General features: G+C 42.2%; 2 protein-coding genes and 1 long non-coding RNA gene across 17 annotated transcripts; 1 reads left to right on the forward strand and 2 right to left on the reverse strand.

The window, feature by feature from the left end:
• Positions 1 to 1,415: 1,415 nt before the first annotated feature.
• Positions 1,416 to 179,542, forward strand: DPF3 (double PHD fingers 3). Of its 8 annotated transcripts, XM_051620438.1 has the most exons (13): positions 1,422 to 1,447; positions 55,412 to 55,441; positions 71,382 to 71,542; positions 76,765 to 76,872; positions 101,126 to 101,253; positions 105,046 to 105,141; positions 106,192 to 106,230; positions 109,852 to 109,930; positions 123,571 to 123,708; positions 135,421 to 135,549; positions 162,966 to 163,078; positions 164,427 to 164,508; positions 165,544 to 179,542. In XM_051620438.1, exons 3-13 carry the CDS (start codon positions 71,518 to 71,520, stop codon positions 165,612 to 165,614), a joined length of 1,008 nt encoding a protein of 335 aa, XP_051476398.1. In that variant the 5' UTR covers positions 1,422 to 1,447; positions 55,412 to 55,441; positions 71,382 to 71,517; the 3' UTR covers positions 165,615 to 179,542. The 8 variants fall into 8 exon arrangements, 6 of the variants coding, with proteins under 6 accessions (XP_051476395.1, XP_051476400.1, XP_051476396.1 ...); XM_051620435.1 differs by lacking the exon at positions 55,412 to 55,441 and having other exon boundaries at positions 1,416 to 1,447; XM_051620440.1 differs by lacking the exons at positions 55,412 to 55,441; positions 106,192 to 106,230 and adding an exon at positions 110,248 to 110,289 and having other exon boundaries at positions 1,416 to 1,447.
• A 28,952-nt stretch (positions 179,543 to 208,494) lies between these two features.
• RGS6 (regulator of G protein signaling 6) lies at positions 208,495 to 478,865 on the reverse strand. Of its 8 annotated transcripts, none has more exons than XM_051620985.1 (18): positions 478,639 to 478,864; positions 465,079 to 465,183; positions 311,139 to 311,238; positions 278,779 to 278,829; positions 277,311 to 277,417; positions 275,110 to 275,161; positions 272,318 to 272,382; positions 269,297 to 269,373; positions 266,162 to 266,243; positions 264,072 to 264,146; positions 262,640 to 262,738; positions 261,519 to 261,580; positions 257,080 to 257,190; positions 253,753 to 253,878; positions 244,969 to 245,155; positions 229,964 to 230,053; positions 222,050 to 222,103; positions 208,495 to 209,011 (listed from the first exon to the last, which is right to left on the reverse strand). In XM_051620985.1, the coding sequence occupies exons 2-18, from the start codon at positions 465,160 to 465,162 to the stop codon at positions 208,961 to 208,963; spliced, it is 1,473 nt and encodes a 490-aa protein (XP_051476945.1). In that variant the 5' UTR covers positions 465,163 to 465,183; positions 478,639 to 478,864; the 3' UTR covers positions 208,495 to 208,960. The 8 variants fall into 8 exon arrangements, with proteins under 8 accessions (XP_051476945.1, XP_051476946.1, XP_051476953.1 ...); XM_051620986.1 differs by lacking the exon at positions 478,639 to 478,864 and adding an exon at positions 477,584 to 478,106; XM_051620993.1 differs by lacking the exon at positions 478,639 to 478,864 and adding an exon at positions 416,333 to 416,517 and having other exon boundaries at positions 465,079 to 465,117.
• Positions 422,743 to 425,902, reverse strand: LOC127385334 (uncharacterized). The gene is made up of 5 exons (XR_007889638.1): positions 425,814 to 425,902; positions 425,608 to 425,676; positions 425,089 to 425,143; positions 422,873 to 422,972; positions 422,743 to 422,778 (listed from the first exon to the last, which is right to left on the reverse strand). It is a non-coding gene; the product is annotated as an uncharacterized LOC127385334 (long non-coding RNA).
• Positions 478,866 to 532,136: the final 53,271 nt, after the last annotated feature.

The raw sequence follows: 532,136 nt of genomic DNA on the forward strand, positions 1-532,136 counted from the left end.
TGTATCTATCTTTCTGTTCTTTATTCCCCTTCCTTTTCTCTTCTGCCCCAGAATTAGAAAGTTTTGTGTTGTCAAACAGTTGAGTGAGAGGTTTTGGTTGTCTTCACCTTGAAAAGTTCAGCCCATTCGCTCAGAAAGATTGCTGTTTCTACTTCTGTTAACTCCTGAATATCTCACAGGCTTCATTACTTCCATTCTTTTCTTCCTTAACCTCTGTTTCAGGTTGGTTCTATAGTCTCTGTTGCTGGTTTTACAGCGGTGCCTTTTGACTGTCTTTAGGTGAGTTTCTTCTGGTTATATAAATGCAAAGAATGGAGAAGCAGGCTTGGTTTTGGTGGTGGGTTTTTGGTGGTTTTGGTTTTGGTTTGTTTTTAAAGAGATAGGGAATGCCTGAAGTGAGGCAATACCTTTGTGAGAGAGAGACAAGAACTGGATGACGAAGCTTGCGTTAGGATTAGGCAAGAAGAAAACTTCTTGGTTTGATCCTGCTCGTGTTGACGCCTAATTTACACTGGTGTAATTTCGTGAACTTGAGTGGATTTTCTTCAGAGGGCGAGATCAGGATTGACGCCTCTTAAATCACTTAGGTCATACTCCATAATTCATTTGCCAGCTCCTTTAATTAGTCGCAGGTAAGCCCGGGCTCCCCGGAGCTCGCTGCCTCCCCAGGCCGCCCTCGGGGGACCAGCCTCCCGCTCCCCTCTCACCGCGGGGCTGCGTGCCCGGGGCAGCGGGTCAGGGCTTCCCCCCCGCGTCTTCTTGTGCCGAAAGCTGGGGAGCCGGCTCCCGAAAGTTGCTCTGAGGGAGAGCCGGGGGGACGGGCGGTCCGGCAGCCGCGCGTTATGTAAGGGCGCAGGGGCTGCGGGCGGGATGACTGACAGGGAGAGGGAAATTCCTGGGGGGGGGGAGCGGGAGCGGCGCTGCTCTGGAGCCACTGCCAGCGCCGGCGGCTCCCGGAGACCTGGCGGGCAGAGCGGCTTTGGAGGAAGGGAAACAGCCCGGGCGGGACGCGGCCGGGGAGTCCGAGGAGCGAACGGGGCGGCGCGGGCTTGTCTCCCTGCTGAGCCACGCCGCCCGGGAACCGAGGGGCAGCGGCCGTGCGACAGGGCGAGCCCGGTTCTCTCTCTTCCCGGGGTCAGAGCGAGAGAGCGCGGAAGAGCCGCGGGACGAGGTCCGGCCGCCAAGCCCGGCCCCGCGGCGGGCGCTGCCCCTTTAAGAGCTGCCCGCCGCCAGCCCCGCGGAGAGGGAGTGACCTCTGGGCTTTGACAGCTCCCCTCGGCGCCCGCAGCGCCCGGCCCCGCCCCCCGCGCCCCATTGGCCGGCGGGCCGGTATGCCGCGCGCTGATTGGCTGGCCGCTTCCCCTGAGCGAACCTTTAGAACTCCGAGACACAATATTCTGTTACATTGTAGCAAAATGGCGACTGTCATTCACAACCCCCTGAAAGCGTAAGTAGGAATCAAAAATGTACATATTCCGCGTGGTTTAAATATGAAAAAGGGCGCCTTTCCGGCGCTGGCTGCCAGCCGCAGCCGGCTGCCGGCAGCCTCCCGGCGGGTCCCTCCTCCCGCCCTCCTTTCTGCCCCGGCGACTCGCTCGGGGTATTTTGTGTGTGTGTGCCACACATCCCCGCGTCTCGCGCCGAAATTAGCGAGGGGAGGTCGCTGGGCTCGCGCGCCGGCTAATTGGCGGCGGGGCGCGGGGCGAGGGGCTGCCCGCCGCTCCCGGGGCGCTGCGCGGAGCCGTCCCGCGGGGCTGCGCGCACCTGGCAGCCCCCGCGCACCCCCGCGCACCCCCCGGCCCGGCGGCATCGCCCCCCTTCCTGCCGGGGTCCCGCGGCGGGGGCTGGGGTCGGTGCGCGGAGGCTCCGCGCTCCGGCTCGGAGTTGGCTCGGCAAGTCTTTGCGGAGTTAGGGCGGCTTGGGGAGGGGGCTGCTGGGCTGGGGGGCTGCGGGGCTGGCGGGAGCCGGGCGGCGGGGGCACCGCCGGCGGCACCTCGGCGCTCCTGCGGGAGAGGGGGCAGCAGGCGTGCGTGAAATGAATGACTCGGGACTGCCGGTGGTTGGTTTGGGGCAGGAAGTCCGGAGATCTGTTTTGCATATGACAGGCTTTCGCTTTCCGAAGTGGCGAAGAGAGTTGGTTATGTTTCCGTCTTGAGAGCGGGCACCGGCAGCCGCGGAGGGGCTGCTCGGACGGGGTCTGACCCGCTGCTGGCCAAGGAAGCAGAGAGAGGGAGCGGGCGAGGGGGCGGGAGGGGGCAGGTGCTTCTGCCGCGGAAATATTCCGGGGTTCCCGGTCTGGAAATAAGGCCGGCTTCAGAGGGGGACAGCGGGAGCCGCTTGTCGCCTTCTGGATCGCGCCCTTTATTTTCCTTGTGGTCTGCAGCGCGCGCCGTTAATCCCCGAAGGCATTACGGAGAGTGGGATTTGGCACCGCGTGTGGGGAGAGGAGCTGTCTTAACCTTTTTAGAACGACTTCGCTGCTAACGGGGGCAGCGCTCGCGCTCGTAAAGCAGGGAAGCGGAGTACCTGGCGGTGACGCTTCGTTTGCACTTTCTGGCTGAGCTGAGTGGGTGTTTTTATACATTTGAGTTTTCAGAGATGAAATGAGGGCTGCGAGGCTTTACTTTTTAAAATTTTTATTTCTTTTTTTTTTTTTTTTTTTTTTCCCCCGACTCAAGTCTCTCCGTCTGGAGTTGGAAAAACACTTGAAGGTTTTTCCAGGGATTCCTGCCGCTGTCCCTCTGCGACCCGGAGCGAAAGGAAAGCCTCAAGCTAGGAAGGGGTGCTGACATGTTTATCAGCTCTCCTGCTCCGTCCGGGCGGAAAAACCTTTGCTTTCCTTTACTCGTCCTCTCGGTAGCACCTTACCGAAACCCGCGGGGAGAGAGGCGGGCAGTGGTAGAGGGTTAATCAAACAAGTCTGCGTATCTTCCTGGGGGGGCGATGTGGGGCTGAACACGCTCTGAGAACCGCGGGGAAGAGCCGCGTCCCCCCAGCTTGACGACAGGTTTCATACTCGGGCAGGCGAGAGCAACTTCTCCCCGTGTCCCCCCCGCCCCGGCCGTCGCTCAGGCAGACGCGGACACCCCGGAGCGCTCCCCGGGCACCCCGGAGCGCACCAGCGGGGGTGGGGGGTGTCCGCGCCGCACGGCTCCTCCTCACCTGGGCTGGGAAAAGCCAGGCACGGCGCTGCCAAGCGCCAGTGCTGCCCGCAGCGAGGAAAGCCGGGCAGCGGGTGAGGGGCGGGGAGCTCCCGGGGAGCGGCGGCGGGAGCACGCCGGGCGGCCGGTCCCCGCCCCGCCGGGGACTGGGTCTCGGCTCCTCGCTTCGTACTTCGTGAGACCGGACCGGGGGGACTCCCGGCAGCCGCGGCGGATCTCCCGAGAGGGCGGGTCCTGCCGAAGGGCTGCTTGTGCCGAAATGAACCGGGGCCCCGATCCTGCTGCTGCTGCTGGAGTCGGGAGGGGCAGGATGAGGCCATTTATAATTAGTTCCCTTCTCCTCGCCCCTGGGGGGGTGCGAGGAGGAAACAATAGACATCAAGTGTTGGGTTCGCTTTTCTCTGTGTGCCTTTTAAAGTACTAATGCTATGTGGAGGAAACAATTGGTACTGGCTGCCTGACACCGTCTGCATTTTTTATTAACAACTTGTTTAATAAAACATTTTATAATTTTCACTTATTCTTTAAAGTTGCTGATCGAGAAACAATACACATGTAAATAAATTATGCATGGGATAAATTAGGGCAAGAGCAGTAGGACACACAATAAGGGAAGAGATGCAGTGCACAGTATTTTATCCTCATGTGTCCTTCCTGACAATGAAAGAGCTGAATGACATTTGCATTTCCTCTGCGTTTTGATTGTATCTCAAAACCCACAAACGCCCCCTACAGAAACTGGCCACACAAAGGTTTTCTCTGAGATGGGGGACAATGTAGGGACCGATAAATCCTAGCTCAGGTATTAAAGCAGCTCTGTGTGTGCCTGTGCATTTAAGTGTGTCCAATATTCAGTTTATCTCCAGCGCTTGGACACATATGTGGCCTTGTTCATGCTAGAGTAGTCTCTCGGGATAATGTGTTCGGTGTACCTGGGCATCTCTGGGAATACATTACACAGAACAGCTTAGTGCCTATAGTCCCTTGTTAATGATTGGCACCTCCTTACACTCAGCTTGCCTCCTTCTCCAACTAGCTCTCCCTTCTCACTTTCTGGTTCTCTTCTGGTGCTTTAAACATCCCTTTGCTCGTCTGCTCTTCACTTCCTCTGGTGATTCAATCAACTTGACATGACTGCCTATTATGTCTGCTATTTAATATCTTCTTGTTTACCAACATGGTGCTACAGGCAAAAATGTCAGAGATCTAAGTTTAACGGATCTTGCAAGGGAAAGGCAGCAGGTGTCTGGATAAGTTCTTCTTCATCTGTAGAAAAGGCAATATTCAGATAGCTTTGATGGGACAGCAGTAGATTTGAAGTGCTGGATTTGTTGTTTTTTTTTTTTCACTAGTCTGTGTACCTAGCTCCATCTTTTTTCATTCCATCTTCCTCTTCTTTTGATATCTGAATATGGAGACATTTGAATGGTGCAGCAGAAGAAACAAATGCAGTTAAAGAGTATTCTGAATTACTTCAAATGTCAGTCAGAAATCTCAATGGACTTTGTAAACGTTAAGTAATTAAACCTCTCAACACTCCTGTGAAGAAAGGATCATTGCCTTTGTTTTATGGATGGCTAAACTAGGACAAAGTGGTTCAGAAACTTTCTAATTTGAAGATCAAGTCCAGACTGTTCAACCTACAGTCTTAACATCTAGTTCCATTTCCTCCATCTCTGCCTTATTAGTGATGTGCATATGGTACTATCATGTATTTAATGTAATTAAGACCTTGTAATTCACAAAGTCTTATCTAGAAGCAGAGCTGGTTTTCCCCCACCCCTTCTCTGTCTTTACTCCCACAGCTGACTTTTATTTCAGGTTGTCAATTAAACATACTCCCTGGAACCTATGTTAGGCTATTGCCTTTTCTGCGTGTAAGATTCCCTCATGTCATATAGCACTCTGCCTGAATTCTCAGCAGAGGAGCTCTTGCCTCCCAGTAGTTTGGCCTGGAGCAGCGGTGCTGGTGCTCTCCCTTTATTTTGCTCAAGACAGTCTCTGGGACAAAAGAGGCTACCATAGGCTCAATTGCTAAGCTAGGTTACTTGCATGCTGACTGTATTGACGGGTAACTTTGATGTGCTTGGGGACACTTATTCCCTGCCAGGTGTTTGGGGACCAGATCATCTCAGGCTTGTGTGCACAGTGCTAGAGCTGACCTTACAAACCCTGCCAGGCCTGTTCTGTCTCTGCATTCCCACTGCAGACACACAGCAGCGGTTGGTTTGCCAATTGCTGTTCCTTCTAAGATAAAATTGCCTTGACAGCCAGCTCCAACCCCTGGGCTGCCAAATAGCCATCCTTGTGATGAATTCTGTGGCATGAAACACCTGTGAAGAAATGGTCTGTGACCGTATCCCTGTTTCATGTCAGCAATAGACCTGTGTGGGTCTTGGGGTCTTGCATCATGGCAAGAGTATTTCATTAGTGATAACTCTGGCTTGAATTCAAGCTGAGGACTCTTAACTGAAAGGTCCTGTATCCCATTACGCATCCCTAAAAGAGCCCTATGTCCTGATTAAGTGCTGATGAAGACTGATTTTTTTTTTTTGGATGTTGTTGCTTAAGTATCTGGTTGCTGATTTTTAATATTAAAGTGAAAGTTAACGTGTAATGCTGCTTTCAGCAGGTGGAAGCAACAAAGAAGGTAGACAGTTAGGTTGCCAGTTCAGTGTTTACAAGTGTTGTGGAGGTGATTTTAATGTGGCTTTGCAGAAGAGAATTTTCTTCTACTTGACAGAACAGGGCACATTAAATTGTTGGGCACATTAAATCACATACCAAAATCTCTACAGCATTTCCAATGTGGCTCTGATGTCACATAAAAACACAAATGAGCCCTACTGTGACCCATTTGAAATCAAAACTGTTGGCCACATAAAAACTGCATTTTCTGTATCTCAGCACCGGCTTTCAGAGAAAATGATGGATGAATGTTATTGTATTTATGCAAGGAAACAAGTGGAAAACCAAAGTAATTGGGTGGACACAAAAGCCAGGTTAAGAAAACCTGAGGATACACTGGTTTGAATATAAGAGTCTGATAAATGGTATATTACTCCTTACGGTGTTATGTCTGGTTCCATGAGTCACTTGTGCATGATTAGTTGTTGCAGTGCTTTTGTAGTTTTGTTTTGTTGGTGTTCCAGCTTTTCACAGTCTGTCCGGTTGTGTGGATGAATGGAGGTTGTACCACAACTTTGTTGCTGAGGAAAAAGTTTTTAAAACGTCTTATCTATGGTGTGTGAAAGCAATATTGAACTATCTGGGTTGTGCTGCAGAGGCCCAAAGGTATGATATTTTGGAGGGTGTAAATAATTTCAAAATAAGCACATGTCCAATGAGCTGGGTACATAATGCCTGGTAGATTGGGTTCAGTGTCTGAGTGGGAATAGTTTACCAAGACCATGCAGAAGTCCAGTATGCAAAGCAAAATAGGGGCTCTGTCTTCAGCCTGAGTCATGGGGAAGGTAATGCGGCTTATGCTTTGTGTAGCCTAATGAAAATTGGTTTCTTCTGCTGCCTTCCTGAAACTGGAAGTGAGGTATTTGGGGGTTACTCTCAAGAGCAGACTTTGTCCATCCTATATGTCTGCCTTCTGCAATGTATGGCAGTTGGTTGTACCTCTGCTGTCCTGAAATGAGGCATTGCAATGCCCCCATTGGCATTGAATAAACCCCCTTTTAGCATGATTGTTTGCAGAGTCTGGTGTTTTCTCACTCTGGTTTGTCCTTCATGTCAAAGCTGAATTTCTTTGCTTGGTAGATCAATTTTACAATCTTGGTATTTATTCTGGGCTCATCACTGTGTTGTCTGTATGTGATGTTGCCTTGAGCAAGAACCATCCCTGTATTGTTTACCCCTGAGGACTTGTAGGAGTGGAATGAATCTGTTTCAGGAGTTGATGTTTTTCTCCCTTGGACAGACCAACCTCTGATCTGAGGGTTCCCTGCCTGGGGTGACGTACTTTCACACACAGAGAAGCAGCACCAAGGCAACACTGCTTAAAGCCTGTTCCGAGGGCTACTCTTCTGGCTTTGCCTGGGCTGTATTGTCCAGAATGCAGACACTGAGGTGTGTTAGTCACTTCCTAAGTGCAGGTCGCAGTTTTAGCACTGATTTGTTTCTTTTAAGGGAAGTTGTCTCATCAACACAATCTAGCAGAAATAATACTTTTAAAATATTTTATTTTAGCAAATATTTTCAGAATGAAGTACCTCTTTCTTGTCTTGAAAAACTTCTCCAGAGTTTGTGGAACAAACCCAAATAGACAGGACTAGTCCGTGACAAGCAAGACCGTGGTTCTACTTTCTTTTTTTTCATGTCAAAAGAGAGAATGGCCCAGTGTATTTTCAGTGTCTAAACTGAGTGGCATATAACACAAATATCATAAGTGAGTACTTGAATACTGAATATTTAGAATTCTTATTTATCTTTAATAGTTTAAATTATTAGAAGTATGATACTTAAAAAAAATAATAAAAAAGTGATATATGGTTTATTTCCCAGCAGTGCGTATTTTAACCAGATTCCCAGCAGATGTCTCAGAGAAGAATAATGCAGTGTCTCAATGGCTGCTGGCAAATATCCTTCTCACAACCTCATCTCCTCTAGTATGGGAATAGTAGGTGTATGTCAGCATGTGTCTTAGTTTTCAGGTTACCTGCCTGGGCTGGGTGTGGTCAGAGGGTTGCAATTCCAGCCTCATGGAAGGTTTTACTGGCACCCTGGCATTGTCTGAGGGGAGGCTTCACAGGGAGTCAGTGGAGCAGCAAGAGCAGGGCAGGGATGGGTACTGATGAGTATGCACTTGGTGGCTGTGATCAGCAGCGTGTGCTTGCCAAATCCTGAGTCATTAATTTTGTGTTCTGCTGAGCTGTAGCTGGGAGAGAGTCCCCTGCTCAGGTGTTGATGGGAACACTGACTACATCAATGTTGTTTTTCTGGTGAGGAAGGCTGGAAATGATATTTAATACTGCAGTCCCTGGTGACAGAACTGATCCAGCCTAACTGAGAATCATAATCTTTCCATTCATACAACACCACAAGTTATATCAGTCTGACATCTGATGATGCTATCCTTGCTCTCCAGTAATTTTTATAAATTAATATAAAATGCCACTGGTAACGTGCATATGAAATCTTAGTATGCAAAAGAATGGAACCCCACATAACATATAGTTTCTCCCTCTTCTTTCTTCTCAGAGTCTCACTTGTGATACAAGACCTTGGTAAGACATTGGGCTAGATTCTCTACAAACACATGGCTTAATGCTTCTTGCCTTTTAGGTCTCAAAAATCTAAATACATTAGATGGTGCAAAGAAAATCAGGTGCAGCACGGTGAAATAAGGCCATGCCCCGAGCTGGTTAATTCCAGTCTGCCTTACTGCATCAGCTGGCAGGGCTGATTTGATCTGATCAGATGCGGGCATGCTACTTCTGCCAAAATGCAAAGTACAGTGCTTATGTTGCTTTTATGCTTTGAGTTGGCTTCATGCTAGCCACAGGAAGATAGATGATGTCTGTTGGAACAAAATTTCCTCTTGAAAATGTTTTGGGTGCTTTTCATGTTTTGGAAGAGCTGGTGAACACCTGTTCGGTGCTTTGTGTCACGTGGCTGTGAAATTTTTGCTCTGGTTCTAGGATCTCTGCAGTTTCTAGGGTTCCTGTGGATCCACAGCCTAACATGATTAGTCACAGAGTTGGGAGAAAAGTTGAAATGGCCGGAGTTATAGACCGCATAGGTCACTATCCAGTGAAGAGGGCAACAGGGAAACTTATAATGGAGACACTAAGTTAGTATTATTTCTTTGAAGGAAAAGTAATGTCTATATTTTCATTTCCCTCATGAACAGTCCTGAAGAAAGTAAACCATGGATTTGTGACTATTCAAGTAATTTGATCTCAATATTGTTTCCTGAGAGGCTCTGTTCAGTCAATGATGGGGACAAATGTAATTTATGTTTATGATTACTTAAAAAGCTATACAATCTGAATAAGGAATAATGGAAACAGTGGTTCAGAAAGCTGTTTTACTGCTAAACACCTTTGGTCTTGGCCACAAATAAAAACTGCACCATGCCATCCTCCAGAGTGTTTAGATAAATCACTTGACAGTGTCCAATATTGGAAATTAAAACATGAACCCACTTGTATCTACAAGTTTACACTGATTGCTTTAGCTTTTTTTTTTTTTTTTTTTAAACTAGTAAAGTATGTTTTGAAGGTTGTAGGTTTTTGTGTTGTCTAAGCATTCTTTATCCTTGAAGTTTTCAGTTCATTAGCATGTACCTATTGATGTAAAATATGGAATACATCAGGAGCACACACTAAATTCAAAGATTAGTACCTTTTATAGCTGGAGTAGTGCAGGTTAAGAGGCATGTAAGATGTGTTGAGTGAGGGTTAGTGATGGGAAGACTGCAGTGAGCTCTCTTTCTTCACAGGTGTGGAGAAACCCTCTCAGTTGCAGCACTGAGATGTTTCTTGTACTGCTTCATCATACCTGACTGACTCTTTAATTTTTAGGAGGTGCTTCTCCAAAAACTATGTGCCTCTCTGTTAATTTTGGTGATGTTAGTCCTCAGAGATCAAATGGCATAAGGATTAAAGCAATGTTAATACCTTTCCAGGTAGAATGGAGTTCTGAAGACTTGTGGCTTCTCTCCTTTCCTGTGCTGATACAAATTGGGAACTTAGGTTAGCTGGTGTTATGTTGATGGCAAACTGGAATTCTGAAGGTCAGGATCTCACCAAAAAGTGGTGTTGGGGGAAATACATGGAAAACCCTTTTCAATTTCCTGTCATCAGATCTAATTTGTTTTTGTCAACAGTCTCAGCTAAATGTTTTATCTTCTCCTAGCTTTCCTTTCCCCTGCCTCCCAAGCTCTTTTCCCCATTGACCTCCACAGACGCAGTCCTAGCTGTTGATTTATCAGGGCAGGCTAGCTCAGCACTGTGTGGAGATTGCTTTTAATTAACTCTCTTCGTTTTTTCCAACCTTCAGGGAGCAGCAACCCTTTAATGATTTTAATATTTTATCTGGATTTATATCCACCTTATGTGTTGTTTGTTGCTCTGCTTCCTCACATGTTCTTCCTTAGACATTTCCCAAAATGAAATGTCTGTGTCAGGCTCTTCATACAGAATAAGGAGGACAATTTTCAAGGGCTTCTGGACTGGGAGGACGGACTCTATATGATCTACCCTGGTGTTTTGGAGGCAGATGGAGAGTATGAGGTGGCACGTTTTTGTGCCATCTTGGAGAAGGACTCACTTCAGTGTTCTGCCTCAGTGCACAGGGAGAGGCAGCTTTGTTTCATGGTTGCAGCATGGCAGAACAGAGCTTACTGAGTTAAATCTGACCCCTGACTTGTTGTATGGTATTGACACATCATGAACTTAATTTCAGAGTTGAGTGTGACTCTCATGCTGGTCAGGCTGAGTCGGAGAGGCATTAATGTAATTTCCTGTTGCTAAAATGTAGTTTACTTCCTGTGCATGAATACAGGTCTAAAGGAGAATCCCCCTTTACCTGCAAAAGACTACTTTTGCTTACTGTGAGTAGCTCTACCATGTGAGATTTCTCCAGACTGAGCAGAAAGCAGCCACACATATTTCTCCCACTTGGAATTTTCTCTTCACGTATGTTACAATGAGGATTTCAGGAGGTTCCTGAAAGAATTAGGAAAATAATTAGCATGAAAAAATTAGGAAAGAATTGAAGGAAGTATTAGGAAAGACATATGTTATTTGTAATGTAAAGTATGTGGCACGTTCATGCCAGAGCAGGAATATGCTTTATAATCATGCTTAAAGGAAGCATCACTGTCCTTTTGTGGGATTATTTTCTCCATTCTTTTCATGGGAGGAATGGCATGTGCTGACAGACTTGGTGATGGTCACACTAGACACACCACCAACCGCTGACAGAATTGGAGGTTTAGAAGCCTTGTTTCTTTGCTTTTGGTGTTGAGTGTTAGACAGTATAGGAGTGATGTGTTGAGAGTGAATGAGAATCCTTCCTTGGTAGCATTTCCATGGCTGAGCTGAAATTTAAGGGCATGGAGGAAGAGTCAGAAAGTGAGTTAAGAGTATCTGTCTGGTTCACTGATAAATACTGCTAAACCATCCTTAATAGCAGTGGTTTATGCCTAGAGCTGATAGAGACACTGGGGTGCAAAGATTTTAACCATGGAAATGGACCCACTGGCAAGTAGTTCTGCATTTCAAAATGCACACACTGCACACCAGACAGGCCGTTCAGTACGATTAATGTGTTGAATTCAAAGTCACTGGTGTGACACCATTTATTTTACAAGGCTACTTGTGGGTATGTGTGTGTATGTAAAGCCCTTTTATTAAAATGGCAGAAGGAATGAAGAAGTTCACAGATCTAGTCCTCCCTTACTAAGGGCAGTGGCTCTGAGACACGAGCTGAAAGGAACACAGTCATGGGTGCTACTGGTCGAAATATTGGCAGTACACCACTGCATAAGATCATCTATGTCTTCTGGTCTGTATTTTGTGCTTGTATCTTTCCTATTGTCTTTTGCAGTCCTTCTTACTTTAAAAAATAATTATTTGGGTGTATATTTTCCCATGTTTCTGCTGCGATTTCACAGTAACTAACTCCTGGCTTTCTCATCTAACCAGATTGCAAATGTATGTGGTTCAGGTATTTGTTCTGCTGAGCAGATCTGAAAGTGAATTCCCTCCTCCCCTATCATTAACTTTCTAGTTTTATTTCCACAGCTAACTTATCCACAAAGTCCTAGAGTTAGGAGAGGATGTCTCTCCTGACACATCTTCCGAATTCCTCACTGCTAAACACACACCATGCAAAGTAAAAACCTGGCTGGCTCTCCAAGGACAGTCTATTTCTCAGGCTGCTATTTCCAGCTCCCTGCATGCACCCCTTGGAGAGGATGAGGAAGAACAGATGAGGGGTGAGCACTCTGCCTCTGGGAATGGCTGTGACCTGAAAATGGATTGCAATTCCAGCTGAATGGTTCCTTCCCTTAGTAACAGAATTGCATGCCTGGGCTCTGAGCTCTTTCCCATCTCTGCTAAACTTTCCCAGTCAATTAACCATGTCCATCTCTTGCTCTAGCAGCCACATGTGCCTTTTCTGCTGCAGCAGGGTTTTGGAACAGTAACTCCCTGCAGTCTTTGCTGCAGCAGTTTTCTTCCAGCAGCTTCCCTCATGCACGGTTATCAATCAGGACCTGTCAGGTTTTTCCCTTTGACACATCTATTTTCAGGGCTGTAGGACTTTGACCTTTTGCTTTTGTCTTTATAAGTACTATTTTTTTTCCACTAGGGGCCAACTCAAATGCTAGGTGTTAGCTGTTTGTATCTCTGATACAAAAGCTGCATGAAAATTTCAGTCTTAGTGTGAAGAGATTTTGATAAACCTGGATATTTCTTTAGGTTTCTGTTATTTGACCTCCCTTGGGTTTTAATTTTGCTTGTCAAAAAGGCCTCATTAAGTTGGCCACTAGTCCTTGTGGGCTGTTTCAGGAGGCTCCCGCAGTGTAGAGGTCTCCTCTGAGTAGCCGGTTAACAGGAGTGGATGAAAGAGTAGTGAGTCCTTGGAGGCTGAAGTGTCTGGGAGATGCTCACCCAGGGGATTTGATATAGACCACCTTTGAAGGGAAGTCTGCACATGCCTCTGGAAGGGCTGTTTGGATGCTGACACTAGTACTTTCTTGGCAAAACAGTTAAGGGGCCATGACAGTGACTTGAACATGATTTTCTTGCATGTGGTACTACCATCAAAGGTCAGATTGGGCCAGAGTGCTGATTAAAGCAAGAGGCTATGCTTAATACCTTGTCTTGAGTGTATGGGTGAGCCTGGTCTTGTTTCTAGAGAGTAGGTACCTATATCATAAAATCTGCCACCCCAGGAGGCACTAATTGGTTCCTGTGTGGGTACTTTCAGATGATAAGACAACGGCCAAATTGGCCACAGAGGGTCAATTAATAGAAGTGTAGGTTTAAAAGAGGGTTCCTGGGTCTTATGTCCAATCCCCTGGTACCATGTCAGATAATCCCTTTCATAAACTGAAAAGTCCTTGTCTTAAATCCCCACTTGGACTGTTTGTTCCCATTACTCCTCTTGGGAGGGTTCCAGAACCCATTGCTCTGATGGCTGGAAATAGCATTTTAATCCCTAGCCTAGCCCTACTTGTGACCAGTTTATACCCATTTGTTCTGGTGCCAGCATGGAGTTGTTAGTTTAAATACTATTGCTCCCTCCATGTCTTCCTCTCCACTATCATGCATTTGCATGACACTATTTTAAGCCCTCTCAGTCTTTGTTTTGATAAACTAAACTGTCTGTGCTATCTTTTCCTTTGATGGCTGGAGTATTTAATGTCTTTGCCTTCTCTACTCCAGCTTGGATAACTCACATTCAACTTTCTTGAGTGGTGTAGACAGAATTGTACTTTGTTCCAGGTGAGGTTTTGCCCTCTACAATAACTTTATTATTTTACTTCTTCTGGGAGCACCTTGCTTCTGCTTTTGTTCGTGGTTGTATTGTGCAGGTGGTTTACAGTCACCTTGTGGTGGACTGGTACTGTCATGTTTCTTCTCCTGTCCTTTCAGCTGTTGCTGTTGTGGAGATTATGACCTCCAGGGTATTAATGGAAATTTATACTGAATTCACTCCATCCAATTCTTCTTGCCTGGTATTCTTAATTTCATTGATGTTCCTTCAACTTGTATGAGTGGCTAACTTTTTATCAGCACACACACTTTTTGTGCCAGGGAAGAGAAAGATCAGTCCTCAGAACAAAAACTTTTAGAAATCCAGAAGTAACCTCCCGCCAGCCCATTACTGTCTCTCTTACGACTTTTCACCTGTGTCCAGCACTCGTTGAGTGTTTTTTTAGTCATATCACCATTCTTGTACTAATCTTGATCTTGTCCATTTTCTGTAATTTCTCATGCAGTACTGTATGAAACATTTTATGAAAGTCCAAATAGTTAAGATGTCTAGAGTATGAGTATCTTACGAAAGCAAGATGTCAGGCTTCTCTGGCACAAGGTCTGGATCTTGCATCTTAGTAGTTTCCTTGTTCAAGAGTGTGTTTGATAATTATGCACTTAAAAAACTGCATGTGAATACATTATGTCAGTTACCCTTACTACAATAATTTTCAAGGTTTGTGTTCTAAGACAGTTGCCACAGAGTATTTTACTTTGCTTGCTACACTTCAGTAATATAGTAGTAAACCGTGATTTGCAGTATCTGTTTAAAGAACTTGCTAGTAGAAGTATGGCTTCATGTTGTAGTTCTTGGGCAGATATTATTCAGAATTTATGCCTTGACTGTACACATGTCGTTGTGGCTCCCACCTCAGTCATCCCACTGAAGCACAGCATTTTCTTAGTTCTTGACCTGTACCTACATTATATTTAATTTATGTACCATTCTAACTCAAAACAGCTGCACTTCCTTTGATCGCTTTTATTTTGATGTATGAAGAATATTACTGTTTTTAATAGGTTTTGCAAGATCTATCTCTTGGCTTTGGCGACTCTCACTTAAGGTCCACTTTTTTATTCTGTTACTGCTGTTTTCTCTTCCTGAAGGCTGTCTGTTTAATTCTGATATCCTTTTCCATGGTAATTATTCAGCCAATAACTTTTTCGAATCTTTCCATACAAACTTCAAAAAATTCTTGCATCTTTCTCTTAAAGAAATTTTCAAAGTTCTGCTGTACTCCACTCCTCCCATGCTTAAGGAGCAGATGGGAAGCACTCAGGAACAGGTTTGACAGTGGTGATGGTGATGGTAATTGTACAATTTTGTACCTGTTCTTAGACTGCAGAAGACTTGGGTCGTGTTGGCCTAGGGAAAGCAGGGTCAATTCTGCATAACACTAAGTTGTTCTACTTAATTAGAATATGCCTAAATGTGAAGTTTTGGAAGTCAACCAATGTAAAACAATGTTGCATCTTTCACCAAAGTTGCAACCATTAAGTAAAAATCCAAATGAGCAATATTATGTTGGTTTTTTTCTTAACTGATCTTGTTCCATTTTTCTCTGATGTTATTGGCCTTATTCAGAGAAAATTGTGTATGCTTAATACATGTGTATTTGTGTGTGTATAATATAATATAATATAGGAAAGAAGGAAAGAAAGAAGGAAGGAAAGAAAGAAGGAAGGAAAGAAAGAAGGAAGGAAAGAAAGAAGGAAAGAAAGAAGGAAGGAAAGAAAGAAAGAAAGAAGGAAAGAAAGAATTTATAGATGGTGTTTCAGAAAACATGGTGCTGTTTGTTAATCAGCAACATTTCCATACACTTTTTACTGATTTATAGCAGTATATGGCTCAGCTCTTTCCTACTGGTCAGTTGCAAAAACTCATGTAAATAGGAAAAAAATTTACTTATAGACATAATTTTTTTTCTTACTAGAGGGCTCTGGGAACTTTGAAAATATAACAGCACTCTTTGGATCAATGCATATCCCAGCAATCCCTTGCATAAGTGACCTAAAATTTTGTGATCAAACCTCTTCTCCCCTCCCCATCCCTAGAGAGACATTTGTAATTAGATAAAATGAGGACAGAATATGCATAAGTATCTGTTATGCTGGGATTCCTGCCCAGAAAGGAAACTAATGGCCTGAGCTGGCCATAATCTTTTGCACCCTGTGTACTATTGACAAGGCTATGGCTTGAGATGTTGGGAGTTCAGGAGCAGATTTTTGCTGCTGTCTTATGGTAATCTTTCTAAATTGACAGTTTTCCAAAACAAGTGGAATTACACGACCTATATTTTACTTGTCATTCATTGTTGGGGACATTTTGCTTGCAAGAGAGGGCCTTATTCTTCAGCCTCATACCTAATGCAGTGGAAGTGAGTGTAAATTACTGCTTCTGTGGTTTGGAAGTGTTTCACATTCACTTTGCCCAGATGTAAATGACCACATGATGTGCAAGACAGTGGAGTCGAGCTGATGGTTATTTTTTTCATTTCACCTAGCAATTACTGCTTGTCTCTGGTTCTTCAGAGGGGAGGGATGGTAGGGTTCTGTGGACAAATTCTGCTCTCTCTAATCAAACTAAGTAGCCCCTTCGAAGTCTGCGTGACAGGTCATCTATCTCTGTGATACTGCACAATGCAAGAGGATCAGAAAGGTGGCACTTCAGAAATCTGGAGGCTGCTTTATGTACTTGTCGCTGTTTTCTTCTTCCTTCTGATGCTTATGGTAGGTGTCAGCTCACCCCTCCCAACATTTCTGGTTTTTTTTAGACCTCTGCTAGATTTGTAGGTTTTGCCTTGTGGCTTTGCAAAAGTGAAACACAAACCCTGGGCATTTATGAATCTGTCAGTCTTCCTCAGACATCCCACTTGTTGGTAAATCCACTGATGAAAAGTTTTTCTTGGAGCAGGCGGGCAGTCTGCCTGCTAGTCCTCCTCTCTCACTTTGCTTCAATGTCCTTGGGGTAAATGTCAGTGAAAGTAAGAGAAGTGTTTTGATAAAAGGAGGGGCAAGGTCATGTAAAAAGCATGCCCTCCTGCACATTCTCAAGGAAGGTATCTATCCAGTATTTCCATTCCTCTGCTCCATGTAGCTAAATCAGGAAGTAAGATAGCCAAAGCCCTGCTGAAATGTGACTCTTTTTCTGAAATTACGTTCAGTTTGGCATCTTTTTGAGCTGAGAAAGTTTGGCTTGGTCTCCTTCTCCACTCAGTAATTTACAGAGTGGGAATTTTGGGGTGAAGCTCTGTTTTCTGTGCTTACAAGGCAGCAGGAGCTTCTATGACTGGGCTGGAATGTGTTATTTCATGACACTGAATGTGAAAAAAAAACTTTAGCTTCACACAGACTGTGGTTTTTGTTTGTACTCAGTCAGTGTGATTTCACTGAAGTCCAAAAAGTTATGCCAGTGTGAGAGACAAACTAAGTCTATGTTATTTCAAGACAACTGTACTACCAGAAAAAATTTCTTTTATTCCCCTTCTTAAATTTTCAGAATCTCCCTCCAGCTCAGATATTCCGTAGAGCCTGATGCTTATAAATTGGCAGCAAATGTTGACACCTGTGAGATCCTTAGTAGGTCTTTAGTTTAACATGCAGGACAGGCAGCAGATGACTTCTTAGTAACAGGGATGGATCCTGGATCTCAGCACTTCTTGTGAACTTCAAAGATTGAACCTAGATCTGAAGTTAAATGTCTTTAAGGGACAGGTTCCAAATATCCACATGGTTTGGCAGAGCTCAGATCCAAATTTTGCCTACCTAAATAATCAAGGTTCTGTTTCCATGTAGATTCTTCTACTAGCAAGAAGCAAGGGAAAGCATCGACAGAAAATACGACACATTCACAAAATTGTTTTTCAATACTATGTTTTTCAACGTTTTTTCCATGAGGCGTCAGCAGCTCTTAAAAATCACAGGGAGAGTGTACAGTTGTCAGTGAGCCAGAACGGTTAAATGTTTTTAAATATTTGAGTTGGGTTATTCCTTTACCTTTCTTCCTCACAAACATGTCTGGTAAACTACAGTAATGAAAACACTTGCTTGGGGAGGAGGATAAAAGCCTTTTCAGCAAATAATGATGGTGACATTTTAATCACATCATAACGCTGTTAGCAATGGTTTAGGTTTGGCATTGAACATATACACATTTGTTCTTTTTTACAGTATTGGTATTACATAGTAAAAATAGCATGATTGCAAAACTAATTTGTTACCCTTGTGCCAACTTTGTTCAGCTGACAGTTACTGTTTGAACTTTCAAAGCAATGTTTCATCCATATGTTAATACCAACTGTACGATTAATTCTCTGTGCTTTCAAATGATCTCTTGTGCCCTACAACCCTGCATGGTAGTTACTTCCCAGTTTGAGATACCTGCAAAACCACTTCTGTCAGGTAAGCTGTGCTTGTTCTCAGTGGTTCCATACTTTGGGATGGTAAAGAGCAGCCCCTGCCTTTAAATTTCCTGGTACATTCCTGCACAGGAGTTTGTCACAGGCACTTCAGTTCTTTGAGCCATCTCAGGATGGTGCTATTCAGAAATTGTCATGTTTCTGGTGAGAGATTTGGAGCGACTCTGCAAAGATCTGGATGCCATATATTCTCTGAATATTTGCTGTTGGGAAGGATGCTCATTGTATAATTTTTCAGGTTAGTTTAATAGAAAACAAATCAAGCAGAAACAAATCAGGAGGACAAAAACAAGAACAAGAGCATTCATAAACGAACATCACACGTCCAACCCCTCTACAATAAGAAGGGACATCTCCAACTAGAACAGACTTCTCAGAGCCCTATCAAGCCTGACCTTCAATGTCTCCAGGGATGGGGCCTTCACCACCTCTCTAGGCAACCCATTCCAGTGACTCACCACCCTCATGTTAATGAACTTTTTCCTAATGCCCATCCTATATCTACCCTTTCCTAGCTTAAAACCATTATCCTTTGTCCTGTCATTACATGCCCTTGTGAACAGGTCTTCCTAACCTTTTTACAGGCCTCTTTAAGGTATTGGAAGGTCAGGTCCTCCCAGAGTCTTTTCTTCAGTCTGAACAACCCCGACTTGCTTAGCCTGTTATCATAAGAGAGGTGCTCCAGCCCTCTGATCATTTTTGTTGCTGTCCTCTGGACACGTTCCAACAGGTCCACATCCTTCTTGTGTTGGGGTCTCCAGAGCTGGATGCAGTTCTCCAGGTGAGGTCTCACCAGGGCATAGCAGAGAGGCAGAATCACCTTTCTCAATCTGCTGGCCACACTTCTCTTGATGTGGCCCAGGATGGGGTTGGCCTTCTGGGCTGCAATTGCACATTGGTGGCTCATGTCCAGCTTTTGATCTACTAGTACCCCCAGGTCTTTTTCCACAGGAATGCTCTCTAGCATGTCTTCCCCCAGACTGCATTCATATCATATCTCTGGTTCCCCTGGCCCAGGTGCAGGACTTTGCACTTGGCCTTGTTGAACCTCATGAGGTTCACCTGGGCCCGCTTCTCCAGCTTGTCCAGGTCCCTCTGGATTGCATCCTGTCCCTCTGGCATATCAACCACACCACCCAGCTTGGTGTCATCAGCAAACTTGCTGAGGGTGCTCTCAATGCCACTGTCAATATGACTAATGAAGATCTTAAACACCACTGGTCCCAGTATGGATCCCTGAGGGACACCTCTTGTCACCATTTTCCATCTGGACATCGAGCCATTGATCACTACCCTCTGGATGCGACTGTCCAAGTGGCTTTGATAATGTTCTTCTCTAGAAGCTTTTAAAGAAACTAAGCTGCCTTGGGATGTCCTCCCATGACCTGTTGGTTAAAACCCTGGAAACAGCAGCTAGGAACAACTGGTCAGGTCACCCGTGAAGGCCCAGATGGACCAGTAATTGGACCTGTGTGCCACCTGATTTGCGCAAATGATGTGGAAAAGAAAGTAGAGAGGGAGGTGGCAAACTTAGCTAAGTACATTCCAGGTGGGAAAAACACAAGGTTGCTGTGAAGTGTTGAAGAAGAACCTCATGAAACTGTATGATTGGCCTCATTAAAATGGCTGATTATGTTAAGTTTAGTTAAATGTAAATTAAGGCATGTGGGAAAAAATGATCCCAAATTAACATATACAGCTACAGGAACAGAATTTGTTACCGACATGGAAGTTTTGGAGTTATAGTAGATCTACCAAAATATAAGCTTTGTGCTCAATAATGGGGAAAGGTAATTATAAGATCATAATAAGAAGAAAGAAATGGAAAGAGAAAGGGAGAGGAACAGGTTGAATGTTAGGAGTTACTATGAAAGGAAAGGCAACAAATGTCATTATTATGACGATATACAATTCCAAGGTTTGCTTCAAGTTGAATACTGTGAGCAGCTTCATCTTCTTGTCTTGAAAAGGATACAATAAGCTCAAAGATGTACTGAGAAGGAAACAAGGATGATAAAAGGGAACAACTTCCATATAAAGAATTACTAATTTGATTTGTTTTTTCTGGTATGTAAAAAGATTTCTGACTCCTTCTGTAAGTGTGAGGTTCATGAGATCAGGAGCATAACAGAAGGGGGCAAACGGGGGATGTATGTTCATTCTCTCTTGAAACCAGAAGTTAAAACATCAAATGAGATTATTAAGAGGCCATGTCAAAAGGAACAGAAGTGGATACTTTTTCACTAACTACTAAAGAAAACTGTGAAACTCTTTACAATGGGATGCATGGGGTATTGAAGTTTATCTGGGCTCAAAAGCATCCACTTCACAGAAGAAAAACCCTTCAGTGGCTATTGAAGACAGGATGAGAGGGCATGGCCTGAAGCTGCACCAGGGGAGGATTAAGTTGGATATTAGGAAGCACTTCCTCACAGAAAGGGTGATCCCAAGTTGAAACAGACTGCCCAGGGAAGTGGTGGAGTCACCATCCTTGGAGATGTTTAAGGAAAGACTGGATGTGGCACTTAGTGCCATGGTCTAGCTGATGTGGTGTTGGTAGGTCATAGGTTGGACTTGATCTCAGAGGTCTTTTCCAGTCCTAATAATTCTGTGATTCTGTGACATATGAATCACAGTTTGCTAGAGGTTGAGAGGATATACCAGTATATTTCCTGCAGAATATCACTATATCCTGTCCATATTTTGTACAGCTCCTTCGGGACTCCTTACTGGCTGAAGTTTGAGACAGAGTCCTGGGTTAGATGGACCTTTGGTCTGACCTGGTATGGTCGTTCAAGGGCTCTGGCAGTCACAGTGCTTTGCAGTGTTGCAAGAAAGGCATTAAGAAGCTTCAAAATAAAAGACCCAGAAATGCAAGATGGGATTATGATTACTGGCTTAATAACCAGAGCTTTATTTTGTTCTTCACAACATTTGCTCCTTCATGTCAACCCTAGGGGTAAATGTGTGTGCCAGTTCACCCAGGTCTTGCAACAACCTGAGACAACCTGTTTATTAAACATATGCTTTGGCTACTATACAGAGGAAATGGCATGTTTCAGACTGGTAAGGCAGAGACTTGCAGTTAGTTTCTGCCTACACCATTGACTTTCTGTATATTTCCAGCCAAGTCCTCTGCCTTATTGTCCCTCTGTTTCCTTATGCAAGGAATAGGTAAAATCCTTTATATCTCTCCTTGAAAAGCAGTTTTTGAGATTAATGGTTGTAAAGTGCTAAAAGGTGCTAAAAGTTGTGAGTGAATGCAAAGTGTTTGATGCTGATATTTAATGGACATATCAGTCAAGAAATTTACTGTCTTCAGTGTCTGTTCATAGGCTTCTTGTTCAGACTGGATAAGAAGTAAAACATATATTTGGATTCATTCTAGAGGGAAAAAATCTGAATGAGTTGTTTCTGTATTTATTAGTTACTCATTGGCTTGGGGTGTGTATGTCAGAACTGGCAGAGTTAACCCCTGGGTAATCTTCTCTGGTGTGATCCAACTAGAGGAAGTTCTTTTTTTGGTGATCTCACTAGTTTGCTGTTTATGGGATGAATTTTCTAGTCCTGTCTCAGATTCACAATCACAGGTGACCTTTGCTCTTCCATGTGGCCCTCTTTCTGCTCCTGTGGCCATTTGCAGTTATTATTTATGATGAAAGGCAGCTGATGGCACTCACACATAAGTGGTTGTCCTCTCCTCATGCTGTGCAGTAGTATACCTGAATCCTGATCAGAAGACAAGGAGATGCTCTTGTTGGCAATTAAATGTATCAGAGGCCCCATAACTTGCCTTAGCATTTGCTGCTGAGCTAGATGGTATCACGTTTCAGGGACACACAGAAGAACATTCTTGGTGTCTTGCTGTTGTTTTCCAGTTACCTGCTACTTGCTTAAATTAAGTTTCATCCGGCAAAATACATAGCCACGAACATAATAAATTCTGTTCCTAATCTTCTCTACACACAATGTAAAAATGGAGTGGATTATTTAAGGCTTTCCCTCCTTTAGACTAACTAAAATCTGTCAGGAGAGGTGACTTGAATCTGCTTGATCTCTGAATTTATGGCAAGTGGTGTGATCCCTGGCTCTTGTTGCTATTACATCTGATTGCTGTGGTCCTTATGCAGCTTTGGCATAGTTGGAGAACACGGGTATGCAGCTTTGCCTTCTCTCTTTTCCCACTCGCAAGCCCCGGTTTGCTCCCTTTTCCAAGGCAAGAGGCCTTCTAATTTGCTGCGTTCCCACACTGGGGCTCCTCCTCAGGAGACATGTCTTTACACAGGAGTGGCTGCTGCCCTACGTCAGTGGAATGATTAACAGTTGCCTATTAGGCACTTGATCAGGCACCTGTAGATTTTTCCAAGATACTGTGCACATTGGGTAAAAGGTATAAAATAATCCACCTTTTCCTGTGCACTAGCTAGGTATTAGCACAGCATTCTACAGTCAGGAGGAAGCTCTGATGTGCTGCTTTTATGTGTCAGCATTTGAGGTCTTAGACATGTTTTTGAGAAATCTTTGGACATGAAACACAAACTTTGGCAGCACGGCCAAGATGACCTACATGATTGCCTTTACTACTGGGGTTTAAGTGCTAGGATTGCATCAGTGCTCTGCCTCAAAACTGTTATGGGTTAGGAAGTGTAGGAGAGGACCCAGCTGGTTGTGCAAATCTCCTCTAAGTTTCACTAATAAACTTCCAGACACTTTTCAAATTAAAAAGTTGGGTCTGTGAGGTTCCTATGAAGAACTTTGCTGCAGCAAAATAAATTAGCAGCTTCTGGCAAGGTACCTGCTTGGTGCTTGTATGTGGAAAAGTCCTATTGGGTATGGGGTATAGTCACTATGTGAATGCAAGTCTGCTTTGTAAATATGAAGGCAAATGGTGTGCAATTACTTCTCGACCTTATTGCATGTCTCCAAAGCTTGCTGATGGATTCACAGGGCTGCTGCAGGTGGCTGCAGGGAAGATCTGTGTGGATTGTGAGGAGAGGCTTGCGGTGAAAGAAGTGGCATTGGTCAGTTAGGATAGAACTGTCTGCAGGCAGGACCTGCAGGGCCATACTGAGTCACACAGCATGGAGCACAGACTCCACACGGGGTGGTGTTAATTGGCAGTCCCTAAATGCCATGCTTTTCCCCCAGTAAATTCTGCTGGTCTCAAGGTAATGCTCAAGTAAATTTGGCCACTGCTCTGCACCTAACACTGCAATAGTAAATTGTAAACATTCAATACAACACTCACCCCCATATGTTTTACTTAATTCAGGCCATTCACCATGGAATTCCTTTGCACTTACACTCTAAGACACTCGTGTGCTGATTACAGCTACTTTTTGACTTGGAAAAAAGTGGTTATTGTATGATGTCTCTCAATTTTATGTAGTTTCTCACTCCCCACATGTAAATTCTGTGTGAAGGCCACCATGTCCTCTTGCTCTTGCATAAGTGTAGAGAGGTACCTAAACATGACTTAGCAAACAGTAATTCTATGCTATGCAAACAGTAACTCTGTGCAAAGGGCATTCATCCCAGCCTATGCTACCAGTGGTGATGCTCAGAGGGTGGTTTTGTCTCAGGCTTCCCATATTAACTTCACTTCTGACCATCTGTGTACGTTGCACTGCTTTACTATCTGTTAGGTGACCAAAGGCATCCAGTTATGAAATAAAATAACTGAGTAAAAAGAAAATAAAACCACAAGAAAACACCCAGTCTAGTTTAAGGTATGCCACCTTTTGAGCCAAGTACTGAGGGGTGTATCAAACACTCCAAGTATCCATGAAAATAGAGTAAAATATGTTAAACTAAAATAGAAAAATGAACTCTAATTCAGTATTAATATTTCAGTTTATGGGAGTATTGTACCTTAGTTTAACTTTCTACCACCTTCTGTGTGTAATTGCAGTACTCATTGTAGTTAAAGATTTTCTCACCCTTTTGGGTGTCTAAAAACTCTCTTCTGGCAGTTCAAAGGTAGTTGATAACACTATAAAAATGCTAACCTTAAGAGTCCCCTCCTGCAGTTTAACTTTCTTTTTAAGGGGCCCAGGGACACTCTCTCAGCCAGTCGTGCAAGGTCAGTCCCAGTTCTACTCAACTGATGTTATTTTTAGTGGAAGAAAATAGAAATATTTCTAGGTGTTAGGATATTCTGTTTCTTTAATTCTTAGAAAGGTCAAAGTGAGATGGGGAGAGCTAAGCAAGCCCCCCACAAAGTGAACTGATCAGTTACAATGTTAAAGCAGGGCAACAGGTCAGGGCTGAGAGAAAAATGTGTGGAAAGAAAACGTGTGTGTGTGCATACATGTGTGTGCTGCTTTGCTTTGAGAACAACTCAGAGGAAAGTACTGCAGATATGAAGGCATCCAATCCTTTGAAAGGTTTGAAGCATTTTGTTTCGAATAAACTAGTATTTCCATGGGACAGGGGTTGTATGCAGGTTTTTTCTCTCACTAAATGATTGATTTCCCTGTAATTGTAATAGTGGGTCTTCCAAATTGTAAGTTCCTGTGTCTCTTCTCTCCTCATATACTAAAGAAGAGGACGGTAGTAGTGGTGAGGGCAACTTTTCAAGTCCTGTGGGTGGTGTGAAAGCAGATATAAAGGCTGCCTACAAGATGTGGTTACACAAGGAGACCCAGAGAGGACCACTGCCTGGATTCTATGGCATACATGTTTCACTGGAAGAGGGCTGATAGAGAAGGTTCTGCATAGAGAAATGACTGGCAAAAGGAGATTGGGGAATGCATAGGAAGCATGGCAGAGACATAGTAAGGTGGGAAAAGAAGTTTTGTAGGCTTTTTGAAGGCACAAAAAGACAGACAGTAATACAAATTAAAGACATTTCCTTTAATTAATTCCTTTAAAAATTACTACTAACTAGAAATCCTTATAATAAGTAGCTCCCACTAGGCTGTGATTTCATTGCACTAACTGAACATTTTCTGAACCAAAGAACTCACTTCTGGCAGTTACCAGTGGTCCTAGTTCCTGCTAAGTAACGGGATGCTAAGTAATGGTTAGCAAATGGAGAGCATGAGAGCAATTAGCTATCCACAGTATTCCTTGGAGAGGATAGCTTGTGGGCCCTGGTGAGATATCCTTGGGCATAATGTTTAGATTTTAGATGAGAAGGTTCAAATCTGGAGGAACAACAGCAGGACCTCCTTTCCAAGCCCAATGTGAAAAAGTGGCAAGGGAGAGTTTGGGAAGGGTTGCAGAGGGAAGAGTGGGAGGGCACCCATGGCACAGGGGAGTAAAACACAGCTTCAGCAGTAGGTGCCAAAGCTGGTGATAAAGTATTGCTGTTCCTGAGGAGACATGTGTGGCAGAGACTCTTCATTTGGGTTTTCAGAGACTATTTAGGCTCTACACAGCTCAGGGGTGCCAGGGTGCCACAGCTCAGGGGATCTGATCGCTTTTTGTCCCATTGGTAATGGGAGGAAATCCCTTTTCTTCCTACTCTTCCCACTGAAGAGTGCAGCCAGAAAATGAAGTGGAAGCCTTGTTAAAAGAACAAAAGACAGTGTCAGAGATACCTCTGCACCAGTGCATTGCAACGTAGGAAAAAATTGCACAGCTGTCACACTGAAGCTTGTGGGTTATTGTTCTGGGAGGAAGAAGAAGCAAGGATCCTTTTGCTCTGGCCCATAGACTTAACCCTTGGGTCACTAAGCAGGATTTGTCATGCCAGATCAGACCTGTTATCTGCCTCACCCAGAACCTTACTCTGGCAACAGTTTTCAAAGCTGAATTTTTAGTGTCTTCTAGGGGTCTTCAGTGAAAGCTTTATCATGAGACCCCAACTGCTTCAGCTAGAGACAGTGTATGCTGTCTCCAGAGGTACTGTTTGCTCCAACAGATTCCCTCTCCAGTGCCATTCCCACTCCCATTTCCTTCTCTTGGGAATCTGTAGGGATGGAATCCCATTATTTATATTGCTTGTGGGTACAAAATTCATCCTGTGCCCACTGAATTTGGCAAGAAGGTCCCAAGAGGAAGCCTGTGAGGGTAACCCCCTCTAGACCTGCTTGCATAAGAGAGGCTAAATTGATCTGACCACCTCTTCTCTCTCCCTGCTCCTCTCAGTCAAAATTTCTCCTGAAATTCCTGCAGCCTTTGCATGACCTGAAAAACATTTAGTCATAACTGCCCAACAACAGCTCTCAATGTGCAGCATCACCAAATGCAACAAAGGTAGTTTCCCACCCTTTCTGTCAATCTATGTGTGCTAGGATAATTTGAGTATTTTGTGCTTTTTAAAAATGAATTGATATGTACAAATGAGGATTAGATAAGTGAGCTTCAGTCGTTGTTGATTTCCTGATATGGTCATTTGTTCACTGAGAAAATATGTAAACTACTTCAGATTGAAACCTGTCACATTTTGACCAGGTGTTAACAACAGCAGAAGGTGTGCCAGGAGGGGTGAGATGGGCCTCTGGCTCTGTTGGTATATAAAATATCGGCTTGAGAATCAACTCTTTCATGTTGTTCTAAATGACTGTTTTGCCCTTGTGCTCTCATTTTTGCAGCAGTGAGCAGCACATACAAGGCACACATATTCTTTTCTTTCACATCATAGATATGAGACAAAGGGATATAAGCAGCTGTGGTGCATGAGGCACTGCTCAAACCAGGACAAAAAGCCCAACCCATGACTCACAAGAGCGTGAAAGTGGAGGGTAGGCATCACACCCTTCATCTTCAAGGGGAAAGAATCAAAGCAGTTCAGTGTCAGGAACGGTTTTCTAGAAGGTCAGCATTCGCAAACAGTATTGCAGTGGTGCTAAGGACATCCTCTTCCATTTATGGTTTGGCATGGTGCTCATCTATTGTGTGCAAAAAACCGTACAGGAAGATGCTATATAGAAATTTAATGGATGCTGCCCTGCTTTGTTCTGTCCCCTGTCCAGAACAGGGCTTCAAATCTAGCACTGGAGATTGTACTGAAGGCCAGGGCAGTTCTGCAGCAGGGGACCTCTGTATCCTGCACAATGTGCCTCAGAGATTCATTCCTCTACCGTTACTAGCCTAACACACCTTCTTAAGACAGGAGCCACAACCTGCCCTGTATTTGTTTCTGTTTACAGAACTTGGTGGTAAGGAAACACACCTCCTTACAGTCACCGCTCAAATACTACCAGGAGTTTCATTACACGCACTGGAAATACTGGTGGGAAAGTAGTTTCAAGAAAGCAGCTCTATTTTCAAGAATTGTGCTGAGGAATTTTTTGCAGCCAGTGAAGAGTCTTACCAGGCTTTATACTGAATCCAGTGCATGCTGGACAGGATTTTGCATGTTTAATCACTGCTGTGTGACTTTCTGTGTACTGCAGAAATAGTATAATTATGATACACTTCATTGTCTGCTCTTCATGCCTTGAATTAAGGTGCTCAGAGTAGCAGTTTGCATTTTCAAAGCACAACACCAGTTCTCATACCAGAAATCCCTATGATGGGGCCAAGTGATGTTATTCCCATTTTAAAAATTAGGGGATTGAAGGAGAGAGAGGTGAGAGAAGGAGGGAGAGAGAGGTGTAGTCACAGGCCTGGGACTTCAGAAAGATTTAAGTAACATTTAGGAGTTTCTGGCCCCTGTGCTTGTGTTAAGCATGACAAAACATGCCTTTGACTGGATATTATTGATGAAATCTTATATGTATATGTGTATTACAATTCCTCATGACTGTCAGTCATCTTGGAAACAGAGCTTGTTGAGTCATACTGAAGTGTTTCTGATACAAGATTCACCTGCTTGCATCCTTTTACAGACCCTGTCTGTGACAGGTGGCTGCTCCCCCCTCACGTGCAACCGAGGAAACACAAGTTTCCCATAGTATGAAAGGTGATGTTATTCAGTTTCTTTTACATAACAATGTTGAACGTGCAAAACAATTAATTCTTTCCTAATGTTCTGAGAAATCACACTCTAATGTCATTATATTGGAGAGATTAAGCCCTTCTCCTGTGAGGAGTGGCTGAGGGAACTGGGCAAGCTCAGGCTGGAGAAGTGACAGCTTTGCAGGAATGTCACAGCAACCTTCCAATACTCAGACAGAGGTCGCCTGGGAGATGGAGCCAGGGTCTTTGCAATGCTGCATGGTGGGAGATACAAAGAGTATAAGTCAAAATGTGAGGTTCAGAATGAGTGTAAGGAAAAGCTTTTTCACCCTGAGGACAGTCAAGCAGTGAGAAAGGCTGCCCAGAGAGGTTGTGCAACCTCCACCCTTTGAGTTTTTCAAGACTGAACTGGACAAATCCCTGAGAAAACTGGTCTGACCTCACAGCTGACCTTGGTTTGAGCAGGAACTTGGACAAGAGACCTTTGGAGGTCTCTTACAACCTGAATTATCCTTGAATTTTACACAATATTTTGTGTTGTGTGCTGCAAATCAGTGCTCATATTGTATTTCCAGAAGGCTCTGTATACTGTAGAAAGGAAGCCAAGTGGAACAAACATGACAGGAGGGATGGTAGAGTAAAATTTTCCCCTTTTCTGAAAAGTTACTGGGTATCTTCTCTTGTAGTGGAGTTACACACTTAAATAACACAAGAACTTGATGGAAAGGCTTGGTGACAGTCTTGTGCCCTAGAACTAGCAGTGTGGAGATCCCCTTTCAGCTTTCCACAGTTATAAAGAAGAAATCTCTTTCAGATGGTGCACATAATTCCTGCTAACACTAAAGGGATGTAGCTCATTCTTCTCCCCTTCTCCCTCCTTCCCACCAGAAGCATTGCCTTGGGATGACTTTCTTACAGTTCATGGACATGAGAAGAGGTGGAGGAAAGTCCTCACAGCTCCTTTTTATGGGTGGAGCACAACAGTGTTTACTTACAACCTATGTTACCTCTGGTGACCATTGTTTGTGGTGTATGACAAACATATTTTCAAGAAGTAATTTCTTTTCTGAAGTGTACTTTTGACTAGGGTAAATGAAGACTGTCTAGGCCACAAGTGTTTAGTTTAGGGAATCTATAATACACTGTGGGGAGAGAATTAATGGGAAAAACAATGGAATTTTTTCAAATCTTACATTTTGAGAACAGACTAATATTAACCACCTAATACCATTTCCTTAGAAAGAGCATACGCAGTATTTTAACTTGGTTAGACCCTCTTTGCTCAAAACTGTAGACTCCAGTTTTGTTGATTTATTTCTACTATACTGTGTTGGTAGAGCTAGTTTAGGTGAGTGCTGGAAGCAGTCGGGTTTGTGTGGGATAGGATGCTGCATATTTAGTTTTTGACCATGTACCCTGAAGTGCCAAGAATTGCATTTCAAACAGTTGTCCTTGGAAGAACTGCACTGTGTGGAGAAATAAAATGTCATCATCTAAGAAAAACATAATGACAGAAAAAAAAAAAGAAAAAAAAAAGGTACAGCTACAGTGTAATAGCAGTAGAGCTGGATACACTCTCAGTAGGAATGCAATGATGGTGTCTGCCTGGAGCTCCTAATTTGAGAAGAACTTTATTAAATCCTTACCACAATTCCCTTCACCTTTCTCTGCCCCACTCGGTGTCACTTTTTTACCATGTTGCCTAACAGTTCCCATCTTCTCTGAAAGCAAGGCTTTTAAACTGAAACAGAACCTCTGACCCTCTCACCTGACACCTGGTAAAGGGAGATAGCATGAGACTCTCCACTTATCACTGAACACCTGAAACTGTAAGAAGACACTTCTCCTTTGCATGGTTGAGGCTCCAAAAAGCTTAGTAAGCTGTCTCTTTTTCCTTGAACTCACGGAATACCATTAGGACAGGAAAACTGAGGCTGATATACAAGTCATATGAAAAGAAGAGCCTCCTTCCTCTTCTCTGTCTAGTCAAGTTGGGCAGGAAAATCCTTTTGACAATTCAGATGATGTGTTTCCTGAAAATGTTAATGAACTCTGCAAGCTGCCTGGAGAAACTAGGATGAGAAGCATGCCTAGCAGTTAGATTTCAGGCATAATGAGTCAGAACACCCAAGTTGTGTTTGTTGCATCCTTAGTGTCCTTGGACAGGTTGTTTAACTACTCAGCGACTCAGTTTTGTTTCCTATATAAGAACAATAAACCTCACAAGCACTATGGGAGTGTTGAAGGGTTAGTTGATGCATATTTGTAAAAAGCCTTAAAAGGGCCTATAGAGGGACGAACTAATTATCATGTGCATCATAATTACCTGAGATTGCTTCTACGTGTGTCCATGTACGTGTATGCACACAACTGATTCAGGTACACAGTCTGCTGAGGGCACCTGACTGGCAGCAGATTCAAAAAGGAGTTCTTAGATTTGGAAGGTGGAGGAGAAGTCTTCTGCTAATGTTAAATTACTTGCTTCAGTGGGAGTTGACATTTACTGAGGCATTAAATTTAGGCAAGGAGTGGGTGATGGAGGAAAATAATTACACCTCCTTGTATTTTGGTGGTTGCAGGTTCTTTCCTTTATCTGCAGCATGCTCACAGGCAAGATCTTACAAGACACTCTCATCTTGCCTTAAAAAGATCAAGGGATCCTTTATTCAAAGGAATGGGGAGATACTTTATGCTTCACAACCCTTTTAAGGCTATGGCTTCTATCCAAGGGAGGTAATTCTAATGGTGTTTCTAGTGATGAGCCTGCTTGTCCACAGGAAACTGAACTGAAGCACCTCTCTCTTTTGTTCACAAATGCCTCGTGTGCCATGCATGTAACAGCGGGTCATTGTCATGAAGAGCTCTGTGGAAAGGGCAAAGATGAATTTTGGTGACTGTAGTTTTACAACAGATGTTTGGTGATATTACTGATCTTAAATGGGAAGACAAGAAATACAAAGAATGAAAGGTGTCATTGAAGGTGGAGGCTTTTAGTAGGGTGACTTCTCCCATCTCTGGATTTGCTGTGTATTTTTAGTTTTCTTACTTCAGAGACCTTGAAAAGAAATGGAAGCCCTCAAAGCAATACTGCTTTATTTTCCCAGAATCACTGCATGTTTTTTAAGTGAAATTTTTAGATATTCACCTGTCTATAATCAGGGAATGTGTAAGACCCACGTAAGTACAGGACTGGCCCTTCCAATTGAAGAAATTGTTATCTGAACTTTAAGGTCTTGCTCAAGAGCAGAATGTTGCATGCTCAACTTGTGAGGTGGGTAGAGGGAGCAGGGAGATTTGGGGTCAATTATCTGAAAACCAGAGAAGACTGGAGAATTTTTTCACTGACTGTTTTGGAGTGAAGAATGTCAATTCATTAAAACCAATCTGGTTCACAGAACACAGTTGATTTTTATTTATTTCCTAAACCAAAGAATCAAAGTTGTTTTTCAGAAAAGTTTTAGAACATGTAGAAACACTCAATTTTGATATTTTCTGACTTATTTCTTCTTAAGTGGAAATTATTTAGTAATTACTTAGCCCCAAAGGTTAAAATCAAAGTGAAGAACTGTAATTGACTTAAAGACATTTTTAATGTATTGTCAGTTTATGCGCTTTTCTGAGATTTAAAAAAATTTTATGCTGTTGTGGGAAAGAGCAACAAATCTCCTCCAGATCACCAAGAGTGAGAAAATAATTTCCCAATCAGATGTAGTAAATGGAGATGTGAACTGAAGAAGTTCTAATCACAGTTCTCTGAATGTCTATGCTGTGTTGAAGGAATCAGAAGCCTTATAATTTATCTGGGACCACTGCTGCTGTGTGGGGTTGCAGTACAAGTAATCTGAAAATTGTGACACAAACAGATACTTTTCTACACCTTAGGACAGTTGAAAATTATTATTATTATTATTATTATTATTATTATTATTATTAGCCTTTTTGAATACCTCTATTTACACTTTGGGTTTTGAGCCTTTACTGTACAAGTCCAAGGTATTCTGTGTAAATCCAAGAGTTAGAAACACTTTTTTATACCTATGAAAGTTTTGATTGTGTAAATCATAAGGCTATGAAGTTGAACTTTGAGGAAGAACACCACTTTGCACAAAATGTGAAATCAAACCATGGAAACTGATAAGAGCTGTTTTATGCTTTTCGTGATACTGCAAGTGAGTTGAGTACTAGTGGCAGCTTCTGAGAATCAAGATAGGAAGTTGACCATTCCTGATTGCTGTTTATGGACTGACTGACTACACAGCAGACATGTGAAAATGAATTATTGCTTATAAGGTTCCCTGAAGTTGCAAAGAATATGTGATTTTTACTGATTTTATTAGCTGGCCCCTTTTTTCCTGTGATGAGAGCCTGTCTCAAACTGGAACAAAGTCAGGCTCTTTCTTGTTTGCCAGAATATATTTAACTTTCCATAACTTATTCACCTGCTTTGGAAGCTAGCTTGTTTGTTTTTTCAGGAAAGGTGCCTGCTTTTGCCCCACTTTATGATGGGTAAACAAAAATGCAAGGAAAATGAGTGGCTGATGCAAGGTCACCCACTGTATTATCTGCTTAGCTGCATGTAGCCACTATAGACCAGTCTGAATCATGGTCAGGTGAATAAGGACCAGCAACATTTGTACTCGTCTTCCTCCCTTTCCCCATTCCTCAGATGCAAATCAGGCTCCTCCATAGTCAGGGATCTCTTGCTTAGATTCCAATGTTTTGTACAAAAGGCACCAGAATGGGGGCATTAATTCATGGTGTGTTTCCTGATGTTTGTGGCAGGCCTACTTCCAAGCCCAAATGAGTGGATGAAACTAAAAACTAGTTTGAAGACTACATGAGAGACCATGACTGGTCTCTCCATGACTGGAGAATTACCATCTTCAGCTAAGTCATTCATGAATCAACAGATCAGTTGCATTTTCATCACAGCATTTGGGCTTACTGAAGCTTTCCAGTAGTTGTGGAAGTAAAGCATTTAAATATGCTTCACAGGACAGAGAGGGGGGACCTGTAGACACTCTGAAGACAGCCCTTTCCCTTCTTTACAGTTGTATCTAAACACAAATTATTAACATCCATTTTCCTGCTGACAAGGTTCCCTTAAAAACATACACTCCACTGCGTGCAATTTAGTTTACAAAGTAACTGTTAAAGGTGAGATTCACTGTGGAGGCTGAGGTGGGGAACTGCTGCTGACATAAAGTGAATAGTGCCCCTGTGCCCTTTGCAGTGACAATCCGGGTCTCCTCACTTGTGCTTTTGCAGTGTGTTGCTGGAATGGGACCTGCCTGGCTGCTGCTCTCCTAGCCTGATCTCTGCTCCTTCAGCTAGGCCACCATTTCAGATGGTGTTTTCTGTTGGGCAGATCAAACAGGATAAAGCTGTGCTTTATCTCCTGTCATGAAAATCAATTCTCTCATCTCTGTCTGAGAATAGACTACTCCCCTGTGAAATGCCTCACGCCTTTCTCCCTCAAACTCTTATTTTAACTTGTTTATGGTTTGACCAGGTAGTTTGTTATATTACCACATGTGGTTTATACAGCTGGGCCTCTGCAAGGGAAAGAACCTCCCCACTAAACCTGCAGCTTACATGTGTTTTCTCTGCCTTCTCTTCCTTCTCTCCTCCCTGCCCCCCACACTAGAAAAAAAAAATCAACTAATCAACCGTTGCATCTATTAAAATATTAGTCTGTGGGATCCTGCATGCGAGAGCAAATCCTACAGAAACTTCTTGCACCTGCAGGGGAAATGTTCCATATATGGTGTGGAGGCTGGCAGAGTCTTCCTTCAGAATGAAATTTAAATGATTCTGGTCGTTTTGCCACATCCTGTTTCTCTCATTTATGCATGCACTATTTTGATAACCAGCAAATAGTTCTCAGGTTGCTGTAGCTAAAGATAGCCTTGAATCGTAGCACCAGTACCCGGCTCCTTTAGAAGTGCTTGGGTTCACTCCCCTGCAGGGATTGGGGCCAGCCTCAAAAACTGAGGTGAGCCTTAAGTTGCCTTTCTGGCATTTCTTTAGGTTTCATAACTGCTTTTGAAGTGTTTCAGAGTAACCCTAAAATTATGAGCTGCAGAGTTTCATTCTCTAGTTAGTCAAATGTCCAGTATCATCTCTGTCTTGGTTGCTTAAGTTGCGATCCTTTGTTTTCTGTGAGATATGAAGCAACAGGAGAAAAGCAGTTGGTATTCTTCAATTTCCTGGCTGCCCGAGGGCCTTCCCTTGTTAACTCTGGTTCTAGCATTAGGGCTTTTTTGGCACATGACCCGTTCTGTAGATCCCTTGGCTGATTTCGGCACTTCTTGTGTTTACATCCTGTTTTATTCTCCTCAGAGCATAGGTGTTTTAATACCAGAGACAAAACTTGATCTTAAGAACACTGTCAGTAGCTACAAGAGAAATCCTCACGTGGGCACTGACTAATATGGCAGCTATGCCATTTCCAGCAGTCTTCCTGCTGCTATCCCTGAGTGCTGTGGCTCAGTCTGTAGCAACCTGTGGTGGTTCAGGCTGCTTCTTAAACCTTTGGACATGTTTGAATGGCTGTGTTGTCTCCTTCACCTCTTCTGTAGACTCCAGTGGGAGGTGGATTTAGAATTCAAAGAGCAAACTAACACATGTAGGATTGGATAGATCCACCCAAATCTTTCAAACTCATAATGAAGAAGAGATATGTCAAGAATATGCAATAAGGCCTGTTACTTTTATTTTTTTGACTGCCAGAATTGTCTGGTTTAAGTATATTTTGTAGTGAAAAAGTGCATGCAGTCTGCTTTGGGAAAGCAATGGTTCTATCTGCATTGGAAAGAGTGACACAGTTTTACCTTCAGCTGGTAAACCCATGCAGAGGTCAAATATGAGGGAAAAGCTTCATGTAAATGTGTGAGTTTCTAACCCATTTTAGCTGTTTGAGTGAAGTGGTGAGTGGAATTAGAGTTTGCATTGATCTGATAACGTGTTAATAGTGTAAATGCTTCATATAGAGCTTTGCCTTGGAACAGTGATTTTCTAATGAAGTAAAGAGCAGAAGATTACAAATTCAGTTGAATAACTGGCAGGGATTAAAGTGGGAAATTGGTGGCTTAGTGGTGCTCCCCTGCTGGAAAATCGCAGTCTGGGCTCCTTGCATCATTCAGTTGGTGTGTGCAGGCTCAGGAGCTTGCATGTGCTTTTGGATCCAGCCTGTGGGGATATAGGCCTTCTCTTGAAACTGAGATCTAATTAAAATTAATATTTGAAGAATGGCCAGGCTGGTATTTTTTTGCAGTTTCGTCACTCTTACTGAAAACAAAATATTTCCTGACTTTTGACACTTCCTGGACCTTTCATATAGCATATGTTAAACTGAATCAGACCTTGGCCTGTGCAGGCTGTTGTGCTTACTGAGACAAATGGAAAAGATCTGTATTTTAACTAGATACTTATGGAAGATTTTCAGAGGACAAAAGTGATCAGCAGCTCCTTCTACAGGCTTATACATACTTTGTGTTTCTTTTCCTTGTTCTGTCTGAGGATGCTGACTGTCCTAACACACTACAGCCATTTAAAATTGCACATAGGAGGACTTGGCTGTCCTGTAGTGCCAATTGCCACAGGTCCCACGTGGCAGCTGGGTGCCCAGCACCAGGCACCCTAACTGTTATCATCAGTTATTTGCTATTTGTAGGTAAGTAGCATCCAGGGTGAAGTCAGTGAGACTGCTCAGGTGAACACGACCAGTATTTTTGGGGTGTCTCACTCTCATCAGCATTTCTTGAGCTACTCAGCTAAACAAAGCTAGTAACATTTGGCTCTGTGTGTGGAGAGTTGTGTTCTTTCCATTAAACAAAATGTGGCCTTTACAGGTTCTCCTTTTCTGGTGTAAACACGATGTCTACACCTACTGGGGAACCTCTGTACTAGTCCTGCTGATTCCATATAAAGTAATGGTGACAGGACCCTTCCCAGGAACTTACTCTGCCAAATTCATAATGCAGCAATGCAAGAAAATGAACTCATTGGACCAGATCCTCAAAACTGTTGTAAATCTTGGTCACCTTGTGGACTTTGCTGGAAGTGTGCCAGTATACACCAAGAAACAAACGGGATCATTCTCCTTCTTTATTCCCTACCAGCACCATGTATATATCATTTTACTTTTAGTGTTTATATGTGACTGATGCTCTTACTTGAAGGAAATCCTTTGCTTGCCTATTTTTTCCCTCAGTGGTGCGCTGACCTTCTGGAAGCAGTTCTGCAAGGTAGAGATGTGGTTTGTTCCCAAGTTTCAGTGCACGTTGCCCACCCCTTCCCCCTCTTTCTCTGCTTTGTGGAGCAGATGGTGCTAATTCCCACGGTGGCTCTTGATGCAGCTGAGGTCTCTTCCCTGATGCCTCTACTGTATCATGGAAACTCCCTGTACTCTTTTTGGAGAAGAGAACACATAGTTGATTATTTCTTTTGTTTATGACTTTTAAGATCCTATTAGGATTATATTTCTCTTCACTGTTCTCTTCCACCTTCCCTTCCAACCTGTCCCAAAGATCTTTGGTCTGAAACTCCCTGCAACTTGGGGAATATTGCTTTTCATTACTGTTGTTAGTTGTATTATTTTGCATTCCTACAGACACACCCCCACCACGTTTAACTTTGTGAATATTCTCCCACTTTTATTGTATTTACATATTTTTTTCAAGCAAAAATGCAGAGTCTTTACATATAACAAAGGTAATTCCAGTGTTTGCTGTTTCAATTTAGAGGCAGAAGCACCACTAATTGCCATGTTTAATTTGCCCCTTCTTTAGTACCTCTTTTCTCTTCCTCTGAGTCTCCCCCTCTCTTGTGTTATACAAATTCAACAGGATGATTGCTAAAAACCATCTTTCCCTCCACTGGGACACCAGTGTATCCTGCCCACACCTCTCAGACTCCCTGTGATGTTTTCTGGTCTCCTTATCTGATTCTAGCACCACGTCTCCATCTTCAGTGCATTGCATTGCTCTCTCCAGACCCTTCTGATTCTTTTCAACCATATTCTTTTCTCTTTACAACTAAATCAGTGGGTTTATATTGGTGAAATCAGGAATAGAATTTCACCTTGTGTATCTGATTCCTTTATTTGTTGTGCCAGCTGCTCTCCTAATTCAGCTTGTTGTATCGCTCCAGAATTCTCCTGCCATAAATGTCTCTGTATTTTCGTGAATCATATGACGTTGCCCTCCTGACCCTGTGCCTTGTGCTACTCAACTTTCCTCCAAAACAGTCACAAAATCCACTCCTCTTAGGCTAGCCTTCCTTTGCTGTTCTCCACCCTTGCCTTTTATGCCAGATATGAAGCCAAGTCCTGACACTACTGAAGTCATTTGAAATGTTGCCATTTACTTCACTGAGATGAAGACTGAGTTCACTGACTACAGATTTAAATATTATGAATGGGGGGAAGTGAGGAGTGAAGTGACAGGAGAAAAAGAATCAGAAAGCTCATTACACCCACTGAACAGATCCTGTGAGCTCTCACTGTTGTGGTATGTGTCCTCCTGTGCCTCTGTTTTTTGTCACCCTTGCTGTGCTATGCTTAATATAGGTTGTAAATTCCACACATAAGACTCTTTCTCCTGTTTCATTTCTCCTTAGTGTGGCATGCTCACCTATGGCATTGTGCAAATGTAGTAACTCAAGGAGACGATGTAGTCTTCTGAACATTTTATTCAGTTTAAGCAGGTGTTTTGTTTTGTTTTGTGTTGTTTTTTTTTTAATAATAATAAATAAATCACCTTTTCATAGTACTAAACAGGAAATCTCTGAGCAGTGGTCAGGATCTCAGTGGAAAGTCTAGCTTCACTGTGTTACGTGACAGGCAATGATCACAGTAAGGGGGCAGGACAGAAGCCTGTGGAGGAACATTTTGTTCTTCAGCTTTGTTTTTGTGCCAGGCTGAGGGGTATAAATCCTTAAAATTATTTGTATGGGCAGATGTAGTTTTCTTTTGAAAATAGGCACACAGATGTAACCTTGGTGTAGTCTTGCCTTGGTTCTGTATTATGAGAGAGGACAAGAAGCAATCCTGTGCTTTTTTTTCTTATGGTACTCTGACTACAGTCTCATATATCCCATCAGCCTCTCAGGTGAATCCTTAAAGGCCTGAGCTGTCCCAGTGACATAATGTTTTAGAGTAGCTGCTGTTTTGTAGAGAGCATTGGGTTTGGTCCAGGCAGTCCTAATGATGTGCTGAGTGGTGGTTGTGTCCGAAATGAATCAGGCAAGAAGTGCTCTGTACAGCTGGAGCTCAGACTGGAGGTAGGGGAGCAAAGCAGGCTGTTTCTGGGGAGATGCATAACTCTGCTGCTCACCCCCTTGCTCATTAGTAAGTGAGATAGAGAGCAATGCATTCCAGTTACATCAAACTCTGGTACTGCCTGATAGCAATGGCACAATGGATTCCACTTTATTTTGCAGATATCACAAGCTAATTTTGTTCTTACTGAAGTCACTGTCTAATCAAAGCCAGTATTCCTCTCTGATATGTGTCAGATTACTTATTTTCCCCTCCTTTTTTTTTCTCTGCTTCATGACCCCTTTAAATACTGAGGACTCGATTCCCTTCTTGTTCTGGGGTTTCACTGGTTTAATTTCCACAACTTGCACAGTTCTCTTAGTTTAGAGGTGATAAAAAAAAACAAAACACAAAACACAACACAGAGTCTCTTTCATGTTGTGTGACAAGCCAGTGGTGGCATGGCTGGTGCACTGGGAGAGAGCTGCTCTGAGCATCAGCTAGGAGTGAATGTCTGTCTGTCTTGCTGCATCTGTTTCTTTGGTATTTGAACAGGATGCTTTTGAGACACCCTCTCTGTCACTCTTTAATTAGCCTGTCACTCCAGGGAGTGAAAAAAACCATCAATGAAAAAAACCTGGGATGGGAATCTAATCTGGCTTTCCTGGATGACAGGGCACAGCACAAGGCTGGCCAAAAATATATATATTTTAACAAATTGTTTCACATTTACACATTAACTCATGAGTGAGTGTCTTGCATTCCTAAAAGAATCTACTTGACTAATTGACTAATTTTCCATCTTTTGCTAAGGCAAATGAAGGAGTATATCTGTAAGAGTCAAATCAGTCATCTGTTTCTGCAATTATTCCTCCTATCCTGTCTTTTCTGTGCTAGAAATCCTCCTCTACCTGGCTCCCAGATAAGTCTCTCTAGTCTGTTCTGAGTATTCTTAGTGTCGTGTAGACTAAGAAGTAAAGGCGGGAAGTGATTTCAGGCAGGTATCTCAGAACATCTCTTGGAAGCATAAAGATGCTCCTGAGAACAGTGGGGAAGGGAGATTGTGGTTGGGGATCTACAGCTGGAAGACCTTCTGCTATATGCTGTCCTCTAAGGATACTGGTGAAAACATTGGATGGCTGATTGGGAATTCATGCATCTCCACATGATGGGCTCATGTGTACCTGAGAAACAGTTTCGCTCATTGTCTTTAGGATCTCCTCTGGAGCAAAAGATATCTCAGGAGAAAGTAAGAATTTTAAACCAGGCTGGGATGTCCTGCTGTGTGTGGGAGACGAGTTTTAGCGAGAGCCAGTCAGAGGCAGTTCATTTTTGAACCAAGGGTAAGAATGGCCATTGTGGGAATAACATCAAATGCAAAATACCACCTTGGTTATTGTTTCAGTCACGCATGAACAGTCAGTAGTCCAGTAATTTAACTGTCACAAACAGGTGACTTTTTTTTTTTTTTTTTCTTCCAAGAGACAGGTATAATATAATAATGTTTTCAAGTACACAGCTCTGTTACAATGCTTTCACCTAGTATTTATAGCTAATACAACAAGCAAAACAATTCTGATACTTTGCAAAACAAGTGTTGAAGTCTTAGCATGTACCTTGATTTTCTTCTTAAGGTCATGCTGCCACTTCAATTTCTCTACAACCTTGTTTTTCCTGCAAGAAAAGATACCTAACAGTTACACCCTGAAATCTCTTTTTGTTTTGTTCCTGTAACACAGTATTTTCTCCAAACTATTTAACTAGAGGGTTCATCTTTGGCATAACTGACTTCACTGGAATAACAGTAGACACAAATTTTGTCTCTAGAAACCAAGTAATGGATCAAAGATTTATAATTAGAATGTCTTGTATCCTGTAGTCCTGTAAATGTTTTCCACATCAGAGGTAAGGTCTTCATTAGGATAAATGAGATAACACATTTCACTTCAGGCTTGTAGTAGCCATGTAGGCTTTTTTCTCTCCCTATTAAAACAGACTTAACTGAAATTGGTTCTTGTTGCTAGATTTGGCTAGCAGGTTGAAGGAGGTGATTCTCCCCCTCTATCTGCTCTCATGAGACCCCACCTGGAGTACAGTGTTCAGTTTTGAAGCCCCCAACACAGGAAGGACATGGAGCTCTTGGAGCGAGTCCAAAGGAGGGCCACAAAGATGATCAGAGGGCTGGAGCAGCTCTGCTATGCAGACAGACTGAGAGTTGGGGCTGTTCAGCCTGGAGAAGAAAAGGCTCCAGGGAGACCTTATAGAAACCTTGCAGTACCTGAAGGGGCTACAGGAAAGCTGGGGAAGGATTTTTTACAAGGACATGTAGTGAGAGGATGAGGGGTAATGGTTTTAAACTGGAAGAGGGGAGATTAAATTAGACATTAGGAAGAAATTCTTTATTGTGAAGGTGGTGAGGCACTGGAACAGGTTGCTCAGGGAAGTTGTGGCTACCTCCTCCCTGGAAGTGTTCAAGGCCAGGTTGGATGGGGCTTTGAGCAATCTGGTCTAGTGGGAGGAATCCCTGCCCATGCAGGGGGCTTGGAACTAGATGATCTTTAAGGTCTCTTCCAACCCAAACCATTCTATGATTCTGTGATTTCCAGATCTGTTGACTTAAATCTCCTTTTTGTTGAGCCTGTCCAATATTGTCAGCAGGAATGGAAACTTCCCCACAGGCTGTCCTGCCAATCTGCACCAATACTGGTCCTTGAATATATGAGATAACTGGATCCTTCTTATTCTTTCAGTAAATTGGTAAGCTGTTGATTTAAGTTAATCAATATATTACTTATCTAAAGCAAAATGCAGCCCTATAGAAGGACATTGAGTTAAACACGTTTTAACCAATGTACTTAGTCCAGAAAAGGACATCTTTTGATGAGTATTGTTGCAATTATAAGCTGCTTGTGACTTCCTTGGTTCCAGAAATTACTGTTGCCCCAGTCTCCAAGCAGACCAGTTTGTCTGCAAGTGCTTTCATTTCAGGTGAAATCAGTTGGTTTAGTTCTGACCACCAACTTACAGTATTTAAATTAACCCAGTTTGTTTTGCTTGATGCAAATTAGGAATCTCTTTCCGCAAAGCTGGGGCAGTAACCCTTGATAAGGTGGTGATGTAACCATTACAGATGAAGCTGGGTGAGGACTTTGGTGCATAGCAGAAATTGGTACAATTTTCTTAGGTAACTTTTTCTTCAGAAATGTTTTTGGCACACGTGAACCTGAAGAAACAGACTCACTGTTGTACAGGTGCTCATAGTTCCGTCATCTGACTTGTATTGACTGGAATTAGACTAAAAAAACACTATGTGAGGATGCAAATTTCATTAAATTATCTCAAAGTATTTCTCTCTGGTTTTCCTGCCACCCTCCATTTATTTAAAAATGTGGCTGAAAACAAGAAATTTTTTTAGTCTTCACTGCAGATCTAAATGTCTCAGCACTGGGGCTTTTCATACTTCATAAGAAAGGTATTACTTGCTAGTAACTCTTTTTATTGATGGATCTTCATAGTTATCTAAAAGCCACATACAGAAAACTACAGTGATCAAGGTGTATGTTGACCAGCACCAGTTGATGATACTTAAGCATCTAACAGGGAAAGTGTAACTCTGTGTTCACTCCTCACTTGTCCCACTGGTATAAAGAACAAAAGTTGCATTCAGAGCTAATTGTACAAATTCTTATTATTGTACTCTACATCAGGAGAGCCCTTAGTAAAAATAGGACAAGCAAGTTCAAACTTAATAAGAAGCAACTTGAGCCTTTACTAGAATGGAACCATCTTGGATGACAAATTTCTGAAAAGTAAAAATTTCCTCCTTTTACATTCCAGCTTGCAAAAAGGAGTTAAAAAAGCCAAAACAGAGTGGAAGTTCTCTTGTGGGATAGTAAGCCTGCTGGGAATGGAGTTGTGCTGTCCTGTAGGAGGGCTGTGCTCAAATGGAATCTTAGCTCAGTTGTGCCAGACCAGGCAGACTGTGTCCAAATTGCAGCTCAACTAATTTGCTAGTGAGATTCCAAGGTGGCTGGCTATAAAGCTGTAATAAAATTTCCCAAAGCAGTGGATTAGTCCTGAAATAATGAAGCCAGTTCTGTGTGCCTGCCCCAAATACAATTTGAGAGGGGGCTGTTTACTTTAGTTCACAGAGATGTCTGTAAATTAAAATTTAGCTATGGGTTTCCTATATAGGGCTTATTCTAGCTTGAGTATATGTACATTATTAAATATTTATAAGGATGGTTACAACATGGAAACATGTTGTCTGTTTCTGGCTGTACAGTTTTGGAGAAAGAAGATGGAAAAGTACTCTGAATTAGAGAAATTAAAGGGACTACTACTGTGAAACTCAAATTCAGCAGAAGACTCAGACACTAGATTTGCCTTATAATTGTTTTAAATTATTTTTCTATTTTTCCTATACTTTTTCTTCCATTGGTTCTGTATGAAATGTGTGAAAAATGATGAGATCCAAATAAAAGCAAAGAATAGTCAAAACTGCAGTGTAAGCAAACAGAGGAGCATTAGCTTTTTTTTTTTTTGTCTCCTAGTGTCTTCCTTACAGTGACCTTCAGCATGACTTACGTTAACACGAGGTTTAAAACCTTCTGATAGGAATGTGACTTTGAAGTTGGTCGTGTTCCTTTTACTGAAAGCTTTGTTACAAGAGACCCCCAGCCCTCCCATCACACTGAAGAAAGGCCTGGCACTGCTGTGAGGTTTTTTTTTGTGGAGGGAACAGAAGGTGAGTGCTCTTCCCAGGAGAGTTCATAGCCTAGCATGAGTGCTACAAAATCGCCACATAACTCCTCTTCCTTCTGCCCTTAAGAAGTTGCTTCTCTTTTGTTTTCATGAGGGCAAATTCATTGCCACATTTTAGTGGAGTGCAGCCTGCCCCTGGAGTGGATTTTACTCATATGATAAATTCTATAGGATCTCCAGCAATTATGGTGTGTCAGGACCTCCACTTCAGAGCTGATTCAGGCATCCAGTGTTGTATGAACACCAAGTTTGGGCTTTGATTCAACAGTGACTCACTGAGGGCAGAACATTGCTTCGTGAAGTACCAGCTATGCACTCCATACTGCCTGGGGTTTCAAATTAACTCACAAAAACACAGCCTTCCTGTCCAAGTAGCTCATAATGCAGCAGTGTAAGGAGGGCAAATACTGGGGACCAGTAGCAAAACTGGTGATATCTCTTGTATAATTGCAGAGTATCCCAGGAGATACCAATCTGTTTCTGGAGCCCATGGGGCTTTGGCAGTTAGAGACTTGTTCTGAGACTCCCCCTTCCTATCAGTGACATACTTGACATCACCAACGATACTTGGTGGTTGTTATCAGATGAAGTGTGAGCTGATCCAGAAGCAGCTAAGGTTCTGTCTGTTTCTTTGTTTTAATGTATTACAGAAGATTGTTGAGGCTATCAAGACGTGTTGGAGAGGGATATTTATTTATTTATAGACACACTGTTTACATATCATAGCTTGATGAAAGGCCGAACTCGTTACACTTGAACTGAACATGTGACTCTGCAGTTATCTGCATCACGGGGAATGGCTGTAGGCCAAGGCAGTATATGTGTGTACTCCAAGCTGCAGTCGTGCTGCTGAAGCAGTCGTTCTCTTGCCTCTGCCTCTTTGCTGAAAGTAAATGCCCCCTTGGTGTGCCAGCTAAGCTCCTTCTTTTAGACATCTTGTAAGAAATAATTTAGAATAGCATAAACAAATAATTGAAGCAGTAGGTCTGTTCACTTGAGTTGATCTTAACTGGGGAAGTTAGGGAATGCTTGCATCAGCCCCCTGCCAAGTGGCAAGGGTGGTAACTTCTGGCTGAAGCCTTGAGGACTAGGTGGGAAGTAGCAGGCTCCATGTACCATGGTGACACTTAAAGGACATGCAACAGAAGCATTTCCCTTCATAGCTCTTTATTTAAGTACTTCTACCTAAGTAGTCTCCCCTGGCAGCAACATTAACTGGAATGGAATACACTGTTCATAGAGGCTTCTTTTGGAATCACAGCTGTGATTTAGTATAATACATTTCTGAAGTATGCAAGGAAGAGAGACAGAGGGGATAAAAAGTCAAAGCAGATGCATTTCTGCTTTTAAGCAGAGTGAAGCTCCATCTTACCCTGCTATGGTATGTCCAGTGTGTATAATATCCCAAGGGTTATGCCTGCTGCTTATGAACAGCTTGTTTTGAAAGAGACACCCTTTTCTGCTGATATGCTATGTTGACAAATGCACAAGAGTAACCGTGTTCCTTGTTGACAGGATGGCTTGTGAGTGGCATGCAGACTATCCATTTGGAAAGAATCTCTGTACTGTCTCACTAAACACTGCCTCTTTCTTCTTGGGAGGCTTTTCTATTGGTGCACCTTCACAATATCATCAAGGTGAACAGGGAACCACATTTGGGCTTCTGTCAAGGATAATCTCTTAAAGAGAGGTCTAGCCATCAAGCCAGTTTTTTATCATTGCACTTGAAAGTGCATTAATGACTTGCTTGAGTACCAAGCAGAGAAACTGGATAGAGTAGCTAGCTGGATTTAAGGTTGGTAGTGGAGGATTAGAGAAGAAAGTGGCAGAGTAGCAATGCTGCAAGGAGAAATAGCAGCAAAGTTGAAAATTGTGGCCTTGTGGAAAGCCTAAGGTGGCAGACACTGTAATTTTGACTAGTCTATTTTTTGGGAAAACTGTCTTGTCCTCTTCAGAGTGTCTGTATGATCACACATATCTTGCAGTATGGATGACAGAAGCTTTAAAGGTGCTAACAAGAGTAAAATAAGACTGAAATAGCAAGTTCATGACTCTTGAAGGTGAAGATCCTTCAGAGATTTTGATACAGAAGAGACAACTTCTATAACATCCTTGCTTCCATGTCTTTCAAAATATGAAAAAAAAAGACTGGATCTGTGAAGGATCTGTAGGATTTGCTGACTGTTGGTGTAGGTCCATAATTAGTTTAAACCAGTTCTGCAGTCTTGTCCTCTAGCAGTCCCTGACAATATGTCCTAACCCTGACACCATTTTTTCTTGTACCAGCCATGGAGCAGTTCAGAGCAGAGAAACAATTGCACTTAAAACATATTTGTTTGTTTGTTTACATCATTGTTTTGCATTTAGTGATCATGCAAGAGCTTGTGCTGGCATAAGGGCGAGAGCAGTGTGAGGGTGGGAACACTGGCAAGAGAAGGGTAGAGGACATTTATTTTAAGGTCAGTGCTAGCTAATGCTGGCTTAAACTGGCTGACTGTGGAACTATGGCATAAAGTGGCCATGTAACAGGCAGGGAAGAAGATAAAAGCATGCCTGGTTGATTAAAATAGTGCAGGTGTTAAGGCTAATGTCGCAGGTCCTGTGGTTGGAGATGGTTCATGTCCTCCCTGTGCCTTTATTTCCTCTATCAGCAAAAGCGCAGATAACTCTCTTAAGGGGCTTCTGTGGGGTTTAATTCAGTAAAGTCCTCAGAAGAGGAGGTTTATAGAGATACCCAGTGTTTGTAGATTATAATCAGGTGCCTGTGCTGACCAAGAAAGTTTGCAGCATGGGAGTGTGCTAGTTTCTCCGGCCTGGTGCAGACCTTCCCTCAGAAACAGGGCATCTCAGCTTTATAATGCTGGGTTTGTGTTCTGGCCTGCAGTTTTCAGTGATGAAAAATACAGCTAAGGCAGTATGTGTTCAGAGGGACAATGCCTGCATGGAAGGAAGTGCCACCTGGTCCTCAGTGATGTGTGCTGGTTTCAAATTTGTTGCTATATAAGTGGCAGAGAGTCGACTTTCACTGAGACTCCACCTTTAAGTAGACTATATCAGGTAGCCCCTGCACCTGCATGATAGGGAAGATGGTACAAAGCAATTGATCTAGCTGCATCTCAGCTGGGATAACAAGAGCAAGATGTTGTTTCAAAGGTCTTTAGTAGTGAAATTTGCTACTGTTTCCTTCCTTTTGGTATACACCTCTAGGCTTTGTCTAGTCTCCAGACCCTCTAGAAGGGGAAGAATAGGTCACAGTGACAGCAGGGAAAATTTGCTGATGATGCTGAGGGGTATGATGGGGTAATGTTTAATTTTATTTTGAATGGGGACTATTGTAACATTAATGCAAGTTCACAGAGGTTTGAAGAAGGGGCCTACCAGCTTCTCACTTGCTTTCTTGCAGCTCTGCTAAGCAGCCATCTTTCTGGTTACTCTTTCTCCACTAAAAGTTCATGCTTGCAATAATTTTGTTTAATTCTGCTTCTGTAAAGAGGGAAAAGAAAGAGAGACCATTAGGTCCCCTAGAACATGCTGTATTTAGAGCAAAAGCTGAGTTCTTTGTTTTAAAAAAAGATTGGTTCTTCAGTTTGCTTCCATGTATTTCCAATGCTACTGATCAGTTATATGTCTCAAGTCACGTGTCATTTTGCTATTTTCACATATTCGCAGGTAAAAAACTGCTTTTGAACATAATGTTGACTGTCACAGAATCACAAAACCATTTAGGTTGGAAAGACCCTCAAGATCACTGAGTCCAACCATAAGGCTAACACTGCCGAGACTACCACTAAGCCATATCCCTAAGCATCATGTCTACATATGTTTTAAATACCTCCAGGGATGGTGACTTGGCCACTTCCCTGGACAGCCTGTTCCAATGCTTGATAATCCTTTCAGAATTTTTTTCTAATATCCAACCTAAACCTCCCCTGTAACAACTTGAGGCCATTTCCTCTTGTCTTGTTGCTTGTTACTTGGGAAAAGAGTCCAACACTGTAAGCTAGCTTTCTCATGGAAGATTCCTTTTGTCTATCTTTTATCAACCAGTCATATAACAAATGCACTTTTACCTTCACTTGGTCAAGTAGATGGGCCATAACAATATTGTAAGCATGAAATAGTAAAGAAAACCTCTCTAATATGAGGGTAGAGGACAGGAACAGGCTGCCCAGGGATATTGTGGAGTCCCCTTCTCTGGAGATACTCAAGTCCCGCCTGGATGCAGTCCTGAGTAATGTGCTCTAGAGGATCCTGCTTTAGCAGGGAAGTCGGACTGGATGATCTCTAGAGGTCCCTTCCAACTCTGACAATTCTGTGAAATTGTTTTACTTTGTAAAAATGTCTTGCTCAGTAGTGTAACCTGAGTCAGCTCTGGCTTTGTGTCTGCATCTCTTTTGTTCTGGAGATGATCCTGTCTTCCAGCACTACCCATGTGAGAGTGGAGGGAATGTCAAATAGCATAGTACTTGGTGTACCTTTATTTCTTGCTGTTCTTTGCCTCTTACATTTTAGCACTTTTTCTTTAATGTTCTGATTCTTGTAAGAACATCGACTCAAGATGTAATTCTGACTCAGACCAGCTTATTACCACTACTTTAAAATAGTTCCCGAGATGGCCCTACCTTGGAAAAATATATTTTAATATTTTCCCCCAAAGGTTGTTACCCTTACACCACTAGAGAACACTTACTCTAATGGCATTCTTTGAGCAAGTTTTGAATATGTGCAGGAGCAGTGGGCAGGAAGCAAATGTGCAAAAGTTCTTGCGGAGGAGGTGAGATGAGAAGTGTGGGACATCCTGCACGAGGCGTCTGCCTGGAGCTATGCTGGACTCCCCATGCCTTACTGTGCTCCTCAGTCAAACCTGCCTGGGCCCCCAGTTTAGCAGGAATGCCAAGCAGTTGGTCAGAACTTTAAGTCCTGGAGGTTTTCCACATAACAAAGCCTGTGGTACTTCTGGGTTGGCTTCTTCTGGTTCTCATCTAAGTAAAAAATGAGACACAGTGATTTCTGCTGAAAAAAAATGGAAAGCATGAGAATAAACGTACCAGACATTGCTTTTACCAAGGCCAGAACAGAGGCAGGAGGAAGGGAAACTACTGCTTCTTCTAGGAAATCAAAAGACATTCATCAAAAGGCCGTCCTGTGCATCCACCTGGCAGGAACACACAAGTTTATTTTTGTCTTGGGAAGCTGTTTTTGGATCTTTGAAATGTAAGCCTTGTTATGGCAAGTTTGGGGAGTTTGCTGAGTATCAGACTGCTGAGGAATTTGCTTTGTTACATTTTTGTCTCCTTCCTTCTACTCCTCTCCAAAGAAGACAGCTTTTCAAGCTCCTACCCCCTCCCAAAATACCATAGTAACCCACCAACTTTGCCAGAAAATGCTTAGCACATTAGCGGGTTTAAGTGTCATAGTTGTAATCACTCAGAAGGCCACAGAGCTGCATAGGTTTCATTCCAGCTGGTGGCTTTTTGACAACACTCAGTGGGCAGAGTTACAAACTCATGAAGTTCATGGTACAGATGAAATATGAGTTGCTGCACTGCATGGAGAGGATAGCTGTGGATGTGTGGATGTGGCAGAGGGAGGAAGGTTATGAGATCAGCTGGGTGTCTGTAGTGAGAGAAGTATGAAATGTCGAGGGTAGGTTTTCCATTACATAGTGTCCAGATAAAAATGGCTGTTATTATGGAAGTTATCTGTTCTACAGTAAAAACAAAAAGGGGTCAGCACTGTCCTATCCAGCATTTTTTGTAAAGAAGCTGGATTTATGCCCTGTCATTTTGCCTCTCTTGGACAATTCCTATCTTCTCTAACTTACTTCTGTAATTGCCTGTGTGCCAGATTCTGCTCCCAGCTTCAGAAGCATGACATCAGGAACCATCCTTCCCAAGCCAATGGAGTTGTGCTGATTTTTTCCTCGTAACCTGGTGTAACTGAGAGAACTTCTTGGTCACTGTCTGTATCAACACCTTCTGTTAGCAAGAACGGAGAGGGCCCCAAGCTGCTGACTGGAGCCAGACAGCTGCTTATCTCTCTTGCAGATGTTCCTGTCTTTTTGTCTCCTCAGTGTGAGCAGGCATGATGGAGCATGGGAATGTGACATATCTATTCCATTTCCCTCCCTGCTGGTTTGGGGCAGCCAAAAATGAGAGGGGACTAGGGACCCATTAGCAGAATGAATGGGGGGATGCTTAATAATCTCCTGTTTTCTTGAGCATGGGATCTGAGTTTTTTGGCTGTGGCTGCAGGCAGGGCTACAAATGGGGACATAAGCAGAGAGAATGCAAACTTTTACTTTGTTTTCCCAAAATTACCATCCTGCAGTCTCTAGGTGTGCAAAAGCTGCTTTCAGACTGCCTGCTGGGTTCAGGCAGAGCCCAGCTCTCACTTTCCCCTTGCAGGACCTTGCAGCAGCCTGGCTCAGGAGCTAGTGCAGGACTCCAAAGGCTCAGCGTTGATGGTCACACAGCTGGTGGGCAGCACCTTGCCTCATCAGAGCCAGTGGTCAAGGCCCAGGTTATTTCCAGCCCAGGAGCTCCTCCTTCCAGCAGAGCAATCAAACTTCTGCCTCCATGCAAAACAGTCTCTTCCAGTTCCCCTTGCCTTTTGAGCTCTGCAGGAACCTGCATTCCTTCCGTCTCGAAGGTGAGACATTGCTGATCACTTCCTGCACTCAGCAGTGCCACACATTTCCTGCGAAGTCCAACAGTCGCCCCAGCTTGAAACACTGGTTTCTGCGCGTGCACGAACTTAACAACAGCTCTGAGCTGTTCCATGGAGGTTAAATGGTACTAACTGGGTGATCAGAGGTGTCCTGTTTCATGTAAATTAAAGTAGGGGCTCCTTGGAGTATTTTTCCATCTTTGAACACTAGATGAGGTTTGAATCCCTTTAGCGAACAGTGCTCCGACTGCTGCCTGCAACAGAGCCTGTCACTACTGGGCCGTAAGTGTCTTTGGTAACTCTTCACATTGGCACCTCCTAGCTACAGAGCATAACCAGCTTGTAGCTCAGGGGAGGCATGTCTGACCACACTGCAGGCTGGGAAGCTCCAAGAGGAACACTCAGGCCTCAGTGCAGATGTATACAAGTGACATGGCAAGATCCCGCAAGGGCTGATCTTTTTTTTGGTAGGTGTGTTTCTAATCTTTGTCATAATTTGGAGGCACAGTGCACTGCAGCATTGGATGTTCTCTCTGGAAGAAACGGGACTCAGCAATGTCTACAGGGAAGAGCAGAGTCTCCATAGAACAAGCAAAGGAAAAAGTGATTGTATTAGTCTGCTTTTTTGTATACTCCTGCATGGTCCACTTTGTGAACCATGAAGCAATACAGTTGCTTACATCAGGTTGTAATAGTTGCCTACTCTAAAAAAAAAAAGAAGGAACATTTAGATTTTGCAGAATTGTTAGGCTTTTCCACTCTTTTTGGTTACTTTGGGACAAGGGCTGAGTGTCTAATGCAACATATTGTCTCTTAAAAACAGAGGAAGCAAAACCCCACAACTCCAAGTCTTTCTTCCCGTATTTCTCCAACGTTGCATAACACTCCAAATGCAAGCAGCATGTTTTAAACAGGTGTAGAGTTGTGCCTCACTGCTTCCTGTGTTTCATACCTGCTATCTGATTGGAATGAGAGCGCAGGTATTGAGTGCCTGTGTGTCCTGAGTCTTGATAACACCTGATTATGCATTCACTGAGTCACCAGGCCCTCGCTTTTCTTTGTCCAGAGCTGGAGTACATCTCCATCCACCTTTCTTGTCACCCACTGCTTGTACACATGTTGCAGTCATGCACTGAGCTGAGCTCCTGCTTGAGCCAAATCTACCATGCTGTTGAAGGAGGATGTTACAGTACTGGAACCAATCACAGCATAAAGAAGCCAAGAAATGCATGAATAAGGGAGTTGTGTTTAAATCATCACATCAAATAAAAGAAAAACCCAAATAAACGTGAAGAGAACGTGACATTTCCTCTTTGATGTTCTGTGCTGGGAAGGTTTCAATCTCTTTTTAAAGCTCCTCCTCCTCCCCCTTGCTTCTTACGGGATTGTATCCAATATTCCAATGTTCATGTAATGCCTTGACTTTGCTATCATTCTTCTTGGGATAATTATAGGTTAGTATAATGTACCTATTGTTCTGTTCCACAAAGCAGCACTGTCATACGGATGGCAGGGGTGGAGTGGGGGGGATCTCAGTGTGTTCTCCTGCAACCACACTGTGTCTTTAATTAGCGTTCTTCCTTGTCTTTCTTTTTTTATTTTAATTTTTTTTTCTTCCCATGGTGAATGCTGAGCACTTACTCTTCTTAAACTGTTGGTTTCTTTTTCTAGTCACACTGGTGCCCTGTTGTTTTTTTTTGTTTTGTTTTGGCTGAATTCATTCCCACCATAGCAGGTTTGCCTTTCAGATGAAAATAACGTGAAACCCAGGTTATCATCTATTGGTATTTACAGAGAAAGCACACAAATGATTCTTTACCAAACATTTTCAGTTCAGTCTCTGTTACCTTGCATGATTTTTCCTAAAATCAGACAGAAGAAAAAACCTGCCCTGTGCCCAGGGGCTCCACTCTGCATTTGGGCCCTGCTACACAAGGCACCATGTAAACATGTACTGACATAGTCCCTGACTTGGAGTGCTCACACCTTTTCTGTAACAGCATTTGCCTTTGCCCTCCAGGTGCAGGTGTGGGAGACTGTTGAGTGTTGTGAAGTGTTTTTGGTGCTGGGGCTCCACTTCTGTTTGCTAGACAAGGTGCTAAGTATGTTTCTGGGTGCTTAGGAAATATTAAGGAGAAGAGCCCAGTTATATCTCCGTTGTTGTACACAGGAGATAAATGTTGGTTCAGAATTGGTGGAGAAGCTGTGTAATCAGTTGCTCACTATCGTTGCTACCTCCAAGTTAAATAATACTTGGAGCTGGTGCTGTATTTTAGCCAGGAAGGCTGTATAAGCAAATAGGTTCATCTTCATTAGCTGCTGTTTATTTCACTGTGAACTACATTTTGCCTTTGAGTCAAACAAGTGGTCTAGAGGGATGGTTCCTGATGAGCCCATCAAAGGAATATAGTAGTGGGGTGCTTTTTTATTTTTCAGGACTTCACACAACTTCCTCCTCTTTGAATATGGGTTTACCAGAATGATCAAATGGGAAACCTCCAAACTACTGCATTTTAAAGACCTATTGTTATAAAGGAGGGAATTACAGATTTTGGAAGAATCTGGTTTAAGAAACCTCTGCTAGTAATGAGTGTGCCTAAAGTGCATGCAACTTCTCTGCTATAAAAGTGGTCAAAAGTATGTTCAGAGGTCAGAATTCTGTATTCCCTTCTGCAGTCCCTGAGCTTCCCCTTGTTCCTGATGCACAAAGCCAAAACACACATTTTTCACTTGAAGGTCTTTTTTAAGATGCCTTACGTGAATCTTTGAAAAGTAGGAAGGTTCATCCAACATTCATTGCTAGGTTGCTTGTCCACAGGAAAAGACTTCTAGTATGAAGCCTTTAAAATCATTGTTGTCTTTGTACACCTTTGCAGATTAGCAAATCTGAAAAAGTGTAGTGTCCATCTGTGGGTGTGTGGCATGGAGGAAAAGGGACTTGGTAGATGGAAGTGGGCTTCTTCTTACTCTGCCCTGAGAACGCGATCTTTTAAAATCTATTTCATAATGATAATTTGTAGAACTGTGTCTCCAAAACCAAAGAACCAACACAGATGCACAATCTGGCAAGCTGCAATATTGAACAGCCAGCCTCTTTCTTCCTGGTGTAATTCCATGGACTTCAAGGGAGTTACACCAGCGGCAGTGAATGTGGCCTGAAATGCTTTGACCAAAATTTGTTGGTTTATGTCTGGTGTCCTGAGTAATGCTGAAGGGTATTTGATGCTTTAGAAAGGGATGAGCTCTCGTGGGTTCAGGGCAGCATGCTGGGAAGCCGACCCGCCCACGTGTAGTGATTCCTTTCTGGGGGTGTTCCCAGAACCCAGACACGCTTGCCAGGAGCATTTGCAAGCGGGCTGTGTTGTGTGTGTCAGAGAGGAAAAGGGATGCTCCTTACAACTGCTACTTGCCTTGTCTTTGCTTATTGTATTTCTCTGTTGTATCCTGAAGTGGAAACCACAGGTTAATCCCAGTCAAATCCTGTAAATGATTGCCCCTGTTGGACCAGACCCAGAAAAATTCCTCCTGCTGGCTTAAGCGTATTTACATACCACAGGTCATTATGAGTTGGCGTTCACCTTTGTGTTCATTCCCATGTGTCGAAGCAGAGATATTGGTTCATTTTTCTTTGTTCTTCAATATTTATTCTATTTTCTAGGTTACCTTTTTTGTGAAGAAATAAGAAAGCCAAAGGAGTTATCCCCATGGGTCCTGACATCTGCTGCAATCATTCTTACTGACTCAAAGGAGATCTAGGGAAGGAGAGGGAGCAGTCTGCCTGCAGTCTCTTGTTGTTTCTCTTTCGTGGGCCCCCACCCTGCACCCTCCTGGGCCTGCAATCCACTAACTAGCTCCTCCTGACTCCAGCTGTCATTTTTCCTTTTTATCTACTTCTCTCTCAAAGAACCAAATGTCTTCTCTTGTTGTTCCCTTAGCTGGGGTCAGAGGCTCCTTTATGTGCTTTACGATGATCAAGGTTTTTTAACTGGAAATGAGAGTGGTAATCAACTGCATGGCTGGGGAAGGGGAGAGATTAAATCCAAGAATTGCCAGTGATTGCCCCATGTGAAGAACAGCAGCTAGCAAAACACATGCTATCATTATGCTCTTATGATTATTTTATTCCCTTAGTTACCATAAAATGCTATCTGTAGCAGAAAGACAGGACAAAGTCCGTCCTTGTTTAGCCCTGTGGTAATCAACGGATTTTCAATGGGGTAAAATTGGGAAAATGTAGTTTTACAGTGAGGTGACTTATATTTTCAGACCTTCTTACTGAGCGATTTCAGGCAAGCGAGAAGGCAAATTGAAGATATGTTTATGTATCTTTGGATATGCTGGGATACATACAGGAGGACCTATTTTTGTTCAAAAAAGGGCAGCCATTTTTATTTGCAGTCATGACTCTATAGCCATGAGGAAGTCACTCGAGGGTGTAGTGGGGATGTGACTTCTATTGTGTCCTGATTCACAGGACTTGGTGATGTGATGGTTGGACTAGGTCATCTTAGAGGTCCTTTCCAACCATGACAAGTCTGTGAATCCACTTCATCAGCCAACTTTGGGGCATGCTGGCTGAATAAAAGTGGAGACAGGAAGGGTTCCTAGTGCTGCTTCAGTTTTTGCCCATGGTTTGTTCTTCTGTTTTATTCAAGACAGAATCAAGCTCCAGGGACTGCAACAGATTGCAAACTGTTAGGTTTCAAAGTCAAACCTATGAAAGCAAAACAGTTAATAAATGGGCTAAATTATGAGTATTGATTTTGGATTGATTAATTACTTTAATTTCAGTAGCCTGAACCTTCTCCTTCAATAAGCTCTTTTTAAAGTCTTGTCAGTCCCTCTAAAATGGCTTCAGTTGTTACAGAGCTATAGGAGGAACAGTACAAAGTGTCCTGATTCTCCTTTTTGCACTGATGGAAGTTGAAAGTTCTCTGAAGTACATAGGAACTGAGTCAGCCGTCTTCCAGAAAAGTATTTTCTTCACAAGAGAAAAACAGGCTCTATTTAGAGTTTGTTTAATTAAGGGAGACCTGGCTGGTGGAGAAAGAGGTTTCACTGAGCTCAGATTGCCAGCTTTTGCTCAGATGTGTGTTAGGGACTAACACGCTAGTACCATTCTGTGTTTATTCTCTGGGCATTTGATGGTGGTTTTGTTAATTATTTCAAAATCTGTTACTTTCTTAGCAACTCCAGCTCCTGGAAGGTAGGGACTGCATGAAGATTTCAGTTTTGCAACTGAAATTTCTGACTTGCTGGCTGCAGAAATATCTACATCCAAAATAATCTTCCAGTTCAGAAACGTGACCCAACTTACGATTTTTTGACTGGTTTGATTTGGAAGTACTCTACGTACCAGGTACAGGTGGTAGCTGAAATACAGAAAGAAAGATGGGAATATCAAGATAAAAAAAGACTTCTCTACCATAAGTCTGGGGTTAAGTTACTTGAACTTGGACTTAATCCCCCTCCTGCCTATTTTTCCAGTTAATATAGATGTGCCTGAATCTCAAGTTTAAGTTGGAAGCTGTTAGGAAAGTTTCAGTCAAATAACACATGTGAAGCTCCTGAATCTAGGGAGATGAGGTTTTGTGCCTTACCTGACTTTTCCTGCTCCCTTCTACAATGATGTTTCAGCTCTAGAATTTGGAATGGGCCTTATATATAGTTTTAAGGTCTATTTGTCCCTTGTATATATTGTGATTTGAAAAGAAGGATGGATAGGAGTCCACAGTTCTAGAGATGCTTGTCAACTGTCTTCCTTGTTTCCTTCTTTGCCTTTCTCTGTAGCACGGGACATGGATCACCTCCTGGAACTATGTAAGCACATTTATCCCTTGAATCCCTTAGAACTGTGCATGCCCTGTAACAGTGATGTCTTTTTATCTTTCTGGGGCAGATTATAGTACTTGAGAGTGCTGGTCTTTTTTACTATAGATCTTAAGGCTTTTTAGAATACTGAGAATTTGTACCCAGTTTTTTGTGGATCACTGTGTGCTAAATACCTTATACACTATTTTCTTTGGTTGCTGGAGCCTGGGCTCCATCTTTCAGTGTGTAACTTCCAGTCCTTTGTTGTTCAAAGACACACAGTCCTTGATGTGTGGTGTTCCATTTACTGCTCCCTTTGCACTCTTTCCTTGCCATCTTTCCTTCCTTATTCAAATTTATCATTCCCAATGGTATTGCTGTTTTGCTCAGTGGGTGCCATGGTTAACAGTTTCCCCATTGGACTGATTTGGATTGATACCTGTCGCTTCAACCCTTTGAACAAATCCCTCAATGCACAGGCAAATATCAACACCGAAGCTGTGGCCTCGTTCTTCTTCCATCTTTTGCAGTCTTTTTACCTTAGCAAAGTGAGTGTAAAATACTAGGAAAAACCAGAATGGAGTGCTCAGTCTATGCAAGCTTTAATGACAATCACATGTACAACTGCATGAGTAAATTACGTTTCTGGAGTTCAGATTCAGGCCTTAAATCTAGACTTAAGTTAAAATTTATTTTTTCCTAATTTACCTGTCACTGCAAGAGTATATGTTTGAGAAAATCAAGCAGCATTTTTTCTACTTCCACATTTTTTTCTGTGCTGTTGCTGTCCTCAAATATATTGACAGTTGCAATCACATAGAAAGATAGCCAGTGTAGTCCTTCAGGACAAAACATAAACATGTCCCACAAATTACTATAGAACATACAAACCTGAAGGAAGCAGATAATTGCAGAAACTATATTTTTACTGCAATTTTTAGAAAACTAACAACTCTCTGAAAAGTGGATATTGCTAGAAGTTTGTCCTCTTCTTTCTGCAGAACCATGTGTTCTGGGATCCTTTCTTCACTATTTTATCAAGATTTTCTCTTTTATGTAGGTAGAATTAACAGAAAACAGAAAAGCAAACAAACCTAAGCAAAAGCATGCAGCATAAGGATTCTGAAAAGTCTCAGATTTTGGATATTAAAAATAACCTCAGAAACATGTCAGCCTATAGTAAATTATAACCATACCTTCTATCACCTTAGATCCTCTAGGAATTTTTCACCGCAGATGCTGGCCAGATGCTGCAGCAGTTTCCAGCTGTTTCTCTACTTATGGATGCATAAGGCAAAACTGAGAAACCTCATCAGCTGATGGACAAACTTATGAAGGGTGAAATGGAGTAGGAGCTGCTTAGTGGGGAGATAAATTCATCTAACATGTTGCTAAGTGAAGACATACATGCCAGCTGTTTGTCAGCTGGTTTCAGCCTGAAGGTTCAGTTTCCTTTTACATGCTCTGTACTTGTACTGCTCTTCCTTCCTTCAGTCTTTTGGCTTGCTAGACCAAAAGGGTATAAGAGAGAGAAAGACAGCCCTGAACTTACCATTCATATACATGTATAATTTTCTTATAATTGAACTTCTTTCTGGCAAGAAGTTACGTGGCAAGCAAGAGAGGAGATCCCCCAGCTCTTCATTGCCCCCACAACAAGAAGGACCTGGTATCATATCTAAAGACATAAAATATCAAATAAACACAAGACATTCTTTGAATTTAAAAAACAAAGGTGAGTTCCTATAGCTCCTCCAAAGTAAAATATTAAAAGAAATCCATGGCACCCTTATGAACAGGAATCTCCCTGTGGCAGTGAGTAATTTTTAAGTCTATGCCACCTGTCTGTGTATAGACAACACTATAGATTAGTGATAGTCAAACCTGAAAAGTTTGGTTCTTGAATGAGCAGAGAGGAAGTGACATAATCACCAAGGTGTGGTGACCTGATGCTATGCTGTGATGTGTTGTTCTGCATGCTTTGTCATAATTTTTATGTATTGATGGTAAGTTGTTAGCAGATGCCTTAGTGCAGTGTCAGATCATGATTAGCTGGTAGGACTCTGCTATTGTGTTTTCTTCCTGACTGCTGGTGAAGAGAGTTGCTTCCCATCTCTCCATCTTTCTGCCTCTGTCTTTGACTACATCAAAGAGTAAAGAACAATATCAAGTGCTTTGAAATGTTGGCTAAGCCTTCTTGTTTGTTGAGCAAAGAGAGGTTCCGATTAAGCCTACACATTCCTCCAGAACCCACATGTGATGTTTTAAGGAACTCAGGTTGAGCATTGTTGAGCTGTGTAACATCTCAAATTATTTTCTGACTTTTGCAAAAATGTCCTGTTTTCCGCTGAGTGACGTGGTGCTATCTCCTAGTCTTTATGTTGAGAAAGATTTGGTGTGTAACTGCTTAGTCTCTGTTGGACAAAAACGTGAAGGAAAGAATCTCTGTAGAGCTTTTCTCTCATAACTCTCACCAAAGATGATGACATTTTTTAGTATTTAGGGCATATGGCATGCAGTTCTCTTTGGGGAGAAGAGTAGAGAGTGTATGTTTGGATAAAAAGGAGATAATAACTGTTTTGCATGTGATAGAGCCAACAGTGTTGCTGTCAGCTAGTAGTGGTTTCTAATCTAACCACAATGGTGAGCCCCGGTTGAAGGCAGAGGAGGCATTTTACCTGCCTGCTTTGTGCTCAGTAGCAACTACACCAAGATGAGTCATCTGTGTGTGATGGTCCTCAGAAGCAGAAGACTTCCATACCCTCTTTATGTTGTGATCTTTTTGCAGATCCTTCAATTTTCTTTGCTTCTCAACTCCTGCCATTGCAGGGATTCTTCCCTTCCCCCTTCCATTGCCTTGGAGCTGTTTTGCTTCTTCTGATGAATGTCAAGTGCTTTGGGCCTGAAGCCCTAATGAGTGGGGCAAGCACTTGGATCTACCCCTGAGACAGAGCGGAGCCAGCAAAGAAGGGTTTTTTTAAGTTGTGTGGTGACAAGCCTTCCCCCTCCGCCCCCGCTCCCTTTTTGTTCCCAGAGGATAGCTGAGGAAGTTTGTTGTGCCAAATGCTTGGAATGTGGTTTTTCTCCTCTTCCTTCCCCTTCAAAACAGAAAGAGAAAACTTTATACTGTGAATTGTGTTAATTGGGAAACATAAATCCAAACTGTAGTGCAGTGTTATTTGGCCTAGGTGCCTATTGAAGTTTAATGAGGGAAGAACAGCTTTCTCTTGCACTCCCCTCTTATGCTTTTCCCACATCAAACTCCTTGTGGTACAGTCTGGTTCAGATGGGAGTAGGGGAATGCCAGGGAGAGCATGTGCAGTGGTCCAAACTTCTCATGGATCTGAAAGCAATACGTGACTCCTTTAAAATAATGCAGCCAGAGGGAGGCGTGGACGTTTTCCCAGGCTGAAGTGAGTTTTGTTGCCAGCATAGGAGAAAGACAGAGATATTCCTCTGGCTACCTGTCAGAAGTGGCTGCAAGCCCATTTGAGGCAAATCCACACTGCAACAGAGATTTTATGGCCCATGTGCCCTGACCATGTATGTCTGGTCTGGTGTCCCATATGGGATGTTAGGGGATTTTTTACTTCTTGTGTCAGGCCTGATACTTTCTGAGAACTTCATGATGAAGAGATTTCTCATTACATCCAGAACAGAAAATAAGAATCCTCTCCCTGTCCCAGCCATGGTACTAGAAGTAAATTGGTGCCCATCGGCTTGTACAGGTTCTAATGGAGTCCTTTACACAAAAAGCCAACCTGGCAGGGCCTTGATCAGAGCATGAATAGGAGTGTAATAACCCACTGATTATGATAACATATACTGTAGCAGATATGCACAAGTTAATCTGAAATGGTTCTGGAGTGAATGCCAAAAGCAAAAGCTTCTCTTTGGCACTAATGTTTCAAGAAGAAAGGCAATTGACACAGTGGAAGAAACGTAGATTGAGAGGGTAGCAGACAGAGAGCTGAAACAGAGGGTCTTGCAAGTCCCAAAAAGGTATTAAAAACAATACTGATTGTTTCTGAGGTCTGCTGCAATGAAATAATAAAACTTATTCTCTGGTAAAAATACTTCTCAATGTGGTGCAAGGCTAGCATTCATCCTTCGGTTCTGGATAACATAACATTACTCCAGGAAGTATTTTAACCTGCTGATAATATTTTACTGGTTTTGTGTGCAAGCTCATCAATGTTTGTGTGGTATTAAGTATTAAAACTCTTATTTTTATCAACTCCACCAGTCCTTACTGATGCAGCACTGGAAGTCTGGGAAGAACTGCTTGCTTTTGCTTTGAGAGATGGGATGAAAGGTTAGAGGGTTTAGATGGCGATTGCATGAGCAATGCAGGTCAGGTTACTGGTGGATTCTTCTTGCAAGATAAGTGAGAGCCCTCTGAAAGGTAATTATTGGAAAGCATAAATTCCTGAGATAACCTGTCCAAGAAGAAATACTGACAGGAGCAGAGGCCATGTGTTAAAGGCTAGCCATTACTCCAGGGCAATGGGCTAAACTCTCTCTCTCGTTTTTTCCATAACCTCTCCTTGCTCTGACAGTTGACTCCCTCAGTTCTTTTCTTTCAGTGACTTGTCAGTCTTTACCTAGTCCTGTTTATAGACCACTGTGTTGCTGCTCTACATTCTATACTAATTGGGGTGCAGACAAATGGACACACAGGATGCAATTTAGTTCCATGTCCAAATTATTGTTTAGTAATTGTCTTTGCTTGTCATTCTCATTGTCACTGCAGTGTTCAGGTAGCTTTTACAGCATGTTTGGAAAAAACAAAGGTTGCTCTTGTATTTCTTTAACTGATTTTTGTATAGAAGAGCCTCAGCTAGCTTTCAGGGATGACATGAGTCAACTTTGCCTCTGAATGAAGAAAATTACTAGATTGCAGTTGGGGAAGAAAGTCTTGAAGAACAAGAGAACAAATTTTAGAAAAAAAGATGGAGCAAAACTGGGAAATAAGAAAAGTGCCTTCTCTTTCTCTCTGGCTTTGTTATGCAAACTCTCTGTGTCTCATCTGTAATGTAGAGATAATGATATCTACTCAGATCCCATTTCCACTGGTTGATTGATTAATGACTGTCTCACGATCCCTAGCTTACACTTTTGTGACCTACAGCTGTAACTACTGCATTGTATTACATTTCAGAAAGAAGATGGAAGTAATGTGTTAGCTCTGGCTGGTTCCAGCTTGGAAAACATGATAAACTGACGTGAACAGGCTTGCCCACGTGTACCTGCTTCTGACACCTCCTTCTAAAAGTGCATTGAAGCATGTGCTGCCATGTCTGTTCGGCAAGATATTAAAATATCTGCCCACCTTTTAATTGAAAGGGACCTGCACACTCAATAAGGTGCTTTGCTGAACTGGGACCTGATGCTTGGTCACAGGCAAGGTTTCATCATCAGTCTTTGAAGATCTCTGTGGACACACAGGGCCAAAGATGGATCTGACATTTACCCTAGCATGGTTGAGATATCCATTAAACAACTGGAGTCTTTAAGAATAGTGAAACTTGCCAAAGGAGTAAGTTTCTTGGGAGGATCTTTGTTGTACAGTGATAATCACAGCAACACACTTCTAAAAGCTTTGCTAGTTGCTAAGTGAATTAAAAGGCTTTTCTATTTGCTTTAACTGTTCTACAGTAATAATTACCTCAGTCTGCTACTTGAGTTAAGGTAGTGCTGAGAACAGGAGCCAAGCTGGAAGAAAAACACATGCAAGGGATGTTGGTGTATAGGGGAACAACCATCAGATATTTGAGTTTCTGAAAGCTAGTTGTGGTGACTGCTTTTTCTTGACTATATCGAACTGTTCCTCTTATTTGCTGCATAAGTTTCTACAGAAACAAGGACAGAGGTTTTTGAAATAGCACTCTTTAGAGTTAAAGCAATGTGTGTGTTTGCTCCCATGGGATGTGCTCCAGGTGCAGAAGATCCTGTGTTAACCTTTCAGTCAGTTCAAGTGTGCTTTCAATACAAGGTATTCTTTATGCTAAGGGAACTGTGAGATGATGTATTGGAGGACACAGTGCATCTGTTTCACCTGTTACTCCTACCTTCTGCTGTTCCTTTTTGAGGAGTAATAATGGTACTTCAGCAGAGGAATGCCCATAATCTGCCCTACTTCCATGTGTGGGTAGAACTGGGGGAAGGAGGTGAGAAAAGGAAATCTAACTCACAGTCCTCTTGGGAATTCCCCTATGTAGCATGAGTCAAGTGTATCCCTGCTGTACGTCTGCTGAGGTCAATAGATTTATACAAGTAACAGAATGATTGTTCCTGTGTATTCAAGATAAATAATAACTCAAAGAAACATAACCATAATTATCTAGGCTTAAGATGACTTTGTAAAGAACAGAAAATACGATTTTCCATTGTAAGTGCTTTGTGTGGTTAATAATTATTGACTGGGTAGAGTAGATTTTTTTGTTTTCTTACATGTGTATTCTATTTGTCGTATGTATTGTGACTGAGGAACTGAAAGTGCTACCCATTCACGTTTAGTAACTTAAGCTTTAAAGTGTTGGCTGTAGCTGATTTTTTTTTTTTTTTTTCCCCCCCAAGATTGAGCTCAGAGGCAAGGTAAACAATAATTATTATGTGGTTTTATTATAGATCTATATAAATCTATGCTTTGCTACTTGTGTGTGAGCATCTTCACCTGAGCAAAATGGATTGTTTCCTGCCGCGGGAATTCCTTTGCAGCAGGAGATACCAGGTTCCTACAGAAGAGGTAAATCACCCAAAGAATGTGAGCTCACTAACTCTTTCTAGTAAAATTACAGGAAGTACCTGAAGTGTTAATTAAATTACAAATTATGGTGGGGAAGCTTGTCTTCCATTTAGGAATATTTCTACTACTCTTCTACTTGCATGTTTATTTTGATCTCTTCTAAATTCTGCCATCTGGATTGAATGGCACTGTATATTTGACTACTAAACAACTGCACAACATGCAGGGGAAATCCTAGCCTGGAAACTTCCAAGAGGACTAACAGAGTTCTTTCAGCCCAGGACCATGATGCAGAGCTTGGACAGTTGCAACTCTGACATTGCTTGAAGCATGCAAAACCCTCATGCTCTTTCCTGGCACCTCACTGCCTGTTGAGATCTGATGAAATAATGAAAGACAAGATACATACAGACACATGAAAAGGAATGCTTTTGTCAGCATAGCTGGTGTCATTTGGGCTGATGATGTAACTGTAGTGGTAGGGAAAAACTCCTTCCATTTGTATATGCTGTGTCTCCTGAGAAGCTTGTGCTGCTTGTGTGACATAGCTGTCACCACTGAAGGTGTGGACAGGCTTTTCCCCATTGCAGATGAACAAGTGTGCTATTTGACAAACCCGAGCTGGTTGTGCTGCTGGAGACTACCTCTGGTAGAAGGGGCTTTGTGAGGTCGCCCTCAGCTGCTCCAGGCAATGCCAGCTGGGTTTGCTCAAACAGATCAAATGGCCTTGTCTGAAGTAGATCAGAGAGCGCTTGTGCAAGCGTTGCCACTGGCAGGAGGTGCAGGAGCAGTAAGCTGTAGGAGAGAAGCAGTGAAAAGCAGCAGGGTAGGAGGGGACGGGTGATATTTTTAGCCAGCACAGCCAGATCTAGGAGAGAATGTCTGTTGATGATCTGAACATCTTTTAGTATAAGCAGTGCCTGAAGTAATGCACACGATTGATTAGCGAGGTAAGTGTAGGGTGTTACCTGTGTTCTGCAGGGGAACTGTTAAAGCTACAAAGGAAGTCATGGCAGAGTTATTTGTAGAACTCTGGTTTGCCAGCTTCCCAGTGCCAGCTCAGGTGATAGATTATGTTTTTATCTAATCTACCTTTCTCCTGGATGTAGGAATGCCAAAGATAGGTCCACTGTGGGAAATCAGGATTGAGGGAGCTGAATGGATAGATTTGTCTCTCGCTACATCTGGCCCCTAAGGCTATGATTGCACTAAGCCAAGCAGACTTCTGGTGACCCCATGCTCTAGCAGCTTGAGATGCTTCTCTACAAAAATATATCTATAAAAAAAATAAATCTCTTGGATGTTGTCATGTTCAATCTAATATTTTTGCTGAAGTTTTCATTAGTTTGTTCCTCTTGTAATTGGAGAGAATTTTTGACCTTTTGGGGGAGGTTAGGACCAAGCTGAATTCTGGCTGCTGCCTTCAGATACTGAAAAGGTCTAGGTTACTACCTTTCACACCTGTTGTTCATTTAATTGGATGATGCTGCATCTCTTTAAAACAGAAACTCTGGCCTGAGAAAGAATACATGCTCTGAGGTATCCCCAAGGAGTCTGCCTCTGAGATTAACTTAATTGGTCACTGTGCTGAGTCTACTAGAGCTTTTATGCAATGTCTGTCTATGGAAACACCTTAGATAGCCTGGTGTGTGGCATGGAAACTGCTGCTGTTATCTCTCTACAGAAATGGAGGAAGAGTAACAGGAGAAATGGACAAATGATCTGTTCTATCAAGCCAACATCTCTGCATGTTAACTGCTGATTAAGGTGGGCATAGTGATCCCACCTTTTTGGCTTTGAGAACTGGGAATGTTGCTGCAGGCCTTGTGTGGGGCCATGCACAGCTGCAGGAACACCTCCAGCTCTGGTCCTTCTTCCTTCACAAAGATGGCAGCAGCTCTTGACCCTGAAAGCCAGATTTGGCCTGCAGGCTGCTGTCAGCAGAATACCCTGATTTACCACACTCTTCTTGGCAGTATTAACTTGTGCTGCTGGCTTTGCGGTGTGGTTTGCTTTTTTTTGTTTGTTCTGGTTTTTTTTGTTGTTTTACTTTTTTGTTTGGTTGGTTTTTGTTGTGTGTTTTTTTTTCCTTTAAATTGAAGTATTGGTAGAACTCTCATATTTCCACAATACTTGTGAAGATGGGGCTAATCAGATCAATTTTCCCCAAATTGTAAGCTACGCCTACCTCTTGTCATTTTTCTTCAGAGACAGATTTTTTGCATAAGATGATACCTGTAGTTTCATGCTGGATTAAATTACAGTCTGAAACTGTTTCCAGAGTAGTGAATCTAGCTTACTCTATGAGACTGGGTTCTCTGTCAGGATTCAGCATCACACCATGATTCAAGCAGTGAGAAGCCTGTAGATCTTGGCCACAAAATAAGCAGTAGGAATTTCCAGCCCACCAGGGGAAGTCTGCTGATAAACACCTGGCAGAAGAGGATTCCTGGGTGCTGGATGCTGGGTGCTTGGAGCAAGGTGCTGGAAATAGCTCTTTCACTGATCTAGGATTCAACCTAGACTCATAGCTCAGGGCTTCTCCTTGACTGCTGTAATATCTGGGCTGCACCAGTGCTGACTCAGGAACTTGTCATCAGCTCTCTGATGGCTCCTAATTTCTTGCACCACATACAGTCTGTGCACCTGGCACAGTACTTTTGAACAAGTGCTTGTAAGCTTGTCTGTTTTGACCTGGCTGTATGAGTTCTTCCAATGAAAGGCATTAACTCTCCTTGCAAGCCTTTCCTGTCATTTACCCTTCAATCACTGCTGACCAGCAACACTGTCTCTGCTTGCAGCTGTATACTGCTTTGTGGTTTGATTTGTGTACCCTATCTACAGCTGAAACAGCGCTGCTAGCCATTTTTTTTCCCTCTGACTCCCATGCTGGGGAAAGTTACACAGGCCTTTTTTTGTCCAACAGGTAAAATTATTCAATATGTATAGAAATGAAATTGGTGCCTCAATGACTCTGGCTCTTGGGAGTGTCTAGGATAGACATGTGTTTGTGGGTCTTTACAAAGCTGCCAAGTTTATGTTAAAAAACTGAAAGCCCAGAAAATTTGAGTCATTCTGTGGTGCATCTGGAGATCCTGTTTTGCCTTTGCTCATGCTCACACCCCTTACATCATTAGACGATGTCGCACAGGGACAGACGCAACTGACCGTTATGAGAAAACTGAATCTGCACCTTCCTGCACTTTTACCTTGCCCTCAGAGTTTGTGTAGGATTTTGAGCAATGTATTATGCCTCACCTGATGTCGGGAAAACCACTCTTTGTTTCTGTAGCCATGCTACCTTTGCTTTCAACACTGAGAGATTTGGGAGGGTGCCATCTGCATGAGAGGGAAAAGATACATAAGGCTATGTGTCATTAACCTAACGGCTGGCATTGCTGCCCATACACTTCATCATATTCCCTGGAAATTTTGCATAGATATTAAGTAGAAGCAGTGGAAGAACTGATGTCTGTGGCATTCTTCATGTCAAGGCTTAGGGAGAGGACAAGCAGCTGCCTGTCAGGGGCCTCCTGTGACCATCTGCAAAGGAACGAGTGTAGCCAACTCAGCACTGGCCAAGACGTGATAGGCCAAGATGTACCTTTTGGTCTGCAGTGTTGCAGGCAGCTGATAGCTCAGATAACATCTACATGATTCTTAGTCTCGTCCATCTTTGTGAGACCCTACTGGTGCTTCATTTCCAGACTCATTCATGAATGACTCCAAAAGGAGAGTGCAGAGAATCTTTTGAAGCTGTGTTGCATCACTTGTTCCCCACCACTTCTCAGATCTTGCCCAGTTTGAGACTGGATGACTGTGCTACTGAAGAACAAGTTCTGATTTAAGATGTCTTTTTCAGGTGTCCTCAGTGTTCCTCACAGTATCAAACGATCTAAAATATAAGACCAGAGGCTAAAAGTACAGTAAATGAAAGGTCCGTGGTCATGAGGAGACCAAGTTCCACATTTTTGATCATGGCTGGGGACCATTGCAAACTTCAGAGGGAAAGGTCTGTTGCTTTCTCTTGCATGATTAGTCATTTCTTTCTGTCCTATCAGCTTTCTACTTGCCTAGTCATGTAGTGAGCATGGGTTAAGAGGGAAATTACTAGAAAGGGGCCTGGCCTCAGGAACTGGAGACAATCTGGATTCATACTCAAAGAATTTGGTGGAAATTTCAAAGCTGCACTTGGTTCTTCATTATGCAAGTTTTCCAGGGGCAGTGTGGGTCTGTAATCATGGTTTAATTTGTCTGGGTATGTGTCTTCAGTGAGTGCTCTCTTTCTCTGGATCCTAGCCCAAAATGTCGTGGGCATGGCAGGAGGGGTGCACTAGATTCTCTCAACTTTGTAGCCTTAATAAAAGGTGCACTTGAATAGCTGTGACTTTGTAGGATGAGCTGGAAAGTAGTGATGGAAAGCTTCTCTGCTGCTTTCAGGGCCATTGGGGATCCCGTGTCAGCAGAGAAACAAGTGTCCTGAAGCAGATGGAGAGAAGCCAGATTTTGGTCCTTGTTGCTAACTCACAGTTTACAAACCAGGCCAGTTTTGGGGTTTGTTTATTTTTTCTTTTGTTTTGTTTTGTATAAGGCATGCCTAGGCAGAGAAGTCATGGCACTAGATACTATAGAGAAAAGCAGTAAGTCAGAGTCTGCTCAGAAATCCTATGATCTTGTTAGAGTAAGCAGGCAAAGGCTGAGAGAAGGGAAGAGTTGTTCTTCACTGACTTTGTTACTAGCTGACCTGATTCCAGGATAGAAAAACCTGTTTCTTAATGCTTAAAAGGACAGTGACCTTATGAAAGTCACAGGATCTGATCCTCTGTCCTGATATATGTTCTCATGTCAGCGACTACCTGCAAGGCTGTGTGGAATTGCACCAGCCTCACATCACTGCCCCAGGACCTGCAGGCTGGTGGTGCCAGGGGCCTCTTGCAGAGTGCTCAGCCCTGTTCCCGCTGCTCTTCTGCTGCTCCCAGCCTGCTGTTTAGTTTCAGTCCCACCCTTTTTCACCAAAAAAGAGTCCCTAACTCCTACTAGACATACACCCCACTTATGGGGCCTTGCAGAAGATTGTAATACCATAGGTTGTTCTTTTCCAAGCCAGAGAGCTTTTATTAGTCAGCCAGAACCGGGTTATTTTAGTGTCCTCGGAATGCAAAGCCTGTGGATAGGCCAGCAGTGTCACTGGCCTGTGTGTCCCAAGCGTCTGGGATTTCACCTGTGGCCCTGCACTCTCAGAGGGGCTGTGTGATTTCTGCAGTGTGCAGATGACTTTATTCTGTATTTCCAGTTGTGCTGCTTTCAGTACGATTTCCCTTTCTTGGCCAGCAGTTGTTCATGCCTGCCCCTTGATTTCTTTTTTTCCCCAGCATCTTTGAAAGCTACACATATGCTGATAATTTTGTGTCATTAATATCAACCTAGATAAGTCTGTGTGACCTTTCACTCCTGTGTCCAAAGGGAAGAATTGACCCATGCAGTCAGTCACAGCACAGCACTGACTCATACATACTTTTCACAGAAATAATGCAGAAATTCCCCATAGTTTTTACAGATATTTTTTCAGGAGATGAAGTGTGAGTCTTCCATAGCAACACAGCTTGGAGAAACGATGAAGCAAGTAACATCAGATGATTAATCTTTCTGACACATGATATACTTTTTACTATTAATGTTGTCCGTTTATTTTTTTTCTCTTCATGCATCTCGCTTGCTCAAACTCAGCCAATCCATTTGAGTTTCATTTGAGCTCATGTGTTCCCTGGTCTTATTCCTGCCCTTGTCTGCTCTCCAGCCCCATGGTAAACCTCCTGGGGGAGGGCTGGGTTTTGTCCGACCTCCATGACTCCAGAGTGACAAGCACAATAAGCCCATACTTCAGTTTTAATGCCTCAATTCTAATTAATACTTTCTGGATTTCCTGTGTAAGATAAAATACGCTGTGTTTGTATATGTAGAACTCAAAACAGAGAAAAAAAAGTTATAAAGCTCCTTAAAAAAACCTAACTGAAATCTGGGATGAGTCAGAGTTGCTCCAGTAAAGAGTAATGGTAAAACAAAACAACCAATTACCCAAAAGTAATTGCAATTTTCCAATGAGATACGAGTGTCATAAGGAAATATTGTTTCTTTACTTCCCTATATTTGATTAATTGTCACTTAAGAAAAAAATAAAAATCCATTCAGAAAGAAATTCAGGGAAGGACTCAAGATCCCAGGATCTGAATTCTGACCTTTACAGTAAATACTTAAGGGATGGGGTTTTTGATTGTGCTGGCTGTAGTGGAGCCAAGGCAAGCTTTCTTAAAGTGATTGGAGGTGATTAAATGGCTCTCCTAAATTATTATTTTTCTTTAAGGCAAGAGATACATATTTAAAATCTTTAAAATAAATGTTATGAAACAGCAAGACTACAAGATTGTGTCAAGATTGGATATGACCAATTTACTCGGTAGCTTCCCTGTCATTAGGATCTCAAAACCCCTTTTATCTGTCTTAGAAAAATCAGAAACTTAATCTTATACACTACTTGACAGTGTCAATTAAAGCCAAATGTTTAACATTCTGAGATTTATAGTTATTTTCAGTCTTAGAAGAAGGTGGAACTGAGGTAATCTCCAGCCAGATCCTATATCTGGATGGTGTTTTTCTTAACACAGATGATTCCTGGTGTGCATATTCTAATGACTGGAGTAATTTTTAGGATAAAGAAAATGTATGCAGTGGTGAAAGTTTGTTGTCTCATAGCTGTGCTCTTCCTTCCTCTAACTCCTTGGAGTCAGTGAGCATCCCTGGCTTAATATAGGGGCAATCTGACATAGCTCTGTGGAAGCTCAAGTGTTTGTGGAAAGAGCTGTTAATCTTTGATCAACTGGAGTCTCCTTGTTACTGACTTTGATTACACAAGTGTACAACTTTAATTACAGCTTTTAATAAGCTTTCGTTTCTTCCTAGTCACATTCTTTGTATAGTAGTGCAGCTTATCTTTTCCTTTCTCCTCTGTTCCCCTTCCCTCCCCCACTGCCTTTCTATGGAGAAAGGGCTTTGAGGTCATTGCAGGGATTCAGTGTCTGGAGGGATCTGGCTGGACACACTCTGCCCGTGCTTCTGCCCTCTGCTCACTTGGCCAGTCTGGAGAGCTGCCCTGTCCCTCAGCTGCCCGGCCAAGCCCCCCCGCCGGCAGCTGCCCAGGGCTGGTGGTCAGGGGCGTGGGACAGGGCTGTGGGCAGTCACACAGGCCTTCACTGCTGCACCAAACTGCTGAATAGCCCCTAGAAAGTCTCTGTAGCACCAGGATGTGCTGACTCCTGTGAGCAATGCCTGGAGGACTGCCCCCTTCTCTTCCGTGAGGACACGCTGAAATGCAGCAGCTGAAGTCAGAGTGACAGAGGGCAGAGGGAAGCTGGTGGGCTCCAGCATCCAGCCACAGTGCTCATTCCCCATCCAGTGGCTCAGCATCACGGTTACTCTTTGCTCATTGCAGAAATGACCTGGTGGAAGCTTTGTGAGAGACTACAGACTTGTGTTTGTAAATAATTGAGATACGGCTTAAAACAAGCATAAGGAAATGCTTTTTTTTTCCACATGAATTGTACTTCAGCTGTGGAACTTATTGGACCACAGTGTTTTAGGTATGAAAAAGATGGGGTTGAAGAGCAGGTTGGATAATTTAATGGAAGAAAGATTCATCAATGTGTGTTAAATATAATATCCTCACCACTGGGTAACTTTGGGCTTGGGGAAGTTAAGTTCTGATCATCAGAAGTGAGGAGGGGGAACTAAAGGCTCCTCCCTCTGTGTTTTCCTTGCTCTTGTGCTCTTACCTGATCTTCTGCTGTTGGCCTCTCACTGTCAGTGAGAAGATATTGGGCCAGTACAGCCCAGAGGAGAAGAGTATGGCTCCCATGGAAGTAATAAGTTGAAACCGAGTGATTTAAAATACACAAGTCAGAAGACTTGTGTACACAGATGGTAAACCAGAGCAATTTGCACTGATTTGAGATTCAGAGGTGTGCAAAAGGTGTATATTTTTAAAATGCCAGTTGTGCCTATGGAATAGGGTAGCAGAGAAAATAACATAAAGCAGGAAAGGGAGCATCTTTTATCTCTGTGCATGCATCCTTTTGGCTCCCTTGCTGTATGTGCCATTCTCTTTTTGTACACTAATGAATATGAGTCAGGGCAAGTCATGCTGTAAATCATTCTACTCCTATTTTCTAATGAATTTACCCCTAATGCTTAGCTTTCCTGGCTATTCTTGTCATGACTGAATTTCACCTTGACAACAGATCAAGAGTGAAGCTTAGCAGTGTGGCCCACCTGTTTCGCGATGCTCCAGCATGACAGCTGCTTTGTGTCCTCGGGGTATCTCTACTTTGATGCTTTTCCCTGTTTAGAAAAATTTGGAGGGAGGATTTTGGTAATCTCCAGCAGGCAGAGTTTTTAAACCTTTCTCAAGGGAAGATGAAGATTCTTCAGAATTTTTGAACAAATAGTTATTTATTAAATAAGTGACATTGTCTTTAGAACTGTTCCTCCCACTGGGCTCCAGAGGAAAGCAGTGTTTGCTGTGCTGGATCTTACTGGTCACTGGTGTAGCCTGCTGCTGTTGGTGCCCCAGGCCTGACTGTGAAAAAATCTGGAAGGGTTATGTCGAAATGTCTAGTCTGACCATTGCAGATGTGGCCCTAGTTGTTAAGGGTTGTGTTTTCATGCCTCAGAAGTATACACTATCAGGACATGTCCTTTTCTTGCATGGGCTCTCTGACATAAAAAATGCTGGAGTGAAGTTTTAAACTTGGCTGGCTTTCTGGTTGCTACTGGTTGCAGGAGTTGCTGTACCATAGGATTGAAATTACTGGCTTGCTGAATTGGCTGGTCAAACTACAGGGGAAGAGAAACAATAGGATGAGGTTCCTGTGGTGTATATGTTGCTTGACTCAGGGTCATCGGCTGATGTGGTTGCAGCATTTGCTCATTCAGTAGCTATGCCAATACTGAAAAGATTTGTGCCCTGTTCCTAAGTCTGATAATTTGGTGGCACTTTCTGCATGATCTGCTCCAGCAGTGTCTCGTGTCAGCAAGCTTTGTACGTGTTCAGGGAGAGTTTTTCTGCTCACCCTTATGTTCCCTTTTTCCTAATCTTCATTGAAGGGGCAATGCAATCTTTCTTACCCTGTGGCCTGTCTCTTTTGGCAGACTCGGGGACCAGTTCTACAAAGAAGCCATTGAGCACTGTCGCAGCTACAACTCTCGGCTGTGTGCTGAGCGAAGCGTCCGCCTCCCCTTCCTGGATTCACAAACTGGGGTTGCTCAGAACAACTGCTACATCTGGATGGAGAAGAGGCACAGGGGACCAGGTTGGTAGCATTGTGTCTGGGTATGCATGTGCATGTATGGAGGGCTGGCCACTGACGCCTCATGGGGTTTAATTAATAGGAGCTCAAACCTGCTACGGGCCACACAGAAGGGAACCTGCCTAAACCTCTGTGCCTGCAGGGGATTTCCTTTGGTAAGTGCAGAGAGCTCATCCTAATTATTCTCTCTCTGCCCAAAGAAGTGCCTGACATGGTAGTTTCTAAGGCTGCATCATTGTAGCTCTTTTAATGCTTATTGATCGCAGCCTGGAGCAGACGACAAAATGGCCTTCTCCAAGCAAGACTGGAATTATCTTCAGGGTAGAGAGGTGGACGTGAGAGTTTCTCAGATGAATGCTGGAAATGAATTTTATTGGGAAGGATGTAAAGCCAAGGTAAAATATAGAAGAGTCCAGTTATTGGTATGAATGTTTTTCTGATGGTTAGAAATATACCTATAACTCCTAGTTCTACTCTGGACAAATTATTTGGATATTGGTTCTGGAGCCACAGTTTTCTCAGGTGCAGAAAGCAGTTGGTACATGTCCTTAAAGAGCTTTGGCTAATGCTTGTCCCAAAGCTGAGTGACGCTCAAGGGAAAAGAGCACTGTAACATTTGTAGACTTTGGTCAATCTTTCCTTTGTTAGAGTAAATCCATCTGAAATCCTTGTTTGAAAGGCAAAGGACAGTCACCAGTTCAGAGACTGGACATGTTGCTCAGACAGAAGTCCTCCTGAACCCCCGTGGGAATTTTGCTAGAATATGGCTCAGTATCTGACCCACCATCAGCTCAGGGAACAGATTTTTTTAACAGCATTGTACTAGGTTTCTATTTTTTTAAATTTACACACACACACACACACACCCAGTGCAGACCAGAGAATCCAGGCAGGGAAGGGCTAGGGTGCCTGGGTACCAGAAGCATGATTTCCACACATGTGTATATATACCATGCTGAAAAAACCCAGAACTCCAGATCTGGAGTTACAGGGAAGTGCACGTGCAGCCTGCTCATACTTCGTTCACTGGCCAGTTTCCTGGAGGTGGAGTGTGAGGAACACATAGGATATTTCCCTGCTCTCTTGGAGGCAGAGTAAGAAGCTGCCTCTGAAGAATGCTTAGCTGAATTTTTCCCTTTCCTAGGATATACTGAGGGAAGGATCCTTGCACTGTTCCTATTCCTAAAATATACAAAGTAGATTTAGTATTGTCTTGCAGTACTATCAGAAAACCTTTCTAGAGTAAAATGCAGCCACTTCTGTTGCAGGAGATAACAGGTGTTTTACCAGTGTTAAAAATACCCTGAGAATGTTCCCTCTGCCAAAACTGCTGGGGTAATCTGGGACTGCTGAATGTGGTTTACAAGCTGGGAGTTGTCTGATGTTCTGGGCTAGCCCTTCTTTTGTAGGTTGCTTCATGACCACAGTTGAATTTTTGTTTCAGTGGAAAATTCCCCTTTCCTAAGAGATTATGCTTTGGCAAAACTACCTTACCTTACCTTTTTTTTTTTTTTTTTTTTCTCCCCTAATCCAGTTACCCAAGGAATTTCTGTAGCATCTGGGTATGAGTAAGGTGCTGCTATTTTTATCGTTTTGAACACAGTCATAAGCCGGTATACAAGCACTATATCCACAAGTAAGGTTTTGGCAAGAGCATCTGCTACAGAGATAGACACATAGGTAGCCTTGTATGGGTCCCATTGGTGTCTCCCCACTTACAGAAGAAATCATCATAATACTGTTATGGCATCACAGCAGGAATTAAGAAATCTTAATGCTTTGCCTTTCTCAGCCACAAGCTCTCTGGACTACCTTGACCAAATTCACTGTGCAAATCATTCTTTCCTCACTTCTGAAAATGAACTGTTCAGCAGCTTAGCCTGCAAAAGGAGACCAATGTACTTTCTCCTGCAGGTCTTCAGTGTGGACTTACGGTGGAACATTCTTCACAGAGAGTCTTAAGTGAAACAAGCTTTCTGATTCTTCATTGGCCATCAAATCTTAGTCCATTGTTATACTGAATTAGAATAATCAGTGAGAAATGAAGCAACCTTCCTCCCCCATATTTGCTCTTCTCTTTCTTGGTTTTCATTAGCTCATTTAGTGCTCCCTTGGGTGTCTTTGCATCATCTATTTCTTGTAGTATATGGAGGCTCAAAACATCCCTCTACAGTTTTAGCACGCTTGTTTTCAGACTGTACACAATGCCTGTATGCCCGTACTGAAGGGCTCTGAAAATTCTCAGCCAACCACCCTGGTATCTGTCTGATGTGCTGTGTTCATTACCATTCACTATTCCTAACCTGAAAAACTGCGTATAGGCAAATAGCAAAACTCCAGGACCACTTTTCACTTACAGAAGGCTTGAAAAACAGAGTGATTAAGGATCTCAGCATATTAACATTGTTTCTTACTGTCCTCTTTGTTAAAGGAGTCAGAAAACTGCATCTCATGATAAACAGTTCAAGGTTAATATCACATAATACTGTACATAACTCCCTTCTTCTTTTCCTCTCCTCCTCTCGCCTTTCACGCGAGCTTTGAGTTATGGCTCTCCTACACTAATGAGATAAACAACATAACTCACAGCAGGTTCTGCTATTTCCTCTATAAGCAAATGGTTGGAACCTTCTCTGGTTGCCCTATAAGGCACCAGAGGGAGAGACAACTGAGCCAGGACAGAAGACAGTAAAATGTGTATATGCTTTATTTCCATATGCACTGCAAGATTGACTCTGGCGGGGTGGTATTCAAGGCAGGGTGGGATTCAAAGCATTCAGAACTGACCCTTTGTGTGTTGCCTCTCCTTTGTGTAAACAATCAAAGATCCACACTTCATATGAGCCAGCACAGATGGGGGTCAGGGTGGAGAGCTGAAGATAGCTTTTGATGGGTTTGGATCAAGAGAAGGTCTGTTATATGTTTTAAGTTCATTGGATAGCTGCATGTTAATGAGCAAGGCTATTATGAACAGGAACAGGGAGCTTAGCTCAAGGCATGTTGGATGTTGGATCATCCATCTCTTATTGATCTATCTGCCACCTGGAATGGGCTATACATCCTCTAGGGAAGAGGCTTTACCACCTCTGTCTTTTCAAGAATACTTGCTTTGTTTCTTGTTGGGCTTTCAGCATTTGTAGTTGGCTTTCATGGTCCAGGATGAATCTAGAACTGCTAATTCATATCAGAGCACTCAATAATTGAACCCACATTAACAGATACTCCCCAAAACTGCAGTAGATCCTTGCACCTGTCTGTCTGGGACAAATGTTCAAAGATATGGTGTTTCTTTCATTCAACTGACTTCTCTGTGGAGGCCTGTGCAATGGAGGGCTGATTCTCTGACTTACTGCTTTGGTGTAGCAGACATCATTTCAATATTGTGAGTGAGGACTTGCACAGGACCTGCTGTGAAAGGGTGAGGCTTCTTGCCTCCGCCTCTTTAATGACTCACATCAGAGCCAGGCACAATCCACCTCATCATAATAGCAATTGTTTGCAGTGGTTAATGTTTGCAAAGTGCCATGAAGAACTGTGTCCAAGTGCTGTAGAAGTGCTAGTTATTCACATTATGATTTGCAAACCAGTCTTAAGTGCCCCACTCTGAAATGTGTCCTTCTTGGGGTGGGAATGATGGCCAGAAAGCTGTGCAGCAATGAAATAAGGGTGTGAAAAGACCTAGTTCAGTGCCCTGAATCAGCCAGGATGTCTGTGAATACTCCATTGCTCACCCATCCTCAGGCAGTGTGCTGTGGGTGCTCTGTTTATGCACCAAAGCCTTGGAAGGAGGTAGAAAGTGCTGGGGTCTTGCTGGGGTCTGAACTCATATTCCCAACAGTTGAAATATTTCAAACCAGGGGCTTAGGCTTCACTTGCAGCATTTGATTAGCCCCTTCCCTTGAGGTGAGTAATTTTGTTGTGTCTTTCCCCCTGTCTCTCCCTTTCAGTAACAGGGTATTGTTGTATTCATTAACCTCATTTTCTTCAGTGAGTCAGTTTTGTTCCCAAGCTGGTACACTCTCCTGGCTGCTTCAGAAGGGATGAGAGACCTCTCGGGCCATCCTGCTGCACTTGTGCTGTTCTGCTTTGCTGGAATCCCCTTGATGCTGTCCAGCTGTTCACTGTTGGTACAGCTTCAGATATGGTAACACTATTCCTATCCTTTCTCTTATGTAGTCTTACTTGTTTTCTAAAAGCAATGAGGCTGGAACTCCAGCTACACTCTGTAGCCTCTTCAAGACCAACAGCAACAACAGAAGGACAGAAGAGCCAAAGAAGAATTGATGTATGGAGAGGGCAGGGGAAGCAGGAGAGAGAATTAAATTCTTCCAACTTTTCTGTCTTGCTGGGTATTTCTGTATGTCATGAGTATCTGGGGCAGTTGAGGACACTTTGAAGCACTTGGCAGTGTGCTTCTGAATCCCTAGTAGTGATGCATTCAGGAAGCCCTGCTGTGTTCTGAATGCAAGAGAGCAAAGCATAGCTTGAATGTCGGCTAAGGGAGAGCCAGGGCAGTTCAAAAGCCAGCAATGCCAAATGGTATTCAATGGAGAAAGCAGTAATATAGGCATTACTTCTGTTTCTCCTCCCTCATCCCGGATGTTGGCATGAGGAAGAAATAACCAAAATGAGCAATCTGTCCTCAAACAAAAGTCCAGAATTTAAGCAAAAATACAGAGTCCAAAGAGCCAGACCTCATGGATCTTGGTTTCCTCCCACTTGGGAGACACAAATTTCCTGAGCTGCTCTGGTTATCAGAGCCTTCTGATTTGCTTGTCAGGACTTCATACCTTCTTTCCCAAGGGGTCTTCTATGCCCATGGAGAAGACATTGCCCCTGTGACCCAGAAGAATCTGAAATTTTATTTACCCTGAAGAAATCACGAATTATTTATGTGCAGCTCTGATGTCGCAAGCCGGTACCGGGGGGCTACCCCCGGTAGACTTATGTGGGGAAGAAAAGAACAGTTTCCCACATCTGGTTTCTGTGAGTTGAGTGAAGTGCACAAGTGAGTCTTAGATTCTCTGCAGGCCTGATCCCAAGAGGTGCTGAGGAGCCTCAGGAGCACTGGATGCCTTGAATGCATAGTTCTGGCTCAGGAGTTGCAGGACCAAACCCTCCAACAAGGAAATGCTGGAAGTGCAAGAACAAAGATGCTAGAGACTCTGCTTGTGGTTTACAAACTGAAATGTGATTACTTTTATTTTTTTGCCTTTAATCTTCAGGTCTGGCCCCAGGTCAACTGTACACGTACCCAGCACGTTGCTGGCGCAAAAAGAGGCGTTTGCATCCCCCTGAGGATTCCAGGCTGAAGCTGCTGGAAATTAAACCTGGTAAGAATTTGTTTGCCTCTCTCTCTCTGCTGTGCTGCAGAGCAGCTGGCATACATGCAAACCCGGCATTTCGACTTTGGAGTTTATCTTTGCCCCTCTTCAACCATTTCTCCTTGCATCTGTTGCATCTTACTGTAGCAACAGCCACCGAACCCTCTGCACTCGACTCACCCCTTATGGAAATGAGTACAACTTGTGTTGAATGCAGTGGGAGCTGAGTTTACCTTCTGTAGAGGTGAATCCTTGCCTCCATTAGCAAATTCATAAGGATGCAATTGATCAATGTATTACTGATTATTGCGTCAGTGTATTATTAAACAAAATCTCACTCTGGCATCTGCTGCCTAATCTTTGTGAAAAAGACTGCTGGGTGTGTGGAGCAGCACACTGATAAGATCTTTCATAATGGGGTTGGGGACCAGGGGTGTGACCAGATTAGAAACAGCAAATAATAAAAACTACTGAGCATATGCCAGATTTGTGCATGTGTGCATATCTGTTTGTGTACCTTAGTGCATTCTTCTTTCATTCTTGTTGTCCTTGCTATGCTTCCCCCACAATTATGCTATGTTAAGTGATGAGTCTGGATGCTAAATGAGTGTCTGTAAAGTACATGCTTGCTGTATTTGGGGTCAGCTATTATGAGAAAGAAGCAACACATGTGCTCACAGCTGTATGTGGTTTTTAAGAGATGAGATACTGCCTGTATAAAAAGTACAGGAGAAAACCCCAAAATGTAAATCAAGAATATTTGAAAAACCTGTTTGACAGAAGAAGGTGTTTGGAACCTGAGTTATGCTCAGCAATACTGATGACTTTGCTTTTATGCAGTAGTCAGTGAAGAGACAGGAAGGGGTGATAGAGACAATTTCTAAATCCAGTAAATTCAGAAACAAAATTCATGTGGATTTTGGCAGAAACAGTTTTTGAAGGTTCCCTACTTTCTCTATAGGAGAAGTCAGCAGACAGTTGGACAAGAGGAAGAAATGCCTTTAACCATTTAGTTGGGGTTCAAACCAAGAGCAAAATCTCAGCCAGCAAATAGAACCAGACCTCACAGCACAGCTGATCAGAAAAAACTGGTGAAACCAGTCAGGTTACACTGATGGAAGTCAGATCCGACTCCAGGAAAAGGATGATGTCAGCCCATAGAAGTGTCTACCTCAGACTTTGTGATGATGCAAACATTGCTGTGCTGTGGTACTGTAGTAAGGTACAGCAGTAGTGCAGAGCTTGACTTTCTCTGTTTGCATTACGCTTCTTTGCTGTACTTACTGAATGCCAAATTAGTGCATCCTACATGCCACAGGGCATGAAAGGCAATTACCACAAAGTTATCAGATAAAGAGACCTCAGCATGTCTGTCTCTGTGTTATTTTCCCTGCTATAAACATCTCTTCTGCATCTCAGGAGTGCTACTTTTGTTGCATTGCCGGTGGCAGCCAAATAAGGCAAGTTATATTGCTCTGCCATTTAAATCTATTTTCCAACCAATTTCTATCTAGTGATTAACTTTCCTTATCAGTTACACCACAAAATAACTTCACTCCATCTGTGCATATCCAGAACAGACTCACTAGACAAAAATGGGATTTTTCCCTTCTTTGATTTAAAAGTATAAAATCCACACAAAACATTTGATCTCCACTTAAAGGTGGCTTCTGACAATTTGAGAAAAAGAAAGCCTAATTTATTTTCAACGTGAGCAGCAGAAATGCTGTACATTTTGGAGGGGGACATTGTGATAAAGCCTAATGCTGAACCTAGGAATCTACTTAATGCTGACCATTCCTTAGTTAAACATTAGATGACTGTGGGGGAAAAAGATGTGGCAATTTAAGATCCATTTCAGAAGCACATGTATGACCACTGTAGGACATCTACAATGTAAGAAATCTAATAAAAATAGTCCATAGTTTCCCTCCACCTAGGGCTTAGACAACCTTGTCATGGCTTAGAGCTGTTCTTGGCAGTCAGAGAGTGCTTGTGTAGGGTGAGAATTCAAGTTGCTGATATTTATATGGCAGGCTGTTTAATTGGTTATATGTTATAGAACATAGCAAGCAATCCCATTATACAACATCAAATTAGCACTAAACCTTTGTTTTATTATGTTTTACATTTCTTAACTGCTTAGAAGTATTTCTAGTAAGACTGCCACTGTAACAAACTCAGAAACGGACCTTAACTCCAAAAAGCTCTCAATGGGATCAACACCAGGGCACGTGGATACTTGTTTGGACTCTCTCTAGGCTTTTGGAGTGGCTCATTATAGCAATAAAATGCATCCAGAATTTCAAGATTTCTCCATAACTCAGGAGATACATAGACCTAAGATTTTTGTTTTGGTTAGTAAAACAATTCTACAGCTGGCCAGTAAGTAGAGTCAAACTATTGTCTTGCCTGCAGTTCAGTGGTATACTAAATGATTAATTATGATACAGTATTTATAGTTACAACCTACTTTTGCAGTGTTGGTACCTTGCAGGTTTGGGTAGTGCTTGGCCCAGCTCAGTCAGTGAGAGTTTTGTATTTGGTAATACCAAAATCTAATGAAAAAAACCCAACAAAGAAAGCATGCTCCAACGGTTCCCTTCCCTTCCCTTCCGTTCCCTTCCCTTTTTTTGTAAAATACATTAAAATATTTTTCTCAGGAACAGTTGCTGCTTGCTTCTTAATGGAACAGGGTGCTTTTTTTTTTTTTTTGTCCTGGTCTGTTGTGTTTATTTGGCTTTGAGTGGAAGTGCTTGATTTTAAGAATAGTTAAAACCAAAATTATAAAGATCAGGAGACTGGAATAGGAGTTGCTGATGCAGCCTTTTAGATGTCTATTTTCCTCTGCCACTGTAGTCAGAGTTACATGTGTGGATTGCCCTAGTAAATTTGTTTGATCAAAGGTCTAGCCATGTTCATGTTAAAACTATTTCTAAGCATCCTCCATCTCATCCAGTAGCCTGTCCAAGAGATATGCAGTAAAAATATAGTATTGCCAAAATGTATGATAACTGCTTCAGTGACAATACAGTCAATATTACCAGACCTTTAGGTATTACAATAAGTATTCCCCACATTTACTTTCACATAAGCTGGTCTTCGTCTTTCAGTGGTACATTCATATCATCAGAACCAAGGATTATGGCTCAAGTGCAGCCAAGTTTTCATCCCTGTAATGGATATGAGCTGTTACGGGAGTCACTATAGTGTAGCGGTCGAGATTCCTATGAGCAGTGATATAGATTTGAAACAAATCCCCAGTCATGGGCAATATATTGACATGTTCCTAATACTGTGATTTTCTAGGTACAGACTGCTAAACCTATTAGGTGTTGATGCTCTCATAATATTCTTGAAACTAGGCATCTATTCAACAAAGTGTGGGCAAACCTGATTCTCTGCAGAACCAGGCAGTGGCATGTGCACGGCACCTCAGTGCAGAGCAGTGAAAGCAGCTCCTACTTCCACACTCACTCCTCAACTGGCTGTTCTCCTGCTCAGTAAAAGAGCAGAGCAGAGCTCCTGCATATAGGAGGTCTATGGGTCTGGGAATGGATGAGGGAGAGGGTTGGACTGGACTGGGTAGTCTGTTCTTCCAGAGGAATGAGAGAAGAAGAATTGCCAGTTCTTCTACCACTACCTTGAACTTCAGGTGCCACAAAGGCAAGAAATAGGGTTCTGGCTCTCAGTAATATCAGATCAGCTGGAAAATGAGGGTTAAAAATGAAAGAAAGATCCCTGATTACACCCAAGTCCTCTTGAAATCCTTGTCTTATATACTTTGTGGTTTTGTAGTACTGGGTGGTATCATGATTCTGTGTTGGATCATGTATCAATATTGTGGAAGTGGTATTACCTACAGTAAGCCCTGCTGGCAGTCAGGTGTTACCCAAACTTTACGATTAGGCAGATGAGAATAGATAGGAAGTGTATGGCCAAAGACTCCGGTGAAATCTATATGGGTAGTGTCCTACTTCAGTTTTACAAATTGTCTAAATATAGATCACTGCATACACACAGAGCTTTTATTTCACATGCTACATGGGTGTAAAGAATGTGATTGGAGAGCTTTTGTCTCAATTCACTGGTGTCCTTTAGTTTTGGATTCAAAGCCAATAGTGAGGTCTTACAGCAGGCAGCCTTCCCACTCACTTGGGGTTGTGGAGTAGAGTTTGTGTGCGCTGCTACTCTGGTGAGAATGAGCTGGTGTCCTGAGTTAGTAATGTCTGTCCTGTTACTTAATTTTGGGCAGACTAGTGTTCAGCTGAACTACAGAAATGGCATTATTATTATTATTATTATTATTATTATTATTATTATTATTATTATTATTATTATTATTATTATTATTATTATTATTTACCAGCTGTTGAAGAGGTAAAAGTAAACAAAAGTATTTTACATTTGCTGTGGTGAACCATGGTAGAGTTATTTGAGGCAAGTGCTGATAACAGGTTTTTAGATGACACTTAATGCCTGATCTGTTTTAAATCTGACATAGGGGATATACCTATGCGAGTGTGCTTGAGGGTGGATGAACAGAATCCCTACAGGTGAGCTATTATCTCTTTCAAGCATCTCAATTTACCTTGTGGAGACCATGTGTGATTATACAAGTTACCATGTTTCTCCTGGGCATTGGTGAATGTCCCTAACTTGTGGAAGATGCTCAGCATCTCTGTAGAGACTCAAGCAGTATGTTAGATCATCATTCTGTTATGAAGGCTCCTTATGCTCTTTGATATATATATGTGCTATAGCAGAGCATAAAGTCCAAATATACAAAATAAAGTGAAGGAAGTTCCTCAATTCCAAAATGAAGAAATGAACAACAAAGATGGTTAAAGACTTACAAGAAGGATTAACAAGAGGCTTGTGGTAAAGTTGCAAATCAAACCCAAGAGCACAGGAAAAGCTCACTTCTCCTGGGTTCCCTGTTCTTTTTCTTTCCCTTGTTGCTAAGTCCAGTGTCACTCAAATGTATTAGAGCCTAAAAATAATTCAAAACACTTACTTCCACGAGAATTTCCTTTTATAATTTCTTTCAGATAGACCTGGCTGGTTTCACTTTTGATTTCACCAATGCCTATACAAGAACCTGTTGGTTCTTGTTCAGTGCCACAAGACAGCACCGTTGTTTCACTATGAACACTGTGAGGAAAGGCAAATCTCTTCTTAACAAAAACTTTTTGGTACTACGTAACATATATGGAACTTCTCTGTGATTAAAGGTTAGGTTCCAGTTATAATGTCAAACCTGCCTATGGCTCCTCTTGAAGATCCATTAAGACTGTCTTAGGATCAAAACGGGTAGAATGATTCTGGTGCCAAATAAAAGTACTTCTGTAAAATTCAGATTAATTGGAAACAGTATCCCTGAAGGGGGCTATAGTGTCAATTGTTCAGACTTCTGACAGGTTTCTGCAGAGATGAATTAACCAAAGCTTATTATAGTCATTTTTCTTAATTGCTGATGGCTTTTATAAGCATTTGCTGTCATGAAACCTACATTTGGGGCAGAAGTGGCAACCATCAGAAAGAAGCAACTTTCGTTCTCTGATGACTTAGTTTAGATTCTTCATATAAGATGGAGTTTAATAGCCTGTTATCAGCTTCTGGGACTTTTGCTGTCTGCCCTCCAAAATCTTAAAATGTGAATGTTTTAAAAATCTGCTTTTAATTCAAGTACTTCTGCAGCCTGAAGTACTTCGGCTTTTAAAGTAAGACTCCTCATCTTTTAGAAAATATTCTTCGGTAGTTTAAAATGTCGCTGATTGATGGTAGGATTCATTAACTTATTTATTTTTCTCACGTCTGATTCCGCCTGCCGGGTGCTGAGTGGTGGTGGGACCGGGAAGGGGCTCGGCACAGACCTGCTGCTGTGCTCGGGGAGCCGCGGGAGCCGGCGGTGCTGGAGGCCAGCAGAGGGAGCAGCGAGTAGTGCGGGTTTTGCAAGGACAGGGCCTGATTCGGGTTCCTGTAAATGAATTAAGTCCGGAGTTACCTCTGCAGAATGGAACGGGGCTCTGTGGGTGTAAAACTGGGGTAGAAGAGGGTTTCAGCCTGCTCCACGCGTCAGCTTTTAAAACAGATTCTTTTCTGTGGCAGGAATAGCCTGTTTTTAAATCACCATTTTTTAAAAACAGGATTTGATTTTGGTAGGTGGTGCCCAAGCAACAACCCTGCAGTGTATTTAGGTCAAGCAAATATTAGGTCAAATGTTAAATAGCTCAACATCACAGAGTGTGGACAGTAATGAGCTTCATATTTGAAGAAGCTGCACGACCTGCGTCAGAGGACTTCACTGAACAATTCCGTGTGGATCCTGTAGTTCCTGGTTGAGCTGGAGTAGATCTTCTTTTCACCTTTTCCCATCAATCCTTTTTTTTTTGGCACCTCATATAGAAGAAAACAAAAAAAAATACTTAATTTTTCTGACAGAGAGGGTGGGTAATTTTCAGTTCTCATTTGGTGTATCACAATGCACAGCTGGATGCTGGCCATGCTGAATCCTGAGGCTGAGCTACCATGCCCTGTATGTCCCATTTCTGTAGCACTTCAGAATAAAATGAAGTGTACTGTGAATCCAGATTTCGGAGAAGGGATGCTGAAAGGTGGCGTTCTTTAGTTAGGTTTTCTTTTTGGTTTGTTTTTGTTGTTGTTGGGGTTTTTTTGTTGATTTTTAAGGGTTAGATAGAAAATTTTGATGTGTAAGAAAAAGGAAACATTAATCATGGCTGCAAGAATTCCTGCACACCCTGTTTCCCCCCCGCCCCGTATTTTCTTTGGCAAATTGGGAACATATCATGAGAATGGGGGAAAAACATTACCCCCCCTCCCCACCTTCCTGGCTCTAGCTTTTATTTATATTAAAATAAATACTGAATTATTCTGGGCTTTCTCTTTTGGGCTTCTTATTCGGAGAAGTACCTAAATATTGGCCTAAATTTAAGTAGGTGTTTATTCATCAGCTAAGCCTGCATCTTACAGATGAGTTCATCGATGCTACTGAATCAAAACAGTAGGCTCCAGTTCTCCACTTTATCTTGCCTTCAGATTGTTCAGGGCAGAACATGGCACCACAGGCACAGTGCTGCTCTATGGCACTTACACATCCAGCTATGGACTCAGGTTAGAAAAAGTGACTTTCTGTCACCAAGAGAAAACTCATCAATGTGGGGCCTCCATGTGAATCAGCTTCTTCCTTTCACACACATATTTAAGCAGACTCTATTCCATCTTATCCACTACATTTAAATTTTTTCTACATGGAGGACCTTTACTGGTCCAAATCTCTGGCCAGTTAAAGTTTGTTTTCCTTTCCATACATGGCACTAAGAATACCAGAGAACCTGTCCCTTTCTGCATATATTTCCTGACACCAAATCATGATGTAGAAGTCCTGCTGCGAAATATCTTTGTCCCTTTGCCAGTCTGTAGTGGAGGTGTCAACCTCTGCATTTAATGTCCTGCTCTGCTATCACATACTTGCATTGCTTGTTCCCCATATAGAACTACACAGCACCAGGGACAAAGGAATATCTCTTTTCCTTTCAATTTCTTAGTTTGTAGAATGGAGATGCTAAAACATTGATCTCGTTTGTCTGTTTCAGAGAAATGTCTAACGGATAGTTAATAAATCTTTCTAGAGAGTTGGGAGGGGTAGGGGAAATATTTTTATTTCAAGGAATGTATGAATAAGGTGAGCCACTTGCCAAGCCTTTAAAGTGCCAGTCTTAAATGTTTTGGCCATCAGCACTGAAGCCTTGCAAAACTGGTATGAAAGTGTATCAGCTCTAGTGCAAAATCTGGGCTTAAGTGTACCAGGACAGTGATGAAAAACAAGTAACTTCTTACACGCCCATATCTACAAATAAAGAGACTCACCATAGGTGAATTCTGCAGCTGTTTTTTGCAAGGCTGGCTGTGTGGTATGTTAAGAAAGGTATCTCAAGTTTTGCACAGTGTAACTCTTCAGGCTTCATTTGGGCCACTGATCAGCTGCTCTTGTGTACATCATGGCTGCTGGGGCAGCGGTAATTTCTCCTTTGGATCATGCGCTGTTTTGCTGGGCATTGTTACATGTGATTAGCTGCAAGTTCTTAGACTAATTCAGCTCAGGAGGTTCAAGGATATGATTGAATATGTATTTTCCCCAAAATGAAATGTCATGATTTTACAGGTATGGAAATAAAACACACTCATTTCTAGAAAAGCAAATAATATTCTATAAATAGTCCAGTTAATAAAACAAAAACATTGTTTCTGCTGCTTAACTCTGCAGTCATGCTGCTAGAATTCACAGGATTAACTTAGTGTAAATAGTTTCTCTTTCATTTGTGGGATATGGAACAGGTCACTACAAGTATTTTATATGCACACTTACCAGGAGAACTGTATTGGTTAGCTAAGATTGCTTGCATGAATCACCTGGGATTACTCCTGGCTCTTGTGTGGCTGAGCCAGTTTGCATAATTAGGGAAAAGCGGCGTGAAGAAGCCACTGGGCATTAAAACCTCTCTGGGTTTTGATCAAAAGCCCATTGAAGCCAGACCCCTCTGGCTCTAGTCATTGGGCTAAGGCAGAAGTAGCAGCTGAACAAGATAAAGCATTTTTGGAAACTGTTAAATCTCTATCTGTCAGAATTCTCTGGGTCTCGTCCTGGAGAATGGGAATGTAGGCTGCATGTGCTCACAACAAGGCTCTTGTAATTTCAGAAGCAATGCAGCCACTTAGGGGTGATTTTTCCACCAGTGGGTAGTCTCAGCTGTGTTTAGTGTACTTGTGAAAACAGAGCTGTGGTAACTTTGGAGCCAGGCCATTTTGAAATATGTTTTGGTCACTACAATAGGCCATTAAACTGAAGGAATAAGTTGTGCTGATGAACTCCTCAGACCCTCTAAAATGTGACTGAAGGTCACCTCTTGGGGTTCCATCTGCAAGACACGAGGAAAGTTGGAGGGCCCAGTCAGCTGAGATGGCAGTGGCTTGAGATACCTGGGCTGCTTGGGAGTGAGCTTACTTGTGTTGCTGCCACTCTTCTCCGTTATCCAGGCCTTGCTTTGTTCTTTTGCTTTTCTTGGCTATTCTGTTTTTGACCTACATCTGGCTGCTAGGATGCGTCTTTGGGAAGGGCTTTTTCAGCATGTGCCTCTTAAGCTGCCAAGGCCTGACTGTGAATGCCGTGTCTCTAGGAGACATGTTATTCCTACTGGAGAGGTAAAACACTGTGGGATTTATCAGCTTACTATGAAGTTAACATTAATGTTTGTAAATAACCATCAAGATTACTTATTTCTGAAATAAACAGATTTAACCTTAAAAAAAAAAGGGATTGCAGGTGAGCTAAGGATGGGATTCTTTTCTTAGGGAAAAGATGTCTTTGAAAGAGTCTTTTGGCATTCCCTGAGTAGGTGGGGGGGGGCCTAGGAATGGGTTACCCAAGCAGTTCCCTCAAGGTTTATCAGGATGAAGGGGTATGGAAGTCTCTGGAGAAGTGCCAGAGGATGGTACCTGGAGAAATTCTGGAACCCGTCAAGATTCATTTCCCGGAAGGCACAAATTATCCTCTCTCCAGCAAAGGGGAGGGGCGGCTGGGAAGCCGCCTGCCCTGCAGGAGTCTTGCAGCTAGAGCTGAACATGGACAGCTTTGCTGGCACTTTTCTTGGTATGGCTGGTACCAATGCCTGAAAAAGAATAATCCACATCGGCAAAAGGATTTTTGTGAAGTACAAGAGTAGTTTAGATGCAAGAACTGGACAAAAGATCCTAGGAAACTGGTGTCTTTTATCTAATTCACTGCATCCATTTTGTATGTTCATGTGAGTAATCCTGGGAGTTCTCTGGTAATCACATGGAAAAGGGTTTATAGGATCAAGTCCCCAGAGCTTAGTCATGTAAGATACAAGCTGTCTAACCCCAGGCACAGAAAGCACCTGATCTTGGGCTGTAAGAACATGAGTGATCTTTCGTAATTAATGGGACTTGTCACATGCTTAAAATTAAATCCACATGTAAAGTACCAGGTTGGACCAGATTTGCAGGTTTGGTACTCAGCATCATGCAAGATAGAGCCCAGTCAAGTAAATTGCACTATTAGATCAACCATATAGTAGAACCTATGCACTGTTTTCTAGAAGAAAATGTTAATAAAAATAGCAAGGAGATTATGGAATATAATTACATTTAAAGTATTATTTAAAAAACCTTCTCTTTGGTTTTATTGTTCTCCTGACACATAGCAAATTAATTTGTTTTGTAGTATGAAATATTATAACATTTATAGCAGGTGATATTTTTCTGGTGTCTAATATAAAGGAATGAACAATAGATGTTAATATAAAGTCCAGCTTGATACCTTACAAGCCAAGCTTTACAGATTTGCTGAGAGTAGAATGGAGAGTGTGATGGCTTCCCCTCCCACATCCCTGCCCCTTCCACCACTTTCCTTGGTGGATGTCCTCACTCTGTCATTTCCATTCTCTGAAGTAAACATTTTACAGTTTTGAAATAACTTTGTTCCTGAGAGATATTAAGTATGTTTTTACAAGATTACAAATAATTTCAATATTCCCTGCATTTTTCATTTGATTGCCTAATAGTTCATTACAGGTGTTTTATGCTTCAGGATCCTGACCACCATGTTTGCCGTGCTGTCCATTCCCAGTAATGAACTCCTTGGCGGTGGGTGAGGGGAGAGGGGTTTGATGCAATGCACATTTGGAGGGGAATTAAGAATGGAATAGAAGGATGTGGCTTTTCTGTGCAATGTTTTCCAGACTAGAGATCTCCCTTAGGGTGCACTTGGAGCATGGCTCCCCCGAAACAAACAAGGTAATTTAGGGCCAGGACTTTAGCTGTTGTAAGTGGGTACAGTTCCATTAAAGACTACAGCGAGCAGCAGTTTCCATCAGCTAAAGGTATGGTTCTTGATGTAGGAGAGAGGATGAAAACTTTATTCTTATTGATGGGAATGATGCACTTCTGAATGCTTGTGATTGTCCTCAAGACGTATGGGGTTGTTGTCTTAGGAACACATACAGTCATGATTAATATCCCATGCATGTCCTACAGAGCTGCAGTGAAAGTGTAGGCCTAACATAAACAGCATGGCATGGTGGGAATAAAACACAGTTTTTCAAAGCTGGGCCAGACAGAGGGCTAAAACTACATTTAAACACTGTAAGCAAGTGACTAATTTCTTTGTGTTTTTGAGAGATGGTGAACGCTTTTATCTTCTCATGAATTCCTCGATGCAGTCTCTGTGAGTGACACAGTTGCAGATATGTTCTTCTCTGACAGAGTGAGGTTCATAGTCATAGGAATTTCTGGAGTGATGCTGTGTTTGTAAATGATGCTATGGGTACATCTGCCATGTAATGCTCATTGCCTAAGTGAGGTAGCAGCACAGCAGGAGAACTGGAAACACAGAGGCTGTATCTGTGAGCAATGCTATAGACCAGGACAGTGTCAGCAAACAAAGACACTATTAACTACATAGAACGGAGTCAGGATTAAATGCTTTGTGCCTCTGAAGCTGCTCTACCAGGGCTGGCACTATAAACATACTTGCAGTATATTCTTCCAGGGAGCTTTCTGTTAATACCTGAATGGGCAAAATAAAAGAATTAGCCTCTGTCTTGGTGCCCCAAGTACATCTGAACTCTCAGCAAATGCTACAGATGGAACCAGAGTGCATCCAACTTTTTTGTTTTGCCTTTCAATCCTGAATCTTAATTAGTTCCCTACTGCTTTGGTACATGCACAACATTTTAATAGTCATAAGGACTTACTCCAATCCATGTTGCCATTTCCACAATTCACTCTTTCATATCAGTAGCAATTCTCTCCCCCTGCTTTTAGGAATAGCGTAAAGAAAACTAAATAGCCAAGCGTGTAGCTGTAGATTGATGAGGTTGTCACACCATTCTCTTCACCGTTTTCTTCCAACCTGCACTGTGCTCTAATAGATGGATGATTGCTGGGGGAGGGAGAGAGTTAGCAAATCCCACAGCCAGATGTTCAGGGATGGACAGAGCGACCTTCTCAAGGAACCCAGAGGGAGTATAACTGTGTCCTTCTGAGGGAGAAGGACACTCAGGTGCCTCCGGCTGCCTGTGTTTATCTCTCTTTTCAAAAGGAGCACAAATGGGCTCAGCATGGCTGCAAGGATGGATGTTTCTCAGTGCATCGTGGGAAATGACCAGTCATCCGTCTCTTCACTGTGGAGTCTGCCTGCAGCCATCAATCTTGTAGCCCAGCACAGCAGCTCCTTTGGCTCAGTTTGGCTCTACGTTAGATGAACAAAGGGAAATGAAAGCTGAGCAGGGGGAAAGGAGAGAAGGGCAACTATTCTCTATTTCACTTTGTTTTCCCCTTGTGTGGTTATCTCTCCCTCTTTCCCATTATAATCTATTTTCACTGTGTTTTCTAAGGTGCAGAAAGGGCCCAGAATGTGTATTTTCAGGATCTAGAAATTTACGGTGTTTCTCTGTTAGGAGAGAGGAAAAAGGAGAGAGGTATTGAAAAGGCATAATTTAAGGACCAGAGCTTCCATTTTTCAGGCTTTTCTATGGCAGTTTTCAGAACAAGCCTGCCATAGTTTAGCTGCACTAGGCAAGGAGAAGGAATATAAGAGCTTTCCTCCATTTTGCTGTTTTTCTCCCTTGTTCTTCCTGATTCCTTCCTCAATACCACTTTGGTGTTTTCAGGTGTGCATTTAAACTTGCCATTCCTATTCTATTCAAAAAGCAATCAACAGGACCACAGGATGGGACTTTCTGTAGAAAGGTAAATACTTATGTCCAGAGCCATGATGGCAGCTCTTGTCAGCAATTGCAAGCCTGTTTGAGTCACACGTGAACTGGGTCAGGCTTTGCACAAGCTACCTGAGTTGATCCAGCACCTGTGGTTCCTACTGTGAAACTGGAGGTCATAGAGTCATCATCATAGATTCATAGAATGGTTTGGATTGGAAGGGACCTTCAAGATCACCTAGTTCCAACCCTCCTGCATGACTAGAGACACCTCCCACTAAACCAAGTTGCTGAAGGCCCCATTCAGTCTCTCCTTGAACACTTCCAGGGATGAGACATCCAAAACACCTCTGGGCAACCTGTTCCAGTGCCTCATCACCCTCACAATAAAGAATTTCTTCAAAAAGTCTAACCTCAATCTCCTCTCTTCCAGTTTAAAGCCATTACCCCTTGTCCTATCACTACAAGCCCTTGTAAAATGTCCCTCCCCAGCTTTCCTGTAGCCCCTTCAAGTACTGGAAGGCTGCTATAAGGTTTCCCTGGAGCCTTTTCTTCTCAAGGCTGAACAGCCCCAGCTCTCTCAGCCTGTCTGCATAGGAGAGGTGCTTCAGCCCTCTGATCATCTACATGGCCCTCCTCTGGACTCACTCCAATCTTCATGCCAGTATCTTTATTGCAGTTGATATGCAGCCCATCAGAATAAAAACCATTCAGCTAAATATGCTTGTACACTTAGCACTGAATTAACTGATTTCAGCACTGACAGGCCAGTTTTTTCCAGACATACTCAAATTTGATGTACAGGTTAGAAGGAAAAGAGATATGTGAATTCACTACCTGCTGGACTCCACAGCTCTGGTCTGCTTTTTTCCACAGTGAGCTGTAATGTGGTTGCTTATTCTATTTTCTCCTAAAATTCCTGCCTCTGGATATCATGGCAGGACATGTTTGGCTTATTTTGTAGAAGGCTTCTTTAGATATGGCATTGGTCTGATTAACACTGTGGTGCCTGATTGGTTTATTTAAAAAAAAAAGGAGTGATTGCATTTACTTTTTAATTTTCCTGGCTGACCTAAAAAATCTAAGCATGGAGTCTGAAAGAGCCAGGCTCCTCTGCAGAACTGTGGTAGATTTCTCTCCCACTTCTTACTGTAAGCAAAGAACTGAGAACTCCCAAGTATATGTGAAGCATCCTAGGAGGTTCAAGGCCCAACTAAGCACCGGAACAGAGCAAGGGAACTCTGTAAAAGCAGATATTGGGCACAGAAATGTGTGAGGAATCTTTACCTGCTTGCCACCCAAATATGCCATCTGTAGTGAACAGACTTATGCCAAGATGGGAAAAATTTATACAATCATAGGTTTAAAGAGCTTCTTTGCAATTTGTCCTGAGGTGTGGGGGTTTTTTGTTTGCTTGTTTGGGTTTTTTTTTGTTTCTAATTATTTGTTTTCCTTTTACTATAAACCTAAAGCATAAACCCAAAGGAAAACATTTGATTAGTAAAAATCAGTTTATCCTCCCCTTCGTCTTGCATGAGCAGGCTTTACAAGTGGGCACAAGACCTTTCTGAGTGGGGATATTCAGGCAATTCGTTTGTATTTTCTTTACACCACAGATAGCACTGCTTTCCAACCTCTGCATTTAATTGTGTTCCTTTTGAATGAATGGTCGTATTTTCTGCTGCTACCCTTTTTGCCTCCCTGCAAATTTTGAAAAAGACAAATCTTGTTCATGTTGTTATGAGACAGCCTACCCCAGATGGCACATCTGTGTCTTGGGATGCCCTCTGGCTGGCCTTTTGGCAGGCATTCCCATGGCTTTGAAGGTCACCTTGTTTATACCTTGCCTTTTCCCCCCTCCCTATTCAGAATCTTGCTGAGCCTGCAGGCTGGTCTTCACCATCTGCATTTTCTCTGGTGCCATTAATCTTCCTGTTTACCATTCTGTTATTAATTCTGGAGTTCACCTTTTTGTCTAAACACTTTATAGGCCTCTTGGAATTTCTTGCCTTTTGGTGGCAAGAGATCTGAGCATCTCAGTAGATTATTTGCTTTGTTCTTTTCCATTTCTGAAAGGATACCTGCTAGCATCTCATACCATTTTTCTATTACAAGCCTTCCTTCTTATAATAACATTTTTCAATTATATAGCTCAATCTGTCAGATGCATCTTACCATATGAGTAAATATTGTCCTCATTCCTTGGAATCTGTGAATTGGCCACTGAAATCTGCTATCTGTGGAAACAGTCTCACTTTTTCAGTGTTTTTCTTGGCTGGAAAAAAAAATAAAAAGTGTTTAAACCTGGCTTTGTGAGAATCTGTGAGAACACCTTGCATTTTTGGGGCACTTTATTTGAATGCCTGAATGCCTATGAATATTAAACAAGCCCTACCAAGCCCTAGAGGATAGATGAAGACTATCTCCATTTGACAGATGATGGAAAAGCAGAGGGTACCTTTGTTAGATTTTGGCCCAGTGTCACACGGTGAAACAGCAGAGATGCCAAGGGCAGCATCTAGGGGGATTGTTTCCTATCCCATCTTAAAATCATTGCCATTTTGCTGTGGCCTCTCTGTTCTTCAGTGGTTTATGCAGATATTCACCCAGCCAGGGATGCTGGAGCAGCTATGCTTGGCATGGCTGGCTTCTTCAGACACTGGACCATGCGTATGTGGCTGTCCTGCTTCCCTGGCCTTCCTGGGTTACAGAGCATTGTCTTCCTGCAAGTGGGAGCTTTGCAGACAGACATGCAGGATCAAGACCAGGACACCTGTAATCTGGATCAGCGGTGCTAATAAGCCCCACTACATCCTTGCTGATGCCTTCGGAGCTGACTGGGTGTCTCTGCCTGCTCCCCAGCACTTTGGGTTTTGAAGGGTCTCACTTTTGCCTTATCATGTGGGCATGTGGAGCCAGCCAGAGCTGAACACTGTGCTCGAGCAAATAACCCCCCTCAGTGCAGGGCATGAGAAGGCTAAGAGCAGGTTCCCAAGAATCATTGCAGGAGTCAGATTGGCTTTGGCAGGTTTATCAGCTCTGGCTTAGTGCCGGCTCTGCTAGGCCCAGGCTGAATTAATTGGGATGCTTGTGCACTGCAGTTGAGAGATAACTGCATTACAGAGATTTATCTGTTACTAAAGGTATCCCCTCCACTGTCCTCGATAAGGAAGAAGAGAAGCTGTGCAGAATCTCACAGAATTTGCAGCAAGGTTACAGCATGGCTGGTTTTACGCATGGTTTATGTATGAGTTTTTTCAGTTCTGTAACATATGGAAATAGTACATTTGAAGCACTGGAGATCCACTGCCTGTTGCCATTTGTAGAGTGTGGCCCAGCTGTGTGGTGTGGGGGTGACAGATGTTTGCTGATAGCTGTCTGGTTACTGGACAATAATCAGGTACTGGTTCTTCTGATGGGTCAAAAGGCTCATCCATCTGGGTGAGTGTATCTATATGACCACCTGCAGACAGGTAGATCAAGTTATTCTCTTACTCCAAACAGGCCAGAAACCTTGTTAGGGTGTTACAGAGCCCAAAGGAGTAGACTTTGTACTCAGGAATGTTCTCTAAATTGTAATAGTTACCCAGACTTCGTGCATCGATATTGCCTACAGTGTTGCCTGGTGCAGGGAAGCCCATCTAGAACGCAAATGCAAGAGTGACCAGGACACAGATGAGTGCTAGAATAATGTTATTGAATGGAGATATTCTTTTATAATTTGAGCCCTGAGGGTAGTTACCTGATCCAGAATTTAACCTGATATTCTAATTTGGCAGTCTTTGAGAAGCAGGTACGGTATATTATATGTGACAATGATTTATATCTGTGCTGAGAAATAAATCTGTAAAGAACTTCAGAGAGAAAACCAATGGGAAAGGTTTTCTTGTTTTTGTTTTTTATTACTATTTTTTATTGAGAGATTTTATAGGGGCATTCTACTCTGCCAAAGAAATACAGCTGCTTGTCAAGTCCAGATTTTGATGATAAGTTAACCTAAACAATGTTTAACCTTACGCCTCTGCTGTTTTCTGCAGCCTTCTTTCTCCCTCCTGTTGTGCTGTAGCCTCCTGAGACGTATTTTAGCTAGGGCCTTATAGGAGATATCTACTGGATCCTGATCTTAAAAGTCAAAGTTGTTCTCTGATTTTTCTGCATTTTTCACCCAGGCTGAAGAATAAAAAGGTATAGTCCTCCCATATCAGAGCTTCCTCTGTCTTCTTCTATCTCTTTCCTTTCTCCCACTGCTCCCTGCTCCTCCACAACCTCACCATAAGATTGACAGCTTTGCAGGAAGAGGTGCTAGGGAGACACTGGGATTTTCCAGTCTCCTAGTGCTCTGTAGAACAAACCTCATTAGTGCCTAAAATTTGCAACAAGTATTTACTAAGATTCATTTTGGAGCTTTATGGAATCCCATGGCTTGAGCCCAGAGAGTTTTCACTTAATGGCAGGTAGTCCTCCAAACTATTATTTCCACACAAAATTCTTAGTTTCTGAGGAAACAAATACTGTCTTGTTTTTAAGTAGTCTTGCTTCTAAAGCTGGTTTATCATTCTCTTTAGTGAGATTCTTGTTCTCACCATGGCCCTCTTTACCTTGAGAGTACAATAATATACATGAGGTTTGAGGGTGGAATTGGCAGGGGAGACAAGGAGTTGCTGGAGTAGCTTTACAATCTTCAACACAACTATGCTGTGTTCTTGCATCTGGCTTGGATTAAAAACCAAGTGAATTTGATGTTTACTAGTCTCTAGGGGCATTTGTTTGGCTTATGGATTCATTGTGAATCTGTGTTATCAGTAGTTGAGTCTCAGGGGAAGTCCAGGACTGGGGCTGGCAGGAGGTCCTGTGGACCAGGATTGGAGAGGATTGTAAGTGTAGAACTGGCACTGAGAAGTTTGCTACAGATGGGTGCTGAATTGCAGTAGTTTTGGGAGAACAGGCTGGGATAGCAGGGACTGTGGAAGGTCAGGATAACAGTGCAGTGTAACAGTAATAATGTGAGCATCTGCCCCTGAGATAGCAGGAGATGGTGCAGTGAAAGAAGAGTTTTGAAGATCCAGAACTGCAGGAAGATTGAAGATCCATGCTGTGCTATGCTGACAGAGACATGCTTATGAAAAAAGCTTGCAGAGCCCTGCCATTAGTGTACCTGGTTCTGGTCACTGCTGTGAGAGCATCACTTCCAAGGACACTAACAAATCACTGTACTGGCCCTGAATGTAACAAGCAAGCAAACAAACAAATGAAGGGGAGTCCAATTGTGCAGGCACAAAAAAAGCTACAAAATCCAGCAGCTATCACGTAAGGCATTGTCTCCTCTTTCTTTCTTAAGGGATTCCATCCCCCCTGCCCCCACCCTTTGCACTCTAATGCTATATTTGTGCCTTGGAGATGTGGAGATGAGCATATGATGGATGGATGGATGCTGCTTGTCTGGGTTTTTCACCACCATTTCCCCTGGGGCACTCTGTCTGCTGGCAGAGAGCACCATCCCAAAAGATGGTATCTTTTGCAAACTCGACAGCTAACAGACAGCTTCTCTCTCTGCATATTTCCCCAAAGAAGAGCAGGCTTAATCTGGTTTTTATATGGCATATTTCATTATAATCTTTTTGACTTCCCATGTTCCCAATACACCATCATAAATAACACGCTGGGGGTGGGAACAGTGGAGATGCTGAGGCTTCACACTCTTGTGACACTGATAGATTCTCATTTTAAACTGTCATGGGATTTAATTGCTTGCTGAGCCACTGCACTGCACTTTCAGACACATCCTGCCACATCCTCTTAATGAGCTTAGTGGCTGCATTCACTCAGCAGTAGTTCTGTTTGCTGTGAATTAGGTGGCTTTTTTAGACCACCTATATGATTTTAAAGAGCTAGTGCTTATTAAGGTAATATCCTTGGATTTATCCATCTTAAACAGCACTTTATGGACTCTTAACATATAGTTTCCTCTGGCACTTTCTGAGTTCCCAAAAAACAGCACTAAGAAACAAAAACGCAAGAGTCTATGTGCAAAGTCAGTGTTTGTCTAAGAGGTTTTTTGGAAGCCGGATTGCTTTGGTTTGCATAGTAGCTGTCTCTGGCGTGATAGATCATGCTGGAACTCACCCAATAAGTATCTCTGTTCCAAATTAGAACTGGAAATGGAGCTGCTTACGAGTGCACAGAGATGATGGCTTGGGTGGCAGCTGCTACTGTGGAGATGGAAATGATCCATTGTAAAACAAATACATTGCACTGTATAGAAAAAAGGATGGTTGTTTTTAATTTATGTTTCAAAGAGACACTGAAAAGTTGCTTAGCTCCCAATGTGTTGAAAGCCAAGTGTAGCATATTTAAGGACAGGAATTTGCAGCTATTTTGTTGAGCCAGAACTTGAAAAAGCCCACCATTTTGTAGGATTTGTGAAAATGTGCCTTTTTTTGGAGGCAGCAGTTCAATAGAAAACAGACACAGGAATGATGCTGGCGTGGGTGCTCGTTCAGATCCTACCACCACGGTCTAAGGACCTTGACCAAAGAATTTGCTGCACTGAGCTGGTGAGCAGAAATAACCATGTTAATTTAATCACTATGAAAGGGACTCTGCCAAGTTAAGAAACATAAATGTTAGTTATATTCACAAACACATATTTGAATTACACTATATGAACAATATTTAGCTGTGACACCACTAATACCATGGTTTATTAAAACAGGAAGAATTCTTAAGTAACATTTTATTTTTCATTGATGATTTTTGTTAACTTGACACTTCCATTTTGTATGGTTCTGACTATTTCCTGTGTCTCCTACACTAACCAGATGCTATTGCATTTGCAATACTAATCAAAAGGAAATCTATCTACAAACCTTCTTAAAATTTTTATAGAGAAAAGTGAGCTTTTAGTTATAGTGCGTTTACTAGTATTTATTATTTGTAATAAAGATTATGTTCTTTGCAGTTACAATGTCTGAAGAAGAGCTTATGATACAAACTAGGAGTTACAATATAAAGCATTTAGAACAATTAGTGGGTAGCAAATATTATTACCTATATTTAAAAAGGATTTGGATGGGATTCAAGGATTTAAAGACCCATAAATTCTACACGAACATTTGAGAAATTGATCGAAACAGTAATTAGGTATAAGCAGTAAAGCACCTGGGAAATTATGATATAGGAGGTTCTAACTGACTACTTTTTTTTCCTACCAAGGAAGAGAACATCTCACTACTTTCTTATAATTATTTGCTTGATATGGACTAATAGATAAGGGGGCTGGAAATTTGCTTAGACTTTTTGAAGACCTTTGGTATTTAGGAGGCCTCCAAAGAGAAATAAAGCATTGTCTTGGATCAAAACTTTTAGAATAAAACATTAAACAAAGAACAATATGAAACAAAGAACTTCCATTATAGAAAAAGACTAAGAGCTGGTGCATCAAGGTTTGGTGTTGGGTCCAGTGGTGTGCAATAGAGTTAATGAACAAGCTGGAGAGAGGGAATACTTTGTAAGCCGCAAAGATTTGCACACACTACAAAGTTATTTAGTCACCATGGCTAGGGAGATCTGTGCAGGCCTCCTTGAGGAGATCTGAATGTGCTTGGTGAATGGGCAGTGGGATGGACATTTTAGTTTGTTACTTGAGTGTTTGACTGTATTGCTTATGGAGAGTTCTTATCCCTGTTACATGGTTACTAATTTTGCTTATTGTGCAGCTCGGACACTGTGGGACGCTGCCTGAGGAGTAACAGAAAGAATATTGCAGTGCATTTTTTTAAATGGACAACATGGTTTCATCTGAAAACATCAGGCATGGTATTGGTCCATCTTGGGTAGATTATTGAGGAATAAGAAGTTCAGAGAAGTCTGACAGGACTGTGGGAAACTTTCTACAGCAGAGTAATGGAAAAGATTGTGACTGTTTATCCCCGAATGAGAGGAATAAAAAGAAATTACAAAAAAAGTTTGGTCAGGAATTTCTGTTTTCCCCCATCTCATAGCAAGAACAAGGGGGCAGGCAATAAATAAGATGAGACACTTCTTCTTTCCAACCATAATTTAACTGTTGAACTCACTCAGGTGGGAAAACACCAAGGGTAAAAGTGTAGCAAAATCCAGAAATCGCTGGGCTACTCTGTGTATTTCCAGATTTAGAGCCAGATTTAGGATAACTGGAAGTGATACTGCATTTCTCCCTCAAGACTGACCTGTTTGAGATCATGTCAGAGATGAAATACAGTATTAGGGTAGCTGATTTTCTTTGCATTTCTCTCCAGACACACCTCCTTCTACACTGTCTGATCTGACTGCATAGTGTAGCACAACAAATATCAGGGCAAACAGAGTCAGGTGTGGGGTCACAGCTTAATTTCTCAAGCCTGGAAGAGTCTCTCTCTGGCCTTGTTTGAAGCTCCTGACTCTGGCTGGTACCTTCATAAGGAGGACAGTGAGTGGAACAGACCCTGCTTTGCATCTGTACAGCAGTTCCCATAGTCTGGGGGAAGCCTTGATCTTTCACATGAATACTACATTTCAGGTGTTGAGTTGACTTCTCAGTTTTCTTTAGGGAACAGGCATAAGAGGAAAATATAGTTTTTTAGCATTTTTTGGAAAACCCTGGAGAATTCAATAGGAAAGATAATATTAGGGATTTAGTGAAAGGAATTTAACAATCTCTAGTAGTGTTTATTTCTTTAGGTTAACTGAACTATCTTTTAGATTTTTGAGTACTTTTATCTCTGAGGACGCAAAAATGGTTGGGAAATGTAATTTCCTGTTGTCATTACTGTATCCTTCACAGATTACCCATCTTCCAGGAAGGACTGAATTCATTACAAAGATTGAATTCATGTTGTCTTTGGACCTCTGAAAGTTTTTGTACCATAAACTTGACATTCCAGATCTGATAGCATCTGCCATTTCTCACTTTCTAGAGCTACTTAGGAATGAAAATGGACTCCTAGAAGCTACCAGTGGAGAAGAAAATGAAGGAATTGAATAGCAGTCAGCTTAGTGGGCAGATGGAAGGCAGCTGCCCTGAGTCTCTTTCCTCTGAATTTCCTGCTCACTAGCTTAACTTATTGGTGATTCAACCTCTCCATCCATAAACTGGGAATAAGAGTATTACCTCACACTGCCTTGTCAGTGGGATGTGGAATTTAATAATTAAAAAATGTTCTGACAGTTTTGGATTAAAAGGCTCCTGGGTGTTGCTGGTGGGAAGCAGGAGCACCACAAAAAACAAACATGCCTGTTAAAGACAGCTGCCAGTTTTTGACCATGAAGCCTACCTTTTCCTCTGACCTAAAGTTCAATAACTCTGGAACAAACAGGGATTTGTTTTAGTTTCATATATGTTCTACTTATCCCTCACCCCTTCCTTGCTCATTCCCTTTTCTAATGCATTCATTTGCTGAGTGTATTAGTACCCAGAGACAGGCATATCTTGTCCCAGTGAAGACATGTTTGTTTCCAATGCCCTTGAGCTTGCTTGAAGCTTCTTCTCTTGCTGGATGTTTGACGATCCCTTGGGTTTTGTAGTCCCACAGAGTTCTAAATACAGAATAAATGCACTTTTGCACCTAAGCACAGGACTTTGAAACGTAGCCAAGCCCACAGCCAAAGATGATTATGGAGGTTCCTTAGTGACTTTATATTCAAGTGTTGGAATTTGCACATAAATCAAGTCTAAAATCCCTTCTTTTTATTGAAATGTCTCGATTTAGCATCTAGAGGGAGGTACTAGAAGTTCATGCAGGGAAATTCAATCTGTATGATTCTCTGTTGACTTCTCTGTCTTTTTTATAGCTCAAGTAAGGGAGAAGTTAGGGAAGGTGGCATAATGGGGTGGGTGTGTAGAGATTAATGTTGAGAACAGAGCCCTGATTTAATAGACGTCCTTGTGATGAGAAGGGGGATCAATTCACAGTTGACCCCATCCCATTGTGTGGGTTGTCCTGGGAGTTTCTTTTGAAAATCCCAGTGGTTTGGGTTTTCTGCATGGTTTGTACTCAGCCTTTCCCTCCATGAATAGAATAGCTTTTGCTGGAATTTTTGCTGGATTTTCTGTGGTTATTGGCTGAGCAATGCTCTCTCACTTTACAAGACTTGAGCAAGCATGTTGGAGAAGCACTGATCAGGGACCTTGAATCATTTGCTGGCTTAAAGTTTTTCATATATAGTACAAAAATATTCCGGGGATGCAATTGCCCCCAAGAAACAGATTTTACTTTACTGTCCCAGGTGGAAGTGGCCATTCATTATTTGGATTGCAGGAGTAATTTGAGGCTTTATAAACACAGGAATTTCTGCCCGGCAGAGTTTACAACTCACAATAATAGAAAGCCAGGGAGTTTCAGTCAGACCAGGGAACACAACACAGTGCTAAAAGATGAGAAGTAGACAGAGCTGTGAAATAAGGACACCAGATGCTGATTTGTGAGTGTGGTTTTGTACATTATTCTTTTATAAATCTATTGGCCTAGAGGAAGGAATTAATTTTAAAAGGGAGGGAGTACTTGAGAAATCCATACCTGGCATTGTCAGGTAAAGAGATATTCAGGGTGTCTCTCTGCCATAGGGTCGCTCTGAACGAGCTCCTACGTGAGTGGGGTAGAGGCCAGGATCTATCAGGAAAACTGAATTCTTCTCTAAGTGTATTTTAGCATCTTGCTAAAATTAAGTTGCTGTATCTGCTTGTCTGCTGCACTGCATCATCATCTAGTAGCAGCGTTCGGAAGGGCAATAAGGCTGTGTTCCTCCACTTGTGTGGCAAGTTGCATCAAGCTTCTTCATAAACCCACACTGCCTTTGGAGTCCCATGCCCCAGGTCTGCCCCTGAGCCAGCCTTTGCCTCCTCCTGCAGTGACTGGGAGCTGGTTTATGGGCTTGATTCTGTGCTCCTAGCTGTGCTGACTGGTGTTTCTTCACTGGTGTAGGCCCATGTAAAACTAACTGAAGATTTTATCTAGTCAATATTACATGAAAATTCATGACACATCTCTGTTTTTCCAGTTTAAATTCTCAACATTGGCCCCACACTCTGGCTTTCTGCTCCTCCACATGTGGAACATGCCCTGGTGTACAAGAATGCTGCTTGAAGCTGTGCTACATAAACTGTGACAGATGCTAAATTGCTTTTAACTAATTTTCTATTTCAGGAGATCAGATCTTCATATTTGTTATTTCAGTGCCTTAGAAAGTCCTGATTTTGTTTTTTATTTGAAGCACAGGGAGTTTACATAAAAGAGAAGAATTTTCCCCCAGTTATTTCCTCCAGGTACAATATGTCCAGGCTTTTTTCCCAGTGGTTGCAAAGATACCAGGTTTTCAGTGAGAAAGAAATGAATCCTGTATGGGGATCCTTACTGGTTGAAAGAACTTGAAGAACTCTCATTTAAGATAGAAACAAGTTTGAAAGTCTGTCAGTCTTCTGTTTGTCATCTATGTCCTTCTGCTTGTTAGCTGTCTGGGGAGACACATACAGTCAGTGTTTTGTTTTTCAGAAGTTGATCTGCCTCTGAAAAAAGATGGGTTCACCTCAGAAAGTACAACTCTGGAAGCCTTGCTGCGTGGAGAGGGAATAGAGAAAAAACCGGACACTAAGGAAGAAGACACTATACAAGAAATCCAGGTAAAGGAGAGCCCCGTGCCCTGATAGCAGGGCTGGTTTCTACAATTTGTCTCTAAGCCTAGCAGATCTTGTCCTATGGCAGAACAGTGCCTCTATTGATAGCTGTGTCATTCTACTATCAAACTGTTATCAAACCATTGTGCTACACTGTGATGCTCAAAATGAACTCAGGATCTCGCGTACTTCTCCTGTCACAAGACTCTAGGTCGTCTGGCTGTGTTCTGCACAGCTCCTCTGTTGGAACTATGAGATGAATGCATGTAAAACTGAAAAGCAGAGATGGGTCCCAACCATAAACTGCATTTTAGTGCCTCATATTTAAAGTGAATTTGGACATGGATTTGAATTTGAATTCACAGCTGCTGGCTGTAGAAAAAAAGTCACTGACTTGCCCGTTGTTTGTTTTTTTTTATACTGAGAAACCTTCAGGAAGTATACAAACAAAATAAATAAATATTCTAATCTTAATTATTTCAATTATTATTAGTGATGCAGGCATGATGAATATTTTCTTTTTTCACACATTGTGTATTGAAAGTTATTTGTCAAGATTCTATTTCACCCTTTAACAATTAAAAGTAGAAACACATCAGTGGGTCTGTCACAGGAGGAATTCAGCTAGCATAAAGAGTTCTTATATAAGTGCATGTCACTTTGTAAAGTCATCTTAAATCACTAGGAAACTGGGCCTCTCCTGTGGGAGCAGCAGCACATCTTTGATGATGATAAACCACTATTGTGCTATGAGTATATTGGTGATTTTTAGCAAGAGCCATTGGCAATGTGTCAGACTTGGTAATTTTAGCTGAGGTGAAACATGTTGTATCTATGCCTAAAACTAGTACAAATTTCAGTGGCCAGCCCCATGCTAAATGTTACAAAAGAGTGTGGGCATCAAATCTGTATTATGTGGAGCTCAGTCCTACTGGTATATTTGATAGAAATTTCACACATATAAGGGCAGCAAAATCAGGTCTCCTGTTCCCAGTGATTCAGGTAAAGGAGGACCATCTGAGAGGAAGCATCCCATGTTCATGGAGTGGGGAAGAACTTGGCATGAGGCCAGCTCTGTTTCCTTCTTCAGTAGTGTATCTGGGTCGATTATGCTGAGAGCCCTAAAGGTCTTTTTATACCTGCTTCCAAGGTCACATGAAGTCATGGTGCAGCATCCTTATGAGATTGACAAGTGCCTTTGGATGTTGCTGTGTGATCTGAGCTCCCAAATTATCCCCAGCAGCAATCCAAGGAAAGAGGCTTCAGAGACAGTGGAACAGATACCACTCTGGGCATTGCAGAGCAGAGAGGAGGTGCAAAAATATACAAAAAGTTTCCAGCTTAACTGCTGTATCTGTGACCTGCCACCTGCATGCTACTTTCATCAGAAGAGATGCAAAAGGCCTGTCTTTTTGTTGTTTATTATTCAAGGACAACTTATCTGGATTCTGCCTATACAACAACAATTGCCAAAGCCTTTACTAGTAGAGAGCTTTCCGCTTGTACTTCATCACCTGGCAGCTAGACTGTACCAGGTCAAAATCATGATCAGTGCCTTTTATCCATAAGACAAATAAGAGAATGCAAATTCCCTAATTGTTTGTTTGCATGCTCTGCTGTGCTGTAACTTGAAAGGGCCCAGCCTCAGTGGGGGTGAGAGTGAGCTAGTGGGATGGACACTGTTGTAATTCCCACCTCAGTCCCAGCACTTACCAGTCTCTCAAATTCATGGTTTCTATCAGAAGAAGATGACTTGGTGCTTTGCTGTACTTGAAGTATATAGGGCTGGGAAACTGTTCTAGGCATAAAGAACAGGAAAAGTTACTTTGCTAAAAAGGGTAAAGGTTTCCCCTGCTAAATATGTGCAGTCACTGGGACTTGCTGTATAGTTGGTATTTAACAGGGTTGAGGATTTTGCCCTGCAGCAAATAGGTACTGAATATGTGTTTCCATCGTTTGCTGGAGAAGCCTTAGAATAGCCCATGGACCATGCATCAGGAAGGCTATGCCTTTTCTATCAAGAATTAATGTCATCACCCTGGCTGGCAATGTCACCAAATTCATACTTGGTTGCTTATGATCCCTTTCCTAAATTGATACTGCAATTTTAAACAAAGAAAGTGGTTTGCAAAATTTCTCTTAACTGCTTTTGTGTAGTATTATGGTTGTAAACTAGCTCTTTCCCACCCACATATGATATGGTTGCAGCTTTCTCTGTTTTTTGGAGATAAAGATATGAAGCAACATGAAAATACACACTCAAATCAGTAAGTTTGCTTATCTTTTTACATATCACTAGTCTCCTCATGTACAACATTTTCTAAGTGCTTCAGTTTCCTAAGATGAAGTCAATTAATGTATGGAATGACATGAATGTTGAAGAAATAATTTACGTATGCAGAACTGAAACTTGCTTAAATTTTACACCCTCCGGTATTTAGTCCTCTAGTATTCAGTACTCAAGTATTACGTGAAATTTTTCATGATGGTCTAACCTCATTAGTAGCCCCCTGAGATTTAAAAATAAGAATAAACTTTTATAACTGGTCTTCCAAATACAGGTTTTAAGAATGGCAAATTTCTGTTGTGTTCCTTCACACAAATTCAGAATTTGGTGCTTGAGGTATGTAGGAAGGAGAGAAAGCAACTGTGATTTGCTCCTGTTCTCCCTCTGCTGGCTCTCAAATAGCTGTTAAGTAAAAATTTTAGGGAAGGGACAAATACAGTAAGACTGAAAAACCTCCCTATCAGTTTCAAGTCTCTGATATGAATCTGCATCATTACTGCATGTTGTGATTTAAATGAATTGTGGCATGGCAAAGATAAATCAGTGGTTCCAGGTAAGTCCCTTATGAAATTGCACTGCACCATGAATGGCAGGAGTGGCTGGGGCCCATTTCTGTGTGTCTAGCAGACATGCCAAGAGTCGAGGGGATCCCTACAGGACTTCATTCCACATGAGTGTTGTGATGGTTTGTCTTGCCTTTGTCTGTGTGATGTCTGACTTGTGCATGTTTTCAGGGCAGCCAGCCTGTGTGTGATTCTATAGAGGTTGCATTTCAAAAGATCAAGATAAAAGGATTGAAATTCCCTGGCCTGGGCATCTGTGAGATGATGAATTCTTGTTCCTATTAAATAATTAATTGAAGGAACTATTGCTACTGTTCTTATTAACTTCAATGAGAACTGTACTTCCTCAACATTCTCATGCAGCAAGACCCCTGCTTCCAGATTACAGAGTGACACCTGTGGTGGAAGCCCTGAAAGATGTGACTTTCTAGATCCACTAAACATGCTGGAATATATGGAGGATTTTTCTCTAATTTTGCCAAACAAAGAAAATTGTGAGTTGCTGAGGAGAAAACCACTGATTTCTGTCTTCTCAACATTAGAGGAAAGCACGACAACTGAAAGTGCAAGAAACCAAAATAAAAATATCATGAAAAGAATTTGCAGACAGGACCTGCAGTTATGCACAGTTACATTTGTGTTGTCATGGGATGCTGGTGATCAGTGGAGCCACTGTTACATCTTAGGAAGCTTTTTTTCATAGTTGGCTGATGTCAGTGGTATTTTTTAGTAAGAACTCTCTGGAGTAGCAAGGATGAAAAGGAAAGCAAACTTTGCTTTAGTGGAAAGAAGCAGGGGTTCTGGGATCTGATTTGGTATTATATCATTAATCAGCTGTAATTTAATAACCTGCAGTCTCTGTGGTAAAGAACAGCAATTGGTTGTGTGTGTCATCTTTTTTTTTTTTTTTTTTTCCCCTAACCATTCCTGTTTATTGTTCAACCACAGAGGGTTTTAGAAAATGATGAAAATGCAGATGAAGTGAATGAGGAAGAGGATTTGGAAGAAGATATTCCAAAACGAAAGAATAGGCCTAGAGGACGGGTAAGTGGAGAGTTTACTGGAATGGAAAAGAAGGAAGTGAACCTCTGCTTTCTAGTATATATTTTTCATGTGTATTGTATATGCAAAGTGTATGTTAATGGATATACGTTAGTGATGTATGTCACGATAGGTAATTTTCAGTCATATGGCCAAAGGTTCTTAACATTTTCTCAGTTTATTTTTGTGAATTACCAAGAAAAAAAGACTATTTTGAGAGTAGAAGACGTTGGGGTAAATTTATTATAGTGTTGTATTTAAAATTGTAACCTAAGCTGTAGTGATTATGGTGACATCCTGCTATTACCATGCTTTTACTTTAAAACAACATTTACTAATTACAGAGAAGCAACAAATTCAGTCATAAAAGAAAAAAAATAATAATTAGTAAAAGTAACTTGAACTGTGTTAATAGGTTTTGCAGCTTTCTCCAAGGTAGCACTTTGTGGCTGATTCTGGCCCTCTTGAGCCCGTGGCAAATCTTCCATTTGCTTAAAATGGGCAATGTTTTATCCTTAGGGGAGTCCGTGTCCCTTCTCTCACCTGACATGTCTTTTCACTATTTCAGCAGGGCACCTGTTAAGTAACGAGGCCAACATTTTAAAACTTGGAATCAGCATTTGCAATGGTGGCCCCTTAAGCTAGGCATCTAAATAAATGTGAACACAATTCTCAGAAGTTTCGAGCATTTTCATCTCTCTTTGCCTCCAGTGGATGCTGCAGGGGCACAGGAGCTCTAGAAGTATCTTTTGATGTGTTTCTAGGAGTCAAGCAAGAAGGGCCACATTTTAGGCCAAATGAGCAGGATATAATAGCTTTTGAATAAGAGAAAGACATGAAACCACACTGAATACTTGCAATGTACTTATGCATCAGACCCGCTCTTTTGTTTCTTCTGTTGTTGTGTTGTTTCAGTTTTCTGCTCCTCTTTATTTTGGAGCTTAATTCCTTTAATATAAGATCAAAGCACTTTAATAATTGGATAAGTATATATTTCACCTTCCTTATTCTCAAAATCACCTGAATCAGTTTCTTTCTTTCTTTCTTTCTTAGCCAAAGACCCCCACCTGGAAAAAAATTTTCCAGAAAAATGTAAGTTTCAGAAAATTTGTATGAACCAGTAACCCAAACCAGGAGTTAGAGCTGATACATGCATACAAGCTTGACTGTAGCAATCAACTAATATTCCAGGCTAACAACTCTTTTCTAATACTTTGTTCTCACATAAATTGTGCATGTTCGTTAGGGTGAATGAAAGGGAATGAAAAGCTAAAAGAGATATACTGCTCAGGAGAAGGGGATTTGCTGTATTCATATATTCCAGGCCTACACAAACAGAATCTTGAAGTTATTATTATATGCAAAGTTATACTCCCCTATTCAGGAAACTGTTTCAGAATAACTCCATCACTTTTCCTCTGCTACTGTAGGGAAAGGATTTGGAGGCTACTAGGTGTGTCACTCATTTTGTAGCATAAATTTACATCTTATTTTCTGCCCTTGAAATGGCCCCCTATTAAGTACAGGAGCAGCAGGATCTTTTGCCTTCTTCTTGCAACTAACTCCTGCTCTGCTACTGCCCTGGCCTCCTTCAGTGCAAAAAAGCAAAGTCTGAAGAGTGCCAAATAGAGCAATTTTCATTTTTATATGATGGCATCAATAACCAATGCAAAATGTGGTACAAATTAGGACTTCAAAATTAGGGCCAGATTCCCTAGCTGTTGAAAACTGGAAAGCCCAAATTGCGTCTGGTCACAAGTGTTTTGCCACTCTTCAAGCAGCCCTTTTCTAATGTGAGATTGACCCAGTCCAGGGAACTGAAGCTAAGGATTTGAAATTAGGGGACATGAATCCTGGGCAGCACTTTGTTTCAAGGAGGGAGTTGGTTAGGCTATTTTTAGAGGGCAGAAAAGGGGAAGGACATGCATAGGAAACTAGATTCTGCAGAGTGTGGCCTTTGGGTGTTCAAAGAAGGAGTGAGAAGGACTGACAGCATTGATGCAGGATTAATGTGACAGAATTACTGCTCTGGACTTTCCAAATTGCACATGCCCTTTCTTTTCCCTACAGCGTTATTTTATTTTTAATCTTAGACTGTCCATCTGTCCCTCTGGCTACTCTCTCTGGCTGCTTCTGGGCTGCTTCAAGGCTACTGTGCCGTGGCTTCCAAGCCTCACACGTCAAGTCTCGTAGTCTTTGCTGCATCCTGTAAGGGGAATGAAGGCAGTCATGGATGGCTGAATCCAAGAGACTGGAGTGCTGACAGTGAGCACGGAGCACTTGGTTTAGTGCCTCTTGGGCAGCTGCTTGGTTTACTATCCCTTCAAGGCTAGCCCTGAAATCTTGGGAGCATTAGGCAGGACACTGAGGGCTGAAGAGATGGATTTATGGGAGGTGCTTTTAGTATCTTTGCTGGGCAGGGAGAATGCGGTAGGAGCCAGGAAGGATAGTTCGCCAGGAGATATGAGAGGAATGCAGCTGCACCTGTACAGGTCATCTGCTCATCAGCTGGATACCCTGTGAGACAATTTCAAAGGCGCTGAAGACATTTAGGAACCCAGGTCCCCTTGAAAGTCATTGACTTGAAAGATCTCCCTCTGTGTGTTCAGTGCATGAAAAAATATGTCTGACATGTGGTCATGACATGAATGCTGTACCCTTGCCTTTCTGCAGAGAGAGGTTTGAAGGGAAGCAGCTGGCTGTAAGATCAGTGAAACTCCGAGCAACAGACCTTAAATTACCATCCCATTCTGAAAGGTGCCTATGTAAAAATAGTACCTTCTTACTCAACAGATCTGTTCTCAGTGTGTAAACGGAGTCAGACCTACTGACTAGTGACAAAAAAAAAAAAAAAAAAAAGACTTTACAGCTTTTTCACAGCCCTGAAAAGCCAATGAAGCAGGTAGGATAGGGAAACTAGATATTAATCTAGGTACCAGCAGAAATATTTAAGGGCCAATGACTTGTCTCTGTGAAGACTCTCTGATAAGCTGAGTGTTGTATAGGAACTGCCATAGACTGAAATTCAGCTTTCAGCACACTTTGCAGTAGTGCGGGAAGAAAGGAACTAGCCTGGGATTGATTTTGTAGCCCAGAGGGGGTTTACAGAGCTGGCAGTCACAGAGAAAATACTGCAGACCAGTAAGCTGATTTTATGTGATATGGTCACTAATGTAGCTTCCACCAAACAATTGTTGCTGGGGCTTTTTCCAGGGTGAAACTGCTTTTCAGTTTGCCCTTACAAATATCACTCTGCACGCGTGTGCCATCTGTACAGAGGTCTTTGCAGAAGAGCTGCACTTGTTATACCTAATAGTATTTACCCCATCCAGACAGCTGCAAATCCATGTCTTTCCTGCAGGATTGTGTTAAGAGTTAGACCTGAGCAACCCCAGGGAAACGAAGTATGAAGTTTTTATAAATCCCCATTTTGTCAGACTTCAGCAGGGCAGTGTAAAATTGTTCCTTGTTCCTTCTTTTTAGATGTCAAATGGAATCCAGCTCAATGTTAGTTCAATCCCAAATCCTTAGAGGAGGGACAGAGCTCCTATGACCCCTTTGTGTCTGGGGTACTAATGTTCTCAGAATTTCTACTCTTCTCCAGCTTTACCTGATGAAGCTCTGTCCCATTCTTATTTTCACATGTAAAAGCTTGAAGAATTTGAGTCAGGTGGCCTTGTCTAGGGTGAGAAACATCAATAGTTTGATAATAAGAGTAGCAGCAGAAACAATTTTGTTGCTTTTACATAGAATTAGAGTAGCTGGCAGAATTAATAAAGAGCTATCTAGCCATCCACATACAGATCACTTCCTCAAATACAGATCAAGTCTAAAATTATTGTCATCTACACACTGTACATTAGTGAATATGAAAGAATTGAAGGCCTTGGCTCAGTATCCAGTTTGACACCACTGCCTTCACTGTTGGACAGATATGAGCTGTGCCCTTGTTGGTGTCTCAGCTGAGAAGGGTCAGGACCAAGTAGCTTTGATGCTGAATTCTACTCTTACCCCTGGAGCTCATGACAGAGCAGTCTGTGCTATGGAGAAATACAGCTTTTCAGTTTCCAGGGCTGCCAGGTTGGCAGGTTGTAGGAACACAGAACTGCAGAGAGACCTTTCTGTCTAGTTCCCATTCTCTGCTCTCTGTAGCCATGTTACCTAATCTTTCCCACTAACTGACCAAAGCTCAATTTTACAATTAGCCACAGTATCTTTGCCCCAGAAGGCTATTCAAAACATTGCTTTTCAGCTACAAAACAAAACACAACTAAACAAATAACCTCTCTTTGAAAATATTAAAGGAAATTACTTTACTTCTGTTTTACTTGGGGCCTGTTTTCTGGCTGATTTAATGGTTATGTTTAGACTCTAACACCTGCTCATCCATTCATTCATATTCAGTTAAGCAAGATATTTGAACAGCTTCAGAAATGAATGTGTGATGATACTCGACTGAATATGTGCTGACAGTGACCTACTGCTGTGGATGAACAGTTTGGGTTTTCTGTGGAGGGGATCTCTACTCAGTACTAGGTCCATTAGCATAGTGCATATCTTAGGAGATGAAGGGTCAAGACCACTCTTGACAAACCTGTATGGAAGATGAGGATTTGTTTAGTTCATATTGCACATTTTTCAAAGGAGGGTGAGGGGCACAAGGAAACCTGAGGAGGGGATGCAATAATGCTAACATTCCTCTTGTCCTTGCAGGCTCGGGGATCTGGAGGTGGCAGGAGACGGAATGATGCTGCCTCCCAGGATGATCATGACAAACCCTATGTTTGTGACAGTAAGTAGTACTCAGACAGCTGATTCTGCTTCCAGCCTGGTCCTACCAGCTCAGTGCACTCAGGGCTTCATCTCTTCCGTTCCAGCAAAATATTCTGCTGCTCTCTGACTTGCATGTTTGCCACCTGCTGCTGCTGCTGCTCCTGGTGTTTTTGCATGAAGGGAATAAAATTAAGTCCTCGGCAAGACTCCACTTCCCTTTGCCCTATAATAAATCATCTCTTACATTTTCTTTCTCCTTCTCTTTTTCGGCTTCTCTGCCTTTTGTCTTCCTTTATCCCATGTAAGATTCAACCTTTATTTCTTTCTCTGTTTCAGATAGTTACAAACAAAAGCATAACTCAAAAATCTCCGACAAAGGTACTTCACCCTTGTTGAATCTCTTCATATATTTGGTGGTTCTCTTTCCTTCAGTCCTTTTAAAATCTCACTGGGCTAAATTTTGAAGGTCTTATTATCATCCCTTACTCAGAAAATACTCTTATGACATCATCAGGAGTTGAGCTGTCCTAACAAACAAACACAACTGGAATGCTTTGTTTTGATAAATATTCCCTTTGAATGTGGCCATGCTGTTTGACATCCTGCAGTAGGACATTGCCCCAGCTGAAAAATTATACCACAGCCAACGGAAGAATAGTGTCAGAGTCTTATTGTGAGGAAGGAGTCCAATATTTGATACACAATGTGGGGTTTTTTTTACAGTTTAGTCCTTGGTGTTTTTGTTCTTATTTTGATGTTCTTTGTTGCTTCACTGTGTCATTTCTGTGAAGGGCACTTCTCTTACCCACCTGTTTTTGAGGTCTCCCATCTGAAGGTTTATTAAAGAGTGTACATGCAGGAATAATTTGTGCTAGTGGTGCCTTCTATCCTATAAGACATTAACCTAACAAAAGTTGATAGAAGCACGAGAATAGCAGGAGGTCTTCACTTCTGTGATCCAAAAATGTTTGGTAGTTTAGAAGAAAATGAGAATCCCCCTTTCTCCACTATTTACCTGTCTTGCAGTGTTGCTGACCTTAAAAGATCGACTTTGTCTATCGATGGGGGTATTTCCTGATTATTTTTAAAAACATGAAAAAATAAGGAGCATGTAAAGTACATGAGAACCCTATTCAGTGTGATCCAGAAATATTCTTTTATGGTGAGACCTGGTGACTCTGCACAGTGCAGTGATGGACACGTTGAGTATTTTGCTTCATTAAGGTTACTGTTCTAAGGGTCATGAGTAGAAATGGAAAGACCTGTACATGAATGTGTCTGAACACATGATCAAGGAGGAAGAGCTCTTTAGGCTATGAAGACTCACGAGATTTCTACTGTAGATAATAGCTATCCTTGTGTGTAGGAAGAACTAGAGTGTGTCTTCTAAGGCTTCTCTGGAAGCTTGCTGAAATCCACAGCTTTTCTCTGCTGGTCCATGCATAACTGGCTTTATCACTTTTCTGGAACATCCTTTTAAATCCAAAGACACTTATCAGTGGTAGTAATTTTGAACATGACTGTTTATTGTCTGATCTTGCTTTACTTTTGGATCTTACAGAGAACAGAAATCATAGTAGTGATTTGCAGAGAGTAGATCAAACATCTAGGATATCAAAGCAGGCAGCAGAAATCTGGGCTGAAGTCAGGCCTCTGGTACATTGCTGTGCTGTTGGGATTTTGCCTTGGCTTACATTTTGGCGAATAAATTTCCTCTTTGGTTTTGGAAATACAAACTTTCCTATTTCATTTGGCTGATGCCTTTCATTTTTAGGAAACTTATTCTTAGAGGTGAGTCACAAGAAGATTTGGAATCCAGACTTTACACAGTGACTCCTCCTTTTCCATTGTAGATATCTGAGAAATGGTCCCAACTGTAATGCCATCATCCTGAAGTAATAGCCTGCCCTGGTTAACTTTCTGTAGAAATATTGCATACAATAATTGGCTTAAGTTGAGGCCTCTTTCCTGCTTGGGTGGATTTCTTGAATCATTTTTTTATTTGAAATTATTTGCTAAATATTTTTATAGATAAATCTCAATCTCCTCAAGGTAGGGTAGAAATTGGTTTGCAGTACTTCATGTGCAGATATTTTGGGCAGATAGTTTTGTTTCACATGGAAACAGGCAGGTCAAAATGGGAAAACATGATTCCCACAGTCACAGTATTGGTATAAATAATTACCTTAATGGGTTGACACTTTGCTTTTTCTGTATGTTATTTGATTTGCCTCCAGGTTGCCTTTTCTACAAGTGTTCTCATATTTTAGTTTTGAAAGTGATCACAAAGAAGAAAGCATATCTAGACCAAATTAGTTTTCCTATTTAGCTGCATAGGCACAAAAATTATTTGTGGTGAAGAACCACTCTGCTCTTTTTTCATAGTTACACATTCATACTTATGGGAAACAAGAATATATCACCTGGTTTCATCAGTAATAAAAAGGTTGTGGGAAAAAACTAGTCTGTGTGTCAGTAAGATAATGCAAGAGCAGAACCCAGCTGACACTGCCCCTTGTGTTGGAAGATAGCAATGTTATTTCTGAAAACGCCTGCCTTTTTTGGATGAGACATTCAGCTACACTCTGATATTAAACCTGATTCCTATAGTAAAACTGACTGGAAATACTGAATTTCTATATGGGAGAAGGTTTTCAAAGCTCAAAATGTCATCCTGTATTTTTAAGAAAAGGTGGTTGGTTGCTTGTTTTGTAGAATGAAATACTCTGAAATCACTCTGTTGTTTCATTTGAGAGAAAGGATAGATGTTTAGAAATCATGGAAGCACCTGAGAAGGGTCTGGTAGGAAATGGAGCCCACAGTGGAAAAAAGGTGTTGGAATCATTAGCTCATCTGAAGTGCATTTATACCAATGCATGCAGTGTGAGCAGCAAACAGGGGGAGCTTGAAGCCATGATACACCAGGAAAACTATGACATAGTAGCTATCGCAGAAACCTGGTGGGATGCATCACACGACTGGAGTGCCACAATCGATGGCTACAAGCTCTTCAGGAGGGATAGAAAGGGAAGGAGAGGGGGTGGAGTGGCCCTGTATGTTAGAGAATGCTATGAGAGCTTGGAAATCAAGTATAGTCATGACGAGGTTGAGAGTGTTTGTATTAGGTTCAGGGCCAATAAAGCTGATAGCACTGTGGGAGTCTGCTAGAGACCTCCCAACCAAAGCAGTGAGGTGGATAAAGCTTTCCATAAGCAGTTGGGAGAAATCTCCCAGTCACTTGCTGTTGTTCTTGTGGGGAACTTTAACCTCCCAGACATCTGCTGGGAATACAACACAGCACAGAGGGAACATTCCAAGAGGTTCCTGGATTATGTGGAAGATAACTTCCTCACACAGCTGATAAGTGAGCCGACCAGGGAGGGTGCCCTCATGGACCTGCTTCTGGTGAACAGGGAAGATCTTGTGGGGGAAGTAAAGGTTGGAGGCCTTCTAGGGCACAGTGAGCATGAGATGGTTGAGTTTTTGATCCTTGGAGAAACAAGGAGAGGGGTTAGTAAAACTGCCACTTTAGACTTCTGGAGGGCAAACTTTGACCTGCTCAGAAGACTGATTGACAAAGTCCCTTGGGAGGCTGCCTTGAAGAATAAAGGAGTCCAGGAAGGCTGAACATACTTCAAGAAAGAAGTTTTAAAAACACAGGAGCTGCTGTCCCCGTGTGCTGAAAAACCAGTAAGTGGGGTAGGAGACCAGCCTGGCTAAATAGGAACCTTTGGCTGGACCTTAGGAACAAAAGGAGAGTCTATGACCTTTGGAGGAGGGGACAGGTCACTCATGAAGTCTATAAAGATGAAGTGAACCTATGCAGGGTGAAAATTAAGAGAGCCAAAGCACAACTAGAGCTCAAACTAGCTACAGCTGTTAGGGATAATAAAAAATGTTTCTATAAGTTCATTAACAGCAAAAGAAGGACTAAGGGAAAATCTCCGTCCTTTATTGGATGCAAAGGGAATCTTAGTAACAAAGGATGAGGAAAAGGCTGAGGTGCTCAACACCTACTTTGGCTCAATCTTTAGCAGTGGAACTAGCTGTTCCATGGATATTCAGCCACATGAGCTAGGACACAGGGAGGGCATGCAGAATGAGGTCGTCACAATGAAAGAGGAAGTGGTCAGAGACCTACTACATCACTTAGACACACACAGGTCTGTGGGACCAGATGGGTTACATCCAAGGGTGCTGAAAGAGTTGGCAGACATGATCGCCAGGCCACTTTCCTTTATTTACCCGAAGTCCTGGCTAACTGGGGAGGTCCCAGTGGACTGGAGGGTAGCAAATGTAACACCTCTCTATAAGAAAGGCAGAAAGGAGGATCCAGGAAACTATAGACCTGTCAGTCTGACCTCGGTACCAGGGAAGGTCATGGAGCAGATCATCTTGAGTGTTATTAAAAGACATACAGAGGATAACCAGGGGATCAGGCCATGTCAGCATGGGTTTATGAAAGGCAGGTCCTGCCTGACAAACCTGATCTCATTCTATGGCCTGATGATCCGACTATTGGATGAGGAAAAGGCTGTGGATATTGTCTGTCTGGACCTCCAAAAAGCATTTGACACGGTTCCTCATAGAACTCTCATAGAAAAACTGGCTACTCATGGCCTGGATGAGCACATGATATGTTGGATCAAGCACTGGCTGGACAGTTGGGCCAAAGAGTGGTGGTCAATGGAGTCAAATCCAGCTGGGGCCAGTCACAACTGGGGTTCCTCAGGGCTCAGTGTTGGGACCGTTTCTGTTTAACATCTTTATTGATGATCTTGATAAGGACATAGAGTGTATTATCAGTAAGTCTGCAGATGACACCACGCTAGGCGGGAGTGTTGATCTGCATGAGGACAGGGGGGCTCTACAGAGAGACTTGGATAGATTGGATTGTTGGGCTCATGTCAGTGGTCTGGGCTTCAACAAGGCCAAGTGCTGAGTCCTGCACTTGGGCCACAACAACCCCAGGCAACACTACAGGGGGGGTTCTACTGGACAAGCAGCTGAATATGAGCCAGCAGTGAGCCCACGTGGCCAAGAAGCCAGTGGCATCCTGTCTTGTATTAGAAATAGTGTGACCAGCAGAAGTAGAGAGGTGATTGTCCCCCTGTACTCAGCACGGGTGAGGCCACACCTGGAGTATTGTGTCCAGTTTTGGGCACCTCAACTCAAGAGAGATCTCGAGGTGCTGGAGCGAGTACAGAGGAGGGCAACGAAGCTGGTGAAGGGCCTAGAGAATAAATCTTATGAAGAACACTTGAAGGAGCTGGGAATGTTTAGTTTGAGAAAGAGGAGGCTGAGGGGAGACCTCATCAGTCTCTACAACTACCTGAAAGGTCATTGTAGAGAGGTTGGTGCTGGTCTCTTCTCACAGGTAGTTAGCGACAGAACAAGAGGGAATGGCTTCAAGCTGCAACAGGGCAGGTTTAGACTGGACATTAAGAAAAAAAATTTACAGAGTGGTTAGACACTGGAATAGGCTGCCCAGGGAGGTGGTTGAGTCACCATCCCTGGATGTATTCAAGGGTCATTTGGATGTGGTGTTGGTGGATATGGTTTAGGTGAGAACTTTGTAGAGCAGGGATGATGGTTGGACTCAGTGATCCCAAAGGTCTTTTCCAACCTGAATAGTTCTATGATTCTATGAAATACTTCACCTATTTCATTGATCGTATATTCAGAATAAAATGTTTAACCATTCAAAGCATTGACAAATTTGCTAATGCCATGATGAAATGCCTCCTTTAATCAAATCAGCAAGTGGAAAACCAGTTGTATTAGATAGTGTTGTGGCTTGAGCTCCCTTTTGATAAACACTTGGATAATGCAAATGGCAGGGCAGCCTGGCGTCACATGGGTATAGGGTGGAAACGGTAACGTAGCTGAATGGGTCAGCTGCTCTGTGAGACCACACCTCAACAGCTTGTGTACCGGGCTCGGAGATAGAGCAGACCCTTAAAGGACAGTGAAAAGTAGGGCTTGAGGAGCAAGCCAAGTGTCTGATCTCAAGCAAGAAAAGTGGAACAGATGCCACCACAGCTCTTCATAATAAACTTGGCATGTGGATTTTAAAGGAGGGACAGAGTAAAAGAATGTATGAATACCTATGTATGTAATAAGAAATGATGTAATTGTTAAATGATCAACTGAGGAGCCATCAGTTCTACCACAGCAGCCTTCTTAAAATATTTTTCTACTCTTTGAATATTGTTTATTATATGATATTTTTAAAAAACAACAACAAAACCAAACAAAGAACAAAACAAACAAAAAAAGTAACAAAACTTCTCTGAATTTTTATCTAGATACTTGTTTTTTGTTTAAAAGTTGCAATCAATTGCAGCACCTGAACTTCATGACTCCGGATGTCTGCTTCCCTCAGCCAGAGCAGTTAGTACGTGTTGAATCTCTACAAGTTATAAACTTTCCTTTTCCTCATTTGTCTGCTTTCATTCTTATGTTCCCACAGAGACTTACCTATGTAGACACTTCCACCTTTGTTTCCTGTCCCTCTATCCCTAGAAGATTTTCTTTGCCCATCTCTAGAAGGACTTGTTACTTCCTTTTCCTTTTACCAATATGTCCTTGTCTCCTTTTAGTTATATTCCTGTATAAACTGCTATATTAGCATAACAACTCATGTTTGTATTGTACTCTTTATTCAAAGTCCCTCTAAGGCTGAGATATGCATTCAAATCTATTCCTTGTGCAAAAAAGAGAATTGACTGAAACCTTCCTATGATCTCTGCTGGATCAGTGACTAATGCAACCTTGCATGTACCCAGAGACACCAATGCTATAGTGTTTTGTAGAAGCTGATTCTTTTGTCAAAACTTGAATTTTCAGGTTTCTTCAGTTATTTAACCTGAATTTTCTCTGCTGTAATCCAAGACTGACAGTTCTTCCTCTGTTCTTAGTGGATTAAAATGTCTTCTTTCTATAGCTGTAAACAATTGCTGGGGCTTCTTTCAGCTGTGTTTTCTTCAGCTCATCTACTAAGCGTATTTCTTTCCTCTGAAAAATATCCAAAAGGTCTTATTTAAGTAGGAGTGGCCAGAAATAAGTAAATTGTGCTGTTCTGAGGGCAGAAGCAGTTCAGGAGATGAATGGTTGATTCATTTACATGTAACTTACAGTTACTTACAGAACTTGGATTTATGCAACTTGCTCTGTTACATATCTATGAGAGGTACAGAGATGGCTGACCTAACAGAGTGTCTTGTAACCCTTTTTTACATGCAAGACACTCCTTTCCAATGCTGTGTCATGTTTCAATGACAAAGGAGTTTTCATCCTTGTCCACCATGTGAGTTCACATTGAGTATACCATTTGCTATAGCTTTTTGTTCCTTCCCTGTTCAGCCTGTTTCTACTCAGGCAGATTCTCTGTTATCTTTAGTTTCCTCATTATACTGCTTTGTCCCATTTATACTGGGTTTTATTTATTTATACTACATGTCATATTAATATTTTCTAATTATGTTACTGTTTGAAATAATTCTTTAATTAATGAAGCTAATGTGATATATTATTATTATTATTATTATTATTCCAATATTTTTACCAACAATCAGTTCTCTGCATGTTTGATTCTTTCACTCTCTACTCCACCCTTCAAATTAATAAGAAAAAAAAGGCAAGCATTGGGCCCAAAATTGACTCTTTCATATGCCTGAAGATGCACAAAGGTGCCTTTTGAAGCAATTAAAAAAAATTAAGCTCCTAAATCTCACTGATTTCAGCTGGAGATAGACTCCTAATCTGTTTTCCCTGAATATCCTATAAAGTGCCTATCTGCTTTCTTTGTGCCTACAGACCATATAAGACTTGCTCCCTAAGTGGATACTTAGAACTTTACTTGGAACCACTAATAATTATTCACAAATGTTTTGTGGTTTTTTTTAAATGCTTGACCCTACAACCAAATCACTATAGCTTGAAACATCCCCCTGCTTTTTCTTTAAGTCCATCATCCCATGAAGTATTTGCATTTCCTAATTTTGAGGTTAGTTTTTTTCTTCCCCCTTCCCTTTCTCCACTAAACGCATTGTAGGTTCTGCCAACAAAAGGCTGGAATCTTCAGATAGTTTAAGTGATTTAAGATTAACAGATTCCACTGAGTTTCAATGGGTATCGAGGATCTCTCTCTTTTAGTTGCCTTAGAAAATCACAGTTAAATGTTAGATTGTTCTAGTGTGACTTGCCAAATGCAATTCCTCGAAGCCTGTTCTTTAGGAACTATTTTCTTGTGTAATTTCACAAATTGATGACCTTGCTAACTTCACCTGCCTTCTTTCTCATCTTCTTCAAGTGGTACTGATCCTGTCATAATCATTTTAACAAATATCTCACTGACTTTCTGGAAGGCTTGCTGGGATACAAAAGGACTACAAGATAAATAATGATTTAGCTTGATTTTTACCAGTTCTCTGAGACTTAATCTGTTGACTTAATTCTTACAGATACTATGAATAAGTCCAGCACAACTAACTGCTGCTTCTTAGGACAGACCTTTGGTTAAATATCACAATGACAAGCTGATTTGAAGCATTGAAAACACTTTGATTAAGGCATTATGTTTTTACATGCTTCTCATAATTCTCCATCGTGACTTCAGCTTCCCTTTAAACTATTACTAGTTTAAGCCCTAAATCATCTCCTGGTATTATCCTTTCTAGTGAATCCCTAAGTAGTTAATAAGCAATAAGATCTAGAATAAGATGATTGCTCAGATGAACCCAACAAACAACTCTTCCACCCTAACTGCTATACTTGGCATTAATTGACTGCATTACAGTAGAAAACCCAAGATTATGGGCGGCAAGAACACTTTAAGAAAAATAAAATTGAATAACACAGGTCTGGAATAGAGCACACATTCACAGGGGAACAGAGTTGACTCTGATAGTTGGATGCTTTCTGCTCATATAGGCTACCTGTTTTCTCCTTTGCTCCTTCTAGCAATTAATCTATTGGAACGTAGACACATATATTGTTGACCTGTGCATGTTTTGAGCTGGAGTTCAATGTTCATGTGATCTTAATACAGCAGGCAGATCCTGGGACTTGTCCTCTAGGGGCTCTGAAACAAGAACTCTTTACTACCCACAGAAAATTCCCTATGAAATGGGTTACTAAATTAGCTGCTTTAATACTAGAGGTATATAGTATGCCAGTAGTGATCAAACAGGGACAAATGCAAGTCCCTTCCATCACTGGAGGTCAAAACACACTGTTAGCATGTGAGATCTCTGTATGTGCCAGTGTGGATATAACTGTAGCAGGGGTGATTATATTACCAAATCAGTGCAAAACAAGGAAGTGGTTTTTTTGAAGTGGAGCTAATAGTAGGCCAGGAAGATAACTTTGAGGAATGACTGCCTGCCAGCAGTTATCTTAAGATGTCGCATTTGATACAGCCCAGCTGAGAAGAAAGAACAGGAGGAAAAGGAGCAAAGCAAAGAAAGAATGAGCGGGACAAGATTCAGCAATGAAAAAGAAAAAAAAGGCAAAAAAGCAGCATATACTCCCCCAATTTCCTATTTCCACTAAAAACATGGATTACTTCCTTCTGTCTCATACTTGTGACAGATTGTGCAAAATGTATGTGGAGAGCTGGCTGGAACAGAGCTCACAGCCTGCCAAGGACCAAATGTGTAACAATTTCAAAATGACAGCAACACAGCCATTATGTACTTGAAGAGGAAGGCTTTTAAGTCATAGATTTCAAATCCCCTTTTAAAGCAGGGAAAGTATTTTACATTAATTTTACTCATTGAGAAATGTAAACAGTGTGAATTTGCTTATTCAAAGAGTTGCAGCCTGTTACAGGCTAGAACAGATCTCTTTTATGAAACACTCAGTGCTTATGATTAAACTGTCTGCAAATTATGTCTCTTCCTCTTCCCCTTTTGTAGAGTTTGATCTGCACTGCTGTATTACTGCATGCTTACCCAGCTTGTTCCTAAGATGGCATTCACATCAGGTTATAGCAAAAAAATCCTTTGAATGCACAAGGAATTGGAGTGGGTTATGTTCTACAAACTCCTGCTGTTTTCATTTGGCTCGGCTGCCTAATTAAAGATCAAGGCAACTTCCCAGTGTTGAGATTCAGGATGAAATCTACCACATGCAAGGATGATGAGCCTATCCAGCAAGGAAAATTAAAGTTAAAAAAAGTCAAAATTGCTGAAAGAAAGGCGAGGCCACTCGGCAAAGTTTATGAAAGGCACAGTCTTCCTTGCTATGTGTGAGCTGCATAGCAGTAAGAACTAATTACCAGCACACATTTCAGACTGGGAGAACCAGTTCTCATTATGTCATTATGCTTTTGTAAGCTCACAGAATGGGAAAGATGTGATGTGAGCATTGGTCTGGATGCTGGAACTCAAGAGTTCCAGTCCTGGTAATGACAAAAAGATCCCTGTGTGGGCAAGTTACTTATCCCCTCTGTGGTGCTCTTGTTTTCAGAAGTGAAATGAGAATAGTATTTCCCACTCAGGAATGTGGAGGAAGATGAATTAATGTTTGAAAAGCCAGTCTTGCAGTGGGAAGAGTTATATAAAAGCTAAGTGTTTATTAATGATTGCCCTGGTATAGAAACTACTTCTTAGCACAGTGATATGGTAAATTAATAAAATGTGCTCTATCTGGAAAAGAAAAGATTAGGGTGAATTCAGGAAGATTCAATCTGTTGAAGAATCCATGAAGTTCTGACTTGGCTTTTATTCTAGCCCAGTTGACTGAAGCCAATGATTCTTTTGCCTGACTAATACCATGATACCTTTTTTCCCCTGCAAAAGCCCAATTTGCTTGGGGAATAGGAAGCATCTGCAGGTTCAGCTCATGGCATCGCTTCAGACTTTTTCCATGACAGAACATGAATTTGAAAGGTGGAAAAGTCTAGACACCAAGAAAAAAAGCTGCTGGAATCTGCAAAGCTGAGGTCCTACAAATGATCTGCTGGGACTGTGTAAACAGAACTCCTTTGCTTCTGCTCTGGTCATAAAGTCCTCCAAATTTTTTTTTTTTTAGCTAGGCATGTCTCACCTTGCTGCCACCCTTGAAGGCCATCTGAAAGAGTTTTGGCAGTGGAAAGGGCTCATCTGCAGAACTACTGCTGGCTCAGCTTATATTGATACTTGCTGTTTTTTCCTGGTGAGCTGATCTGTTTTTGCTGGAGAAGGGCAAGTCTGCAGACCTATCTGATTTCCTATGCCACCCTAAATGCCACAGCTAAAATCCCTGCAGGACCCTGCAGGGAGTGGAGGCCAGGCCACAGCCTTGGGACTTCTAGAGGGAATGCAAGTTTCCTTTTGTGCATTGAGGGAGAAATTGCATGGAACTTATAACAGGCATGGTGCTTTTATAAGGTAACAACAGTAGAGCTAGAACTGTGGGTATTTTTTCAGGTAGAGCTGAATGAAATAAAGTGTGGTAGAATTTCTAGAAATATTTATGTTTTGAAATTTAAAACTCTCTCCAGTAGGTAAATGTGACAGGGTTTAGAGCTTGCCTGATTTTGCAGCTAGGGTAGCATTAATGCAGGATCAAGCTATATTAGAGCAAGATAGAGTTGGACAGTGTGTATCATGCAACTATTAACTCCAGGTGCCTCCTGCTTTGTCAGTAGAGCACTGATCACCTGATAGTGCTCTGAAAATAATTTAAACAGACAGAAGTTTTTGAACAGTATCAGTAATTCATAGCAGAAGTACGATTTTTTAACTTTCATCTTCAAATGCACACAAGTAAGAGGGATAGGGTAGGACACTTAGTGTGATGCTCAAATTAGCTTCTAGAAATGTAAATCTCTCCATTCTAAGAAATGCTGTAACATTTGTGTAATTGGAGAGGGTTGTCTTTCTAGAGTAATTTAAACAGTGAGCATTTTGTAGCTCTGCCCAGTTTGATGATTACTTCTGTCACACTTTTTCTGCTATTCAAAAAGTGGAGAGAAAATCATACAGAACTGTGGGTATCTCGTTTGACTCTCTGTCAGCATCTGTTCCACTGCTTGTCCTTTGCTCTGCAGAATTGCATCTGTGGGTAAGGACATGTGACATTTGGAAAAAGCTTTTGTCCTGACTGTGTGATCATCACCTTAAAGAATGGAGAAAACTAGGATAAAAGTATATAATATTTCAGATCACTCATTCACATAATGAGGATGTTTTACAAGTTTCTGATAAGGCAAAGCATTTTCCTTGAGGGAGTCTGCAAATCAGCTAGAAGAGATGGACGAATATGTTACCATGCCAGGCTTTGATTTACAATTTTCTATCATCTGTTCCAGAATGTGGGCCATCAATTGGCTTTTTGTGAGTAGTAGCAGAAAAGTATAATAATGGGAGTTTTACTTATATGTAACTGAATAATCAAGGCAGGTATGTTTTTGTTGTTGTTTTTTGGGGGTTTTTTGTTTGTTCTGTTTTGTTTGATTTGGTTTGGTCTTTAATTTATGAAGCCTTATGACATTCCCAGACTCAGGTGTCTGGGGAATGGGAAGTAGGTATCTACAGACATAGCAGGATATGTTTTTAGGAATGGATGGTCTAAAACCAAGCCAGAACTAAAGACTGCTGGGTTCTCTTCTCTCTTCTGGCACTACTTTCTTTGCCTTCCTAAGCAAGCTGTGCAGGACAGACTACTGGACATGACATTTATTCCTGTGTGAAGTCCTTGAGGTTAATGAAGCTAATAAAGTGCCTGAAAATGTGGCTGGGAGTAAAAATTTGCAGGAAGGGCACTAAGCTTCTTTTTCCTTTGTTTCCTAATCTTTTAAAAGGGCAATAATTGTATTTGGTAGATGAAATAGCTGCATAAAAGAAAATGGACATTCAGAGACTGCTTTGAAGTTGAAAAGAGATAACTTTTAGAGACAATAAAATGAATTAAAAACGTTACAGAAGCTGAATCTATATGGAATGAATCTTAGATGAAGCTTGCCCTTGTGGTGAGCTACCTGTGAAAAAAGCAGACCTTTCATCACCCTGAATTGTTTGATCCGGTTCTTTGTATCTTTTGGCTTAGTCCTAAAATAATCAAAAGTTCAGAAGGATGCTTCTCTGTCACACATGGTTTTATATGTTGTTATGCTGCATATGAAGTTTACCTGGGTAAATAAGAATCACCACTACATATTCTTCTAGCAAGAAACTGTGGATGGTTTCTATCTTTTTGTCTAGGAATCTTCAAATAAAAGCAGATATTACCCTTTTACAGAAAGCTTGTCTCCTTTTCTCAGAAATCAGTAACTAAGAAAATAATGCTCTTTCTTCTCAGTCCATTCTCAGTGCAGCACCAACATCAGAACTGGCATTTCATTTAATTTTATGTGCAATCTTGTTAGCAATCTTAGCAGAGAGGATTAGGGCTGTATGAACTACAGAGACTGAATGTGCATTTGCCTAGGCCTGTAGGAAAGACTGCTGGAAGCACGGGGGGAAGAAACCTTGCTTGGGGACCTGCAGCTGCAGGGCTGCCCTTCTGTCACCTACCAGTGTTGGTTGGAGAAGTTTCAGGCAGGCGCGTGGAGTGTGTGGTGCTGCTCCTGGGGGAGAAGGGAGTGTTACTTGCGAGGATGCTGCCACTGTAGCAAAGCACACTGATGTTTCCATTCTCTCTTCCCCTCCCTCATATCTCCTTTCCTTCCAGTCTGTGGCAAGCGTTACAAGAACAGGCCTGGGCTGAGCTACCACTATGCTCACACCCACCTCGCCAGTGAAGAAGGGGATGAAGCCCGTGAGCAAGAAACTCACTCTTCACCTGTCCACAGAAATGAAAACCACAAACGTGAGTAGTATATTCCCTCTGCCTTTGAGATCCTTTCCAGGGATACTGCCTCCACCCTGTCTTTTCCTTGCAGAGGCTGGTGTGATTGCCTGGTTCCTTTGTGAGTGATTGGGACCTGGATGCTTGGAGCTAATCAGCTGCAGCTCACACGGGTGCTGGCTCAGCTAGTCAGAAATTCATTTCAAACCCAGCATTATCTCTGCAGCAAGTCACTTTCCCATTACTTCTCCTATGGGGAGGAGGTGGCAAGGAGAGGGGGGAAAAGAAGAGATGCCCAATCTGCCCATCATCAAGCAGCTTCCCAGTGTCTGTTAGCGGGTATGTCAAGGAAATATGCAGTAGTTTGAGGGCACTGCCTTTGTTTTGCCTTTGAATAAGAAACATTTATCCATGTCTCATTTTTTTGGGGTATGAAATTCACAGCACCTGTACCCCTTATCTCTGCATTTCCTTCCCAAACAGCTTACCCTCAACTTTACCAAAAACCACTTCTTAATTACAGTCTGGGAAAGTCAATCAAAAAGCATCAGTACTGATCTGCAAAGAGGAGAGCTGGAACGTGAGAGAAGAGTTATATGCCTAGGTTCCCCACACTGGAACAGGGCTGAAAGAATCTTAGTGGTCTGAATGGCCATATTGAGCCGTCCTTCCTTTGCTTCTTAGGCACAGAACTGGGAGTCAAGGAGATGGTTTAATGACTGATTTTTGCAGGTCTCTAAGCCTCTGTTTCTCAGTTTTCCAGTGTGCAATACTATGTGATGTTTGCTTTCACCTTGGGATTTGTGTAGATAGCTTTGTTCACTTTCAAAAAGTCCTTTCAGATCACCATGTGAACTGTGTCATTTTAGTTCAAAGTAATGAACAATGTGGACAAAGCAGTAAAGCATTTATGGGGAAAAATACCCAGGCAAACGCTTTCTAATACATTAAGAAGACCTAGAGGAAATATGGAAGTAGGAAAACATTTTCTTTCTAAGCAGGATAATTGATAATTGTCCCCAGGGAGGTGTGGGAGGGGGATTCCTTCCTCCAAAGCATCTGCTGCTAGGCACTGTCTGAGCTTGAAGGGCCATTTAGTATGATCCCATTTGGCAGTCCCTATGTTTCTGCCATTTCTATGCTCTACCTTTTAGATATTCACGTTTTGTAGGTGCACAGCAAAAGTAATTTTGACTCCTCCAGCTGTTGATAAACTTGAGCTGTCAATGCACGAAGAGTGACTGCTTGAGCAGACTGGAGAATGTCAGTATACAGCCAGTAGCTTTTGTTTGCTTAGCATTTTCATCATCTCTGCTGTGTTTTTTTCCCCTGTGCCTGACATAGTCAGTAATAGTTGCATATCTGAGAGACATATTACAAATCTGTATTTAATTTGTATTGATAATGGCCTTGCACAGATCCTCAAATGAAAAAGAGTAGTGTCCCCTGCCTTTCAGCCTGTCAGAGAGGCCAAGGACAGCCTCAGTCCTTATGCTTCTGGTATTTAGGAAATTACAGAGGTGAGCAAGAAGATGAGCTAGAAGAGCTGTGGTAAGGGTAGGAGCAGCCAGACTTGGCCCATGGAAAGAAAAGTGCTTTCTACACTATGGGAAAAAGCAGAGCTGGAGAAGCTCAGGCTTGTGTTCCCCTAGAGCTCATGTGTGATGCATGTAGCAGAGGGAAGCTTCTGATGCACAGATCCCCAAACAGGCAGAAGTTTAGAGCCAGTAGGGTAAACCCCTCTGTGGTCCAGATTCCTGAGCAGAAAGAATCTGCTTAACAGCCAGCCAGGACAAGTGAGGTATGGGCAAGAGGCATGTGAATGTGAAGATCACTGCCTGGGGAAAGTCCCAGGCACCTGAAGGTAACTCTCCCAAATGGCTCAGCTGCCGCCATGACTGTTTCTTCCTTTTTGTCTGTTGTTTGTTTACAGCCTTGAGCTCATATCTTGCATCTTTGCTCTTTTATTTGGTGATATTTAATTTATGCTGCCATTTATCTTCCATGTGAATACTAATTGTCCACATAGCTAATGTGCAGTCATTAAATGGTCCCTTTGTAGAAGGGGATGGTGAGGAGCCAGGGCATCAGATACTTCCTCTCCCCTAAGAACTGCTAGGCATGTGTTATGAATTAGATTTGACAGGTCTGCAGTGTCACAGGGCTTGGGCTTTAAGAATCCTCTCTGCATGGGCTTGGGAGGCGGTGGAGGGGGGAGGGAGGGAGAAACAGAAGGCAGGGGGGAATCTTAATCCAAACAGCTAATCCACAACCTACTGGACAGGAGGACCAGCGATATGGTATAGAGCAGAGTCTGGTTATTTGCTTAGCAGCGTGTCAGAAAGATATGAGCAGCCTGATTTTGAAAAGCCAAGGCAAATTCAAACCAGTCATTTGGAATCCGCCGTGCTGTGGGAGGTGAGCACTGGGTCAGCAAAGTTCAGGCGGGTGGTTGCAGCATGAACTTCCTTCCTTTGTACCCGCGTCACCTCTGCAGCCCCCACTCCGTGCAGTACCCGCGGTGACAGCAGCTGTGCTGGCGCAGGAGGGACCTCTCTGGAGCGGGGCTCCTGCAGGGTTCAGCTATTGAAGCCCTGGCTGCTGCCAGCTCAAGAGCTGATGGCCTCTTGTCTTTCTGCACACCCAGTCCGCTTTGTCTTTACTCTTCTCTTGCACAGATGAATTTGGACAGTTCAATAACTTATCCAGGGACTGGAAAAGAGATGTAGATAGGAGGAACTTACCTGAAACTGAGAACCACTGAATAGATGTGTATCAAAGAATGGGGACTGGCCCAAGCCCCAAGTCTCACCTCCTTGGCACATCTTCTTGTGCTTGACTATTGTGGAAGGTTTGTTTATTTACATCTCTCTCCTTCCCTCCTTCCTCCTCACCTGTAGGTTACCCTTTGTAATATGGTCAGCAGTCTTCTCTGGTCTTTGCCTTCCCTAAAACATCTTAACCTGTGCTTTTTTTGAGCTTTAGTTGCTTTGTACATCTTATATAGCCCTTTGACACAGATAAATAACCCTTCCTCAGTGCCAAGTCTTGCCTCTGCGTACACACACATTTTTTACTTTCTGATTTTTTTACCTGAGCATGAAAAAGAAGTTATAGAAAACCCTTTAAAAAGCCAACTTCCTCCTTCCCCAGCTTCACTGATCAAAATAAATGACCCTACACCATTCTCAGCCTTTTTTTTGTTGTTGTTCCCCTCTTTTTTGCTGGCTTTTCCTCCACATGTTGGCACCAAGAGCGTGAGATTTGTGAGCCCAGGGTGCATCCAAGCCTGCCACAGAACACCTGCTGTTTTATTCCATCTCACTCCATGGGTACAGGCCAGCTCTGGGGGCAGCTGGTGCTCACAAATTTTAAGGCACTTATGATACAAGAATTACATTAGACTTCTATCTATTGAAATGTGTGTGTGAATAACTGTACTAGTATAAATGCTTTTCCTTAATTCCTGGAAGAATAGGGTAGTGTGTCTACACAGAGAAAAACTTCCTCTCCTTTAAAGGAGAAGAGTTTTCAGTGGCATTTTGGTGTGTGAAACACCGGTTATATGCAGCTGTGCAGTAAACAGCAACTGACCAAATCTTATGCCCACAAGCACTTTGGCCAATGACAATCCTAAATAAAGCACATTGTGTCACTAGCCTAGCTGCCATGTGCAGGTTGATCCATCCTACAATACACACAGTTAATGAGAATGCAATCATGTACCTTCCTGTCACTCTGCTAGCCTTTGCATCTGGCCTGCAAAACCACCTATGTACATTATTTTATGGCTTCAGCCCATTGTGCCCAGTTTAATTGCAGATTTTATGATGTGGATAAACCTCTACTGGAGAGACCAGCCTAAGTTGCTTGTGTACTCTAAGCATAATTGGATACCCAGTCTCCAGAGATAAAAAATTAATGTGCTAACCTCAGTGTGCCTCCAAGCTGTCCTCCAGCTCCCCCACACAGTCATCTTTGAAACATATTTATTTCCATCTAGGCAGGGGGCTGGCCATGAATAAGTGACGAGAGTCAGCCCCTCAGTTGGAGATGGGCTGTTTGTTCCTCTCCACAAGCAGCATCAATTTGAAAAGCTACATCAGGCCTGGTTTTTCCCTGCCTCAGTGCTGGTCCTCACCGGGGTCATGGTGGGAGCTACTTCTGAATGCAAGGATGCATCAATGCTCACCTTGTGACAAGATACCCTGCAGCAGGTGCCTTTTCAGTGAAAATATGTACATTACCTTGACTTCTCATTAGTTTAATCTGTTTGCTTTTATTCTTTTCCAGAGCTTGCTTTGATAAGGAAAAAGAGTCAGAATACTAAAAGAAACACTAGTGATTGGAGAGTTTGAAACTGTAAGGATTTCCACTCAAACCATGCAGAGGAAAAAAAAAATAGATCAGTTGTTTAGAGTTTTGGCATAGTGGAAAATGCCAAACTTGTCTCCTATGTACAGGGACCCATAGGGGGTTTTTTGTTGTGTTTGTTTGGAGTTGAGGTTTGGGTTTATTTTGCTAGTTTGGGGTTTTTTTTTTGATACACTGACTGGCCAGGACCTGGAGTGTTGTCAATGCACGTCCCTCATGGAAGAGAAGCATCTAGTGCTTCTCAGTAGTTTAAGGGAAAATGTTTCAAATTTGACTAATTAGTTTTTGAAAACCATGTGTTGCTTCAATAACATGTCAGCTCTTCAGATGGAATAATATAATGTATGTGGGTTTTTTTTCCTTTCTTGCTATCTCCTTGTTTTTTTCTCCATCTAGAATTTGAACTAAGTAAAACTCAAAAGGTTTGACTGAATTTGAGCTTAGGTGTTCTGCCTTCTCACACTCCTCCAGTGAGTAATTTCCAGTTCCAAAGCCTACAGCATGTCGCAGGAATTCAATTCACATCACTGGCCACTCTTACGTAAATACTGAGGGATGCTGCTGGATGGGGCTGTGTATTGAGCCCTATTATCCCTCCCTGACTTCCCTGAGCTGATGGGAACGATGCATTTCAGAGCCTAGAGGCCAAGCTGCAGCAGAGGTACCCCCCTTCCTCAAAATAAGGCAATCTGTATGTTAACATCAGATTCTTTTGTCTGCCTTGCTATTCTGTATCTCCTACTGTTTACTGCCATGCAGCACTAGACAGTTACAATGATTTATTGTGAGGAGTGGGATTTTGGCCCATGCTTTCGGTGTTCCTGCAGAAGACTCATAGGATCAGTGCACAGACACTTCTGTGAAGTGCTGCCTTATGATGCACCAACGCCAAGTCTCCAAATCTGCAAGATCTGATCAGTTGATGATGTATTTTCCTAGCTGTACCTTTCACTGCCCACCTCCCAGCTCATTCATTATGCGTTCAACTTAATGAGTTGTATTGATTCCTTAAAAAACATGATCAAAAGCTCTTCCTCTCCCCATATCCAGAGGCTTCCTTCGACTCCTACAAGTGTGCTTCCTTCCTGTAGCACTTGTAGCTTGTAGTGGTCCATGGCTGTGCCTCTCCATGAGCAGGGACTGTAGGAAAGGCAAACCTTTCAGAGTTGCTAAAAACTATGCAAAGGCAACAGCTTCTTCTGTCCCCACAGCACCAACTAAGTCAAAGAGGAGATAAAATCCAGTAAGTAGGAAGGACTGGCAATACTTTGGGTAGGTGGTTTGCAGCAGTTCTCACAGTAGCATTGCCTGCTTCTCTGGCTGCCAGCAAAGGGCATGCCCGTGCTGTGCGGGGTGTGCAGTGTGGAGCTAGTGGAAGGGGGCCCATTGCACCGTGTGGCCTGATTAGCTTGACTCTGGGAACAGAACAGCAGCCGTTTCCCAGTGCTACACCCAAGTTCAGAGGTTATTTGGTTGAATACGGTACCACATTGACACAGAGGTGCCGCTACCAACCTGAGCTACACTTCAAGCCTGCTGGAGGGTCTCTGTATCAAGTGCTCCAGCACTTCCCAGCTTGGGGTTAGCCAACACGCTTATCTCTGGTATTAACGACAGGGTAAACATGCCCAAAGAGACTGGCCATTTCCTGTAATTCAGTTTGATTTACATTTTTTCCTGGAAAACTGCAATGAAAAACCCCTGCACCTAAATCACTGGCGAGGAGGCCACAGAAGTTACTGTGCCTATCTCTGCCTGGCTGTGTTTGTGTGACAGCAAGGAGCCTTAAACGCATTTCAGCTGTGCTTGTGCTTGGGATTGTATATGTATGTTTTTCTTTCATTGTTCCCTGAGCACAGAAGCTCCTCCACACTGCACCCCCCAGCCCTGGCCCCCACCATTGCTCCTTACACCCCAGCAATGACCGAGCGGGTCTGTGCCCAGCCAGGGATCTCCCTCTTCCTCCTTCAACAAAAGCCACGGTCCAAGCCCTGCTTTTCTCTTCCCTTCTCCTTAAAGCCATTTTTTATTCAGTTACCATGTTGTGATTTCTTGCACGAGCCTGCCGATCCTCCAGTGACGCGTTTTGAGCAGCCAGTGAAGGGGGGGCCGGGCTGCAATTCCTGACACTGGAGAGAAGCAGCAGCAGCAACAGGTGGCCAGGCCGGAGGCGGCCCAGGCGGGCGCTGCGGTCGCCATGGAGACACTGCAGGCCTGCCAGGGCTGAGCGCCGGGGGGGCAGCTGGAGCAGGGGCACACGGGGGGCACTTTCGGCTACAGGTTGGGACGATGTGTCGCTGAGCCCTCCAAGGGGCTTGACAACGGCAGGGTCATGCTCTTGGCTGGTGTTTTGCTGCACAGGATGCCAAATGTTGGGCCTGTGCTTCAACAGCAGGAAAAAGGGAGGCGTCGGAAGGGAAAACTGGGCCTCTGTCTCAGACAAAGAGTCTTGTAGATTTACAAAAAAAAACCAAAAACCAAATCCACCCATTTTCGTCCATGCAAAATACATTGACTTGGTTCAGGCCTACACTCAGGTTCGCATGGTCTCTCTTGTGCTTTGCAAATTTTTGTTGCGAACTGAGCAAAGGGTCGGATTCAAAGCCTTTTGAATTGAATTGAAACCTCCAGTGGAGTTTATTGGTTTGGGATCAAGCTCAGAAGAAACAGGTAAGAGCTGGACAAAATGTGCTAGGAAAAATTCCTTTGGGAGTGCATATATACCTGACTGTAGCCAATTCACTGTAATAGTTTAAATAAATGATGCACAGTCCCCTACTTTTAACAGCAAGGCACACATTCTGCTCCTTGCTCTCCCCTATCTTCCCAGTAGTGTGGACATGATAAAAAACAGGGATAAAATGCTACCAAACCTAGATGCACAGCTTAAACCATGATTAATATTATGCTGTGTTACCTACAGGCTGAAGAAACATATGTGACTGTGATTTGGTACCAAGGAACAGTGAAACCAGTTCTTCTTTTAAGCACTGGTTCTAGCTCCAAGTACGTAAAGATTGTGATCCAAATGATCAAAATAACTTCAATTAGAAATGAGAAAATTGAAAAAAACCCACAAAGTTCTGTTTATTTGGGGTTTTGTCTGCATGTATTTAAGGGTCAGCTTTTGAAGAAAAACTATTTAAAATACCTGTATTCTTAGTTGTCTGGTTTAAAAACAGGGACAAGACTTGCTTCTTCTGAACTTGCCTTCCTTTAAAGATATTCTCTATGGACACAAAAGTTAGAAAATGGAGATTCTTATTGAGTCATGTGGACCTAGGAGGTGATGTAGAAAAGAAAAAATCCTAATTTCTTTATGATATTTCTCTAGAAGCAGCTTTCTTCCATTATTAGTCTGAAACCATGAAGAAGATAACTGCCACTTTTTTTGTTTACTTGGGGAGAGGAGAAGGGAAGCTAGAACTCTGTTTAGACACCCTACTGTCAAAATCAAGAAGGCACAGAAGTTATTTAAATATATAAACTCAGTCAATCTAGGTTTTGTCTACAGAGCAAAGTTACTGGGTGACACACTACCAAATTTATTTAGTTTACAGTACTTACTTTGCAAGAAGACTCCTGTGAATGATGTTACCATATTTAAAGTAGGTCTTTATCCTGCTTAGCTTGATCTAGTTTGAAATTGACTTGATTAGCCTAAAAAGAAAAAATGTATTTCAGAGTAAGCACATAATCAAAGTTATTTGGAAATATTGACTTCATTTCCAGTCTGCATCCTGTTTTCACAGGATTCAGCTCTCTGGTACAGAGAAACAATCATTTGAACTGTGCAGATCTTTCAGAGCCTCTCCTTCATCCATTTTTTTAACGTATTTTTAAAAATTGTATACTCTATTTTTGGGGCAGGTCTGGATGAAGACGGGGCCTTTGATGAAACTAGAAAGTGACTCCTGAGCTGAAATGGCAAGAGGTGCTGATGTAAATACGTCCCCTAAGAGCACAACCTAGCTCAGGCTGTGCTCCTCAAAGCTCCTGAGAGCTTTTGATCTGATAAAAGAAAATCAGAGGAGTTTTGAGTGTGCTAGGACAAGACCATGATTGGTTTTCAAGGCTTTGCTTTAAATCAGTTTCTGATTCTGGTTGAACATTTTTTAGACAAAATCCTTGGTTGTGGCCACGCCATCCAAATGATTGAGTTAGCAGTGAGTTACTTCTCATTAGCTGAGCAATTGTCTGGTTGAAGGTGGCGCCTTTTACTTCATAATTAATGTGTGCAAAAAGTGGATACCTGGTTAATTGCTATGTCTCAGATGAAACACATCAGTCCCATACAGCAACACATTAGTCCCTAGAAATTTAGTTGCTTTCACTTATGCATCCATTCCTATACTTACTTTTCTAAGTAATTTTATTAAGGGGTGGGATTAGGCTTGGGCTTTTGGTGCATGATAGCCTTCTCATGAATATTACCCATTACATCTTGCTGCCTTTACTTCCTATATTAATTCTCTGATCACTTGTGAATGACAGTAAAATATAACTAAAAACTCCAAGGATGTACACAAAAAAATTCCTTTGAAAGTAACAACTCTGTTTACTATCATCTGGAAATCTCTTTGTTTTCAAACCTTCTGTGATTTAGCCTGGGGCTTAATTCACTGTACAATACAGATCAAGAAAACAAGCTTGATTCAGGTTTGATTCTAGTTTTTGCACCTGTTAGAACAAAAAAACATTGAAGAGAATAACATTGCCTGGCTTATTTGGCTCTAGAGATATATCACTTAAGACATCATTGATGTAACTTCAGGAACTTCTCCTGTGGGTATGACTTTTCAGGCCTCACATCTCTATCACACTTAACTGAGCCAGGTCCATACTTCCGAGTGATGAGCAACAGGTGAGCACATAGACACTCACATTAAAAATTAAATTGGTAGAAAAAAGAGAAGAAAAGAAAAAGGATGTGATCAAAAACCCATGCTTATTCCTCTGCCAGTAGTCCAGCAGAATCCCTTCAGCTTCATTGTGGGCAGTGAAAACCCTCCACCTATCTCACACATTGCAGAAGAACTGGTCAGTATATATATTTTTCCAGTTTGACAGTCAATGGATTTTGAGGTCATAAGCTGCACTGGAAAAAATTAAGTCAGTATAGGCAGAGTATTAAATCAATTATGCAGTTCTGAGTGGTGGTAGGAGTGGATCTCTTTCCTAAGCCTTCTGGCTGGCACCTCAAATGCTTGTTTATATGTGTGGCCTCACCACAGAATTTTTATGTGTTTGTAAATAAGTCAGTTCATCCTCTACTTCTAAAGTCTTTTAGCTGTAAAATGCAACGCTCCCTCCTCTACATGAGACTTAATTAGGGCCCAGCAACACTTTGGTTAGAGTCAATGGCAAAAGAGGCTTTTGAACTCACTGAAGGTTAATATTAGGATCTTAATATCTGTAAGCACTTTAAGAATCTCCGATGAAAAGTCAAGTAATGTAATAAGGAACAGAAAAAAATCACTGAACTTTGAGCTTGCTCAGTTTGCATTGCACATGGCCTGTCTGTAGATCTAGCACAATATAAAGAAGTAATTACTTAACTTTTCCAGAATGGGGCTGTAGTGGGAAAAATAAATGCTAGGGAGATCTGCTTTTTATACAGAAAGTATGTGCAAGTAGCAACTTTATGATCATTTTGTTACAGCTCTAAAAGTGAGCCAGTGCACTGGCTTCCACCTGGTTCCTGTCAGGTTTTTTTTTGTTGTTGTTGTTGTACATACACAAATACCTCTCTGCAAACAGGCAAAATGCTAACCTAACATTGGGGTCTTCTCCCTGGTTTGGGAGAACTGGGGATCTGCTAACCAGGACCATTTCAGAGCAAAGCTCATTGTTTAGTGAATGCTGTCAGGGTCTTGGCAGCCGTGCAGGAAGGTGTTGATGTATTTGAGCCTTATGGATTTTATTTTTTTTTCTTCATTTCACCTTACCAGCAACTTTTCAGTTACCAATCTCGAAAAAGCTCAACTGATCAACAGCTGGAAGTATATGAATAACTAGATGTAACCAAACCAGAAAAGCAGATTGATCTCAGAGGAAATTTTAATTTTAAGTGTATGTCTTGGACTGCTACTAGAAGCGCTTTAGAATGTCATTGTTCTTTGAGGGAAATTTGGATGTGAACAAAAAAGACCATTAATAAAGGCTGTCAAAACATCTGTTAAAAATCTGCAAGTTACAAAATATGCATTAAAAAGATAATTAAGTGTAGCTGGTACAGTTTAAAGGTCTTAATTTTCTGGTTTGCAGAAATCTTCATTAGGTAGGATTAGGCCAGGTATATTACTAGAATTTTTAAGTTAAAAAAGGGGAAACAAAGGCAAAGACCAGCCATTCTCCCCACTCCCCTCTCCTTTGCTGAGTTCCTAGTTCAAGTATGCAGGAACAAGAAGTTTTCCATCTCTGGAGAGCAAAGGAAAAAACTGGCAGTTGTGAGCAAGAAAAAAAACACATTGCTGTTCTGCTCAACTGAGAGGAATGCAGAAGACCTCTTTCTTCCCTTCTCTTCTTTCTAGGGGAACTGCCTCCTCTTCTATTTAAGACCGACTGTGTGCCTGCTCCTTTCCAACCATTCCTAGCTGGAAAATAAGAATGTATTTTCCCCCTTTTTTTCTTGGCTGAAAGAGTTTTTAACTCTGATGGCTGGAATATCTGCCCTGGGAGTGGCTCTTTGCACCTGTGCTGGGGTGGTGCTGGACCTGCTCCCCTCCCCACTCCTCCCAATGGACATAGAGTCTGCTGCAGGGAGCTTATCCCTTGGGGGAACCACTCACCAAAGGCTTTGCCTGTGAACGAATATTCAAGAACGTTTCAACAAGCTTCTTGATTAAAGGACACCCTGCCACTTTGAGATGTAATCCCAAAAAAATAGCTATTTGAAATACAACAAGTTAGGATACCTATCGCCCCATCTCCTTACTGTTGGCTTTTGAGTTTGAGGGAATGTATTTTTCCTTTCTGAATTTGTATTTTGTGGGTTTACAATTATGACTGGTGTCTGAAAAAACAGGCTTGGCTCACTGACAGCTGGGGTCTGATCCTGTATTAGGAATTGTTTCTGTGCCTGCATGTGTTATGGAGTCCCTGAACTGTACAGGGATCTTTGGCAGCAGGTCCTTATGAGGGACCATTATAAAGGAAACAGAGAAGTACATTTCAGGCAAAATAGATACAACACAGGGTGTAAAGAAAATGGAGGTGTTTTATACAGTTCACTTTTTGGTTCTAATTTGGGAACTCTGTGGCCTGCAAGCCCACTGAGCTAACATCATAACAGGAGAAGGGGGGAATGTCCAAACTGAGTGCTCTTTAAGTAAATCCAACTTTCTAACCCCACTGCAGCCCAGAAAGGACCGGACGGGGTCATCATTCCCAATAACTACTGTGACTTCTGCCTCGGAGGCTCCAATATGAACAAAAAAAGTGGCCGGCCTGAGGAACTTGTATCGTGCTCAGACTGTGGGCGCTCTGGTAGGTGACTCCTTGCACCTTTTTTGTACAAAGGCATTTGTGTGATTTGTTTTTTTTTCTCCTGAATATGTTGAACAAAGGCAGCACATTTGGGAGGGGATAGAAGATGAGGTCTTACCTCCTGTCTGTGCTTGTGGGAAAGGATGACTGGGAAATTTTCTGTCATAAAAATGCATTGTTGGATTCATGTTTTTAAGCTAATGGGGCCTTCTGAAGTAATAAAGTTTTAATGTATTTATTGGCTTCTGTGAACATTGGTACATGTACTAGTTGCTCTTCAGATGGAAGGATAAAATTCTATGACAATGTTAAAGGATGGGCTCTGTCTTCAAATGCTGCAATTACAACTATAAATTACTTACAAGATTTATGAAAGTTGCATGACAAGCATTTCCATTGATTACACATTTCATGCATTTCTTCATCCAAAAAAGAAAGGGAGGAAATTACAGGGTAGGGATGGGGGTAGCTGTCAAGAATTATCCTCTTACAAGATGACTACCATTAATTTTGTTTAAAGAGGTTTTTATTTCTCCATTTTCTTCTCTTCTCTCTTTTAAAATGTAGGCAATTGTGTCTTTCCCATTCTGACTTGTCTTTATTTCTGGACTTTGTTTTCTTCCTTTTTAAATTTTTTTTTTCCCCCCTTTCCTTTCTGTTTTTTGGGAAATTTTATCCCAGATGAGAAATTATTTATAGCTCTTGTGGGAGGTGGTGGTCACGGTGAATGGAATGGGAGACCCTCAAAAGCTGCACATTCCAGCTTTGGTCCAAGTTTCCATTGTGATATTTCTGGATAGTGGTGATACTAGTGGTGATAAGACTATCATATTGAAAAACCACAGAAACCTTGACATTCAATATTGCTGCTGCTGCTTCTGTACTGTAGTCACTGAAAGATGTCTGTTGCATGATGGCTGAAATGTGGAGTGTACTTGTGCCAAAGCAATGGCCTTTTTGTGCTCCTGCTGAAATTAGTAGTAAGCCTCTGACCACATTCAGTAGGAGTAGGACTAGACTCTCACTGACAAATTGCCTTCTGCAGTTGGTGTGACCTCTGAAGATATTCTGAAGTGATACTGACTGGACCTTTTAGTGTATACGTGTTTGCTTCTTAATAACTGAAGTGGGAAGCTCATATGGTCTGTGGTGCCATCTTGGAAGATTATTGTCCTTCCCCTTGATTGTTATCGTTCAATGTAACTCATTTCTTCATTGCCCTGATACAGCACAGTGAGATGGATCCATATTTTTTGCTATTTAAACATTGCTATGGTGATTGCATCAGAATGTGTAACACACAGTAATTCCCTTGATTCCTTAGTGTGATAGAACAAGTAGATCGGCATGTAACCTAAATTCTGCAAAATCAGTTCCATTAAATGCTGTCCTTGTACAAATTCTGACCCACCTGGGTCATTCATAGGGGTCTGCAATGGTGTGACTGATGTGTGATGAAAGTGATTAAGGTACAACCACACATTAATCTGTAAACTAAAACAATGAAACCTCTTTTGTGACTTTCATATTTCTTTTTCTTGATAACGGAGAACATTTTCATTATACTGAAAGAGAGGTAATGGAAATTATATTGTTTCTTCCCTTCACAAAGTCAGTAAAATCACATCTCTACAAGGTGGTTCATCTGCCAATTATTTTGTTATATCAATTTTCTTTTTATGAACAGGATTTAATTATTCATGTCTCAAGCAATGCAGTGTACTTGTTATATGGCTGGTTCCTCTAGCTGGAGCGAGGACCAAACGGTTACTTAATACCATGCTACTGTTTCTGAACGGTAAAATAGCCATTCCTTAAAATATCACATTTTCATTTTGCTGGGGCACAAGAGACATCTTTTAATCTACTTTTCCTGAAGAGGGAAATTGAAGGCTATACTATACTCACGTGTTTGATTGAGGGAGAAAATAGACCTCAGTATTGCAGTATTTGACTTCTCTTTTTAAGAGTCTTATTTTTGTTGTTGTTGCTGCTGCTGTTGATGTCCAATGTGGAGAATTTCCTGTTCCATATTGAAAGTTGGATTGACTCAAGCACATTTGAACTTTTCAGTGTTCCCCAAGACAGGTCACTTCTCAACTCAGTTGTTTTAGTTGTTGAACTGTATATTTGTTCGGAGCTTTTTTTAATTTTTGAAGGAGATACAATGAAATTGGAATAAAAGCATTTGTTTAGATTACTTCCACTTAGTCTTCAAACTGTGTTTTGTTTTGTCTACACAGGAGGCTCTTTAGGATCAGGTGAAGAACAGGGATAAAAATTAGTCCTGAGGTTGATGATCTATCTAGGGGGTTACATTTCTATAGCAGTAAGTTTGTGACAGTTGATGCCAGTCTGAAGGACAGTCATTGTGCTTACAGATAACGGTGTTTAATTACTTATACTGTCTGAAAATCTTTTAAAATTCATCTAAGTAATCACAAGAAAACTTTTAAATGTCTTTTGGAGAGAGGAAACCATGATTAACCCTTTCGCTGCCATAGCTATGGGCACCTGTGGTGTTTGTAGATTATTTTTTTATTTGAAAGAGAAACTGATCCTTTTTTATTTTTCTTACTGCAGTTCTACTGAGGTATGTTGTTGAGGTGCGTGGGCACATACAAGCACACACCTATGAGCTCCATAGTCTGAATTGTTTAATAATAATGATGATTAAAAAATGATGATGATGATGATGATGCCTGTTGCTTAACCCATGTGCTGATATATTCATCATACATGTCAGCTCATTTGGGAAGAGAAGGCAGGAGGGACGAAGCAGCGCCAGCACGCACTACGGAGGACTTGTTCGGTTCCACGTCAGAAAGCGACACCTCGACCTTTCATGGCTTTGACGAGGACGATGCAGAAGAGCCTCTCTCAAGCCGAGGAGGTGGCTGTGGTAGCAGCTCTCCCTCTGCAGACAAAAAGGGCAGCTGCTAAAATAACTAAAAAGACACATAAACTCTAAGCGATTTGCTGTCCTTTTTACTACTAGGATTATTATTACCTTTTATTTTTATTTTTTAATTTTAGGTCCTTGGGTTTTTGGGGTTTTTTTTGTTGATATTTTTGTTGTTTTTCCTGTGGGGTGTACACTGAAAGCACAAGTGTTTAAAGCTCTTGATAACTACTTTGAAGAGACAGAAGGTTTTGATTTTCCTATTATTTTTTTCATTTAAATTTGTTTTCCTCCCACCTCCCCCTCTTCTCTTTCTCTCTGGAAACGTAAAAGGTGGATTTAATATTTTTTTAATAGTGAGCAGAGTTGATTTTCTTGTCTTTTAATATATATATCAGCAAACCACAAAAAATACAGATGGGTTGGAGACCAGAAAGCAAACCCAAATAGGTTTTTTTAATTATTATTATTTATATATCTATATATTATTAGAAAAACTACTTTTTAAATAAAAATACAAAAAACCCAAAAAAGCAATGGATGTCTACTTGATAACAGAACTATTTCTAGAGAACCACTGTGGGCGGACTCTATTGGAGGACAAGGAAACCCTTGATGTGATGGCTTCTGCATTTTAAGATTTTGCACTTAATGTAGCATGTGGAGTTTGGCTCTTCTTGTACACCTGCTACGCTTGTCTTTAACAGTCTGAAAATACAAGCAGCACCATTGAAGACCATGACCTTGGGGAACACATTTCCATCCCTCCTTTGGACACCTTTACACTCAATAGATCTCTTCCTCCTTGCACCCCTTCATGTCTTCCTCACTCCGTTCTACCTTTTTTTCTTTTCCTTCACCTGTCACTTCATGGACAGCAATTTCCAAGCATAGGGATGGAATATGAGTGGCAAGTCATAAATGTCAAAGACAAAATAAATGGAGGAGCAGAATCATGGAAGAAATGATATGGAAAAAATACCTCATCTCTACTTTTCTTTCCATTTTTAAATTTTGATTCACAGCATTTTTTCCTGTGTAGCCCAGTTTTTTCTCACTGTAGTGTCTTGTTAGACACTTTGTTTGCTTTTCAATAGCTTCTCTTGAAATAAACCAAAGCAATACTCATTAAAGTTCCAAGGGCAATGGAGAAGAGAGTGACTCCCTTTCCAGCGACTTTCCCAGAAAGGAGGAAACATGCAGCAGGATTTGAAAGGTATGTCTGAGCTGAAATGTCTTTCACTCAATTGTGAAATCTCTGTGCCCTGGATTTTCAGCAGACCTTTGACTGAGCTTTATTGTAGGAGTAAGTCCTGTGGATTTAATTCTGTTATGAGTATGCACCACGTTCAGACCCCTGGTGAAGCTAATGGAAGTTCTATGGGAGCAGAATCCAACCTCATGTACAGTCAGGAGTGGTTCAAAAAGAGTCAGTGTGTAGGCTACATTTTGCGGTCCTAAATGCAGGCAAAAATCTCCCTGGAGCAGAGGCAAGATTAAGTTCTAGGGATGTATTTTTACTGATGTGTATTGTATAAAGCCAAATAGGGTGAAATCATGACCTCATTTAAATAAGAGGCAAAATAGACATCTGGGCAGTGACTAACCCTTTAACTGGAGGTGTGTTTTGATGCTAGAATAAAAATCTCTACCTTGCAATGAAGACTTTGGATATATATTGTTCTAATGCATGAATGAAGCCTATCCAAATGGACTCTGTTTCTCCTGCTTCTTTTGCTAGGGTAGCACAATGCTGTCCATGAGAGCTCTTCCAACTTCCCCCCCCCACACCTTTAAACCTTAAAAAAGACAGAAAGGATCTAGTCTCTACTTTTTGTTTGTTTGTTTGTGTTTTTTGTTTGGTTTTGTTTACTTTAGACATAAAATAAGCAGTGACCAGATTCTGCTTTTAGGTACATGGGCATAAATCCAGAATACATGCTACTGATGTCTAGATTACATTAATAATCTGTCTTCATAATAGTATAACAAAACATTACAAAATACCTCTGTGTGTTTATACCATAGGACAGGGCATTCTTGAGCCATGGACACCTGCCGGGGAAAGCCTTGTGTAAGCTTTCCCCGGATTGAGAATCCTTTTCTGTTGCTATTCTGTTCCTGCTGGTGTATTGTAATCAATCAAGTGTTAAATCAATGATATTTTGACTTAACGCTGTCAATGAGAAATATACTTTTAACTTTTTAACATTCCTTCCACAACCAGTCCTTATTTCTCTGAAAGAACACAAGATAAATTTCTAATAATTTGCCATTCTTCCATATTTACTAAAAGTTCAGACTTCAGATGGTGTCAAGGGCTGAGTCACAGGCATAAAAGCATCTGCTTTTCCAACATTTCTGAAAGAGTTAAGATTTAGTTTACATATTTGTATCATTTCATATATATATGTATGTGTATGTGCATGCACATGTATAGGTAACATATACCAGAAATGAATGTACACAGACACATACACATATATAGGTAAAATAAAAAGCAACAGAAGTCAAGATAGAAGACACTTCTCAACCAAGAATAGTGGAACCAGCCCTTGTGTGAGGCATACTGATGTTACTGTAACCAAAGGGTAATATCAGTAAAATCCAGTGGATTTTGTCCAAATTTACGGTGTAAATTTAAAGCATGTAACTGAGAGCAGAATCTAGTCTGGAAGCAGATCTGTTCCTAGTATGAAATGAAATGCCACAAACACAAAATGTTCTACAATTTAAAAAAAATGAAGTTCAAATTGATTTCTTCTGCTACTCCTGCCCTTCAATCCCTGCACTTACATTTGTGGAATTATTATAATATTATCTTCCTTTTTTTTTGTTCTTTTTCTTTTTCTTGCTACTCCTTGATGTGCCCGTGTAAAAACCAGGGAAAATAGAAAATGAGCAAGTACCTAGAAATGTGCCAAAGCCACAGTAAACAAACAACATGATTACTTGCATGCATCTTGCATCTACTTCTTGTATCCACATAGCAGTCATGTCAGAAAGTTAGAAGGTTAAGAAAAGAGTTTTAATCTTACCCAGCATTCCTGCAAATACAATCAGAGTATGCGTTGACAGGCAAAGGCTCACAGGAGTAATGGAGACCTGAATTATCAAGGACTTGAAGAGTCCTACCCAAAAGTATCACAGAATCACAGAATCTTAGGGGCTGGAAGGGACCTCGAAATACCACCTAGTCCAACCCCCCTGCCAGAGCAGGATCACCTACAGCACATCACACAGGAACTTGTCCAGGTGGGTTTTGAATGTCTCCAGAGAAGGAGACTCCACAGCCTCTCTGGGCAGCCTGTTCCAGTGCTCTGTCACTCTCACAGTAAAGAAGTTTTTCCTGATGTTTATGTGGAACCTCCCGTGTTCCAGTTTACACCCATTGTCCCTTGTTCTGTCATTAGACATCACTGAAAAAAGCCTATAGTAGTAGTTCAGTCTGCCCTGTACTGCCTGAGAAGCGTAGGCTTGACACACTTGGAACCAGCCAGCTGCACCTGGCCACTGCTGCAGAGTCAGCAACACAGAGCTCAGCACTTACTAAGCACTGTATTTACCCTGTTTCTTGCATGTTGTTGCAGCCCATCCTGAGCACTGTGCTGAATATAGTCCTCGTAGCATCTGAGTTAGCTAGCTCAAACCTGCCCAAGTATGTCTTTCTGCAGAACTCCATCAGCTGCAGAATACGCATACTCTAAACATGATTTTTTTACAAGCAGAGTCCTTACCATTGTCTTTTGTGAACCATGCCTAACACATATTGGGCTCTTCTGGAATACAATGAGTGATCACATGCCCATAATTCGTTAAGTCTTGACTTAGTTACTATAACAATGCACACAGTCTTACTCCTTTTGCAACCTAACCACCCATGTTTGTGACAACTGGGTAGCACAGTACCCTCAGAAAGAAGCCACAGCAGCTCACAGAATGCATGAAAATTGCCAGCAGATGGCATAGAAAAATATCCATCTCTGTTATTTATACCATTAATGTGTAAATGGACGGTCACTAGTTCAATCTAGTCCTGAGAGAGGAAGGAAAGTAAAATAAATTCATCATTATGGAAAGCAGAGTAGTCCTTGGTTTCCTGAAGATGTCTTATTAGACTGAGGTAATCAACAGAGTTTAGTCCAGCAGGCTGGGCAGTGTGTTACTTACCATAGGAAGGCATCAATCAAAGGGATGAAATGAATACACAGAGATGGAAGCTAAAAGAGTACTTGTTTAAGCTAGGTTGTAAAATAGTGTTAATGGTAAATATAGAATGGAGTGTTGATATGGAAATGAAATATTCTTAGGGCAGGTACTGTTGAAGTGAAGGCTGGGAACAGGGAAAGATGGTTGGTAGGTAGCTCATCAGTTAAAGATGAAAGCAAAGGGGCTGCCACATGAGATGCTCTTTAATGGATGAGGGGAAGAGGACAGTGTTAATGAGGCAGGAAATATATAGGAGATTTTGTAAGAGCAAGGAAAAAAAACCAAAAACCAAACCAACCAACAAAACAAAACAAAACAAAAAAAGAGCATGGCACAGCCATGTCAGAAATGAGGGAACTGCTCACTATCAAAACCACGTAATTCCTAAGCCAAACTAGAATGGCATAAAGAGAGTTTTCAATGGAAATTTGGGGTTGTTTCTAAAAAATACAGTCATCTTTGCAATCAGAAGGGAATGTGATGCCCTGTATTCCCCAGTGATTTCACCAGTTGAATGAGACCTGCTGTTCTGAGCTTCATAAGAAGAACTTTGAAGGCACACGGTCCTTAAGGCACACGGTCCTTCAACTAATCACAAGCCTGGCTCTTCCAGTTCTCCTCCAAAGATGGCCTTTTTATTAGAGGAAAGTTAGCACAAGACTGACAAAGATTCTCCAGAAACATGCTCCCACACAAGCCATGAGCCAAATAAGACAGCTTCGATGTGAAATGTTAACAAAGGGTTGTTTCATTTCAGGCCCTGAAATGTGAGCTATCTTCTCAAGCACCTTTCTACTGCTCAATAGTAAAGGATCTTAGCAAAGACAAATAATTTCCTGAGCCATCCTCTGCAAACTCTGATTCACAGATGGGAGCAGGAGAAATAAGGAAGTGATGTGCTTGCTTGGGCAGCAGATTAGGGGGAAGAAAGGCTATGTAGAGTGTGCACTGATCCTTAGCTTATTCCCTTTCATGGCACTTAATTAGTTGACATTTTAGTAGGGGCAGACACCAGCTCTTGCATGAAAACAGTCAAAAATTTTAAGTGTGATAATATATGTTGAAAAAAATTTAAGAAAATACAGGATCTGGCATAACAGCTAAAAGGTTGAAGAAGACTGTGAGGTATGTGGCAGAACAGGGATGGAACTGAAATCTCTTTTGCTTCACTTTGCCTCTTTTCCCTCCACCCAGGCTCTCCCCAGTTTTGTGGGTTTGATATTTATTTCTTGTATATGTAATGGTGCTTTGAATAACATTGTACATATGTGGTAAGGTCATAAATGATGAGATTAGATTGCTGAAACCAGGTCCAGAGAGAACTTTGCCACTGGCTTCAGAAGGATTAGTGCTGGGCTTTCTTAGCTATTGCTTTTATTGAATGAAACCTCACTGTTAATATGCTTGCTAGTATGGTGTAGACAAGCTCCGAGATGGCCATTTGTTTCAACAGAATGTTATTAGAATCCCCTCCCCACATTGTTTTGCCTTAGAGCTTTTACATTAGTTATTCATTTTGAGTTCCAGTTTGCCATTTTACAGAGCTCAGCTTAGGCACTTGATTGAAGACAGAGACTCAGTTTGCTGCCTGCTGATGCACGGAGCAAATGAGAACTGCACCCAGAGAGTTGCTGAGTCCGGACTGTGCCAGTGCACCACTGTGTTCTCTCCTGCCTGCTTTGCCTTTCTTCGATTAATTCTTGCAATGATATTTTGAGATGGGCCCTAAAATTTTAATTCAAATACCATCAAACTATGGAGCTTTCAAAGCCTGGCTTCTCATGCAATTTGCCTTTTCCCCATGGCAAGCAGTTTTACTGAATCAGTTCCTCAAGCAAACATTGTATTGATCCCACTGGGAGTCGTCTTATTATAAAACCTGCAAAATCTGCCCAGTGTTTTTTGCACTGTAACATATGTAGATGTTCTGAATAAACACTAATGTCTTATTCTCCATGATTTTTCTTATTCATATAAAATTTGTAGCTACCAGTGTATGCAAAGTATGAGGGATGTGCGTGTGTTCATGCTGGCACAGGGTTGTTTTGACAAAGCCTCACAGTGCAGGAATGTAGCCAGGCTGAATTTTGCTGACTGAACCACTACAATAGAACCTACAAACCTTTGTTCTCTTTGCCAGTTATCTACCAGGGTCGAAAAAATCCCAACCTGTATAAATACCATAGAATACTGAAATTGGTTTGCAACTATATTCCTGTCCCTGTCTCCATTCTGATGAGTGTTTAGTTGCCAATTTCAGAGAAGACAAGTTGTAATAACATTTAGAAAAACCCCCAAACAAACAGCTGTTGAGATGTCAAGTTCTGATAGCCCAGTTAAGCAGATGCTGACTCTTCATGTATTTGAGTTATTCTTTTGGTCACTGGCAGCTGCTAAGATTTTGGACCTTTGTGTTGTCCAGACTGATGCGAGAGGTGTGGGGAAGACATGGGGGGAGGCACTTGCCATTTGTGGAAATGAAGAGATGATTTTATTGGCTATCTAATAGTACTCAGGAGCTTAGCAGCATGTAACTTCATCAATTCATGGATTAAATGCAATGCAAAATGCAGTCTTTCACTGATTTCCAGAAATTATCACATCGCTGCCACCCTATATGTATCATTTAGACTTCTAAAAATGTCTTTTGTGCAGTGCTGCAAACACTTGTACAAATATTTAATAATATAGCAAGGCAATCAGAGCAGGATTTCATAAGCAAAGGTCTTATCCTTTAGCAAAGAGACAGCTGTCTAGGCTGAATGGTGAAGGTTATTTAATGAAGTTCACAGTAAGAAAGATGGACAGCGTTTGGTGCCTTTCTTTTGGGCATGCTCCTTCATGTCCTACTTGTTTGATTTGTATTCACATATGGCTCCCACGGTCAGTTGAAACTGAGTCTGTCAGACTATGTTTTTAAAGAACTAGAATACCAGCAATGTTGGAATGTTGGTTTGTGCTTCTTCTGTTTTTGCTGCTTTTTTTTTTTTGCCTTTTTTTTTTTTTTTTTTTTCTGAACACTTGCTTTTGTAGTCTGAGTTTGTTTAGTTTTACTTTGTATTGCCTTTCCCTCTACAGTCAACCCTGCCCTCATGGACTCCCACATCCTTCAAGCAAGACATTTCAGAAGAAGGCTGAGAGAAGCCAGGATGCTTTGATACTTCTCCTCTCCTTGCCCTGACCCATCTGTACCCACGTTTCATCTGGCACAGGAGCCTGGACTGTGGGAAGTCAGCTGCCAACTGTTGAGAGACGTTCTGGGGATGCCCTAAGCTGGTGCAATACAAAGAAGTTTTTTAAAGTCTTGATTTCACTTTCCTTTACACGTGTGTATAAACCCAGGTCAAACTGGAATTGATCTACAGTAGAACTGACTGAAAAACAAACAAACAAACAAAAACTGAAAAAAGACTTAACTATTTTATTTATTTCAATATTTAAGAGAGAAAAGAAGTGCCGAAGTTGCACAATATTTTTGTTTTAAATACATTTTACTTCAAATTTTAAATGCAATTTTGTGAAGACATGAAATTTTAAAGAGCACTTAATGTAAAATAAAGACTGAATATTTACTTTAAGGAAAAACCTTTTTTTAAAATAATGAAAATAAAGATCAACTCTGCTCTCTCTCTTACTTTAAAGAAGCCATTCATACATGTGCTGGGTATCTTTGTTTTTTGCAAATTGGATGTGGTAAGTGAAGATTGTTCTGGTTTACTTTCTTCTTAATAGTATTATCCTGTTAGATGCTTAAAACTTACTTTGCTGTACTTTGTTAGGCACAAATCTGAACAAAAACTGTTGAAATAGCAAAGATCAGGCTGAGTGACTGGATTTTTTTGTTACCAGATTTTGTGTCTGATTCAAAGGGCTGTCTCTCCCAGGAGGACTGATGTGTCTCTTCTGCACAGTAAAGAGATTTGCTCTTAAGCAACTCTGTGAAATACTTCTGCTGAAAGAGGGGTTTAAAAAGGAAAACAGCTCTGTTAATTTTAGTATTATTTTTTGCTTTGATAATTCCACAGCTGATTGTGAGTTGATTTTCAGGGAAGTATCTAAATGGTCAAGTGCTCTTGGCACAGAGCTTCCTGTTGGAGCCAAGGGTGATGCCATGTGTAGAAACCTTGTGTAATTCAGCCCTTTCTTAAGTGGTAGTGGACTTTGAAAACCTTACAGGTGTACCCACATGTCAGCAGTAAGCAACAGGGGTTACTCAGCAGGAGAAGAATGTGAGTTCCCACAGCTACAATCCTAAATTGTCCTGTGAAGCAGTGGTGAGGAATGTTCACATCCCTAATTCTAAGTTGTTAGCCATCTTCTCAGTAAAGTAAGGTGTTACGCTCCATGTAAGCACTGGAGGCTTTTTTTTGGCTGCCAAATTTGCTCACAGTGGATAGTGCAGGACTGTTCACTGTCATGTGTGATACAGTCTAGTAAGGATGCAGATAGCCTTGTGTCCTAGGAAACAGGTCCTGGACTGGGCTTTGAGATTGGCTTCTCCTCTGTAACAGGGGTGACAGATGTACCTCTAAGTAAAGACCCAGGCTATAGATAGAAAAATTATTTTGTTAATGTGGCTTATGTTGGATTTCAGAGTGAAAGAAGCTTTGTCTACAAAAAATGCATCCTGACTAGGTGAAGCTGATAGAAAGCCTGATCCTGCATCATTTCTTGCACACCTAAGATCCAGTCTCACCTCATTGAGAAGTTTCCATGTGTCAGTAGCAGCAGGTTTTGTCCTCCTCTCCCTTCTCGTTTTCCTTCTTCTTCTCAGAATAACACATAGGGCAAAAAATTTCCATGTGAGATAACTAGTAGACCTGATTTCTGCTTCCTCTTAAGTTAAATGACAAAATGGATGTCCTAATTGGACTTTTTAGCAGGATGGTTTTGTTTTGTTCATTTTTTTTGATTTCTAAACATGCAGTGGTAAACTGCCTCTACAGAAAAAAAATAATTAAAAAAAAAATTATTTCATTAAAATATAACAAGACGCACAACTGTAGTGAAGATTTGCAAATTATAGGGTCTGTGTTCAGTTTGTGTAATATTCCTTCCAAATAAAAGTTCTGCTTCCAACTCCCCTACTGTATATTCCTCTGTAAATATTACTTTATCGAACCAATTCCACAAGGTCTTTTTTAGTGCAAAAAATCTTCTTTTAAAAAGACATTGTTGAGTAACAGACTTGTACATATACTTTTCTAACCTCTACATTGTTTATAATACTCTCTTTAAAGCTTAAAATAAAACTCCTTCCTCTATTGATTTTGTTTCCCTTTTCCATTTTGTAAATTATGACTATTGTCCCTGGATTTTGTTTTGTATTTCTTAATGAAGTTTGATGCTAACCAAGAATTCTCTTTTGCTCTTTTACTTTCTCTTCTCCATTCAGTGGACTACAAACACTAGTCCTGTTTCTTGCTATAGTGAAGGTAGGCAGTAAAATAAAATGCTGCTTTTGTGAAGGGCTCATTTTTAGAGTGTTTCCTATCACTTGGTGATAGTAGAGGATCTTCCTAAATGTGTTTGTATTTTAATAACCTTTTCCATGAGATTAATAGAATTGTGTTAATTTAGGTTCAAAGCTAGAGTCTATATTACAGCTTTTCATATGGATTTTAGTGACATCGCCTCAAGAAGTTCTGACCCCACCTATGCCATTTCTAATCCTGTCATGGGAACAACTGGAAACTGTGCTTCCCTTGGCTGCATTTCACAGTGCAGGCATGAGCCCTCCCTTTACCTTTAGATGTTAGATTAGTGGTATGGTTGTATAGAATGGAAAGGGAAGGAGGAAATACTCTTTCAGATTAGATGCCATCTTTTTAGAAAACTCTCTGTGTCTTCTTCCCTAACAGGTCTGCTGTCATTTTTATAAAGCTCTGTTGCCTTTCCTCTGCCTTCCCATCAATTTCTCTGCTACTAGCAGAGGCTATAGATGGCCCTTTTTACTTTGGCAGATGCTTGCAAAAATAGCAGCTGAGATGTAGTTTTTCAGAGATGTTCTGATGTGAGTACAGATCCTTTAGAGCAGTTAACTGCCCCTCACCTCCCTGCCAAGCAAATTAGCCCTAAAGGACACATCAGAAATTATCTCAGTCAGGCAATAGAGGAATTGTACAGAATTGTAGAAGTGGGCTCCTACCTGCCTAATTTTTAACAGTTGTGTGTGACAGAGTGCATGCCTTTGCAGCAAAGAATTAACTATTCTTTGTCTTCTTTTATAGCTTTTCCCTATGAAGTTCTATTTTTCACGTGTAATCTTAATTTCCATTACCATTTTGTTTCCTCACTCTTTCTTCAGGTGAACATGACTTGAAAACTTCACTGCTTGCCTTCAGACCTTATCTTTACCTGTGCAAAGCCTTTGGCTGATTCCTTAGAGGAAGGAGGAAACCAAAAGACAGTTTCAGCTACTTTTGCTGTCCTCTATCACTGTGGAACCTGTTTGGGTTCTAATAGAGCAGCTTTTGGACTCCTTACTGGGTTGTCCTCACCTGTTCTGTGGCTAAGAAGGTCTTTCCTTCCTTTTCACCTGTTGGTCATTGGGAGCCAGAGGCAGCTGAGAAGGTGCAGTGAGGTGCTAATTATATTTCTGAGCTGTGCTGAGAAGGTAGTTACGATGTGCATAAAAGTGCATACTGGGTGATAGGATTGCTGGTTTTAAAGCCCCTCCTAGCAACTTCCAATTTCCTTTCTATGATTTGCTTTCAGATATTCTTATGATAAACTGAGTTGCAGGCCTACAGAAATACTTCTCCCTAGGGATTTAATGGGAGGCAAGTAATCTTTTTTTCTTGCCCCAAAGCAGACAAGAGGGAGGGTGTGTAATGACAGATCCTGAGCCCCTGACCATTGCTGCTTTTTTTGTTCTTCTCCTAGCTCCTCTTGAGCTTTCTGCTGTGCTGCATAGGACAGAGAGACCCAGACAGAGGCTGAGCCAAAGGCAAAGCTAAATGCTGGCCAATCAGAGCAGGGAAAGTTGAAGAAAGGAAGGAATGAAACTGCTTGTGGCATTAGTGCACTTTTCTTGTTCAATAGGTCATCTCCCATTCTAACTCAGTTGTCATTTTCATTGTCCCCAGTGTGATGGATACAGAGAGTGGAGCTAGACATTTCTGCTAAGGTAACCAGGAGTGAAAGTGTACATTGGAATAGGCCTTTATGGATGTGTGTCATTACCCTGTTTAGATGAATGGGATCCGTCCCACCACAGCAGAGCTATTGTTACAAGCTGACAGACTCCAGAGAACAACTCTGCTTAACTCTTATTTCTTTGAACGTTTTTATGCCTGTTTGTTTGTTTGTTCATCTGTTTATTTGTTTTGTGTGTGGTGTTCTTTGCTTTTTTCTTGCCTTTTTTTTTTTTTTTTTTTTTTTTTAAAGCCAGAGGCATGGAAATAGAAACGCTCTAAAGGAAAGTTTTAATTTTGCAGAAATCATCTGAAACAGAAAAAAAATACTACTGTTCCCTAAGCTCCAGAGCAGATTTACATGTGCATGCTGGCTAGGAAGGTATCTTATTTTCCTGTCTGGAGCAGGATTCTTGCTGATGACAGTCGGGTGTGGCAGGAGGGCGGAGTAAAAATGTCTACCAGCATTGGGGCAGCTATTGGGTGCTTCCCTGAGCTGAAGGCTGGCAAAGCTGAGGGATGGAATATTGAGTTCTCTGGGTGAGCTGAAAATGGCATTGACTTCTTTGCTTTCACCTGCACTAGAATATATTGCTCTGGTTTAAGATGTACTCCAAACTTTTTCCTGGAATGAGGAAATTATCTGGTTAGATTTGCATTGTGGAGCAGTGAGCCCCATTTGTAATCAGAATCATTAGCCTACAGATGATAAAATAACCCATAACCATTTCTCTTTAGAAACAAGCTTTTAATGCTCATTAGCAATGACATAAACTTCTCTGAACCACTTTCCATCCCTCGTGCTGAAGATGGCTGAGTAGGGCCTCAACTATGTAAAGTGCACGTAACAGAGCACATCAACAGTGACTGCTCCCCTTAGCTTTGGCTGGGCTTGTCCAAATTTTGGTTTGATGTGTTTAAGATCTTAATTGTCCCTTGGAAATGATTGTAAAACAGTATTTCTTTTGCTGCATCAAAGCTGGATGTTTGCCACAATTTAGTCCTATCTTTGATTTTTAATGACTTGAGATGAGAGCCATTCATCTGTGGCATCTTTAAAACTGGCTGCATTTTTGCTATTTCAAAAAATGCTTCTGCTGTGTGCATGTATGTGTTAGATTGTCTATTATTTGATGAAGTTTTGTCCTTGCAGCCCGTCTTTCTTCATGGTTCCATGAAGAATTCTTCATGATTCCAAGAAGAATTTACCTTTTTAAAAGCACAGATTTCTGGAGAACAGTGTTGTGGCTAATATTGCCATCCAGGAGATAATTAGAAACAGATTTGTTCAATGTTGTGTAAGATCGCTGTGGCAGCTCTGAATGGCCTACAAGCCAACAATGGCACTGCTATGGAAAATGCAATACACTTTGAACATTGAAAGCTGAGTGGTGGGCTGGAAATCTTGGAACTACTGCTGCCTGCCTGTGAGAGGCAGCTGCTTTGGGGAGCTTGCAGAGGGTTACATCTTCTTTGAGATCCCAGCTGATGGTTGGTACCTCTTGAGCAGGAACAGATGCAGCCTCCCTTCAATCTCTTATGCTGAGTATTTTTTTCAGAGTGGAGTTTGATTTCTCAGTGCTGTTCATCTTCCATAAGCAATTCTCAGTAAGAGCTTTTGTTTTATCTCACAGTTTGCACAGATTTTGAGTCAGTTTTTGCTTGGACCTAAGTCCCTTCTCTTTATGATTCTTTGGTCTTTTCTGTTAGTGTTCTGGTATCAGTGGCTTCTTTGTTGACTACAGGAAGAGAATGAGCATGACCAAATCTTTCAGATATAGCCTTTTTTGAAACAGATTAGAGATTTTCAATAATGCTGAAGAGAGTTTTGTCAAGCATTGCCGAAGATGTAGCTTACTAATTTGGATTTATTTTATTTACCAATACCTATTAACTTCTTCATATGATGATCTCAGAAGTCACTATGGAAGCCAGTTCTCCAAGAGGAGAAGAGGTCATTGTATGGAAAATAGCTGAAAGCTGTGCTGTCACTAAAGGAGTACATTTTAGTATCAGATAGCCAGTGAGACATAGCTTTCAAGTTCATGTAACACTTCGTATGGTGGAGTTTACATGGGGTAGTTTAAAGCCTATGTTTGAGAAATTAATTTTTCCCCATTGGTACTACAAATCATAGTTGCTTCACATCAGAGCTCTGCTGGGAGTGGCTTAAAAGTGTTAAACAACAGAAAAGTCTTTCCAGCCCTTTCCTGAGTGTAGTGCAGTAGATTCTGAAGCCAGGTCTTGGCTCAGAAGACTCATCCATTGCTGGTATAGCTGGACTTGCACTTCTTAAAGAACAGGTTCCAGCTCTTCTTATGTCTTTCCACAGTGACTCTGTCTCTGCACATGTCCATCAGCCTGGATGCTTAGGATAACTTTTAACTATCCACAAACTCTCTCTGGGTTGAATTCAGATTGCTGTTGTACTTTTCAGACATCAAGATGGTCTACAGCCATGTATTCCTTCACCTGGAGAAGGTCAAGGAACCCCTCCCTGTGTTAGGGACCTTCATTTCCCTTGTAAGGCCAGGTCAGTGTCTTCATTAATCAGCTCTCCAAGGCCCCCTCCTTGCTTCTGTTGAGGGTAAGATTTTACAAGTACTTAGCAATCTGAAGGAAAATAATTGAGAGGAATTTGCTAAGGAGATCTGTATCCATTAGATTCTTTTGTGACTGTTTACAGATTTACAGGTTTAGCATTTTGTGAAGAACTAGTCCTCATTAGTCTCGGTGCAGCTATTGAGAATTGCCAAACATCTCTTGGGTGATGTCACCCCACTTAACAGTGAATGTCACAGGTGATGAACAACCTCAACAGCTGTTAAAGATGAGAGGAACTGGAGTGCACAGAATCTGGTCAGACCAGCCTGTAGGAGAGAACTTCCCAAACTCTTTGCCATTAACAGAACCACCGAGCAATAGTCCTTCTAGTCAACATAGCAGCCATCTAAGACCAGAGTTAGAGGACTCACAGATCCCCATAGTACCATGGAAGACCTTTTTTCTGGCATTAAATACAATAGTGTTCTGCTTTTGTATAGACTCTACTAAGCAATTCTTCTGGTACTGAAAAGGAGTAGGACTAGTGAACTGTTTAATGAGGGATATTTGTGTCCACTGCTGTGGAACTAGCTAATTTCTTGGTGGTCTGACATGATATTTAGCTGCTATGAAGTATTGGTGGTGTAGGTTAAAGAATGGCCTGCATTTGGACTTGGCTAATCTGAGGTGGAAGGGCTGGTGAGGTCTGAGAAGACAGGTAACGGATTTTAATCTGGTGTTCTTCCATTAAAAAACAAACAAACAAACGAAACAACAAAAACTCCAGAATCTTAGTGTTTTGGTGTTTCTGGCAGCATTTTGTTGGGCAGTTACTCAAAAAGGCTGTTCAAATAACTGAACTGAAAAATCCCCTGGTGAGGAGAAAAGATTTTAGTTTGATTCAAAACTAAACACATTCTCTTGTTCTCAATGAAATGACACTTTTCCACTGCCAAGTGTGCACAGGCTTGAATGAAACATTTAATTTGTGAGTATTTTTTGCCTCTCTTAAAAACAATTCCATCCAGCTCACTTTTGAAGCAAGGTACTGCTCCAAAAGGGAAGTCCAACTTCTTGTTGCAGAACGCTGGCACAAAATGCCTCACCCTTTCTGAAAACTGTTTTCTCCCTCTGCTGCCTCTTAACTCTTTCTCCTCTCCTGCTTGCTTTTGACTGAAACTACTTCATTCAAATTCCTTCCTTCACTCAGATGTTTAGATCACCCTGAAATTACATTTTTTAGAGAGTAAACTGAGACATTTCACACACACACCTCCTTTCCCCAAGTGCGTACGGATGCTCTGCAGGGTGCAGTTTTAGCTCTTGCCTACCTCTAGAAATTTGCTGTTGCTGGGACTTTGGTGGAGAGGTGAAAGATGGCTGCCATGTTGATGACATCTTGATTGGCACTTAGAAATTCCCAACCAAACAGGGGATTTAACTAATGGAGAAGGGAAAGAAATCTGTAGATGAAGTGATTTTTCTAGCTTCTGTCACTGTGTTACAAACAATGGAGAGTGTGCATGGAGAGCACAGCCCACTCAGCAGTCAAAAGGGTTTAAGGGTTTTTAAATCAACGAGGGACTGAAGCAACTTGCTTCAAAATTGTTTTTGTTTGTATTTAGTTGGGTGAGGCAGTTCTACTTATGTCTGAATATATGATTACGTTAGCAACAGTGTAAACTATGCTTGTGTGGGCATAGTCAGACCTCTTGCATTTACAGTGTGCTTGCATCAGTTATCAATCATTTACTCATCATGTGCTGAATTTCCTTACCTGGATGATACACAGTTACCTCATGTAACAGCAATGAGGTTGCTGCCTGTGCAATGGCGTGGTGTCTTCTGCATAGTTAACTTTATTTAATATTAAAGTTATGAGATTTTAATAATTTCTCTGTAGTTTGCTATTTGATTTGAAATGTATGGAACTGTGCTGGCAGGGAATCAGTCTAGAGTTGTTCCTTCATCTTTCTAGAAAGAACGTTTGTCCAGAGATTAGTAATACTCTCTCCTTTTCCCCTTCGCTTCACCAGTGTAAACCCAGCCTGCCATGTTTTCAATTGTTGGTTACTTTTATGGGAGGGCTGTTTCCTGGCCTGTGGTTGACATCATCTCTGAAGTTCTCCCTGAAGCCCTGGGTGCTTGGGAAGACTGCAGTGGTGCAGGGGGACTGTCTTGATGCTCTCCAAACGGACTGGGTGAACATGGCCTGCTTGTAGCGAAGAGGTGCCCACGTCACCAAGCATTGCCTGTGTCGTGCTCGCCCGCTTAATCCCAGCGGAGAGGCCCTGGTCAGAGTGCCCTGGGGAAATGACATGTCCCATCCACCGCCACCACCAGCTTGGGTTAGACACCGTGTCAGGTCAGCGTGAAAACACTGGAGCCAGTTTTTTCAAGTGTGACCTTGGTAACACGGGTATGCTGGGCAGTGCTGGGCGTCCCCACGGGTGCGTCTGCTGTCTGTCTGCAGTTTGTCCCTGGGAGTACTGGGGAAGGGCCAGGCGTTTGGACAGCAGTCGTGGGTTCAAGCAGGTAGCCGAGTCCTTGTTCAGGTTAAAGAGAGAGGAAGAAAGACAGAGCTGGTATCTCATTTTATGAGGGATTTTAACAAAGGTGACACTCTTGCGGAAGGCTATTCAAGCTGCCGTTTCCCTAGCATTTTAAATACCACCCCACTCCTCTCATTATAGCTGGGGATTTTGGCTCTCCCGGGGGGGAGGAGATGTTCTAAATGGGCGTCAGGGAGGTGGATTTAATGCACTAGGAAGAACTGGCTTCACCAAGTTAAAAAGCAAAAGAAAACCCAATCCTCCATTCCTATTTTTAGTGTTTATAACCAAGTATTTTTGCTTGGTTGCTCATTTTGAAAGGGTTTAGTGAGCCTGCCAGTTGATTGAAAGCTCTGTGGTGTGTGAGCTGGCCTGGCTGGGGAGCCTGCAGTGCATAGCGACGAGGTCAGAGCTGTGCTGGGGGTTTTTTTCCACTGCAGTTTGTTGAAGGGTAACAAAAATGTCCCCCGGGCAAAGGGGATGTTGGCTCTCCAGGTTGTGGTGATTCATCTTGTCTGGATAAGCCGCCTTACTCCCAATCCTGCGTTTTCACCTCCATCTACCTCATCCCTACTTCACTGTGCAACCAAAACCAACACCTACCCTGCCCTGTGCAGGTGGGATTGCTGGGGGGGTCTCACACAGCCAACCCACCCCGGGCTTGTACCTGCTGGGCAGCATTAGCATTTGGTGCCCATCCTCCTGGCCAGTTTGTGCTCTATAAATGGGTTTATATTCGTCATTAGGAGCTATGTCCCTGGCATATGGAGTCTGTGCAGTGCCTGCAGGCAGGTTTCCTTCCTGTTGGTGTTGGTAAGCAGCCCAAGTGCCTCCTGGCAATTAGCAGATCATTACCCATAATGCAGTGTTGCAGCCTGGTGGGTTTTCTGGAGGTCACTCTGACCTAATTCACCCCTAGGAATTGTACAGTGCTGGCATGACTTACCAGTGCATTAACAAGCTGATGCTTCAGTACAAGGTTATTTGAGTGCTTCCACATTTTTTTTCTTAGGCAAGAAATAGCCATTTTGTCTAGCAGCCAACAGTGGCTAATAGGGGCTGGTCTGGAAGAGGAGGGAGCAGGGTGCTGGCTGGTTTTGAGATGGGACATTGTGAGTGTCTGGCATTTCCTTTGGCTTTAATGTTAGGGGTCATTTCTGATCCCCCACAGCCCAAACCCCAGAGGGTATGAAATGGAGGTGCAGATTACAGGCTGTCTCAGGCAGTTTTGTGGGGCAGGCATGCCTGGCCAAAGGGGGACCCCCACAAGGCTTGTCCTCCCTCTGGCAAACTAGAGCCCAGGACAGACCGCATGGCTGCAGCATCACCAGCCCAAATCAAGCTGGTGTCCCAGGGCTTTGATTTGCATATGCCAAAGTTAATTGTCAGCAGTTTTTAGAGGCTTTTAAAATATCTGTTTTAATTTCTCGCTGCTCCAATACTTATGGCAGGACTGTGCTGGGGAATGGGAGCTATGCAAAGGCACACACAAACCTATTGCAGTAAAACTGTATTAAAATATTTCTCAAGTATTTTTCCTGTAAGACTTGTGGCATCTGGTACCAAGGGGATGGAGTGAGGGGAGAGAATGATTTGACTGACAAACCATTAGGATGCCCAGAATAACTCACTTCTGGCTTTTCTCTTTGCATGCTCTGGAGGTTACCCCTGAATCCCACCCAGCTCCTCCTGCCACCCTGTGTCAGACAAAGTTACTCTGCCTTGTCTGCAGCTGATCTCTGGGTGCACGTGAGCCTGTGTATGCACAGATCCTTCATTTTGTTTATGCACGTGAGCAGCCTTTGAGCCAAACTCTGCTCTCAATGTACCCTCTGTAGTCCAGGCTCTTTGTCCTAGCTGATGCTGTTGATGCATAAAAATGTTTCAGAGGAAATTATGCAGTGTTGTAGAGTCAAAGATGGGAGCGAGTTGAGCTGGTGGGCAGACTTCCCTCAGGCAACACATTTTCCTGAGGAGTGCCTGGAGAGGAAGGGTGTTACAGTAGGAGCTCACTCCCCCTGTGCCCTTTGGTGTTTGCATGGCTAAAGCAACAGCATGAGAGCAGAGCAGAGCGAGCTGCAAGTGCCACCTTCCACATGCCACCATGTTATACTTTCCTGGAGATCTCTGGTGTTACTTGCTTTCAAACACAGGTCTGGCCTGCTCTCAGTTCCCATTGACTCCAATTCCACCTTCCCAACTGGGACTGGGACTGAATCTCTTGCACTGGGGTTTTATTTGTCCCTTGGGTGAGCAATTAAAGTGGGCTCTCATCTACTGGTGCCGAATATTCGAGCAATTGCTTTTGTAATTTATGTCTCTTTTCTCACTGGAACTGGCAGTACTGAGAAGCGAACCACCACCTCCGGAGTGCAGCTGGCTGCCAGTCCTGGGTGCTAATGCAGTAGAGTGTCCCTTCCCTTTCTGTGGGCTCAGTTTAAGCTCTGTCCATGCTGGCCAGAACAACCATAGGGCCAGAAAATGAAACAATAGGAACTACAAGCTCTGCTACAGCTGAATTATTTCAGAGCTCCATCAATTATTAAAGGCGTTAATTCTTCCACAATTACTGGCATATTGTGGCATATTAGATTAGGGGAAAGTTGGTCTCTGACCAAATCAGACTGACCAGCCTATTCACCAAGGCCCCCAGGTCCTTTCGGACTCGCTCCTGTTGGTGGTGCTGGAACATGATGCCTTGGATACTTGGGAGAAACAGCCAAGTTTTCTCATTTCCATTAGGATATAGAAATTCACAGTGATAATAATTCTTCTCCTCCTCTCCTGTCTAACGGTAATAAAACCCAATGATGCCTACGAGTGAGATTTCCTTTTCTTGTTTTGTTTGTTTATCTTAAGAAGCTGGATTCAGCAGGACTGTGTGCCAAAGGGCATGGGACAAGAGCTCTTCACCTGCAGCCTTGGACACCCACCCCTGCTCTGGCTGCCAGGAAAGCTGTTATGTTTTCCTATAATGAAATATTCCTGCTTCTCTGTGTCACAGAGATGCTGTGGCAGGTGGTGCCTTGGATTGTCACCCCACAAACACTTCTGAAGTCTTCTGTTTATGAGTATCTCCATATGAACAGGCAGGCTTATATCCCTGCATCGTAATATCTTGACATTGCAAGGTGAGAAGGGCCAGGAAAATGCCAAGAGCTCCCCATCCTCAACCCTTAGTAACACATGGTCTTTTTCTGAGAGTTGCAGCTCTTCAGGCTCTGATTCTGGCAGAGCAAAGCCTTTCAGTGTGGCTGAATAGATGGGGGTTTTAAGTACCCTTTCTAATCTGTCTGTTGTTGATACTACATTATCTGTAAGCATGCAGTCTTAGAAAAATGAGGGCTAATTTTTTAGATCATAACCATAGAATCATATCCCTTAGTAGAATTACAAGTTCCTTTTCCCTTCTTTTGTACAAATAAAGGCAATAATTCTGTCTAATGATGGCTGTGGTCATAGCAATACTTATTCAGTCCTAGCAGGAGGAAATTTTGCAGTTTCTTTATATGTAAAACTGCCATTATTTGGATGGGGCTCCTGTGACATAGGTCATTATATCTGTAATATGTATTTATAGTTGTATCAAGACCTGAACAGTTTATGGAATAAATTCTGATGTTATATAGCCAGAAGCCCTGTGGGTTTTCATTATGTTATTGATTAAAAAGCCCACCACTACACAGTGAAGATAAGGGAAAGAACTGGAAACTGGGTGAAAATTCCTTTTACTCTATATAAATAATTTCACATTTGTTTTAGAAAAGGAGCCTTTGCTTATTTTTTTCCCCTCAAGATAATCTCTGCCTTTGTTTGAAAAAGGTTATTGATTGGATTGTTAACTTAAATAGTCTGTAGCGGGTGTGACAGACCACATGGCTGCAATTAATCTTGTGATGCAGAATCCATTATTGAAGAAGCACTAATGAGCCGTTCTAAGGCCTTCACTGGTCACAGAGTGCCTGGGAGCAGCAGATTGCTCTTGCCCTTTAATGTCAGCTTTGGTCTTTAGTGCTATGCAGCCAGCATAAGCAGCAGAGATTTTTAGAATTTTAATTTGTTTTATTTTTATTTTTTAGAGTATTTATGTTAAAATTCTCCTTACCAATAGTCTGCAATTGTATTGGGTGCTGCAGGAGTCAAGAAATGGTCACTGAATACATTCAACCCCCACTGCTCTGACCAGATGTGTGGTGGACACAGTGTACAATTAAAGCCAGTGGCATGTGAAACACAGGTGTCACTATAAAATATGGTCTCAGTTGCAGGGTTCAGATCCAGAGGAGAGTTTCGACAAAGATGAGAGAGCTTTCAGACCTGATCTATACTTTAAAATATTGCTTTAAGACAAAGAGATGAGCTGTTGGAAACCTTCTCACTGCTAGTTTTATCGTCTATATTGTTTATAGCTATTGTGGCCTAGCAAAAGTTTAGGTAGAGTATAGTTATGGTAGATTAGAATGTTAACATATCACCTTCTTCTTCAGCAGAACTGTTTCTGGGGTGTATTTTAAAGGTCTGTCTATTGACTTCAGTGACACCATAAATATGTGTTACTTCTTCCCCCTGTTAGATCTGTGGCGCTGATACAGACATATGAGAGCGATCCAGGGCTTGCTAGGGCTGAGCCACCACCTGAATTATTAACTGAGTTCCAGCTGCAGACTCTTTGCTGCACACCTTCACTGTGGGAAATGCTTTTTCTCTCAAGATTAGCAAAATAAGTCTGTTTCTTCATCTTGACCACATAAGTTATGAAATTAAGCAAGAGAGACTTTCAGTGCCTGTAACTGGAACCACATTTTGGAGTGCTTTTTGTGTAAGGAAAAATTGGTTTGGGGCAAAACTAGCCTTTTTTTTTTTTTTTTTTTTTTTTTTCTTAAGGGTATTTGAATCTACCTGTAGTAACCTGCCATATGCAGCTACAGGACTTTTTGTCTTCATATATCTGCCCCAGAGGGAATGCCAAGAAGTGCTGTAGGTGATGTTCACTAGCACAGCTCCAGGAAGTCTTGAACAAGTGAATTTTCTCATATGTCATGAGAAACACTGGGTTTTGAACCAAAGTAGCAGGAGAAAAGGAGGATTGTGAAGAAGGAGAGCAGGGAAGGCAGGAAAAAGAATTTTAGTATTTTGAGCATCTGCTGACATGTTTGCCCTACACTACAGCGCCTGATCATGCTACTGGCATAAGTAAAAATAGCCTTTCCAATGACATTAGGTCAGGGTCATGGTACCACAAAGCATATTGTTTAATGTGAAAGACAATCTGACTTACAGACTAAAGACAGACATATCCACAAGGTATTGTTTTTCCCTTAGACATGTCATAAGCCCTGGGCTAACAGGGGGCAATCTACAACTACACAGACATGACTGTGGGCTTTTGTTGGACTCTTGTAGTCACAGCACTTGGAGAGAGAGCGAACAAGTTGGTATGTTTTTGCAAAATATTTCTACACTGCTGCTAAAAAGAAGCCACTCTGGCCCTTACTCCACTATTAATATTAGCTAAGCAATCCTCAGCCCACAAGAGCCCATTTCTTTTAGGCTGGTGGTGGGTGTGGTTCCTAAGAAGGGCTCTGCAAAATAGGATGGATCACTTCAAGGATAAGACACCATCACTACAAGATGCAACACAAAAAACCTGCAGAGGTGTTTTTGAGGCAAATAAGGAATGAGACAGTCAAGAGTGATAGCTGGAAGAGAGCAGGAATGGCTGCAAAGGGACAGTGATCAAGTAGTGAATAGAACCTGACCTTCGTGTCTTGAGAAAGGGAGAGTCTCTAGCTGGAGTCTCTGCAATGAGCAATGTGTGTATGCAGGCAAGTGAGCACGTGAACGTGTGTACACATTTGGCTGTGATTTATTTCTCTAAGTTTGATTCCATTATTTCTGGTTTTTTTTCAAATGTGACTGAAGCTATTTAACTCTCTGATTAACTCACCTCCCTGTATGAGTTGTTTTCTGTGATGTATTCCAGCACTGTACAACCTTTCTAGAAGCTGCCTTACTGCCATTGGGATGAATTCCTCCCCAATGTGTAGTGTGGCACATTTGTTCTCTTTACAGGTGTTGGAATGAGGTTCCACACTAGTTATAAATCAGATCTGAAGGAACATTTCAGTGTCACGTCAGGTTCTGCTAGTTTGGTAGCATCAGAAATTATATGAGTTCTTCTCAGCAAGAAAAGGTATCAAGTCACAAAATCTTCTGGACAGTTGCAGTTTCAAGGTCCCCAGAATTTTAGTTTCAACTTGGTCCACTGTAAATCTCAGTAAAATCTGACTCTTGTTTTGTGCTGACATTTCAAGGACTCCAAAACCCAGTGATCTTCTTAGCTCATCTGACCTCATCAACACTGTCAGAACATTTCTTTATTCAAAGGCTTAGCAGTGATATGAAGAACGTCATGGATCACTCTTTCCTTAAATATCTCCTGTATTTTCTATTTAATTTCCTTAATAACTTATGTACACACACTTCTTTGCTGGACAGACTTAGTTTTCTTATCACTACCACGCAAATGTAACTGGGGAGCAAAAATCCTTATTACACCATTTGGTGGTATCGTGGGGACAAAAAAGAGATGCATTCCCTACAGCATTATTGCCTTACCCAGCAATTCTTAGCAACTGTTTTCTTTACTGGCTAGAAAATATAGAAGCTTCTTGTAGGGTGGTAGGTGTGATGTGACGACACAGCAAAATGCTGCTGATAGGTCTGGTAATGAAGATGGTGCATCTATGCCCACATCTACTGTAGCTGTGCCATTTTGATCTTACTGGAGAAGCAGTGTTTCTTTCTCCACTCTTAAAAAGACATTTAGGCTGGTGGAGCTAGACAAGATTTTTTCCTACCCACTGGGTGAAATCTAAGAACAGCAGGTTGGCTGGAGGTGAAAAAACCCCACGCACCTGCCAGTGTAAATTTCTAGAAGTAGAGTGCAGTAGTGCTGGATGTACCTACCTGTATTTCTAGTTTTTCTATAGATGAGCAAGTGGCTGTCCCTGTCCCACATCCCTGTGCACCCTGTTAGTACTCCTGAGTATCAGAGAGGGATGCTAAATACAGGACTTTTCAAGAAGGCAAGAAGTAGTTTATTGCAGGTGGCTTAGGGACTGCCTCAGCCTGACAGGGGTGGTTTGGGAGTACAGTACTTTATTTCAGCAGTATATTTTTCTTGTTCTGTTTTGCAGAAGGAACACTGATCCTACCTTTGGTTTGTTTGTTTGTATTTTCCCCTCCAGAAAGCCCATTGCTGACCCTGCTACTGTGATACCGCTGTTTTGCAAAGCTGGAGTCGACACGCATGTAGGGTCGGGGGTTGTAACTCTGGCAATCTGTCCTTCCCAATTAGATGTGACTGTTCTGCTAGCTTTCCTTTCTTTATTCCTTTCATTTAGTTCATTGTGGGAGTTGGCTTGGGTTTTTTTTCCTTTTGGTTTCTTGTTTTGATCCTGGAAAGATAGCTGTGCAATTTGGTTTCTTCTGTGCCAACCAACTTCAGTGGCAGAGCTCTTAAAAAAATAAAAGCTGTATCCCTCCATCTTGTCTTGCTTCTTCTCTGTATGCTACTGCTTCCATTTAAGCAAAGTTTACAGAATTGCTCTACCCATTTGGACACCAGGCAGGGAAGCTCTGAAATGGAGAATAACCTCATTTCCACCAGGTCCTTCAGTCCGGTCGAAACAACGTTAATTGAAACTGTAGTTCAATTTCTGTTAAGAGGGATGGGCTCTCTCTGAAATTGGGTTTGTTTCTGATTTCATCCTTTCTCTTGTTTTCTTTCAAAAAAAGCCCCACAGAAAAACAAACCCAAAGCCAAACTGTTTTTAAGAGCTCTGAATAAAACTGCTTTGCCAATGGGGAATGGGTGGGGATGACTCTGATTTTCTCTTGTGCCCGGCAGCGAAAGGGTTAATGCCTGCTTTCCTCTTTGGTATCTGTTAGTTGCAGCCCATGTTGTGATCAGTCCATGTCCATGTGCGTTTTGTTCCCAAATTTAATACCGATTAATTAACAAGTGATAAATGAGCCTTAACAATGACAGTTGTTTCCGATCTTCCTCAGGACACCCGACCTGCCTGCAGTTCACCACAAACATGACTGAGGCTGTTAAAACCTATCAGTGGCAGTGCATTGAGTGCAAATCCTGCAGCCTTTGTGGGACCTCTGAGAACGATGTGAGTTCATTTACCTTTTCATGCAAATAAGCATCACTGCAAGCTACCCTCATGCCCACCCTTGAGAAGCACGTGGCGATGGTGTGGGCCATGACTTTCCTGCTGCTTCCATACACCGCCAGGAAAAGCCACTCCTGAGAGCAGACACAGGCTTCTCCCCAGGGCTTCTGTTCAGCCACTGTTCTCTGCTGAAATTACCACAGGTATCATACAGTGCCACTTAAGATGGTGATACTTGTGGTTCGTATGCTTATTCAATAGAAATGTACTGGACTCCATAAACTCATGTCACAGGGAGCTGCAAGAGAATAGTATCTCCAACAGAGTAGTTAGGAACAGATGTGCACGGCTGAAAACCTGAGAGATGGCAGGTATGTTTCTTCTGTCCCTGATGTTGTTTACTTTTTTGGCATGATTTTTCAACTTAATTACAAGACTTGGAAAACATGAAAATATTTGAACTGGGATGGCTAGGCCTCTCTCTAGTCACCTAATCATCTATCCCAGTAGTTTCCAAACCATGATCCAAAGCCTGCAGCTGAACTGGGTCCTCTCTGTGGGGTTTTCAGTTAAAATCTGATGCTAAGGGTCCTTGATAGTCTTTGAGAAACTTGGAGAATTTACAGTCACAAGAGAACTTTGGAGGCAATTAGCTAACACTGTATTCCCTATAGCAGAATAATTTTGAAGCCTGAGGGTTTTTTATTATTTTTTTTTTGCTTCAGCAATAAATACAGAACTCTAAAAACAGGGAGCTGTTATGTGTTAGAAATCATGGGATACTTCAGAGCAGCTTTTTTCCCCCCAGATATATGAAAGAGCTGAAGACCACATGGTGGGATAATGTAATTTCCATCTGTTTCACAGGGCATTTACTCAGCTGAGTTTTGATTCCATGCTTTTGATGAGAAAGGTTTTCCCTGAAAGGATGAGATCCAGCATCTGGTCACATTGGAGCCCAGCAAAGCCTGTCCTCTTCTCTCAGAAGAGCATAACACTGGCCTAAAAACTTTTGCTCCTGCATCATAAGGCCAGGAGGAAGTTCTCCACTGCTGCAGAGAGATTTTCAAGTTAGAAACTGAATTGCCTTTTTGATGAGCAGGACTCTTTGTGGCCTCTCAGAAATATGGTGGTTGATCATGGATGCACAAACATGATTCCTGTAGTCTTTTACATTCCCAGTAGTCTTAGTCTCTATGTTTCAGCTCAGTGTTCCTAGCTGAACTCTGCTGGTTACCATGCCTATGTTTTCATCTTGGCAAGAGACTAATTTACATAATTTTTTCTCTCTCTTCTCCTCTCCTTCTCTCCCTGTTTCCCTACTGTCTCCCCAACAACCCTGCCTCAGGACCAGCTGCTCTTCTGTGATGACTGTGACCGTGGCTATCACATGTATTGCTTGAACCCACCGGTCTTTGAGCCCCCAGAAGGTAACATATGTTGGAAGTCTGCTTTGAAAATCACAATGAAGTCCTTGTGGAGAAGGAAAGAGTTTCAGAAAGGTGGCTTGGGCTAAGGAAGCAGTAGCAAAGCAGAGGCAGGTAGCACTGGAAATAAAATTAACAGACATGGAGGTCTAGTGTCATCTGAGATGTCCTATTCAATCTTGCCTGGTGTCTACCTCCTCTTACAGAACATTGCTCTTTTGTGGGTCATTGGTATGTTTGGATGTTCCAGATGGCATTAGACACGTCAGTTTAGTGAACTGAGTTCCTGAGAACTGTGCCTTTGGACTTAGGAAGAACAAGTCAAAGGCCTAGAGAGAAAGCCTCAGATAGGGAGGTCCTCTCTGGAATAGCTGAGAGTCTGTTGTGAGGAGACTGGATTAAAAGGAATGACTTTCCTTGTTTTCTGGTCTGTCTGTGCCTCGGAAGGGTGAGAGTTTTATGGTCTGTATTACATTTGGTATGTAGTTATGTCCTCTGCAGGGGATTCAATCTGAATATACTGCAACTGGTTGTAATTTGTCACTTGGCTGTGGAGCAGAGGAGCTAGTCCCTTACCATTATTGATTCTCTGACTGAAATCTGCAGAGAGCAGTAGAATTGGAGAAGGAGACATGCAAGTGCAAATGGCTGTGGTTTACATGAGGGGAGAGACAAGAGTAATTACAAATCAATCATGAGTTCAGAAGCAAAATGTTTGTAACTTTGATAAAGAGGAAATTAAATCAGGAGAGCAAAATTTTGAAATTAAGCTAATAATTAGCTAGAGGTTTCTGTTTGACTGGGAAGTGGTGTACTGAATGTATGAGAACACGCAGTGGCAAATGTACACCCCAGCTGTGTTGTAACTTGTGTAGAGAGGCTACGTACACAACACCAAGGGCAGCAGAGTTGCTTCAGAAAAATACAGGCAATTCCAGTGTTAGGAATATTTAATATCCTGTTCAAGCCGACCTTGACGTAAACTCTGAGTGCCTGGATTTGATGTCATTCCTGTAAGAAGAATTTCTTCATTTGCAGGGAGCTGGAGTTGTCATTTGTGCCGGGAGCTGCTCAGAGAGAGAGCATCAGCTTTTGGCTTCCAAGCCTGAGGAACTCCAGCAGTCAAGAAACACTTTGCTCCTAGTGTTGCCATACCAGCACATTATTTCCATCCAGAACACAAAGACACAACCCACATCAAAACAAATGGACACTCAAATACAGGAAGAGGTATCTGTAGTATTCACTGTCACTAATGCTGTACCTCCTGAGCTCTACTAGAAGGATCGTGTACTTGTCCGATGCTCCGGATGAAATCTCTTCACTGCTCTGCATGGTTGCTGCTTGCCATTACAGGCTCACATGCATTATAGAAGGGGGACTGTTAATTTATTGACATGGAGAAGTCAATTTTTTGTGGCCTTGTGCTTTCTGTTTAGTCTTCTTTTTAAAGAAATAATAAGATATCTCCCAAGGAATTACTGGTGAGTACTTTGGCTGGGAGCAGTACCAGTTGTTTCTCTTCACAGGCTTGACTGGAAATCTCTTTACCGCAACCACTCTGTATTCATAGGGAGCTTTGAGAGTTGCCTTAGTTCAGTACTTCCCAGGTCATCAACAACACCTTGTCACTGAGAGAAGAACTGATAAAATTTTTTGGGGGGGCGACACTTTCTTCCTTGGATCAAATGCTTTGATTTGGCAGCTGTTCAGAAATCTGGTTTTAGTATCTCAGAAGGAAGAACGCTACTGGTATGCACACAGACAGGAGCTTAGAAAAGTCTACTGTCTTTGGTAGTTCGGAATATTTGGGCACACTGTCCCACTGCAGTGCCAGCATGCAATCTAGACTCTTAATTTTATTTTTGTTCAGAAAACTGTGAATGGTTATGTGTGCAACTAACTTGCTGCTTAGCTCAGAAAACTGAACAAATGAAAAATGTCACCTGAAGTTGATAATAAAAAGTAGGATTTTCAGTTTTCTGAGAAATCTAAAGAGGCAAAAAGGAACAACTTTGGCTTAGAGTCAAATGAAGCACTTTTGATTAATTTTTTTAAATCTCTAAACTAAGATGTTCTGCAACTTAAAAGCTGAATTTTATTCCAGGGATTGCCTAATAAGCACTCCCAGCATTTCCAAAGTGTTACTGTTTTTTATTAAAGTAATTATCAAGTCTAGTTGAATTTTCAAATAATTTTTCCCCCGAATTCTCTACAGATGCATTTTTGGCAAACATGATAATATGGCAAGAAAACTTCCCCAGCTCTAAAGAAGGGAATAATTTAATGAACCTATTATGCAAACAAAGATTTCCATAATTATTTTAAAATTTAAATAGAAGTATTTGTACTTTATTTAAACAAACCTCTACATGTGAAGTGGAGAAACATTAAGCAAGAGCAACAATTGAAAAAAATATGATTACAGTTCAATCTCAGAACAATTTAAGATATCACTAGGAGGATGAGTACATTAAAGAAATTCTACCAGATACATCTTTAAGGTTAAAAACCTGCAACTCCCCAAACTGCCAAGTAGCCCAGAATGACAATTTTCTTGGGTATAATATATATTACTTTCTATGCATAGTTTTAAGTGGGTTTATAATATAAATTTATGAGAGCCCCAAGCAGCATGTGGCTCAAGTTGCCTGTACATATAGGTAAGGACACTGAAGATTATATTTGGCATATTTGTATTGGTTGAAACTTTTCCACAAAATTAAATGTCCCTGAACATTTGAAAGGACATGGGGAAAGTACATGGGTGAGATAATTTTTCTTCCATCTCCTGCTAATTACTCTTAGTTAGAATGAACTATGCTGACCTAATGCACTTTCCCTCATTACTTAGATAGTTTCTTCATCTTCTGCATTTTGTTCAGCTTGCACACTGAACGTGGCCACATCAGCCACCGGATTCTCCCACGTCCTGTCACAGCCTCATCTCAGGCTGCAGTAGGAGTGTTTTAACCTGTTAGGAAATAGCTTTACTGGGGTTTGGAAAGTATTTATCCTAGTTGTATTGGACCAAATCCATCCCAAAGCAGCTTCACTGGCTTCCCGTGAAATTAATTAAATACCTTAGGCTTTCCATGTGATGGTCCCTCAGATAAGCCAGGAGTATAAAGAAATTTGAGCATCAGGTGAGGGGAGGGTAAAGCAGGAGCCTGTGGAACTGCATTGGGTGTGTGGTACCTGTTGGGAAAAAGCTCTAGGAAAACTGTAAAAGGAAGTGTCTTCCTCCAAGCTTAGAACTGCCCTGGCCCTGGGGAGCATTTAGGGACCACAGCTCATCTGCATGAGCATTTGCACCCATCTGTTGGCATGGTCAAACCCTGCTGACCTGGCACTTTGGGACCATGACACAGTTCAGGCCAATACAAAGTCCTGGTGCTGCTGTGGCCAGAAATGCAGGTGTGTATTCACCAGGACACTGCTGGGCTTTTCTCATGGAAAGCGAGTGTTTTGGCAAGAGGGACAGGAGCTGAGAAGTGTGTGCACTGGAGGAAAGTGTTGAGGAGGTGCTGGCAGTGGAAGCAGCAGAGGTGGGTTTGCAGTCAGGCTGGTGCTCAGCCACCAGGCCTGCTGGGCTTAAGGGGCTCTGTCATGAAAAGAGCCATTTTCTTCCGGTTTCCTGGCATTTGCATTGGCCTCGGGAGAGGGGTAGGACAATGTCTGCATTATCAAATAGAGAGGAAAATGCATATTGTTTTAGCCAGTGTGTTAGGGAGGCAGCAGTGGCTAATCGTGTTAAGTCTCACATAGCCCTGCTGGTGGGACAGGCTGGTGCAGGAAGTCACTGCTCCCCATCCCCGGGATGGAGACAGCTCTAGATGAGCTGTGTTCTGCACACACACCTGCTTTCCTGTTTTGAGGTTTGGATCCATAGTGCTGTTTTCTCCCTCCACAACCATTCTGCAGTCAACAGTGTCTTTCATGTTAGGAAATATTCCTCAGCGGCCTTGCTGAAGTTTCACCACCAATGAGGTATGATGGAAGGAGAGATTGCTAGAGCTTCAGCAGCAGAGTGCTGTTTGCCATTTGAGACCAGTGCAACAGGGCACTTACCTGCAGTGGTCCAGCTGCGTTTCCTCTCTCCAGCTTTGGTCTGTGTTGCTGTGTAGCCAGGCAGCTCCAGGGAACTTTGGCAGCACATCTCTCCCACACTGAGAACTTCCTCCAGCTACACTATCCCTTCTTCACTAGCTCAGTCTGGGACAGGCCTCCCAGTGGCATGTTTTCTTGCATTCAGAATTGTACGCCTGCCACATTTTAGAAAGATTAATCGCTCCACCAACTGAACGCTGCTGTACCCACTTTACTGCAATGTGCAGAGGCGCAGACATTGGGGTGAGGAAGGGTTTAAAAACTCTGAGCACTGATTCCTTGTCACCCCCTTGGGGACACCCTTCCTGCACAACTGTTGGTGTGAGCTACTTGGGCGACTCCTTCTGCTGTGAGGCAAATCTTGAAACTGCTCATAGCAGCGACTGGGTCTGGGCAGGGAACAACTTGAGGACTCAGGCTTCCTGTGCTTCTCTCCCTTTCTACTGCAGGATGTTCTAGTTTGTTGGCAGCCCTTGAGGTGATCAGCCTCTGGCATATTTCAAAACTCTTCTGTGTGGGCAACGCAAGTGATATTTTAGCTCAAATCAGGGTAAACTACCATGGTAGGTGGTAGATCGTCTACATTCCTTGAAGTCTTCAAATCAAGAAAAGGCAGCTTCCCAGAAGATGTATTTTAATTAAGCACAATTTTAATTACAGAGGTGTCTGACTGAAAAAGACCTGTGTTATAGAGGAAGTCAGGCTAGGTGATGTAATTGTTCTTCCTGTCCTTATTATAAAACCAGATGTTTACTGTGGGAGAGGATGTATTCAATACAAGCTGTGTCTGTATAATGGCCTTAAAGCATGTTAAACATGTTCATATGATTAATCTCATTTTTAACCCAATTTGGGTTAAAAACATAATTTACAGAAAATCACCTTTACTGATGCAGTAAATTGTGTGTTACCTCCTTCATTCCCCTGATAGCAGCTACATTGGTGTTAGCTACCTCAGGCTGTTCCAGAGACTGAACAATTCAGACTGTATTGCATGAAATCATGGCTTGGTCCTGGCTTTCTCTCCACAGCATTTGTGTGCTGTGTTTCCCAGTTTTCATCCTCATGGTAGACTGGCTGGGGAGGGGAGGTGTTGAACCCAGAGGTGTGGAGAAATAGTCACAAAAAAGGGGTCCATCCAAGTTGTACCCCTGAGGAGGTAAGCTTGTGTTACTGTCAAAGAGCCTCCCCCTATAGCTCAGAAAAGGCAATACCTTTAAGAAATGCAGGATGAGTCCCATTGTGTCTCCAAACTGTGTATCCGTAGATGTGTCTTTGGACTGAGTTTACAGCATTTCTGTAAAAGTACCTTAGGCCAATTCTTGAGCTAGGAAAGCTCCTGTTAAAGTGTGTTCTTTTGAAATACTGCTCTAAATAGCTTTGAAATAACTATTTCTCAACTTTCTTTAAAAAGAGCTTAGTAAATCCTGCCACAAAGGAAGACTCTCCCACACTGCACAGCGCTGTGAGGCTGTTGCGTGTTCTTTACACCTACAGCATGTGTCTCAGCAAGGGTTATTTGGGAGGTGAGGAGTGGATGGGGGTAGAAAGGAATATTAATTAAGCTTGTTACTGCCAGAGGGTTAGTGTGCATCATGCACAAGGAAATTCCGGGTGGAGCTGGGCATGGTTTTTCTGCATGGAATAACTTATCTATTTATCTATTTATTTATTTATGTAAGTGCTTCTAAGAGAACCACAATTATTCACATAACCAAGTTTAATCTGGCAAATTATTTTATACAAAAAATATGGGGAGAATAAGTAGAAGGGTTGAAAATGCTTGTTTCATTTTTTTTTATATAATGAATCATTTCGATATTTGAATTTCAAAGTTATTTTAATTTAAAAATAAAATAATTAAATAGACTCAATTTGACACAAAACATTTAATGTGGGGTTCAAAAGTATTTCAGGTCTATCCAAAAAGAAAGTTTCCAAATTTTCCTATTTAATTCCACATCCATCACTGTGTATCTGGTTAATTAAGATCCAACAAACCAAGACCTTACATTAGAGAAACCTTTATAGTATCTACTTAAAAAAAAGTTAGCAGCTATGGAGGAATAGGAATCCTTTAACATGATGCAACTGGTTCATCTAAAAGTAAGAGAAGATGATAAACCAGAAAAATGTAACCTTCAGTGCTAGGAGCACCATTTTATAGTGAGACATGTTAATCTTACTTGGCTGTCTGTCTGTTGAAGTTGGCAGTGTCAACTGTTTGTCTATAAAAGTTTTTTTTTGAGCAGAAGGGGAAAATGCTTTCTGTTTTCCCTATGTAAAAACTGGACAAAGCAACAGAGACTATATTGGGAACAATTTGGTACCAGTCTGGGAGGACAGAAAATGGAAATCTTATGGAGGAGGTGATTAAAAGATAGATTATCTCATCAATTTTGGGTTGGAACAAGATACTCACATGAAAATTTAACTGTCAAACTGTTCTATATTTTTTGTGAAATTAGGTTCTGTGGAGAAGAAGGGCCAGACTGGACAGGAAAGTCCTTTTCTCTAGCCAGTTCTGGGTTTGTTATGGTCTTAGTAGCTCATACTTTGCATCGCACACTACACGGCAGGACAAGGGCAGCGTGTGTTAGTTGTCATGAGGCAGCCGGGCAGGGTGACCACTGTGCTGCGGCAGGAGTGGGTGGGTGTTGTCCCTCTCCTGCCCCAGCCCCCACAACAAGAGGCGCCTGCAGAAACAGCCTGCAGACAAACAGGCAGAGATACTTACAGACCTGGTCCTCAGTTAACAACAGCTGACCCAAAGGGGATGAGCCCATCCAGCAGAGGTTCTGGCTGTGCCAGGCTGCCCACCGGCGTGGAGTCAGAGCTGCTGTGAGGTTATCTGGATCTGTGACATTTCACCGCATCTGAGTGGAGTTACAAAGTGTGGGGTTTATGTCCACCTACAACAGGGACTGCAGCACTGCTGTGGGCTGGTACCTAAACTCTCTGTGCCTCACTTCTGGAGAAAAGGCAGGGTGGAAATTCGTGGCTGCTTTTGTACAGCACTTGGAGCCTGCCAACCGTGTGCCAGTGCTGCATGCGACCATTGGTGGCAGTGCTGCAGACATGGGCTGTAGCAGAGCAAGTGGAGTCAACACCTGTCCTATACTGTTAATTTCTGCCAGCTGCCCAGGGGCTTAGGGCCAGGTGAAGAGCCAGGAGGTGGATGCCGAAGGTCCAAGACCCTGCAGAGGAAATTAAAAGTTTTAGTTACTGCAGCGGTGCTTCTCCTCTGGTCAAAGAGGGCAGGACTTGGGCCTGGCAGGCAGCCAAATCAATCTCCAATGGTGATAGAATTACGAACAACCTCCAGGTCCAGCAGTAGTTAAATGGCTTTTCAGGGCAGGCATCAACCCCAGTCTAGTTTACATAAGATAAACTCAGTTTTTCTGGAGGTGAGGGGAGAGGAGGAGGGGTCTCTGGTCTGAAGGGGACCAATTTATGAGCACAGCTGCCCAGCCTGCTCCCCGTCACATTCCCATGGCAGTGCAGGTTCAGGCTGCCTCCTTTCCACCAGGGCTGTTGCCACCAACTGGAGCCAAAGCATCAAGTCTCTGTGCCTGGGAAGTGGTTTTGCAGAGGGAGCACTAGTGCTGTCCCAGCTCTGTCCCTTGCAATGCTGGCTGGGCACAGGTCTCACGGCGCTGTGGACAAGGTCAAGAGTGGCTGATGCTGCCAGGCAGTGTCCCTGGCCCGTGGGTGATGGTGGCTGTCGTGAAGGAGCCAGGATGCAAGATGTGTGAGTGCAATTTGTCTGTCCCAAAGGCCATCTCTTGGTGTATGGCAGAGGAGAGGTGTGTGGCCATCCTGTCTCTCCAGCTGCACTGCTGGGCTGATTGGTGAGTCCTGCCACTGCTGTTAACTGGGGGCGAAGGTAAACAACAGCAACCACTTCTGGGGAACAGAAGGGTTTTTAGGGTTTACCATTATGCAATAAGAGGGTAAACCTTATTGCATAAATCTCAATGAGAATGCCAGGTATTTTCAGTTGGTTAATCAAGCCAATAGCTTAGTAATATTTGGCATGAATTTCTGCCATGTTGGATGAAAAGGTAAACTATTATTATAGTAGTCACCCATGCATTTAGAATATATGTTGTTACTGTTGGTTTGAAATAAGGAAACTACTTTTTCCAGCTCAGTTTACCTGACTTTGCACACATTCACTTAACAATAGCACATTGCATACCCCCAGATTGCCAGTTTTTCAGGTATTGCAATTTTCTTTCGGACTCCTGTAGTCCAGTTATCTTTCTGATTCAGTTCATTGTAATGAACTACAGGTTTCACCTCCACAGTGACTCAGGAAACACTTCCTCTCTCCCTACTTTTCAGAAGCAAATGAAAGGAAATGGCAGGTTTTATTTGTATTCTGAAAGAGTGATAAAGAATGACAAGTCCATTTCACGTTCATCTCCTTTCCATGTCTTGAATAATTGAATTTGTTGATCAGGAGATAATTCCTTTTTGTAGCAGTCTGAAGGTTCTTTGCTAACATGTCTTGCCTGTGCATGAGATGCCACAGTCTGGAGTTTTGTCCCCTTGGATAGGACTCTTCCTGCTGTAGCCATATAAGACTTTGAAACTGCTAATTCTCACCAAGGAACCATGTGCCTACAGTCCTGAAAATCCAGATAAGGATTTCCCTTAGATTCCTTAAGAATTCTGCCAGAAAGGCAGAAATCCCTCTGCCTATGAATTCTGCTGGAGCATAGATATGTTTCCAGCCCAGACATCTGCTGCTGCTGGCCTCAGGACTGCATTTTGGTGTCCACTGTGCACCGCCAGTGCAAACTTTGCCAGCAACATTAAAAGGGAAGTATCTGCTGAAAATCAAAGGACAAGACATGAATGTTATGGCTAATGTACTCTTCCTCAGTAGCTCTCTTAGGAATATAATACAAGAGATGTGCCCCTGCATCCTTTTGAGAAGGCAAGTGCATGAGGAATTTCCAAGTGTTATCTCCTTTATGCTTCATTACAGATTACCCTTCGTTGTTCGTTCTCTCTTTTTTTTTTTTTTCTTCTCTTGCCACATATTTTCAGATTTCAGAGACAGTGTTTATCAAAGCTGATTGTAAAGTCTTGAGCAATTTGGAAATAGTGAGAGGTCCAGACTCTACCATCAGCTTTCATCTCACCCTTAGAAGTGTTCAACATGCCCTTGGTCATTGCAGGGAATCAGACTTCTGTGCTGATTTAATCCCAACTCAGCATTAAGTTCACACAGTAGTTCATACAGACTTTGGTAGTCAGAAAAAGTTATTTAAAAATGCTCTTTACCTCAATGGCTTTCGATTTTTTGTGCTGCAGCAGAGATCAACAGTTCTCCTGTTTACTCTTTCTTCCAGTACCACAGCCTGGGTCGGCAGTGATGGGGACAGACCTGGAAATAAATTATTCCATTGAATTGCCAATGTAAAGAGAGGTTTGAGAGCATTCAAGTAAGTTATCATCTGTGCTAGACAGTCAGATCTCCTAGGAACCAGAAGTTTGTGTACATGTTAAATTATTGCTTCACCTTTTCTTCCTCTGCCATTTCAGACTGAGTGTGTGTTTGTTGTACATGTGCCTTTTTCACTAGAAGTGAAAAAACATCAACAGCTAAGACTGGGGGTAGGGAAGACCGAGTTAGGATCTCTGCTGTGGATCCTTTATTTGACTATGGCACAACGTTGTCCTCATTATTCAAAAGAGGAACAGAAGGAGAATAAATCCGTGACATCACAGTGGATCTCTCAGATAAAAACTGTGATGTCATCAATTTGTAAGTGCACTTTTAATACGCTTAAGTAACGATCCAAAATTGTGACATCCCCATTAATACATTGGTAGAGCCTTACTGTGTGATGCTGTAGTATTGACTTTTTTTAGAAAGAGACTTTAAGAAATATATGCAAATATATATGTATTTGTGTATAATATTCATGTTATTTACTGTAAATATGGCTCACCTATCAAGAATAGATCTAGAGTCCTATAACAAGTGTTACTCACCTTGAAGGAAAAGGAGGAAGAGGGAGAAAATCTTACTTGTTTTTCAAAAGGGTGTCAAGTGTCTATGAAAAGACATGTGCTGCTTAACAGTTGAGCCCACCCAGCACGTGTAAGAAAATAGGTATTTCTGTCCAAGATGAGTCTGGTCTGTTTACAGTCAGTTCTGGTTCTGTCAGGTTCTTGTGATGCCATGTCACAGGTTCCAGAGGTAAGTGAGAAATCTTAGCAAAGATAATGATGGAGCAGTCAGCAACCAGGACAAATTTCTCCCAAACTCCACGGAGTTTGGACTTGATTAATCAGTTTTCAGCATATTGCCTTTTCATTCTCTGTAAACAAGCCCTTACTGCTATATCAGGATAAAGTGAACAGCAGTGCATGATTTTCCTCCTCTGTATCAGACCTCACTTCACTCAGCTCTAACCTTTCCTCTCTTACCCACTTCTAATCTGTTCCAGTCTTTTTGATCTCTCTGTCTCCCCACATGGAAATCTTTTCCAGCTCCTATCATTTTTAGCATCTGTCCCTGGAGACAGTCCCCTTCAGCATCACTTGATCTGAAACAGACTGAAGGGAAAGTTTGCATGACCAGGATATGCCATAGGTTTACTGAGCGGTGCTTAAACCTTATAAGCTCTGCTTTTCTCCCAGCAGTATGTTCTGACAATGTCTTTGCTTTTTTAGCCACCCTGTGAGCAGACCCATTGTCACCTCTGGGATATCTGTCCTTTGTGGTTAAAGCTCATCTTGCAGGAACCTGTTTTACAGGCAGTGAAGCCATGGAGCCCTGCTGCCAGCACGCTCACCCTCCTTTCCCCAGTGCTCCAGCTGGGAACGTGGTCAGGCTGCCAGCACATGAGATCACATCCAGCACGGCTACTCCCTGGAAGCCAAAGTGTTGCTTAGTAACACACTCATGGAAGTACCAGAAGCATTTTTCAATCTGTCACATTGGCAAAAAAACACTGGCTTCTTGATTTAGAGGCATTCTGCTGCGCATAGCAGGGCTGTGCTCCATTACCTTGCATCCAGCATTATCTGCAAGTGAGGAAACCAACCTTCCAGTTAATGGAGGGGCTGGGGAGGAGGATGAGGCACAGAAAATATTCGCCTAGGTTTGCATGTGAAGCCTTTAGCTGGTTCTCCTGGCATCTAGTCCTCCTCTTAACTCCCTTCCCATAGGAGTTATTCCCTCCTTATGAAAGTGCACTCCAGGGTCCTATAGCAATTGGCCAAAAAGGACCCTGCAGCACCTTCATCTATTATGAGACATCACTGCAATAAAACATGGTGTGTCATACAGAAACTGGATGAGGTATTGCAGTATTTATGTTGTAAGCCTCAGTGTCATGGACAATTGCTACAGAATAATGTATGTCTTTTTTTAGTGCAGTGGAGTCACAGCAGCTTCAAAAGAGCACACAGAACACAGACCATGGGGGGATTACATGGTTTCCTCAGTTATTTTCGTATTATTGTGTTACAGAGAATTAAGTGAAAAACATCCTCTCATTTAAAAATAGAATCTAAAGGCTTTTAGGTTACTTTCCTTCTTCTTCTAAGAATAATTTAATCTGGGAGCAAAACATCCAAGAACCATGTTCTGACTTCAGAGGCTTGCTCCTTTATGTGGCACTGTTTTATCCTTAAAAATGGCTTCAAAAAGTAATTTGAGGGCTTTTATTTGAGCTACCTTATTGATTTTGCTATCAAATCTCCTCAGTTTTGAAGTGAAAAGGAATTTTAAACAATATCTATCTCTGAGCTCCACAGGCCACCTCGAATCTTCCCATCCTACTCCTTACCATTAGAGAGGTGGAACCATAGTCTGTGTCCAGACAAGCCATTTCTGTGGCTTGTCTCCTGTTGTCTGATTGTGGCCTGAAAGCCTTCTGCAAAAAACTGAAGAGGTATTATAAGGGTCATGGAAGGTCCAGGGCAGTCTGAAAACACAGTTGTTAGACAAGTGTTCCCAAGAGGATCTTTTGGTCTTCAGAGAGTCTCCTACCTGAGACAATGCTCAATCCAGTGGTGATTAAATCAGTGAGGTTTGTTTCTTGTGCAAAGCTGTTTCAGTGCAAGGGCAGTGACACACACAACAGTTCAGGGCTAAAGCTTGACTCAGCATAAAGATGAAAAAACATCCTACAACAGGAGAAGGTCCCAACTTGACTTCTGAGGTCTTTCTGAGGAAGTGAGTACATTCCTGTGTTTTTTCCTAGTCTAATGGGTACATTTGGGTGTGGGATAGAGCAGCTTTCAAGTCTTTTTCATGTAGTTGCATTTTTAGTGTACGTAGTTTAAGAAATACAGAAAGTGATAAAAATGTTCCTGATGGTTGGTATGTGGCCAGCGTAGCAGCACTTGATGAACCACTGAGGGTCCAAGTGCAGAAGGGTCTACATCACGCAAACATTCAGAATTAACTGGCTTCTCTAGGGGGCAGGGAACATTTTTTGGCAGGGGAGACAAAGCCTGTGAAAGCCTATACACATTTTAATTCCTAGAACTGGCAGTGCAAGCTCAGGACTGATGGAAATCTTGCTCTCATGATGCTTTGCTCTGCGGAAAGAGGATTCAGAGAAGCACTAAGTGACAATGCATTGTTTGTTTTAAAAGTAGCAGGGTATCTATTTCCAGTCTTCTAATACCTTGACCTTGAAGTTTGTTTGTAATTAAATAGTCTTGTCTTCCCAGCTAACCACTGAAGCAAAAGAACTGTTGTTATAAAGACAGTGGACCAAGGAAGAGCAGGTGGACTGGGTAACTTCTATGCAATACTAAGAAAGCACATCCGTTCCCTGCATTCCCAGGGGAAGAACACCTCTTTCTTCTGCACATTCTGCAAGATAAAATCATTTGAGCTGAGAGAGATTTAGAGCCAGCAAGTTAGTAAGCTACAAAGCAGGGGATATTCTATCATTTTTTCTTCTTGCTGTTTAGTTCTTGAGGGTTCTATCTGCTCCTATATTCACAGCCTTCTTTTCAACACTGGGGGTGCTCTAGGTGAAATCTGTCTCACCTAACCAGCATCTGCCTGCCCCTATGGAAAGAACAAAATGTGGGCTGGAACCTTCCCGACTTCCTGGTGGTACAGACCCCTTCCTATACAAGGTACATGTGTATGTTGAGTGATTGTATCATAGTAGCTTTTGTAATGCAATAACTGTCTGTGGTGCGAAGACAATGTGGTTGGAGAAAACCTGGAATACTTAAAACTTACTATGAATAGAAAAATTCAAATCAATGCAAAGGTAATACATCTGAAGAAGTTTTCTTACTCTGATCCACTACCACGTTTTCCACAAGATACCAGCCTCTGTATCCCTTAAATACCCTTTTACCCTCTTTGCAGCAGAACTTGACTTTTGTGTCTTTACTTGAGGCTGGAGTCAATGGTGTTTGGTTTTTTCATAATGTGCTGATGAATTGAAAAGCCAACCTTGACATGGGTTTGCCAACCAAAATAGTGTAATGCTAGTCAGTGAATAGCTTGGAGGAGTTGTGGATGCTGCTGACTGAAGTGTGCCATTGGAATTTTGGTCTTCTGGGCAAGAGTGATAAGAGGTTTTGTATTGATGCTTGTGAGAAAAGCTCAGCAGTCTCAGATAAAACTGATTGTCCTGTTAGTCACATTGTAACTACAGAGGGAAGCCTGAACAACTGAATGAGGGAAAAAACAAGGCCTCTTCCCTGAAGAGCACCCCAGATATCACACTTACATTAGAGAAAAAACCCTTCTGTGACTGATCCTGGGTTGGCAAGCAGATGGGCTCTGAGAGCTGGAGAGACACATCACTGTAGCATCTTTATCACGGTGTCTTTGATTATGTAAATGTACCAGAATAGGAGAGAATTCCTTTCAAACTCCTTTTCAGCTATGTAGGCTACCTCCAGATTGCCTGTTGCTACCCCCTGTGAGGCCTCACTGGAGTTTACACTATGCTGCTTGGTATTAATTTACTTTTGGTGGCCACAGACTAAGGTTACAGGTTTGGGAACCGGTACATAATTGCAAGGACAGCTTCTCGTGTTCTTTTTTCCCCCTTTCCCTCCTTTGTAAAGTGTGAACCGTTCTTTTGAACTCTGAAGTGACTGTATCGTTACAATGTGTGTACGTAGAGATTTGTTTTGACATGGCTTGTGTGAAGGACCTTTGCTCCTCTTATCTCACACTCAGTTTTATTAAGTGCTTGATAGTTTTGCCAGCCTTTTGTGGGGGAGGAGACGTGATGGGGTGGGTTATTCCACTTCAAAACTTGGCAATTTTTGAGGGAAATTTGCCCAGCTTTACCTAGAGTGGTATGAGAAGTCAAGGTGCTCTCAACTGTTCTTCAGTCGTCCTGATCTGATTTCTTCCAGGATAAACAGATCAGTCTTGAAACCCTCAGAAAAATAGGTTGTTTAATGCTATAAGCCAGCACTGACCAAGAAGGCCCATCACTTTGCCATGCATGGAAACATGCATGATGTTTCTTCCCTCATCTGTAAGTGTCTATCTGAGCACAGAGTGAATCACATCCTTTGCTTATGAAAACTGACATTGCTCCATGGATGTTAATGGAGCTACCACAGCTTACACCGGCCAAGGAGCAGCCCTTCTGTGTTTTGGTGGTTAGGAAACCCGTGAGTGAAATCCTACAGGGGTTTGAGAGAAGAGGGCAATGTGTGTTGGAAACCTCTCAACTTTGCAGGATTTCTTTGGTATTCATACACATTTGCAAGAATGTATTCCAAGCATCTTGTACTGTTATTAGTAACTTGTACTGTAGTTTGTTAGCAGTGTTAACTACCTACGTAGCTAATATTCTGATGCAACTTAGAAAAAGTGTAAACAATGGCAGCAAACAAGAGTTTAGAACTTGTATGTACTTTTTTTTATATTAAATCACTTCAATTAAAAGTACAAGAAAAAACACTCCTGTAGCCTTTGTTGTGTGTCCAAACAGATGTGTGGAAAGAGAGGGGAGAGCTCTCTTTCTGAAATCTTCCCTGTTTGCTTTGGTACTAACAAAAAGAGATGGTCAAACTTGGTGGGAAGACTCTGAATGTTAAAAGTTTATTCAGCAAACAGAAGGTGTCAGCAACCTAGTCCAGTATATATTATAAACTAATGGAGTACCTGTGACTGAAGCTGAAGTGTCTGAGGATTCACCAAGCCATGGCTAAGTGATGATTCACACAGACGTGAGTAGCTACAAAAGGAGTGGTAATTGGGGAGGATTAATGAGTGAGCCCACTGTGTAATATGCTAGATTGCCTTTGTTCTTGTCACAAAGTACCTCAGAGGTCACTGGGAGTCTGTTCATGTAAAAGTGGAGGAAAAGGAGTACTGGAAAGTTGTGGGTTTGGGTACCAGAGGAGGGGTACTGGAAAATGGCTGCATGCACAGGCAACAAATGGTCCTCACCACACAGCCCAGAAATTGTTTTTCTTCCCCTGCCCCCTGAAATGTGCATATCCAAATACTTTTCTGGATCACATCACAGTGGGATCAGCGTGCGCAAACAGACATCTCTAAAGCGGCTTGTGATTTGGTGATCTCAGCCAGCTCTTAGTAGCCAGATGCCCATAATATAAAAACAACTATCAAAACTGTCTCTTTTGCTGGCACTGTTTAATCAAAGGGACAATGGGAGAGAATGGCAGTCTTATTTCTACAAAGAGCCCTTCAATGTCAAATTTGCCATACAGTAGAGTAGCATTCACCTCTGTGGCACAGACCACAGCCACTCCAGAGAGGAACAAAAGCTCTCAGACAGCACGCAATTAATCCGGCATCTATTAAACCAAGCACGGGTAATTTTCAAGGAACGTAACAGATTTCTGCTTTAAATTATTCTAAGCACTATTTTTTTTTAACTCTACACAGTATGTGCAGCTCAAAGTATAAAACAGAAGGCTGTGTTTCTGGCAGCTGTTATCTTCCCAGTAGGTGTTTTACATCTCCAGCATCTCCTAATCCTGAGACAAAAATCAAGTAAAGCACAGCCGAGGAGCAATATTAAAATGCTGCTGGCTTTTTTGCTGCCCACAGCCATGATCAGGTGCTCAATGCAGGAGAAAACAATTAGTTCCATGACCAAGGGAACTAATGAAATCTGGTGTCCTATGGATTTATGACAATACGTTGCCTTGGTGCCAGGGACTTGAGGAGTTAGTCTTTCTGCTAATATCTTGACTCCAGATGAGGATTTTATCAGCTACAGTCTCTGGAATGACTTAATGAACTTTGAAGTGGTGATACATTTAGAAAAAAAGATATACTGCACACTCCATACAGTGAGAGATGAAATTTAGTGGTGGGAATTTACAAGATAATTTAGAAACACAGATCAAAACAAATATAGCTTGTCTGCTAAGTTCTAAAAGTGAGGCTGCTGCTCGTTTTCTGTAATGTCTGTCTACACTTTTTCCAGTGCAACTCTATCAAAGAATAGGGTGATTGCCAGTGGGGTATTTCCAATAAAGACACAACGTAGTTGCAGCAGTAGAGTATAAAGGTGTAAATAAACAATATGTTTTCACAGAGGCGGAAGATCACCCAGAGATCTAAGCTGGATGTGTATTTTAAAATCTATTTACAAGTGATTTGGAGAAGAAGATGAAAAGTGAGGTAAGAAGTTTACTGAGAATGAAAAATGTTCCAGACAGTCAAAACGAGTTGACTGTGAAGAGTTGCAGAAGTTTTTCATTATAATGAAGGACAGGGTTGTAAAATGACAGATGAAATCTACTGTCAATAAATGCACAGTAATGCTTCTGGGGAAAAAAAAACCCCACCCTAATTATACATGCATAATGAGGGGCTCTAAATCAGCCATCACTGCACAGGAAAATGATCTTGGTGTCGTTGCTAATTTTGAGAAAATGACAGGTCAAAGCTGAGCAGGTGTCAAAAAGCAAGTAAAATGTTAGGAATTACTAGGAGGGGAGAAAAAAAGAGAGAAAATTAAAACATCTTTAGGTCCCTGCATACATCTTTGGTGTGGTCCTGTGCTGGGTAGCGTCTGCAGCTTCTCTGTGCCCCCACCCTCTCACCCCCTCAGCCCAGCACACATGCAAAGAGCCTGTAGGAGAGCCAAAACAGGCACAAGGGACAGCCAGAAAGCACTGCTGCTATCGGGCAGCTTCCATGTGAGGAGAGAACAAATGTGCTGGGGTTTGTAGACTGTGAAGAGAGATAAATAAGAGACAGGTTCGCAGGTTTGCCAGGAACCTGCTGCCTCAGGGAAAGAGCTGCACCTCCAGCTCCAGATGTCCTGATGCATCTGGCTTCCTGCAGCTGAGTGGACACAGCCCAGCTGATTGGGTTCCACGCTATGTATGTGCCTTGCTGCTCCTATTTTTGGCCCCCAAACTTCCTCTAGAGGTTAGGGAAGGTTATTTCTCCAACCAGCCCAGCATTTTGCTTCTCACACCTTATATTAGCAGAGTTTATTTCTGTTCCTGCATATTCTTTCCTATCACTTCAGTATGTGCCCTTGCCAGGGAAGAAAAATCTGTTTGACACTTTAACCATAGTCCTTCTCAAGCAAGTTATGCTGTGCCTGCTTATTTCATTCAGTGCAGTTGATAAAAGGTTATAAAACAGTTTGTGGTTGAAACCTTCAGCATTTTTCTGGCACAAAAACTGCATGAAACAATAAGCCCAAATTCAGCAAACCACAACTAACATCGGGAGGTGCAAACTTAGAACCACATGAACAGAGGGTAAGCCTCCCACCTGCTTCTGTGGGACCAGGATTTCATCTCTAAGTGTAGAAGCTTCCTAAGAAGTTACAACAGTGATGGCAAAGCCTGAAGGTGGCCTTTCACAACAGTGGAAATGGATTTAATGTCTTTTGATTATGTGCTCCCAAAAGGCCCCAGTGTAACTATCTGTTTTAATACTACAACAGCTCACTGCTATGCATCCTCTGCTTTGGTGATTTTTTCACAGGCCCACCTTATTTCCAGGAAATAAGAATCCATAGGAATTGAAAGTGCCTCCTCCCTAAGGCTGCCTGCCTGTGCTGAACGGAAGAAAGACCCATCAGTCTCGAGGAGAAGCTAAGGAGAGCAAAAGTACCTCCCCGACAGCCTGACCTTGGCAAGGAGACAGGGGACTCAACATTCGCAACAGGCGGCAGCTCCCTTTAATAAATATTTCACGGCAGAGCATGGCAGACTTGGGGAGAAAATGGAGGGCAGGGTTCAGCCTGTGACGCGAGGTGATGTGACCGGACCTTGTCTAGCAGGGCTGGAGGCCACCTAATTGGCATTCCCACACCATTCTTATGAAGAGTATTTTGTAGTCCTCTGGGAATGCAAAAATAATTAAAAGGCCCCTCAGCACACAGTGTTGCTAATGGGCTATTGCCTGCCATGTGATGTTTTTGTGCTCAATTAGAGCTGAGCAACATAGACTGCTAAAAATTCCCGTCTCCCTCTGAGAGACACCTGGGTGGACCAAGCCTCCTCTTCCGCTGCACAACGGCCCATGTTGTGCGCGGCCCTGCAGCGTTTGTGATGAGGAGCTGAAGCCAGAGGCAATGGCTAAGCTTCCTGCAGCAGAGCAGACATCACCATTTACTGAGCTGCAGGCTGAGCTCTGGCACTGGGAGCCCAAGCAAGCAAAGCAGAGCGGTCATCCTAGCACACCCAGGCACCTCCGTGGTGACCTTGAGCTGCAGAATGACTGTGCATATGGTGTGAAGCAAAGGCCCTGGAACTCTTCCAGGCGAGAGCTTGCTGGCACATTGCATGTCTGTGTGGGCTTCTGGCTTCTCCCAGCGCAGTGCAAGGCTTAGCCACCGCCAGCTGCGGCTGCCTGGCAGAATTCCTCCAATAACCCCCCTTCCTCTGCGCAGAACCTGTGCGAGATGATGCTGAGACCTATCAACACATTTTTTCTCAGGAGGGATTTGGCCACCTCAAGGCAATTTCTGTCTGCAGTCTCAGATTTGCCTTCTGTCCAGGCACCTCTTTAATTTACCAGCTCTGCTGCGGAGGCTGCCTTGCCAGGTCTGTGTGCCTAATGTGTCTGATGCTCTCACAAGCCTCGATTCGCTTTGCAAGCCATCGGTGCTTCATCTGGGCCAAAACAACAATTTGTCTCCACGGTATGGTCGGTTGAGTATTCATGGGCTAAACTTTAGGTAATTAGCATTGTTAATGTTCTCTGTGTGATATTACAGCTGTGGGCCTCATTAAAATATTCTCCTGGGAGAAGGCAGGCAAAGAGTCAGGTGTCAGCTTTGCTTTGTGTGGAAAAGTCTGCCTGTTATTCTGTGAGAATTATTTGTTTAAACACAGGATTTACACATGATGGTGGATTTAATCCGCAGTGCTTCTGACAGCCTGAAAGGTGGGCTGGGCTGCTAGGCAGCATCTGGCATGGCTTAGATGGCCAGCGCCTGACAGCCTCATGTCCAGAAACATACCTGGCCAGAGGGAGGAACTCGGCAGTGAGGATCTTTGTCTCTTCTGCCTAGGAAAGCCTTGGGCCCATGGACTCCACCCCAAAACATAGGCAGCAGGCAAGAGCCTGCAGGGTGGTTTGCCCTGGTGCCCACTGTCTCACCACATCAGAAGGCCCTGTCTGGTCCTACCCATTGCCTCGCCAGCCACAGCCACAGCTGCTGCCCTGAGCAGCAGGAGACTAATGAATGCTTTTGAAAGGAAGGAGAAAGACAAAAGGACACAGAGAAGCTCAAGCTGATCTGAATTGAGGGAAGTTCTGATGGTAAGAAATAGAGGTTGCATTTCATCCTCTGGGGAAGATTTCTGTTCTTGCTACCTGAAGTCTCTGACTGGGAGACAGGAGAAGGTGGCAGATCTTCCCACCACTACTAACTAACCTCTCTTGTGGGTCACCATACAAGCCAGGCTCACAGCAAATGCCACACCATCCTCCGGCATCTTCCTTACGCTGCACCATACCTTTGTGCAGAGGTGATGGTATGGCCCAGGGTCACGTTCCTGTGGCAGTACCAGGAGCAGTGCTGATCATCCCATCCTGCTTCTCTATTTTATACGAGGAGTGGGAGAGTTGGGCATGTCACCACCCTGGACAGGGGATTGATGACCCAGTAAGAGGCCTGGGGGATGCCATATACCTCTGGTACTGGGCATGACAGATCTGTGCTCTGCAAGCAGCTCTGCATTCACGCTGTGACCTTCCTGAGTCCTTTTCCTCAGGCCTGCCAGCAGCTGGTCAGGCAATTATTTATGAACGAGAGCTGAGCTGCTTCAGCTGAAGGTGGTAGCTGTGGACAGATGTCAGTGCAACACATAGGCATGTACCAGCTGTTTGCAGGCTCTGAGCACAGGCAGGCAGAGATGCCCATGAACAGAGGCAGAGATGTAAAGTGATGCATGCTGGTTCCAGACCTGGCCTGTCAGTAACTGCATAGAAATTAAAGCATAAATACTGATACTGTTATTTTTTTAGGTTTTTAGATGTATTTATTTTTTAGTTTCACACAGTATGCCCCCAGTATTGCTTATGAGGGTGCCTTCAGAGGAACACTGAGAGCTGTGCTTGTGCCTGAGGAGAACGGCCATCTATGTGGCTAGCTTGAGTGCTCAGTCCCAGGCAAAGCCTTATGAGATGCATCAAGTGACTGTCATCTTGCCACCGTCTGAAACCAATGGCTTCAGCTTCTCGGTAAGTTTCTCCAGCAATAGATTTTGTTGCTATTTCCCTTGTGGGGTTTGGCAGACTGCTCAGATGGGTAATAGCCCTGTCTGAAAGCCTCTCCCTTCCTTTCCATTTTAGCTAGTTAAATGTCCTCGCTTCCCACGGAACTTCTTTCTGCCGGTGGGAGTGGTAGGTAGGTGTCTGGAAGAGCAGGGAGATGGGGAGATGCAATGGAGGTATCAGGTTCCTGGTGTGAAGTGAAGCTGAGCTGGCTGCCTGGCCAGGAACAAGGGATGGCGATGGGTGAGTAGGAGGAAGCCTAACAGGATGGAAAGTGGGAGAGAAGAGACTGCAGCATGGGGATGAAAGATTACCTGACTGCAGGGAGAGGATTTGTACATTTGGATGCTGCTTTGCATCAATTATGCAAATCACCTGTATGCATTGTGCAATGTTCTCTTAATTTGCTGTTTTGGCAGAGGAAGGCTGACTGCTCCCCACACTGCTGCTGCAATGGCCTCCCCAAGCTCTGCTGACACTATGGGCTGTCAGAACCCAAACTCAGATGCAAAGGAACAGATATTTCGATGTCTGATGAGTAAAAAAAAAAAAAAGAAGAAAAACCCACAAAAAACCCCAAACCCTTAAGGGGAAGGGGAAATTGGGCTTTGTCTGGTGGGGACCTGGACTTCAAACTCTTTCCCCAACACCCCAGGAAGACCAGAGACATCTTCTAACACATCGTGTTCAGGTTGCTGTAGAAGGGCAGAGTGAAAGCAAAGATCCCCATCTCTCTGGAAGCAAGTGTGGTGATGAGAGTGTTAATGGCCATCTGTCTGTCTTACCACTGTTATTTAATAGCTTCTGTTGTGTTTCCTGCCTGGTTTTAGCCCAGCTTCTAAAGGAAAGAAAACTAGTGCCATGGTGAAATAATCTATTTCCAGCTAATGCTTTTTGGACTCCTTGGTCATTTCAGCCAACTATACTAAAATCATGTAGTTGTTAGGGTTATATAAATTTTATGAAAACACATGGATAAGCAGAGGAGGGAGAGGGAGTGTGAAACATCTTGTTAGTCCTCCTCTGAAGGAAAGGACACAGCGTGACATTACACCATATTAAACACTAGGGAGAGAGAGAAAGATTATGAATGCCCCAGCTGAATGGAAAATTGCAATTGGAGCCTGTATCTTAAAGGCATTGGAGAATCCCATACAAAGCAATAGAAAACCATAGGAAACAATGCATCATTTCTTCTGCTGCTCACAGAGCATCATGTCTCCCGCTGTGGCTGAAAGATAAAAATGTCAGTTGGAAATTTCATGGTGGACAGCACCAGGCCAAGAGCACAGGAGGGTAAATGTAATTGCCTTGGTCAGCTCTTCTGGTAAACACCTCAGCTGGTTCATACTGGAGTACCTTCATTGAGCCTGCTATGCTGTTTTACACTTGCTGAAAATCTGACCCATCAAATTTTGTGCTGAGGGAAAATTTTAGCTCTTCTTTCACTAACAAAAGTGTACTATATCAGCAAAATTGCCTGTTATACCAGGCTCTACCTGCTCTTTTAGGAACATTTCACCAGAGTTAAATGCAGCCAACATTGCTGGACCTTCTCAGAGTTGGGCTGAGCCTGGGCCAGAGGAATTTCACAGTGTAAAGCTTAGCAGAATTCAGTTTTTCTCTTGAGCCTTTCCAAATATCCGTAATTCATCCACACCCAAACCTTCAGTGTTTCCAGAGGTGGCCTGCATTTCAGCAATAGGACTTGTGAAAAGGGGTGTCCTTCCTCAGCAAAAGAGTTGGGCACAGCATTCTCTGCCCTCATGCTGCACAAAAGGCTCTTTGAAAAAACTGACTCCTCCTGTAGCCAAGGTGTCCAGCCAAATCAAACTGCAAAATCTGGGTTCACATTTACTTTGCCTCTTGGGCTGGAGGCAAATAGCAGAATTCAGAGGCAGCAGCACTTGCTGCAAAGCCTGTGCCATACCTAGACACTCACCATGGAGCAGAAGCCATGGACAGAAACTCCACGTAACAATGGGAATCACGTAAGAAAACTGATTTTGCTTCAGGAGAATTCAGAGCAGGTTTTTGTATGGTGTTAGAGGCCAGAACAGAGCAATATCAACGGCTAACATCTTTGCTAATAACACTGACTTTGGAGAATGGCTGGGCACAGGAATTTTATCCAATTTAAATGTAGCTCTCCTGCGCTTCCTTTGCTGTGAGCTTGCGTAGATGAAAGGAAGAATAACAACTATCTCTCAGACAAGCAGTTCCACGTACCTAAGATTAGCAGAAGCACGGGCGAGGCTCAGGGCTCCTGCGGGGGGCTGACATTCCTGCGGTGGCTGAGCAGAGCCTGCATTCAAATTACCGTGAGGAAAGCTGGCTCATCTGCAGGGCCAGCACCACGAATGTGCCAGGGACCAGGCAGAGGTGTGCCCGTTACTCTCAGCTCACCCAGAGCAGGAGTGTCTGCTCGTTACTGCCTGACTGACTGGTGTGTGTGTGCTTTCCTGATGCTCTGGTGCACTTGAGCGTTCCTGTGTGCACCTGTGTATCTGTTTGAGGGCTGGCGTTCATCTGATGATACATATTTAAATAATGTCAATAATTGACACGCAATAAGGAAATGCGCTTTATCAAATGAAGTGAGACTAGGCAAGGCCCAGCATCAATTCATATTCATACACTGTGCATTTCCTCCCTGTTTAATCTGTGTTTTAAAGGAACCTGTTCCTACTGGGAATTCCAGTGCCAGCCCTCAGCAGCCTTGTCTTGTGCATAGTATGCCTTCAAAACTAATCCTTCCTCAAAGCCAGAGGCTCATGTCAGCTTCATTTTCAGAGTGAGCATTTAATTTCTTCTTGCTCCTGTCCTTTAAAAAAACCCCAACATTTAAGATAATAAAGGGAAAGAGCAGGGAGGGAGTAGAGAAACAGCAACCTGACTGTCCATCTATCATGGCTAACGCCAGCATTTTATTAAGAAGATGGATTTCTCCTTGCCCTCTCTCTGCCCTGTGTTGACATTAGGACTCTGTGTAAGGCTCCCGAGGCCCATTTCTCCTGTGTTTAAATTCAATGCCCCTGCACTTCTTTCTCCAGCCTTTGAAAGTTTCTTCTGCCCTCTGCTTATTTTGTACTGGCAGCACAAAGTTTTGAATTACAAAACAGGGACTTAAATTAGTAGCACCTGGTGATCCTGCTGGCAAGTGCTGGGTGAACAGTACAAATCTTCCCTAGATCCAGCTCGCCTTTGGTCCAGCTGTGTGTATACCCTTTCTGTCTCTGTGCCTCTGAATGTTTGCAGCGTTCCTCCTTTGTTTTCAGGAATGTATGGAGCAGTGCTTTTACTAATTGTGCGCTGCAGCCTGTGAACAAATTAGCATGTGTGCACAAAGGTGCTTTCCTGGCCACCCCCTCCGTGCTGCTACACTTAATTGGTGTGAGCATGGCAAGGGAGAAGCCATCAGGCAGGCACTGCATTCAGCTTCGCTCTTTCTTCCTCTCTCACTCAGGAATTCAGCTACATTATTTTTGAATTGGAGTCTCCAGGCATCTTGTTTAATTTATGCTGCAACTTTCTTATTGTCCCTGGAAATGCAATTGGAAAGAAAAAAATCCATGCAGAGGATCTTTAGGAGAGGTCAAGGGAAGATGCCGATGTTGATTACGCAGTGAGACAATCAGCATGAAGAGTGGCTAGTGCCTCTGAACAAACAAGTTAGTGGTAAAAACCTGCAGCTTTGATCAATTTGTGTTTTCGTTTGCCTCTGTGAGAGGCTGTAACCCTTTAACTTCAAGTCCAGCCGTTAAACTGAGGCTACTCTTCCTTGAAAACAGACCACGTAGAAAAAAACTCTTCCCCTCCAACTCCCCATTTCAGGCATTTAGAATTAGCACAGCATCTCTGAGCTTATGCCTAGTGTTTCTTCACCTCCTTCTGAGCCTGGGCTTTTGTCTTTGGCCTGTGCTGCTTTCCTGTGCCTTGTCCTATTTTTATTTGCATACAAACCTGCACATCTTCTGTGTTTTTAGGAGGGGGCTGATAATGCCCTGTCGGCCAGGGAATACGCCCCGAGGAAACCGGCTGGAGCAAGACTGGAGCTCTTCAAAACAATGTGAGGGAGTGTTTTTGTGCACTTCACCTTGGGTATTTGCAAAGCTGCAATCCAGAGGGATAGTTTCTGCTGCAGTGCAGGCAATGTCCCCATAGCATTTGCCTCCAGGCTTTGTGCCTCCTGTGGGGCAAGGAATGGAGAAGTCTGCAGCCACCCCTCAGCCAGGGCATCCCGCAGCATGTCCCCAGCTAGAAATCTTGCCACAGCAGGTGACCTTGGCCCCCCACGCCTGGCAGAGAGGCAGTTGGCAGTAGCACAGCACCATTCTTTCCCAGCAACATGGCTTTTAGGGAGTCAATGGCCCAGGAGCACTTGGTGGTTCATAAGGCTGCAGGAGACAAGATAAATTAGCATGCATGTCGTTGTGCCTCTTGGGCCCACAGCATCCAGGTCTCATAACTCTCCCTTTCTCTGTGCTGTCCTGATGCCTCTATTGTTTCTCATCAGCTCTCATTATGTTGATTTAACATCTGCCTTCCCAGGGCAGAAATAGCACTCGTCCTTCCCCTGCATCTTCAAGACAACGCTGTGCAGCTGCAGAGTCCTTGAGAGTGCATTAGTGGCAGCTCTGACCCACAATCATCTCTTACTTACCAGTTTCAAGACAAGAGATGGAATTCCCCAGGCCTACAGACCGTAATGAAAAGATGAATGCAAGACCAGGATCATTACCTGGGTAAAGTGGAGCTGTCATGCTCTCTGCAGAGGCACTGATTCAGCTACCCCTCATTGCTCCCACTCAGGTATGTTGATGACAGTTGGTTTTGGTACTGTCAGAACAGTGCCAGCTGCCCATTTGGACCATGTGTAAACGAGTTGGACCTCCACTTAGCAAAAATCCCTAGGAGGTGCAAGACGTGGCTTCTGCATGCTGCTTGCTTTTCCGGTGCTACGTGTGCAAGGTGGGATATACTGCCCAGTCACTTAGTGGAGACAGAAAATGAGGCACACTATGGAGTTCCTCATGACATGGTGCAAGAACAGCAGGTTTAGTTTATGCTGTATTGATGTAAACAAGTGACTGTCCCAAGGCCATACACTGTAACAGAGGATTCATTCAACACAAAGCTTTGGCTCGCTTAAAATGAAGGACTTGCTGGAAAACACTGGCCCCAAAGTCACTCAGAGATGATGCTGGACTGAACAGCTCACCGCCTACTGTAGAGCTGTTGAAAAGGTAACAAGAAGCTCATTTGAAAGGTGGCCTGAAGCTTGCTTGGAAGCTAGCTCCAGGCTGAGCAGTCTGCTTTGCCCACCAACACCCTGGCCCAGTGCTGACTGCAGCCTGCCTCCACCTGAGCTGACTTGCTTGCAGGGCAGCCCCAGGCTTCCTGCAAACCCAGGACCCCTGTGAATCATTCATCAGCCCTATACAGCCTGCAGCTGAGCCCAAGCTTGCTTTGTGTCTTGCATGAACTGAAAAGCCAAATATATTTTCCTTGGTTTCACCACACCTCCCATTCTTGTTCTTCACTTCTCATATGCAACATCACTGCTGTTAGTTTTCTTCTAGGGATGAGTCAGACAGGCAGTGGCATCTTCTCCTGCAGTTTCTAAACCCATCAGAGACTTCAGCAGTTTTTACAGAGGTGGTCCCAGCTCCTTTGGTTTGCAGTTGTGTGCACCAGCTTCTCCTTCCCTCTCCCACCTTTCCCAGGTGCTGCAGGCGCACTTGCTCAGATGCCCACCCCCACCAGGGCTCTGCGCACTCCTGCTGCTGCTCAGGCTGAGCTGAGACCTGCTGTCCCGCAGGAGGAGCCGTGCGGCTGGAGGAGGCTCTTACGTTAGGGCAGGTACCGTGACATCGGTGCAGGGCAGCCTGAGCCCGGAGGGATGATTTCGTGTTGGTACTTGGATGCTGATGGGAAACCCAGTGTAGAGGCCAGAAGGTGGCTGTTTCTGGGCTTTCCAGAAACTGGCACTACTGGGAATTCTGTTCATGCAGAATGTTGGGAAGCCTCAGACAAGAACCACCCTAGTTCCCTGCCAGAAGCTTTTCCTCATCCATCCCCTTTGGGTTTCTGCCTGCTTGAGGAAACAGGTGACTTGTGATCTGGAGGAACTGGCACAAACACAGAGCCAGGGGAGACCAAGGGGAAGCAGTCAATGATGGGAGGTGTCATGGGAGTAGGTCAAAGACAGGAGAAGGAAGAAAAGAGTTAGGAAATCTCAGACTTAGCCTTCTTCTTCAGGGAAGAAAACCTTATTCTCAGCAGTGAAAAGGTTAATTCCCTTGACAACCTCTTCCCCTCCTTCCCAAACTCAGAAATCAAAGTATTTAATTAATATTGCACTAGTCCAAATAAGTACAATAATCTTCCAGGAGTATTTACATGTTGGGCTATAAATAGCAGCCTCCTTGGCACCAGCCCACATGAGGTGACAGGTCACCATTTCCATTATATATTCTATTTTTCCATATCATTGCTCAGCCATGAGTGACTATGAAAAAAGTTAACCAGATTCAGCAGAGATGAGGGATTGAGTGAGCTGTGGTGGGGACCAGAAGAGGAGCAAGTGATTTTTCTTGCCAGAAACTTCCTGAGAATTATCAACCCAGTTAAATGACTACCTCCTAAATTATTTTTTTTAAAGTATGGTTTTCAAGGAAACTGAGAAATTTCAAAATTTCTGTATTTTGTAGTGATGATGAACAATTTATCCCCTGAACTGAACTTCTGTCTCCTTACTGGAGTGTTGTGCTTTGTCCAGCCTAATAGAAGATGTCTCTTGTTCTATCAGAAGCAGATGAGTGAAGGAGAGACAACACTGAATGCCTTCCTAGACCTTGCTGTTAGTTGCTCAGACCTTACAGGGCACGTAAGGAAGCACAATGAAGCTTCAGACCAGAAATGAACTCTTGCCTGTGGAACAAAGTTATTTGGTTGTGAACAGAGTCTCAGGAGGGTGAGTCATTGAGGGAGGCTGAGTCCTTGAGCATTGCTTCCCCCACTGCATTTGCTGAGACTTTCCAGCTTTTGTCCCATAAATTGCACTCATGTCCCATACTTTCCAGTGAGACAATAGTTGGGCTATGCCAAACTGCCACTGAGAAGCAAAGGTAGAAATTGGCCCTTACACAACTTTAATACCAATACTCCCCTTGGCCTGGCCCCATAAAATAAGGCTTAATTAACTTAAATAAATAACTTTGACTCAAATAAATTAGCTTAATTAAATTCTGCAACTACAGTTAAGACCAGCTTCACAACATTGGGGTGCTATTTTTTGCCTCAGGAAAGACACCACCAGCATTACAGTGAAACTAGCTTAGGATTTTATTTATCTTTCCAATAACTTACTGTTGGGGGGTTTGGTTATATTTCTGGATCATTTTTGCTTATTTCAAGAAGCTGTGCCTATATATAATCTATATACATTCAAAGAAGTAACAGCCTTTATGGAAATGCCTCATAAGTTGAAAAGCAGTACAGGTCATTAGAACAAGTAAAGTTAAAATTTTCAGTGAGCAGGTGAGATGAATGTACATTTTCCTGTAGAAAGGGATTTTGTTTCTGTAAAAAATGTTAATTCATCTGAATTGAAATTTTCCACAGCAAGATGACAATGCACTTGATAAAAAACTCTTGGGAAGCAAACCAGCAAACAAAAACACCCACCAGATTAAAAAAGCAATTTCAACTTGAAATATTCCATTTTGATCATCTTTAATCTCACACTTTAAACATCTTTCTCTTAGTTATGTCAATGTAAAATCGAATTATATAATAAAAAGTAAAGGTAGAATGAAACAATTTCCTTTTACCTAAGTTCAACACTTGGATCAAAATATGAGTCAATTTTTTTTTAACATAATTCAGAATTATACAGCAGAAGAAGGTTTAAACTACGAAAGTCTCACCCTTAATTAATAAAATAAAATAAAATAAAATCGCTTGCTACATAGTTCTTGGGAGCAATGATAGCACCTAAAAGATGCCTTGTGAAAGTATGAGATCTTTGCATCGTCCCTGGAGGCACCCAACTGGCATTTGACAGATTTGTGATGCTGCAGTAAAAGGTACAGGAGATCTGCTGAGGACTGCAAGGTTTGATGCTGGAAAAACATGGAGTATAGAAACAGAGGCTTTCTTGTTATTAGTATTTTACTCAAAAAAATTAATAATAAATTTTCAAAATAGATACATGCAAAAATCTAGAAAAAAAATACCAATAAGTAAATTCCCACCTTTCTCACCTGTCCTGGTTTAAATAGTTAGGGTGAACCACAAACGAGAAGACAGAATTGCTCCCTGTTACCCTCCCTCCACCCTACCAAAGGAAGTTAGAAGGGGAAAAAGGAAGGGAGACTTAAGGGTTGGAAATTGAAACAGGAATGAATTTACTGTAACACTGGTAAGGAAGTACACGTGGGGGAAAGAACAGATATGTACACTTATATACATATACAAAACCGATGTCACTGAGTGCAGGAATAGGGGAGTGAGATTCCCTTGCAGCAAGGCTGCTTCAGAAGAAGGGTCCATGGCTCCTTGCAGCACCAGATGGGAGTTGGATTCTGGAGAGCATGTGGGAAACCAAAGAAGCCCCAGGCAGCAACTGCCATGAAAGAGGCACAGGAAGGAAAAAGGGCTGAGCTTCTGGTTCTCCTGGCTTTTAGAGAGTATGGCAGGAAGTGGGGGAGTATCGACCCCTCCCTGTTCCTTCCCTCCAGGGTCTTTCAGGGCCTTAAGGACCCTCTCTCTAGTTCCTCCTATAGGTGTTCAACACCATACCAGGGTCCCTCAAACCTTAACACTCTTACAAAAATGTTAGTATCCTTATTTTGCTGCTTGGATATGTGTGTTGCATATTTCCAAGAGCAGTGGGGTGGACAGAGGCCCAGTGAGATGGGCACCCACACTGAAGTGAGTCTTTCAGTCTTCTTAGGTGCTATTTGTCTTTCTTGCTGGAAATTCAGCCCTACATAATGTACAAGGGTTTTGCAAAAATGATGGCTCTTAGTTTAGTGCCATGTTGACTCTTCATGTAACTGGTTTTCTGCCTAGATGTGGGCTCCAAAGATGCCTGTTCTGCATTGCTCCACACCGGCCCACTCAGAAGAAGACCCATGCTGCAGTGTGTGTGGGAATGCAGTGGGAATGCAAAAACAGTGTGCTTGAAGGGGGAGGAAGGAAAGGAAGGATGAAGCATTTAGGGTATGTGCAAATCTCAAGCTGATGCCCTGCCTGGCTGCCATGAGGAGACAGGAACATTCGTGCTGACCCCCACCTATGGGCTCTTTTGCAACTGCAGTTGGGCAAAGATGCTAACAAGAAAAAGTGCCTCCTTAGGCAAGAGAAAGCTAATGAAAAATCAGCTGCTGAGGAAACATAAATCAGATGGTTTTACAGTGAGGTTTTTCTGCTGAAGCTCTTTCCTGGGCCTCCCCCAATGCCTCAGGAGTGGCTGCCACTTGTCCCCCATGCTGGCAGCAGCGGACTGCCCTTCATGCCTCAGAGCACACAGGGCTCTATTATGCACTCGCATGTCTCCCTCAAAATTGGCACCATCTGGACCACCACCTGAATGTCATTTTTTTCCTGCACAGCTTCTCACATGATTTGCCAGCTTGTGTTTGTGATTTGGAGACTGGGGTGTGAAAGGTGATGAGTTCTGGCATGTTTTTTTGCATAAGCAGTGCTGCTGACAGAACTTTTCCTTAGGATTTAACTGAACTCTGCACCTCTTTGGAAACCTGTGACACTTATTCTGTGTCTCTCAGCCTCCAACCAGGAGTAAGTGGAGTGCTGCCATCCCTCTAAAAGAATAAACATATTGACCAGCCTAAGGACAACCTCAGAAATGATACGTAGGGTGTTTTTTTGTGGTTTTTTTCTTTTTTCTTTTTTCTTTTTTTTTCTGTGCTTCCATAGGACAGGGAGAGCATGCCAAGACAGGACTTGGAGACTTGGAGGACTGCTGGGTGGCTGGCAGTTCAGGTGCCACCCAGCATCCTACCATCAGCTCTCACTAACAACCTGCCCCAGGATGCTTAGGTAAAGCAAATATTGCCTCATCATTGATAGTGCAGTTAAATCTCTGTTTCTACAAAGTAACCACAATCACAGTTTTATTTTTAGGAATTTTAGGACTCCTGTATTCCAGACACCTAAATCAAATTTTTATTTCATAAATCTGACCAATCCAGGCTGTTGCTGTAGAATATGTTCCTGTACCAGAGCTACCTCTGCTAAAAGCCAGTTGCTGTATGGATGGCACAGGAAAGGTATGCAAAGGCCACCATCCAAATAGGCAGTACCTACAAACATACAGTCTAGTTGCACAGGATCCTTTTTCTCATTCTGGGGTGAACAGTAGCAAGCACACTAGATCACAGGCAGAGAAATTCTTTGCATACACAAGTAAAACACAAACAAGGCAGACCATACCACACTTAATTATTAAACTTGTAAAATCCAGAAGTTTTAATAGTATTAAATACACTATTTCCTAGAGGGATGCTTGGAAAGTTCAGTGCCTCCTGACTTCACAGAGATCTTGAGGAATGAAGCTGGTTTCATTGCAACAAATAAATCACAAAATTTCTAGTTAAAACCTCTTTGAAATCATGCTGCCTCACAGTGCATGTCTCCCAAACAAGGGTTTTAAATGTTTTATCATATGCAGAGTCATCACTGGTGAGCTAATCTGAGAGTCACAGGTCTCTGCCTTCCCTGGTACAAATGACTGCACAGTAGCCATCGTTGTGGAAGCTCTGCAGACAGTTAGTTTATAGCTACCTGTGAGGTATCTGGATGTGCAGATCCTAAAGGACAAGGAGGTCCTTGAGAAGGAAGGAAGGAAGGAAGGAAGGAAGGAAGGAAGGAAGGAAGGAAGGAAGGAAGGAAGGAAGGAAGGAAGGAAGGAAGGAAGGAAGGAAGGAAGGAAAAGAAATTACTGAAACCACTGACACATTGGTTTTAACAGAAGGAACAGGTTGGTGTTTGTTTTTGTGTTTTTTTTTCAGAAATAATCAACCACATCTTCCATGAAGTCCAGGTAGCCAACAATTGCTCTTTCCCTCCTTAAAACTGAGTCTTGGAGTGGGGCCAACTCTCAAAGAATAAAGTGCTAGCCAGTGGCAAGAAAATGCAGTTTGATTTATTTTATACCTTTAAAGAGAGCAGTAGGTCTTTTCTCTGTACATTAAAACCAGCAGCCTTTTAATTACAGGTTGGTTATTTCTAGTAGCCTTAAGATACAAGTATTATCTGTCCGAATGAAAAGCCACCTGGGTGCAAGGCTGACATACAGGCTTGCTGGTTTTGCCCAAACAAGGAGACTAACAACTTCCATGGAAGTTTTAGCTGCAAAAATACCTACCTTGCAGCTGGATACAACCCTGTAGATCCCCTGCATTCTGGCACAGCAAATGACACCAACTACAGCTTTTAAGCAAATAAACAAAGAATTATTTAGGTCTGGCTGTTTTCATACCCATTTTCTTTCCAGGAATGGCCTGAGTTAGAACTTGACTTAAAGGAATTTTTCTGAAAACAGTCAAATTAAAAAAAAAAAAAAAAAAAAAAATCAGGGAAAGGTTGAGCAAACCTGATTGCAGCAGTTGTCTCCATATTTTTGTGTGGCAGAGACAATGCCAGATGACCTGTGTGTCCAAGCAAAACTCCTTGAATTTCAACTATCCAATGCCAGTAGCAACTGCTTTGCAACTGAGCTGCAGATCAAGAACTTCTCAAGGAATAACCCTCTGGCAAGTAAATATTTGGCAAGTATGTTCAAATAGTGACTAAATCTTGGAGATACTGCAATCTACTTGCAGACAATTTGTTAACACAAGAGATGGAATTTGTCAAAGACATCTTTGCCCAGGAATGACAGGCTCATGGGCTAACAGAAATTAATTTTCTGTTGCTAATATTGGGCACTACTTCTGTCTGGTATCACAGACCTTGACACTTCTTTGGCATGTGATGTTGAAAACAGCCAGTTGTAATTTGTGTTTGCTTTTAAATTTACAGTTTAGCCAAAGGGGTAGAGAAATGCTTCCTGTTGGGAGTGAACTGGCCTCTCTGCTGGACTCACACAGAGTCTGCACCACACTTTGAAGTTCCCTCTAACACCTCAAAGCAGTTGGGCTGTGAGGTGCAAGGACTCATGGCCCCACCTGGCCCAGGAGGTGTGTTACCTGGTATGTGACCTCTCAGGATGTTGCTGGGGCAGGGACAGGTTGCCTTCATCATGCCTGAGGTTAACACCTTGTGCTCTGCCTGTGTTTCCAAGTCTCCCACCATCACTGTTGTGGCAGTGGTGATGAGCCTCGTATGCATGACGGTATAACTCCCCATGACAATCAGAAATTGCATCCCTGAAGCAAGTGCTATCTTAAAGAACTGATCCTGTATCTGAGGCCATTATCCAAGCATGTTGGAAAGGCAGGAGGTGATAGCCAAAATTTGTGCACACAGAAACTCAGCAGCCTCAGAGGAGCTAAGATGGTGGAAGGGCAGCAAGCCAGGAAGATCAAAGGACTTTCTGAGTCACCAGCTCATCGACTGGGTGTTTGCCTCCAAGGATGGGAACAGAGGGAGTGGGAAGGGGGCTCGCTGGGACCTCTTTCTCAGACTTAGGTGGGGTGCCTGCTTCTTCCCTGATGAAATGAAGCCCATTGAAGCAGGTTCAACTCTACTCCCTCTGCATACATATTGCCAGCAGAGACCTCACTGCAGCAGGTGCTCCAGTGATCTTTCAGGGGAACGAGTGAATTCGATCATTTCAAGTGTGCTCCCACACAAAATTGCAGCTGGGATGAGTCATCGGGAGCAGGCTGGGAATCTCACGCCTGGCTGCAGTGCTAGGGCAGCACTGAGGGCTGCACACCTTATCTTCAGATAAGAGCACCTGCAGGGTATACCATAAGAAAAAACACATCTACCTTATTTTATGGGAAACTTGTGCATAGAAAGCCTTACCTAACTTTGGAAACATCTGGTTGAACATATGCATGTATTGACCAAGCATGGTGATACAGCATAGAGCTTTCTCTAACATGACTGCAGGATGGTTGTATGACGTGCAAACAAAAAAAGACCTACAGATACTATACAAGCCCATTCTGTGGAAAAATTATTCCAGGAGCGATCTAGGTGTTTTTAACATATTTTATTGTCACTGTTTTTGACCTTCACACATTGCACCCAGGTGTACTCGTTTCCATGAGGACAGATGTACAGGGTTGAGAGAGTCATGAGTGTTAATTATAGCATTATTTTCTCATCCTGTAGATATTATAAAGTCTTTGATGATCTGCTCTTCCTGGACTGGGCATAACTGCTGATTCCTCTTGCAGTGCTGGGCATGACTGCCTTCTGATGGGAGTCAGTTCCCCTTTTCAGCTACTGTTACAGAATTGAAAATGTGCTCAGCAGGAAAACTGGAGCAGGTTTGGCATTGACTCTGTCTCCCCTTGGCACTCTTGCTAGAGTAAATTTGCAACTGAAATTCCAAATTTGGCAAGAAAAGGAGGAACCATTTTCCTGGCAGCGCTCCATAAATACTCAGGAGAGTGGATGGGGGGTGGTAGCCACAGAACAGATGGCAGTGTGGGAGGAAGGTGGGTAAAGTGGTCAAAGATGTGCAATAAATAGATTTAACAAATATGTTACACCACAACGTGTGACACATGCATGTAGTTTGCCACAAAGAACATGATGCCAAGGTGATACCTCACTTAAAGAAATGACTGGGCAATTGTGCCGTATGGATGAGCACAGCCCTTCTGTCTTCACATTGTTTTGTTTTTCCTGAGTGATCTTTTAAAGAAAGTGAAAGGCAGCAAAGAAACTGCTGTATGAGAACAGCCTCAGCCGTTATAGTCTGAGGTGGGGATAAGGCTAAAAAGAGACATGATTGTTGACAAATATCTACACTGTGTCATAATGGAGAGTGGATGCTGATGCAAAATGCAATAAATGCAAGACAATGCAAAAAATACATTAAGGGGAATACTTAAGGGAAAAAATCTACAGTGCTGAAGACCTTTGCTATTTGTGGCCTACAGATGGCTCTCACTGTTCCTAAACTTACTCAGAGATGGCTTTTTATGTCATACATCAGACGTTTGTTTTTTCCTTGCATTAAGAATGCTTCAAGTATGGAAAAATGTGTTCCTGAGGGCATCTGCTAAGGTCCCATCCCCAGAGATTTCAGAGGTGTGCTTGATAAAGCAACCTTGGTGAATATTCAGTAGGTAAAATCCTGCTGATTAAAGGGAGCAATGCAAGATGAGCTGCCAGGTCTTTTATTATCTATGACTCCATGCCTATTGGTAGTGAAGGGAGTTCTTGCACAAACGCCTTTACTGGCTTTATTTATGCCAAGGCTGCTTCCAGGAAGAGGAAATCCATCATGTCAGAGATGAATGCAAACAGAGAGCTTTCTCTCTTGCCCCCTCTCTCCTTTTGGACTGTCCTTTTGTCTAACATGGAGACTGTGGTGCTCTGCATATACTCCACAACTTGATTTGCTTATGACTCTCCAGAAACAGAGACACTGAGGGCAGGATCACCTTAATATAGTAACTTGACTTTTTTTCTGGGAACTGCTTGCTTGGTTAGAAGAGAAAGTCAGGTAGGGAAGGCCAAATCTCACAAGAGTTGGCTACAGCGATGCCTGATGGCCAGGCAGGGAGCCCAGAGAAGGACACTGATTCAGATCCCTTCACCTGCAGCCAGGGTACATCATTCCTGTGACCCATTAGAGACCTCAAAGGCCTGGAAGATGAGTTGAAAAGTCATACCCAAACCACTGTTTCAGTGATGTAAAATTGCCACTGTATTCATCAGATCAATAATACCCGGAGTGAGAAAAAGAAAGCCCACACAACCATTTTCATTTCCTATTTGGTGCAGGTAGCTCCAGCACTGCTCTTGCCGTTGCTTCCACATGTTAGAAGCCTACAGCTTGTGGTGCTGCTTTCAATAAGGCTCTGACAGCTCTCTAATTAAAGGATGGCAGAAGGCAGCTAAGCCCTGCCTGGCTTTGGCTGTGAGGGCTGTTTTGCAGAAGGGGAGGCAGGGTGCAGCAGAGCAGTTTGCATCATGGCAGAATGTCTCTGTGCCCAAAGGCAGGTCATCACACAATGACAGGCATTTTGGGTAGGGCAGCTACCTACTCAAAATGCTTGATGTGCAGAAGCTCGGGTGTTTTGCTACAGGATAGGCTTTGCAATTGGCCCACAGTAGATGATAAATCACACTGAGCATAGTAGCTGGGCTTTTCCATGTGTTGGATGTGTGTGTGGGAGCAGGGCTGGCTGAGGGTCCCTTCTGGTACTGGCAAGACAAGATATTTCTAGAGTGCACAAAGCTCTAGTTTGAATTGACCAAACCATGCCCAAAATCTATGCCCCAGCATGGAGGATCTAACATCTGGTAACAGGCATTGACAGAGCCACTGCTGCTGTCTGTATAAACATATACACAGCTGCATTGACAGACACACATATAGAAATGGTGTCAGAGATTTCAGCTGTCCTGGAGGTGACAGAATGGCCAAGCAGTTCTGAGCACAGTGTGCAGACAAATGCTGCAAACCTGCTTTTGCCAAGGGGCTGCCACTGCCAGAGCTCAGGATGTGCTAGTCCTGCTCACAGGACCAATCATACTGAGGGGCCGAGGTTCAAAGAAGAGTAAGTCCTAGCCCATGTACACATCCCCCTCCCCCTGGTTTTGTAACTGCAGAGCAGATATAGAGCTCAGTAGTCTTGCACGTGGCAGCCCCTGAGGAGCAATTCTTTTAGTGAAGAGACTGATTCTTCAGCCAGCTTAAGCAGGGAAATGTCACTTTGACAATCTTTGTGAGCCACACAGACCAGCCTTTGTAAGAACAAGTCAGAGAAAACAAGAGGGAGGAGTGAGGAGGGAGAAAGGCAGCTGAGAACTGCAGGTGGTGAAGCAATGGGATGCGGGGAAGATCCAGTGTAATGGCGGTGCAGTGTGCTGGCAGCAAGACACATGGAGGAGCACAGAAGCTCTGATGAGCAGAGCTGCAGGATGGCTTAAAGGTAAATTAACAAAGCAATTAAGCCTGTCTTGCAGGACAAAGGACTGCACATGGCAGCTCTCCCAGTCTGATTCCCAAGATATTGAAGATGGACTCTTGTGCGTGTGAAGCAGGGGGTCTGGTTGGTGAAGGTATCAGTTTCCCTGGCCTACAGTGGTTCCTTGCCTCAAAACCAGGAAAGGTCACAAGTCCTGCAGAGATGAATGGCACAGAATAAACAGAGATGCTCTGAAGAGTGGAAGTGTGTAACTCCTTTCAGCCCATGGACCTGAGTTGCACAGCTGGGTGCAGTGGGGGGGTTGCATGCAGGTCTGGGAATTGGCACAGCCTTGGAGCAGGGTCCCTGGTGGCTGTGCCCTGTAGCTCTGCAGCTTCACTGGCACAGGTGTGCATGGGCTGATCTTAATGAAGCAGAGAGCTTGGGCTGGAAACACCTCTTGGCTCTGAGACCTTTCAAACCTGTGAGCTGTGATCTGCCCCAGGTCTTCATCTCCTGTGAGGAGCCTTTCACAGGATGCTGGTGCTAGGGAAAGGGATGAGGGCCACAGACGAGAGCATAGCAGACAGTATAGACATGGGCTGAGGAGAACCAGGTGGCTTCAACAGCCCCCCAGCATTTGTCAAAGCTTTCAATCTCAGAGTGAAGCCTTTGTTCTCTGTGTCTGCAAAAGCTGGAGGGTGCCTCAGGAAGGGTTAAATCGCCTCGCACAGCCTGTGGGCTCTGGCTCCCCACAGCCCCAGCAGCAGACCCGAGTGCTCCCCGTGGCCAGCACAGCTGCGCCCCAGCACTGGCCAGCTGGCCCCCAGCCCTGCCGCCTGTGTCCAAAGGCAAAATCCTGAGCGGCCTCCATGCCTATGGGAGGCCAAAACTACTCAGCAGCAGTGACACATTCACACTGTGCTGGGAGGGTGGTCGACAGGAGTTCATGCAAGCAGACACTTCTGCCCATCTCTCTTGCCCGAGATGTTTTACTAGCACATTACAGGGCAGCACTAGAGCATGGTGCTTCATATTCCCTGCAGCAGGGATTCACAGATCCCATCTACCCTCAGGGAGCTCACCTCCACCCAGCTTCATGCTCCTCATGCAATGCCTGTCACGGCCCCTCCTGCCCCAGGACTCCACTCCACCTGTCCCCAAGGGCTTGCCCTCTGCCAGCATGGGGACATGGCCCTGGAGAGAAACAGTGAGCCTCTGGTGTTGGGCAAGTCCCTATAGACAGAGCTAGCTGCCCTGGTCTGGATGCCTTCACTCACACCACAGGGGTAGGAGGCCCTTCAGATATTTTTTCCTTGTAGATGATAATCCTACAGTGCCTCTTTTTTCCATGTTTGGCCTCAAATGATCTCTGAAGAGCAGAGTGGCATTTCAGAATCCCAGATGCTTTTCAGGGAAATGATGTGTTGTAAAAAGCATCATTTGAATTTTTTATCTGGTGTGCCTTAATCCATGTGGCATCAGGCTCATGCTGAATTATGACAAGAATCAGACGCCCACAGTGCTAAGCTATGCAGCATGTGGGAATAACCTGCAGGTGGATGGATGCAAGAAATCTTGACAAAGATCCAAAAGGGAACAATGACTCCTGACATCTCAGTCCAGATGCAGATTTCCGAGTCTACCCATAGAAGGTGCTGCTCAGGGCTGGCTGTTGCCTACTCATTATGGAAGGATGGCATGGTTTAAGTCCTCAAAGATGAAAGAGTGAAGCTCAGTTTAGCATCTCTGCTGACAGATAGCAATATTCAGGGATCAATGCCATTGCCCTCTGACACATGAGATATTTCAGAGTATCTTCTGGATCCCCAGACAGGAGTGCATTAGTAAATCCAGTGTAATTGCTGTCACTCCTGTATGGATGACCTGGACACTTTTTACCATCTTGGAGTGCATTAGACTCCTTCAGGAGTCTACTTGAGCCCCAAGCCTGCAAATTGCTCCCTAAATTCTGCCCACTAACATCAACTCCCTGTGTGAGAAGAATCTGCAGTTTTCTATTGCAAATGCAAGAGGGCAACCACCCTGACACTTGTGGCAATAGCCATAAATTGACATTAAAAGGCTTCAAGTAATAGCATTTCTGTGTAAAGACAGCCTTTGAAAAGCTTGTTCCAAATGCTTAGCAGCAGGATTAGAAGGTTGCTGGCTCTTAACTGCGAGCTTTGCAGATGCTACGGGCTGGCAAAGCAAAATCTGTATCACATGAAAAAGTTGATCAGGTCTGACTCTCTCCTGCCATGAGATTACTTTTCTCACTACAAAGCATTTCTCCTCACCAGTAAGTTCAAAGTATGTATGGGCATGAAGATAGCATATTGTTCACCAGCTCACTGTTCTGCTGAGCAGCTGCCTTGCTTGTTCTCTGTCTCAGACTATAAACAGTGTTGAGAAGCTGCAAAATTGCTCACAGTTTAAATGGTGAAATCATGATAACCTAGCCTATCTTACCCTGCTGTGAGCTCTACTTTAATAATCCTGCTTAATCGTTAAACTGCAATAAGAGCAAGCCAAGGAGCTTAAGGCAAGAACCAAGCCAAGGCATATCAGAGCACTGCTCAAAACTTGCACCAAGCAGTCAGCTAGAGACAGAGGAAGCCACAGAAAGGGACAGCAAAGGTGTTGTGCAAAGGGTCAGAAAGATGTGGCAGAGAATTTATGTCTGCTGGGACTGGCTGAAGGAGCCAGAGCCAACTGTGAGCTATTCTTGCTAGTCAGAATTCTGCAGTGGTGCCCTATTTACATCCTTTTCCCAGGAGACCATCTTGTTATCTCGCACACACACTCCATTCAAGACTTGCTGTTGACATAGATGCTTTGACTAAATCCTTATGCCTGAAGATTACTGAGTATAACAGAGATGGCTGGTTATTTTCCAGAATGCTTTACCCTCCACTGAAGAAAGCAAATGACACAAAGCAAAGAAAGCAAATGGACACATCTATCTTTGCCCACTGTGCTGCATGTTCTCTTATGGCAAACTGATTTTTCCTAAGGAGATTTCACACACAGGTATGGTTAAGTAAAAAAAAAAAAAAAAAAAAAAAAATAGGAAAGGAGATAATATAAAAAAAGAAAATTTGAGAAGACATATGGCTTCTGTCACTCAGCTGAAAACACTGAGAACAAGGTTAGGCCAAGTCCTGCCCAGGGATGCATCCAAGACTCACACCGATTCCAGCAGGATTATTTACATGTGCATGACAGACACAACAGATTTGATGCTTATTGCTTCAACTTTTCCAGGATGCTCAATTTATTTGTGCATTTCAGGAAACAGATCAGTACAGTCAGATGTTCTGTACTTGGGTTCCCCTTCCCCACCCCAAAACAGAAATTGGCTAAAAGCATCATCCATTTCAGCAGATGACAGAGCCAAATCCTTTTGAAGTCAAAGGACTCATCGACATCATAGGGGTTTCACCTGAGCAAGGACTAACTGAAGAACTTCACTATGGTCTGTGACAATTTGGCTGAAGAGACAGTGAGTCAATTTTGTATTTTCAGACCAAAATACTAGGCTGGATAGGGAACGCTCTCACCTCAACTTCCTTAAAAGTGGGGAGTGGTAAGATTTGTATTGCTGCGATCATTCCAAAATTTGGGTTACCGTGTGGTAAACTGACTCAAGTTTTTCAGTCCAAAACGGGCCATATCTTGTCTTCATTGTTTTGCTGCCACCTCTCATGGGATTTGACTGCAGCATGGAAGCATCCCGATATAACTTTACAGTACATCGTTTTGTTGTTACTGTAGTAACTTATTACTAGGACACCTTGTGTAATCTTTATTGCTGCAGTACCTGGTACAAATGTACCACTGTTTGTCCACACACACCATTACTACTGCCTTATTCCCCAAACTAATTTACTGCAGCATCCTATTGTGTCTTATTGCTGCATTATCAAACTGCTACTTTACTGCAGCGGCCTGTGTCACCTTATTGCTACATTTATCCTGGTATTATTATGCCAGCTTACTGCCACTTTTATGGCTGCCCTGCCACCATTTTATTACAGTGCTCTATGGGATCTTAGCGCTGAGTTATACTGAGAGTACATGAATCCATTTGCTTTAGCCTAATGCTGTCTGCACAGGCTGGTTGAACCTTCCTAGTGCTTGTCCTGGTGCCGTTTCGCCACAATAGCCACAAATGCCCTGGATACTCTGTCATCCAAGTAACAGTGTACAGCTGTATTTCACAGCCATAGCCCTGGAAGTATAGCTTTGTAGCTAGCTTGCACAGCATGGACATTGTAAAGGCTTTCCAGACTGCCTTTCCTCAGAACAACGCCATTCAGAACATAAGCAGAGGTGGGAAGCTGATTTCCTAACTCATCTTCAGGATGATGAAGTAGTTGGAAGACATGGGACACCTACAAAGCAGTGGATTACTGCTTGCAACACTCCATGGGATACTGGTAGCATCACTTGGAATATGCAATGTCATTAAAAAGGAATAATTCAAGGATGTGGTTCATGTGGAAGTAGCTACATGTTAGTATCATCATATGTGAAGAGAAATGTGAAAGGCAGTTCATGCGTGTTCCCAGGAGGAGGTCTTGTCTATTCTCATGTTTGTTTTAGAGAAATTTAGCCAGGAAATGAGGAGCAGATCTTTATTCTCTCCAGAGAATACGCAGCTCTGTCCGCTCAGCTAGCCATTACTGAGCAGATTAGCTTGCACGAGTGTGCATTTAAATGGCAAGCTGTTCAACATCCAGGCCCCCTGACGTATGCCCATATGCATGCTCTCCGTGTCTGTAAAAATTCCCTCCATGCACTCAACTGTTCAAACAGAACATATTCCCCACAGGCAAAACACTGCAGCAGCCAAAATGTCTGTCCTGCAGGAACTGAGCAGGAAAGACAAGAGCAGGGCGCTTCACTCAGGGGGCAGTAGCTCATCTCCAAATTAAAGTCTGGCATCTCCGCTCCCTGCACAGACCATACCCAAAATTCCATCTGTCCCGTGCACCCCTCAGCATCCTCAAGTCCTGCCCATGCGTGGCCCCATGCTGCAGAACACTGAGGAGTACCACCATGGATCTACCCCAACCTTCACTCAGGATAAGACATGTCCAGTGTCAGGAAGTCACTGCAAAGCAGAGACCCCTTGGTAGCACTTTGCCATCCCTGCCCTTGCTACACACCTGAATTGCATGTTTTCATGTATACATCCCGCTCAGGAGTGCTCTGTAGACCAGCCTGGTGGTTCACAGGACAGACCTCCTGTGGGAAATGCCTCAGCCTAGAGGCTGGGCACCACTGGCAGTAAAGTAGCTTGGGGTGTGAGCAGCTGTTGGTTTACAGAGCTCCAGTGATGCATGGCGATGGTGGGTTTGACACAGATAAAGACACTGTCAACAAGGCTCTGCCAGCATTTTCCTAAGGATGATGTAAGGGGACACATATGAATGTGCATGAATGGACAACCTGGCCTGTTACATGAAGACCTGCTGTTATTACCTGAGCAGGCCCTTGTCTGGGTGGGCAACAGAAGACAGATGGGTCCTGCAAGGGCAGCTAAGTGACAATTTGAAGGGGATCAGATGTCCCCTTCAGAGGTTGGGCACATGAATGTACAGGCACATGCATAATGGTTCTGCAGTCCTGGAACTTGCTTGTTTGACATGTATGTATAGGATGAATTTGGTCTGAAGACCTCAGACTGCAGGCTGTTTATGGGAAAAGGTGTGTGTAAAGAACAAATATCATAATATTCTACTGTACATTCATGCAGGTGTAGATGGATGGACCTTAGGTAAAAGCAATAATAGGAGTTTTCTGGGGAAAAAACCAGAGAGGTATCAAAATGATAAATGTCCCGGGTAAGGAGGGAAATCCTTCTTCTGACAGAAAATATGCTGACCTGATTTTGTGCATACATAGGCCTTAGATATTAGAGTAATACTTGACTCAGAAGTGAATATTGTCAATAGCTGGGTGTTTACTTAGCTAGATCATTTTGCCTAGGTAGGAATGCAGACTTGTAGCCAGATAGCAATTTCTACCACCTGCACAAAAAGCCAATTTGCCTGAAGAAGACCAAGAAATATCTATTTTCAAATATGTTCCAGGTCTGAACTGCTTGCAAAATACAGGAGGCTTTGTGGCACTAAGTCAACTTGGTCTTGAAATGTTCATATATAGGCAATATACGGTATGTGAATGCAGTCCGTTTGCCTATCTGCAGCTAGTACATGTGGGTTTTTAAATTAAAGTCACTTTGGTTCTGTCCTCATCCTAACCTCCATTCTCTCAACAGTTTGAAACAAGCTACTAGGTCATCTCTTGCAGTTGTATTCATGGGCTGTAGATCGGATGAGTTTTAGTAGAAGCTCATTTCCACAGGTGGCATAATTTCACTCTTACAATGGTGCTTCTCAGCAGAGTTGGTTATCTGAGCTTTAATATCACATCTGAGTGCACTGCTGCTCAGGAAGGGTTACCTGGCACCCAGTGCCCCGCCCATTCACACCCTGCTTCTGCCAGTCCCATCTCCATCAATTCCCTCCTCACCGTAGATGAAATTTTGATACCTGCTCACATCAGAGTTGCCTTTCCCTGTATAGACGTGAGCAGGTTTCGACCCTCTGCAATTGGAGTTGGTCTCCTCTAAATGCTTCAATTCTACCTGCTTGGAGTAAAGCTTGAACATCCATCACTGAGTAAGTATGCAAAACCTTAAATAAATAGAGAATCAAATACAATACAAACCAACTCACTTTTAAATGGCGCATGTGTGTGTTTGTGTGTGCATTACACATCTAAAACACGACTTTTTGAGCATCAGGCAGAGTCTGATCACATTTGCACTACACGCACATGCAGAGCGATTCCGCTGACAACAGGATTTGCATTAAGATCAGAGTCTGACTCAACATGGCAGATCCTCAGGTGATGAAAACCACTCGCACTCTCCTGACTTCAGCTGAGGATCTGGCCAATCCTGTCTGGACGTGCTACATGCTATTGGAAGGACAGCAAGTGACAAATTTAAATAGTGCCTTTTTTTTTTTTTTCATTGCTTTAAAGGAGAAACATAGGAATGAAAAACAAAGCTTAAGTCAATTACTCTGCTGGAGAAATGCATTTGAGATTTTGTGAAAAGGAGAAGCAGCTTCCAGTAGATACTTTATTGGATCCAGACGGCCACAAGAAAGGGAGCAAGTGGGATTGCAACACCATCTATTACAGCCATTTTGTGCCAGGGAGAGAAGAGATGAAGGAATATTGATCTCTCTCAGCTCTTCTTTCTCCAAATCGTGGTTGGGTTTGTTTCCTTGAATAACAAGACAGGAAGCCCTTGCCTTGTCGACCTTCTGTGCACAGTGAAGAGTGCTCATCCAAACCGCAGCTGGAAACAAATTACCTGCACAGAGCTCGGTGTCTTTACAATGCTGTACAGGTAGGAAAGTGCTGATGTAAACTGTGACGAGAGGTGCTCCCCTTTCGCTGGCTCAGGCTCTTTCCCCTGTGCGGACCCGCTCTCCCCAAAACGCCCCATCCCCGGTGGCGGTCCTGGGTGTTTCTCCTGCGGGGTGGCCGGCTGAAGCTGTCAGGAGGACTGCATCAGGCCTGTGAGGCGCTTGCTCGCCAGAGACTTTCCCTGGAAGGAGGGACAGACAGACAGACAGACAGAAGAAACCCACAGGTGTGAGTGATGCTGTAGGATGGTTTGGGAGCAAGAGGCGAGGGCCTTCCCGCAGCGCAGGGCACAGGGCTGCGGGCCCCTGCCCTGCTGACAGGGAGGCAGGCAATGGGGTGAGTGTGCCCCCAGCATGTTGGGTGCCTGCAGCTTTTGCCCCAGGTGGGTGGTGTAGCATGGAGGGGTTGTGGCTAATGATATCCAGGTGGCTATTGCTCCAGGTGGTCAGCTGTGCTCTGGGACACTGTCTCATGAAGACATGTCCTTCCTCTGGTACATGGGAACTGGTCAAAGCAAAGCTCTGTCCTGTGCTCAGTCTTACTTGTCCTTAGGCTATCCTGCCAGTGCCAGGCCATGGCTCCCATGCAGAGCGCTCCCTCAGGTAGGAAAGAGCTAAAATCCTGAGGCTGCCAAGAAACCAGGATAGCCTTCCTACAGTCTGTGAATCAGTATCATTTGCCCACCAACCACTGGAAACAGATCTACAAAAAAGTAATTTTAGAAGTAGCTTTGCCTGCCCTGCTGCCACTCTCCTTTGCCCACTTCTGAGTCTATTGTCTCCTTGTTGCTGCTTGTCCCTTCCCTCCTGGCCTTCCTATGCCTCTAAGCCACCATGCAGACGCGTGGCTGTGGCAGCCTTGCTCACACGCTGCTGATGTCCACATCAGCTTTCCCACTGACTGAAGGGACCAGGGACTAGGGAAAGGTCACCTGCAAATCTGAAGCCCTTCACTGGCTTAGGCCATGCAGCCCCTGCTTTCATCTGGAACAATGGATGACCTACAGCTGGTCTTCTCCATTTGCCCAACATAGAAGGGTATCTCCCCATAGGGGATACTGATTGCTTTGCAATTACTGATCCAGCAGTGCCAAATTGTCTCAGGTATTGCATCAGTTGCTGTCTTTCTTTGGCTAGCTTTCCTCTTGAAAAATTGTGTTTTTCTTAAAAGAAAAAAAAAGTTCTTGGTTGAAATAAACATCCAGGGAATACCAGAGAGCTGTGGAATACCTAGCAGATCTTAAACAATCTCCTCTACATTACTATATTTAGTAAAAAATTCCTTTGCAATAGGAAGTATTACTAATTGCAGTTTGAAAGAAAGATTGACACAAAGACACACATTATACAATGAAAACAAATATGTGCAAAATGCAGGATAATTTGAAATGTAAAATTTAGCAGGTCATCTGAAGTAAGCTTTGTTTAACAAGTTAACACTTTGGTAAAAGGCACACATCTGGGTAACACAGTGAGGCTTCTGTAGGGAACTGTTACATCCTTGTGGTACAGCCTTAAATGGGAAGAGATTAGAAATCAAAGGGAGGAGGGGTGTTTCTTTTTTGTCAAATAATTTGCTCACCTGCATGAACACACATGGCCTGATCTGGCCGCTTTCTGTGTGTCAGCAGTTGGCTGCTGGGAACACTGTCATCGTGTGGATCCTGCCCAGGACGAGGGGGCCACAGTCACAGCTCTGCGGCTCCCCCATCTCTGCAATGGAGCTTGCAGCCAGGGCATGGCTTGGGAAGGACCAGCTCCCTCCTGGAGCTCAGCAGGCACAGCAGCACTGTTGCCATTTAAGGCATGTGTGCTTGCTTTCACTATAAATCAAATGTAATATTATTATTGTTTTTATTTGTAGATGCACTTCTGGGAAGTTGGACCCAGCCCCACCCCAGGAGGTGGCCAAGTCTTCTACAGGACAACATGGCAGTGCATAGAAGGCTGCAGCCAAGGCTGTCATTTTGCTGCCATGAAGGAATACCAGAGGAGGAGTGCTATGGAGTTACGAGTTCCTGAACCCAGTTTACAAGAAGAAGGTGGTAAAGAAAAAAACCCCAAATAATTGGATTTGTGTAATGACTTTTCAGGCAAACTCTAAACAATTTGCAACAGGCAGTTCCCCTTTATCTTCTCACAGGCAGGTGGCTTGGGGATACACCAGCTCCATGTGTCAGGGTCCACTGGGGCTGAGGAGCAAAGCTGTTCCATATCCAGCCCTGATTTCCATGTGCAGCAGGAAGGGGGAAATGCTGGTGTCAGGCCAGGCCACTGACAGAAAGACTCAGGACACTACAGTGCTTCTTTTACTCTGTCATATGCACATGCTGAATAACTTAAGGGATGCCTAGAGCGGATGTAAGCAGTAAACTTTTTATGTGGGGTCTAAAGCTGATAAAGAAATCCCCAGTCCTCCAGTTGCAAACTATTTGTCACTACTAATTAGGGTTACGACAATTAAAACCCCAGACTGTTGTTGCTCAAACAACATAGTCCAAGCATTAGGGCTTATGTTGTACGGCATGTTGCCTATCTTGTTGGATGCAGGAAGGCTTGATTTTCTCTCATTCCTTGCAAGCAGCTGAAGCTGCACATGATCCTTTCCTGAAAGTTGTGTTACAGCTTGGCAGTGTAAAATCTGAATTTGGAATAACCTCAGGAAAACATAAGGGAATTCTTGAGAAACTGTCCCCCCACCCCCCCGAATCTGACTTCCAAGTGTGTGGCCCATCCTACTGCTTGGCTACACATCAGGCAGAGGACCAGACATCGACACTTCTGGAACATCAGGGCTCTCACTGAGGCCCATGAAGTGAAGACTAATCTGTAGGTCATGGTAGATGCTTAGCATCTTTGTTGGCTGAGCCTTTGCTGAGCAGCTACTAAACTAAAGTGTAAAATGCAATTAACAATTATTTTAATGAAGGAAAATTCTGCAATTTTATGTAGGCAAGAAGCCAAGTAAGAGGGAAAAAAGCTGTATCTGGAATTTGACACAAAAAAGAGACAGCACTCCTTTCAAACCTCTTGTATGGGCTACGAGAGTTTCCATCTTGCTCTTTGCCTTTATCTACCAAAACAACCACTTTGCACAGTTGGGAGAGAAGGCATAGGCTGTCAACAATCAGAAAGTGTAGTTTTGTCCAGTATCTGTGTTTTCACACAATGTTACCGTGCTCTGCCCAGCACAGAGTGCAGTTCGTGTGTCTCACATGCAGACGTTTGCCACCACCAGCACGCACGAGCCAGCACTCCCATGCATGCTGTCAACACCTTACCTGGACACCCAGGCAGGGTTTATCCCACAGGGAGCTTTGTGACTGCAGCGACAGGGGAGAGGAAGCATGTGGGGAGCTTCATGGCAGCACAGGATCCTCTATTTTGCCATGTCAATATAGACCAAAGCACTTTTGTGCTGACTGTTCACCTCCCTGCTCTTCACCCACCAGCTTAGGACTTTGCTATAGCTGATTCCACTTCGACTCCTCTCTTGCACTCAGGGCTGTCCCTTTCCCAGCCTGCTGCCCAATCTGCTCCAGCCAGAAGCATCACCTTCCTGGATATGGAGCCATGTCCTGGGGAGCAGCATTCCCCTGTCCCTTTGTAAGACCCCCAGCAGAGGACTGGGATGCCTCTGCATCTCCACTGGAGATGAGCAAACCCCACTTCCATCAGCTGGAATCTGAGGTTTTCACCTGGTGACAGGCACTGCATTTCCTACATTTCAGCAGTAGGCAGACAACATCCTTCCATTGCCAGGACCTGCCCTAGCCCTGGCCACACTGTTTGGTTTTCAATGTTACAGAACACTGCGGATCTTGGGTAAATCTTATTTTTGTGTCAATTTAGACATACTCTTTTTATTAGACTATTTTCATTAAAAGATACATTGCAAACATAAGATAAAGTAACATAAATTAACAAAGTTAAATATGAAACAGTTAAAAACAAACAATAAAGGAAAATAGTTTAACACAAAATAAACACAGACACGTAAACTATTAACATGTATAACACAAATTAGCACAAAAAATGTGGTGGACAATACCACCAATTACACACTGACACAGACTGAAAACAGGAGCTGCAAAGTGGCTGTAAGCAGGGGAGGGGCTGCTCCCAGGGTGCAGGTGCTTACCTGTTCTCAGCAGCACGATCTCCCGAGTTACCTCCGAGCTCCTGCAGAGTGGGCCCTGCTCCTCTTGTAAGGCTTGACTGACAAGTTACCTGAGCTTCTCATCACTGCTACTGATCACCATGAAGCTGAGCTACTGTGGGTCAGGTTCCTACACTGGATATTGCTTTTCTTCTCTTCCAGCTAATACTACTATGGGAACAGTTCCGAGATGCAGTCCAATTAAAATCAGTATCGTCTATACCCATTTTATTTTGTGAGGATTTCCTAAGCTTCCTAAGTTATGGATTGCACTTGGCTTTGAGAAACACCAGGACACCACCACGTATGGCACAAACCAGAAGGTGACACAAGTCTTGTGGTCACCCACTCTTAGAACAGCTTCGTAATGGAGTTCTCCTCTACCATCCCACCAGCCCTGAGAGGAAGATCCTCTTCTGCTGTGGAGCCATCTGGGCTCCTTATATCTAAGAATGTGTTTGCATTAGTTGAAGCAGACTAAGGACTGCTTAAATATACCACACTGAAGGAGAGCACTTCAGCACAGCCCTGCCACGTGGGCAGGCCCAGGCTGTGGATCCAGGGCCTGTCCCTCCCTCCAACAAAAAAAAAATAGGTAGATGGAGGCTCAGATGGATCACTGCAGCCAGTATACAATGGTAGTAGAGTATTTTTTCAAGCTACCTCAGAAAATGCCCTTAACGCGTGCTGCTGGTCTAGCTCTCAGGCAGGGTGCAATTCTCTTCTTTCCTTTGTGTGCAGTGGACTCAGTGTGTTTAACTCCTTTCAGTGGGACAAGGAACCAGATAGGTAAGTAACATGCAGTTGGTGGAAAACAGAAACACCACTGAAATATCAAACCCCTCTTGAGCATCGGAATAAGCTTGGCTGAAATCACAGCAAGGTCTAAGCTTACCCTCCCTCACAAACACCTTGCTGAGGTCCTGGTTTGGCATCTGCAGCTAGACCTGCATGTAGTGGAAAGGTACCAACTTTTATCTTCTAGAGTTTGTATGTGGCTGGAATAAAAGACAGTAAATGAATAGCAAGTGTAACCTGAGCTCCACAGAGTACCTTTTGTCCAGGAGGATCCCAAAGCACCTCACAAATTGTACATACAGGGATCACTCACCCACTGCTGGAAGGTAGTGACCTCGGGGGAAAAGGAAGCTGCCATTCTACACCAGCAGCACTACACAGAAGTGTTTTTAGGGGGGGAAGTATAACTTATCCACTAGAAATTACCAATACCTATATATTAAGAGACTATGCAGCACACACATAACACACGCCACCCCCTGCTCACCCAACTGACAAGCATGCAGCATAAGCCTACACAGTGCAGTCGTTTTCCAGGTAAGGTTCTCAACAGATGCAACATATTCAAGAAGGCATCAAGCATGCACTATGCAGATCATGCACCTGGTCCTCTGCAGCACTAGAAACTGACACTGATGAGCTACTGCACATAAGAGAACAATCAGATGACAGGTTGCAAATATTGACTGGATACCCCTATGCTTCGGGTACATTCTGATGTTTTCCATCACCTACATAATGCAAGTACTTTTTCCTAGTAAATTCTGGTATTTGGCAATCACTGGAGTAGTGGAGCAAGCACAGTTTTTAAAAGTAAAATATATTTCAAAGATAAAATCAACCCTTCTCCCAGGTGCTTTTTCTTGGTGCCAAATCTGAGAAACTTTGGCATCCATTCCTATATCCTCCCCTTCTAGCTGTCTGTTCCGATACCCACTTCACCAGCATCTCAGTGTATCACCTTTTTATACTTTCCAGTTTTTCTACCACCTATTATCTACCCATAACGGCTTAAACCTTTGTCTTTATTATACTGCAGGTTGCAAATACTTTATGCCATCAAATGGTGCTATCTATTTATTCAAGGTGGTAGAGGTGGGAAAATGAAAAAGTGGGAAAGCTGGTAAGTATATGACAGTTCTATGAAATTATCAAGGAACCAGTTAAACACGGATCCCTGACGGTATCAGGCAGTAATTCTTTCTCCAGCCTTACGCCTTCTTCACTGTGTTAGTGGTTAGTATTTGTAATACATCACAGTCAAGCACAACAGTGCAAGATATCACACAATTCACCTGAGAAAGAGAAGATCCCATCAACACATTTCATGGGTTTGACATACTAATGAATTAAGAATCAGGACAGTTAAGAGTGCAGCTTGGACTCTGATCCAACAGTAGACAAACTGAGAGGACATAAAACCCAGCACAAGGCAGTAGCAGTCACCAAGGGATGAAACTGAGTATCAGATGGGAAAGAAGCAGCAGGGAAGAACAAGGACAACATCATGGAGCTGGAAGAGAATACTGCTGACAGCATCTAGGAAAAGGCAGTGAGGCAGGCAGGGTAGACACTCAAGCTTTCGTAGCTGTATAATGACAATTAATAGATACACATGGAACTGAAACTAAAAGTGGGACTTCGGGTTTCACTGGGTGCTGAATTGGGGTGCACTTACAGTTCTGAGCCAAGATTAGTGTAATATGAAATAGCCATAAGATACCAGAAAATTGAAGCAGGGGAAATGCTGTAAGGTCCCTTCCAGCCCAACCTGTTCTACAATTCTATTATACAAAAATTCCAGTTTGCACCACTGCATGGAGAAGGGGGCATTTTGGGCTCCAGACTGAAAGTATCCTGGCCACTGAACTTGACAGCTACATTGCATACAAGATCTCCAGTCATAATCTTGATAATGGAAAAGTCATCCCTGCATGGTGAGACACTGATTCTACACTCATTAAGGACACAATGTAGAACTTTGTCCTCAGTGCTTCTGGATGAAAATGCAAAACTGCCCTGCTGCTGTCAATGTGAGGGCTACAGCAGCTCCAGCCTATCAGCTCCTGCTTTCTGCTCACTGCAACACAACACATGGTTACTGAAGCCAGGCCAGTCTGCCAATTCAGTTATTCACCTGTGTCTGGGAACTGAGACAATCTTTGGTCTTCATTGACCTGCTGTCCCATACAAAATGTTCCATCCATAACTTCCACGATTCTTTCAAGAAAGCTCATTAGAAAGCTTTCCTTCTTATCTGCTTAATCTACAGTCTACTTCCTATACAGCTTGAATACAGACCAACTCTTCCTTCATCTTACTCTCTTTCTGCACTGAGCTGAACCTACTGCCTGGAAATCTCCCTGCTTCTTCACACCTGATTCCTTGATACATTTCATACCACATCTCTACATCTGGTGTCTTCTACTATGCTGATATTAAAATAAATCTCCCAAGTCTTTTAAGTCTCACATTTCTTCAAGGACTTAACAGGAGGTCTCCTTTTCCTGTCAGCTATTGGTGCTCCTTAAAGGTTGCAATTATGAAAGACAAAATACAGGCTGTAGCTTACCATGTGCAAAGGTGCACACAAGCAGCTACAGCAGGCCCATGCACATCATGCCTCTACATACTGCGCTGGGCCACTACTGCTTGTGGAAGGAGACAGACTCCAATAGCCATCTAGAAGTTTGGCATTTGCATCTTCACCACCCCACCCCCCCAAGTCCTCTGGCTGAGGCTGTTGGTTTTATCTGGAGCTGCCAGGTCCTGCCATTGCTTGGGCTGAATTTCACATGGGATTCTGGTCATCAAAAGCCACTTGGTTCTCCCAGGCTCTGCAACTCTTTTCTTTGTTCACAGGCAGTGGACGAGATGCACACAAGCTTCTTTACCTTCTTCAGAAAAAGAGCTTTTTCAGTCTGGGCATGTAAAGACATTGTCCCACATCAGTCGGTTCAGACAGATGTTGTAAAAATTCTGAATAAACAATATATCATTGATCTGGCCACTGTCTTATCTTTTAATGCACAAAGACTGAGAACTCTGATACTCTCAAAAATGTACATATGCATATGCCTTTTGTTACTAAAGAAAGAAAAGCTGGGAAAGAAAATGCAGACATCTTGTCAGCATTGAGACACCGTCTCAATTTTGAGTCACAAACTTTAACATCAGTTTTCTTACAGGAAAATTCCTTCCTTGGAATATAGCCATTTTAGAAAAGTTTGAAGTCAAGTCTGAGTATAATGGCCCAGGTTTATCTAAGTTACCTGCTGAGCTGGTATCAATAGGTTCAATCCCTGTTATTGCTGGAGTAACCATTGCTGCTTTTAGAGATAATACTCAGGATACTACAAGATGCAACAAAGGAACCCCCTCCTGTCCACTCCTTTAGTAAATGTAAATGGCCACCAATGCAAGTTCGGCCGAGATGTGGTGGCTTCCTTTGTGAGACTAAAGCAGCAATGGTTTCTCTAAATGTACTCGTTAAAATATATATTCCTTCTACTCTTAGCCCTAAAGGATCATCTCAGCTTACACGAGCTAAGCCTCTGTGTATCTGATTATTAAATAATTTCTAAAGCAGATGGGAAACTACAGTGGTTCAAACAGCTAGGCTGGGACTGCATGGGTAAAAATAGTATAGCAGGTTCCTTTTAATTAGTAAGATGATCAAGTATGACAGAAGAGAGAGATGTAGGTATATGGATTTGTGTGCATGTGTGTCTTTAAAATTAAGTTATTACCTCAATATCAGGTATTATTTATAACATATATGATACATGATGTCTGATTTTTATGATGCCATTTATCTTCACTTGGGAGAGAAGACAGGCTAACTCCGCTTTCATAATGTCAATCCTTGCTGTATTCAAAAGGAAAATTGTAATAAGATAAACCTGCCACCATGTGCAGTGCCATCATTTTTTAAATGATGTGGATTAGTAAGTGCTCCAATGCAGCAGACTGTCAGATCTGCAGCTCCCTGAGATCAACCCTTCCCAGGGCCCCTGTGAACAGCATGGGAGAGCAAGTCCAGTTTTATAGCTGTGATTTCACAGCACAGGAGTCCAGCACAGGCCCAAGGAGATCAGAGATCTATTCTATCCTACCACTGTGCTGCCCACATAGTTTTGAGGACTCTTCAAAACATGAACGGGGAGATAAGAAATCTGCCACCCCTATGCTCTAGCAGTGATTGGTGACATGTGCCCTGTGGTGATCTGCTCTGCCGCATGGACGTGGCCCTTTGGTATGACCACAACGTTTGGTTCCAGGACCACACAGCTTCTGCCCAGGCTCTGATGCAGGGCTGCCACAAAAAACACACTGACCCAGTGGCTGCAGATGTCAGGCTGGTAAGCTGAGGAGGTTGAGGATGCCTGACACTTTGGGCTCTGGGTCAGAGAGATGTCCCATTGGTCCAAGGGGAACACAGACAGGTAGGTGCTGCAAACTATGCCCTTTGCTATGGGAGGACTTGGCCAGTGGTGGGTTCAACCCTCTTCTTGGCCATTGCATAAAGGTATCAGCTGATACTTTGAAAAGACCTGGAAGTAAAAAGTGAACCATCACCGCAATTAAAATTCTCCTGCAAGGTCTTGCTGTCAGTGTCCTGCTTAATGTGGACCAGACAGCACCTGGATTCCAGAAAGATGTGGTGCCAAAACTTGGTGCATTCATTAGTCATGAGGTACTTTCTCCTGTTCAAAAGTACCAAATCAAGGTGAAGACAGTGGGGCCTGTGGTATGAACAGTGGTATGAAAACCAAAAATAATCTGTAACAGATAATCTTTCTTATTCCCCATTGATACTCTTGAAGGTGTTAGGCCTCTGGCTGGCTAGTAGGGCTTTTTTCATTCACATGAAGACTCTGTAAGAAGCTGGGCATGTCTGGCATTCTGGCTACAAATAGGCTTTCTCTGGTATGGAAATCCCCCTTGTAAGTACAGCATCATGAGCAAGGAAGGGGTTGTAAACCTCCACCTCCATGCTCCTGCTCTGACTCTATGCCACCTACACTGTTAGTGGAACCAAGTTCCCCAAATTTGAGTATGTTATGCAAAAGGAATCCATAACATCATTAGATATATGTTTTCCCTGTGTTACTTATCTCCATGGAAAAGTAAAAGCACATTTTAAACAACACTAACTGCTTGATTTGTAGCAACAATGAGCTAAAAATTAATCCGGAGAGGTTCTCAATATGCCTGAAGTGCCAGAGTACTATAGGAAGCAACAACCTAGTGATGCTGGAAGAAAATTTAAAACACATTTTAAATATTCTTTTACTAATAAGTATGGTGGTGCAGAAAGAACAAACCCAACCAGTCCACTTTAGTCCCCACTGTATCTGACTTTGAGTTATTTCTATACTAGTAATGTTCTGATGTTTTTGCTAAATGACCTAAGTCTTCAGTCAAATTGTGTTATTGAAATCCATATTTAAATCTTGACATCCAAAAGCAATTTACCTTGAAATGCCTGTTTTTATCTAAACCTGAAGTTCTGCCCAAGTTTTGCAACATATTTCCAGTTCCCATGACCATGGCAGGGTTTCCCAGTGAATGCAAAGGCTGCGGGCAGGTCTGGCCAGGCAGGACCATCCAGGCTGGCTCAGACCTCTGGGAGGCAGAAGCACCCAGCACGGCCCCAAGCACAGGCTGCCGTGGCAAGGACCTCAGTTCAGTAGTTTCCCAAAATGCTGGGTCACGTGCCACAGCCAAATCTGAAAATATCCCTGTGAGTCTCCTGTGCCCTTCCAGAGTCCAACAGAGCAGCACAGCCTGGGGGTGGCCCAGGTTCATGGGTAGTTTATAGTAGAGCCATTCTGGAAGCCACAGCTGCATCCCAGTGATGGCTTCTCAAGGCAAATAAATTTCTAGCCCTGTCTGTTTTGGACATTCCTCTTACAGCCATCACTGGAAATCTGACTTCATATTTTTCTGTTTGCAAAATAGGCCTAGGGCCCCCTCCTGAAGAGAGCTGAGCATTCAGGCTCTGTTTCAGTCAAACCTTAAGCATATGCTTAACTTCAGTGCGTCTGTGCAGGGTCAGCCTGAATATGTGACCCAGTAATGAGCAATCACTACAGTATAGTGGAGCCCTGGGAATGAGGGCAGCTGTACTGCTCCAATCCTACACAGCTGGGGAACTGTAGTGCATTTTGGAGAACTAGAGCATGCAGAATTAACTTTGTCTTAATTCCTACTCCCCAGAGTATGCCATACAGTTACTGCTTTGGTAATGTTGTCCTCTGAGGGCATTATGACATGCCAACATAGTGCCTGTTTTCTCATCTGATGGTAGTCACAAACCGCCATAATACAAAGTATAAAAAATGCAGACCCCTCCTAGATCTGGTAGCCATCATGCCATCAGAGGACGACGTTTTATATCTGCACTAAGAAACATGGAAGAAAATGCTTTGAGCATGCTAGCAATTAAGACAAAAATGAACTAAAGTGCCAAGCAATGTACAATAATTTTATTTACAGGTACTTAATTATAATTCCACCATCCCAAACTGAGCTTGTCAAGTTACCCTTCAAATCAAATGCAAGAGAAAAATCCATCCTTGGCTGTATACTGTAAACCCAGACAGTCTAGTAAAGTAGAGAGTTACTCTTCTACGTATTTGGCAAATCTGGGAGCAGAATTTACCACTCGGTATAAATATTTCTGCATAGTTTGTTTAAAAAAAATCTCGCCTATTCCTCTTTCTGGCAGACTCTTAGAAAGTAGTAAATATGCAGATGGGCGTAGTGATATATTTTGTATCAACATCTTTTAAATGTGTGCATATGCATTAGCTATATAAATATATTCTCCAGGAAGTCTGCCAGTGGATATACTACAAAGCTCTGCGTGTTACATTTGGGTTTGCTTGTGCAGCGTCAGAAAGAACCCCTCTAGGTTTATTTGCTCTACACTAGCTCACACTTACCTGCAGAGTTTCCCCTTTTCTATCTGTATGTACGAATGTTTTATATTTATATGCCATGTGTGCATATACAGTGTATATAGAAATGCACATACAGACACACAAATGCAAGTGTAAGTACTGTATATACACATAGTGCCCTCATTATAAAGCTGTTATAAAGCCATGACACGGCTCATGAACTTTCTATGAAACAATTGTTCTGTACTATAGCTTCTATGGGAATCAACTGCTTGATGACTCTGCTGTCCCAGTATCACCTTACAGCTAATGATGGGCGATATGTGAAGACCACAGCAATATGCCAAAACTGTATGACATACCAAGTAAAAATGTACTTGATACTGAGCAACACAAGAATAATGCCCCACAGACCCTGTTGCTGCTTCTTCAATTCAAGCCCCGTCCTTGTTCTATGCCAGCCCACACACACAGCCTGTCCCACCCCTGCTGCCCAGTACCCCTGCTCCTCCACGCCGCTGGCACCATCTCCCTCTGGTCCTGCCCCCTCTCCCTGCTCTTCCCTTTCTCTAGAAAATTTGCTGCACATGCAGATCCCTGAAAGCAAGTGGACGAGTGAGTCTTGTCCAAGCTCTGTGGTCCTGCCTGGGGGCTGGAGAGAAGCAACCCCAGCCAGTGCCCAGCATGTCTCTGTGGCCAGACCAGCATCCCCCACCGTCAGACTGGCTGGAGGGTGAAGTCTGGTGAAGGACAAGATAGGAGAGGACATCTGTCCATTGCCCTTGAGATCCCATCATCCCCTTATGTAAAAGGTGTCATGTTTCTTGCTGTTGGTGCCCTCCTTTTCCCGTGTGGGTGTCCTGAAGGAGTCACAGCATTATCGCCCATCAGATGAGCACCAACAGATGGGGGCAACGGAGGAAGCGGCCGCAGCGCTGTGGGGGGACATGGATGTGTATACACGTATGGTACCATTAACCATGCACAGGGGTCAGTGTGGATATTGTTGCAATGGCACTATGAGAACCATGCTCTTCTACTTCATTGTGCAAGGAAAAGCCACAGCGAATATCGTAGTGTGAATACAGCAAAAAGACAACTTTGTATTTCATTTTAGACAAAAATCCATTTGCTTTTGCAGTGATGATAAGCCAGAATGAGCATTATGGAATTCTGCTTCCCACCCTCCCCCCTCTTTGGAGCTACTATTTAGATGAGCTACAGTATTAAAAGAGAAGCTGCAAAGATGCTAGCTGCAAAAATAAAGGATGAGATAAAAAGTCAAGCACCCACATTCCCCCCAACTAAAAATGAAGTTCTGAGGAAAGGGTGGAGGGAAAAGAAAATAAACTTACCACGCTGCGAGTGAACTTTTCTAGAGAAGTTCTACGACCTTGCTCATTCTCTGGCTTAACAGGGAAAAAAGTGGGGAGAAAAAAAATACAGAAAAAAACCCTTCAGCTTAAATGCAGTTTTTCAAAACAGCAGCAAAATATAAGGAAGCAGCAAGGGGAAAAAGTTGTAAAAAAATGTAAAAAGCAGAAATCAATGTTTGCAACAGCAAACATAAGAAACCAAAGCCCCTGAAAGAATAAGAGACATCACTACTTTTACTCTTGGAGAATGTCACCTCTTCTCCTTTGAGTTTTTTGAATGGTTCAAATAGTGCCTGTGTTGCCACGTCTCACAGCTATTGATATTGATTTCTTGCTCATTGAATTTTCCTTCTGCGGCTATTTGAGCTGAGACCTCTGATTCTGGTTAATATCTGCCAAACAGCTGACTGGAGGCTCCCATCTACTTGCTTAGAGAGATGAAAAAAAAAACTCCACAGTAACTTTTACAACATTAAAAAGCAATGTGTGAGTGAATACAGCACTGGAAGAAAACCACCACTGAACTCATTTCCAGGGAACCTACACTCTATTTATCCAGAGGCTAGAAGAACATTTCCAATAAGTCTGGCTACATCAAAACATAAGACAGTGTATGTAAGTCTGTGCAAGCCCATAGAAAGATACAGGCAGAACTGGGGCACTGGTATTTTTGAATCTGGAATACAGGACTGCCCATACCCAAGAAGACATTCAACTTCACTGCAAGAAGACAAGCACGTACATCATGGCTTTATTAACGTATCCCTGAGAAGGATGCTCACTGCAACACTTCATTCATTTGGCACAAGGGAGATCTAACCGTCGCTAACAAGGAAGAACTAAACAATTTATTGGTATGTTTGCTGGAATATCTAAAAGAAACAAATTGTTACGGAGACGAGAAGAAACTCGATAACATGACAGAAAGCTCACTGCAGTTACAAAGCTATAGGTACTGCTGATTTCCAGGAGAGAAACCTATTTTAATATGGTGAGCCAGTGAAATGGAGGTGATAAGATAGAAGTAAAACTGCTGTGAAGGGGATAAGGAGCTACATATAAGGGAAAACCACAGTAATGATGGTGCACAACAGTTCATTGGAAAGAAACACTTCACTAGAAACAAGCACTGCACTGGAGGTACTCATCAGAGGTGCCCACCTGCTGTATTATCTGCCACGGATTCAGCTGCAGTAACAATGCCCAGGGTAACGCAACAGTGCAAAAACCAGACAGAGAAGATGTAAGGAAGTCAAAAGTGTATCAGATAAATCAGATGAAAACTTGTATAGGTGAGTATAGGCTTCTAGGTGAGTGATTCTTCTGCTTCTTCATCTCAGCTGCCATGAACAGCAGCTCTCTGATGTCTACAAGGCTAGTCTGAAGCATCCCAGGAAGAGATGGGGCTAATTCTCCCTGCTGCACCAACAGTAATGAGACCAGAAGACAAGGCCCTCTTAAGACAAGCAATATTCTTTGTCCAGAAGAAAGAGTCAAGCAACCTCCCCTCTTACAACCATTTGAGGAAGCCACACCATCAGCTCTCATGTTCCAAAAGTGGTATCAGAAGTAAAAGCTAGAGGCTTGTTGTTTTAGTCCATACAGTGGATGGAGCCAAGGCCTCAGAGCATGTACCAAGCAACAAAGCAGGCTTCCTGGCTGGCAGGGGACCAGAAAGGTACCCAGTAATATGCATCCCAAAGGAGTATTTAACATGCACTAACCTGAGGGTTAGTTGCCCCTCCCTGCATGTGAGAGGGGAAAGGGAAAAGGAATGTCAGCCCCCCAGTTTGCTAACTGCAGCAGTGCAAGTGCTCAGAGCATCACAGATCCCCTCCATGAAGGAGCCTCAGCAGTGTCCAGGCACCCCAAAAGAAGCAGAGGTGACAGAGAGAGGCTGCAGTCCTGCCTCCTTGGCTGAACGTGTCACGATAAGTGGGTCTGAGGACAGCAGTGCATGGCCATGCACAGAGCTCCATGCTGGTCTCCTGCAAGGGCAGCAAGACCCACCCACAGCCAGGGTAGAGGCATTCATTTCACCCAAGAGAAGAAATAACCTACACAAAAGGCAGAGAGGCAGAGGGCTCTGTGAGGCTCCCCAGTGGAGCAAGGCACTTGGCGTCTGCAGCATCACATTGCTGTGGGCTGTAAAATCAGCATTTTAAAGTGGAGCTCTGGAGTGCACTGGGGGCAAAGGAGAGTGAGCTGCTGAAAACAGGCCACACTCTCAAAATTTAGTGTCTGTTTTTGCTACTAGCAAGGTGATGCAGCTTCCTGTGCAGCTGGGCTTCAAAGATGATGAGCACCTTCTTGGGGTGCTGAGAGCTCACCTAGCACAGGAGGACACACACAAGGCTGTTTCCCCACCATGGCGTGGGGAAGCAGGTACCAAGAGCAGCAATGGTGTCCCACAGAAGTGCCTTGCAAGCAAAGGCTGCAGCAACCCCGCACATTTGGCATGGGGATGGCAGGCTGGGGCCAGCTGGGTGCATGGAAAGCTCATCCCCATAGCATCCAGCTCTGAGTCAAAGCACAACATTTTCCAGTAAAATAAAAAGCAGCTGAGGCAAGCTGGCTGCAGAGTGATGAGCCCAGTGGAGCAGCTTTAATGGCAGTGGGTGTGAGTGCTGGCTGTAGGGCTCTCTGGCTCTATCTGCCTGCTTGCCTGCAGACCATCTGGCTGGCAGCCTGCTGCAGAGGTGCCTGCCCGCATCCCTCCAGCACGGCATGGAGGTGTGGAGGCTGCCTTGCACAGCAGAGGAAGGAATTGAAAAATAACAAAGTAAAAAAATAAAAATAAAAATAAAGAAAAGTGACCAAGTCAGACCTTTCTCAGTCCTGTGAACAGATCTGGGGTCCTGTGGAGGAAGAGTCTGACAAGGCTGCAGATGCTGGAGCTGTGCCTGCTGCAGCACCACAATGGCGTTTGCACAAACACACATTGAGAGGGAAAAGGGCAAAGGCAGTGAAACACATGTGCATGCCAGGCCAAGCAGGCCTCCTAGGTGCAAAAAAGACCATCTTTGCCAGGAAATACACCAACAGACTCCACCAGCTAATGGCAAAGGACATGTGTATTTGAATAAAATACGAAACAACAACCTCTGCTGCAAATGAAAACCTCTCAGCTCAGATAGGTGCAGAAAAATGGATCTCACCACTTAGGAACTGTTCACTAATTATTGATTGTCTACTCCAAATTTTCCTTTTTTTTTTCATGATTAATTATTTACCCAGCCACCCCAATGTTAAGTTCCTTTGTGTAGATTCTGCTGGCACAGGGCACTGTAAGGAGAATAAACTTACGAAAACCAGCTGACCCTGATTATTAAAAGTAATTATGAGAAAATTGCTCAGCATCTTTACAACACTCAAGCCAAGTCCTACCACTGAATCAAATTGGTCAAGTGTGTCCTGAGGGGACTGAGACAGGAACAGAATGTGCAGTAGGAATCTTGCTGGACAATATAGAGCAGTCGGGACAGGGGCTCTGGATAAAAGCCATGCTTCAAAAGAAGGGTGCTGAAAATACAGCCTGTCTCTTATGGCATGAAGCTCCTAGCCATTCCCTTGCTGACACTCTTTGCCAGAGATCTGAAAAGGGGTAGAGAAATGCATCCAAAAGCTTGGTCTTCAGAACTGCAGGTCTGCAAAAATCCCTCCCTCCCTCTCTCCACCCTAGGATTAATTTTGTTTGCTATTGAATTTTTTTTTTTTTTTTTTTTTTTTTGTATGAGACTTTGGAGCTTGGGGTGCGGCTTTTTTGAACTTTAATATGGTGAAAACCATGAGTTCCAGAGGGAACAGCATAAGACAAAAATAAAGGATAACCACTTCCCTGACCCTGGCTCAGGAAAAGGCCAGGAGTCGGTCCTGGGCTTCTCAGGCAGTCAGGTACAACTGTCCAAAGCAAGAAAGCAAAGGGCATCTACAAAGCTACCAAATGCCTGGAACAGTATTTTGCATCTACTTTGTGTCCATTTGCACAGGACCACAGAGAACTCACTCTTCTCTGAACCAGCTGGAGAGGAAAACAATGCTCTAAACTGAGCAAAATCCAACCCCGGTGTGACACGACTCACATCCATAGCTTTGCAGCCTGTCTGTGCTGCAGCCACTTTTCCAGGATGCTCCCCTGCCTGCAGGCAGGGCTGGACAGCAGGAAGCTACCCTGTGCCAGGCTGCCATGAACACCGGAGCTGTGACAGCTCAGCTGCCACTTCAGCTGGCAGTCAAGTGCCTGCTAACTTGGAGATGCCCACCAGTGTTATTGTTTCACCTTTACAAGGAGTAATGGAAAGTGCCTCCAGGTCTTTTCTGTTCCCTCTTTCCTATCTCCTCAAAAATAACTAGCAGAGCACATGTCTGACTGCTCCTCCGCTGTTAAAAAAGCTCCTGTGCACCTCCACCCCCTTCCATGTGCACTAAATAATCTATGCTGCTCCTTCCCCAGGGAATAAACCCCTGCTTTGCAGACAAGTCACCCAGCCAAATCTTCTCCCTGCCTTGAGCAAGGAGGTTTGCCACAGCACTCGTTCTGACATGAGGCTCGCTGCTGTTTAAGGACCTCCAGCCACCATTTTGGCTTCCGTGGAGGAAGGCTGAGGGGTGGTGCAGTGGTGATTACCTGCTGTAAAGTAGCCTGAAGTAACGTGCATATCTGCTGAAAAAGGAGCAGGTTGATGCTTGACTCGCCGGAGCACAAGCGGGGCATGTTGTGTAGATGCACAAATAAAATGTGATAAGCCAGTCAGGGATCTCAGCACCATCCAGCCCTTTGCTGCTGAGCTGGCTGCTTTCAGAGGCCCTGAGGTTTCTATTCTCTGCTAAAGGGAGAAGGCTGGGCATGGAGGCACAGAGCCTGAATTGGGCTGGGTGTACAGTCATTCATCCTGAGGACAGGGCTCTGCCCTTGTCCCTCCTCTCCTCCAGCCTGGCAGGGGAGGAGGACTTCTGTGCAAGGCAGGGAGCTACACCCAGCATTCTGCCTCTGCAGCACACTGCTTCCAATCACACCCTTGCTGGAGGCCAACCTCATGTTCCCTGCTGAGCACCATGAATCTGCAGGATTGAGGCCAATAATACTGTGGTTATTTGCAATAAAGACATTGGGAAGAACACAGAAAAAAACAATCTAAAATGGATTAACAAAGTATGTATGCTTGGTCTGTACACAGCCTATGTCCACTGTCTTGCATCAGTTAGTGGTGTGAACAATATGTTCCTTTTATCCTCCCTGGCACCACTCGTAATTCTGTCATTGTATCTCAGTCCTGACCCATAACTTCTCCTCCCTCCCCTCCATTACTGCACTCCCAGAGCAAGGAGGAGAAGCTCCCATATCTATGGCTATTGTATGGTGTGGAAAAAAAGTAACTTTTCAAACTTACAGTCCCTTACCAATTTCAAAAATGTCAAGCATGTTTTGAGGCACCAATCAAGCCTTGCCACCTCTCCACTGAGCAGGTCGTTACTATTCCCAGTTGACAGGGGAGATGACACAGGCAAAACTGAACCTTGTTTTGCCCAAGGTGTCACAAGAAATCAAGTGGGGGAACCAGGGAAAGTGCATGTTTTTTGGCTCCCGGTCCTGTGTTTTAGCCACACAGCCAACCTTTTCCCTTCTGCCCACTCTGCTTGTCACAACCCAGTGCTGGAAGGAAAAAGACCCCAAATGGCATAAACTTACCCACAAAATACTAATTTGTGAATCTCAAGCCACAGAGATATTAATTTGCTTTGTGTAAGAAGCTCTTTTAGCCCACGTCCATCATGCTGTGCTTCTGACGGAACTTATTTTCAGCAGTAAAAGTAAGGCTGTGCCATATCAGTGTGGTACATAGGCAACATTAGGATAATGTCTTTGGGGCAAGACATACTCATGCCCCAGACTCATCAGTCTTAAAAAAACTGCAGTGAATTTCTGTTCATATCAGTGAATCTGGAACTTGTATGCAGGCTCTATACCAAATCCTCCATCCACACAGGCTTTGATATGCAGCTGGGTTTCTCTTTTCCTTCCCTCTGCTTTCCAGCTCTTTAGAGGAGTTTTAAAGGGATGCCTTCTCAAAGCTGCACCAAAGGCACTGATGAACTCACTGTGTAGCTCAGAGTAAAGAAACTTCACTTTCTGTCAGCATCTCTGTACTTACACTGCTTCAGAAATGTTCACTTGCCCAACATAATGAAACATGATTGCAAAGAGCTTTACAGATTCTGGAGTAATATTAGCTTCCCTTCTGCATCCTCTAAAGCTGGTGAACAGGCCATCTACACAGATCTACTCCTGCCTTTTTCGTGCCTTGTTATGTTTACTCGTGCACCCACAGCTCTTTCAAAAAGAAACTTGATTCTTAACTTTCATGGCTCTGTTAACATGACACCAAAACCTGCTCCTCCGGCAGTTTGCAGGGGGATGAGGATGTCATACTGACACATCCAGGGCTTGATCTGACAGCAAAACAAAAAAAAAAAACGGTTTGAGTGTGCTCAGGTGGGAGGAGAAAAATCTCCTGCTTTGAAGCACACAAACCCTCACATGCTCAAGAGGGACTTGGGGTTGGGAGACATACACTGCTAGTTCATACCGGTAGGAAGATGGCAAAGGTTTTTTAAGCTTTAGATCATCAGAAGTCTTTGCCTTCTACCTTCTTCTTTCTGCACAGCCTCTGAACTCTTAAGTCAGGTCTAACCTTTTCAAATGTAAGCAGCACTGGTTTATGCTGTCTCAAACCAGACATTTTGAAACAGGGCTCACTGCTGTCCTCCATTACCTTCCCCTAATCCACCTGCCAGTAGTCCCAGGCACAGGCAACAGAGAGGTTTGTCCCCTTTTGTCACCATATGCCTGCTTTTAGGGCACACAATGACAATCAGGACAGAAATACCACTGGGATTTCATTGCGCTGTGCCAGTGCAATGTAATTTGGCAGCACACAGAGAATGCAGCAGAAAAACACCAGGGAAGACAGTGATGGGAAACCACACATTCAGGCTGCAGGAGTCAGGAGTCAGTTCATGTACGGTCCTGGAAGCCAAATATAAGTGGGACACGTACACGTGTACGTACATACACATGCACACAGTCGGACACGCAAACTTATGGGAGTAAGTCAGGAGGTGCATGAAACATTTGAACACAACCACAAAAGCAGAGATCAGCAGCTTACCTCCCAGCCCTCTCAGAAAGACAGGACACTTGGACAGGCGCTGCTATAACTCTGCATAACCTCTCCTTCTCTACCCTGAACTGGGGGGTCCTGGCAGATACACAGTACTGGCAGAGCACATGCACACACCACAAAGGCTGAAAAGAACTCAAACCCTTTCTCTTGTGAGAAAGCATGGCTGGAATTCTTGATTATCATATGGGTCACAATTACTTATAATCTCCAAGGAAAACGAAAAATCACTGGGGAGCCAAAAGCAAGGGAAAGGGAGAAAGGGAGCGTGGAAATCATGGCAGGGAGGTCTGCAGGTAAGGCATCTAAAGGAAAGATCACACAGTGAGGCTAGGGAAGTGGACCCCAGTATGGTTGAAATTTGCACCTGTAATTAATAGATTGATGGGGCTTGCTTGTCATATCAGCCACTGTCTTTGTCATGAGAAGGAGGCAATTTTAATTTGGGTTTTGGAGACAGCTGGGCACAACAAACACTTTTCCGTATTATTTTTACCTTGGGTCACCATGCTTCCCCCAAAACACAAGTTGAGGCTGTGCATATGGATGCCGTACTCTGTGTCCCCAGTGAGGAAAGCAAAAGCTCATTCCTTTGTTAAATGAAGAGGGGGGTGGGAAAGAAAACCGTATTTTAATTTTCAGACAAGCAGCAAGCAGCAGGCGAGAATCAAGAGATGCTAAGAGATGCAAGCATGTCCTTTCCAACAGATACCTTCTTCTTTGCCAGCAGTAAGTCCTGGTAAGCATTCGAGCGGAGGAAGCGCGCGTAGCTGTCACTCTTCATCAGCTTGTAAATGTGCTCCTATGGGACAGGAGGAAATGAGAGACAGAGAATTGTTATCAAACCTCATTTAGACATCACAGGGATTTAAAACACAGCAAATTAGAAGGAAGAGAGGCTGATCAAAGTCCTAATTAAGTCTGCTATTATTGATTATCTGTGTTGTGGTAGTGCACAGGAGGTCCATCCTGGGGCAGGACCCTGCTGTGCCTGGGGCTGTATGAACACTAAACAAAGAGATGGCCCTCACCCCAAAGGCTGGCACACATTATTCAGTAATCAGAGTTCTTCTGCAAAGGCTGCAACTCTCTGAAGTTCCCAGACTAGAAGAAGCAGGTGTCTAGCCAGGCTGAAACTACTGGGATGTCTCAAGAAGGAAGAAATAAACACCAGAAATTTTCCTGTAGATTAGGCTTCATTTTACCACTCATAGATGGCCAAACTATCACTCAGCATCCCCCTCCTGTTTACAGAGGGGAACTGATACTTGGAGACATTTCATGTCCACTAAAGACATACTTCCAAGAAAGCCAACCTGTTAAAATCATGGAAAAGCCTGTATCTCTGGTGACTGTGCAGGGAGGTTACACAACTAGCTCAGATGTGTTTGGCTACATCATATATATAATGTCACATGAGTCCCTCCCCTAAGGTCTTTTTTCTCCCAGCAAGTCAAACTGCTGTTACCAGTTTGCTCTGAAAGCACTTACTATGTGCATCTTTAGACTTACAAAGTGACGTTTCATTGCAGAACTTCATGCCTCCCCTTTTCCAGCTTCCTTGCTTAGCTGTACCTTCCTGCCAAGAATCCCTTAACACAGTCAGCTCTTCTTCCCCTAATTATCCCTGGATTTGTAATAGATATTATCCCAAACACCAATAACATAAAACCAAAATACTTTGACCAAACACACTAAAGGAACTCAAAAGAAAAACAGGCACCCTGGATATTTCTCTTAGACTTCGCACAAGGAAGCACTTTTATAGAGTTAATGAGCAATTTTATCTATACTGATTTATATAACGTGAAATATTCTCTCCTGCCCTAAAGCTATTGTACATGAAACCATATGAGCCAAACCAGTCTGAAGTTGCATAGACTATTTCACAGTGTTCACAAGCCTAGCAGAATTCCCTCATCTTCACCATCATGGGTAATTGGTGATGACCTGTCTATACACAGAAGAACTACTTAATTCAGCTTTCTTGTACTATTTGATGCAGTCCTAAGAGGGACATAACTGCCACTGGTTTTCCCACAACACAGCATAAACATATCCTTTGAGCTACAACTCAGTGTGGAACGATTTTTACTGGTTAATTTCCATACTTGCTTTTAGACCTGACAAATCCTCGTTTGTGTAGCACTATCTATCTGAAGGATAGCACAAGAGTTTGCAACACAAATGCTCGTATAAAGCCATTTAGCAACTGTCACTCTTCCTTGCTGCAGAAAAACACAAGGCAGAGCACAGCTTCGTACTTCTCACCTACAGCACTGCCATGAGATTTCACATCCAGCTGTGAGGTATTTGTTCTATTTATTCAGGACAGAATGAGCCAAGTACGCACTGAGACAAGAAGAGGGAGAATAATGCACATCATGGATAAGGTCATCAGAAGGTTTCTATTTCTCTGATGTGAATAACTATGTACAACATTGTCTTTCTCTCAAATATTTCAAATAGCAGAAATTTGGGATTCACTTAATTTAAACCCTACCACAATACCTCTCAAAGTCTCTCAGGGAGACATCACATCCCCCTAATGATTTCTTCATAATCGGGGGAAAAAACCCACCTAACTGTATATCTAATGGTCTTTTTCTGTCCTTCTCCATGACTGTGAGGAAACTGATGAATAAGTGGGGCAGCTACCCTGTAGCCCATCAACAGTAAAATGCCTGAGGGGTCTCCAGATCTTCCCTCCTCTCAGTGGTGCTCCCTTGCAGCACCCAGTACATGCAGGGTGCTGGTGGGAGAGCATGCTGAGGCGGTGGGCAGGAAGGTACTGTGAGGCTGAGGTAAGGCAGCCAGTGCAGGGGTATTTTGTTTAACATTTTGATAGACACATGGTTACATTTTTTTACTACCTTTTGACTTCAAATGGTTCCTTTACCTGCGGTCAGATAACTAGGTCTGCTCTGAAAAGCAGTAATATTTTTTGAAAATAACACTCAGTTTTTATTGCCATGCAGACAGATTGCATGAACTGTCTGTAGGCAAGAGAGAACACAGCAGAGCATGGCTGGCCATACAACCCACTGGCACCCCAGCAACAACTATCATTCTTGCTCATGTCAAGACGACTTCATGTACTTGACCTTAAAACAGTATAAACTCAATATCTGGCTGTGGGAAGGGGGGGAAAAAATACTTTGATCCTGAGATGAAATAAACCACAAGCTGTCTTCTTAACTGAAGCCCTTCCCTGAAAAACAGGACTACTGCACACCCACAGCCCAACTGCCACTGCAGCTGGCTAATTGGTATGAAGCATTTTCTCTGCTTTTCACATCTTGGAATCACTGAACAGCAACACCGCTACCTCTCAGCTGTTCACCAAAGATATAATCAAACAGGGAGTAACTATTCCTAGGCTTTGAATGCTAATGAAGAACGAAGCTGGGCATAAGGGAAGGGAGGGACATGCATAGCTTCAGAAGCAAACTTGACTGCTTAATTGCAAGAATTCAAAGGGCTTGCTTTGAAGAAGCTCTGGACTGGAGGAACGAATGATACACTGATCATTTATTTTACAGCACTGCATTTCTGAAGTGCCTACTGGAAGCTTGAGCCAGTCGCTCAGGTCAGCAAAGACTGCCTTCCAATTTGCAACAGTACAGGACAGCTTACATTGCCACAGCCAGAATCCCCACTGAGACTGCACCATGAAGGTTCCTGCTAAAATTGTGGTTGCAGTGTGTGCTCAGCCCAGTTACACAATAAATGTAGCTGCAGGACAGGAAATGCCAGGGCTGGGACATTTGTTTTGATCTTCACCCTACTCTGCTCTTCACCACCAAGCTATTTTCTGCTATATGTTCTGAAATCTTCAACTTGCTAGGGAGAATTTAGAGCTACCGTTTAGCAGCTCCTCATTCCTTACATACATTGAAAGCTACTGGAAGTCTAGCAACTGAGCATATTCTTCTGAGGAAGCCTGAAAAATGGACCTATCACCAGAGGTGTCTGCACAGATTTAGCTGCTCTGTGCAACTTGTGCAAATCATCTTTCCCTCTTCTATCATGGACTTTTTAACCAATTCTGGATAACTGCAACCCACTGGTGTTTCACTTATTTTATTGAGCAGCTGCTTTTGCTCCTCCTCTTCATCACACAGTGAATATGGAGCATAAAGTGACCTAAGACTGAAATCTCCAACTGCAGAAGCATCTCTACTGATGGACTTAATATGCATGCATGCTGCCTGACATACCTGACACTGCTGGCAAGAAATCTAAGCCTTCCCATCCTTACATTCAGAGAACTCTGCATTTTGTGAAGTTGTTTATTATGGGGTAAGAAGCTGATTATTACAAAGTAAATCCAGTACTTGTGTAATTTTTAACAACATAGCGGCAGCTCTGGACATTACAGTCCCCTGCACTGTGATCAGTCTGGCCAGAATCATCACCATGACATTTCTTTGCAGGTAAGTTCCATGGGAAGTTCCTGTGCCACATTTGCACAACAGCAGGAGCAACATTTCATCTAGGCAGTGCAGCATCTCCCAGGCACTGCTGGGTATCACTCTCCAGGTAGGTCTGACTCCCAGCTCCCTGCTCTAGACAAGACAGGAATCCTTTAGGGAGACACACTGCAAAAACAAAAATTCAAAACAATCTTTTAACAAAAATTGCCCAACTGATGTACTGAATCATTAAGAAAGGTAGCACCCTGCTTTGAAAAACAGATAGAAAGCAGGAAAAAAAAACACAATAGAAAACTTTAAAGATTTGGCTAGCAGTTGACAGGCATCACATGTTCCATTGGTCTCCTCAGCAGCCTTGCCAGCAATCTCTGAGCACCACACTGCTGTATCAGGCCACTGCAGTGGCAGCTGAGAGTGGAGACAGAGACTGACTTGACATGTGTCAGCAAGCCCTGGCAAGCTGGCTTTTTGAGCTGACCAGTCACTTAGTCCCTCACACAGCATGCTGTTGATGAGTGCTGGGTATAATGATGCTCTCCTGCCAGGATGGGTGCACATTTGGAAATATCAGTCTAATATTGAGGGTGACACAATAAGCTGCTTTTGTAATTATGGTGGATTTCATCTCCAGGAAGCAAACAATTCCCTTACAAGACTGCTGTAAGCAGAGAGAGTTTCCTGTCAAACATCCCTGGAACCACTGTTCCCCAGATCCTGAACCAAGATAATGGAGGCAATGGGGCCTGCGTGCACCTCTTCTCCATAAAAAGGCAGACCCCCTTTTGTGTTGTGGCCACCAAAATCACATCTCCTCCCTGAAGGGAAGAACAAGGCAGTGAGCCTGAGGGCTATGCAGCTCCACTGAGCATCTGCTCTGTACCTAGACTTGTATTATGAGAGTTACACTTCAGACAGTATAACCATTGCACTTCCCATTGGATGATATAAAGGAGAACAAACAGTACATTTTAAAGGGGGAAACATTGTCACTTCTGTGAATTAGAAAACAAAGGAACCAGCCAGGTAAATCAAAAGAAAATTCTTCTCTACAGTTTCATGAAACCAAGAGGAAATCCCACTCCAGCTCCAGCTGGCAGCTTAAGTGCAGGGAAATTAACCCTGAGAAGATTCACCGTCTCCTGCCTGTTTTCCTTCCACAGGCTCTATCTTTGGAAGAAGATGAAGGACAAGCTCTTGAAATTTTCTTGCCAAGAGGGGAGAGGGGAAAAAAAAAAAAGTTTGCAATCCAGGCAGGAACGTGGGAGGTGGCTGAGATAGCAGAAACTGTCTCAAAGCTGCACCTGCTTCAAATCAATGTGCTGTAATGTGATCCCAGGTCTCTCTCTCCTGTCACAGTCAAAGCACAGTGACCCTGAGGAGGGCATGAGTGGCAGCCAAGCAGGACCTTGGGAACACCCGAAAAATATGTGGGAAAAAAAACAACCTGACTGATAAAAAAATAATAACAACACCTGACTTGCACAAAGCACCTGGCAGACTTCAGGAATTGGGGTCTCTGTTAAGAACCTTTTTTTTTAGTGCAAAAACTTGCTCTTCTGAAATGTGTATATGAGACAAAAGCAGTGTTGTTGGCTAAACACATCCATTTCTAATCCCACCTGTACCTTACTCACTGTGACTTTTTGTGACAGGCTTGAGAATCTTTGGGGGTTGTTAAGGCTAAGCCAAACAATCTCATGACCTTTGAACATCAGTTAGGTTCCAGAAAGCTCATGCATTTTAATTTGGTGATAGAAAGTTTTCCCTGTTTGTATGTTAAACATAGCTGTAAGCTTTAGATGATGAGGGGGAATACAGGGAAATGGCAAATGCTTTTCTCCTTTCCATCACACGTTTCCCATTTAGCACACTTTTAGCCCATTCTGGAGGGCTTACACTAAAGCTAGAGAGCTGTTCAGGTTCACTTGAGCTCCAAGGGCCCACTTTGCCCTTTGCAAACTGCTCAGAAACCTCCTTACTCACCTATCCCATTCACATCTTTTGGATTGTTTTGGAGCACATCTTCAACCTGTCAGTAAATTAGTGAGAGATTTGGAGACCCCTTTGTATTGCAAGCATGTGAACACTGGCAGCTGCCTCTCTGGCCAACTGCAAGAAAGATTTGCAGAATGCCAGACAAATTGAAAACCCCACAAGACAAATTGAAAACCCCACATTTGCAGGCAGCAAAGCCTGCTATCCAGGGGCTTTTGGAGACATACCCTATTCACTCTTGTACTTTTCACAGCTCGTCCTCTGGAACCCTGCCTGATAGGCAGGAACCCTCTACCAGACCACCACCAGGATCTTCCAAAAAGTCTATGCCAAAGAATGCAAAGGAGTCCCACTCCTCTTTGGCAGCGATCTGTGCCACTACTGAATGCAAGTTTTTAGAAGCAATTATGTTGCTTCTAAAGAAGCATTTGCCATTCCATCTAACTGATGGCACTGAAACACACTTTAGAGAACACAGGAAAAAATGCTGCATCAGCTCTGAAAGCTGTAGTAGCTGGTAGCAGACACAGTTGAGATGAGGCAAGCAGTGAAGAAGCTGCAGAAGGAAAGACTTGCACAGTTTCACAGTTTCCCCAACCAAACCTGATGAGAAACCACCAGTGAGGGGTGGGGGGGGGGGAGTGGGGGGGAAGGAGAAGGCAGGGAAACATGGGGGGTTTATTCCAATTCCCATTACTGTATCTGAATCCCCACTAAGAACACCTTTGCATCTGCTTATTCCGGTCCCTGCGTTTAGGGTTTTAAGTCTTCCCAACACTGCTGTACTGCCAGGTTTGAGCTGCCTGCATGCATCAACCAGGAGGAGCCCCCTTTCCGCAGCCTCATCAGTTCCTTGCTGTGCTACCATCTAGCAGGGCAAGGAGTAAATGGGTGCTCTGGCTGCTGTGGGAGTGCTGGGCTTCCCTTGATGTATAGTTTAGAAAAGAAATGTTTCAGGTTGGTAAATGGCACATAAGGGTCTTGGCCTGAGCACGAATTGCTCTGGAAAATCTGAGCAATCTCTCTTTTGGCCACTCTCAAGTTATTTAAGTGACACAATAATTTACACCCACAGTCTTAGCCAGTGCATTTTCTTCTCACTCAACCAAGTTGTTTTTGTTACTATGGGGAAAAAAAAAAAAAGAAAGAATAATTATACTGTAATATGGACTAACCTCCCTGCTAAGTTAAAAAGCATAAAACCCCTTTTCAGGCCACAAATGAAATTACATTGGGTGAAGGCACAGAAACATAAGAAAGAGCTTTAGCAGGAGGGATAACTGTAAGCAATGAGAGCTCATTTTGAGTAATACACAGAAATCCTTTGTTTAGCCCTGTAGATACATAGTTGGAATCACAATGTAAATCTTTCGTGGGAAAGTGCATTGATAAAAGTAACACATAAATTTAGCTTTGGCTCTTCTGTAAATTGATGAGACGACTGGTTTGCTTCATACCTTCAAACATACAGATGGGAAGGCAGAGCTGCCAGGGGGTCTGAGGCACACGCAGTGCAGGAGAAGCACGGAGCTGAAGGGTTGTGGAGCACTGGGGTCAGCCTGGTACTGCAGGAGGATTTAGTCCTAAATATAGCAAGGGCTATCCTGGGAGTCAAGAGTGGGCTGTCGGGAGTCTAACGCCGTATGAGCAGCTTTAGGTTTTGAGAACAATGATCATGACTAAGAGGCTGATTCTCTCAATATGGGCCAAATCCTGGCTACTGGCAGAAAGCCCAAGCGAACAGGTTTTGCCTGGGAGGAGGAGATGACAACCCAGTATAGCATTTGGAAGACTGGCATCTCTTTTCCAAACAATAAAATATCTAGGAGATGCAGCAAGGAAGAAGGGGTTTTGCACTCCTATATATGCTGTGGTACAGCCATGAGATGAAGCTACTTAACTTTTTGGCCAACACCCTGACACTTGCAGGGCTGTCTGCAGCTTCCTGTTTTCTCTAGTGAAAAACCTGTCCAGAAGCTGAGTTATGTCATGGAGAGGAACACACAGAATCCATCACATAGCAACAAAGAAGTTCTGTCACACTGAGGCAGTCTGTGCCCTGCAGGAGATGATAACAAAGCAGGATGCAGCCCTGCAGAAACAAGCAGTACACAAGCTTTTGAGTAAAAGCAGCTATGCTGGGATAGGGACCACCAGCCCTGCTAGATGCCTACTGAGAGAACATATGATGGATACATAAACAGCCTTCCACATTCCATCAACACTGTGGCTGTAGGTTATCTATTGCCATATCACCTTGGACTGCCTTCAAGGGATTGAGCTCAATTTCTTGGAGTCCATGCTACAAATGCTATCAAAATCTTGCATCCTTTTGCCAATGAACCCCATCCAGACAGCACCCAACATTCATACCTGCTGTGGTCTGAGAAGGAGACATGAAATGCATTGTTGACACATCTCCTCATGAATATATACATATATATATATATATGTGTGTATATATATATATATATATAATTAGAAGGATGAACACTTGAAGAAATAACAAACCCTTAAAAATTTAGACTGCAGTGTTCCTGCAGCATGTGGGTTTCGCAGTAGTGGAACTTTGTCATCTGCAAGAACATCTACCCGTCACCCATGAAAAGTGGAGTTCTGGCTGCTCAGGAAGAAAGGGATGCACTTGCAAGCACTTTCACTCCCTGCCTGGGAGAAACAGAACAGCATCATCTGCTTCCTGACATTCACACAAAGAGGAAATCCTCTGGATTTGACATGCAGTTGCTTCTTGCATTCGCACACTCCTGGCACAAGAATCATAGAATCATAGAATCACAGAACTATTCAGGTTGGAAAAGACCCCTGGGATCACCAAGTCCAACCATCATCCCTGCTCTACAAAGTTCTCCCCTAAACCATATCCACCAACACCACATCCAAACGACCCTTAAACACATCCAGGGATGGTGACTCAACCACCTCCCTGGGCAGCCTATTCCAGTGTCTAACCACTCTTTCTGTGAAAAAGATTTTCCTAATGTCCAGTCTAAACCTGCCCTGTTGCAGCTTGAATCCATTCCCTCTTGTTCTGTCGCTAATTACCTGTGAAAAGAGACCAGCACCAACCTCTCTACAATGACCTTTCAGGTAGTTGTAGAGACTGATGAGGTCTCCCCTCAGCCTCCTCTTTCTCAAACTAAACATTCTCAGCTCCTTCAAACCTTCTTCTTAAGATTTACTCTCTAGGCCCTTCACCAGCTTCGTTGCCCTCCTCTGTACTCGCTTCAGCACCTCGATATCTCTCTTGAATTGAGGTGCCCAAAACTGGACACAATACTCCAGGTGTGGCCTCACTCATGCTGAGTACAGGGGGACAATCACCTCTCTACTTCTGCTGGTCACACTATTTCTAATACAAGCCAGGATGCCACTGGCTTTCTTGGCCACCTGGGCTCACTGCTGGCTCATATTCAGCCGCTTGTCAATTAGAACACCCAGGTCCTTTTCTGCCAGACACTGTCCAGCCACACTTCCCCAAGCCTGGAGTGTTGCCTGGGGTTGTTGTGGCCCAAGTGCAGGACCCGGCACTTGGCCTTGTTGAAGCCCACACCATTAATATTAGCCCAGCCATCTTATCTATCCAAATCTTTCTGCAGAGCCTCCCCATCCTCATGCAGATCAACACTCCTGCCTAGCTTGGTGTCATCTGCAAACTTACTGATAATACACTCTATGTCCTTATCAAGATCATCAATAAAGATGTTAAGCAGAAATGGTCCCAACACTGAGCCCTGAGGAACCCCAGTTGTGACTGGCCCCAGCTGGATTTGGGTCAAGAGTCCCAGTCCGAGTGCTAAATTCAATTCTTAAGCAAGAATAGGTATTTTTTGGAGTTAGGAAATGTCTGGCACACAAGACACTGCTATTGCTTGTGCACGTGGTTTTAGCCAGCTTGGCAAGATCAACACACTGAATAACAGGCAGACTATTGTCCTGGGAATATGCTTTCTGATCTTTCATTTGGAGAGATCTGCTGCCTTCTGTCACTTCATGTACAAGGAGAGATCTCACTCATGACTTTTCCTAGCCCCCTTCCTACCCACATGTAACAGAGGGGCATTAGCTTAGACAGTGTTTTGATTCCTGATGCCTTCAGAGACAGAAAAGCAACAGCACGACAAAGGCTGGATGTTAGATGTTTTTCATATAACATGACTACTAGGCCACAAATTAAAACAAAAGGAAAAGGATAAAATAAGTACTTTCAGATGTGTGGTGTGTATGTACATTTTTAACAAAATCCCAAGAAAGTAATAGCTGAGTATCTGCTTGTATGTAGACCTCTGCTTCCAGTATTTTGTCACCTGCTTTGTGCAGCATGAGGCACACCAGCATAAGCCTCCACCATCATTTTCCTACCTTTGTTCCACACTCCTAATTGCTCTTCTGGGTGTATTTGTGGGGGTCTTGGTTTTAGATTCTATTTGGGTTTAGGCTGTTTTGTGAAATCCACAAGCGAAGGAGCTCACATTTTTGTTTCTGTGTGTAACAAATACACAGCAACAGGGAGGTTTCACATGAAGGCTGTTTCTACAGTCACAGTAACCCACATACAAGGAAGGCAACAGGAGTGCAGTGTAAGGACGGATTTTCTCTTCCAGTCGCACAGAATCAGAGCCAAAGGAGGAGAAGAGAATAAAGGTCAAGTCCTCATGCAGTCCCCAACCTCCACAGAAAGATCTAGACTGTCCAAAGCCTCCAGAAGGCCTGGGCACCATCCCTGTATGCATATGCATGCAGCAGTGTGTGCTTTCAATTCCTCATAGTGCATGTGCCAGGTCTCTGAGCAGCACTGGCTTAGATGGACTTAAGCTCCCCTTCAAGGCAGATTTCCTGGATCTGTCCCATGCCTCTGTGCTAACTGCCTGCACTGCCACCCAGAGCTGCTTTGCTGTTATCTTGATTCTCCATCCTTAGTCATCCCCCCTTTAGAGGCATGCATGTAACTGGGTGACTGGATAAAACTTTAAGACAGTAGGAATAATGTTTCTTCAAGTTCTTACGTGAGAGGTGATGCAGATGCACAATGAATTATTATTTTCACACTCTCCTTCCATGCTGTGATTTTGCTCAAGACCTACACATGGAGTTCTGTATGCCCACTGAACAGGCACTAGGCATACACTGCTCTATATATGCTTACTCTCATACCCTGGGCATGCTTGAAAAGACAAAGTCAGTGGCAGAAAGGTCACCCCTAATTTTCCCTTCTTGATAGAAAATGACATTCTACCACCAAGAGATCCTTGCTCACATCTGGGGGTTGTTCTTGACTTCAACAGGATTCTGTCAGGTTCTGTCCATGCTCCCAGCTTCCTGGGGTCAGAATGCAAACTGAGGACTGATCACTGATGAATCCTGCAAGGGCTCGTATCTCCATCACAGTCCAGAACAAACTGAACCAATACCTGGGGTAGCTGAGAGCATGAATTGGGTGCAAATCTGGGCCAGGTACACTTCTGGTTTAAGCAGCCTGGACTCCGGCATTATGGTCTAAATCTGCTCTGGAATTAGCTAAGGATCGGTACAGCACAGTTAAAATCCCTAACTGAGCCAGGATTAGACCTGAATTTCCCTGAATCATCTCCACAGAAACAAGAGCTGATTAGTTCATGTAAAGGAACGTCAATCTAAAACTCTTTTAATTATTAAAGAAGAAAACTAAACAATCAGGAAAGTAATTCCAAATACAATTATGTGGCTTACCTTACTTTTAACATACCTGACTCCAAAGTAAATGCCCCTACAAACAAACATTACTAACAGGATACACAACACATTCTTGTGATACAAGTTCCCAGTGCCAAGGATTAAAGACTTGCTGAAGGCAGAAAGACACTTCAAGGGAGGCAAGGAGATGCTTGAAGGTAGGGGGAAAAACGTTTAAAAACTAATAAAGTGTACAGATAAGCCATAGTAGTCACACTCACAGATCTGGGTTCCCCTGTTAAAGACCAACTGCTTTGGCTGTCAGCAGCTTCATTAGCCAAAAGAGGCCCTTTGGATGGACCCAAACCTATTTACTTTCCAGAGCTGGCTGTGCCTGCTCCATATTGCAGGTCCTCACATTGGTTGTCCAATGATGCTGATAACTCCTGTGGGAGTTCACATCCTGCTGAGTAGTTCACTGTTTAATTGAACTGACCTTTCCTGACAGTGCCCCTTGTATTAAAAGCTGCCTTACTCCCCAGTGAAAATGGTTTGATAATCATTATATTTTACTCATCAGACAGTTGTTCAAGAGCAGGAAACAATCAGCTAAATTGGTAGGCTTGCCTCTGGAGGGGCCCAGCACTAAAATGACAGAAGATGGCTGCGGATCAAGATAGTTGGCAGAGCTGACAATCAGGACAGATCCAGGAGCAGGGGCTGTGCTGCTTGGGGATGGGGACACCAGCAAACTGGATGGCTGGGGAAGGCAGGTGTACGTGCAACAGGAGAAGGTGGCTCTGCGCAGGTGGAGCAGTGCAGGACTGCAGAGCGCAGCAGCAGCAGACACACAACAGGGCAAATCTCTTTAGCTGACATTGGGCAAAACACTTGCTTCTGTAATACAGGGACCCATCTTAGAGAGAGCTCTACTTGAAATAATAAATGCACATCAAATTCAGGTTTGGATTAGGAGCTCTTGGAGGATGTTTGGAGCTAAGCCTTTTAGTGTCACCTTTCTTATACAGAGGAACCATTTGCCTTCAGACCATGAGCGTCTTTGGGACAAAGAGGTTTTAAGTGAGAGGCCTGTTTCTCGAGAGTCCCTTTTTCTCCTTGTTCTTTTCTAGGCCACTTGTCTTACTAGATGATCATGCAGCATCTGGAAGAGCTCTTTGGGGCTGGGAGCCAAGGTACAAAGAAGCACATACATGTACCCTGTTAAGCACCTGATCACAGATGATGCTTTGCTTTGAAATTATGGTTATAATGCATTCAGTAGCCTGAAGTGTACTGTGCTCTGCTACACTTCCCCCTTCCCAAGTACAGCAATGTGTTCATTCCCAGCACTTTTTATTCAGAACTGGCATTTTGCAGGTCTCCCAGGTCAGTATAAGGCCCAGAATGCCACACCACCTTATCTTATTTACCACTGCAGGAGCAGCAATTTAATTTTATCAGTTAAGCCAACTCTTTTCTTTCCTCTTAGTCTTAGTGTCTCAGAGCTGCAGGCATTCAAAGAATGTGCTGTTCAGTAAACTTTTTTTTTTTCTTGTTCTCTATTTACAAGGACATTTCAGTTGTTTTTCTCTTTGTACTACAGCTACACAAGACAGGACAACACTCATATTTTCCCTCCCACAGTGCGGTGTTTTGACTGGTTGTGCCTGGTTGAGTCTTTAGGAGTGTGGGATGTGTGGGAGCATTCATGGGTCCCTGGTGTCAGGGTGCTGAGATAAGGCAGCTGGGCTACCATCTGCTGCAGATCCGTGGACAACAGGGCCCCTGAGGTGGCAGGGCTGACCTGGGGGAGACACCAGGACAATACCTGGGAGATTCACAGCCAACTGGGGGTACCTGCCCATGAAGTGGGTGTGCAAACAAAAATGTCCCCTCTCCAGGATAAGCCAGTAAAATCCAACATTGCTCCAGCTTCACTAGGACACTGTGCCTTCAGCAGTGTCTTGTCTCTCCCTGCTTTTGTTGGCTTTCTTAGCTATCTGGTCAACTACTCAGAAACCACTTGCTTGGTCTCCAGAGAGCTACCAGAAGTCCCCTGCACAAGAAGGTAACTGGGTTCACCTTCCACATTGCCTTGTCCTTTCTTGGCACAGATTCAGTCTCCAAGAGGACTGTAGCTGGGCCTGAAGGTCTATCTTGGCTTCATGCTTCCATGTCCGTGAACCAAAAAAGATGAACTGAGGACATTCATCAGCATAAAAATCCTCTGAAATAAAATTAACCCAAAGAGCTAAAATAAGCTAAGTGCAAGAGCTCTAGCTTGATTTCATCAACTCCTCTTTGAATGGCAATTACATTGTGAACTGATCAGTACAATCCTAAATCCTTCATGTCTTCTTCTGATTAAATACTCATTGTCTAAACATCCATCTTGTTCTCAGTACTTCTACTTATCCATTTAATCAATTCCACCATTATTCACCTATCTACTTTACCCTGCATTTTGCCATCACTATTTTTTTCAGGTGATGAAAATTTGCAGAAATTCTTGTTCACTAAAACTGCAAAGCAAAAAATACATCTTAACCAGAATGTCTTGACACTCCTGTGCTTCTCAGCTTTAAAAAGAACATTTAAGTTGCCTGATATTCACAGGGGATTGCCTTGAAACTTTGCATACATTCCTTCTATGCTGGCCCCAAGGAGCAAGACTGCATTCAGGAAAATACAGTATTTGATGCTGGCTTGAAAAATTCATTGCCTAACCATGTATAAGTGGTCTACAACATCTCCCTTGAGATGAAAATATTTTGTTAGTGGAGTATTTTGAAGAACAGCCTTTGAATGCCAATTTTAAGAAAATACAAGAACCAGGATTCTTTTCATTTGCTGTTGGTTTTACTACACAGTTTTGATTAAACTGCTTATGAGGAGGATATCTTTTAATTGTGTCCCTGGTAATATTTGCCAAATTATTCCTTCTTCCTTTTTTTTTTAGCATTTATAAAATGATAATTTCATTTTCTCAGAACGTTATACAGCTTTATCCTTGCTCCTAGCAGTCCTTCTCAAATTATCTGTTTTCCTAAAGGCATTTTCTGTGTACAGTTTATCTGTAAAATTTCCTTGATAAATCTGGGGCCCTTAGGAGGGAAGAATTAAACTCACTGCATTGCATACTGTCCTATCCTTGCTCTAAGGTATTGTCTGCTGGACAAGTTTCTAGCTGTGTTGAAGGGATCCACTACACTTGGGGTCTGGCAGAGAGGCTATAAATAAAATATTAAAAAGTTTATTAACCAGGATTTTGATATGGTATCAGCCATTCTGAAACCATGGCAGACTTTGGTGACAGGGAGTACAGAGTGCCCCACTGAACTTTATAGCACTCTTTCATCTTTGCTTTCTCTGAGGCATGCCTGCAGCCTTGCAGACTTGGAAATTTTGGAACATTTGTTCCCAGAGGAGCATTAGCCTCTTATAACTCGTAAATTCAAAGAAAATATCATTTACCCAGCTTGAAAAGATATCCTCAAAGTCACTCCAAACTGTGCGTCTCCTCTTTCTTCAAGTAAGCAGCGACAATTTGATAGTGGAAAAACACAGTAAAACTGAGAGTGTTATTTGCAGTAATTCCAGAAAATCAAAAACAAACCTGTGCATCTTCATATGTATATCTCCCTGGGTCTTTGACATTTTGGCTTGTTTTCTCATAGCTGTGGGAATCCAGGTTGATAGCACTTTGGGCCCCAGGAGCTAGAAACTCTTGCCAGATTTCCTCCACTCTGGTGGTTACATCCTGTAGGGGTTGTTTCTTGAGATCTTGGACAGCCAACCAAAACCTGTGCTAGGCAAAAATTACAAGGGGAGAAAACAGAAAAAGAGAGAACCCTAGATAAGACTTTGTGGACAAGTCTGGGCAGAGTCCCAAAACATAGATGTAGAGCCTAACCCCACATCTAGCTGAATTCACAGAAGACTTTCCATTTCGTATGCTTTAAGGGGCAGGCATGATATACTACACACCAAACCCTGACACTGAGGCTAAGATCAGTACAGCAACTTTAATAAGTGGTAAGTTCTCATTCAAGCCACCCCTCCAGAAGTGTGGCATTAGGTATGCAAAAAAGAATCCTCCAGAGCAAGGCAGCTGGAGGAGGGGAGAGGGCTCTGCCTCCCACAGTCCTGTTGCAATCTGCTGGTCATTCCTGCCTGCAGGATCCCTTCTCCAAGGGAGATGTAAAATGCAGAACAAACTTACTATAATTTCCAGGGTGAAGTTGTAGAAATGGCACTTAGAGAAATCTTTTTTTTTTGACTCGTAAACTAACCAGCATTCAGATGGATGCCATGGAAAGCAATCTTGTCATAGCCATATGCCGATTTTGCAGGGATATTTTCTTAACTAGACCCCATTTACAGGATAAAATAACGTTCATAAACATTGAGAACATACTCTCTTAGATGGCTGAGGGCATAACCCACATCTTGATCTGTGAAACCAAAGGCCACAGAATATTTTTGTAAGTGACATGCATTGTTGCTCCCCGAGGCCTCTGCCTTGCTTACCCAGTTCCTGCAGCCCAGCTGAACGGGTGCAACAGTGCTCTATAGGGAGTGCCAAGGGCAACAGGACACACAGGTACAGAAAGGACCTCTGCAGCCACCTGCAATAACCAGCTCCTTCCTACCCCATGGCAAAGGAGCCCATGGGCCAGGCATGACAAGGAGGGCAGGGCTTTCATTCCTTCCTTGCACTGCTCTTGATCACTTGCCTCTGCTCAGCAGACCACGCAGCGAGGACAGAGTTTGTCTAGGTTACTGCTTGTTCAGGGCATGTGAAAGAGTGGCACAACTTAAAAAATCTTCTGTGTCCCCCTTGTCATTATGGGAGACTACTAAATACACCATCTGACCTTTAACTGAAAGCCTGACTTCCCACCCCAAATGATTCAATAGTGCCAGCCTGCTGCCACTAATGCAAATGTTCCCCAAGGTGGAATGAGGATACAGTCTCTTCCTATCTTGTCGGTGGGTGTAGAAGCCAGCAGCCTAGAGACTCCTGTGTTGTTTCTGACCCTCACTTCCTCACCAGCTGCAGGCAGTACCTAACCACCCCAAAACCACAAAGCTTATCATAATCAAAGGAGGCAGCTAAACTATTTAGCCTGGTCCCCTACCTGCAATAGAGGGAAATGGTAAACAGGGAAAAAAAGACACCCAGGCTGTGTGCAAGGCCAGCCTAAATCTTCCTTGCCTGTCCCCTCTTCCTGCTCTGCCAGGTGCAGGATGAAGATGCTCCCTGCACCCATGCCTCCAACGTTTACAGGTGCACGTCTCGTCTCTTGCTCCACCGCTGCTAAACCAGCCCCATCTTGTGCTCTCCCCTGGTGCTGCTGCCTCTCCCTCTTACCCAAATAACGTGCTTAATCCAACTGTAAAGCCTGTGAGAGATCGCAGAAGGCAGCATCCCTGGGCTGGGGGCTGTGACCCAGAACCCTGTCTAGGCAGGACAGGCTGCCCAGCCCCAGCAGGAACCCCCAGAGCAGCTGCCTGCCCTTTGAAGCGCTGCTCCAGCATTCGCAGCTGCATGCACAGGGACTGATGCTGCTCCTTGATACAGTTTTCCCTGCTCCCTAGCAAGCTGAGTAACACAGATCGGGGCATGCTCAGACACTGCACCAGTACTTGCGAAGTCCCATACTGGTGATGCTCACAAAGTGACCTTCAGTTTCATAAACTGAAACAGAGCTATTTGGGTTAGGTGGAGGGCTGTCCATGGTTGGCCCTTTTCCATCTTCAAGATGTTAAGTGTGCCTGATGTCCTGCCTTGTTATTTGAACCATAAGTGACAGCCCCCACTTATCACATGCACACAGAGCAGAGGGTGGTGCTCACAGTGCAACTATCTGATGCCATATGTGTCTTTCTTTTCTTCAAAAACATTTTATCATTTAATTTCAGATGGGATGGCAACATGTGAACACAGGAAAGGTATAAAGAGAAAAGATTATAATCATTCCAGAGTAGCTGGGACACTTCAGACAAACACTTGGTGAGAGAGGACATTCTATGCTGGCTTATCTTCTGCCTCTAGAACCGGGGAGGCAGGCTGGGAAAGCACACTGGTGAGAGAACCGGGCGCACTGTGAAGTGACAGCTTGCCAGAACAGGAGCACCATCCATTTTAATAACCATTTGGCTCAATCTGAAAATCAACCAACCAGACCAACCTGACACTAACAAGATCAAGCTTTTTTTTTTTTGCTGCAACCAGTTGTGAATTCATGCCCAAGGCTAGATGTCTTCTTCAAGGCAAAGGGGAGTTTTGTCTTGGTAAAAATTTCAAAGCCAATCACTATAGCTGGTATCTGAAAATCGAAGAACATCAAAGAGGGGTACCGAGCCCTGCAGCCTCAACTCCAAGGCAAATTCTCTGCCACGAGGAATCATCTGGAAGCCAGTGCATAAGCAGGGCTTCCTCTGGGATTTATACAGCCTTTACAAGAGAGCAGCAGATATTTCCACCCCAGAAAAGAGCAGGCACATGATGGCTATGCTGGAATTTGGGTTTAGTTACAAAGTGAAAAAACGCACTCCCTGTGCCAGTCACACAATTTCTGAAGCACAAGCCCAGACCCATGCTCACAAAGGAGAAGACACCACATTGCATCCCTACTTTCTCTGGGAGGTGCATTGCCAGAGGACACCTCTTGCACAGGGCAGGGGAGGAGGGAGATGTCCTCCTGTGCTGTCCCTGCAGGTGCCCTATAAGTAGAGCAGGACTGGCCACAGGGACAGTCTGCACTAAGGCAACAGCAGCATTGCTCACAGGTTCTTTGTCCTTTACAAAACAGCATGTAAGATCTGGAGAAGGCTGATAATACGGTGTCCTAAACTGTTGTCACAGGCATAAACCATTCCAGCTTCATCCAGCATGCAATTAAGCTGCTGTCACTTGTGGGAAATATTCTGTAATGGTGTCTTCTCCTGCGCAGCCCCCTCAAGGCACAGAGAGCTCCTGGGCCCCAGCGTGGCTGCTCTGCCTCCCCACAGGGCACTGCGGAGGTCCCGGGTGCCCCTCAGTGAAGACTGACAGGGAAGGGCAGGGGGTGCTTCTGAGGTATGCTGTGAAACAAAAACTAAGTTCAGAACGTGATCAAGAGGCAAAATACGGATGACTGTGGAGACTGACAAGAGGCTACCAAGACAGGGAGAGTGGTTTTAAGCTGAAAGAAGAGAGATTTAGGTTAGAGATCAGGCGTAAATTCTTCAGTGTAAGGGTGGTGAGACACTGGAACAGGCTGCCCAGAGATGTGGTGGGGGCTGCAGCCCTGCATCAAGAGCAGGTTGGCTGGGGCTCTGAGCAGCCTCTTCGAGTGGGAGGTGTCCCTGCCCATGCAGGGGGGTTGGAACTCAATGATCTTTAAGGTCCCTTCCAACTCCAACAATTCTGTGATTCTGCTGCGTCCCCATCTTGGGGGAGGATGATACTCCTGGCTTGGCAGTGAGTCACACTAAGTGACTATCTGAGTTAGGAATATGAGCACACTCTTCTCCTTGCCTCAGTAGCTGCACGTTAAGTATCCGGTGCATGCAGTTCAGGGAGGGGGAATGCTCACATCTTGGTGTGCTCACGGCCAGGCCCTTGCTGGGACGAGCTTGCCACGGCTGGGACCAGCGGGAACCTGTCCTGTGCGGGGCACGTCGGGGACAGACGCCTGCAGCGGGGCCGCGTCCTACGGGCACAGCCCTCCGCGAAGGCAGCATTCCCAAGGAGCCCCCGGTGCCGGTGGGAATGCGGGCCAGCTTCCCGCTGGCCTCCCCCTCCTTTCCCAAGCTGCGCACCCCGCAGCCAAACTGCACGGCCCCTCTTTCTGCCGCCTCGTCGTTTCCTGGGGCAAGAGACGCCCCTCTCTAGCTAAGCCACCCGCACCTTCGCCAGCCGGCAGCCAAGGCGCCAGCCCGCTCCGCAGCGACCCGCCGCTCAGCCGCGGGGCTGCGGCGCCGCCTGCTGGGCAGGAGGGGCACAGCCCTGCCCCGGCCCCCCGCATCCCGGCACTGCCCCCCGCACGGGACACCCAGGAACAAGGGATGAAGGCTCAATCCTGTGCCTGCCCTTCGGGTGCTTTGGGAGCGGTTAGGCGATGACTGCGTGTGATGCTTTTCATTTAGAAAGCAAGGGGGCTTGGGTGGGTTGTGCTTAATGGGTGTGCTCTCCTCTATGCCCGAACCTTTCCTTTCCTGATGAAAACAAACAAACAAACAAAATAATAAAAAAAACAATTAGCAACAAGTTTCAGCCATTAGGGGTCATATAAGGTACACTTTCTGCAAGTAAAATTCTTTCCCGGTAACTCATTTTCAGCATATGTTCACAACAACACACAAAATGCCTGCATCCATGCATTGCAAGCTTCACATTCCTATAAAGCATCACGTGTTCTGTATTTATCTATAAACAGGTGTGCAGTCTCCCCCTTCCCTTCGGGTAAAATTCCCGTGTCCCATATTCCCACTTACTTGCTTCTCTTTCCAGCTGACACTCGTTGAAACTGGGGGAAAAAAATTAAATCAATCCACCAGTTACATGAACTTCTCTGCAATCTCAAGATATCTCAGGAGACTTCCAGGTCATACAAAATGTATAACAACTCTCTGTTGGCCTTTTTAAAATTATTACTATTATTTAATCGAAGCTTGGCATTTTGTTTGCTGTATTTTGGGTACTTCAAAAATTAACCGAGTCAAAACAAATTGTACATGAAAGACAGTAACAGAGAGGAGAAAGAAGAGCAAGAAGAAAAAGAGTTAAAATAAAAACAGAGAGAAAAACACCCAACTGACTGGCTTTCCTGCTCTCACATAAATAATGGACAGCCAGTAAATAAATAAGTTACAGGGCTCAGCCAAGGAGACTGGTGGACATGATTCTGCAAGTTTATTAGCACAGAGAAACACAGCTGGAAGGAGAGCTGGGAGGTCAGTGAGTCTAGTCTGCTGCTATCTTCGGCCCTGCCTCACTCGAGACCCCCACCGGGACCAATTTTTCTCAGCTAGGAAGATATGGAAATACCCCACCACAGCCAACACTGTGATTTGGGACTTGCACCACCGGGTATAAGAGCAGATGGTTCCCTTGCTATACCACTGAACTGCATTCATTTCAGGGCATTCTCAAGTTCACAGAATCTTTTCTAGCACTACAAGGAATTTCTAGGTTTTCCAGCAGCCACTTTCTCAGATCTGCCTTCAGGACAATACAGGGCCTGCAGGATTCCTGCCAGTGTTAATGAAGATCCTACTGACATTCCCAAGAGAGAATACATCCCTGCTGCAACAGTTTCCAGATCTCTGGATAGTTTCTGGAAGGACCATTCTTAAAATATCACTGCAAATGTAATTTTTTTTAGCAAGGTGCTAGATGGCTGTGCCCTCAGAAAGTTCCTTACCACTTCCCTGGGTTTGGATGCACCTCACTTAACTTTAGATGTCTAGCATGCAGACCCCTGCTTACAGTCCATCCTGTTCCAGTTTTCCTCATTAATATTTCTGCCTTTACATCCTGTTGTTATTTAAAGCTTTAAGCAGGCTTGCTAATAGTGATCCAATATTAGATAATAATGATACCACATACCATGATAATGATACCATAAGAATTAGAGCAGCATTCCCATATTAACTAAAAATTATATCAGTGTCTTCTGAAAAGGATGCACAATTTAACCTCTCCATCCCATCCCACAGGCTTGCAGCCTCCCTTCTCTACAAGCCATCTCAAAACCAAAGAGAACACACAGCAAGAGTAGCAGCTCTGGCAGACTGAGGAAGGTACGTACTGGCCTTCTCATAATGAACCTTTCTTCATTTGTTTGCATTGGATGAACGTGGGGGCACCCACTACTCATAAAACCTGCTGGATTTCATTAGCACAACCTCCATATATATTTCAGAAAAGCCACTTGAGGAGTATTTCAATAAAGTATATTAATTTTGCACTTCATCACTACAATTTAATTGCAAATGAGTAACACTGTACAGAGTGCAGTAAGCATATACAAGTTCAGTACCCGTTCAGCAATAAAATTCCAGGCTCATTTATTTATGTTTGCATGTACGTATGTTTTAGTTAACACTCCCTTATTTCTCTTACAAGTTAACTTTCAGGCTTTTAAAAATAACAAATATAAAAGTGCATTGATTTTTCATTGTTTGGCTGCAGGCTTTCTGTACTTCTCAGACAGGCAAATTTGATAAACATGATGGTCAGTTCCAATGTAATTTAAAGTCACTTCCTGGGGAATTTCCCTTTCAGATCTCACAGGCCAGCAGACTGCACTGAAGTAGCAATTGTTCACATGCTTTACTGATATATTTTATTTTGTAAATGAAAAAATACTAATCAACAAAACACAAACTTAAAGGCTGTGCAATCAAGTTCTTAGCTGGTGTATGGTAAGATCAACATCAAACACCACTATCAGCAAAGGCCAAAACCCAAATGGCTGCATGCTCAGTTGGCAGCAGATTCCGACATCCTGGGAGCAGGCACTGGAACAGGACTGCCCCAAAGCAAGCAGGTGACCTGCTCCCTGTGCCCATTCACGTGCTGAGATGGCACCAGAGCACCACAAGAAAGCCTCTTCAGTGTAATTTAGACTCTCTAAAAAATAAGTGGGTTTCACTGCATATGGCCATGCTAAGGCTATCAAATTACATTGCTGCTGGATCCTTCTCTGTCTCCAGGATTAACCAGGGGGAGAAGCAGGTGAGGACCACTGCAAACATCCATGAAGCACCTTTTGATCTGCTGTACCTCAGTCAAGGATTCCACACACAAGCGTACAAAGCACAGACTGGCACCCTGACCCCAACTTGAACCCTGGCCTTCAGCACAGGCTGGTGGCTGCAGCCTGCCCTGCCACCAACCACAACTAACCAGAGTCTGAACCATAACCTCAGCCACTGAGCGTCAAGTTCTACTTGTTCAGACTTCAGCCTGCCTCCCTGGCTGGCACAAGCCCCCTCCCATTTTGTTTGGATTTTGCAGCACCAACCAACAAAACTAGCATTTAAATGCCTGCAATCCTGAACACTAATCCCAACATTTGCCCCAGCCTTGTTTCAAGCATAATCCCTGGAAATGCAGTTTCCCAGAGCTCACTGTAGTGCATTTCCTTTCGCTGTTGTGGCGCCTGTTGGGGTTCGGTTGTATCTGCAGGATACAACAATACAGTAGCCCTTCCATGAACCTCACCCTCTCCACAGCAAGAGAACTACTTTCCCCAAAATCAACTTCAGGGCTGGGGTTGGAATTAGAGTTAAGATTCAAGACAAGAAGCATAAAACCTGTGGCTATGTCCTGATTTAATGCTAGGACAAGTAGGGGACTCATCCTTATTATGTAGGCAGGGCTATGGATTTAACTTAGAGACTACATGGGCTATCTAGCTACACCTCTCATTTTCAGTCAGTGTGAGAAGATACCCGGCATCAATAAGGGAAAACAGCTTAACACATTAGTTCTGGGGTACACAGGAGTGACTAATGAATCCTAAGTCTCTGAGTTTAGCCCTTAGTTTTCCAGCTAGAATGCTGAAGAGATAGGCGTACTTTTTGAAGGATTGCTACCCCAGAATAAAGCATGCTGTTGGCATTTCTAATATATTTTCATCAGTTCTGCAATGAGACTGTCTTGGAACAATGTGCTAGGGTCAAAGACTGGGTTTAAAACAGTGTTATGGATGAGGTCAGAGAGGCTAGATCTTCTAGGAAAGGTTTTGTCTTCATCTAGTGTTGATTCACCAAAAAAAAAAGGGCAACTTATTACTGCCATCTATTCCTGCTGTAGTTGAAGTAGCAGAACTGTGCACAACAGATTTATAAACTCTCAGTCTGATGTAGGATCATGTGAATGTTTAAAAAATGTTTCAGACTAGAACTTTGGAATTCTTCACAACATGAAAAGCTAGGTACTCACAATCCTCACACAGAGTGTGTGCTGAGCTCTGGAATATCTAGGAGGTGTCAGAATTAAAAATAGCTGTTGCAAGCCGGATTTGGTGAGTGCTAGTACTGTAACAGCTTTTAGCCACATGATCACCATACTATGCTTCCCTCACACCACCCCTGCCACAAACACATGTGTAAATCCTATATATTGTTAGGGAGCTTAATAGCTATTTGCCATGTCTCATCACATTATTACAACTTTTCACATGATACTTGACAACACTGGCTCTGCTAAACGCTGCTCCTGAGATTGCACACAATTCTAGTATAGGGATCCACAGCAGTGTCACAGGCCAAATCCTGCTATTCTCAACTTCATTCAAATAGGTGTTTTTAGCAGTTCAAGACACACAAAACATTGTATTTCACCTATGTTGGAGACTAGGTTTGGTCCCATTAATTTAGTTTAAGTCAAAAAAGGTTTCACCTGAGGTTTTCTGAGCTGAATTCTGATTCCAGGAAACGAAGGAACTGGTCTCGTCCTACTGGGTCCTTCAGCACCTCATCCATGGAGAAACCCCATCTTTTCACACGCTGCTGACTAGGTTCTTTGCTATTTGGAGAGAGAAGGGAAAAAACAGATGGAATGTGCATTTCTGCCTGCTATACAAGCAGCTGCTGCTGTTTCTACTAAGCAGCAAAGGGAGGAAGATTATCAGATCCGAGGAGATGGTGTTTTTTTTCTCAAGACTATGCAGAAATACAAGTTAGCAAATAACATACAAAAAGAAGCTATAAAGACGAGGGTCATCATTAAAGCAACTGTACTATCTGCTACGAACACGGCAAATAAGAGAGACAGTAAATTATATGATTTTCAGAATAATTTCTAGCAGGTTTCATGTAAAGAACAGCATGCCATACTTGAATGATTACACACTGTGCCCTTCTTGCATCTCCTCAAATGTACCTTGCAATTTCTCTTATGTTAAGGCAGAAATTTGCCAGCAGTGTTCCAAGGGCTGCTGGTGAGCTCCAGAGCATCTCCTTGTGTCCCACTCAGTGCTGGCTGGTCACTTGGAACTGGCTTCAGATTTTCAGTTCCACATTTGCATTAAAAAAGCAGTTTCACTAAGAAGCAGTGCAGACAAGTGTTCTAAAATGATTACTGGTTTGTGATCTTTTATTTTTCAGTGCCTCTGATTTTTGGATGCCTAAGTCTTAGAAGACTAGAAAGCATTTTCCTCCTACCCTCCATGATAATCAGACTCTCATTTTGTGTCTCAGCTGGGACAGTGGGATGCAGAGGCACCCAAAATCACTAAAAACCTTTCTCCTAAATTATTTCTTAATACAACCCCACTTACATAAGTTGTTGTTTGAACTGCCGAACATGTTGCAGAGATGCCTATGGGGAGGGGCAGTGCCACGGAACCACGACAAGGATCCTACAAGACAGTCCACATCAGAGCGTAATCTGGGCTCACCAAGTGTTTGAAAGCTTCTGGTGTGATGGCGACATACTATGAGACAACCATTAAAATACAGCTCACCTGCTCACATTTGTGACAGCAGAGCCATTGTTAACAGTACATATCTATTAAACTACATGTCTCATCACGTTCACAATGATTCCTAATCCTGGTGCCTTAGGGGACAGTGGCGATCTGTGCCGAAGACAAATAAGCCAAAGGGGGTAAATAACGTGCCCACTTTGATTTCCCCTTGGTGTAAAGACTAAGTAGAATTGATGGGCATGTCCTCACTCAACACGCAAAGCACTTGGAATGGCTCCTCCTGCAGTCATCCAGGAGCCAGCAGCACTGCAGACAAGGGCACAGATGCCAGCCTACCTGTTCAATGAGCCAGCCCCGGGCACGGGGACATGAAAGCCACGTTTGTGCAGAGCTGCGCACGAGCCAAGCTCAGGGAACTTCCTGCTGAGTACAGAGATCTGTAGCTGCTCTTCTTGCTGCTTCACAATATTCTACTACAAATGAAAAGACCAAAGCACTGTCTAAAGTTGAAGGCTTTAGAAGGATTTACAGCTGAAGGATGTACTGTAGTAGCACAGGGCTGTCCCTACTCAGCAGCTGGCCTTACCATGAGAAGTAAGAGGCTCTTTGTTCTCCTGAGCAAGCGCTCTGCTCTTCTAACTGAGGAAACAGCTTTGCAGGCATCACAAGGGGTACTGCAGCTCTCGGGGATCATTTAACTGTTCATGCAAAATGCAACTAGATGCAGATGCAGTGAGTTCTTTTACAATAGAGAATAAAATGGAAATACAGAGCTGTTCATTCTTCCATGTCCCAACAATACAACTTCCTCTTTTTCATCAGCAGGAGAATCACCTTTTTTAACTCTGGAATCATAGCAGAAGCCAAACATCTATTTTAAATTCCTATAAAGGCTATGACATAAGGTTAAGTGTATTCTTCAGGGACACAGACATCTTTTCTGGGATTTGCAGCTACCTCAACAGATGCAGAAATCATGGATTCCTGGATTACCTTGTGGGTGGGGGATTCCTCCAGAAAAGTATTTTGCAAGGGCTATATCTGGTTCTAGCCCTGCTAGGGAGGATGGAGAAAAGAAGAGACTGACTAAAAAGGAAATTTAAAAAAAATAATAAAATAAATGTGAAGAGGGGCAGAGATTAGGAAACTAACAGATTTATCTGAGTACCAAAGAAGCAGGTGAAAACACCTTTCACATCTCAGACCACATGATTTTTACGCAAGGAAACAACTTGGCCTTTACCTGGAACACTGACTCACTATGAATTGGCTTTCTTAGCCTGGTAACATCTTAAACTTTACATTATTTAAGGACAGGATTAGATCGGGCATTCTCTTTTCAGAGATTTGCTGAAGTGAACTACCAGCTCAGATTTGGTGCCAAACAGCAGCAGCAGCTAAACACCAGGAGAAGCTGCTGAGCTCTTGCAGTAGTTGCTATGGGACGTGAGTGAGTAGGGAAGGTGAAATGTGGCATAGTGATTCCCCTCAAACCTGCTACAATAGCTGCTAGCCAGGACAATTCTAGCCTCCCTGCAAGGGTTGTGGATAGCCTGTGATAGCAAGAGATGTAGACACATGCCAGCAACATATGGGCAATTATCTAAATTGCAGTGCTGTGCTTGGTTTTTTTGAGAAACTCTGAGGCGCAAGATACTGGAGGTCCTACAGTCATTCCTCCTCCTTTTCATCTCTTAGAGGTTGTAACAGGGACAAGCCAGCTTGTTCACTAACAGGTGAGGCCCAAACTCATTTTGCCAGTCTATTATAATTCTGACCTGCCAACTCTCACATTTACTTTTGAGCTGCACTCCTCTGGCTCCTGTGCTAAATCTACCTCTGCACAGGCAGAATGGCCACTGCCCTGTAAGCCTTCCTACTCTGCCAGCAACATATTTCATGGGATCCCAGGACAGCAGCATGGCTGGAGCATTGCAGCTTTGGGAGGAGCAGAAAGCAGGTTCCCAAGGATCAAAAAAGATGTCCTGGAACAAATATCACTTAGCAGCATCCTTTATCTGTGGACTTTCAGACCCGAGTCTGTGCATGTCCTTGACAGGCACGAGAACATCTGTTGCCTGACCTACAGAGCACTACTTACCAAGTCATACAAAGTGGAGGGGCTGAATAATTCACAGAAGTGATAAAGCACAGGCTCCCATTTAAACTTGAGCTATGTATTTGTATCTTGTGAAGTTAGTTATCCAACTTCCCGTCCAAACAGGGCAGTGGGAAGATGGCAAGACAAACAATACAGCAAGACAAATCTAATGTTACTTAAAACTATGAATTCTTACCTCATTTCAATGTCCCATAATGCTGCATCATCACTTATCCAGGGATTGGAAGGCTCAGCAGGAGTTATAAAGGGGTCATATTCCATATATTGCTCTGTGTAAGTTATTAAACTGGCAGATATTAAAAAAGAAAAAAGAAAAAAATAAAATAATCAGGGCCTGAATGATCACTCATATGTCAGAGAGGTACAGCTTATTTTTTTGTTTGCTTTTGTGTGTGTGTGTGTGTGCTTGTGTGTAGGGATTAGTCAGCTTCCCAGCAACCATGAGTCCCTTTTCCCAGGGATGGCCCATGCAAGGATTTCTCTGCAAACACCCACCAGTTCACTGCAGTATTTTCCTCAAGCTCATCTCTGTTGAGCTGCCCACAAAAAAACCTATGAGGCAACAAACTGGACTGCTGTGGTTGGACTTCCTGCAGGGATCCAGGGGATGACTACAAAGCACATGTCCCCCTGTTCATTTGTTGCAGGTTACTACTGCCTCTTGCCCTTTTGGTTTTTGCAGACTTTTGAACCCACTTTATGCACGATGAGTAACTCATCTAAATAGGGTCCTATGCTGTAGCTAAGAATATACTTCGGAGGATCACAGTCGTAAGCTTCAAGCCTACAGGCTACAGACCATTTTTGTTACCTCAGTATAACATTTAGTCTAATGGCACTATGGCAAAATAAATGTAGTTTACAACAATTAACTTAGAATGTAGTAAATTATATGCATGTTGGAAAAATACCTGGCCTTTATACTGGCTTGCTTCATGATGAGTCAGATAAGACATACAGCTTCTAATCCTCACTAGGATGAGATTCAAAGAGCTTTCTGGGAAAAGGACTGTGTCTGCTTGCATAAGTGATTCAGGAATTCCACTGGGCTTGAGGCTAGGGGCACATTTTTACAAAAGAAAGACAGCATAAATGAAAAAAAAACAAAAGAAATTTGTCCTATTCTATACTGGAAATACTCTAAGGCACGTCTTAATTTTTTTGCCTATGTCTGCCAAGTAATTAACTAAGTTAATTGAGTCTCATCATACTGAACAACTAATCTACTTGCACTGTGATTGTCCATGCTAAACTTTACCTCTGGTCTTCAACATCTCGAAAAAGGCAGAAGAATGAAAAGATCCTGTGAAACAAAGGGTCACAAAAGGCAGAAAGTTTCCCTGACCTGCTCTACAGTAATTATTTCTTTTTGTTTGTCCTAGCTCTTATCATGAGGCATTAAAATCATACACTTTTGTAGCCACAGCAGGTTCCCACTGCCCCCCAGGGCACTCAGGGCTGTCTCATCTCATTTTGTTAATTACATTTCATGACTGCTGAGGGTCAAGGGTTGGAGAAGGGAGCAGCGTCCAATTTCAGAGAGTAGCAGCAATCCCTGAGACATCAATGAGAGAGCAGGTTGGTTAAAAAAAAACAAACAACAAAAGGAATCAATTAGGAGGTATCTCCTGTGAAACTTGAACTGCTCCTAATAAAATAATAAGGTAGCATCGGAGGTGTTTGTACAAGTACTAGTAAAAATAAAAGGGGAAAAAACTAAACTAAATGAAACAAGGGAGAATTCCTAAGCACATTATGCTGATTGAGTATAATGACAGCAGTGGAATCATTGCCTCATTGTATAAAGGAGGCTACAGGCAAGGGAATCCTAAGGGGAAGCACTTCTGTCAAAATGCAAACTTGGACTTTTTGGCCTTTCATGTGATGTACTGTAATTTTGGTAGAAGAGGTGGTGAGAAGTGTTCACTGAAGGGTGCAGAGCCTTGAGAACACAAGTGTCTTGCAATCACGGGGCCCTACTGAACCTTCACAGTAACTTTGAGGAACTGAGAGGATAGAACAGATTTTCATCTAGGGAGCTGAAATTGCTTCTAGGAGGAAGATGATCTGTTTTTCCCCAGCCACTTCTGCCATGCCACACACAGTGGGATTGTACTAACACTGCAGGATGCACTCAGGGAAAACAGCAGATAGAATATACTGATAGCTTCGCTCAACAGTTCTCAAATTTCATTGCCAAATCTTGAACCTGACAGTGTGCAGGTCCCAGCTGGGGAAAAAGGATGTGGAAGAAAGGAGAAGAAAACTATTTCCAAGGTGCTTGGAGCAGCTGAGTGATGCCTGCTCTCACAGTTGGTACAGATCTACTCCTGGAAGTGGAACAGGGAGGAGGGGAAAGAAAATCTTTAGTAGTGGCTATTTATTCCATGGGAACTTGGAGTAACCTTTTGAGAGCCTTTCCGTTTCTCTTCTGCTGGACAAGTGCTACCCCTCAGAATAGCATGCATTAATGGAAAACTTCCCTCATCCTGCCTGGAAATGCTTTTGTGCTGTACTGAAAAACTGGCAGGTGATGTTGCTGCCAGGCTTGGCTGCTGAAAGCAGCGTGCCAAGCAGCTGTCTCCTGCATCCCGATCTGCCACAATGTCACCTCAACTAGTCTTGAAAGTGGGGCCCAGCCTGGGAAGTGACTTGCTAATAATGGGACCTTCTTACGCAGCAGATTTGTTCCTGGCATTTGTATTTAGTTTTTTACATCGGCCTCCCAGGCTTATCGGGGTTTTATTTGTTCTGGTTTGGTGGGTTTTTTGGTAGCAGGGGAAGGGCCACACGAGTGGCTCTGGTAAGAAGCTGAGACGCTCCCCCAGCTCCAAAACCCAGCCAAAGATCCATTAAAGGGACAACAGATGCATGCACCTCAGCAATTAACATACGAAAGAATCAACATGAGCAGAGCACCCGAGCAGCAAAGCACTTAGGGGAGAAGAGCTGTGCTGGAGGAGAGAGGTGCTGGTGGTTGGTGAGGAAGAAGGGGAAGAAGGTGCCCAAGCAGAAGTTTCCCTGCAACCCGTGGTGAGATGGCAGCTGTCCCCCTGCACTCAAGGAAGAATTTGGTGGAACATTCCCTGAAGGCGCCAGGAGGGGTGAACTTGGCCAGTGGACTTGGATTTTGTGGCCAGAGGATTTGCTGCCAGTGGACTTTGATTGCGCAGCCGTGGAAGACCCCGGAGCCAGGGGAGGTGGCTGTTCCCGAAGCAGCCCCTGACTCTGTGGGAAGCCCAGGCTGGAGCAGCTCCAGACCTCGTGGGAAGGACTCATGAAGGAGAGGTTGGTGGAGGACTCTCTCCCATGGGAGGGGCCCCGTGGGGAAGAAGGGAAGGACAGTAAGGAATCCTTCCTGAGGAAGGGACAAATTAAAAAAAAAAAGAGCTCAGAGCCCTTTCAAACCAGGAAACACTTCCATCCAGTTTTAATGAAAACTATTTTTTTTCAGCATTGACAATGTTACGTTTATAATGTCACTAGCTCCTTATGAACTTGAACTACAGGTGTGCTACGTGGACAGGTTTCAGTGTTCACAAGTGAATGAGTTTTACTGAGTCAATCTTACTGAATAAATACCTACCTAGAAAAAATTCAAGCAAAACAGATCTGCTTGCTTGTAAATTACCAGCCTGGAAATTATTACTGTCCCAGTATATTAAGGACATCGTAAGTAAATACAGTAAAAAATGATATTTTTTTGGTAAAGCACAAATGTATCTTCTTAATAAATAAGAACCAGAAAGCCCCAAACATAAATATAAATGTGCTAATTTCAATTGTACAATGTAGTGTATGCAGGATTTCAGGGCGTCTCTAAATATTTTGTATCTAATTGGATAAATTTTCATTTTAATTGTTAAATTTTATGAGCCAATGGGAACTTACTTTGGGGCTCTTGCCATTTAATTTGCCTAGTTTAATACACACATGCTAATTACAGACGCAGACACTGCAAAGCACATTTTATAGGGTAATCTTTTTATTTGCTTTAATAAAAATTCCCCTATTATTTCTCTACAAGGCACCAGATCTTATCCTGTCCCTCATGTTCAACACAGTTTTTGTGCCTTGATTTGCCTCTATGAGAAATCCACCTCTTAAAACACTGCCTTGATTAGCCCTAGTGCAATAGGGTTTCATATATAAAAGTGGGAGCAGAAATCAGCCTTCAGCCCCATCATGAACACCACGTGCAGCAAGACACAAACACAGGACCTTCCTCAAAGCTGTGCCAGACTAAAAAGAAAGGAGCTTTAAAAGTTCATCCACAAAAGAAAAATGGGTATTTTCAAATTACTTTTCTGCAAATAAACTCAAGGTTGTGAAGGGGTGGGAACCAAAAGTACTACAGGGGTTCTCGTTTTTGTGAATATTTCTTTTGCTTTCACAATATGGCAGCATCCTCATTTTTCACCTACTTCTCAGTGGCAGAAGGGCAAGTGCAGAAGTGCGGGGGGGTTAGCAGACAGGCAGCACAGCTGGGTAAGGGAAGGACTGATGCACAGGAAGGGGACCAGCCTTTGTGCATTCCTGCCTGCTCTCTGTTTCTGGAAATGCCAAACTGGAAATGAGGAAAGAATGGGGAATCATGCAAACAGGGACACTCACCTTTCTGCTACTTTTGACATCTTTAAACAATGTCTCTCTATCTGCATGTTCAGAAAAGCTATCTGAGGAGAGAGATGACAAGGACATTAACAATCCAGGAGCTCTATAGCATGCATTGATCATATCCCAACACACTATTGATTTCTCTTTCCAAACAGCTTGAAAGAAACTCAGAAGGAAATGAGACCCTTCCCTAGGTATTAGAAGAAGCTTATTAAGCGCTCCTCATATAAGTTTCAATTCCTTTGGCAAAGCCCCAGGTAAAACTTCAGAAGACACAATTAGAAGAAGGAAAGGCACATATTTGGGGACAAGGTTCCTAGACTACTCAGGGTGCAATATAATCCCCTCTTTAAACCACACTTCCCTCTTCCATTTCTCTCGCAAGATAGGTAATGGTTTTACAGCATATTTGTACTCTGCTATGAACTAGTTCTTCACAGTACTCTGCAGCCACCTGCGTTGCCCATGATGGAAAAAGTTCAAGAAATGCAGTGTTCAGCTTTAGTTCAGAAGACCATCCTAAAACTGGCTGCCTAAGAAACATGTTTAAAGCTGGCTACTAAAATGCTGACCTAGTCCTGCCTGTACTTCAACAAGTGCAGCTTGTTGCAGGAAAGTAATTTTGAGGGAGAGCTCCTTGTGTGAGGGCAAGGATGTGTGGCCATTCCTTTGAGTGACTGTGCAAATAACTTTCCCCCAGCTCTTCCCTAAAACTTCTGGCTGTACAGTTTAACAGTCAGGCACCAAGTGGTACCTTTCTTCACTGCCCATCCCCAGCCTGTGCCCCAGTGTGCAAGTTTCTTCCCTAGCTTTAGTTCTTCTCCTCAGGGCTGTTCTCAATCCATTCTCCACCCAGCCTATAATTATGCTTGGGATTGGCCTGACCCAGGTGCAGGACTTTGCACTTGGCTTTATTGAACTTCATGCAGTTTGCATGAGCCCACCTCTCCAGCCTGTCAAAGTCCCTCTAGATGGCATCCCTCTCCTCCAGTGTGTTGAACACACCGCAGAGCTTGGTGTTGTCAGCAAACTTGCTGAAGGTGCACTCAATCCCACTGTCCATGTTGCCGACAAAGATGTTGAACAGCACCGGTCCCAGTACTGACCCCTGGACTTACTTGTTTCCGGAAATCCTCTTTTGTAGTTTTGCGTACAGGTTGGGAGGGCACATGTACAGGACTCTGGGGCTGAGACTCCTCTGTAACCCCGTACACTGACTGTGAGGAGCCAACAAACAAACAGAAGAGATTACGGCATTTTTCCCTCTTACACAATGAGGAAAAGTGCAGTATGCAAAGCAGAAAGGTAATAAGCTAGCAGTTTCCTACTGTTTATAACCACACAGGTCAGTAATCATTCAGCCTGGAGCAAAATTTACAGATCAGACCATGCTTGCAGATGCCTGAGCTTGGAAGGTCTGCAGGCACATTAAGACAAGGGTTTATCTTAAATGTTAAAATGCAGCTTGTAATTTTTAGGAGTTCTGAAGGCTGGGTGGGTCAGCGCTTGCAGGATGAACACTGGGAATGGTCATTGTGATGAACCAAGCAAAGAAAATGCTAGAACTTAATCCCATGCCATTTTTTTTCACTTGGTTTTATTTCTTGTAAAACTACACATTGAAGAAAGAGCGTAAACAGGTGTCAATGGGTCAAGTTCACGTGAACCTCTCTAAACAAAGGACCTGCAGATTGATTTGTAGCTATTCTTTTTTAGGACAGAGACCTGCACTAAAAGTTGTATCAGTTACCCTTTCATTTTGTGCTTTTGCTTTTTATTTAACATTTTAAGAATCATGTGAATAGCTCTTCTGTAATTTAACTACCAATGGAAGTTCAGGAGTCTGGTGGCCCCTCCAAAACCAGCAACAAGTGGTAAGACAAGAGGAAATGGCCTCAAGTTGTACTAGGGGAGGTTTAGATTGGATATCAATTAATTTTTTTTCACTGAAAGGATTATCAAGCATTGGAACAGGCTGCCCAGGGAAGGGGTCAAGTCACTATCCCTGGAGATATTTAAAAGACATGTAGACATGGTGCTTAGGGACATGGTTTAGTGGTGGACTTGGCAGTGTTAGGTGCATGGTTTGACTTGATGATCTTATGGGTCTTTTCTAACTTAAATGGCTCTATGATTCTACATGCAGAGAAGAGCTAAAACTTGCAGGAAATCAAAGATACCCAAGCTGCTAATGATGGAGCCTTTAAAATGATTAAGGTGGTAAACAGCTCTGAAAAATCCATGTCCAAATAATTTCTGAAAATAGTACCTAGGTACTTTTCACAATTGCTTTTAATTTTATGGGAGAGCAGAGCTCCTTAATGCCCTCCTCAGCGCTGCCCATCACCCGGCCTGTACTGCTCTGCCGCTAAAACAGGAACGGTGCATTCACCAATTAGAACAAAACATAAGTGATATCCACAAAACGCTTTTTTTGTTTCTATTGGGTAAGTTTGTTATGCTGTGTCAGGCATGATTTGCATTAAAAACAAGAACAACCAACAACAAAACCACCCACAAACCAAACAAAAACCAGAAACTCAAACTGACCTTTTTCACCTTCTGTGGGTTCTTCATGCGACGACACTTTCTAATGTCCATTTCTGTGGTGTTCACACAGCCTGGCTGAAAAGAGAATGAAATCATATTACTGCTCTGTTTATTATCATACAACCACAGAATCACAGAATGGTTCACCTGGAGCAAGTTGCATGGGATGGTGACCAGGCAGGTTTTTAATATCTCCAGAGAAGAGGAGACTTCACAGCCTCTCTGGGCAGCCTGTTCCGGTGCTTTGTCACCCTCACAGTAAATAAAGCTTTTCTTCATGTTCAGATGGAACATCCTATGTTCCAGCTTGTGCCATTGCCCCTTGTCCTGTGGATGAGCACTAATGAAAAGCATCTGGTCCCATCCTCTTGACACCTACTCTTTAGATATTTGTAAGTATTGAGAAGATCCCCTCTCAGTCTTCTCCAGGCTAAACAGAGCCAGGTCTCTCAGCCTTTCCTCATAAGAGAGATGCTCTGGTTTCCTAATCATCTTCATAGCCCTCCATTGGACTCTTTCCTTGTTTTTCTTTAGCTGGGGATCCCTGAACTGGACCCAGACTTCTAGATGTAGCCACACTAGGGCAGGGTAGAGAGGGTAGCTAACCTCCCTTGACCTGTTGGCCACACTCTTCTTAATGCACCTGAGGATACCATTGGACATCTTGGCCACAAGGACACACTGCTGGCTCATGGTTAACTTGTTGTCCACCAGGACAAGCAGGTCCTTCTCAGCAGAGCTGTAGAGAACCCCTAACCTGTACTGGTGCATGGGGTTGCTCCTCCTAAGTGCAGGACCCTACACTTGCATTTGTTGAACCTCATTAGGTTCTTCTCTGCCCAACTCTCCAGCCTGTCCTGGTCACGCTGGATGGCAGCACAGCCCTCTGGAGTGTCAGCCACCCCTCCCAGTTTGGTATCATCAGCAGCCTTGCTGAGGATACACTCTGTCCCCCTGTCCAGGTCACTGATTAATATGTTGAACAAAACTGGATCCAGAACTGACCCCTGGGCAACATTGCTGGCTACAGGCCTCCAAGTAGGTCCTGCACCACTGACCACAAGCCTCTGAGCTCTGCCATTCAGCCAGTTCTTAATCCACCTCCCTGTCCACTCATCTAACCCACAATTCCTAAGCTTACCTGTGAGGATTTTATGGAAGACACTGTCAAAAGCTCTTCTGAAGTCAAGGTAGACAACCTCCACTGCTCTCCTCTCATCTACTCAGCCAGTCATGCCATCATAGAAAGCTACCCAATTGGTCAAGCATGATTTTTTATCTTCGTGGGTCCATGTTGACTACCCCTGAAAACCACCTTTTCCTCCTCATGTTTAGACATGACATTCAGAATGAGCTGTTACATCACCTTTCCAGGGATGGCGCTGAGGCTGACTGGCCTATAATTTCATGGGTCCTCCTGCTTGCCCTTTTTGAAAACTGGAGTCACAGTGACTTTTCTGCAGTCCTCAAGCACTTTTCCTGTTCTCCAGGACTTTACAAAGATGATGGAGAGTGGCTTAGCAATAACATCTGCCAGCTCCCTCAGCACTCCTGGGTGCACCCCATCAAGGGCCCATGGATCTGTGGGTGTCCAGTTTCCAATCTACATACTATCTTACCTTTCCAAAATACACAATTACATCTTGTCCAAAACTCTTTCCTGAAGTCTGTGTCCCATGAATTATCCTTGCTAAACAAGTGACTGCATATACCCAAAGTTGGAATCTCAGCATCGAATCCATCTACTCATATCTTTGGCACCAAAGGAAATATCTCTCAGCTAAGAGAGGAGCTTTTTCTAGGAAGTTAGAGCCAAAATGAGTAAGCTGCTTTTCTTTAGTATACATGGTAAATAACTTAATGAACTTCAAAACTTCACATTCATCATATACTTCTAGAGTTTCATGCATGCACAAGTTTTGAATGTCTAAAATAATTTTGCAGACACTTTGTGTGTTTTGAACTTCAAGGAAAATCCATGTGGTGACTTAAAAGGCAATGTCTTTATGCAACACATGGCCAAGAGCTTATTAGCAATAAAACTTTTCTGTCAAATCCTGGGAAGTCTCATCATTCAAAAAGAACTTTACCACAGGCCTGTGCACATCCCAAAATGCTCTTTCCTGGCTGTCCAAAATCTTTCTTTCTGTTTTATCCTTTTTTCTGTCGATTCTGAAAACAAAAGCAGAAAAACATGAGTCCATGTACAAGTAATGCTTTCTTCTTTTTTTACAGTTCCTATAGGGCTGGGGTTTTTTAACCCCATGATAAAAATAATTCAAAACCCCACTTTTTTGTACAGCAATGTACACTCCTATTTGCAAGGCCATGTGCCACAAGCAAAATATCACTGATGTTTACTCCAATATGTGTCAAAAGATATTTTCCTATTAAGTTTGAAAATTTACTTTAACATATGTTTTTTCATCTGGAGAGGAAAAAAACCTGTCCTGATACTCTGTTCCCAGTCCCTGATTTGGCACACTGAGGAAGTTCATGTTTGGCTTTGGCAGGAGACCCACTGGGACCTCTTTACTCCAGGTGAAGCTCTTGGCCAGTGCTCGACAGAGGTCCACATGGGGAGGCCCTGTTGTACCCTGATACTGCAGCAGCACCGCTGGCATGACCATGGATTGTGAAGGGGCAGCCATTCCAGGCAACCCCAGCTGAAACAGCATGAGCAACACTTGGGACCATCATCCTTCGGGCTTTCAACACACTGGCTCTGTCCTCACCACATGCTGGCAGGGAGAGGGGTGACAGGCACAGGCAACCAGAGCAGAGGGTGCTGCATGGCCCTGTGCCAACCAGCGCTCACCCACCAGACAGGTGGCCAGGCCACCACAACTGCCACTTGGTAATTTCAGCCCCGCCGCAGACTCACTCAAAACACACACATCAGAGGTGATCAGAGGTTGTTCAAAACAACTGTTCCCTCATCTTTCAGCAGCATTGAGCAATTTCCTCTTGGTGCCTCACTCCTGTGCTAAGCTCTGCACGTGAGCACAGCAAAGTCCCCACCAGTTTGCAAGATCTATCTGCAGAGAGACTGGGAAGGAGGAACCTCCTTTGCCTCCAGAGCAGCACTGAAAAGCCAACAGCATCCCTGTGCTGGGTTTCTGCACTGCTAACACCCGGGAAAATCAGAGCAGCAAGGAAAAACCCACACCAGCTGATAATCAGGTTCTCCCTCCTCTCTTTTTTTCTTTTGGAGTGGCAGTGACCCTTGGCTAAGTCTGTGCTAGAAAATGGCTTATAAAATAGGAGACTGAAACTGAAGATTCAGAACACACCTCCTCACAAAAAGCCCAAGTCCTCCACAATTCAGCATCATTCTCTGAATATCCTCCCTGCAAGGCTGAGACAAGAAACCAACCCTGCACCACCTCTGTCCTCACATAAAGACAGAGCCCTGCCAGACAGCAGTCACTGTTCTGCACTGGGGAGCAAACACAGGCACCCAGCCCAAAAATTGCTGAGGGAGTCCTTCATGCCTGGTCAAAGGGGAAACTGAAGTCTTTTGCCAATCTCACGCCACACATGGACTGGAGGGACTCTTCAGAGGCTCCATGAATTGCATTAATGTGTGCTTTGTGCTGAACCAAGGTTCTTGCTTCCTATCCCCAAAACTTACTGATATCTCAGCATCTCACATTTTAAATTACGAAGACACAACCTAATTAGATGTTCCATGCAGTTTTTGAGCAACGTAGATACAGCAGTGGAAATCCTGCGTGCAAACAAAGACGAGGAAGGTAGAACAGAACTTGATAAGCAGGAGGAATGTTTTAACGTATTTTTGGTTTGTTTTCCTTTTTAGTTAATTATTTCTGTAAATTCCAGCTCTGCCTTGTTAGAAACTTGAAGACTGAACAACTACATGAACTGGGAACCAAGAAGATGAAACTAGTCAGCAAAAAATGTTGATAGTGACCAGTCCATGCTTGCTTTTCTAAGAAAACTGATGAATAAAGAATAGTGATCATGTCAAGAATCTGATATTTACATTTCTTTCTTAGCTAACAATGGTATGCTATGGATAGACTGCAAAATTTTGTTTGACTTTTTTTTTTTTTTTTTTTGTCCTGGCAATAAGCCTTTAAGTAACTGAAAGTACAGTTGCTATCTTAACTTCTAATTTTCTCTTCCAAACAGAACACTGGTATTCTGGTCGGAAAAATCCCTTAATTACCTTGTAAATTAAGGGATAATTACCATATACTTAAATAGTGCATAATTACAATGTTATTAAGCAAAGAATTAATCAAAATTTCAAAGACTTAATCAAAGATAGAGCCATATACCTCAGTCACACCCTCAAGAAATTATGTTCCTTAACTTTTAAATATCTAATGCTGAAAGTGCAAATTCCTTATAGTGGTACAGAGTGTCAGTACGGGTGTTCTCATGCATCATCTTCACCCTTTCCATTCTATAGCTGACAACTACTTGCACAAAATGGCCATGTAGAGTTTTAGGCAGTAGTTTCTAGACACCCTCTACAAACCCTGGACCATACTCATTTTGCAGCAATAATGAAAACATGCTCAAAACAGTAAGAAGCTTAAAACTTTTCACAAGAGAAGCTGAGGAAAAAAAATGTAGATTTCAATTATGAGCAGAGGATACAAAACCACCAAATACTAAACACCAAAACCACCAAATACATGCATAAGTTTCATTCATGTAAGTGGTACCAAATTCTCCAAGCTCATTTAGTAGCAGAAGCTGGACTAAAGAGAACAGAGGTACAATGTAGTCAACTGGAGACTGGTACAAGAAAAAGAAATCCAGTGTGCTGTAAATATCATCCACTTTCAAGTGGCAGTATTCTTAAGCTCAGAAATACTTTACAAGCTTAGAGTAACACAGACAGATGACAAACTCCTGTTCTTTCCATTTATAAAAAAAAACAAACACACAATGCCCAACACAAAAGTAGAAGCAGAACGGACAAGTGAATTGTCCAAGCTCCTGTGGTGAATGCAGGCTCAGGAGTTCCTGACCAGTATTTCCAAGTACAGATAATTAAAACCATCTTTCAGATTCTGGCACAAACCTTCAGAATTGGCTCTCTATTGTTTCTAGTCTGGCAGTGACTAAAATTCACCAGCACCTTTTGAGCTTAGTGGCAGTAAAGACTGACAGAAATTTTATCTGTACAGAATCCCCTTCCCCTCACAGCTCCAAACACTGGTGCAGTTGAGTGCTCCAGGATTACTCACTTCACTTGGGCCTCAGCTTGCATGAAGATGAATTCCCACTTTCTTGCAAATGCTCTCTGAAGTCTTGCTAAGTTTTCCTGACAAAAGATGAAAACAGTAAGAACAATTAATCCCCGTAATTATAACAACTGCTTAAGAGCACAGTTAGTATGGCAGTTTATTTTATTCCATTTTTTTAAAGCTAGAAAACTCAAGACATGGAAGTCAGTGTTGGTATCTTGCAGGCAAAGCAGGGCTGTAACACATCCTTTCAGGCTGCAGCTAAGAGGGCCCTGTCAAGGAGTAGTAACAGAGTGTGATGAAGACAGCCTGAGCTCTACTATGAAAATAATGATGGACTTACTCCTAAAAAGTAACACTAAGAAGCTCTGTGAAACTGATTACTGTAATTTCTGCTAGCAGATGGCTGCCACCTGCATGTTTCCCTCTCATCCTCACCTTCCCTTCCTCTCCCTACTGCTCTCTTCTCTTCAGGCTTTTGCTGAGGTGCAATTCTTGAACAACCCTTGCTGTGCTCAGTCCTGGTCACTGCTGAGAGCATTATGCAGCTGCACAGCACTGCAGGCTGGGGATTGCCAGGATGATTCACAAAAGGAAATAGCTTGTTTGTCTGAACAATGAACATCCCTAGCTGCAAAGACTGGGTCCAGATGCATCCTTGCTCTGCATCTGAATTAAGAGCCCTGGTCCAGACCCATTACAGAAAGTGTCATGATCTGAACATTTGGAGGTGGATGGGACTTCAGCACAGCTCAAGGCCAAACTCAGGACTTGGCCAGAATTTCAGTCTCAAATGGCACCCCTATGTCACATATCCACACCCACCTTGACAAGGAGGCTTACAAGTACATTAACCTGACATTCTTCTCCAGTACAGCTGGTTCAAGTGGTTGAAATGTTTCATGGAAAATTAACAGTTAGTTTTACTGTTGTTCTTTTTATACCTATTCTCTTTATTTCAAGGAAGTGCTAAAGAAGATGCATTTCTATGTTAGAAGAAATCTTCCTATTGACTTTAAACTCTTGTCTAACACAAGGCATAAAGCTCAGCCCTGTTACCACCAAGTCCATGTAAGAGTTTCAGTCCATATACATGGAAGAAAACAGTTAAGCAAATGATTTATAACTTTGCTGAACTGTAATTATTTCCTTAACTACGGCTACGAGGGAGAACTAATTGTAATTATCTGCAAAAACAACATTTGGGGGTTTCTTTTCTTTTAATTTTGTTTTAAATTATGTTCACATGTGCCCTCTGGAGTAAATATGCTGAAGCCAATGAAACATCACCAACTGAAACAACATTTGAATCGTATGTACCAGTTAGAAACAAAACTTAACGCAATTATACAAACTTAATCATATAATCAAGACCCCTGCTCTACCAGTATAAATGAGGGGTGAGGGACTGTCCTTGAATGATGCAAGCAGAACCTAAAAATGAGATTATGTCCCCTGGGATGCTTTGTAGAGATCTTCTTTGGAAGCTCCAGGTCAGTGGCGATGCCTACGGAGAAGCATTCTCATACTACATCTCCAAAAGAGTGTACTAAATATACAGGGCTTCTTCCCACTCCCACAGGCCTGTTTCTCTCACTTGTGCTTGGCTTACATTCCCATTGTTGGATCGGCTTCAGCTCCCATAATGACTAGGAAGAGTCAGCACCGTTCTTATCTGATTGTCTCTAATTAAGAGAGCAAAGTTTGAATGCAGAAGCAATCTCTAATTGTGCAATGCAATATTCACAAGAAAAATGAGACACTGCCAAGATCTAATTATTTGCCATCACTGGAGCATTGCTACTCTTAGTAGACAACGATGTGCAAAAGCACTTAGCCATGGCCTGGCTGCATGTGTGTGGGAGCGTGCACGCGGCTGAACAGCCTTTTGTTGCTTCATGATAGATCTTTAGAGTACTTGCAGTTAATTGGTTGGCTGTGAGCAATTTTAATGGTCTTAATAATGAAATCAACAATATGCAGAAGAGAAAACTCAGCAAAAGGATGTGCAAGTGCATGCAGATCATTACATTCCTTTCCCTTATGCCTGTACTTCAAGATTAGAACTCTTGGGAAGTCTGGAGCCATTTCCAGGGTAATGGAATAAATGGCAATTTTTGCATGCTCTTCACTGAAAGGACAAAGTGGCCTGTATATTTATATCCATGTGCACAGCAGTCACAAAACACAGAAGGTAAAGGAGAAGGAAGAAGTCCATTCTTAGAAAAACCCTAAAATATACGCAATATAAATGTTTTAATTGTAATAAACATGAACACAGAAGTTCATTAGAATCAGCTTTATGAACAAACCCTTCAGCAAAATTCCACATTTGAAATTCAGCTGTTATTCTGTTGAGCCAACAAACAAAAGAAGTCAATATGATTGACAGAAAAGTCCAGCTGGTCAGTGTTACACTGCTGGTATTCAAAGAAACTCATACCAGCCCTCCCCTTCCTGCCTCCATCTTCCCACTCCTGTCCACCCAAACCCTGAACAATCTGAAGCCAAGGTTGGAGATGTTTTTATGGATGATCATTTCACAATGGGAAACATGCTCTGAATAAGCTTGAGCAATAGTTTTTAATATGGTATATTGAAAACAATCCAACCTAATGTATGAAAACTTTGATAACTAGATGACTCATCAGCAATTTAGTTGTCCAATAATGCACCTGAAAATTCATAATTTCCATGTGTCAATATCTGCTATATAAACCAGGAACTGTTAACTGGAAAGAGAAAACCAAGGTAAACTTATATGTAGTTTCCCCAGTCTTGGAGGGCTGGCTATACAGCAGGTGCTTTAATTTGAAATATTGCAAAGCCTGTGATGTTCCCCAATCATATCCCTGATGTTGTCTCCAGATCAACATCCACAAGATTCTGACCACTGAGAAAAAAAGACACAGTAAAGGCTGAACCCAAAGCACAAAATGGCAACATTCAATGGAGAAGCAAAGCTCTCCCTGCCCACCCCCCCCAGCCTGAAACTCTAGCAGCAGTGTACAGTGTACCTACGGCTTCATAATCCGCCAGCTCCAGCCTAGCTTTGTTCTGCATGGTCCGTTTGCAAAGATAGATGGCTAAAGGGAGAAACAGAATGGAAATCAATTACAGACAGATTATTAGTACTAGATCGTAAAAAAGGAAAAAAAAAAAGTGGTCCATCCACTGTTTGTTCTCATTAAAAAGCAACATGACCCAAGGAATGAGAGGGCTGAATAACCCAGCTGACATTACCTACTAGTAATCTCAGAGGCTTTAAACACTGGGGACAGCTCATTTAAAAGTGCTGAGAGTAGATGCCAAGACCTAACAAGATGTCTGAGAAAGGCAAAATTGATTCTGGGGCTGGTAAAAGACTTAGCATTAGCAACCTGTTCCACTCAGCACTTTGGGAATACGCCTGACAAAGTGAGCAGCCCTGCACTTCTCTTCCCCTTTTCCCAGAAAAATTATAAATAAATAAATAAATTCATACATTTCAGGATATTGAAATGAAAACAGAAATACAGGCCAGATCTTAAACGTATAATCTGAGTATTTTTTCATATGTTCTATCCACTTATTCTAAATGTTTAATGGCCTTCTGACATTCACCATGGGTAGACACCTCAGCAACTGACGTGGTTTAGGATTCTGAGGGTCAAGATGAGGCCAGTGCACAGCACCAAAGCAGCCCAAGGCTGCCTTCTGGGGAAGCCTCGTCTGGACCTACTAGCTCACCCCATTTCCATTACAGGCTGAAACACAAGGTCCTCATCACACTTACAGTCAGGACTGAACTACATAACAGAGGTCCAGTGCCCTCGCTTTGGATTTAATCTAGATATGAATGTTATAGCTTCCTTGTGTTTCGCCCTCTCTCGTGCTGCAGGGCGAGGTATTCGTTGTCCAACAGTGTACCAAACTGGAGTAGGGTAGAAGGCAAACCATCATCTACAGAAAACTGCAATTAATATTTTTTTTGAAAATTTCAGCCCATCTTTGAAAACCGTGGGGGTTTATTTGCTGGCAAATACAGTTTTCTGAGACCTTCATGGATGTTTTTCATTGGAAACCTATTATTTTATTGCAAATACATGAAAAGAAACAGTGCTACTCCTGTAATTCTATTATGTGCTATTCCTGGAGTTTTAACATTCATACAATGAGCCAATATTATGCCTGGTAACCAGAGCTGATCAGTTCATGCATATTTATATTTATACATCTCAAGGGCAGTTACATCTGTAAGCCATTTACAACACCAAATAAAGTGAGTCAGTCATCTCACAGTATTTCTTCATGATAGGCAGTGACCTGCCATTAGCAAGTTAGTTCCTGTCCTGTGAGTGGATCCATGCACATAAAAAAAGTATGAAGTGCTGCTGGGATTTCAGTTTTATTTGCATCTACTGCTAGTTTGGGATTAATTCCTGGGAAGACTCCATCTGTACAGACCTCTGATATGCAAAGACTGATTATAAGCATATGTTAGAGATTTCTGGGACAGATGAAAATCTGTCACTACAGGGCTCAGAGCTAATACAGCTGCAGCTTGTCCACCTGTGGGTCAGCTCATACAGGGCTTTATTTTGAGGTGTACTGTTCCACTCAATGCCCTTGCAGCACAATAATCTGTCTGTGAAAACAGTTATTTATCAGATACTATAGGAAAAACCAGAACTTCCTGCTTCAGATTGTTACTCTGATATCTCTAGAATACATATTTAGCACAGGTCAGATAATTATGTACGGCGACTGTAAAATCTGAATATTGTTTTGCATATAATGAACATCATGTTTTCTCCTGGGATAAATACATAAGCCTGTGCTAGCTTCCCTGCAGATGAGGACTGCAAATGGACTATTACATGACAGACACCATTGCAGGCTACTTTTCCAGCCCCGCAAATGATTCCCAGAATCCATCATAATGACTAAACATTTCCCAGGAAAGAAAAAAAATAATAAATCTTCATTATTCAGGGAGGAGTTTCAAACTGATCTTAGATTATGAGATATTTCAAAAGAAGGACTTCCAGAAGCTCCTGTTTTATGAACACACAGAGGATTCACTTCCTCTTCCAATGCTACACCAGGATGCAGCAATTGATTTCATCATTTAACTGTGAAAGAACTGCAGTTCTGGAAGAGACAGCAATATTGCACACAGACAGCTAAAGATAACAACACTGACATATTTTCTTTATGTATTATCACTGTCTGCAGGCACTCACATGTTTAACACACCAGACTGCAGTTTATTAGCTCATAAACTGTGCTCAGTCCTCTCTTTTTTACCAGCTATCATCTGGTAATCTTAAAAAAATGGGAAAAATAAGTCTGATGTCATATATCAGAGAACTTTAACTATGGGTTGACACCAGTTATATACTGGTTTATTGATCAGCCAGATGAATGCCCAGATGAGGTAACTTTATTGATCAACAGATCAGATTCAGCCACAGATCAGAGTCTGCTCTGCCACAAAGGCAATATTGGTATTATTTAAGATTCTCAAGGGGCAGTGTTCTGCTTGCCATAAATCCTGCTGAAACAAACAGAGCTATGGGAGAACAGAGGTAACAGTACGTAAAATGCTGCCCCCACTGAACTCAATGGCTACAACTCCATGGACTTGAGATACCATGGAATTTCACTTAATGTACTTGAGATGGGCACATATCTGCCTCTGAACCTGCAGTCTGACAAGACAGTCTGCTGATGAAGGATTTAGATGGCCAACAGTAATTACTTTAAGGACAATTTTTTCCATCATAAATTTTCTGTTCTAACTTGCTACAACGAAATAATTATTGTCTCACCATAATCTGTGTTCTCTGGTTCCCAGCAGTTTGAAGGCCAAAAGTAGGGTGACTAAGAAACAAAATACACAGTTTTGTAATTTAAGAGATGAAAAACAATTCAGATGCAGAACAACATTCCAGGCACAAAAAGAAGAATCACAAAATCTGTGGCTCAGATTCTGCGCCCAGGGGAACCACTGCTAAAGATCTCAACAGAAGCAAGGAAGCTTCTCCAGGATGGTATCATCTTTAATGTTTCTCACTGCAGGTAAGAAGAGATGCTGCAGTAAAAACATCTCTTGAGGAAACGCTCTCATCTGTATGTGGACCTCTTACCCTCTATTCCCAGAACCAACTTTTTCCCCAGGAATTCATAGGCACCCTTACTTTTTAATTTTTTTTTTAATTTATTTTAAGATCATGAGAAACTTCATGGCCTTTCATATATGCTACTTGCTTTTCTGGAGCAGCTACCAGCATGGCTGGCAGCCTACAAAACAATTTACTTGTTAGCTACAATAGATGGCAGAGGTCAAAACTCAGCTGGTTAGAGTTGTTCTGAAAGCAGAAGTCCTGCTTTGCTCACTGCTTTTGTTTTCTCTCCAGATCTGCACATTGCGGTTGCTACAATTAATTACATGTGGCTGTATTTCAGTTTTAACATGAATGAAAAAGAATGTCCTGTGATCCCACAAATTACAGACCACTGTTTTGCATTACTGATGTAATACCACAAATGGGCATATTACACACACACAAAGACTATTCCTTGCACCAAAGTACAGTGAGAAAACAGAGAAGGATCAAATAGCACAGTGTTCAATGCTTCTCAGTGTCTTAGGAACTCCACAAGATGATGAGCTACTGTTAAAGGAGGGACTGATGTTGATGTAGAAAGTGACAAGAAGAGAGTAATGGAGGAGAAAATTAATTCTATTAGGTTATTTCTGCAAAAGCATCCAAGTGCAACTGTTGCAGGAAATGACCCCAGGCAAAGAATAAGCAAAAGTTTCAGGAAAAGGTAAGGGACCGTCAAGACAATTTGATGATGTGGTTTTCACAATCTTAAAGTGAGGAGAAGAAATTAAATTATATTGAAATCTAGCTCCTGAAAGCTGCACAGGACAACTTTTTATGGTGTCATTCTTTTAAAACAGAGAAAAATACAACTCAATGCATAATCATTATTACACCTGCTTCTGTCAAGTCTTGCATAACTGGAGGAGCAGGACTTTCAAAAAGCAATAAAACTATCATGAAAAATCTTCACCTGAATGATGCCAGTTAACCAGAAGGTAGGATGAGATAAGGGGAGGTGTGTGATCTCCTGGGCTCCTCAATGTGCCATTTGTCTCGTATAGCAACACAATACCACATTAGCTGTAGGACAATGAGAATGCGCAGCAGTGACATCAGATGCAAACATGAGAACAAGCTTTTAAAATAAAAACAAGCAAAAAGATGTAAAGGAGGAACAGGAGGGTGAACAGAAGAGGGGTCACAGGAAAGATAGCTGAGTTAACTGGGATCATGTAACAGAAAAACACAAATTCAGCCAGCAGGATTAGGCAGTAGAACTCCCAGTTTGAACTTATTGCTTCTTTTAAAGTTACACAATCTGTCCAAAAGGAGTTGCTGCAGCACAAGCACTCAGTTATCTAGGAAGTTGACAGCAGCAGATTTTGGAAAGGGCATGGAACTTAAGCACAGGATGCTTTAAAATTTCAGCCCATCTGGAGGCACAGGGACACTGAGGGCTAGAGATGTCCCAGCTTAGGTGACTTGCCAAAGTCACACATCCCCTGAGAAGGAGCCAAGGTATGAAGCTTGCCTCCTCCCCCACCAGTCTGTAACCAAGAGAGGATAAAAATTTGAATTTTCTGCTGTGTCAGAGTTGCTCCTCAGTTATGTGCCAGCGGCAGAACCTGAACACTATTTTCTTATGGTTTAGTTCAAGTGTGAATACAATAGCATTGAAATCCCATATAAAAAAATAATCACAGGACATATCAGTTCATTTATGTAAAACCTGTGTGTCTGAAAGTAGAAAAAGTAATCAGGGATTCTAAAGCCGATCTTTTGGAAAGGATTTCATAACCTCCTAAGGCCCCTATCAAGACAACCTCCATCCCTGTCTTCGTAGACCTAATGGGCATTTTCAGCAGTATTACTGCAGGGACCATAAAAGGGGCCACAAGGATGGCAGAGGGCTCACCAACCTGAAAACGATAGAACGTCCCATCATCTTTCAGGGTAAGGACATGGTCTGAGATTGGAAAGACATAGCCCTGTGCAGCAATAAGACTTCCCAAGTGTATTGCTTCCCCTGTGAAAGAGAGAAAAAGAACAAGGATGTGTCAGGTAGATGCACACTGCAGAATCTTCTGCTTTTAGCAGTAGCTCTAATAATGACATGCACTAAGACTCTGTACCCACAGCACAAGCCTTCCAACCAAAGCTGCAAAACAGGACAGTGGAAATCAGCCTTACAATACAGACAAAACACTGCTCAAATGTTTAACCTACTGGTTTTATGTTTACAAAATGTCACACACCAGTTCAGCTCTAGAGTCTGCAACTCAATTTGAAGCACGTTTACCACCACAGGTGACAGCTGACAAGAAGCCTGTTCCATTAGTGAACCCCACTTGCCTCTATCAAATCCAACAAACACCTGCAACACCAGGTCATTAGCAGGTTTACTCATAAAGGCAAATTCTGACACTGAAGCATTGCCATTTGTTAGAGGAAATGGTGCTGAGGTAAAGGGGAGCGCGTATCCAACAACTGCCAGGGCAGCCTTTGCCACCGCAGAGGTACATCCACACAGGTTTTCAACCAATGTCAGCTGTCAAAAGCTGCATCAGCTTTCTCAGAGTTGCAAAATACATGTAAACTGCTCATATACCCCCAGGCAGATAATAGAGCTACTGTCTGCAGCTGAAATTCAGATCTGGGACTTGACTGGACTCAGGAGAAGGGATGTGTGTACAGGGATGCCCTGGATGAATCAACACAACACTGCCTCTTTCTCTGCTGTTACATGATGACAGCAGGCAGCAGAAACAAACTGGGAGCTGAGATGCTGGATCTTTTCCCTTTCCAAAAAAGGAAAAGAAACTTCTGGACCTGCAGATCTGTTTTTCCTTCTTTTCCAATAGTTCTTAACTATGCAACAACAATTTTGGTTTCTCTGAAGAGTGAACTATTTGGACTGGGCCCATACACTGATGACTAGTTATGGCTGATTATCCATTTATCTATCTGTTGTGATAACATAGCAGCCAACATCTGATCTCATGATGGTGTCTTTGTCATCCTTGGCCAGTATATCCTGTCAGTCACAGCTACTTTTCTCCATATATCATGAAAACGTGTCACTGTGCTCACCTGCTTTAAACAGACACATTCATTAACTTCTTTTCTAAGCCAGGTAACAACCTTAAAATCAGTCAGGCTTTCTTAGGTAGCAACAATTTCACAGACAGGCTAAGACTCTTGAAAAGTACTTTGTTTGTTGCAGTATTAGGCATTAAACTTAATTAAGATATTGATTCTTATCTTTCTCACCTCCTTCCCTGCAATGCTTGAGTCAACCTTGTTGTTCTACTGGTATTTTAGACTGCAGCAAAATAGTATCTACTGTCTAAAAGCACACATAGGGCTCCTCCCCAGCTGTGGTCTTACCTGGATCCTCAATGCTGAGGTTCTTCATAAGCCACTGCACAATATCAGCACCTTATTTAAAAAAAAGAAGGGGAAAAGGTGAAGAAAGCATTAAACACTGAGACCACGGCGTTTGGGAGCCCTAGAGAGAGAGAACACCGAGATAGATATAACAAACTGACATATATTTTATTCCATTTTCCTTTTTATGTCCATTCATGGTTCAGAATGTTCTTCCTTCTTTTCTCACACTGTAATTTTATAGTTATTGACTGGTACTAAGTCCCAAGAAGTATTCTGTGTGACAGGAGACTTGATATACTTTATGTCAGATATTACTCTAATGGTCCCATGTAAGTTGTTCTCTTCCAGTTTCTTCTGTCTCACCTCAGCACGCAGGGAGTTATATTTCTGCAAGCATTAAGTAGGAAAGAGATAAAGGTAGTTTATTAGGTTTTCAGGGCCCAGCAAGTAGTATAAAGCTTGTTGCTATCCCATAAACAGCATAAAGATCCTCTGCATCCATACAACAAATCACTGAAGTGGAAAACTTGTTGCTGTTCAGTAGAAGCCAAGGCCTTTTATAAAAATTCAACATGACAGGGCAGCAAAACTTAGCTAAGCCCCATACTCAGAAAGTTAAGCTTAAAATTAAACGTAATTATGTGCACAAGTCAGCTAACATGACTTGTCTAGAGTCAAAGGCACTCAGCAAAGGCACATGGAGGCAATTCAGCAAGTCTATGCCAAGTTATGGCAGCTTCCAGCACAATGTAAAGATGCCATGTCTGCATGCAGACATAACATTAAGTCCTTCTCAGCACAGAATCAATTTTTTGAACAATATTTGCATTTACATACAGTAGGCTAATAGCCCTGGTAATACTTGGTGCTATACTTCATGATGTATCAGTTGAAGACAACATACAAAAAGGAAATTATCAACCTTATGGTTCAGGCTTACTAAACAAACCCCAGAGGATCTTATTTGCATGAAGCACTTCTGAGTTCAGGCATGGTGGGTACTTCAGGAAACAGCATAATCCACACAATGCCTGTTACAGAAAAGCTCTGAAGAACATTTTGCTGTCCACAGGTCCAGAGCATGCCCACACCCCCAACAAACCTTAAACACAACAAAGGCCAGGAATCACAAGCATGATGTGCCACAGAGGAGACAGCAGGAACTGCTAGTGTCCCAGGCTTCTTGCAGTGTCTTCAGGTCTGAGTGACTCTCCCATACAGGTGAAATTCCCACTAGAAATGTGGGCCTTGCCCCACACGGAAGGGGATGCCAGCTGCTGCTCTCCTTGAAAATGTAAGTTGATCCACAACTCCACAAAGAGCACCGGTAAACCCTCTTCAGGCTTCAGTAGGAGCAGAAATATGCTCCTGACCTACCTCCTCCTCCTCGATCCAAAACAAGTGAAGCAACTTGTCCCCTGCAGGCAATCAGGAGAGGTCCTAAAGACCAGGGAAGCATCTGCTTTTGTTTAAATACTGGGCAAACAGATGTGACCAACAAGCAGCAGCTGGGCATTGTCTCCATCTGCCTTGTAGGTATTAACAAACCAGGTGCTGACAGACCAATCTCACAAGCTTATATTCCCAGCTCTACCATCACTTTCCCTATCTCCCAACTCTACCTCAGAGCAATTTAAGTTGCCACTATCCTATCTGGAAAGATATTCCAGAGCCCTTTTTTAGTGTGGGGGTTTTTTTGTTTTGTTTTGGGGTGGGGTTTTTGGTATTTTGATTTTGTTTGGTTGGTCTTGGGGTTTTTTTTAATTGATAGGATTCTTCTTATAACTTCCCAGCCTAAGTTTATTAATATGTAGTTTATATTCATTTGATATTAACCTGTATAAACATTTAACAGAAAGAATTAGTCTTCTTCCTTGATAGCTCCTCCTGTGTTTCTAGAGAAGGCTGACACATCACCTGCCTACCTCCATTTCACTGAACCAACCAAACTCTTGTCATGTCCTCTTAAGATGGTTTGTCCTTCTCCTTCCCTATTCAGCAACTTTTCAAATGTTACTTTGAGTCTTTGCACTGGAACTGCAGGCAGTACATTGCAGAACATCTAATCAATGCCTCTGGTGACGGTGCCAGCACTTTCCTGTCTCTATTGAAACCAGCTTGCCAGGTGCATCCTGAAGCCACATCATTTTTTGTGAATAGTAAATGTATTAAATAAAGAGATGTCTTAGGGGTCCAAAACTACCTGCTAGAAGAAAACACATCTAGTGAACAGTGCTAGCTGAACAGCATATGGGGAAAATGTTCAGAGCCAGTAACTGTTATTTTGACAGGTTCGTTAATAAAATATTGTATTTTATAAACATGGATGTTCCCTTTTGCCTTTGACAAAGTAAAAACATCCTAAAGACAGAAGAAAAGATTTGGGGCTAGAAAATAATTTCAAGACCCAAACTGAAGTGCATCTGTATTGTTAGAAACAAAGCAAAACCTCACAAAATGCTGCCTCAGTTCAAGCTAAACCTGAATCCTCTTTGGTTTTTCTGTTCATCCCTTGAACTAAAAAGTCCACGGTTTCTCTTGATTTTGGTCTCAGATTACGGGCTTACAGGATCTTATCACCAAATGACATGAAAACTGGTATCTGAAAATCATCTGGAGTAGTGCCTTAGTTCGCTGAAGGGAGGTGAAGTACATTCTGCACAGTCCTTTACTGAGTATATACAGGAATATTTAATGCAAGATTAAGTCCCACTCAAATTAAAAAAAAAAACACACAAACACAAAACCAAACTAACCTAACAAACAAAACCACACAAACACACAACAAGAAAACAACAAAAAAACCCACAACAAAAACAAACAGAAAAAATCTAACCAACCAAATGAACAAAACAAAAAAAATACCACAGCTCTATGCCTGTTTTGAGGAATCTATTCAGTTTTCACTGAACAACAAAAAATCAAAGCAATGACGAAAGTTCCCCAGTCTTTCTTCCCCCTACTATTAAGATTTAAAAGTAAGGTTTAAAGGTGAAAATAAACTGAAGGCACCAACTCAGTCACAACTCCTGTGATCAGCCACTCTGGAATATAAGCAGGACTTGAGATCAGGGATTTTAATTTCTCTCTGTTAAAAACATGAAGTAATCCCTGAATATTGCCAAGAGCTTGGAAGATTTTATAGCAGTTCTCCAGTTGTCCTGAGGCAAACAGATTATCTTTCTGCTGAGTTTGCTGAACCATTATTTATCACCTGCCAAGACTGATTACTCATCCTCGGGACAATGACAAGTCTTTCCTTCCTCTGTTAATTACTGTCATCATTAATAACCGTGTCACTAATTAATATTCAATCATAATGAAAATTCTCTACTGCCATCTCCCACAACACCCTCAATTTTTAGGGTTACCCTCATACATTGGCTTTTTCTCTGCTTGCAGCTGTTTGAATCACTGCAACCTGCTTTTGCCCACCTAGAAACACTTCTTATGCCCTCCCTCAAATGAGAAAACTCACATTTATCCATTTAACACATAGTGAAGTCTGAGTGAAGCCTTTACAAGACCCTGTCTCACCAAGACAGAGATTCCTTTATCTGTAAGTTTTCCAGAAAACTTCCAACTTAACCTCTCCTGTAGGTTAAGCCTGACAGACGGTCCTCACATAGCTCACCTTCCTCAAAAGGTCTTTTCTGGCAGATTTTTAAATTCTGCATTTCACAAGAGCTTTCAGACAACACCCGTGGGAAACCCTTGACCCTGACATGTTTCCACTGAACACTAACAGGGCATTTGAGATCTTCTGGAAACAAATATTTGGACTTGTTTTCGTAATAGAAAGTGTTGCTGAATCCAGGTAGAAAAATGGCTCCCATCTCCTCTGTGCTCCTCTTCATACTTTTACATTTCCCCTGAGTCAGGAGCTTAGTTCAAGGACAGTCAACAACCTGTGAACATCTATTTCCTCCTCCCCTATAATAAAATACATCTTTTTGCTTTTGGTTCATCTTTGAAGCTGAAGTAGATAAAGTTGCTTAATATCAACAGAATAGTTGTATTTCTGTGCTCAGACAGATTCATCATGACCATTTATCCAACCACCCGGTTTAAAGGTAGACTAGCAGTTTTATATTTCTTGCTATTTTCTCCATTTTCTGTTTTGCCTCAGTGATCCCAGTTAGTGTTCTCAGGAGGCCATTGCCTGTCAACATGAGTGGCCAAATGAGTGGCCAGCCATGAAAGTATAAATTAAAGGAAAAGTTCACAAGGTGTAAGGGCACTGGCAAGATGCATTTAATGAGGTGAGTCACTACCACTGTATTTGATACCTTTTCTACTCAACCTAAGTTGTTCTGTCTCTTCAAGAAAATCCAGGACTTGCTTGGAAAATGTAGAACCCATCTTCTATGCGCCATATGAAATGGCAGAGGTGGGCAGAATGCCCTACTTTCCTCCAGCAGTTTCTAAAGATCTGCTGCCTGGAGTGGAGACTGTGGTGCTGGTGTTCTAGGCAAAGGAGCCAGAATCACCAACATCTGCTTGTTGTCCACTGGACTCGGCATGTCCTTGACAAGGCATACGTATGTACATGCATAACATGTATGTATAAAAATTAAAAATACAAGAGTATTTCTGAAACTTCAGTAAACATGTACATCTTTGTGATTTTTTTTTAGGCCTGATAAAACAAATGCACTTTTTTTACTGAGTGACCTGAGGTGGCAGAGCTGATAAGTGCTCCTGAGTGGAACTCCACAGTATTTTGACATGGGATGTTTCTTGTTACCCAGGCACAGCATCAGTGACCAACAATTAAAGTCTGTCCTCTGTCCTCATGGAAGTTGCTGAGCTGAGCCCTTATCACTGGATGCTACCCAGCAACTGCAGCCGATGCGGTGGGGTGCTCTGGATTTCAGATAGCTACACAGCCTCACACCTCACTGGCAAATACTAACACTAAAGACAGTGAGGTCTTAAAACCAGTAAAAAATACTGTCTGATCAGGTTATGAAATAATTTGTGATATATATCTGCCCCTGTAGACATGTATAAGACTGGTTGGTTACTTCCTGCCTTTTCCCCTTTTCTGGGGTTGCTGTAACCCTAACAGTCTCTGAACATATTTTAATTATTTTTAAAAAAATTATTAGATATTTTTGCATAATAACAATGGTCTTCATTTTACAATAGGAATATGAAAAAAGTAAAATGTTCAGCTTCTTCCTGTCACACCCTGTGACACACTCTATGGGCAAACAAGATGCATGCCTGGCTTCTGTTGTCAGTCATTTCCAGACTTGAGGTTCAGACACTATTTTGATGAAAAGGCAAAAATGTGCTCACCTTCCTGTCACTTCATTCTTGAAAACAGATGAACCCATTTTAGCACTAAGTTTTCCAAACAATTTGCTCCTGAACTCAGCCCAATCTTAAAATTTTCTATCAGAAAACCAAGTCTGAAAAAAAAAAAAAAAATCATAAGCCATCAGAATGACTTACAAGAATATCTGCATTGGTGTAGGAGCAGCCACTCAAGCTGCTGTCTAACCCAGCCAATCAAGGCAATCATAGTATTAAATGGAAACAATGTGTTTTGTTCCCCTCCAAACAACTCTGGGTTCTTGGTAAACCTAGGACAAAAAGGTTGATTGATTATCCACACTTTTACCACCAAACTTAAAAAAATAAACAAATGAACATCATCCATGGTAAAGGGCAAAATTATTTAATACAAAATTTCTCAAGGCCTCCAGCACTTCTTGCTACTATTTTTCCTAAGCAGAGCCCCCCACTGACTCCCACAGTGATTTAAGCTGGGATTACTTCCTGCTCACAGAGGGAATTTAATGCAAAGCAGCAATTTTTATGGTAGAGGAAAATAAATAAATAAATAAATAAATAACTTAGGTCTCTCCCTAGAACTTTGTTACAAGTATTGAGGAAGCACTTTTAGAATTTGCCTACAATAATCACATAAATAAATACCAATGCTGACTGAAAAAAAACCGCCTCGGCAGTTGACTCAGAAAATGACTCTTCCATCAGCATGTGGTAATTGCACCACTCAGTGTCAGCAAGGAGCATCATCAAAGCTACAACAGCTTAGAGCTCCTAGCAGTAGCAATTTTCCTTTATGTTGTATTCACTTTAAATCTTGTTGATGAATTATTAACACTCATTAGCAGAAGGAGTGTTACCCCTTTTAGATCAAAGAAGCTGAAGTTTCTGAGGAGTTTTTTTGTTTATTGTAACTTTTGAGTGCTTGCATTTACAATTTACTTTTCTTGTAAGAAAAAATCTGAAAACACAATACTTTGTGTGAAGTAAGAATGGTGCTTGGTGGGAAGGTGAAAAACACCACATGGAGCTAAGTTGCAGGTGAACATTCCAGGATGATAAATCAATGGCCAGGACAGAATATTTGTAAATTTAATGTGTTCAAAATCTCTGATCTTCTGCCTTTTCCTGACAACAGTGTGGGTTATTTATCACAGTGTTTGGGCTGACAGGACATGACAACTGTTTCTTCATCCCTCCTTGGTCTCCTTTGCTGTTACCTACAGAAAGCTGCTCAGTGTGTTTGACCATTTATATCTAATGTTGGTATTTCAGAGATGAGTCCCACATCAATAATAATAATTGGGTTTTTTGTTTGGGTCCTTGTGAATGTAGGAAGCACTCTGTACCTCTGTTGCACAAGTGTCCATATCTGTGTAAACAAAACCTACTAAAATGAAAAACTCTGATGTTGGACTTGTGCACTTCTTTGTCCCTGACACCAGGCCCTGAAGCAAAATTAACAGCAAGTCTATTAATAAATTCTTTCACAAATGGGAGCCATAACCCAGACTCACAGCTGCACTGCAAGGTGTTGACAGGCACTTGTGGTGTTGGGAGAGTGACAGAAGATAACCTTCCAAGGAGAGAGAAAATGCCACAGGCTCCTGTAAGTCACCATGGAGAAAAATGATGAGCAGCTTAGGGAATCAATTCATGGAATGAGACCAGGGAGAGGGCAACACAGCGGAGTGGCAGAGCTGCCTGTGTGCTCTAACTAGGAATTAAACAGGACTTTCTAGCAACCACATGCTAATACACTCAGCAACAGCTTACAAAGTAATGGGCTGCAAACTCACAGTTTAACCATCAGCACTGCAGGGTACATTTGATCTTTGTCTCCAATATGTGTTTTACATGTAACACATACAATCTCTTCTGCCTGCATTTTAGACAGATGTGAAAGATGAAAGACAGAGATTTGGATCTACAAAATCCCTCTGTACTTTCACCCTGCTAATAGCTCCCTCTTCTGAACTGCTGTTTGGAGGGACCTTCTCATCATATTGGTCAGGCTACCAAAACACATGTACCCTCTACAATGCAGACCTGTAGAGGCAGATTTGCACTAGACAGGAATCAATAATTGATCAGACATGACTGCACGGAGCTCTGTGTAGGCTAATTTACCCAGGTAGCAAAGATAGATTAGACTGTAAGCTCTTGGAGATAGCACAGCCAGACTGCTTCTGTTGCAATGCTGCCCATCTAAAAATAGTTCAGGTAGCTTTACATAGCTTGAATACAAGTAACAGAAGACATACCTGAAGACAATCTGCTGGCTTGCACTACCCTCCATTCAACAACACTTAAAAGCAGGCAGTCAGTGCTGAGGAGCAGAAGAATGCCACTAGCTGAGAGCCCTGGATTTAAAACTATTGCTCTATAGTGGTATTAGTAATGCTGAGTCAGCAAACATCTTAATAGAGGCACAGTTAATCCCAGTGAAAGAGGTTTGCCAGGACAGCTTAAACCAGGTCCTCAACTGTAAAAAAAGCGGTAACAGCAAAAGGTCTTTTTCCAGTTGACCTGCAACAACATAAAGTGCTTGGTGCTTCATCAGCTTCAGCCTTGTTCTCACTCCACTTCCACAGAGCCGTGTCACGCCCGCCCAACGCTCAGCAACTTTGACTGCTTGCACACCAGCATTTGCTCACACCAAGATACACCAGGCAGTATTAATACTGCAGGAGCAGCCACACTGATTTACCTGTGCTAAACATCCCTCGCCTGACTTGGAAAACCTGAGCTGCTATCAGGTCTGTGCTTGCTACAGATAAGCCTGGCAACAATAAACAGGCTGACAGACCCAAACACACACACCCTCCAGAACCCAGAATATACCACAACCCCAGGGCAATTCCCCTTGCTATTGTTTCACTTGGCTAAAATTTGGTCTGCTCTAAATTAGAAATACACCGTGTGACCTCTCCTCAAATGCAACTCTGAAGAAACTACTTTCACTACAACTATGGGAGGAAACTGCAAAACAACTAAAAAAATAACAATTCCGCTCTCTGCGTTATTCAGACCTGTACCTGTTCCTCCTGTAACTCCCACAGAGGATGAGCACATTGCCTTAAGAGCCATTATAGATGCATACAAGAGCCACCCAGCAGCAACAGCATTTCATAGTAGGATCAGAAGTTACCTCCTTTTATAAATCGGTAAGAACTGTGGATGTCTCAAGATGTACCTTTACACCTCCAATTGATCATAAATTTACAGTTGCTTTTAAGGCTGCTCTTTCCTTTGCATTACTCACACTACTGAAGTGGCTCATGTAGCTTAGCCTTTTGGCTCTCTGCCATATACTACTGTTTAGATGCTGTTCCTCACACTATCAAAATGATTCAGCAACAAAACAGCAAGGGAAGCAACTCCAAGCACTGCTGGAATCAGGGCTTCTGAAGATTCTCATGCCAGATCTTGTTAGGGCTGAAGCATTTTCACAACTACGCAATTCAAGTGCACAGCCTTTAAATCAAAGGCTATCTTTCTGTCATTTCCATCATGTATTAGTGGTTTTAACAGCAAATCTTTTCCAGGAAAGAGGAAGATCGATAAAATGTAGAAGGCAACTTGTGTATTTCAGCATGTGACTATCAGGTCACTTCACACTGTGTCCTCATTTACAAAGTGGGTTTCTATGGTCACATCAAGGTCCTCCTTGCCCTCACCAGTGTTACAATAGTTTCCCTGCAAAGGCATAAATGTCACTGACTGGTACAAGAAAGTAAAGTGCTCTGAAAGCTGCATTTTAATGATTTTGGAAAATATTTATTTACTAGGAGATCCGAGCCTGTAGTCCTCACCTATGCTGGATTCCTATGAATCTCCACAGTAATTCTGTTTGTAGAAGCACTCAGTTTTTAAACTCCTAAAGAGCTCTGGCCACCACAGATCACTCTTTCACAACAACATACTTTTCCATGTTAACTACAGCAACATTACTCTCTGTGCTCTCTATTAAAGATTAGGTTAATTAGTATACTCAAGTTCTATAAGAAACCAACTTCATCCTGACATGTTGCTACTCTTTTCCCTTTTATTCTTCAGGAAAGATCAAGCACCACACTCAATGCCTGTGGTTATGCAGTAACAGTCACATTACCTGGAAAATGAAATAACCTGACATCTGTAGGTCTTTCCCCTCCAGGAGTTCATTGTTCTGAAAATGAAATAATTGGTATTATACAGCATTTCCCCTGCTTTCCCTCCAAGGCCTTTCAATCACATATAACACAGGGTGCATTGGAGTGCGGTTGGCCTCACTGGAGTGCTGTACTGGTGCAACAGTGAATCAGGGACAATTCTCCAGCAGGATTCAGGCTGCACAGATAATTCCTCTTAGCCAAGAGTAATGTCAGATGAATTATGATCATACAGCAATTGCTGACAACTTACTTATGCCTGCTAAACAGAGAGCAGTATTGGCGCTAACATTAGAGGCTGTATTTTAAACAGGGCTCCTTAAACCATGTGTTAAACATGCTGATACTGGCAAGCAGCAACTGATTTTGCTGGAAACAGCTTGCTATTGCATTTCAAATTTGGGCAGAGACATGTATCAGCGGGAATTTTAAATGTGTAGAACAATTTTATGTTAACGGTGAAAAAAATCAATAAGCACAATCTGTTAGTATTCATAATTAACAAGTTCAAAACAGGTAAATTATTTGTTCTTTCTTACATTTGAGGGATTTCACAGGGCTGCACACAATAGAAGCAGTAAAAACAACAATCAACTTTTCTTAAATACCTGTATTTTAAAATTGCTTTTCCTGCCTGCTAAATCCTTCAAGTTTATTTTACAAAATAACCTTCGCCAGTCAGCAGCATTTTGAAAAGCTGAAAGCTGCATTAAACAAGTACCATTCAGTCTAAATAATTGAATCTATTGTCAAAACACTATGTAGCTTTACGGCAAAATATCTATGAATTCTAGAAGGCATTTTTGTTTCCATACTAAGACAGAGGGAATTTAGTAAAATATTTTTCCTTTCTCTCTTTTTATTTTTTTTTTCTCCTCCAAGAATTTGAAGAACAACATTTTATTTAATTCCTTTCTGTGTAAGTATGGGTTTGGACTTGGAACAGCTGACAGGCTGCTCCGACACAGCAATGATTTCAGACAGTGACAGGCCTTGAACATGGGATGGGTTCAGAGCAGATACATCTGCCTATTTGGTTGTTGTCCAAGCACGGGCACAAAGTGCATCCTTCATAAATCCATTCATCATGGAGTGAGCATCAGCCCTCTTTAAAGTACCTTTTTCGCTTCAGAGAGTTTCATGGTGCAATACCCAACAGCAGTGGGACAAACCAGACAGTGGTGCTGCTTTCCTATTTCCATCCAACAATGCCTCGGTCTGAGGCTCAGCAGACTCATACTCTTCTTTCTGGAAACCTCACCAGGGTAAGGATAAGTTGTTGATGGTCACTGCTGACTCTTGCCAAACCCCAGTCTGGTAAAGCAGTGCCACCCAGCACCTCAGCCACTTCATGCACCCTAAACTCAGCCCTGTCCTGGTGAGCGCAGTGGGAACAGCCTTGGACCTCACAAAATTTCTTGGCAAATTTTCAGAAAACAGCCTCATAATGCAGAAAAAAAATTATCTTCAGAGAACAGAGTTTCACAAGGGACTAGAGAAACTAGAAGTATGTAAATACTTAAAAAAAAATCTTCCCGTGAATACTAAAATAATAATTAGAAACAGCAAAAACATTTGTGCTTACAAGACCTTGTATTTGCTTTCTAGTAATAATACCCCTCTCACATTTCTACTGCAATATCCTCTGGTCCCTGCCTTGGAATTCCATCGTGGCAGCAAGCTGACCGACAGGGATGTCACAGCAACTGTTACGTTCCAGCCAGAAGTGACAGAAAGCCAAGGCTGGGTTTGTATGTGAGAGCCTATCAGCTGGAAACTGACAGTTCTGGGCACTGACCACAGAACAGGGACCACACCACATGGATTTGATGGCAAATGAATGCTTGTTAAAATAAAACAAATATTTCCTGGAATTACAAACATTCTTCAAATACTTTCAGATCACATTCTCATTTGAAACACATATTGCTCCTTCCCTCGTTTGACCTTTCGCCCCTCCTCCCTCCTCCTTGCCTCAAACGTTGAGCTCACCCAGCATCAGCTCCGACACAAAGCCTGACACAGCACGGCGCTCCGGCCGCCCGCCCGCCGGCTGGGACGCGGCTGCTGCCGGCAGGGGCTCGGCGGGCGGCAGGGCGGGCAGGCAGGGCAAGGCAGGGCAGGCACGGCAAGCGGGCAAGGCAGGGCAGGCAGGGCAAGCGGGCAGGCAGGGCAGGCAGGGCAAGGCAGGGCAGGCAGGGCAAGCGGGCAGGCAGGGCAAGCGGGCAAGGCAGGGTGGGCAGGGCGGGCAGGGCAAGGCAGGGCAGGCAGAGCAAGGCAGGGCAGGCAGGGCAAGCGGGCAGGCAGGGCAGGCAGGGCAAGGCAGGGCAGGCAGGGCAAGCGGGCAGGCAGGGCAAGCGGGCAAGGCAGGGTGGGCAGGGCGGGCAGGGCAAGGCAGGGCAGGCAGAGCAAGGCAGGGCAGGCAGGGCAAGCGGGCAAGGCAGGCAGGGCGGGCAGGGCGGGCAGGGCAAGCGGGCAGGCGCCTCGCGCGGCCGGGAGGTGGCGGTGTTGCCCACGGAATCATTTCATAGACAAGACTTTTCAGATCATCGAGTCCAACAGTTAACCCAGCACAGCCAAGTCCACCGCTAAGCCAGGTCCCTAAGCACCACATCTGCACGTCTTTTAAATACCTACGCTGACTCCACCACTTCTCTGGCAGCTTGCCCAACCCTTTCAGTAAGAAATATTTTCCTAATATCCTATAATAGGGTATAGGAACAGATATAGGAACATATATCCTAATATACAGGACTAGGAAGCAGCACACCCCTTGCTCCTGCCTGGCCAGGTATGGGTGGCACTCCCACGGTCACCATCCCTCCTCTGGGCACAGCCCAGCATCCTTCCAGAGGCCCTGACCTGCCCCATGCCAGCTTACAGGACTCTGCAAGAGGCAAGGCTCCTGCCAAATGAGATGGCATCTGCACCTATTTGAAAGCACTGCTCATGATCTGAAGATGTAACTAATTTTGCAGATAATGACATTAAACACAGACTCTAGGTGGAGAGGAGCAAGCACAATCCTCTCCCCTCCCCAGGTGAAACATGGGAGAGAGCGGGACGCCATCTGAGTTGCAGTCAGTCACAGGGTAAAAGAGCGGCAAGATGAAAAGGCCCCAGGAAATTAACACACAGAATTACAACATCATGGTAAAATACATCAAGTCACACCATCAGGTTGTATCTGAGAACAAGCATGGAAAGGTGAAGGGAGAAAAGGCATGGCTGGTCACTATTTACAGCTGTGGTATATCACAAGTCCAGCAGATTGAGTGCACATAAGTGGTCCAAATGCTACTCTGAAATATTTGAACACACTTCCCACTGAAGTGGACAAGAGTCCCCACATTTACCTGAATGTGAGTCAGAAATGTAAAAGATAACAGTCCTTTTCTGCTACTCATTGTATCTGGACTTCACCTAGTGCACTGGAACCTGGCATCAGGAATGTCCAAGCTTTGGTTCTCGCGTGTTGCTGTACTCTTTGGAAGCAGTTATATACGATATAATGTTCTTGCAGGTCAATTATATGGCTGAAAAAAAGTCTAATAATTCAGGTGTCTCTCAGCAGCATTGTAAAGATTAATTAATTGATGTTTACCCAGCAATTTAAAAACATAAAACACTATACAAATTCATAGATTGTTGAATGTTAATCCTAATTCCTGCCAACTGGACTTCACCAGGCCTATTCTCCCATACAGAGTCCCTCCTCTGTAAATTCTCATTTCTGGTTTTACTTTCACAGATTGAAACATGTCAATGCTTTGCAAATCTTGCTAGCATTATGCCCAGTGCAAACCACAGTAGGTTCCAAGGCAGATTATTGTTCCCAACCTGAGAGAACAAATTGAAAGGACAATATTGACATTTTCTCACCAGCTTAGTCACAGACTGACTTGTGCAAACACGATCAGTCTATAGCAAGACCGTGAGTACCTGAAAGCAAGATTCCAATCAAGTAACATTATTGTTACAAGATATTACTCAGCATTTGTTAGGTACAGTCTAGTACTGGGCAGGCCCCTTTTGTAGGGCCCAAAGATACTAAGCTCATTCAGCCAAGGACCATGTCCTTTACTTGACCCATTCTTCTTAAAACACTGCACAGCTTCAAGCCTCCAGTGTAAGGCAACGGGCTCACACAGAGCACTCCATTACTGTGACTACCCATGCATGAAACTTTAAGTAAAGGCTACCCACTTATGGCTAAACCAGCAATTTGCTGCCAGGAGGTGGTCATGTGAGAGTCAAAGAGACTAAAGCAAGAGCTGATACTTGTTTCTGAAAGTCACAACGGTCTTCTATGTATTTTAATTTGAAAACACACAGAGAAGCATGTCAGATGTGGAGATGGTACCCTTACAATAAAGTGCAGTACAGCATGACAAATCATTTACCTGCTTCTTAAAAAAACACCTCTCACACCAATGACATCTCATCTTCATTCAAAACACCCTTCCAGTATCTAACATTGCAAGCCACAATAACAATCTCCAGCTTTCCTCTATGTCCCATTATTCAAATTGCACCTAAAATATGCCAGAACACTGGTCTAGACAAATGACTGCATTTTGGTCAGGGATGCTTTTGATATGGTGACATTAACTCTCCTTAAATCTGGATCTGGACCTTCAAAAACCTGGCTTAACAGGAACAGCTGCTCTTCTAAGGCTCCCCTGAGGAAGTCAGTTCCCAGTAAGTGAGAAGCACGTAGATACATCAGTCATAACTGGTATCAAAGAAGCCTCCAGAAAAATACAGAAAAGACCATCAGATTTGTGGCCTAATGGGTTGACCATAAATAGATAAAAAATGCACAAACAATTTAAACAGTGCAATATATTTAAGGTTGTTAATCTCTTCTCCTGTTCTTCCTTCAGCCCATGGGAAACTAGACAGGTAAGCCAATGGAGAACAGATTTATCCCTTGCTTGAAACATAAACACAAAATTGTAAGGATGTGTTTATTTGAGGACCATATCAGAAAAATGGCTGATTCAGGATAAGCAACCAAGTTCAGGAAGCAGAGCAGTGACAGGAAAGCAGAAAAGCATACAGCAGGCTGCCCTCTGGCGGGAAAAAAAGTGGTTTTCAAACATTTGTAGATCCTTAGGAGCTAGACATTTGTTGGTAATGTTCATCTGAAGCGCTAAGTGCAGGGGTGGTCAGCTTATGGTTTTTGGGCCACAGAGCACTCATGGGGGTTCAAGTGAGGTTCCCAACCTGGGGGACTCTCTTGCACAGGAGTTTCTTGGTCACCTGAATCCCTGACTGCAGGAGAGAGTGCCTGCACTGCTGGATTGCCATCAAAGCCAGAATGAAGAGGTGGGTACCATGGGAGGTCTTAGGCAACTCCACCTGCTAATCACTCTTCCGGGTCTTAAACTTCTGAGGCTTATAAAATGGGGTCAGGAAGCTGGCTGCCTCTACTCTGAAAGCAAGATCCTCTCTACCCACATCCTAGCACTAGAGCTGCTTAGCTAGTCCAGTGAATGCTTTGACCTGTCACCACCTCAAGCTGTCCTGCTGGGCAGTAGCTGGTTAGGTTTAATTCTGGTATTATGGAAGACTATAACTACCCATAAATACAGACCAGTCTGACCACTAATTAATTCCTCCCTGAGGAGGAGGAACCCACAAGACCCCCCTGCCAATGCACACACTAACAAAAACAGCCACACTGTTGATTTGGCTTAATTCCTCTGTTAGTATTAAAATAATGTAAGAAAAGACTTGCAACAAAGACAAACAGGGGCTTTTATCTTTTTTGCAGGAAGGATAACCAGTGGCTATCAGGAGTGGAGATAACAGGTCCCCAGTTCGCTTAGATTCAACTAGATTTTTTTTCCATTAAGATCTCTTCAGTTTTTTCATCTGGCTATTAAATGCATATTTTTATCTTAAACCTATTTTGGATTAATTATATTAATTATGCTGATTTAGAACACTCCCTATCATGAAACTAAATCATTGGGTATTTGTGCACTGTCTGTAATTTGGTATTCTAAAGTAGTAATTCTGTGAGCAAAACAATGCACCTCCTTGCTTGCTTCTCCTTTTCTTCGCTCTAGTTGTTTGCATCCCTTTGCCTCCCTGAATACACAAACATGGACATTTCCCTCAGATTATTACTGGGCTATGGCAGCCTCATAAACATTCATGCTTTTGAAAATTTATCCTAGTAGATTCGTTACATCTTTTGACCATAAAAGATGTCAACACCAGTCAAAGTACCAACACAAAAAACAAGTGTCCTACAGACAGCCTTTCTGTATTGTTAAAAGATGACACTGAAGACAAGTTTCAAAAATGCCAATGTGACTTAGCCTCCTTTGTTCCATTTTCAAAACTGAAAGGTCCTCAGGAGCCTACATCCTGTCAATAACACATACTGGCATAGTAGTGAAAGCCATTTTTTAACATCAGATTTACTTTTTCAAAGGCACTTCAAGTGCTTCGCTTAGCCACATAGATATTGGAGTTTACTCTTGGTTCCAAGCATTCAGCGCTTCATTTATCTGGCATGTTGTCTCCGACTAAATTCAATAATTAATCAGATTATTTCTTTTCCCTTTACCATTCAGAAATCAGTATTCTGTAAAACAGATTAGATTTCTGGAAAAACCTTGGCATATTTTTTCTCTTGTTACACTCACATATAAGTATGTATTTTTAAAATCCCATCCACAACATGTAAATATTTTAGTTCATACACAGTAAAATAAAGAGCTATGTAATTCCCATCAGTCTTCCAGTATTGCAAAGACTTCTTGAAAAAGGCTAATCATATGTATCAAAATTGTCCCTTAAGAGTAAGTGGGTCATTTCTTGCATGAAAGTATTTACTAAAGCAACATTACAGGGAAGAAGCACCCTGTAGATCACATATTTGACTAACTGTAAGCCACACACTTTGGACCCTAATGGATGTTTGGTTTATGTTTTTTTCAAGTACATTTCAGATATATCTATAAATCCAAAATCTAAAAAAAACCCCCACAGTAATTACTTTGGCACCATTCAACATGACCCACATCAAGCATAAAAGCCTAATACTATCTCTGTGACTTAAACACAGCACAGAGATGAGAACAGAAAATTGGGGTGATAGTAGGTGGCAAACAAGGTTGGTACAGCAAAACAGGTTGAGCGTGTCCAGGTGGATCTGTTGGGATAAGGGAAAGAAAAATTACTTGCTTGACCTTCAGGAAATCATGAATCTATGTCTGCACATTGAGGATGAGATGTCCTGGCTGCTGAGCATCCTCCTGCACAGAGCAGTTGGTTCTCCATGGCACTAGCCATACCTTCAGCTTCAAGAGCACCTTCTCAGCCAGCTTCTTAATCTACAATTAGGTAACTGAGATGGTTACTTGACTATCACATCATATTAGTCATGTGTCACAGTCTTAGCCAATAATTAGGTGACATGCTCTCTGTCATTCTCCCACTACCCTGCAGCCTACCTTCAGCAGTCCATACCTGCTAACTTGTTCCATGCTATTTGAGTCTCACCTCAGAAAAATCTTCTGTTAGGTGGGACCAGTTCTTTGAGCAGCTGCAGGTTATGTGGAAAAAGGCAGAAGAAGGATAGAAGGGATACAACTGAAAGGGAGATGTCTTATGTCCCTCCCAACACCTACAGGGAGCTTGTAAAGGTACCATCTACCCCATAATTGTTCCAAGGGCAGCTGCATGCACGGACATCCACAGCAGCCTGGCTTCACTAGAATCTAACCTTTTAGAAAACTTGTATCCCAACATCAGCAGGGAATCCCACAGAGTCTCTCTAATAACTGTCCTGCAGAAACCCACCTCAGGTCAGGGCACATGCAGCAAATTCCCTGAGCAGAGATACTGTGTGGCCCCTTTAGACTCCAAAGCCCCTTCAGCAAGTTCTCAGCCAAAATATGGTATTGCACATTATCATCACTACTATAGCCATATATGGCAGTTTTAATTATTTCTAGAGAGTAGGATGTATATTATCCTTTGTCCCTATAACATACCATGAAATCACCAACTTCCACACCAAAGGCTTAATCGATAAAGCCCAAGAATAAAAAAAAAAGATTAACTTTATGTGACAAAATAAAATGCAGCTGCCACTGCATGTCTATATAGGTCTTCATTAGAGGCAGGACAGCAAAATTCAACAATACCTCTCCAGAAATTAAGTTTGCTATTCAATGGGACAAGACAGGATAAACTCTGTGACTCCCTCCCTTAGCAAACTGAGGCACAGACTCAGAGACTCAACTGGGCTGATCAGGCACTACCAACTGACACAGCTGAAAAGTGGATGCTACCTTCCTTTAATTTAGTAAAGCCAGCCAGGTGGTTCAACAGATTCATGCAGACATGAGGCAAACCACCTGCAGGCTTTACCTCTTGCTGCAGCAGCAAATTAATCCATCTTTCTCAGTATCACCTTTGAAGGACACCTCTCCTGTTCTACAAGGCAAACCTCCAGGTCCACATTAATGATTACTGTTACCCAGAAGTAGCCGGAAGTGAAAAACTGTAATTTGAAGTGACCATAACAATCAAGATATGCTGGCTTTTCAGCCTCTTCTAATATACCCCCCCAAGTTCCTATTCCTATGTGATGTCCTGCACACATTAGAGCACATCTGCTCTGATTCCTGAGAAACGTGGACTATTTTAATCTGCTTCTGTGCAGGATCCTGCTTGCCATGTCTCCATCCAACCTGGCCTTCAACACTTCCAGGGAGGGGGCAGCCATAACTTCCCTGGGCAACCTGGCCCAGTGTCTCACCAGCCTCTCAGAAAGAATTTCTTCCTAATATCTAACCTGATCCTTGGATCATGAACTGGTTGAAAGGAAGAAGTCAGAGAGTTGTGGTCAATGGGATAAAATCTAGCTGGAGGTTGGTGACCAGTGGACTGCCTCAGGGGCTGGTATTGGTGCTGTTGAGTGTTTTCATCAACGACGTGGATGAGGGAACAGAATGTTCTCTCAGAAAGTTTGCTGATGACACTAAACTGGGAGGAGTGGCTGACACACCAGAAGGCTGTGCTGCCATTCAGTGAGACCTGGACAGGCTGGAGAGTTGGGCAGGGAGAAACTTGATGAAATTCAAGAAGGGCAAGTGTAGAGTCTTGCATCTGGGGAAGAACAACGCCATGTACCAGTACAGGTTGGGGGCTGACCTGCTGGAGAGCAGTGTAGGAGAAAGGGACCTGGGGGTCCTGGTGGACAGGAGGATGACCATGAGCCAGCAGTGTGCCCCTGTAGCCAAGAAGGCCAAGGGCATCCTAGGGTGCATTAGAAAGGGTCTGGTTAGTAGGTCAAGGGAGGTTCTCCTCCCCCTCTATTCTGCCTTGGTGAGGCCGCATCTGGAATATTGTGTCCAGTTCTGGGCCCTTCAGTTCAAGAAGAACAGGGAACTGCTTGAGAGTCCAGCGCAGGGCCACAAAGATGATTAAGGGAGTGGAACATCTCCCTTATGAGGAAAGGCTGAGGGAGCTGGGTCTCTTTAGCTTGGAGAAGACTGAGGGGTGACCTCATCAATGTTTACAAATACCTTAAGGGCGAGTGTTGGGAGGACAAAGCCAGGCTTTTTTCAGCAATGTCCAGTGAGAGGACAAGGGGCAATGGGTGCAAACTGGAACATAGGAGGTTCCACGTAAACATCAGAAAAAACTTCTTTACTGTGAGAGTGACAGAGCACTGGAACAGGCTGCCCAGTTGTGGAGTCTCCTTTGCTGGAGACATTCAAAACCCGCCTGGACACATTCCTGTGTGATGTGCTCTAGGTGATCCTGCTCTGGCAGGGGGGTTGGACTGGATGATCTTTCGAGGTCCCTCCCAACCCCTAAGATTCTGTGATTCTAAATCTACCCTCTTTCAGCTTAAAACTGTCCTATCACTATATGCCCTTGTAAAAAAAGCTCCTTCATTGCTCAGTTAGGGTTTTACTGCAGGTTTTAATTCCTGGAAAATAAAAAGCATTTGAAACACACAAAGGCTTTCTGACAGCATCACTTTGTTAATCATCCATGTGAGATGTGACTGTGAGAGGCTACTCCAAACACAATTGGCAGAGAAGAAAGTGTGAATTTGGGAGGAGGAAGAGGACCCCAGTAGGCAGTTGGGGTCACAGGTACCAAGTGCAGAATGAAATTATTGTGGTCTTAAAGCAAACCACTGTGGATGAGTCTGTGCAGAACCTGACACTTGGAGGAGGCACCACACACAATGCAAAAAGAGCAGACAAAGACTGAAGGGTAAAGTAGAAGGAGGAGGATTTCTTGTTTTTTTTTTAAAAAAAAGCATTTTTAAAAAGGTTCTCATAAGGCATCTACTGCAACACACAGATGCAAAACTGTCAACAAACTGCCTCTAAAATGGACAACCCCTTTTCCATGAATGGACTAGCCCAGGAACCCCAGGGAAGAGGAGCGGGTGGTGAGAAAACCAGAAAGCTGTTTTAAAGATTTTTGTTTTCAACAGCATGGGCCCTAACAGAGTGAACCCTACTTTCACAACAGTAGTTGCAGACTGACAAACCTCCAGCCTGATACTGCATGTGCAAAGTTTGTTTCCTCAGTCTGGTACTCTACACCCTGCATGACTTTTACAGTGCTCACACAATCTGCTTTAATAAGTGTTCGTACTATTTTGAGATGCATAATGTAAATTTCTGTTTCAGAAAACACTTCATTGCCTGAGACTATTTAGAACAAAATTCTTGCAACCCATCCCTGAATCTCTCCAAGCTGGTAATAAATCCTTTGACTGCTGAAGAGAGGCTATGAAAGGGAATTTAATCTTGACATTTCTGGATTAAACAGTTGGCAGGCAAGGAGTAGAGGACTCAGTGGCAGAGCAGACAGCTGTTTCTAGAGCTGTGCCTAAACTGATAGAGGCTAGATGTTATGAATGGGAGTTGGCAGAGCTAGAGAAGCTTGTCACAGCAGAGGTGGGAATGCGGATTTTAATGATTCAATTAAAGAATGTCAAGACTGGTGGAAAACACTAAGCTATTTCTACCTCCATGTCCTTACAAGTGCCCTCATGCTATCGTGGGTGTAATTACATAAGACGCACAATCCTTTAATGGAAGGTGGAATTATTTAAAGAAAACAGCTGGCAAATTTAGAACTAAGTAGGAGCACAGAAGCGTCAGTGCTGAACTGGGAGTGTTGAACATGACCCAGATACCTAATTAGAAGTTATGCTCAAAACTAACTTGCATAAGGCTCAAGAAACAGGCTGACTGAATACAGTAGAGAGGCTGCAAGAGCTGTATTGTCCTGATTGCAAGGGAGAGCAGCATTACAGAATAATGATGCAAAAAGCCTCATCTGTGAGCTTTGAGGGTAGTGTCAGGGTTTTCAGAGTGATTTCCCCCAGCCCATAGAGGTGGGAGCTCACTTGGCTTTGTCTGTCCCCAGCTGACCTGCTCTGAGCCAGCACCCAGCTCCCAGGACTGAGGAGCAGGGAGGGGGATGCTCTCCTGTGTGGTGCTGGCTATGGTAACCCCTCTGCCTCAGGCACCCTAGTCTAATGGGCCCCTGCATCCCCAGAAAGTACTTGAGGGAAGAAAACTGGGGAATGTGGAGGAATCACAAAACCTGAACACAGCTCTGTCTTGAGTTTACTTATGTTCACACACAGAACAAGTGTCTGCAGCTGAGTCCCAAGCCACCAAATGGATTAACAATATAAGGAAATACAGCACATTAATTAAGAATGGCTCTATGAAAGCTAACTATAATCAGACAAAATATTACTTTCTTAAAATACAGCACTCTGCAAGAAGAAAGGTCTGGCTATGATTATTTTCGTTTTTCCTTACACTATTCTCCACCAGTGCAGAGAAATACGTCCCTTTGTGGTTTTAAATAGAAGTATCCAAATACAGAGGAATATACTCATGGATGCCCGCACAGCTGTCTTAGGCAAAATCAGGGGAACACACAGACACCTTCAGTTATCTGAATGAGTAAGAAGGTCACCATGGGACAGTCCATACAAGTTAATGAGGAAGAACAGTCTGCACAGTAAGATTGTAATGTGCCAATGGGCTCTCTTATGGGAGACAAGATGTGACGTTTGTAGACTAGGTGGGTTTCTTAACTTGATGCTCGAGGACCATTGCTGACAACAGGAGCAAAAAGCTGAATAGGGAACAAATGAGCAGAATATCATTGATAGAGATGGTGCTGAGCTATGCTAACGCACTGTGTAAAAAACAGAAACTCTAACTTGTGTATGTTTATAAACTTGTGTATGTTTATAAAGGTTTATAAACACTTAGGAAAGGGTCCAGTGGAGAAGCACAAGAGGAATTAAAAGCTTGGGAAAAAGTACTTTGTAGTCATACATGTTTTCAGGTACACAATTGATTAAAAACTTCACAACAAAGTGAAGTGGCTACTTCACTGTAGTCACTTAAGCATCTTTCTGGGGAGAACACCAGGTTGAATACCAGAAGGTGATCTGGTCAAAGTGAGACCAGAAACAACTTTTGGCCATACTACTACTTTTATAAGGGTGACAGTAACTTTTTAAAAGAGGTTACAGCAGATCTTTTATGCCAGGCATTTTTAAAATTGGATACTTGCCTATAAGTTCTACAGTTGTAAAGGGGATTTGAGGCAAGGATGATGTATGTGAGCAGGCTGAACCAAAGGACCACCACAACCTCAACAGGTCAACACAATGGACAAAGGCTTTTGTCCCTCTTCTGCCCAGCCACAGTTAGCCCTCTCCTCCCAGGAATATGCGCTGCACTTAAACAGTTCAAGGACACACAAGAAGTGGTGTGAGCCTTTGCTCCTGTGTGAGCTATTGCTGGGCACATGGCTGCAGTGTCTAAGCTGCAGCTTATCCCTGTGACCTCCCACTGGGCACAACACGGTGCCCAGACACACCAAACTTGTGGCAAAGCAAGTTTCAGAAATCAATAATCAAAAGCATACTGACAAGCTCATTTTGGAAGCCTTTTATCTTGCATTTTTGGTTGTTTTTCTTTTAACAGTTTCAGATTGTAGTTTTTTCAACTTGCAGGCATGTGTCATCTCCAAGTACATTTTATAGCTCTCCAAACAAGCAAGCTACTCTGTCAAGGACCTGACACTCTTTGGAGCTCTAAAGTCAATTTTTCCTACTTAAAAACAAAACAAAACAAGAATTAACAATCCGTAATACAATATCCATGTAGCAATGATGTAAAATGATGAATAAACAATGCTACAATTCAGAACGATAAATCTGATAATTCTGATTCTCTTTTTCTCCTTGATAAAAGAAATAGACTTTGTTTAATATGCCTCTGTCCAATTCACTAGTTTCAGTAATGACAGCCTTGAATAGCCTTGTGATTGAATTTTTATCAGAACACAGTAACCTTTATTTATTTTCCATGGCTACTACTGCTCACTTAGAAAGCTCACCTGTCGCTGACTCTCTGGTAAGAAAAAACCACATAGATATCATTCAATAAAATACTGGACATTTGGCAAATATCTCATTTGCTATGAAGTGTGGGTTTCAGACAGTCTAACCTATTAAGGAAATAGGAATGAAATTAACCTAATACCTCAGGGCAAAGCTAAAATATCAAGAGAGAAAACCATCAGAAATTATTCACTCAGGTGTAGGTGACAATGACAGCATCAACCAGCAAACAATCAAGTGTAAAAAAAACCCAACCAAGAAAAAAAAAAAAAAGACACAATGCTATGCTCAATAAAAATAGGTACAAAAAAACAGAATAAGATTCCCTATGCAACACAACACAAAACACTACAATAATTAGATTTAAAACCTTCTACTGCTACAGACCTACTTTCCTTATTGCTCTATGTGTTTTTGTTTTTCATGTTGTGTATAATTAGCCTTATATATTAATCAACTTCTCAAAGTTTCTTGCATGTCTTATTTCTAAGTTAAGAGTTAATCTGCAATCATGGCCATATGTGGAGCTATCTGCATGGAGTAAACTCTTATTGTGCAAGTGACCTTGAAATGTGGTAGAATCCTGAGACTCTTCTTGCAAAGCATGTGGCCATAAAATAGGAATTAACTGAATGAAGACCTTAGTTTTATTTCTCTGCAGGACCAAAATATAATTTTCTTCCCTGCATGTGGTAGTGAATCATACATCAAAAGCTCATCAATTCACACCACACTCAAAACAAATCCATGGGAAACCAGCATGTAATTTTGAGAGATTTATCCACACAGAAAAAAAAAAAAAGTTTAAGAAAACATGCAAATGTGTATTATTTATAACGATGGATATGTATGGAAAGCCTGGAAGCTTTTTCATTTTCCTGCTTGTCTCTTCTGAGGGAAGATTCTAAAGCCAAATCTCTGGCATTCTCAGGTGCTATGTACTGCAAATAGATAACAGAACAAAGAGCTGAGTAATTCTACTGGAACAGGAAGAATAAAACAAGTTTATCATCAACTGTTCAGGGTGGAGCTTTTAGCAATGGCAATTTCTGACTGGTGCACTATTTATGACTGGTACAAATAACCTGGCGGACTATGTCATTCTTTGTACTATTTAAAGTAAAAATCCAAACCCAATCCTCCGTTTTCACCCTACCCCAAACAGTTCCATGAATAGTAACCTCAATGCTGTAAGTGAGAAATATCATACATAGAAAAATCATTCACTTATCAAAGCTAATGTGTGAGTTAAAGAATATAAAGTTATCCATAAGACTGGATTTACAGTTACTGTTGTTTTAACTTCTGCATTTCATTAGAACAACATATTGATTAAAGTCAGGAAATTTAAACTCCAGAACAAATGGTTGTATTTTGCAACTTAAGCTCTTTAATTAAAAAGGAAAGAAGAATCTGCTCAATAAATAATACCCTGAAAATTACTTTGACTAAAAAAAGCCAAAGAATGATAGATAAGAACGAACACAATATATGCATGGAATAATGAGGCCAATGTATTCACTGAATAATTAGAGGGTTTATTTTTCTAATGGCTGGAATGGCATCCAATTAAAGCAACAGGTCAATGTATTGATTACCACTGGGCACTTACATACCACTGCTTCTGTGGTACCTCAAGGTAAAAATAGTTTCTCTAAGGGTCAGATCTCCGCAAACGCCTTGGTGGGTATGTGGCTTCTCAGACTCAGCAGGAGCAAAGCTGCTCTGCTGTGTATTTGATGCTTAGCAGCCCACAGGAGTGCTGGAGGCTGGGCAGAAACAAAGCAAGAGGTGTGAAAAACAAAACTGTGTTGGTAGAGCCTTCACCACGCAACTCCGAGGTTGCTATGAAGCAGAGACAGGAGAGGTGAAGTACTGCAGCTTGAGTGCAGTCTGCTTAACACTTACATCCAAAAATCAAAGCCTTGCAGTACTTACAATTAATCTCTGCTCTTTTGCTGTGTCATTCAGATCCGGAAACAAACTTTTATAATAATGCTGTGGTTTTGAAGATAGCAAGATGAATGCAGAAAAGCATTAATCATTCATTCCTGTGAATTTCTACAGGCATTGAAATATTGTTGACTTTTCTTTTTAATTCTTTATTCATTAGCCACAATATTCCATCAGCTAAATGCTGCGTTTCAGAATAAACTGCAGTCAGCAGCAAGAACACTTAATATGTAACATTTTTTGTTATTGTGGCTGAACTACCAATTCATCTAAACACTGGAGTTCAGCAGGTAATTTATCATCAAATCTGTCTCTATTCCAGCTTTCTACTGAAAGGCCTAAAAGCAATTATTGAGGAAAACAAACAAACAAACAAACAAACACAAAACAGTAAGAGTTTTAATAGCTTTCATTTGATGCTTTCCAGCCAGTAATTTTTAGGCTCATATTCTTCAATAAGAGAAATTACGATTTTGTGTTGTTCTAACTTCTGTCCAGATGGCTAGAAGGTCTTCTCGGTTTTATTCTCCCTTTTGACAACATCTCTGGTGACTACAAAGAGCAGACGAGTCACTGCAGAGAGAGAAGGCTGGACCATTTGGTGATTTTCATGTTTTTTCATTGTATTTTTATTGCCCAAAGGAATATTTACATAACACGATTATTTAAGCTTCTGATTTATCATCTCTTGACTTGACGGATCCAGCAAGGACAAACAGGACCAGGAAGAACCTTCAGAATCCTAATGTAAAAAAGTTAAATTCCCTCACAGTATTCAGTGGCTTTAGACAGCACTCGAGAGGCCAATTTACTGACTGAATGCTAAAGCCTCAGGATGTGTTTCATAAGCTTTCTACAAGGGCCTAAACCAAATTTTAATGCACCCACTGCTGTGATGTGCTTTTCTTCTAGTGTTATCCACCCCAGGTAGGACTACTTTGAAGCGCTGTTGTATGAAAGTACACAGCTATGTGAAATTCCCATTTTCATAATTTTAAAAGGGATTATTAATTTAATGTAATAGTTTAGGTTTCATACATAATGTGTGTGCATATTTTTAAGGGATGTGTAATTCATGTGGTTCACACTCGTGTGATGCACACTTGTGCAGAGACGAGCAGTCCCAAAGAGAAGTGGCATCAACAGCCAGCTGTGAAAACCACCCCTTGTCTCTAAGTTCAGAGTAGCTGTGGAGTCAGGCAGTATTTGGGCTGGGTTCAGCTTGGGAGGACCACCACCGTGGAATGAGCCACACATGACACACGCCCCAGAAACTACACCTGAGCAGGAAGAGCACAAGAGAAACAGCTTGGCTTGGGATGAAGGTGAAGCTGTGTGAACTGAACCTCTGCTTGGCTGCAGCAGAGGGCAGTGATGCACAGACATTAGCAGTCCTCGCTCTGCATACAAACACAGATGCCTGTTCTTGTTTATTTCTAGCATAGAACACTTCTTGCTGTTAGGTTTATTCTTAAGAAACATTGCATGCTCTTCCTGTGTATTTAAGTGTATACATGTGCAGATGTACAGAGAGATATACTGAATATTCACTTTTAAAAATATTAATTCTGTTTGCTTGCTCGTTTGACAACCATATCCTATTCAATTAATCTTCTATCCCCCCTGTCCTCTGGAAATCAAATCCTTTAATCTTCTGTTTCACAAGGCGCTGACTTGCATTTTTAACAACAGGCAAAGCTCTGCTACGCTTCAGAGAGCTGATCTTCTTTCCTTCCCCTATCCCTCTCACCTTTTGAAAGGTAGGAAGCAGGATGTACTTTAAAAAAGGGAGGGAGGAGGGAGCCATAGATGAAGCGAGCATAACTCCTTGGCTCTTTAACTGGGTTCATTTGTCTTCTGGCATGGGAATAGAGAGCTTAAGAGAGAGCTACAGGAAAACTGCAAGGCATGTGCTACTTGGGCAGTAGGTGACATGCCTAATGCTCTGTGATTCCCATCAGCTTTGAAATACTAGATTAAAAGGTATAACAACCTTCTTATTGAGGGAAAGATGGATCACGTTTCCAAATGGGTGCAATTTAAAGATGAGATGCATAAAAGATGAAAATACAAATTGTGATGAAGAAGCCCTGTCTTGACTTGAATTTTTTAAAATGCAACTTCCTCAGAGCAACTCATTTTTTATGACAAATAAATGGATTTGTATGCTTGATCAGTGTTAGCAAGCCAGTTTCCACCATGCAATTGCACAACATTGTTGAATTTACTGTGTAGTATCTGTTGTACGTAAATGCAGAAATTATACAGAAATCATACAGCAGTATATATGTATGTATAATTTTCACCCAAGAACATGTTCTTTGTATCATTTATAAAGCAGTAAACATACCCAAAATTATTTTGGGTATTAACTTAAGTTTTGGCAGAAATGTTGGGGTTTTTTTCTTGCTGTGCTTGTTTTAACTAAATGGGCTCAGTCATTTTTAAGCAAAAAGATTGCAGTTGGCTTAGATTTGGGACTAGCTACCACTACTAACTTTGCCTAAGACAGTCAATACTGTATTTCACATCTCCTGTTTCTCAAAGCAAAACTGCAGAGGAAAGGCAAAATAAATGAAAAAAAAAAAAAAAAATCAGATTCAGACACTCATTTTGACAACTGTTCCAAGGTGTTCAAGTTCAGATGTGGATGCTGTCCCAGCTGGGTGATTTAAATCTAGAATCAAGCTACCCAAATGTTCAGGAAAATTTGTACCAGGCTCAATCCTCCCATTAACATCCTACAAGGTCAGATGACGCAAGCAGCTGCACAGACAGCCCAGGGGAAGCCAAATTCTTGTGCAGCCAACTTAGGGAGTTATTTGGTCTCAATCAAAGCAGTTTCTTTAAGCCACCAAGGCAAGTTCTACCCATGGAAAAAAAAAAAGTCACTAAGAAAGTTACCTTTGTGGTAATGCACTCAGCCTTGCAACCTGCTCTCTGGGCCCTAGCTGTTGTCAGCATTGCCAGTCCTGGTCCTGCTCCCTGCACATTCAACCACTTTCTTTGTACAGTTCTCTGAATGGAGACCTTTCAAAACCTGCTCTTCTCCACTGTACCTCTGACTGCCACATCTGGATGAGGGATGTGTTTGAGCTTCTCTAAAGGAAAAGACAACAAATACCCTCAGAGTGGCACTGCAGGAGCTTATTTCACAGCGGGTTTATGAAGTCTTCCAGAAGAACTTGGCTGTCTTGAACTATGCTATCAGGGAACACTATAAATAATAAATTCTCTCTTTCCCAATGCTATGGGATTTCCATCCTCCAGCCAAATGCATTTCTTTGAGCAAGTGACATTCTGATGCTTTCTGGGACAACTCTGTAGGCATGTGCCAAGACACAGGCTGGCTTCTTCAGACAGAGACACGCGGCAGCTTAAACTTGGTTCAGATCATGAGTTTCAAGTAACAACAGGCCATCTGGCACATCTCAGTAATACTGGCACTTTCTACACCAACTGGTCTGGGACTTAAATAAGACAGACATGGCAGGTCAGGAGTGAAATGCATTTGCAGGACTGTGAGCATGAGGCTTGCAGGGCAGCACTTAACCCAAACCAGTACATCCATCAATCCTGCCAACAGCTGTGGGGGCAACTCTGGGAGCAGAGCAAGCAGACGAGTGAGTGTTGGGCTAAGGGTCAGGAGCAGCATGCAAGCAAGGTGCCAGCTGGGGGACTGCTGCTGGAAGGAGGAGGTATCACTCAAAATGGAGCTATGGGTTAAGGTCTGCTTGAAGTCAGTGGGGTACGGGTCAGGAAGAAGTTGTATCAAAACTTCTTGGGAGGACAGCAGAACAATGCAAGGGTTGCAGTAGCAAAGGTGCTGGTATCCACGGTCAGGCAGTACACAGGACCAGGGGAAATATGGAATGAGGTTGTCAGTAGATTGGAGAGTATGATGGAAGCTTTCTGGACCAGGAAGTTCACCTGTTGCAGCACCTTCTTCCTTCTGACTTGTTTCAGCAATATTTTAAAGAACTAAATCTGAATCAGTGGGAGAAGACAATATACGTATTTGGTCCTCCTACCTGTTTGGTAGGAGGTTAGTTTTAAGATGCAGTTGTATAGAAATCAAAAAGAAGGTTCAAAAGCAAGTTTTGTTGCTGGTTAGTATAATGAGATGTTCTTACAACAGCCTGACAACTGGGAAAAGAGAGACTTGCTGATTGATTTACAGAAGCAAGATTGAGGAAACGGTTTTCTCACTAAACGAGAAATGTGAAACTCCATTTATTGCAGCAAATGTCAGCACGTGCACTGGCTGATGTCTCTGTCTGGGCACGGATTACAGCCCTCAGTCAGTTTTTCCTTCCATTTGTCCATTGTTTGTGTTGTACTCTAAACTTACAGACAGACAGTGTCATATCTGACTCACAGATGCCACACAGACTGGTTTCATCTTACTCTCTGTGGCTTGCCTGTAAAAGTGAAGACATAACCAAGAAGATGATGGTGTGATGTATCTTTCTTTGACTGACCTACTTTGAGTCAAAAGCCAGGGAAGAGGACACACAAATCTACTTCTAATGCAGAATAAAACGTGCCTTTGGCACAGCATCCCCACACAGAAACATCATACATTCAAAAAAGGCTTTTTCAGCCTTTTTCTCAGATTCCCAGGTTTGAGAGGGGACCATTAGCAGTAACTCCCTGATGCTCCTTCTCCTCATGTTACACAATGCCTCATTCACAACTTAAGCATCAGGATAGAGGAAAGTAAAACAGAGATGAGCTATGATTTCCTTGGTATTCAAACTTTAAAACAAACACCTACTTTGCAGCACTATAAACAGAGCTGCCTGTTTAGAGCACCAAGGTGCTGCTGTAATGTTTCTTTTTCTTTAAGCTTTTGCATTTCTCCTGTGAGAAGCAATTACAATGGAGTTAAGTTAAGTTAACATCTCAGTGTTGCTATTCCATTTTTGAGGTAGAAATAAAAAGTATGAGAATGCCAGAGTCTAGAAATTCAGCTCGTCCCAAGAGAGGGCCCAAAGTTTTTGAAAATACAAGCTCTTTTCTTGTGTTCATGACACTGAGTGGAATTAGACAAGCACTACAATTGAGTATCTGATAATCACAAGAATAATTCAGGTCAGAAGGATTCTCTAGAGGTCCAACCTCCATCCAAAGCAAGGCCAAATGCAGAGTTAGGACAGATTGCTCAGGTCAGGTGTGCTCAGGGGTTTCTGAACAGCTCCAAAATGCTGGTTCCACAGCCACTCCAGGCTACCAGGCCCTTGTTCAGCTGCTCTGACCACAAACAACTCTCTTCCTAAATCTAGTTCGGATTTCTGATCCTGCAGCTTGCATACATTGTCTTTTGTGCTTCCACCATGCACTCCTGAGAAAGGGTCTGATCCTGTCTTGTTAATAGGCTCTTAGTCCCTTCAGCTTTCCCTTCTCCAGACTGAACAAACCCAGTGCCCTCAGTTTCTGCTCAAATATAGGTGCTCCTGTCTCTTCAAGTGCTCCAGCTCTTTTCCCACCTATCACAAATACTGAAACCATCTATAAATTACTTTTGGATTTGGTCTACGCGTCTGAAAGGAGGAATAAGAACTGGAGAAACCTTTGGGCTCTCTGCTGAGCCATTATTTTCCCATACTTTTCAAACTCAGAGGCTTCCTGCATTGCCCAGTGCATCACAAGAGAGCTGCCTTCAAACCACGTGAAGGGAAAGGTACTGAGCTTGTTTCCCTCCAAATGTGAGAATTTTGTGAGTTTTAGAGGGAGGTTTTGTTCTTACTCATCTTTTCACTATTCCCTGCGTTGCAAAAAAACAGCGATTTCAAGGTGATGCAGTTGCATCTGCTGTTCCGGAACAGCAGAGTGCAAGGGGGAAGTTTCCATTGCACCAAGGAGCTGCCAATCAGGGTGGTACCTAAGGGTAAGTATAATGAGTTTAAAGACATTGTGAGGTCTCCCATTTCCTTTTTGCTTTGAGGAACAGGTGGTGGCTTCATGACTAGGTCAATTGCTTAATCAATGCTATGAATTTTAACAGGAGTATGAGAAAATGTTTTAGCTTAATCAATCTTAAGACAGCCAGTTTGATATTGTGGACAAAAATTTCACATCTCACCTTTCTCACATTTTCACATTTCTAGATTCTGGTTTCTTTTCCACATGAAAACTCTAATCATGCAACTGTCAGTTACACTGAGTCACCACCCAGAAATCAGTTTCAGACAGAAGAGCCTGTTGCTCAATAACAAGGGATTAACTGGATTGAGCCTTAAATAAAAACTTCTTTCCAATTCCCATCTTCCCTGTCTATCCTGAAGAACTCTGCAGGTGTATATTCCATCTCTGTAGATTAAGTTGGACATTATTCTGATAGGAGGATATCAAATCACACTCCTGAATCAATCAACACAACCTCAAACCCTGCTCAATCCAGTCACTCTCACAGTAAAGACATTTTTTAAGTGCTTCAGCTCAGATATGCTCCACTGCAAGGAACCCTCTTTCAATGTCTTGACACCAGCTGCAATGACAGCATCACTGTTGACAAGACATATTTTCCCATTATTTTATAATAGTATAAAGTCCCCAAGAGCAAGAAAGGTCCCTTTCAACTACTGCTGTGCTGCCTATATGCAACAATGTAAGTTTTGCAATTTTAGCAATCATCTGAATTTTATTGCAGTGGAGTCACAGCCACAGAGAAGTCCTTCCCATTTCAGAACAGGAGGGTAAACTTCCCTGAACAGACTCATCAACGTGTATATCTGGTCTGATTTGGAAACAGACTCTGCAGGACAGATAAATTAGTATTTACTTTGCAGAGATAAACAACATCAAAATTTGAAGTCACAGGAATAGTTAGGTGCCTCCTAATGGACAATAGTCTACTGGTGAGGAGATGGAAAACAGTAGTTTTGCACCACTGTAGTGAATACTGCTACAGACTTAGTGAAAGCAGCTACCAGAAAAACAAGTACAAACCCTCCAGACAATTTACATGACCCTGAGTAAACTGAAAAACTACTGATGGCAAAGTTATTTGTTGCAATGGAACATATTCTGTCTGGGAATACGGGTAGGAATGGTTTTGTCCTCCAACTCCCAGTTCCTGCACCATCCACACTTTTGTACACATAGCTTTAATAAAACAGCAGACACGCATAAAATGTATTTCACATTCCTCTACTTGTCAAAAAAGTCTGGTAAGAGTATCTGGGTGTGAGAAAACACTGTTACAGGTTTTTTCTCCAAGAGTTTTTCCTACTCCTATCATAGGGAACGACTCTTCCTGGCTATACTGTAATAGCCGTAAAAGCGATGTAGCATTTAAAACTCACCCCAAACAAATATGCCTGCTTATTTAAACAGAATTAAAAAATCTTGGTTGGATACTGAACCCCTAACAATGATATGCAGAAAAAATAAGCAGGGGAGAAGGGGCACATGTTTCTCTCTCGTTACTTTTTTTGTGTGTGGTGTTAGCAGCGTGTTTGCTGGCAGCCCATGAGTACCATCTCACCCTCTTCCCTGCTAACCAAGGTCCTTACCGGTGACGACGCTGGGGATTTTGGACAGAAAGCTCTTGACAGTGCGGATGGGAACTCCACCTGTTTTGTCATCCTGCATTCTCGTAACGATGTCTTCAATCTGTCAAAAGGAAGGGAAGACTTAGTGGTTCATGCAAAATGGTGGCAGTAATGTTTATACACTGTGAGCGTGTGGACCCTGCTGGTAGGACAGGCTTCAAATGTACCGTGTGTATTTACTGCACAAACAAAGACCTGGAGACACAGCGACCAGCTCCCAAACCCTGAGCCTGGAAACCATGAGACACCACAGATCAGCTTGGAAGACAGTGGTCAGAAACTGACAATCCAATTGCAACTATGCTTTTTTTTGCTGACCAGAGGTGACAGAAAAGGTGGTGTTTGGTCCACATGGGAGTTGGGTTAGACTCTATAGTGCAACCAGCTTAAGAAGCTTCCTGTCCAGTCCACTTTCCCCAGTTTCTTCACATTCATTTGAATCCTTGATACTGTGACCTTGTGAGGGCTTTCATTTTCCAAAGGGTCCCAGACAGTTGCCTACAGCTTGAGAAGAGAATAAGACAGAACAACTGTAGAAGAATTTTCCCTGCCTCATGCTGTAGGCTGGGATGATACATGTCCTTGGTCGTTGTACAAAGTAAACAATCAAAAGTAAAGCGATCATTGAGAAAAACCCATTAGATTTTCACAGCCAAGTTAACTTTCACTTCACAGGCACATACATAAGCCATCATATACAGGAAAACATACAATCATGTTCAAAAGCCATGGCAATCAGAGGATCTGATTACTGGGAAAAGGAGAGATCAATCCTCCTCCCATTTACTCTGAAATGGGAAGGGATTTTTGCTCCTTCTGAGGCTACTGCATTTACTTGAAGGCAATGCCAGGGACAACAAAGAGCTGAACATAAGCACAGTGCAGAAAATTGGCATCTCCAGAAACTCTTCAAGTTAATAAGGTCTCAGAAGCCCAAGAAAAATAGACCTGAAGCTGTTGGCTCTGTTAGCTTGAGTGGTTGACAGCACAGCCCCTGCCACTGGTGACAGAGCAGAGGCCAACAGTGACCCAGCAGGGAGCACAGCCCTGATTTTACCTGAGGATTTTCTCCTCACAGATGCTACAAAACCCAACCATGGCAGAGAGGTTATGTGCTGGGAACACAGCCCATCTCTCTCCTAAAGGCAGCTCAAGCAGCTCTCTTCAACTCTGAAATAGGCTTCGTTTAGATGTGCAAGTGAGTTCCTTTTCACAGACTTAACACCTACATTTCAAAACAAGTTCAATTTCAAGCCTTCTTGAGGCAGTAAGAAAATCTCCCTGCCAACTTCAGACACTCGGTTTGATCACTGTGTTTTTAACCTCAGGCTATCACTTAACTGAACCATTCACACCTTGTTTATATATTATTTTTAAGTTAACACATGCCCTGAACAAATTCTCAGCAGAAATGAACTCACAAAGATGAAAATAACCTGAGATATTGAATAGATTATGGTAGGATTTGGTACCTACAGTTAATTAGTGTTAGAATAATAATGCTATGCTTCCCCAACCCAAACACTACAAAAATTTATACCACCTTTTACACTTCATCTGAACTTTATGCAAGGTTATTTGCTGATCAAAACAGTTTATTCAAGTCTGAGGATACCTGGAGGAGTAACTGCTTCTCTCAGGCTGGACAAGAAGCATTTCACAGCACCCCATGGTTTTGAGAGGGGCCCGACAGCATCCCTTGTTGTGAACACCCACCTACAAGGATTCAGTGATCCAAGATCAGACCTGCTGGGGCAAAGGATGGCTTGGTTGCCTGCAAACAGTGGACCAAGAGGGTCAGCCAGAGTAAAAAACACTTCCACTAGGCAATGAAAAAGTATCTTGGTTACCAACTAGTTATGCGCCTTCATCTGAATGCAGCTGTGGCTGGCACCGGAGAGGTTTTTCCATGCATGCTAGGAGGAACATGTAATGAATCCCACATCTCCAGGAACATTTAAGAGCTTTCAAAATGCAAGCGTATTTTTTTGGTAAAATTGTTAAGCTTCCCTTTTCTATTTCAATGAAAAGTTCAGAATGAAAAGTGAGTTAAAATAACTGTTTTGAAACAGAAAAATAAACATGTTACTTTTGCTCACTGTAAACTAAAAGAAACACCAGATGTGATTTATGTCATTATCACCCCAAGAGAAGTTCAATTCCAAGTAAATTATTTCTTTAATTATGTTAAAAGCAAACAATACACCATTTTTTTCCTGAACTATCCCCATTCCAAGCTATCAAGCAGGCACTGGTGTCTCAAATGGGGCCATTAATTTGGTTTTCATTCACAATTATAAAAGCCTACTGCAATTTTAAACCAAATAAAGAAAATTACCCTAACAAAGACTCCTTCCCAAAAGGCTCCTTCTTCCTCTTGTCTACCAGCATGACTACTGGCACTTTCTGCTCTCCTTACTTCTGAGTGTCCGATGTTTCTTCTCTCCTTCCTTCCCTGTTGTCTCATCTGATCCAGACCCAACTACACACATCGTCCCTCTCCAGCACACCAGCCTTTGCAGCCTGCTGCCTGAGAGCCCAGGAGCTTACAGCCCCTGGCTATACATTGTCTTTCCATTCCCAATGTGCTTTCTTGTGCCCTCCAGCAAATTTCTTCACTGCTCAAAGGGGGCAGTATATCCCATTCAAATAAACATTTTATGATTGTGTTATGCTTTCTTAAAATTATAAACAAGTTTTAAATAAAATATTAAAAAACTGTATTATGCGACTCCTGTCAAGTTTCTGGTCAGTCCACTACAAACTGAAGATCTGACTCTGTGCACCAGCCTTTGTATTTTGCATCCACCCCAACATTTGCAGATATTACCACCCTGGATCCAACTTTCTGCCTAGATATGGAAATATTTCATGAAATAAGTGATACGGTGACAAAGTGGGAAAAAAGTGATTGTCAGAGCTTCAAGTGTGGAAAAAAGCAAACAGGGAACATCAAGCGTGAAGGTCACTTTTATCAAAGCTTTTCATCTTTTTAAGAGAGTTACCTAGACACTTCACTGCTAATGATTCTCCCTACAGTTTCTCCATGTCATTAAATATCCTTTAGGTTGCTCTATCTGGCAGACAGGGAATAGGAGTCCTTGATTAGTTCATTTCATCAGGCTAGGAGACAAGAACTAGTAAAACTAAGCATTCCTCATATTTATCACTTCTAAATGAGTGAGCTTCAGTGAACTAAATTCTGCTCAACAAAAGTCATGATAGGATCAGGCAAAGTTGTTTGTTTTTTGTTTTGTTTTGTTTTCTATTATGGGGGTCACTGGTATTTCAAGCAGGTCTCATTTTGCAATAGTAAGGGGAACTGTTGCTCTTCTAAGTGGATTCTGGGTCAATAATTTGCTAAGAAAACCAGAGCAATTTATGTATCTGCTGTCACTGTTAGCTACACACTGTGATGTATGCCTAACAAGCTAAATCTGCCTTTCCTCCTGACTGGTTGCTGATACCTCTGCTCTCTACATTTGTCCAGAATGATTTTATTTCCCATTACCCCACTTTCAATGCATTGAGAAAAGCTTTTGGCATCAGGAGCATGTTGTCAGTGGAGACAGGACTCTACAACAGGTAGTTTATGAGAGTTTACCAACATATTCTGTTATACAGAATGTGCTGGGGATTCAGTGCATATGTGGGATTTGCTGATATTCATTAGACCTCTTGTTTTCCACTATCAGCGCTTCTGCTGGCCTAAGGAGGGTGATGGCATGAAGTAAGAAGACCTTGAATTTCTGACAGAGCTCACATATCTATCACTGGGAGATGAGAAGTCCCTGTTCTGAGGGAGGGAAAAATAAAATGTTACATTTGTTGATGTGTTATCATGATTAAGTCACAATACAACAACAAATGTGACAATCACAGTCTGGCAACTTTGGATTGGTGCCACACAACATCCATCCCTAGTATTACCATTACAAGGGGAAAAGGACTCAGGACTTTGCAGTAGCTTCTCTTTCTCCCAGCACCAAAAATCAAGCAGGCATCCTGACTGCAGCTCACTGGTGTGCACAGCCTTGCTGAGCCCTGGAAGCACCCTGCTCATGGTCAAAGCTGACTCTGGAGGCAACACACTGAAGGAAGGACAAGTGACACACAAATAAAAAAGATAACACCTCCTGCCTCTCAAGACCCCATGCCTGGACACCAACAACAGCTTACTGGAACTACCCAGCTCAACATGGTTCATTGCAACTGAATGATTACCAAGTAATTATGTCAGAGGCCACCTCAGTACCATTTACCAGCTCGTTTTTGTGAGCTAGTGAGGGAAACAGTGCCCTTTTCATATTGTAGCCTTGGAATTGGCCGCATATACTCCCCTGGACCCTGCAGGAAAGGTTGTACTGCCTATTTCTGAATATTTTGGTATGCTCCAGGTTCCTGTCTGATTACTCAAGGCAGGTACCCTGCTCCTGGGGATCCCTGTCACCAGTTCTCCTATGCTGAAGAGTCTCCAAGTACCACTCACCAGCACCAACATTATAGGTAGAGGGTTGGATACTCAGCTCTGTGAGATGTCAAATATCCTCTTCGCCCCAGCAGATGAGAGCTCTCATGAATACTGGTGGAGCCGGATGGTACATGGAGACAAGGGTGACTCTGTTGTCAGCTAACATGACAGCAACAAGTATAAACACATCTGATCCTTTACTCTTGACTGAAATACAAGTTTAAAATAGACTGTTTCTCACATTGCCAAGCCCTATGGGTCCCACAGGTGCCTCTGACCAGCTCTCTGACACTACCAGCACGCCGGTGCCCACTCCTGCCACGCAGCCCCATGTATGCACAGACAAGGAAAGTTAATTTGACAGGATGTCTGAAACCAACTTGCTTCACCAGTCCAGACAATTTCATTCTGCTCAAACACAGGAAGAGGAGGCTGGAAAAAAACCCAGGGCACCTCCCTTGGTCAGCCTTGAGGGAGAAAGGACGGCCTTGCATCTGAGACAGGGCTGGAAAACAGCAGAGCAGCATCACAGAGAACTGCTATGTGACCTTCAGCAAACAGCTTCATCTATCTCTGTACAGGTGTCCTCTCCTGTATAATGGAGTTAATGCTGAATCACACATAGAGGGAGTGAAATTTAATTCAAAGATGTCAGAAAAGGACTGGGTATGTCTTGGATAGTGGATGCTACACAACTACTAAAGATACACAGCGTGATTTGGCTGCTTCCCCCATAACTATCTTCCAACAATGGCTTAGGGCAGGGGCACTGATGGAACTTGTTCTCTTCCTGATGGAGTCTTATCTCTGCTTCTTTTTAAATTTTAGAGCTCATTTGAGATAAAGGGCAGAGTATACCACATAGCGCCCTCATGCTTAAGTGTGTGTCAGGGATAAAAGACAATAACAAGTGTGTTCTTCAGATGTTTACTGGGAGGGTGAAACAGATCTATTAATGTCACCTTGAGATTGGTAACATGCTTTAGCGTTTATAAATCTCTACTGTGAATAGAACAGAAAGAAAAGCTACCAAGGCACTCGTAGCGATTATTCATATGCTGCTGCTAATCTAGCAAGAGCTTCACATACTGAATATCCACTCAGCAAGTCATCAAGTGGAGGGACAGGTTTCAGCACGTCCATTGAATTAACCAAACCAATGTTTAGGGAAAAACTGTGACACTTCTTATTCAGCTCCTGAGGTGAAACACTGGAGTCTGGGGAGTACCAGGCACTAGCTTTTTGATCAGATTATCCCTCCCCATAACACAGCCCAGGATGTCAGCTCTGCACAGCACCCCTGGCTCAGCCCAGGCTGTGTTATAAGAAAACGCAGTCACAGAAAATGGAAGCTGGAGCTATTCGCCTCAGGCAGTCTATGCACAGTTGGAAGACAGGGTTTAATATTCACCAGAAAAACAAAGCTTAGCAAATTAATTCAGCGCACATTCTCCAAATGACCTGAACTAATGTGATTTTTTCCCTCCCCAAAATCAAACTTTTTAGCCCATCACTGTTAACAGTTAGAAGTAAAAGACATCAATGCAAGTGTCAGGCAAACTCAATTTTTCATTAAAAAACATTGTGTTGGACAACACCCAATGACCTCAAATTCTACATGAGCTATAACTGCTTAAAACAGGAGGCTATTTCTGACTGTTTAGAAAGCTATGTAAAATACTAAAAATTAAGTCTTGAATACTGTGGGACTCTATATTTTTTGCATTTTACAGCATAACAGAAGTTTCTTGTGAAGAGCGGTACATTTTTTCCCCCCATGCTTTCTACAATTATGGTAAAAATATCACATATATGCATGTAATAAGCTTGAGAGATCTTACACCATTTAAAGCATGGCCACTCTAATTAGAAACCTTCTCAAGTTAGCTGCAAATTAGACCAAACATTTACTTTGCTCTGTATGCAGAAGTTTTACATTTTTGTATGACTGTAGGAAAGTATCATAAATATCCAGGGAAGACGATGTAAATTTTAAATAAAGCACTCTAATGAAAACCAAAAGGCCACAGAATTATGACTGAGGTGTAATTCAAGTCAGATTTTGATGGAAAAAATTCTACCATTACTGCCATACAGTATGTGTTGAACAGGGGTGGCTTTTGCATGACTTAGGAACTATGCAATCGCATATGCAAATCTATGCAGAGATACAGGCATAAATGCAGATTGTTTCAGCCAGGAAAACTGTAGGGTGGAATAACCTATAAACTGTTTCACAGTGCGTAGTCTGGACTGGAGGAACCACTTTGGGGAAAAAAGTAAGAAGTTCAGTCCCTCTGTCTCCTAAACAGTAGTGCTAAGAGAGTCCACCGGTGCTGACAGCATCTGGGCTGTTGGTATCTTGCCAGGTAGTGACAGCATGAAGCCTCCCAGACCATTTTACACAGGTCACCAATCACCTGGTACTAACTACTTCTGACCAGCAAGATTAGAATGGACAATCCTGAAGGGCTCTTCAGTGACTATCTGCAGATAGAAGCCCAAATTAAAGCTAAGCAGCAGCATGGCTTGAAATATGAAGGAATAAAGTTACAATAGGAAATCTAGAGCTGCACCTATGGTAATATATTCACCGCAGTCCCCTTATGTCAATAACCAAGAGTGGTTGGGGGGAGAGCATGAGAACATGTACTCTTTTTTGACAAGCTTTTACTGAAGTCACTGACTACAGGGACTGACAGCATCCTGCTGCCTTGCTCCAGCCAGGGTCAGATGCACAAGTTGTCATGGAAACGGCAGAGATTTTCTTTTCTGTTGCATCACTGCACTGAACGTAAAACTATGCAGGTCTCCAGATTGCTTGTACAGTGATGAATGAGAACAAGTGGAGCAGACATGCCTACCACAGCCCACACAGGGACTACTGTAGGAAGAGTAAACTCCATACACAACATGACAGAGCTTCTTTGCATGCCTGCTCCCCTCCCTCCAAGCAAACACATGCAGGCCCCTTGCTACCCCCATGGCAGGCAGGCCAGCAGGGTGAAGCCCATTAACCCAACTTCAGGAATTCCCAGAAGCAACGCTGTGACCCACTTGCCATCTAAAATAACACTGCACAAACTGCTCAAATTTGAAAGTGTCAAAAGTAGGAGAGCTTTAGTTTAACAGCTTTGATTTTGCAAGAGCTTCTTTTGGAGGGTTAGCTCCCACACCTTGAAATGCACTTTGAGTTCTGGCCATGAACTAATCCTCAGGCAAAACAAAGTTATGCTGAAACCTGGTTTTGTGCTTGAATGACTAAGAAAACTCCAGGAATCTTAAATCCTCCAACAATACCAGGCTGAGTCTTCAATTCATAATGTGACTTGAAGACAGCTTTTCTATCCTGCTGAGAAGCAGCACATGGGAGTTTTGGTAATACATTAGATTATATGAAATAAACAATGGACGAGGTGAACACAATAGCCAAGTAGCTGCAGTTAGATACTAATTCCTGGATTCATTGTAAAGACTCACTTGAGATCCAAGACAGTGCTTGTAGTTCATGAGCAGTAGCAAAAAGGTTGCAGAAATTAACTCGGTGGAAGACGGGACAAGGCTCTCATGAGAATGAACACACTAAATTTTCACCCATCAGAGGGTACTCTGCACTTGGTGAGCCCCAGGCTAGGGGTAATATTGCATTAAGCTTTCTGCCACCACCGTGCCTTTGATGTTAATCTAGGCACAACTATCATTCATGTATCCCACATGTACACACATTTTTCAAATCCTAGCCTGCAGTGGTCTATGCATGGCCTGGCACTAGAAAGCAGCACCTCTCTCTCCCCTGTAATGTTGAATAATGTTTGATATACTTGCCCAAGGACATCACATTCCTCTGGAACATGAAATATAAGGCACTTCCAGACAGAGAAATACTGGGTTTTGGTGGATATTTGATCTGTTTCCAGACACAAACTTGCAACTTGATAAAAATGAAGAGCTGGTTATGAACTGCAACCAAACCACTTCACACCAAATCCACAAAGCCAAGGCAGCCTCCCATCTGCACCTTCTGAGAGTTGGGAAATGGACAGTATTCTCAAGGCTTATCATTCTTCTCTGGCACTGGAAACACAGAGCTGCCACCTCCCACCCTCTCTGCCTTCAACACCAGGCTGGGGAGGAGAGGGCTATCCAGCCACCTCCTCCACAGCCCCACTGGCATGTGAAAATGCTCCTTCCTGTGCAACAAGGGGGAAAAGGCCACTCCTGGGCCTGGCAGAAAATGAATTATTTTAAATTATGCTAGCAAGTATTAAAAAAAAAAAAAGTTGTTCCCCCCTCACTATAAAATGCAGCAACTGCTACATAATCAAGTATTTAATTAAATATTCATTGAAATGAAATACAGAGACATAAACATTAAACAGGCAAGAAGTGGGGATGGAATTGGTGGATGCCCAGTCAGGGTTTTAGCACTGCTACTGCTGTCTTTAAAAATCTGAGTAATGATAAGTAGGGAATGTCATTGTATCACCTCAAACACTCAGAGAGGACTGTGTCATTCTCTGATGCTCACTTTTTAAAATCAAATCAGATTTTGTACCGAAACAGTGGATTTTCAACAGGAAGGAAAACTCAGCAGCTGAGGGGAAAAAAAAAAAAAACAACACCAAAAAAATCTGCTACATTCCCAACCATATTCTGCATGTGGAGGAAGAAAACAGAAAGAAAGTAACTCCCATTTAAAGGTACTATTTTCTCTTTAAAACGGTAAGGCCACATAAGCACTTTGATCTAGGTCCAATGCCTGAGAGAAGATCTGTGTCTGTGCCTTCAAGAAAGGGCTGAAAGAAATTTGTAGTGAGGATGACACATGAGTCATAAAACAGGATTTCTACTTCTTGTTTCAATCTGAGTTTCAAAAAAGCACTATCAAGTGGAGGCAGAATTAAACTACATAAAATGAACTTAAGAATATTAGAATTTAATAAGAAATGCAGTGTACCATTGTTTTCTCTTCATTTTGTAAAGCTTCATAAACACGTTCCCAACTTCTCCCACAGTAAAGAAGCTACTTGGAACCACTCAGAAAATAGCTCATAACCTATTTCCAGTATGAGATGCAAAAGTTTGGTTTCTTGTTCCTTGCAGGAAAGCTGTATCACAGGCACCAAATCTCCACCGTTACCTTTCCTAATGACTTGATGAGGGAAACTAACCAGCGTATCCTTTCTTTCTGTTTTGGTTGTTGATGGGCTCCTGTGGTTTAGCTAAAATAAATGATGCACAAATAGATATGTAAACAGACCAAATGCTTCTCTTCAGAACTACAAAAAGGTAAGTCCAGGAATCCTTTTTTTTCCCTGCCTTTTTTTTTTTTTTTTAAGTATTCCTCAGTGTATATAATACTGTGGCACATAACACAGTGTGACAGGTAATTTCATGCACCATTTAACTCCTTGCACTGCAAAGTGCCATAGTACAATAAAGATTAGATACACCCTTCTCACCCCCAAATGCTGTGAAGTAGATGCAAAGTAGAGCAGTTTATAAATTGCAGGAAAAAGAAACCCTATTCACCACCATCAAAAGGTTGTATTTTGTTTCTCCCACTCTCCACGTGATTGACAGTGCCATCCTGCAATTTTTTTTTTTACATAAAAAAACCTTAAAATTACTTTAAAAATTCTAAAGGCAGAGACACAGAAAATACCCCAGCTTTTTCACCCACGATTAAAGGTACAAGGAAATGTTATTTTATTTTGAATTTCAGAACAGAGGGAAGAAAGAGGCTTTGTGATGATTTATTTGTTGGAGAGTGAAACAATGTAGATTTGGATTTACCTTTTTTCATACCTCTACAAACTATGTCTTTTCTCCATTTTGCCTTTTGTATACATATATTAAAAAACCGGATAATTTTCAGATCACAAAAATGTACAAGATTATCAGTGTTGGAAACTGAAGACCTTGCTTTAGCTCATGAAGAGACAAAGCTGAAGTGTTCAGCACTGCAAGACTTTCTGTACAAGTGCTGAGGAAGAATTCCAGACAAAAGGCAGTGATGAGCAGGGTCAGTCTGTGCACCCACACCATATTTAAAACACTCTGCAAAGTACAAATGCCATTTTTTAGTGAGGTGATAAGGTTTGGGCATTTAGTAATTTTTGAAAAAAAAATTTTTCAAGTACTCTGCTTCACTCTCTGGTATGCTAGTGACTAACAGTAAAATGAAAAGTATTAGAGAAAATTAAAAATAAATCTGAGCATTAATCAAACTAGATCTGATAGTGTCTCACCAAAGTTACCTTAATTCCAGACTCGATTTATTCAAATATGCTAAGTTATTCTGACAGGCCAGCTTGCATAACATAGGAGTCCCAGAGCCTCTTGAACTGAGTCACTCAATTGCTTTGGCCCTTGCCTTTGAGAGCAGTGATTGCTAGAATGAAAACCCAGAAACCTCACAGATCACTAACTGGAAGGCATGACTTAAAAATGCACATATGATTATCATAACACAATCATAATTACTGGATTAACTAGCATTCTCATGCACAGCAACTACCATTTATTATTTTAAAACGGATGAGTGCTTTCCCTTTGGCAAAGCAAATGTTGCAAACCAAACAGTAGTTATAAGTTTTGTTGTGGCTAAATTTCAGTCCTCACCATGGCTGAAAGTATTTACTTCAACACTGATTTTATGATTTATTCAGTGATTCTACTACTGTTAGCTCTGTCCTTTGGTGGCAACGACACTGTCAATTTACTAAGAGGAGTACTTAAACAAAAACAATTTATAACAACACCTTGGAAAAAGAGTAGTTTTCCTTGTTCGTATAAAGAGATATGTCAAATGTTTTCTCCTACAAAGATTTCCTTCTTCTGCTAATAATGAATCAAGGAACACATCACTTCCAGTAAACTTGTGGCAGTTAATAAAACAGATGCTAGGTCTGCTTTGCTTTCAAATCTCACCATCAAACTGCTCTTTGATTCAACTCTGGTAGTGATATTTTGTAATACATACTGAAACCTTTCCAAAACAAGTCAGGTGCCCCAGCTCTGCAGAACACAACTGCACTTTGGTTGGGCAGAAACAGATAAAATTTCTGTGAATCCTGCTGGAGACATCCACTTTAAAGACTTCTACCTCTTGACACCTAACCAGTACGTTCCTTAATTCAGTAGGGAGAAGACTTAGTTGTAGAATGAAAGCTAGAAATCCCACAAAGACATATACTGCTTACTTGTGGCAGCTTATTGCTGTCTTCTCTACAGGGGCCTGTTAAGAGACAACCAAAGACACCGCTCACAATGCAGAATTGCCCAGCAAGAACACGAGGGGCTCTCGCCTGCCTCTCCTGCCAGCAGACAGCACAAAAGTCTGTCTCTGGCCCTGTAATGCTGACTTGCTGTTTTATTCACTGAGAAAGGACAGAACAGAATGAAAGGAGCAGACACTGCATCCTGCGGCTACAGCTCAGTGACTGTTTCAACATGTGAACAGACCAAATGAGAGCGAGTGAGCTACCTCCAGAGCATAAAATAACTACTCCTACCCTGTCTTCTGTCACTGCCATGTGACATCTGTATGCATACACAGTCTGGGGGTTTATTTTAAATGCAGAAAATATTCACTCCAAAACATTAAAGAGTAAATAAACTTTCTGCATGATACAGGTAATTTTCCCCATGGATTTAATGTTCAATTAACTGTGCTTTCACATAGTGTAGAAGCAGAATACCCAGCACAGATAACAGGAGCACAGACAGCACAGTAGAATTTTGTTTGATTTAAAAAAAAGAAAAAAAAAAGTTAAATGTCTACACAAATGAGTTGTGTAAGCCTATAAGACTGGTTAGCAAGAATATATTTTCCACTACTTTTTAAGTGCTTGACATTGAGAGATGGGATTATTAAATACACAACTATGTTGCAAGAGAGCAGACAGATGGAGTATTTGGTCATAGGTCATAGGTCACACCTAACTAATGTACTGAAACAGAGTAAGATAGTAAGCAGCACACACAAACAACACGAGTTTTAAACACATATATTACAATATAAATCACAGATCACACTAAAATGATTTACCTTCCTCATTCCAAGATGAAAATGGAAGCAACTCTACATAGCGATGGGAATGATATTTTATGGTGTTAGAGGTACACTGGGATCACTGTTTTATGATGTTTCAACTGTTTTCCTGTTCCAGCACTTTAGAAACACATGACCCTCAGAGATATGACTTTGACTTTTAGATACAAAGGAGTTACATGTTAGGAGGTCGGACTTGTACCTCTATGCTGTTAAATCTTAATAGTGCTCAAGTCTGACACTAGTACTTAATGGTGAATTATTAACAAAAGAGTGTAAGGGGTTTTCACTTTACTGTAAAATAATCTTTTTACCAGCTAAGGTCATTATTAAAGTCACTGAAATATTGAAATATTCACTAATGAGACAGATTAAAATTCTTGCTTTTCCATAATTTCCTTTTTCTAAAAAAAATCTCCTAAGTTTCTTCCCTCCAACTGCACAGCAACTCAGGTATCTCTAATACAGAATTAAAAGATATCTAACACCTTTTCCAGCACCTCATCCTTTAGTGGGCTAAAGTTATGTAGTAATATAGCTATCTGTCTATCTAAAAATGGACAGGACCAAAAGTATGATAATCATAGAACTATAGAATGGGTAAGGTTGGAAGGAACCTTAAAGACCATCAGGTTCCAACCTCCCTGCTATAGACAGGGACACCTCACACTAGACTGGGCTGCACAAGGCCTCATCCAACCTGGCTCCAAAAACCACCAGGGGCAACCTCTCTGGGCAACTTATTCCAGCACCTACTACCCTCATAGTGAAGAATTTCTGCCTCATGTCTAACCTACTTCTACCCCCTTTCAGTTTAAAACCATTACCCCTTGTCCTATCACTACCCTCTCTGGTGAAAAGTCCCTCCCCATCTTTCCTGTAGCCCCTTCAGGTACTGGAAGGCCACTATAAGGTCTCCCTGGAGCCTTCTCTTCTCCAGGCTGAACAGCTCCAACTCTCTCAGCCTGTCTTCATAGCAGAGCTGCTCCAGCCCTCTGATCATCTTTGTGGCCCTTCTCTGAACCCTCTCCAACAGCTCCATGTCTTTCCTGTGGTCAGGGTTCCAGAGCTGTACACAGTACTCCAGGTGGGGTCTCACAAGAGCAGAGCAGCGGAATAATCTCCCTGGCCTGCAGGCCACACTTCTTTTGATGTAGCTCAGGGTATGGTTGGCCCTCTGGGCTCCAGCACACACTGGCGGCTCATGTTGAGCTTCTCATCTTCTACCACCCCAAGTCCTTTTCCTCAGGACTGCTCTTTAGCTATTCTCCCCCCAGATTCTATTTATGCTTGGGATTGCCCTGACTCAGATGCAGGACCTTGCATTTGCTCTGTTGAACTTCATGAGGTTGGCACTGGCCCATCTCTCCAGCCTGTCAAGGTCCCTCTGGCATTCCTTCCCTCTAGGGTGTCAACTACTCCACACAGCTTGGTACCATCAGCAAACTTGCTGAGGATACACTCAATCCCACAGTCCATGTCTCCAACAAAGGTGTTGAACAGCACTGGTCCCAGTACTGACCCCTGAGGAACACTATTCGTCACTTGCCTCCACTTGGGCACTGAACCATTAACCACAACTCTCTGGGTGCAGCCATCCAGCCAATTACTTATCCACTGTGTGGTCCATCTGTCAAATCCATGCCTTGTCAGTTTGGAGGCCAGGATGTCATGTTGGATGGTGTCAAATGCCTTGCACAAGTCCAGGTAGATGACATCAGTTGCTCTGCCACTATCCACCATCTCTGTAGCCTTGTTGTAAAAGGGCACCAAATAGGTCAGGCATGATTTGCCCTTAGTGAACCCATGTTGGTTGCCACCAATCACTTCCTTATTTTCCATGTGCCTCAGCAGATTTTCCAGAAGGATCTGTTCCATTGATCTTGCCAGGCACAGATCTTACTGGTAAGAACAAACCTTGTATAAAAAGAGATTTCCTAAGAGGTTCCTCATCTCACAAAGAATAATGTGTTTTTACCCATAAATTCTAGCTTAAAATAAACCAATGGGGTCTTTTTACTCATATAGTAAGAAAAAAACCCAACAACATCAACTAAAAAACTTATTCTGGAGTATCTTCTCCATTGTATTCCTTCCTCAACAGCAGCTTCTTGTGCCCCTCATCCACTCCAGCTTGCTCCTCCACCCAGCCGCCAGCTCTGACCCCTGAGACCCCACCACCTCCCTTCCTCACTTGTGCAGGTTGTCATAGAATCATAGAATCATAGAATCCTAGGGGTTGGAAGGGACCTCAAAAGATCATCTAGTCCAACCCCCCTGCCAGAGCAGGGTCATCTAGAGCACATCACACAGGAACGCATCCAGGTGGGTTTTGAATGTCTCCAGAGAAGGAGACTCCACAACCTCTCTGGGCAGCCTGTTCCAGTGCTCTGTCACTCTCACAGTAAAACATTTTTTTCAAATATTCACCTTGAACCTCCTGTGCTCCAATTTGATCCCATTACCCCTTGTCCTATCACTGGTCAACACTGAGAAAAGCCTAACTCCATCTCCCTGACACTCACCCCTTACATATTTGTAAACATTGATGAGGTCACCCCTCAGTCTCCTTTTCTCCAAGCTAAAGAGACCCAGCTCCCTCAGCCTTTCCTCATAAGGGAGATGATCCACTCCCTTAATCATCCTTGTAGCTCTGCGCTGGACTCTTTCCAGCAGTTCCCTGTCCTTCTTGAACTGAGGGGCCCAGAACTGGACACAATACTCCAGATGCGGCCTCACCAATGCACAATAGAGGGGGAGAAGAACCTCTCTTGACCGACTAACCACAACCTTTCTAATGCACCCCAGGATGCCACTGGCCTTCTTAGCCACAAGGGCACATTGCTGGCTCATGGTCATCCTCCTGTCCACCAGGACCCCCAGGTCCCTTTCTCCTACACTGCTCTCCAGCAGGTCAGCCCCCAACCTGTACTGGTACATGGGGTTTCTCTTCCCCAAATGCAAAACTCTACACTTGCCCTTGTTGAACTTCATCAGATTTCTCCCCGCCCAACTCTCCAGCCTGTCCAAGTCCCTCTGAATGGCAGCACAGCCTTCTGGTGTGTCAGCCACTCCTCCCAGCTTTGTGTCATCAGCAAACTTGCTGAGAGAACATTCTATACCCTCATCCAGGTCGTTGATGAAGATGTTGAACAACACCGGTCCCAGTACCAACCCCTGAGGGACTCCACTAGTCACACACCTCCAACCAGATTCTGCCCCATTGACTATAACTCTCTGCCTCCTTCCTTTCAACCAGTTCTTGATCCACCTCACTACATGATCACCAAACCCATTCTTGATCAACTTATCTACAAGGATGCTGTGGGAGACGATGTCAAATGCTTTACTGAAATCAAGATAGACCACATCTACCACTCTACCATCATCCATCCACCTAGTAATTTCCTCATAGAAGGCTATGAGGTTAGTCAAACATGATTTACCCTTGATAAAACCATGCTGACTGCTCCTGATGACCCCCATGTCCTTGATATGCCTAGAGATAGTGCCAAGGACAAGTTGTTCCATCACCTTTCCAGGGATGGAGGTGAGGCTGACTGGTCTATAGTTACCCAGGTCCTCCTTCTTGCCCTTCTTGTAGACTGGTGTGACATTTGCTATCCTCCAGTCCTCAGGCACCTCTCCTGTTACCCATGACTTACCGAAGATCATGGAGAGTGGCCTAGCAATGACCTCCGCCAGGTCCCTCAGCACCCTTGGGTGCATTCCATCTGGACCCATCGATTTATGGATGTCCAGATTACTCAACTGATCCCTAACCCAATCCTCATCTACCATGGCAAACTCCTCCTCTATCTTGACTTCTTCTGGGGCTATATGAATCTGGGACTCATGGGGAAATCCTGCAGGAGTAAAGACAGAGGCAAAGAAGACATTCAGCACCTCTGCCTTCTTTATATCCTCTGTCACCAGGGCTCCCACCTCATTCAACAGTGGGCCAATATTGCCTCTAGTGTTAGTTTTGTTAGCTACGTATTTGAAAAAGCTCCTTCTATTATCCTTAACCTGGCTTGCAAGGTTAAGTTCCAAGGAGGCCTTAGCTTTCCTAATTGCCTCCCTACATTCTCTGACAACAGTCCTATACTCCTCCCAAGTGACCAGCCCCTCCTTCCATGATCTGTAGACTTTCTTTTTCCACTTAAGTTTGCCCAGCAGTTCCTTTTTTAACCATGCAGGTCTCCTAGCTCCCTTACTAGATTTCCTAACCATTGGGACGCTCTGATCCTGTGCTTGCAAGAAGTGGTCCCTGAATGTTGACCAGCTATCTTGAGCCCCTTTACCTTCTAGCACTCTGTCCCATGGGATTTCCCTTAACAGTTGATTGAGGAGGCCAAAGTTTGCCCTTCGGAAGTCCAGGGTTCTGGTCCTGCTGGGTATTCTGTTCCTTCCACACAGGATCCTGAACTCCACCATCTCATGATCACTGCAGCCAAGGCTGCCATTGATCACCACTGCTTCAACAAGGCCTTCCTTGTTGGTAAGTACAAGATCCAGCAGCGCTCTTCTTCTAGTCGGCCTGTCCATCATTTGCATTAAGAAGTTATCATCAATGCACTGGAGGAACTTGAGCACATGCAGCTCTAAAGGGAGAAGTGCTAAATGCATTGAAAAATGGTATCAACTGTACATCTTACTGTCTTCATCTTTCTGCATATCAGAACCAGATAAGCAGCTCAGCAACCTTTGATCTGAAACCTTTCCAGGGAGGGAGAAGAGCCCAGTAACTATAAGCCCTTCTAGATCAAAAGCCAAATGTGGTAGCTCACGTCAGTGCTGTACTGGGTGATTGCTGCCTCCTGGATCGCTAACACTGAGGTTGAAGATGGTACTAGGACAGTAAACGGTAGATAAAACACTTCTGCAGAACCAAAGCTGCAGGACCATGAGTTTACAAGGCAACAGAGGAGTCTCAGGTTACCTGTGTCCAAGATGGCACAGAGAGAAAGGAATGTCTGGGCTCTGAGCTTTGTGATGCCATAAAAACTCCAGCTGTCTATTAGGTTTGGGAAGCTTCTGATGCCATTAGTCTTTGTCTGTTAGATAAATAATTGAACTATCAAAAATATGTCTTAATGTTTGTCCCTTACATTAAAAAACATTAAAAGTTTGCTGTTAAGACATTTTAATGATAGGCTTCTGTGCGACTTGCGTTTTTAACCTGGTAGCAGGGAGCTAATAAAGATGTTTAACATAAAACCTACCGTTTATGAACATTTTTTATCGTGACCATCTCCTGAACCTAAATATTTATTCATATTTTTCAGGCAGCTTGAGTAACAAGCTTTGCAATAAGCTTCAGTAAGTATTCAGAGCAATTCAGTAACGTTCTTCTTTTGCCACTTGCTTTCTACATTTTAAGAGTAGTTTCGTGCTCTGATGCAACATCACTTTTTCTGCAAGACATGGAAAGACCAAATGTGGATCCTTCTATTAATGCACAAATACTACAACTTGGATAAGGCTATGAATACTTCTTAGAAGTAAAATGCTGCTGCAAAGACAGATGCACATATTTCTTACCTGTGTGGCTAGTGAAAATTACATGCATGTGCACATGCATATATGGTAAAAAAAATAAACAACTTCAAGTACAAATGAGTGTGAGTGAACTAATTTTTTTTAGAATAAACCCTATTTGAATGCTGTGTCTATTCACATTTCCACAACCATGATTAAATGCAAAGGATATACAGTGAACTTGTCTTTACAATTTTTAATACAGAACATTCCTTTAAAAGTGACGGTTTATGTCCTATATAAATGTGACTAAATAAGAAACTTAAGAAACCTCTTAAATAAGTAGTAGTGACAGATTTTTCATTTCTTATTTTACCATAAGTCAAAAAAGAAAGAGCAGGATTTGGTACTTCATGCTAATAATGTCATTAAAAAAAACCCCAACAAACAACAAAACAACACTGGTGAAAAATCCACAGGAATTAGACAGTAAACCCCCATCTAACATGTCTTAAAATGCCAGTTGTCTGAACTGCAAAGGTAGGAAACATAAGACAGCATAAATCTGTTACTTAAACAGGGTGGTGGGGGGCAGTGGCAGAAAACCCTTATACCTGCAGTCAACTCAGTGAGACAAAGCTCTGGTTTTCTTACCCAGCCAACCAGTACAATATTAAAAAGAAACAACTAAATAACTGGATAAAGAAGAAAAAAATTATTCACTACAAGTCCTCTTCAGTTTCTGCGCCAGTATCAATTGGTCCCTATTAGTGCTAGAAAGTATGCATGAAAAGAAACAAGACCTGACAGCCTGGAGATCAGCAGCTCAGCCTCCATGCTGGTCTCTGCACCTGCTTCAGCTCAGCGGTGCACAAGGGCTCTGCAGGAGCAGGGCGAGGGAGGATGGTGGAAGGCCATCAATAATACATGTCTGAACAGGCAGAGGGAAGAAGAAGGGAACTGCACGCTGCATGGTGATTTCAAAGCTGGTGTTCTTGAGAGTGTTTAAGGCTATTTCTGTGAACACAGCCATCCTGTATTTACCAGTGTCTTCCAATACATAAATGAGCTGCTGGAAGTGACTTACTCTGGAACTGCATCCCAGACCCAAGCAGCCTTCCAACACAATTGCAGAGATATGGGACAGTCTCTACCAGAAATCCAACATCAGTTCTTCTTTCACATTTGGGACTTGAGTTCATAGGCAGGGAGGTCTGACACTTTATCAGAATTTGTCTCCTGATACACAGGCTACTAACGGTTTTTCGGATCAGACAACTGCAAAATCTTTCCAAAAGCTATCATAGGTCTCTATTCTCTGTTGCTCCTAGTTCTTGTTCAGACACAAGAATCACCACCAGTGACACAAGAATCACATATCATTTATCTGGTCATTTCTGTTGCTATCCTGCATTCTGATGCATCACTTTGTGGAGTCAGCAACAGCCTTTTTGATTTTCCTGGGACTAAGAACTAGCACACTTCAACATACCCAAGGGCAAAGTTTTGTAGCACACACAGTACTATCACTTTCTGAAATCCAAGCCATCCTGAGGTTTTAATGCTATTTTTCCTGGTATTTGCTGTTTCCTACCCCATCTACATTTTTTCCTTCCCACTACCTTGCTGCTAGCAGCAAGAGACTTACCACAAGCATTTTGCCTTTGCTTCTAGATGTACTAAAAGAGTAATTTGGATCCTCTTACTTCTGTACCTGCAGCTCCTCCTTCTCCGTTCCCTGACCTTCAGGGAAGGTTAATTCCCACCCTTCTGCATCTTCATCTCTGAGTGCCTCATTCTTCTCATATACTTTGTCATCCTGCTCCCCACCACACATCTGTTCCTCTGAAAGTACAAGAACTTGTCACTCCTCAGTCCCAAGCTTGGAGAGCTCTCTGGAGGATACCACACATGCACAGAAGGCAGGGTACTCAAAAAACTCAGCTTATCCAGCCTCGCTTCCTACATATTCAATTCTCTCTCTGAAACGCCGTCTGTACAACTTTTGAACCCACTGGCCCTCATTTGGTGGGGAGCAGAGATACCAGATACAATCCCATTTCTACAGGTTCTATAAAAAGAAGTTATCACATATTAGAGAGAGTTCATCTTTCATGTCAGTGCCACAGCTGCAGAAATTGATGCAGTGAGCACTCAACACTCATTTGCCTCAAGACAAACTCCACACAAATGAGACCTTATGTACGACCCATCTGCATGGGAAGAGCTCTGGCTGAAACTTGCAGTCAACCAAGTGAGGTAACCTAAGATAAGGTGGGTTTGTGTTGCTCACCACACTACCTAACAGGCCTGCCTTTCCTGTCGCAGCAGTCCTGCACTGCACCCAGTCCAACAACAGCACCAGTTACAGTTATATGCCTCCAACCCAACTCAGAGCTATTTGTTCTTGCCCCTGCATTGGAGCATGCTGCCCTTGCCAAGGTGCCAACACAACTGGCTGTCAGTCGCGACACAGAAAAATCTACCTGGTTGTAGTGTTCAAAGTTGGAAGGCAACTACTTCTAAACATATCAGTTGGGGTGTGGGGTTCAGGGGAAGGGCAAATTAAAAAAAACTATACAGTCTGGAGTTCATTATTTAAAACATACCTGGTTACCTGTGGAGCAATTCAAAGGAAACTTCAATTTCAGACATTAGTGAAAGTGATGTTGTTTTCAATAAGAACAACAAATGTTTCATATCTCAATCGTGAAAAACAAAAAAACGCCTACTATTATGATCTTGATAGGAAGGTACCTTTGGGTACCATCAAGTTAATTAATGTTGGCTTATTGTTAAGAACATAGTACTAGAAACTTCAAACCCTGTACAAATCCATGTTTGTAGTTGTACTAAATATCTACTGACATAAGCATACCCACTCACATAGTCTAAGTAGAAGTGTACTCCTCCCTCCCCACCCCTGCCCCACCTTCAACACCATCGTTTCATATGGCAGATTTAAGAACAAGTGACACTGAATTTTTGACACCTCCAGTTAACTTCAGTAGAAGCCAGGGTTTGTCCCTGTTTTTAGAAATTCAACTGCTTATTTACCATACAGTATCTTTCAGTGTTTCTCTAATTCTGTGTGGGTTTTCATGTTCTTGGGAGTTTCAATAGGACTTTGGCCATGAACTCCTTCTTTATAAAATACCATCAAAGATTTAAATAAATTATTCCTGTATTATTTAAAAACATAATCTTAACAACAGCCTCCAATTTTTCATTTTTTTATATTCACAACTGTAAATTATTATTTTTTATAATTTTCACTGACAAGTTTATTAATTTATGAGGACTTCTGTAATAACTCATACCACTGGAATTCTGTGCATAGTTTGTTCATTCCTCCCAACTCTGTTCCTACTCAGCTCTCATGAGTCCCCACCTGGAATATAGTGTCCAATTCTGGAGCCCCCAACACAAGGAGGACATGGAGCTCTTGGGAAAGTCCAGAGGAGGGCCATGAAGATGATCAGAGGGCTGGAGCACCTCTCCTACAAGGACAAGCTAAGAGAGTTGGGGCTGTTCAGCCTGGAAAAGAGAAGGCTCTGGAGAGACCTTACAGCAGCCTTCCAGTTCCTGAAGGGAGTCTAAAGGAAAGCTGGGGAGGGACTTTTTACAAGGTCTTGTAGTGATAGGACAAGTGATAATGGGTCAAACCTGAAAGAGGGGAGATTTAAATTAGACAGCAGGAAGAAATTCTTCATTGTGAGGATGGTGAGACACTGGAACAGGTTGCCCAGGGAAGTTGTGGCTGCCCCATCCCTGAAAGTGTTCAAGGCCAGGTTGGATGGGGCTTTGAGCAACCTGGTCTAGTGGGAGGTGTCCCTGCCCATGCAAGGGGGTTGGAACTAGATGATCTTTAAGGTCCTTTCCAACCCAAGCCATTCTATGATATGTTGACCCTGCACATATAGCAAACTGCAGGTCACTTCTGTATCCATTTATTTATGACATACTGACAAAATATTATGTAGATATTTAGAGTATGTTGAGTATTACCCAGCTGAATAAAACAGTTTAAAAGATCTGTGACAAGCAGGAGGCAGGGATACATTAATGCAAAACCCCTGAACTAGACTGGCTGTCACTGCCAAAAGCTATGGTTTGGCTGATGAAAGTCTTCAAGCCAACAACTACTGCTACACGCTCAGCACATAGAACTGAAATCTCCCTAAGTAGTATTACTCTGAATTGCTTTACTACAGCCCTCTCCAGATACCTTGTGTTGTTTAAAACTATTTTAAAGATGTTTTGCTCATTTAAAAATGCTACATGTAACCTGGTGCACTTTCTTCATCTGACTAACGCTAAAGGCAACTCTTGTCATGCCCTAGTTGCTGAGCTCAAAACAAATGAGTCTTTTAGCAACGCACGCTCGAACGGGGGTTGTTGCTGCATAGCTCTATCCTAAGTGGAAATATCAAAGTCCACAAGAAAAACCTATCATTTTAGATTAAGCCCTCTGTTTCGCTCCTCCAGGAACTGAAAGCTGAACTAGCACAAAATATCCTCTGCCCTCGTTTGGGGACACCTGGGCAGCAGCTGCAGAGGCAGGCAGAGATAAGCAGTGTACTGGCTAAGGGGGAATGCTGGAAGAGAGGCACTGCTTCATAGAAATTTGGGCCAATATTTTAAAAAGCCTGCACTTAGTCTCCAATACCTGTATTCCTATCCTTGTTGCTTTATCTGCTAATTCTTTATCAGAATTTCCTTCTGTGGAGAGCAAATCCCTTTCATGCAGTTGATTCAGCTAACCTGCCTCAGTGGCTGCGGTCAAGTGGGGACAGAGCCACAGCTCCTCTGCCAGCCCTCTCCAGTGCCTGCTTTGCCCTTCAAAGCAGGACTAACAGAGCTGTTCAAATAGCATCTGGACTTAAGATGCTGTCTCTTAAACTGTGCTGTTTGAGGGATCAATCTTATGGTGTTTTCTTGCACGGGGTCAGGTCACAATCTGGTCTCTTAAACCAGCAGCAGCCCTTTGACAAGTTTTTCTTTTTCTCCGTAAGGATCTCAAGGAATTGTAAAATATGTGACTTAGATGTTCTTCTCTTTTTAAACAAACAGAAACTTAGGAGGAGTGAATGTTCTGTCTGCACCATTTTTAAAATAGCTTGTGACTACACAAATTGCAGGATGCTGTTTCGTACAAACTTCTGCTGCCTAAATTGTACTAAATCACATTTATGAATTAATTTATCATCACTAAGGCATAAGCACACTACAAATACAAAAGCAACTGCTATTACTGTCAGCAGTGGGAGTCCAAAACTTAGTCCAGGGACATTTTTAATTGCAATTGACATGAGCCAGCTGACCCTACGGAGTGGAACAAGCCACCACTGCTCCAGCAGCTCCCCAAGACTGGTGCGTTTTGCCAGTGAGTGTTTCCAGCCTCTTCACAAAAAGAAAAGTACACACCTTTTTGGGTAAGGGCAGGGCTGCCCCCAGTTCTTGCCACAGACAAACTGGAGATGCAGGGATGGGCTTTGCTGCCTCCCTGGCCCTGTTCAAACCTGCTGCATGGATTAATGTGGACAAGTCAAGTTAGACACACTGGTGCATGTGGAAGAGCTAATGCAAACTGATGGAGCTTCCTGCACAGACATGGCAAATAAAATGACTCTTACCAAGCCAAGCAAAGTATCTTTTTGTTTAGAAACACCTTCCTCACCCTGTCCCCATCCCACCATAATGAGCAGCAGCTGGCTATTTCCAAGCTCCAGATCTTCCCTGAGCAGAGAGGAACATTAACAGACAGTGTGGGATTGCTACCACAGTAACTCTTGCAATCATGCTCATAGTTTCTTGTAGCCATAACTCTCCTCAAAAACGCTTAGGAGCACAACATCATGCTTAAGGAATTGCAAGTTCACAGGAGGATTATACAGCAGTGCCTGATGTACACACAACGTACTCCAACTCACACTTGCCTAATAGACTGCTTCAGCAGCTTAGGATATTAGTGCTCCCACCTGTGCATGTATGGTAGGAATTGAAAATTCCCCCCTCAGCAAAGTTTGCAGAAGCAAATCTATACTTATACGGCAACTCACACTCAGCTGTCTCAGTTCAAATGCCATTTCAGAATAGCTTTAAGGTATTATATGCTAGGCTGTGAAGAGGTGCAGCTAAGGCTTAGAGCACATTCTTCCCAGTCTCTTGTAGAGAGGGTAACAGAGAGTAGTAACATCTGAAGCCAATTTAGCAAGGTTCCCCTCAACCTCATCTCTAGCACCCTCACCTTGTCATAGCCTGCAGTGGACACTTGCAAACAGCCATTTTTGTTTCCATAATTTCTGTTCCTTCTCTAGATTTGATCTCCAGCAATACACCAATAAGTTCTTCTGAGGAGGGTACCAGCTCACCAGCTAAACCCTTGTCTCTCATCTTTTCAAGCTATTAACCAACTGCAATCAGACTGCAACAGGTATGGCTGTTACGATGTCTCTTATTCTGCAGGTGACTTTGGAAACACCAGCTTGTAAGCAGTGAGTCATGGCAGTCAGTTAACTTTAGTCAGTTCTTAAGTGGCATAAATCCAAAATTTAGTAACTTAAAAGCCTCAGAAGGCTGGGTAGATCAAAGCAGAGCAAGTATTTACAGCGTGGGACCCTTCACCTCTCTTTTCCCTCAGGAGAAAGTCCACCAGCTCACAAAAACTCCAAACCATGGCACATGTCTACGATCATCTTGACTCACATATAGCATGTCCCTTCTGCACAGTAACTGGAAAACCAAATGCCTCACTGCTCTCAAGGCTCTGGCCTCCTTTAGAGCCTCCAAGCCACTTGAACTTCTTTTGAGCTACTCACCTTCAGCAGTTTTTGTTCTGAGTGCAAGTCTTTAATTGAGAGAGAATCCGTTCAGTTCATCAAAAGCCCGCACCAGAAAAAAAGACCCCATTTCAGAGGGTTTGCTTGTTCTTTAGCTGTGTATTTCACTGGCTTACAGGGGATGTACACACTACCTTTGGCAAAGGTCTGGCAGTGCTGTAGAGTCTTTGACAGTGTTTTGAGAAGCAAGTGATTAACAGGTTACAGCAAGACTGCAATGTGCTGGTCACATCACTGCCCTGCCAGCCCAGAGAATGAATAAAGATGCTGTATTTTGTTCTTATTACACTTTGGTTTCCCCTTGCTTTTATTTTCATCTTCACTACTCCATACCTGCCAGCTTCTTCCCACTCAGACCAGATTTTTTACTTTAAGTAGTCATTTACAACAGTGAGACCAGAGGAAGTAATTCCATATGCATATGCATCATATTACCCTGAACACTGTTGTTTTATTCAACATTTAGATAACAGGCATTTCCTCACTCAAAGCAGCATCTAAAAATTACATACTTTTTAAAAAATGAGACCTCAAAATATTTACAACAAAACATCTAAGGCTACTATCATATTCTGGTCCATTTGACAATAGCATTTGTTTAAACTACTGAAAAACTAATGGAAAACTGCAAAGTTAAAAAAAGTACCTTTCAAGTGCAATACAGATTTCCACAAAAATACTGACAATTTAAAAAGCTCACCCTCCTGTGGCAGCAGTTACCTAAGAAAATTTATTTGTTGGATCTGTTACTACATACATTCCTGCTACTATATTCAGTACACCAGAGCAAAGCAAGTCAAAATCAAGGTCTTGTTCTCTGCTGGAACTTCACTCAGTGTTTCTCAGTGAGATTCGGAAGGCCTAAAGCCAGCCCATGGTTTCAAGTGAAAGCCAGCTGGGTCTACCAGGATTTCTCTTGCCCTACAGTTACAGCAACTGAAGCATGAGTTCACAACACAGACTCCTCCAACTTTCGGAGCACAAGACAAAAATCACACCAAATTTACTCTGGACTGCTGAACAGCATGCTCTCCTTCTTTGGCTCCGCTTTCTCTGTAAATGGTGAATATTACCCTTATCTATGTTCAGGGCTACAGTCACTGATCATAAATAACAGCACAAACAGGAGCACACAATTCAAGGAGTGCTATGTTACTTCATTTTGTTACCAGCTAAAAAAATCAGCACTGCAGTTTTCCGGGACAACTCTTATCACAATGAGGGAGTTTACTATTTTGCATGGAAGAAGTAGAGAAATAAGTAAGATTACAACCTTGGACTTCAGGAAAGCAATGTTTAGACTCTTCAAAAATCTACTCAGTGAAATAGCATGGGTCAGGGCCCTGGAAGGTATGGATGTCCATGACAGCTGGGCAACTTTCAAACGCTACTTCCTCAAAGCTCAAGACTGGTGCATTCCTATGAGGAAGAAATCAAGCAAAGGAGGTAGGAGACCTGCATGGATGAGTAATGGTGTTCTGAGAAAAAATAAAGAAAGAAGGAAATTCACAGAATGAGGAAAACAGGACCAGCCACTTGAAAGGAATATAGGAATGTAGTCAGAGAATGCAGGGATGCAATGAGGAAAGCTAAGGCCCACCTGGAATTAAATCTGGCCAGGGGTATAAAGGACAACAGAAGGATTTCTTCTAGTGCATCAATAAAAAAAGGAAGACTAAGGGAAATGTAGCCCTGCTGATGAATGAGGCAGGTGCCCTAGTGGTGGCAGAGACAGAGAAGGTGGAGTTACTGAAGGTCTTCTTTGCTTCAGTCTTCACTGCAAAACCTGACCCTCTTGAACCCTGGACCCTGGATGTAAGAGATAAGGTCTGGAGAGAGGAAGACTTTCGCTCGGTAGAGGAGGACCAGGTTATAGGCCACTTAGCCGATTTGGACATACATAAATCCATGGGCCCTGATGGGATGCATCCACGAGTTCTGAAAGAGCTGGCAGATGTTATTGCTTTGCCATTCTCCATCATCTTTGAAAGGTCATGGAGAACAGGAGAGGACTGAAGGAGGGCTAATGTCACTCGAGTCTTTAAAAAGGGCAAGGAGGACCCAGGGAACTACAGGCCGGTTAGTCTCACCTCTGTCCATGATAAGGTGTTGGAAAAAATAGTTCTGGATATCATCTGAAAACATGTGAAAACAAAGAAAGTCATTGGGAGAAGTCAGCATGGATTCACTAGAGGGAAATCATGCTTGGCCAATCTGCTAGCCTCCTATGACTTCATAGCTGGCTTGCTAGATGAGGGGAGAGCAGCCAGTGTCATCTACCTTGACTTCTGCAAGGTTTTTGACACTGTCTCACATAACATCCTCATTAGGAAACTCAGGAATTTAGGGCTAGATGAGTGGACAGTGAGGTGGATTGAGAGTTGGCTGTGTGACAGAACTCAGAGGGTTGTGATCAACGGAGCAGGGTCAAGTTGGAGGCCTGTAACCAGAGGTGTCCCCCAGGGGTCAATACTCAGTCTGGTCTCATTCAACATATTCATCAATGACGTGGACGAGGGCACAGAGTGTATCCTCAGCAAGTTCATTGATGATACCAAACTGGGAGGGAGGGGTGATGACACTCCAGAGGGCTGTGCTGCCATCCAGTGTGTGACCTGGACAGGCTGGAGAGCTGGGCAGAGAAGAACCTAATGAGGTTCAACAAGGGGAAGTGTAGCAAGGTGTTCCTGCACCTGGGGAGGAAGAACCCCATGCACCAATAGAGGTTAGGGGTGGACCTGCTGGAAAGGCACTCTGAGGACAAGGATCTGGAAGTCCTGGTAGACAGTAAATTATCCATGAGCCAGTGATGAGCCCTTGCTGCCAAGAGGGCCAATGGAAACCTGGGGTGCATAAGGAAGAGAGTGGCCAGTAGGTTGAGGGAGGTCATTCTCCTCCTCTATTCTGCCCTGGCAAGGCCACATCTGGAGAACTATGTCCAGTTCTGGGCTCCCCAGCTCAAGAGAGACAGGGAACTACTAGAGAGAGTCCAGTGGAGGGCAACAAAGGTGACTGGGGGGTGGAGTATCTCTCTTATGAGGAAAAGAGCTGGGACTGTTTAGCCTGCAGAAGAAACGCCTGAGGGGAGACATTATTAATGCCTGTAAAGTATCTCAAGGGTGGGTGCAAGGAGGATGGAGCCAGACTCTTTTCAGTAGTTCCCAGTGACAGGATGAGGGGCAATGGGCACAAGCTGGAACACAGGAAGTTCCACTTAAATATGATTAAAAACTTCTTTACTGTGAGGTTGACAAAGCACTGGAACAGGCTGCCCAGGAAGGTTGTGGAGTCCCCTTCTCTGGAGATATTCCAAACACTCCTGGATGCAGTCCTGAGCAATGTGCCCTAGGCTATCCTGCTTTAGTGGGGGAGTTGGATGAGATGATCCCTAGAGGTCCCTTCCAACTCTGACAATTCTGTGATTCTGTGAAGTACAGTGTCCTGTGATTCCTAATTCTGTAACAGCTTTCATAGATATGTGTACATGTAAGCTAATTTAGGATAATAAGACCAAGTTTTATACATCTTTTCTCCCCCATGTTGTGTCTGTGTTGTGTCCTCTGCCACAGTACTGCAACCCTGGACATCAGCCGGTTGATTTATGACCAGTAATAAGCTGTGCTGCAGATCAGATCTGAGTTATGCTGGCAAATGAGTCTGAAAGCCTGGACTGGAATAAAAAGGTGGCACAAGAAGGGAGGCACAGCATCAGAGCTGTGCAGATGTATGCATCTGTATGTATGTACCTGGTGAAGACCATTGTGGCGAGAAGCTCCAAGTCTGAAATAAGACAAGGAATTGCTAAAAGTTCAGGGTTAAGATGCATTGGCAGAGCTGTAAAGGAAACATTAAACACAGGCTGCCTACAGTGTGTCTGACTCAGAACTCTTAGTCACATTTGTGTGAATAACATTCATCAAACACCCAAATACAACCATTTGAGGAAAAACAGCAGCGTGACTGGGCCGACTCAGTGTGAAGTGACTCCCCCCTCTCCAAGAAATATGAGGATGAATGCAGTGTTTGCAAAACCTGCAGTGGGTTTCAGATATTGTAAGAGACATACAAGAGGTATAGAAAATACACTATATTATGATCCTGTAAATATTTCACCTAAATAAAAATAAACAATGGAGAGAAGTGCAGTGAATGGTGCAGCAGAGGCCAAAGCTGTTCCTTACAGCAGGCTCCTCCCTGATCTATTATTCTTCAGGATTATCAAAGCACTTTTTTTACTGATCAGTAAAATTTACATTTATTAACAGGCCCCAGACACACATAAGCAGCAAAAAGACTAAAAGGGTATTGTGAGTGTGAAGCACCCACTGGTAATGGTGAAGAAGGTAAAGGCTGCCCTGGTAGCCCATCACTGTGGCTTCAGGCAGCCAGGGAGCAGAAATGAGAAGTCAAGTGCTCAATAGGGTGAAGGACAGTAGGTGCTGGAGCTATGGTGCAGGCTTAGATACCAAACTACCAGTCCCAATAATCACTCAAACTCATTAATGGTGCTGCTGAGACTCCTCTTGTTCCCAGCTGTCTGCAAGTGCAAAGCACTGTCAAATTTTTTGAAAGAGGAACACTCCCTAAGCAAATGCTGCTCAGTCCCAGTGACTTATTATGTGTGACCCCATCTGCCTTGGCTCCTCCAAGTTTCTACCTCTGACAAAATCTTATATTCTTTTCTCTGAACAGTAAATCCAAGGCAGGAGACTCCTCCTCACCTTTAAAAGAGATAACTTGTCAAGTCCTCCAGTCCCCAGTTACTGTCTGCTATGAATCTGAAGCGATGGTTTCACTGTGCCACTCACACGAATGTGAATACCTGACACAGGATTTTTTGTTTAATTTTTAACCATAGACCAGGATTCAGCTTGGCTCTGAGATGATCTTAGCAGGGGGTGATCAGAGGACAAGCCACTGTCTGAAAAGCTTATACTTGCAGTTTTTCTAATGATGACAGCACTCATCCACATAGCTTCTTTAAGTAATAACAATGAAGATATTTTATAATAGTTACTGTACATGATGATTCCAGGGAATACAGATACTAGAGAGTAATCAGTCCCATAGGATTAGAAGCAGTCTGCTGAGCCTAATGCCTTAGCATCTGAGAATTATTCATAATCTCATTATAATCATACTTTCTGTAATGTGTTATTACTTAAATGCTGTAAGGGTTGCATTAACATATAAGAGCCTGTCACACCCAACACCACACTGCTGTTTATTTCCTGTATATATACTGCTTGTTGCCAATGTCTCTTCACAAGTCTTTCAAACTGTTGACCCAATTTAATGCCTTGCTGGAAACTGTCTCCCCAGCTGTAGTTACAGTAAAAAAAGACTATACAACAAATGCATTGCTCCAGTGCCCACAGCATCTGTTTTCTCAGTGTATATGCTTGCCTGCTAGATGTGTTCCAAGAGGGTATACATTTGGTAGCATAAGTTCTCTGTCTTCTCAATACAATTCACTTCAGAATAAATATTTAAATCCTAGCAATGAAAACCCAGCTAATGCTTTAGCTGGCATTTTGCAGTGGTACATATGCTTAGAGAAGGGTCTGGACATTATGGCAATTTGCAGCATGTTAACCAGAACACTGCAACCCAGCTTTCCCTCAGTGGTGATTACAGTATGGCCATCACTCAATTTAACCTAATTTGGTTGCTCTTTCTCTGACAGCTTGACAGTAAGATTGCAGCAAGCCCCATTTGCAATGTGATAATTAGCAACACAGTTCTCAATAAAACAGCTCATACACTACACTCATTAGTCATTTCTAAGATGACTTTAGCTGAATGACCTTCAGGTATAGCCTTTCTAACTCTACAAAGAAATCTCTGTTCGGGGTTTATTGCAATTTTCTTGTGATTTCCCAGGAATTTTCCCTTTCTGCAACTCAGATCTACATTAGAAGTATATAATAATGTCAACAACTTGCTTGATGATCCTGATAAGTGATCTTTTCTAGATCAGACAGCCTCAAATAAACAAACAGGCCCCTATCACTTCTCTATTGCACACCACCCCCTATAAAAGAAACAAGTGTTGAGGAGCAAAGGAATCTGCACTGGCAGCATGCTTGTGGATCTTGTGCTCTGTGTATATGTAGGAGGGACATCATCCAACAAAAGAAGGACATGGAGCTCATGGAGAAAGTCCAGAGAAGTGCCACAAAGGTGATCAGAGGGCTGGAGAACCTATCCTGTGAGGACAGGCTGAGGGAGTTGGGGTTGTTCAGCCTGGAGAAGAGCAGGCTCCAGGGAGACCTTACAGTGGCCTTCCAGTACCTGAAGGGGCTACAGGAAAGCTGGGGAGGGGCTTTTTACAAGGGCTTGTAGTGATAGGACAAGAGGTAATGGATCAAAACTGGAAGAGTGAGATTTAGGTTAGACAGTAGGAGGAAATTCTTCATTGTGAAGGTGGTGAGACACAGGAACAGGTTGCCCAGGGAAGTTATTGAAGTCCCATCCCTGGAAATGTTCAAGGCCAAGTTGGATTGGGCCCTGAGCAACCAGGTCTAGTGAGAGGTGTCCCTGTCCTTGCAGGGGGGTTGGGACTAGACGATCTTTAAGGTCTCTTGCAACTTAAATCATTCTGTGATTCTGTGATCATCCACTCATTGCCTCTTTTCAAGGAAGAGTATTTCCCTGCCCATATGAACCTGCTAGAGCTTAGGAAAGAATTTGCAATCAGAGTCAGCCTTAGGATTTCCAAGCTGGGGCACAGAGCTGATGGGACCATGCTGTCCTGTGCAGATAACAGGCAGCAGGCTTTGAAAGCAGAGAGTATGTGTCCAGCCAGGCTCATGCAGCTCAGGAACAGTATGGACTTGTTTACCTCATGAGCAGGCAACTAACAGGCACGTGTGAATGCCAACACGAGGAGAAGGCATCCTTTGGTATCAGGACACCCAGAATGGGAAGATGCAAAGCCTCCTACACATCTACATTTGTTATCAGATCTGGATATGTAACACTCCAAGGAAGTGTACTGCTTCCTAACTTGAGAGAGATGGAGGAAAAGGACCAGAGCTAGACACCAGCAGCGAGGGGTGAGACCAGATCAACCATCTACAGGCCCCATGGCATGTGTGACATAAGAGAGCAAAGCTTAGACAAAAATGTTCTCTGTCATTTACTAACACCTTTTTATGAAAGGGATGCAAAGTGATGAACTGCTATCAGGTAAGGAATATATATAACATATATATAACAAATGAAAACTCACCAAAAGAGAAAGTTTGTGCCAGTCTTTCACTAGCTCTTGTGTTTACCTAAACTCAAATAGAAAACCTTCTCACTAAATTATTAATAAGGACAGGAAAGTGGTTACAAGAATAAAGCCTCCTCAGAATCATTTGGGAAAAAAAAAACCTAAAAAAATACCTATCACAGGTAGGCAAAAGCTTGATTTTGACACATTCTTCTTGTCTACTAACAACTGGACATCAGGAAAAGGTTCTTCACTGCGACAGTGGTCGGTCACTGGAACAGGGTGTCTGGGGAAGTGGTCACAGCACCAAGCCTGTCAGAGTTAAAGGAGCATTTGGATGACACTCTTAGTCATGTGATTTAGTTTTAGGTAGTCCTGCAAGGAGCGGGGAGTTGGACTCAATGAACCTTATGGGTCCTTGCCAACTTGAGATGTTCTACAATTCTACGAACTGTTAACTCTGAAGCAAGAGCCATCCATTCACTTTGTAGGGAGCACACAGGGCCTCGAGCCATGCTTGCCATATGCATGGGGAGGTAACAATACTGCCCTAGGACAACTGAGCAAGGGTAGCTCATCAAGTGTTCGTTGATCTTCTCTACAGATACAGTTTTGTGACACATCAATAGTTATATAGCAGCAGACTGACAAGATACAGATTATTCAGCCCCGAAAATAGAGTAGTATTAGAAGGAATTTCATTTCCTCAGACTTGACAGGGGTGGAACTCATTGTGCTCCTCTTCTCCTTTCACATGAGGGCAAGGGAGTGCTTGAAGAAACCAGAGTTCAAAACTTAGAATCCAGAGACAAAATCCTTAAAGTAAATTATTACTGTATTTCTCCACAACTTTCTCTCACCCTACTGTCTTATTTTGCTTTTAAATGCATGCATTGTTCTGTTTTTTTTTAATTGAGCTGAACTATTTTGGCTCAAGCATGTATTTTCTATTTGCATATAATCCGAACAGTGAATATCATACTCTATAAAATGTAATTCAGTTTCTTGCAGCTAGTGAATTCAAAACAGAAGGTTGCTACATCTGAACATGTAATAATTCTAAGTGATAGGGATGGGCAATCATAGTAGGCTCTCCTGAAGCCTACACATTTAGCAGGTGATGCTCTGTTCAAATGTTAGACCTAATACACCATAATTAGAGATCTCTTCCAACCTGTAACGTTCTGTGATTCTGTGTGTGATTGAAAGAGCACTCCATGGTAAAATTTGAGACTAAAAAGGAGACACCTTCTTAGATGAGAGCTACAACAAAAGTGCTTATTACACCACAAAAAGATTTTAAAAAATAATAATAAAAAAAAAATCCTAGAAGCAATGAGAGGGACAAGGGAAAGGGAAAAGACCCTTCAGTAGTCAACAAAGGAGGGGTAGAGACCAGAGATAATCTCCAAAACAGGAAAAGAAATACGTCTTATGGCCAAATCATACAAATTGCGACAAATCATGCATAGGCCTTCAACTTGCACAAAAGAATTACAATCTTTTTATTGTTTCTATTTGCTTATTTCCTAGTAAAAAAAAAAAAAAGATAGTTGTGAAAAAACAAAGTTCTGCGTTATTAACAGAAAACTGGTAGAAAAATTTTTAAGTCTCTGCCTTCTCTGTTTTTAACATCCACTGAGATCATTCACAGCCTGTTGATTAGAACTATTTATATGCAGGTTTTGTTTCACCTCACATTAGAAGATTATTTGTAGCTAAGGCACAGCTAAAAAATATCATCCTCTGCTAAATGAACAAGCATAAAAGAAACACCACTAAAATCAAGTTATTTTCAGCAGATATCTTCTTGAACTGAGGTGATATTGACTAACTTTCACTTGTCATTTGTTCTAGTGGCTAAACTAGTTTTTTGTTTTTTTAATCTACAATTTTTTGCAACAGGCCTGAGTGTTGTCATATCTTGTGCAGGGGGTAGAAAAGGTGAGTCAGGCTGCAAAGTCAACCTCTCAGAAATGATGCAATTCACAAAAGCAAGGAGAATACAATTATTGACTATTTGTTTCAAGATATTTGCTCACCCCCATGCAGGAACTCTGCAGCAGAGACAGAAAGCAGCTACATGGCCTACCACTGCCATGACTTCTCTTCTGCCTGTTAACTCCATCTTCTACACATCTGCTGCCTGCAGCAACAAATCAGGCAGGACCTTACAGGTGAACTGTTCAGTTGTGAGAAACTCCACAGAGCAGAGACACATGGTTAAAAAAGTGGGACTGCAGGCAGAGAGGTAAGATTGTAGAGATGGAGACATTCAACATCCAAGGACTCAGGAGGAAAAATACCAAAATGAAACAACATCAAGCTCTTCTGGAAAAACATGAAGCCAAAAGACCGCAGCTGACCAACAGAGAGGATCTGCTCCTTACACGAGGCTCTAGAGACTTACCTGTCTCCATCTGAGGATAACTGCCTGGCCAGCAAAAGCTCACTGAATGCCTGACCAGGGATGCTTCACTCAATAGCTCCCAAGTCCTACCTACCTACCACACATATTGCCAAATAAATACGTGCTTTATGTTTTAACATAATTAATATCCTGTTTGCAGAGTCCTTATGTACAGCAAAATGTACCTGAACAATCTGACTCAGAGAGGGACAGATACAGGGCTGCTGAAGAAAATTTTAGCCTGAAGACTATGGGAACTGCTCCCGCTATGAGATCTCCATGCACAACAAACACTCATCTGATCAATTTAACTTTTCAATTTTTTAGTGGAATGGCTGAAAATGTGGATTTTAACTGTTTAAATGAACTGAAATACAATAATTAAGAAGGTGTTTTCTGGTTCCTTCTGTAAACAGAAGAATTAAAGAAAAACTATTATGACATCATTCCTTGCCTAGAAGAAGGAGGAGAATATGATTTTCCCCACCCCCTTAAAATGCATTTAAAGCAGATTCTAATTCAAAACACTGAGGTAAAACCTCAAAATTCAGGAATAGGCAAATAAATTCAGTAAAACTCAGGAAGAGGGAAGTGCAATGATTGATATAAGTCCCTTCCATATTTTTCTTCTTTTTCTCAATTTTTCTAAACATAGTATATAAATCACCATTAAATTTTTTCAGGTGCAACCCTAGTTGGGAAGTTAAAGCTCAGAGTTGCTTCTGTGACTACATGGGAAGCTTTTCCATCTATATCAGGCACTGTTTCTGAAAGAAGGTATAGAACTGATAGCTGAGCTGAGTCCAAGGCAACACAGAACATTTTTAAAAGTCTGCCAATACTGACACCTGTGAGAGAAATGTTTTGGGTTTTTTTACTTTCTGGAGAGTGTGCACTTCTAAGAATTCTTCTTTACCTGTCAAAGCTCCCAGATCATATATCCTGGGAACAGCTGGCATTTTAAGGCTCTGTTTCTTCTGAGTTTCTGAAATAAGGTCATTCTTTTTACTACTGTCACCTTTTAGCAGAGTAAAGCTTCTTTTATCAAAAAACCTTATCTTTTCACAACACGCTTCAGGAAAAAGCTTCCATCAAATTTTCTTCAGTTTGGATTTTGTAAGGAAACTTAACTGACTACTGAATTTTTTTCCAAATATAGTTTCTTATTAAATAAAAAAAATATTGTCTGAGTTACCGTGCTTTGAAACAACGTATTTTTCCTCTGGAGCTTGACATTTTAAAAAAGTACCTAGCAGAGGAAGCTCCTCACACAATCTGCACCATTCTCACTTAGACTTAGCTGGTACTGCATTTCAGAAAGCTGCTGAAATAGTAGGAATGATCTTGACCATACTCACGCCTCATCACTAGTGTTTATTGACTTCACCAAACTACTGAAACATTTGTCAGCACAGTTGAGCCAAAACGTTGGACACATGCATCAAGTGGAAACAGGGATACTTGGGCTCATTCTCCACTGAGATTTCTGGGATTTTTATCTGAAGGCAGCTGTGCATGAGCCTACCACACTATGTTGAGCAGGTATTAAGCCCTGCTGTGCCGCACCGTGTTCTGCTGCCTCAGCTCCCTGCTCGTGGGTGGATGCCCAACCCTTGCTCTGCTATGTATTGCAGACATTCATTCTCCCATGTCCACTGTCACTGAACTGATTCAGTATCACAGGATCTGATTCAGAAGCATATGAATCCTGCTTCTTATTGATCAAAGCCTTGTGGTTTTATTGGAATGAGTTCAGAATTGGAGATGCCCACAGCAGCGATGAATCAAAGTGCTTCCAAACTGTAGTTCTGCAAAAGACCAAGCTCTACAATCCCTTGTTTAAAAACATTTTAGTTTGTGGTTTGTTGTGGGTTTTTTTATATTTTCAGTTCTTTACAACTGAAAGACTTCATAATTCTGCTGGGTATATTAGGAAAACATATTGGTTTGCCTCCTGCATAATCCTTTCAAAGAACTTGGAAATATTTCCTAGTCCCTCAAAACAAGTGAGCAATTTTTAAAAGTCAGGCTAAATTTGGCATAAGAATAAAATTAAGAAATCAGCTTTTATTTTCATCACATCACTGCACTGAGGATGCATACTGCAAATATTTTTCCCAAATAAAAAACAGGCAATGCAAAAGTACCTGGCAATTTCTTCCTTCTGTGTAACTTTAACCTCCCAGCAAATAATTTTCCAGCTGGCAGCTAGTCTGCTCATATCAATTTCTTCCCATTAGTCCTGGTTTCAGCTTAGCAATATCAGGGCCAAGTGGGACACAGCTGCTGCACTGATAACATCTTCCAATTCCCATCTGAGGGATGACCCACCAGAGCCCAGCTACAATCTGCTGCCCCACCTCCACCACAGCAGGGCAGGTATCACAACATGAGAGCTCGAAGGAGAAATGCAAGATTGTGCAGCACTCCGGGGAGAACACACTCTGGTCTAAGTAAGAAGCTACAGAGAAGTAAATTTCTCCATCTTCAAATTGCATGGTATTCACATCTTACAGTTCTTGGTAGTCTCCACAGAATTCTGTTCTGACTTTGTGGGAATGCAAAGAGGAGTAAGTTAGACTGAGAGCTCTTAGGAGTGAATGCATGCTAGAAGGATGTCTGGTTCAAGTCTGTGTAGGGACTATGTGATTTCAGAGACTTTCCAAAGGAGTTATGCACTATATCACTGTATCTTGCACATGGTAGGCTGGACTATGGAAAAATTTTACAGCTATTCCATGAGCCATGAGAAATTAACAGAGTTATTTTTGAGTTGTGACACCTGCCAACACTTAACTGGAGAGTTGGATCTTTTGATGGATTTGGTGACTGTTTCAGGTAAGCGCAGCAAAGCATGGCTTGGAAGCAACATCACTCTGCTCCAGATCAGCCTCTAAAAAGGAATTGGGAGCTTCCAAAACTGGAGATCAGGCCATAAATGTGCCCATATGTTATTCAGTCTAATTCTTCTAGAATAAAAGCAATCATGTAAGTGACAGCAGGGACCAGATTACCTTTCCCGCTGAACAATTTCCTGCAGAGGAAGAAAGAGGCAAGAGCAGATCAGAGGCTGTGGAGGGATCAGATTAAATGCTGGGGAGCCACATCAGGTAAGGCTGACCACAGAGCAATGTGAGATAAGCACTGCCACCTCCCTCCCATGGAGGTACAGGAGACTGCCACACTGACCCACAGGGTCTTCTCCATTTCAGGCTTAGATGAAGAAGGGGGACTCATGGATGACTTCTCCTCCCACCCCTTTTAAGCAGTACAACATAAAACATAAGAACACAAACCCAGCAGTGCTGGGTCAGATCAGAAAACCACCTAATCCTGCACCCTGCCTAAAACACTGGTGGGTAACACATGTCTAGAGAAAGGTGCAAGGCAATTGCAAATGTACTTCTAAATCTAACCCTATGCATATATTTGGTAATTTTTATTTATTTATTTTTAAGGATTCCTTTCCATTGACTGCAGAAGAACATCTTCCCAGGTATGGGCTTGACACAGCAAGTATCACCCTTGCTCCACACCCTCTAACACAACAATTACAGCTGATAATTTGCTGCCACTTCATAATTAAGGTATGCCTTCCAGCACTTAGATGAGTTCACAAATCTACTTTGACAAATAAAAAATATAACCTGAGGAGAGTGTGAATCACCTCCCCACATCTATGTAAAAAGTTAGCAAGAAAGTTCAAAGCAAATCCATAGCTTCAGAGTTTTAAAACTGCTTGAAAACCAGTCTACCCTTACTTCACTCATAAAGCCTTCAAAAACAGCTAGAGAAAGTAGAGACTGTTGTTGCCTTCACATTATGCCTGAAAGTACCACTTTCATGGCTGTCTTAGATGGTGACATTACAGATGGTGACAAAAAGCAAGGCAATGGTTTGCAAAGTGTTGTGAATACAGCCTGTTCAACCGTCCAGGGACAGACTCATCATTCAGGTCTTTGTTCAGAAAAGCATGGAAGCATATACCTACACCATATTCCCACCAAGCAGAGCATTTAAGTTTTTATTTGACTTCAAGCACCTGCTTAAATTTAGAATCACTTTTTTTTTTTTTACTGCCCTTTCGAAGAGGACAGTGGTTTGCTGATGTGGTAGCTATGTTAGCTACGTAATGTCATAAAAATATACTCACAATGGAAACAGTCTTTCAGGAATGATATCATCCTAGCACACAAGCTAACAGGGCAGGGCCATAAACTGAACCAGTAGAGGGAACCCAAATGTGACCCACTCCAGCTGCCACCCAGGAAAAGCAATCTTATTTCTATGTAAATGCAGTGCTGAGAGCTCCCTGCTTTTAAGCTGCAGCACCATCCACTGAGGCTGCAGCACCATCCACTGAGGCTGCAGCATGCCTTCTGCTGCTAGGACAGCCTAGAAAGACTTCTTAGGTTATATCATTAGGTTCTTAGCTATATCATGGTCTATCATGGATATATGGACATTTCAGTTTACATACATTGAACTTCTTAAATTCATTTTTAAAGGGCAAATATATTAAATGTAGCATGCTCATGCAACCTCATCTAGTTGATTCATATTTTCCAACTTCACTACTTCATTCACATCGTGCCTGTCTTCTATGACACCACATAACCTAATGGTCACCATGTGCCCAATGGTAAAGGGCACCTGAACGGAAGACATGTAAGGACCCAATCCACACCTTTTCTATCTTAGTTCTTTTATACATAAATATATAGCTGTTTGGTAGCACATTTGTGCTGTTTTATAACTGTATATATTGGTTTAGGGGGTGGGAGTTGTTGCCATTGATACAGGTTTTTCTGGCACAAAAATCTTACAAGTGGGAGTTTCTTCTCTGCTGCCTGAGAACTTCTTCTGCTTAAGTATTTTGGAAGAGCTACAGTGGGTTTCCCAGGAGTTTTCTGGCAGCCTACATGAATCTCTTTTCAGCATCCTGTGCTGAATTTGCATGTGAAAACAGATTACCCTAAGACAATTACAATGTCAACTGATTAAGGAACTCCTGCACTGTCTAGGTTTGTGGAATTTATTTTAAAATTACAATGAGGACTTTGTGGACAAGTGAACACACTTGAAAATACTTCAGGAAGCTTGAAAAATGTTTTTTTCTTACAGCATCACATTCCATGGGAAAGAACTATTGGCTTCCCCATAAGCTAAGTTCACTCAACCATACACTATTTTTTCTGTTGGACTGTCCACTGCGAAGTTTCACACACACTTTCAGCAAGACAGCATCTGTATCTGTTCCTCCTGAGGGTGCAAACACTATTAGAGTGAAAAAGGCAGCAGAGCCACGTGGAAAAATTGCATGGTGATAAAGGAATGATCCACAGTCAGACCAATGCAGATCTGAACAGTAACTCTGTGCTCACTTTATCCCCTGCCATCATGACTCACTAAAACGTGATCAGCCCTCCTTCAGCCTTCTCTTCAAACTGCAGAATCTCAGCCATTTCAGTATCAGTAAGATGACTGATCTATGCCTTTGGCCATTTGAGTTGTTCTCTGTATGTTGTTGAACCCCTTGAGATGTGGACACCTGAAACATTAGCTTGCATAGACTTCATATGAGTGGCAAAAGTATTTGCCGGCTTCCTTCATGTCATCCTTGTCAAAAATCTGTAACTCTCTCCAGCGACACTTCCTCTATTAAGGTAATCTGCTGCTGCCATATGTGAGGGTTGTATAACAGAGAGTGAACATAACCTAATGAAAATACTCTCTAGGCCATGTGCAGCAGGATTTCAGAAACTGCAAATGGGTTATATCCGCCCCCTCATGCCCCCAGAATAATGGAGGAAAGGGCAGAGCAAATTTGTCACAGATGTTACTTACACAACTGCCCGAGACAGAGGATGAACTCAAGGGGCTGGGAACCATAAAGGAGCAAGTTCATTCTTCTAATGTTTACATGGGGGGGGGGGAAGTACAAACCTCTTGTATTTTTAGTTCAGAAACATGAGACCATTAATTCATGACATCAAGAAGTGATGTAGGCTTAGGGAGGGAAAATGAAAAGTAGGTTCTGGCTTAATTTGGAAGCACATTGGATGAATCCAAAAGCAGGTCTGTGTTTCTGTGATTTATAGTAAGATATTGTAATAGCTGGCTAGAAGGAGATTTATATGGCCTGTATGTAATTTAGATTAAAAAAGAGAGGCAATGTCACTTATAATAAGCTTTAGCTGCGAGGTATGTCTCCCATTTTCTTGCTTGTCAGGCATTTCTATTATCTTCCCTGTACTTTATTATAAATAAAGCTGGAAGGGGCTGTTCTAAGCCAAGCTATCTGGAAAAAACAAGGGCTAAAAGGAGCCAAGATTAACTCATATAAGAACTGGGTTTTAACTCAGAACTACTGAAATCAGTGATTATATTCATACACAGAAAAAAACAAAGTGTTTTACTACTGCAGAAGTGAAGTTGTATTTATCCCACCAGTGATACTCAACAGTCATCACGATCTCTTGATTTGAAAGGCAAAAAAGTCTAACACATCCCCAGATTTCAACAGCTGGCTTTCTGGCTAAGGATAGTTCAGCCTTACTCTCAGAAGCACATAATTTCAGACATTGACAACTGTGCTACTATCTGAACCGCACAAAATTCTACAACCTTTTTCCTTCTACTTTCATCTCCTCTCCCCTCTTTGTCCTGCACTTTGTCACATGCAACATCTCTCTCATTTTAGAAGACTACTATATGAATAACATTTTAATAGTCTGCCGTAATATAGTCTATATCTATTTATATAATACTGTACATACACATGATAGCACCACATATATTACCAAGTTGAACATATTCCATTTGCTGCTTTGCAGATACAGCTCCTGACAAGCAAAGAGCTTTTTACAGAGATTACTTTCCTGAATATTAAATTGAACCTACACTAACATTCTTTAGTTCTTTCTCACATACTTGCAGGCAGCATCTGCTAAGACTTACCTTTTGTTTGTTAAGACTCTTCTTAGCTTTAACATGCTACAGCTTCACAGTATTAACTATGATTACTAAACACAGTAATTCTTGAACTGAGAACACTACTATTTTCTCACCTGCACACCCATCCAGGTCACTGAAGCCCCAGCTCAGAACAACAGCTCGTGCCCAGAGCATGCCTAAGAAAGGTAAGGGGAATGAGCAAAGGTGAGTAAATACCTAATGTCAGCCACAGTCAGAAAAAGGGAGCCTCACTTACCTGCATTGATTTCACCTGCGCAATTCATGGAGACATGTTTATAAGTAGCCAAATAAGAAGAACAGATTGTTTTAAATTGGGCTGACAGCCACCTCTGCCTTTAAAATGTCTAAAATGCAAGCCTGAAAGGTACAACACAATTTTATATTACTAGAGCACACCTTCTCTTTTTACCTCTTGAAATTCAAAGAGCAAATTAACAATGTTCTGGTTTTCTGTACTGGAAGGCAGGCTAAATTTAACCTAATTCTTCTGCCACATAGGATGATAGCATTTAAAGGCACCAGCAATTTCCTGCTCTCAGTCACTTAGGTTTCTGGACTTACAGTTTACTGGTAGTATAAGGAAGCTTGTACTGCTCCACTACTAATTTCTGTCAAATTTAAACTAGGAATTAAATTCCCCATAGTAACCTCAAACATTACAAAGCACTTTACCAAATATGTATTTTCACAACAAGAAGACAGTACTTGGATCCACTCTATACTTTTCATCTGACATTGCCGTATTCACAAAATTTAATTACCCTTCCATGGCAAGATAGGAACTACTATGTTAGCAACTTGTACAACGCCAGTATAGTGTCTTTAGCACCACAACAATGGTCTGGTTAGTTACTACATTTTTCGCCCCTGGGAGTGGTTAAGCACTGGAGGAGATTGCTCCCACACAGCTGAGAACTATCTAGCCAAAGGGTGTCCTGAAGCAGCAAGTAGCCAAACTAAGGCCAAGCCAGGTCCCAGAAAAGGGGCTTTTTGGAAAATGGCCTCATTAGAATGACTGTGTGGATATTGGTAGGTACTTCACAAAAACGGTGCAACCTGTTTGTGGTTGTAAATTATTTTTCAAGGGTACTACATTCCTCAGATATGATACTTTACCTTAAAAAGGCTGCTGAACCACTGGTTATTACTGGTATTTAATAAATAATACAAACAATAACCATCACGTGAGTTAATTGGGTTTACCAGTTCATCAGCTGTACTTGGAACCTGTCTCCTAAACTGGTTGCTAAGCAAAAAGGTAACTTAAGTCCAGTGCAGTATGTATACATGCACATAATACTGCTAGTTCTGTGATTACACTGCTAGAAAAGAGAGGGGAAAAAAGAGTCCCCTTATCCTTTGTTGAATTTGGAGCTTGCTACAGAGTTGTGCTAAACTCTGAAATTATAGGGATAGCAAAGGGATGTGAATGAATTGGTTGGTTGTACTTGCAAGAGATGCCCTGGAATGTACCATGTACTTCCCAGCTCAGTACAGGTGATGAGAGAACACACATAAATATGCACACACGTGCCCCTCCCATGAAGGGATATATCTGCATTTTATACAGATGAAGGTGTGCCCCTCTTCAAACAATGCTTTGCAAGGAGAGCAGGAAGCAGAGGTTTTGCCATTACGCTAGCTTAAAGCATCTGCCCAAGAGCACTGTATTTGCTTACCAGCTACAAATAAATGTATTACAAGCGGACATAAATACAGATTAATTTTGAGGCAACTGGCATGATTACTCTCCCTAAGTAATGAAAATGACTATGTAAACCAAAGTCATAAACTGAGTGAAATGACTGACTCCCAAACCACCATCCAAGCATTAAAATCTCCAAATTGGTAGTAAAACACTTTTATGTTCAAGTAAATATTTCTTACTTCTACTGATGCTTAAAACTAGGAATTATTCATGGAAATTGTTACCACTGGAACTTTTAAGCAACATAATTAATAATAAAAACAATTGCTAATGATTATGATACAAAACAGCAATGAAAAAAGGGACATTTTAATTGACTCAAGTGTCAGACCCAAGTGTAATACAAGACAGTCTGGCAACCATGGAATTATATTAATGCCTGTGATAATAGAAAAATGGTAAGTGGGAAGACAAGGGAATAGATATTTTTTTGCAAATCATATAAATATCAAAAATGTACTCATTATTACTAATTTTTATGTGGTGACTATAAAGAGCTGGAGGCAAGTTAAAGTTTTTTTATTAGGTGCTGGGAAGACATATTCAGAAAATACTTCATAAAAATACAGCAAGTATAGCAGTAATCTGAAAGATGCTGTAACCTCCCCAAATAAACTCATCCTGAAAAAGAAGTGATGGGAACTGTAAAAGCAAAGTGCCATTGTAGAATTTGTTAGTGGTACTGAAGCTGCATTTATGTAATTATGGAATTAAAGTTTAAACCTTTGAGTTATTTCTGGACAGTGGTTTATTTACTTATTTCAGTCAGGTGCCTGATATGTGACTTCCAGCTGGCCAGCAAACCAGCAATCATCTTTTGCAGTGCTGAAGAGGGACCTTTTTTGTGGTTTTTTTTCCTGTGATATTCTGAATCATCATGACACCAGTTCTTGAAGAACAGATAGCTATTTACCTTCTTGATACAAAACAGAGGCAGATACTGTGTGTCTGCATTAAGTAGGTGAGAAGAGGGATTTTTTCTGGATTTCCTTTCTGTGGAGTGGGTGTGTTGTTAATCCTAACAATGCTCTCAGTTACTCTGGTGACTGACACATTACAAAAAACATCTAATAACCATAATAATCTGTGACAGAGGTAATTGAGCTGCTAGGAACACTAAGCAAGGATTTGTCCATTTCATGCTTCCAGAATTGGAAAAATTCCCATGTTTTCATACAAAGAAGGGGTGCCTGACTGAAAAATAACTGTTCTCACAATAGGTTAATTTCTTACATGCTCCCAGATGCTAAAACATTATAGTACCTTCTGACACAGTATTACATTTCAGCAGGTTTGTTGGAACAGCACATTACCTCATTGAACACAAGCACTTTGTCAGAGTGAGAAGTTTTTAGATCTGTATTTTTATCTCTTCCAATGTAACTATGGACATTAAGGCACTTCAGACAAAATCCTGAGGGGGCAAAGAAACCTCAAAACAAAAATTACTGAAGCATCTCATATAAACCATAATATTACCTAAAAAGGTTGAACTGGATGATCCTTGAGGTCCTTTACAACCTGGCATTCTATGATTCTATGATAACTATGTATATACAACAGAGAGAAAATACTGGCATTTAAACATAACATGCTCAGACATATTTCAGTGCTTTCCTGTTACTTGAAACTATTTGCATTATCTTTGCAAGGATGCAAGTGAAGATGAGCAAGCTTATCACATACAGTTTCTGTAATACAGTATTTTAGAATTAATCATTTATCTTCTAACTTCATGTAATTACCTCTCTTGCAGAGAGAAAAGAAAGCTGCATATCAAACTGTTAGCTAAAATAACTTTTAAAACTTTTCCTTATTTCCAGAACACAGTTTCCACAGAATTAAAATGAAAGAAAGAAAGCATTCACAATTAAATTCAAACAACAGAAAGTGTGAGGCTGCTAAATGATTCTTTCTTTTGCTACCAAACATAAGTAAACAATGCACTGAAATTAGCAAGTCAGTGCTTGGATGAAAATTGCAAAAATTTGTTCTAGCCATTTAAAAATAAAAATATTGTTTTTCCCAGCCATTTGTTATGTGTTTCCCAAACATAAGCTAAAGTTAGTCAGAGCACAAGCTGGTAGCCCTCTTATGTAGAATTCCAGCAGAATTGGCGAGTTTGCCTTGACAGGACCCATGCCAAAATGGCAATATTCAAGACATTCAACCTAGCTGGGGAATAAGCTTGGTCAACCAGAGCAATAACAAAGGTTTCTCAGCTACCTACCATGAGGAGAATCAGAAGGTCTTCCACCCTTCTAGGATGAAAGCTGTGTGCTCAACTCCCTCTTTGAAATGCTTGTACACCAATGCACACAGCATCGGGAACAAACAGGAGGAATTGGAGTGTTCAGTGTGCAGTCAAAGGGCTACGATCCAATTGCAGTTAGGGAGACATGGTGGGATGGCCTGCATGACTGGAATACTGTCACAGATGGCTATGTCCTTTTAGGAAAGGCAGGCCAATAAGGAGTGGTGGTGGACTTGCTCTTTACATCAGTGTAGAGTCCTGAAATGAAAAATTGTCTCAAAACAGCTGCCCTGACAAACCGGACATTGTGCTTGGGTGGGGTCCTCATTCGATAAGCCACCTGGACCCTGTTCTTGCAAGGAAAGCCCCTTGTTCAAGTATCCACCCTGACAAATGGGACACTCTCCTTACTTGATAAGGAACACTGGCCAGCAAGAGGAGCCCTGTGGAGGCACAGTGCCATCGTGTTCAAGTCATAGAATCACAGAATCATAGAATCTTAGGGGCTGGAAGGGACCTCGAAAGTTCATCCAGTCCAACCCCCCTGCCAGAGCAGGATCACCTAGAGCACATCACACAGGAACGTGTCCAGGCAGGTTTTGAATGTCTCCAGAGAAGGAGACTCCACAACCTCTCTGGGCAGCACAATGACATAGCCCTCTAATCCACAACCCACAGATAAAATTCACCTGCTTTCAGATTCCAGTTCAAACACCTAAACCTATCCACCCCACCTGACTGCCCCTCAGCCTCCTTATAAAAACACAGACCAAGATTCCATATATCAAAATCCAGACCTCCAGACTTGGATACTGCACGTATTTCTAGAAGCAGTGAGAGATGCAACATCAGTTAATTTACCTGCCTTCAATAAGCAGAAAATCTGTTCTATGCTGAATAAATTTGCCTTTTGGACCACCCAATTTAGCTGAACCCTGAGATGAAATCCTCCTGCCACACTCTGCGTAGAGTAACTGGCATGGAGATCAGAGACATGTCTCTAATGGCAGCCCTGCACATTGCACTTGCAAGTGGTTGTTAAATGGCTCATCAGGACAGCAGCTATTTGTACTTGGCCAGTATGCTTGCACATAATTCACTAAAAAAAACTTGACTGTGTGCACAGGCAGAAATACTGGGCATAGTTCAAGTGTCTTGTGGATGCTACCACCACCACCCGCCCATGACACGGTCCCATCTAGAGTCAGAACCCGTGCTCTCCCTCCCCCAGCCATGGGGACATGAATCACAGTCATGCTCTGCACTCATTGCAGGAGCAGATTGTACGCAGGTGGCACCGTCTGCTGCAAGAGGTTTATTTTTTGTCAGCCTACCCCTACAATTCTCGGACTCTGTGTTTTAGAAGGCTCTTCTAAGCAGGAAGAAACAGCATAAAGGACAGTGGTTGGTTGGGGTTTTGAAATGTTTTGCTACTACTGTCCTCAGAGCAGCAACTGTGAATGCATCAAGTGGCTGAACACAAGCTGGCCACTGCAGGCTTCCGGCTCGGTATTTCTGTTACGGCAGTCTCTCATGGAAAGGCAGGAGAAATGCTCTCAAGTAATGTCCTTCCTGCCATGTCACTGGTGTATTTCTGTTGCTTCAACAGTAATAAATGGGGTAGAAGCAGTGGGTCAGGCATTAGACACCCACTACTGAAAGCCTAAGCAGTATGAGCCTGGCACCACCACCTTCATCTTTCTGTACTACCAGTGCCACCAGGTAATGTTGGTGATCAGCTGTGGCTCTCAGGTTTGGAAGACTCCAGGAGGCATCAGACTCCAGTGCCTGAGGCATTTGTGAGCAGCTGGTAATTGCCCAGCGGTTACAGTGCCCTCCAGCAATCCCAGAGCTGCACCAGCATTAGTCTGACTCTGGGGGGTCAGACTGAGAAAGGGAATTCAGGTTAAAGAGTCCTGCCAATGTCAGCTGCCTCAGCTGCACCTCCAGTATGCCTGAGGTGCTCATCCTTTTTGCTGCATATCTGTAAGAAGTCAGCACTCATGCTCATGCCTGCAAGAAATAATCATACCTGCTTACAATGATTGTAATCATCCTGCCCAACCACTTTTAGGCCAAGTGACAGATCTGAAAAATACAGAAGCTCCTGCTCTTCCTACATTCAAATTAAAAATATATACAGGGGCCGATCTTCGTAGCGCTGCCACACACAGACTGATGATCAGATACAAAAAAGTGGTTGACAACCTTTATTTATGTTGTGTTTCTTGTCCTGGGGTCCCTCTACAGTAACTATGGGTAAGCTGGTTTAGCCAGGTAAGACTGTTGAAGTGTGTGACTCCTTCTCCTAGGCTTGTAGCCAGTTCTGGCCCTCCTCAGGAAAATCTTAAGTGGCAGCATCTCAATGACATTCTTATGAATAGAGCAAACTGAAGTGACTGCTGGCATGTTCATGCACACACACGCACACTTCAAATCCTAGAGCAAGAAGAGCTCACCAGGTCTCTGCCTACTGCTGGCTGTGGTATGAGGTGAATTGTTTAAAAGTACCTTTGGCAGGCAATGGAGAAATAAAAAGAAGCTCTGCTTACGAAGTGAACAATGTCTCCAGAGGAACAGGAGCTGGCTTGTAGTAACTTGGATTTTCTCCTTTCTCAAATTGAGGCCTGTCACCACCAAAAGATGCAGTTAGATCCAACCTCCAAAGTGCACATGCTGAGTGAGTACTCTCAAATGATTCAACCCAGACAAATTTACTGTACAATTTATTATAAAGGGAGCATTTTACACAACAGGAATGTCACCACTCAAGCAGCTGGCATAATTTGATTTCTGCAAGACCCTTCTTATTGATCTAAATTTTACATTAAACAAACCTCTGCAAATATTTCTTGCTTTAAGTATTTCCTGCCCTCACTGCACTGTCCCTTCATTTTCCTAAGCAGGCTGGATATCCTTTTCAAGTAAGAGTCTCTTCAAGTAGGCAAGTATATTAGAGGTTGATACATAACATGATGACATCCAAATAGAATTTTTCAAAAATCTTCACTGCCCAAGCCTGCCAGCACAGGGCTATCCCTCACCTCTATTTCCCTCTTCCAGTCCATCCATCACAGAAATCAGAAAAAGCAGCAAACACTGTCATGCCACCTTGAAAACAATAAGCCCTATATATATACTGATTACATAGTCCCAACACAATAACTAACATTTTCTAGCTAAAAGCAAACCTTCTGGCCAATAGCCACATGCCAGTCATTCCCAGGGCTGGCAGCTCAGTAAAAACACACCTCCCTATACTCATTTCCCCTTCAAAGCTGGGGACAAATACACATTAATTGTAAAAATCTATATAGAAATGCTCAGCAAACAACTTGCAGAACTGCTGTGGTTCTCTTGTGTTACTCCTATTTAGTTGTCAGGTGTGGTCTCTGCATTTGGAGGACTCTAGGAGAAAGGGAAATTTATGTTACAAAATAACCATGGGCATGAACCTAAATCACAGAACATGCTCAGTAGAACTTCCCTTCCATAAATATAACTTATTACTTGCAGCAATAATTCAACCTATGAACCAAAATATAAGTCTCTAAAAGTTATTTCTTAGTTGAAGTTGCGATCTCAATGAAGAGCCCAGAGCTTTGCCTGGAAGACAACTGGAGGTGAGGGGCATAACAAAGCCACGTTCCTTATGTGAACTGTCAAAATGCAAGGCCCAAGAGATTTTGCTTCTATTAATACTTCTTATTTAGGACTTTTCCTTTTCTATAGCTCTAGAATCTGTAACTATGTAGGCATAACAATTCAGATGAGATTCTTCCAAGCTTGCCCTTTCAACACAAGTTTAGCAAGACTGCATTATTTTAAATATTGTTCTTTAAATGTGGCATCTGCCCTCCAAAAAAGCTTTGCAGATAACAAGCTAGAGGAAATTATTTCTCCCATTCAGTTTCTCACTCGATATATTAACATATAAAACCTAAAATACAGTATAAAGGAACTCCTTTATAAAGCATAGGAGGAATTTAAATAATCTCATTACACAAATCATTGGCTTACAGAGGCCAATATTTTGTTTAAAGGAAATGAGATTTCTATTTAGTGAATGGTGAAGACTGGGAAGTGGAGAAGATTTACTGTTACAGACAACATACAGAGGTATTAGGCAAATTCTGCAGAAAGCTTCAGTGAAAGCTCTCAGCCTTCAACTCCAGAGGTACAGCCAACCTGCACTAAAGCTAAAAGCTTGTGCAGCCCAAAGCAGCAGACCTGGACTCACCCTCTATTTGCCTTTCTGCAGCTGGGAGGCACCGCACACAAAGCTGATCCCTGCTGTGTTTCCTCAGGAAATCTAGTGAGTGTCTCCAGCGCCTGAAGGCTGAGACTACTGCTAGGTGCATTTCTCTCCTCGACATCCTCTCCTTTCCACACATGCAGCCACAAACCTGTCCCCCAGGCAGCCAGCCATGCACACTTTCCCCACAAGGTGGACTTTTTTCTCATTTCTCCTCCCATACGTGAGAACTAGAGTGAGAAATTACTCAGCAACCAAACCTGACACTCAGCTCAGAACTGTCTTCAAGCTTATAATTTCTTGCCATCTCCTGCAACCAAACCACTCTTATTTATAGCTGATGTTAATTATTGTTTTCTTATCATCAGGGTTACATGCAAACTGATTTGCACATCTGTAAGCCTCATGTTGGTATTTGTTTCTTTGTTTGGTAGTGATTAATTTAAAATGTTTCATTAAGCCTGAAACAAAAGAACTGAGGCAGGAGGTTAAACCATCACTGTGGGATTCCTTCACTTTCTGAGTACTGTTGGTATTTGACAAAGACAGAAAATCCTTTGGATGCTGCGGATGTAATCAGTCAGCCCAGCCACTCTCCCACATTGAATTTACAGCTTCCAGTTGTAGCCTTTACAGTTTGACATCTCTTCAATACCTCTGCATGACTGCCATGTATGGTTCAGGCCATGCTCTTCAAAAGCAAGTCATTTATTCCTGCTCAATATAACAGAATATACTACTTTATCTTCTGTCTGAGCAGGGTCACACACTGGTTTCATGCTCAGATTGCTGTCTCAGCTAAACCCAATGCTGAAGCAAGATGTGGTTTGTTTGCAAGGAACAGCAGGGCTTTGGCATTTTATATTAAAAAATATAGATAACTTCATAGGTACCATCTCCCAGGCATCATTCAGCCATGGCTCTAATGGTTCCTACCCCAGATGCTTCAACTTCATATTATACTAATAAAAGTTGCTCTATAACTTTCATTTTGTATCTCTACAAACTTCCACCTTTTGTGCAAGTGCATTTGTGTGAATACAAGCATACAGAAAGATGGCAGGAGATCCTCTCTCTGCTGCTGAGTGACCTGTTGTTTATTCTTTTGGGAAGGAGACGGACCAGGAGTTGTGCAAAGAGCAAGATGGACTTCTCTCTTCTTTTTAGTATTTTGTTTCTGCGGTATAGCAAGGCAAGTACTTGACCTGATAAAGTCCTGCCTGCTGCTTGCTGGAGGGCTAAAGACATGACCTGAAACTATACAGTCTTTTAAAAATCTCCCCCCTTGTCAGCCTGCTATTTGGCACCTATTTCAGGTTGTCAGAAGAGTATCCCCTGCAGTGGGTTTGCAAGGGCTTCTGCCATGAGCCCAGAATACACGGTATCCTATATATAACACCAAGGGCACCGTTCACTACCTGTGGCAATGCATTAGTCTGAGTGTCTTTCTGTTTGCTGTGGCTCTGGTTATTCCTCTTTTTCTTTCTCTCTTTTTTTTTTTTCCCTTTTCTCTCTTTTTTTGTTTCGTTTTGTTTTGTTCTTTTTGTTAACCACGACAGTACCTCTTCTCTCCTGGAATAGGCATCAACTTCCACAACCATGCATCTGGAAAATGAATATTTAATGAAACTTAATGAGCACTTCCAGCTCTGAGAAGAATTTCCTCACCCATCATTTTCAATGCATGCAAATGTCCAAGTAATCAGTCAAAGGTCTACAGAGTGGCATTAAAATGCTGATACCAAATATGCCACAGTTGCTTTCAATTTACGTGTTTTTTTAACTTACCTAGAGAGGTATGACTTCTAACTAGATCTAGTAAATTAGAATTTTTGGTAACTCAGTATTGGGAATACAATTTCAGATTACACAGTCCAAGTACACTTGCTCTACTAAGATGTTTTCCCCTTCTAATCTCTAGATAGATACCAAATGGGAAACAATGTACACACATCAAAGGCATTGAGATTCTCTGATTCAGCCCATGAACTTCTTTTTGAAAAGGAAGAAGGACCAGAAATTCACAGATATATGTATTTTTTACCTAAGTTCATACTTAAACTCACCAAAAATAAAAACTGTCAACATGGATTTATGAATGTCCTGCTTCACAAACCTGATCTCCTTCTATGACAAGATGACCTGTCTGGTTGATGAGGGAAAGCTGTGGATGTTGTCTACTTGGACATCTGTAAGGCTTTTGATACTGTTTCCCACATTAGACATTAGGAAGAACTTCTTCACTGAAAGGGTTCTCAGACATTGGAACACACTGCCAAGGGAGGTGGTTGAGTCACCATCCCTGGATGTGTTTAAAAAACATCTAGATGTGGTGCTTGAGACTATGGCTTAGTGCTGGGCTTGGGAGAGTAGGGTTAATGGCTGGACTCAATGATCTTGAAGGTCTTTTCCAACCTAAGTGACTCTGTGATTCTGTTTCTTTTGCCTGTTTCTGTTCTACTTAGAAACCATCAACATCTCTGTATTCCTACAGAATTCCTACATTTCCAATTTAAAAAGGCTGAAAAATCCGAATAACTGTAGGTGCTCTTTTCTGAAATTGGCTGTCATGTTAATATTCCACTGTTAGTGCAGTTATTTGTAAACACCTTCTCTAGCTCATCAGAACAATAATAGGAAAAAAAAAAAGTTTATGCTGGCAGCAAAGATTTGTTTCTACTAGAAATACATTACCTGTTCAGCCTCCTGTCATTTATCTTTTTCCACAGCATTGCAGTGGAATCTGAATGTTCATATAGGTTGACAATATTTTCACCATTTTTAACAAGTCATACAGTCAATTCCTTTCAGAAGAGAAAGGAAAAAAGGTAGAAAAAACTTTTGATAATGTATTTGCCTCCTACTTCACATTGGTTAGTATTCTCTTTTATTCTGCTTGGACTATCTGAAAATAAAACCTTAGACACAGATAATCTATTTTCAAATGTTAAAAAAATAAATGTAAATATGTAAATGCAGGAAAGTTTAATACAATGAAACAAAATCACTTCTGCAGCAGCAGAAATTGAGAAATCAAGATTTAGTGCTGCTCAGATTCTCACAGAACTCTTCCATGGAACTCAGCAACGAGAGCAATCTCATTTGCTTGCATTATAATTTGGTACAGTGCTAGCAGAAGACTCACCTGCCCTTTCTAACGTTAATGTTCCTTTTTCTTTGACTCTGCATAAGACCCTCCCTGATGGAAGGACAGGGGTCAGGCTGGTGGGACAAGATGAACCCAAGTTTGAATGTTGCCAGGGGTTGGTCTGTTAATCATAAAAGCCTCTCTAAAGCAGTACTTGTAGGGTTTCCAGGAGACACCTCAACAAAGGGAGCAACAAGAGGTCATAGTTAATTAAGAACTTGGGAAGCAAAAGTTTTTTCCTTCCTGTCCCTCCTCAGATGTGTGGGATAAATGAAGCCCACAGGAGGCTGCTCCTACAGACTCCCCTCCAGCCAAGAACTGCTTTCCTAAAGTGAGTGATTCAAGACAGAGCATTTAAGCCTGGTTACACAGCATACATTGTACACTGATGTGTGCTGCTTTCCAGCTGCCTTTTTTCAAAAAATGCAACAGAACAGTAATGAAACAATAAAACATGAAATAGGAAAGCTTAAATTACTGTTTCATTAAAGGGAAGCAAAATGTGAAGACTCTTTGCCTGATGGTTCCAACAACATTGAACTTGATCTCCCTTACAGATGTTTTATACCAAGGTTAAGACATAGTTTCAATAGAAATACTGTTGCTTGCTACCAGTAGGACAGTAGAACTAGCCCTGCCAAAGGCCCAGCCTCAATGATGACCTTGAACTGTTGCCAGCCTTGACTCTCAAGCTAGGAGTGAGACAGCTGAGGAAATCAAGTGCTTTACTTGTTTCCTGTCCTCTTAATTTTAAATGAACAGAATACAGGAACTTATGCTACCACTACAGGCCAAGAGATGCAGTTGTAACAACACTGAGTTGTTGGGTTTTTGTAATTAATATGATTAAATGCATTTTCTATCTAAAACAAATAGAATATTCAAAGTTTAATAATCTGAAAGTGCAGAAAGGAGAATGCATGTTCCAGAAGCCTTCCTGCATGCCCTTGACTACTTACTGAACCTAGTTTCCTTATAAAATACTTCCTTAAAGTATTCTTACTAGAATTATTATGTCACAATACAGACAGACATGTAGTCATGCAGACAGACTTCTCCCTCCCTCATCTCTATCCGATACCTCTTTATTAGCTACATATCAGATTTCTGTGGAACTATGAACTCCTGTACAATACTGCTTGCAGGTGATGAAAGTAAGGTACTAAAGGTATTTAAAGATTAAAGAATGTCAGGGCTTGCCTATTTTCAGGACAAGATATAAAAGTAATTTTTCTTTGAATTACCTGTATCTGAAGTCACAGTTTAACATGCACATACAAATTGATACAAACACACACCATTAATTATTTTTTTTCCCCCCTGAAGGCAGAGAAAAGCAAGGAGGTAAGCTGGCAGGTACTGTTATGACTGGCAGTAGCAATGTTGCAGCATTAATGTAGGTAGTCATTATTCCACCCCTTTATTGGTCTTTAAAAACGAACATAATGACTAACAGTTGCTTTTGAAGTACTTGCAATACATAAATACTTGACACAACCATGGCAAGTACTGTATGTAGAGATGGATGCAGTTCTTAGCATCCCAGTAGTCCCTACCTTTTGCTCTTGCAGTGGGGCACAGAGGAACTAAGTGCTTTACCTATCCTAGCAGAGGGAATCAGTGTCACCAGCAAGAGTAAAGAATCAGGAATACTGGCCTGTAACTATCACTGACAGTATTTCCATTTCTTTATTCTCTGCATCTCCACTGTGCACTCACATTCAGAAGTCCTTTTATTTCACCCCTACCAGCTACTCCTCTAGCAGTGACACCACTTGAATCAATAGCAAGTGATTAAAAAATATTCTCACTGACTCACTTTCTTTAATGAGACAATCAGTCTTACTCAGAGCAGTATGCCCAAGGTAAATAAACACACAAACTGCAAAATAATCATGGCACACATGGTGAATAGATTTACTTTCTTCCGGACTCTTCTCATAAAAAAGCAGTTGTTCGTTCTCTTGATCAGGCATGACAGCCTCTGTCACCGTGTCATGCTGCATGACAAACATGGAGATACTGTTATTACTGCCTCCACTAGGATGCTCACAGGTTGGTAACTGTCAGCCCTCATAGTGACTACAGGGCAAAAAGGCTGTTCTGAGTGTTTTTTTGGCTGAGAATGTTTCTTAATTGATCCAACCCACCACACAGTGGAATTTGTATTTATGCAGAACAAAAATATAACTCTTCAACTCAGGAAGCAATTTGATGACAGCAAAGAGGCATCCTTCAGAGAGCAGAAAAATCATTAAGCAGTTCAGATTTTATAACGAGTATAACTCATGATGGCAAGTTTTCTTGGGGGTGGCATCCTTCAGCAGGGAAGGGAGAAAGAAGGAACTGGGAGGTCACATACGACCATGTACTGTTCAGCTAAACTGAGGAACATGATCTGCTGGGCATCTCACAGTCCATGTTCAGATGAATGCTAACTATATCCAGTATTTTACTAGCTCCAGGCACACAGAGCAGGGCAGAAGCAATACCTGGTACCTGTTACCATGCCATGTAGCAGGAGGTGTGCTGGGGAATGGGTATTGTGCCATTCTGGAACTCAGCATCTGTTTTAGAGGATTTTTTTAATCCTTCAAAAGGATTACTTTTATTTAAGAAAAATAAATAAATATAAAAGCTCATACTTAGAAACAGCAACTCTGTAGAAAAAAAAAAAGAAAGCTGAGTTTTTCTATCAATCTTTTGGAAATGTTTTCTCTTTACTAGCTTTTCAAAGAAATTTAAATATCACTATAGTTGTTAAGTAATGATGAGCAGATATTTGCCTTTTTATGGCATTTGAAATCCACAAAACTGTAGCTGCACCTGGGAACTGCACCCTAAACTTTTGAGGGAAAACATGCAGTGAAATGCAGTCCTCCAACTGACTCTTCTGGGTTCAATGGGTTGAACTGAGACCATCAGCTATCTTGAGCAGGACTTTTTTGTAACCCTCGATAATAACAGTTTGTCCAGCAAACTAGGGTAGCTATATGAGACACCAAAGCTTAGGTTTCACCCTGATGGCAATTCTGAGAGCCAGGAGAGATGACAGAGTAAGTATTCATGTAGTTGCAGATGATATGGAAAAGGTAAGACTAGCCCTTAGAGCCTGGCCCAGTAGCGCACACCGACTGCGAGAACAAGTGTCACTGCACTTCCACCTCTGGTGCCATCAGCAGTTGGACTGAAATAATTCACAGGGCTACAAACGATTCATGCTCATGCATTAAAGATTATTTCTTTTGGTAGGAAGCATTTGTTCAACATCAGACCAATGAGCTTGTTCTGTCATTTGCCACACAGATAATGAAAGCCCTGACTAATTAATCCATTTCCAGATTTCCACTTCCCGCACACCACACACTTCCCTCATTAGGATGAAGGTGCTGAAACCTCTGTTACAGATGGGGAAAGGTGCATGAGCTATTCTGGTTCTCAGTGAACCACATACATTGAATTGCCTAATTGAACTAGCATTAGCAATACAGTAGCACTTCCCACTTCCAGAGCACTTTACTGCTGCAGAAAGCAAAACACTTAATGAAGATGTAGGTTACAAAATTTGTAGCTCTGTATGAGCCTAGGAATAAATTAGCATATTTCCAATCAAATGCTCCTGTGTTTTTAGGCTGACTTCCACCAGTTTATGCAATCTGAAAAAAAGTAGCTCTCAGCTACAACTTCTGTGAACCACAGAATTACTGAGGCTGAAAAAGACCTCTGAGAGCATCAAGTCCAACCTATGACCTAACACCACCACATCAGCTAAGTGTCACATCCAGCCTTTCCTTGAACACATCCAGGATGACGACTCCACCACTTCCCTGGGCAGTCCATTCCAATGTGCGATCACCCTTTCCCTGAGGAAGCACATCCTAATATCCAACCTAAACCTCCCCTGGCACAGCTTCAGGCCATGCCCTCTTGTCTTGTTGCTAGTTGCCTGGAAAAACAGCCCAGCCCCCACCTGACTACAACCTCCCTTCAGGTAGCTGAAGAGAGTATCCCCCACTCCACAACAGAGCTGTACTGCTTCCTTACCACACTTCTTTGCTCAGGTGTTTTATACACATAGCCCTACTCTTGAGATTCTTGCACTTTTAAATCATAAAGTCTTCAACTCATGAATTTGTGCAAAATTCTCACTACAGTCCAGCCATGGTGTTAATTAGGATCTTTGAAGCCTATCATAATTTTTATTCCTGTTATTACTACTAATAATTAAACTTAATGGATTCTTTTATCAGTTGTCCCACTGACAAGTCATTTACACGCACACTGCTTCTGCTAATTACAAAATAACAAAAATAATTCTGCCTTATCATTACAAAGCACTTCTCTTGCACCAAAATCTCAAAAGGGATAAACAGCTGGCTTACAATTCTGTGGTAATTCCTTCCACAAAAGAATAAAGGAGAACGAAGGGAGGAGAAAACTCTTCTCTCTTGGTTTTCACTCCTTTGACATTACCAGATAGCTTTTCAATATCTGGTCTTAAGCATGTGCACACAAACGTACATGTTTGAACAATGCAATTACACCTGTGCAAAGAACTACTCTGGCAAGGGTCCTTCAAGTCCCCTGTTCTTCACACAAACTGATGGAGAACCTGAAATTAAGATTCTGATGGTTTTGACTGACAGTGGTAAGTACAACAGAACTCTAATGTGTAAGGATATTTTAGAGGTGACAGAGTGTGCTGGAATACCATCTTTGAAAAACAAAACACACTGAATGTATAACATCCATATTTTGAGCCAATTGCTCCCTAGTGTATTTTAAACAAGGGAGTCTAATCTGGTATGGTAGATCAGCAAGGCCTTCAATCACACCTGGAATGAGAGGGCAGCACTCACTGCAGAGAAGCAGCGGAGCAGCTCAGGAGATTCTGCCCAGTTCTCAGAAGGTACCATCCAAAGCGCTATAATGACGAGGCCCCCAGGCTCTGCCACGGCCTCCTGAGGGGAACAGCAGAAGCCCATCACATGATGCATTTAGGACAAGACTACAAAAAATGCAGGGAAACACAACCCCGGGGAACAAAACAGATGGGCTTGAGGTGACTTGGTAAGATGGTTTAGTGGATTTGTCTCATTTTTAATTTCTGCAATTCTGAATCATTGCGTGACTGCATACAGAGACTTTACTTTCCTCTTCATGTCCTGCAGCACTATGTATGGTACAGAAAACCATAGTATGTCTGACTAGAGTGACTTATGGCATATATTAATAAATGTAATACATGGCAGATCAGCATTTCTTTTCACATCAACCTATCACTATAAAAGTCATCTGGGAAAGACCAAAATACACGAATAAACAGATGGTAGCAATGAACAGTGAAGCTTTCCCTTTCAATTAGCAAAACAAATGAATGCCATCACAAGCAGCTCTCTATCCCCATTTGAGTGCCATACGCTGTGCAATGTTTTGCTGAACAACCCAACACCCCTACACAAAATAAGGGATCGAATGCTTAGCCAAGGAACAGCTTCACCCTATTGAAAGCAGATCTTGCCTTCCTCATCAGGGCTGCGTCTGCAGCTCATGCACTGATGGCTATCGCAGTGTCCCCCCACTGAACTCACGCCTGTGAAGTGTGTTGGTTATCTTTGACATTTCCATCTCTTCAGGTGCTCATTAATTTAAAAACCACTGATGCTTATGCAGCTATTTCTGCTTCACCATCCACCAAACTTGGATCTACATCAAGAAAACAAATTACTTCACCTTACAGAAAACTACAGAAAATAATTCCAAAATATTAATGGAACTAAGATTTTTTTAAATTACACCAGCAAAAAGCTAGAGATGGTCTAATCTAAGAGTGCAAGGAAGGAGGCAACCAGTTAACTAAATTACTCCATTCCTTCTACATTCATTTAGCACAATTTTGACATTCAAACTTAAAAAAACCCACCAAAACCACAAACAGAACAAAAACTACAGCACATCTTCCAGCAGGCTGATTTGTTTTTACCTGATGCATACCTATGAATCAAAGTGCACGGGCTATTGCCCAGAACTGATGTCAAATGATTCTTTGAATGCTTTCACCTTCCTTATCTGAGTCCTGAAAACACTCCTACCCCTTTTTTATTGCTGCTAACAACCACGGAAATACTTTGGCAAAAGGATGAAAAATAACTGCATGGGGCCTAATTAATCTTTCCACTGCATCAGTTTTCAGCACTGTAATTGCACTGACTTTGAACAGATATCCCACCTTTTGAACACAGTCACTAAAACAGGCCCATAAATCCTTGTCCTGGTTTGAGCCAGGATGAAGCCAGTTTTTCTTTTGCTGATTTTTTTTTTATTTCAGTGAGCTTTCTTCAACTAGCAACTGCGTGTTCTGCTAGGTTGATAAGACACTGGAATGTTTTTGTAATTGCTGGGCTCTCAAGGTCGTGCCTTTGCTCTGCCAGCTCAGACACTACGGGGGGATCTGTGGTCCCCCCCCGTGGGAGGCTGGGTTAGACGAACAGCAAAACTGGCCAGAGATATTCCATTCCATATATCTACGTAGGCTCGGGGGAAGGTCGGAGATGACAGAAGAAAACTTCCTGCCTTCCTGCTTCGCTCTCTCGCTGCTTCGCCTTGCCTGTCTATCTGCCTTCCTTTTTCTCTCTTTTCCTCTTTCTTTTGTTCGTGGCCGGCGTCTGGGAAAACACCATCTGCCCATCATCGTCGAACCATCGACCTCAAGCCCTCCTGACCCTCGTAACTCTCTGCCTTTCTCCAGAAGCAGCTTCGGGATTCCTCGGAATTGTCTCATCTGAGGGAAGTGCTGTGGGAGTTGCTGGGGGTGGGGGGAGGCGAGAGGCTTCTGCCACACTTTTGTATAATCACTATATATATATATATATATACACTCTAACATCACGTATTAATATTCTAAATAAAGTTGCACGGTTCAGTTTTCAATCTAGACAAGTCTCTTTTTTTTTTTTCCTCTCTCTCCTTCCCTACCTGGGTAGGAGGGGGAGGGGATCGAGAGCATTGTTGTCCAACTGGGTCAAACGTTGACAATCCTCTTGCTGTCTTGCTGTTCCATTATGTTATTTGACTTAAACCAAGGAACTGGTGTGAATGCCACTACAGGCAGAAGAGAAAGGAGCACAGACCAATGACAGTAACAGCCAGCAACAGCTCAAGCATTTCTAATGTTAACAGCACTCAACTGATGTGCAAAAGTAAAAGTAATATAAGTCTAGATGTCTTCTGTCCTGCTGTTAGGAAGCAATGAATGAGAACTCCCCATAAGACAAAGTTCCTACCTTCTGTTGCTGAGGCCCAGTTGTCCAACCAAGACTTATCTGTAGATGTGTACGTATATACAATCACCCAATACCACATGTAATTTTCCTTCTTCCTTGATATATTTCCAATTATTTTATCTTTTGCTGTGTCTTCTTGTAGAGCAATTACCAAAATCCCCTATTTTCACTCCTCCTTTTTCTTTCATATTTATTCTATAGCTTTGCTACTTGCTAACTGCCAGGTAACTGGGTAGGTTAAATAAATGGACACTATGACAGAATTCACTGAGAAACACTGGCAAATGCATGAATTGACATCTGTATTTAAACCAGAGTGCAAACTGAAACATTGCTGTTACCAAGAAAATACAAAGCTTAAACAAAAGGACAATACCTAGACTTAGTAAATGGGAAGAGCATCAGAGAGATTTTTCTATTTACTTGGCAAGTGGGCATTACAATGTTTGACAAGGGCTGTAAACCACGTGAAAAAAAGTAATAGGTGGATGAGCAGCAATTCTAAGCAAGGCTGCAGTACGAATGGGCACATGCTGAGCAAGTGATGGATTTCATTCCCAAAAAGATTGGAGGCTCTTAATGGATTGTTAATGTGCTGTTACAAAACAGGTTTAGAGGTCCACATTCTAGAGAGATGTAAGGGCATTACTTGTCCCATGTCCCAGTTTGATCCTCAAGGGTGTGCACACATGGGCATATAGTACTTCTATATGGTGGTAATTTGCTGTGATGATCATAGAGTGCATGTCTGTTAGAAAACCAAACCTGCCTATTCAGTACTTCAAGTGAAATGAATTGGTACTCTCAACCATCTTTACAGTGGAGTCCATATAGATGTGACTCTAAATAACTGAGTTTTATTTCAGTCTTGGCATGGGATCACACACCACAAAACTATGTCCAAACCCGATATCCTGCCTTGCATGACGCCGTAAGGCTTTCTAATGATAACAATCCATTTTTTTTTCCATCTTTTTCTATCTCTACAGTAAAGTGCTGACAATCCTTGCTGATGGACTTTGGTGATGATCTTTTAAAAAAGATTACAGATGTATAAAATGTAAAGATAAGAAACCTGAAAAAAGAAAGAGTGCATTTACTACCTGCATGACTGGGAGAAGCTCCCACTCAGAGCCATGCATGTGGTTTTGGCTGCTAGCCCATATTCCCACTGGGACTAACCACAAGTGCCAGATGACAGACAACAGACTTCTATCGTGGATGCAAGTTATTTTTAGTAGTGCTTTAAAGTTCAAGAACAGTGATACATTTCTGAATCTATCTCCATGTTTGGTACAATGACTTTCAGCCTCTGCAGAGTGGTCAAATATGGAGTGTCTAAACATACATCTCCTCTGCCACCCATTGAAGTGGCCACAGTCAAGTAACGAAGGACAGCTTGGAAAAAGCTGGTAGCGCTCTGGTGGTATTGTCAGCAAAACAGTCAATTTATTTCCCCATGAGACTCCTCAGACCTTGAACGGCTATTGAAAAGTAGTGCTGTAGGCATGGAAAACATAAGAGACACCAATGTGGCACATGGAAGGTCCTGGTAGAGGTTGCTCCTCCCTTCCCACTTCTGCACTACTACCACTATATTTAGTGGGACACTGAATCACTCACAGGTGGGAATGTAGGCAGCTGCCCTGGTTTCTACTTGCTTAAGCGAGCTCCAGTGTGCTCAAAAAAAAGATAGAAATCAAAATTTAGGAGCAGACTTCATCACTTAGAGCAGTGAGGATCCAGCTGCAAACACTGAACTCTTACTGGGTTTTATATATGATCTACCCATGAGGTGGAGAGAGCAGGCATAAAAAAACACAGGGCTGATCTCATGCTGAAAGCTAGGATGCCCTTTGGGAACATTCAGTAGTTAGCAAAGACTGTAGAGCCATGCTCAGGACATCTTTGTTAGGAGTGATACAGACAAACTAGCCAAATCTTTGGTGGATATACAAGACAATGAATCGAGAGAAAATAGGAAGTAGGCACAAAATTCTAATTAAATTTTAGTCACAGAATCATTACAATTGGAAAAGAACTTTGAGATCATGAAGACCAACCATCAGCCCTAAAGTCTATTGATATTAACATAATGTAATTTTGTGGGTTTATTTTCATCAGAATATTTTGTATATTTCAATACTCTGTCAATAGATACTATTTTAGCTCCATATTATACAATACTACTATGCTTTTTCCCCCCCTGCAAATGCATGAGTCATTTTATATTCCATGGACATAGAAACAGAAATTGCCTTCTATCAAAACAGCTAGTAGACTTTTGTCAAGGAAATAACAGAGCACGTTTTCAAATTAATAAATCCACAGAACTGATCCTTCCTACTCCAACCACGCTACTGCCTGGCTTCTCTGCTAATGCTCACTATTCTAGAGCTGTTTAATAACTTCAGAAATACCTGTTAGCATTGTACCCAAGCTGAGGTACAGAAGAAGATGGGAGTGATGGCAGAAAAAGGTCTCCCACTCCCTTCCTCTTGTTAACCTTCATTGTCTTAGAGCTAAAAATGTCCATCTTCCCTATGAAGGTTCTCAAATGATCACAGCCCCTTGAGGAGCCACAAATGAGCTGAAGCATTGCACACAGGCCAGGGAAAGTCTCCATGGGATGCACAAGGAGCCTGAGATATCTTTCCAAGCTGCGGGGAGCAGTGTGAACTGCGTTCTCATCTCCTGTCCAACACAGGGAAAGGTACAAATACACCCCCTGTGCATCAGAATTGCTGCCAGGCATCATCTGCTCAAACACACAGCAATCATACACTGGGTTACACCAGCACTTTTTCTTGCCCATTAAAGTTTTCTGACTGTGATCATCACCAGGTTATTTGGAGGAAGGAGCAGAACTCCCTTAAATGGAGTTCTACGCACAAGCAGCTCAAAGCAGTCAGGTCTGGAGGTTTAAGTGCATGTTTGATTAAAAGCCTGTTCTAAGAAATAAAAAGGCAGACCTGCTTCTTTGGAGGCAGTTTTCTTCTACTGTACAGCACCGCACAACAGCTGCTGAGAACATCATAAAAAAAGTGTATATTGACAGTATAAACTTCCGCTAGAAGGAACTAGATCTAGAACTAGATTTTATGAATCTTTAAATGAGCATATGTATGCATATATGTATGAACTTGTATGTGTATTCATATACAGATATGTAAATACAGACATACACAAATGTTTTGATCTCAGTGAGGTTGGAATATTGTTTTAAAATAGTTTATAATGGTAAGGTCTCTGGATGTTTATTATCCGATTCTGTTGACAGGCAAGTTGGTTTCCCCAACTGTTTGTGCAATTTTGCTTATGTCATGTCATATGATCATCTATGCTGTGTGTAGAAAGGAGAGTGAATGCTGTGTGAGACACTACAGAACACAGTAAGGCTTCATTTCAAAGTCAAGCCAAAATGGATGGCAACAACTGCCTTAACACCTTATTCATGCAAAGCATCCAGCCGCGTGTGCAGGACATGGTATGTAAAGCTGGCCTCATTCTGAGAGCTGTGTTATGAAAGATTATCTCCTTATGTCCCCTCACCATGATAGGAACTGTTGGCAGACTTAAAGTGAACTTTTGCTGCTATCTCAAAAAAACCCACAGCAGCCCTTCTTTATTTAGGTTTACTAATTGCTTTTCAAAAGGCCAGTTTGCACCATAACAAAATTGCAAATAGAAAAGAGTACTACTTCTACTGTGGTCATCTCACTAATGTTATCATTTTGTTAATTAATTCAACAAATAAGAAACACAAGCAGTTTATGCACCTATGCAACTTAAGATTTTGTGTGAAGAGAAGTGTCAGTTTGTTTCTATCACCAACAACCTGTATATGTTGTGGATTTCTAAGCTGCCCTGTTCACTTTTATAATTTCCTTATATTAAGGAAGCTGCCTTGTGTACAAGCTTTCAGTTTTGGGGCAATTTTTGAATGAACAAAAATTATTCAAAGGCATGAGAGGAATCACCTGGCAAAGACAGATTAAAAATTAACAAGGGCAGTTTGACCCAACATATCCCTGAAAACAAGGGTCAATTAACAGACCAACCCTTAAGATGAAAACAAATGGTTCATAAATGCAGAACTGAAAATATCAAAAGAGAACTGAAGTAAGGAAAGAGATACAACATTTTAGGAAATCTTCCTAATGGTAAGATCTGTTAGCTCTAAAATCTTTTGCAACTGGCTGCTTGATAAATGCACTTTGCAGGTGACAAGGATGTGTCTTTTCCCTCTCCTCTGCTTTAAACACGAAAGCCAGCAACCCATATCCACTTAAAAATGCCTTCCTTAACATCCTTGCTAAAGGGTCAGCTCCAGCTACTGTTAAAATAAATTTCATAGCAACTTCCCTTACCTGAATTTTTGAAGTCATCACAGACCACATCACTATAGCTGGGTTTATCTTAATTATTTTGTTTTAACCTGTTAGCTTCTCTCCAGTGTAATTTCACTATTTAGCAGCTCTGCCAGAATAAAATTAGGTTGGGCTCTGCTGATGAACACGTCTGAAATGGTCCTGTACTCTAGCCAGAAAGGAGGTCAGGTCCTCAACATGTCCCCATTTTTAGCTCAGCTAAAAACAAACAAAAATTTTTCAGCATTTCAAAGGCTGAACCTTACTTAGCACATTTAAAACCAGCAGTGTAAGCTGGCAAGCAGGGCAGGAAAGAGGTAGTGAATGTGAAATTTGAGGCAAACTTTTCCCAGTGAAAAGTGGGCCTGTGCTGGCTGTGAAATCTTTCTGGGAAGCTGGTGGATCAGGAGGACCTACAATGTTCACACACTTAACTCCATACTGTAGTTTTAATTTGCAATGTTACCACGACTGCAGTTCATTTACGGTTTTCTTTTTTTGTCCAACCAAACACTACAGCACAGACCTTGTGCTAAGACAAGTGAGTGCATCTGTACAACAGAACTTAGCATTTGCATTGAAGACAGTTAACTCAGTCATGTCCACAGGAGTGGACTTAACATTCCTGTCCTGTTCCCCTTTCCAGACAGCCCATAATGGAAAAATTTACCCCAAACACTTGTTTCATTACAGTGCTAACTTCATACTCCACAGTTTAGGCAAAAACTACCCCATTTGTAATCCAGAATTACTTTACGTGGTATTGTTTTTTAAACATAACTTCATAGAAACGTGTCTAAAAAACACTTGGACTTAAGCTGGAGTGCATCACTGAGTAGATCAGCATTCAAAAAATCCAACAGTTCAGACAAAGGCCATTTACAGCAGTGTGTATTATCCTTGACTATTACTGATCAGCATAATGTTTTCTCAGATGTCAGACTGGCATCAATCGTGGTCTGCTGAAATACAATCTCCATGTTAGGCATCACTATCACGCAACCACAAGACACAGGGAATTAGTTAATCAGGTTTCTGGTCTTCCTGCACATAGTTGTTCAGGACTGAAATGGGTCCTGAATGGCATCTACTCCCTCTTTTCCTGGATAAGGCTAGGATCAAGTGTTTCAAAGGAAGGACAAAAGGAAGCAAACGAGCCTGTAGATAGTTCCCTATGTAAGCACTTGTGCCATGGATACTAGGGAATTTACTAGAAACAAAGTCCTTGTTCAAGCCAGCAACTTCTTCTTCCCCCAGGAGAGCATGCGTTGGCATCTACAGCCTCTACAACTTCAGCAGGTCATGGTGAGGATAACCCAAGGCTTTTCCACAAGAGAAAAGAAGGCATAAGTGTGTTGTCAGAGCTGCTTGCTACACTAACCATTTGCCTCAGTAATAGCTAAAGGGGGGCTGGGAGGGCAAGAACTGACTCTTTAAAGCACAGTTAGGAAAAAAAAAAAAAAAACATGGCGTAATGTTCTATTAAAATCTTCCATAAAATGCACTCATTACCTTGCCTCTCACTATTAACACAGGAGTTGCACATTCAGCAAACTCACAGTAAAGTCCATGTGCTCACAGGTATGAAACTTGGCCATAAGCAACAGCTTCCCAGTCCATGTTTTTGTAAACAAGCCTTTAATTTGGTAACAGGTTAAAACTTTTCCTTTCCAAACTTGGACATGTTTTGGCAAAATGCATTAATATCATAAGCTCTTTTGTTCTGCATAATGGAAAGCACATATAAAAGCTTTTTTTTATATATATACTTCTAATAGGCTCTTGTCAGCCATTACTCTGTAACATAGTGAGCACTCCTTGGGAGGGCAGGGGATGTAAAATCAGACAGGATTCTTCACATCACCTGTTGTGAAAATTCCTGCCATCTCTATGAACTCCCCAAGCTTTCTGTTTTGTTGTGTCATTCAGAAATCATTATATAATTTGCAAAGACAAACAAGTGAAACACACTCAGCTTACATCTAGGCAGAGCAGGGGTGAAGAAAGGAGGAGTGTGCTCTCCTCCCCATCAGTGCTAACGTCATATATTGCAGACTGTTTATTGTTGTTACACTCTGATTTTATATTTAATTACTTTAATCTTTTGTTAGATTACTCATACCCCTTAAACTACCTTTTTCCCTACAATATTATAAATTGACATACTGCTTACATGTTAATGGTGAACTGCATATTCTGCCTTTGGGCAGGAACTGTACTTAGTAATTTTCCTTAATAAAGGAGTGATAAAACACTGCTGTTACTGAGTAACATAAAAATGCAGTTTATTACTAGCCTTACTGCCTGCAATCGTTCCTGTTAGTAGTTTAATGGCAATTTACAGACCTGTGCAGCCAGCTATAGGCCAGATCACTGGCCCACTAATAAGCCAGATATATAAGATAGTCCACAGGTTATTTCTGACTTCAAGCTTTGATCTAGGCTAGACATGAATGCACAGTTCAGACATATGAGACATATGAGTTTTGAGACCAGATAGATCCAGACAACAAAATAAATGGACAAAAGGAAACATCAAGAATAGTGCAAATACTGTCCTAGCACATTTTCATCTGCATATTTTATATTTGATGTTATTAGCATCGTAACTTTTCATTTCTAATCATAGAAGAGCTATGGGTGGAAGGGACCTTAAAGATCACCTAGATCCATCTGCCTGCATGGGCAGAGGCACCTCCCACTAGACCAGGTTGCTCAAAGCCCCATCCAACCTGGCCTTGAGCACTTCCAGGGAGGGGGCAGCCACAGCTTCCCGGGACAACCTGTTCCAGTGTCTCACCACCCTCACAGTAAGTCATTTCTTCCTAATATCTGACCTAAATTTCCCCTCTTCTAGTTTAAAGCCATTACCCCTCATTCTATCACTGCATGCCCTTATAAAAAAGTCCTTCCCCAGCTTTCCTATAGGCCCCTTCAGGTACTGGAAGGCTACCCTTCCAGTCTCCCTAGAGCCTTCTCTTCTCCAGCCCAAACAACCCAAACTCTCTCAGCCTGTTTCCATAGGAGAGGTGCTCCAGCCCTCTGATCATCTCCGTGGCCCTCCTCTGGACTCACACAAACAGCCCATGTCTTTCTTGTGTCAGGAGCTCCAGAACTGGACACTCTACTCCTGGTGGGGTCTCATAAGAGCAGAGTAGAAGGGGAGAATCACTTCCCTCGATCTGCTGGCCACGATTCTTTTGATGCAGCCCAGGACACAGCCGGCTTTCTGGGCTGCAGGCACACATTGCCAGCTCCTGTGGAGCTTCTTATCAACAACACTCCTAAGTCTTCTCCTCAGAGTTACTCACAATCCATTTTCCACCCAGCCTGTAACTGTGCTTGGGATTACTCCAACCCAGGTGCAGGATCTTGCAGTTGACCTTATTGAACTTCATGAGGCTGGTATGGGCCCACCTCTCCAGCCTGTCAAGGTCCCTCTGGATGGCCTCCCTTCCCTCCAGCATCTTGACCACACCACACAGCTTGGTGCCATCAGCAAACTTGCTGAGGGTGCACTCAGTTCCACTGTCCTTTGTTTTTTAATGTTTAACCCTTCCTTTTTTATAACTGTGTTCCTATGCTTCTGCTTATGTGCATGTACAAATGTAAGAGAATAGACTGGGAGGGGAGGTTCACCCACCTTCATTTCCCTGATCTAGTCTAGCACAGCTGCATAAAATGCAGCCATTGCCTCCATTTTTACACTCCTATACAAGCATTTTGAGAGACTCATGGATATTAGACAACAACTTTAATTGATATAGCATTTCGTTGCTTCACACATACCTATTACTTTCAAAACTCCAAGTCTTCTGACTAAGATGAGCAAACACCCATTTCAACAGGAAGGGAAAGGGCTGAGACCACTGCTCTGTTCAGTGGGTGCACCAGTCATCAGGGCAGCTCCACTGGAAAACATCCCTAACTTGTAAATTATGTGTGTGATTACCTTGAGTCTCCCTTGTGACTTTTGAAGACAAAAAGGTACAGATTACTTGAAAGGTAAACGGAGTATACTCCTAAAGGTCCTGACAACACAAAAGACCACAGTTTTTTTCTTTTTTATGCTTGCAACTCTATAAGCATCAGCACCTCCCTGGGTGTTGGACTTCACCTTTAACCAACACCCTTTCAGATTTCAACTCTCTGAATGCATAAATAGTTGTGTCTTTCATTCTTCTTTTTGCACTGGATGACCATGTTGCACACCTCTCAAACTTCCAAGTCACACACTGATTTCAAGCTGTAGCTCACAACAATTTGTACATTTGGCATCTCCAGTCTCTCTGCTCTCCATTTTGACTCAACATTTGCTTCCTGTTGGCCCATTCAGTTAATCTTGTTGCTGTTAAATACAGTAGCCTTTCTCTCTGCACATCATGCCATCTGGAACAGTCTTCTACTTAGGTTTCAGAAAATCACTGGCTTTTTAAAATCTGGAAGCGTATCTTGTCTCCCTTTGCATAAAATTAAATTTCTTTCTTTATCACTGAGAAAGTGATACCACTGTATATGGGACACAGATCATATGACAAAACTGTGAGGCATCTGGGGATACAATTTGCATGAAAGCTTTTACACAAAATAAAGTTGTCTTACTCTTAACTGGCCAGTGTTGCATGTTCTTGGAATTATTTGTGATGAAACAAACAGCCTCCAATAAATAGCATAAGTCAGTTATTTATATCATCTACTTTGAAAACATTTGCTTGAAATAAAGCAATTAGTAATTTGTCAAACAAATGGTGGCAGCTGATAACTGCTGCTGATATACTGCCTGGAATTACTCTCATGTTTTAGAATAAAAAAATAGACAGGCACATGTATTTCAACACTTTATTAATTACTAGCTATCTCATTCAAGACTCAATATGCTATTAGAATTTTAACTGAACATCACTGCTTAACATCATTACTCTGTAAACATGACATAATAATTCAGAATATAGCATTAGCTCTGCTTGTTGGATGGATAACAACATAACAGGCTGGCAACAAAAGATACAGACAAAGGTCTATGGTCAAGTTTCTCAAGTGATGAAGCCTCTGTGCATTAGACCAAACATTTTTACTTGGAGTTATAAGCTGAAGAGCCCTTCTCCTAGCTCCCAGAGGAAATGCTTTTATCATACCCTATTGCTTTCCAGATGATCTGGCCTTCAACCAGAGTATGACTTCAAATCATTGCCACAGATATAGATCCATATGAGTTATCACACCGTGCAGCTCCAGTGAGACAAAAAGAAACAGATCTTTTTTTTCTGGGGAGCTGCTCCATCCTGGATGCCCTTGCTTGATGACCTCATCAAGGGTGAGCACCTCGGGCCAGCGTGTGTGCAGCAGGACTGCAGACACCTTCCAGCTCTTTTCACTGTGTCTCTGGGGTAGGATGGACTTGTTTTCATCTTCCACACTTACAAACATTACATTCATTTTATGCAGTTAAAATATTACTTTGATTTCCCTTGGAGTTATGGCACCATAACAAAGGCTAAGACACTATATTAAGATATGTATTTTCTACTTTTATTTTCTTACCTTTTTTATAATCTCTCTAAAACACAGAATGTGTGAATCACTTGGCAGAATATGACTACCTCCTGTCTCAAGCATAGGAACTAGAAGTAGGAAAATAAATATGACACAAACTCAAAGTTTCTTTTCTGCTATACATGTGAGACTTAATTTAGCAGAATGCCAGTGAAATGAAGCTGCTGCTTTTACTCCTTGGGCACACAAAATTAATCATTAAAACTGAAAATTAGAGAAAGGATCTGAAAGTAATATAGGTTTTAAGATGGAAAATTCTTCGTGGGACAAACAGGAAAAAAACCCAGCTTCAGTTTAAAGCTAATCACACCCTGAGATATGAGACAGAGAGAGAGAACAGTACATAGGCAAGCAGCAAAATAATTGAAGAATCCTGGTATGGGACTCTTCTAAGTGGACAGGACAGTAAGTTTTATTAACACCTTACATAGAGCACTGCCTATAGGTTGCATGAACATCTATACTGGAGTGGATAGTTTTTTGAGTAGGCACGTAAATAAATCTTAGTGCTATCACAGTTGGAAATCTCAGCCTGCAATAGGCTACAAAACACAAACATTAAGCCTTCTCAAGCAATCCTTATACAACATAAGTACAAACAGTATGACAGTATTTTTCCTTGATTCTAAATGTCTTTGACACCACAAGATCTTTTTCCTTAAAGATCTGGGGATTATAGCCCTATGTTTGACATTCTTGTACTTGCTTTAGAAATTAACCAGAAAAAGAGATTGCAAGTCCTTTTTTCAAATAAAGTAACTTTTACATTGCTGCTCATAAATAAAATGTTTCCACTAGCTGAAACTCAGAAACTATTCTGACTTTTGCTTTCTTTTATGTACCATTCTGTCTCATTACACAGCTATTCTTCATAAGGAAGGCAATCCGAGCTCCTCAGCTCCATCTCTACACTGGAAGCAGTAGTCCCTAATCAGATGTGAAATGGGCAATGGAATGAATCAATGTCACTCAAACTGCACAGAACAAGAGAAATGAATTAACATGATGAGTATTTGCTTCTCTCAAGGCAGCAAATTGCAGACTGGCTCAATACAAATAAAGAGACAATGCATTACAAAAGAGGGTTGATTGGTTATTCTTGACTGCCAAAAAGCTGTTCAGGATGCACCAAGAGAAAATTTCTGCAGCCAGAAAAAATGCTTTATGATGCTGATAAGAAGAGGAAAGGAATTACTCCTCCCAAAGCCTCCTAACTGAAGCTTAAAATTACCTAATGTTTCTACTGTTAAAAAAAATATTAAAATAATATTATAAAAAAATTATATTGAATCTGATTAAAGACAGAATAAATTAGTCAGTTGCATGTACTTATTGATGAAAATGATGCTGTTTGATGACTTGGAAATTATTTTAAAATGCATGTTAAAATATCTTGGTTGTTCTTTCTGATATTTTTGCTTATGTTTCTTTCAAAGATCAGAATAATACAGCTTAAGTTTGGGTTTTGTCCATGCACTGCACATAAAAGGTTATTTCAATAACCTTGCTGAAAAGACACTGCAGCTTTTCTGTTAGGAACACATCTGAGGAGAACATTTGCTTTTAACCAAGGAGAATGTTTTAAGAATTTTTTTTTTTTTCTATTTGGAAGAAATACGAGTAATTTTACTGGAGTTTTCTACCCACAAAGCAGTATTAGAAGCCACCTGACAGTGGCTCTACATTCAATTTTTAAAACCTTGTATGAAAGGAAGGAGAGAAGAGGAAAATGCAAAAAATACTGCATCCCCAGAAATAGCTAGAAATCTGAATTTAAACCTTGCATCCACTTCTACCAAAGCCTGAAGGAAACCACAAATATCTCCTTGAAGCCTTTTTATTTCTAGGCTTCTCAGTACAAAGAGAGGTGCAAATATTTAGGCAGTCACATAGCTTTAGGACACCAACATAGCTTATGCAGGGCACTTCTACCGCATAAGCGTGTTCTTGGCAAGCTCAGCAGAAATGTTACAACTTGGTGATTAAATGGAGTTGGCCAGTGGGATCCCAAGACCTGCCAACCCACTTGGGCTAAGAGCAATGTGACGGTTCCCAGACCCATTGTGACTCCAGGCAGAACAGGGAACTCAGCCTTGCAGCAATCTGATTCTGACAAATGATATCTTCAAAGCACATAAACTTTGCTAATAATAATACATGTATTTATAATGCAGCCTTCCTCCAGGAATCACAAAGTGCTTCAAGAATATTAATGCATTCTCTGTAATAGACTTCTTGTTTAGTAATCTCAGGATTTATATCCCAGTACAATTGGCAAACAACTTTCCACTTGAATGAGAGCTACTTCCATGGCATCATCAGTTGCTGGTTTAACATAACTACTCTGTCTTCCTTCAAACTCACATTTAGACACAATCCCTGTGCTTTCTGAAAGAATAAAACAGCTGAAGTCTCATATCTGGTTTAAAGGCTGTTGGCTAGGTTGAATGAAAAGGCTATCTCACCAGAATTGATAACAGCTGGGACTATGAGTTATCTCACAGTAACATCTGGGAATACATGAATACCCTGGATTTCATCCTGCTCTTTCAGTGGTAAAATTCAACTGAAGCTGCAAGACTATAAATCCAAGTAGAATAATTGTACTGTACGGCTAAATCTATTTATTCTCTTAAGGCCACCTAAGCTTTAAAGCCAAAGAAACATTTGCATTATGATTTATTGAAATCATAGTTCATTTCAGCAGAGTGATAAAGACTCCAGAACTACTTGATTGGTTGCTATTGCCCATTTTTATACCCAGAAGCTACATTTTGCCCTTAATTATTTTTCCTCATGCCCAATGTCTGATCTAAACAAAGTTACTTCTTTTCCATCATCTCATTGACTAGTGTGTTTTCTAGCACTTCAACCACTGGCACAAAAGCCAGCATTTTACGATCAACACTTGACGACCTTGAAAAAACCTGCAACAGCAGCCTGTGGGAAGTCTGGGGAGATCAAAGAAACAATTCAAGTTTGTATTCATTTCAGTGCCATTCTATGTCTAGCACTGTCTGGAGTGATGCTACAAGAACTGCATATTACTACTGTGCTCAGCAAGCACAGTAACAGTGCTGCAGAGGCCAGTAAACAAAAAGCACTGTGCTGCACTAAGTGCTCTGTCTCTGTCGGTAATTTGCCAGAAAGCCCTAGAGAACAAAACTTATATTGTGTACATCTAGATAAATTTCTATCCACAACCTCAAGTGTTCTAAAAACAATATAGCAATGTGTATTTGAGATAGACTGGGGGAGGCTGCATAGGTACCACTTCACCTATCAATCAAAATAAACTACTTCCAGGGTCATACTTCATGGAGTGCAGCTATGCAGCCACTTAACATTAGATTTGGAGAACACCCTCGCTCAAAAGTGCCAGGAGATTTTGGAAAATTAATAAGAAACTGAAGTCAGGCCCACCTGCAGATTTCAAATCTCCTTATTCACGAAGCTTCTTTAAAGAGAACTGGTAACCAAGGCTCTGCTTCATATTTCACAGGCAGAAGATTCTGCCTTTTGCAACAAAAGGCTGGGCCCAGCCAGGCTACCCTGTCTGGAGGGATGAGAAAAGCGAAGCCAGGCATGTTGATACATCTCAACAGACTGCTTTAGAAAGTTAGCAATAATGAATAACTATCTAGCTTTCATATTGCTCAGGGTATTTTTAAGTATTTGTCTGCTCCCACCTCCTCATACATGACAGCAGACAAGCAGCAAGATGAACAGCAGGAAGCTGAGGAGGACCCCTAGGATGCAACTCAGAATTACATGGGTCCTCTAGTGGAAAATAACTAAAATCCATGACTGGGGCTAAGGAAGTCCAGCCAGAAGTGTCCATTCACTAGTGCAGAGACAGAGAGGTTGCACTTTGCCTAGGGCAATCAGTTTTGTAACAGACAAACAGTGCTTCAAAAGCGTATCTGGAAAGATTCTCAGATTGTGCATTTGATCCTTTAATTTAAACCTCCAAGAACGAGAGTGGCCAGCACTGTTAAAAGAGGGTGAGTCAAGTACATCTTAATCACTGAGCTACAACCCACCTCCATAAGCCTCCCTTCCCAAACCTGTCTGCTAATACCAAGCAAATGCAAGACCAGCCCTTCCCATGACAGATGTGTACAGCTATCAGTACACACAATAAAATAAGCTGCAGTTCCCATTTTCCATGACCAATTCTGTAACTCTTTCTGTGCTAAGTAGTCACACAAATCAGTACCCTTCCTGGAAAGCAAGTTAATCCACCCAATTAAAACAGAAGATGAATCAACAACACTGTTATCACAACTGAAATGTGGCCAGAATTCCAAAATGAGCATCCATACTGTCACGCTGAAGGGATGTCTGTGCCATTTCCTGTGTTCAGGACACAGAGGGATGCATTCACAATGACTTTGGCTAATTTACCAGCTCCTTCTCTTGTCACTGGAGAGAAAGAGTCTGCTCCAAGGGGAAATTCAAAACAACGAAAGTTAATCTCTTTCTCTGAATTGCCCTTTCTAGGAACACTATGTGTCCTTGCTGACAAGCAAAGTAATGTCCTTCACCCAAGTCTCAAGGTATCTCCTGTACATACTCCTTGAAGAAAGACTGTGGCATTTGTGATTTTCTACATAACACCCAGAGGAGCTTGTTTTTCCATATTTCAGGCCTCTCAAAATACTAAGAGACTACTTTAACCCTTTGTGTTTTGAATACTACTTATGCTGAAATTTCCAAAATAGCTTGCAAATCCACTGGACATTTTTTGGAGTAAGAACATTAAAAAAATTAAAAACCATTACTCTAGACAAAAATCCAAGGATTATAAAATAATCAAGCCTTGAAAAACAGAGCACACAAGACAGACTAAGTTCACTGACAAACTGTTCAGTTAGCAAAAGTGTCCATGATCTCATAGCTACTATAGGTGAAACAGTTGTTTAGATGGCAACTCCCTGGGGTTTTCAGGAGCAGAGCACACATCCTCTAGTCCCTGAAGCTTCTTCCTAGTGAAATAAAACTGGTAATGCAACTATCACCAGAGACAAGCAACGTAGTGCATCCCATCCAGCACAGGGTAGTTTCTATGCTTTGTAATACCTTAGGAAAGTACTTGCAGATGTTCTGACATCTCCAGAAACAGATGTCCCAATACAAGTATCCCATTTTCTAATGCACTAAATACACAGCACTGACACACAGAACCTCCAAGCAAGATTATACTGATGTATTTAAAACATACCCACATAAGGGTATGTCAGCAAATTCAGACTCCTTAGCCTCCTCATTTTCAGCACCATGTCAATTTTAAATGATTCTGGCTGAGCGAGATGGCAGGTTGCTGAAAACACTGTCAGCAACTGGCAGGCTGACTCCATTAAAGTACTCAATATTGCTAACATTGGTTCAACAGAACTTAAAAATGCCTCCCCTGTGAAATCAAACTCATAAGGTTCTCTCTCATGCTACCCATAGCATGCATGGCTCATAGATTTCAAATCCACACAAGCTCAAGGCTTAAGTGCTCCTCTGACCGCGGGTCATTTTGCATTTAATGTTCAAACAAAAATAAAATTGCAAATGGAAAAATGACTGGAACCACAGAGGATATAATTTTGAACATTAGTAAAAAATCTGCTTAAGTTTATACAGAACACAAGGTGATTCACACATCAGCTTTCTAATGACATCCACAGCTAAGCTATTGGTGTCGGAAAGGGGGGGGGTCTCAGGTTTTAATGAAAGGTCTTAGCTGACCTATGGCAACATCAGACTTCCTTGTAAAAACAGCAGTTTTAAGTGCTCAGTTGGCACTTCCAACTCCACATACAGATGAAAGAGATTATGCCACCTGGAGACTGGGGTCTGTGTTCAAATGTATTTCATCACTGAATTTCATTTGGCTTCACAAAGCACAAAAATATTTTCCTGATGCTAGTATAAACCCACCAAAAAAGAAAACTGTGTTTTGTAAAAACAGTAATTCTGAAATTAACAGCTGTGACTGTTCTAGAACATCTTATCCCATCTCCAAAGCCAGAAAGACTGCACCCTGGGTGGCCTTGGAAGAGTTTACGACCATGCAAAGGTGGACCCCTGAGATACCCCTACCCCAATCTCCACTTCCTAATACTCTCAGCAGCCACATGAAACCCCTAATCCTCGATCCCAGTAAACAAGGGTTTACGGCCTGTGACACGAAGAGGCTGGAACAGACAATGTTAATGTCCCAGCTTTTAAACCTATGTATTTGAGTTTGAAATGTGCACAAGGCAAACACTTCCGTCGTCTCACAGGGAGTGTGACTTTGCGCTCACTAAACCCTTTGGAGGAGGTGTCCTCACCACTCATGCCAGTTGAAGGAATATAATGCCTAATTTAACTCTGTATCCTTAGGTAAGTAACTTTAGCAACCTACTTCAAGCAAGCCTGACTGTGGATGGGTATCTTTCTTCATGCAAACCATTTCTCATCCTGCTGGTGTTTAGGCTAGACTCAAATACTTAGTTCTTCAGTGGGATCAATCTATTTCTGCAGGATAAAAGTTCTTTGAAGAAGGAAAGAAATTAACCTCTGTGGAATCTGTGGAATGTATAAATCTTCCACACCTCCCTTTTGAATCTATACACAAGTTGTAAAAAGCCAAGTCACAACAAGAACCTTAAAAGGAAGGTGACTTTTTTTTTCCCCCCCCCAGAATTACTCTGTTCAATATGTATATGAATCTCTGAATAGGGTCTCATCAGGCAGCAAAGAGAAAAAGATCGTATACATAATTTAGTATCAATACATTCTACAGATAAAGGCTAAAATTAATCTGCAAAATGCAGATTATCTACATAGTATCTCACTTACAAATTTCCAGCTTTGGAAGGCTGGATCTTCTTGCCCCCATTTGTGTACACATTGCATCCTAGTCTACTTGCTAAAAGGTGGATCCAGTTGTACAAGAAATAATCCCATTTTCTTGGGAATCTGTTGTTCCGAGCAAACATCCAAGGGAGGTGAGTGAATACTTCAGAAAAGTCTGGTTTGTAATTTTGGTGGCAAATCTGTACATACTCACATACATACAAATTCATGTAGACACCACAAGACATAGAGATTTGATGCATTAAGTCAAGCCTATGTGAACTACTGATAAAAACAAGCTCTACAGCAACACAACCTCAATACACAGGAGAACTGAAATGTATAATGGCTCAGCTATCAATGCCATCATCAAAAAGAACAGGCCACTGAAGCAAAACCTCTGTGATGAGTAAATGAGCTCCATTCATCTTCATGCTCAAGTATGAACAATTTCCTAAGCAATGGTGAGATGTTAAGTCAATGCTGCTGAAGCCTCCATCACACTTATTCTCCAACTCTCCCCTTCTAACCAGAAGAGAAAAAAGGACCCACAGTTGGCATCCCAGTTTACATTTCATCCATAACATCTTCTCAAGCTGCCATTTTGCTCAGAAACAAGAAACTTCTTACTAGTGCTGTTAAAATGACAAACCATTTCATTTTGGAACTATCAAAGAAGTCTTCTTACCCCTTTCTGAAGCAAAGGCAAGGCTGTCCAAACTTTATGACCTTTAAAACAAATCCTCAAAAAAATCTGCTTATTTAGAAACCGTCCTGAATTCCCTGAACACCTACAATGAATAAGAGACAGGAAATATTTATATGAATTACAATTTTAGAAATCTATGGGTTTATAAAATATGTTAGTAGTTTACTCATTAGTAGCAAGAAGTTAGCTACTCACTACCTGGCAGTAGCTCTGTGCATGTGACCTTGCCCCAAAACATCATCCCACCTGGCAGTGCCCACTTCACTGCCCAGTAACTCCCTCCCCAAGGCAGCCTGCAGAGCCAAGCCAGGACTGAAGAAGCATGGCTGCAGATATAACTGGAGGCATTACACTTGCAAGACCAAGAGCTGGAATATGACTAATGCATCTAAGAAAGCTGATGCATGTCCTGGAGGCAGGTTTATTCTGTTCTATCCCTAAGCAAAAAAGTAGGCAGCACAGGGAAGGAATTATCACAACCATCCACTCTCCTTTTCTTTCCCTTTTTTTTCCATAGGGCACTTTTGCTGGCATAAATTTCTCCCCCTGCTCTATACCCTGAGGATTAGAGGGCTGCAAGGCAGTTCACACAAATGCCTTTATTTGACAGTAAGTCTCCTTAGTTTCAGCACCTTTTATTACTGTTGTTCGTTCTTTTCTTTCTCTCTCTCTCTCTCTCTTTCTCTCCTTCCAGTTCTGCTGAATTTTTTTCTTGAGGGCAATCAGCAAAGACTTAAAAGTAATTATTAGAAGAGAAAGACAAACATCTGGAAACTGGTATGCGTCATACTAAACAACAGGTTCCTGCATTATTCATCTTGATTTACCTGAATTTAGTTAAATCAGACAACTATATTTTATTCTGTACCTAGGCCAAAGTTTTAACATGATGCACTGAGACAGCCAGACAGGTGGGTGCTCATCAAACCTCAAAAATAAAATTGGTGAAATCATGCCAACAGCAATTGAGTTGGATGATGGTGGAACAAAAAATTGCACAGTGACAGAGTACTGTTCATGTTCTCCTGAGTCACTCATCACAAAAGGTATTTAAAATACCATGAGACTTCATGCATTTGGAAGATGGAAAGCAGTCAGTGTTTTTTTTTTAATTATGCCAGATTTGTAATAGACATGCAATGAAAGATCATGAGACTGCATCTCATGATCAGTGAACTTTCTGTCTCAGTAATTAAAGCCTCTTTTATTACTGTAAAATAAATGTGATCTAGTTTCAGGAGCTTTCAAAAGCAGTTGGTTTAGTTTACAGGAAAAAGTATATAGCAGATATATAGAATCCATCTTCCTCAAACAAAAATCTCAGAAACCTGGAGTCCCTATAGAGAGGTGTATGTATAGGCTTCAGTGGCAATAGTATCTGGAGGTAAATGGCTGATCTACTGAAGCTGAAATAGTAAATGAAAACACATTTCTCTTTCTCTCTGAGACTCAAGGAAGACTTCGCATATCAGAGAGGCAGATCCCTCCTTTCTGTGGCTGAAGCTCTGCCAACGAACACTTGGAGGAGATGTGCCATGAGAGGAGGTCCAAGTGCACTGTGCTTGCCAATCTCAACACCAAATCCATCTGGACATGGTAGCGTAAGAAACAGAAACAGATTTTTAACTAGAATTATAAGTCTATCCAGTCTCCAGATCTACAAGATAATCATAAGCCAATATAGCACATTATAATGGTTGTAGTAAAAGAGTAGAGCTCTCTCTTCAACAGCTGAAAACTTGAAGCACTACAGTGCCCACCTTTTTGGCCTTCTGGATACTTGAGTCTGTACACTTATTCAGACCAAAATGTCAGCAAGCTTCTCGCTTTCTCCAGGAGAAAATGGAAAATTAGTTTTAGCCCAACACAAATACCCTGGTACATGACAGGCGCTGCTAGGGAGTCATGCCAGCAGACAATTTTAAAAAAACAGCATCGCCAACTATTTCTCATTCTCTGTTCTGGGAAAAATTGCCACAGTTAGATCAGCTTGAAATAAAACTCTCAGAGGAGCTGCAGTGTTTTAACCATCCTAATTCTCCAGTGCCCCATACTTCTCCATCTTGTGAGATGTGACTCGTATAACTGCATTTGGAAAGTAAAACACTACTCAATTCCCCAAGTATGCATAATTTTTCTTGGGTAAGACAGCGGTACAGGTCTTTATCCAGAATATTTACGAAGTAAGGAAATATAATTCTACCAGCTTCCTGTTGCTACTGTTGGCAGGCCTCTTTGCTAGCTGTAGTCAGCTCTGCTAGCCATCAGGCAAACACTTCTGATCAAGACTCAGTTAAAGTGAGCTTCCTTTTTGCTGTTGATCATGATTGTCTTCCCAGAGTAACCCATCACTCACAGCCCAGCAGTGCTCTCATCAGGAGAAGCAGGCTTGACACCTTGAAGCCTCAGGAAAAAGAAATCTTGCCAGTGAATAAGTGTTGCCATTTTCCATACGTTGCTCTACTACACTCTATTATACAAGAGACCTGGGTGAATTCTGAGGAACAGACAAAAAAAACCCAAGCAAGCACTACTTAGCAATATTTACTCTGAGTTAACAGCAATTTGCTTTAGTCCCACTCACTTCCCAGTGAGCATGTGTTGCAAAAATGCAACTTTGGAACCAAATTTGGAGGAACACACTTGGAGATCAGACCAATAGGAGCGTGACCACACAACACAGCCTGATCTCCACAGGCTTCTTCTGCATCAGTGATGATGCTACTGACAGAAGTGCCTAACAGAAACACTGCCACATCACATGGCAAAGCACTTCTTGTCCCATCAGGATGGGACACAGAACGAAAATCCACTAAAATCCTCTCACTTTCATCAACGCTCTTGCACTGAGTCTGCTCCACAAGACAGACACGGGCCAGCCAAACAGCTCATTCTATACTGAAGTGGTGAGTTACCTCTACATGAAAAAATCAGACCTTACACTGTAAGTGGCACATTTTCAGTTAGTACGGTCTTATTTTTAAATTATATTTTCAGATACATGTTCATGTTTTAAGACAGAATTTTCAGTGATAAGTCTGGTCAGAACAATAGATTTGTCCTGATTTTGAACTAAGCACAGGCTTTATTTCTCTGCAGAAACTTCAGAAAGTTTCACGCCTATTACATCACTACTCAATTTGTACTTACTTTGACCCAAAGGCTTTATTACTCACCCCAACAATTACTAACAATCGGTGAAATTTCCTGTTTGTTTGGTTTTTTTCTATTCTATTCTCTGGTTTTTGTACTCTACTTTGCATCTTTTTTTTATGACTGTGCTACCCATGCAAGAACAAAACCAAATTACTAGAAGGATACAGATCACCTTTCTTGTGAAGGAAAAATGCCAGACACTGGAAATATTTTAAGGCTCTGCCCACACAATTCATGAAATAACTAAACAGACATGGGTTTTTTTGGCCACCATCTCCTGGAGGTATTTAAAAGACATGCAGATGTGACACTTAGGGACATGGCTTAGTGGTAGACTTGGCGGTGTGATAGGTTAATGGTTGGACTAGATGATCCTAAAGGTCTTCTCCAACCAAAATGATTCCATTATTCTTTCAGAAACTTCTACCCCATTTCAGTCAGTTTCCAGGGACTGACTCTGCATTAACAGCTGAGTCTGACTGAAGACTGGCTGGCCCTGAGCCTTCCTCCAAACCCTTCTCCTCACAGCAGGTATGCTTTAACTAGCTACATGCTGAAAATGCTCTTTAAAACTGAACTTTCCTCCCAGAGGAGGGGAGACTTGGCATGTCTCATGAGGACAAGCTGGTGAGTTTCAGCATGCCACACTGTGCTGGCCAGGGCATGTAGGCGGCCACCTGTGCTGACCAAGTTCCTACAAATGGTGAGAGAAGCCAGAGTATGGAAGAAAATCGATTAACTATATATTTAGGTCTAAGCTCCTGGCCAATCTAAACCCCCTCAAAAAAAACAAAAAAAAATCAAATAAAGAGCCTGAGTGGACCCTGGTTATTTTTATACTCTTTGACTCATTGCTATTTTTTAAGCTTCTTCTAGGGCTGTTGTTTTTTCTTTAGGTTGCCAGTCTAATACCTTCAAATAACTAAAAGTGATTAATGACATGAACTGCTCTCCATCACCAACTTTTATTTGAACAATAATTATTTAAATCAAGGTAAGCTAAGTAATATAATTCTTACTTTATAAAGTGGGAAACAGAAGAAGAGCAGTGGTTTATTTCTTTTTTTACAGAAGTCAAGGCAGGCAGACAGTCCCACACTGTTCAAGCCTGTCTCCAACCCTAAGTGAGAGATAATAACGCATAATGTGCAACAAGTGGTGTTCCTCTCCCTATCCAGATAACAAACTTTCTGAAGACATTCCAAGTACAAGTTAAAATTTGGCACTCTCAGAAGTATTTAAATAAAATGTATAGAGAAACAGCGAAATGAATCTGTGAAGGAACCAAGCTCGTCAACTACACTAAAATAAAAATCAGAGCCCAATATTTCACAAACCTCTAACACTGTTTGATGGAGCATCCAAAACAGCATTGTTTATTTACTATGGCAGGGGAAGCATAAACAAGCTCTGCCCATAAATCACATCAGCAAAAGTGAATGTTTTGTTCTAAAATATGGAGCTCGATTCTCTGTAACCTTTTATCTTCTGCAGTCATTTACATCAGCATACACTGATGGTCTAAAGAACCATTTCTTTGATGTAATAGCAATTTATCTACATGACACAGTCTAACTGCACTGCTGTAAATGTCTCAGTTGTACATACTCCTGTTATTTAGAAGAAACAGCACAGTCAATCTGTTGGACAACGCAAGTACATGTATTTAAAAAAACCAAATAATCAAACCATTGACATTAAAAATCTGCTTATATACTAAAAAGAAAATTAGGATGGGAAGAAGACCACTAGAGTGGACACAGTCAGTCTATTCACACTGGCTTATAAAGTTCACAAATATATCTTATATATGGAAACACTATTAAAGAACCCTACGTTATAAGACAGTGCAGGTTTAAACCTTGCATTTTAGAGCTTTAAAGGTATGTCAGAATTACAATTGCTTCAGCAGCCTTAATCCAGCTATCAAGCGCACTTTGGAATACAAACTTTAAATGCTCATATATCATATAGGTTTTTTTCTACAGGGTCGTTCCCTCAATCAGTGCATAGAAATATAGTTTCTATAGCTACTAGAAAACTAAGAGGCACAGGATATGATCTTCTCCCTGGTTTAGGTGTGACTTCAGTTGTGATTGTGGGACTTAACTTTTCTGCAAACTAGGACCCAAGTTCTGACTGACATGTGAGAAGTTTGGTTTAAGCCACTTCAGGATAATGATGCAACAGGCAGAAAAAGAATGCAGCTCTCCAGGATGGCTCTCCCCTCCCTTTAACTGTATCATTTCTTTATATAGTCTCTTGCTTCAGTCACTGGGCATTTTTCAGCTGCTAAAGTAAATCAAGTAAATGCAACAGCCTCTGTTCTGTACTATAAATGAGAGCAAAGTGCTGTGGAAAACTCAAGAGTGCAATCATCCAGCTAGAAAGACTATATCACAATTTAGAAACAACACAGGGGAAAGAAAGGTCATAGAGACACTGTTCCTTCTGGCATTTCATAGCCTTGTAAGCACTGACCTTTATAGTTTCAATAATATTCTCTGGAGCTACCTTGTTACCTGCATGACAATCTAGGAAGTTCTGTGGTTATTTTTTTAATAGAGTAATTTTTTTAAAAGCCCAAAGATTCTATCACGTGGTATAAAATCAATAACCAATTCTGTTCTAAATCTTGTGTTATCTGCAATAGAGCTAGACAGCCTTTTTCTACATACTTCATGGGAGCCCAGGGAGTTTAGGAATGAAGCAGGCTTCATCCTCAGTGCTGATTTTAGAGCAAGACTTAGCATTGGAACCCAGGGCTGCAGAAGTAGTGGCAGTGGTGGTCAGCCTTGTGAAATCTTAAGTTATTAAACTCGAAGAATTTAAAGCATACTGCATAGATTTCCACCTAGATGCCACTGACCAAAACCTTAGCTGAAAGTCATATTCTTGCTCCAAAGCATAGGATTGCTAGTGCTCTTCAAAGGAAAGTTCATTAAAACACTTACATGGGAGAGAGAAGATATTCCTTAATTCTGAATCAGAAATAAGTCATCTGTCCAGACCCATAATCACTAACATGGAAAATTTCAGCCTAAACAGCTGAAGTGTGGTAAAGCTTATAAGAACCTGAAAACAGGGACTTAATAATTAGGCAACACAGACTGGAAGTGTATTAATGTTTTCCAGACCTTAGTGGTGTTTATACACTGTTGTTTCTTCAGTGTTTTCTGACATACCTGATCTGACTATGACATTAGTCCTGCTCAGAGAAGAAAGCTGGACTAGACGACTTTTGGAGGTCCCTTCCAACTTCACTCTACAAGGAGAGTTTTGGATACACAGCTCTCTTCAGGTAGAGACCAAATAAACATTTTTCATAAGACCAAGTGATGTCAGCAGAAACCCAAGTATTATAAGCAGTGATTACAAAATCTCAGCATGGAAAGCTGCCTAATAAAACATTGACAGGCTTGAGCTCATTAATGGCATTAACTTTTAAAAACATGTCTTTTCACTGTAGAGAATTCTAGACAGGAAACTTAGTGTTCATTTCTTAAGTATCAGTTCGTTATCCAGTAACTATGGGTAAAAGTAACTCACTGAGTTTTTATGATCACTCTATGCCCTGCATTATTGTCTGATAAAAACAACTGTCTAGGATCTCAGTCTATTTATTCAAAAGCAAAAACAATCCAGGAGGTACCAGATTTACTATTTCAGTGCTGTTTCTCTGTACCCACTGAAGCTGCAATGAGGTTTGACAATTTATCTTTTTGTTCCCTGTGTACTGGGGGCAAAGTGCACTTATTCTGTATGTAACTGCATCCTTAAGTTTAACTGAAATGTGCTTTTCATCTGACATCCTGCAGAGAATTTAAACTTAGCTGCTTTCATTAACACAAGCATCTATGCAGCTAGAATTTCAGACCAAGCCCCTGAAGTATTTGGAATCATAATTCTCTCCTCAAGTTTGTTATAAATAAGCAGATCATGAAGAAAAAGAGGATGGAAGGAAAATGGATGGAAAAGAATGGGAGGAGGAGTAAATATAAACACACCTTCCCTATATAAAAAGGCCTTTCTGCAATCTGAAAGTGTGTTGTCAGATCTAGAGTTTATCTACAGTGTGAGATAGACTCAAAAGATATTTGTAGAACATTGAATGTATTAAAAACTCCTACATTTTAGCTTTGAGGATACAGTACGTTTTCTGTAAATCAGTAAGATAACAGAAGGGAACCAATGCTTTTCAACCAACAATAATGCTCTTCAGTTATAAGATTAATTTATTGATATAAAATAAATTTATGAAGGGAACTTAGGTAGAGAGACAGGGGAACAGTGAGGGTGCACTCTGAATGGATGCATTTAGAATTAGAATTGCTGCTCACCTTACTCAATTTATTACCTGGATCTTAAGCTATGTCTCAGTACTGCAATTCTCTTCTTTTAATGTTTCCACATACTTGCAAGGGTAAAAAGGACTAAAAATCTAATATTTGGAATGCAATGGACTGTATCCTTCCCCAGTACTAGTAACTATTTCCAAACAGAAAAACATTTACGACATCAATGCAAGTGAGAGAGTGAGAAAGAAGAAATTATTCCATAACAAAAAATTTGGACATAATTAATAAAGAGGAAAAGGGTACAGTGAGGAAGTGCATTTTAAGAGAAAGGTTGCTCCACCAAAAGCAAGATGCTCTTAGGAGGACAAGTTCAAATGAAGAAAGTGGATCTGAAATGAGGGACTGATAAGCATGATGTGATATGAAAGCAACAGGATTTGGCTTAACACAAAAATGCTGAGTCCTGAGTGCTATTACGCATTAAATATAACACTTGATGAAGGAAAACATGGTCACTGCTAGGCAAAGAAAAAGATGCAAGGGAAGGATGATGGAAGCTTTGGAAAAAAGACAGGGGGACATATCATGAGAATGAAAAATGATGGTGACATGCTAAACAGCAGCTCTCAATAATCTAGCAAGACTTTTGCATGGCAGAGGAAGAAAACGAAAAATTAATATCCTAAAATCACTTGTGTTTCAAAATAAAACAAAACAGCAGAGAAGCCATGCATGAACGACAGTAGGGAAAAACCCACCTCTACTCTCTCTGCTGGCAAGCAGAGACTGTTGCCTGAGCAATAATACTCTGGGGCTTACCATAATTAGTTTCTCTGTTCAGCATGAGAAGAAAACTTGTCTTTCTGTGATTCTTTACCACTGTTGCATGACTAATACTTTCGAGCGCTGTTAAAACAAGCTTCAGGACAGGCATCCTTTCTGCTTCTCCTTCATATTCATCATGCAACTTACACTGTTCTCACTGGGAAGCTGGGTTTCAGAAGGTGTTTGAATTGACCATGTGTCCAATGTGCAGTATGCAAAGCACGCAGGACTTACACAAACGCTTGCACTCCAATGCTTCTCTATTTGCACAACTGAAACACCAACTGCTGCACTCTGCCATTATTCCTCTTACTTAAAACTCCTCATCTTCTCTCAGGCTCATCCCAGAGGCACAGAAAGCTTTACGGAAATAATAATCACCAGCTACAAAGTTGCAGCTTTCTGTATCACTCCATTTTCTCTCATTGCTAACTGAAAACTTCAAGGACACCCCAAGTATGCATAAGGGAGCAAGTAGGAAATCTTTGATTTGCTAAAGGAAGGATGACTGGTAAATGCAATACAAAGAGTTAGAGAGTGTGGATCCACTTCGCACCACAGCCTCACAGCTGGGAGAAGTAACCCACCATGCAGTCAGTCACAGCTTCTCCCTTCAGACACTCCAAACAACGTGCATTCCTGGATATCACTCACTATTCACATGAATGCACAAGCCTTCTGTTCCTCTTCTTTATCCTTCTCCCCCTCACCCAGATACTGCTTCTTAGTAACAGTTTTGCTTCTTGGATTTTGCAGACTTACTTCCCCTCAAGCAACAGGGACTGACTGCAGTGCCTTTGGTGATACAGCCAGATTAATCCAGCCAGTCGCTGCCTCCTTGGTGACCTCCCAGTGTAGAAGGCCTTGCCTGCAGGTCCAAGTTGCCCCATCTTTGCTCTGTCAGCAGAGAGCTTACTTAGAAAGACTGACGAAAGAGAGAATTTAGTCAAATGTTCTTTGCTTTGGAGTAACAGCAATTGATCATAAATCTGCAGCACAGAATCAGTAGTTAATCAAGAATTAAACAGTGCCAGGTGGCAAACTCTAAAAACACAGCTCTGGGAGAGAGTATAACATAGGATAGGGCCTTCCTTCAGAGCTACTTGGAGCAGCATAGGAGACACCTCCTCTGCTTCCCAGCTATCAAGAGCTGGCTGGGGCAGAGTGGGCAGGAGCGGCAGAGCTGTTGGGCAATGGCTGGGGCAGGCCGTGCAGTAAGCAGAGTGTGCAGCCAGCCAACATGCTGTAGCTGTGGAAAGGCACACTTGCTGCTTCCTGTCTTGTCCTCTGGGCTCTCTGAGTTTGCTGCTGCATGTTGAATGAGGACTGAAGAAGCAGAGATGGGGAGGAAGCAGCAGCAGAAGGCACTGGAGACAACTGATGTTCTCCCACTCTCCAAGGGGAGGCTGTCTTCCTATTTGGAAAGCTGAAAGGCAATCCAAGAGAGCAGTGTCAAAGGTGACCACAGCTGCCAATTTCTTTGTGTGAAATCTGGCAAATGTTTATGCTTCTCACTGTAAGGTCCATGACAACTTTTACTTCAGATTTCTTCAAGAAACAGATTGAACAGATGAAACTGAGCATTTGTAAACTATCACATTTCAATTATCAGCTTTTGCCCATGCGAGGGAAAAAAAATACCTAAAGTTGCCCTGGACTAGCTGTGCTGTAAATGTGGTAGGTTTCCTACCGACAAGAACCCATATGATGAGTGAATGCTGTCACAGCACTTCAAGTGAACAAAAAATGTAAGCCTGGAAGGAATGAAAAAACATGGTTCTTGAGTGGATGCTGCTATGCAGTCATAGCATATGCCATGTACAACACACAGTCTTGCCATGCTTTATTAACTGTTTTAATTACTACAATTTTTTAAAATACTACATTCCCATCTGGGGAAGAACAACTCCATGTACCAGTACAAGTTGGGGGGGGACCTGCTGGAAAGCAGCTTTGAGGAATAAGAGCTGGGAGTTTATAGCGGACGACAGGATGACCACGAGCCAGCAACGTGCCTTTGCAGCCAAGAGGGCCAATGCCAGCCTGGGGTGCATTAGGAAGAGTGTGGCCAGGATGCTGAGGGAGATTATCCTGCCCCTCTACTCTGCCCTAGTGAGGCCTCACCTGGACTACTGTGTTCAGTTCTGGGCTCCCCAGTTCATGAAGGACAAGGAACTACTGCAGAGTCCAACAGAGGGCCACTAAGATGATTAATGGACTGGAGCATCTACCATATAAGGAAAGGCTGAGAGAGCTGGGGCTGTTCAGCTTAGAGAAAAGGAGGCTGAGGAGGGATCTCATTAATGCTTATAAATATCTACAGGGTGAGTGTCAGGAGGATGGGGCCAGACTCTTCTCAGCGGTGTCCAGTGACAGAATAAGGCGAAATGGTCACAAACTGATAAACAGGAGGTTTAACCTAAATGTAACAAAATACTTCATTACTCTGAGGGTAACAGAGAACTGGAACAAGCTGCCCAGGGAGACTGTGGAGTCTCCATCCCTGGGGACATACAAAACCAGCCAGTATGTGTTCCTGTGCGATCTGCTCTAGGGGATCCTGCTCTAGTAGGGGGGTTGGACTAGATGGTCTCCAGAGGTTCCTTCCAACCCCTACCATTCTGTAATTTATAATAATACAGGCATAAAAACCTCTGCTACTGGACTCCCACTGCCTGTAAAAGCCTCTGATATACAGCAAGGTCTCAAAGTCAGGATCTCTGCCTGGTATTTGCAGATCTGCCAAATCTCATGCATTTGACAGAAAACAGAGAGCTGGCTTCCCTCACATCTGTTGCAATGCAGCTTGGACCTCACACAATTTAATCCTGGCTCCACAGCCCCATGTCATTCACATACCCAGGCTCAGGGGGCAATGCATTACTGTAGGAGAAAGACGCCAGGTCTACACTTGCATATTATCTTATATAGGAGCCAGCGCTAGGAAAGGCTAAAGAAATAATCAGCTAGAAATAATCACAGGACATAAGATTGCAAAACAAGTACAGCTGCTCCATGCCAGAGTTCCCTCTGTCCCTTCTTCCAGCAAATACCTACCTGCAACAGCAACAATGTGGAAGTCATCTGAAAAGCCTTACTTTAGAAATGGCGCTCAACTATTTGTACCATTAGCCCAGCAGGTTGCCAACTTTTATTGTTTCTCTCATCTTAGCAGGATTCACACAGCTGATCTCTTGAAAGCAATTAATCAGTGGCCTAAATTCAATCCACCCATGAGCCCTTGTGCAGTTTTCCTTAAGAGGAAAAAATTAAACTTTTTAATTAAGTTTTTCCATAAAAAATCCAGTCCTGCTGATAATGGTCAGAAAGGTATGCAAAAGTAATTACGCACACAATCTGTTTTTCACACACTTGCCACTCTCTTCCGGGGCATCTAGCCTTCCTCTTCCAATTCATTAGAACCCCCGTCCTGCCCACAGTGCCTCAGGAACAGCAAGCCCCTGTTTTCCTTCTCTCAGATTAAATGCTTCAGTACTTTCACAGGTCAAGAATTTGGACGCCTTCCCCCTTGCCACAATTGCATAAATACATCTCCATTTGTTGCCTGCTTGCAGGAGCCTGAGAGTAAGGAGGAATCCAAGCCACTCACTTCCCTGGTGAGCTTAATTACCATGTCAGACAAAGACCAGGGGGAAGAAAATTTATTAAGAAGCTATTTTCAAAACTGCAGCCACCTGCTAGACAGTGAAACTCTTCAGCCTTGCTGGGCTCAGAGCAAACTTCACCTCTTGTCTGCCAAAGGTACAGCCCCAGTTAGCACTAACTAAACCATGAAATGTTGTGATTTAAGAGAAGAAACCCAAAGGCAACCTGATTACCAACACCACAGTTACACATCTCCAAACCCTTCAGGAGAGGTAACAACTCTTGCATTTTATGATAACTGTTTAACTTTCCGTATTTCCTACAGCAGATGATGGGCATCTCAGTTTATTATTTTTGTCAGAAAACTCTGTACTGTATGGTTTACTGTATGATCTGTGCTGTTCACCACTGTCAAAATGAAAGCAAGTTAAATCATCACGGCAATCTATTTGTACCTCAGCTGGTTTGATTTCATTGCCTGCAACGAAACCACTTCCCTGTCAGTGAATCGGTAAGCTGGGTGCTCAGGCACTCCCCACCACTTCTCTGCACACAGGTTTTTACAAGGAGAACTGACCCTGCTTCAGCCCATTTATGAAAGAAAAACCATATCCCCCTCTCTAGGGAGGAGGGGCTGCCACAAGAAATCTTTAGCCCTCTGTCCAATCTCTACCTTCCTTTATATGGAAGAACCAATAACTTATGCAGCAAGGTATGAGTTCTCACAAGTAAAACCAAGGCTTAACTCTGGTTATCAATACCTGCATGGAAACAATCCTTCACCAACTGAAAACTGAAGTGCACACCTGTCAGTTCAAGTTTGCTTATCTTTCTTAGTCCACAAGCAACCCACAGGATCAGACTGGTGGCACTGCAAGGTTGATTGTCCATGTATCCATCACAGAACGGCAACACAGAGAAGAGCAGCAAATCCTGCTTATGAAATCATGGTAAGATCTCCAGCAACATTCCTAGCCAGTACTGTCACTTAAGGACAAAACTTCCCAGACCTTGAATATTTCAAAAGGGAGACTGCAAAGAGGCTTTGAACTTCTCTAACATCAGAGGAAATATCTAAATTATGAGTGGGAATGAATTGTTTTTCCTTCAAATCCCTTCTGCCCTTTCCTGAACAGTGCCTACATTCTGTTTCACTAGACCAAAATGAGGAACCTGAGAGAAGACTAGATATCCTACCACCATGTTTTTAGCTTTGAACTTAGAAGAAAGCTTCTGAACAGAAAATACCAAAAACCACAGTGTGCCCAGATGTTACTTTTCCTCCAAATTGCTCAGCTGATGCTGCCCTTGTTGACAAACCTGGGCACTGTCTCCACAAACGTACCTTAACACCCAGAAAACTAGCAACTGTTGTGACATTTGGTGCTGTGTTACACATCAGCAGTGTAAGAGGAGCTACTCAGAGGCCATTTCACCAACCTACTGCCATCCAGAGACTCCACATGTCTTCCACTATCAAGAGTCTGGAGCCTGAAGCTTCCTGCAATAAAACCTGTAGTCCTACTTTATGGGAAAAACAAGTGGCACCTGTCTCTCCATGGTTCAAAGCCAATTCAAGTAGGAAGTCTTCAACCAGTACCTTTACAAAAGGAAGGCTATTAATTCGATTACCTGACTTCAGACATTGATATTTGAAAAATCTGATCTTAGCTTTTATGAAATACGATCTTTATGACCAAGATCATAAAAACATGATGGAGTAGCTGTCACCGTAAAGTTTTATATACTGAAAAAATTACCAGTCTTTTACTCAAATTCCATTTTCAGAATGTCTGTTTAAGACAGTTTGAGGGTACAGGATTCCTTGTCTCTTGATTACGCTGTGAGACTTCCTGGCATTGGAGGAGAATCTGAAAATTTGAGGTCCACAAGGTGGCTATTAATACATAATTAATGTTGAGTTAATGACTTAGCACTCATCTGTTGCATACATTTCTCTAACCACAGACTGGGATAAAATACTGCTTGTACAAATGCTGTGGTTTCCTACATAAAATATTCTGTAGATTATGGGTCTGTATGCACTGCTAGATCTGAAATAAGGTTAATCCCTTCAGAGTAAAAGTAAAGGAAGGATGAAAATCTACTGACCTACTTTCTCCTTCCAAACTTGAAAGCGGTATATTTAGAGTACCCTTATCTTCCTCCTCCCAAAACACACAACAAATATTATGTCCTTGACTGTGTTTGCTGATTTTTAAAAATACAGCTGGCTTTGCAACTTTGACTAGAGTTACTTTCAGGAAAGCCTGGTTCACTGATTATAGTAACTTTTATTTTATACACTCCAGGTACATTCCACAACTCTTAAGCCCCCAGAACCTTTGTGACTTCTCAGAGAGACTTTTTCCACAAATTCATAAATCTATCCTTAGACAGCATGAGGGCCATAATAACAAACTAAATGTTTATGTTTCTCTTTGACATGGCTTCACCTTTGTTTGCTACATGTCACTTTTTATACATTGATAATGTTTTTTACCTTGCCTTTCTTGGATATCTCAGAAGCAGTAATCCAATATCCTAGTAAGTTTTAAAATTCCCAGTTTAGACAATTAGGGATACCTAAGTGCACAGCAGTCTCATAAGCACAGTTCTGCCACAAGTTGCTGCTATTTAATGAACTGCTGATTAGAGAGTACTCTTTCCCTCTGCCTCTCTCTTTAATAGTCCCTGGATGGCCTTTACATACAATTTCCTTTCCAGTAATTCAAAGCAGATGGTCAGGCACCACTACACTGTGAGCATGCGTGTGAGCACACATACACACATGTCCCTTTGTGGAGAGAGATCAAAGATACATATAAATAAAAATTCCTGTAAACCAAAGATAGGGAAAAGTGTTCTATGTAGGCACCTGATGAGACAACAGTGCAGCAAGAAGAAAAAAGATTATTTGTAGCTATCCATGGATCCAAACAGCAGAAAATGAACAAAAGCACTGAAGGACACAAAAGAGCATTTTGGGGCTGCATCATCTGCACAAAGTAAAGAATATTCTATTTTGATGCCCAATGCTTTAGTATTCCCCAGAATACAAGATAACACAATAAAACTCTTAAATAAAAGTGGGAATATTCAAACACCTGCCATATAGATGCTTAAAGTCAGATGCAACTAATTACCTTGTGTGTCAGGGACCCCTCCTCGTCTAACAAAGCACTTATTTGTACATAAGGGACATCTGCCAAGTCCTTTGAAGCCCTTGGATCAGCTGCTGCGCTGCAGAACAACTTGTTGAGGCCACAAACTTTTCCTCCACACGCTGTGTGTGTCGTGTTGCTTTCAAACCATTTGCCTTCAACCTTTCACTGGGAACGGATAATCACGTGGCACTTCAACGCCTGTTTGCTTCTGGACAAGCTTCTGCACCACTTCCAGAGAGCAGCTCTCCAGATAACCCACCTTTCCCCAGTCATCTGAATCATTTTCTGACCAAGTCACATGTAGACAATTTGCTTTACTACACACAAGTATAAAAAAAACTGTTGCACTTTCATTCAAGACCTTTCATTTGCCAAGTTCAAATGTACTTTAATTGGCATCTGAGTGGATGAGGGCAACAGAAATAGGAAATTAAAAACACTAAGTATAAATAGAGACTTTTATCCTTGCTGTTGAGCAAGAAAAAATTCTCCTGTTGTGACCTGACTCAAGGAATTTAATTCATTAGGAAATATTCCACCTCCGGCACAGAGCAGAAGGAGCCCAAGTAACAGCTCTGTGTAGCTTTGCAGACATTATACCCATCCACTCTGCTTGCTGCCAGATTCAAGTTTCTTTCCTTAGACAAGGATATTTCTCATCAAGTGGAAAACCAAACACCAACCCTACAGGGAAACCTGAAATGGAGGCACTCACAAAACTGAAAGGCTGCAACTTTGAAAACAGATTAAAAAGCAATACTCCTTAAGAGAGCAGAGGGTTAACCAGGGGAATTCACTGCCAACTGGAAATATAACAGGCAAATACATTAGAGGGATTTAAGTGGTTTGGACATTAGTAAGCACGCAACTGTACCCATAGTGGCTTTACAGAAAAGCAAACCGTGTAGCCTAGAGGAACAGATCAGCTTCACAGGATGCAGCCCTGCACCATCACCTGGGTATGCTGCACAGGCACCAGTGATGGCAGCAGAATAGAGTTTTATGGAAAAGAAGAGATTTAGCGGAGTGATTGTCATTGTATTTAGCGGCTGTCCCTGAAGCCACCGTGCCAATCTCCCTGATCAAAATCTGAACCGTTTACAGCCAGGGAGATCATTACTGTGTCCCAGCATTGCAGTAATGCAGAGCAGTAGAAGACCTATCAGTCAACAGTCTGACTGCTGTTTAAAATCTCATATTCTGGTCAGCTATTTAGCAGTCCTACAGCTAGAAAGGTCTGTTCATGCATAGTCTTGTGCAGACAGATTGTGGACTTTTGTATCTGTCCCAGTGCTGGGTGTTGTGAAACTACTGAGCTTATTATGAAAGTGAAGGAACTAGCACCACATCCACAGAGCTACAAGCTGCTATTCAAGTTATGCTGTAACTTAGCAAGCCCAGCATAGCTCCTCTACTCACAGCAAATTCTGACCACACCGAAGTCTCTTATACCCATGTATGAAGGAAGACTGGGGAGAGAGGTGCTTTCTGGATGGTTCACCTCCTGTTATCATTTGGAGACTTGTGTGTGTTTCAGAGTATACACAAGAGACAAAGAACAAATACTATGATTAGCACATCTGTGCAGAAATTTTAATTTATTTGTATTTCCTTTACAATAAACAATCAAACAAAAAACTCAAATGGAAAAAAGCCTCTACCAACCACATAAAAAGCCATTTACTTTGGACTGTTGCCTTTTCTAGTCTTGAACAGCTGAGGAACTCACATAGGGAAAGCAGGAGGACAGGACAGACTGGCACAGTGAATTGCGAAGTGAATTATGGCACAGCAGCTCCCTTTTCAAATGCAGAAGCCCTGCATGCCCAGGAGTGCTGTTTCTGACAGGGGAGCTGCAGCCTCCCAGCCCCTAATTCTCCTTCCGAGCTCACATCCTTCAGCGCCAAACCTTTCCACTTCTACCACTGTGAGAAAGGTACACATAGAAGCAATAGAAGAAACAAACCTCAATAGAGACACTGACAAAAAAATAAGCAACTTAGAAACAACCTAAATATTCTTGCTGTAATCCTTTACAGTTAAAATTGTTCTAGTTAGCTTTAATAATTATTTTTTAAGACGTGAAAATTTAAAATGAAAGTGTCATTTTACTGCAATTGCTCCCTCTCCTTTTATTCCACTTCCATTTGTAAAACAAGTCCAAGAGTCCCTCAGGTACAAAGACTGATCAAATCTGATTTTTAAAATTTTGCAATCCAGTTATTCATCCAAATGAATCAGAGTAGTTTTTTTTCCTAAAAGAAAACCACATGCTTTCTTGCTAGTTAGTTGGAATTCCTTCATTTTTTCAAAAGCTTGAGGTGCAAAAAAATGCCATGGTAATCATTTGCTTATAGTGAAATCCCATCCTCCTCCCTTACCCCATTTTCAAGTCAGTCATAATATTTTGCCTAAGATTCCAAAATGTCAAATATAAAGAACCAAAATTATATTTAAGGCAATCTCTCATGGAGCCACCATCTTTCCAGAGGATGAGAAGAAAGATTGTATCAAACCACTGAAACACAGAAGGACACCAGTGGTGAAATCAAGTCCAGGCTGTTACTGGTCTTCTGGTACCAAACATCTGAGAAACAGTGAAAAATCCAGGACTAGCATACCATGATATTTTGCCAAAACACTCTACTAGTCTCAAATAATTTGTCATTAAACATTCTTTATGTTTGATGAGAGTAGAGATTGAGTAAATCAGGATTCATAAAAAAATGTTCCTTTCAATAACAGAATTACAAAAAACACAAACACAACAATAAACAGATGTTCTTTAAAAAATATATTTCCTATATCAGAACAACTAAGAGGCATCACCTCTCAAATGAGAGAGTAACCCGCATGCTTCTTGGTTTCATATATAGAAAAGGGAATGGGAGTATTAAAATGTAGTAACACTAAGAGATATTACATGCAAATAAAACGCTGCTTCTACCCCAAATAACACAGCTGACTCAGTGTCAATTATAATCATGTCTAAACATTACCTGGGTTTTCACTAACTTAATGGTATTATAATATACTGCTACGTGGTAGAGAGAAGGGATAGAGCAAAACTTTTGAACTACTTGCATCAAAGCACGCAAATCAAACAATAAAAAACATGCAGCTGATACTGGATTGCTGAGGAAAGACCCAGTAGCCTTTCCCATTTCCTTACACAAAGTACAGCAAAATACCCTATTTGGTAGGCAGAATTCCCCTGCCTTCTCCCCATCAAAAATAAGTAAGGACCTGCAAATGCCGACAGGCATAATGTGAGAGTATTTCACTGAAAGCACTGCCCTGGGATGGGCTATAAAGCATCCCTGAAATGATGTGATTCACATCAGCTACCTCAAAAGGACTAATATTTTGGGTCTATGTACAGCTAAAATCTTTATCTACTATGGATAAAAACAAAGCGTTGCAGAGCATCATGTCTCTTGCAGCTGAGTGGGGAATAGAAGGAAACCAACCCCAAAGTGCAATAGTGGGACAGATGAAAAGAGATAGCACTATGGGGATCGGCCTAGATGAGCTCTGAAAGTCTCTTCCAACCCAAACTATCCTATGATTCTAGGAATTCACTGCACAGACCTAGAACTGCATCTCTGTAATGGATTGTTGTGTCATGTTTACCTGCCAGACTCCAGCACTCTCTGCTTGAGTAAAAAAGAAGTTGCCTTAGAGTTCCTACTAGTGGTTTTATAAAGCTGGAGGTGGAATGTTTTATCTGAAGTACTTTATATACCCATACACTTGAAACACATCAAAATTGTACTGCTCAATTTTAATTGCTTAATTATTTCCTTTTATAATAACACTCTATTTTTTCACCACCTACTTAAAACTCAAAAATGAACTGTTACCAGAACAGACACTAAATATTATTCACTGCAAACTTGTATTTAAAAAATCAAATGCAAAGAAACTAGCATGCAGGTGAGAGCATCAGATCTGAGAAGGGCATAATTTCTCCAGAAACTTGTACATTTTAGTAATATCAACTGCACCAATACTTTGGAGAGGTTCAAGATGCATCCTACTAGCCAGGCTGCTGGTGCTGCAGCCGGAGCACGGGCAGAACAACCCAACGAGGTGCCCCAGAGCTGCTTGGCCTCAGGGTGGTAGGAATTCCCATGCCGCACATGTCAGCAAGAGGGAACGTGCAGTCTCCTGTTTTCAGCTGAGAATTTGCAGTCTCACTGGTGCAAAAGAGCCCGCAGAGGCCACCAGAGTGCTTCTGTCTGTGGTGTTTGCCTTGGGTGCAGCAGAGAAAACAAGAAACAGGAAGATAAGAAAAGCGGGATGAGACACCTTTTGTAACATTCTTAAATTGACTGTGATAAACACAGCACCTTTCTAACAGAGACATAGATTTTCTATTTAAAATGTATTACTAAGATTGTACATAAGCACAACAAACTGCCAGCAAACTCCACCTTTTCTCCTCCTGTCTGTCCAGCAGAACTTTCTGCAGTCACTCATCTAAGGACAAGAGTCAACTGGCTCAGAAACATTACAGTGTTTCCATAGACCCCAAAAATGTATTACAAAAGGCATTTCTTGCAGTACAAATTAAGACACAAAGCCAGTAACCTAAACTGAAGCAAAGCAGGCAGACAGATGCTCACCTTTCAAGACATGAGCCACTTCCACTAGGTACACTCTTAAGAGCACACAGGAACCTCCATCTGGAGATGACTGATGGAGCTTATCCAACGTAAATCTCAAACACATGTGTAATGTAATAAAGCAGATAAGAAAAGAATGAGATAACTCTTAGAGAATACAGTTTGGAAGTGAAAACTGTTGTAAAAATGTTACTTTTGAAACAGACCAGAAAAAAAAAAAAAAGGCTAGCAATGCTGAAGTTTTGGGAAGGCACACTTGTAAGCCATAAAATATTAAGTATCCCTTAAGAATTACCGCTAAAAATATATTTGGCAACAACATCTCTTTTAAGCTTGAAAATGTGATCAACCATTTTATAGTTTAAAAAAATATTACTGTAAACATTCTATGACTTCCAATATATAGATAAATTATGAAAAAAACCCACCCCAAACCAAAAAGAAATTAACAGTAAAAGCTGTTACACATTTCACTGGCTTTAGTATTCCTCTAGAAAAGTGTCTCAAGAGAATGAAAATAATCTCCAGCATTGTTTTTCAAGAGACATGAACAGTGATCTTGGCTTCATTTCTTAACATTAGGAGACATGCAGTGACAGAAACATGCACAGAGACACCTCATCTCTGGGTGATACTGAGATACTGTGATAAAAAAGCATACAAAAGAAAGAAAATGCAATTTCTTTCTACATTGCCTTCTTTCTTACACTTCTTTCTTTTTTAGTAGCCTGTATGTGAGAAAATGCACGTGATACATAAATACCATCTTGTGTTCTTAATTTAATTCTACTCTGCAGCAATTGAGCACATAAATTACGCATTTACTGGGGTGAGAACAAAGTTAAGCTGACCCTGGATTTTAAAAAAATATGCATGTCTCTTCATTATTTTAAACATAATAATATCCTGATTCTTCTGCTGTTCAGCTTTTGTATTTGCACATGAAGTGTATTTTACTGTTACATAAATTGTACAAGAGACAGAAATCTGCTTTGTTAATTTATTTGATTTAACAATAGTGGACATTAAATATTCAGCTCATGTAATTAACTCCCAACACAGATAACATTCTACATGCAGGAAGACTTTGCTTTGCGCAACCAAAAGCAGTTCCGCTCGAGTCACTTAACAAATAATTCAAACCACAAGTGGGTATAGGAAGCATGCAAGAAAACAGAACTTTCCTTTGTTGCACTTATGTCATGGAGGCTCCCTCATGTTATGTCCCTCCTTTCCATGTGCCCTCCGTTCATTTCTGCTCACTTCACATACCATGGACACATCTTCCTTCATGCATTTTGGCTCTCCCCCTCTCCACCATACCCTTCTCCTCCATCTCCCCTTGAGCTTGGACAGAGTGAGCAAGCTCTGAGTGGGTCACCAGAGATGAAAGCAAGACATTAGAAAACTCCTTCTAACAAAGCACACTAGAAAACTGGAAAACGCTACTCAGGAGATATGCATATGCAGAGATAAGGAGATTAAACAAAAGTACATCAGGAATTATGTAGTTATAGGTGATTCTGTGGTGAAGGCTAGGCCAGAAGAACTCTCATTTTCCTTCCAGCCCTTTATTTGCTGTGGTAACCCATTTGCTGTGGTAACCCATTTGCTGTGGTAAGTTTTATATAGTTAGGTTTATATAGGCAGGCTATTAGAATAGAGTATATATACAGTATACGTGTATATATATTCAATTACCAAAAACCATTATACACTGAAACATAATGAATCTCAAAAAAAAAAAAAACAAACAGCATATGCACTCCAAATGCTTCTTGAGTTTAACAAGCTCCAGAAAGCCATGAATGATGCTTAGACCTACTTAGAAAATATACAGTCTGCACATATAAATGCAAAGATGAGTGTGAAACATTGAAATGAAATTGCAAGACTGGCTGGCTCTCCTCTTCCTTCCACCAATGTTATTTAGAACCTCTCCAATGAGATGTATCCATAAATCCCTTCGAGTCTAGGTATACTTGCTTTTTCCTGACTTACAAAGGCAATCCTTCCTGCCAGGCCCTGAATTTAGAGCAGTGGAAGTTCACAGTACAACAGGAAAAGGTGACGCTGAATTTGGAAGTTCTCAGACCACATTTAGTTAAGCTTGTTCAAAGATTCTGCAAAAGGCTGTTAAGCTCCAGTAGGTATTTGAGAAATATTGTCCCTTAATCTGGAGATAAGCAAACTGAAGTACAGAGCAGAAACTTAACTTTCCAAAGTTACCTGCATTGGTAAGATCTTAGGTTTCCACAACTGCATTTCCAAAATCTAAGCCACTTGCAGCATGTGTTATACTATTTTCAAGAGATGAAGGCAGCTTTGATTTTAGTTGTATGTTTCAGAACTTCCCCATACTTGATTAAAATCTCTGGCTGAAAATGCTTTTGTCTACCATAACACTTTTTTCACTCATTCTGTGAACCTACTTTACAGCTGTAATATTAATGTAACAAAGCACAAACAATAATATTTGCAGAAAGCTGAAACAGTACAAGAGAAGGGAGAGCACAGAGGACTGATGAATGGGTCAGATTCATGGATCATGGATCAGATCATCACTGAATCACGGATCAGATTCAAATTCAGCAGTAGGTCACAACTGGAGTGTCCCGGTTTGAGCCAGGATGAAGCCAATTTTCCTTTTTACTGATTTTTTTTCTTCCGTGAGCTTTCTTTTAACTAGCAACATTCTGTTCTAGCTAGGCTGATAAGACAGTGGAAAATTTTTCTAACTGCTGAGTCTTCAAGGTCGCACCTTCACTCTGCTGGCTGAGATGCTACGGGGAGATCTATGACCCCCCCGTAGGAGGCTGAGTTAGACAGACATCAAAACTGGCCAGAGATATTCCATTCCATGTATCTACGTAAGCTCAGAAGAAAGTCAGAGATCACAGAAGACAACTTCCTCCCTGCTTCTTCCCTTCTCTCCCGTCCATGGCCAGCGTCCGGGGAGGACTCCGTCCATCCAGCACCACTGACCCCCAGGCTCGAGCTCTCCTGACCCTCATCACTCTGCGCTTTCTCCAGCAGCAGCTCCGGGATTTCTCGGAACTGTTCCAGCTCAGGGGAGTGTGGTGGGAGTCACTGGGGGTGGGGGGAGGTGAGAGGCTCTTGCACATACCTGAACATATCTGTATATAATTGTATATATTTTCTTATATCAGTAGTGTTTAATTAAAGCTGTGTAGTTTAGTTTTCAATCCAGTCAAGTCTCTCTTTTTTTCTCTCTCCTTCCCTACCTGGGTGGGAGGGGGAGGGGATCGAGAGCATTGTTGTCGGACCTGAGTCAAATGGTGACATGGAGGGAAATGTGAATAACAGTATTGTGAGCACAGTACACACATCACTAAAGATGAGAAAATCAATTTGGCCCTAAGGGTCATCTCCTAGCAGACTAAACAACAGCTTATGTTACAGTTCAGCAAGAAGACAAGCTGGAGGATAGGAGCAGAGATTGTGTAGCAGATAGCTTGCTTGCACGAGGCAACATAAAAATTTCCCACTTTGAGTGCTGTTTACCTACAAGTTCTCAAAGCATTGAAATCAGAAAAACAGACAGCAAACCCATGAAATACAATTAAAAGGGCACAGCAGCAAAAGTAAAATGTTTTATCCCAACAGCACTCTAATCAAAGACAAAGTGTTTGTAAACTATGGAAGAAAATAGATTTCTTTTCAAGCTTCCTGAATAGTCACTAGTTCATAGAATTCATCACTTTTGCTAGGTGGGTGATGTAAAATATTTTTTTCTTACACCCTCAGAATTTACAACTCTTCCAGAAAACATCTTATGCACATTTCTAGCATCACCATTTGCAGGAAACCCTAGCTGAAACCAGAAAGCTGCTGTTCTCTTATTTATCCCTCATCATCTTCTTCCACTTGACCAGGGACTTTCAAATGTTACCTTTTGGAAAACTATCCAAGTCTAAAAGATTTGTTTAGCTTATGGTTTTAAATGGAATAATCATAACACTGTTGGTAGTTCAACCTTTGTGAAACACATCCCTTGATTTTGTTCATAACCTGAAAGTGAATATACTAACTACATTTGCTTTCAAATCTGGTCCTTAACAAGTTTTGTTACTAATTTTCCTCCTTAGCAAGTACTTCTTTCCAACCAATATCCTTTCAGGGGATCAACTTTTTACTCACCTTCTACCTCTCAGACTAATCTCCTTCCCCTCAAAAAAAAGAGCAATAGGTAATAACAGCAAGTTATGGAACAGATCCATAAATAATATTATATTTACTGTTTAGGAAAATCAGGGAACACCATCTAATTTCCTGCTGTCTTATCTCATTTCTCTTCTGTGGTTTATCTTCTGTAAAAATCACAGAGCAGTTGTCAAACTACTGGTGTAGTTTCCTTGCTTGTGTCAGCAACGCATTCAATAAGCTTTATTTGAATGAAATTATTTCAATATCAATAGCAAGCAAGTATGACACTCCTCCCAGAGTAGCAGCAGCACTGAAAAGCTCTTTCTTTAGCACCTGGATAAACAGCAACACTGCCTTTGATGTTTTTCTTTGAAGCCAAGCAAGAATTATCTTTTTAGTAGCATTAGAAGTGACTCATTTGCTTTGGATGCCAACTAGGATACTCTGACACTTGCATTTTTTTTTAATCTTTGCACTGCCAGGGAAGAGACAGCTCCCTGGCTAACTCCTCCAGGAGTAATGGTTATTACCTTAAAGATTCTCCATCTATCTGAAACTTGCCAAGCCTCCCTTAAAAGAGTAAGAAGAATTTCCCCCATAACTGTGCATCAGAATTCTCTCTGACTCCAAACACTGACTGATCAGACTATTTCCAACAGTCAGACCCCAACAATGTGAGAGAAGGTCCCTGAGCTGCAGTGCAGTGCTAATATCACCTCCAGAACCACCATGCTATCGTAGCCCACTTCACAAATCCAAACAGTAAAAGCAGGCACATGCAAAGAAATGAGCACCAGTAAAACACTGCATTTCAGAGACCAAATTCATGTACACTTGCTCAACTCTGACAGTGGTAAGGACAGATTTAGGACCTTTTAAAATGCATTTACATCTGTAGTCCTTTCTGTTTTCCAAGTCTGCAGAAACATGAATCACTGCTGTGAGAATTCAGAGAATCACATATGTGGGAAAATACCTTAAAGATCACCCAGTCCAACCATCAACTTAACACTGACAAGTTCTTAAGTAAATAATATGCCTAAGAACTGAGTTTGTATTACTTAAATACCTCCAGGAATGGTGACTCCTGATAACTCTTTCAGTGAAGAAAATTTTCCAAAGATCCAATCTAAACCTCCCTTGGCACAACTTGAGGCCATTACCTCTTGTCCTATCACTTGTAACTTCATTGAACAGACTTATCCCCACCTCTTTTACAAGCTCCTTTCAGGCAGTTGTAGAAAGTAATAAGGTCTCCCCTCAGCCTCCTTTCCTCTGGGCTAAACAGCTCCAGCTCCCTCAGCCACTCCTCATAAGACACATGCTCCAAACCCTTCATCAGCTTTATCAGCTTCCTCGCTCCTTTTTGGGCATGCTCTAGTAGCTCAATGTCTTTCCTGTAGTGAGGGGCCCAAACCTGTACACAGTGCTTGAGGTGCAGCCTCACCAAGGCCAAGGGGCAGGATCACGTCCCTGGTCCTGCTGGTCACACCATTCCTAATGCAGGCCAGGATGCTGTTGGCTTTCTTGGCCACTTGGGCACACTTGTGGCTCATGTTCAGCCAGCTGTCAACCAACATTCTCAGGTCCCTCTCAGCTGGGCAGCTCTCCGGCCACTCCTCCCCAAGCCTGTAGAGTTGTTGGGGGTTGTTGTTGCCAGAGTGCAGGACCCTACAACATTTGACCTTACTGAAACCCATGGGCCTTGGCCCGTTGATCAAGCCTGTCTAGATCCCTCTGCAGAGCCTCCCTGCCATCAAGCAGATCAAGACTTCCACCCTGCTTAGTGTTATCTGCTAATCTACTAAGGGTGCACTCAATCCCCTTGTCTAGATCATTGATAAAGATGTTAAACAGGAGCAGCCCCAGCTGCTGGTGTTCCCCAGGTGTCCCTGGGGAACACCACTTGTGACAGGCCCCCAACTGGATTTAACTCCATTAAACACAACTCTTTGGGCCTGGCCATCCAATCACTTTTTGACCCAGCAGAGCATATGTGCATCCAAGCCATAAGCAGGCAATTTCTCGAGGAGAATGCTGTGGGAAACTGTCAAATGCCTTAATAAAGTAAAGACAGACAACATCCACAGCCTTTCCCTCATTCAATAAGCAGGTCACCCTGTCATATGAGGAGATCAGGTTTGTCAAACGGGATCTACCTTTCATGAACCCATGTTGACTGGGCCTGATCACCCAGTTATCTTGCATCATGGCACTCAAGATGATTTGCTCCACAACCTTCCCCAGTGGTGAGCTCAGACTGAAATGCCTGTAGCTTTCTGAATCCTCCTTTCAGCCCTTCTTGCAGATGAGGGTCACATTTGCCAATCTCCAGTCAACTGGAACCTCCCCAGTTACCCAGGAGCGCTGGTAAATGATGGGAAGTTCAAAGATCTCCTGATATTTCTTCAGGGGCAGCTATCTCTGTGATACACAGATGTCCAATCAACATTTGCACATATCCAGTTACAAGACAACCCATCATCAGGACCAGCATTTCTGCAAGAAAAACAACTGCTGGAGAGATAAAGGAACAATGTCTTCTGATCCAAACATACACATGCTCTCACAGATACACTGTCCTATACAAATAGGCCCATTAATGATGCTGGTGCAGGCTTAATTAGTGGGGCATGGGAAATGTCTGGTTTTTGCAGCAGATGGCAAGGACTTCCACCTATCGTCAAGTCAGGACCAGATTGTTACTGTAATTGCCATGTTCTACTTTCCCTGAAAGATTCCTTTAAAGACTGGCATTTCTTCAGCTGCAGAACAACCAAAAACCCCTGCTGCTCTTTTCTCCCACAATAGCTGATAGTAAACCGGATTAGAAAAAGGCAGTAATCCCAGGAAACACAGAATTTTTTGACCATGAAGGACAAGTATTGTGGTTTATTTTATAAAGTACTTGCGAGCCACTCGAGTAAAGACTCCATAGAAAGTGAACAAAATTATTTTCTCTCTGCAGGAAAGAAATACTATTACCCTTCATGCTTGAGATATTCTCCCTGCTCCACGGGATTAATTTCAGTGTATTTCAAATTCAAACTCTTGGCTTTAAACACAGCTGGCACTGACAGAAAATAAAACATGGTAGAAAAATTCTATGAATTTTCCCAATTAAAAAAGAAGAATAGCCCAATGTAGGAGACAGTGTCCTTCTCCTAAAAACTAGATGGCTCACAAGGCAGTGAGTGAGCACAAAATGGCTGCCCATAAACCGTATGGGGACTTTGCCAGTCTCCCCCTCCTCCCTGCCACAAACTGCAGATCAGACTCCAAGTTGGAGTCACAGAATCCTGTGGCAGGAATCCACTGGAAACATCATTGTGAGGTGCTGCCCAGAGACTGCTGCCAACCCCACAGTGATTGGATTGTAGCCCCTGGAAGAGGGAGAAGCCCAATCCAACATGGGGAAATACATTTGTAGTGGCTGCTTTTATTATAAGCATTAGTGAGTATCAGACAAGTGTCTCACCAAAAAAGTCAGTGCTGAAGTTCACTGCTCCTCTGCGAGAGGTGAGCGCTGCATGCGGACCTCTTGGCAGATCCTGATAAATTAAAATCTCTCCAAAAAGGGATATAAGCAAGTCACAGATAGCAACACCCAAACCACTGATCTGCTCTTGATTTTTCAATTCTAACGTTCAGGTTTGATTGGGGGAGGAGGCAGGAGTGCTAATGCACATTTTGTTTGGTTTTTTACTTGAAAGATAAGATCCAATGATACATCTTACCGGTGTTAAGGAAGCACAAAACTTTCACCACGCCGCTCCATGGATGCACCCACTCTGCAGCTTGCACTCCAGAGCCTGTCGTACCTGGCAGAGGTTAAGCTTTTCTTCTTAGGTCAGTGTAAAAGGTCAGTTTTTACCATGGTTTACACTGCCATATACTCCACTGATGTGAGTAGGGTCCCAGGCTGTGAAATGATGATGTACAATAATGATAAGTGCCAAGCAAATAGGCAAAGATCAGGCCCATCGCATTTACTGTGTTATCAGAGCAAATGTTTGAAGCTTTGACCTTCACCCCTCACATGCCGTAACTTCCTTTAACTTTTGTACATTTATTGCAGATGTTTTTTAGCATGCAGAAAATGGTCCAGAAGTAAAATTCCTGTAAGACTCAGCTTCAGGAATGCCACTGAAAAGTTCTGGCCATCTCAGGTGGGATAACCTAACCACTGAAGTGTTTTTAAAACAGAGTATTAATCTCACAAGCAACAGGACAAAAATACCTTTAGAAAGTGCAAGAGTGTTTTACATTGACCAAGTTCACAAAATACACCAACAGCAGGCAAAGTTGTGCTGCACCAGAACAATTTGGTCAAAAAAATTGTCTCTATGAAGACAGCTGTCATTTTCAGATCATTGTCTACTTTGGATTCACACCAATTAAAGAGATGAGCAGTCGGTACTACAGGCAGACAGTCCACCTAATCACCATCTTGAAATTGAGAGTCAAGAAAGATGCTGGTTTACAATCTGCAGAAGGACTCCACCCTACCTACCATTTGGTTTCAGAGGCAGTGGAAAACACTGGCTATTTTTAAAAAATAGTGAAAAAAGAAATAGTTATTCAGAAAAGGAAAGTTTAATGCCACAAATCAACTAGGGAAAATATATGCGTTATCACAATGGGATAATATGAATGAAAACACTATGTTTCAAACTGACAAAGTGCAACACACTGGAAACTAAAAACATGTTGTGACAACACGATAAATCAAGCAAATGTTCAGACTACATCTATACAGAGCAAACTGATTATGATAGTAGGACAGCTATCAAAGCCAACACTGAAATCTAATACAAGGTGAGAACAGAAAAATCAGGGCATTTGGTTAACCAAGGGCTATAGGAGAAAATAAATTTATTTTAATAAATCAATACTGTTGCCAGACTGTCAGAGAATCAGGGGGCAAACTGACATTAAATAATGAAACAACTTCAGAATTAACTGAAAATAACATCATTGCAAATATATCTCCAGATTCTGAAATAAGTTGGCAACAAATACAGCCAAAATTCTGCGTCTACTCATTCATGTTTTTTTATAAAACCTGAGGATGTCTCTAATTAGAGATGTCACTCAAACAAGAAGCAACTTCAGGTAACACAGAAAAGCATAAGCAGAGCTCTACAACATTTACATCTAAAACAAATGCAGAGTCACAGAGTTGCTAAGCATCCCCACTGGGTAAAAGCATAAGAAAATACACCATATTGGGCAGACTTCTCCACAACATATAAAAATAACCCACACAGAGAGAACACACTGGAGTCAGCATCCCTCCCATGCAGAGTGGCAATACATAAACCATAAAAGAATCATGCTTTCACTCCTAAAGATGAAAAATAAGCATATTCACACAATGACCAATTTCAGTAAACATTATATTTATTCTTGCCAGATCTGAAAATCAAATTGCCACTGGCATAGGAATGGTTTCTGCAGTATCTCTGGGGCAGACCCAGGCTTCAGTGCCTCATTGTCCACACATGCCCAAAGAACTGCTGCTGCTGTTACGTCCTGCAGATGGTCCTGCAAGAAAACTGGTTCTCAAGGGAGAAGGGAGGTTGGTTCTCAGTTTTTGACCTATAAAAGCCTTAGAGCCTGGGAGCAAAAACTGACTTAGAACTCGCTTCTACCGCACCAGCACTGTATTAGCACACTACTCTTTTTGGTAAGCCTAGGTAATGACTCACAGGTGGTATAAGAACAGCAGTGGACAGAGTACTAACTATAGACATTTTCCAGGAGACAAAATTATGCCCTGCCACCATCGATACAGCTCTGAGCCAGCTCCAAACCACACCTTTTAGTGTGCAATATCTAAAAGGTTACCAAATGTCAAGATCAATGGTTTGACACCTAAGGTCTAGCATCTAGAAAGTTCTCAAGTCCTTCCTTCTATGACGAAGCAGTACACATATCTCATGCAATCTTGGATGTACCTTAACCAAAGAGTTACAAGCGCTTTCAGAAGAAAGAACCTCATACAATCATCAATACTAAGCCAAAAATTCTCTACTTTCCTCCTCCACCCTCTCACAACAGTAGGAAATACAGCTACAAACCTGGCTTAGGACAAATGAGAAGAGAACTTTGCATACAGAAGAGTCAGGCTCAAGAATCTGCTACATTATAGCCACCTCCTACTTAGCAGGTTCTTCTGCAGTTAAAGTACTTTTGCAGAAGGTCACAGATGTGTTTCTGTTCAAGGCTCAAGAAGATACATCATTCCAGACCTCAAAATCTTATACAAGAAACAGTCAAAAGCAAGATAACCTAATGAAAAGTATCAATTACAATGAACAGCCATTTTGACCAAAACTCTTTTCCCCTCCCTCTATGCTACATTTTTGTAGAAACTTTCATGTTTTCTTGCAGTCCTCAGACCGTTGGCTGTGTAAGCCAGATTCAAAATTTGTTACTAATTCATCTGTTTAGACTGGTCAAACATTTTCCAACTACACTGGAATAGGATCTTTGCAAACAATGAAAGTCACTAATAGAGGAGGGAGAACCAGCAATTTATTTTTTATTTGTCTCCTAGACAACATAAAATTATAAAATTAAATTAAGATTTCCCTTGGAAGCAAGCATTCAGAAGTTCAATATTTATATCTTGATGTGCTACAAGGCTGCTCCACTTCAACATATTTTATGTATATGGTAGAATAATGTGGTCACACACACAAGCACTTAAATTATCACTAGTACAATCAGCTATAAACCTGCCAGCAAGGCAGTGTTTTTCTCATCTGCTGCTAAATGCAATTTTATTCTAATTACTGACTGCAAATTGTATAGAAGTGACAAAGTCAAGATTGTCTATTCCCATAACACAATATATCTGACAAAAGCCTTCATGGCCAATTTCTCTCGTCATGTTCAAGTGGATATAGCTGATTGCAGCTGGTTTCTCTCTCTACTTGTAGTGCAAAAATTCACAAATTAGAACTACTCAGCCCAGAAGTTGTAGCTGTATAACTCTGGACTCTCTCCTCTGTTTTTCTCTGAGTTCCTCGCCACAACAGCAGGGTAGGAATTACATAACTTCAATTGTTTTAATTGAAGGATGCCAATCTGGTAAAATGCAAATTGCTGTGGTAAAAGTAGAAAACAAAGGATGTGATTAACTGAACATAAAATGAGTTGCATACTTTTTTTTTTTTACATATAACCCTTTAACTAAAACTAAACACAGGCTCCTAAATAAGTACAGAGATTGCTGAACAGCTGCTATGTATTTTTAGGGACAGAAAACCAGAAGAAATCTCACAAGTCTAATAATTCAGTCCTGTGCTTTTGCAGACTAGCTTTTGTAAGGGAAGTTAAAAATTCCACATTCCTCCTACTAGAAAGCTATGGAGGAGCTCACTCCCTAGAAAAATTCTTGTAAGTCTACCCCAAATTTTCTTACAGCTATCCATTTCTAGATAGCCACACTTTCTACTAGACTGGAAGGTTCTTCTCCGTGATTTTACTAGCTCTCAGCACATGCACTTCACAGTTCTTTCATCCTTACCTTTCCTGCAAGCCTTATTCTGCATCACTTCCAGCTTTAGTAAACTGCTCTTGAAAAGATGAGGTATTAAAGATGGTCAATGATGGAGAACTGTGTTTGGGTACAGCAATCTTATCTTGCATTTTCAGTCATAAACTAGAACATACAATCACACAAGCATCCACTAAGTCCAGTGCTGCAAACAAACTGCACCATATGGATGTTAAATAATAACGAGGCAGAAAAACTTTTTCAGAGGCCAAACCAGCACTAAAGAATTAGACATGACAAGCAGATGTTAAACTGATTTAAAAGTCAGAAACAGAAAACATGAAAAAATTCATTGCTCCTCTTAACTATATAGGAATGTACACTTAAGTACTTAAGTACATTTCTACATAGGAATCCCACTTAGAGGTAAATGAAAACTGCATTATTTGAGTAATGAGATGCTTGCAGATCCAAGCTTCCACAGAAACTCAGTTTTGTACTCCTGTGGCCACATGAACATACTTCCTCCCCAGGCCAAGCCCTGACTTGGCCAGAGCTTTAAGGTGGAAATGCTTAGGACTTCCCTAGCATGAATTTTGCACAATAGGACATAAATTACATCTTAAAGTCACAAAATATTTGGTTTATTTGGTGCTTAAAAACTCAAAACATAATTTTAAATTCAACTAAAGACAATTAGGGAAGATGGAAAATAAATGAAAAAGTTGGTGCAAAATGTTTCCCCAAACCTTGAAGCCCTTGAAGGAAACTCTTTGCTTCTGTGCTCAGCTGCAATTTACTTTGTGGCAGTTGACAAATTCTCTTCAGTCAAACTGTTTGTCTTTCCAAAAACAAACAAAACAAATTGCCTTTTTCTTTATTTGCTCTTACTTATTCTTCACAATACATCCTGTTCTTACACATTCAGACAGCAGAAGCAGGATATGACTGGAATATATGCCGGAGTAATAAAGGGGAGACATAGCGCTCCCTTTTTTCCCAGTCTAGTTTTTTACTAGAACTCTCAACACAGAAGGTGATGCTTTCCCTACACCTCTACCTTGTGGTCTTTGCATAAAAAGATGCACTGCTCTCAACTCTGACAACTCTGGGAAGCACAGGCTCTGACTGCAGCGTTTGTATATCCCTAAAACTGTTCAAAGCTTCAATAAACAAGCATTGCTAAACAATACAAGAATATATTTCTCCAGCTTGAAATAAACGAAAAGGTTAGAATAAAAGGCACAACAAAATCCATGATCCAGAGCACACAGTATAGCTCAATTTGCCACCAAACCAGCCTAAAAATAACTAAACACTTCAGAATCAGATGGGCCTAAAACAGATTAGATAAATAGGTCAGCCTCAAAAAGCAAGACATCTTTGCAGAAGGTCTCAGTAAAAGCCAAGAGGAAAAGTTAGGAACTAATGGACATGCATGTACCAAAGCTCAGACTGATGTGATCATGATGAATAGCAACACAAGAGCTACTAACCCGTGCTGACATCCTCCGCTGCACGACAACTGCAGTAGCTGCTGGGAGCTCATTACTTTCCCATAATAGTTAGCTCATGCCCACAGTGGAAGGAAATTAATTTTGAACTGAAAAATGTAGTGCTCCCAAGGAGACGTGTCATTCCACAACAGACAGTTTCCTGCTCAAAGATACAAGCCTACATTAATTTTACAGAGCAGCTGGAAAAAGGTGCTCAGGCTGACTGCAGGTGCCAGGTGTGCACAGAGGGAGAGCCCTTCAGCAATCCACAGTACAGATCCCATGGTCTGATTCATCACTGTGGCATAACGAACCGTGAACATTTCTAACCACCCTTACTTCCATGATAATTTGTTGAACTTGTTAAACTAATCCCCTAAAGAAAGATGCTCAAGTGTTGCATGTGTTCAAGAAGTAAGCCCACATATATATCTCAAAGTTTTTAAGTAACCCTACAACCTAACTTCAATACACAATCTTTCACATATTTTAGGCACTGATAATGCCTGATTTTGCAAGGCCAGAGCTACTTGAGGTTCCCCTCTGCTCACACAGCCTTATGAAGCATCCACACAGTGTTGCACTGGTCTCAAGTAAGCCTGCACCATTCCAGGCTCCAAACTTGTACTGATGTGTCCCACCCCCTGCCACTTGATATGTCTGAGGATTTTGTTTTGCCGAGCATCAGAGATGCTGGAGGGAAGGCCCTGGAATCCATCTACAAAGCATACACTTCGGATGGTTCTTCCCTATGGAGCTAGTGAGTCATCCAGGTATTGCAAAACACAGCCATTTCAAAGTAAGCCCTCAGAAGATGAAGTGCATCAGAAGATGCACTGCCAATTGCTGCAACATTAGTTGTTAATGAAAACACACTCCTATGCTGGCAGTGTTTCAACAAGGGCCAGTGTGAAGCAGAGGAAATCACCACTGAGAACTTTTGCAAGGACTTTATTGTCATTCTAAAAGCCATCACTTCCAGATTCATCACATGGCGGGGATGGGAAGTGCAGCAGATCCAGCAGCTAAGTTACGCCTCTAGATGTTTTTTGAGCAGAAGACACTGCTGGGACTGTTCTGTTTGTGTCCATCCACAGCAGCATCTGCACGCCAGAGCTCCTCCAAAAAGCCTCTTTTCAGGGTGGCTTGCTGCTGTTCCATGGAAGCATTCGATGAGTAACTTGGAGATAAAGTTAGTGACAGTTTTAACATTAATAAAAGCCCTTTCAAGTTTTCATAAATAGCCTAATTAACAGGTGGGAAGAAATGATTACCTGAGAAATGTTATCCTCTAAAACAGTACTTGAAAAGGCCAATTTATTAACAAGCTTTATGCAGCACCACTTCTCCTGTCCTCTTCCCATGTTTAATCTCCTGAGGATGGAATGATTTAGTCTAATTTAGGGATTAATAAAAGAAAACAATTTTGTAAAACACAATTGCCTGTCATACACAAGTGATCAAATCAGCTCAGCTCACTGCCCTTTCTAGTCTTAAAGTATAAGAAATTATCCATTTACCAAAATTACTACAAAGATATGCCAAATTTTGGAACAAGTTAGTGAATAACTTAGATTGCCCCCGTATTTAAAATAGGTGATAAAATAGTAGGTGATAAAAACAGATAAAGTTATCCTCTGCTCAATATAATTTATTTTTTCTGGGAGCTTCTTTGCTTGGCTTTGCAGTATCAGAAATAAAATGTATAATCCATTGTAGGGTGTACAGCTTCAGTATGACGTTTTACCTAGTTCACATAACATCGTTATATTTTTAGGAATAACCTTAATTTTTAAAGGGCAGTCTCAACCTGGTTTGGGGCAGAAAGCTCAGGTATACTCTTTTACTGCACAGGAAAAGAGTTTCTCATTTTCCAGGCAGTTATATGCTACTAATTATTTGCTTCTGTCTTGGTACACTAGTATAGTGTAGAAATGGATTATAAATTCTTACTTTAAGGAGATAAAAATCAGGCAAAAGCCTTCTAAGTGGTCTAGTAGAGTCTCATTCTAGTAACTCACATAAAAAAAAAAAAAAAATAAAAAACCCCCAAACAACAACAACAACAAAAACAAAACCAAACACAACATCAAAAACAGCTAGTGCATAGGGTTGGGAGAGAAATAAAATGCCAGGAGTGAAAGAAAACCCCCCCTAAAACTGATCAAAAGTTTGTTATCTGGTGCTATGACTCAGTGCAAAGAGGAAGTACTGAACATTATTTAACAAGAACTACCAGCATCAGAGTGGACGTATTATGCTCAAGAAGCAGCTGTAAGAGCACTCATGTAAAAGCTCACCGGGGTGCCAAAGCAGGCATTCAACTGCTGATAATCTGGTAAAAGATCCCTGAAGGAGAATGAAATGTACAGGGAGGGGAGAAACCACAAGCAGTAAGCAAAAGTTCCCAACAAATGAAACTTAAAAGTTGGAGTTTGTGCATATGGTCAAAACAAAACAAATACTACCACCCTGATCCATTTCTCCCTCCATCTTTTTTCCCTTCTGAGATAAGAAGGGAACCTGAAAAAAAAATAAATTTATTAGTAATCCATTTTATAGGTATTGTCTGCATATTTTAAGAACAAGAACCATTTGCTTCCATATACCTTAGGTGAATTGGATTAAACTAATGATCAATTCTATCCCTTAATCTTCCCTACTCCATGTGGGATTTCTGCAGTGGAGAGAATATATTCCTACAGCAGCACTTTTTGCAGTACCTGAGGAGGTAAAAAAATAGCAATTCCTGAAGATCAAAGGCCCATTGTGCCATTGGTACCAATGCCCCTATTAAATATAATCTCCAAAATGAGGATTACTCTGGTGTTCTGTGTCATCACTCTTGCTATGACAAAAAAAAAAAGTGGGTTAGCCAGACAGTGTCACTGTGCAACTCCCACTTTTTCTGTTTCGTTTCAGCAAACAATGAATCACACCTTTAATTGCACCCAGCTACGACGAGCTGCTCATATCCAAGTCATGTAGAATAAAAGCATTCCAAGGAAGTTCAAAAAGAAAAATAATATGGAGCAGATGCAAAATTATTGCAGATTATCCTTAAAAATGGGCAATACTTCTCTCAGTTTGTACTGGATCATTGTGCAGTCAAAAGACAAGTATTCAGAAAGCCAGAGTTTACTGAACAACAGAAACCTTCCCCAATTTCCCAAATCAAAGCATAGAAGGGCTTGAAGTTAGGAACAACAGTGAGAAGTAACAATCACTCCACCCACTCCAGCAGCAAGAGGAGAGTGGGAGCAAGCAGAGGCTCAAATGTAGCAAAACACTAGTTAGGTTGATATGAACTATGGTATCACTTAAAACAGAGAATTGTATGTTTCTTACTCCTCCCCACAGAAAATGGAGGTTGCAGGATTTAATTCTTAAATTTATGTGCTCTGTAGAGTGAGAACATCTAAGCCCTCCTCCTGCACTAGTCCTTCTCAAATCATTCTCCAGTACTCAGAACAGTCACTGGATCACTTACCAAACCAGGAGGATAGATGGAGATGTAAGTAACTGGAGGCAGAAAGGGATGGCCACTGCCAAAAAAAAAAAAAAGGTCACCTTTCCCCAGGTCAGTTGAAATACAGTTTTAATTGTAAAAACAGAGGGTACATTTCTTACAGTGTATCAAACATCAATGTATTGCTGTTTCTATAAGTGAAAAAGCTTTAAAAAAACCACAAAAATCAATTGTTATGAGAGTATTAACTACAGTTACTCCAGCAATTCCATTACCAAACATCTTAAGCTGAAGCTGTGGACCACTCATAATGTTCCCCTTTTAAGGATCATACTCTGCCTAACCATGTGGTCCCATACTGGTTTTGAAATACCACCATACATCTATACCATGTTGCTAGTTATCCCTGATAAGTACTGCAGCTTCAAGTACAGTAAAATCTTTATAACTGTGTAAAAAGGATTACAGAATTTTTAAAACTGAGAAATGAAGCATTTTTCTAGTAAAAGTGCAAATTTAATTTCATGTACCACAACTTACTAAGAACTTTTCCCCAGCTTAAGAAGAATCAGTTTCATATTCAGTCAAGGACCAAACTTTGAGTTCCACCTATAAGGGAAATTTTTGAACTTTTAAATATATATTGTATTAATAAACCTCCTTGCTCTGACAGCAGCACTCAAGACAAATGCAAAACAAAAGCAACACAAGCACTCAAAAACCACACTAAAATTGTTGCAGTTTACCTTCTTCTTTCTCCTCTCCATTTAACAAGGAACAATGTTTGCAGAGCAAACACAATCACAACCAACAGGCTTTGCAATTGAGTGTCTTGGCTTCACTGTACATTTAATCACCTGCAAACACCATTCACTGCCTCACATAGTTCTCCACTGTGAACATTATGCTATAATTAAACAAGATGAAAGTAAACAATGTCACAAGAATACGGATCTCATTTTACTCAGTGCAATCTTAAAAGAAGAAAAATGACTGGAAGAAAATCCAAAACATGTCATCCTACACATTCAAAGATGGCAACATGAACAAGTGAGGCATCTAGACAAAAAGTATTCAAAGTGTAAAATGCCAACAACTGGCAAGCTTACAGTATTCATACTGCAAGCTGGACTGTAGACTTATTTAAAGATAAATAAACAGATAATCTGCTGTCTGCTGTAGGCACAGCTTTGGGTCTCTCCAAGCTTAACCAGTATCTTCTTCCTGTAATTGCTTAAGTTAAAGATACAGAAATGCAAGTGCTCAATCTTTATTCATTTTGAATTCTGACTATGCCATAACTTATTAATCCCTCTATATTTCTTTTATGAAGTGCTTTTATTATTGATCCTATGCTACATTTGGAATGATAGTGCATAAGGAAAATGAAGACATAACTGTATACTCACAAAAATAGCTCAGAACTTTGCTGTATTACATATCCACATATTTACTGCAATGAGGGACCTTCATAAAGGAAGGCATTTGTATAAAGATATACAGCAGCTCTCAGCATATAATATTAATGTGCATTTTGTATCTGAGTTTTCACTACCTGAAACAGTAAAGAGACTTGGACTGCACCTTTCTAGAGCTTTGTGCATTTAATATTTCCAATATTTGGCTGGCAGGTGGTGTATCTGTTAAGAACAGCACACCAAAATTATACAAGAAACCACTGAGTGACTGGCTGGTCATGAAGACGACCTCTAGCTACCCTTGACACCCACCTTGATTCCCCCCACCCTAGATTTTTGGCCCAGAGGAATTAACATCCAATGCCACAACTCTGGTTCTGAAGACTGAGCAACTATTTCTGCATCTTCCATGCAAACCATCACACAAAGAGGATAACACATCTGCTCAAAGTGAAAAGAGAACAACACATGCTGTCTGCCAGCCTGACATGGTCTTCTGGTACACTGAAGAGATGCTACTGTGAAAGACTTCGGTGAGGACCCATCTGAAATACTTTAAATTGGGTCACTCCTGTTGAAAAACAAAGTATCCACACTGGAAAAGGTGCAAAGAAAGGATTTTATGATAATCAGGGAAGTGAAGACCACATTTTTCCCAGAGACTACAAGCTTGACTTTAGTTCTGTGGACTCAAACCCAAGAAAAGCCAGGATTCCTCTTTCAGCATAACCATTATGGAAGGGAGAAGCATCATTAAGTCAAAGGATAATGATAGCAGTGAATTAAATGGGTATAAGCTCTCCCATTAATAAGCTGGAAATGTGAAGTGAATTTCTAAATAGGCTTAAACTTGAGACCGAGTACCTTATATGAGGCATTAGATGAAATGCAAAAGCAGGGACTGGAGTCAGAAGCCCTTGTAGTCTCCTACTTCGTTGATTTTAAACATTAGATCAGGGCTTCCTTCTCTTTCTTCAGTGGGGCAAGAAAGGGGGAGATGAGCATCCCTGGGGCTCCTGCCTCCTCCAGGCATGCTCCGCTCACGCCACAGTCCTGGCTGCTCCAGGGCCCCAGCCACCACCTGAACCTCATTTCCTGATTTGTGCTTTCTGTCCAGCTCCTGAAGAACTAGGAAGGCAGCCTGTGCTACCACCTAAACCACCCATGGTACCATCTAAACCATCCATGTCCAGGCGCTGACAAAAATTATTGAGTTCCTCAATAGTCTGGAAAAAGGTTCAACATCTGCACAGCACACTACGAAGTCTGTAACACCCCCAGGAAAGCTTACACCTTGACACTTTGCTTCAAACTGCTTGCAGACTGAATGCTCCAAGCCATTTCCCAGATTGTACACACTTTCAAGTTGTTGTTTTTTACCAAGAATGTAAGGAAAAATTAAGCAAGAAAGAGAGAATCAGAATTTTATTTTTATTTTATTTTGTGTGATTATTTTTAATCTTCCAACAGTGAACAAAAGCTGAACTCATTAAAAGACAAACAGGACTAGATGACTACTTGAGTTAAAGAAACAAAACCGAAGAAAACAGAGACCATGAGTGTTTCTAGCAAAGCACCTCCACACTTCACAGTGAGCACTTGTGTACTGAACACTGCTGAGACCAGCCAGAGTTAATGTATACCACCCTGATGTATTCACTGGTTTGCTCAGACCCAGGGGAGCTGGGATTGCTGAGTAACTGAGCTGAATTACTGCTGCTGCTTATTAGTAAGCAACCTAATAAACCCCAAAGGGAGAAACAGTTTCTAGTCATGATGAGGAGCTTCACAGATGGTGTAGAAGAGTTAAACTGCCAGAAGAAAGGCAGGGAAAACTAGGGAAAGAGTCTCTGCCTGTATTTAAAATTGCCATAGGTAAAACATAAAACTGTGGACTATAATGTCTTGTAAAGGCAGGGACAACAACTCAAGAAAGGTGGAGAGTGGTAAGAGTCTTGTCCAGGACCCTCAGACAGAAGTCCTGGGATAGAGCCAGTTCAGGAGCTGTAGCTTCCTCATCCAGTGCCCTGTAACAATACTTAATTCTGAGACACTACAGAAGTAAACATTATCATTAAAAAAACTCACTGGAGAGATCTTGCACTTTACAGTTGTATTACTACACACAATTTCCAAACAGAAAAAACTATCAATTGCTATTTTATAGACAAAACCTTCCTCAGCCCTCTACCCAAAAGCCCAAACCAATGAGTCACTTGTCCTTTCTGTGGGACCTGACCCACTGCTTCTGACTCCCAGAGAGGTATTCAAGAGTACACATCAGGCAAGAAACGCAAGTGGCTGAAGAGCTGTACCGTGGATGCTCTGTAACGGGAGCAGTGTGTCACTGTGCAACAGGGAGAGAACAGCTGTGACTCATTTCATAGTCTACTGAACATGAAATGAGTTTGTTTCCATCTGTGATTAACTGTGCTACCACTTGCAACGCATATTAGGCATTGCTACTATGATGTCTTCTAATACCATGGAAAAAACTAAAGACCAAGCAGCAGTGAGGTCTCTGGTTTCTGATGTATGGGACAGTGACACAGTTTTGGCTTCCGCTGGCCTCACTTTTAGAGTCAATGATCAGCCCTGCAAAAAACAACAGAGGACCAAATTGTTTGACAAAATTCCCCATTCACGTTGACACCAAAGACTTCTTTACCACTCATTGTAAATCCCCAGCTAGGACACAGAGGGAATGTGCTTTTCCAATTATTTTTATATATATATTTATATATATGTATATATATATAAAAATAGTTACTCATAACATTGATCATTCTTAGCACCACATCCTGAGCCCTAATAGCCTGGCATTACCCAGGCTTCCTTGCCAAGGAACTATAGTAAATCTTGCTGTCCAAACAGCTGAAATACATGAACCTCAAGAGCCCAAAGGCAAACATGGCTCCTTCATCATGCTCCTCTACTCCCTCCTGCACAGGCTGGACCTAGCACAGCACCAGGCCCCACAGCAATGAAAGCTGGCTGAGCCACATTACTGTGAGATGGCTGGAGACCAACAAGACACCCTTGTATGTTGATCTGGTTAGGAGTCTCCTTGTGGTTGATCTGCCATTTCAGACTGAAAATAGGATGGCACGTAAAAGTCTAATGCATACACAAAGACTTCCACAATATATAATGAAGTGGCATCCAAATTAATAATGAAATTATACTGCAAGACCAAATATTTTGACAGTCAACCAGTTGGCTTCATTACCACTGTCACTCTTCTTGTGATATACATGATTATTATGTAATTTCACATCATGACAGTCAAAATAAGTTTGTGTGTTAGGACACAAACAGATAACAGGCTGTTTGTCTTTCCAATTCCGAATGGAAAAACCTGAAATACCACGATTTCCAGTACAGTGCAAATTTCAGTTTTTGGCTAGCTCAAACTATTGAATCTTGGAAAAACTGGTACTTCAACTACCTTCTCCTCAGTGAGTATTCTGCTAGCAGAAAGTGTAGGTGCTTATAATGAAGAAATAAAGCTTCAACAAAAATTCTCAGCAAGGTTTCAGATTTGTGTGCATTTGCACTACCATCATGCCAGAAAGATACTTGTTTTATTCCTATCGCGACAGAAAAATATCAAAATTAAAGAAAGAAAAAAATTACTTCTTCTCCAGACCAGTACACTTCATGGGCCTCAGGAACAAAATCTTTATTTCTCCCTTTGCTCTTTGATCAAATATCAATGACATGACAGATACAGTACAGCTGTAGGAGGTTCCTAAACTGTGATACAGTTGTACCACAATCTGCCTCAAAGTGGTACCCGAACACTGCCTCCACAGCCTAACATCTCTTCCTGTGCACAAGCATGGCTAGGCACAGAGCCAGGAGCTGCTACTGCTGCCGAAAACAGTAGCATCTTTGCAACTTTAATTCAGGAAAGCCTTTTTTATTATTATTTATTTACTTATTTATTTTTCTTTTTAGTGTAGGACTGCAAGTCACAGACTTCTGAAATGTAATTGCAGTCTAAAAATTATGCCCTGACTATCAGGTGCATCACTGCCTTTCATTTGTCTCATACATGCCCTTTTCCTCAAAATGTCCTCTTGGTGCCTTTTACAGCTAGCCACAAACACAGGGGGCAAATATTGTGGACATTTTTAGACAGTTAAGAAAGCCTTTGCTCTTGGGGGCAGAAGAAGAAAACAACAATGAACAAATAACAATGTGCAGCCCAAACACCAAAATGGGGCTCCCTGAAAGCACTACACCCTAAACCAGCTGCATTTTCCTGACCAAGGACCAGGACACAGCAGTGCTTGCAGAGAGGAGAAATAAAAGCCCAAGAAATCTACTTTTTTGTTTCCCTATTTAAGCAGGCTAGACCCCAACAGACAGTGACAGATGATGAATATGCTTAAATTTTTAGGATTTTACTAAGAATATTTTTGCTGTGAAACCTGTCAGATACAAAGGCAAAGTGAAAGCATTCAAGCTTGGATAATTGGAAGTGGGGTGAAGCCCTATGAGCCCTGTGCTTGGGAAAGAGTGCCTTCCCTCAGGGAAATCCTGCTGCAGGCTTGCCTATTTCAGAGGCCAAAAATTTTCCCTGGAGAAATTATTTTTATGAGCCAGCAATGATTCATCCTTGGCAGAGTGATTTAACTTTAGTCAGCAAAGCTGAACTCCAGCCTGAGGAGGAAAATCATCCTGGTCTTTGTCACTTTGATGGCAGAATTGAATAGCTTCTCGTTAGTAAGTCCCCTCTGAAGCATCGTTTCATGCAAGGAATGCTACAAATACAATTTGCCAAAAACAACTAACAGTAGCAACAAGAAGTTCACTAAGGGGAGTAGCTATCATCATTAGACAGGTAATCCCACCTCCAGGATTTTCTGTGGCACAAAGCTCCTACTACTCATCTCCAAGGGTATAATTACCTTCTGGAAACAAAGTGTGGTTGTATGAGAGAAACTTCTGGGAAAGCTTCAGTTTCCTACAAACCAGTTAAATGCTGAAGGCTTTACATGTGCATGAAAAGGCTTTTAAAAACCATGCCATTTTGTCAGTGGGCTATTCAGCAGCAAATGTTTGCTGTATAAAATCATTATCTGATTTCGTCTTTTATGATCTTTGTCACCACTCCAGAGAAATGAGATCAACTAATAGCATCACACTTGCTGTTTTACAAATGTAAAATACAGGCTTGAAATTAGCTAACACCTCCTTCATAAGACCAGGTCTATTCCGACTATGGCAAATATCATTAGAAAAGATCTAAGGTCATGATAATCACCTCATTTTTCTTCAGCTAAATTTATTTAAATATAGAAGAGATTCTTTGCTGAGAAAGACTAGCAGCACTAAAGACAGGATGTCAAAAGCAGTACCTTGCACTGCTAATCCCTGTGTATCACACTGCATATTTACCTCTTGACATAATAAGACCTGTGCTTCTCTAAATAAGAATTCATCAACACTAATATTATTGGCAGAAAAAGGAAAGAGAATATAAATCTTGTAAATAGGCTTTAAAGAATAATATCAGTAGGGTTTTTTTTCTATCAAGCTTCCATTCCAAAACCTATTCACCATATGCTGACAATCTACAGTACAGGTAATATTACAAAACAAAACAAAACTGGAAGACACGTGCCTGAGGAAGCCCATTCATCACTGTGACTTCCTTCCTAATCTCAGGTATCTTGGAGAACCTCAGTATCCCTAGGTGAGGCATGGCCTTCCCAAACCCAAGCCAAACTTTCAAACATCTTGGATGGGTGTACAATTAGCATGTGTCAACAGAGATGCGGAAGTACAGCTCCCAGATCCAAGCTGGCTCAGTGGTAGCTCACAAACAGCACGAATTCAGGTCAGCACACACTAACACACAGCTCACCCTCCAGATAAAGCTCTAAGACTTCATGCTTCCTAGCTTAGGGCATTCCCCTGCTATAATCCAGGTGCAGGAGATAAGTCAAAAGGCCTCATATTTTCACTTCCAATTGAGGGATCAATCTCAAGTACTTGGTGGTGAAATCAGGACCTACACCTTTTTTCTCCTTCTCAGTCATCTTCAGTTTGGCTTGCAAAGCCCTCTCTTCTCCTGGGGGCAGGGGAGAAGATAATGACATCCTTACAGAAGCTCTCCTAGCTTGATGACACCCACACATGCTGTCCCTTAAGGAATAACGACAGGTCTGCATGGCTGCCTTAGGAGACCCTTCCACAGCAAGTCTGCTGTGGCCCAAAATTATTGCTGTACCCATGTGTTCAGTGGCCACCTTCAATATATCCATGGTGAATGCTATGCAGTAACCATAGAATACAGAAAATGAGGCAAAGGTTTTCAGGTGGCCAGGGACATGCAGGTTCCTGGCAAAGGTTCCCCACCCTTGCTCTAGCTTCTCATAGCAGCACTGTACTTTAGTGCGCTGCATGAATCGCAATCCACTTAACCCTTCCTCCTGATGGAAATTACAGACCTGTTAGAATCATATCAATAGAGAGAAAGAAACTGTCTGCTGAGGTTAAGGAGATGAGCTGGAAGACAGCTGAGCAAGTCAAAATGTTTGCTAATGCTAGTATTTCAGATGGCACAGCAGTCTATTAGAGGAGCAGCACAGAGCCCCGTTACTTAGAGTAATTTGAAACAAATTGGAAAAGTCTCCTGTGCACCTTGTCACTGTATTGCTTTTTTCCACTTTTTTAAAAAAGCAACACATCATTGATTTAAACCAAAAACATTAAATAAAAACAAGAATAAACTCATTCCTATCTCAGATTTTCTCCTACCCTTGCTGCATTTAGCACAGCAATTAAAAGCACACCAAAGCCTTTGTGAAATCATCCTTCAGGACAGCAACAGATAAAGCCATTACTAATTCTAAATATAGCCTTCCAGATATAAAAAATTTAACAGTTATACAGAATTATAATTAGTATGCATATTCTTACAAATCAATACTTACTTTGAACTAGAAAGATAACTGTAGAATTATACAGGTAATGAGTTTCTGGTAAGTGGGTATTTTAATCCTCATCAGGACAGCAGGAAAGAGTACCTTTTGATAGGTGAGAAAATTCAGAGTAATGAAACAGAGCTGACCCATGTCACACTGAGCAGACATTGCTGAAAAGAATAAACAGTTGCCATTTTTAGCCCACACTTACCATGCATCTCTTCTACTCTACTGCTAAATGAAAACCACATTGCTATTATGCAGTAGCTATTATTTAGCACCTACATTTCAAATTAGTTTAAAATGTAGTCATAGAGGTTCAGGCCTGTGCAAACACTAGGACCATTAGATGATGTTGATTTCTTCATCATTATTGCCTGTGTGTAGGGGAAGCTCTGACAGCAAAGGATCCAGCAAAGGATGTATTCAAACTGAATGGCAAGGTGATCTGTGATCTTCCCAGAGTAAAAGAATGATTTACAAGCAGAACAGAAGGCCCCCAATCAACTGATGAGGCATTTTCTCCTAGCAATTTCACTGCTTACATAGGATTACAGGTGCCTCAGTTTCAAGAAATGAGTAACAAATGTACATATAAGAGAACTGAGAGGCTTGAGGCTGGTGCTGGTTGACAGAAGATGCTCACACAGAAAGTTGTGGTTCAGTGTTAACAGTCTGCCTGTTGCATCCCAGGCTGATCACTGCTGCTCATTACTCAGATGAGAGATCATGGTGCAATACAGGCATCTACATTAAGCAATAATGACAGAGAAAAAGTGAAATGCACCATTTATTGACTTTGTGATTTAACTGTTCTTTTAAATACTAGTTGTAGCCTTAATGGGATACTTTCAGTTAATTCAAATGGTTTCTGAAGTGCTTCCATATTCTCCATTTTTCTCATACAACTCGTTTACAGCTGAGGGAAGCCTCCACTTAGGAGGCTACACCTCTCTTTGTCAGAGTTAATAGCAATTCCTACGGCTGACATTCAAGCTGTCACTTCAGACAGACATTTGCTATAAACACCTTCTTTTCCTTCTATATTTTTGCAGACACCTTTAAACAGCACCACCTCTCAATTCATAAGCCATATTAATGCTGTTACTGTAATGCAACATCTCTCTAGCCTCGCATAAAATTAAATGCCTGTTTAGCAGCTAATAAACCTTACAGCAGTTTATTTTCCCCTCTTTAACAGAGCAAGCAAGAATAGTAGACTATTACTACAGCATTGTGTAACATGGCTTCTCTACCAACCCAGAGGCACAAAATTAAACTACTATCTGAAAGATGAACTAAACCACTCTTTCATTTGTTACAGTTTTGTGAGGCTACTAGGTAAAAAAAAACCACAAAACAAAAACAAAGAACAAACAAAACAAAACAAAATGAGAAAAAAAAACCAAAACCAACAACAACAACAAAAAAACAGAACAAAACAAAAAAACTGCTGCAGACAGATTTCTCAAACTAGGACAGGTCAATTTGCCATGGCTGTACCAGGACCTAATCCTTTCTCTTCCTTAAGGACTGTTTAATTATGTATACCAAATGCAATAGCTCCAGCAGGAAAGATTAAAACAGACTCTCACAGCCTAACGTGAGGACATTTAACTTGAACACTGCAAGGCTACAGATCAGTGTCTTCCACATTCATGGGGATATCATAAGAATTTAATTCCCCAAGAAAATAAATTTCAAAATAAATCTGAGGGGTCTCAGTTACACACTGAAGTGAGGTTTGAAAGCAGCTTTCACATGAAACAGGATTATCGCTTTCTGAATGTCTAGCAAAGTGCTTAAAAAGTGCATGGATGCTTTTGAAGTACCAAAGAGTATGTATGCAACATGTACACCAAGTGACACTTTTCACTTGCATGGAAATAATGAGGCCCTTTATCTTAAAATTTATTTTCACAGGGAACAAAAGCAGTTAGAGCCAACCATGTAGGATTTATTTTATCAGCAGCTTGTCCTCAATACATAATGATTAAGAATACTTTTTGAAACACTCTCACCATAACCCACAAGAGATAGAGGACATCCTTATGTTACATATTTTTATTTTTGCAGAACACTCTGCATTTAGCACATTCCTTTGACCAAGTCATCTGAATCCTGTCCACCTTGTCCAGCCTGACTGGGACTGTTTTAACATTCAAAGTTTGAGAGGTTTGATTGTTAATATTTACGGAAGTGGGAGATAAAACCTCCACAGAAAAACAAAACCCAAGCCCATGACCTTTAGGAAAACAAACAAACAGCAAACAAAAAGTTCAAAACATAACAAGACAACACACAACCCATCTAAGCAGTAAGTCCAAAGGAGAGCTTACTCCTCCTAAGAAATATATAGATCTGTCTGGTGGGGGAATGCATGGCAGCAGCAGACGTGGAGGCAGGCTGTGTGTGAAAGGAACTTGATCCCTCTCCATCCCCAGAGAGGACCGAGGCCTTGCAGAGTCTCTGACGATCAGAAGGGAGTTACCCTGAACTCCACAGACACATCTGGCCAATGCTGCAAGTCCTGGATGATGCTGGGAAATCAGCAATAACGTGGCACAGCTCTTCTCACTTGTGATGCTCTTTATCTGACTACTGTCACATTTTCTTTTACAAGTGCTGTAGCAACACATTTGCATCAAGCTGAAACAATCATGCATATGAATGTGTGGTTCTTTGCAGAAGATACTAAAATTATTTCTGGACTGTTTTCCTATTGTAGACAAAATGTGGCTAAAGAAAATGAAATTTTCTATAAATCAATTGAAAGCAAAATTAATTTATACAGTGGTGCAATCAGATAATGGGGAAGAAAACCCTAAATATTGTAAAAAAGCAAAACAGGTGCATAAAGTCATTATTCCTGTGTCCCTTTTACAACCTTCCAGCAATAAAGCCAAGCAGCTCGAGATAAAGACATCCTCGTTTTCAACCCTCTCTACCCATCACATTAAACTTCAGAGAGAGAGGAGGCATCTACAATCTTATTTCACAAGCCCTCTGGAAAAATAAGATAGATTTCTCAAGCAACAGTAACTCTTCAAGTCTCTTCTATATCTTTTCTCTCACAAATAGATGCCTTCAGGGAGCTCCCCTGCCCCCCTTTAAGCCCAAGTACTGATGTAAAAATCAGAAACTCCAGGCTGACAAGCAGCAGATTCCCAGAAGCCTGGGGTTTATTAACATGAAGCTCTCTAGCAAGGTCTCAGAACTCCCCAGCCCAGTTTTTTTACTTTCTGTAATTTAAGGTGAAACTGTTACAAGTAGAACATATACACTAAGTGGACAGTAAGATCCACTGGGGACTCACAGCAGTTTCCTCTAGACTCCATTAGCTCTGTACCAAGAGCTGAATTTTCCAAATCCTGTTCACTGCAAGGATTCTATTAAAAATTAAAACAACAAAAATATAAAATGCTGCATGCATCCAGTGTAAAAATTATACTAATGGAGCATGTGTATTCCTTTAGTGTTACTTTTTAATACACATTTTAAAAATTCTAAAAAGCAAACTACTAGCAAAGCAGCAAAATACTTGCATGGATTTTCTCCATAACCCACTGTATTTTACTGTGTTCTGGCCTGCTCTTTTTTAAGCCCTTTTTTAAGCACTCAACAGCAACATGACACTGATCAAGGCCCTCAGTTCCCTAAGCACATTTGTTTCAATTGCAGTTTTCTTCTGAACATCAAAGCAATGTAGGTGCTGGCACTTAGATTGACAGAAAGCAAAAAAGTCAGAGACACAAATGCAGTAAGCTATTGAAATTACAGCTGGGCGTCATTCGTGGCTCACTACAGACTGGGAACAAAGTCACTGGACCACACCATCCCCTCACAATTGCCTGCAAACAGCGAGCCTGTAAAGTTCCCATCAATTAACATGTCATCACCATGAGCTGCTAACTGATCCCAAGCTAGCAAACATTTAGAGAGCTCTGGGCAACCTAGTTTTCCACCAAGAAGAAAACCTGCTCAGCTTAGCCAGCATTGTGTGTTCTGTCATTAGGGGCATAGTTTATTTGAGAGATTTAGAAGTGCTAACTGCTGCAGTCCAAAGAGTATCAGAGTGCCATTTACTCAGAGAACAGCACACTTCCAAGAACATTATTAAATGCCAGCAAGTTTAATTTATCTGATATAGAAGTATCTAGCTAGGCTGTAAAAAACACAGGTTCATATTGTTTCCTAAGAACATAACTATGTTACTTGCAATATAAATTCATTTCTATACTTGCTTCATCTTTTTGTGCTCAGATCTGTATCTGCATTCAGGAAGTCAGCTCTACGAAGTACTGCTAAGTCACTGTTTATGCTTACTCCTATTTAAACCCTAGCATGCCTGAACATTCCTTTCTAAGGACTTAACTCTCACAAAGATGAATGCTGTGGTGATTCAATAAAAGAGCAAATGGTAAGATGAATAATACATAAAACCAGTTCTCACTATTGAGTATGTCGTGACGTTTTACACTTACTCTAGAGGCTAATAAAACAGGAAAAAAAAAAAAAAAAAAAAGTCAAATCAGCTCCTGAAGATGTCTCAGCTGATCAGTGGCAAAGCCAGCAACAACAAAAATTTAAGCCTTCTGACTCTTCTTCAAACATTCAAACGACCATACTTGTGTAAAATAAGCACTACTGTGAACTCTCCTTTATCTATTTTCCACAGCCAACATAGACTAAACCAACCTGAAAAGCTCAGGCTGAAGGACAACAGTAAATTCAAGAGTAAAGTGCATTTGTAGAATAGAATTATTCTTTTCTTCACATACAGAAAAGCACTTAATTGCATCAGATTATAAAAGATGTCTCCCGGAAAGAGGTACATCACAACTTCTGGAAAAGATGTGAACAAAAACAAGGAGGAAAATAAATGGAAAACTGAAAGGTTTTGACTCAGCTCTTGTGTTGTGGCTTCAGTTGGTTGTTCTCTTTTTAAAGAGAGATTCTTCTCTTTACAAGAATACTTGTAAATGAAAAGGCCCAATCAATCTCATGTCTTTTCTCTGCATTAGCTTATGGGATAAAACATGAAAACTGAAAAATGTAATTTTGTAAGCTTGAGCTGGCAACAGTGTATCCAAAAGGACTTGTTCCCACATCATTTCTTCAAGTCCTCACCAAACCCCATCCACAATATGAGGTCCAAATAATCTCAGCTTATCACAGGGAGGACACACTTAAGATATGGGCATACCCTGCTGCAGTTTCCTGATTTAGCTCTCCTGGTGACGAGCAACACTCCAGTTAAAAGGATGTTAAAGGGTAACAAACAGAGGCTGATCAGTCCCCTATAAAGGTTCACCATTTCTAGACAAGGACAAAGCAGAGAGAAGACAAATTAGATGTTAGCAGATCTTGTGATATCATAGACACTTTATTCAACAATCAGCCCTTTTAGCCTCTCTTAGGTAGCACAACAAACATGATCATCTTAGTGTGCACTTCTCCCCAGTGAATGGTGCCATTGGCACCATTATATTTCCTTTAATACAGCTCTTGGTTTTGCGTGCAAGTTTGAGAAGTAATAACAATAAATAGAACTGGAACTTTAGCTTGACACTGTGATAAAATCTTAGCCTTCTCAACTGCGCATTCACCTCTGGTTTCTATTTTTGAAAGCACTTCCATATAGGTGTACTATGAGTAGAATGAAGTTCCCATTATTCTTGCAGTTGCATGTACGAACCCTAGCACTGCTCTGGAAAAAGAAGAAAGGGTGAAGCCTTGTTAAAACACTAAATTATAATATTATCTTTTTTAATAGATTATATGTATGGTCAAATTAGAGGTAGACAATGGTTGGAAGGGACAAGGGCATAAAATCAACTCTGCTCATATACAGTGCTGCTTTTGTAACAAAACTGAGCTGCCATATGTAAAATTGAATTTTGAAACATTTTTTTCTGTATTCATTGCCATGAACATGTGTTAGAAAACACAAATTATGCTTGAAACACCATACCACTGTCATGCTTAGCAGCAATCCCAAGCCAAGCAGCCTGTGATATCTGTGAATGATGAAATCTATCCTGACAAAGCACAGAAATGTCCAGATATTTTAAGTGTTCCCAGCACTTCACCACAAAGCAAGGCATAAGGGGAATTACTGACACCTGGGCAGTCTCTCAGACTAAGTGGCTCCTGGATGCATTGCCCAGGACAGAAGCAACAGAGCCTTTGAACACTCAGAAAAATCCACTTTTCCTTTGAGGCAGATATAAATTGTAAATACAATAAATAGCAGCTGAAAAAAAAAAAAAAAAGAGCATGGAAAGAACATATTAGGGAGTTTTGCTCTTCACAGCACAGGTGGGTCTCCCCTGACTAATCATTTTGATACTCCTTTCATTACAGATTCCCAATATGCCTGTAACAGAATTTCTGATGTGCTGCACCCAAGTACTACTGCATCCAGTTTCAGTTTGATGTGTAATAAAAAGGGCTGTCTGCTGCATAGAGAATCAAAACAATGCATTTTAAATACCTTTGTCCTATAGGTATCCATCTGAACCTTTCAGCATCAGTCCATTAATCAAAATGCACAACAGTTCATTTTATTTTTAATTTCTGAACACAAGTTAATGACAAATTTATTTTTATGTTATTTCTACATTCCTGTTGTACCAACTATAGCAACAATTGTAACTGCAGTTTAAAAAAGTAAACTAACTATTAAGCCTTAACATACAAGATAAAACTAAAATATGGTAAAATTTAAAATTAAGTATGCTAGTGTTGTTAAAAGAATATGTTACACCACCTTCAAACTAAATTTTCTGGAGAATCAACTTGAAAGGAAACAAATGCCCAAACCTTTTCGCTTTTTATGTGAAGTAGAATTGCCAGTTCTCCAGCCTTCATGGGATAGCTGGCCACCTTCAAGTCTCTCCACAGGATAAAACAGATAAATATACCATCCAGGAAACCATAAAACAAAGCTGCCCTTCATCTTTTTAATACAATATTCAGGGGGGGAAAAAAAAAAAAAAAAAAAAAAAAAAGCATAAAAACCTGATTAAGTACTCCAAATCTTAAGCTGTAAGATTTCTGTTTTTCAAAATAACTGAGATCTTTGAAAGCCTTGTGCAAATAACTGGTAAGAGGAGCTTTCAGGAACAGTATTTCACAGAAAATATTTCTGCCTGCTGGAGATCAACATGCATGTTTTTTACACAGAGAGAGTATGGCATGAAGACTAATGAGAAGAGTGAGCTGGACCAAAAGACCAAAATATGGTTGAGTCAATTTGTAGTTGCTAAATTTTTCTTGTAAAGAAAGTTCCCCAGGCTTAAGGAACTGCACTCAGTAGCAAATCAGGATTCATTAAAGTATCTGAGTACAACATTTGAATTGTATAATTTCTATAAACAGATCACTTCACTGATCCATTCCCAAAAAACGTTGCACATTTGTAGACAGTTCTTAAATAAGCTTTCTTGGCCTCAGTCTCATCCAAGAAATAGGACCAAAAAAAAAGGCTCCAACTAATTAAAATAGGTAAGTAGCTTAGGTAAACACAGGATTGGTACCCGTGTCAGAAGATCACTGTAAAACAACTTTACCCAGTACATAAGTCTGAGAGCTTTCAGATCGTCACACTGAGAAGAGTGGGAAGGACTACAAATGAGCCAGGTGGTAACTGCTGACTGATCTGTGCCACATGGGGAAAAGCATGGCATTTGATACTACTTAAACTCTCTTCTGCTCAACAGAAATAACACGCTAAATTTTAAGCAGAATAAAGAAAGAAAAAGAAGAAATGACTTCAAACACCAAACTGTCCTCCTTAATAGTCAAATGGAGGGATTCAGTGAGGGCTGATGGTTTGACTTGTAAAATATTCCAGTGCCTCTGCATCCTTCCCAAACAGTGTTAACTTGGCAGCAGTCAAAAGCATCTAAGTTTGAATCTTGCTTACACAGATTTCACAGGGAAATTAGCCTATAGTTGAAGCACAAGTAATAAGAAAATCCTGCAACTCACTAAGCATGACTGCCCCATCCCCAGCAGGTTATGCAGAGGTCAGCAGACACTGGCAGTGCATCTTCAGTGTTACAAGAAAATCATTGGTTATTTCCCTCTGAATACATGACAGCTTCATAACACACACCAGTCACCTAAGAAGTCACCCATAAGGTCTGACCGGCACTTAGCAGGCAGAGCCCAGCACTTAACACAGTGCCAAGGAACCCGACTGCTACATCCAATGGAGAACAGCAAATTCTTATGGTCAATCTACTTGCAGCCTTTTTGGGAGCAATCCACCCACAAACTGTGACTACCCATAATACTACAAACAATATTCATGGTGGTTAAGACACAAAAAACCTACAACAGTAATACACAGTTACTGTTTTGCACCGCTATACAGTCTTAAATACATCACTTTTCTCTTGATAAATTTATCTAAGATGCCTGTTGAGAAGAGAATACTGACACCACCAGATGAACAAAGCAACTGCCAACAAACTGATGGTTGGGCTTACGTTCTTTGGTACAACGCAAACATAAAGCCAGAGACCACTGTACTTCTCTTTTCATATTTCATAGACACATTTTTTATCAAGTAGAAGTTTTCCAAAAAGAATCTAAGAAATTACCTACCTAGGAAAAAAATCCAGAGAATTGATTTTCAAATGGCAATCTTTTTCATACTGACACTCCTGCTCCACACCAACATCTTTGTCTAAGATGAGCTTATCCAACTTGCAATTGAATTATTTGAAATTGTAGAAAGGGACCATAATGTCTAGGCTGGGAATAATAATAAAATAGCTACTGCAATTTTAATTCTGAACACTCAGATTTCTTAATAACTTTGCTACACCTTCACTGTGAAGGCAAGTTACCCTGATTTTAACATTCTTAATATAATGAAAAATCAATATAGTTTCTTTGAAATAATTTCTCAGACTTTAGAGAAAACAGATAGAAGAACTTTTAGTGAAGAGAGTAGGCTGCAAAAGGTTCCAAAGCCCGTATGTGGGGATTGACAGACCTCCACTTACAAGTACATCCACTTCAGATGCAAGTAAAGGATAACGGAGACATTTCTGATTTAGTGCCAATTGAACTTTCAAACGTTGAGGCCATCCAGAAGTTGTCCTCTTTAAGCAGTATACTTGCTTTACACAGCTTTACTGAATAAATATTAAGATCCCCACCTCCATGCCATTTAAAACTGGTACGTAGTGAAGCTATTAGAGTCCTTATCAAGGGTATCTGCATTTCAGATAATCACTCAAGCAGCAGAACCGTCCTAATGCAACCCAAGGCACTGAACAAATCATTCAGGTCCCATGAAACACCCTCACCTATGGGACCACTCAGTATGGGTCAAACACCAAGGAAACATATAAAGAAAGAAGATATTTACAGATGAGCAAACAGTGCATGTTGACGTGAACATTAGATGTTGTGCTGAGCCACAACCCTGAAACTTCTTCAGACTGTCCATGTTCATACTGTATTTCCACTATAAAAGCTTTAATTATTATAAGTTAATCATATCCCCGAGGCATTACAAGGCAGAAGTCAATGGCGGATGCCTCTTATCCCTCTGGGGTGTAAGTATTTCATAACCACTACACTTCAGGCTTACCTGACTGCCATTATGGAAAACTTTGTTCTCCTTCCTTTCTCAACCCAAGCCTTTTAAAAATTAAATACATCTCTGACCTATTTTACACAATCCCCATTATTTCCTTTAACATGCATTGCAAAATTTTGTTCTTTTCTTTAGACAGTAGAGGAAGGCTAATATTTTTAAATTTTTTATTATTATTATTTTTTTTTTCCTCCTCCCCCTGTCACAGCATATCCAGCACAGTGTAAACTACCTGGAGGCAGTGATTTCATAGGTGACAGACTGGATTTGAATGGAGATATGACTTGTTCTATGACTTGTTCCTCAAATTGTTTCCATATAGTGAGGAAAACCATAATGTGGATCAATATGAACTTTTTTTTATTATTATTAAGGCCTCTTTGCTTTGTCCATCTCCAATGTTAAAATCCTGAAGGAAGAGTCACCAACAGAAACATAAGCAAAATAAAACTCATTTGAGGAACAGACCTGTTTATTCTTAGAGACTTCCAATGGCAGCTGAAAATGCCATTTTCCTCACCATGAAAGACAAGGTTGGGGATAAGGAATTTTAGAGAATACAAGAGAAACTAATCCTCCTTTCCTCACCTTGTCTTTCTCAGAGTACCCCAACAACTTCCCATACTACAGTCAGGCCTCTGAATGGAACAACCAGGCTAAAGCCAAGGTTTTCAGACCAGTGCATTGCCATCTATCGGTCATTTCAGTACACATCTATGCAGCCCTGGCAAATTTGCAAACCAAAAAAGTGCAACAACACAGTTCCCACAATGCCTTCCATACCTGAGCAATAACTGGCAGTGCTCTCATGGCCTCGGTGGGGCTGACATCAGACAGTGTTTGGACACCAAGAGAGGAGAATGAATTACACTGTGGTTGACCCGATGAGGAAAATCTTGGAAAGTGTTAGAAATATCATCCCTCCTCTTAAAGTTTAAAGATCTCCAATTCCTAATATTCCGAGCTTTCCTCTACCTGTTTAACAGGTTTGAAGTCATTATGCATTTGTTTGGTTGAGCTCTCACAGGAGATAAGGGCAAAGAATCAGTAACAAAAGCAAAGAGATGAAACAAAAGGGGGAAAAGTACATTTCAAACAGAGTCTTTGGCAAGACTTCAGCAAGAGCACTGTCCCCCTTTGACAGAAGCAATAAAATAATCAATACAACTGTAGGATGTCATTAGATGTCAAGCACCTTAGCCAAATGCTATGGTACCTGCCATCTGATCTTGCATTCTGACATTTCTCTACCTCTCTCTAAAGCACACTTTTAGACTGAGGGTTTGAACAAATATTCTCCCTTGTACTATTCAGCAACAATGCTGAATCTTAAACCATACAGGAGTCCAAACAGCTGACAACAATTGTCTCTTGCTAGCACTGTTGCTATTTGGCATGACAGCAAACAGATTCATGCAGTATATTTTATTTCTGCGGTATGTCAACTGCATGTTTACAAATACTGTTTTTATTTGACCTCACCAATTTTAAAGCATTTAAATATTTAGGACCTTAAGAGTTCCAATTTTTGAAAAGAACACTCAAGAGTTTCCTTTCTTAACTCACTGAGGGCTCCAAGGCACCACATCTTTAGAATACCAGGATATCCAAGTAAAAAAATAGGGTCTCAGTTTTTCAGAATGGTGTTTTAAAATTCTGGCTACAGGATAAACCTTCATTTCTTCTGCTCTACTGCTGGTTTAAGTTGTCACAAAAAGTGTTTAGAGTAAGCTCTAGCTCAGATGCCGAGCTCTCTCATTTAAGGATAAGTGAAGCAAGACGAGAGGGAAACTGTGGCTGGGAAGTTAATTTGCCAGCACCAATTTTCCTGAGGTAAACTCAGACTCATTAGATAGATTCAAATGAAAGAAAACATTGCCTGTGCTTCATTGTTTTCTTGAAGTTATTGTCAGTAAATCTCCTACAGATATCCTGCCATAAGACTTCAGGATAAATAAGGAAAATAGAAGCAATGACAACATTCTTTCAAAAATAACAACCTAGCCTATGTAATGTTGACTGTGAAGCAGGAATCTTGACTGAATTGTGTTAAAATTTGAAAAGGAATCCATCTCATTATTTTTGAAAGTCCTTCCATTTTCTGTTCCCCAGTGATTTCTTGATGCATTTCTATAAACATTAAAACAAAATACTAATCTCCTTGATAACAGAAACATTTTCTGTTGAGATAAAGGACCAAAGCACAGGAAAATGTTTGAGTTCACTGAGCTGCAAGTTCATATCAAAGTAAGGTTTATGTTGTTTAATTAATCAGCTAAAACATTGTAGGAGGGCGATGAGCTTCAGCTACTTAAATATATCTCAACTCTGTATTCCACGAAAACAGCAGCACTTTCAAATGGCTCCAGCTCCCACAGAATTACAAACAACACTCTAGATACCTGAAAATAGCTCTTTATCAGGTTGGAGGTTTTTTTTTTTTCCTTCTCCAATTTAGTTATTTGACACTGTTTCCTTCTCCTCAAATGGAGCAGAAATGAATACAGCTAATCTGGACAAAAAGGGCCCAACACATTGGTAAAAATCAACAGTTCAAAACAGTTAAATACACAGCCTTCAACCTCCATACACTTGCTTTAGATCTGGCACTGAGAAGGTAAATAAGAGATAAGGTATTTCGCTTCCATTAAGCACGTGCTAATCTGAACGGTCTGATTTGGTGGTATTTCTATTGTGTAATTGAGAGCCAGTCATAATAACACCAACACCAAAACACTTTGCTTACCATCAGAATTACTATATCTGGCAGCTTAAGGGGAGAAAGAGGGACTGGGAAGAAATGGAGATTTTAGCCATGTATCATAAAGTACATGCAAACATGGAGAAGAACCTCAACAGGAGAACTTGTTGAAGTTTGACCAGAAGGACTTAGAACCCAGTGTAACAGCAGAAACCTGCATCAATACTTCAATATTTGACTTGGGAAAGAAAGAAAAAACAGAAAGCAGCTGTTGGAACTCAACATCATGTCCTCTTTCTGCTTGCACACCTCAAGACTGTTCATGCCCAGCCTGAACTGTAAGAGCAACATTTAAGAGTTTATTCTACAAGTTCTCCCTTAGAACTGTAAGGTGTTGATCATTTAATGTTATTTGCCACTGCAGAGCAAGGACTCAGCAATTAAGAACCTTGTGCAGTACATACACCTGCTGGCTGCTAAGCACTAGGGAATATGATGAAAAGGAGATAGCTGGTAGAGGTCAGCTCCACAAGCCAAAATGCTGGTTCAGAAATACAGTCAATCCCAGTAAGCTGCAACCATGTGCTCCATTGGCTTTAAACTGCAGTTCCACAAACCTTAGTTATACAAACCACAAAGTCACTTAAACATTCAGTTTTCTGTCACCACTAGACAGGAGACAGACAGGTAGATCAGCTATGTTTTAAATTTCTGTAGAAGAAAGAACAGTAGCTTTTTTGTTAATCAGGATTTCAGTTACTCTTTCATTTGATTTCTAGTTATAAAGGAATATAAAACGGATTTGTTTTGCTTTAAAAATTGTATCTACTTGATAAACCATATGTGCATCTCAAGAAATCAAAAACCTAACAACCCATCACAAGGTGAATGCTACTCTGATTGTAGTTAAAGTATTATAAGCATCTCCCCTTGGGATGGGGTTCCTACTCTGCTCAAATCAGAGCCAAGACTGAGCTCAAGCCATGGGCCATTAAGCTAAGTGCTGTAGAGGCCCATGAAGAAAGGACATTCCTCTTCTAAATAATAGGTAGAAAATACACAGATAGGTTGCTGGAGGGGATGTAGTAATGCTAACAGACTTCGGCAGAGCTGCTTTTTTCTTTTTAAAATGCTTTAGAAGTTAAGGCTTTTAACTGAAGTAAGGTAGGGCAAAAAAATATCAAATTAAAGAGAACGAAGGGAAGTGGTCACAGACAAGACCCTACAGAAGAATATTCATATGAACAGCAGGAACTGACTAGTATAGCTAATGACAACAAAACGATAGGTAAAGGCTAAGCTTAGTCTGCCTAGATACAGAGAGATACAAATATACCGAGCAATTTCTACAATTCATTAATGCAAATTTATACGGATGATTAAAGAACAAAGAGGAGGCCGTGTCAAGAGGCAGAGCTTCTTTAGCAGTGCTGACCCTGGGTTCCTCCCAAGGTGCCTGCCTGCAGGACCAGAGGAAGCCACACCTGGGACTTGGGGGAATCTTCAGCCAGGCTGGGACGCTCACCTTGTAAGTTATCTAGTACCTCAAACCTTCAAGACCTTTATCATTTCCTGAAGTTTATACAACTTAAGTGCAGACATACTTTCATGCAATACAATTATTACTTCATTTCCAGGATAGCGACTCCAGAGCAGCATCTTCATTTCATTTTTTGATATTTTTATAATGTCTTGGTTTTACTTGGCATCAGCAGAGAAAGAAATGCCAAAGATTTCTCCATGCATGTGAAATTTCTCTCCACTACCTATAAAGGATATTTTTCATTCTGTTTTCAAATATGATAAACCTTACACATATACACAAATATTCATATACTGTTCCTATGCAAAAAACAGAGACATACACACGCATATGTATGCACACACCTTTATGTTATACATGCAAAAATGTATTGTCCATCAATTTAGTCCAGCCTTCTGCTGCAAAATCATGGAGATAACTTACACTACTGCTGAATACATCTAAAAGTATTCAATAATCAAGTGTAAAACAATTTTATTGCATAAAGCAAATTAGAATTACATGACATATTGATACCAGCAGCTCTCAGCCCCTTCCCAAAAGCTGAGACAGAATATGCAAAAGGTAGCAAAAGGGGATACAGCCTTTTTTTTTTTTTTTCATAAGTCCCTTTTACCCATTTTCAGAAGTGCACCTAGGGAACTTGGCTGGCCAGTAGAGAGCACAGAAGGGCCTTTCAGCCACAGGCCCCTCCAGGATATACTGCCCTCCTAGAAAAATTTTGTCTGCCTAGCATTCAACCTGAGCTTCCCAAGCTCAAGGTCCACGTCCTTTATTAGATCATCTGGCACTTGAAGCTCTCCACTGAACAAGCTGTACCTTCCTTGCTACCTGTCACAGCAGTGGCAGATCTCAGGTTTTAACATTCTATTGCCCTAACTTCAATGACTACACAAGAGTACACTGGTTCTTACCACACCTGAGCTGGCCTCTCAGTAAAAATGGGTTTTAACTTTTTCACTCATCTGACCTTCTTTTCAATCACAGCTGACACTCAAGGATAAACATAGCTCAGCAAACATCAAAATATACACACATACTTTTCTTAATTTACATGAAAATTATTTAGGGCAAAATCCAGCAACACTGGATATTCATTTGTACTAGCACAAGTCTTGATCAAAAGCTTGCTGAATGCAAGGGGAGCACTCCAATGACTAATTGGTTTTGAGTTAAGCCATTAACAATCCTAAAGACAGCCAAATGTGAATTAGTATTTGTGCAAGAAAAAGCCCAATTAGTAGGTGGGAGAACTCCAAAGCAGATGTGGTGTGCTTCAGAAGCTGTGCTGGTAATACACTGGGTAAGATCAAATCCCTTGCTCAGTATGCTATTAAGGCAGCTCTCAGACAGTTACTGACTAAATACTTATTTTTGTTAATGATAGTAAAGGTATCAGTGCCAGCATCTGGGAAAAATTCCAGTTTGAGTTATTACATTTTGATTCAGCTGAATCTACAGCATCTTCATATACATAATGCTCTCAGCTCTCAACATTAAGCAGCTTTCAGCTTTGAACTCCATACTTACACAACCAAGAGTGGCTACATTTCAGTAGCTTATAACGTGATTATGTACAGTAAAATCTTTAGAAACATGGCTATTTGTTTCATTTTAATTTGAACCCATTAGTTAGAAAGATGACCCATTCTACAAAGGCACATCCATTTCAGCAAATTTAGCTTTGATTTTTTAAACATTATTACCACTAAATTACTTTCCTCCAGAATTACAGTAGACTGAAGCAAGATATTAATTTTAACTGAGACTAAGTATATACTGAAAGGTATTGGTCACTATAATTAGTTCAGTACTGCCAAAGTCACCAAAATGAAAAAAAGTAGAGGAAACTACCAATAAGCTGCGTGTCACACACTTAATTTCCTCTGTAGCTTCATATTGTAAGTTTGATGTCACAGATTTTGGTCCAATCAGCAATAACAAGGTATCCAAACATGGGGCTTTTGCACAAACAGAACATCCAAAACCATGAATAAAGACACATTAAATGTCAGGTGACAGAACAGAGACAGCAGTGTGACTCTATAGGGAGAAAAAGGACAGACGATATGGATAGCAGCAGGACAGTTTATTTACCCTGTAGGGCTCAAACTATCAAACTTCCCCTCTCATCCCCACCATATTACAAAGCCAGTCATTGTCCCCAGCATCACCATGATGTCAAACACACCTCAACTGACCTCCAATGCATTTGTTACCCAGAGACTGTAACATAAGCCTTTTGCATTTATTTTTGGAAGCCTTGTTCTCAAAGGCTCTGTTGATAGAGCCAGACAGATAACCAGGACCACTGATGCTGTTAGTATTACTGATGCTTCAGCTGCTTTGCATACAAATAAGTAGCATCAGCTTCTTCTTCCTGAGGACTTAAAACATTTTCACTGGGTTACAGGCACAGGACAAACTTCTATATAAGCTAAAAGCCCTGTTAGCTTTAAAACGGGTCTCCATCTTCTCCACATATCACCCAGGAACCAAGGCAGGCACACACGGACACTGAGGTCAGCAACTAATGTGTAGACTAAGCAGCCTCTTGGATCCTCCTATACCCACTCTTACGTCACATTACTTACAATGATCTTCATACACAGACAAGCTGGAGATGTCAGAGACAAAATGTGCACATCCAAAGGTGACGTTTCCTGCACCATCTCAGAGCAGAAAAGGCCACCAATCTCAGTTTCCCTCCACTCCATATAAGGAGTCAAGACAGTAGCTTTGAAGGTGCAGCTGGGGACACCAGCACAGACTCTGGCTATACTTCATACTCAGTTCCTTCAGCTCTCTGTCCTGGGAGAGCACTAGCTGCAGCAATGGAGAAACCTGAGAAGCAGAGAACACTGTCCCCATGCAGTTCATCTGCGGGTGTTTCCTTTGCCACAGTGCCCCTCTGCTCATCTACAGAGAACATCACTACTCCATCAGGCTTCAGAGTATTAAGATCCACTGGAAAGAGAGTGGCTCTGTCCTCATATGCTCAACTGCTACCATATAGCAGCTGCCTTACCTTACACTGCCTTCCCAGCCAGTCTTAATAAATTAAAAAGGATGATCTACAGTACTTTCCTCATATTTAAAATTGGTATTGAGGAACTTATTAGCCTGTAGCATTCTCCTGTCTCCTTGTTTCCCTACAGAACAAGACGTAATCCTCATTTTTCCACAAATTATAAGTATTATGTATTTCATGGGAGGTTTCATTTTAGCTCTGCCATGTACACTGCTTCCAAAAGACAGATTTTGTACATCATCACATAACTACTAACACCACTGCTGGTACATTTATGGTCTTTATTTGATGTAAACACCCTGCTGTATGGAGCTCAGTAAATGGAACCTGACAAACAAACATTTGGATTTGATGAAGTTGGTATTTTTTTTTTCCTCCATTGAAGTCTGCACTAGCCTTGCAAAGAAAATAAATAATTATATTACACATTGTTCAGATGCTGGAAATTCATGACAGCTTCTCATTCAGAGGAGGGACTAAGGTAGCTGACTTGAAGGGAACTGCTAAATCACAAAGAAAGCAAAAAGTAACAAATGCAAGTCAAACTGGCAGTAACATTTGGATTACATCACTGAAAAACAACTTTAGGGATGTAGCCGAGCCAAGCTGCTCTACAGCAGCATCGATGAAGTACATTGATTCACTGCTGCCACTCCACCACAGCCAGAACAAACAATCTGACCCACTTCATTGGAGGGCCCCTTTTTTACATAGAATCCTAGGGGTTGGAAGGGACCTCAAAAGATCATCTAGTCCAACATATACATAATAGATATTATGCTACCAACTATTTCCCCTTTAAGAATGAGCAACTCTAGGATACTATTTAATCAGGTCACTATCTATCTTGTGCAATCCCAAATGAAGCAAACCAGCAAATTAATCTTTTCTCTCAATTTCAAAGATGAAGGGGGGTGGTGGGGGTGGAACACAAAGAAAACACTACAAAAAGCTATTAAAGTAAGAGACAACTGATTTGTCATCAAATGCCTTTTTTCATTGGACACATAACTTGGACAGCAGTACCCCAGCAGCCCTCACTAACCATCTGGGATTTCCAATGCCTGTCAGAACCCTAGATTTAACAATTTTGAGATGCACTTTAGCAACCACAACTAACGCCCCAAAATATCAGATGCGTAAATTGAGGTTGCTGTATCCCAAATTATTAAACCAGAGTGATCTAATATTCATACTTCCCCTAGAGTATGTATATTTGTTTTCTAGTGTTGTCTTGAGACTCCTTGGCAGAGAGGAAGACTACGAAGCCCAGCTGAGCAGTTCACTCGCCTGAACTGCTCTCAAGACAGCACTTTGAAACAGGAAGAGACAGGACTCAGGGGAACATATAAATATCTTATAAGGTGCTGGAACACTCAGCAATTAATTTTTCAGCAAGGAGAAGCTTTTATTTCAGCAATGTGTAAAAAATAAATTTTGAATTCCATGCTCACTGCCTGCCTACTCATGCCCTGACCTAAAGTAACAGCAGACATGGAAGAGTTACGATTAAGAAACTTGCATAAAACAGGCCAAGAGCTTTACTTCCACAGCAATAGATGAGACTTAGATTACATTTTTACAGAACTCGGTGGAAATGTTTGTTTTCTCTCTGTACGAACCTAAGAGAAAAAGAGCACTCTGGCTTTAATTAGGACAAGAAGCAGGGGTGAAAGATCCTGAAAGCTTTACATGCTTCAGCACAGAACTGCTTTTGTCATTCTGGAGTAGGTTAGACAACGCATGAAAGCATTAGCCACATCAAGCGGGAATCTATGCAGCAGAACAGACACACCAATTTTTTATGGGACCATCACCTTAAAAGTTATGGCAAAGCAGATTCAACACATGATCTGATGGGGAAGAGAGTGCTCCATCCCTCCTCTCCTTCCTGGGTACTGATTCCACTGGAGGCACTTCCTACACAATTTTAACCCATTTTTTCTCAGTACATTGCTTTTCATACATGTGGGACCACTTGCCCTGTTCCAAGCTTGCCCACTTTCAGCCACAAAGTCACAAAGAAGATAATCTATTCCTTGTGATGCTCTGGAAAATTTTCCAAGACCAAGAAGTCATCCAACCTGTATATGAATTCAAAAAAATTCTGAAATTCCCCAGTCCCTTGATCTCACTGTAAGGCAGGCAGTTCCTACACCACTGCTGCAGCCTAACACTGATGCAATGGTCCCATAATAAGATGAGAAACAAGACTGCTTTTCTAAAAAAAGTGGAATGGTTTTGACATATTGTTTCATTCTACAGAAACAGAAAAGTTTTTGTTTAAAAAAAGTCATGGGAGGAAGTAAAAAAGCCAACACAAGTCAGGAGTCCAGCTGTGACAATACACACTTGATGCCACAAGATTGGGTTCAAATACCTGCCCTCAATGAGGCAGCAAAGAAATTTAAATCAAGGCAATGTGCTTGGTTGAGTACATTGCAATATGTCAGCTAGTCCAAGTCTTCATCTCTGGATCCAAGTAACACCACCAGGAGCCCTATAAAAATCCTTACTGATATGTTGTACACAAGTTCTCATAAACAATTTCTTTAAAGACAAAATTTACTACCTTGATAGTCCCAAACAAATGTAAATCTCAGCATGTGGTTCCTCTGTGAATTATTGAGCCATTTTATAATGATTCAACTATTCAGCTGCTTGCAAACTTACTGAACTAACAATGAACAATTATTATTAAATATTTCACGTTTCTTTCAAAGGTTTCAGCCTTAGGAATCCAGGACGACAATACTGATTTCCACCAGGTAAATATTTTGTCATTAGTAATTCAAATTTTGTACACTAAGCATTCCACTGAGGTAGGGAGACATTTCTTGGATCAGATTCCAGCATTAGCAGCAAATGCTTAATATATAAGGCAGCAATGTTTGAGGGCAAAAAAAACCAACAACACAAACCCCAAACTTAGTAAACACATATGGACACAGTGAGATTGCTCCGTTACCAAAGACAGAATATCATAAACCAGATTAAACATTCAATGCTCCAGATAAAAGTAGCCAGACTGACTGTCACCTTGTTGCTCCTAGCAATTATAAACTGCTCACTATAGGCAGTGGAAAAGTCCTTTTCCAGCAATTCCCAATCACTCAATCAGGCATTTACCACCATAATCACCACCAGCTTCATTCTGTCCAGTTGTTGGTGTTTTTCTCTGGATTTTATTTTGGGGTTTGTTTTAACATCTGAGGCAGCCAGCACTTAATGAAGCTTTGACTTCATGACTGGCAACAACACAGACAAGGAGGGGTTTCTTGTGCACCTCATAGGCACTCTCCACCTTCAGTCTAAAGCTAAGTTTTGACATTAGAGCTCTTCTCAAATTTTGCTGAAGTGAAATTGGAAGATAACTCAAGATCTGATTGTGATTTTTATCCAAACTGCTGAGCACCAGGGGGACAAACAGAAGAACATCTGAGAAGCCCCTTCATGAGTTAACCCTGGCAACATGAAGGGTGTCTAGGAAGCTGAAGGGGTTCCTTTGTGCTGAAGCTGCTGCCTTCCCTCAACTCACTCTACTTCAGTGTCTTCAGGGTCATTTCTTTTTCAAGGGACATCTGTCTGCTACAAAATCAACTAGAATGAAGTAATTTCCGGCAGACCCGTGAAGAGGCGGGAAATTGTAATTGTCTTCTTATGCTTTGGATCCATGTCTGCCTGCAGGGTGCAAGCATAGAAGATAAAACGGCCGCCTCCTCTCTCTTTACAATCTCCCTCTGCTAACTAGCTTTCCAGCCTAAGGACTTTGCTTGCCCCGTTCAACAGCCTCAGACTGGCACAGCTGCCACAGAGAAAGCTGTTCAACTGCCTTAATAAGTATGCAAAAAATTAAGACACTAGGGAGAAAATAATTAAAGTAGTAGAGCTGGTTTATCCATTCCTGCATGTTTTTCTAATTCATTTAGAAAGAAACATCTCAGCTGCTTGTCCTTGAAGCCCTCTGCAACTTGTCATATTTAAATGGTTTCTTTGGTCACTGACTCCTTCTCTCAGCACTTCAACGGAATGCATCAAAGTCAGGGGAATAAAGCAGTGTCCACCACAGGGTATATGCCTCAACACATGACCACAGCTTCCATCCCATCCCCTCAGCCTGGCAGGTGAACTCTGTGCTGCAGAGCCATCTAACAGGCTTCAAACATTCAGTTAATTTCCACCAATTTAGAACAATTACACCATGAGAACAGTCAAATAAACACTTGGGGGGGACGGGATAGTGTGGAACCAAGGAACTGCAAAATGGAGTAGGAGCATGTAGCTTCTGTGTGCCTTCACCTGCACCTCAGAGGTGACTCAGGGCCTCATTCTATAGCTAAATGTTTCTCATATAAATCAAGTTTACACAATTAGAGACAACAATGATAGCATCAGACTACACAATTAGAGCTTGCACGCAGCCTGCAAGTGGAGTCTGATACTTTTAAGACTGCTCAATAAATGCTTTAAGTACTTCTAAATATCTCCTCTAAATATCCTCTAAGTCAGCAAACACTGTTTTTTAAAAATCGATCTTGAGTTTTTTAAATTTCTCTCCAAAATACATTACCCTTTTAGTTCACTTACCCTTTCTGCCTGCTTTTGATGCATTCTCCTTCAGATCTCTATTTTCCTTCAAGCACTATTGCCTACAAATGTCAGGCGCACACATGCAAAATGGACATTTTAGCAAAGGCAGAACCAGAGCACAAGCCACCACCACAAAATTTTAGTCTGTCACATTTCCATGCAAGTTTGGGTCAGTCTTCCCTATGCCTTCTGAAAATCTCAGACATCTCTTAAGTGGGATAGAGAGAGCAACATTGACGCTAAATACACTATGAACAACTTAACATTTTACTTGTTGAAAAAGAAAACAGAGATGTCTCTCTTGCATGAAGAAAGGACACCTTGTTATTAACTCAAGTCAAGTGTTTTCCAGTCAAAAATACTGTTAAAAATAAAAATCTCTACTGAAGTAGGTCACCTTTCATGGTAAGATGACCAAGGAAAAAAGCAGTTAAGACTCCCTGTTTCCAAAGAACAGATGCTTTCACATTACAAAAAAAAAAAAGTGGATTTAGTCACTGCTTTTTCCAGACAACTTTCCAGATACAAGCCAACGGTTGGACTATCATCAGCATATGAACAGACAACAGAAGTGCCATTATTGTAGCTGTTTTTTCATGCATAGAAAAAATGTAATTAACACAGCTCCAGATAATTTTACCATTACAAGTCCAGCGGGGAACAGTGCAAGTGACAAGAACGTGGTGCTGTCGGGATTTAAGTAATATTTTGTGCAAGCTATTGAATGAGCTACTTTATATGTAGCTACACACCCACATTTAACAAAATTGTGTGGATTTACTGATGGGCAAAGCATCTAATTATAGCATCGATGAATTAAATATTCCCTTTATCTGGGGCACCATCACAACAGCTCCTGCAGCCTGGGTCATCCCAATAAGCAGAGGACAATTGTGATTGCAAATATAGAGGCTGTTAAACACCCCCTACAACCCTGCAATACCAGATCTCCTTGCTAAAACTGCCAACTAATGTAAGACATAAGGAAAAAAACATGGGAAATGGTAATAGAGCCAGAGAGAAAATTCTTAATGTGCAACAGCCACTAAACCTTTTTTAATCAAATGGGAGAAAAATCCAAATCAAAATAGCTGATGAAAGAGAAGAACAGAGGAGACAGCTGCACTACAGTACTCTGAGAAGACTCTAGTACACAAAATCATTTCCATCTAGAGTTTAAAAACAAAACCACAGAACCATTTCTATTTTCCTCCAGTCTCATAGAACCCCATTTTTTCAAAATCAAAATATGGACTACATCAGTTGATATGCTTTCTCTCTGAACCAAGAAACAGATCTGAATAATTAATTAATGTGTTCCTTGATTAAGTTCTTCCTACCTATTCCATCCATTCTATTCTCAATTAAAGCATTAGAAAAATATATGTAATATGCTGTAATTTATTCTTGTATATGCCACAAATATGTATCACTTTACCTTCAGAGGCACTGAATTATTAGTCCAAAGTATGATTTCCAAACATTTCAATGCAAGGTGATTTTAATGAGCTGCATTAATGTCAAAGAAAAGCAAAGTAAGGAGACATCTTATTTAAATTAACACCTTTGCTAATTCTGTCGTTCCCCCCCGACACATAGCCTTTGTACTAAAATATCAAATATGAGCAAGAATGAGAATATAATTCTTTGTTAAGGAGACCCGTGCACTTTAGTGTCTGGTTAACCAGTTATTTTTTCAGTTTCTTCAGTTCATTTAACTTTGGAGAGGGGAAGATAAAGGACAACAACAGCAGTGATGAAAAAAGAATAAAAGCCATTGCTTCCCCCCAGCACAGTATGACAGCTTCTCAAGAAAAAAAATAAAAATAAAAAATAGAAAGCATGCTGCAAAGTGTCTTAGGATGCAAAACTTGAAGTTTTAAATGGAACTTCATTTGCATGTTTTCATGGTCCCGCACATGCAATTTTATTTATTGAAATAAATCTTTCCACTGAAACTATTGCAGAGCCGTACGAAAGAAGTTGACAGTCCTCTGAAGTGATATTTTATTGGTCAAGATAGAATAAGAATTTGTCTGAAGATATATTACAAAATAAATTAAAAAAAACAACCATGGTTTCCATGTGCATTTCATTCAATTCCACCCAAACTCTTTTCTCTTTCATCTCAATATTAGGGTTCAAGACTGCATTTCCAACAGCCAGAAGCTGTGACCTGGAACAAGTCAGACTGGCAGCTCTCTACTACTTCACTACCTGATTTTGTTTTGCTTTTAATAAATTAACAAGGCTAAAATTAAGCTTTAAGCAGAAAGAACACACTCATACTCAGCATCTTGCCCAAAACAACATGCAAAACCAAAATCAACAGTAAAAATAATCCAAGACCATAATTTAAAATGTAGACAATGAAAACTACAAAGAGAATGACACGAGAAAGATGCTGGGGAAATAAATGAGAAACTTTTCCAAAAATCCAAGGCACTAAGTGCTACAGCTAGAACAGCATAATCTTATCCTCTACCAGAACCTTCCCTTTTTATCTCTTTATTCTAAATTTGCACCGGCTGCTTTGCGAAAAATGTACTTCAAAGTTGTAATAGCTATTGGTCCTGGCTCATCTTTTTTCTGCTTCTGACAACAGCTAAAGTAATAGATCACTGTATTGAGACTTACATGGGTGCAAGAGACAGCTTATTTCAGTTGCAAACAAGAACAGAGAAAAGATGAGCCAGAGAGGAAAGAAAACTAAATCAATTTAAATAAAGACAACTGCTTCAGAATATGGAGAAAACCACACACACACACACAAAAAAAAGCGATATGGGCTTACCACCAAAATCTCCAACTACTAAGATGGATATGATACATGGGAGCTAAGACTATCTTTATGCTGAGGCTAAAGGCCACCTTTTCCAAGACAGGAATGACAGATTTGTATGTGTAAAATGCAAACAAATTCTTCTGTGTATGCATTATTAGAATTGAAAGATTTAAGGAATATAGGATATATAAGAAAATACATCATACATACATTATTAGAACTTATACAAGATAGATGAAGAAGAGATAGGTAGGTAGGTAGCTAGATAGGTAAGTAGATAGGTAAGTAGATGCGTATCTGCTATATTAGGCTGTACAATATAGCTAGGAAAAACATAAAGGTTATTTGTTCATACTCATTACTTTAAAGACATGCAAGTAGATGTGTGTTAGGTTAGATTTTAGGAAAAACGTATTCCCCAAAAGGGTTGTCAGGCACTGGACCAGGCTGTCCAGTAAGTGGTTAAGTCACCACCCCAGAAATATAGATGTGATGCTTAGGTATACAGTTTAGTGGTGGACTTGGCAGTGCTGGGTTAATGGTTGGACTTGATGATCTTAGTGGTCTTTTCCAACCAATGTTTTTCTTCAATTCTAGAAATCTAAATACATACTTTTATATAAAGAAAAACAAGAAGTTATTTGAGGGTCTACCTACCATGTTACAAGTACTTACATTTAACTTTGCACACCACCTACTAATCTAAATCTTTAATCTCAGCTAAGTCTTAATTATTACCGCAAGACAAATGATTGAAAGAAACAATAAACCAAGGTGTCCAAAAGCCCTTCCTGCAGGTGGATCACCTCCACCTGACTAAAAACATGTTCCTGCCACCAGTATGACAGCTTTATTTATGTCCAAACAATTATGCAAGTCATCTTGTGAAACCCTCCGGGTACTAAATTCTTGCAGTTTTACACTAATACTTTAGATCATTAATCATCCATGCATGTCTAACAGATGTGGAAATCAAACCCACAGTCCCCAGCTTTACTATGAGGTTCCTCTAATAGCTACAACCGGGGTTAGTGGCATTAGCTTTGTTCAAGGACACAAACATGTTTCAAACTTCATCAGTAGCAATTGTTTGCTATTGCATGAATAAGTGATGGTCGCAGGTTTTTCAGACAGTCCCTAGTCGAGGTAATCTGAAGAAGGTACAAACATAAAATGAGAAAGACTTCTTGGCTCACCGCATTTCCTTCTCTACTCTTGCAAAGAAATTGTGTCACACAGGCCTCTTTAAAAACATCCTAGCTGGCTCCCTTGGCAGCACTACTCCATGTAATGGCTGATCCAGAAGTCCACTTTTCCGAGAATTAGGAACCACCTTGGAATTCCCAGATTGTATTTATCAGAAATTTACAGACATTTGTGTGCACACCAGCACTATCCCCAGCTTAGTAAGATCTTCTCCCTGCCTGACAATTATCCCTTTGAGCATCTTGCAGAGTAATTACATCTCTCCTACCTCATTTTGTTTTGTTCAGCTATATAAGCCACTTGTTTCTAGTCCATCCTGTGTAACCAGACCATGTTTTATGAAGACAGGAGATGACAAGAGAAGACTACACCATGACCTAGATAAGGCTGTATCACTGCCCCTTTGCATAATACTATTGACACCTATGATTTCCCTGGAAATATTTCTCCAAGACACTCTAGGATTATATTTGTTTTTCACTGCCTTTGCACAACACTGGACTGTGTCTCTCCTATGGCTTACCAGTGTACTCAGGTCTCCCTTCTCTGCTGCTCCTACCTGACAGGTTTGTTGCACCCAGCCATGCCCATCTTTGTTTCCCACTCTACAGCCCCTCTGTCTCTGTAGGACTGAATTTAACGTCATTACTGTCATTCCTCTCCCCAAGATTTTGCCGTATGAGGTATGGAAAAAAGAATTATTCAACATAACACTTGTTATTACAGGCAGTGTTAAGAGGGACTCCCCGAGATACAACCAATCCAGCTCTGCCTTTAACATATAGCCCAGCTTTCTCTCATGGTACACAACACTCTGTGCACTTGAAGATGTCAACACAGTAAACCAATTGGATAAAGAAATTAACAAGGTTTCAAGAATGGTCAGCTTTAGATTACAGCTAAGGCCCATGAGTATGAACAGTGATAAATTAACTCAAACCTCCTTTTCAATGAGCAATATGGAAGCGCAGAATTAAAGTTGTCCTGCTGCCTAACCTGTATGTTAACACATCTTGTAATAGGATTTGGTTTACATTTATTTTCCAACATTAACAATGCAGTTTGGGAGTTACTTATCAAAAACTGTGTGCATTTCAATACCTGAAGTACCCTGAAATTTGGACCTAGTTTAATCCTGAGTTACACTGCTTTTAGTCTGCAAACAGGGTAAAATCAGGAAATGTCAAACGCAAGACGGTTTAAAATGCCATAAAGTAATCTCTTAACAGTAGAGAAGAATCTTTTGGTAAAATCTGAAAATGTCTTCAGTGTTATCAACTCATGCACGTTCATCATAAGTTTTTATTTTTAAGATTAAAAAAAGTTACAAATCAGAAATAATTGTATAACAAACTCAGATTTCATGTACAAAAATAATGTTAAGGTCTTTACATGCAACAGAATACCAAAACATAACTCAAGAGACAAAAAGAATTCCAAAAGTATTCATCAAGTTAAATGCATTTTAGGTTCTGCTGCCTCTCACCAGAAGAGCATAAAACCTTGAAAGGGTTAGAAAACCTCAAAAAAGATGCAGACTGCTTTCACTTAATAGAAGTATAAAAGGTATATGCGTGAAACCCGTTTTAACACTGCAGCTTTTTCTTTGTTTGCAACAAGTCATCGTTCTTCTGGGTTTTATCTGCTTTCGGTTGCTTGGACAGTGTCCTGTTGACAGTTTTTCATGTGCCATGTAGCAGAACTTAAGAGCAAAGAGTAGGCTTAGTCTTCTGATTAGCCCCGAATACCAGCATCACATTTTTTTATCTGAACAGCTAATTTCAACAACAGTCTCTTCCCCCATCTTTCTGCTTTGTGCTCCATACATTTTCTGCATGCACACATCTGCACAACTGCTTGTTCTCAGATTTCCTGCCCTATCAACCACATTGGATCATGTCTGACAGCAACACTCCAGCTATTTGCCACAACTGGAACCCTGGAATCTGCCTGGAGAAAGGTTGCGTTTTGAGGGTTTGGGGGGTTTTTTTGTTGGGTTTTTTGTTAGCCTTTTTTTTAATTATTGTAATTCAGATCTTAAACCAGCATTTAAAATGAGAGTAAGGCTGCCAAGTACTGAAGGTAGCAAACAACTCAGATTTTTCTGAAAGCATCTTCTGGCAGCTGCAAGTTTGTATTACATTTACTTGGAACAGTAACTGCCCGTGGAAATTAGGTTTTTCTGCTTGTTCAAAAGATTTATGATGAGTAACCACAAAAATTCAAAATTTAACTCACTGAGTGCCAAGGTTAGCAAGTCAATACAGAAAATGTGCCTGGTAAAATTGAGCAGACATGTAAATATAGCATCAGATGATCCAAGTAATTTATTTGACCCTTTGATATATCTTCAGCCCATGCACGCTCACAGTGGTTCTGAACATCTCTAACAGTACAGTTTGTGAACTCTTCCCCAACCCAAGAGATCTTTCTCAGGAACAAGTACATCTTGCTATCCAATCAAGCTTTTCATTTCTGTGTTTTCATCCTTCTTGCTATATTCCTCAGATACTCCTAAACAATTCTTCCTTATTGGTACTTTCAGTTCTTATTTAGTCATGCTTCAAATATTTCATTTTTTCTTTTATTTCAGTGACAAGGCAATTTTCTACCATTCTTTCTGTAAGAAGATTCAATTTGCCAAATTATTTTCTTAACAGGTCACATAACAGATCTGGCACCAGAGGGTGGCACCATGTAGACATGGCACTTTAGGACATGGTTTAGTGGGCATGGTGGTGTTGGGTTGGATGGTTGATGATCTTAGAGGTCTTTTTCAGCCTTAATGATTCTGTGATTCTGATATGTCCATGAATGGTTTGTCCTTCAATATGGTCTGCAGAGGTGAATTTTCAGACTTGGATTATTGCAATGATGAGTTAAAGGGCCCCTCGGACCTAGCAACTGACACCTGTAATCCAGGAAGGCAATCAAGGCAGCTGAATTTCAAGGGGATGTGACAGACACTTACAATCATTTGATATTTTCTGTTACTGTTTGCTTGGAGTGTGGTTTTCTCCTCTCACTGGCTTTTTATTGCATTTTTTTTTCCTTCTGTGCTGCAGCCTCCACACAATGTTCACAGGCTGAAGTGAGGACTGGGATGTGGGTCACTTCCACAGAAGCTCTTGTGCATTGACATGACCTGCTCCCATGAAAAGAAGGGCAGCACATTTCAAAGTCTTTTTAAGCACCACACACCACTCTTCTTGTAGCAATATCAATAAAAAATACATAAACATCTTCTCCAGGTGTGGCCAGACTGATTAGAGAAAACAGTTCCTACATTTTTTACTCAGGGATGAGAGAAAGCACAAATCCTAGGAATGGGATTCAGCTCGGTTAATTACATCTTTCTACCATATGATGTAAGTACCTGACAGCTAGGTGTCAAGGCACCCATGACAGTCAAAGAAGACCAAGTCAATACAGCTTATGCAGTTTAGGGTACCATTCATTTCAACAAGTGTGGGGGCAAGCAAATCACACCCTAAACACTGTCTACCCTAATGAGTGCATCTGCACACAGATGTCTTTCAGAACAGTAGGGAAACATGGAGCATTTTGGATTAAAAAAATAACATGCCTCACAATTTGATAAAAATCAGCCCCCAAAAGGTCAACCCTGAAGAAAATAAAGACCTATCTCATTGAGACCATCTGCTGTAGCGATCAAAGCAGTTAGAATCCATTTGCTTGCAGGAGTCCATAGAGAATATTACAAACAAAGTGGAGTCAAAATAAATTCATTTATTTTGTTCTGCATGGCCCAAATCCATCCCACTTAGTTTTACCTACCTAAGAGAACAACCTGTTCTGTGCTTTTCTCCATAAACAAATCAGACAGAGGTTGCTCCAAAGGGACCCTCAGCACCACATAAGCCCTGATTTGTCATTAAGATGTATCTCTCTGCAGTGCTTATAAAGAAAACCAGGCTACCACAACCACCCTTTTGGCTAATGAACTTCAAATAGACCTCAGTGAGTCTCAGTTAAGGCGATATAAATAATTTGGGGTTGTATTTGTAGGGCTTCCCTCCCTCAAAACCCACAAATGTGGCAGTCACAACAAGCAACAAAATAGCTGACACAGCAGGAATTACTGTGACCCTTATTTCTTCTTCTTTAGGGGGATCAACAATTGCATCTCAGAACCCCCGCTGTTAGAAGCAAATACTTTCTTTTTACTGTGACACAACAACCACCCTGAACTGTACTGCATGCTGGCAGATTGTGTTGTGTGTTTCAGGGAGTCCAGTGCAGTGGGGTTTTCTCATTCATTACTGGCAATCAAGCTATTTGAAAGGAAATGAGAGATGAAGAGCTAAACACTCATTTGAAGAGAGGAGAGATAATCAAGAGAATAAAAGTATTTTCTCAGTTTTTGCCTATGATTTCTCAACATTAAGGAACATAATTGATGTGCAATACACATAACCGATATAAAACAGATAATTATATGTAGAAACTCACCAATGGAAATTAACTTTGAAGAATAGGTAATATTAACCCTATTCATAAAATCAGCAAAAACCCTCAACAAAAAAACTGGCAGACATGCATTAATTCTGACAATACAGAATACAATATATGGGGGATGCTATTCTAACATAACTGTACTTTGACAGAAAACTGTAGTATGAAGGACTGATAATACTGATAGAGGAACTGCAGTAAGGAGAGACAAATCCAATGGTATGAGGACTTTCCCTGTTGATACTGTAGAACTTGCAAAGTCTTATTCTACAGCGACAATAATTAAACACTAAAAGGCAACAAAACAGAGAAATCCCTAAGTAGAAATGCCATGAGATTAACAGAAAGTGAAGCACATTCAAATAAAACAATGTTTTCAATAAGAGGCAAGTGGATTCTCTGCAGTTTCACAGATTTAATGCCCTAATTTTGGATCATACAACCAGAAACTTCTTTCATATCCTACATCTGCTTCAACCTGCTGCAGTGTTGGACCTCTGAGAAAACAGGTTCTAAAAAGATAATCTGACTAACCAACTATTGCTGCTTCCAAATTAGCAGCCAAAGTGTGTTCATAACACATTCAAAACAAACAAGCCTACACATTACCCAGAAAATTTTCCCATGTTAACAATTCCAGATTCCAAACCAAATATGCAACAACCAAACAAAATTATGGTTATCAAAAAGTAACACTCTAAACAACTTATGCTCTACAGAAAACCGAAATTATTTTCTTAGTATATGGAAGTCATCAAGATTGCAATCACAAAAGCAGAAAACAGTTCCATGTACACCAAACACATTTTAGTTATTTATAGCTATCTTATAAGGTGTAAAAATGAGGGAAAATGAGGTTTTTTTCCAGGATCGTACTACACAGGGAAACCTGATCTGAGCAAGCATTGTAGCTCTTGAGTTAACAGAAAGTTGGCTAATTTGAGCCATACAATAAATTTAATTTTGTAAGAACCATGCAACACTTTTGCATGCTACCTAAGAAACATTTTGCAGGCTAAATAAAACATATTTATATGATTCCATTAAACTTCTCAATTTCATAGACAACAGATACACCTACCCTAGAGTTAAACAACATCTCAGCAAACAGACCAATAGATTGTTTTCCTTCGTTTTCTATACTACCTCCAAAGTACTTCAGAATAAGATACTTCATCATGTTGAAAGAACATCCTTCAACATCATGTATTGCTGTTATTTTACCTTTTTCTAGTTCCTTTTCACTAGCACTTGAGAGGTTTCTTTTATAACTTCAGCAATGCAACAGGAAAAAAAAACAACTACCCGCAAATAATGAAACTGTAAATTGTGCAACAAAACCACAATGTGAAAATAGAAAAAAAAATAGTTCCAAGTTTTATGCTTGGAAGGTACATACAATTATTTCAGCTAGACTTAGTAAACTTGAATGATTAGCTAAAGTCACGTCACAACTATTCACAAGAATTTATACATTTCAAGTTATTAGTTTGTCACCAAGTATTTTGTGCTAATGAACTTAAATGCTTCTGCTGAACAGAGTAAAAGTTCCCAGCTCTCAAGTGCTGTAGTTTTAGATATCCACTTTCCTGAAAACTATTTCAGCTATGCATCCAAGCAGCCTGAAGCATACCTTTGACTTCAAAAGGAGCACGGGTCCTTTTACAAGTCAACCACATAAGAAAAGATATTTGCAACCCTTACCTTTCTGTACACTATCATATTCGGAGAACTCTCCTCTGGGTCAGCAGTTTCCACATTACTTGGATCACTGGATGCTTGAGCCATGTTTGCCTCTTGTCGCTCAGACTGCAAAGGCAAGTACAAAAGTCAGCATCAATCCAGGATGCACAGGTGGGCATGGTGAGGACACACGACTACCTTCAATGCAGACAGACAAGGATAGTGCAGAGAGAGCCACACTCCAGACTTCACCCCATGCAGGATTTTACCACACAATCTCAGTTCAATGCGCTGAACTGATTTGTCTAAAGCACAATGCCCCCGAAAGTCACATGCAGCTGTAGTTTGGATTATCACACACACATATATTTCTTCTCCACTTCTGATCTTTTATCGTAAGCCTCGCATTCAACAAAAGGCCTTTAACACTTTGCACGCTTCCTTTCATTTGTCTAAAGCACATGTGACTTAGACTTTTCTAGGAGCTCCTGAGATACCTTTAAAAAGAAAAAAAAAAAAAAACAACTAAGGAGGGTAAAAAGCTTGCTGTCAGACAGAGCGAAACCCCACTGGAATCAGCGGGTGCAGCAGACTGTCAGGCAAACTGCCAGCTATCACCTGTGGACACTCCAAGCTGCCTCCAGCTCTCCCCAACCACAGGGCAGCATCTAGGAACAGCTGCCTGCTCAGAGGAAACAGGTTCCCTCACCTCTTCTCAGGATACAGAGGGGAAGAGACAGCAGGACACAGACAAGCAATCACGCATAGTACTTTTTAACCCAAACTATCTTCTGGAAGCACACAGTTCTGCCTTAACTCCTCCAGGTCATGCCAGGCTTGAGACAAAAACATAAAACATTATTTTTGTTGTTTGTTGTTGTTGTTTGTTTTTTTTAAAAAAAAAAAAAGCCCAGTGCAGGGAGGACACTTTAAATTCAAATGCTGCATTTTAAATTTTTGTTCCATCAGTATGTTTGACAAGTTACATCTTAAATGAAATGCTGCTGTGAAGCCATGTGGTGACCATTCCTTGCCTAAGAGGTAACATTGCCTCTTATTGACACTGGCATTAAAGCTGTTCGAGAAGCTCCGTTTCTTTAATATTGAAAGTATTGAAATTCCCCATCTCAATTTATTTTATTAACAATTAGGACAAAAAAATCTAAGTATGTTCAGGCATGCATAACCTAGGCATTAATTCCTAAAACACAGTTCACCACTAAACGGGCTCCCTTATTTAAAGACGACACTTTCTATTCCTTTCTCTACCCACTTTTCACATTTCCACAGGTGACAAAGTGGACCAACATAAAATTAAAGAATAAAGTATACAATTATATGCATAATACAACCTCAAGCCATTCTAGCTGTCAGTTATCAGCTCCCAAGGACCAGTAAAGTGGCCAGAACTGGACAACCTCAGATCATATTTGAGCCCTGTCATGTCTCAGCAGTGAAAAGGCTATTGCTGCAACATGGAGCCAGAAGCATCTGAGATACGCCTTTAAGCAAGAGATAATAGAGACCAAGGTTAAATAGTCTACATAAATCCAGATTCCTTCATTTATTTCTTTAATGAAGCCCCCATGCACACATATACAACTGTGGGCACAAAAGCATTTGTACATTCACATACTAATAATGAAACTCAGTAACAGTTCTAGCTCAAATCAAATAATGTACAAATATATCACCTTTCAAAGGCATGTTCAGACCAAGTTAGACACTTTTTTATAGAGGACATGTATTTCTTTTAACTCCTCTAAACTTGCAAGTATTCCTAGAAGCCCCAACACTGCACTGCTGTGCCAGGTCATGATCTAAGGAAATGGAATAAATTCTCTAAGCAAAATTATTAGATGCATAAGATTAAGTAGCACAAGCGGTGAAGGATAAAGCATTTTAAAATTACAGCATTTTGAGTGATTTACACTAACATGCATTTTCACAGCACTTCTTACTCATTATTTCAAGACACTGAAGAATTAGGCTTTAGGTATCATCTCTCAATTCAACAGAGCAGGAACTAGGTAGAGATTTAATTGCTTGCAGAAAGTTACATAAAAAGCATTGTAAGCGTATGTCAAGTCACCCAAGCTTCAGCTTCACTTACAGTATATAAAGACCACTTCTACTGCTTACATTATACCTGAGATTATATATGCATACTTTAAAAGAAAACAGCTGCAATTAACTTTTAATTGAGCAACACTCCTTTAAGGAAGAAATTACCAATTTCTAATCAAAAAGCCCTCTGCAGCATTACCTAGCTGCACTTCACTTCCTGCATTATTCACTTTGAATCCATATTTACAAATATTGTTATTCTTGTTATACTGTCAGCTCACTTCTGATACTTCAGGATTTTCCCCCACAGCACATCTTGAAGCTTTTCACCTACTCCAGTGCAGCAAAACAAAAACACCTTGCACAATATGCAACAGTGGCTGTCACACTGCTCACGGTGACCGACTGCCTCTGAAGATCTACAAAATGCAGTCAACACAAACAAACCTGTGGTTGGAAGAAAGAAACTGGCAAAACTGCTTTCCCACTGGTGCTCAGCACCTCCTGCTGTGTTTTGCTCAGGAGCAGGGCCACTTTTGCAGTAGTAACAGCAGGATGGATGTCGTTGGTGACAAGGCTGGAGACAAGGCAGAAAGGACTGTTCACGAGAGCATGTAATGACAGGACAAAGGGTAATGGTTCTAAACTAAAATAGGGTAGATTTAGGTTGGACATTAGGAAAAAGTTCTTTAATATGAGGATGGTGAATCACTGGAATGGGTTACCTAGAGAGGTGGTGGAGGCCCCATCCCTGGAGACATTCAAGGTCAGGCTTGATGTTGCTCTAAGCCATCTGTTCTAGTTCGAGATGTCCCTGCTTATTGTAGGGGGGTTGGACTAAATGACCTTTTTTAGGTCCCTTCCAACCCAAGACATTCTATGATTCTATGACTGAGGTGCACCCTGGAGCAGAGACAAAAGTGGGCATCCTCTCCTCACAGCCTGGACACTGCTGGTGTCGAGATGAGCCTTAGTGAAGCCCCTGGATCATGGGTCCCCTAGGGCCCTTGTGGACTTGTCAAGGTTCTGACCATTCCCCAAGTTTCTTCTTTCTTTGAGACTGCTTTTTGAAAAAAAAAAAAAAAAACAACAAAAAAAACCACAAAATCCTGTCTTAGATGGTATTCTTATTGTACTGATACAAGACAGGCATGCTCTTGGATCTTCAAGGTGAAAATATGGCAATGCTAGGTGCCCATGGATCCCACTACACCTGTGCTTTTTAATATAGAGGAGTTGAGTGGAGCTCAGAACCCATTGATGCAGGACTGTTTCACTGCACTCCTGCCATGCTAAAGCCTGGTTTCAAACCAGTTCACAAATGGGGCATACTCACTAGCCTGAGGATTGCAGCACAGATTTCACACCCCACAAATGCAGACAAACTGCCAGCCATGCAGCAGCAATACCTCTGGCCAAGGAGCAACACTGGTACAGCCCCAAGGGAGCACAGCTTTGTACCTGCCTGAGGGACAGACTGCCAGGGAGAAGGGTGGAAAGCCCAGAGACAGGGCTCCAGTGACAGAGGCTACCTGCTGTGAGCATTAATGAGACTTTCAAAGTACAGGGTTTTTACTCTAACACTACATTGGTGTGCTGCATTTGCAACCTTGAACTAATAGAATGGTATGTGAAAGTTCACATCTAACTTCCACAGCTCTCTGTTAAAACACAAACAAAAAAAGACCTAGAGCCTGGCATGCAAGAACCACAGGACTAATTTTTCCAGGAATCCTATTGGAATTTATTCTTTCCACACAATTTTATCCTCACTGCCAGCTCAAGATGCAAGCTGTCACTACACAGGTTAAAAGTCTACACTCTGAAGCTTTCCGTAAGCACGTCTGTGCGATGCATCAGCCAGAAGAGAGTCCAGCTTGGTCTTACACAGACATTTCAGCTACAGAGGGCTGAGAAGGGCAAAACCAAACATTTTCTTTGCATTTTATTTTTTTTAAATTCGAAGTACTCATGCACAGCCTCCAGTTAAGAGCCTCATCCATTACTACCTGAGGAGTACCATCAGCTCCTTACTACACCTACAAGCAGTTTACTACATTACCAGTGGCTAACTCATATCATCCACATACCGGCAAAATAAATACAAATGCATTATCTTAAAAAAATAAATAGTCTCTAAATCCTAACTCTCAGGTTCAAAAGATGCTGTTTTCCCACGTGTTTTTTTTTCTGACAATAGCCGTGCTTGCAGTAAGCCTGACTCCTCAGCAGCAAAGGTGATAAAAAAATGAAAACCATCTGTGCTAACCATTCTCTCTTCTGCCACACACAAGGAGCAAATTGTCAGTCTTCAATTTGGTTATAGATAAGATGGCCTATGAAGCCTTTTTAAAAAAACTCCCAAAAATGAGCTAAAAAGAGAGGATGCATTTGTCCCTTGCTGATTTTTCTTTTTTTTTTTTTTTAATATTCTTTTGTATAGAAGAGTTCTGCTTTTTCTTGAGAAACACTGGACCAGCTAGGCAGCCATTGACAAAATGAACTGAATCATGGTAAGAGTTTTATTTCACTCTTATTGGATCAGGCTCCTCAAGCTCTTCCAAAAACCAGAAGCTGCAAAGAGATATGGCTCCCACACATTACAAACGGATCAGTGAACTCCTTTAAACTGGCATAACCAATTTCAAAATTGCCTCAGAAAGCAAGAAAACAATTTTTTTCCCCACAACTCACCTCTTCAGAGTTTCTGATACAGGAGCTCAAGAAAAAAAAAAAACATTCAAAGGTGACAACCTTCACATTTTTGTGCATAAATTCTGTCAGTATTTAATATCTGTGTATGTAAATTCAGTCAAAACAGCTAAGCAGCAGATTAAGAGCTTCCCATTAATGTTCTAAAATACCCTGACTACTGTAAGAAAAGACTACTGTAAACAGGACTGCGGTAAGAGAATTCTTACAGGCACAAACACTCGTGCTTCACATATTACCCCACCAAGGAGTCCTTATAGACTCTGATTTTTATAGATACTAGAGAAAGAAAGTAGTACAATATTAGAAGAAAATTTGTAAAACAAGCTGATTCTCTTAAACATCACCAGCATTTAACATCCACAATAAAGATCCTATTTGGACTCTAATCCTGCATTTTAATAAGTTGTCTATTTAATGTGCAGAATTAGCAATAAAAAACATTTCTTGCACGTCTGAGATAAAACACGATAGTTTGTTACAATAAGCATAAATTTAATCCTGGAAAATAGAATCTACGACATGAATGCCCATGTAAATATCCATCAGCACTACTCAGCTGAAACACAATTTTGGATCTTCTCAGCAGAATAAGACTGCAAGCATATTCCTCTCCTGAAACAGATATTGAGAAGGACATAAAGGCTGGGCATCCCCTCACATGGAGCCACACCACAGTAAGCAGTGACAGACTGAAGGGTCTTGTGCCACTCTGGATACTACAGCACTGCTCCCCTGCATGGAGAAGCAGTAATCTAAGTCCCAAAGCATGTAAAAATCCTTCCAATGACTGTTTTCGGACATCTAATTGTAACTGAAGTTACTCTGAAAATACTTTCCCAGTGGAAGATCATCCCAGACCTGCCCCTCCTTGCAAGTGCTGAACACTGCAGTTCTATCAACAATATTCAGTCTGTAGCCTTTTTTAAGGAACAAAGTATAAACACTTCCAGCAACTGCACTTAATGTTCAGATTTCTGCCAAATGAATTCCTCTTTGTTTATGAGAAGGCAGTTTTGTTTATATTGGGAGAATTCATGGATTCTAAAGGACCCTGTTCCTCCTATTTCTGAGGATGGGCACACATCTAGGCATGAAAACAGTAGAGATTCTTGCCTTACCCTGTCAGAACAGGAAGATCGTACCTGATGCTGGGACATGTCCCTTTTCTCGTCTTTAAGGAAACTGGGATCCTGATGAAGGCTGGGATTTCCAATTTCTACTGCTCTTACAGATATTCCCTAAAGGTGCAGTCTCCTTCCATACATGTAAATAAGTGCTTCCTGTGAAAAATTTGCCTCAACACAGACTACAAATATATCTACATTTCCACACAGTACTAGGACAGGGAGCAAGCTCCAGGCTCTTTATCACCACCATTGCCCAACTGCCAGTTTGCTCCCAGGTTTTCTTTCATAATGCTCCAAACCAGTAGGTGGACATAGGCCTGGGAACACAGTTCTTGCCTATCACCACTTGTTCCCAAGATTCAGCATGGATGACCTCACACAGGGTTTGGTTCCCTACTTCTTATCCATTCCTCCCAGCAGCCTCCCAATAGGTTCTGCAACCACACACAGCCTCCCACGGCATACAATGCATTACCTCATCCTTCTGGTAGGCTGCAGGAAAAACCCACATTTTTTTAAACCCTGTACTTGGAAAAAAAACCCACCCGAATAATTGTATCTTCAGGCCACAGAGAGACTATATGGTGGGCAAAGGAGATTCCTCTGGCCAAGGATGTGCACTCTGGACACAGCCATCTCTTCAACAGAACTAGCTCTTTGACATGAGGCAATCCAAGCCTCTTGGGTTCCTGTAGATAGTCTGCAAATTTAAACTCAGCCAACTGTGTAATCTAATGGGAGAAGCTGGCTTCTATATGTACTCCTCTCCAGCCACCTGCTGTTCCCAATTATGTGTGTCTGTTAATAAAAGTAGTAAATATTCATGGTGTGGTGGTCTAAGCACTACAATGCTAGCCAGAGATCATCAAGGCTTTGTACCACCCCCAAAAAAGGGCACTCTCTGTGGTCTTGAGCAATTTTCTCTCCATCTGTGGCAAATCTGTCCCAGTTCTCTTAGCCACAGGTGACCCGTCTCAGTCACCAGGCAGATGATTAGGCTGCTTCTTGATAAACAATGGAAGATTATTTAATTCATCCCCCTTCCCCAGGGAGGCAGAGACCATTTTGATTCTATATAATTGAAAAACAGCTATTTCAGAATCCTGAAAATATTGTCTACAACTGGATGTTACATCCAGGAAACCTAAGGGTGGAAGGCAAGACAAAGTAATTTCCCTGGCATCTGACACTGACTAGGTCCCAAGTTCTCTAACACCTAATTTGAGGCTTCTCTCTCTTTTCTTTTTTTTTTTTTTCCTAAATAGAGAAATACACACTACCTGTTTTCTGGTCTGTCCACCCAAGATGTGCCATAAGCATTGCTGAGTTAAAAGGAAAACCCTTCCCAAGTTCAGAGTTCTCAATCTATTATTTGACAGATAGATAAATAAGGGGAGTGAGACAATCAAAAGGAAAAGGGGATGGGTGTTAGCAAACACTGACACATAATTACTTATTAACAAGACAGAATTTCCCTTTTATGAAATAAATTGTTAAAATGGGCACTTGCATACCTGGTTTACTTTTAATGGACCAGAATACTGTTACACCCAGGAAGCAACTGCCTCCAATACATCCATCCTTCTTCCAAGGAATTCAGAACAAATGCAGTCTCCACCTGTAATCAATATACCTTCCAATAAAAAAATTCTGTTGTGAGTGCAAGAGCTCTTGGAAAGGCTCTGAGCCAACTCGCTGTTACCAAGGATAGCTACAGAGAATGTAACACCAAAGATATGCTGAATACTTAATTGAAACAATTGTAAATCCTATACCAATTTAGAAATGCCCAACTTTGAACTTCATCCGAATTGGTGATCCTAAACTACTGCAGCATTTGTAAGTGCTATCAGTCTGCAAGAAGCAGTTGCAAAGGAGAACTGGAGCTATATTTTGTTGTTTTGCAACAATGCCAACCAATGTACTGGCCAGAATCATTCCCTGCGGAAAATGAGTAACTGCACTGATAACACAGAGCTTGAGTGCAGACTTCTAATCCCTTCTCCAACTGAAATCCTTATTTGAAAAATCATCTTCCTTGAATCGGTTAAGGTGCGCTAAGAGCATCTGATCCACAAAGCTGGTCCATCAAATACACGATCTCTGATAACCCCTAGTACTTTATGCACCACAAAAAGCATTAATTGCAACAAAAGTAAGGTAATTCTGGGGAGTAGACTGCATTTTCTCTTTTACACTCTAACAAGTAAGTTGAAAACAACCAGAGAAAATTGATTAAAAGAGAAAACTGAATAAGAAGAAAAACAAACTAATGGATGCTCTAATACAGGTTGACAACAAAATTAAAATATTAAAGTAAAAAATTATAGACCCTAGTACCTGTTAGATTCCAAATAAACAATTACTCCACCTAAACTCCCTGTTCCAAATTGAGCTTGCTAAAATAAAGCTCCCTTCAAGTAGTCTAACATAAGTTGACACAACCACCAGTCCACCCCTGTATTTATCAGTGACTACACAATCTCACTTAAAACACCCCATAGTGCTGAGAGCTCCTGCTGGTTGGTTGTTCTCAGGAGGATGGAAAATTGCAAGTATCCTGCAATCAAATAAAATGTGAAATTTGCTACCCAAAAGCACAGATGCTTTTGAAGACGCAGCACCATCCAACACCCCTGGTGCACATGAACACAACTGGTTGTACCCCATGTACTTCAAGGACACGCTGCAGTACACTAAGATTTCACTGCCCTGCTGTTTATCACAACTGACACACAGCCTTCTCAGATGCAAACTGCATCCAAATTGCTTCAGTAATTGCAATTTAAAAAGCATCTAAGCCACTCCTGATTCAGCTAGCTCAAGTTCACAGGCCCACACAGTTCGGCAGAGTCTATTAATCCCACCAGAGAGAGTTATCTACCCTGAACTCCACAATGCCATAACTGGACTACTATAAATACCAAAATGATACACACACAATAAATACTAATATACTTTACTACTGCTGCTGTTATGCTATAACACTTCTATAAAGACAGTTCCTTTAACTGAACTAATACCTGTCTATGCCAAACTGCCATTACACTAGTGAAGGCATAATCAAAAACTAGTTGTTACCTGTGACAGAGAAAAATACTGTTCTCTTTTACAAAACAATAAACTAAATCACAACGAAATTAAGTGACTTCCCACATTCACACAACGGATGACAGAGATTCAATTTATTACATGGAATACACAAGTCCTGACTTTCAAACCGTTGATGTATTGTTTGCTCAACATGCACCCCCATAGCACAATAAGTCTGGAGTAATTAATCTGAGGAGCTTTTAACTACCCTGTGAACCTTTCCACCCCGATGCCAGGTTCTATAAGCACAGTCAAAAAGTTTAAATACTGCCCCTTTTCACTGGAATGATGTTCGTAATGTAAAATTGAAGATTCCTGACAAAAATATAGCAAGCACTAATTTCTCCTCACTGCCTAAGTACCTCATGGTCCCCACCACCACCAAGCAGGAGAACTGCAGTACCTGTGCTTTACTCTGCTGCTGCTGAATCGAAGCACAGACAGCTGTTCCCAGCATGACAATGCCAAGCTCCTGGGATGTCAAAATGTCAGAACCTTCTTTTTCACTGAAATTTTAATCTAACTCTCTCTCTCTCCCCACATTCTTTGCCACTAGCTACAGAGATGTTAAAAAATAGTCCGAGATCTGATGTAACACAAGTGGGTAGCAGCAGTCTCTCTTGACTCCACAATCTTTCCAAAGCTTGACAACCAGTGAGCAAAATACAAATTAGCTCCTCTTTCTCACTCCTCTTCATAGTTAAGAGCACAACAGCAGAAATTAGCTCACTCCTCAGTCACTACAATACCCTATCACTCCCGCTGGAAACAGTAACTGAAATGACAGAAAAGTCTCTTCATGGTAAAATTTATATAGATTAAGAAAACACTGTGGATTCACTAACATTAATATCATCCTTTAAAAACTTTAAAAGTCACTATATCATTAAAAGAAAATTGTAATCAAACAGTTTAGAACTCTCCATGATACTTTTATTACCTTTACGAGGGTATAAAATATTTCAGATTGTGTGCATTCTAGCCACCTTTAAACCCCCACCGCCTGGAGGACACAATACAAGCAGTGCTTTCACAGCTACTACACAGAGGCAGAAATGTGCAGGAAAAGTTAGAAATGTAGAAACATAGTAACTTAGTTCAGAAAATGAAGACAGATGTTCAACCATACATAAGTGCTTAGAGATGCAAAGAGGAAATTTTGTAGCCTGAGGAAGTCAGATGTGTAACTTCACAGGAATCAAGTGACTGACTCATCCAGATGTTTCTGAAAACCTCTAAGCACCTAAATGTTTCTGAAATGTCCTTGGCCAGCACAGCTATGGTCAGCTTTTCTCTAATAAGCACGCAGAGCCACAAGCATCCAGGGTTAAAAGTACTACTACATCTTCAGTAATAAAAAAGGGTCATGGTATCTCACATATCGTTTGATACTTCAGATGGCAGAGTTCTGACTTGCGCCACACTGGTGACAGCAGTTCAAAACCTGACTTGAAGAAACACTCTTCCAAATCCTCAACATAATATTCTTACTGTACCCACGTTTTCTTTGTGATTATAATACTGTGCTATGAGAACTGACATAGATGATAACGCAATTGTAAAGAAGTTAAGAAGAGTCCACGAGGAACAGCTCTGACAACTAGATGCAATATTTGTACCTTAGAAGAGTCCAGAGCTATTGGACCTGTTTGTTCACACAACCTCCCCTGTGGAGAGCCCAAGTATGTGTGCAGACACACAACTGAAGCTCCAGGTAATGAGCACACCCTGCCCAATAACCAAACATAAGGGAAAACTGCACTCTTGCAACGTTGGGCATGGGAAGAGCAGCTCACCCTCATTCTGCTGACACTTTGCAACTCCAGTGTTTGACTTAGGTATCAAAGGTATCTCGGCTAAAGCCTCTGGCCTGTTACACCTCATACCTGAAAAGCTGGAGACTCGTTATTGAGACAGCAAAAAAAACAACTGCCACACAACACCCTTCCATTTCCATTAGGAAGGCTGAGCCATGGCTCTGCAAGATGCACCACAGACTGACATCGCATCCTAACGTGCCATGTTAGGATGACACACTGCAGCTATTTTGTCTTCCTGCTACTTCACATCCAGCAGCTTCTCTTCATCCCCTGCCATCTGCTAGTTTGCTGCAGTCTGCTGGGACAGGACTGCCCTCTCCTTTTCTCCCCTTCTTGGCTGCTGAAAGGAATCATGACAGATCCTAGCATTTCTACTCCATACACTTAGCTTTCCTCCAGCAATCTCAGAAACATTGACCAACACAGAATTACTCCCATGAATCAGCACTGCTCTGCTAATCTCTGCCAAACCAGTGGACTCTACCAAAATGACATGTTCAACACTGAAACACCTGTAAGGAGTTAGCAAGGATGTAATTGTTGCTGCAAGAGGACACACCTTTTTCTTTTGTCATTGATTAAATCAGGTATCTGCCTTTCCTACAACACAGGGATCAGGAGCAAGAAAGTAAGGCAAGCAGTGTCAACAAGGACTAAATGCAGCTTCTTATGCCTTTTCTTCAAAGGCAAGGGTAGTAAGAAGAAACAAAATAAGTAAGCCAAGTAGGTGAACAGCAATATTCAAACACCTTTTACTACAAACCTCAGTATGAGTTGTGTAACAAATAACTATTTCTGCTTTTGATCACTGCTACAGTTCAAAATAGATAAAATAGGGGCTATATAAACTCCACCACAGTAGTCACCAGTTGGGAAAGAAATCTGAATTAATTCTATTAGTCAGGTCATTAGAAAAAGGAACAGCTCATCTAAAAATAAAGTCAATATTGGCTGAGTCTAAACAGTTTCTTCAGCATTTAACACACGTATTCATGCAATGAACACTATAATGCTGTGCTTGTAACCATATGCCCCCAAGTCAATAACTGCTCTTCAACATCTGACTTCTTTTTAAAGCAGATTTACAATGAAGTACAGCGAAAGTGTTCCCAGTCAGCTAGTGAGAAAGTACTACAGATCGTAACTACACAGCTAACAGTTGCTAGTTCTTCTGATCTGCAAGATTAGAATAAATGTGGCATTCAAAAAAAACAAAAACGAACAAAATGGATGGTAACACATATACACAACCTTTCATTTCAAAATAAACCCAGATCGACATTGGAGAATATTTACAATTATACCAAATGCTCTAAATCCCCAAAGTGCTGAACTACAGTTAACCTCTTTCACTACGTTCTTCAGCAATTACAAATAACACTGTACCTTTACAAAGCACTTTCCACTCACAGCTCTCAGCACGCTTCTCACAAAAACACACAAACACAAGTGAAGCATAGCCTGCTTTGGGGTGGGAAGCCACCAACATACAGCATAGCTCACAAAGGTGAGTTTTACAGTATGGCTTTCTTCATCAAAGACAGCTTTTTCTGCTTTCCAATACCTATCCACTGGCAATCGGCAAGCAAAAAACAATCAAGAGCAATCATGCATATCCATACTCTTTAATTCCAGGGATGTCTCTGTGTGCTCTTGAGCGTGCAGGTTACATCTGGGACACCGTTTTGGCAAGCCCTGACTTACCCAGACCGTCCCAGCGAGGACTGAGTCCAGCAGCAAGAGCAGCACCAGTGCAGACGGGACGACGAGATCAGAGCTTGACAGGCAGAGTCAGCTCCTTGGACTGGCAGCCCTGACTGCTACTACGGCTGTCTGCACCACACAGGCGGCAGCGTGCCGCTAACTATACAAAAATCTGCATCTTCCTCAGAAAAAAAATTTCTCGAAGCTCTGGCCTTGCAACCTATTCCTCTACTTTCGCCGTCCCAGCTAGTGACTGAAGAGATGCTTTTAGCATCACAGGAGATAAAGGCTCTGGGAGGAGAGTGTGCCTGGCAGCTTTACTCTCACACCCCGATCCGTCTTCATGCAAACGCACTTTGTCAGCAGATGAAAGTGTATTATTCCCGTACACTGCCGAAGCAAAACAGTTTCCAAGTTTTCCCAAGGGTCAACAGCTCCCGCCTCAAGCCGTACCCCAGGGCTCGCTCCTCCTCGTCCTTCTCCGAGGCCTTCCCCCGAAAAGCTCTGCGGTTTCAGGACACCACAAGCTGCCCCGGTATCCCCACCGAGCCCCGGCTCCCCGGGCACAGCCCTTGTACTGCCAGGACACCGAGTCCGCCGAACCCCAGCCGAGCCCCGAGGGGGGGGACACCCCACACGGCCTGGACGGAGCCGAGGCGTCCCCAGCGCCCCGGGCCGTGACCCGAGGCCCCACAGCAGGGCGAACCGCAGCCCTGACGCGCTCGGGGCCGGGGGGTCCGCACGGCCCGGGAAGGGGCACGGTGCGTTCGCCCGCCCTAGCGGCGCGGGCCAGGACCTACAGACACAGGTGACACGCACGCCCGGCACCTGTCCGCTACCACCAACCCGGAGCCAACTCCCCCGCGGCGGCCGCCCGGGCTGCCCTGCCCAGCGGGCCGGGGCTCGGCCCTCGGCGGAGGGATCGGGAGGGGGGATCCCGCTGCGGAGCAAAGCCGAGCAGTAACCGCTTCCTGAAACAAATGCGGCTCAAGAGGAAAACAACAGCGAAGAAAGCAGCCCCTGCCTCTGCCCTGCCTGCAGCCCACCCCCATTACCTTAGCAACCGCGCCGCCGCCGTCCCCTGCCGCCCCCCGCTTCGCCTCTCCTCAGGGACGCGGAGGGACCCGCACCATGGCGTGCGGCTGCGGGCGCGGCCGCCGCTGCCGCCGCTTTCCCCGAGGCTCTTTTCCGCGCCTCTCCCAGCAGCCCTCCCTCCCCTCAGCGCCCCTCGGGCTGCGGCGGGGCCGGCGGCGCGGGCAGGCGGGGGCACCGGAGCGCCCCGCGCGGACACCCCGCTCCCCCCGCCTCGCCGGGCCGCGCTGCCGCCGCCCGGCCCTCCGCCCAGCCCGCGCCCGGCGGGGGCGGCCCCGGCCCCGGCCCCGGCCCCGCCGCAGCAGCAGCGGCAGCAGCAGCAGCGCCCGCTGCGGGCAGCCCGGGCAGCTCTCCCCCGCCTGGCACCGGGAGAAGCTGCTTTACCCCCCGTTTCGAGCCTAACGCGGGAAAACTTCAGCCCACCCCGGCCCGCTGCTGGGCGACTTGGCGCAGCTCTGAAGGCAGGCAAGCGGCCGAGGACAGGCGTTTTATATCTATTGCGCTCTTACGTCTTGTATCGCACGAATAAAGTGTGAGGTAAAATTCTTCCGTCTCTTAACCACGAAAGCCTTATCTCTGGGTCATGCCCTTTGAACACGGAGGGTTTCCCAGCTGAAGCCTGGGCCACAAGGAGCCCAGGACGCACAACAGATCCCGCGATCCTCACAGGCACAGCTCCAACCGAGCCTGAGACACCCCACTCTTTTCAGAAGACCTGTCACCTAGGCAAAAGTCGTTGCTGTTGGCTAGGATGAGTTTCCATGTTCTTCACCAATTTCTCTATTGGATGGGATAAGATTTTTATTCCTTTCCTTGCCCTCCAGAAGGCAAGTTAAGCCCACCTCTCCCAAACTGACCCTCAAGTCTGAGAGTGCTGTTCTGAAAAGTGCTGGGCCAGACCCTTAACAGCAGCTGTCCACACCCATCACACGCCAAAACTTCCTGTATTTCCGAGGTTTGGTTTCCACATCACACTTACTTTTGAAGTTGAAACTCCTCACACCAAGACTGCTGGCTGCACAGAGGAAAGGAAAGCTTACCAACTGACATACCCTGTCCTAAAAGCCCCTGTGCACTGTTCAAATCCTCCCCTTTCCTAACACGACAGAGAATTACCTCTTTAGAATGTTACCAAAGCCAGGCTTATGTTTGATAAACCTGCTGATAGACACCAAAACACAGCTTATGCAAGGATGTGCTGTTGTGTTATGGTTGTGGCCTGCCTACCACACGAACTTTCTGATGATGCCTAGTACATGAAACTGCTGCAATAATTCAAATTATGAACACTGAAGAAAAAAATTTTTGGTGCAACTCTGCATCACTTTCATTTCTACTTGATCTGTATCTCTGTTTTTACCTTTTTTGGCTACTCTGTCTTGAAAACATCAGGTTCCAGCCTGCACAGTTTGCCCATGCTCACTTCTTATAAAAGGTCCTTCATATACAGAGACTACACATTTCTTTCCTGATTTTTTGTTCAAAGAGATTACACTTCTGAAATGTCACAGGATAGTTGTTCAATACATTTTTAAATAAAATTAATCAATTTATATCAAGTTTGAATGCCAACTTGATTCATCATTCCTTCAAATAAACTTCAGCATGTTACACATTACTTGCCACAGAATGCTTTCAGGCAAAGTGGGGAGGAAGACAGTGGCTACTTATGGAATACAAATACAATTTTTTTCCTGAGATTTCGTCATCAAAGCACTTCAAATCACTAGTTATATCAAGTTATGCTGGGATGTCACTTCATATAACATCAAGGACAAAATACTTCCCTGTCTTATATCAGCTCTATTCAGGAAAAGCTCTTTAACCTCTGCACTACATGGTCTTCATTCTTCCAGCTGCCTCAAAGTAATGTACATGCAGCAGTTAACAGGTAAAAGTGCTTACATTTATCAGGTGAACTCATACTAAAATGCAAGTTCTATAGGAATGCCATTTTCAAAATACAGGCTTGAGAGAAAACACGTCACCTCTGTCTTAGAAGTGCAATTCAAAGAAATTATGAGTATGTGCTCTGACAGTGTTTCTAGGCCAAGTATTACAGTACTACAGCAGCACATGATGTTGAGAAAGAAAAGGGACTGGAAACATTAAAGCGGAAAGGACCACTGTGCTTTTTTAGATCATGCTCAACAGAATAAATTGTAACCGAAAGTACAAAGAAAAGGAAAGGTGAGTGAAAAATTAAAAATAGTTTAAATGGCATTTCAGTTTTTGATATTTCTTGTCTTATTTCCACATTTTATGCTACAATTAAATGAATCTTTGTCTAGTGGGTTATCTCAAGTAACAGCTGTTCTTTGGTCCCTCAGAGTAATAATTGCTATTAAAAAAAATGGCATAGCAACATTTTTTAATTTAATGCATTAACTACTATAATAAATTATACAAAATTAAAAGCAAAAAAGCGCTAGGTTTTTATTTGCATTGATCCTTAAGCTGAAAGCAATGTAGTCAGACCATGTTTATCACAGAGATAATTTCTCAGTTTACCTTCTTTCCCAATGGGAGAGTCCAGCTGGTTGATGAGTGCAATTAGAGATGCAGGAACAGTTCAATTCAGATCTCTAGCCAATATGGAACTGTGTACAAAAATGTTTGCAGAAAATAAACCTTCCATCTGAAATGCTGTATCATGTTCAAGGATAATGAACAGTGAAGAACTGCTCCAAATTTTCCTGCCAGGACGACAGGGGGTTTTTTTCCCCCTTTTTGCAGTATTTTATTATGAGGTCTTAAAGCTAGAAGAGACCATGGTCAACACTAGGTATAGAACATCACTGTTGAGTAATGATACACCATTAAAACCAAAAGAAGCCAAGCTACATTTTTCATTTTCATCTGCTTTGAAAGGTACAACTTTCAGCCATTGCATACAGTGACTATGACAGTAGAATTGTACATGCTCACAGGGCTTGTGCTCTCTTTCTCACAGCACAGCATGTTCCCTTGGGATTGTCTGAAAAAAGGAGGCGTAGACATGGCTAACTTTCTGCCAGTAACATCCTCGTCTCTTGATGCTTGAAGAAAACTCTGAAAAGCAGAAGCCAGTGTGGCTGTGGTGGTTACGGAGCTCTGAGGTAGGGCCAGTGCTTTCTTTTCATTTTGCAAATCAACAGCATTGTTGATCCAATGACTGTTACCCTGTGGCACTTCATAAATATTCAGTAGTTGTTAATTACAAGAAAAAAGGGAGCTGCTGGCTTGGGGGTGGGTGCCAAGACGTCACTAAACCACGCTTTTTGCCATGAAGGCAGTAAAGTGGATTAAGTGCCTCTCTCTGTGGCTGAGTGCATGAAAAAAGCAAGGAGGTTTTCTGAGTTGTTCAAGGTAGGTTCTATTTTTCATAAAATGTTTAATTTAACAGTGACCTAGTTTTACAACAGCTTTCAGTGTCTTGGCTTTTCTTATCTCCTGTGTCTTAGCCTATATTATTAGAACAACAGAGCGATAGGCTTTACAGACTTTGTTAAAGCAAACTAAATAAGGCCTTAGCTGGTGGATTAATTCTTCTCTCCTGTTTTGTTTCAGGCAGTCATTATGGCACGGTTTCTTTGTAGTTTTAAGGAAGTTTTGGAGCACCTTTTAGGACACATATTGCAGATTTTTTTTTTTAAATGTCAGCTCAAAGCCCTTTGCTTATTTCATGGTACATTTTTGAGTATCAGACTGTGACGAGTCTTTAATTCCTCAGCCTTTTTACAGAAAGATCCTTTGTTTTCTAAACATTTAATTAACTGTATGGAATTGGTGGCTAGAAGGAGAAAGTTAATCTGCATCTTGTCTTTGTGACCAATAAATGGCAGGTCAAATAATGTTTGCTCTCTCTTGCTGTGTTCTACATACAGTACTCTCTACTGTTTCATGGGACCTCTCTGTGAGTCTTAGCGTATCTTCATGGATGGAGACTTTAAAAACTCCTAATATTCTACTATGTGTACTGTATTCCATATAGACTCAGCAGAAAAGGAGGCAATTAGAAAAATGGTTGTCTTCAGCCATGCAGCCCCAAAACACTTTAGTTCTGCAGAAAGATGGCTCTTCCTTCCACCTCCGTCTCCAAGACTCTCAGGGAATGCTGTCATTGGAGAGTCCAGCATGGGCAGCCTTGCTGTGCTGTGTCCTTCCTGCATACCCTTCTACGGAGAGAAAGCCAGAACAGGAGTTGCTGCCTTATCTGCTAGGTTTATAGAGGTGCAGGTGCTTTCTCTACAGGGAGAATCCTCCCGTGGGCATCTCAGCCCACAAGAGGTTTCCTTTGATCCACATTAATGTGTTCTGCAGAAATGGAACGTCAGGCTGAAGAACACAGGTAATATATATTCTGGCAGTTTCTGAGCCATGAGTTAAACAGCATCAAACCAAATGTACACTTCTACATCTACAAGGATCACACAAGCTAAAAGAACAACGACAACTTAATAGGAACCATTCAGAGTGTTCACTGGCTTGTTGAGCTTCACTGAGCCCCTCCCTCCCTTTGTGCAAAGGGATTTCAGCTGTCTTTGCAAACATGGAATTTGTGTCAGCTCTAATGCTTCTTAAATTTTGCATGACTTCTGACAAATTTCTCAGTTACTTGTTACCATCAGTTAAAAAACCCCAACCACACAGCGGTGAATTTCAGGCATGCAGGAACTTGGGCGCTGGATGCAGGGAAATCACAAAACCAAAAGCAGTGAGAATAACTTTTTTGTACTAGGCTAGACATATCAGAAAAGCCTTAGTAATGGTCTCTCTGTTCATTGTTATCAATAAAGAGTGCTGTGGAAAAGCAAAATTCACAGTCTTCGTGAATAAACCTGGGATATTCTACAGGACCTTGTTTGGTGGAAATAATAAACAGAGGTTTGTGTAAGTAGCTTTGCCTCGTACTGTCTTATCTGAAGCCCCAAGATAGACCAAGAGCAAGACAACTAATCAGAAGGAAAAAGGATCTGTGTCCTCAATATCGTGATTTTTGCTCAAGCACAGCAGAGTCATCCTTTTCTCTCCTGCCTTGGAAATCACTCATCTGAACAAACCAGAGCAGTGGTTGAATGAGATTAGCAGTCTTGTTCTTTCCTGTGCTAAAGGTGGGTCTTTAGAGGGAATTTTAGTTTTTTCTGTCTTTAACAGGCAGGAATCTGCTAGGATCTCTCCACCACTTCTTTCAGTTCACCAAGAGATCAGTTCCTTAATATCTAACAATGTTTCTTCTTTTCTATCTTTTAGTCAGGATCAGCCTTCTTCCCAGACTCCATCAATCCAATCAGAATTTGTAAAGTTTTCCTGGACGAGGCAGAGGCCACACTGAGTGTCCAAGTATGTCCTATGTGGCAGAAATAGGTGAATTTCCATAGATTTAGTGCTTTCTCCAGCCAGTCTTTACCTATTGGACTGGAAATTATGCACAAGGAATACTTAACTTTAAATAAATCACAGCATCCTTGACTATTTTCATCTGCAATATTGCAAAACTGTCCTGTGGACATTTTCCTGTTTTAAATAGGTTTTTTAATGATTAATTATATAAGCTGTGATGGGAGCTGCTGCACAGTGGGAATGAGGAGCCTGAAGTATGGTGGAAGGCATGAAATGTGTTTTTAAAACTAGCAAGATGCAGTATGTACCTTTCATAATCCTCATCAGGCTGTGTATATGCTATAGCTCTCTCACCACTATTTACTTGTGTCTTATTAAACTATACATTTGTTAGAGCAGAAACTAAATAATTGTCTGCTTTTGAAAAAGCATTTAACATATGGAAAAAGCTGCAAACATCACCATAAAATGTCTCTTTTCTGTACTTGGATGATTTATAGTACCCACCAACACAGTTCCAGTATTGAAATGCTTGTCTTTGTGTTTGTATATTTATATATGTTCACTTTGTGTACACACATACACCTATGTGTATAATTTTTTCGCTGTTAGTTACAAAAAGTTTGCAGGGTGCTGATGAGTTATCTAAATCACACGGTGCCACTTCTCCCTCCTTGGCTAATTTATGCAGCTAAATGTCACAGTTCATTTTCTGGTTTTGGCAGGGGAGTTTAACATTTGACATTTGCTTTTGGTGAATATTCAGTTACTTAACTTTGTTTCTTCCTTTTTTTTTTCCTATTAACAGCAGTAAAGCCTGAGCAGTCAAGCAATTCTACTATTTTAATAAGTCCCTAAAATTAACTTTCAAATTCAAGTGACTGTTAATGAATTACTGTTCAATTATTGTTCCAGTTTGTCTGCTGCTGATAAAGTAGTGCACATGGAATAAATCTGGCTGAGTGGGGGTCAGTGTCACTAAAGGGTCACTAAAAGGAGTGGGAGGTGAGAGGCAGAAGGACTCAAAACAGATATTAGCCTAGGAAACATGTTTTTTTTCCTAAAATTTAACAAGAGATGGTGGGCAGGGACAGCTGGAGATTCAAAGATGTAGTATAAGCTCAGTTGCTCAGAATTGTGCCAGAAAGAATCTTTCTTTCTCCCCGCTGAGCACAAGACAACTGTATGAAGGTTTGCCTCACTGGACTGCCCTAGCTTTGTGAATCCCCCTTGCCTACAGAGCCAGCAATCCAGATGTCCATTTTGCAAATCTCAGCAAAATAAGAGATGGATCCCAGGGCTCAGGTCTGGTCTCATCTTTCATATCTCAAGCCAGAACTCCCACCAGCAGCTCTCTCCTTGAAACACACTCCTTGCTTCAGTACTCAGCTGCTAAGCTATGACAATGAGGCAGATACAGCCCAGTTTAATTAAAACACATTTCAGACTGTTCTGCTCTGTTAAACTAGAACATGAGAACAATACACTTGCACAATGCAGCATTCAAAATAATGCATAGGGTCTATTAAAAAACAAACAAACAACCCAAAACCACAGAAAGATTAATTATTTTTTTTTCTAATTATCCAAGAAGCTGCTTCAGATCTGCATCACCATTAACAACTCCACAAATTCTTAAAAGACATAATATACTTCCTATCAGGATCTCAAAGAGCATTCTAAGCACTAATGAAACAGTGAGACCTCAAATCCACTTGCAGGTAAATAATTATAACAAGCATGGCTGAAATTGTGCCATTCTTCAACTGCTTGGGCTGAAATGTTTCATTTCATGCACTGGTACAAGGCTGGCTTCTTTTTTTTTTTTTTTCCTTTTATTTTTTTTAAATGTTTCAGCAAAACCAATTTAATATTCTCTAAGGAGCTGTGGTGGGAAAAAAGAAAAAGCTTTTGCCCATGTTAAATATATTCTTATGACTGAGTATGCCCATGTTTTCAGGCTATTGTTAAAAATGCACCAGGGAGATGGGCCTTGGTGACAAGGATATGCTGTTCTGTGAAAATCTGCCCAAATTTTGACAAGTTACAAAGTCTGAAATTTTCAACTTTTTCCTGCTTACGTTCTTAGAGATTGAAGGCTAAACTACCCAGCTGTTGATTCAAGTGATGCATATTCAGAATAGTACAGTTAATTTTAACTAAACATGTAAATTACTCAGTGGGGTTTTTTGGCTTTGTGTTTTTTTCTGCTTTTTATGAAGTTGCAGCACAGAAGGGGGCTGAAAATCACTGAGTGTCCCACTGCTCAAGGTAGGCTCAGCTACTCAGTTACTCCTGAGAAGTCCTTAAAGACATTCAGTGTTGGAGATCACAGAATCACAGAATATTAGGGGTTGGAAGGGACCTCTGAAGATCATCGAGTCCAACCCCCCTGCCAGAGCAAGACAAAAAAAACCAAGAACAAAAAAACCCCAAACCACAACCAACTAGGGCAGATCACTTAGCAAGGCATCCAGACAGGTCTTGAAAGTCTCCAGAGAAGGAGACTCCACAACCTCTCTGGGCAGCCTGTTGCAGTGCTCTGTGACCTTCACAGTAAAGAAGTTCTTCCTCATTTTGAGGTGGAACTTCCTGTGCTTGAGTTTGAATCCACTGCCCCTCGTCCTATCACAGAGCACAAGTGAAAAGAGCTTGTCCCTGCCTTCTTGATGCCCAGCCCTTGTGTATTTATAGACATTAATTAGATCCTCTCTCAGTCTTCTTCTCTCTAAACAGCCCCAGGTCTCTTAGCCTTTCCTGATATGACAGATGTTCCAGTCCCTTAATCATCCTCGTAGCCCTCCATTGGGCTCTCAAGTAGATCCCTGTCCCTCTGAACTGGGGAGCCCAGAACTGGACAAAATAGTCACTCCAGGAAATTTAGTCTGAAGTTTAGTGAAACATTCTCTGTACAAAGTCTTGTTCTAATGTTGAAGATTAATCACTCTTGTTAAAATTTGAGCCCATTATCTCTTGTCCTCCATCATGGATATAGAAAGCAGATTATCACTGTTCTCTTTGGAGCAGAATTTCACATTTTTTAAGTCTTTAACCCATTTTTCTGTATCAGATTAGACAGCATCAACCTTCTTTCCTTACAGCTTGTTTTTTTGAATGTCTCAACATTCTTATCGTCCTCCCCTGGACTATCTTCAGCTGCTCCACTTCTTTCTTGTGTCCACAAGTGTACACACTGCTCTTGCTGCCACCTCACTAGTGTTGGCACCTGCACAAGCAGCCCCGGGTGGCCTTCCCCTTTGTTTGCACTAGCCCAGCATTATTGCCTCCAGTTCAATTTGTGGTCTAGGAAGCCTGCTAAATATTTTTCCCACAGAATTTCTGTGAAAACAGTTCCTTCATGTCCTGTGTTTCAGTTGTTTCAGCAGTACCTCATTCATGTCTATATGTAGCTCTTACTCATATTGAGTGCTACCAAAATTTTTCAGATCATATGTGTAATTTATCAAGATCACTGGATTGTAATCCTGGCTTTTAACATACAGTCTCTTGCTGCTTGAAATTATCTGAAAATTTACTAATTATTCTCTTTTTGTCATTATCCAGCTCATGAATGAACGTAATGAATACCACCAGACCTAGACTAGTCCTCTGTGGAAGTTCATGCAACTCATTGTTAACTTTTTGACAATTAATTATCTGTAACTGCTGTTTGAATATGGTCTGCTAATGCATCACATTTTTGGTACAACCATGTACCAGTTCACAGTTTACCTTCGGCAAAATAGTTGTTTAAACATATTCTTTTTCTTTTTGCCAGAAAATTATTTCATTAAAATATTAATGGGGCTCAGACTTCAAAGGAGATGGAGCAGAGGTGAAGCAAATTTCACGTTTCATTCAAATACTTAGTTGTGGGAAATATCTTGAGGTGAACTTTTATTAGCATTCACAGAAGGTAGTCACTCTGTTAGATACTGCCTGTCTATCATTGTCCTCCCTTCCAAAATAGGTTTCTCAGATTTTAGCTCAGCAGCTGATGGCAATAACACATAGGAAATAATAAATATTGAAACACAGAGATATATATACTCCATCGGACCACCTTGCCACAAAGTAAAATCTTTGTCTTTTTAGTGACTTAGAGATCTTATGCTACAGTTTTGCTCCTTTAAATCCCATATTGTGCAAAGAAATAATACACTCCATGGCAGTTAGAACATATTTAGAAAAGGCCCACAGATCAGCTCATGTGGCTGTGAGATATAATCTACCCACACATGCTAAAAAAACTGAGTTCTTTTCTCTCTGTTATAGTCAGCTGCCATAGTCATAGTTTCAGAATACGAAGGAAAGTCTCTCTTCCTAGATGCTCAACTAATCAGTTTTTGGAATGATCAGGAAAACACAAACATGTTTCCAGTGTCTCTGCCTCTCAAAGGGGCTAAGTCTTCCTTACGTCAGCATGTCTGATACATGGACTTTCCAAACTGAACAGTTCTGAGTAAAATACCAAGAATCAAAAGTGTAGCAACCACCTTTGGAGATCTACCCTAGCTGGGAGATCAGACATCACCTTGGAATGACAGCCAAGCTTCTGTTCTTTATTAGATCTCATGCTTTTGTTTTGCTTTCTAGCTCTGAACTCTCAATGAAGATAAAACACTTACGGTTCTGTCCACATCAACATGGAGCTGCATATTCATCCAGTGCCACTCCTGTGGATGTAGCCTCCAACAACCAGTTCAGCTCACCAGTCCACTGGGGTGAGCAGTGCAAGTTCAGTATACAACTGATCTACGAAGCACCTGCTACCAAAATGCTCTCTCCTCACCCAGGTCCTGGCCACCAATTCCCTGTATTTCCACCAGATCCAGCTACAGGCCATGTGGCTACAGGATAGGTCTATTTGGCTGGTAAATCTGGTGGAAAACAAAGGCAATGAAGATGACTCTGCAGCTGGAACTGGGGAGCAAGACTGCCTTTGGAAAAGGCTACTAGTTTCAGATGCAATGCAAACTCTTACCTCTGCCTTGTAACTCCTTCCTACCCTCTAGCCTCCATGCATAAGCCCCTGCCCACATGTTTTAAGTCATTTGTTTTTAATTATCTGCAGCAGTTTTAACTTTTAATCTACAGTTTCAAACCCTATGCTCCATGACAAAGCCCAGCCTCAGCTCTTCCCTGACTTCCCTCACAGTGCATCTTTCTAAAAACAGACATACTTGTTTGGTCTTTGCCAGACCAGTGTGTATGTTAATTTTCCAGCCAATTTCACAGCAATTTAGTGTGTCAGAAATTAATTCCAAACAAAGCTAAAAATACTCTGCTCATTCTCCAGCTCAGACTTGAAGAACCATGTTATCTAATAAGGATGGTGCACAGGCCCGGGTCATAGGACTGCTCTCCTACACAAAGTGACTGATTCACCTTATGACCTCTACCAGGCAAAAAAGTTAGATCCTCCTCTAAGACAATGTCCCAGACTTCTTCTGTAGTCACCGGGGGGCAAGTAATTAATCTATTTTAGATACAGATTTGACAATGGGATGTGTTGCTCTCTGGAGCTGACACCATTTCTTTCTTCTTTTGGGGAGGGTCTGGACAATCAGCTCACACCACCTGTTAAAGGGTGGGAGATTGGAGAGAAGAAACTCACACAATGGATTTTAGTCAGAAGGGACTTGTTTCTGCAAAACACTTTGAACTCTCTTGGAAGTTTTGGACAGACCACTAGCCTTCAGGATTGCTTCCTAAATGTGAGGAGAAACCAAGCATTAAAAAAGTGGGCTGAACCATGGCTTAATTCTCAGAGGCTTAATGCTTCTTTTTTGACATTTAATGACCTATCCTATTACATATTTTTAAAGGAAAGTGGCAAAAATGACAAAGGGAAATGCAAAAATATCCTAATATTGCAACATGCTTGTAAACGTCATGTAGGAGATCTCAAGAAACCCAGGCTTTCTAGCTTTGCAGTCACCATTAAAATGATAGAATGAGACCAACAGTTCAATGTATAGCAGTTTTCATACACAGCAACAGAAACTACTACACTAGGAAAAAATAAGAGCATCTTCAAAGATACTTTCTGCACACAGCATGAGCTGCAGGGGTAGCAAGCTTAGTCTGTCAGTAATATTGCACAGTTTTCTGTGACTGACCCTGCAGATGAAAATTTTCAGTGCCTGCAGGCTGCACTGCTAGCTACAACTGCTGGACTTTCAGGAAAAACTCCTGAAAAGGAAACTGATAACAGCAAAGAAAACGTGAGAGACAAAAACAGAAGTGAGGGAGACTAATCAAAACCCCATTTTTTATCTTCGTAAATACTTTACTTCCTGCCTTAGACCATCCTATCATGGTCATGATATAATCCACTGTAAAGAGGATTATATCGCTTCCTAGTGTTCACTTGATTGTCTTAAAGCTGGTTTTACTCCACTGAGGTGTTATAACCCCAGATATGCAGCAGAATTTTAAAAATGTATGTACGTATTTGAGTTTTAGTTATTGCAGTTTAAGAAGAAAACTTTGCCAAAATTTTAATAAATTGCCCTATCAGGGAGTTTCAAATAGCTGGAAATTATCTGGTTTTAATATAGCAGCTAGACCCATCTCCACATTGGAAGCATTTTTGGTCCAAGCTAGATTAAGTTTCTAATTAGCTTTAGGCAAGGAAAAATATCTTGGGTGGGTATAGAGGCCATGGGAATATCCTGTAGTCTTGAGCTACCCGTTGTCTCTCCCACAAATTTATATACACAGAGGGCACTTCTACAGCAACTGCTGAAAAATATCTAGAGCCAGTGAAAAAGAATGGAGAGTAAAATCCTCTTCTCAGAAGTGTTGTGCCATCTGGTTGTTACCATATATGTAAATACAACCCTTTTGCAAAAACTCCGCAGTGCACCACAGGTTTTATTCAGTATCTTCTTCCTTCAGTGCTTTTGCCTTAATTTTAAAAGGTACTACAGATTCTGAGAATATATATATGTGTGTAGGCTATCAGCACCTTGCATTTTGCGCAACCTCATTATTAAGAAGAAAATTGCAATGTTCCCTTTGTAGGAAATCCACTTCCCTAGTTAAACCTGTGCTTTCCCAGACCTGGGACACTGCATGTAGGCTGATCTTTAATGCAATTAGCAGTCCCTGGAAATAAAGACCATGATTAATGTTGTGTTTCAGCAGGATTCCTCTTTCTCATTCTCCCTTTATCTGTTCGCAATAATTTTTGTACCTTTTATTTTTGGAAAGGAGGTCTGCTCTTAATTCTTTTAACTGAAGCTCAGTCTGAAGGGCACTGTTTGTTGATGTTCCATTGCCATGATACACCTGCTCTCCTTAGGTGTTACTCTGTCCACACGGCCTCCCTCCACTAGTCCCATCACCAAGGCTCAGCTCTGACCCTCCATACCTGCATAAAAACGTGGCCTCCCATTTCTCTCTGCCTGTACAGCATGTAAGGACCTCAGACAGAGCACAGGAGGGTGGCCCAGCCTGACCCTTCACTTTCTGTTCATGACAGACTATAATGAATGTGGGAAAGTTCAGGTAAAAGGGGATCCCTGAACACTTTGTTTGCTATCTATACGAAGTGCCCAGTTTATCAGCCAGCTCTCATATTTGCTTATTTGTCACGACTGTGGCACCCATGTCCTCTAAGTTGTTTCTTCCATAATGTTGCATTTCTCTGAAAAGAAATGGGGAGACTTGCATCATGTTTACAGGAAAACTGCTAACACCACTAATGATGGAGCAACAAAACAGGTGTGTCTCAAGTCTGGCACCAGAAACACATTATTTTTTTTCACTGCCTAGAAGTTATAACAGTGCTCCTAAACACAGATTTGGACCTAGCTTTGCAAAATTAATAATCTGAATTCAGAATACATAGTTCATATATATGATTTACAGCTCATAAATACAGAGTACATAAATACAGTTCATAAAGACAGGATTCATAGCTCACGTTCTCCCTGCCAAATGACTACCTTTTGTCTGCAATGCTGTACAGAACAATCCTCATTATTCCTGCTTTCATTGGTGCCATCATGTCCTCAGGTCTCAGTGAACATAAAATTTTACTGAGCTGCATAAGGTAGGAAAAAAACTGAGTGTTAGAAGCTCTCATTAAACATTTATCTTTTCAGACATAGACTGACCATCACTAGAGACTGTTATCATAGACATTTTTTAACCCAGATAAACAATTCTTGCACCACATGGCCTACAGCCCGTGTCCTAAGACAAGTCCTGCCACTCTCCCAGGCAGACAGGCCCGAGCATACCTGGCACAGCTGCCTTGTCTGCCCCAAGCAGGGGAGATGGATGGGCTTTGGACTCTGAGGGGACAGTCACTGAGACATCTCAAGTTGAAAAAATGCTAGAGGTTAAGGTATTGTCATGGAGAGCAGCAGCTTTTCAGCCTCTGTGGAAAGGCAAGTACAACCACAGGCAGCAACTGCTCAGCTGAACTTTCCTGTCTGTCTGCAGAGCGCTGCTCACTGAAGCGCATTCTAAAGCAAGAAATTAGTAATTGGAAAAACCCCAAACCTCCTATGGCTTGTCACAGCTAAGTTGGAATCAAAACCTGAAGCCTCCCAACCTCTTGGCATCCTGTGAATAACAAGAAAAGATAAAATCTTTCAGCAGTCTTCGTATCACCTAACACACTGTTTAATAATACTTTCCAAGGCTTTCAAGGAGGATGGATCTTGATGCAACCTTGCTTGCCACAGAGTCATTTGAGGTCATGCAGTTACTTAGCTGCCCCAAGGAAAATGACTGGGACTGTGTAAGGGGTTGCTGTTTTTTCACAAACTTCCTGAAGAACATCTCATGGCAAGGATTTCTGTAGGTTAGTTATGAAATAGATAAAAGTACCCCCATCCCTCTATTTTTTTCATTTGGTGTCCTTCCTTTTCATTCAGTACTCCCATTACTGGATTTAAGAAGCTTGCACAGGATCTGCATGGACTTCCTGTTACTTCGTATTGTGCAAACCATATACACTGCAACTCAATAAAATAGGCAGGGTTCACCTTCTCCATCTGTTCCCATATGGAAATCTTGACATTCTCCAAATTATTTTGTTACCTGTTTTGAGGTCATTCTATATTTCATGGACTTGTTTTCTGATGGGCAACCAGAACTGAGGGCTGCATCCTGGGAGAGGACAAGGTATTTTTTTTTAGAGGCAGCTGTATTTGATCTTGTTTACTCTCCCAAGAGCAGTGGCTCTATGTTTTCTGATAGTTCACATTCTTAAACTCTTTCAAAACATTATTTTCTCTCTAGTTCCCAAGTCCTGGCTTTCTGGCCTCAGTGTGAGTTTACTGTGGGTAGAAGCCCAGGAGCAGTTAAGACAGGGACACAAGGAAAAGGGACTTCAGAGCTGGGAGCAGCAGTGCCATGTCACCTCCTTGCTGTGCTGCAGCTCCTCCGGAGATGCCACAGACCTGGGACACTGGCCAAAACAGCACTTACCTTGCAGAGACTGGCAAACCCCACACATTTCCTGACCTAATGGGGAACATCAGCAGCTCTGCCTGCCAAAATGCATCCTGCTTATTTGTGGCTGGTGGCACAAGTTTGCATCCACTGTGCATCCTCTGCAGCCTTGTGAGGGACCAGCCCCTCACAGAAGGTTCATGTCTCTCATCTAAAACTGACTGTGGCCAAGGGAGAGACTAAGTAGCTGCCATGGACTCCTCAAGGGCAGAGCACGCAGCTTGAGTAGCAGGTCCCATGGCTGGAAAACAGCAACGCTGTTGCCACTCTTAACATGTATAATATGATTGGACCGTAAGAGGATTTCAGAAAACAGAAAAGGGAGAGGGAGAAGAAGAAAAGAAAGAAGAAAAGAAACAAAGACTGAGAATCACTACTCCTGTGGGACCTCGACAAGCAGGGGCTAGGACCCTGGTCAGGGCTTCGAGACGGAGGACTAAAAAGCTTCCTGCTTCCAGGGATCCTGCTTCCCACACCAGGGGCTGTAAGGGCATTAATCAATCTGAGACATTCTTTCCCTATCCATTTGTGGTATCTCACCCTGGGAAAAATGTAACTGGCCCCTTATCTTACACTCACAACATCTATCCCATAAGAGGGGAAAAAGAGTCGGGCTCCTCTGTCACAATCTATCCTAACAACTTCTGTTTTCCTCTCCTTAAAACACCAGGTTCATATATGGTTGTGCAGTTGCATTGTGTAAAGCACTACATGGCACTCAGAGTGTGTTACCCTGGTCACATTGCTTTGAGCACCCAGAGACCCTGACTCTCCCTAAAAAATTTTTACAAGTAAACATTTAATAATTAGAACTAGCAAGTCTCTGCTTTTGTGCGTGTGTGCGCTTGTGTCAGGCTTCCGGCTTTTCAACGCCTGGCGGAAGCAAGCCAGCCCCAGTCTAAGGGTGGACCCAGATAATTAGAGCTAACCACTTGGGTCATCCCTCCTAATGTCCAGTCCTGCTCTGACCAGGGGGTTTTTCCTAATCCAGGGACAAACCTTGGACCGGGACAGGCCTGAATACTGCAAACCAGCATGGGGCTCCTCCTGTCTAAAGGGAAGGGTTTTAAATTATTGTTAATTGCAGAAATAAACTGGCAATCTCCCCATTGACCATTTTGCAGATGGGGGACTGCAACCATTCCCAGAAAAGCTGTAATTAACTATTTCTGAGACTAATTCCCTGCTTTGTGTCTCAACAGGAAATGAAGTTTTCTCTCCTTGATAAAATTAGGTGAGCATTCTGGTTTGTAATGTCACAGAAAGATGTGACATTACAATGATTTTTTTCAAATTAAATTAAGATTTCATTCTTAGGGTGAAACTTCAGCATTGCATACTGTGTTAGACTCATGGGAAAATACCTTTTACAAAGAACACTTTTATTTCAAAATGAGTGGGAATATTTTTCTTTAGAACTTCAGATACGTGAGAGAAGAGAGCCCTATGCCTCTTCTTCTCTCAAGGCTCTCCAATCCCCTCCAAAAAGGATAAATATAAACCCACCAGAACGATGATCCATTTTCTAACATGCTTTATTACTTATAGGGACAGACCTATAGGGACTAGACAACTTTCCTTGGGATTTAGTTGGAGATTAAATAAACATAACATGCATTAGATGTTATGTCTCTGAGCATCTTTCTTATCACTCTACTAGAGGAGCTAAAAACTTGAATACTCGAGTATTATTGTTCTGCCCATTCCTTTAGAACATATCATAATACAGAGTCTGAGGGAGAGCAGTAGGATCTAAAAGAGTGGACGATCTTTTCCCAGCGTCCAGGTTTCTTACAGGAGGATGCAAAAGCACTGTACTTCCAACCAGCAGGCAGGCTGCAAACCTGCCATTGGCCTTACTCTTGCTCCAAACTCAGCACTGCTTTGACTTTTGTGAAACTTGGAGCTGAAAGAAACTAAAATTGCCTTTTTGCTTACTAAAGATGTATCAACAGTGCAGTCTGATAGCATACTAACGTTAAGAAATGGCTTTTTATCTTGCAAACATTGTTTGTCCTGAATATATTTCTATCTTCTTGAAGTGCAAGATGGAAATGGAAAGTGCAAAATGGAAAGCAACCAGGAATGCTCTAAAACTACCTGATAAAAAAATGAGCATCTTAACATATCGTCAGTCAAAGCAGAGATCAGCCCCATGGCCTGAAGAAATGCAGCAGCAGCAGCTGAGAGGCAGCTGTGGCACTCAGCTGAGGCAGTGTGTGACTGCTGGGCAAGGAAATACAAGCTGAGAGGTGTCCTGATGTGCACCACCTTTCCCAAATGAAAGGCTGATTAACCCCAACTGAAAATAACTTCAGGTTTTTAATTTACTCAAAATTTACCAATCTTGTCTCATTTTCACTCAGCTGTTGTGAAAGACAGAAGTGCAGGTGATTGTTATGGCTGGTAACTACTAATTTTGATTTGTGGAAAGATGTAAAACTGTGCTCCAGAGAAACGTATTTGCCCCTGGCTCCTGCTAGTGATCAGAGCTGCAGGTTCTCATCCTGCTCACAGCACCTTGGTCCCATGAAACCAGGCACTTCCCAGTCACAGCAGGTACACCCAGTGCAACACCCCTCCAAACCCACTCTCTGCAACCTCCATACACTCCCTGTCTGCTCTGCTGTCCTCTCCAGGGACTGCACCAGACATGATGCAAGCACTCAATAAATACTTAATAATAGTAACAAAACTGCTTTATCAGGTAAAATATTGAACCACAATATTTGAGATAATGTCTCTCCGGAACTTGAACTGTAGAGAAAAAGTAGGTGTCAGTGACCAAAGGCCCCGTAGCCTGGTGACAGAGCTTTGTAAAGGATGTGGTGGGCAATTTTTTAAATGTCAATCTTATGCAAGGTGAGCTTGGTGCAAAAGGGCACTGTGTGGAGTGGGGAACACCAGGGTCACCATTGGTTTTGGCCAACCCTGTTAAAAGCAGATCTGATAATTTAGACAGTATTTCCTTCTAACTTGATTTTAGTAGCTGAAGCCCCTCAGAAAATAGTGTATGTATCCACTTATGAGAGCAAATAAGTCAGTTCCTCAAAAAGACTACTAACTTAATTGTTTTTGCCTCTGTGCAGTGTAACCTATTATGAACTCGAGTCACAGCTACATTCACCTAGAAATTAAAAAATTGCCAATACATTAATTGTAATTTAATAAAGAAAGAATGAAATATAGAAAAATTAATTCAGATAGAATAAGAAATTATCAAACTCTTTGCTGAAGTATTTAAAATAACACAGTTAGAAGCAGATACATCAGAGTCAATTTTTTCTTTAAGTAGTTTCACCCCATTCTGTCTGACTTGGTGTATCCACTTGTGGTTTGGGTCTAACAGGACAACAAAGAATCAGCCCCGTGGCTGCTCACTCGGCTCCCCCCAACTCCCACTGGGATGAGGAGAACAAAGGCCAACTGGAAGCTCATGGGTCAAGACAAAGGACACAGAAGATTTGCTCACAGATTAAGGTCCTGGGCAAAACAGATTCAACTTGGGGAAAAAATAATAATTTAATTTCACACCAATCAAATGCACACAGGACGCAGACAACACAAAGAGCAGGGCTTGCATATGTCTCCCCACCCCTCCCTCCTTCCTGGGCCCAATTCACTTTGTTCCAGGTTTCTCTCCCTCCTTCCCCCCAGGGGCACAGGGGGACAGGGGATGGGGTTTAGAGTCAGTTCACAGACTGGTGGTTCCTGCTGCTCCTTCCTCCTCAGGAAGAAGGATTCCTTACAGTCCTCCCCTGCTTCCCCATGGGGTCCCTCCAATGACAGAGAGTCCTCCACCAACCTCTCCTTCATGAGTCCTTCCCACGAGGTCCGGAGCTGCTCCAGCCTGGGCTTCCCACAGAGTCACGGGTGCTTCGGGAACAAACTCCCCTGGCGCCAGGGTCTTCCAAAGCTGCACAATCAGAGTCCACTGGCAGCAAATCCACTGGCCACAAAATCCAAGTCCAGTGGCCAAGTTCACCCCTCCTGGTGCCTTCAGGGAATGTTCCACCACGTTCCTCCATGAGTGCAGGGGGACAGCTGCCATCTCACCATGAGGTGCAGGGAGACTTGCAGGGTGCTTGGGCACCTTCTTCCCCTTCTTCCTCACCAACCACCAGCACCACTCTCCTCTCCCACACAGCTTTTCTCCCTTAGGCCTTCCTTGCTCAGCTCTTACATCAGTTCTTTCATATGTTAGTCGCTGAGGCACATGTATTGTCTCTCTAATGGCTCCTTGACTGGTTTTGGAGCAGGAGGAGCTTCTCAGCTTCTTACTGGAGCCACCTCTGGGGCCCTTCCCTCACTACCAAAAAAATCCAGCCAAGCCAAATCAGTACACCACTTTATTCCATGGAAAATTCCCAGTGATGCTAAAGTGCAGATGGATTGTGTTTTTAACTGTACCGTGCACACTTTAGACTTCATAGATGGCCTAAAACACGGCAGTTCTGACTCTGTGTTCGGTAATCCTGTTATTTCCAGGAATCCATATTACTAATAGTAAGAAGTCAAGCACTGGATCACAGAAAACATTCAGGAAAGAAAATGAATCAAGAGATGTTGGAGTCCTGAATGATAGATGGAAATGTGCAAGAAGGAGTGTACATGGAGCTGACTTCTCTTTTTTTCTTAAACTGAAGTCACTATGCTCACTGTGTGATGTCAGAAGATGTTCTGCCTCTGCATGTATTTGTTTCTCTGTTAAGATTTCTTTGTAACATGTGACAATGCCAGCACTGCTGGCGAGATCCTCTATTTCCATATTCTAGCATTGCAATTAGTTGATCTGTGCCTGCTTCCAGTTTAGGAGCATCTTCATGTTTTCACCACCTTCAAATATCGGTGATATGCTTTAAGTTGTGGTTTTAAGTATAAAACCGACTGATTAGTGCTTATTGGAGAAAGCTGTGTTTGCTTTCCAAGCTGCCACCTTGGCTTTTCCCCATAGTACCATCAGACAGTTCAGTATTGTAGTTTCCAGTTGTTTTCACTGTGATGAACATCAGGAGGCCTGGGTGATTTCAAGTTTCCTATTCTTGGTAACAATGAGCAGAAGCTCATCCACAAGCTGCAGAACCTGAACATACAGGGATTGGTTTGGACAGTTTCAACAGATTTTTAAGTAAGTTTGTGCCATGAACCTGACTCAGTTTAGTTCCGTATTATTCTCAAGGTTTTCCTTCTGGATTTAATTTCTTCGAGTCACTCATAATGGCCACTGGAATGCAAATAATGAATATTTGATGGCTATAGAACAAGCATATCCATTCCAAAAATCCATTTGTCTCACAGTACTGGAGATCAAAGGTCAGCTGGACTAGTGGTGGCACTAAATAGGACAGGTATAGTGATATACTAATTCTTTACACTGCAATAAAAAGCCAAACACTTTTCCCTACTAAAAGCAAGCCAGAACCTGGGAGGTGGGGGCCTGGAGAGAGGAGAGTGGGAGAGAGATTAAACAGCCTCTGGTATTCAGTGCCTGTGGATGACAGTTTCAAAAATATTTCTAGGGATATACTTGGCAGGCACTTCCCTGCAATTTTCTTCTGGATATATTTAAACAGCAAAAGCACACAAACAGCCTCATATTAAATGATATTATCTTAAGTTTTGTACACTTACAAAGAGAGTTTACAAGCTGGCTAAGGCACAACTTCCATCACTGCCCCTTTCTTCCTCCCTCCACCCAGGGCAACCTGCCCTGCCAGCCGCTGGTACTTACCAAGTAGAAAGGCAAGTTGTGAGGCCAGGCCCTTTAGCATGACAAAACTGCAGTGATTTGTGTTTCCCTGATCCTTTCACACCACCTGCTATCCCAAGGTTTCAGAGAGGGTCCTTGGAGTCCTGGGATATTTAGGGATGAGTTTCTGATGCTTTTTAAAGAGGTGTGAGTGCTTCTGTACTGCAAGAGCCTCTGAAAATCCCACAGTCACAGACCCAAAAAAAAAAAGTAAAAATGTCTCTGAGTTTGAAATCTAATTCCTGAGGAGAAAGATACCAAGTTATAAAGAAGAGCATAGATAGATGAACATAAGATTGGGAAGTAGGAAAATAAAATTCCAAGAGGGAAGGATAGAAAGAACAGACATGGGGAGATAAGAAGGAGAAGGGAAAGGTATCAAAAGGGGAAGGTATGAATAGAAGTTGAAAAAGAACTTTTTCACTGTCTTTCTATTGCTTTCTATAGCTTTTCTCCTTATTGTTATTTTGTTTTGTTTTTGCCTGCAAAATTAGTAAAGTGTTTATAGGCATTTGAGGGAGAAGAAAGGGACCGGTCTGAGTCAGAACAGGTGCAACCAACTTGCTGGCTCTGGTCCTGTGCTGGCTGTGCAGGAGCTGTGCATGGCCATCTCCTTCCTCTGATCCCCACTGGACACCCAGCTCAGGATGCTATGGGGAGCAACAGTGGGGGTAAGGGGAGACAAGCAGGAGTAGCAAAGGAAGGGGTGAGCAAGGTGCACAGGGCTTTGGAAGAAGGTCCTGGCATGGGTGAAGGTAGTCTGGCAGTTGGAAAGCGTAGAGGAAGAGGCTCATTAGCCTGGCTGGGGAAGCTCTCCAGCAATGTATGGCAGACCTTCACTGCTGGCCAAGCTGCTGGTGCTGGTTCCAGCCAGCAGCTTTATCTGGGGATAAAGAACAAATGAGAGGAGAGGAGAGGAGAGGAGAGGAGAGGGGAGGGGAGGGGAGGGGAGGGGAGGGGAGGGGAGGGGAGGGGAGGGGACAGGAGAGGAGAGGAGAGGAGAGGAAAGGAGAGGAGAGGAGAGGAGAGGAGAGGAGAGGAGAGGAGAGGAGAGGAGAGGAGAGGAGAGGAGAGGAGAGGAGAGGAGAGGAGAGGAGAGGAGAGGAGAGGAGAGGAGAGGAAAGGAAAGGAAAGGAAAGGAAAGGAAAGGAAAGGAAAGGAAAGGAAAGGAAAGGAAAGGAAAGGAAAGGAAAGGAAAGGAAAGGAAAGGAAAGGAAAGGAAAGGAAAGGAAAGGAAAGGAAAGGAAAGGAAAGGAAAGGAAAGGAAAGGAAAGGAAAGGAAAGGAAAGGAGAGGAAAGGAGAGGAAAGGAGAGGAAAGGAGAGGAAAGGAGAGGAAAGGAGAGGAAAGGAGAGGAAAGGAGAGGAAAGGAGAGGAAAGGAGAGGAAAGGAGAGGAAAGGAGAGGAAAGGAGAGGAAAGGAGAGGAAAGGAGAGGAAAGGAGAGGAAAGGAGAGGAAAGGAGAGGAAAGGAGAGGAAAGGAGAGGAAAGGAGAGGAGGAGCTCCCTCCTGCCACCTTCTAACATTAAATGGCTGTAGGACTTCAGTCTGAGAACCCTTTGAAGTGTGACTGATCCTCTTAAGCTACTAAAGTGAGCAAAATCTTTTTACTTAAAACAAAAAAAGACACATCAAACTAATGTCACCACTGGGAATGCAAAGCCATAATCCCTGAGTGGAAACCAAACCCTGCTGAATCCAGCAGAAGGATACCCATGGCTCTACAGAAGAGGCAGAAAGGATGTCCTTCATGACTTTTCTCCTGATCCCAAGCATTTGCCATGCATCATGGGCCTTGCCAATAATTTGAAATGCCAGCAGCTCTGGATCACCTCTAAAGCTGCACATAAAACAGGGAGGCTCATAGAAACAAGAGTCAACCCCACTGCCCTTCTTAAACTCTTTGGGGTACATGCATGTTTCAGCAAGGAAGGGATTTCAGGTAGGACTGATAGGTGTGTATTAAATCAATACCCAGACTGGTAACTCTTTAATTGAGCTGACATACTACTGCCACACAAATACCTTCAATCTGTGAACAGGCTGAACTCAACCACAAGCTTAAAAAAATACAAATTGTCGTACGATGAACCCTCAGATACATGTGCAAAAAGTACCACTGCAATTAAAATGTGAGATAGTAACTCAGGAAGTAGACTGATAAGTAATTGGTTCACTGAATTAACTAACCTCCTAGCTACACGAATGAATGGTAATTATAGGTATCATGAAACAGAGTGACATAGTGTAACTGTGCTGTAATTATATGTGCTATATGAAAGTGTGACCCTGGTATTACAACGAGAAATGAGATGAAAAGAAGAAAAATCCCAGCTCAGGATCCAAGTAGGTGGAACAAAGCTGCAGTAATACCTATTCAGCTGTTTTTACTGCCTTGCCATCTCCCTGCAAGAGGGAGCTGTTCCACACAGCTCTGGAGTGGCAGTGCTGGTGAGTATATCAGTATGGGGATTACATGCATGTTGCTCTGGCTTATTACCATCCTGGAATCTCTACTCTGTGCCATTACCAGTGTCAGGCAAACTCAGGAACAGGAGTAAATTGTTGGCTGCACAAATTTTGTGTTTTCCCTGAGGTATATTTGGTTCTAGCAGGCTTAATGTTAAATGCACATATACTGGACTAGTGCCAATGCACTCTCCCACTCCTGGTGCTTTCTGCCTAAAGCTAAAGAACTGGAAGGGTGAAGGGAGATTGTTTTTGTTGGGTTTATGATTGTTGGGGTTTTATATATTGCTTTTGCAGTGGCAAAGCTTGCTGATTAGCTCTGTGACCTTTCCTGTGCCCCGTCAGTTCAGAAGAGTCATGGGAAACACTCTAGTAAACACTAAGAATAAGAGAAAGAGATCTGGGAGGAAAGAAAACATGAGAAAATTATCCCTAAATAAAAGAGACTGGATTGTGAAGAAAGGAATTTAGGGAATCTGATCAGAAGAGCAACATGTATATCACAATAGTACTTACAGACAGCCCCTCTGAAAAACACACATTTCCAGTCACAGGCATGTCATGCTTGTCTTTGTCACCAAACCTGGAAGAGAGAAAACCTGGCTGAACTTGTGTAATGCTGCCACTCAGTGCTGTCAGTGTGCCCTGGGTTGCAGCCCTGCTCCTGTGCCCTGGACTATCCCATCCCAGAGCAAGGCCACCATCCCAGCAGAGCCCAATTATCACCATCCTCAGGGCAATCTCTTAAGCAGTATCCCCTTACCTGTGGAAGTCCTGGCAGGGCTCTAGCCTCCAGGGCATAGAGAGGATTGGGGGAGCAGCTGTCCTGGGTCACTGGCACACCTGGAACATTGTACCTCATGCAATCTCAATAGGTGAACCCACCCCATGTTTTCTCCCCTCTTCTCCAATTTTTTAACAGCTCTAGAAGGAAGGTTTCCTATTTGCTAAATACAGCAACAACTAGTTGCTTGCTTTTGGGCTTGAGGATGATGTGGTAACTGCTGTCCTCCTTCCTGGAAGAGGGACATTGCTGTTCAGCCCACAAGGGAGATGAAGCCACAGACCAGTCATGAGGATGCTGGTTAGGTTTTACTCAAATGGTCACCATAGTTAAATTTGATGAGAGGCAAATTTCCTATGTTGGAAAAAAAATGAAAATTTTCATCTCCATCAAGCAGCCAAAAGGGATATTCTGAGATACTTTTCAACCTTGCCCCATTTTATTTTTTTTTAACTGGCTAAAACCATCAGACCAGTATTTTGAGACCCTTTTCAAGACCTTCCTCATAATAAATACATTGACTAATACAATATCAAATAACTTTAATGCAAAAGCCTCAACATATGCAAAAGACAGTCTTTGTCCTTCTCTTGCTCCAAAGCAGAGCTGCTCTTTTTTCTGCTGCTTGTTCAGAGTCATGTGCAGGCCATTTCCCAGGCCAGCTCACTCTCTTTTGAAGAGGAACAGTTTTCTTCTGGATCCGTTTAACAGCCTTCATCAGAGAGATGTCTGGAACTTTTTCACTACTAACTAAACTGATAGATTTGCTATGGAATAATTACAAAAATAGCTTCCTTCAACAGAACAGCAGCAGAATGGACTGCAATGAATTACAAAAATAGATCTGTTGGCTTTTGAACACATTTCAGGAGGAAAAGTGTAGCTGAATTTGATAAAATACAGCCACTTTCTCTGCTGACATGCACAGTCAGGAGAAACTGTCTTGCAAATCAGGTGAATTTGAAAGGAAATCTTTGATGTAACACAAAGAATAATGTCCTGCATAGATGAGGGAATATAAACAAACAAATGCTCTTATTTATTTTAGTGCATCTATAGTTACTATTGAATGGATTATTTGAAAAATTAATGTAAGGATTGATAGTGGGGATTGTATTTTTATTCTTTATCTGCAGAGATTCAACATTATTAATTAAAGCAGATACTGTACCTGCTGAAGCCAAGTAGAAAGAAGACAGAATTTTCCATTTCTTTATGCTTAAGGTTTTTCAAATAAATTTTTGGAATATGCAGAGTAATAACACTGTTTCTGAAAAAAAAAAAAAAAAGAAAAGAATAAAATCTAACTACTGATTCATGTAGATGGAAAGCTACAATAATTATTATTTTTACCTAGGAAAGAAAACCCCAGAAGTTTGGTTCTGGTTATGTGCTGCCCAGGCATTAGTTTTTATTTACTTAATGGATGAGTATTAAGCCCCAGAAATCTTTCAGGTTTCACCTGCTATCAGGAAGGGGATCTATGTTCAATTTTCAGTTTTCTCTCAGCCTCCAGGCTTTTCCAAATCTATTTCTGTTGCTTCCACCTGCTCTGATAAGCTTCAGCTACTATTTTGGTCCTTGCAGCACCAACCTCATCCTGGACACATGCACTACCCTCTCTGTGCTTCACCAATCCCAGCCACTATCAAATGTGGATAATAAATGCCAGAATCAAAAGGCTGCTAGGAGAATCACGTGCAGTTGTTAGAAAAAAACATTGTGTGTTTTAAATGCAGTTCATAACTAGCAGCACACCAGAAGGTCATTGTCGTTTTTCTAGTTTCCAACTTGGAAGAGCATCTCCACTTGGGCACAGTGGCCTCTGACACTTTGTAACTACAAAAGAAGCAACATGGAAGAACAGTAGATCTTTGACAGAGATGTGTATGGTGTGCCAAGCATGGTAATGACAAGGTGAAAATCCTCAGTCACAGAGAGGTCACCTTAAGGACTGAAATGGAAACTGTGTGCATGTTTGTGTAGAAGAAGGATGCTGGTCCCTGTCTGTATCAGGCTATTACAGCACTGCTGTCAGTGTGGGCAGTGAAACCTGCTGGCTTGGTTTCCACCATGGGTGGCTTCCTTGTCCCTGCTGGCAAACAGGATGGATAAATATTTTATCTTAAATGTGAGGGTGAGCCCTTCTGGTTTTAGGTTCCTAACATCACTGCCTATGCAAGACCTGGTTAACAGAAGCAGTGCTCAAAAATCTTGTGTGTGAAAGGGTTCAGCTGGGCAACAAGCAGTCAGAGGTCCCAAAGTCTGACCTCAGACAAAGGCCAGGTTGGACATTTGCCCAGCATAAATGCATGAAGGAGAGATCCTCGAGGCTCACAACAGCTGGAGGACACCAATACAGTGGCTGGAGCACTTTCCAGGCAGAAGGACATCAAAACCAAACAAACTTGCCTTGACCTCTCTAACTGTGCATCCTGCTCTGATGCACATGTCTTTTCACCTCTGCAGGATAAATCAGCTGGATATGTTTTTCCTCTACCAAAGCAAAAACAAGCATTATCCAAATCACTGAGAAACCTTTAGCCAGCCCTGATCATTGGTATTTCTAATGAGAACTAACAGGTATTTTATCTGCTTTAGCTCTCTTTTCATTAAAAATTTATTAAAATCTAAATTTTGGACCTCAGCCAACTGGGGGTCCTCCAAATGCATAACAAAAATGAGCCTTTCACATCCATGTTTTTCGTTATCCTCTAAAGACTGTTGATTGCTCTTCCCTCTGTTCCCAGTATCTACAGTTATCTCCTGCAGAAATCGAGACTTTCATACTCCATCTTTATATTAGCCCTTAAAGACTTTTGGTGCCAGAAATGCTCCCTGTTCAATAACACAATCACATTGAAAGACACAGGAATAAAGGAGAGAAACTAAGCTTCCGTGAAGCAGAATCAATTTGCACCAGATTTATGTTTTTCAGCTAGATGCAGTGCTTACCTTGTATCCAGACCCAGGGCTGTAGGGGGTCATGTAGGGAAGTCCTGTTCATTTCCTTCAGTCAGTTCTCTGAGGTCCATGGGAGGAATGCTACCTGCAGTGCATCTTGGAGGACTTTGTCATATGCATTTCTAAATTAAACAATCTTCAGCTATCAAACAAGTTATCTGGCAGACAGAAGAGCACTGAGGAGTATTTTAGGCTTCACTTTGCACAGACAATTAATATAATGCTGGCTCCCCATTGCTTCCCATCCTGCATAGTTATGCAGGCTAAGTCTACAGAGATTTTTCCTTCATTCAAAATACAAATCCTCAGAGACCTCTTCTCAGCTGTTGCCTAACTTTGGAACTGGCTGAATTCCCCTGACACCTAAGATCCCATCAGTAAAGCTTTCTGGTTGCTTAAAGTTCTGCATTTGGGCCTGCCCAAAGACACTCAAGTCCTAACAGCACTGAATAACTCAGTGTTTCAGTCCTACAGGGATTCAGAGATAAGGCATTCTTTTAGTAGCTGTGTCTGCTAACTGTGATCTTATAGGAATTTTGACAACCTAGAGCTAGCACAGACCATAGCTGCAGGAAGGGGATAGTGGGGCAGTATAAATTGCCACTGCTATAAGAAGGAAGAGGAGGAGAGAAGGGAGAAAATATTTTCAAAGAGCTGGTTTTTGTGTGTTTCTGTTACTCTTGGATGTTATCAGCAAACCCCTAGTCTAAATCTTGCAGAAGGAGGATTTCACTTAGCTGGTGATTATTATGGATAACAGCTGGGCCAGCCATGTAAATAATCAATGTCTTGGATGAGACACATGATGGAGGTGCTCTCATCATTCAAAATCAAACCTCTTTTCTCTTCTTCTCTTGGCATTAGCTGCTGAACATCTCAGAGAGTTTCTGACTGCTTTTGTAGCTCTAATTTGGCACCTAAATGTACACTTAGCCAGGCTGTTCCTTTAGCTGGGCATCAGGGCACCTAAGAATTAAGCACTGAAACACTAAAACCAAGTTCTCTGCATGACTTGGCCTCTGCAAAGTGAGCTTTGCCTGGGAATCTCATTTATCCCCTTGGATGATAAAAAGCTTACAAAGCAGCAAATTAGCCCTCTGGATTTAATTATGCATATGCATTCATAATGAGAATAATTGCACCATTTCAGTCACACTGCACAGTGTACTTTACTTGAAACCAAGCTGAAGAAATACCACTGGCAGCTACAGGATGACAAACCAGGTAAGCAGATACCAAGTGCAATGAGGCTACAAGATTGTCATCTCACCTGCCCTGGTAATTAACAGCCACAACTGTCACCATGCAGATCACAATTCTCTCCGTCACTACCTTCTGATAAAAGGTCACTACCAGATCGCCATCACTCTGCAAGTCATCATCTTTCATGAAAGCTAAAGAGTTGCAGGAGGAAGTTTATCTCCTTCTTGTATACTCACTAAGAGCCTCAAATTATCTCACTGCTTCCCTGGAGCTGTCTATAAAACACAGCCATGGCCTGGGTATTCATGGTCTTAAGATGAAACAACTCAGGGCACACATCTGTACTGCTAGTCCCGCACTGCTATGCAAAAGAAAAAACAAATATGCAGGCAAAGATTCTTCCTCATCCACCAAGAAGTCCCAGGACACAATCTTCATCCTGCACTAACCCCAGCAACACGTTACTCAGAACAACACAGGGCTCCAGTTGTCTGTTCACTAAACGATTTAGTTGAACTTAACCTGTGAGGAATACCAGAAATGTTCCCCATGGGCACCGTGCAGTGTTACAAAGTACTGGAGATGGTTTGTGTACGTGGCTAACACAGGCTTAGAAAGGGAAGCTTGGTTTAGTCCAAATTTGTGGAGAAACTTTTTTTTCTGGCCCCCTGCAAGCACCTTGCCAAGGCAGAGCACTCTTTGCCAAATGCAGTTTTGTCTGTTTTGCTGTCAAACCCTCCCAGATCTCCACCGTTTCTCGCAGAACAGCCAAAACTGCCACCATGTTTCAAAATAACCACTTACCTCCCACATCCTTCTCCTTCCCAAAGGCCCTGTAGGTGTTTTCATCTTCTTAGACACTGTGTCAGATTTTAATTCCTTGATCCCAGCAGCAGTGTTGGAAGTCTCAAAATGCATCCAGTGTCCTCCAAGCTCACCATTCTCTTGCCCACAATTATATAATAGTAACACAGAAAATGGAAAATAATGGAAATTTGGCACAGCTATTTACCTTCATCAGATACAGTCAGGTTTTAAGATCCATAACAAACTACCAAAGAAACACGTTTTCAGGTGACACAAAAATGCCGCATTCACGGGAGGATGTGTAATGGCACTATGGGAATGAAAAAAGCAGACCCTACACTCTGAAATGACAATGCTACTGTCGACCTGAGTTTTTATTTACAATAGGTGAATTAGCAAACTTTTGGGAGTTGGATTTCATGCAGTATGGACAACACAGAAGAGAAATTCTTCGGCAGGTCACAACCCTCCGTGCCAACATGGTCAAAGTTTGCTGGCAAAGTGAAAGTGTGGTTTTGGAGTGCCCACATAGATGCGTGTATGGTGATCTGGAATAAACACACACACTTCTGGTTAAAATGGCATGTCTGTCACAAAGCATAAGTAGGTCTCATGAGGTGAGGTGCTGGTGGTAAGGATTAACTGGTCTATGAAGCTAAAAACATGTGGGGAAACTTGTACCACGTCTACGGACAGCAAGCAGATCAAATGCTTCAGTTGTGGGGTGTGTTGTGTAAGGGCGACTGGGTTATAAAATTGCTTGATAGAAGCTGTTTAGTGCAAAAAGGTTTTACTACCTGATTGTCTGTCATCTTTCATGTTACACTGATATTTGTCTTGGCAAAGAGCGTTCAAAATTAGTGCATAACATGGCCTATGTCTCCAGTAAATGGAAAACTTAATAGTTATGTGTGTACTCAAACCCTATTTTCCATTAGTATAAGCAAATATAAACATTACGTGACAAAGAAAAGTAAAAGCATTTGTGTATGGAGTTTGAGTAAATGACACAAACCCAAGAACAAAAAAAGACCAAAGTGCCACTCTGTACACACACATGCTAACTGGGAAAAACATGTCATGTTTATGCTCAACAAACCTTCTAGAGCTGTGTAATTCAAGTAAAATAGTATGCTACTGGATAAAACGTACTCCTGTCACTTTTTTTCTTTCCATCTGTCCTGTAAAGCCAGGACAGCGTTGAGATTATCTATCTGCATCATCAACTTAAACACCTTTGGCTAAGACACTGGAAATAACACAGGGGATTTTGAAGAGTACAAAATCTGTTCTCTATTTACTTAAAACACATCCCTACAGTCAAAAGTGTGGAATGAGATAACACCATTCAGCAAACTGACTGATCATGCAGAGTCTGGCTTTTCTCTTTGGGCATTAGAGACAAAAAAAAAAAAAGTATACACAACCCAAGATCTAGATAATGGAAGGGACTTGCAGCAGTTCATTAAAGCATTGAGGTTGTTATCTGCCAGTTCCACACAGCACAATAGGAAATACTGTCCTTTCAAAGGCTCCAAATAAAAATGCACACTTTCTTCCTCCTTCCCTCTCCTACCTTTTGCTGCAAAGATTAGTTCTTCTTCTGAGAAAAACAACATCTATTTCACCATCCACTTTCAAATATTTATTGGTGAATTTAATGTTCTTTAATATTCCTTAGCATTCCATCTTCCCCTATCATTTTACTAGAGCACACTAATCCTGATTGGTGAATACTAGGAAAATGTGCAGTTTCTTTTACTCTTGCTCAAATCAGTGTAATAAAACCAGCATCCATAGCCAGTGAAAGTTGTGGTTCTTCATCAACAAAAGCAGCAAACAGAGCCGGGACTTATTGGCCTGCTCTAAGCTCCAGCTGAAACAGTGGTAAACTTCTGCTGCTGCCCTTGGTGGCCCTTGAAAGAGGAAAAATACACATGTGTATACGTATATATGTGTGTGGGTATGTATACCCATACAGCATAAAAGCAGGGAGAGAGGTGAATTTGTTGATTGATGGCTCTTCCTTCAGAGAACTACCTGATCATGGGAAAGCTCTGTAAGCTGAAAGCATTGCTGGCTGAAAGGACAATGCTACTGGAGTCCATTCTGAAGCAAGTTCACTGCAGACATAACAAGTCACTATCCCCCCAGAGAACTCTCATAAAAAAACTGGCTGCTCATGGCCTGGATGAGCACACGATCTGTTGGATCGAGCACTGGCTGGACAGTCAGACTCCAAGAGTGGTGGTCAATGCAGCCAAATCCAGCTGAGGCCAGTCACAAGTGGGGTTCCGCAGAGGCTCAGTGTTGGGACGGTTTCTGTTTAACATCTTTATTAATGATCTTGATAAGGACATAGAGTGTATTATCAGTAAGTTTGCAGATGACACCAAGCTAGGCAGGAGTGTTGATCTGCATGAGGATGGGGAGGCTCTGCAGAAAGATTTGGATAGATAAGATGGTTGGGCTAATGCTAATGGTCTGGGCCTCAACAAGGACAAGTGCCAGGTCCTGCACTTGGGCCACAACAACCCCAGGCAACACTCCAGGCGTGGGGAAGTGTGGCTGGACAGTGTCTGGCAGAAAAGGACCTGGGGGTTCTAATTGACAAGCGGCTGAATATGAGCCAGCAATGAGCCCAGGTGGCCAAGAAAGCCAATGGCATCCTGGCTTGTATTAGAAATAGTGTGACCAGCAGAAGTAGGGAGGTGATTGTCCCCCTGCACTCAGCACGAGTGAGGCCACACCTGGAGTGTTGCATTCAGTTTTGGGCACCTCAATTCAAGAGAGATCTCGAGGTGCTGGAGCGAGTACAGAGGAGGGCAACGAAGCTGGTGAAGGGCCTAGAGAGTAAATCTTATGAAGAATGCTTGAATGAGCTGGGAATGTTTAGTTTGGGGAAGAAGAGGCTGAGGGGAGACCTCATCAGTCTCTACAACTAACTGAAAGGTCATTGTAGAGAGGTTGGTGCATGTCTCTTTTCACAGGTAATTAGCGACAGAACAAGAGGGAATGGATTCAAGCTGCAACAGGGCAGGTTTAGACTGGACATTAGGAAAATCTTTTTCACAGAAAGAGTGGTTAGACACTGGAATAGGCTGCCCAGGGAGGTGGTTGAGTCACCATCCCTGGATGTGTTTAAGGGTCGTTTGGATATGGTGTTGGTGGACATGATTTGGGGGATTCTATGAAAATGTAGGATAAGATAGTAGGCCAGAGATGGGTACAGCATGCACATGTTGCCCTCGGACTGGTTCCCTGCTCAGTGAAATGCTTCACTGCCCTCAGCCCACTGCTGAACTCATTCCTGGTATTTAAGAACTGTCACTGCTATTGCCAGTGCTGGAAATAGGGAAGAGCCTGCTGCCAGCAATCTGGGAGAAGACCACTGCCCTTTGAGACTGCAGGGCTAAGGAGTGTATGGAGGGAAAAAAGGTCCAGCCATCCTTTTCTTGTTCAGGGAATATCTGTGAGCTCTCCTACAGGGTGACCTAAAGGTAACTTATCCTGCATTACACTTTTATTAAGCGTTAATGCCCTAATTAAAATGATTCACAGTCCTTTTTTGGTTTTGTTTCTGTGTTATCCCAGCTGGTGGTGGCAAATGGGATGAAGGAGGGATTTTAATGCCCATTTATAAGTCTGAAAAGAGACAGCTTATCTGCTCTTGCCTGTCCCAGGGATCCTGTCCAGCCTTCGGCTCTGTTGCCATCCCTGGCACATCAAACACCCTCGACTTTTAAGGCCAGATTTCCTTTGTGGAGTGGAAAAGATGACAAAAGGACAAAGGGAACTTTTTCCCTCTCAGCCACATGCTGCCAGGCAGCTCCAGCCTGCTGGCACTGAGTCAGTGCACAGTCCCAGGGCCAGCATCGTTGCCTGAGGCACTGCCTAAAAGGACAGTGGTGGCCCAGCTGTTCTGCAGCTAAAGGGTGGCCCCTTGGTGATGCTGAACACCAGCCAGTGCTGCTACCCACATCCTCTGCCCTGGGGCCAAGTCGTTTTCTTTGCACAAGACAGTGCAACATACAAAATTTCAGGCAGGCAGGAAATAATAAATAACCCAAATTATACAATATCAGACCTTGGAAACTATGTGGCTGATGCTAACGTGACATCTCAGGATTGAGAGTTTCAGGTTTTCCTGTAGGTGAAATGGAAAATCAAGACCTAGATCTTGACCCCCCCAGGGAGACCAGACCTCATTGCACAGGCAACCTACATCATTACTACAATGACAAAACCCAACATCATCACAGGTTCTATTAGAAAGTACAAAGCTCCATATTTTGCCTCAGATTGTTTAAGTGCTCTTTCAACACTTTACTAGACTACTGAGTGTCTGATTTATAGTTTGACCTGAGAAGCAGTCCAGATTTCAAATGAAATTTAAAAAAAATTTGGCCAGGCCAAACTCATATGACTGTATGTCTTGGAAAAGGCTGCTCACAATTCTCAAGACAAATCCATGGAGCTTTCCATAGCCAAATAGTGGGAAAATACTGCAATTGTTTGATGTAGAATCTCTGGTGTTCACCCTTCCCCACATCTTCAACACATATCCTTATAATACTGTTTTCAGAATGGATCCAGAGAGATTAAAATATAAAAGATAGCAAATATACTAAGCTGAAGTACTAACTGAAATCCACAGCCTAAGGATATTTAAGATTACAATAAAATCAGTAAAGACTCGTATAAAATAAACTAGATGACAAAGCAATGAAATAATTATACAGAAGAGATGAGGCTAAAACAGAAAGGTGGGGAAGAGCAATGCTAGTGTGAAGGTTAAGATCTCTGCAGAGCTCAGTTTGTATAGTGTCCTGAGCTCAGTGTTCAGACAGAGCCACGTGCACAACTTGTTCTGTCTACAAGAAGCAGAAGCAAGAGCTCTGCTGACACAGTGTAGTCAGCAGCCATATCTATTTTAGGGCCCAGTGCAAACAGACTTCAGGAAGGAGCAATGAGGAAGGGAGCAAGAATAAAGGCTATCACCTCCAAAATCTGCATACATTGAAGTGAGAGTTACTGCAGCAACAACACGAGCAATATAAATCCCAACAGATGTTCTGTCAGCTCTTCTTACAAGTGTTCCTTAAGCTGATTCTCTGCTCCATACCCAAGCAACGTCATAAAGGGAGATGTCATAATGAGTGACGTCATAATGGAAGAGGGCATAATGGAAAAGGGCATAATGGAAGACCTAATGAATGGAAAATGGTGACGTCACAACGAAATAAAGGAATATGTCATCAAGGGAGACGTCATAATGGGAGATGTTATAATTGGAGACTTCATAATGGGAGACATCATAATCAGTGACATCAAAATGGAAGACATAATAAAGGGAGACATCATAAAGGGAGAAGTCATAATGGGTGGCATCGTAATGGAAGACATTATAATGGTTGATGTTATAATGGAAGACCTAATGAAGGGAGACATCAAAATGGGTGACATCACAATGGAAAATGAAATAGAGGGATATGTCATCAGGGGAGATGTCATAATGGGCGACATCATAATGGGAGAAGTCATAAAGGGAGGTGTCATAATGTGACACGTCATAATGGAAGACTTAATAAAGGGAGACATCAAAATTGGTGATGTCACAATGGAAGAGGAAATAAAAGGATATGTCATAAAGGGAGACATCATAATGGGAGATGTCAGAAGGGAAGACCTCATAACTGGAGATGTAATAAAGGGAGATGTCATAAAGGGATATTTAATAATTGACATCAAATGATGAGCTGTGGAACAGGTAATAACTTACACTGTAGATCATAATAATCCTCTGTCTATTATAGCCACAGCAGAGTATTTGTTACCAAGAGAACATGAAAAAAAATGATATTTAATTCAGTCACAGGACAATGACTTATTTTGCTACAGTGGTCAGTTTGAATTACAACAAACATGGAGCTTAAATTATGATAGTCTATGTTGTTGTCCCTGAAATTTAAGCAGCACCATTTCAATCAACTTTCTTGGCCATACAGGAGAATCTTTCAGGTCACTCATTAAATTTAAAGATGTCTTCCATTTTTCTGAGAAGTACAAAGAAGTGCAGTAAATTATGAGTGCATATCAGAGTTCAAATGTTTCTATAGAGGAATTTCATCCTAAATCTGTAAAGAGGATTAAAAGCAAGCTGTGTTATTAACATTTCTGTTAGGCTCCCAAGCGATGACACCTCAGTCAGGAGGGAGCTGGTACCATGCACCGCAGTCCCTGCGAAGAAGCTCTGCCAGCTACTGGTCCTGCAGAACCAGAGATGCATGTGGGGATATCTCTGTGTGGCAGTGCCCAGCTCTGCCAGCTCAGTTAGGAAGAGCCAGCAGGATGTCTCTGAGTTGGTTTAATTCAGAGCAAACATTCTCATTCCCAGAGCAGGAATGTGCTTGCAAGGGTACTGTGTCTGTGCCTTAATCCGTCCCTCTCCATTTCTGGGCCAGGGGGAGGGACATGCAAATATGAAATGATTCCCTGGTTTAGCCAGCAGTAAGTAAAATGCTCTAAAGCTGCTCACCACGGCTCAGCCCTGCCAGGAACCTGCATAAGCCACTGGCTCTGGCAAACACTGTAGTTACCCCATCTCGGGAGAGAGAACTCTGCCAGGGTTTTTTGGAAGTCTGTGTGGCTTCTACAGTTACTGGATTGTGTCATGAATAGGTCTGCATTTATTATCAGACTTGTGATGCTTTCAGCCCTCTCTGTGAATACAAGGCTTTTTATTGCCTTTCCAAAAAGTAGATCTGCTAAGCAAGGAAATTGCTGGGAAAGCTTCCATAAGTGCTTCTAGTCCTGGGGAAATCATAGCAATCAGTCTAATAAAGAAATTTCACATAAACTTTCTAGTAACTTTATTGTACCAACTGCACACTACCAGGGTTACTTGCAGTAATTTGATTGTGCTATAACCCATCTCACTAGAACACTCTGGATTTTCTGCTGCCTGTCATTACCTGATATGAAACTCCACCATCTCATCATTATCCCACTCACCACAATGCTCTGGATGTGAGGAACAGACAAAGCAGAGAGGGAGAAGACATTAACAAAGTCTTAAGGAAAGCAGAATGGGAGCTACAGTTATTAATTTCTCTGCCACAGTAATACATTATATGTATCTACATTATATGTAAATATATTTATATACGTATTAGTATTTCTATAAATACAAGTTACACTTACTGTCAGCGGGCAAATGCTGTATTCCAAGCCTGCCATCAACACATCAAACCCCCTAAACAGTTGAGACAGTTCTGGAGTCACCTGTGGGCAGAATGGACAAGCTGCAGTCTGGCAGTGGCTTCCCCTGTCATCCCCCTTCAAAGGGGATGCTGCCAGTCCTGCAGCTCTAGATCAGCGTGGAGGGAAGGCACTCTAACAAAGCAGCACCATGCCTAGCATTGAAGCAGTACAGAAATTCTATACATATAAAATGTTAGTGAAACACAGTTTCCTTATGCACAAAAATAAAACCCCCAAAACTGAAATCTTGGAGAATTACATTAATTCCCTTAGGATTCACTTAATGTTTATGTTACAGCAGAAGGACTTACTATTAGGTATAAGCCACTTACTAAGTTTTTTTATATCACTGTGATTTCCTCTTTTTAATAGCTTTGCTTTTTTGGAAAGCTTTCCTATTAATTTGATTTTTATAAGTCATCCTGCTCATCTACAATAAAGACAGTCAAATATGTAAGGTGAGAGAGTTACTACAATGTCCTTAAGTTAAACACCATGCTTAGAGTGCTTTGGTGGATTCAAGTGCTAACCAACGTGTTGAGCCTTGAGCACAGGAATACTTCTCATTCATCCTTAGGGAGCTCAGCCACAAATTTCAGAGACAGTGTTTGCAGCACAGTTCACACTTCTCAATAGCAAGAGGTGTCAAGGTTGAGACTGATTCAAGCTTAGGTCCCCAGGAAACCAACAATACCAGCATCAAAAGGCTTCGGTTAACAGTGATGATCAAAAGGAAACTTTAGTTTGGCTTTTCTTTTTTTCTTGGTATGGAGTAATCCTGTAATAATTATTTTCTAAAACTGGCAGGTGGATGCAGTTGTTTTCTTCTGATGGATGCTGTAATTTTTTTGCCCCCTGTAAAGGTGTATGGTACAGTAGTTACCCCATTGATGCTCCCAGAGTGGGAGAGGGTGTTGCAAAAATTGGGACCTGACAGCTGAGGTCATCTCGTGGTTTTACTACTCTCCCAGCTTGCTAGTACTATGTGCTGCCCTGCTGCATGTGCCACTTCCATCTGCAGGTATGGAGAAAGTTGGGCAGATCAGGAAGTCTGTTGGAAGAGCCATCACAGATTGGCAGCAGTGCCCACCATGACCAACCTGGGACCTACCCACAGGGTAGCCAGACTGAGAATGAGAACTCGAACAGACTCCAGTATCTGTTAAACCTTCAGACCTTTTCCCATTCACTGTTTAAGCAGGACAACACAACACAGGCTAATGGACGGGGCTGCTCTTGTAATACGATGGCATTCTATAACACACTGTAAATGCTGAATTTATTAGTAAACTCCGGGTTGGTGTCTGGTGTATAGCAACTGTTTTGCACATATGTAAGCATGCAACTTTCTAAAAATAGGTACAGATTTAAGTAACTACTACCACAGTGTAGACAAAACCAGAATTTGGCAGCATGTGGCTCAGCTCCCTAGCCAACTTCAACAGCTGGAGCAAGGAGGTGGGGTGGACTCAGCACTGCTGACCTCCACACATGGTTACAAGTCCCCTTCCAACCTGCCTAATGATGAGAACTTAATCTGGAATATGCACAGAAGGAAAAAAACACTAAATGTGATTGTGCCATTTCAATGAGTCTAATTAGCTAATAAAGGTCAGTCTCTTTAGAAGCTCTTCAGGGAAGGATCCACTGAAAAAAATTAAACCACAAAAGAATTTCAACAAGCTGTCCTCTCTCACTTGTGCCAGACATTTCAAGGAGGACTTGATGCGAAACTAGATTTCTTGAACAAGTGATGAAGGAAGGTGTTGATACACAGGCGGTCTGTGACAATAAAAATTAATTTCTTAAGTGTCAGAAGATCATTCAGTGTCATCTAGGGGGGCTCTGCTTACTCTCTGCACAGGACATATTGGCTGCCCTGGGTCCACAAAGCAAACTTGCCTCTGAACTACATCTCCTATTTGCCTCTCTAATCCCAGCATCCAGAATCTTGTCTCCCCCCCTATACTGGGCAGTTGAGCTCCTACACAGTATCCTAATATGCCATTTCCTTTGGTTTCAACACATTCTGCCTCCTTCAGCTACAGGTTACTAAAAGTTATCTCTAGTCATGGGTCTGCCATCCTACTGCCGGGATAACTCCATTCACGTATTCATTCACTCCAGTAAAGGCTACTTAATGAGTTCTAGCTACCTCCTAATTTCCTCCTCCGGAAAATCTACCTTCAAAAGTCATAATGCGTAGCAGTACAAAAATGTGCAACTAAGTTACAGTAAATATTTTTTCAAAGCTTAGAATGGATCTTTGCCATGGTCTCCACTTGGATCACCCCCGCTAAGGAAATGCTTCTAGCTTTCTCCCTGTCTTGAAATTGCTTAGATCAAAGCTGTAGGTAGGTAGGATTTCTCCCCATGTTACTAGAACTTCCTGCAGCATAAAAAGGATAGGGAACAGGTCAGGCCACTTTGGAAGCTGGAGGTTTAACTGAAAGGAACTGACAGCACTCTGCCTTACCCTGGGCACTAGAAAAAAACCAAACATGCAATGATGAAGTACGGTAACATTTTTCTGTTTTTTCCATTGGGAAATCCAATGGAAATCCACTTCCACTGGGAATCTGAGTAAAACAGAATATGTTTTCCCTTATAAGGCTGTTGTCCCTCCTGTGGCTAGACGTGCTTCAGCATAAAGGTTTGGAAGAAGAGATGACTGGTCCAAGAGATCTATATATAATAGATGCACATCTACTACCCCAAAGTAAAGGAAAAGGAGAGCACCTTTTCTTTAACAGTTATGTAAATGAGCTTTCTTATCACCAACCCTGCAGTGCTCAGAAGTCCCTGTGGATCCCAAGTTGCACTTTTGTGCTTCTCTGTTGGTCACTTTTCCCTTGAGATGGAGCTGGTGGTGGCTGCAGCGTCATTCTCTCCCGTTGGGCTCTTCTCTAGATGTTTTCTGCTGCTCCAGGGGAAAAGAAAGGAAAGAAATTGTAAAAACCTCCTAAGCATCCTTTAAACACTTCTGTCCATGACAGAATGACTGTGGGGGTATCTTCATTGCCCTGTTGTGAAATGAATATGTTTCAAATTTGTTTCTTCTTTTGTAACCAAAAAAAAAAAAAAAAAAAAAAAAAAGAAGAAAAGATGTTCAAGTTGATTTGTCTTAGGTAGTCAACATATTATAAAATTCCTTGCAATGATCTTTTGCCTGAAGTGGAGGAATCAGGGGGTTATCAAGCAAATAAATTAACTAAACACCCTACATTCACATTTTCAAATTATTTCCTGTTAAAATGCTTTGATTTTATTTGCTTTGTTTACTTTTAAATTTGTTACTGAAAAAAAATTTGAAACCCCCATAAATATAGCCGTCAAATTTTACAGAAAATTATTTGGATTAAACTATCTGGACCAGTTCATTTCACAGCCATGGAGCCCTTTCTGACTGTTGCTCTGGCTTAGTGCTACAGCACTAAGTTTCTGCTGTCACAGGGCATGCAGAGGTAACATTTGGGAAGACTTGGGCTTTTCTACTTGCTTGTTTGTTTTTAAAGATAGAGTTTAAGGGGCTTTGAAGTCCTGAAGTGGCCCTTTCGCTTCTGGTCAAGCAATAGCTCTTCATTGTTCATGAAGACTGGTTTTGTCACTTTGCTTTTATACAGAGATATTTGCTAGCCTTTTTTTTTCTGGTAAAACTCAGCTTTGTCCCTAGCTGGCCAGAAGCAGGTCTTCATTCAGTGTTGCCTTGCCCCTTCTCTGTCTCTGTTTCTTTTGTGATTTTTGGACCACAACCTTTCTGGACTAGGAAGCACAGGCAGTAGGCAATAAGCAGGGAGCTGCTCCACCCAGTGGGTGGAAGCAGCAGGCACCACAGAGGGTTCCTTAGCAGAAAAGCACAGAAAACCCAAACCGTGCAGGAGTTTGAGTGGCGGATGCGTACCCTCTTCCCTTGCAAAAAAGATCACATCCTATCACGTGTCATCTTCCAGCTGCTCCAGCTCCAAGAGGAATGCAATTGGGAAATCAGGTCTGAACCCGCAGAAGAGCTGACCCAGCACAGTTGTACAACCTGTAATGCTGAAGCTGGACTCCAGTTTTCTTGTCTTGGACCTGTCTACAAAAGCTAGCCAGTTACATGGCCTCCGCCCTGGCCAGCCTAGGAAAGCCGAGGTCCCTGAGGCTGGCACATGTGGGTCAAGAGCCCCAGTTAGCCGATCCAGCTGGGAGCACCTGGGCTGCATATCCCTGGCAAAGGAACGATGGAGCCACCACAGGGCAGGCAGGGCTCATGACACCAAAAGTATCACAGTGCAAATGTATTTGTGCTAGTCTGAGCCCATGAAACCTGGCTGGGAGTAAAAACAAACAGTCCTTACTTTTAGCAGTCCAGTATCAAAGCCTGTGTGTTGAACACACATCCCCACGAAGCATAACCACAATATATTAATAGACGCAGGCTGGGAAAAAATGCTTCTGCCCGTACCCTGGCCCTTCCCTTCTATGCACTTAGCACTGAGCACAGTCAATAGCAGTGGCTCTGCGGATGGATGATGTAAAGCCCGGGCAGAAGAGCTCCTGCTCTGCTGACTCACCCAGGCAGGCCGGCCAGGTCAGCCTCATTAATTTCAGCCCTGAAACGGTAACAGACGAGTTCTTTAGGGGCATAATAACTGAAAGGAGGGACAAGGCCAGAGGGTATTCAGTTTAGAGAAACACTTTAAGTTTGAAACTAAGTGCAGCATTAATTTGGAAGAAGGGAAGCTCAGACAATAAACCACTGAACACTAGAGACTAATGAAAAATAGTTGTAGGGCTGGATTTCTGCCTATCCCTTTCTGCAAAGGGATAAACCTAAGGGAGATTCTAAAAGCATGTTGTGACACAGGCTGCCCTGGATGGAAAGAGAAGACTTGTGTGCTCCTCACATAAACTGACCAGTAAAGACTTGACCCCCAGCGACACTTTGCAGGACACTAGAAGGACTCCAGGCTATCCTGTGCCAAAACAACTCTTAGTTCATTATCTAATAATATTTTTAGGCAAGAGTCTGCAACTTTGTTTCCTGTGATAGAGCAGAGTGCTGTTAGTATTATTGTGTGATAGCTTTATACTGCAGCAGCTGCAAGAGCATCAGTAAAGTTCATCTCAATTGTACAAGGGGAAACACATTTATAATTGATGGAGGCCCCTTGAAGCATCTCCAGTGTATTACAGCAGACAAGTGTATGAAGCAGGTGTCTCGCGTTGGTGCATAATAAGGCACTATTCTCTGCTTCCCAGAAATCAAGATCAGAACTCTTTGATGTCTTCCTCCCTGAGGTTTGGGTGCATGGAAGGCCTGGCAACATCAGGCAACTTCTCTCTCACACTGTTGCTCCCATTCTTCACTCTAGTCACCTCCTCTGTCCGCCCAAGACTGCTGGGAACATGCTGAACACAACACTGAGGGAACGCTGGAGCCTGGGATCACCCTGGGGCTAGGCTTTCATGGAAGGCAGACTTCTCATGTCTGAGAAGACCTCTTCCAATGGAGGAAGGTAAGAAGTCAGGGGAACGCATTCTCTAGTGTGCCTTCACTACAGCATTAAAACAAGCTTCTAAGTAGGACTCACCTCTGTCCGCATTCATGTCAGGTCTGAACAGTGCTTTCAACCTGGGCTAGCTGGCATGGTGTGGACCCCATGTTCAAGAGAGCTGTTGGTTTTGCATAAGTAATGATCTACTACTCTTGGTAATAAAGATGCCCCTGAAACATTTATTTCAGGCCTACAGCACTAGACTAACTGCTCCATAGCTGCTGCCTAGACGAATAAAATGGTTGTCGGAAGGTGTCCAGCTTCCCGATTGCAATTGCAAACACACAGGTTCTCTGCTCTGTGCCAACTGCAAAGTACTTGTGGGACTGATAAGCCTGTTCAACCTGGCTTCAAATGCTGAGAGCTCTGTGATGCAGGGAAACATGATCTGCCAGAAGTGGCCAAAGAGGTCATTTTGATCTGCAGGATGAGCCCAGCAGGAAGATGACAGGATGTATGTCAAGCTGTCTGCTTGAGTGTCAATTTGATCTCTGGACCAGCTTTGATGACTGCCTCACCTCTGGTCTCCTGACAGACCCTTTGGCTCCTTGTGGTGCAGCTGATGGGCTCTGTAAGAAAAGCAGCTAGGGAACCTGAAATAACTTGAATTGGCTGAGCACTGGACTTTTTCCCTAGAAAGAACTTCAGTGTTTAATTACCCTGCATCCTCCTTGCTGGACTGCGGCATTTGCAAACATGACATAGGATAAAACAAACAACCTCATGTCATCATGGCAGTAGTGATGGTGTAAAGGGCCGCAGCTGTTAGGAGAACAGGCAGGACTCTGCATGAGTTGCTACTGTTATTATACTGCCTCTTTGCCATCAAAACATTAGCAGAACTTTGGGGACTTGGATTTGCTCACTAGGCATTGATTGTAAGAATTGGATTCTCAAAATAAGTCTTAAAAACAGAAAGAAAATTGAGAAGAAAGAAATAAAGTTCATCAGATACACTAGCTTGGCAGACTACCTGTTGGTATTCACTCACTTTCATTTTGAAGATAGGAGTGGAGCCAGTTTTTGGTGGTACCTCCAGTTTTCCTGACCTGCTTTTCCTTTTACCAGAAGCAAGACAGATGCAGAAGGATGAGTTCCCAACAGGAGGGAAATACAATCTTGTCTCCTATGCTTGTTGCTGGGAAGACTAGAGTGAACTACATACAAGCCCATTACCAAATCCTGAATCTTGGCTTTACTGTGCTTGCCCTGGGGGGACTGTTGAGATAAGACTGCTTTTCAGCCACATCTGTAAGGACAGATTTTTTCACCACACATCAAGCAGTTTGTTCTTCTTCATCTTGCTCAACTGACTACAGCCAAGTGCTTCAGGTCTGAGTCTGCTGTAGGAAAAGGGCTGACAGCAGATAATAGTGATAGCAGTGGACATACACAGAAGGAAGAATGGGCTGGCCTTCAGGAATTTATTTGGGCACAGGCCTACAGAGGATACACCTCCTCCTGTTGCTATTTCTTCTTAATTAATGTTCTTGGTGCAGCTACAAAGTCACGGTTGCAAGCAGCAGCAGCAGCCCACACTATGCTTGGATGCTCCTTTGGTCCAGCAAGCTGCCAGCTGCTCATAGGAAAGAACTTCCTATATGTGGCCAGAGCTCTGTTTTATAAACCCTGTGAGTGAACCAAGTTTTCAGCTGTTTGTAGATGAACAATACATTCCTGCATTGCTTTTATGCTTACATAACTTTACTGAAAGCATAAAAAAACCACTAAGCAGCCTTCTTTTATTTGAGGAACACCTGCAGCAGCAGTTTTACAGATGATACTCATAGGTTAAGCTGGCCTCACTTACACCCTATGCCCAGCTGAATAACTGAAAATGTCATCCCAAGAAACACTAAGGCACAGCCAGGGTATGTTCTGCAACTGCTGCTACTTTAAGATTAGCAACCACATCTATTAGCCCACAAGTGGATGTAAAAAGCAGGAACTGCACGTTTCTTATCACTTGACAGCTGATTCCACCCGCTGTGAAAAGGCTCTGCTGTCTACAGCCTTGATTCAGCACAGCATGAGGAAGATGGCCTATGACAACCACACTGCACATCTAAAACATTTTACAATTATAACAAGGTAGGAGGAGAAACAGGGACTGAGCAGAGGTGCCACTTATAAAAACTTAAAGGAGCATTATTGAGAAGAGAGTGGGTTTTGCAAGAAAACTAGGATGTGCAATTCGTTTCATCTCCAGCCTGCATCTGTGGGAGACATGAAGCAAGAGAACAGGGAAATCATCCACTAAGAGCATTACATGCTTGCTTTTACCACAGAACTTCTGCCAAACTACCAGCCAGCTTTCTTCTTTATCATGACAGCTATGTAGTATTAATAGCATTTAGTTGCTGAGAGACAGACAGTTGCCCCTCAGAAATACAGCTGCAACACCAAAGCCCTGACCTCTTAACCAAATCATAGAATCCTAGGGGTTGGAAGGGACCTCGAAAGATCATCTAGTCCAACGCCCTTGCCAGAGCAGGGTCACCTAGAGCACATCACACAGGAAGGCGTCCAGGCGGGTTTTGAATGTCTCCAGAGAAGGAGACTCCACAACCTCTCTGGGCAGCCTGTTCCAGTGCTCTGTCACTCTCACAGTAAAAAAAATTTTTCTGATATTCACCTTAAACCTCCTATGCTCCAATTTGTATCCATTACTCCTTGTCCTATCACTGGTCATCACTGAAAAAAGCTTAACTCCATCTTCTTGACACTCACCCTTTACATACTTGTAGACATTGATGAGGTCACCCCTCAGTCTCCTTTTCTCCAAACTAAAGAGACCCAGCTCCCTCAGCCTTTCCTCATAAATTGCAGCTTCCATTCTTGACGCAATATGTGGATACACAGATTTAAAACTGTAAGCAGTGGGGTCTCTTTCCCCAGCAGACAGCAAACAGCCAGGCCGCCGAAGGAGAAGAGGTTGCTGGGACAGCCCGGGCCGCAGCTCCGCCCCCGGGGCCGCGGCTGCCGCCAGCGCCAGCAGAGGGCGCGCGGCCGCCACGCAGCACGCGCCCGGCACGCGCCCGGCGGCTCCCGGGGACGGGGCTGCCCGGGGGCGCCCGCAGGGCTGGTCCCGGTCCCGGTCCCGGTCCCCGCGCTGGGAAGCCGGGACAGCCCGGCCCGGCCCGGCGCGGCCCGGCGCCCGCACGGGAGGCGCTGGCCCGGGGACGGAGCGGAGAAGGCCCTGCCTGAGCAGGTGCGCGGCGGGCGCGGCGGGGCCGGTAAGGCGGGAGGCCGCGGGGTGAGGCCGGCGCGGCTGAGCTCCCGCAGCGCCACGGCCTGTCGTGCCAAATCCCTTTCCAGGGAATACAGCCCATCCTGCGGGTAAAGGGTCCCTCAGGCCGAGTCCGCCAGGCTTGTGACGAAACTGACCACAACACCTCCCAGATCATCGGACCGGTACAGGGGCCTCCCTCCCTTTTCCCTCATTTTACTTCACGGGAGGGGGGAAATCCTCCACACGGCTCACCCGGGCATTTCTCCCCGGCGGCTGAGCAGCCCTGCCTGCCCCCGGCACCAGGCCTTTCCAGGCCGCGCTCCGGAGGGGCTCTGACCCAGCAGCAAGGACAGCGCCTCCGCCCGCCGCCGAGGGAGGGACGGGCTGCCCACCTGAGCCCCGGGGAGCCTGCTTCCCAGCAGAGCACTGCGTCTCTCTCGCTGGCGAGCTCACACGTGGATGCAGACCCAGAATTTTCATTACCTGTGACAGGTAAGATGACAGAGTTTCTTGGGAAGCCAGCTAGAAAAGCCTTCAGAGGTGCCTGCAACCACAGGGAGGCTGAATCCGCAGCAGTTGAAGCAGCCCGTTTTAGAGCATCAGTCCCACTTCAACATCTGTGAGATCTAGTAGATGTGTTCTGGTCAAACTGTGGGAAGTGCACTTATACAGAAGACCCATTGATAGATCTGTACTGATTTCTTGTGATCAAGGTCAGAGATCCTGTGTTCAGTAGACTTTGGCTAGAGGAAGCCCTAGCCAAGCTTCATGACACATGAAGCACATGACACCCTGAGTGTTGGTCCAGAGGGCCCACTGCCCCCTTTCCAACTCAGGACAAGCACTTAAAGAAAAGCTAGCATTTCTAACCAAGTTTCTACCTCCTTGTAAAGCCTAGATATGTAAAAATTGCTAGGTACAAAAAGGAGTGGTACATTCTTCACCTTCCCAATGGATTATTTTTCAAATCACAGAAAAACATGCTAAAGACAAGGCCAGTGTTTCATGGCTCCTACCCACCTATCCCTTCATAATTACAAAAGTTGGTATTTTCAACTATGTCTGATGCCTCCTACTGCATCAGGCTACTACTCAGCTGCCTGGCAGGCCACAATCTGCTCTTCTTCTCCTAGTTCCTGTTTGCCATGGAAGGCACCCAGTGTCACATTCTGACAGCCATGCAAGCTGCCAAAATCCTACCGGATGTGTGCTAGCACGTCCTGAACTTGGTGCAGATCTTCCTGTTAGCTTCAGTGCCGTGGATCAGAAACACTCTCTGTTGATGAAGGTCCTGTCCAAGGACCTTTTCCCCCATTTGAGCAGCTCCCAACATCACAAGGCTGTTCCCAGAATCTGGGAGTTAAACAGAAGCAGCCTTGTGGCACTCAGAAAGCTGCTTGGACCAGGCAATTTCCAAGAGCATTGAGTACATCTAAAGAAATCATAGCAGTGGCAGGAGAAGCGGTTTTAGGTCCAAATTATTGTCTGAGGCCAAAGGGAATAAAAGAGCTCTGAAGCCAAGTTCCTGGCTCTGGCTTTGCAGTAACTTCCTGCTTTCCTCTGCCTTCTTAAAAACTTGGAGGAAAGCTGCCACTTACCAACATTTTAATAATTGTCTCTTAATACCCAAAGTACCTGACACAGCAAGAAGAAACTTCTCCACAGAGATCATGCAATCCTGAAGCACATTTTGGAAACAGCTGCCAGGCCTCATGAATAAAAAGTGACTTACAAAGTGCATTAGATTATCACTGTGTCAGCTACTACCCTAGTAAGGGTTTCTGGCTTTATCACAGACATCAGGTACAGAAAAGATCTTATTAGGTCTAGCTCATCCTCGGGGAACACAGCAGCATTATTCTCTATAGGGGAAGTCCAAGTGCTTTGTTTTACCTGGGCAGGAGATATCTGTGATTGATTCCTCATCTTCAAGGTCCTAAGTATAGAAGTGCCAAAGAGCTGAGCTGGGCAAGTGCTCCTCTACCCATGTCCAGAGCTTTACATCACTGCTTGCTGATCAACGGTCATTTGACTTAATTATAATCCTCCTATACCTACCTGGTTTCAGTCACATCCTTTTTTCCCCCCATTACCTGGCAATGTTCATCCCTATTTTCCCTACCTCTGGGTTGTGAATATCCAGAACACACTTGCTCAGAGCCGTGACATCCACAAGGAAAATGCTCTGAAGAGCTAACTCAGATATTGAAATCTCCTTTCAGCCATAGTGGGGCTGAAAACTGGCTTGCAGCTTGTCAGAGCACTGAGAGGCCTCAAACATTGTGAGATGTTAATGGGGAGGCCCCGAGGACATCACACCAGCTGGGGACTCTTCATGTCCCTCAATGCACTCCTTTACCTGTTCTTCTGCCTGCTGTCCTGTCCTTCATTCCAGTGATTACTTGTCAGTCCTTCCCACATAACATCTGTGTGTTCCCTAGACCTGCCTTTGTCGTCGTCGTCCCCCTTTTTTTTTTTTTTTTTTTTTTGGTTTTCCAACTCCTCCTACAAGTGCAGTGCAGGATTTGGTAAAACTCCCTGCTTCTGTTTTCCTCCCCTCCTTCCAACTTGCCTGCTAGATGTTAGGGTCCTTGTTCCTTTCCTTATTGTAGTTCTGGCCACACACATCTCTGCATCGTTCCTGCTTCCAGTGGTTCTGTCCCAACCTTTTCCCCATACGTATCATCCCTCAAAGTGTCTGAAGACTCAATAGCTTAAGGTGTTCCCTGGGAGGAACAAGGAACAGGAGCAGGTGGATAATGAAGGCTGGACTTCACTGAGGGGTGGTTGAGGTTTCTATTTGGCAGTGCTGCAAAAGCCAGCAGGAGCCTTTTCAGATTTACATCTCTCACTCCCTCTTAATCAAGCTGCCTCACATGTGGGCTGAAAGCAATTCTGTCAGTCATTGCCATTGGTTCCCCTTTCAACCAGATACTCACTGAAACAGCAATGGATAAAAAGGAACCTAGATGCCAGTCATCAGGCTAGAGTCAGTGCGTATTTTAATCCAAATGGAAGATCTAACAAGAAGAACTGGGAGAAAATAGAAGCTAAGCTAACAGTCTGGTAGGATGCTTCCTTGGGAGATGCAATATCAAATCCCCTTGGAGAAAGGAGGCTTCATTGAGTCCTTCAGCATCCTGCACAAACTCTGTATACCCACTGGGCTGTTTGGTAGAAGGGAGGCAATACTGGCACTTTCACCTTCTCTCTCCCTTTCCATCTCCCTCATTGTCTTCTTGATGGAAACTTGATGGATGAAAAAGAGGACTTTGAAGCTGCCTTTAAATACGTGGACGAGAAAGACTCAGCGCATACAAGGGTCTGTTATCCTACTGAAGAGCCTTGAAGCAAGGTTCCTCTGTGAAGGCTCTCTAGGAATATAAACTCTAATGGGATAAGGAGTGGATGAATGATTAAAGGTGGGGAAATAAAAGGTGGAAATAAGCAGCAATCTTTCACAACCGAGGGAGTTCACCAGAGCAGTATCAGAGGGATGAGTGTTGAAGGCTGTGATGTTCAGTGGACTCGGTAAATTACCTGGAAAATGACTAGCTAATAAATGTGACAGACCTCCTGGTGGCATAAGGATATACTGAGTAAAACCAGAGAGGTTATCTGTGAAGAGCTGCGAAAAAAACATATGCTATCAAGTGACAAGGTGAGAAAACAGCAGAAAAATTGCAACCTAGAAATTCAAAATAATGGACATGGGAAAAGCAGTGCTGACCTCGTATCAAGATGGGCTCTTGAGTTGATTCGTAGAAACAATACCAACTTAGTATATGTTCAGTAGCTGTTACAAAATGTATTAGGAATACTTAGGGAAGGGATAGAGAACAGAACTGAGAATATAAGGATAACATGGCAGTGCATTTGCATCCCAAAGATTGCATGTATTTGGGCTGTGCCATCTTCAAAAGTCGCAGAATGTAAAAGGAGTGGAGGAGAGCAACAGGAAAGATTTGAAAGTGCTTCCATAAAAAAAGACCAGAGCCAGACTGACTGGAAAAGAGACAATTGAAGGATGATGATATAAAGGTATTTTAAACCATTAATGGTTTGGGGACAGTAAATAGGGAGTGATTGTTTGCTGTCCCTTCCTTGCACGAACTGAGGGGAGTCAGGTGAACTAGTGGGTGGAAACTCAGAATAAGCCAACAGGAAGTTAGCTGCAGAGCCACTGTGGGACAAACACAGGAAGCTTACACGGGTTCTGAAACACTTAAATTCATGGAATAAATTCCACTGAAGGCTTTTGCCTGCAGTCATGACCTCTGTGGTCAGGAAGTCACTAAACCAAATTCATGTAGGTATATTCTGGGGGAATAAACCTGTACATCTCTCCTGTTTTTGAATCTGTAGCTAGACACCCAGTGCTGAACACCAAGCCAGGCTGGCTGCCTTCTCATCCAGTGCTACCAGTACAACACTTGCTTTATGTCAAATAAACAAACAGTATTTTTGCATGTCCATATGAGCATTACTAAAACATATTTCAGTTTAGTAAGAGCTAATTCATTAATGTATCTGGTCTCAGAAGTTTAACCAAAATTAGCTCACAGCATAGACATGGTGGCAGAAGAAACTTTTACCTTCCATCTTCAGTGAAGCATTAAATGTGCAGATGGCTACAGGCAGGACAAAAGCATACTATCCTATGTCTTTACTTCTTAATTTACTTAAATTTCAGAATCAGCCTGGTTCTGTCTGTGATGCTACACCATTCCCCGAAAATGTGAAAACAAATTGACTTGGCATTACTGCACTTTTCCATGGCAGGCAAATGCAAACATTCTACCACAATTTAAGAAGTCTCTGCAAAACTGGCTTATAAATGGCGTGACAAGAGCTGAATAGTTTGATTACCAAAGCCTTGTGTGAACAAGTAAGTAATGGGTTACTCTACATCCCACAGTTCACTTGTCAGTTTTCTTCCCGGATCCAAAGAGACTCTTCTGAAAGCATGATCCTTCCCTTCAAGCCTCCTATTTTGAGCTGACCGTGGCCACAAAGCCCACAAGTACAAAGCTACTTAAGGGGAAAACTTGTTATTCCCTACCACCTGGGGACAGAGGTGAAGTTCAGGAACCAGCAGGAATTCAGCATTTCACCTGCTTTGGCAACTTATGAAAATAATACAGCCTTTATCTGTGAATTTAGGTACTGCCAGTTGATCTTTTCAGTTTTGCCCTGTACAAGGCCACTAAAGTATAGTCTATTTTAAAAGAGACTAGGCTGCAGGTGGATAGTATGTCTTAAAAAAACCCAACCAAAACAACTCCCGCTCCCCTCCTAAAAACCTCATGAAGGTGTGTTCCCAAAGGCATGCTCCAAGACTACTTTGTTGCTTCTCGCTGAGAAAACTTTAGACACAGGGAGAGACTGATGTGTGTCTACATGCCAAGTTTCACTCTGCCTCTCCCATTTCTCCTGTCGTGCAATGGTTGGTGTCTCACACAGAGCAGCTCTGGTTTTTCCTGTTCTGCTGCCCACTAAGTTACTGGGAAAACATCTCAAGGGTGCTTGTCCAGGCTGCCTGTGGCTCTTCTGTTGACTTGTGTGAAGAACTTGTCTGCCTCTTCTTGACCTCAGACGGGGATGTTTTTGCCTTCCAGCACCTTTGTGTGAGGTATTTCCTGTAATCCATAATTTCTGCCTATTCCAGCCACAAAGATGACATGGTGCAGGCAGCACACCCAAGACCTGCCGGAGTGGAAGGACTAGGGAAGCACATCTTACAGCAGGCTGCAGACCCACAGTACATGCTCCAGTTCTGATGTGTTTCCTCTACACAGGCTGAGCTACATCACATATTTTGTCTGTCTAATGGTGGTGGGTGGGTAAGAAAACACATCTGGCCAAAACCTGCAAGTGGAGAATGTCAGTTGAGATCTAACTGAGAAATCAGGGCAATCAAATCAGAGCTCTGAGCCTAATGCTAGATTCAGTGTAGCTTTTAGGCCATAGGAAGCCTTAAAATTGAAATCACAGAGAAGAGGGAGACTTATGTTTTCCATGCTGTAGGTGTAACCTTATCAAGGTTCTCATCGGGAAGAGGAGACAATTTCCTGCTTGGTGCTTGATCAGTTAGCAGAATACGGAGCAGCTCTCAGATATTTGTCTTCCATGAGGGACTTCCAGGTTATCTTGAAAACTGCATGCATGCAAAATTCTCCAGTTTCAACAAGTCCTAAGTGTGGCAAAACACAGATAAGCATCAATATTAACAGGCAAGACTCAGTAAGCAAGAAGCCAGTTCTATTTACCCCTCTCCACCCCTTCTTTTTCCCCAGTCCAGGCTGCATGTTGACCTTGAGCAGAGGAAGAGTTTAAAGCAAGGAAGGTCACAAAGCAATCTGCCAGTCAATAATATCACTAGGAGGTGCACGTTGCAGTGACTGACTGGTCTGCACAGGTGAAGCTGTCACAAGAACAGCACTTGTCAAACAATTGTGCACAGCTTGGAAAAAAAACTAATTGAAAAAAAAAAGCTACAAAGAATGTTAAAAAGAAATAGATGTGTATTTATATTATCCCACTATTAGGTTTAAATCCAATGGGTCAAGGAGGAAAAAAGAGACTGAAGTATCCCTAAGCTGTCATCTGTGCAGCAGGAGCTGGCACAGCTGAGCTCTGGGCTGCTGCTCTGTGCAGAGCTGGACTGAGCTGAAGCCCCTGAACAGTGAAGCACCACACAAGCACATACTGGCTGTTTCTGCTGCATGTGGGTAGATGCATCCCAGGCGTTATCTCTGGCATATAGCTCTTTAGGCATGACATAGCTTGTTCATACCATACAAATAAGTTATCGGCTGAGCCTCCCAGCTCCAGTTAAGCAAACTCAGTTTTGCGTGTGAGATGCACAGTAGATGGCAGTTTGCCTCAACCCCTGTCACAAAATCAAGCGGGTGGTCAAGCTATTTTGTTCAGCCAAGTACTTCATTTGCTTGATCTAGTCTGGCCTTTCAGCTCAGCCACTGGCAGTCCAAACTTTGCTGCGAGGATCAGCACAGCAGCACTGCACCAGGTGGAAGAGCAAGCACCAGCTGCCAGGCAAAACGAACAAACTCTGCTGGAGAAGTGCAGGAGCAGGTGGGAGGAAGCAAGACAAACAGGAATGAAGTTTAAACTAGCACCAGGACAAGTCCCTGGGGATTTTTGCCCTTGTGGCATGAAAGCTCATTCTAGTTACTAGTTTGCTGCTATCAGAACATGAGATCAGGAAACTCACATTCAGACCTAGCCCTTGAGCACATCCTAGTTTCAGTCTCTGGCTACTCTGTGTGCCAAAAATTGACGGGTCTCCTTTGGCTGCTGAGAGCATTGCCTGCCCAGCAGCTGTGCCGGCCCGCCTGGCAGCACTCGTGTCCCTCTCACAGGCAAAGCAGAGTGAAGCAAAACCAGGGGGCTCAAACCAGGCCTTGCTTAAAGCATGAATAGGTGATACTGAGCACAGAAATGAAAAATCTCTATGAAGAACATCAGAACTGTGCTGTAGGAAGTTCATTAGTGGAGCAAACAAAGCTCAGCACACACCAAGCTGCAGGGCCTCCTTCCTGCAAGGCTCAGCAACTGGAAAGCAAAAGCTCAGACTCTGCAGACACCAGGCAGGGGACAGCACTTACAAGGAGGGTACAGACTCCTGTGTCATAAGCTCCTGGAGTAATAGTAATGTAGGGAGAACAAAGCCTGTAATTGCTGCTCGGGTTACACGTTTCTACTAACAACCCAGATAAAAAGACAAACTCTTTCACAATGAGGATTGTAAGGCATTGCCCAGTGAGACAGTGCAGTCTCCATCCTTGGAGGTTTTCAAGACTCAACTGGACAAAGTTCTGAGGAACCTCATCTGACCTCAGAGCTGACCCAGCTTTGGTCAAAGATTGGACAAGAAACTTCCTGAAGATTCTCCCAACCTGAGTTACCTTGTTATAGACCACAAATTCTGCAGCTCAAACCCCTGTGGTTTGGGAAAGCAGCGCAGCTTGCTGCAGCACCCCGCTTTTATTCCCCATGGAAGCTCCCACTCATGTTGTCCACACTCTGCAATGCCACAAACAGCCCCAGCCCACTTTAAATCATTTAGACACCAAACTTCTGGGAGAATCACAAGCTCCTTTCTGTAGGGAGATAAGTCCATGCAAGCACAGGAGAAGCTGGAGGACTTACCTGCTGTGACCTTGCCTACTGAGTGGGGTAAAACTTCACAGCCAGCTGTGTCTCCCCAAAACTGAGTGTGACTCCCCCAGGCTGTTCTGGCAGAAAGAGGGTCTGTCTGACCTGAACAGTCACTGCAGCTGGTCTCAATGAAGAAAGAGGGTGTAGGTAGCTGCCATCAGCCACTGCCTGCTGCGTGGAAACAGGGCTCCAAATCCAGACCTTGGCCTCCAACAAGTCCAACTCTTACAAACTCTTCAGCTTTGCTCCCCTCATGTTCAGCCAAAGCTGTAGCCTCTGCTAGGGGAGGGGGCTTTAACTGCAGAGCCCTCCACCTTCACCTCAAACAGCACAGCAAGGATTTCCTCACCGCAGCTAATACCAGGAAGAGGTGAATGCATCTGTACAAGCCTCATCATCTCATTGTCCAGCTCCTGTCCATTACTAACTGCCTCAGCGAAGCCCATGTCTGCTCCAGCTGCAGGATTGGAAGAGGGAC

This window comes from Apus apus, chromosome 5 (genome assembly GCF_020740795.1).
Source record: "Apus apus isolate bApuApu2 chromosome 5, bApuApu2.pri.cur, whole genome shotgun sequence".
NCBI classification, from domain to species: Eukaryota; Metazoa; Chordata; class Aves; order Apodiformes; family Apodidae; genus Apus; species Apus apus.

Coding starts and splice junctions, on each gene's coding strand:
- DPF3 (XM_051620440.1), top strand. CDS start 1,416: ATGGCGACTGTCATTCACAACCCCCTGAAAGC. Junction 110,290..123,570: donor CTCAAAAATCTCCGACAAAG/GTACTTCACCCT, acceptor CTTTCCTTCCAG/TCTGTGGCAAGCGTTACAAG. Junction 163,079..164,426: donor GTGGGACCTCTGAGAACGAT/GTGAGTTCATTT, acceptor ACCCTGCCTCAG/GACCAGCTGCTCTTCTGTGA.
- RGS6 (XM_051620985.1), bottom strand. CDS start 465,162: ATGGCTCAAGCATCCAGTGATCCAAGTAATGTGGAAACTGCTGACCCA. Junction 278,830..311,138: donor AATCCCCAGCGTCGTCACCG/GTAAGGACCTTG, acceptor TTTTTAAATAAG/GTGCTGATATTGTGCAGTGG. Junction 261,581..262,639: donor AAGAGGATTTCCGGAAACAA/GTAAGTCCAGGG, acceptor CTCTCTCCTCAG/ATAGCTTTTCTGAACATGCA.